General features: G+C 36.9%; 4 protein-coding genes, 1 long non-coding RNA gene and 1 pseudogene across 9 annotated transcripts; 3 read left to right on the top strand and 3 right to left on the bottom strand.

Moving 5' to 3' along the window:
* Positions 1–6,211: 6,211 nt before the first annotated feature.
* Positions 6,212–21,734, bottom strand: LOC105731948 (probable ribosome biogenesis protein RLP24). Its single transcript, XM_064375815.1, has 2 exons — positions 21,592–21,734; positions 6,212–6,794 (listed from the first exon to the last, which is right to left on the bottom strand). The coding sequence occupies exons 1-2, from the start codon at positions 21,732–21,734 to the stop codon at positions 6,212–6,214; spliced, it is 726 nt and encodes a 241-aa protein (XP_064231885.1).
* Positions 21,735–41,174: 19,440 nt separating this feature from the next.
* Positions 41,175–59,756, top strand: STARD4 (StAR related lipid transfer domain containing 4). The gene is made up of 6 exons (XM_012473939.3): positions 41,175–41,319; positions 46,122–46,235; positions 47,157–47,206; positions 53,239–53,365; positions 54,207–54,321; positions 55,228–59,756. The coding sequence occupies exons 2-6, from the start codon at positions 46,131–46,133 to the stop codon at positions 55,446–55,448; spliced, it is 618 nt and encodes a 205-aa protein (XP_012329362.1). The 5' UTR covers positions 41,175–41,319; positions 46,122–46,130; the 3' UTR covers positions 55,449–59,756.
* Positions 59,757–68,959: 9,203 nt separating this feature from the next.
* Positions 68,960–322,582, bottom strand: CAMK4 (calcium/calmodulin dependent protein kinase IV). 4 transcript variants are annotated; one of them, XM_012473933.3, is made up of 11 exons: positions 322,392–322,582; positions 210,391–210,469; positions 176,613–176,675; positions 174,603–174,685; positions 157,332–157,404; positions 106,190–106,280; positions 104,081–104,155; positions 81,370–81,445; positions 76,974–77,100; positions 72,613–72,765; positions 68,960–71,254 (listed from the first exon to the last, which is right to left on the bottom strand). In XM_012473933.3, the coding sequence occupies exons 1-11, from the start codon at positions 322,550–322,552 to the stop codon at positions 70,814–70,816; spliced, it is 1,422 nt and encodes a 473-aa protein (XP_012329356.2). In that variant the 5' UTR covers positions 322,553–322,582; the 3' UTR covers positions 68,960–70,813. The 4 variants fall into 4 exon arrangements, with proteins under 4 accessions (XP_012329356.2, XP_064232278.1, XP_012329357.2 ...); XM_064376208.1 differs by lacking the exon at positions 322,392–322,582 and adding an exon at positions 270,382–270,398; XM_012473934.3 differs by lacking the exon at positions 322,392–322,582 and adding an exon at positions 237,641–237,699.
* A 15,227-nt stretch (positions 322,583–337,809) lies between these two features.
* Positions 337,810–338,736, top strand: LOC105731958 (interferon-induced transmembrane protein 3-like; annotated as a pseudogene).
* A 30,484-nt stretch (positions 338,737–369,220) lies between these two features.
* LOC135274818 (uncharacterized) lies at positions 369,221–380,021 on the top strand. Of its 2 annotated transcripts, none has more exons than XR_010342550.1 (3): positions 369,221–369,309; positions 377,448–377,584; positions 379,759–380,021. It is a non-coding gene; the product is annotated as an uncharacterized LOC135274818 (long non-coding RNA). The 2 variants fall into 2 exon arrangements; XR_010342549.1 differs by lacking the exon at positions 379,759–380,021 and adding an exon at positions 378,293–378,366.
* A 33,285-nt stretch (positions 380,022–413,306) lies between these two features.
* Positions 413,307–451,308, bottom strand: WDR36 (WD repeat domain 36). The gene is made up of 23 exons (XM_012473938.3): positions 451,021–451,308; positions 448,377–448,404; positions 445,810–445,910; positions 444,156–444,273; positions 442,480–442,612; positions 440,760–440,814; positions 439,233–439,365; positions 438,797–438,972; positions 438,354–438,474; positions 437,558–437,623; positions 436,798–436,884; positions 435,540–435,685; positions 434,135–434,249; positions 433,485–433,650; positions 433,160–433,268; positions 431,304–431,383; positions 424,967–425,074; positions 423,489–423,586; positions 422,928–423,073; positions 420,119–420,238; positions 419,850–419,931; positions 418,233–418,420; positions 413,307–417,081 (listed from the first exon to the last, which is right to left on the bottom strand). The coding sequence occupies exons 1-23, from the start codon at positions 451,180–451,182 to the stop codon at positions 416,932–416,934; spliced, it is 2,688 nt and encodes an 895-aa protein (XP_012329361.2). The 5' UTR covers positions 451,183–451,308; the 3' UTR covers positions 413,307–416,931.
* Positions 451,309–463,113: the final 11,805 nt, after the last annotated feature.

Raw genomic sequence — 463,113 nt, 5'->3', positions numbered from 1 at the left:
CAAAAATTAACTCAAAGTAGAAAGGTGGTTACCAGAGGCTGAGAGGGAGGGGAGGAAATAGAAAAAGGGGAGATGTTGATCAAAGGGCACAAAGTTTCAGTTAGGCTGGAGGAATAAGTTTTAGTGGTTCATAATTGTACTGCATAATGTTAATGATAATGTGTTATGTATTCCAAAATTGCTAAAAGAACAGAATTTTAATGTCCTCACCACAGTGATAAGTTGGTAAGGTGATAAATATGTCAGTTAGCTCCACTAAATCTTTCTACAATATACACAAGAATCAAAACATCACATTGTACCTGATTAATATATATAATTATTTGTCATTTAAAAATAAATTAATTTTTAAAAGAAAGTTAAAAAGGACCCTCAAAATAGCTCAAAAACCTAAATGTAAGACCTAGGGGGACAATGTCAAGGCATTGGATTTGGCAATGATTTCTTAGATATTTTAGGTTGTTGCAAAAGTAATTGTGATTTTTGCCATTAAAAGTAATAACAAAAACTGCAATTACTTTTGTACCAACCTCATATTACCAGAGGTACAAACACAAAAGAAAAAATAGACTTCATAAATATTATTTTTAAATGTGCATCAGAAGATAACAGTAGAGTAAAAAGGCAACACACAGAATGGAAAAACAAATCTGCAAATCATACATCTGATACAGGATTAACAAATATATTGAGAACTCCTACAGCTCCAACAACAAAAACAACCCCATTTAAAAATGGGCAAAGGACTTGAATAGATATTTTTCCAAAGAAGATATACAAACAACTAATGGGTACGTGAAAAGATGCTCAACATCACTAATCATAAATGCAATTCAAAACTACCACGAGATACCACCACATACCTGAAACAAACAAACAGAAAATACAAACTTCAGAAAATAAGAAATATTACAGCCACTATAGAAAACAGTATAGTGGTTCCTCAAAAATTAAAAATGAAATTACCATCTGACCCAGCAATTCCACTTCTGGGTATATACTCAAAATAATTGAAAGCAGCTGCAGCAATTAAAAAGAATAAGTTCATGTCATTTGCAGGGACATGGATAAAGCTGGAAACCATCATTCTTAGCAAACTACCATAAGTACAGAAAAACCAAACACCACTCACAAGTGGGAGTTGAACAATGAGAACACTATGGACACAGGGAGGGGAACATCACACACCCAGGTCTGTTGGGGAGTGGAGGGCAAGAGAAGGGAGAGCATTAGGACAAATACCTAATGTATGTGGGGCTTACAAACTAGATGATGGGTTGATAGGTCCAGCAAATCACCATGGCACATGTATACCTATGTAACAAACCTGCACATTCTGCACATGTTCTCCACATGTATCCCAGAACTTAAAGTAAAATTTAACAAAAGAAAAGAAAAAACAATGAATTGAAAGCAGCATCTTGAAGAGATTACACCTATGTTTCTAGCAATCTTATTCACAACGGTTAAAATGTAGAAGCAATCCAAGTGTCCATCAATGGGATGAATGGAAAAGCAAATAGTGGTATACACACAAGGAAATATTATTCGGCCTTAAAAAGCAAATAAATTCTGACAAATCCTACAACATAGATGAAACTTGAGGACATTATGCTAAGTGAAACAAGTCAATCACAAAAATACAAATACTGTATGACTCCACTTATATGAGCAACTTAGAAGAGTCAAAATCATAGAGACAAAGTACAATAGTGGTTGCTAGGGAATGGGAGTATTAGTCCATTCTAACATTGCTATAAAGAACTACTTGAGACTGCTTAATTTATTTTTTTATTTTTTATTTTTTTAAAGATAGGATTTCACCATGTTGGTCAGGCTGGTCTTGAACTCCTGACCTCAGGTGATCCACCCACCTTGGCCTCCAAAGTGCTTGGATTACAGGCATGAGCCACTACGTCCAGTCGAGACTGGTTAATTTATAAAGAAAAGAGGTTTAATTGACTCACAGTTCTGCAAGCTGTACAGGACGCATGGCTGGGGAAGCCTGAGGAAATTTACAATCATGGCAGAAGGTGAAGGACAAGCAAGGCATGTCTTCACATGACCAGCAGGAGAGAGAGAGCAAAGGGGGAAGTGCTACACACTTTTAAACAACCAGATCTCTTAAGAACTCAGTCACTATCACAAGAACAGCAAGAGGGAAATCCACCTTCATGATCTGATCACCTCTCACCAGGTCCCTCCCCCAGTACTGGGGATTACAATTCAACATGAGATTTGAGTGGGTACACAGAGCCAAACCATATCGAGGGACAGAAGCATGGAGAGTTACTGCTTAATAAACACAAAGTTTCAGTTTTATATGATCTAAAGACTGATGGAGACAGATGACAGTGATGGTTGCCCAACACAATGAAAACATTGAATACCACTGAACTGTACAGCTAGATTTCAAACTTTTCTTCAGCTATGAGAAGGTCTGGCAGCAATGGGCCCTCCTGATAGCAAAGGAAAGAACACTCCCTTTAGATGGGGTCAGCACTCTCTGGATTGATATAATCCTTATGTCATTTGTTCTTCCATCCTCTTTCATTCAGCTTGCTTCATTTTCCTTTTCTGTCTTATTTCCACAACCACTTAAATTTGCAAGCTTCCTCTGCACTCAATTGTTTTTAACCACTGTTTAATCTTGTTTTGCTTTATTCAAATTTAATAGCATCTTAGAATCTTCCTCTTGTCTTCATTTTATTTATTTTTTATTTTTCTCCGGTCTTCACTTTAGGTGTTGAAATTCACCTACTCAGCTCACTGGTTGCTGAGTGTCTTCAGGACTTCAAACAGCAACTTCATTTCAAAGCTCTTAACTGTTTACATTAAAATAATCTATTATGTTAACACTCAATTATTCAAATACTTCTAATTCACTATTTTCTCTCTAACCTTTTTTTGTAAGAGAATCTGACTTCTGATTAATATTGCCTCTTTCATTCAGTTTTGCTTAAGTTAGAAAAAGCAAGATGGTAACAGCACCCCTGCCCAGGTTCCTAAACATTGGAGAGCTACTGATTTTTCAATTAAGACTAAAAGAAGTCTTCTGCAAGTTTGAGGGTCACATTGGTGTTTCATATTATAGTAAGTCAGCTCTAGGAAGCAAGAACTGATGCCTCCATAGACCAGAAAATTGTCATGAACTTCTCTTTACATGGGACCTAAGGAACTAACCTGGCACTCATGGAAAGCTAAACCTGGGAGACTAACCGTGCAGCTCAGCAAATTCTCTCCTTGATCCACACTGTAAATATGCAATCAAATCTCATGACACTGTAAGCTAATGGAGTTCAGCTACTAGAAGGTCTTTGGAGGGCAATCAGGTGCTATTAAAAATATGCTAATGACAGCTTGTGATCTAGCAGCAGGACCCTAGGATTTGGGGTTGGCATGGCAACTGCCAGCAGATAGTTCACACAGAACAGGAACAACTGAAAGAATTAGAATGAGCTGCTTAAATGCAAGTGTTAATGAAAAATGTGGAGCACAATCAGAAAGAATGTTTGGTGCCCTCAGTGGCAAAAACAAACAAACAAACAAAAACACATACATACAAAACACAAGACCTAAAAGTGAAGTGAATGCTTTCCACTCTGCTATGGTAATCAAAGGTCACAGCAGCCAGACATTGGGAAGAATTTAGAATTTAACTTGATGATTTTATAGAGAACCGTGACTTTGTTAAAATATGTGTGTTTCATATGTGAATGACAGAAGTGTCATATGTGTGTCTCCTCACCAAGGCTGAAAGAAAAGTTCTGACAGGGAACAGCTTTTAGCAATCTACTCTATCGAAGGCAGTACAGATGGTTGTTTTTGCTTTTAGCTTAACTGAATGTCAAATGAAAAAAAAAAATGGGCTTCTTCTCATACATATATCCAACACATAGCAAGAGGTTGAATTGGGGTTTGCATCCAAGTGCACATGCGTTACTGGGCAAACACAATGCATGTTTAAGTGTGCATGCCCCCATGTGCATTCCTGTATTTTAGGTGTGCCCTATACTTTTTCCCATCTCTGCCTGATGCTGGAAATTTCATAGCAACTCAGCCCCTGACAATATGGGCTTGAGACCACAAAGAACAAGATTCTTTCCTGTTTTCCCATTGCAAAGCCTAAATGCCATTGTAAATGATTTTTCCTGGTGGGATGTATTAATACAAAAAGACAGGCTAAGTTCACTGTACCCATTAGCCTTGCAAACCCTTGTGGCTGAGGGCAGTGATTCAGAGTAAAATAATGTGGAAGGAGCTGCCGGAAACAGGCAGCGGTGGGATGACTCCAGGAAAACAAAGGTAATATATCTGCATCCAGCACAGAGGCTCTCACATGCCAAAGATGGAAATGAAGCTGTGAAAGCAGAAAGCAGGCATGCACATCTCTGGGGGCTAAGGAAAAAACAAGACAGAGAGGCAGACAGACCATGAATTAAATGAGGTTGGGAATGCAGAGAAGACAATGGGAAAACTCACGAAAGCTCAAAGAACAATTTGTATGCAGAGGAGTAGGAGCAGAGCAAAGAAGAAATTCAACTCCTTAAGGATATGTGTTTTAATCCACACTGTCCTTAGCCTAGCCTGAAACCCCTGCTTGGGAAAAATTTTGTCGTTTGAAAAATAGACTTTTAAAATGATAGGCATAATTTCCTTGTTTTAGTCACTTCCTTCCTTCTCTTTGATACAATAGTCGCTTAAAGAAAAACCAGGGAGAAAAGCTGGTGGAAATGCGTGCAGTTGCAAACAATTGCTATTGTCCTAGACATGTTCAATCTAGCAGAGACTGACTGGTGCTCTGCTGCTGAGAGGATACAGTTAGATATGCTGTCACAGAAATAACACCTGGGAACTAAGGTCTGTGGGAACAGCATGAAACATATAAAGTTTGGGACCCTATTTAAGAAAAACGATACAGAATTACAAAATTGTACGAACACTCTTAGAGAGTTGGAAAGAGCCTGGGAAAGTAAGGGGCCTATCAGTTAATATCCGTTATTTACCACGTGTTACCATGACAACACCTGCAGGGATGGGGGAGCACCTTTCCAATAAGGGGTCTTTAGTCAAAGAAAAACACAGGACCATTTGTTTTTTCAAGACACAGCCTGCACTTAAAACACCCACATTGTTGTCTGCTCATTAGACTAAATTCCGCATCCTGTACTGCTAATAGCACTTCCTGAGGAAATGGGTGGGAATTCCAAGATAGTATCACTAAGAAACGAAGTGACTTTAAGGTACCAAGCATATTTTTAAGGGATGCCTAAATGACTGTAGTATTTCATCTAAAATAATATACAATCTCTTGGTCTTGCAGTAGATCTGATATTGATGTGTATGGTACGAAATGAAAGAAGACAAAAGGTTTACCTTGAATCTTTCTTCTTTTTTTTTTTTTTTTTACTTTTTGAATGGTTTTATTTTATGTGCAAATAATGAACAGATGTTATACCCATTAATTCTACTTTCCAAAAATAGGAGCTTTTTAAAAGAGAACCATGTAACTTTTAAAAGGCATTGGGATTCCTCTGCTTCTAGATCATTGGTAGGCTAGAAAAATAAAGTTTGTTCTACCAGGAATCACAAGTTGGAACTGAGTATTCTCCAAAGTGGAAATTCTAGAGTGTAGTGTCACTCCAGGCAAAGATTATTCAGGTCTCATCCCCAACATCCAAAACTACCTATGAGAAGGGTTAAACCAGGTCAAAACAGTCCAGCACAATTAGGCTTCATCAAACAATATCATTATGCTCTTCTGAGATGCAAATAAACCAAAACAGGAAATACTAAAATCAAAATAGTATTTGACACTGTCATACAAATTGTTATTTCCTTGTCATATCCCCTCTTCTATAACATTAATAAAGGGATATTTTACTGCAAATAATATTTTATTTTATTCATCACTAACCATGAATTTTTGCCATTACTTATTATACAAAGGCTGCCCTGTGCCATTATCCAAATGGAATAAGCATTTTACATCCACAATTCACTTCTATAGTTATAAGCAGAATTTTCATGATTTACATAAGTACATCTGTCAGTGAAGATTTAACACTGAGATGCAGTGTAACATCAGTAATATCTGATGTTTTATAGATGGCAATGTAGAAAAGATATATTTTAATCATTTTTCATTTAAGTGACCTTATGTAAAAAATAAACTAATAATTTAGCAGTTCCAAGTGTCCAAAGGGCATTTTCAAATGCACATATCCACATCCTCTTGCAACTGCTGTACCATTTTCTCTTCCAAATGCTTTCCTTTGCCTGCAAGAGGGGCTCGGATAAGATGGATGTTTTGCTTGACTTCTTTGATATCCTGAACTTTCTGTAGCTCTTTATTTTTCTTCAGTCTGTTCATTATAAATTTAGCTTGGCGTTTCTGTTTGATCTCTTCAACTCTCTTCATTGCATCAATAGTTTTATTCCATAGCTCTCGCTGGTATTTGATAGGTTCATTTCTATGCTTTTCAAATCCAAATGAATTATCCACGGTAAGCTCTTTACCAGCTGCTTTCCGGAATGCTTTGGTCCACCTAACTTTGCGAGGATTGCGCTTCTTTTTAAAGTTTTTATGACATTTAGATTTACAAAATCTGAACACCTTGCAATCGTTACGTACAAACATCATCCCATGGCCAGGACAGATGGGCCCGGAACAGAAATAACACTTCTGGATACCATGTTGAACCCGCGTGGGTCCCCACTGACCAAACGCCAAGCTTCGGAGGAAGTGACGTGGCCCTGTCACCGGAAGTGACCTTCTTCTACCTTGAATCTTTCTAGAGGCCAAAGATAGCAGCTCATCGCTTACTTGTTAAGTACAAAGTTAATGAGAACTATTACAAATGGTGGGAGGCTCCCACAGAGTATGACTTAGGAGAAAACAGAGCACGGCTGTTACAAAAGGAGTCTTTTGTTTGTGAAATCAAAAGAACACCTGTGATTCAGCTCCCCAGGAACTTCAGTGGCCAGTGTCCATTACTTTCATCATCAGGGATGTTTTAGTGTTGGGGCCTCTCTCTGAGGGCCCGGGTTTACTGCAGGGAGCTGGTGAGCCAGGCACACAGGATGTGAACGGATGAGCCAGGACTTTCTTCTACCAGGGCGCCCTCTTGTGGGGATCTTATTAATTATCTTGCAAGGCAAGGGACCATATATAAACCCGGTTGCCTTCACAAGGTACAATTGTGAAGATTCACTTGTCCTATAAAGCCTCAATCCTCAGGCTTCTGACTCTCTCAGTCATCATGTTCTCTCCTCTCTTCTCATTGTGGTTGAACTGGTCTGCTTCTCTGCTTTTTTAGATCATTCTGTAGCCATGTGCTTCTTAAGCACAGGTAAACTGAAGTTCCCTGTCAGGCAAAATGAGTGTCCTGAGCATACACTGCTTGCACCCTACTTGGACCTTCTCCCAAATCTTCCTAAATGTGCAAGACCCAGGTTGCAGTGCAGTAGCAGGGTCATAGCTTACTGCAACCTTGAACTCCTGGGCTCAAGCAGTCATCCTGCCCAGCCTCTTGAGTAGCCAGGACTACAGGCACACACTACCACACCCAGCTAATTTTTTTGTAGAGACAAGGTCTCACTATGTAGCACAAGCTGGTCTCGAACTCCTGGCCTCAAGTGATCCTCCTGCCTCAGCCGCTCAACATGCTGAGATTACAAGTGTGAGCTATGATGCCTGGCTTATTCTTCTTAATTTTCCCCAAATCTTAATCACCCTTTGTCTCAGCCTGAAAGTCTGGGTAGGGTTGCTCTCATCCTCCAAGCAGGAAGCTGATAGATCTCTTTGATGTTTTCTCAATCTTCTTTTTACTTATCAAAATCTCACAACAGACCAGGCTTACCAAGGAGAGAAATTGTGTCTATTTCTAACTATGTTGCTCCTGGTTATGACCCCAGTGCCTGGCCTGTTATCTGTCACATAACAGGTGCTAAATAGGTATCGGATGATAAACGACCAGACTCCATTTGCTCACATTGCACAGGCTCTTCTTAACCACTAATGCATATGCGTTTAGTGCAATACCTTGGCAGTGCTGCACTGCTAACAACTTATTTACAGAGCAAACAACTACCCGCACCTCCTGTGTGTCAAACACAGAACTGGTGCAGTGGAAAAGGAAGTGACAAAGAAGATAAAGAGAAGTAGGGTCATAACCAGGAAAGAATGGTGTCTACAATGCAAAGGAGGAGAGGCATGATCAGGTAAAGCTTCACCTGCTGAGAGGGCAAAATTCTTAAGGGATTTTCCACTTAGGTGGCCACTGTTAGAAACACTATCATGAGCAATTTCAGTTAAGTGCTGAAAATGACTGGCTCTGTGGTCAGAGACTTCAACAGTACTATTTTTAATCACTCTTCAAGGTTTCCATGAAGAGTAAGGAAGCAATATTAGAGGCTGGTACTTTGTGTCCACTACAAGAAAGGTCTCTAAGCAGGTGTTAGATTTTATTAAATTGCAGTCTTCATGTGGCCCCAGTGACAGGCTCTGATTTGGATAGCTTTCCAGTTGGGACCGCAACGGAGCTTCACATCCCCCCAAATCACTAGCCCTCCTTTGAACACATCTCATTTAGCCTCTTTGGCTTCTCATCAGGCTGAAAAAACAATCTAAGATTGCAAGAGAGTGCACTCTGGAGAAGGATAATTACTGTGAATGACTAAAGAAGGCCTCTGAGTACTAGTGTTATCATGAGCTCTAAAACCTGCAAATCATATGATAATTATTCCTGAAGTTCCTTGGCAGCCCTTAAGTATAATTATCATGTAATCTGCAAGGCACAGAATGTTTTCAAAACAAGCATGATGGAAAAGAAAGCCAATGAGCTCCTCCTTTTTTATTAGCATAGCCCTGCTTCCAGGTGAAAGGTGACCAAGGTACAGGCAGCCACAGGTCACCTGCAGAGTGCCCTCCTTCTGGTAAGAAGGCACATCACCAGTGACTTGCCCTTGTCTTCCGATCATGACAGCCTTGTTTGCCTACTGGCATTGAACAGCGATCTGTCCCACAGTGAGCTGTGCTTGTGTGCTTGGCTTCCTTTTGGACACTGCAGGTGGGGTACTGCATTTCCTGTGTGAGACATTCTAGTGAGTCCTAAGGATTTTAAGATTAACTCAGAGCAAATTAGCTTTGTCAGGCATGAATATGGGAGGCTTTTTGGTTAGCTTAGATTGCCAGGTAGAAAGGAGAAAACTGCATAAATGAGTCCATAAAACCTGTTGGTTCTGCCCGTTATCCAAGATGAGGATGTCACCCATCCTCCTGGAGAACACTGGTGATTACCTACCTCCTCTGGAGCCAGCAATGCACTGGTGTGAAATGCAACTCAATTTAAGAAACAAAGCAGGCCAGGCACAGTGCCTCATGCCTGTAATCCCAGCACTTTGGGAGTCCAAGGTGGGTGGATTACCTGAGGTCAGTAGTTTGAGACCAGCCTGACCAATATGGTGAAACTCTGTCTACTAAAAATACAAAACTTAGCCGAGCATAGTGGCATGCACCTCTAGTCCCAGCTATTCAGGAGGCTGAGAGAGGAGAATCACTTGAACCTGGGAGGCAGAGGTTGCAGTGAGCTGAGATCACGCCACTGCACTCCAGCCTGGTAGACAAAGCGACACTCCATCTCAAAAAAAAAAAAAAAAAGCACAACACAATTTTACAGCTTAGGGTAGAAGACCAAGAAAAGAAAATCATGTAGCTATTTGGGAGATGTCAAGTAAAAGGTGATTTTCAATCCACAGCCCATCTCTAGCAGAGAAGCGCTTATTTAGCTGCGGTAGTGATGAGTGGTTTTTCCCATGTTGGGATGTTGGGTGATGGATGGAATCATTGGATTGTGAAGGCCTACAGGATAGAAGCTGTACATTAGTCCTCTTGGTATCACAGGACACAGGTTCTGACACACAGAGGGCCCTACGCATGACTAAATAAATTGATCACTTCTCCGTACAAAAGTCTAGTGTTTTTTCTAGAATTCCTAGCTTGTTTCAATTTGAGATAGTAGACGAGAGAGTGTCTGTATGGAGACTACAACCACTGTCCCCATGCTTTATCAAATGTGCTCCTGCTCCCACCCTTAACCCTCACTGCCCCCGCAACTCTAGAGCAACTCAACCCCAGTTAAGGCAGGAAGACCTTTTTCTTCAAATATCTATTCCCCTGGCCAATTGGCCAACCTGTCAGGACAGAGCAGGAAGACTCAGCATAAAACAGTGCTTAATCTCACACCAGACAAAATAGCGAGTGAATTTTTAAAAAATAAAATTGTTTTGGTTATTTCATAAATATATTTAAAGAAAATTAAGGAAATATAGAAAAGTAGAAAACATTGAAAAAACTACTCAGCATCATCACTCTAGCCTATCTTTGTTAACATTATTTATCATATTTCCTTTTTATCTCTTTTCTAAGCAGTATTTATTTTTATTTTCCTGTTATTATGACTGCATAGTACATATAATCACATCTTACTTTAACTTCAGTCACGATTGCTTCCCTGTAACATTAATGTACACTCTTAAATATTTTTCATAGCCAAAGGATGATAGAGTCATAATTTATCATTGCTTTGTGGTGGCAACTCAAGATTATTTCAATTTTCACTATTCACTAATAGTGTTACGAGAAATGTCCTTATACATACAGCATTTTCTTTCTTCCAAATTATTTTTTCAGAGAAAAATATCATAACATAGGGTTAGGTGAAGAGTTCTAGGAATGACACCAAGATAAAATCTGTAAAGAAAAAAAATTGACAAACTGGACCTCATTACACTAAAAATCTTTGCTCTGCTTAATATACTGCCAAGAGAATGAAGAAACAAGCTACAGTCTTGAAGAATATATTTGCAAATCATCTATCTGACAAAGGCTATGTGTGCAAAACATGTAAAGAATTATCAAGACTTATTGATAAGAAAACATACAACCCAATTAAAAAAGGAGCAAAGGACTTGAAGAGACACTTTACTGAAGAAGATATAAGGATGACAAATAAATACAAGGAAAGATGCTCATCATCACTGGCCGTTAGATACATTGAAATAAAACCACAATTAAACATTACTACACACCTTTTGAAATGGCTAAAATAAAAAATACTAACAATATCAAATGCTGGTGAGGAATTAGAACTCTCCCACATTGGTGGTAGACAGGAAAACTGGTACAGCCACTCTGGATAACAGTTTCATAGTTTTCTATAAAGTTAAACACACCCTTGCCATCTGACCTAGCAACCCCACTCCTGGTTATTTACCCTACAATGGGGAAAACTAATATTACACACATATGTAAGCCTGTACACATGTGTTCATAGTAGCATTATCTGTGGCCACAAAAAGCCTGAAATTACTCAATGTCCTTCAATGAGCAAATGGATAAACAAACTACAGTTCATTCACACAGTGGAATACTACTAAGCAGTAAAAAGGAGCACACTATACTAAACAACTTAGATAACTTTTAAAAGCATTCTGCAGGGTGAGAAAAGCCAGTCTCAAAGGGTTACATATATTTAATTTATTTGGCATTCTCAAAAGACAAAACTACAACAGAAACCAGAACTGTGGGTGCCAGGGGCTATAGGTAGTGGGTGTTACTATGAAGGGATAGCCTGAGGGAGTTTCTTGGAAGATGGAAAAGTTCCATATCCCAATGGTGGTGACTGTTATGTGAATCTATACATATATTGAATCTCATAGAATTCTACTTCAAAAGAAAAAAAAGTGACTTTACTGTATGATCATTAAAACAAATTAAGTTCAATTTTAAAAATAAAGATTTTTTTAAAGTTGAATAAATGAAGCAAATAGCAGTGACAGGAGGTATTTAGCTCAATCTATATGGAAACCAAGATGTGATAGGAGTTGCCCAAGGTCATGGGCAAACCTGAGTTGAATGAGTAGGAAAAGTTATACCCTCTTGCTTCAGTGTTGTTTCCAGAAAATGCTTGAGTCTCTTCAGCTAAAAGATATGCTGTGGAGAGTTACAGAATTATTTTCTTCTCATGAATCCAGTCTAGAGAGGATATGGTGGGGACAGGGAAGCAGAGAGGAAGTACATCATGGCACTTAGAAAATTAGCCCCATTCTGCAGAAAATCTTGTTTTAATCAGTCTATGACTATATGTTCTCTTGACTACTGAGCAAACACAGTTAAGTCTGCAGGTTTTCTGATCCCAGTGCTGTGTCAAAAGAAAAAGAAGTACAGAAAGCTGCTCCTTAATTGGCTGATGAAAGTTTCCATAGAGAAAAGGCTAGCATTTGTCCATGCCCACAAATACTTAAGCATTTAATTATTAAGTTGATACTTCAGCTCAATATAAAGAATAATTTTCTCCAATTAATTTCATTCAAAACTGGAAGAGAAAAATTATTTTTTAAAGGAATGAATGACCTTGTAGAATATTTACTCTCCAATTCTGTGTGCAAACAGAAGCAGTAAAATTATTGATAAGGAATCTAGTAGAGAGCATGAATATACAACATCTAAAACGACTTACAACTTTATTCAATTTACAGCATAATTCAGTTCTTCTGTGGTAAATATGTTGCTTCATATTAAAGATTGTTCGAAACATTAATCTTTTGTACTTTTTAAAAGAAACTTTTATTTTAGGTTCAGGGATATATGTGCAGGTTTGTTATATAGGTAAACTTGGGTAACAGGGGTTTTTGTACAGATTATTTTATCACCCATACACCAAGCCTGGCACCCAATAGTTATTTTTTCTGCTCTTCTCTCTCCTCCCACCCTACACCCTCAAGTAGGTCCCTGTATCCGCTGTTCTCCTCCTTGTGCCCCTGTGTTCTCATCACTTAACTTCCACTTATAAGTGAAAACATGCAGTATTTGGTTTTCTGTTTCTGTGTTCATCTACCTCTATCCATATCCCTGCAAAGGACGTGATCTGGTTCTTCTAATGGCTGCCATAGTACTCCAAGGTGTATATGTACCACATTTTCTTTATCCAGTCTACCATTGATGGACATCTAGATTGATTCCATGTCTTTGGTGTTGTGAATAGTGCTGCAATGAACATATGTGTGCATGTGTCTTTATGATAGAGTGATTTATATTCTTTTGGACATATACCCAGTAATGGGATTGCTGTATCAAATGGTAGTCCTGTTTTTAGTTCTTTGAGGAATCACCACACTGTTTTCCACAATGGTTGAACTAATTTACATTCCCACCAACAGTGTATAAGCGTTCCTTTTTCTTTACAACCTCACCAGCATCTGTAATTTTTTTGACTGTTTAATGATAGCCATTCTGACTGGTATGAGATGGTATCTCGTTGTGGTTTTGATTTGCATTTTTCTAAGGATCAATGATGTTGAGCTTTTATTCATATGCAAAGCATTAATCTCTTATCCACATTGTTCTTTCTTCAATCAAAAGCATTGATAAAAATATTGGTGACCATTGATATAATTGTGCTATATGAATATATGTTCTATCACTTCAAGCTAGGATATATATTCATATATATACTGCATACATCCACGTATTCCTATATATAAAATCATTTTAAAAGATTCCCAGACCTCAGTTCTAGAAGTGATTTATTCACATATCAATTAATTTCCTTTATTATGAATGTTAAGTGCCAAGCAGTAACATTTGGTCATTAAGATCAGCAAAACACCCTAATTGACTTTTTCTATTCTATTTACTACTGAAATGGATTTGTTATTTGGTGACTCTGTTAACAACTTGGCAAAGGACCTATATGCCATTGAAACTGATGTCAATAAGCTGCTATAACCCTCAAGTAGGAGTTCATATTTGTAATTTTTTTTCACATTAACCTTTCTCTTAATGAAATATTAATAATATAATAAACGTATGTGTACAAATTTATAGTTTGTAAAGCAACTCCATGTACTTATTTGATATAGTGCTTTTCACACCTTTTTATAGCCTCACAACAATCCTGCTATTATTATCATTTTACAGATAAGAATATTTAGGCTCAGAATAGTCAAGTGACTTTTACAAAGTTACCCAAATAGTAGGTGATTGAGACTGGAAATCCAGTTTTCTGATTCTGGATGCTACATTCTTTCCCCACTTTATTAATAATTGATAAATGTTCTTGGTAATCTCATCAAAATGGTAATTGAGTTAATAATGAGATCCTTTAATTGCATTTGCATACTCTTCATTGTAAAATGTACAAATGTGATAAATGTAAATACTATAGAAATAGGCCCTGTAGAAACAGATGGTTGGCTTTAAAGAATTTGCTCAGTCTGTTTAGAAGTTACAATGATGACATATGACTTTTTAATAAACACAATTGGAAAGCATTTACATGCTTACAAGATCTGCTATGAAATTACAAATGAAACTGTGTTATAATCTCACAGAGTAATATATCATGAATGTATCTACATGACTCCAAAACAATTGTTCTGTTTTTAATATTGCTAATTAATTAACCTTTCCTTTGTTTATATTTTTCACATAGCAGAATATCTCTTTTTTCTCATATAAATTCTTTTGCTAATTATCTTTTTAAAAATATCTGACTTCAGGGTCTGCTTTTAGACTGTAAGCTTTCTGAGTACTGAAACTATATCTAGATTATATTTTCTCCTTGTATCTCTAACACAAGTTTAGAAACAGAGGAGTGCTTCAATAAATGTGTATTAAATTGAATTAAATGTTAAAACAGATGATGTGGAAAGTAAAAAAAGTTCCTCTTTAAAGTTTCCTTTCTTGTTAAAGAATAAGTTTGCTAATAACTTTGTTAAGTCCTATCCTATGTTGCTGTTAGACGTGCCATGCTTACAGGCATGTAGTACATTCCATGTCCTTGTACTTCAATCAAGATATCTGTGCTGAACGTGCTCACAGTCATGTCCCACCTCTCCATTGCTTTTAACTGTTTAGAAAAGTTTTAAGTTGTTAGACAATCGGGTTTTAGTTTAGATTGTGAGGTTTGGCTCCAGCCAACGGAGATCAGCAGTAAGGACAACCTCAAACGCATGAGAAATAAATATGTCTGTTTTCTTTTGTTCATTGCACTCTTGTGGCAAAATGGCTAGTGAGAGTACCCTTCCTGCAGTCCAGGAAGAAAACCTGCATTGCAGAAAAATCCTTTGTCTCAGTGCTAATTTTTCTTTGTAGCATCGAACATCTGTTTCCAACAGATGAGTTTCTACAAGATCCCACTCTAATGATCTTTGATAATTTCCATCAGCTATTTAAGTTTCTCAACAAAATAAGAACCGTTACTTTTAACATGAATGACCACCCCTTCTTTCCTGAACCATCTCATCTCTTGCCTGGACAACACTGCTCTCCTGGTTTCCAGCTCTCCCTCTTGACTAGCCCCTGTCTTTCCCCGTGTTGGTGCCTCCTAGTATCCACTTTTCTACCTGTTTCTATTTCCTCCCCAGATTACTCCTGGGTATCTTCATATACTAATAGTTCCCAAACCTCTATCTGTAGTTCACAGAGAGAAATGCAAATTAAAATAACAGTAAAATACCAGAATATATCCATTAAAATGGCTACATTTAGAAAGACTGATACTATCAAGTATTGCCAAGGATGTGAAGCAACTAAAATTCTCATAGGTACTGGTGGTAACTAAAACAGTATAACCACTCTGGAAAATTGTAAGTGAAACATGAGCTTATTTTACATCCCAGCAATTCCACTCTTACATAATGGAAATGAAAATGTATGTCCACACAAAGATTTGTACATAAGAGAACCATAAAACTTTCTTGATCTGATTCTCGTATTTCTCCAGTAGATGATATTTCACCTATTTTCTCTGACTTTTCCTCCCCTGATTTTTCACAAAATGAATAATGGCTAGTATTTACTGAGAATGTAATATGTACCAACCATTTTTCTTAAGTGCTTTATAGAATGTCTTATTTAATTATCACATCAGCCTTACCAGACAGGTAGTTTTATTCCTGTCTTACAGATGAGGACACTGATGAACATGAAGGCCAAATGACCTGAAATAACTTTTCAAGGTAGCACAGCTAGGAAGAGGAGTCATTTGCTCAAGTATCTGTCTAGAATCAGACTTAAAGAAAATTGACATCTCTTAGCCTACCTCTCTGATCTGTGGGTAAGGGCTTTGTTTTCAGGGAAGACTTTCTTTTAAAAAACAGTTCTTTCATGACTGGTACTAAATGTATTAACTTTTGTCTCTTTTATATAATGATTTCCATGTGCATGCATACTGTGAAATTTCTCCTTGAGAAAAACTGGAGCATGATGATTATCTTTGTTAGACTATTCTTCTGTTTTTCCTTTACAGCAGAGACACAGATTGAGAAATGGTTAACTGTAGCAGTTTGAGCTATCTTAACTGAATGTAATTTATTTAAAGCCAATTCAATCATGACTCGATGGCCTTGAAGAGACATGACCTTTCTCTGAGGGAACTAGAGATACAATTTTTTTGTGACATCATTCCAAACCTCTATGGATATAAACAAAAATATTAAACTTAGGGTCGGGCACAGTGGCTCATGTCTGTAATCCCAGCACTTTGGGAGGCCAAGGTGGGTGGATCATGAGGTCAGAAGATCAAGACCATCCTGGCTAACATAGTGAAACCCCGCCTCTACTAAAAATATAAAAAATTACCCGGGCATGGTGGCATACTCCTGTAGTCCCAACTACTTGAGAGGCTGAGGCAGAAGAATCGCTTGAACCCAGTAGGTGGAGATTGCAATGAGCCGAGATCATGCCACGGCACTCCAGCCTGGGCCACAGAGTGAGACTCTGTCTCAAACAAACAAACAAACAAACAAAACTTGAAGGACACTCAAAGATAAAAGCACCATGAAATAGATTTAGTAAAGTATATTAAAGGCAATGTTTCCCCAGCATCAGAGAATCAGAGCCTAATGTCACACCTAATTAATAAGATGTCAGCTAAAAAACAGCAGGCTTTTTTAAAGCACATAAATGTGTACTCTTATCTCCTTTTCTTATACAGATAACAATTAGGAGGAAACATTTTTAAAACTAATATAAATAACAAACCTCTCACAAACAAGACTCCAATCAGAGACTCAGACTTAGAAGTGCTAAAGAAACATCTTACCTATTCTTCCCTTGAGAGTCCATCTTAGGTTATACAACTGATTTTCAACCTGCAGATATGTCAGTCTCCATGTGACTAAGTCAGATAATCATATTAACAATACACTGTAATTGAGAGAAACGAGGCAGTGAAAGGATAAAGGGATGTGGGGAAGAGGTATTTGCAAAACAGTGGTCATAGGAAAAATAGTTTAGTTTGAAAAACTTACCCTCTTTGTACTTAGAAATCATTCTTATGTTCCAGAGAGAACAAAATGAATTTAAATTCATTTCATCATTAGACATGTACATGATACTATTTTCTTGTCATCTGGTGGTCTGGACATAATTGACTTTCTGCAAGTTGGCCAATAAGAGTTTTTGACACATTTTAACTCTTTTATGTAAAGGGATTCATAAAATAAACCATTGGTGCTGTGTACAAAACACTACTCTAGGGACCAACAGGGATAACTGTTGGTCGACAATTGCTAAAATTAATCTCAGGAATAGAATAAAGCACTTGGCAGATATAAAATATCAACTACACTATACTCCACATTTTGTGTGTGTTTGTGAGCCAGCTGAAATTCAAGGTAATAGTTAGGCTGTGTCTAGTCAACAATACAATAGGAAAAGGATGTTGGCATGGTATTTTCCGCCATCTGGATGGCTAAATAAGATTACCGCTACGAGCTAACTGAAATCGTCTGGCAGATGTAATCAAAACAGATACAAATTCAGAATAACTCAGACCAAAAGAATATTTATTCCTGTTAGAGTCATTTTAAGAGGAATTTGAAATCAATGCAAACCATGTCTTCGAGGCTTTCCTTCACCATGTAAAAACAAAGGCTCTGCCTTTATAGAAATAATGATAGAACTATTTAAAGGGCAGGTGGTTTTTCAGCTGATGAGCAATTGGGAGCCATTTTATTACTCAAATTACTTTTCCAGGAGCTACCATCAAAGCACTCCTGAAGGTTCTTCTTTGTTCTTGCCATCCATGAGTATTACTAAAAGAGAAAGTGGAAAACTTACTGTCACAGTGGTGAGAATTTGGCCAAAAATTACCCAGTCTTCAAACTGAGCTTAAAGCAAGTGGTAGTGTATAACATTAGAATTCTGGTCACTTAAATTAAGGACATTTATAAACTATTTAAATTAACAAAAAACAAAACAAACAAACAGGAAAACAAATTATATATGGTAGATGGGTAGGGGAAAAGTAATGCAATTGGCCAGTTTGGTGGAAGGGTCAAATCAGTGAGAATAGTCAAAATAGCCTGCACAAGTTACTAAGATTTAGTTTCGTTTAACAAATATTTATTCTGCATTTTCGACCATGAAATCATCCTTGAACTAAGTGATGAAAAAAGACATTGTCTCTTCCTCAAATGTCTTAAACATATGAATTGATACTTGCAGTTTCATTCCATATATTAGAGTTGAATGTATGAATAAGAATCAGAGTTTCTGTAGATGTTGGAATAAAATATTGGGTATAGGGGAAGGAAAGAGAATCAGAAAGTGTGTCACATTTCCTATGACTAAAGATGGAATTTAAAGCTGAATATTAATCAAGATGGCTTTTAATGTTCCCACAGCTTAACTAAACTTTAGACAGGTTTCATTTTGATTCTAGGCCCTTGACCTCTTCTTCTTAGAACATTTATTTTAGAAAATTAATAAATTATTTATCTACCCCCTTTGAGACATAAATCTTTTAAAAAGCCCCTTGCCAATTGTACAACTCAGAACTGTCTTTCTCAAGGACCTTGGAGCCATTCCACTGAAATGTAATCATCAAGGAAACAGTGCCCTATCTCCCAGTCTCTGTGGGAGAATAAGAGCCTAACCTCTGTGGAGACAATTAGTAAGCTCAGGTGAAGTAATCACCAAGAAAACCATTTGCAAGCTCAAATAATTTGATGTGCTGGACACATCCCGTTGATCAATCTCCTCCTAACATCTTCCAGTATTTTTCTACTCGCTCATCTCAGCTCTTAAAATACCTCCTGAGTTCAGACTTCGTTCTGGTCTCTCTGCCTTTTGCAGTAGCCTTGGAGAAAGTCTTCCTTATTTGTTTCACTTTTTGTGATACAATTTTGCTTTGACAATAGAAAGTCAACAAATAGACAAACAGAGAGGACCTTTCCAAGCAGTAAACATAACATCGGTGAAGACCTGTAAACATCATATTTTACTATGTATTTGTGGAGATCTAGATCTGGACATTATTTGCTCCATCTGTGAGGCTACCATCCTCTCTGCCTACACCAGCCTTGTGTGTATTTGTATCTGAAGATTTTTCACCTCTACCTCATTGGCAGTACCAGCATGCAGATCCTGCTTCTGAGAATCCCATCCATTGTCTTCTATTCTCTTTCCCCTTTTTTCAAGTCTGGAAGAATCTTATTTAAGATCACATCCCCAATCTTGTCGTACTGCATTTCCCTCTGTTTCCTCCATACAATCTATGAGGCAAGTAGCTTTGAATACAAATCACCCTGCTACGGTCCTTCCCTGGGTTTGGAGGTAGAGTTGGCTAGCTATCTTAATAGGGAATAAAAATAATGGAAATTTTAGGCAGAAAACATAAATTTTGTGGGAGATAGTAATTTATCAGACCGAGTCCAGCCTCCTCTCCAAAGCAGTTCTTAATGCCTCAGACTTATTTAGAGGTCTTATCTCCATGATCCCAAGGCCCCACTACACCCAGCATAATGGGATCTCTGTTCTGGGCTACTCCTGACGTTGAGTCTAAAGGTACAGAATTTTCTTCAGTTTGTTTCCTCTTTAGATCCGTGATGAGAACTCTTCAGTGTCCACTCACTCCTTCCCATCTTATTGAAGAAAAGTATCCTAAGGGGTCTTGTACTAGTATAGCTCTGCCAGTCTATAGAAGGAAATTAAGGCCCAAAGAACTGTAGGAAAAAACCTAAATTCACGAAGCTTATTAATTATACAGTCTGGATTAGATCCATAACTGCTTTTTTTTTTTTTTTTTTTTTTTTTTTTTGAGAAAAGATCTTGCTCTGTCACCCAGGCTGGAGTACAGTGGCATGATCATAGCTCACTGCAGCTTCCAAGTCCTGGGCTCAAAAGATCCTACCACCTCAGGCATGTGCCACCACGTCTGGCGAAGAACCCATAACTCCTTATTTGTTTAGCTCTTAACCTCTCTCTCTAAACTACACCCTGAGTATCCATGGGCAACTTCCATGATCGTTCTAGGTTTCAGAATTTTTACCTGTAAAAAGTGATAATGAGACCCACTTCATAGAACTATTGTGAAGAGAAACAAAGTGGGTGTACCTGGTGCAGTCTGATAGTTTGTGTTCTGCAAAAGCTGGATTTCTCATCAGTTTTCTTTTTGCCTTTCTCAATCATAGCATTTATCACACTGCACTGATATCATTTATTTATGTCTCTTTCTCAATTCATTGCAAGCTCCTTTGGGAAAGGAATTGGTATTTATTTGATAATCTATCCCTAATAGTTCATCCAATAGAGTTGCCACTAAATATTCTTTAAATAAATGTAATATTAAGGTGCTTAAAAAGAGATGTGAACATAGCCACTGACTTTGTGGGCACCAAAATTGTTTAAAAATAACCCTACCTCAGGGAAGGAGGAATGGGGAACTATTATTTAATAACTAGCATACAGAGTTTCTATTTGGGATGATAAAAAATAGTTCTGAAAATGGATAGTGGTGATGGTTGCACAACTTTGGACTAAATACTACTAAGTTGTACACTTAAAAATAGTTAAAACGGGGGCCGGGCGCGGTGGCTCACGCCTGTAATCCCAGCACTTTGGGAGGCCGAGGCGGATGGATCATGAGGTCAAGAGATCGAGACCATCCTGATCAACATGGTGAAACCCCGTCTCTACTAAAAGTACAAAAAATTAGCTGGGCATGGTGGCGCGTGCCTGTAATCCCAGCTACTCAGGAGGCTGAGGCAGGAGAATTGCCTGAACCCAGGAGGCGGAGGTTGCGGTGAGCTGAGATTGCGCCATTGCACTCCAGCCTGGGTATCAAGAGCGAAACTCCGTCTCAAAAAAAAAAAAAAGTTAAAACAGCAGATTTTATGTTTTATATATTTTACGTTTTTAAAAAACCTCTGAGAAGTTTCATCCATAGAGAACACTTTGTCGTATTATAGGAAGAAGAATGGAGTTCACGTTTAGACCAGTTGGAGACTTGGTCTCAATCTGGAATTTACTTTCTCTTCTCCCTTCTAACAAAAGGGGGATGGAATGTGATTCTCTTTCCCTCTCTACAGCTGTGCCAAGCAGAGGCAGCAGCAAGAGCTACAGAGACATTCTTCCTGCACATGCAGAGAGCGTTATTCCTGAGCCAGAAATGACTGGTGACAGCCATCTCCGGGAGAATGTATCAAAACACGGTCACCGACTGTGTATTTCAAATCCAAATGTTTAGGACCTGCAGATACAGAGACTAAAAATATTTTGTATTTGTAAATTAGAGCACTGACCCCATAGGTACTTGGGCCTTAACTTGCACAGGCTGCTGGATGAGTCTCCGACAACCTTCCCAGCAACGAGCGTCTCTTCTGCCTTCATCTTCCTGCTTCAGCCTGTGTCCCAATCGCGTTAGTCTGTAGCATTCATTGTCCATCACCAACAGAACAGTTAGCCAGAGGGAGGCTGGAGTTACCTGCTGTTAGGCAGCATTGGGGTGGAAAGACCAATATTCGCCGTATCCAGAGTGCACGTTAGGTAAGCAGTACCTCTTACAGGACATCGCCCTTGCCAGGTTTCTTGTCTGGGTGTGCAGGCAGGCTATGGAGGCCCCCAGAAACACTGTCTACCTCCTTTGACAAGCCCCTTGGGCTCTAAGAGGAAGCGCTGTGACTCCTACTTCCCTTTCTCTCCTGTCTTTCTATTTGCTGAAGGAGAAAATAGGACTTAAGCAAGCAATATTGAACATTTGTTTAAAATACAAAAATTTCTTGGTAATTAAAAAATTATAGCTAGTGTGAGCACAGTGGCTCACACCTGTAATCCCAGCACTTTGGGAGGCCGAAGTGGGTGGATCACCTCAGGTCAGGAGTTTGAGACAAGCCTGGCCAACATGATGAAACCCCGTCTCTACTAAAAATATATAAATTAGCCGGGTGTGGTGGTACGTGCCTGTAATTCCAGCTACTTGGGAGGCTGAAGCAGGAGAATCGCTTTAACCTGAGAGGCGGAGATTGCAGTGAGCCTCACACCATTTCACTCCAACCTGGAACCTGGGCGACAGAGCAAGGCTCCATCTCAAACACAAAACAAAACAAAAAAAAAACACCAAAGCTAGTGTTTTATAGCCACCTAGTGGCCGAAATTGTGCTTTGCAATTGGAAATTCAATTTTCACTCAAAACATTAGCTCTAAATTAATTTTGCTATTTAAACATTTTATTTGCTATCTAAATAGTGCTTTAAGAGAGATAACATATAGAAAGCTTAGATTAACTAAGGAAAAAATACATGAGGAAGCCAAATATGCGGTCATTCTAGAATGCTTCCTAAAGAACCTCTAAACTTCTGGGTTCTCCAAATGTACACATGACTGAGACTTAGTTCTTACGGTATGATGATAATGATAACAATAGGTATATTAATATAGCTAAAATCATTTGAGTGCCTTCTATGTGCCAGGCAATATTCTGAATGCTTTTCAGTAGTATTTATTTAATCTCTGCAACAACTCTATGATGTAAATTCTCTTACACTCAATTCTTAAGAGAGAAATCCGAGCTAGACAGAAGAGAAATACTTTGCCCCAAGACCAACCAGCTATTAAACAGTGAAGTCAAGATTTTTTTTCCCTTTTCTATTAACTTTTATTTTAGGTTCGGGGATACATGTGCAAGTTTGTTGTATAGGTAAACTCAGGTAACAGGGGTTTGTTGTACAGATTATTTCACCAGCCAGGTACTATGCCTAGCACCCAATAGTCATTTTGCTTCTTTCTTCCCAACCTTCACCCTCAAGTAGGCCCCAATGTCTGTTGTTCCCTCCTTTTTGTGTCCATGGGTTTGCATCATTTAGCTTATATTTGAGAATGTATGGTATTTGGTTTTCTGTTCCTGTGTTAGCTTGCTAAGGATAATGGCCTCCAGCTCCATCCATGGTCCTGCAAAAGACCATTTTATTTTATTCTCATTCTTTTCCATAAAACCAAGATTTAAGATCCAACCATCCAGCTTTAGAGCTGTAAGCCTGTTTAGCATACGGTGAATATGTACATCAAGTACACTTAGGGCAGTGAAATCAAAAAGGCTCCTTTGCAATCTCAAATTTGCTTATACCTTAACTCATATATGATTATGTTTCAAACACGTGGGAGAGGCAGAAGAACCCTAAGAATTCAGAGATGGAATTTGATAAAGGCATTTCTTAGAGACATTTCAGACAGCAGGAACTTGTCTTCAAAGGTTGGTGTGACGTGGGCAGGCGCAGAGGGGGAAGCACAGCCCAAGTATGAGCGGACAGCAGGATGGGTGGAGGCAGCGATGCAATGGAGGGAGGAGAGGAAGTGTGGGTGAGTCAGCAGAAGGATGTGATGAGGGGGAAAACAGGGGTACTGTCGGGAGAGAGGAAAGGCAGGAAGGTCGGATTGGGTCATATCGTTCATGTACGATCTTCATGTCGGATTAAGAAGTTATATCTTCAGCTAAATGGTCATATGGAACTATTGAGAGTTTAAAAATGATATTTATTGCCTTTATAACTTTTCAAAACAAGGTGTGCCCCATGTGAAATAGCTGGAAACCAAGCAAGACTATCTGTAACTCACTCTTTGTCAATATTTGAAATATATCTTTCAGCCTTTATACCACACACATACATTTTCCCCGAAAACAATGTTTACTGTATTTTATATAACAATTATGCAGTATTATATTTTGGCTTTGTTTTTTATTACTGCACATGTCTTTTATAAATAAATAACAAAATAGAAGCAAAAACACTAAAAGGAAAACAAATTATAAACAATTCTAGGCTCTTACTATTAATAATTATTTTTATTGTATATGTATATGTGTATATATGTATCCTTTTGAAAAAATATAGATACTATTAAAAAATAAAATAATAATTTACCTACTGTGAAAGACCCTATACATTTCTCTTAACATATCATGAAAATCTTGATATGTTGACGTGCATTTTTATATCGAAATTTAATGACTGGATCCCATACAAAATAATTTATACAATCTCATATTTTAAAATTGCCTTTATATCTTCGTTGCAAATCAGTTAATTATGTAAGTGTACGTCTATTGCTGGGCTCTCTGTTTCATTGATCTATTTGTCTATCTTGACTGAATATCATAATTTTGATCAATGTAACTTTATACCAAGACTTGAAGTCAGGTAGTAAAAGTTAGATAATTGTTCTTCTTTTTAAAAGTTCTTTTGTCTATTCCATGCCCTTTGCATTTCTACAAGAATTTTAGAGTTAGCTGTCAATATCTACAGATGAGCCTGCTGAGATTTTAATTGGTATTTTATTATATCTGTAGATCAAATTGGAGAGAAATGATATTTTAGTCCTGTTTATCCAAACACATGCCATTTATCTCTATTTATTTAGGCCTTAATTTCTCTCATTGTTTGTTAGTTTACAATATACAGGCCATGTTCATTTTTTTCACATTTATCCCTAATATGCATATTTAATGGCGTATTTTTTATGCTATTATAAATTGTATTATGTTAATTTTAATTTCCAGTTATATGTACCTAATATGTAGAAACAAAGTTAATTTTTTATATTGATCTTGTATCTTCCAACTTTGTTAAACTCACTTATTAGATGTAATAAATATTTATAAATTCCATAGGGTTTTCTATGTAGATAATCATTTCATCTGTAAAGAAAATTTAATTTTCTTATGTCCAATCAGGATGTCTCTTATTTCTTGTTTTTGACTGGCTGGACTGGCTAAAGCATCCAGGACAAGGTTGAAAAGAAGGGGTGAGAGCAGACATCCTTGCCTGTTTCCTCATGTTAGGGGAAAACATTTCATCTTTCATCATTGATAAGATGTTAACAGTACAGTCTTTGCAGATGCCCTTCATCAGGTTGGGGATGTTCCTCTTATTACTATTTTGCTGAGTGTTTTTATTGGGATTAGATTTTGGACATTTGTCAAATCCTTTTTCTTCAGCCTATTCAAATGGTCTCTTTCTTTTTTTCCAGTCTGTTAACATAGTGAATTATATTGACTGTTTTTTGAATGTTAAAATGGTCTCTTTCTTTTTTTCCAGTCTGTTAACATAGTGAATTATATTGACTGTTTTTTGAATGTTAAATTAACCTTGCATGCCTGAGATAAACCCAACTTGGTCATGATGTATTATCTTTTTAATAAACTGGTGTATTATTTTATTTGTTATAATTTGGTAAGAATTGTCTCTCTGTTCGTGAGGAATAATGTTCTGCACTTTTCATATAATATCTTTGGCTTTAATATAGTAAAATGCTGGCCTCGTGGAATGAGTTGAGAAGACTTCAATTTTCTGGAAGACTTTGTGTTGAAATGCTACTATTTCTTCCTTAAATGTTTAGAATTCACCAGTAAAGACATCTGAAAATTAAACTTTTGTGGGAAATTTTAAAACTCTAAATTTCATTTCCTTCATTGATATAGTGCTCTTCATGTTATCTATTTCTTCTTGAATTAGCTTAGTAGAATACTCTGTATCTTTTAAGGAATTTGAAATTTTTCTTTTCTCTTAAGGTGGAAGCTGATGTCACTGGCTTGAGACCTTTCTTTTTTTTTTTAATTTAGATAATTAGAGCAAAAATTTCCTTATAATTACTGCCTTAATTGTAGACAATAGATTTTCATATGTTGACTTTATTTTCATTCAGTTTTTAAAAATCTTAATTTTTCTTATATTTCTTTTTGACTCGTATTATTTAGAAGTGTATATAATTTACTTTCTAAATATTTGAGTTTTGTCCAGATTATTTTACTGATTTCTAATTTAATTCTATTGTGGTCAGATAATATACTTTGTATGGCTTTTTCCAGTCTTCTTGATTGGAAACAAATTTAATCACATATTTTTGGACTGCTAGTTTCTAATTTTTATGCTATTATAAACAATTCTTGGAGGAAAATGAACTTGGGCTCTTTTTACCCTTTCTTTATTATTTTCTTAAAGTCTCAGAAACAAATGTTTTGAGTCAAAGAGTACACACTTCCTTTTCTGAAATGTATACATACTGTTACATGCTTTGTTTCATGTTTATATTCAATAATTTGCAAACATTTTCTTCAGATTAATTTTTTTTCTATAACATACTCTTAATGACTGTATAGCATTTTACTTTATTGATATTCAAAATTGTATTAACAGTCCTCTACTGCTGGACATCTACGTGCTTTCTAATTTGAGACACCTTTCTATAATGCTTTTAATAAACTACATTGTAGATCATTTGTCTGTGGGAGAGGATTGGCCTCATGAAAACAATGATTTAGGAAAATTAGTCAGGAACTACTACAGAAGATAGATTTGGGCTGAGAAGGAAGTAGAGAAATCTATTCCATACCATTAGGATTCTAATATAATGCTTAAAAATGAGGCTGTGGTAGCAGCAGATGAATGGAGATGTTAGAATGGATGCAATAAACAGTAAAATGAAAGAATCTATTACACTTAGCCACTCATTTTGGGAGAATTAAAATCAATTTCTATCTTTAAGGAGTAGCATTTCTAGATAAAATTGTATCTTCACATTTATCTTTAAAATACCTATTTTCTCAGCATTTGTGCTTATTTGTCAAGCAGTCATGTTTTCTAATTACTCAAAAGAGGTTTCTTTATAGATGATGAAAGGAAGCCAAGGAAAATGTTTTCTAAAGTAATTATGTAAAAGGAAGAGCAAGATTTATATAATTCACATTACTTTGCAAAGAATTTTCTTAGTCTCAAAATTTATGTCCTTTTGAATTACTAGGTTGGTCCAAACATAATTGTGGTTTTTTTTCATTGTTGGAATTTGCTGTTTGATACTGCAGTGCATTCCTAGATAAATGCGATTATGTTATATGTCATTTTAATGGGCATTTCTCACTTTATGTTTTTTGCTTACGACTTATTACTTGCTGTTTATTTTATGTTTATTTTAGACTATGGAAATGACGTTAGACAAAAAGCAAATTCGAGGAGTTTTCTTATCTGAGTTCAAAATGGGTTATAAAGCAGCGGAGACAACTCACAACGTCAACAACACATTGGTCCAGGAACTGCTATAGAATGTACTGTGAAGTGGTGGTTTAAGAAGTTTTGCACCCCGGCGCCCCCCCGTCCCCGCGAGGGGGCGGGGCGGGGTCCGCCGGCCTTGCTAGTCTCCTCCCATGCCTAAACCAGGAAGAAGTCGAAACCCTGAATAGACCAATAACAAGGTCTGAAGTCGAGGCAGCAATTAAGAGCCTACCACCCAAAAAAAGCCCAGGCCCAGATGGTTTCACAGCCGAATTCTACCAGACATACAAAGAGGAACTGGTACCATTCCTACTGAAACTATTCCAAATAATCCAAAAAGAGGGAATCCTTCCCAAATCATTTTATGAGACCAACATCATCCTAATACCAAAACCCGGCAGAGACTCAACAAGAAAAGAAAACTACAGGCCAATATCCATGATGAACATAGATGCAAAAATCTTCAATAAAACACTGGCAAGCCGATTACAACAGCACATCAAAAAGCTTATCCACCATGATCAAGTAGGATTCATCCCGGGGATGCAAGGCTGGTTCAATATACGCAAGTCTATAAATGTAATTCACCACATAAACAGAACCAAAGACAAAAACCACATGATTATCTCAATTGATGCAGAGAAGGCCTTCGACAAAATTCAACAGCCCTTTATGTTAAAAACCCTCAATAAACTAGGTATCGACGGAACGTATCTCAAAATAATAAAAGCTATTTATGACAAACCGACAGCCAATATCATACTGAATGGGCAAAAACTGGAAGCATTCCCTTTGAAATCTGGCACTAGACAAGGATGCCCTCTCTCACCACTCCTATTCAATATAGTACTGGAAGTTCTAGCCAGAGCAATCAGGCAAGAAAAAGAAATAAAGGGTATTCAATTAGGAAAGGAGGAAGTCAAATTGTCTCTATTTGCAGACGACATGATTGTATATCTAGAAGACCCTATCACCTCAGCCCAAAATCTCCTGAAACTGATAAGGAACTTCAGCAAAGTCTCAGGATACAAAATCAATGTGCAAAAATCACAAGCATTCCTATACACCAATAACAGAATTAAAGAGAGCCAAATCAAGAACGAACTGCCATTCACAATTGCTACAAAGAGAATAAAATACCTAGGAATACAACTAACAAGGAACGTAAAGGACCTCTTCAAGGAGAACTACAAATCACTGCTCAACGAAATAAGAGAGGACACAAACAGATGGAGAAACATTCCATGTTCATGGTTAGGAAGAATTAATATCGTGAAAATGGCCATACTGCCCAAAGTAATTTACAGATTCAACGCTATCCCCATCAATCTACCAATGACCTTCCTCACAGAACTGGAAAAAACCACCTTAAACTTCATATGGAACCAAAAGAGAGCCTGCATAGCCAAGTCAATTCTAAGCAAAAAGAACAAAGTGGGAGGCATCACACTACCGGACATCAAACTCTACTACAAGGCTACAGTAATCAAAACAGCATGGTACTGGTACCAAAACAGAGATATAGACCAATGGAACAGAACAGAGGTGTCGAAGGCGACACAACATATCTACAACCACCTGATCTTTGACAAACCTGAAAAAAACAATCAATGGGGAAAGGATTCCATGTTCAATAAGTGGTGTTGGGAAAACTGGCTAGCCATAAGCAGAAAGCAGAAACTGGACCTCTTCCTGACACCTTACACTAAAATTGATTCCAGATGGATTAAAGACTTAAACATAAGACATAACACCATAAAAACACTAGAAGGAAACCTAGGCAAAACCATTCAGGACATAGGCGTAGGCAAGGACTTCATGACCAAAACACCAAAAGCATTGGCAACAAAAGCCAAAATAGACAAATGGGACCTAATCAAACTCCACAGCTTTTGCATGGCAAAAGAAACAGTCAATAGAGTGAATCGGCAACCAACAGAATGGGAAAAAATTTTTGCAGCCTACCCATCTGACAAAGGGCTGATATCCAGAATTTACAATGAACTAAAACAGATTTACAAGAAAAAAACAAACAAGCCCATTCAAAAATGGGCGAAGGATATGAACAGATACTTTACAAAAGAAGACATACATGAGGCCAACAAACATATGAAAAAATGCTCATCATCACTGGTCATTAGAGAAATGCAAATCAAAACTACATTGAGATACCATCTCACGCCAGTTAGAATGGTGATCATTAAAAAATCTGGATAAAACAGATGCTGGAGAGGATGTGGAGAAATAGGAACACTTTTACACTGTTGGTGGGAGTGTAAATTAGTTCAACCACTGTGGAAACAGTGTGGCGATTCCTCAAGGACCTAGAAATAGAAATTCCATTTGACCCAGCAATCCCATTACTGGGCATATATCCAAAGGATTATAAATCGTTCTACTATAAGGACACATGCACACGAATGTTCATTGCAGCACAGTTTACAATAGCAAACACCTGGAACCAGCCCAAATGCCCATCGATGATAGACTGGACAGGAAAAATGTGGCACATATACACCATGGAATATTATGCAGCCATTAAAAAGGAGGAGTTCACATCCTTCGTAGGGACATGGATGAATCTGGAAAACATCATTCTCAGCAAACTGACACAAGAACACAAAATCAAACACCACATGTTCTCACTCATAGGCGGGTGTTGAACAAGGAGAACACATGGACACAGGGAGGGGAGCACTATACACGGGGGTCTGTTGGGGGGGAGGGGGGATAGTGGGGTGGTGGGGAGTTGGGGAGGGATAGCATGGGGAGAAATGCCGGATATAGGTGAGGGGGAGGGAGGCAGCAAATCATACTGCCACGTGTGCACCTGTGCAACAAGCTTGCATGTTATTCACATGTACCCCAAAACCTAAAATGCAATAAAAAAAAAAAAAAAAAAGAAGAAGTTTTGCAAAGGAGATGAGAGCCTTGAAGATGAGGAGCATAGCGACTGGCCATTGGAAGTTTGACAATGACCAATTGAGAGTAATCATTGAAGCTGATCCTCTTACAAGTACACAAGAAGTTGCCCAATAACTCAATGTCGATCATTCTATGGCATTCAGCCTTTGAAGCAAATTGGAAAGGTGAAAAAGCTCAATAAGTGAGTGCTTCATGAGCTGACTGAAAATTTTTTTTTTAAATCATTTTGAAGTATCATCATCTGTTATTCTACGCAACAATAACAAACCATTTCTCAATCAGATTGTGATTTGCGACAAAAAGCGGATTTTATAACACAACTGGCGACAATCAGTTCAGTGGCTAGACCGAGCAGAAGCTCCAAAGCACTTCCCAAAGCCAGACTTGCACCAAAACAGGTCATGGTCACTGTTTGGTGGTCTGTTGCTAGTCTAATTCCCTACAGCTTTCTGAATATTATTACATTACTGAAACCATTACATCTGAGAAGTATGCTCAGCAAATCAGTGAGATGCACTGAAAACTGCAACACCTGCAGCCAGCATTGGTCAACAGAAAGGGCCTAATTCTCCACAACACCTGATGGCACTTCATGCAACCAATGCATCAAAAGTTAAACAAATTGGGCTATGAAGTTTTGCCTTATCCATCATATTCACCTGACGTCATATTCACTACTACTACTACTTCTTCAAGCATCTCAACAACTTTTTGCAGGGAAAACCCTTACACAACCAGCAGGATGCAGAAAATGCTTTCCAAGAGTTTATTGAATCCTGAAGCATGGATTTTTATGCTACAAGAATAAAAAACTTACTTCTCATTGGCAAAATGTGTTGGTCATAATGCTTCCTATTTTGATTAATAAAGATGTAGTTAAGCCTAGTTATAATGATTTAAAATTCACAGTCCAAAACCTCAATTAGTTTTGCACCGATCTAAGGAACTTTGAGATCTCTAATCTTATTATACTTTTTCTTATCATTATCTTACAATATTTAAAATCAAAACATATTGGGTTACTTGACCTAGAGAAAGAGAATCCATCATGTCTCTGGTCTATAGCTCCCTGAGAGGACACAGCCCATAGCCTGTCTCCTGCAGTGCCTGGAGCACGTTAGAAGCTTGTTGGGTGTGTTCAATGAGTGGAGAAAACCTGTATCTATGCCTTCCAGTCCTATCTTTCATTACCCAGAGTTCTCTTTCTTACCACTCTCACCATACAATTTTCAATGCTAAGACCTATGAAATGTTCATTATTATATGCATTTGCATAATCTATTTCTTATTTTTGCAGCTTATTTAGCTCTTTGTTCATATTTCTAAAAGAAAAATCTGTCATCTCATTTTAAAGTGTCTTCCGAGCACTTCAAGTCTTTGCTTTGCCCAGGTCATCACAGTCACAGCAATAGAAAGAATAGATGCCTGGCTTCATTGTTCTCAGGAGGCTCAATTGAATGGCCATGTTCAACTCACTAGACTTAGCACCAAATTTCCTCACAAACCCAAAGAAAAATAGGAGGCACATTTTCAGTTTCTTGATTGCTCATACAATGTCAAAAAACCAATATTATCATGAATCTAAATAAGAACACTATTTATAAATAAATAAGAAGTTTATTTAGATTAGTGATACTAGGCCCAGTTTCCATTTACCTTGTGGTCTTCAGGATTTTTTCTAGGAGATCAGTTACATAACTACCTCAGTCACAAACTCAGTTCATAGAAACTGTCTGAGAATGCTTGTGCTGCTATAAAAGAATGCCTGAGTCTCAGTAATTTATAAAAAACAGAAATTTATTTTCTCACAGTTCTGGAGGATAGAATGTCCAAGACCAAGGAGCTGCAGGTTCAGCTCTCTGGTAAGAGCTTCTCACTGCTTGCAAGGTGGCATTTCGATGCTGCATCCTCTAGGGAAGTTGAATGCTATGTCCTCACATGGTGGAAGGCACAGAAGATCAAAAAAGGGCAAACTTCTTTTGTCAAACCCTTTTTACATGGGCACCCAATCCCATGAATGAGTGAAGGAGCCCTTATGACCTAATTACATCTCTAAGCCCCCACCCCTAAATACCATCCATTGGTAACACCTGTATTTTGGAAAAACACATTCAAACCACAGCAGAAGTAAAAAAATATTGATTTTAAATTCATTAATTGATGGATTATTTCTCACTCCTTAAGTCCCATCTGCAAATTTTATCATCTTAAATTGTTTAAATCCTTTTTATGCTATGTGCATGTAATAATATTGGCAATGCTAGCCATCCAAATCTACCTAAAGCTTTTAAGATACTAAAAACTTCCCCACCTCTGCCTTTGTACTCATTAGCTAATTCGCTAAAGTGAAGACATTGAAGGCATTTATACTACCTGTTGTGAATTTCTGCTTAGTGTTTTCAGCAAAAAACTCTCTTGATAAAGTATAACTTTTTTCTGACAGAATAAATAGCATTTTATTTTTGATCTTTTTATTAAACATTTACTGGTTTAGTGAGCCTGGGAAAGTTATTTAAACTCTCCATACAGTGGTGCATTGAAGCAGGAGCCAGCTTGTGAGAGCCAGTTGCTAAGTATTCAAGAGACTTGCCTAAAAGTTGTATGACCTTTGAGGGTTTGAAACTAGTGTTGGTGGGAGTATTCACCAGAGTTGGGGGCAAGTGTTATAAAGAAGAGCACTTTTTTCCCCAGAGAGCTGCTTTACCAGCTCACTACCACCCCTAAGCCTTATTCCCTCCTCTCAAAATGAGAATAATAATTTTAAACTGTATTAGATAAATTCCATTGCAGAAAACACAGTCTCTCTACCAGTTTAAGTAGAAAAGTAATTTTCTAGAGGGTCTTAAATGTCTTCTAGAATTGTAGGGAAGACTGATGAAACAGGTTATAGGTACAGCTCTCTAAAATAAATGTGAGAGTCACACCATAAAACTGGGCCACCCTGGGATGTACTGCCTCTTACATGTTCAGGAAGCTGCCTGTCCATTTGGGAAGCTGCTGCTATGGTTGCCAGTTCTGCACCTACTTTGCCTCTACCATAATCAGGAAAGCCTCCCTGATCAAAAAGCCACCACAAAACAGAGATCTCCACACTGCCTCAGTCTATGTCGCACCTTCAGATATTTCAAGAGAGCATCCGATTGGTAGAAACTAAGTCACAACAAGAATTTTAGTTGCATGGGAGGCTCGGAAATATAGCCTTTATTTGGAGTGTTCTTGTGTTCAAATAAAATTCAGGAGTTCTGCGGGTATAGATTAGAAAAGACGGGGAGAACGATTATTAAAGGACATCTAGCAGTCTCTGCCATAGATAGCCCTTTCCCATCCCCATTACCTTTAAGTGCCTTTTTTCCCAAACAGAAAACAATTCATACCCTGTCCAAGAGATATGATCTCTAAGTCGCATTCAGAGATTGAATTCAGCTCAAAAGAAAGAATCTCTGAGTGATAACATGTCCTCACCATGAGGTACAGGCCTCAAGCAATCCTCTCACCGTGGCCTCCCAAAGCACTGGAATTACAGATGAGGGCCACCATGCCTGGCAGAGACAGGGTCTTTATAGAGAAAATCAAGTTCAAATAAGGTCATTTAGGTGAGCCCTAATCCATATGACTGGCAATGTCCTTATTAAAAAAGGGAAACTTGGGGCTCATGCCTGTAATCCCAGCACTTTGGGAGGCCGAGGCAGGTGGATCACAAGGTCAGGAGATGGAGACCAGCCTGGCCAACATGGTGAAACCTCGTCTCTACTAAAAATACAAAAATTAGCCTGGCATGGTAGCAGGTACCTGTAATCCCAGCTACTTGGGAGGCTGAGGCAGGAGAATCGCATGAACCTGAGAGGCAGAGGTTGCAGTGAGCCGAGATCGTGCCACTGCATTACAGCCTGGCGACAGAGCAAGACTCCATCTCAAAATATAAAAAAAAGGGAAACTTGGATACAGGAATGGCACACAGAGGGAGAATGCCATGTGATGATGAAAGCAGAGGTCGGGGTAATGTGACCAACAAGTTAAGGAATGCCAAAGGTTGCCAGCAAACCACCAGCAGTTTGGGAGAGGCATGAAACAGACTCTCTCTCATAGCCATCAGAAGGAGCTGGCCTTGCAGACACATTGATCTTGGACTTCTAACCTCTAGAACTTTGAGATAATAAATTTCTGCTGTTTGAGCCACCTAGTTTTTGGTATTTTGCTATGGTAACCCTAGCAAGCTAATACAAGCTTGCATTCATAATGCCCTAAAATAAGGAACTTGAATAGCAGGATAACATGCTTTATTTGACCTATGTTCATTGTCTACCCAAAATGCTTTGGAGAAGAGTTTGTAAATAGGTGGACTCACAGTACACAGTGCTCCTTCAGAGCACTCTCATCATTGCTTCAGTGAGGAAGTACAGACAATTGACTTTTTCAGCACTGTGAGGCACCACATTACTAAACTCACAAATCTTTTAGATTCTTGACCACAGGTCGAAATTCCCTGCCACATATTTAAATTCTCTGTCCTTTTTTTTTTTTTTTTTTTAAGCAGAGATCTATATTCCCTTTATCCTCCTTGCAGCCTGGCTAGATCTAGATGTAGTTCAACTCTCTCTTGTAAAACTTTGCTGAAAGTAGCAGTAGCAACCAATTGACATCAATTGAATTTTTCCAGTGATCTAGCCTATAGCTACAGACTTGATAAGCATATAGTCTCCTTTCCAAGGTAATTTAAGCAGCAATTTGTTCAATACTTTGCCACTGAATAACCAGGGTCTCCAGTTTTCCAGACTGCTGTGTTTGTTCTCACCATCCACTGCCTGGGCTGCTAAGACAATGAAATGTGCATTAATATCTTGTAGGGCAGTACCCTATTTCTAAATTCTCAGTTTTGTGTTGTTCAGAGTTCATTTGCAGAGAACAGAATTCATTCTAGCTAGTTTAATCAGAAAAGGATTTACTACAGGTTTTGTTATGGCTTAGAGAATCAGCTGGAAGGCTAAAGAAACACTCCAAGAATGCTCTGCGAACAATACAACAGAGTGGGGCCACCAACGCAGGTGTTCCTATAGATACTGGAAAACCGTCATGATCATAACGCAGTTTTGAGCCAGGGCAGGGGATGGGGACAGCGAGACCCAGGGCATAACTCCAGAAGCAATAGAACCACGACTTCTACCTTTCACATCTCTCATGAGTGCATCTGATTAGCAGAATCTAAGTCAATCCAGTGATGTAGCTGTAAGAGTGTCTGAGCAATGTCTGTCATTCTGAATAATGATGTCTAGAATCAAGGGTTCTATTTCTGTGAGAGAAAAGGGAAAGGAGATATTGAAGAACAAGTAGTCAGATTGTGAATGTAAACATTTGAAGATTATTTTGGCACAGAGTGAGCCCTTAACAATTGGCAGACTTATGGAAGTATAATATAAGTGCCCTCCTTAGGAGGAGAAAAAAATCAGAAATATAAGATCAGATATACAAAAGAAAACTATGTCACAATCAGAAATACAAGATCAGATATGTAAAAGAAAACTATGTCACAATCACTTCGAGCTTTTGCTCATTCAGGTGCACTACAGTGTTCTCTGAGCTAGAATATTTGCAAATGTAACTTTATGGTTAACAGAGTTCATTCTCTGGAGCAATTGACTTTTTAAGATAAAAACCCTGGCCCAATTCAATTCTCTTATACCTTATTCTTTCTCGAGTGGTTTCACTATCTCATGCTTTCTAATACCCTTGATCTAAATAGATAAGAGCTCTCAGATGTATATCAAGCCTGGTTTTATCTCTTTAAATTTAAGTCCTAAATGTAGATTTGTAAAATAGAGCAGAGGTAAGCAGCGTTTTTCTAGAAAGGGTCAGGTAGCAATATTTTCAGCTTTGCAGGTCATACAGTGCCTGTGAGCTAGCATGGCCTCTCACACCCAATTGGAAGTTCCAGGTAGCCCCAGTCTAGTTTGTCCTATTGCTGCCCTGCTCTGACAGTCAGATTTTATACTGAGAGGGAGAACAGTACAGTGAATAAGAGGACAGGGATCACGCCTGACCTCTGTCACTCATTAGCTGTATGACCTTACGGTAAGTACTTAAGGTTTCTAAGCTTCAATTTTGTAAGATCCAAGATAAGGATCATGATAATACCTACTTAGTGCCATGGCTGGACTATATATCAAGCATGTGATAGATGTTATCTGTAATGGAGGATTTAGTGTCAGTTGTTTATATAATTTATGAGGATTATAATATTGTTAATTGGCTTTCATTGAAGTACTTTGATATATATGAAAAAGTAAATTTTGAATTTTTGTTTGCTTGTTTTTGTTTCTATTTTAAATATGATCTCATAACATGAATGTTTTCTACATGAGTATAGTGTGTTTTACTATTTAGTCGCCCTAATTTTTCTTAAAAGTATGCTTCTTTTTTTAAACAATTGAGCATATGTGTTTAACAACAGTACAGATAGCAAAAATGTGAGTGAAAACATAAGTTCCATGGATGTTTTAGTATATGATCCACTGATTGTGTTTCCAGTTAAAAATTATCTATTTAGTCCTCAGCCTCTGAGGTCTGGAGACATACTTCCTCTACAGCTGATGCCATTCTCCTTTTTATTAGGGACAGTGACAGACTCATTTTTTTTTTCCTTTTGATCATTTTGCAAAGCTTCAGTGGTTAACACACTTCCAGCCCTTCCTGGTTCAGATATATAGGTGTTCACTTCATTTGTTTCCCTTCTCCAGGGATCAAAACCTTGTGTTGCCAGTTTCTCAATGTGTGAAACCACTTTTTTCATAAGTTTAGTTGAGGAGATAGGAGAACAAGTCTGATACCAGTTACCACTTCATGGCAAAATACATTACTAAGATTTTTAAGTGTCTTATTTGGATATCAGAGTAATGCAAAATACTCAATTTATGAAAAAAAAACAGATTTTTAAAACTTACGGTCTAAAAGCAGTTTTAATAGAAACAGAATGACTAGTTTCTTTGGGAGTTGAAAATTATCATGTAAAATCCTCTGGACCTTTTCTGAGCCATAGTATGTCTTTAATATTCTCATAGTTTTTATTTTTACAAGTGTATTAGACTTCGTAACTCAAAATTCTTCTTGTGTAAATGTTGGTAATTTGTATTTCTTTAGAAGTAGTATCCATTTACGTGGATTTAATTTGTTAGTTCACAAAGACTTACTATTTTAATTTATTCTTTAATTATGTTTCTCCCCCTTTCTTAGTCATAATTACTTGACTTTTTGGTTTTTTCCTTTGCTGTTTCCTCTTCTCTATTAGACTGTTTATTTACCTATTTTCTAATGGTCAAACCAATCCCCACCAAAAATTTTAAAAAAACATGATGCATTTTTTAAAATTTAAAGTTCTGGGATACATGTGCAGGATGTACAGGTTTGTTGCATAAGCAAATATGTGCCATGGTGGTTTGCTGCACCTATCAGCCTACATGTGATGTAATTTTAAAATTAATTCTCCTGTCTTTTGGCTTTCCATTTTTTCACAATTTTTTGTTGGTATATTTGTTAATTCATTCCTTCTGATATCTTTCTTTAACTTTTTGGTCGACTGATTCTTTCTTTTTTTAATTTAGATATGATTTTAATTGAGGTACAATGAAGTGTACATATCTTAAATGTACAGTTCAATGAATTTGTACAGTCTTAGTTTTTGGTGGCTAAATTCTGGCTTCAGTAATTTTGAGGCTTAGCTGTAAGTCAAGCCCTCGTGCTCCATAATAGTGTTTCTCAATTCCCTTTCTTTTTTTTTTTTTTTTTTTGAGACAGGGTCTCTCTCTGTCACCCAGACTGGAGTGCAGCGGCACGCTCTTGACTCAGTGCAGCCTCCGCCTCTCGGGTTTAAACGATTCTCATGCCTCAGCCTCCCGAGTAGCTGGGACTACAGGCATGTACCACCATCCCTGGCTAAGTTTAGTATTTTTATTAGAGAGGGAGTTTCACCATGTTGCCCAGGCTGGTCTTGAACTCCTGACCTCAAGTGATCTGCCCACTTCAGTCTCCCAAAGTGCTGGGATTACAGGCATGAGCCACCACGTCCAGCCTCAAAATTTAATGTATATAAAATCATCCAGGTGTCGTTTAAAAATGTAGATTCTGATTCAGTAGGTCAGGGCCTGAGATTCTGCAATTCTGATAAGCTCCCAGGTAATACCAATGCTGCTGGTCTGTGGCCTCGACTTTGAGTATCAAATTTTTATAAGATATTTCTATATCCTTTTAACACTTTTTTTTTTTTTTTTTTTAGCTTAATCCAGGTTGAGTTTCTTCTAGTTGCAAATAAATAGCTGTCAGTTAAGATACAATATACCCTCAGTCCTTGGTACAGGTAGCAGACCTGTATTTGTTCAATTAAATTTGTTGAATTAAATTAAGGCTTTGATATATAGTGTTTTGATTTTTATTATTGTTATTAATATTAACATTTTAAAATATTTTTGTTAATATTCTTCAGCATGTAGTGTTTGATTTTTCTCTTTAACCAATGTGTTTGGGGACAGATATTTAGAAATTTTCAAGTAATTGGGGATGTTTGTGAATGTGTTGTTTTGTTTACTTCTAGATTTATTGCCCAGGTTAGAAACTGTGGATATATTATTTCTGTGTTTTGGAATTTTTAAATGTTTTTCTTCTTGAAAATTCTTTCTTTAGATGTATTAATATATTCAGTAGATTATAGTCAGGACTTGGCAGGGCAGCTGTTTTGTCTCTTTAGGGTAAGTTTCCATATAGCTGATCAAATTAATTATATGCCTCTTTTATATTTGAATTCTAGAGGGAAATCTTATTTTCCTATTTTCAAACTATTTGTAGGGGAGATCTATCTGCTGCCTTACATACTACAGTTCTTTCATGTGTGTAATGAAAATAGTAATAGGACATGCCTATTATCAGGCATTGCTGTAAAATGTAAAATGCTCAGCACTGTGCTTGGACCATAGTAAACCTTAAAAAATAGCTCCAGATGATATATTAATATATGTATTTCTGAATCTGCAGTTTTGCTGTTAGTAGCATTCTACTTTGATAGAAATAGAGTGGCTTGCAATTACCCAAACTTCATTCTGACCAAGAAAAACAGCAACAGATGAAGAATAAAAATAAAAGAAACAAAAACCTCCCAGAAACTAGATGGAGGACAAGAAATCCCATGGGGGCATACATGTGATGTAATGACTCCGGCCATCCACAAAAAAAGGAAAGCCAAGTTAATTTTGTTTAAAACATATTTTACAGCATCCTCCAAGAGAATATACAGCATCCTCCTGTCGAGCAGTGTATCCAGAACTGAATCCTAATAATGAGAGATACAACTTTTTTACTTTTTTGAAATAGATATGTGGACTTAATCCTCTCCACCATTAAGCTGTGTAAATTCTCATAGTAGGAATTAGGCCTTTCATTTCTGGTCCCCAGTGGTCTTTACAGGTGCCTTGACAAAGAGCTATCAAGCACCATCTGAATTGTATGGGGACTAAGAGCCCCAGTTTCAGGGTCCAGCAGCCCTCAGCCAAATTCCAGTTTCTTCACTCAGTAATTAAGCAACCTGCCTTAAGATTTATGTCTGTGGCTCCTCTCCTGTAAACTCACCTACCTTAGGAGGCTGTTAAGAGGATTCAATGAGATATTAAATATGTACAACTTAATTCCTAGCACTTTCCCTCAACCATTTCAAATTATTTATCTACATATCCATCCATCCATCCAAAGAACCACAATAATTGGCCAATAATAATTCGCAAGTGAAAGGAGCTTTACAACACACGAAGAAATTTTCTGTTACTATGTCACATGAAATAACACAAAATATTTATTTTACATATAGACGATGAAGTAAGGTTTAAAAAAATCGGCCAATAATAACTAGCAAGTAGTATTTGGTAATTCATTTGGTGAGGGCGACTTAAAAATGTATGGAGTATTACTTATTTTCATTGCAAGTCTATCAGAAATGACTAACGGTGTAGCATTGCATTCCTCCCTGCTTTTGGTTCTCAAACTATGCATCTTAGTAAATGGAATTTGCATACAAAGCAAGCCTGGCTAATCAGTGCCTCATAGCTACTTTGGCAAAGGAAGAAATTCACTGTTTGCCAAGCTTTCCATCAGATGGGTGACTTCACAGCAACTGGAAATGTTTCTCATCTTCGAATAGATGGAAACTCCAACACTGTGTAGTTGCTAAATCCACTTGTCACACCCCCTCCTTTTCTCTACTTCTAAGGTTGCCCTCTAAACTCTTTTATCTGAGGGTGGACACACACCACACACACACACACACACACACACACACACACCCCACACACACATACACGTTTGGCTAAAGGTCAATTTGCACAGTGGCAGTGACTTTGATTTTCCTTCCCAGCTTTCTCAGTTCTGAGTCCGGCTAAGCAGGAGGCAGAGAGCTCGTCCTCCTCTGCATGGGCTCTTTTTCTTATTTGAGAAATAAGAAAGGTTAGGGTTAGGGTTAGAGTGGGTCCTGGGAGGAGTAGGGCAGTGCTGAGCTACTAGGATATCCACAAGTGGGCTGAATTTGGACCAGCCTTATCCGTCACTGTGATCCTTCACTTCGCCTTGTTTTTTCTGTCTCCCAGTCGGTTTACTGCCTGGCAAAGTTCTTTCACAATTAAGTGCCTACAGGACAACCCCACCAATCCAAACCTGCAGACAACCCCAGACCTCCGGGGCACCCTGGCGCGGCTCGGGCCGGCCCACACCCACGCGGAATCATTCCATTTATCGGCGACCAATCAGCGCTCCACACGCTCCCGCGCCAGCCCGTACGAGCGAGCGCACGTTTTCCGGCCACCTCCTCCCAGCCCCCGGGAGCGCCCGGGTCCGGGACAGGGGGCGGGACTGGGGGCGCGGCCCGCCTTACCCTGAGGTGCTGGGTGGCTTCCAGTTGGCTGCGACCAGCGGAGACTTGCCTGTTGGCGGCTGTCGCCTGCGCCTCGGCGGGCCGGGAGGCTGATCGGTGCTGCTGAGAGCGGTGTGAGGTGCTGGGTAGCGCGCGGTGGCTGCTTCCACGTCCTTGCTTCACCTCAGGTAGCCGTGGGGAGAGCCACCGAGCCGCGGCGGGAGTGGGGCGGCCCGTGGGGAGGGCGACTGTGGCGCCCGGGGCGCCCTGCCAGGCGCGTCTTCTGGACCTGCTCCAGGCCGTGGGACGAGGAAGTCCGCGGTGGACGTTGGGGATGGCGGGCCCTGGCGTCCGGGTGGGAGTGGACCTCACAGATGAGAAAGAAAACTGAGCTCCACGGAGGGGAGGGGGCGAGCAGGAAGGATCCCCAGGCTTACAACTCGCCCCTGCACGCCGCCCACCTATTTAAGTACTTGGACGCCATTAGGCCTCAGTGTTCTCAGCTGTCAATGGGAGAGGGGCGGTGGTAATCCCGCCTGATTTGGGGCAGTCCTGTTCGCAGGAGCGCACCGCGCTTCCTGGTTCTTAGGTGCACAGGCAGCACAGGGGCAGCCGCGTCCCACCAGGCTTCGCGGAGGTGATGCTAATAACTAGAGACAAAGTTTTCCCGGGGCTTACTGCCTTCCAAGGTCCCTGCTAAATGTATTAACTCATAATTTCTCACCAAATTAGTGTCACTGTTTTCCCTAATTCACACACAGGAAAGATTACCTTAGATTTTTGGGTTCAGCAGCCAGGACAAAATTTGACAAATTCATGGTGGGCCCAGGTTTTTTATGTGAAGTGTCTTCCAGCCTGTGATCAGCTTCCACAGTTTTACAAGACAGCTTTAGGCTCTGAAGTCAGACCCCCTGGATTGGAATTCTGGCTCCATCACTTATGAGCTGTGTGATTTTAGACAAGTGACTCAACCTCTCTGTTGCAATTTTCGCTTTCTGTGAAACAGGGGCAATGATAGATGGACACTGTTGTATTAAATGAAATAATACGATGCAGCCCTTCTGTAAAGCAGCCAGAAGGACTCACCACATAGTAAGTGATCAATAGGTGTTAGCTATTGTTATTTTTTAAAATCAAGTACAGAGCATTAAGGTTTTTTTTAATCAAGTATTAGAGCATTAGGGGTTCGAACAGTAAGTTGGATCATTCATATTGTAGAAATACATTTCTATGTTGCATTTCTTTAAATAGTGAGCGCCTGCCAGAGCCAGTCTGAAAAAATAGAAGCTGCTGTACTTGTCTGAGTTGGAAAACTTTATAATTCAACATTTATTGGAAATCCAGCTTATGCTGAAATTTTTATGTTAGTTAGAAAATATAATTTAATTTACAAAGCTTTGGTTTGCACGACATTGGGGAAAGTCCATGGCATGTTAAACTGAAGCTGTTCATGGAAGTGAAAACCATATTATTAAAGTAATGCAAGGTTCTGATACCTGCACTTCTTTAGTCATACTACAAAAGTACAAACAGATTTTTATGGCATTTATTTTCTATTACAGGTTAAATGTTTTATTATGTTCCATATTTAAAATAGAACCTATGCCGTCTCACTGTGACAGATAGTTGAGAATAAATGGAGTTGGATTGATCAAGACTATGGTGCTGATAGATGGCCTCAAGAAAATTTTTAACTTAAGAAAGCTGCCCTCCCTGTGATGGCAGCCACTATCGCCACTAGTGATCGCTTCAAAAACATGGACATAGAAAATATGAACAAAAAGCTTAGTTTAAGGAAAAAACGTGGAGGTGGACATTACTCAGTATTTGGCCATGGGACTGACAAGAATATCAAATCTTTTATATGAAGCTATAACATTCTGATAAGGTTAAGTGGTGCCTGTTCTCTCTGACATGTAAATGTTAGAGTTGGATAATTTCCTGATATAAGGTGAAGATAAGGGAATAAAAGACTGAATTAGTAAAAGGAAGTTCAGAATGGTATTTAAAACATTTTCCTGACATTCTCCACAGTTGGAGATTGCAGGAGGTCAAATTGCATGTTTTCCTTTCAATTAATGCCAGTACCCTGTTATATAAGGAGAAAGAGCCAAGACCTTGATAACCCAATATTCTCCCCCTAACTTCTTGGTTCTAGAATAGATTCATATTTTGACAGATGTTCAATTATGCCTGTTTACACAGAGGTGGCAGTTTTGATGGCAACCATGATTTCATGATGGACTTAACCTTGATGAAAATAATTCACTCAAGACTTAACTGCCTGGTTAAATATGTTGCTAGACATATTTAATCAGAGAGAGAGCATTCTGATTTTGTACTTATTTCTCTTCCTTTCCTACCTCCCACTGCACCATGCTTAAAAAAACTATTAGTAGAATTTTTTAATATTTTAGTTTTTGTTGTTATTTCTGTGAAAGCTTAAGGGTAGAATAAGTCAACCTTGAGAGTAAAAACTGGATTCCATCTGTTTCTGTAGTTCTAGGACCTGGTATACGATAGATGTTTGATAAATATTTAATAGTAGACCTCCTTGAGAAATTGTGTTTCATTATGGTAATGGAAGTTTTAGTTTTTCAGAAGCTCTAGTGTAAGTCGGCATACTCAGATATCTTGAGGTGTTCCATAAGTGAGAATAGTAGCTTATTGTCTATTCATTTTTCCATTTGTTATTCACTGTTTTCATACTGAATGCTAGACATAAGGAGAATAACATTGAACAAGCCACATTTCCTGCCCCCCAAAGATTTTGCAGTTAAATGGGAGAAGATAGAAAGTCAATAATTACAGTACAGAGTTGCCATCAGAAAATATTGGAGGGGGAACTAACCCAGGTTCAGGGGAGTCCAAGAAAGATAAGTGGAAATTAGGTAATGAAAGTATGCCACATCATAAAGGGGCTTGTAAGCTATAGTAAGGAGCTTGAACTTTATGCTGATCCTTGTGAATGAATGATTACTAAGTACCTTAAAGTTGCAGATTCTCATCTTTTCTAGGTGACTTTCTAGGTAACTTTCTGTGCACTGGATTTGCCCAATAGTAATGTTTGCTTCTGATAATAATAACTTTCCATGTCATCTTTGATTTCTATCAAAAAGTTTTGAATAAGCACTCTTATCTGCCAACCACAATAGGTGACCTTCGGGTTTAAAGAATATGTTTAATCATAGTGATCCCAGTAATAGATAAATTAAATCTCTTTTACAAGCCTTCTGCAGGAACTTGTGCTTGTTTATGGCATACTCTTGAATAAAGTCATTGTACTGGCTATCAAGTTGACAGCCTCTTGAATGAAATTGGGTATATTCTTGACTGAGAGACTTTTTGAATGAGCTCATCAACTTTCCATCCATGGATTGGATCTATACTTATTATATATTTTGCGTCACTTATATAGATCCTAAAAGGTATATTGAATTTTCTATGTATACTTTCCCATGTTTCTACATAATTATAGTATTTATGAATTTTAATGGCTTATATGCTCTAATTAGTGATATTTAAATAATTGGTACAACCTTAATTTATTTCTGTCATTTTAGTTTTTAGATCAGTTATTTCTGAACCCTGGCTAGACAACAGAATAATTAGTGAGACTATTTTAAAGGACCTACATTTCTGAGACCCATTCCAGAACAAAGCCACTGAATCACACTATTTGGCACTGGGCCCCAAAATCTAACATCTAAAAACAGCACCAACTACTACAAAGCATAAAAAGCTGACTCTGATGTGTGCATCTGTAAGGTTGCCGTTGTCAACCTTATTCCCATAGAGGGTGAGGCTTGAGATTTCATTTAAATGTTTTCTTGACCTCCTTTCCAGTGATTTTATGGTTCTATAATGGTCGACTTTACCCCTAAAACTTTTTTTTTCCTTTAGCCTTTACTGAAGAGTAGAAAGAGTAGAGATAGAATAGCAAAAAGTAGGAATTATGTGAAGAAATTGGTGCCCTGGCACCAAAGGAAGACGAAGACTAAGTAATTTTTGTTTTGAAGCAATAATACATCAACAAAATAAGGGCCTACTATGTGCCCGGCAGTGTTCTAGGTGGTGGAGATATAGTGGCGAGTAAGACAAGGACCTCTATGCTATTCGTTAGGAATGAGGTGGTCAAAGAGTAGAATTGAACACCTGTGAATAAACAAGTTATTATATTGTCTGAGAATGATAAACACTGTGAAGAAAAGATGTAACAGTAATTTGCAGAAGGCTTTATGAAGGATAGGATGTTTAAACTGAAATTTACATTAGATTGTTATTAGTGATGCTAAGATTAGGGATCTAGCCGTTTAGGCAGAGACATATCAAGTACAGAGACCCTAAGTCAGTACAGAGACCCTAAGCTAGATCTGCGTGAGGGACAGAAAGAAAATCAGTTGGGATTGGAACACTAGACAATGAAGCATGATGGTGTTAAAAGGAACCTATTCCTGTTAGGGGTAATCCCAAGCTTTTTGACTTGAGAACTTGGACTCGATTGCCATTTTAATAGGAAATTGTTAAAATGAAGAATACTGTGGCAAACTGAGGGAAGCCAGGGGAGTCAAGAGATTCTCTTTAGTCTTGAAGCTTTCAGTAGGCTTCTGGATCTGGGACTTTTGAGCGCATTGGAACAATGGGGACTGGAGGTAAATGTTTGAGAGTTAACAACATGCATACAAGAGAGATGCAATCCCTTCCCCCTCCTCCTGCCTTCCCTTTTACTCTTTTATATGAGTGATTTTAATAACTGTAAAAAAAAGTGTGATTCTCACCTCTGGCTATGGGTCATTCATCTTGGGTGCGATTAGAAAAAAACAATGCCCAGGTCCTGCTCTCAGAAATTGTGATTAGTTGATTTGGGGTGAGGGTAGCTATCTTTTAGAGCTCTGGTAGGTTATTATATTGTGAAGCCAGATTTGAGACCCACTGGTCTGTTGCCTCAAATTGTGATATTTGCTGGTGCTAATCTTGGTCTCCATAACAGAGAGAAGAAATGGAAGGACTGTCTGATGTTGCTTCTCTTGCAACTAAACTTAAAAACACTCTCATCCAGTACCACAGCATTGAAGAAGATAAGTGGCGAGTTGCTAAGAAAACGGTAAATTAGTTCAGTTACTTCTGTTAGGGGTATATCTTCTATCCAGTAAATTAGTTGATGACTTTTAAAATTATATGGAACAATATGGGCAAAGACCATACTTTGGATGGATATACAAGATAAATAATTGAGTTAATAAAGTTGATGGTCTAATGTCACACAGAGGAAGAAATACATCAGTAGTAATCCTATACTGCTTTTGTTAGCTCTTTGGATTTTAGACAAGAGGATAGGCTCGTGAAATCTAGAGCCTAAAGAATGCCTTCTTAAGTCAGCAAATAAAATGTATCATTATCAATTTAAGAAAATGTAGTACTTGATAGTTTAGAATAGTTTCAGATATATCAAAAAGCCTATGAAGGTAGCTAGTCAGTATTCCTTTTTACTGATATGACTTGAGTGTTGCTAGAACCAATTCTAGAACCCACGACACTTCTATTTAAACACTCTAGCTATTCTGATATTCAGAATTACTTGGGAAATGATGAGGAAAAAATGTAGGGACTAATTCACAGTAAAACTATCATAATAAATGTTAATTGTTTTAAAGTTATGAACAATTTCAGAATGAAGTATTTAGTGTTTCTAGTGTCATAGTCTGAATGCACTGGTAATGGTAAATAGATAAGATTGGACTAAGGTATTGCCGTCATTGACTCTTACAGTGTTTGGATCTCATTAAATGCTACTGAAAATATTTTTTGGAGGTCTGTAATTTAATTACAATGTGAAGAACTTTAGGATACAGAAGAAACTCAGATCAAATCCTTTTATGGTATAGATGACTTTTATGTATTCTGAAAATGTACTGAACTTTTATTTTAATGCAAAGACAAATTCTCCAGACTTATAAAATTGTCAGTTTTGTGTCTAGGGTTCCACCTATGTAATTATTACCATATAACATTTTTATTTTTGTAGAAAGATGTAACTGTTTGGAGAAAACCCTCAGAAGAATTTAATGGATATCTGTAAGTACATTTTTATAGATTTACGTAGCTCTTAAGACTTTCCAAAACTTATATGCATGGTCACTAAGTAGTTATTGCTAGTAGGATATAACTTTTTAAGATTTTTTTTAACTTTTTTTTTTCTTTTCGAGACAGAGTCTCACTTTGTCACCAAGGTTTGAAGTGCAGTGGCACCATCTCGGCTCATTGCAACCTCTGCTGCCTGGGTATAAGCAATTCTCCTGCCTCAGCCTCCTGAGTAGCTGGGATTACAGGTGCCTGCTACCACACTGGCTAATTTTTCTGTAGTTTTTAGTAGAGACTGGGTTTCATTATCTTGGCCAGGCTGGTTTTGAACTCCTGACTTAGTGATCAACCTGCCTAGGCTTCTGAAAGTGCTGGGATTACAGGCGTGAGCCACCATGCCTAGCGATTTTTTTTTTAACTTTCTGGAAAGCATATTGGCCTTATGAATTCAGAGTCTTAAAAATGTCCGTGTCCTTTGTGGACTGAGTTGGTGGTGAGGAGGTCATAAATAATGATATAAAATGGCTGATAAAATCTGAATTTCTTAGCATTGTATACATGACTCTTCTAATATTCTACATTTACTCGGTGCTATAGAACATTTTATCCTAGGAACTTATGTTGAAGAATTTATCAGAAAAATAACAGTGATTTAAGTACTTGCTCTTCTATCACAGCATTATTTATAATATTAAAAATTATAAACCCAAATAATCAATAGTAGGCGATGATTCAGTATGAAACATCTGTGATAGAATGTGATATAGCCTTTAAAAAACACATTTTTGAAGATTATTTAATAACATAAGAAAATAATATATTGTTTTTTAAAGCTTGTAGGGACAGCTGCCTTGCATACTTGGAGTAGAATGTTCACATCCTTAACACTCAGCCATTTTAAAAAATAAAACTGCTGGACCCTGTTAGTATACATAGAATCTTCTGAAGTGTAATGCCAAAGATAACATTCCCAGAAAGTTGAATGGTATAATATTTATGATAAGGATGGGGAAATTGGAGGTGGATTAAGCATTGTAAGCAAGTATGGAAGTTAATTCTTTAAATAACTGGGAAGTAATTCCCAGTGAGGGCTGAAAGTGTAAACACTGCCAAGGGAGCTTTATGCTTGGAGAAATGAAAAGACTTCATAGAGAGCTAATATTTGAGCTAAGACTTAAGAATAAGTATTTCTTAAGGAATGAAAGGCTTCATGTCCTAGGCAGAAGGAATTGCATATCTACCACATAAAAGCATAGGAGAAAAACTGGTGGTTTTTTTGTTTTTCAGATTCTTAAAGGGATATGTGATCAAAAGAGTAGGAACTGATGAGTTGGACACAAAGTACTCTAAATGAGGCAGTAGCACGGAAGTCAAAAAGGGCAAATGAATGTGAAAGATTTAATGATAGTGATGGTGGTGGTAATGATAACCAACATTAATGGGAGCCAAATATTGTTCTAATAACTTTATATTTAGGAAATACTCCTGATAAAAAATGTGGTGACTGATTAGTTCTGACTATGGAAATGGGGTTAAGAGAAAAGGAAGAGTCATAGTTGAATCTAAGGAATTCTAATTTGACTAGATTTATTTGTATTACTTCCGCCTACCTCCTACCCCAAGTTAAAGAATACAGGATGGGAGAGCAGATTTACGATGGGGGAGATAATATAAGTTTGGCTTGAGATATTGTAAAATGATTAAATAGCTTCAGATGCTTTTTTAAATAAAAAGGTACTGGTAGAGCTGAAGCTAATTTCTTATTTCGTCTCCTTTCTTTCATCCCTAGAGGTAACTGCTGTCCTGAAGTTATGTGTATTGTTCCTTTGTCATACTTTGGCCACATCATTATATATCCATAAACAATAAAAAGTATTATTTGGTGTGCTTTTTATGTCCATGTGTATGTGTTTGTATGTGTATATTTTGATTAGTAATTTGCCTTTATTTTTTATTAACTATTATGTTCTTAGGATTTAGCCATGTTGTTATATGTAAATCCATTATTTTCCCTTTGTTAATATACCACAGTGTGTTTATCTTTGTTTGTAGATTCTCCTATTGATAGGTTTTTAGGCTGTTGTCAGTTGTTTTCTATAAAGTACAATGCTATAGTAAACCTTTTGGGATGTACCTCTTTGTGCACACATGTGTAATTTTCTCTGGGTCGTAGGGATGTATATCTTCCATTCCTAAGACATTACCAACTTGCTGTCTAAAGTAGCAGTTTAAGTTTACTATTTACTACTTACAAGTTTTTAATCTCTGTCAGTCTGAAGGGTATTAAAGAGATTGTTCTTGTTAGTATCTACTTGATTACTAGTGAAGTTGAACATCTTTTATATATTTATTGATATCTCAGGTCAATCTTACTATGTCCTTTGCCCGTTTTCTATGGATTTTCTTTTTCTGATTGGTTTATAGAACCAATGTATCCTCTATAATAATTATTTGTTTATATGTGTAGCACTACCTTCTCCCAATCTGTGGCTAGTTTTAAAAAATGACTTCTTTTTTCTTATGTGGTATGCATGTTAATTTTAATTGATCTTTTGTATTATTTGTGTTTTTCTGTGTTTTACATATTCAAGAAATCCCTGTGTAGTCTGAGGTCACAAAAATGGTATCTTGTATATTTTTCTCAAAATTTTAAAGTTTTACATTTTACATGTTTTACATAGATATTTAATTTATCTGGAATTAATTACTATGAGTGGTAGAAATAGGAACTTAAGTTTTATTTTCTCCATAAGGATAACTATTGAATCTAGGCACACCATTTATGGAATTATACATTTTTTCCCACTGATAAGTAATGCTGCCTTTGAAATATGTCAAGTGCTGACATATTTATGAGTCAGTTCCTTGGTGTTCTGTTCTATTGCCCTATTTCTCTGTTCCTAATAAAAAGTTTTTAAAAGTCGAGGTAAAAATATTCATGTGCTAATATGTCAGAGGATAACTGAGAAAAGAATATAAATAAATGGAAACCTTATGGCATTCTATAGACTGTTTTTGGCTATTCTATAACATAAAGGGACTTAATGTTCATTGTGACACATAGTATAGCCTCAGTTCTCTTATTAGATTTGAGGCTAAAGGGTACATGCTGATAAAATAATTGGTGGAACATAATTTATCAGAAAAGTTACTGGAATTTATTCCCTTTAGAAAAAAAACCCTTCATTAATTTTAATTTTTATTTATTTATTTATTTATTTATTTGAGACGGGATCTCACTCTGTCGCCTAGTGGCATGATCTTGGCTCACTGCACCCTCCACCTCTGGGGTTCAAGCGATTCTCCTGCCTCAGCCTCCCAAGTAGCTGGGACTACAGATGCATGCCACTGTGCCTGGCTAACTTTTATAATTTTACTAGAGGTAGTGTTTCACCATGTTGGCCAGCCTGGTCTCAAACTCCTGATCGAAGCAGGTTTCGATCACTAGCAGCTCGGGCACGTAGCTCCCAGTGAAAGCGCAGAGAACGAGAGGACGCCACACTTTCAGACGAATATTTGTAGCTCATGGACCAGGAGATTCCCAGCAGAGGAGCTCCACGGGTCGCCAGAGCGACTCTTGTGGCCGGCGCGGCGGTTTTGCTGGCGCCTTAAAGCGGCAGTTCTTGGTGCAGAGTCCAGAGATTCCTGGGCAGAAAGGCACCATCAACCTTAACACCGCTGTCTTGGCCGGCGCAGTGGATTGCTCAGATTTCGGTGCTGGGAATCAAAAAGTTGGACATCCGCTCAGAGACCTAGTTAGAAAGTCGGTAATTACAAAGACGACAGATGGATAAATATATAATCAAGGGAAGAAAGCAGCCTAAAAAGGCAGAGAATACTCAAAATCAGAATGCCTCTCCCTCTACAGGGGATCGCAATTCCTCATTAGTAACGGAACAAGGCTTAATGGAGAACGAGTGTGTTCCAATAACAGAAGCAGGTTTCAAGATTTGGGTGATGAGAAACTTCTGTGAATTAGAAGAACTTGTTCTAACCCAATGCAAAGAGACTAAGAACCTTAAAAAAAGGTTTGACGAAATGCTAACGAGAATGGACAATTTAGAGAGGAATATAAGTGAATTGATGGAGCTGAAAAGTACAACACGAGAACTTCGCGAAGCATGCACAAGCTTAAACAGTTGAATTGATCAAGCAGAAGAAAGGATATCAGAAGTCGAGGACCAGCTCAGTGAAATGAAACGAGAAGACAAGATTGGAGAAAAAAGGATAAAAAGGAATGAGCAAAGTCTCCAGGAAATATGGGACTATGTGAAAAGACCTAATCTACATTTGATAGGTGTACCTGAATGTGATGAAGAGAATGAATCCAAGTTGGAAAATACTCTTCAGGATATCATTCAGGAAAACTTTCCCAACCTAGCAAGGCAAGGTAATATTCAACTCCAGGTAATACAGAGAACACCACAAAGATATTCTTCAAGAAGACCAACCCCAAGGCACATAATTGCCAGATTTATTAGGGTTGAAATGAAGGAGAAAATACTAAGGGCAGCCAGAGAGAAAGGTCAGGTTACTCACAAAGGGAAATCTATCAGACTCACAGCAGATCTCTCAGCAGAAACCCTACAAGCCAGAAAAGAGTGGGGACCAATATTTAACATCCTTAAAGAAAAGAACTTTCAACCCAGAATTTCCTATCCAGCCAAACTAAGCTTTATGAGCGAAGGAAAAATTAAATCTTTTGCGAACAAACAAGTACTTAGAGAGTTCACCACCACCAGGCCTGCTTTACAAGAGCTTCTGAAAGAAGCACTATACATATAAAGGAACAACCAATATCAGCCTTTCCAAAAATATATCAAAAGGCAAAGAACATTAATACAATGAAAAATTTACATCAACTAATGGGCAAAACAGCCAGCTAGCATCAAACGCCAGTATTAAACTTATATATATTTCAATTGGATAAAAAGCCAAAACCCATCGGTATGCTGCATCCAGACCCATCTTACATGCAACAATACACAAAGACTCAAAGAGAAGGAGGAAGATTTACCAACCAGAGAGTAAAAATAAACAAATAAACAAAAAGCAGGAGATGCAATTCTCGCCTCTGATAAAGTAGACTTTAAAGCAACAAAGATCAAAAGAGGCAAAGAAGGACATTACATAATGGTAAAAGGATCAATGCAACAAGAATAGCTAACGATTCTATAGATCAACGAGATAGAAAATTAACAAGGATATTCAGGACTTGAACTCAGACCCGGAACAAGTAAACTTAATAAACATTTATAGAACTCTCCACTTCAAATACACAAAACATACATTACCACCTCACACCTATTCCAAAAGTGACTATATAATTGGAAGTAAATCACTCCTCAGCAATCTCATAGCATTTCATAGGTTTAAATGAAATATTGGTTGGCTGTTTGTTTGTTATCTTCTTCCCTTATTCCTTCCTGACTACATCATTAAGTATAATTATCAGTATACAAGAGGTTTTCAATGCCATTACTAAATTGCATTCTAGCCTGGGCAAGAAAGCAATACTCCCATTCTCTCTCCCTCTTTCTCTTTTCCTCCTCCCCATTCTCTCTCTCTCTTTCTATTCCTTTTTCCTCTTCCCCATTCTCTCTCTCTCTTTCTCTTCCTTTTTCCTCCTCCCCATTCTCTCTCTCTCTTTCTCTTCCTTTTTCCTCCTCCCCATTCTCTCTCTCTCTTTCTCTTCCTTTTTCCTCCTCCCCATTCTCTCTCTCTCTTTCTCTTCCTTTTTCCTCCTCCCCATTCTCTCTCTCTCTTTCTCTTCCTTTTTCCTCCTCCCCATTCTCTCTCTCTCTCTCTCTCTCTCTCTAAAAAAAAAGAAAAAAGAAAAAAAAGAAATCAAACTCCTGACCTCAAGTGATCTACCAGCCTCAGCCTCTCAGAGTGCTGGGAATACAGATGTGAGCCACTGTGCCCGGCCTAAGTTTTATTCTTACTTTCAAGGTTACCTATATACTATAAGAGTATGCTGAAATTTTTTATTGTAACAGCAGTTGACTTTAACTTTTTTCCTTCAGCTACAAAGCCCAAGGTGTTATAGAAGACCTTGTCAATAGTATAATAGACCATATACGCCCAGGGCCTTGTCGTTTGGATTGGGACAGCTTAATGACTTCATTGGATATTTTGGAGAACTTTGAAGAGGTATCTGTTTAGAAACATTGCTGTAGACTGCGTGTATATGCATGAGAGAGTGCATGAGTGAGCCAGAGTATATGAGCTTAAGCATTTGTACATACTTATATTCATTATATTCATTGCTTTGAGTATAGTAGTCATGACAAAGATATCACATGGGAGTCCCATGCTGCCTCTTAAAAAGTTTGCATTTTCTCATACTAATTAATTAGTGTTAGACTGAGTTTGTTTTCCACAGTACCCATATCCTTGCTGCTTAAAAAAAAATTCAGCATCTTTAATTGTAAAACTCTAGTTAAGATTCTGAAATCTAAAATTCTGAAAAGACCACCGTCATATTTAGGTTTCTAGGTGAATGTGTGCGGCTTTTCTGTAATACTAAGCCAACATCAAAGCCCAAAGATAAAAAATGCTATCTTAAATATTCTAAAATTATGTAGCCAAAATAGCAAGCTCTGTTTTTATTAATTCCTTGCTTAATGTTTGATTTTTTTAAATTAAAATGTTTGATGTTGTAATCAAAGTATTTGTGGATTTGATCTTGAACGCTAAAGCAGTCTACATCCCCTAATTCCCTGTGGGTTGTTATATAGAATAAAAGGTGACTGTATTTAATTAGAAATTTGAATACTGGATAACTTGCACCTCTGTATTTTGATTATTTATCTTCTTCATGGCCATCCAATATCAGTGAGATTTAGCATAGAGATCTAGACCTGTCAGAATCAGTGTAAGAATTATTATAATTATGAAACATTGTAGATAAATGTTAGTTTCTTTCCAGAGATATATGAAGGTATGTGTGTTTCCTATAGTAGTAACACTTATCTTACCTCTTGTTTTTCAGAATTGCTGTGTGATGCGTTACACTACTGCTGGTCAGCTTTGGAATATAATTTCCCCAAGAGAATTTGTTGATTTCTCCTACACTGTGGGCTATAAAGAAGGGCTTTTATCTTGTGGTAATAATCTCAAAACGTTAAGCTTTTTTTTCAGTATGATTTAAATATTTGTGTTTTCTAGGCTGGATGTTTCTTTCTTTGTGAAATATATTTTCAACTCTGACTCTGTAATCACTAAAATTTTTTTGCAAATGCTAAACTCTAGGGAGTAAAATAACAATATCAGAAGAGTTTTGAAACCTTTCTGATAAGTTTTTGTTCCCAGTTACATAGTATCCTATAGGTCAGAGGTGGCAAATGTGGATCACATGACTGCCTCTAAGAAAGAGTTCTTGTAAATAGATTTTCTTCTAAGCCACTCTTAGAAAACAATTTCTGGTCATATACACAGAAAAACTAGATTTGGTATGTGTTAGAATATTCCTCCTTCCTTGAGCTTTGCTGTATTTTTCTTTTCAAGATTAAAAATACTACCATTGGAAGCCTCTTGTTTTCTAAAAATGTACCTATTGGTAAATTAATATTATTTCGTATATAATATATACATGAGTTAGCAGTTGTAAGTAAACATCTACTTGATTATTCTTAACTAGCAAGTACCAAAGTATAATATGGTAGTCACTGTGGGGAATAGTTAGGAGGTACCATGGATTTGATTATTGGCACCTCGAGGCCTAGGTGCTACAAACAAGATTTGTAGCTTCCAAGGAGTTACTAAGATGACATGATGTCATGTATTCCGAAGGGATTAAAGTTTCCCCATTACCTGTCCTCCAACCTCTTGTCAGAATCCTCCTTGGTAAGTCTCTTTTTCATTCTGCCATGGTCACTCTTGGGGTTTAATTTTCATCTATATGGATAAGAATAAATATTTAAAAAAGAATTCTGGTAATGTTTTTAAATGAGAGTTTTATATAAATGTCAGTTGTTGCTATTAATCGTGTTATTGTTAAAATTGCCTTGTAGGAGTAAGTCTTGACTGGGATGAAAAGAGACCAGAATTTGTTCGAGGATATAACCATCCCTGTGGTTGGTTTTGTGTTCCACTTAAGGACAACCCAAACCAGAGTCTTTTGACAGGATATATTCAGACAGATCTGCGTGGGATGATTCCTCAGTCTGCAGTAGATACAGCCATGGCAAGCACTTTAACCAACTTCTATGGTGATTTACGAAAAGCTTTATGATAGGCAAAATGCGTTCAAACTTGTAGGACTATGGATCAACTCTCTCTCTCAGCCACATGGCCTGTAAAAATCATTGATTCCACTCTTCTGCATAGCCTGTAGAAAAATTTGAAGTAATTTTGGTTTAGTAGTACATTTGGTTTTATTCCTAAAGTTAATAGCTATCTAAGAGAGGGCAATTTCATTTTCTTTCTTTTTTTTCTTTAATTTTGAGACAGAATCTCACCCTGTTGCCCATGCTGGAGGGCAGTGGTGTGATCACAGCTCACTGCAGCTTTGATCTGACCATTCAAGGGGTTATTCTACCTCACCCTTCTGAATAGCTTGGACTACAGGTACACACCACCATGCATGGCTATTCCTTTTTTTTATTTTTTGTAGAGATGTGGTCTCACTATGTTACCCAGGCTGGTCTTGAACTCCTAACCTCAAGTGATTCCCCACCTCAGCCCCCCAAAGTGTTGGGATTATAGGCATGAGCCCCCATTCCTGGCCCCAATTTAAAATGTGGAATTCAGTTGCTGTCCAAATTTTGAGTCTCTTCAAAGTGTCAGTCTGTAACTGGAACAAATACATTCTTAGATTTATCCAGTGCCTAGATATCATTTTATAGTAATTAGAATGGAGTATTGTGGGTCCCCTAATTAATTTTGTGGCTGCCTTAAATGAGATTTTCTAAATGATTTTCACATTCTAAATGACTTTGGGTTTTGAACTATCCATCTAGTTTACTTCTAAAATGAGAACTTGAGGCATTTCCGTGTGTGCAGGCAAATCTTTGTATATATTTGTCTGTTTGTGTATGTGCACACATCTTGAAATCCATTTCAATGTTTAATGTTAGTTGTTTATGTGTTAGCATTTCTGTGTCTACTGTTTTGTTGTTGCTAATATGGGTAAAATGAGCCCTGAAATACATGCTAAACAGGCCACAAAATGCACAAAAGTATATAGTGTTTCAAGTGCATGATAGTTTGATCTGTGTTTTACTTTATTGAATTTTCCTGGTGTAAAGAAAGAATAAATCATAGTTCTTCATACCCATTTTGTCAAAATGGAACAATGAAGCTGTTTTTCACTTTTGTTTTTATTTATTTTTTGCTACTGGAGATGATAGATTTCAAAAAACAAAAGGTGGCAGCACCACAATGTTCATGGTGAATAATCTCATAGTATTGACATTGATCAAGCTCTGATAGAAGGGATGCACAAAGGATTCTGTATTCTTAATGGCTTATTAATTACCAGTATCCTTTTCCAAATTGAATGTACTTTTGAATTACTAGATTTCTGTTCCTTTTATTCATTCTGCAATAGTGAAAGAAAACTCAGTAGTTTAGTTTCAGTTTCCCATGGTAATGGGTAAATGTTAGTTTTGACTTCTATTTTGTTCACTTATTTATATTAGTATAGAGTAGGCAGTCTCATATTCTACTATTCTATCTAGGATGGTGAAATTCCAAAGGTGCCTAACTTGGGTAAGGGATTTGTGACAAGATAGTATACATTACTATAAGGGCTATTATTTCCTGAGCTGGAGATCCCTAAAAGCAAATAAACTGCCCACTATCTCTACTCTAGTGCTCTGTTTGTCCTTATCAACATATACTTCCAATGAGTAATTACATAATTTACTATTAAACATGGATCCACTCTAGGTAAAATTAACCTTATGAAAAAATTTTCCTTGTGAAGATGATGAATTTAAAAATTATGTTTGAATCACCTAAAAAATATGTGCAGCTTCTAGATGGGCTCTTAAATCTGCTGGGCTCTAGCTGTGTGCTTTAGAAAAATAAAAACAGCTTTATTGATATATAATTTACATATTATATAATTTACCCATTTTTAAGTGTCTAATTCAGTGAGTTTTTAAATACATATGTAGAATTGTGCAGCCATCAACACAATCTGGATGTAGAACATTTCCATCATTCCAAAAGATTCCTTTTGTCTTTTTTGCAGACTCATATCTAACACAAATCTAAAGTTTATCACTGTTGCCAGGATAATTACAACAGATTTTGTTTGGTTTTGTTTTGAAGAGTGGAGGTGTTCATGATTCTAAGCTCAGGAATCTTGTGATCATGTATTAAATATGTTATCTTATACCATAATGATATAAAAGCTTAATGATGTGGGTTGGGATGGATATTAACATAAATTATTGAGTCTGCTGCTTCTATAGCAATGCTGTAGGGTAGAAAAATAATGTAAGTGATATATGTAATTTAAAAAACTCTAGAAGAAACAGCTGAAGTTAATTTTAATATTTTATTTAACTTAATACATTCAAAATGTTATAATTTTAACATGTAATTGATATAAAGATTTATTTTGATAGTTTGTATTCTTTCTTGTACTGATTCTCTGAAATCTGGTATGCATTTTGCTAATTTGGGCAAGCCACATTTTAAGTGCTCATTAACCACATGAGGCCAGTGGATACTGTATTGAATAGCACAGTCCTATAGTATATTTATTAATTTGTCTTGTCGTAAGATGAAATAGAGAATATGAAATAATATCTTAAATAGGAATCTTTTCTAGTCTCTAGATTCTTTGCTTGCTAAATAGGACATCTAAACTTTAGATATAAATCAGTTAGTAGTTGCCAATGAAATAAAATTATTGCCAAAAAATATTTTCCTTCAAAGATAAGTAACTTTTGATATGGCCAGTTGATGAAATGAAAGAATATAATCTGCCTTGTTGTTAGGTGGTATTTTCTGTAGCTTATAGGTAGTATATATTAGAAACTTGTGTATGTAGGAAATATTTGGCATAATACTGTTTTCAGTACATAGTAGCTATTTTTTAAGGAAATTAATTCCATACAAGAAAAAACATAATAAAAGTGATACTTTTGCATGAAATATTAGTTTTTGTTAATAACTCTTAGTTAACCCTTAAAGTTTAAAACAATATTCAGAAAAAATGAGAATCTAGCATTCTGTAGTTAACTAATCTATAATATAAATTGCTTAAGTACTAGTGGACTTGTAAATGTTAAAATTCTCTTCATTTCAGTGTTTCTTGAGGTTGGATATATTTGAAATTGTAGATTTCTATGTGCAAAATATCTCCTAGTTAATAGAATTTTTTTATTCCCTTCCCTTCAGCCTCTTCCTTTTCTAACTAAAGGGCATTTTATCAACAGTAGTGTTGAATTCAATTAATATCTCAAGCTAAACAACAATGTAATTGAGGTTGTATCTGGAGAAGATAGGAAAACATTGCACAATTTAAGCCTCTAATTGTCTATTGAGCTTTTATGTCTGAGTAATTGCCTGTAATACAGATAAAAGCTTTACCTCTTTACTCAAGAGTGTACTACCATCTTTCAAATCAGGTGTTTAAATCTAGTTTCTTTTAAGTAAATGGGACTGTAGTGATCCCTACCTTACAGAGAAATCAACAGAACCAGAGAAGCTAAGGGACTTGATCAGGTTTCCCTTAGAACCTGTGTTGTATAATTACCTGCCTGGTGTGTCTTCCATGTCTTTCTTATTCAACTTCTAGAAGTAGAGAAGGTTGGGACTTCAGTGTTGAAGAAACGTCAGAATAATTTCAAAAGCAGGAAGTTGGAATTATAATTTTTAAATTATTGTATTGTTTTTACAGATTTTACATATATAAATATTAAAATTTATCTCTTGCAGTTCAATAAAAGCTATAATATAGATTTTATTTTTAAGAAGTTTATATAATTATTTTATGAACCAATATGTAAAACTAGAATATTTATTAAACTAATAAAGAATATGTATTAGTATCAAAATATGTATTTATTTTTAAATTGCTGTGAAATAAAATAAAAATTTCTAGACACTCTTAAAATTGGTCATTGATATTATCTTTGTAATTTAACATTAAGTACTGTTTAGTTTCATATGCCTGAACTTAAAGTATGTAATTTAACTTTCTGAATTCTTAACAAAAGAAAAATATAAACCTGGAAAATAAAGTTAAAACACACATGATGATCTCTCCTGCAGTGTCTCATATAATAGCTATTATACAATACTGCTGAATCTTTATTTGCTATTATATATTCAGAAAAAATGATGACTATATTCTACCTTTGTAAATTATGGACAGGATTTATTGTACACATGTTCAAATTATTGTGTTACTTTGATTAGGAATTACAATATTTTGTTTGGAATCGAAAAAAGTAAAAGTAATTAGAAGGACACTGTGATCTATGTTATCAGAAAGCAGTTAGGGATGCTGTGGGAAATATAGAAAATATGACTATGGAGCAGGAAGTTATTTTTCTCATTTAATAAAACATCTGGTACTATGGTTTGAATGTTTGAGTTCCTCTAAAATTCATACGTTGAAATCCTAACCTCTAAGATAATGGATTTAAAGCTTTGAGAGTTGATTAGGTAACCCTAATCGATGTGACTAGTACCTTTATAAAAGAGGCCCAAGTGAGATGCCTCGCTCCTTCTGCCATGTGAGGACACAGCAAGAAGGCACCCTCTGTGAGGAAGCAGGCCCTCATAGACACCAAGTCTGCAGGACTGTTCTTGGACTTCTGCCAGAAATGTCAGAAATAAATTGTGATAAGCCACCTAGTTTATGGTATTTTATTACAGCAGCCTGAATGGTAATGAAAGCACTGGACTAGGAGCTGGGCAACCCTGGTCTATTCCTTCCTGCTGCTGTGACCTTAGGTAAGTCATTACCTCTCCTGGGCGTGATAGCTCTCTTTAATAAAGTGAGCTTATTGGATTAAGTGATTACTAATATCCTCTTTTAACTCTAGTGATTTTACAATTTTACTCAACAGAAAATAAATATGTGAGCACTCTGTTAAAAAACATGCTATGAAACTCAAAGTATAATTTTATCTGAGAGAATGGGAAAACATTCAGGGATGATTCAACTACATATTTCAGGTGTAAGAAAAATGTCCTTGGTGTCTCACTTGAATTGTAACATTTGAAATCACAGAATGCGAAGTTTTAGTGGGTTCTTAAATGATTTATTATCATATTCTACATGCAAACTGCTTTACATTTCCCAGCAGCAAGATATAGGCTTCTTTGGGCATGTTCTGACATGTCTGAGTGAACTTTCACAAAGTAACATTGACCCTCAGTTCAAATTTCTACAATTAGTCTTCCAACACCCATTTTTTATAGTGTCACATATTCTTCAAGTTCCTGGAAAACATCCCCAACCCCCACCCCCCCCAAATGTACATGTTTAATCCTTGAATTGGGTTATCCAATCTGAATCCAAGAAGTCACAGTGAGTTCTCATGTGGTCTGCCTCAGGCTCTAGGCAGCTGAGACAGCCCATGACTGTTGTGTCCCATCTGTAGGCAGTAGAAACTCACTGGTCAGTTACCACCATGGAAGAATACTGTAGCTCTACAACAGCAAATGGGCATGATTTTGATGAATTCTCTACAAACATTTTCTGTATGTACATTTATGGCCAGGCTAGACTTAATATATTTACCTAAATATATTGTAATATATCTTTGTATTAAGAAGTCAATAGCACCATTTTGACAGGTTTTAAAAATGAAGTATTCACAGCTCTGTTTTCAGTGCTCTTCAATTAGAAGTTGGGAAGGTAGCCTATAATCTTGGTTGTGTAAACTGAAAGTATTTATACTTTGTCCTCCAAATCCTACATGCTCTTGCGTTGGGCTAATGACTTGCAGCCCAAACTGTTAGATTTAGGGTTCCTGTATGCAGTGCTGTTCCACAAATCTAATCCTCTATGCTGCTATTGAGCTGCTTATATCCCTTTAGTCCTTTGCTTTCAGCAACCCAAGAATAAAAATTTCTCCTTTAGAAAAGACTAGAAAACACATCCAGATAATGTCAGATAAGCCTGAAAAGCCCTATTAGGAAATAGGAAGTTTTCCTTTTTCAGTATCTACTAACTTGTGATTTCTGTACCCTCACAGTATCTCTACTTCTTAGCTTCTCTTCCGTCACTCAAATGACAGTCAATCTTTGTCCCCATCTTCCTTCATTTTATTTGTCCTCAGGAATAATGCAGCCATTGACTAATCACAGACATCTGAAATAAAGAGTCAAGACAACTAAAAGTACACATACTTTTAGTTGATTCGAAATGTCTCCCAAAAAATATTTTCTGACGATGGATGTAAAAATACTGCCTGCAATAATTGATATCAAAGGAATTTACAAAAGAGTATGTAAAGGGACAAAAGGGAGAGATGAAAAAGGACTTGACAGGAGCAGCTGGGTCTTTAGAGAAATAAGTTCTGATGGTTTTAAATTTTGTTGTGTGACACTTAGCTTCCTGCAGGTTGTCTTTTGAAATCTTAAGCTTTCAGGTAGCATTCTATCAGAAATCCTGTGGGGATCACCTTTTCAGGTCAAATAACTTAAAAGATAGAAATAACGATGACAGCAGTAACCTTGATTTGGTCCTCCACTGGCAACACTTTAGGAAGTACATGATTTTTTGGAGTCAGAAGTTTTTCAGAAATTGCAGTCTTACAAAACTTGAAATTATCTATCACACTATCGTTTGCTCTGTTTTGTCAGTGGAGACCTGGCCAATGCAGTTTTTTGCCTTCAGTGACTGAGGCTTTGCTTTAACTTGGTGACTCCCAAAAATATCTTCGATGTGTTTGATTATTTTTATTTGGCTTAGAAGCACAGCAGATGAGCCAATTATGTCAGGTTAGATGCTCTGAGGAAAGGCTGCCAATGTAGCTACCCAGAATAAGAAAGGAGCAAGGAAGTCTGTCTAATTCAATTTTGCACAAGATGAGATTCTGCTGCACACTGGCAACACTTCCCTGTGTATTTCAGCCTTTCACATCTATTATTATTGCTTCACCTCTGCCTTGCATTTTTCCAGTCTATGATCAAGCCAGTTCTCAGCCAGACATGCCCCCTACTTCTTTCCTACCTGCAAAGATTCACCCATCTTTCACATACAGCCTGTGTTTCCATAAAGCTTTGCACGATCATTACTGGCAAAAGGGAGCTTCTCCCTCTTCATTCCTAGCATTTATCAACTGCCTAAATTTAGCATAGGTTGTATGTATACAGGCTTTATCTGTAAGGTTGGCTTTTCTCTTCAACTACAAAGCTCATTCCTGCATAGCATTGGATTTAATTCATCTTTGACTCCTCCATGGTGTATAATAGTTTCTCAGTGAAACTTTACTGGGAAAATGGTTCCTGGAGTGGGCTGCTCCTGGGAAGCTTCAAAATTAGCAAATCACTTCCTTAAAGTGTGGTTAGGATGTAGGCCTGATATCCCCCAAACTATGTTGTTTAGTTTCTGGGAGAAACATTAGCTATTGACTTTACTCATTTCTAAAGTATTTGTCCATCAATGATTGTTTTCAAACTGAGCAATCAAAAAGATGGGCAGGGGGGAATGTGGAATCTTAATCTGCATTTTGTTATCTTTCCCCTCTCTCATTCCAGTAAAGTCTCTCTGCTACACACAACCATGAGGACTGGCAGATGATTCACATCTTTTGTTCCGAGTTCTACAGCGAGCGTATCCTAGTGGCTTTATTATATTATTGATTGCTGCAATAGTTTAAAGAAAACATTATTTAGAGTTATAATTTTAGTTACTCCTAATAAGTTGATGTTGAGTTTTCTACTCAATATTTCATTTGTGACCTTTTGGTTACAGATGTTGAAAGTCAAACAGAAACAGAAAGGTCATGAATGCCTATGTTTTTCTCAATATCTGGGTCACCAGCTTCCCTTAAGGCAGGTATTTTGGAATGAACAATTTCTCTGTGACAGAAATAGACTAAGACAAGGGCCCTTCTTGGATTTCTAAATATGTAAGAAAAGCAAAGGAAAGCATTTACTCAGGGCCCTATCTTTTCAAAAAAATGAAATATGTAACACTTAGGAAAGTGTGGGGATTAGAAAGTGGCTTTCTTACATAAAAGAGCTGCCTGTTTGCCTATTCCCTGAGCTACTGATAAGAAAGTCATTGTCATATAATGCCACAAAATAAAGCGTATTATTTCCTAAAATAATTAATGAAAATCCAATTGATATAAATTACTCCAGAATATTATGAGAGATTCAGAACCAAAGGGATCTTCTCATTTCTTAGCTTAGTAACAGCTGCAGATTGACTTAAATGTGAGCAAATGCCAGTGAAAGATGTCATTTACATAATTTTAAATGTAAGGATCAAATTTCTAAAACATGCTCAAAGTGCTAGAAATTTTTTTAATTCCACTCTCAACCAATTCAATTCATACCCTAAATTTCTTTTTTTCAGGAATGATGCAATTTTGAGTTTTTAGTTCTGTAGGAAAATTTCACTAAGTTGTATCTCCAGCACAATTATTGCTGTGAGAACATCTGCAATATAAAACAAAATTTTCCTAACTTCCTAATGGGAATAAGAACCTTAAGCTAAGGAGAAAAAAAACCTGGAATATCGGAATCTGTATTCCTGCAGGTTGCCAAAAAGGCACTGGGGTGCCATGAAAACCCAAGGTCATTGTTTTACTGTAAGGGGCCAGATAAACATTTTAGGCTTTGCAGTCCACATGGGCTCTGTTGAAAGTACTCAACTCTGCCTTGGCAGCATAAAAGCAGTCAAAACAATATGTACATAAATAAGCATGTCTGTGTTAGAACAAAAATGGGGCTTTGGTAGATTTGCTCTGTGAAGCATAGGTTGCTTGAGTTCTGAAAACTGTTTGTTGGAGATTCGAGTTCAGTTCTTGGGGAATTATATGGAAATTATTCTTTAAAAAAATATGCACATAAATTTTATGTGGGTATCTCAAAGACCAGAGATAAAAAGAATGACTGTCATTCAAACAAGAGCATAAATAACTAATTTTGTTTACTATTAACCTCTTTTACTGATACCTTTTGTTCATTGGGCATCAGAACTTAAACCCTAACTCAGCTGTACCCACTTGCTAAACTCACAAGACATTTAAACATTTTGAAGGAAAACAACAATATCTGTTGGGCATGGAATGACATACTCTTACAATGTTTAGGCCTAACTACTTAACAAATGAACATGTTACAATATTCTTTTGGCCTATGGGGGACTTTTAAAAATATTTCTGAGACTTAAGGGTGCCATAAACAAAATCCCAAATTATGAATAGCTATTTGTTTTCTATTATGCTGCCTATTAACTGTATTGTAGGCATATGAAATAGATCAGGTTAAAAGGATGCAGTATGAGATGACAGTTTTCAGTTTATAGTCATACTGTTTTTTTTTGAGACGGAGTTTCACTCTTGCTGCCCAGGCTGGAGTGTAGTGGTGTGATCTTGGCTCACTGCGACCTCCGCCTCGTGGGTTCAAGCAATTCTGCCTCAGCCTCCTGAGTAGCTAAGACTGCAGGTGTGTACCATCACATCCAGCTAATTTTTGTATCTTTAGTAGAGATGGAGTTTCACCACATTGGCCAGGCTGGTCTTGAACTCCTGACCTCAGGTGATCTGTCCACCTCGGTCTCCCAAAGTGCTGGGATTTCAGGCATGAGCCACCACGTCCGGCCTAGAGTGATACTTAATTGTACATTTACTAAACAGATGAACTGCTCTATATCTATCAAGGAAAGGCCAAACCTAGTACATTTTTATCATTCGCAAACTGCGAGTGGGGAGAGAGCTTAGGGAAAACAACTTTCAAAAACTGGAATGTAAAGTCTATTGTATTTAAGTAGCCTGAAATAATCTTTTAAATGAAAAATAATAAAGATTTATCAGAGTGAAAATTAAATGTCATTTTGACACAATGAATCACAAACAAATATTAAATACATACATTCTATATCTATGCATTTTCCAGATCAATGTTCAAGATGAGCTGAAAACAGCTGTTTAGAATAGTGTGATTTTGCAGTCTTAGCGTTTTTGTTTAGAGTTTCAAACTGAATTCTGGGCCACAAATACCCTACATTTCTCCCTTCTGGGATGCTCCCGTCAGGGCTTTAGAGGACAAGCCTGATGGCCATAGGGATGTCCCACTGATTTGGGACATGGGGTAGCAAACCAAGACAGGAAAAGAGCAAGCAATTGGTGGAATCTCATCTTTCCATTATTGATCAATGACAATAAACCAATATTCAAATTGTATCACTTTCGATCAGAGGCTGAGAAGAAGTTTTCTCCCACTTGGCTCATTTGAGCTCAACCAGGTTGGATGCCTGGAGTCTTCTCTAGAACAGTATCTGATTACTTGGCAAGGCTTCCTTTTGCCCTGGTGGACCTCTGATTCAGACGATAGGGAACAGGCTGAGTTCTTGAAGAAAGTTAATATCACACAATCCAATCGTCTTGAATACATCATAGAGCATTTATGAAAGTTGGAATTTTAAATAACCAAACATAAATTAACCAAGTTTGTTATTGCTCTCCAAGAAAAGTATAGACATGGCTAAGCTTTATGAGCTGAGATTATATTATCTGATCCACAAGTAGTAATAATGACAAAAATTTGCTCTTAATATATTGATCAAAATATAGAAAGAGGAAATGCTGAACTTGATTACTGTAAGTGGCTGGCTGATGTCTCTCCAGTGATCTCTCTCCTTTTTTTCTTATTTGCCAAGGAGCCAAAAATTCACCCTGAGTGTGTCAGGGGAATAAAGGGACTTTGAAAAATTTTACAGGAAATTATTAGGTACATTTCTGCTTATCACATGGTTATGAATATATATGTAATGCCAATAGTGAAATAACATATACATTTTTTTTAATACAGACACACATAACATCTAACAATTAAGCAGTGTTCAACCAGTAAATGCTCAACTACTAGCAATGACCCTGATCAGGAACATATGAATGGTGAACATAAGGAAGTCAGAATATGGACTAACAGGCAGTAATTACAAGGAAATTGCAAATCCTTTTACATAGGTTAATGTCTGGAAATTTTGCACCATCTAAAGTAAATCCAGACAACTAGACTGAATACTTTGCAATGACAAATAAGTGACATAATGGTATTATGATTGATTCTTCTATGTATATCTGTTCATTACATATTGAGTCAACCTTCATCAAGAAAATGCTAGTACTGATTCACTTTTTTGACCTTTTTTTAAAAAAAGAAAAAAAGATTTGCTTTGCAAGAATAATTCTAAAACAAAATAAATGGCTTACTAACTTTACCCTTTGCCTTTTCTGGTATTTTCTTTTTCCAACTTGAAATATAACCAGCTGCTTCTTGTGCAATAAAAACTGATTTATGAAACAAAATGGCTCTCTCCAAATCTTCAGCCTGTAGGCAACCCACCATCAGTTAGCATACATGTGAAATAGGACATAGGGATTGCTAAACATTCTGAATTACAAAGTATGTTTAAAATACTATGAAATTGAGGTCACAGTAAAAATTGTTCCTTTCTTTTTAAGTCTTCCACTAAAAATGACTATAGAATCTTGAAGATTATTCTAAAATCAGTATGTAAAAAATTTTCAAAAGTTTTTTGTTAAATCCATGTGTAATGGCAGTGTTGATCAAACTCTTCTAAGGAAATCTAAAAAATGCCAGCTAATGGTCATATTCCCATTTTGAAGATAACTGGCATGATATCCATCATTATACAATCTTCATCAGGCATATTTGGTATGGTTCGGATTTCCAGAAAGACATATTGCCGGTGATACAAGGATGACATGCAGCATCCAGGCCTCAAAAATCAGATTCTATGTGCAGTCCTTCCTGAATGAAGACACATGGTTTGCTGACAGTAGATTTTGGGAACCAAGAATTCTACTGGCATCATGGCAGTACTCAGGAGACTCTAGGCTGTAGTCAAGACTCCAGGACCCATCAGGAATCAGAGGGACTAGTCAGTAAATAATTTAGTAATGCCCAGGAAAGTGTTGTTCTTTGAAGTTATGTTAGGAAACACTTCTCCTCTGAAGCACATGAATGGGCAGGAGTGGTCAATAAGCTTTTACTCAGTGTGTACATTTCTGAAACACTTTTTGGCCTTCCACAGCTCTTCAATGTGAAAACTGAGGCCACTTAAATCTAAGCATAGAACTTCAAGTGCCACTTCGCTTAAAATAAAAAGTACTCTAGACCAGTGCTGTCTAATATGGTAGCCACTAGCTACATGTGTCTATAGAGCACTTGATGTACCAAAGGTATAACATACACTCCTGATTTTGAAAACAGTATAAAAATAAAGAATTCAAAATATCTCATTAAATTTTAATATTAACTATATATTGATAGAATAATTTGGATGAATTGGATTAAAAATGCTACAGTTTCATCTATTTTTCTTAAAATGTGACTAATAGAAAATTTTAAATGACATATGTGCTTGCATTATATTTATGTTATATTTATATAATGCACTTGTTCTGGACAATAACTTCTACAACCATATTATTCTAATTTTACCTTATTTATGTGTCCTGGGAAAAGTGAAATTACAGTTTAAGAAAAAATACTAGATTCCAATTAGACATTGTTAATGGGGGAAATAATTCAAGACTGTCCTTCACTGTTAAACAGACACACACACACACACAAACCCTAGTTTTGCTATGTAGCTGAACTTATCTCAAAATAAAAACCAATGATAATTGTTAGGTCTAAAATGCAAAATGTAATTTATTGCTTGTTGAAATTTAATTATTTTGCTTTGTGACTATATTGCCAATTAGGAGTGATGTTATGAAGTATTTGTTAAATTAAATCTCTATTTGTCTATTATTATTTAGCAAAGTAATCTTTGAGATAGACAATACATTCCATTTTAACAAGAAATATAAACATTGGCTGTGCTTTCAAAAATGTTAACATAATTATCCTAACTTAGGATGTATACATATGAAATCTCTGAATAATCTGACTGAAATGACCAACATTTTTTAAAGTTTGACTTTTTTCCTACTAAAACGATGAAATTGGTCACTATATAGTCATTGTCAGAATCTAATCTTTAACATATGAGTGAAAATTTAAAACTCACATTGATTTTTAGAAAATGTAGTTTATAGGTTAAAAAAGATAGAGGGAATTATTTTCATCTCTTGAATACTCACATCAAGGAATGGTCATATGCACTCATTTAAATGAGTAAATTCTAAAATACACATTGGCCCTGGTATTTGAAACGTTGCTTCTATAGTCCATGGGGCCAACCAATGCCGTCAGCGCTACCCTAGTGTTGGAATAACGTAACAACTGCCCTTGGAACAATATGGCGGCCAGGGGCAGGGAGGAGTATGTTCTGATCTTTCAGCTAATTGCCACTTTCTAACAAGACCCCCTTCCCTCTCTTTGCTCTTCCAATACATACATACGTGTGTTTGCGTGCATGTGTATGTGCGTGGGTGCCTGTGTGTATCTGTTGAGTCTCATGGTAAAAAGTACAACAGGAAGCTGATCCTCTTAAATGGAAATCTTAATGCTTAATAAAAAAAGGCATTTTTAAAGGTTAAAAGCAGTGAGCCCCTAATAATGGACAACATAAGAATTCTGAGAGGGAATAATTAAAGGCAGAAGGAAGAAAAGAGGGAAGAAGAAAAGTGCTCTTTACTAGATAGTACATATAAAACAAAACAAAACAAAATCTTCTGAGCTCAGATGATGTGCCTCTTCAGGGGCTCCATATCAGTGACCTGTCAGATTCTTAAACTATGAAAGATAGGAAGTCCTATCTTGTCTTCTTCCCATGATAATAGTAGTAAAGGGAGATTTGTGATTGGAAAGAAGAATGTCTACTGAGGTCCAACAAGCTCTAGAAACTAGAGCTTTAATTTCATTTTCTAATTTAATAGTTTTGAGGGATGACCAACATAATTTCCCTTTTTTTAAATTAGGATTTTTATGTGATAGTCATTTTTATTGTCTTTAACTTGGTCTCTAAAAATAATTGTTTTTTAAAATGAATTTTTTTAAAATTAAGAAAACTCAACAATGTGATACATAATCTGATAAATATTCATTTCAACTCAAACTAGAAATAAATTGAAGATACTTAGTGCAATATCTATAAGGGGAAAGTGTTCCTATGAAAGTCAAAGAGAAATTATATTTATTCCAGGGAAAATCATAACAAAATATTAGTTCTAATGTTTCAGCCTTTTAAGAGTCTGATTTGAAATCAGTGTTTTTATTTTTGTTTTTGTTTTTTAAGGTAAATAAATGGCATTGTGCTAGATTTCTTGACAGGCACTATCTCAACACTACATCGTAAAATGTGGATACTTTCATTCTAAGTATGAGAAAAAGACATACTAGCTTTCCATAAATAACTAGTTTATAAGTGATATATGTAGATAACCATCAATTGGATAAAAAAAGAGCTTTGGTAAAGAATAATGTTTTCTTACACTATTAAAGTCAATAATGAATGATCTTATAATGGAATATTATTCCTACTCCATTCAGACATTTTGGCACTAACCTGTGGAATACATTTTTCTAAATATTTGAAATTTGATAATTACAGAGTTTATCCATTAAAATGTTCCTTTCTGTAAAGTTGTATAAATTCATGAGTAAATATAATTTTATCTGGAAAATGAAAAGGAATCAATCTTATCTTCAGTCTAAGTAGTCTTACCTTCTTTCCTTCCCTGTTTCTTTATTACACCCTAAGCTTCGTCTATCAGAAAGTCATCTCATTGGAGAGCAGGTGAAGGAAAGAATGAAACTCAGCATGAATTTGTAAAATACTTCCTTCAGGGTTGTAAAATGGCAGAGTCTTAGAAGATTTTGGTTATTATTAATATAGCATATATAAATAAGAATAAAATAAAGCATTCTCTACATAAGCTTTAGGGACATATGGTTTCATGGCCTTTAAAGGATGCCTCAATTTCTTACTATTGCAAGTGGAATTTTTTTTTTTTGCATGTATGTACAACTATCATCTACAAGCATCTCCTTGTAAACAGTTTGAACACATCAATGATGAAAAAGTAAAATGTTGTGAAAGTCATGGGAACATGTCTTATAGCACTACCTAGTATTAGCTAAGCAGTAGTTCAAAGGAATTACTACCTTGTGAAGAAATCCAAAGGATGTAGGATGGCTAGGTTTTCAAAGCAAAAACAGTTTGCTACTATTCACTTCAAATATGTGCCACTGGTTGCTGAAAATGTATGTTTTTAAGTGTCATGTTGTGTTTACTTGCAAAATTTAACTCATCGGTATTAGGTATCTATTACATGCCATAGAAGACACTATTATTTTCATAAAGCAGTCACATGCATTGAAGTTAGAATTACCAACTGGTATATATGTATTTGTTTTGCACCTCAAAAACAGAATCACTATAGTACATATCATGCTTCCACACCCTCCTTGCTGAAGGACAAAGTACATTAAAATGCCAGTGTTTGGCTTCCAGATCTGAAGGAAGCCGGTTTAGTACTCTGGCAGGATCACATCTTGCTGTGGAACTTCAAATCCCACAGCAGAGCTTCCTTGCCCTTCTCTGGGGGCTGCTGCTTCCTCCACAGTCTTCAGCTTCTCCTCTGCCAGGCCCTCCTCCATTTCAGGGTCAGCCACCTTTAACCCAACCTTCACTGCCTTGGGCACCATCCTGGGGACCTCTTCAGCATTTATATCTGCATCTTTAACTTTCTCTAAAGCCTGCAACTTCATCAGCTCAGCCTGTGCCTCCTTAACTGGGGCTCGAGCCCCATCTCCTTGAATTTTTTCTCCTTCTGGAATAGCTTTGATGTCCTCGTTGCTGTCTTGAATTGGAGAAGGGTCTCGGCTAGCCTTGTGGCTCTCCTGGATGCTGCCATGGCTGCTGCTGGCACTTCCCAGCCGGGAAGAGGCCACCACAGCCTTCACCGCTGCCTGATTGGAAACAGAAGAGTATCAAGTGTTACCTCTGCTTTAACACACCACATCAGAGCTCAACCCCAACTGTGCTTTTAGAGATTCTGTTTCATAGGTTAGTGGTAAAGCTTTCAAAGTACCTTATTCCTAGATTGTTTGCCAAAAGAAAATTTGGAAAACGAACAGTACAACCTCTTTAATCGCAAATTAAATACGAATTAGTGTATTTAATCATCTAGACAACTGAAAGCCTGAGTAAATGTGTTTACCCATGACTAAACAATTTTTGAAAATTTTAAACTGTTTCCCAATGTATTTGTTTTATGGAACACTAGTTCCGTGGATATTACTGGTTTTTACCATATGGATGTCATCATGGGGATACAAGAGTTCCATGGTCAAGCTAGCTTGAGAAATCCTAGGTTAAGGCAATATTATATAATTCGGGGTATTTATCATTAATTTGACCATGGAACCTTTCATATTTATTTAGTCTGTATCAACCTGTGAGCAATGGCTGCATAGGACCCTAATTCTGACAGCCAACTGTTCTCTGAGATCCTCTACTTACAGAGCTAGTCCTAAACACAGTTATGAAATAGAAAAGTTTCTAATCTCTATTCCATAGGTACTGTATAAAATGACATATTTTATTAATTTACTATAGCACTTAAATTTTTAAATTTTTGTCAAGTAACCATTTATCTGTGTTAGTAAATATAGTTTCAAAAATCGTCTCCCAAGTTTTTCATATTCCAGAAGAAAACAACTTTCTAAATAAATATCAGTTTTTCCTGAACAATGCTGTTTAAGCAGTACACTGTAGTTAGATGGGAAGCAGCAATAATATATTTGGTATGTAAGTATCAACTTATAACAAATTTCCCTTTATTAATAATGAATTCCTTATGAGAGGATAAGAAAACTGTAAGTAGCTTGGTGTCAGCATTATTGGAATTTCAAAGCAGGATTTTCCCTGGTGCCTTAAAAAATAAGTAACAGCTGTAATCCCAGCACTTTGGGAGGCCGAGGCGGGTGGATCACGAGGTCAAGAGATCGAGACCATCCTGGTCAACATGGTGAAACCCTGTCTCTACTGAAAATACAAAAAATTAGCTGGGCATGGTGGCACGTGCCTGTAATCCCAGCTACTCAGGAGGCTGAGGCAGGAGAATTGCCTGAACCCAGGAGGCGGAGGTTGCAGTGAGCCGAGATGGCGCCATTGCACTCCAGCCTGGGTAAAAAGAGCGTGACTCTGTCTCAAAAAAAAAAAAAAAAGTAACAGTATTAGATGAAGAACGGTAGAACAATTATTGATAGATTAAGATAAGAGATACTTTTTTAAAAAAACCAAAACAAAACATATGCCATCTTACCTTAAGCTTACGCCGAGCATTGAATTCTTGGAGCTTCTTTTGAGCAGTATCCATGTGTACAAAATTGGCTGCTTTACCTGTGACCCATGGATGCTGGAGAGCTTGAAAGGTAGTCAGCCGTTTCTTTGGATCCAAAACAATTAATTTTCTGACCTGAAATAATAAAGAACCATAAACTTAAGGGAGGCTTTTATGGTGACCTGGGCTTGCCCTCAGCTTACAAACTTCCCAGTCTTACTCTATTTCCCAGCAGTACCACTAAATATATGTTGGAAAAAATTATTTAAGTCCTCAGGGGTCACTGTGGATAGGAATGGCTTCAGGTAGCAGTAGCTGAGGAAGTGTGAAAAGACGGGGGCATGTACCACCTGAGACCCCCAAATTGGCAGGTGGCTGTCCAACAGAAGTCAAGAAACAGCTCCTCACTTGCCTGTGGACTGGAAGTTCTTTGAAGTCAGAACCAGCAAAATAATTCTGGGCTGCAATTCACAACCACCTAGAATTCAGAACTTAAAATACATTTCTATGGTAACAGAATGAAATCATTCAAGCATCATCATTCTTTCTGTGGCAATTCAATGACAAACAAAAGGGAGAGTATCCCAGCACTTATGGAATACTACCTTATGTTTCTATCTTGGGGTTCATAGTTCTTTCTAACCCCTTGAGGGTACATGCAGGACTAAGCCCAGAGTTTAAAAATCATTTTATAATCAAAGAAGTCAGTGGTTTGAGGGCATGATTTGCATAAAGAATGGAATCCAATCATTGGCAGCCCATTCTTGGAGGATTACTGCTGCTTGTGAGGATGGGCAGTCAATAAATTCCCAGGAAGGTCAACAAATAAAATAATCCACAGTTCTGGGCTTGGTAGGGGTGACCTGATATGAGGTAGAGAACTACTGGGATTCAGGAAGTGTGTTCAAGCCCTGGTTTATGCTGCTCACTACTTTTGTGACCCTAGACATAGATATAATACATGAATTGCCTATGGATACCCTCTCAGGCCTCAGGTCTTATTTCCACTTTAATTCCTTTGTAAATGCTTCTTAGATGAATATAAAACTTTTAAAAAACTAATGTAATCCTTTTAGTAGCCTTATCATTTGGAACTAATAGTGCCAGTTCATAAATGTGGGAAGCAGGGAAGCTCATTTAGTGACTTGCCTAAGGTCAAACAACTTGGAATTGACGGAGCCTGTATTTAAACTCAGGTCTGTGTATGTCAGAGCGCATCTTGTGACTCAACCTCTCTGTACTTTGGCCTGCTCATGTGTAAAATAAGAAGCTTTGAATGATTGTAGGTCTCAGGTCTTTTCTAACTCTAATTACCTGAGGAGATGTGAACACAGGCGAAGGAAATTAGGTAGCAAATCAAATGAGGAATAAATACTATCTGGTTCTCTCGACACTTCCTTTCTGCAAAAGAATTTGTGTTTTGGCTAGATTTGCAGAAGGTAGAGACATGAGGCTATTTAGGCTTAAAATCGGAGAGGACAAGGAGGAAGGCAGGATGGTTAAGAGAAAGAAAGCATGGTGGTAAATAAAAATCTGATAGTACTCAGAGCTATCATCCCTTGAACATGTCTACCAATAATTTTATGTAAATGAGATCTAATCCTTACAACATTTTTGACAATTAGGTATTTTCCTCTTATTTTTCAAACATATTTCTCCTCTCCCTCATCATTACGATCTTCCTCATGAAAATGCAAAGAATTTATTGAAAGTCAATGTACACCAAAAATTTATATATACCATTGTTAATGTTTACATTTGAAGATACTGGTAACAATCCTAACTGAAACGTTAGGAAACTTTCTGAAGGTTAGAATCACACTCAAAGCCTCACCATTACCCTGCAGTACCTCTTACATCCAATTCCCCAACTCCTCAGCGTTTAGTCTCTGTCAATGACACAACAGATGTGGGTTTTGCTAGTAAGGATGCATTTATGGAGCTCAAGGGTTCTTCCAGTTCTGAAGTTTTAAGCAGTGATAAACTAAAATAGGATCTAGCTGAATGAAGGAATATCAAAGCTAGCCCTCTTAGTCACTTAATGTTTATTAATGGTGAAAATAAATAGAAGGAGGCTAAATAAGAGAACTATTTTAATTTAGTTGATACTAGTTACTTAACAACATATATTATGTTCCTTAATTCTCACAACAACCTAGAGATAGGTACAATTATCATCCTAGATGAGAAAACTAAAGCATGGCGGGGGGCGGTTAGATCATAAGCCCAAGGTTACACTTCCAGGACATGACAAAGGGGGCATTCAAATCCAGGTGTGTCAGACTCTAAAACTTCATGGTGTATTTCTGGATCCATTGTTTCATCCAATAAACATTTATTGAGCCTGTACTGTATGCCCATGTGGTTCTAAGGTCTGCGTATACATGCTGTGTTCTGCCACAGAGCTCAAAATCTAATTAGGGAGGACCATTAAACATATACATGATGACTATTATGAACTGGGGGGTGCAGGAGGTAAAGGAAGATTTTGGCAGAAGGAACCAACTGTAGGAGAGAGGGACTGAAGGAGAAGGCAGACCAAGCTTCCCAAGGGATGTGTAGTGGCAGCTGGAGCTTGAGAATAAGAGTTACCCAGGGGTGTGTGTGTGTTTGTGCTTGTGTGTAATGGAGGAAAAGGTGGGGAGGAAGAAAGAGAGAACATTACAGAGCAGAAGAGTCATGGCAACATTCTGAGCTATGCTAATGAGAAAGTGCAAGTGTGCTATACTAGAGTGAAGAGTGATCAAAGGAGAGAGATGCGAAGTGAGTGATGGCACAGGAGAGAGTGGCAGGCCCCAGACCAGGCAGCGTCATGTAGATCTTGTTATGTGTTTTGGATTTTATCCTAAGATTCTTAAAGCAGGAGAAGGACATGATGTAATTTATTTATAAGACCATCCCTCTGGATCCTGTGCAGACTGTATTTGAGGAAGGCATGAGAAGAGGAAAGGAGTCCACATAGGAGGTTGGAGCAGTGGTCCAGGGGGAGGGAACTGGATGGATTCAAAGGATGTTTGGGAGCATGGGGTATGACTTGAGGAAGGAGTTCCAATGACATATCTATATATCACCCACCACACACACTGACCTTCTCTTACCAGTCATATTGGAAAAGTCATGAGCCTTATCTGTTCCATGAAGGAACACAGAGGATAAGGAAGAAATGCTTGAAGAAAAAAGAGCACTGGAAAGGGAGTCTGGACAACTGGATCAGCTCTAATAATGTCTTTCTGCTGGGAAGCTATGTGACCTTGGCAGTCATTTCACTCTCTGGCCTTTAGCATTCTCATCTTTAAAATGAGAGGAGGACTAGATGCCTCCTAAGGCCTTGTGGACATCTAACCTTCTATGATTCAAAAGTCAGCTTTTGATTATGTCTGTGTGATTTTTCTCTAGTGGATCGATGATAAATGTTTCAATCTCATGCTAGCATCCTCTTGATTTTATAAGAGGTGAATGACCTCCCCAGAAGGTATGCATTTCCTAAATGCAAACAAGTATCAATATTAACTTAAGTGAGAAGCAATATAAAAACAAACAAAATGAACTATTAACACAGTGGAACATTTTTATAATGCCAATAATACATAATGGGACTTCTGTTACTACCAGGATATTTTAGTAAGTTTGAATGAAATTTCAGGAAGCAATATTGTTTTAGTTGAAGTATAGCTAGGCTGGATGCAGTGGCTCACAAGTGTACTCCCAGCTCTTTGGGAGGCCAAAGTGGGAGGACTGTCTGAGGAGTTTGAGACCAGCCTGGGCAACATATCAATACCCCATATTTACAAAAAAAAATTTTAATTAGCTGGGTATGGTAGCATGCACCTGTGTCCCAGCTACTCAGGAGGTTAAGGTTGGAGGATTGCTTAAGCCCAGGAGTTGGAAGCTACAGTGAGCCATGATCATGCTACTGCACTCCAGCCTGGGTGACAAAGTGAGATCCTGTCTCAAAAAATAAAAAAAAAGAAATGAAGTATATCTAAATTCTAGGCACTTGCAAGCCATGTTAAAACAGAATTCTTCTGTGTAAATTGTGTTAGAATTCACCCAGCACAGCTTTCTTCATAAGCAAGGTTTTTTATACTGATTAGGTAGTAAAAGCTCATTAATCCTGTAGTGATTGTAGTTTATGATAATTCAGCTAGTGATGAGCCAAAAACATGTCTAGTTTTTATTCCCTAAGGAAAATATATTAATGCACTCATTTTATTAAAAATACTTTAAAATCGAAAGGACATATGATATTAACAAGAGCAAAATTTAAAAAAATTGTACTGCCCATTGATTAGTTAAAAATCAATTTATTTTATTTTGTTTCATTTTGGTTTGGTTACACTTACCAAGTCCTTGGCATTTAGAGATACTTCATCCCACCAGGGGGAGATAAAGTAATATTCACAATTCAGAATTCTCCTGAACATGAACTGATCGCCTCGTTCATCATAGAATGGTTCAAATCCACAAAGTCTAGAGGAACAAAATACAGAGAATAAAATGTCTTTAAAAGCTCAAGTATATTTCATCAAATTTTTGTGGGAATTCAAGATTGTTCTTTTCCACAGCTTCCAGCTATGAAAGTACATCTACTCAGAACAAGTATGTAACTGCCTTATTACAATTCACTATTGACAGTGTAAACACAAAATCAAGGCCTCAGGAAGTAGGAATTAATATAATACCAACTTAGGATTTCTACAAAAAGCTATAATAATAATTATTACACAGAAGAACAAGAATAATTATAGCTAACATTGTAGACATTATGCTAAAGCCTTTCCATGGATCTTTTGACAGGTATTGAGAAGCAGACAGACAGGCAGACAGAGATTGATTAGACTTCCAATTTAGTACAAAAGGGAAGAGCTGGGATTTTTGAGAGTAAAGAAATTAAAAAATGGAAAGAAGAAATTTTTCACTTATTTTTATTCTGCCCTATTCTATGAAATCTTCCATAGAAATGAATAAAGCTTTATGATATTTCCATTCCATTCCAGTTTGGATTTCAGAAAGAACAAAGACAGGAGCTGAAACTATTGTCAGGGAATGGCCTTATCAGATGTATAATATTAATATAGTCATCAGATGCAGTCAAAGAAATGAGCAGTCTCAATTTACCTCGTTCTTTGTATCATTTTCTTCTACTGAGTCAGCTTAAAAATGAATGGGAAACGTGGGATAAAAGGGACAGAGAACTATCTTGGGCATCTTAACAAGAGAGAAAGGAAAAGCAAGCCTCCACTGTTTATAGATGGGTGGAAGTTCTAAAATTGGTAGGGACTGAGAAAGAGGGAACTGCTTAAAAAATCCCATGCCAGGGCATGTGTTGCTTGTGTTCCATTTGAAAAAAAATGAGTGTGGGAGGGAGGATGAATAAAAGACATTTTCCTAAAGGCTTCCCTCAAGCTGGCCAGGTTGGTACATAGCATGAAAAATTAAAGTGCATCCTAATATGATGAGTTTTTAGAAAGAAGCAGTTTCTTATGTGCTTTTGTTCATAGAATGTCCCACTGGGAAAATCTTTTGTCTCTTCCAGATACTCTGTAGCCAGCAAGAAAAATGTAAGGCTTGACAGTGCTGAGGCCTGAGCCAATGCATTCTCCCTTTCCCTACTGAGCAGTCTGCACAGAGAATCCCACTCCCGACTGGCCTGTGGAAGAGCAGCCTAAGGTGAGACGGGGCACATGTACTCACCTTGACAAGGAGAGAGTCTGGCCTTGCCTGCCTTGCCTGCCCTGCCCTGCTCTCCACAACGCTAGAAACCTATGGCCTGTTGCAGTTAGTCAAGGAGAAATGAGCCAGCTTTCTAGACTTAGTTTAGGAGGTCCCTTATATTTCCCTTTCTGAAAATGTAGAGACAAAAATGACCACTTGAGAGTTATAGTGCTCAAATGCCTTTTCTTTCATTTCAATATGATTAGTGACTTTGTGCTTGGGTGACAGAGGTAAAAGGCATCAATTTAAAGCCTTAGGGCAGAACTGTAGTGTTGAAAGCTGAAGGAGAGAGTTTGAATCTCTGATGCTATCTGATTTCTGATGAGATCATAAGGCCCAGTCCTGCAGCTTTTGTCTGTAGGGGCAGAGGGTTTAGGTATAAAAGTAAAGATACGAGAATTCCTGGGAGAAAAATTAGAATGGCCTTCATTTTCAGCCTAATGTCATTCTTAGAAATAGCAAGGCCATACCAACAGCCTGGTGGTGACAAGCTAGAACTCTTAAGAAGGAAAGAGTGAAGTTAAAATGCAACAGTAGCCACAAGAAGAGGGGCAAGAGTGAACAGAGTTCTTTATATGGATAGGAAGAATCAAATGTCTATTCATGGCTTTATGGAAAAATGAGCCCCAGAGTTTATGTACATACAGACAAGTATCGGTAAAACAAATGCCTCAACATTTGGAAGACAGGAGAAAGCATCTGACTGAAGCTTATAATGTAGCTTCATTGTAAGATTTACTTTCCCAGGACGCATTAACAAAATGTATCCTTAGTTCTAATTCTTCATTTGGTTACTTCTGTACTCTGCTCTGTTTGTCTCCAAGCCCCTCTGGTAATATGAGTGAGATGTTAGAGGTCATCGTCTCAGGTGCCCAGCAGGCCACTGAGTGTACATTAAACCAATCTAATAAAGGAGATCCAGGGATCCAGTGACACAACCCACTAGAGAAAATGTGCCAGTCGACCTTGCCAGTGGACTTCACCAATTATTAATGAACTACAGAGTAAATAAAACATCCTCAGGCTTAGGGGCTGACAGAAGTTAGTTGAGAACTAAAGAATATTAGTTGTGAGCAGCACCGTTATTTTCACTTTGGAGGCTGCCACTCTTACTTTCAACTAAACCTACTAGTTAATTACCTTAAGTGTATAAAGATAAAAGAAATATATAAAATAGTTTGTATAATTTGGTAATGAACTAGGGGATAGTACAGATTTTTAGAACTATCTTCAGGGTTACACTAACGTATTTCTCAAATAATTATATTTTTCCCTTCATTTTTCCCATGTCAGTGATACCATGAAGTTTTATGCATTTCATATATTCCAATTTTTCTGGGTAAATGTAACTTAATTTCCTACTTCCATCTCTCCAAGTTTGTTTATATCATTAATATTTCATGCTTCCCAGTACATTTCAACAATGTACAATTGTCAGTATATAGGTACATAAATTGGGTATATTTATAGTTTAAGAGCAAACCTAAATTTTGGGGACAACTACAGGATTCTCTACCTCTCCAAAGTTCTCTCAAGCTTTTCTAAAGACACAAGGAATTGAACACTGAAAATATCTTTTTGTATTACATATTAGTAAGTGGCTATTTTATCAGGTACTTGTTTAACCTTTTTGTCTTGGCTGTCAGCCAATGTGTATCAGGTGAACTTAGAGTTTGCTAACGTGCTTGTGGGCAGGCTCTCCCACAGTTAGCCTATTCCTAGTCCATGTCACCTGGACACTGAATTTTTTAAGGTAACTATTATGTTAAAAACAAATTTAATAAAAAGCTTTCTGCTATGGACTGAATTGTATTCCCCCTCCCACCCCCAAATCCATATGTTGAAGCCCCAGCTCCCAATGTGATAGTATCGGGAGATGAAGCCCTTGGGAGGCAATCAGGTTTAGAGGAGGTCATGAGAGTGGGGCCTTCCTCATGGGATTAGTCCCCTCATAAGAAGAGACTCCACAGAGCTTGCTCTCTCTTTCTCCCCACCATGTGAGGGCACCGTGAAAGGGTGGCCATCTGCAAGTCAGGAGAGGGCCCTCAGCAGAAGCTGACTGTGCTAAAACTCTGATCCTGGACTTCCAGCCCTCAAAACTGTGAGAAAATAATTTTCTGTTATTTAAGCCACTCAGTCTATATATTTTGTTATGTCAGCCCAGGTAGACTAATATACGTACTTTCAAATCCTTTGAAATTTCTCTATAAATTTGAATATTATGCATTCCAACAACTAACTTTGTAGCACTCTAAATGGCAACAACATCTCCTTGTTTTGAATTAAACTCTTGAACACATCAATATCTTATTTTTTGGTTGCTCTACAGTAATCTTCCTTCTCATATGCTCTTCTAATTGGTTGATTTTCTTCATCGCCACTTGCAGTTTCACCATTTCTTTGGCAAATTCCCTGAAACTCCTTATTTCTTATTAGACAGGAGCTCAGGAATGGAATTAGGGATACCAGAGATTGAAATATTTTGCTCATTTTTTTTCCCAGAGAAATTTGTGTAGGGTGTTAAACTTAAGACCCTCGAAAACCTAACAGAAATAGGAAACAAAATTGATAACTAAAATGCATTTAAAATATTCCTGATAAGAAATACACCAGTTTGGAATTGCTTAAGAAATTAAATAGCCAGTTGCCCTTTTAAAAGGACTAAGTCTAATTATTTTAGACGAGATGCAAATAAGTAAAATAAGAGCAAGTTTACACAGGTGATTTTGGGCTCATATTCATTACTATTGTCGAGTAATGAATTGTTCCCTAAATCTGCTGTACACTGCATAGCAGATAAACACATGGAAAAACCCTGGACAAGAATTCTGGTCTCAAGAAAATTACAAAATAAAAAGCAATGTTCATTTTCAGGAAATTCTATCACTAAATGCATTTTATATGTAATAGAAAATCACAAAAAGGCAAAAAGTAATCTTTACGGTTTTTATGAGAATTAGAGACACCTAGAAAATGTCATAGAAAGGTAAATAGTTTACATAAAAATTGCTTTTCTTCACTTACAAGATGTAGGTGATTATTCCTACAGACCACATGTCCACCTCAGGTCCGTACGCACAACCTCTAAGAATTTCAGGTGCTGCAGAAAAAGTGAAAATTATGTTAAGTTGGAGCTTACAGTCAACGTTTGTATTTTAATATCAAGCAATGGGGAAGAAATGAATTCATCAAAAAAAGTTTCTGAACAGTTTTACAACCAATCTTTTCTCCTCAAACTACAGTATGAAGCTATAAATACTTATGTCTAGTTTAGTGAGAGAAATGACAGTCTATCTGTGTTTGAGATGCGTAAAACAACACTATTAACTTTGATATTCCATGTCAGAAGATCATGGTACTGCTCAAATCAAGTAGATAGAGCTATATCTCTGCTACAAAAGACCCAGTACTTCAGAGGGAGCTTTGTACATAGAAATGAAAGTTAAGGGTAACAAGGGAGAAAAAAGTCACGATTATGCTCCTTGAGATCTAGACCTGCTGGGAGCAGGGTGTGTCAGTGAGTGTGTGGGTCTAACAGTGCAGGGTGGGAACCAGGGCAGATAGTGAGGAGGGTTGACAAGTATCTAGTCGGGAAGGTTGCAGCAGGGACTAGGAGGTGCCCTGGCACATGTCCTGGCATTGAGAGATGCATGTAGGTCTCCAGAGAGCAGCTGATCCCAGTCAGCTTGAGGTCATGAACTGAGAAAGGGGAATTTATCTGTGCACAATGATTAGGCTTGTATTAGTTCTGTCCACTGTTGTGAAAAAGAAAGGCTTTCTCAGCCATAACATAGCCCTGAAGTGGAGAATAGCAGTATCTTTTATATTTTTATTACCTTAGATTAGTGAAAATGGGTAATTAATTGGATCCAGGCACTTTTCCTGAGTGCTAAGGGTGTTATTTGTTTGCCCAATTAACAACAGAAGAAAAGGGGAAGTGAGAGCCCTACCATCTATGGAGAAATAGAGCTCAGGCCTACTGTCCAGAGTGGTCTTCCTTGAATTTGAACACAAGTGCTGTAGGTGCTAGCAGTGTTTTCAAAGAAAGAGCTTTTTGATTAATGCTGAAGGCTGCTTGAGGAAGACCTTGGGGATGAGGACACCATACCATTCTCTGGGTGGGAGCTGGAATGCAAGTAAACAGGATTCTCTGTCTATGCAGGCTGCAAATGTCACATTCAGTGTTAATTGTCACAGTGAGCTCTGGGGCCAGGTGTGGTGGCTCACAACTGTAATCCTAGCACTTTGGGAGGCTGAGGCAGGTGGATCACTTGAAGTGGAGAGTTCGAGACCAGCCTGGCCAACATGGTAAAACCCTGTTTCTACTAAAAATACAAAAAAATTAGCTGGACGTGGTGGTGGGTGCCTGCAATCCCAGCTACTCGGGAGGCTGAGGCATGGCTTGAACCTGGGAGAGTGAGACTCCATTTCAAAAAAAAGAAAAGAAAAAAGTGAGCTCTGGAAAGAGGCTATCCTCATGGGACTCTCTGGATTTATCATACAGGAATGAATACTATGGATGTTTCACTGACCTCATCCCATACTAGCCCTTAACTCTCATCATGCTCCAATTATGATTTTCTTTTCCCTGTGGAAACTGTTACATAAAATATGAGGAGTCTTCAAAAAGTTCATGGAAAATGCATATGATAAAAAATTATGCATGAATCTCACAATTTTTTATACCGAAATAAATTTTCACTAACTTGTCATAACATGTCCAAATAGGATCTAGTCTGAGATGCTAAAAAGACTGAGACTTCAGATTGAAAAGAGCTTCTATCTGAGCAACATGAATTCTGCTAAAACTGAAGCAAGAACAAACATCAAATTTGTGGTAAAGCTTGGGTGGAAGAATGGCAAAAACATTGAGCTTTATAAAAGTTTGTGGGGACAATGTTCTAAAGAAATTGACAGAATACCAGTGGATAACTCATTTTAAGAAGGGACAAGACAATGTTGAAGATGAAGCCCACAGTGGCAGACCATCCACATTAATTTTTGAGAAAAAAATTAATCTTGCTCATGGCCTAATTGAAGAGGTCTCGCAACAGCAGAAACAATAGCCAACACCACAGACATCTCAGTGAGTTCAGCCTATGCAATTCTGACTGAAAAAATGAAGTTGAGCAAAGTTTCCACTTGATGGGTGACAACACCCTTGCACCCATATCAGATGCAGACAAAAATACAGCTTTCAATGGAAATTTTAAACAAGTGGGATTGAAATCCTGAACTGATTCTTCAAAGAATTATAAGAGAGATAAAACGTGGCTTTACCAGTACAATTCCAAAGAAAAGGCACAATCAAAGCAATGGCTACCAAGAGGTGAAAATAGTCCAGTCTAAGCAAAAGCAAATTGGTAAAGAGTAAGGGTCATGGCAATGGTTTTTTTTTGAGGCTCAAGGCATTTTGCCTGTTGACTTTCTGGAGAGTCAAAGAAAAATAACATGTATTTAATATGAGATTGTTTTGAGAAAGTTAGCCAAAGCTGTAGCAGAAAAATTCCCAGGAAACCTTCACCAGAGAATCCTTCTCTTCCACAAAAATGCTCATGTTCATTCTTCTTACCAAACAAGGACCATTTTGTGAGACTTTTAATAGAAAATCGTCAGGCATCTACCTTACAGTACTAACTTGGTTCCCTCTGACTTTTTTGTTTCCTTATCTTAAAATCTCTACAAGGAACATTTACTTTTTTTTCAGTTAATAATGTAAAAAAGACTGCACTGACACGGTTAAGTTCCCATGATCCTCAGTTCTCTAGGGATAGACTAACTGGCTGGTGTTATCTTGACCTCGATGCAGCTTATGTTAAGAAATGAAGTTATTATTTTTTCATCACTTTTCACCATTTTCTGACAAACTTTTTGAAGTGACCCCTATATGAGATTGAGCCTGTATGCTGAGATGAGGGTGTGCATTCTAGCACTCTACACAGCAATTCAGCAGGATGCACCCTTTATGGAACTGTATCTGCAGCCAAAAAGTTTTTTTTATCTGCAGGTGAATTAATCCTAGAAAAATTTTCTTTTAAGGTTTAATTAAAAAAATTAAGAAACATGCATGGCTGGTGCCAACTACTATCATTCACTCTGTCAGGTTAGCTTTCATTCTCTGGGGCAATCTGTACCCTACGGAAATTGTCTTTAAGCCCAACAGCCCTGACAGTGAACTTTCACTTGTAAAGGGGAACTCGGATTATGCTGCCATTGCAGGAGGGCTGCTACTGCCTATTTTTGTCTCTGGGAACTATTCCAGCCAAGGAGCTGAATGCACGGATATTGAATATGCATATTCAACATGCATTAGTCCTTCTCCACTCAGGTTTTCATATCAGTGAATCTTATCCAGTCTGAAACGCTATCAAGCCCCACAATGACATTTAAACATAAATACAGAAATGTGTTGGGAGAGTCTTTTACATTTTCTCGATCTTGGTTTTTTACCTCTAAAATGTAAATGAATCACAATAGCTGATTTCCAAGTTAACTTTGAGTTTTAACCTGCCACCCATTATGTTATTAGTAAAGAATGTGTTACTGACCATTCAACAAGAAGAGTGAACAAGAACAACCATTCTAACCTGCAGACCTGTTGCATTTCTCATTTATTCTGCTACAACAGCTACTGTGTATCTGTGGGTACTCATCCTGTTGACTCTAGTGCAATCAACGCTCCCACCCTGTGTAGGCCAGAGACACATACTGGCAAGGGTCAGATGTTTTCTCTAACCATTGTTTATAACTCCTAGCCAAAGAACTCTAAGGAAAATGAATAGTGTGCTAAAAAAAAAATGCTTTTTGGATCTACTTTATAGGGAGTCTGAGTTTCAAACCTAACATGGCAAGTTCTGATCTCCCATCACAGCGTTGGGTGGAACCTTACTCTCCAAAGGCAATTTATTTTTTTGTGAAACATTGTACTGCAATGAGAGTAAACTTGTCATGTAAAAAGCTAAACTTCACAAAGTGAAGAAAACAGACAAGTATAGTAAAAAATGTTTTTGCCCTCCGTAATAAATTTCTCCTAAAAATAATTACCTTTAAAAAAACTTATCTTTAAAATCATAAAAAATTGGGGTGAAACAAAGTCAAAACATCTAGACACAATTATATATCATTTTCAACAACCTTTAAATATATATATATATATATAGAGAGAGAGAGAGACAGAAAGTTTCACTTTTATTGCCCAGACTAGAGTGCAGGTGAATTATTCCTAGAAAAAATTTCTAGGAATTTTTTCCTAGAAAATCTTGGCTCACTGCAACCTCTGCTTCCCAGGTTCAAGTGATTCTTGTGCCTCCACCTCTTGAGTAGCTGGGATTACAGGTGCCCACCACCATGTCCAGCTAATTTTTATATTTTTAGTAGAGATGGGATTTCCATGTTGGCCAGGTTGGTCTCAAACTCCTGACCTCAGGTGATCCACCTGTCTCGACCTCCCAAAGTGCTGAAATTACAGGCATGAGCCACTGTGCCCAGTCCAAATATTTTAAATTACTAGTTAATATAGCATTGATTTTGCTCAGAACCAGCAGACCACACACTAGTAATCTAGTTATGCACTTTCCAAGAGCCAGAAGATTTTTTTTATAAGAAAGTTCAGGCTCTAGAACCCTAGCTTCAAGTCTCTTAAGTATCAACCTAAGTATCAAATGTCCTTGCAGGTAATTCTACTAATTTGTGATCTCCTTAGGGTGAGAAAGTTGGCTACTTTCAATTTAGTTTTTTTAAAAAGACATCAATTAGTATATCTTTTAATGGTATAAGCACTCTGGCTGTCCTTCATATTGTTTCTCACCTCATTATCAAAACAAACAAAACAGAAGAAGAAAATCATTTTAAGATATAAAACGGCTTTCTTAATAGTTTTCTTTTTATTTTTACTTCAGTAGCATTGGGAGAATAGGACGTGTTTGGTCACATGGAAAAGTTCTTTAGTATTTCTGAGATTTTGGTGCACTCATAATCCAAGCATTGTACACTCTACCCAATTATCCCTCACCCCCCTTTTATCCCTCACCCCCCATCCCACTCTTTTCCCTGAATCCCCAAAGTCCACTTGTATCATTCTTATGACTTTGCATCTTCATAGCTTAGCTCCCACTTATGAGGGAGAACATACGATGTTTGTTTTTCCATTCCTGAGTTAATTCACTTTGAATAATGGTCTCCAATTCCATCCAGTTTGTTGCAAATGTCATTATGTCACTCCTTTTTACAGCTGAGTAGTATTCCATTGTGTGTGTGTGTGTGTGTGTATTACATTTTTTCTTTTTACTAACTCATTGATTGATGGGCATTTGGGCAAGTTTCTTTTCATGTAACTTCTTTTCCTCTGAATAGATATCCAGTAGTGGGACTGTTGGATCAAATGGTAGTTCTACTTTTAGTTCTGTAAGGAATCTCCACACTGTTTTCCATAGTGATTGTACTAGTTTACATTCCCACCAACAGTGTAAAAGTGTTTCCTTTTCACAACATCCACACCAACATGTATTTTTTTTTTATTTTTATTTTTTGGAGACTGAGTTTCGTTCTTGTTACCCAGGCTGGAGTGCAATGGCGCAATCTCGGCTCACCGCAACCTTCGCCTCCTGGGTTCAGGCAATTCTCCTGCCTCAGCCTCCTGAGTAGCTGGGATTACAGGCACGCACGCACCACCATGCCCAGCTAATTTTTTGTATTTTTAGTAGAGACGGGGTTTCACCATGTTGACCAGGATGGTCTCCATCTCTTGACCTCGTGATCCACCCGCCTCGGCCTCCAAAAGTGCTGGGATTACAGGCGTGAGCCACTGCACCCAGCCCCTATTTTTTGATTTTTTGATCATGGCCATTCTTGCAGGAGTAAGGTGGTATTGCATTGTGGTTTTGATTTGCAATTCCCAAATCATTAGTGATGTTGGGCTTTTTTTTTTATATTTTCATATGTTGGTTAGCCATTTCTATATCTTCTTTTGAGAATTATCCATTCATGTCCTTAGCCCACTTTTTGATGGGTTTGGTTTTTTTCTTGCTGATTTGTATGAGTTCCTTGTAGATTCTGGGTATTAGTCCTTTGTCAGATGTATAGATTGTGAAGATTTCCTCTCACTCTGTAGGTTATCTGTTTACTCTGCTGATTGTTTCTTTTGCTGTGCAGAAGCATTTTAGTTTGATTAATTCCTATCTATCTTTGTTTTTATTGCCTTTGCTTTTACGTTCTTGGTCATGAAGTCTTTGCCTAAGCCAATTTATGGGAGGGTTTTTCTGACTTATCTCCTAGAATTTTTATGGTTTTAGGTCTTAGCTTTAAGTCCTTGTTCCATCTTGAGTTGATTTTTGTAGAAGGTGAGGAATGAGGATCCAGTTTCATTATTTTACATGTGGCTTGCCAATTAGCCCATCACCATTTGTCAAATAGGGCATCCTTTCCCCACTTCGTTTTTGTCTGCTTTGTTAAAGATCAGTGGGTGTAAGTATTTGGCTTTATTTCTGGGTTCTCTATTCTGTTCCATTGAGCTATGTGCCTATTTTTATACCAGTACCATGTTGTTTTGGTGACTATGGCCTTATAGTATAATTTAAAGTCAGGTAAGGTAATGCCTCCAGATTCGTTCTTTTTGCTTAGTCTTCCTTTGGCTATGTGGGCTCTTTTGTGCTTCCATATGAATTTTAGAAAAGTTTTTTCTAAATCTGTGATGAATGATGGTGGTATTTTGATGGGAATTGCATTGAATTTGTAGACTGTTTCGGCAGTATGGTCATTTTCACAACATTGATGCTATTCATCCATAAGCATGGGACATGTTTCCATTTCTTTGTGTCATCTATGATTTCCTTTGGCAGTGTTTTGTAGTTTTCCTTGTAGAGGTCTTTCACACCCTCGGTAAGGTATGTTCCTGAGTATTTTAATCTTCTGTAGCTATTGTAAAAGGGGTTGAGTTTTTTTTTTTTTTTTTGATTCTCACCTTGGTTGCTGTTGGTGTATAACACAGCTACTAATTTCTGTACATTAATTTTGTATCCTGAAACTTTGATGAATTCATTTTTCAGATCTAGGAGCTTTTGGCAGGAGTCTTTAGGGTTTTGTTGGTATACAATGATATCATCAGCAAACTGACAGTTTGACTTCCTCATTACTGATTTGGATGCCCTTTATTTCTTTCTCTTGTCTGATTGCTCTGGCTAGGACCTTGAGTACTATGTTGAATAAAAGTGATGAGAGTGGACATCCTTGTCTTGCTCCAGTTCTCAGGGGGAATGGTTTCAGCTTTTCCCTATTCAGTATTATGCTGGCTTTGAGTTTGTCGTAAATGGCTTTTATTATATTAAGGTACAATCCTTCTATGCTGATTTTGCTGAGGGTTTTAATCATAAAGGGATGCTGCATTTTGTTAAATGCTTTTTCTTAAGTCTATTGAGATGATCATGTGATTTTTGTTTTTAATTCTGTTAAAAAGACTCCTGTTAATTTTTTGATATTACCCAGTAGATACATAGTGTATGGTATTAAATAATACCACCAGAAAACTGTCTATATAGTCTATATATGTAAACGAAGTTGAGGATTATGGCAAACACTTACTTAAATCAAAGTTAACCAAATATATTTTGGCTTGAGATGGCTGATAAAATAGAAGTCACCAATATCCTCTCCTGACTTCTCATGTTCTTTTTGAGTTTAGAGACAGTCTTTTAATGTAATAGTAATCCTTAACTTCTGGGTCTCCACACCATAAATCACTTTCAGTGTTTTTTACTTATTTCAATGTTTTTTACTCATGCTTCACCTTTCTCTGGTCCCTCCTTGATTAGGTTGACGATCAACCTTCTGATTTTTTTTTCTTCTGGCAATTCAGAGATTTCTTTTGGTTTGGATCCATTGCTGGTGAGCTAATGTTATCTTTTCGGGGTGTGAAAGAATCTTGTTTTGTCATATTACCAGAATTATTTTTCTGGTTCCTTCTCATTTGGGTACGCTATGTCAGAGGGTAGATCTGGGGCTAAAAGGCTGCTGTTCAGATTCTTTCGTCCCACAGGGTATTCCCTCAATGCTGTGCTCTCCTCGTATCTCTAGGGATGTGGCTTCCTGAGAGCCAAACTGCAATGCTTGTTATTTCTCTTCTGGATCTAGCCACTCAGTGGAGCTACTGGGGTCTGGGCTGGTACTTGGGACCTGTGTCTGCACAGAGTCCTGTGATGTAAACTGTCTTCAGATCTCTCAGTCATGTATAGCAGCACCTGCTCCAGTGGAGGTGGCAGGAAAGTGAAATGGACTCTTTGAGGGTCCTTAGTTGTAGATTTGTTTATTGCAGTAGTTTTGTATTGGTTTGCCTCCTTCCAGGAGGTGGCACTTTCAAGAGAGCATCAGCTGTGGTAGTAGGCAGGATCAGGTGATAGGTAGGGCCCTAGAGTCCCAAGAGGTTATATCCTTTGTCTTCAGAGTTTTTTGGCTGTCTCCTGGGGTCTGCAGGAACAATCTGCTTCCTACACAGGGTCTGTGAATTCTCTCCCATTTGTATATCTTCTTTTGACCATTGTTTATTCATGCTCTTCGCCTAGCTTTTTTTTTTCTTGCTGATTTGTAAAACAGTTTTTTAAAACGTATTTTAAAATACTTAGAATCATCATCTTTTCTGAATTAGTAAATAATCATTTATCGATTTTTTCTGGCTGTATTCCAAGTGAATCCAAGCTGTCTGCCACCTCCTAAAATTGTTTTATCAATTCATGTTATTGCTCATAAAACACTAAATGATACAGTGCTCTCATAAAATCTCATATTCCAATCTCCAATGCAGAATAATTTTGGTAAAAGGTCTTAGAATTCCCAAGATGTCAGACTTCTTTTTTTAAAAAAAGCAAATTTAACTAAATATAAAAATTATACAAAAATTCAAACCGTATATATTCATTAACATACCACCTAGGCCAAAGAGTGATTTTTTTTTTAAATAAGGTGATGGCACCATTGAAACATTTAGAGATTGAGTGTTCCTCTAGAGATTGGGATCAGAATTTTACTTTATCAAATGAAATCATTGTAACTAGTTTTGGAAATGATCCTAAAATAGAAAGCATCAGATATGGCCTAGGGCTCACTTATAGGGACCATTGGTGGTAAATTTGCCTTCTTTCCTTAAATCCCCAGGAGAGAAATTAAGGGATGATTTTGGTCATTGACTGTACTTCCATTGTGTCGATGCCCTAGATGAACTTTATGATTCTTTCTTACTTACTGAGTTAAAACTACAGAGTGGCATTCTTCATCAGAAAACCTTTCAAACTATAAGTAACTCTTGGGAAAAGTTTGATAGAGACTAAGCTGAATGAAATCAACAGGTTCATTCATTCACTCATTAAAGAAATCATCGGCCGGGCGCGGTGGCTCAAGCCTGTAATCCCAGCACTTTGGGAGGCCGAGGCGGGTGGATCACGAGGTCAAGAGATCAAGACCATCCTGGTCAACATGGTGAAACCCCGTCTCTACTAATACAAAAAATTAGCTGGGCACGGTGGCGCGTGCCTGTAATCCCAGCTACTCAGGAGGCTGAGGCAAGAGAATTGCCTGAACCCAGGAGGCGGAGGTTGCGGTGAGCCGAGATCGCGCCATTGCACTCCAGCCTGGGTATCAAGAGCGAAACTCCGTCTCAAAAAAAAAAAAAAAAAAAAAAAAAAAAAAAAAAGAAATCATCAAATACTTATTAAGCACCTGCTCTGTGATAGGCCAACTATACTTGGGAGTGCTAGGGGAATAATGGTGGGGTTAAAGAGAACAAGTCCCTGACATCTAGCTTACAGGTGGGTGGGGGATGTAGACGTTAATCAAAAACATCAAAGGAAGAAATGCAAAGTGATAACTGGAAGGGCTTGGTGGGAGAATGTCTTGTCTTTAGTAGGGGGTTGGCCTGGTCACAGAGGTCAAGGAATGTGACTGAAGCAAGCAAAGTTTGAACTGAGATGTGGAGGATCTAGGGAAGTTAATTAGGCAAAGGGGGAAGAGGCTGAGGAAAAAGAGAGAAGAGAGTTGCAAGTAGAAAAAGAAGATATGCAAAGACCTTGTGGCAGGAAGGAGCAAGGGGCACTGGAGGAACTGAAAGAAGCCAGCATGGCTGGAGCACGGCTCAGGTATCCAGCCATGCCTCGTGTGATGAGCAGTGCCTGTGAGGCAGGTAGAGGCCAGACTGCAGATCCAGTAGGTCAGGGGTCTTATTTGTTTCAAAATTCTCTCCACTCTTTCTTTTTTAGCAATTCAAAACATATGGGAAAAAATCTATTTGCATTTGCATCTGAAAGTCTGAATCTGACTTTCCACAATTATTCTACATATTAGAGTTAGAGTTAGGGGAAAACAATGGGATTTTATTTATTTATTTATTTAGTTTTTACTGTAGAGGTTTGTCTTGAATTCAGAGTTTTCTGGGAGCCATAAAAATCCACTGTATTTTGAGCCCAGCATCTACAGTCTCTCTAAACTGTGCCTCTGGAAAGGAGGAGGGAGGAGAGAAAAGGGTGAAGGACACATGGGATTTATCTAGGGAGGTAGAAGAGCAGTGTTAGGAAATTCTCTGCCTCTATCCTTTTCCTAGCTTGGCCTAGGAACCCAGAGGAGAAGAATGCACCTGGGGCAGCTGCCTAAAGGTAGCAGCAGTGCCCACAGTTGTGCAGACTCCCCACTGGGTGCTTTTCTCAGCATCTGTACTTTGTGTGGTCCTTTGTTTAGCTGTCATCTACATTTGCTAAGAAAGGAGCACGACCTGTTTAAAACTTGGTGCAATTTTTGATTTGATAAGAAAGATAATGCCCCAGTTCAGGAGACTAAGTGCAGTGACAAAGGTGCAGATGAGACTGAAACACAACTGAGACTTGCAGAGGGGGTTGCCTCTGGCTAGAAGCAGCCGTGTCAATTTACTACAGTGAGTCTCAGAACATTCTCAGTCCTATGTTTGTCATGCTCTGAAAGGTTGAGAAAGACTGAGAAGGTATTTGAGGCTTTTGTCATTTTAGTTTTCTGTGACTGGAGAGTGGTGTAAGAAAAGATAAAGTTAGGTGTTTTGAAACACAAGTGATGTACTTTATGTTCTAACTCACTCTTTCCTTTCTCCAGGGCTCTTGATTTTTTGCACTGCAATTATCAGTCAATCTCACTCCCACTTCACGTTTTTCATTTAAGCTGTTAAAAAAAAAAAGTCTTCCTTACCACCAGAATTATATGATTTTCTCTTTGTATAAATCTTATAAATGAGTGAAAATAGTCTATTTTCCTCATCTTATTTTTTATTTTTTAAATAATATCTTGAAGAGAAAATCAAATATTTGAGAACACCGAGTACTTTCAAAAAAGGAAAAAAAAATAAAACTTATTTTTATTACCCTGTGAAATCTGCTTTTCTTTGAAATTCCATCAAGCCTTCTTATCTTGAAGTCACTGCCATTCTCTCTAACTCTGAATCAGACCAAGTCTCCCGGTCACTACGGAGTTGTGATGGATGCTGGCAAAGTAGTGCTGAAAAGCTACCTTTCAATTTTTGTGAAATGAAGTAGAATAAAATAAATAAACCTATCTCATCCTAATATTGACATTAAATAAAAATCTCTTCAGTAGATGGAAGTGCAAACATAAAGTAGTGGACGTGGAATTTAAAATGTCTCGTGTTAAGTATGAAAAACATTATGAGGCAGGTGGACTGCCTGAGCTCAGGAGTTTGAGACTAGCCTGGGCAACATGGTGAAACACTGTCTCTAACAAAATACAAAAAATTAGCCAGGTGTGGTGGTGTGCGCCTGTAATCCTAGCTACTCGGGAGGCTGAGACAGGAGAATTGCTTGAACCCAGGAGGCAGAGGTTTCAGTGAGCCAAGATCGTGCCACTGCACTCCAGCACGGGTGACAGAGCAAAACTCTGTCTCGAAGAAAATAAATAAATAAATAAATAAATAAAAACATTATGTTTTTCTCTAAAGGAGATATAAACTTTCTCACTGATGATTATCAATAACAATTCTTGCAAAACTTTTTATTTTTATTTTATGCATATCCTTTCTGTAATAACATTTTAAAGTGGAACATTCTGTAGGTGTTCTGGTCCAAAATAAGACGTTTTAAGCAAGTCTTCTACCCACTTGCCATCAATCACCTCTTCCTTTTGACCTCTTTTCCTTCCATCATCCCACCCTCACATATGTAATAATAGAGTCAAATCCTCACAGAGCTGTGAATTCTCTGGCACAGTTGGTTCCAGTCTCGAAGTAGTGTCTTCTATAGAACTGGGCATCAAAAACGATTTATGGTATGGAGACCCAGGAGTTAAGGGTTACCATTACATTAAAAGACTGTCTCCAAACTCAAAGAGAACATGAGAAGTCAGGAGAGGATATTAGGGACAATCTCTTGAGATTCTATTTTATCAGCCATCTCAAACCAAAATATATTTGGTTAACTTTGAGTTAAGTAAGTGGTTGCCATAATCGTCAACTTAGTTTACAGGTATAGAATATACAGACAGTTTTCCGGTGATATTATTTAATACTACACATTATATAGCTACTGAGTGATATAAAACCATTAACAGGAGTCTTCCGTCTCTTCCCTTGCTGATAGCCTTGGATCCTGAGACATGATTCAATCAGCTTTTGTGAACACTCCCAAACCAAGGAGATCGCCCCTACTGCTGACAGCTTTAGTTTTTTGTGAACACTCCCAAACCAAGGAGATCGCCCCTACAGCTGACAGCTTTAGTTGTTAGAATATTGTTTCGTATATTGAGTCAGAAATCTGCGTCTTGCATCATCCATTCACAATTTCTAATTCTGCCCTCTGGAGCTTCTTCTACTATTTGAAGTTCTGTAAATAGTAAATGTTCCTTTTCTTCTCTCTGGCCTACTAATGGCGATGCTGCTGAAGGATCAGCCTGGGTTGTCTACTTTTCTGTCTTGGGGATGCCTGATAGTCTCATGACTTGAAATACCATCTATATGCTGGTAACATCCACATTTATATCAGTAGCTAAGTTGACATGTGGACATATATTACTTTCTGCCCACATGTCACCTCCACTTGGATATCTAATAGGCATGTAGAAATTAACAAGCCATAAGCCTGCTGTTCCAAATGTCTTCCCATCTCAGTAAATGTTAACTCCATTCCTTCAGATGTTAGTTATCCCCTCTCCTACCTACTATTTTCTTCCCTTGTCACTGCATTCCAATCAACCCACTAACCTTCTTAGTGGACCTTAAAGATACCTGGTGTGTTCTTGCCTCAGGTTGAGTGTGCCCCATCCCCTTCACCTGGAACATTCTTTCCCTAGATATCCACGTGGTTTGCTCTCTCTTTTCTTTCTCTCAAATTTTTGCTTATATATTTCATTCTAACACAAAGCCTTCCTTAATTACCCTGTTTAAATTGTTACTCAGCCTCCTTTTCCAACTTTATATTACTCCATAGAAATGATCACCTCTTTCTGTATAATGTAATATTTATTGTGGCCTTCTCCCACTAAAATGTACTACAATATACTTAAGGAAGAGTTATTTTGGTCTGGTTTTTACTGCTATATCTTTACAACATACGACAGTGTCTAGTGCATAGTAGAAGTGTAACAAATATTTATTAAATGAGAAAAACCCTGACTATTTTACACAACTAAAGTTCCATAGAAACCACTTTGCTCAGGGCAGTACCAAACCAATATATACACCCCAAAGATGCAGTTTTCTTCAGATTTCAAACTTCTAATACAGCTTAAACTAAACTCATGGCCAATCTGGAGAGTCCCTTTCCTCTCTAAATCAAGAACAAAATTAGCTCTTGATGACCTTTCCTCACCATCCTGTATCTGTTCCTACTTTTCCTTTACTTGGCACTACTCAAATGATACGGATGCTGAAAGCATGCCTGTGGCAGTTATATGATGGCTTGGTGACATGATCTCCTCGAGGAGAAAGAAGGGTTTTGGACAGAAGGGGAGATAGATGTGGGGGACCCTTCCCACCTGGTTATCAGTCTCTGCCACACTTCCTCTCCCCTTCCCTAATGGTCTCTTTCCCATTGTCCAAAAGCTACTGAAGAACCCTAGTGTGCAGCATACCAGATGGTTAAGTAGAAAGTTACAGTCGGTGCAATTGGAATTTTACCATGCATTTAATTAACTAGATATTTTAAAAGATCATTGTAAAAATGAATTTACCACTTTGGGTGTCTAATTAATTCTTGGGTGAGATCATCCTTTACTTGATTGGATTCTAGTATAATTTGATACTCTTGTTATTTCACTTAAGCTATTTATTCTTTGGGAAATGAACACAAACACTATGTGTTTCGTGAAACTATTCTAAAAGCTTCTATTTTAGGTTATGAAATGTATTCTTTGGTTTAAATTTTCCTACATTTTTCATATTAGTATACATTCATGTTAGAGAAAATGTTTATTGGTTAACCTAACTTTCTGTTTTGTTGGGAGTTAAGCAGAGATCTCTTTTGTTCAACTGTTAGCTGCTGAAAATTTCTTAAATTTTGGAGAGTGAATCTAATGGGCTATTTCTTTTAAAAGTAGCAATGTGGCAAGTGTGTGGAATCATCCTTGAAATCATGAAAGGGCACTAACGGAAGACAAGACTTGCTTAATTGTGCTGTGTAATCTTAGAAACTGTTCTGTGAATAGCATTTTATGAAATACTTTCAATGGTAATATTCATATGACAAGTTCAAATGTAAGGTCTGCTTGATATGTTTCGATAAGTGCTCTAGAAATTAGTCTTATTTAAAAGCTTTTTAGTTCATGGATTCTTGAAAATGGTTCTGTAAAATGTATGTGTGTGAGGAATAGAAAATTATTCTGTTTACTTTTAATAAGGTACTTTAAAATTTATCCTTTTAATCTATTAAAATACTAAATTAAAATATCCTTTTTTTCTCTGACTGTAAAAATTTCAGAAACTCATGGTCCCACAGCTATCTAGAGAAACTTGAATGCCCCTGATAAAGGTTATCAGAGCACTGGGTCATCTCTCAGGAGCTCACTGACCTCCATAAATAAATACAATGCAGTGAACTCTCAGCACAAAAGTGGCACTGGCAGATCAGATGCTGGGACTGACTCAATGAACTTCAGCACATCTCCTGTTTCATTCAGTGTCTGATTACTGAGGAGACTTTGTCTTCCTGTAGTCATCAAAACTAAGAAACAAATCCCATCTTTTGTCCAATCATTTCCAATTTTGGAATAATAATTTTAAGTAGGTAAATATTAATCTACACAAAAGGATACATTTTTCAGTGTAACTTCATACGTATCCAGTAGGAAGTGCCATATTTACCTAGTAAAAAATACCAAAATTTCTCAAACTATTATTTGGAAAACCAGTAGTCTTAAAAAAGATTGTATTGATTTTCTCTATCTTTTTAAAAATGGATTATCTTTTAAAAACCACTCTGCATTATAAGGAACTGTAACATTCATATTTAGTAAGTTTAAAAATCTAAAAAAAATTTTTTAAATGTCCATAAAACAATAAAGTTCAGAACTGTCAATGTCATTTAAATCTCAAGAGGAATTTTTTTTTAATGAGTCTTTTTATTTCTAAACTAAAGAACCGTGCAACAGATGCAGTAATTTCAAAGACCCTCAAACCAACTCCCCAGATATTAGGACTTACTGTTGTGAGGACAAAATGGAAAAATCACTGCATAATCAAAGGAATTGATACCTTTTCAATAGTAATAAGAAAATGATGAGGATGATGATACTCCTAATTATTGTAATGACTTCAGTAATGCCTAACGTTTATTGCATGCTTTCGGTACCAGGTACTGTGCAAGAACTTCACATACATTATCTTATTTATTCTGTATAGCAGCCCTATGAAATAAGCGTTCTTATTATTCCCATTGTACAGTTGAGGAGACTGAGATTTAGAGGGTTTCACTAACATATTCAAGATGAAGCCTGAAGTAGGAACAGCCATCTGATTTCCAAACCTAGTAAAGCATGAAAACATGAACAACAACAATACCACAAGAGCAACAACAACCAGCAATCTACGCCTGTGAGCAACAGGTAAACAGGGCCAAATATGGCCAGCCCATCCCTGTAGTTACATATATAATCTGCAGAGAAGGCAGATTGTGAAAGACACCTGCCATGCCTTAGGGTTGATGAGCAATATATGTGTGATTTTAATACTGAACATCAGGTTGGTGACACTGGCTTTTTTAGCCCATCACTATTTGCTGATCCTTTAGGAGGCGTCATTCAAGGATAGTTTTAAGGGCTGGAAGGCAAGGGAATCTCTCTTTTACCTGTCATTCCACACTTTCACCATGGCCTTCACATGCCAATAGCTAAAGTGCCACATTTAATTATCTTTTATTATACTACCTCTATTTATAATTACTGAAAATTATGACAGAATTGGTTACCAAGCAGTACAAGCTTTCAAGCCTGAATCAGTTATAGTATATATGAAATATATGTATTCCTTCTATATGGAAACTCAGAATACTCTTATAGAATATTATTATTCTACAATATTATTTGTAGAATTAGGCACCTGCAGACTGTAAGTACAGAGATTTTTGCATGTGATAGGAGCTTATTCTTCAATTGTTAATAATTAGCCTTCATTATGGTTTAAATAGAAGCACAACATATATTTGCCATTACTAAAGCCTGAAAATAGCAAAACACTATGCTTAGAGGCTTAGCACATGGGACATTTTTATGTATTAATACTTCCTCTGAGTTATGCCAGTAGGACTGTCTCAGAAAATAATGAGACCTTGGCAAATGCCAAAAGAAAACAAACTCTTAACAGCTTGTAGACTCTGAAAATAAAATTTGAATAAAGACAAGTACAAATATGAAACATGAACATACATAAGCTTATGAATAAATTAGATAACTGGTATTAGACTTTTTTTTTTTACCTAACCCATTAACATATTGGTTTCTTTTCTACTCTAACAACTTGTCCTTCTTTTCTAGGATTGGCATAGGTGGGTTTGAAACATCTACAGACTTCAAACCTTAAATATCTAGACCAGTTAAAACATTTTGGCAGTTAATATTGTATAGTTGCATTGCAGCACATTTATTAGGAGCTACGGCCTAATCGGTTTTTTTCTTTTTGTGTGTATGTGACCTACTTCTTTTATCAACCACAGGATGTTGAGAATCCCTTCAATGTTGAACTCTTCATGGGTTATTTTAGAATACTAGTCATTGATTTCATTTATCTGGACCACAAATTTTAATTTTCTGGCCTGGAGTTTGGTTTCGGCTGGGCACATTTCCCAGGAAATAATGAGTATTTGCTTAAACATGAAGCATCTGTGATTTTTCTTTTGCGATTCACTTAGAGGAGAACCCTCTGTTACTAATAGCCTGGAGCAAAGGTTCTATGAAAGAGACAGAATGCGTGGCTTTTCCTTTTTTACTTCCTGAGAAATGACAGATGGTATAACATAAACACTGTCTCTTAAAAGATGTAATATGAAAAGGCTTTCATTAAAAGTAAAGAGTAGACACAGTGCACATAAGGATAATCGACTTTGGATATAATCATCCTAACAAGCAATGAAACAAGCTCACACCTCATCTCTGTCAATAATATGGGTGTCAGACACCTTTTCAAGTTAAATGCTGTATTGTAAATATTTTAACAAATATTGTAAATATTTAAAATTTTTCTTTATATATATTATGATGTTTTTGACATCTTAAAAAGCCTTTCTGGCTGCAGAGAACCTGCCTCTCCTGGGGCTTGTTAATTATGAAAGATAACAAAGCGCCCCAGCCTGGGGCATGCCTTTCACATACAGATTAACTAGTCCAGTGCCATTCCCCCTCCATCTGATCTGTATACCCCAGGAGGGGATGTTCCTCTGCCTTAATAATCCCAGGACCAGGAGCCAGGCAACCCACACAAATTATTCAAACTAGCCAATTCTAAACTGTTCACCCGCCTTGACTTGCGTTTCCCAAGAAACTCCCCAAAAAGGCGGTGGCCTAAACCTTCCCTTCCTCCTGTCTTCTGCCACCTGACCACCCTAGTGTCTTTCCTGCATGGCCCTGAGAGGCCTGCTGTGCCTCCTGTCTCTAGGACCTGTGAGTGTAATACACTTTTTTCTTTCTGAGCCTCTCCTCTCTCTCCTCTTGTGACCACATCTGATTGACCATACCAAAAAAGAATACAAAAGAGTCTCTGTGTAAAGTCATGCTTTCTATAGAATCACAATGATTCTCACCAGTCTTGAGCTTGGGTCTCATTTCCAACTCTTTCTATAAATGGACAGTTTCTTCCTCACCAACTTCATCTCAAAAAGATACATGGCAAACTGATGACAGTATGTCTCTGGGGTGAGGGAAGAAAGGGCTAGAACTGATTTTCAAAGGGAATTTTAGCTTTACCCGTCAACAATCGAATTTTAGCATTACTTGTCAACAATCTAATTTTTGTAAGATAGGTGAGACAAATATTCATAACTATATTAAAATTTACATTTAATTCAAAACCCTAGGTATTGCCTCTGCTCTAGGTTATTCATTTCCTGGGCCCTAGTATTACGGTGATTTCTATTTTTCCCAAGTGTTTTCCAATGTTTCCTATGTCACTACATACAAGTGTATCCTTAAAATCCTACCCTCCTCTTCTGCTCCTATTATGAGGTAATATTTTAGTTTATTTCCTTTGGGTCAAGAGTATGTATGAAGACACAAATATTTACTTATATACAATTGGAACCTTGCTCCAGTAAAGAAATATGTTGAACTTACTTGTTTTTAACTTCCAAGACTGTCCCAGCCTATACAATACTAATTCCATTTCTATATTTTGCACTTTAGAGCCAACAAAACACTTTTATTTTCCATCTCAATCCCCAAAATAGTTCACTAAGGTAAGTAGAATCTACCTCCCAACCTCCATGCCAGGCTTCCTTGCTGCTTCCACTTTCTTTTCTTATAATATGGTAAACTACTTTTTCCTGATAAGCTACTACCTATAATAGAATTATCTTGGTCACTTTCAACCTCTTATTTCCCTCTTTCCTCATTATTTACAATCTAGGCTGAAATGGATATTTGCAAGAGAAAATAATAATAGAAAATAAGCCTCCATTATAAGATGGCATTATTTGTATGAAGGGCCTGTTTATTGAAAGGACAATAGATTAAAATAGTATTTTTACAATTTTAAAATATTTTTAAAAAGTAAATATTTGGATTTAGGAATAGATGAAATATGTCATCTGCTGAAAAGCTAAGGAATGACATCAGCATGTGTGTAGATTTCTGACATTACAGCGGTAGAAAAGAGCATTTATAATATCTAATTTGTCTGTTTTCTTTCTATCCCTTTCCCCCTTAAATCCATCTGTCATAATAAGTCATAATGTTATCATCAAGATATTTACAAAATAGATACTTGATTTAAAAATATTGCCTTGATTAAAAACCTTTGTTGGATCACCATTACTTATCAAGTCAAGTCTGAATCCCTTAGCCTGATGGTATAGATTCTTAAAACATATGGTCCATCCGACCTTTCCAAGTCCATTTGTGCTCTCTGTACCAAAAACTCTGTGTTCTAGTCATACAAAGTTGACAAAGTGAAAAATAGCACCTAAACTCATCAGATGCTGCCAATCCTCCATGACTTTGCTCTCCCTGTAACAGCTGACAAAGAATGCCCTGCTGCCACTTCTTTAATTGTTGAACTCTCACTCATCCTTTAGTGTCCAGCTCAAATGCTCCTTCTTTCCAAGACCTCTCCAGCCAAAATTAATGCTAGCTCATTAAAAGCAATATTATAAAATTCTTATATCGACATGAAGACATAGAGAAGGGCACAGAAGAATGTACATGTTAATATTGAGTATAGTTATTTGGAGTTTTATTTCTTCCAATGACCATGTAATAATTTTTCTTTTCCCTGAGACCAGGTTTCCTTTTATTTCCCAGGCTGGAGTGCAGTGGTAAAATCATAGCTCACTGCAGCCTCTAACTCCTGGGCTCAAGCAATCCTCCTGCCTCAGTCTCCTGAGTAACTAGGACAACAGGTACATGCCAACATGCCCAGCTATTTTTTTTTCCACTATGCTGGCCAGGCTGGTCTTGAACTCTGACCCTCAAACAATCCTCTCATTTCAGCCTCCCAAAGTACTAAGATTATAGGCATGAGCCACTGCACTTGGCCAGATAATACTTTTGAATTTTAAAAAATTAAAATGAGCTGAACATGGTGGCTCATTTCTGTAATCCCAGCCTTTTGGGAGGCAGAGGCTGGAGGATCACTTGAGGCCTGGAGTTCAAGACCAGCCTGGCCAACACAGCAAAACTCCATCTCTACTAAGAATACAAAAAAAAAAAAAAAAAGAAAACAAAAGAAAAGAAAGCTGAGTGTGGTGGAATCTCAGCTACTCAGGAGGCTGAGGCATGAGAATCAGTTGAAGCCAGGAGGCGAAGGTTGCAATGAGCCAAGATCTGTCTCAAAAACAAAAAAATTAAAATGAAGATTTAAAAATAAAAGCAATAATGGTTAAATATTTCTATGAATACAACAAAATTGATTCATCTGTATTCATTTTTTACAGGAAAATTCTATGATTTTTAGGCCGTTGGATACCTGGATTCTTATTCTTGAGCCACTAACAACTAGATGTGGAATCTTGGGGAAGTCTAAGTCTCTGAACCTTAGTAAGATGAAAATGTTAATAAATGAACACTAAAATTCTATGGATTTAATCACATATATGCTTCAATGAATATATTACCATACTTTGCCAATCTCATTTTTATGATTTCAAAAGTTGTTAAAAGGAGTTAGTCGTGTAGTACTTCTTCGTCCATTTCTGGGGCAGGGGTGACCTCAAATATAAAGGTCATGGAAAACAAGACAGATAATTCAAAATATCACCCTTTTCCTATGTTTCCATGGTGACTTTCAATACACACAACCACACAACACAATATTTCTTAAGATGCTATAATTTTTTGTTTGTATTTCTGGGTTCCTTCCTTCTTTCCTTCTCCCCTTCCTTTCCCTGCCTCCCTCCTTCCCTTCCTCCCTCTCCCACCCTCTCCCTCTCCCTCTCTCTCTCTCTCTCGCTCTCTCTCTCTCTGTCTCTCTGTCTCTCTCTCTCTCTTTCTGATGGAGTTTTACACCAAGCTGGAGTGTAATGGCGTGATCTTGTTTCGCTGCAACCTCTGCCTCCCGTTCCTGCTCAACCTCTCCCTCTGCAACCACTAGTCTCCCAGGAGACTAGTGCAAGCTAGTCTCCTGCCTCAGCCTCTTGAGTAGCTGAGATTACAGGTTCCTGCCACCTTGCTTGGCTAATTTTTGTATTTTTAGTAGAGACAGGTTTTCACCATGTTGGTCAGGCTGGTCCCAAACTCCTGACCTCAGGTGCTTCACCTGCCTCGGCCTCCCAAAGTGCTGGGATTACAGGCATGAACGAGTGCACCTGGCCACATGTCTGTTTTCCTGTAGTTTGTGAGCTGCTGGGATGGGTATAAGGGCAGGATGCATCTCCCTGGTGCCATGCACTGACTTCACTATATAGTACGTGATTAATCATTCACTGAAGAGATCAACTGAAATAAAGGGCATTTGTGTAAAAATATTCTTTGTTTTTGTTTTTTGAGATGGAGTCTCACTCTGTCACCCAGGCTGGAGTGCAGTGGTGCACTCTTGGCTCACTGCAACCTCTGCCTCCCAGGTTCTAGCGATTCTCCTGCCTCAGCTTCCCAAGGAGCTAGGATTACAGGTGTGTGCCACCACGCCCAGCTAATTTTTGTATTTTTTTTTTAGTAGAGACGGGGTTTCATCATGTTGGCCAGGCTGGTCTTGAACTCCTGACTTCAAGTGATCTACTCACCTCAGCCTCCCAAAGTGCTGGGATTATAGGCATGTGCCACCATGCCTGGCCTGTGTAAAAATATTCTGATCTAAGGATGACTAATCTTGTGATTGATAACTTGAACTCTTGTCTTTTTTCTTTATCATTTAGATTAGAATTTTCATTGATCTGTGACATTCCTTAATCACAACAATTTTAGGAAATCTTGTTAATTTTTATAAACTTTATTGGCTTTCAGGTTGTTGCCAAATTAATTAGACCAACAAGAAAAAAAGAGCAGGTGTTATGGTAGTATGGGTCAAAAGCTTTTGCTCTTTCTGATTGTGATGTCTTCAGCCCATTCTGGGAGATGAGGTGGGAAGATGTGAGGAGCTCAACATAGTCATGGTCCAACTGCGGACTGGAGTACTCTTGTAGAAAAATCTCACCTGAAGTCCTTGTCTTAGTGAGGCTAGGCCAGGCCATGAATGAGAACTAGGGACCACCCCATTCTCACTGTTGTCTTATATGCCCTCTCAATTAAACACACACTCTCCACCCAAGGAAAAGCAAAGGAAAGTGACAAAGGGCTCATGGATTTAATTCCAACTATAAACTACAGTGTTTCCTTGTCCTCTTCCCTCTTGAGTCTTTCTACTGCCCAGTGGGTCTAAGAGTAGCCACTGGCTCAAAGGCATTCTAACAGCAGTGCCCTAAAACCAACCCTTGAACCTCTCATAGAAAACAAGAAGTTATCACAGTGTAATTTATATATGCCTTCTTCATAGAGACTCAAAACACATTTTAAGCATTTATAAATATATTAGGAAATTTTAAAAATGAGATTGCTAAACAAAAATAGATTTCAAATAACAATGAAAGTAGAATATAATTATGAAAGAGCATACCGCAGTACCCTGGGGTTCCACATACTGTCTTCATGAGCACTTGATGTTCCACAATTTTAGAGAGTCCAAAATCAGCTAACAACACAAGAAAAACATTTAATGAAGCACATCTTTTCTCAGTTTATATTAGATGACAGAATATTTCTGTTATTCAAAAACAGAACTAACTTATTTATCTATTTGTTTGCTTTTGTATTTCATGGTGGGGTGAAGGTGGGTGGGAACAAGACACCCAAGAAGTAGCTAAATAAATTAATTCAAGTGTTTCTTTAAATGGGAGAAAAATATGACTTCCAAATACATTTACAAATAAATCTGTATTTAATCTTTGTTCTTCTGTACATTCCCAGGTTTCAGCAAATAAGCTATTTTTTTTCTTAAAGTAATAGTTGTAATAGTAATATTTTGTTTAATGTTATTAATTCTGAAATTTATGTAACAGTAACTCTAAGGGGCAATACAGAATTAGTGATATAATACAGAATCTTTAATTTATCAACAGAGAGGAGAAAAAATAGACTTTCATTAGTGTCACGAGAATTACAGAAATATCAAAAGGTTTATTTGGCTTGAAAATAAATGTCAGTCCCTAATGTATTTCACTCATAAGAATTTACTCTCACATGAAGACTATATGACTTTTTTTGTAAAAATCCTTTTTATTTATTTCTCAGAATATTACCTAGGTAAAATATTATCAAAAGTTGCTACCATTACAATTTGCTGAGCTACATCTCTGGCACTCGGGAAACATCAGGAAACCATTCAAGGCCACTCTTCAAGAGAGGCAGGTGCAGAATGAATTCCATTTTAGACTTCAAAGATAAACCCACATTTCCTGGCAGGTGCCTGATCCTTATCAGTGAAAGCAGCAGGAAGCCCTTCAGAAAGAAAACCTCTCCTGCCTAAATTAGTATCTATCCATCCATTTAAAGAAATTGCTTTAAGGATTAAATCTTTGAAAGCGATGTTAAAGGAAATGGAAACTGCCTGCTGTCCACTGCCTTACAGGAGTGATTATGAGAACAAGCTGGCTGCCCAACAGGACTTTCAGGATTTTTTCCTTAGGTTCTTGCATTCATAAAGCACATTATGTTGTCTGAGCTCTTCCCTGATATGAACAACTTAGTTGTTAAAGGTGTTAACATCTGTAAATGCAGGGAACTTGGCAGATTAGCATGATAAGGACAGCACCAGAAGAGCAATAACCTTCAGAGGATTTCACGCAGATCGCACCAGCGAGAATTCATCGAAAATTAAGTTGAAAATATTTTTTGACATGAAGATTTACTTTGGAAGAGACATGGAAAGTAACAATTATTATTATTATTTTTTTTTTCTAAAGTGCGAAAGGTTTCTTTGGGTAGATCAAAATTTCCCAAAGTTCATCTTTGTAGTTTTTCAAAATGCATATTCGTTTAAAAAAAAAAAAACAAAAAACTTATAGAATATGATATTTCAGTTTACATGTTAACAGTTTTAAGGTTCTGGAAAGTCCTGTAGAAATAAAAATCTTGTTTAACTTTTTAAAAGTTGGCATTTCCTAACTTATTTGCTCAGTCATAGCATTTCTGTGAATTGCTCCCACCCTTATTCATCCTGCTGAGAAACCAGTGTTCTGTGGAGTGCATTTTGGGAAAGGCGGATCTTAATTCATCTTTGTTCATATAAACAAGTGATTCAAAGCCTAGCCTCACTAATATGCACTAAACATTTTACGTCAAAGTTCTTTGTTACCTAAAATTAAGCTCTAAGCAATCTGTGGAATAAAAGTTAAGATCTCCAAAAAAGGTTACGTTTTCTATCATTTTGCTCACTATAAACTTATTTACAAAATGCTAGGTAATCTCCTGAGGTCCTTGTCATTTCTAAGCTGATTTCTTTTTGTGCCCAGCAACAGAACACTAACTTCTAGGTAATAATTTTCAGATAAACATTCTAGGAAAGAGCACAAACTTCCCGAACAACACATTATTCCTTTACAGGTATCAAATATTCAGGAAAACTGAATGGTTGTAAAACTACATGGAGCAATATTTAAAATTCCACACAGTAACATTTTTCTGCTCTGGGAAAGGGGGGTCACAAAACACTAAGAAATGTTCTCACCAATTTTGAGTGGAGCATCTGGGGCTGGAGTTGCATAGAGAAGATTCTCTGGTTTGAGATCACGATGGACAATCCCATTTTCATGTAGATACTAAAGAGGGAAAATAATGAAATAGCATTTGTGTAACTCTATTTATGGTTCGAATGTCTATACTTAATCTTTTAAGAACTGTAAGTTATGTGATTCAAGAACACACATATTATGACTTAAAAATAAATACCATAGCCAGGCATGGTGGCTCACACCTGTAATCTCAGCACTTTGGGAGGCCGAGGCGGGTGGATCATGAGGTCAGGAGTTCGAGACCAGCCTGACCAACATGGTGAAACATTGTCTCTACTAAAAATACAAAAATTAGCTGGGTGTGGTGGCGTGTGCCTGTAATCCGAGTTACTCGGGAGGCTGTGGCAGGAGAATCGCTTGAATCAGGGAGGTGGAGGTTGCAGTAAGCTGAGATTGTACCACTGCAAGACTCCATCTCAAATAAATAAATAAATACCATAAAGGAAAATCTGTTTTAAACTGTATACATTAAATAATACCTTATAAATAGTTACCTAAATGTGATGCAATTTAAATTGTATAGAATCTTTTCCCAGAATGAAATATTTATTCCTCAGCTAATATTAATTACAGTCCTCTTCATGCATATTAGTGTGTCAACTGGAATTGGCTAATTATTGTAACAAAGTCAAGGTGCTGTATATTGAAATTTATCTGGCTTATTACCTGTAACACATAATTGCATGTATGATCTTATAAACTCATATAGCAAAGGTTTCATAATTATTGCCTGAACAGACATTTAGATGTGAGTAGTTCTTATAGAAAACTATCCTTAATAAGACAACTATCCTTAATAAGACAAATACTGTTTGATAATGAAGGATGTACTCATAGGCTCTTCTGAGAATTAGTAAATCTAACTTTCAATACAGATGTTGAAAGTTGTATTTGAGATGAATTTTCAAGATCACATCTAGCAACTTCATTCATTATATTGTATTTTAAATTATTTTGTAAAATTATGTGTAAACAACATATTCTCATTGTAAATGCTGAAGTCCTACCTGACTTCCTTTTCCCCAGTTCCAGTCCCCTCTTCAAAAGTAATCACTCATCAGTTGGAAACGTTTTTTCCCCGAAAGTTTATATGAACATTTTTCTATGCATTTACAAATGAGTATATGTACACTGGGCTAGATTCACTAATGCATAGAAAAAGGATTCTATGCTTTTATTAGTTAATCTAGGCTTGGAGTCACTTATACAAACAGATTTCTTTACAGATGTTAAATACTCAGGACATCTGTATTTGTATTACATTAGTTCATGCCTGTAATACCAGCACTTTGGTAGGCTGAGGTGGAAGAATTATTTGAGTCCAGGAGTTAGAGACCAGTCTGGGTAACATATCAAGAACCCACCTCTATGAAAAATTTTAAAAAGCCAGAGATGTTGCTGCATGCCTTGTAGTTCTAGTTACTCTGGAGGCTGAGGTGGGAGGTAACTTGAGCCCAGGAGGTCAAGGCTTCAGTGAGCCATGATCCTGCAACTGCACCACAGCCTGGGTGCTAGAGCAAGATCTTGTCTCATAGGAAAACAAAAACAAAAACCAAACCAAAACAAAAGAACACACACACACACACACACACACACACACACACACACACACACAAGGTAATATCCCTGGTTTCCTCCATTTTCCTACTTAAATATATTATAATATAATTTTATGTGGCTTTTTTTCTGCTTAACGAAATACCTTTGAAGGCTTACCCTCATATCACTTTAGTGTATTCTATTTAATTCTTGCATCTTGTATCATAATTAATTTACTTATTCATTTTTAATTGACCTTCAAGTTGTTTTCAATTTTTAAGAAGTTACAAGTAATACAATATAAACATTCTGGCACTTGAATATTTGAGTGTTTCTGTCATATTTGAGTATTTTTCTAGGACAGATACCTGGAAGCAGGTCCAGTTGTGAAGTCAAAAGACATACAGCGTTTTTATTTTAATACATATTTCAAAATCACTCTCCCAAAAGCCTCCATCAATTTTCACTCACACAAACAATGTATGCATATATGTTAATATCGTTGCTAAATCTATATTTTTAACTTTTGCTAAGCTGGAGTGCAAAGATTGTATCTTAAGTTTGGTTTAATTTATCTTTCTCTGTTTACTAGTTTAGTTGAGCTTCTCTTCATATGCTTCTTGGTCAATCAGTTTTCCTCTTCCATGAATTTCCTGTTCATAACATTTGCCATGTTTCTGTTGGTTTAAGAGAAAGTTCCCAGTGTGCTGTTCTCTCTCCTTTCCTACCTCATGCCGGAAGGCAAGGAGTCCTTTATAATTAAGCCAAGTAAGGGGGGTTGGGGAGGTACAGCTTCAAGATCACTTAGTGATTTGGGGAAACAGATAACTGGCTCATGCATGAAAATGGAAAGAATAGCGGATAGTTGGAGCAGCTGAATGTGGAGAGGGCCTCAGGGAGATTCAGCTACTCTCTAATAATAGCTGGATGTACATTTCTCATGGGCCCACTGTGGACTCTACAAGAAGGAATTAGACATGAGTCTCCATGAAAAGACTCTTCATTGGGGTGTTTCCAGCCAGGGGATGCCATCTTAGCATCACAAAAAGCAGAGCATGAGGGTAGTGACAGTGGCACCTGAGGCTCTTATGTGTTTTAAACACTTACTATATTCTAAGCTCTATTTTAAATACCTTATACCTGTTGACTCATTTAATCTTCACAACAGCTCTATCCAGTAAGTCATCTAATATTTGTTTCTAAATGAGGAAACTGAGGCAACAAGAGGCTAAGAAATCTGTACAGTATCACAACTAGATACTAGAGTTGGGATTCAGACTCAGATATTTGGCTGTAGACCACATACCCTTGCCTATTACATAATTCCCAAGGAGATGCTCAATGAACATTTGTTACATGACTGATTAGGGGAAGGGGACAAAATAAAAATAACAATGAAGGAAAAGAGGGGAGGATACTGGAAAGGAAAGGTAATGAAAGTACGAAGAGAAACAAGAGAACGATAGAGGACCATGCTCTACCATGAACGATACCTAGGGAAAACATGCGGCATCCCCAAGAAGGAAGAGACTATCCTGATGTAAGCTGAGTTTGAAGGGGGAAATAGATAGAATATCTCATATAGTAGCCTTGGAACATATCTAAGAATTGCATAGTTTGGGAACAATACAACATACTGATTTTTTTTCCCCTAATCTTACCCAATTTAGAAACTTTATTGCTTTGAGAAGAAAAAGACACTAGACATAGGAACACAGTAACAATGACAAATAAAATGATCTGGTAAGTTTTGTTTAGCAAAGAACTAATTACATGAAGATCCTCACTAAATGTTGTTCTGGCTGTCTTGAAAAGAAAAGGTGGTTGTTGTGTTCTAAGTACAAGTTAAACAACAACAACAAAAAACAACAAAAAAGAAAACATCATTTGGCACTCCATAAAGAAGAACTAGACTGGATAAAAGAAGGAAAGTTTGGAGAAAAGTACTAGAACGAGGTGCTATGCACTACCAAAGGAACAAACTTTAAAACAAAACAAAGCAATTAAATGCTAAACATCATGATCTTGGCTTTTACAAAGACATGCAGAGATAATTTGCTATACATACTTGGTATAGAAAGATTATCAAAAGTCATGATACATTCATATATAGAGAGAGAGAGTAGGGGGAGACATTTAAACATATCTGACTGATAAAATGTCAGGAGTCACTATTTAATTTTTGTTTAGATTCCCTGATCAACTTTGACCAATAGAATTTCTAACCTTTACCTCAAGTTAGGAAGATATGAAGAAGGAAAACATGAAGTATGATTTTTCTCACCCCCCCTCCCAAAAAAAGACAAACATTAGAAGATCAACACTCTTTTAGAGTATATGTTCTCAAACTTTTCCGTCTCGGTAATCCTTTACATTAAAAAAATGTTGGGAACCCCAAAGAATTTTTGTTTATGTGAATTATATCAAGCATGATTTACAATAGTAGTTAAAATGAAAATTAATTAAATTAATAAATTAAAATGCCTATTTTTTTTATTTTTTATTTTGAAAGAAAGAAAGAAAAAGAATAAAGAAGAGGAGGAAAAAGGAAGAGAGAGAGAGAGAGAGAGAGAGAATGGGAGTATTGCTTTCTTGCCCAGGCTAGAATGCAATTTAGTAATGGGTATTGAAAACCTCTTTTCCAATAATTATACTTGATGTAAACAGGAAGGAATAAGGGAAGAAAATAACAAACGAGCAGCCAACCAATATTTCATTTAAACCTATGAAATGCTATGCGATTACTGAGGAGTGATTTACTTCCAATTATGTAGTCACTTATGGAATAGGTGTGAGGTGGTAATGTATGTTTTATGTATTTGAAGTGGAGAGTTCTATAAATGTTTATTAAGTTTACTTGTTCCGGGTCTGAGTTCAAATCCTGGATGTCCTTGTTAATTTTCTGTCTCGTTGATCTATAAAATCGTTAGCTCTTCTTGTTACATTGATCCTTTTGCCATTATGTAATGTCCTTCTTTGCCTCTTTTGCTCTTTGTTACTTTAAAGTCTACTTTATCAGAGGCGAGAATTGCATCTCCTGCTTTTTATTTGTTTATTTTTACTCTCTGATTGGTTGATAAATCTTCCTCCTTCTCTTTGTTTTGAGTCTTTGTGTATCGTTGCATGTGAGATGGGTCTGGATGCAGCATAGCAATGGGTTTTGGCTTTTTATCCAATTAGAATATATATAACTTTAATACTAGCATTTGATGCTAGCTGGCTGTTTTGCCCTTTAGTTAGTGTAAATTTTTCGTTGTGTTAATGTTCTTTTCTTTTTGATGTATTTTTGGAAAGGCTGATATTGGTTGTTCCTTTATATGTATAGTGCTTCTTTCAGAAGCTCTTGTAATACATGCATGACATTGCTTATTAAAATATTTAAAATATAGCATTGAAAATATTAAATATATTTAACATTGTAAGATATCTTAAAATGTGCTAAAATATACATAAAATAAAAATATATTTTCTAAAATAAAAAATTAGTGAGTAAAGTGCTTTTCTTTCAGTTTTGCAAATTTCATTAATTTCTGGCTTAACAAAAAACAGCTAGACTTTCACATCTGCTTCTGCATTGTCTAGTATAAAATCACATACCATGTAGCCTCTGAAAAATTCCATTGTCCTCTCATAAGAAGAGATGCCTTCATACACACACACACACACACACACACACACACACACACACACACACACATTTTATTAGATGCAGTCTGTTGCCCAGACTGGAGTGCAGTGCCACGATCTCAGCTTACTGCAATCTCTGCCTCCTGGGTTCAAGTGATCCCTCTGCCTCAGACTCTTGAGTACCTGGGGCTACAGGCTCGTGCCACCACACCCAGCTAATTTTCTATGTATTTTTATTAGAGACAGGGTTTCTCCACATTCGTCAGGTTGGTCTCTTAACTCCTGACCTCAGATGATCCACCTGCCTCGGCCTCCCAAAGTGCTAGGATTATAGGCATGAGCCACGGCGCCTGGCTGAGATGCCTTCAGATTATGATTAAATAATTTTGACATCACAGAACCCCCTAACAGGATATCAGGATCCTCCAGGGATGCCTAGACTAGACTAGACTTTCAAAACTGCTATCTTAGAGCATTTGAAGACACAAAACTGCTATCTTAGAGCATGTAAAGACACAAAAAGATCAGTTTAAAGAGCCAAGTAATAGGCATGCTTCCCTGTACTTTAAAATTGAAGTTTAAATGAAATATATACTTCTAATCTCATCAAGCACTAATCTCATTAATTGAAAAGAGGTTTCAATAATACTAAATAACCAAATTTAGACATGTTTACCTCTCCCTTCATCTATCTGACTTTTGATTCATTTTTCTACTTTAATAGAAATTTTATATGCATTTTTCATTTAATTTGCCACAAATCTTCTACCCAAGATGATGCAATATAACTTATAAATAGAATATGTCATATATGTATTTCTTCACTTATGAAAAGGTCTCAGTGAAATAGGTACTGTATGCATTTATAGTTTACAGTAAGAAAGTTTAGGTGTTACAAAGAAACAGTTTGTGGTGATTAGAATTTGAAACATTCTTACTATAGTTTTGTCAACTGTATAACAAAGAATTTCTAAAATAAATAATATTTGTCATTGATAAACAGTTGCACTTCCAGTCTTGTTATTTTGTTTATGCTCAGTTCTCTGGGGATTTCCTGTAGTTCTTCAGGAGCCACCCCTTAGTGCTGCTTGGACCTCATCCCATGTCCCCCTGACTCCTGAGTCAAGGTCCTGGTCTCCTGCTTTCTCTTTACTTCTTCCTCTCCATTTCTTCTTTCTTCCCTTTCATCATGTCAATATGCTCTAGACTAGGAGCTACAGTCATCAAAAAGAAACAAGAAAAAGAAAGTAACCACTACCTCCATATTCTCTCAAACCCACATATTCCCAGCTTTCTTTGGCTATACTCAATTATTTCCTACTCTAGTCAGCCAATTTCCTGAAAATGTAGTCTTCCCTCATTTTTGTTTCTTCATCACACTATAATCTTATTTTTGTCCAATACCCACCTTCTGACTATTTTTCTCAACCCATTTGACATCTGACCACATTGACTAGTCTCTCCTCCAGACTCTCATAGGCCACTGTTCTTGGCATCAGTGGCCTGGTTTTCCCAACTCCTCTGTTCTCCTTTCAGCCTCCTTCCCAGTCTCCATGTCTTTAACTTGCTTAGGATCGTCTGCTTTTTCTGTATTTCAAACCATATTTTGAGAAACCATCCAAAATGAGCTCATCCAAACCACAAATGAGAAATCCCTTATCCCATTGTGTCCCAAATCTCGACTGCCTGCCTAAACTTCTCTGTAGCTCTGGACTCCACACAACTTTCTACTTTACATTGCATTGGAATGTTTCATTGGTGTTCCAGTCTCAACATTTCTAAAACTGAACTCGTAGTTTACGCTACATCTGCTTCTTCTGTAACTGTATTTCCAGTCCTTACAAATAACACCATCCAATTGACCAAGCCAGAAACCTGGATTCATCCTATTCCTTCATTTCCTTTATTTGACACACCCAATCCATGATGATATATAGGCTCTCCCTCCTTACTGGCTCATGTATCCCCACCTCTTCTTGCTTACTGCCTTTCCTCCAGCCAGGCCACTAGCATGTTTTCCCTCTTAATTACTCTAATAACCAGCTAAGCTGTCAGCTTCCCAATTTCCAGCATTACCCTCCTCCAGTTCCTGCTTCTCACGGCCACAAGAGTAGACAGATCTAGTCATAGCACCCCCTTGCTTAAAACCTTCAGTATCTTTCCACAATTTTCAGCATGCAGGGCAGCAGCAATGTTGTATTTGATTGTGTAGCTCTTGAGCAGGGATCACAAACTCTCAAGGGGCAAGAAAAATACCCTAAAAAACATGAAGGAAGTAGGCATGGAGTAAAATAAAAGGGAAACATTAGAAAGTTGTAGGGACTGTGCCTGCTTGTGGAGACAGCATGACCCTTTAAGAGGCAATGGCTACTCTGGTTCAGCCAACTGTGGTCAGGTGGGGATGCAGACCCCATGTTGTTAGATCTTCTTATTTTTCAAGGTGAGACAGAAATTAAGACTCTTTTGATGTAAAATATTCAAAAATTTAAATGTTGGTGACTAAGTTGAAAAATGTTAAACCCTGAATAGGCCAAACAAAATACTGCAGTCTGTAATTTTGCTTTAAAATTTAAAAGTGACCTGGGCACTCAGTAGATGCCCAATAAACATTTGTTAAATGTATGAATAAATAAATGACTATTTTTTGACTCTATTTCCTAAATTGAAGGTTTATAATTTGTTCTCCAAGTCTTCTCTTTTGCTCTAAACTCTTTGAGCACATTTGTCTACTCTCTTTCCCTCTGCTACTTTTTATAGCATTAAAAAATATACGAATGTAAAAAAAATTGTGATAAAATTATGATTAATTTAAAATTTTTTATATACAATTTAACACTTATGTATTACTTGGATAATTTTTTCGCAATAAATTTTCTTTAACTGGCAGGCATTTCATATATTTGTTTATCCTGAATACCACACATTTGCTACAAATGATGTGATTTGAATATGACAGATACAGGGTACATTTAGCTAGCAACTATGTCTATTCTCATATTAACTAAAAATATTATGTAATTATATTGCTAGCAGGTTAAGATTTAAAGATCATTCCATGATAATATCTTAAAAGGATTTTCAATTCAATGTTGTTTCTTAAGCTCCAGGATATTTATACAACTCATATCCAGTTGGATGTCTCGGAGGCATGTTAACTTCATCATGTCCAAAGCTGCACTCTCAACCTCACTGCCCTCTTCCAGTTTCTTCCACCTGAAAATGTGGTCTCTCCATCCACTTAAGTGTTCAAGTCAGAAATTGACTTCCTTTCCCTCACCATCTACATCCATTTCACAATTAAGTTCTCTCAACTTTAATTCCAAAACGTCTCCAGAGTGGCCCTGCCTCTTTCATGTGAACAGCATTACCTCAGCTGAATGGCCACAGCAGCCCCTTGAATACTTGCTTTGATTTCAGCATGCTGCCTTTCACGCTATTCTCTACTTAAAGCACCAGGAATCAGGCCATTTCTTCTCCTTGTGAAACTCTTCAGTGGTTTCCCACGACTTTATTGTGGCCTTCAAGGTAATCTGGTTCCTGTGTCCCTCTCCAGCCTCCTATTCTGCCACTCTCCCCTCTCTTGTTCTGTTCTCCGATGCAGGCTTTCTCTCAGTTTCTCAAAATCCTTAATCTCTTTCTCATCTCTGGCTATTCTCTGCCTGAGTCCTTTCACCCTTCTTCATCTGGCTCTCCTCATCCGCAGGACTTAGCATAATGTCACTTTCTCAGCTCTTGTATCCATGTGCCTCCTATGTTTCTTTACAGTCTTTACGGCACGTATGTTTCTTTGCAGGCTTTCCATTCAGGCTTTCCATTCCTTCACAGAGCCTGACTCTATGCATTCAGTAAATGCTTTTGAATGATTAATAAATAAGTCAATTTTCCTATAGATGCACATATTGTTCTACTTTTTAAATCACAAACTTACAGTCAAAGGGCAATAGTAATCTGGACCTTTTATTCATTTGTTGTTATTCACTTGTTTTTATTCATGTGTTGTTATTCATCTGGCCAGATCTCTCCATCCTCAGGACTCAGAATAATGTCACTTCCTCAGCTTTTGTATTTTATGTGCCAGCTCTTACACCATCTCATTGATGCCTCCTATGTTTCTTTACAGCATGTATGTCTCTTTGCAGGCTTTCCATTCAGGATGCCTTCTCCACCAGACTGAGAACTCCATAAAGACAAGGAATCCCCAGATTCTACATTTCCTTCACAGAGCCTGACTCAATTATGCATTCAGTAAAGATTTTGAATGATTAACAAATAAGTCATTTTTCCTATAGATGCATATAATGTTCTAATTTTTAAATCACAAACTTATAGTCAAAGGGTGATAATAATCTGAACCTTTTATTCATTTGTTGTTATTCATTTGCGATGGAAATTAAAGTTTTAAAATAGAAAATGTTATTCTTACATCGTGGCAATCTATGTCCACAGCAATGCCACTTCATCATCTTTAGCTGAAGCATGGCTCTTAGTATTGGTGCACTTATTAAAAATAAAGTATTCTTGGTAGATAACAATACTTAGTCACTTCAGAGGTGCTTATTGAGTATTAGCAAGATAAACTAGATTTACCTTGTTACTTTGAGAAAGACCAAAAACCGGTAAGAATATTTTAACTGTGAGATCAGAAGAAAGAGTTTCATCTTCCAAATGACATTTTAAACAATTACTTAATCATTTTTGTTCTGTAGTAGCATTATGTTGATAGTTATAGCTGAATTAATTTTTTCACATGCTTTGAAGTTGATCTGAATATTCAGTACAGCATTGCCTCAGGGGAGTTTGGGAAAAGGCTGTTGACAATTCGTCTGTTAGTTTTCTTTTCAGTACCCTTTGTGTCTGAAACTTTCATAAATTATACTGGTCAGTGTATTAAAGTGAAACTGATGTGTTGACTTAAAAGTCAAGTGGCTAAAGATGCAGTGATGCACCTAGCTATAATAACACACTAGTGAGAAGTGGGTAAGTTCAAAGGCCTCTCTTAATAAATGAAGGCATCCTGTTTGACTCCAGTGGTGGGAATGAAGATGGCCAAGACTGTTGCTGGCCCTGAAGTTGAGGTTTATGTGTGTGCTTTGTTGCTTTAGGATTGGGGTATGGGCCAGAAGTATCAGAATGAAGCAAAGCTTCACTGTAAAACACTTTCTGGGATAGCAATGTCATAGGGGAAAAGAACAGGATGCTGGTAGAGAGGGTAATGATGAAAACCTCTGGGTAAGGAATCCTGTGGTGTCAGATTATAGTAGTAGACAAGAGAAGAGGTCACAAAGAACACACTGACTGTGGCATGAGTCTCCTCAAAATTCTATGTCAGACTGGAGAAACGTGAATACTTTCGTTGGATGAGAAATTTATTTCCTGTCTATTTATATATATGCATGCCATAAAACTATATTAAGTATATATTTCTAAAATGGATGATACAGCGCTGGTGGAAAATGTCATTTTGACTACCTTACTTTTTTAGATTGAATTCAAAACCTAAAATATTTACTCAATTAAGATTTTAATGAAACACTTATCTTTGATTTCAGTAGCAATCCTTACTAGGTGAATGATTATTATTTTAAATTAGACATTATGCAAAAAATTAATAGAAAAAGCTAGGTGTCTGGATTTAAACATACAAATTTCATGCTGACAGGATAAAAGTATATTTAAAAAGAGCAATTTATATTCAATCAACAAATAAATCAGCATATAGAATTTATTTGTATACAAGATTAGAACAAGTATGTGTTGTGAGGCAACTGAGAAGATGTTGAGATTCTTTAAGAGGATAAACATGATTACTTCATTCCCTAATTTCTACTGTATGACCAGGTTTCAAAAAAGGTGAGATTTTAGGAATGGAAGCTATGGGAAGGTTTGGCTAATTACATAAAGGTGGGTATTCAGGAAAAACTTCAAAGCTTGGAAAAAGGTTCAAAAATGATCTATATTTACAGAGAAAGAAGCAACAACCACATTTTTGTAATGGGAAAGAAGAGATTATATCGGAGCACAAAAGTAACAAGGAGAGCTCCCAAGTCTGCACACTCTGGCCAAGAAGAATCTGGGGACCTTGACTTTGGCTGTACAGAGAAGCTGAACTGTTTGCATTGCCCAGAGAAGCTGATTGGGCAGGACTGAGGATGAATGAAGAAATTACTCCATCCTCAGGCAAAGAAGTGAGCTCTTTCACCAGGATGAGAAAGCTGAAAATATCATTATGAAAAATTGCTGTGCTTTAGATGACAGTATACAGTTTATATATTAAAACATAAGAGTAGATATTTGGAATGTACTGAAAAAAGAAAAGAGTTTTGAGATGCAAGTAAAAGGTATGTCAAACATGGCAAAGAGTGAAAATTCATAGTTTTTCCTTAGAAAAATTTACATTCGCAGATGTATAAACGATTCCTAAAGCAAGTATGCAGTAAAGTAGAATGAGGAATTAAAAAAATATAAAAGCTCCAATCTTATCTTACCATTTACTCTTAAAAAAATGCAATAACCAAAATCTCAAACTCCATTTTAAAGAGACAAAGACTGCTGCTCTGAATTCAGGGGGTGTCTAGACATGTAATTAAACTCTCTCCCGGTCCTAACAAAAACTGTTTCATTGTGTAATGAAAGCTACTGAACGGTAATTTAGTTTAATTACAGCTATGCTGTGTTCAATGGGCTGTGCGTGGTTAATTGATAATGTCTCAGGAGTTGGTAGGAGGAAGTTTGAATCTCTTTAAAAATCTAACAGGACAAAGAAGAACCAGTCATTACAGAAAGAAAACAGTATTCTGACTACAGTTTTCTTGATGGGAAGAAAAATTAAACTACATGAATTTGCTCTTTTCCACTCAAAAAAATAAGAATGAATATACATAAATTAAAGTAGGAACTTCAAAGTGAATACTCTATTTGGTGTCATGTCTGCTTTGGAAACCTGCTACTACCATCATCTTTATCGTTGACCTCTACTCGGTGATGCCTTAAGAATCATCAGTAGAACATACTAGAGAAGCAATTACTGTCACCCATCACAGGATCAACAGGCATGGTTAGTGTTATGTGGCTGTGGAATCTGTACTAAGCCATGATCCTTGGAGCATCTCAGGATCAGAAGAATCTATTTCAGGCAAAGTAGCCAAGCTTCAGGGCCTCTGAGGCATTCTTATCTATTTTGGAGTCATCCTTGATGCCTCCTTTTTCCTGACTAGCCTTGGCCAATCAGTCATAATTCTAATTCCAAAATATGTCTCATATCTATTTATTCTTCTCATTTACATTGTAACTACTTAGTAAGGCCCTTCATATTCTTTACTGGCACTATTGTGTCTTTTAATCTTTTAATCATCCCCATATATCCAAATACCAGGTCATCTTTCTAAATCACAAATTAACTCACGTTATGATTTAAAAATAAAACAGACCAGGTATGATGGCTCATGCCTGTAATCCCAGCACTTTGAGAGGCCAAGGTAGGTAGATCACGAGGTCAGGAGTTCGAGACCAGCCTGGCCAGTATGGTGATACCCTGTCTCTACGAAAAACACAAAAATTGTCCAGGTGTGATGACATGCACCTGTAATCCCAGCTACTCAGGAGGCTGAGGCAGGAAAATTGCTTGAACCAGGGAGGCGGAGGTTGCAGTGAGCCAAGATCATGCTACTGCACTCCAGCCCAGGTGACAGAGTGAGACTGAGTCTCAAAAAAAAAAAAAAAAAAAAAGTCACTTAAAGCCACTGGCTATAAACTTAAGACTAATTTCCCCATGATGAGAATTAAACGCCTTTCAAAATTTGTCCCCAGTTTGTGGCTGTGCCCCATCCTGGGACAATTCTTACCAGGCACTAGACACACAACCTTACTTACTATTCCTAAGCCATGCTATACACATTCCTACTTGGTTTCCAGAGGGTAAATCTTTCATGTACTTAATTGAATAATAATCTTTTAAAGTATATTTTATAGAGATTCTTGAAATAGTATTATTCATCTCACATGCTCTTCCAGAATCTTGTCACTTCCTCATCCAGAGATAGAGTCTAGTTTTCCTTCCCTTGGTTCTGGGTAGGATTATAACTTGCCAGTAACCAACAGAATGCAGGAGAAATGATAATCTATGATTTCCAAGGTTAGGTCTTGATAGGAAATGCAGCTTCTATCTTGTTTGCTACATATTCATGTCTGGGTCCTTGAGCTGTCCTGTAAAAGGTGTGACTATCCAAGGCTATCATGCTGTAAGAAAACTGGGCAACATATTACAAGTGTAGTGCTCATAGTACAATCAGCAGTCCCTGCCAAGGTTCCATGTGATAGACATTATCAACTTCCAGACATGTGAGTGAATACAACTCTAGATTATCCTTTCTTCAGTCATTGAGCCCTTTTAAACCTTTGAGTCTTCTTGGCTTAGATTCTAGACATTATGGAAAAGTCCTGACCCAAAGAGTATGCGAATATAAGACAATGGTTGTTTTAATTTGCTAAACAGGATAATTTGTGAACACAGCAACAGTAACTGGAATACTTTATAACCCAGATTAATACCATCTTCTTTGTGAAATCTTCCCCCACTCTCATAAGCAAAATGCATCATTTTCTCTGCCTTCTATGACATTCTTTATATCCATAGTCAAATACTTTAATGCTGTCATCATATTTGTGTGCTTGCCTATCAAAGTAAAAATATATTCCTTGAAAGCAGAATTATTCATCTCTGTACTCTTACAATCTAGGCACAGGATGTGGTTTATAATAGGATTTTGACAAATGTTTATAAAAATAGTATATGAAGGGAATGAATGAATGACTAGAATTATGAGCTAAATGAGCATCTATGGTATATATCAACAATTTCACACAAACTACCAAGGAATGGCTAGAATTCACTCTGAAGTCTAGCACATATTTGTATTTAATAAATGTTTATTAAATACATAAAATGATGGGACTACCTGAGCCAAGACAGCACAGCTCCTAATATATCTGGATAAAAATAGATGTCCTAAGTCTATCCCAGTTCATAACCTTGTGTGGCTCTGTGTTCAAGTTAGCAACCTGAACTAATTCTGCTCTTTGTTTAAGGTACTATCAATGTATATTCTTGGACAGCAGACCAGGAAGTGAAATATAACACAAATTGATCAGTTCCATTTTGTAGTGCATGACTGAATTTGCTTTAGCACTGCAGGTCAGTTAGTGATGAGTTCTACAAGGTTATATATGTCTGATGAAGTCTTCATTTTGGCTCCATTTTTGAAAGCTATTTTCATTGACATTAGAATATCGGGTTCCTGGGCTTTTTTCTTTTAATTTTAAAAAATGTTTTAATTTTTAAAATATTTGTGTATAAACAGGAGATACACACACACACACACACACACACACACAAGGTGTTTTGATACAGACATGCAATGTGAAATAAGTACACCATGGAGAATGGGGGTATCTGTCCCCTCAAGAATTTATCCTTTGAGTTACAAATAACTGAATTGGTTATTTAAAAATATACAATTAAGTCATTATTGACTATAATCACCATAGTGTGCTATCAGACAGTCTTATTCATTCTTTCTAATTTTTCTTGGTACCCATTATCCCCACCTTCCCCACAACCCCTACTACACTTCCCAGCCTCTGGTAACCATCCTCCTACTCTCTATGTCCATGAGTTCAACTGATTTGATTTTTAGATCTTACAAATAAGTGAAAACATGCAACATTTGTTTTTCTATGTCTGGCTTATTTCATTAATATAATAATCTCCAGTTCTATCCATCTTGTTGCAAATGATAGGATCTCTTTCTTTTTATGACTGAATAGTACTCCATTGTATATACGTACCACATTTTCTTTATCTAGTCATCTGTTGGTAGACACTTAGGTTGCTTCCAAATCTCAGATATTGTAAACAGTGCTAAAACAAACATAGGAGTGCAGATACCACTTCAGTTTACTGACTTCCTTTCTTTAGGATATATACTTAACAGTGGGATTACTGGATTGTATGGTAGTTCAATTTTTAGTTTTTTGAGGAACCTCCAAAATGTTCTCTATGGTGATTGTACTAATTTATCTTCTCAACAACATTGTACATAAAGCATTTTAAATGGGTGAGATCATATCTCATTGCAGTTTTGATGTGCATTTCTCTGACGATCAATGATGTTGAGTACTTTTTCATATGCCTGTTTGCCATTTGTATGTCTTCTTTTGAGGAATGTCTATTCAAATCTTTTGCCCATTTTTTGATCAGATTATTATATTTTTTCCTATAGAGTCGAGACCCTTTTATACTCTGGTTATTGATTCTTTGTCACAAGAGTAGTTTGTAAATATTTTCTCCCATTCTGTGGGTTTTTTCTTCATTTTCTTGATTGTATCCTTTTCTGTACAGAAGCTTTTTAACTTGATGTGATCCTATGTGTCTGTGTTTGCTTTGGTTGTCTGTGCTTGTGGGGTACTGCTCAATAAGTCTTTGCCCAGACAAATGTCCTGGAGTTTCCCTGATGTTTTCTTGCAGTAGTTTCACAGTTTGAGGTCATAGGTTTAAGTCTTTAATCCATTTGATTTAATTTTTGTATATGCCAAGACCTAGGGGTCTAGTTTCATTCTTTTGCATATGGATATCCAGCTTTCCCAGGATAATTTGTTGAAGATACTGTCTTTTCTCCAATGTATGTTCTTGGCACCTTTGTCAGAGATGAGTTCACTGTATGTGTATAGATTTGTTTCTGGGTTCTCTGTTCTGTTCCATTGGTCTATGTGCCTGTTTTTATGCCAATATCATGCTGGTTTGGTTACTATAGCTCTGTAGCATAATTTGAAGTCAGCTAATGTGACTCCTCTAGGTTGTTTTTTTTTTTTTGGCTTAGAATAGTGCTTTGGCCACTCTGGGGCTTTTGTGGTTCCATACAAAATTAGAAGTGTTTTTTCTATTTTTGTAAAGAATGTCATTGGTATTTTGATAGTGATTTCACTCAATCTGTAGATTGCCTTGGGCAGTAAGGGTATTCTAACAATACAGATTCTTCCAACCCATGAACTTTAAATATTTTTCCATTTTTTGGTGTCTTGTTCAATTTCCTTAATCAGTATTTTATACTTGTCATTATAGAGATCTTTCACTTCCTTGGTTAAGTTCCCAGCTATGTCATTTTATTTGTGGCTATTTTTAAGTGGGATGAGTTTTTAAATTTCTTTTTGACATTGTTCAATGTCGGCATATAGAAATGCTACTGATTTTTGTATGTTGATTTTGTATCCTGCAACCTTACCAAATTCGTTTATCAATTCTAATACTTTTCTTGTGGAGTTTCAAGGTTTTTTCCAAATATAAGATCATATAATCAGCAAACAAGGGTAACTTAACTTCTTCTCTTATACTCTGGATACACTTTATATCTTTCTCTTGAATAACAGTGGTGACAGTGGGCACCCTTGTTGAGTTACAGATCTTAGAGGAAAGGCTTTCAGGTTTTCCCGATTCAGTATAATACTGGCTGTGGGTCTGTCACATATGGCTTTTATTATGTTGAGGTATGTTCCTTCTATATACAGTTTTCTGAAGTTTTTTTTTTATCATGAAAGGAGGTTGAATTTTATTAAATGCCTTTTCAGCATCAACTGAAATGATCATACTGTTTTTGTCCTTCATTCTCTTGATATGACACGTCACAGTGATTGATTTGCATATGTTGAACCATCCTTGTATCCCAACGATAAATCCCAGTTGGTCATAATGGATGATCTCCTCAGTGTATCATTGAAATTGGCTTGCTAGTATTTTATTAAGGATTTTTGCATCAATGTTCATCATAGATACTGGCCTCTAGTTTTCTTTTTTTGATATATTATTGTCTGGTTTTGGTATCAGGGAAATAATGGCCTCATAGAATGAGTCTGGAAGTATTCCCTCCTCTTCTATTTTTTGGACTAGTTTGAGTAGGACTGATATTAGTTCTTTAAATGTTTGGTAGAATTAGGTGGCGAAGCCATTCGGTCCTGGGCTTTGGGCTTTTCTTTACTAGGAGGCTTTTATTTACTTATATATATATTTTTTGAGATGAGGTTTCAGTCTGTCTACCAACCTGGAATGCAGTGGTGTGATCTTGGCTCACTGCAGCCTCAGCCTCCTGGGTTCAAGCAATCCTCCCACCTCAGCCTCCCGAAAAGCTGGGACTACAAATGCACACCACCCTGCCTGGCTAATTTTTTTGTATTTTTGGTAGAGATGGGGTTTCGCCATGTTGCCCATGCTGATCTCAAACTCCTGAACTCAAGCAATCCACACACCTGGGCCTCAAAAAATACTGGGATTGCAGGTATGAGGCATTGCACCTGGCGATGGCTTCAATTTCATTACTTGTTATTGGTCTGTTCAGGTTTTAGATTTCTCTCTGATTCAATCTTGGTAGTTTGTATCTAGGAATTTGTCCATTTCTTCTAGATTCCAACTTCTTGGCATATAGTTGCTCATAGTAGCCATTAATGATCCTTTAAATTTCTGTAGTATTAGCTGCAATGAATCCTTTTACACCTCTTATTTTATTTATTTAGATCTTCTCTTTTTTTTCTTAGTCTGGGAAAATGTTTGTTAATTTTGTTTAACTTTCCGAAAAACCAACATTTTGTTTCACTAATCTTTTGCATTTTTAAATTTCAATTTCATTTGTTTCTGCTCTGATATTTGTTAATGTTCTTCTACTAATGTTGGTATTGATTTGCTCTTGCTTTTCTAATTCTTTAAGATGCATCATCAAATTACTTATATGAAGTTATTCCTCTTTTCTGATGTAGGCACATAGAGTTATAAACTTCTCTCTCAATACTGTTTTGCTGTACCTCATAGGTTTTGATACATTGTGTTTCCATTATCATTTGTTTCAAGACATTTTTTGACCTTTGGGAGTCTGAATATTAAATGCCTTGAAATAGCCTTCAAGTTAAATTTTCTTAGTGTTCTACTTCTATGCAAATAAACTAGAAAATCTAGAAGAAATGAACAAATTCCTAGACACATACACCCTCCTAAGACTGAACTAGAAAGAAGTTGAATCCCTGAATAGACCAATAACAAGTTCTGAAATTGAGGCAGCAATTAACAGCTTACCAACAAAAAAAGTCCAGGGCCAGACAGATTCACAGTTAACTTCTACCAGAGGTACAAAGAGGAGTTGGTACCATTTCTTCTGAAACTATTTCAAAGAATAGAAAAAGAAGGAATCCTCCCTAATTCATTTTATGAGGCCAGCATCATCCTGATACCAAAACCTGGCAGAGACACAACAAAAAAAGAAAATTTCAGGCCAATATTCCTGATAAACATCGATGTGAAAATCCTCAATAAAATACTGGCAAATCAAATCCAGCAGCATATCAAAAAGCTTATCCACCACGATCAAGTCAGCTTTACCCCTGGGAAGCACAGCTGGTTCAACCTATGGAAATCAATGAACATAATCCATCACATAAACAGAACCAATGACAAACACCACATGATTATCTCAATAGATGCAGAAAAGGCCTTTGACAAAATTCAACAGCCCTTCATGCTAAAAACTCTCAATAAAGTAGGTATTGATGGAATGTATCTCAAAATAATAAAAGCTATTTATGACAAACCCACAGCCAATATCATACTGAATGGGCAAAAATTGGAAGTATTCCCTCTGACAACTGGCGGAAAGCAAGGGTACCCTCTCTCACCACTCCTATTCAACATAGTATTGGAAGTTCTGGCCAGGGTAATCAGGCAAGAGAAAGAAATAAAGTGTATTAAATTAGGAAAAGAGGAAGTCAAATTATCTCTGTTTGCAGATAACATGATTGTATATTTAGAAGATCCCATTGTCTCAGCCCCAAATCTCCTTAAGTTGATAAACAACTTCAGCAAAATCTCAGGATATAAAATCAATGTGCAAAAATTACAAGCATTCCTATATACCAATAACAGACAGAGAGTCAAATCATGAGTGAACTCCCATTCACAACTGTCACAAAAAGAATAAAATACCTAGGAATACAACTAACAAGGGACATGAAGGACCTCTTCAAGGAGAACTACAAACCACTGCTCAGGGAAACATGAGAGGACACAAACAGATGGAAAAACATTCCATGCTCATGGATAGGAAGAATTAATATCATGAAAATGGCCATACTGCCCAAAGTAATTTATAGATTAAATGCTATTCCCATCAAGCTACCACTGACTTTCTTCATCAAATTTGAAAAAACTCCTTTAAATTTCATTTGGAACCAAAAAAGAGCCGCATAGCCAAGACAATCCTAAGCAAAAAGAACAAAGCTGAAAGCATCACGCTACCTGACTTCAAACTATACTACAAGGCTATAGTAACAAAAACAGCATGGTACTGGTACCAAAACAAATATAAAAACCAATGGAACAGAAAATAGCCCTCAGAAATAACATCACACATCTACAACCATCTGATCTTTGACAAACCTGACAAAAACAAGCAACGAGTAAAGAATTCCCTATTCAATAAATGGTGTTGGGGAAATTAGCCACATGCAGAAAGCTGAAACTAGATTCTTTTCTTACATCTTATACAAAAATTAACTCAAGATGGATTAAAGACTTAAATGTAAGACCTAACAAGAAAACCTAGGCAACACTATTCAGGACATGGCATGGGCAAAGACTTCATGACTAAAACACCAAAAGCAATGGCAACAAAAGCCAAAATAGACAAAAGGGATCTAATCAAACTAAAGAGCTCTGCACAGCAAAAGAAACTGTCATCAGAGTGAACAGGCAACCTACAGAATGGGAGAAAATTTTTGCAATCTATCCATCTGACAAAAGATAAAATTCAGAATCTACAAAGAGCTTAAACAAATTTACAAGAAATAAACAACCCCAACAAAAAAGTGGGTGAAGGATATGAACAGACACTTCTCAAAAGAAGACATTTATGCAGTCAACAAATAAAGCTCATCATCACTGGTCATTAGAAAAATGGAAATCAAAACCACATTGAGATACCATCTCATGCCAGTTAGAATGGTGATCACTAAAAAGTCAGGAGACGACAGATGCTGAAGAGGATGTGGAGAAATAGGAATGCTTTTACACTGTTGGTGTGACTGTAGATTAGTTCAACCATTGTGGAAGACAGTGTGGCAATTCCTCAAGGATCTAGAAACAGAAATACCATTTGACCCAGCAATCCCATTACTAGGTGTATACCCAAAGGATTATAGATCATTCTACTATAAAGACATATGCACATGTATGTTTATTACGGCACTGTTCACAATAACAAAGACTTGGAACCAACTTAAATGTCCATCAATGATAGACTGGATAAAGAAAATGTGGCACATATACACACCATGGAATACCATGCAGCCATAAAAAAGGATGAGTTCATGTCCTTTGCAAGGACATGGATAAAGCTGGAAACCATCCTCAGCAAACTAACACAAGAACAGAAAATCAAACACCGTATTTTCTCACTCATTAGTGGGAGTTAAACAATGAGAACACATGGACACAGGGAGGGGAACATCACACACCAGGGCTTGTCAGTGGGTGGGGGTCTGGGGGAGGGATAGCATTAGGAGAAATACCTAATGTAGATGATGGGTTGATGGGTGCCAGAAAACCACCATGGCACATGTATACCTATGTAACAAACCTGTACATTCTGCACATGTATCCCAGAACTTAAAATATATTAAAAAATCTTCTTGGTGTTCTACAATCTCCTTGTACTTGGATATTAATATCTTTCTTCAGGTTTGGGAAATTCTCTGTTATTATCCCTTTGAACAAACTTTCTACACATATCTCTTTCTCTACCTCCTCTTTAGATTTGCCCTTTTAAGGCTATTTTCTAGATCCCATAGGCATGCATCATTGTATTTATTGCCACCTCTGTGTATTTTCAATTAGCTGTCTTCAACGCCACTAATTCTTTCTTCTGTTTGATCCATTCTGCTATTAAAGGATTTTGATGCATTCTTCAACATGCCAATTGCATTTTTCAGCTCCAGAATTTCTGCTTGATTCTATTATTTCAATTTCTTAAATTTATCTGATAGAATTCTGAATTCCTTCTCTGTGTTATCTTGAATTTCTTTGAGTTTCCTCAACACAGCTATTTTGAATTCCCTGTCTGAAAGGTCACATATCTCTGTTTCTCCAAGATTGGTCCCTGGTGCCTTACTTAGTTCATTTGGTAAGGTCATGTTTTCTTGGATAGTGATGATGCTAGCAGATGTTCTTTGGTGTCTGAGCATCGAAGGATTAGGTATTTATTGTAGTTGTCACTGTGTGGGATTATTTGAAGCTGTTCTTCTTGAGGAGGCTTTTCAGACATTTTAAAGGACTTGAGTGTAGTGATCTAAGGGGTATCCACTTTAGGGGGCACCCCAAGCCCAGTAATATTGTGGTTCTTGCAGACTTGTAGAGGTAACTCCTTGATGGTCTTGGATAAGATATGGGAGAATTCTCTGGATTACCAGGCAGAGACTCTTTTTCCCCTCCTTTATTTTCTCCCAGAGTCTGTTTGTTCTGAGCCACCTAAATCAGGGGGTGGAGTGACACAAGCACCCCTGTGGCTACTAGAATTACTGTGCTGGGCCAGACCTGAAGCCCAGCGCTGGGTCTTGCCCAAGCTCTGCTGTAACCACACTCTGGCTACTGCCTATGTTCACTCAAGGCCCTGGGGCTCTACAACCAGCATGTAGCAAAGCCAGCTAGGCCTGTAACCTCCCCTTCAGGGCAGAGAGGTTCCCAGGCCCCAGCTGGGTCCAGACGTGCTGTCCAGGAGTCTGGGACTACAGCCAAAAACCTTAGAAGTCTACCTGGTATTCTTTTGTATTGCAGCTGAGCTGGCACTGAAACCACAAGACATAGTACTCCCCACTCTTCCCTTCCCTTTTCAAAAGCAGAGCAGCCCACAGCTGCTACCACCCCAGGCCACGAGGAGTACTGCCAGACTACTGCCGATGTTCCTGTAAGGCCCAAATTCTCTTAGGTCAGCTTGTTGTGAACGCTACCTGTCCTGGGACTAACTCTTCATGGCAGTGGGTTCCCCTCTGGAGTCAGGGCAGGTCCAAAACTGCCATCCAAGAGTCAAGTTCTGGAATCGGGGTTGCCAAGAACCTGCTTGGTGCTCTACTCACCTGTAGTGGTGGTGGCACCTAACACCAGAAACTTTCATAGGCCAAGGCCCTAGATGTAGTACTTATGTATTGCTGCTGGTTATTTGAAGATCAAGGGCTCTTCAGTTAGCAGGTGATGAATACTGCCAGGACTGGGTCCTTTCTTTCAAGGCGTCAGGTTTCCTTCTGGCCCAGAGTGTACTTAGAAATGCTGTCTGGGAGCTAGAGCCTGGAATGGGGCCCTCACAACTCTAGTGCCCTATCCTTCTGTGGCTGAACTGGTATCCTAGATGCAAGATAAAGTCTTTCCGACTCTTCTCTTTCCTCTCCTCTCCTTAAGCAGAAGGAAGGTATGTCTTTTGGAGCCAAGAGCCTGGATGGACTTAGGGGAGGGGTGATGCATTTGGCTGTCTCAACTGGTCTTTCAGTATGTCCTCTGCCCCCTCAGTCCACTGTCTCTGGGCCTAATTCAGCACTATGACTCTTGTAAGAGTTGCAGTCCTTGCGGCCTAGACTGCCTTGCAAGTTGACTTGGAGACTCAGAGTGCTGTAACCCAGGGTGATGAGGTTTGTGGAAACTCAAGTTCAGACCACTGGGATCTACAATTTCCCTCTGACTAGGACTGGTTTAAATGTTCCCTCCATGGGTGGGCATCAGCTGAATTTGGTTGGGGTTTCCTTTCTGCTTTAACAGGACAGCACTGAATCCAATGCTTCACGATTGCTGTGTTCTCCCTCCTCAGCATCCAGAGATGCTGTCCTTACCATGCTGCTGCCATTGGGGGCAGGGGAGGGGTGGCATCAGTGATTCAGGACTGATTTTTAATCTCTTCAGTGCCTCTTTCAGCAATATAAGGTTAAAACCAGGTACTATGAGTGCTCACCTGATTTTGGGTTCTTAGGAAGGTGTGTTCTTCTGTGTAGATAGCTGTTGACTGGGTGTCTTGGCAGGACAAGGGGAGATGATGATCAGTGCACCATGTTTCTCTGCCCCAAATCTTACATTCTTTACTAAGCAATTTAAAATTATTTTCATAGTGTAATTTTTGGATAATGCATATGTGAAGAATAACTGTATTGTTATCATCCATTTGTGAAGTCTAGTTTCTCTACTTGAGGTATATACAAATTCACTTTAACATAACATCTCTTGCCTTATGAATATTTACACAATATTTAATTTTGCATTTGGCCATAAACATGTTGCAGAATTGTTATTAACATTGCTTATGTGATAACCCAAAGTCAGTCCTTTTCAATACGGCACCATTTGATATGATCAATGATATATAAAACAAGAAAAAAGAGCCTAGTTATATATTTTTTTAAATTGGAGTACTTAAAAATTGTTATGGTTTTTCAAGTACTTCAAACACGAGTATAAGCTATATTAATGGTTTCATGAATTCAAGGATTAAAAACATAAAAATATTCCATCATGAACTTGAACTCCATATAGTATCACATTATTCTTTAAATTGTTTGATACTGCTAATTTAGGTTAAATGACATGGTTTAAATAAAGGTATCTATTCCTTTAGAACATGTGATAAATTTCAAAGCTATTAATAAAATTCCTGAGGTCATACAGTATTAAGGTAGAAATGTAGTACTAAAACCAAATTAAATGCATCTTAATACATTGTTCATGACATGAAAATTTCATGTGAATATACATGTGTTTTCTGGTGTTTATGGGGAATAAAATTTTAATTATATGCAAAGCTAATAAATTACTTAATAAATTATTCAATGCCAAAATGATTATATTTATACAGTATTGGTTATACTTGCCATAAAAACCACACTAATTCCTTTTAGCTTTTCTTTCTCATCATTCCTAGTACTTAAAAAAGTTGGGTAAATGAATGAAAAACATTCTGAATCCTGCCAAACTATGTGCTCTTAGTCTTTCTATTTGTGGCTAGACTTAACTCAAAGGAAAAAGGATCTGTTCTACAAAATCTTGAAGGAGGAGCTGGCAGGTGCTTGCATTTTGAAAGCACAGGAAGCTGCTATGCCTGGAAGTCAGCCTGGTCATTCACAGGCTCTGGTGCCACCTGTGCCAGGTGAGACCAACCTGATTCATCAGCCCACAGGGGCTGCACTGTATTTTATGACCTCACAAAACTGGCATAAATGGGCAACTACTTGTGAAGAAATACAATAATTGAATGAAAGTTGCAGTTGGCTACAAAGAATTAAATATATCTTCTACCCAATCTCTATTGACTCATGTCAGGGATTTTCAACTTTCAAAATTTTTTTAATGCTTTTATTTTTTAGACAGAGTCTTGCTCTATTGCCCGGGCTGGAGTATAGTGGAATAATCTCAACTCACTACAATCTCTGCCTCCTGGATTCAAGCCATCCTCCCGCCTCAGTCTCCCAAGTAGCTGGGTTACAGGTGTGTGGCATCATGCCTGGCTAATTTTTGTGTTTTAAGTAGAGATGGGGTTTCACCATGTTGGCCAGGCTGGTTTTGACTCCTAACCTCAGGTCATCTGCCCACCTCCGCCTACAAAGTGCTGGGATTACAGATGTGAACCACCTCACCCAACCGGGATGTTCAACTTTTGATTCTTTCATCATTCCAGATATTGACCAAGTTACACAGCTAATCACACCTGGAAGAGGTGCCTCTGTGGAACTATTACTATTTCCACCTACTCCTGACCTAAAAAGAAAAGAATATGCATATATTCTTAATTTATTTGAGACACTTAATTTTTCAAATTACAGTATGTAACATGAATCTCTTTCACTATGGCAAATAAGTAGTGTTCAAGAACTGAGTCCAAGAGTAAAACAAAGTGGAGGAAAATGTTAACAGGCACACCTGCTGCAATGCACCTGTGTCTTTTAAAGATATATGACTTTTTTTCTTGCTATGTGACTTTTAAAATGGATGTATCTCACTTGTCTCATTTCAGTCTTACTCTCTGAATTCCTACCATGGTTAGGTCTCTGCCTGCTCATCTGTGTCTCTGTATCTGGATTTGGGTCCAGTATAATCTATAGCAGGGCACAGCAGTGGGTGATAGATGGCAAAAGGATTAAGGATATAAACTGTAAAGTCACTTATTTGCGGTTCTAATCCTGCTTCTTCCAGGAATCATCTGTGTGATCCTGGAAAAGTTACTTAACCTCTCTGAGTCTTGGTCTCCTCAGCTGTAAAATAAATCTGTATAATGAGCCTGATAGCCTTATAGGTGTAATGATTCAGTGAAATGATGTACTTAGTGCTTTCAGCTAAAGCTTGGTACACAGTAGGTGCTAAATAAGTCATAGGAGTGATGTCTGGGACTACTTATTGCTGAGATTGTTATTGTTAAGTCTTGAGTCACATGTGTTCCAATTATATACTCCTCCTAAGAGTCTATCACCTTTTGAAAAAAAAAAAAAGAATAGAGGAAAAGCATTTATCCCCTTTCCTAAATGGCTCATTTTGTATGAAGAACTGAGGTATAATAAATGTTGTGAATCAGTTTGTAACAAGGCTCTCCCTCAGTGATACTCAACTTAAAATAAGATGGTATTTCTGGAAATCTGCAGGATCCAGAGCCATTAAATCTTGAGTGTGGCTAAGTTTCTGCAACAGCAATTTTATAGGTGAGAGGTAGAAAGATGATTTAGAAGTTAGATACTGTGGTTCTGGAATGGTTCCAACATTCAAGGGAACATTTCAAAGGGTAATTTGCACAGATGGTCAGAACCTATAGCACATTCAACATATTATTCATAGAAATGTATGTGTTTCAACATTAAAGTGTGAGAAGTAGAAACCAAGACTGGAATGCAAAGTGTATTTGTGAAAAATTATGTTTTCAACTTAGATTTTCCCCTGTATCTATCATGTCAAGTTCTATAAAATTAGATTTCTTTTTCAAAATATAGTGGAATGTGCCATGTATCTTTATTTAGATTTTAAAAGCCATTATTTTCCATGGAAAGTGCTCTCCTGCAGAGTTAGACTAGTATTATCATTTTTGAAAATAACGTGATTTAACAGTTTCTTGAATAATTAAACATATTTGGAGCCTCATTTTCCTTTAGAAACCATGGATATAAGACCAGTTCTAAAATATTCCCAACACTCAAAATGCTAGGATCCTAAACAAGTTTTTGTAAATAATTAGATTCAAGTCAATGAATATTTATTGTGCCTGTTCTGTGTATATGGGTATATGGGGTGTATAACGGTGGTGGTGGATGGTAGAGGAAAAGAATAACAGATAGAGATGAATAAATCATCATTCCTAGTCTGGAGATGACCCAACCAATCACAGGAGACAGGCCTGTGTGAAATCATAATATAGCATGGTAAGTGCTATACTGAGTGGTACAAAATGCCACATGAGTTCAGGAGAGAATATGAATTTGTTGAAATGATTAATTTATAACTCTTGGGAAGAGCAAAAGATAAAAACAAATACAAATATAGTCATTCAGCTTTAGAATTTATTATAGGTGAAGGAAGGAGAGGGTATGACCTTAGATTAGAGATAGCTGCTTTCAGACATTAAGAAATGGGCCAGGAAGTCATAGAAACAAAAATAGTCCAAATGTTCCATCTGCTCTGATTTAAATGAACAAATGTGGAAAATTATCAGAATTCTGTAAGACTGCATAAATTAATGGATGTTTGTAAAGACTGAGACTTAAAAGGCCCAGAAGTCCAAAGGTTAAGAAGACCTCTACAGATGCTTACCTGTTGTGGTTAAGCTTAAAACGGGAGTTTTAACAACCTGGGGTTTCACTGGTGAGCAACTATGCAAAGGCCCATCTCTGAGCTTCAGTTTGTTTACAATTGTATAAATAATGACATGGGGAAATACTATTACCACTTTCCTCATAAGAAAAAAATCCATGAAAAACTGGCAAGCACTTGCTCGTTACCGAACTTCAAGTATAAAGAAGGCATTCTTAGACCTCTAGGTAGAAGAAAGCAGATCAACTATATGAAGGGAAATAGCAAGTTTGTGTCAGATTTCTGCAAGGCAACTTTCAGTGCAAGAAGAATATAGAGGAATGTGTACAGACTGCTAAGGTTAGAACCAAGTGTTGTATAGATATTTTGAGATGTCTGTATTAGTTTGTTCTCATACTACTAATAAAGACATACCTGAGACTGGGTAATTTATAAGAAAAGGAAGTTTAATGGTCTCACAGTTTCACATGGCTGAGGAGGCCTCACAATCATGGAGGAAGGTGAAGGAAGAGCAAAGGCACATCTTACATAGCAGCAGGCAAGAGAGTGTATGCAAGAGAATTGTCCTTTATAAAACCATCAAATCTCATGAGATTTATTCACTATCATGAGAACAGCACGGGAAAAACTTGATTTTCCCTGAGCATGATTCAATTATTACCTACAGGGTCCCTCCCATGACACCAGGGGATTATGGGAGCTACAATTCAAGATGAGATTTGGACAGGGACACAGTCAAACCACATCAAAGTCTTTCAGCATAATCATTAAAACTCATGAAAGAACTTGGGGAATATAATGCTGATATGTCCTTCTGGAAACAAGCCAGGAAAAAAAAAAAAAGACAAACCTAAGCAAAACAGAAATTACTTGATTAAATCCAGCTGACTAAGAAATGAAGAGAAAAAAGACAGATTATGTTAAGGGGAGATTTCCATTTGGATGCATTTAGAATTGTGTGAAAGTGTTTATCATTTTTGCAGTTACTTTTTGGGCCTCCTACTGGCATTCATTATGTGGGGCCAGGGATGCTACACATCTATAAAGAAATTACTCTGCCCACATGAAACTAGCATTCTTATTGCTCCCTTTGAGAAACTCTGCATCTTAGTCAAAGTGAAAAAACTAAACTTTTGGGAGCATCCCTCATTCAGGAGCTACATAATTGAGATGGAAATGAAGACAATAACTAAAAGCAGAAAATCAAGTTAACCTTCTGTTTCCATGACAGGCCCAGTGTAGATAGGCCATGACCTAGGGTTTGTGCTGAAGAATGCAGATATACTTTTAGCACTTTCCCAAATGAAAATCCCCAGGACTCATATGCTCCTAAAAAAAAATTCCAAAATATCAGTTATAAGATATAAGCATCACACAACTGCATGGATGGAAACATTTAAAAATCACAGTAAAGGCCAGGCACGGTGGCTCACGCCTATAATCCCAGCACTTTGGGAGGCCGAGGCGGTGGATCACGAGGTCAAGAGATCAAGACCACCCTGGTCAACATGGTGAAACCCCGTCTCTACTAAAAATACAAAAAATTAGCTGGGCATGGTGGCGCGTGCCTGTAATCCCAGCTACTCAGGAGGCTGAGGCAGGAGAATTGCCTGAACCCAGGAGGCGAAGGTTGCGGTGAGCCGAGATTGTGCCATTGCACTCCAGCCTGGGTAACAAGAGTGAAACTCCGTCTCAAAAAAAACAAAAAACAAAAAACAAAAAACAAATCACAGTAAAATATTACAATAGTCTCCAATGACAGGTTAAAGTGCAAATACAAAAATATATCACCATGGTAAAAGATATAATGAGAAGTCAGCACATTAAGGTAATATATGGATGTTTTGAATTATTAGATAACACAAGGCTTAGCAAGTATACAACCAAGAATACTTTTAAAAGCATTTGCCATGGAGATCTTATTACAAAGCCAAATTTGAATAAGCATATTAACAATAATTTCAAAGTTGATAAATCCATCAGGCTTGGGGGCTGAATCTGTAATCCCAGTACTTTGGGAAGAAGGCAGGAGGATCACTTGAGCCCAGAAGTTTGAGATCACCCTGGGCAACAGAGAGAGAACCCTTCTTTACATTTTTTTTTAATTAGCTGAGTGTGATAGCACATGCCTGTAGTCTCAACTACTCAGGAGGCAGAAGTGGGAGGACTGCTTGAGCACAGGAGATTGAGGTTGCAGTGAGCTCTGACTGTACCACTTGGTGGTGCAGTCTTGGTGACAGAGCAAGACTGTGTCTCTAAAATAAACAATTATATACAAATAAAAAAAGTTGAAAAATTGAATCCAATATTTATTTACTGAAATAGTTCTAATTACACTTTTTAAAACATCATCATTAGCTTTTTGGAAGACTGGGTAAACCCCTAAGCAGTTGTCCTTACTGTTGACTATGAATGTCCATAACACGTAGAAGATGTCATACATTCCACTCTGAGTATTAATATTAATTTATTAATGATTTATAATACAAATGCATTATAACATTGGTATTATGGTACTAATTTGTTTTTGGTTTTGTTTTTGTTTTGAGACAGAATCTCACGCTGTTGCCAGGTTGGAGTGCAGTGGTGGGATCTCGGCTCAGTGCAACCACTGCCTCCCAGGTTCAAGCGATTCTCCTGCAACAGCCTCCTGAGTGGGACTACAGGCATGTACCACCACACCCAGCTATTTTTGTATTTTCAGTTAGAATCAGGGTTTCACCACATTGGCCAGGATGGTCTTGATCTCTTGACTTCATGATCCACCTGCCTTGGCCTTCCAAAGTGCTGGGATTACAGGCATGAGCCACTGCACCCGGCCTAATTTGTTAATAGTACTGACTTCCTAATTTCTCAGTCCTTCAAATTGTAATGAACTTTTTAGCTAAGTTTCTTGCATATAGCAGTAGTTAATGGTTTTTGTGTTTCTGTGTCTCACATTATTGGAAACAGTTCACAAGCAAACTCGATGACTTTCACATCATCCTTATTATTTCTACTTTATAAATGAGAGGTCCCAATTTTGTTGCTAGAAAATATTTTTACTGTAGATCTTAGCAACCTCAGCACATAATTACTTTCTTTCCTTACTAAGTCAATAACTATCACCTTTTCACTTAAAGGAAACACTTTACAGCTCTCTTTGGCATTCTGAATTGGCAATACCATTACTCTTGTACTTTTTGGCCATTATTAAGTAAAATAAAGGTTCCCTGAGCTAAATCACTGCCATACTGCCACAGTTGATCTGATAATCAAGATGGCTAAGTGATGAAAGGGCATGAGGGTATATAGCTTGGATATGCTGGACAGAGGGAGGAGTCTCGTCCTGGATGGGGCATAGCCAGAGGATGCAAAATTGTATTGGGCTACTCAGGTCAGGACAGATTGCAATTTAAAACTTATGAATCGTTTATTTCCAGAACTTTGTGGCTGACCACAGATAAATGAAATAGTGGAAAGTAAAACCTATGGTTACAGGGGCACTGTACAACACTTTTTTATCTATAGAGGAATGTCCTCTTCCTTATTTACTTATTTATTTTTTTGTCTAAGACTATTCTTCCATATGAATTTTAGAATTACTTTTTTGGATCCCAAAACAAAACCCTTGCTGAAATTCTAACAGCATTAAATTAATTTGGGAAGAAATGATATCTCTAAAATATTTGGACCTTGAGGGTACGGTATGAATGTTTTTCTTTAAATACTGTAATTTTATTTATACAGGTTTCATCCCTTTTCTTGATAATTTATTCTCAGCTCTTAAATATTTAATACTAATATAAATAGGCTTTATATCATATTTATATATTTATATAATTTAATATATTTTATAACTATAATATATCTTTGATTATACTATAATATATATTTATAGTATATTCATAAAATATAATATTTTATATAATGTAAAATATTTTATATAATTTTAATAATATATTACATATTACATATTTATATCATATTACATTTGTATTTATACAGGTCCCATTTTGTTTTTGATAATTTATTCTTAGTTATTAAATAATTTTAGTACTAATATAAATAGCCTTTTTTAAATTCAATTTTCTAATTTATTTTTCCTGTTATATAGGCTCAATATATTTTATTTGACCACAATGCTTTTCATTGGTTCTATGATCCAGTAGATTTTGTTTTTCCAAGAACACTATCATACCATATGCAAATAATTATTATTTCATTTTATCCTTTTCTATTTTATTCTAATTCTATGTCAGGTCTTATTGCTCTGAATCAAGCTAACAGATGATGTTAATTAATAGTGGTAATGGAGGCATTTTTGCCATATCTTTGATATTACTGAAGATGTTGGTATTTGGTGTTGATTTAAATCATTAACCTGGTTATGTATTGTGGGTGGTGTTGCTGCTGCTGCTGCTGAGAGGTGGAGAAGTGGAGAAAGAAGAGGGGGAAGTTGCAGTTTGGTCTAAGTGATAAATTTATAGGTTTAGATATATTTGGTTAAAGCTTTGGCAGCCAGAATCTATTTGTACAAAGAACTAAATTTTTTTCTAAGCAGAGCATCAGGCAATAATCTGGGCTTTGGGAGTAACAAAGGGTTTTGAGGGGAGACAATTTTTTTTTTTTTTTTGAGATGGAGTTTCGCTCTTGTTACCCAGCCTGGAGTGCAATGGTGCAATCTCGGCTCACCACAACCTCCGCCTCCTGGGTTCAGGCAATTCTCCTGCCTCAGCCTCCTGAGTAGCTGGGATTACAGGCACACGCCACCATGCCCAGCTAATTTTTTGTATTTTTAGTAAAGACGGGGTTTCACCATGTTGACCAGGATGGTCTCGATCTCGTGACCTCGTGATCCACCCGCCTCGGCCTCCCAAAGTGCTGGGATTACAGGCGTGAGCCACCGCGCCCGGCCGAGGGGAGACAATTTTGAAGTTAGTACTGTCTCAGTCACTTATTTATCCCTGGACCTGACTACTTAGTCCAAAGCCTGACTCTCAGTAAATGAGGATTGTAAAAATTGGGAGCAGTTTTTATTCAAAGCTACAAATTTGCTTCAGAAACAGAATTCTAAAAGTTTGGATATATAGTGTTCTCACTCTCATAAGTTTTGAAGATAATTTTAGTTGACCATTATAACAGCTATCAAAATATACATGTATATTTAAATTTCTAATTTATTATCATTTTATGACACTTTTGATACTTTTGTGTTTTTATTCACTTAAAAAAGTCACATGAACTTTTTGGGTTATATTTTACCTTTGTTTTCTCTAGTGATTTAGAAAATGTATCTCTAGTTTTTAAGTATATGGGTAGTGATTTTACAAAATACTTCAACCTATATTTTCTGTTTATCCTACACCAAGAATTAAACCAAATCTACTGACTCTTGGCTTTTATTGCAATATTTATTTTAGGCATAAGCATTTCTTTACATTATGTGTTTTCTATTTCAAAATTATTTGACAATTACATTCAGTTTTAAAACAATTTATAGCTTTAGTGCCATAATTTTTTTTTTTTTTTTTTGGTTTGAGATGGAGTCTTGCTCTGTCACCCAGGCTAGAGTGCAGTGGTATGATCTCAGCTCACTGCAACCTCCACCTTCTGGGTTCAAGTGATTCTTCTGCCTCAGTCTCCCAAGTAGGTGGGACTACAGGCGTGTGCTACCATGCCCGGCTAATTTTTGTATTTTTAGTAAAGACAGGGTTTCACCATATTGGCCAGGCTGGTCTTGAACTCCTGACCTCGTGATCTACCTGCCTCGGCCTCCTAAAGTGCTGGGATTACAGGCGTGAGCCACTGCACCCAGTTAGCTCCATAATAATTTTAATAATTGCCTCCAAGCCTTTTATATGACAATTTCCTCATTTAAAATCTTATTTTTATTAGTTGGCTGAAATATCATTAAAATATTTATTTCCCACTAGAAAATTAATGTTAGACAGGTTTTCTGAATACTAATGATGTAGGACAGGTAAGCCCCAAAACTGGGGCTTAGCTTGGGAGGGTTCCTGGCTTCACCCAGGAAAGAATTCAAGGGCGAGCCAATGATGTTAGACTGTAGCTTTTATTGAAGCAGTGTTGTACAGCAGTAGAAGAATTACTGTTTCTTGAAGAGCAGGGCTACCCTACAGTCAATGTGTTCAGAGTAGCAACTTAGAGGCAATTCTGCAGTCATACTTATACCCACTTTTAATTACATATACATTAAGGGTTGGATTATGTAGAAATTTCTAGAAAAAGGGTGGTAACTTCTGGGTCACAGGGTTATTGTAATAGCAAGAGGCAGTAACTTCTGGGTGTAGCCATGGCAGTGATAAACAGATGGCACACTGGTAGCTGTGTCTTTTTTTTTTTTTTTTTTTTTTGAGACGGAGTTTCGCTCGTTACCCAGGCTGGAGTGCAATGGCGCGATCTCGGCTCACCGCAACCTCCGCCTCCTGGGTTCAGGCAATTCTCCTGCCTCAGCCTCCTGAGTAGCTGGGATTACAGGCACGCGCCACCATGCCCAGCTAATTTTTTGTATTAGTAGAGACGGGGTTTCACCATGTTGACCAGGATGGTCTCGATCTCTTGACCTCGTGATCCACCCGCCTCGGCCTCCCAAAGTGCTGGGATTACAGGCTTGAGCCACCGCGCCCGGCCGGTAGCTGTGTCTTATGGAAAGCTAGTTCCAACAAGTCCCTGTTCTAGCTAGTCCTCAATTTGGTCCAGTGTCTAAGCCCTGCCTCCAGAGTTGAGTCTCGCCTCCTACCTTACTTGTATATTACAGATGTTTCAGAATATTTGCAGCCTTTATATATGAATGACTATTTAATGGTTATAGAATTCATAGATTACAATGCATTCTTCCCTATAGACACTTGCTCTATTGTCCTCTAGTGTTAAATACTGGCTTGAGGTCTGAATCTGGTTTGATTTAGTCCTTCCAGTATATGGTTTATCTCCTGGCATTCTGTTTAAAATGTTGGTATTATTTTTGAAATGTTCAAAAACAACAGGGTAAATCTCGATGTTTATCAGTTTACTCAGTTTTGACTAAAATGAGACATGGACTCACTTTTTTTTTGGCATGAAAAAATGGTTTCTTCTTATATCCTTGACTACTGACTCTGTTTTATAGACTGCTCATCTCCCCTTTGGGAAAACTGTTTTTTTAGATTGAATGTCTGTTCTCATATCTACTATCAACTTTCTTATAAGTGACATCTTTTCTCTTTTCTTCCTGCATTTTTGTAAAGCTTATTACATTTTGGGTCTGAATAAATCACTCAATTATCTACAACTTCAATTCTGCGCTTTACTATTTTTAGTTCAGATTTTAATTTTTAAATTTGGTTTATGTAACCTTTATTACGCTTCCTTATCATTTATGCTCCTACCTAAGCAGAGCTTTATTTTTATTTAAAGCTGGTGATTTATTAATAACTTCTTCAACATCAAGTGTGTTTCAATGTCAAAACACATGAATATTTCTGAATAAACAAAGCAGATGCTTTTAAAAGATATCTTTCATGCCTTTTTAATGTGTTTTTTCCAAAAGTATGCTATTACTCTATATCTTGAAGACAAATTTCTTCCTGTTTTTGTATTTTAGGACATTTTTTGACAGTTCACATTTTTTATATTTCTTTACCAAACTTAATTAAAAAGGGATTAATGCAAGTCTAATGTTTGCCAATAGATAAGACAAGTGGATTCTCCTTTGTGATCATCAACATTTACCTTAATTGTAAATCACCATTTACCTTAGTTGTCAATGGTGATGATCACAAAGGAGAATCTACTTGTCTTATTTCTATGCTGAAGTTCCAATGAAGCAGTTCTTGTCATGTTTTCAGCCTCTAGCAATTTCCTATCAGGTTGTGGTTTGGATGCACAGTGGAAGAGTCATCTGTTCCTCCACCTGACTATGTGGAATTTATTTCTGAATAATTTGAAGCAATCTGTTATCTTCTCTTGCATAGAGCATTACATAAGAATCAACAACTCTTAGAATTAATACTTCCATAGATCCTGCTGCCTTCAGCCCAACCTACAACTGCTGTCACACATTCCAGGGACTTTTACTGACTGTTTTGCATTTATGAGACTTAAAGTCCAAGCTTTTCTATGCAGAAAAAAGGATTTGAAACAGACTTGGCTCTCAGAGAAAGCCACTCACATAAAGTAAGATGCTGGATGCTAGCTCTGTCTGTGGCCCACGTCTTGGTAAAGGATCTCACTAGGTGTGAGTGAGAACGCCCAAGTCTATTCCTGCTTGGTTCCTGTCTTGCCTTAGGACCCATCTTCACCTTTTCCAATGATGACTCCTTTTAGAATATGGAAGCTTGTTGACAAATACTTCTTGTTCCTAGGAGCATTAAAACTTTGAAACTTTTGTGTATGTGTGTTTTTACTGAACACAATAAAACAAACCTGAGAAAAGAAAATGAAGCACAAGGAGGTACTTTCTTTCTTAACCTGGAAATGTCAAAACTGCCACTTTACAAGATTCTACTACCACCTAGGAAGCGTGTGGCTATTACTATTTAATAATAATAAAATCAATTTCTATGGTCAAGCAACGAAGTTAACAGAACATTATTATAGCATTGCCTAGAAGTTCTCATTCTGACCCAGAAATAAAATATATTCTACCTGATCATTGCAGAGAACTGTTCATTTTATCAACACCACTCCTGAATTAGCCATTACCAATATAAAAACTTATTTTTTATGGGTCAAAGACATCATAAATTGTAGATTCACATCACACCCATATAATACAAAGTAGAACTTTATTCCCTGAGGAAATACTTCAGCTTTTTGGCAAAAAACTATTATCACAGAGTAAGGAAATAAATTTTATGGTCCCAGCCCATCTTCCAATAAATAATCAATGAAAGAATAACCTAGAAATATAGTAGTGTTAGTCACTCTTTACCATCTGATATGGCTTGGCTGTGTCCTCAATGAAATTTCACCTTAAATTGCAATAATCCCCAAGTGTCAGGGAAGGGACTAGGTGGAAATAATTGAATTTTGGGGGCAGTTCCCCCACACTGTTCTCATGGTAGTGAATAAGTCTCATCAGAACTGATGGATTTATAAACAGGAGCTCCCCTGCACAAGCCCTCTTGCCTGCCACCATGTAAGACGTGTCTTGCTTCCCCTTCACCTTCTGCCATGATTGTGAGGCTTCCCCAACCATGTGGAACTGTGGATCAGTTAAACATTTTTCCTTTATAAATTACCCAGTCTCAGGTGTGTTTTTATCCACAGCAGCAGAACAGACTAATACAGTAATTGGTACCAGGTAGAGACGCACTTCTGTAAAGATACCCAAAAATGTGGAAGTGACTTTGGAACTGGGTAACAGGCAGGCTGAAACAGTTTGGAGGTATCAGAAGAAGACAGTACAATGTGGGAAAGTTTGAAACTTCCTAGAGACTTGGAGGGTTCAGAAGAAGACAGGAAGATGTGGGAAAGTTTGGAGCTTCCTAGAAACTTATTGAATGGCTTTGACTCAAATGCTGATAGTGATATGGACAATAAAGTCCAGGCTGAGGTGGACCCAAGTGGAGATGAGGAACTTCCTGGGAACTCTTGCTGTGCAAACAGACTGGCAGCATTTTGCCCCTGCCCTAGAGATCTGTGGAACCTTGAACTTGAGAGATGATTTAGGGTATCTGGCAGAAGAAATTTCTAAGCAGCAAAGTGTTCAAGAGAAAGCAGAGCATACAATTTTGGAAAATTTGTAGCCTGTCGACATGATAGAAAAGAAAACTCCATTTTCTAGGGAGAAATTCAAGCCTGCTGCATAAATTTGCATAAGTAATGAGGAGCCAAATGTTAATCACCAAGACAATGTGGAAAATGTCTCCAGGGCATGTCAGAGACCTTCACAGCATCCACTCCCACCTAATCACAGGCCTGGAAGCCTTGGAGGGAAAAATGGTTTCATGGGCCTGGCCCAGGGACCCCTGTGGTATTCAGTCTCAGGATATGGTGGCCTGTGTCCCAGCTGCGACAGTTCCAGCCATCGCTAAAATGAGCCAATGCACAACTCAGGCCATTGCTTCAGAAGGGGCAAGACCCAAGAATTGGTGGCTTCCACACAGTGTTGACCCTGCAGGTGCACAGAAGTCAATAACTGAGGTTGGGAGCCTCCACCTAGATTTCAGAGGATGTATGGAAATGCCTGGATGCCCAGGCAGAAGTATGCTGCAGGAAACCTTCTACAGTGCAGAAAGGAAATGTGGAATTGGAGCCCCCACAAAGAGTCCACACTGGGGCACTGCCTAGTAGAGTTGTGAGCAGGGGGCCATCATCCTCCAGACCCCAGAATGGTAGCTACCAACAACTTGCACTGTGCACCTGGAAAAGCTGCAGGCACTCAACACCAGCCCATGAAAGCAACTGGGAGCAGAGCTGTATCCTGAAAAGCCACAGAGGCAGAACTTCCCATGCCCATGGGATCCCACTGCTTGCATCAGAATGATCTGGATATGAGACACGGAGTCAAAGGAGATTATTTAAGAGCTTTAAGATTCTACTGCCCCATTGGATTTCAGACTTGCATGGGGCCTGTAACCCCTATGTTTTGGCCAATGTTTCCCATTTGGAATGGCTGTATTTACCCAATGCCTGTATTCCCACTGTATCTAGGAAGTAACTAACTTACTTTTGATTATAGGCTCATAAGTGAAAGGGACTTGCCTTGTCTCAGATGAGACTTTGGGCTGTGGACTTTTGAGTTAATGCTGAAATAAGACTTTGGGGGATTGTTGGGAAGGCATGATTGGTTTTGAAATGTGAGGATGTGAGATTTGGGAGGGGCCGGGGGCAGAATTATATGGTTAGGCTTTGTGTCCCCACTCAAATCCCACCTTGAATTGAAATAATTCCCATGTGTCAAGGGTGGGGTCAGCTAGAGATAACTGAATTATGGGAAGGGGTTTTCCCATCGTGTTCTCATGGTAGTGAATAAGTCTCAAGAGATCTGATGGTTTTATGAATGGGAGCTCCCCTGCAAAAGCCCTCTTGCCTGCTGCCATGTAAGGCATGTCTTTGCTTCTCCTTTGCCTTCTGCCATGATTGTGAGGCCTCCCCAGCCACTTGGAACTGTGAGTCCATTAAACCTCTTTTCTTTATAAATCACTCACTCTTGGGTAGAGAGAAACACTCCTACAAAGAAAGGATCACTGTTCACCTTGAGACACTGGTGCCATGAGACACTGTTATTTCCCAGAGTCATTCTTTCCTTTTGAGATAGAGTCTCACTTTGTTGCCCAGGCTGGAGTGCAGTGGCACAATCTTGGCTCACTGAAACCTCTGCCTCCCAGGTTCAAGTGATTCTCCTGCCTCAGCCTTCTGAGTAGCTGGGATTACAGGCTCCTGCCACTGCATCCAGCTAAATTTTGTATTTTTAATAGAGACAAGGTTTCACCATTTTGGCTAGGCCGGTCTCAAACTCCTGACCTTGTGATCCACCTGCCTCTGCCTCCCAAAGTGTTGGGATTACAAGAGTGAGCCACCGTGCCCAGCCTTGTGTTTTTCTTTCATGCTGCCACTATAAACTAGACATATTTCCTATCCTGATTTGAGGCTAATTCTCCTACTTCAAAGTCTATGATTCTGTGAATCACATCAACTGAAACCTAACAGAATAGCTATGAATTAACTTCTAAAGATCATAATCCAAGGATATCTAAGAAGAGGCAGGTCATATCTATTAAAAAAACCTCATGTTCATGTTACCTTAATGAGTTTTTATAAAAGTGAAGGCACTCATCTCAATCCTGAGGCATTTCCTTGAGATATTTTTTTGTAAGAAAGATAAATAAGTTAGAGATGTTTTCTTATCCTCTTTTTATTACCAGACCTTTCAGAAAGAAAGTGAGTCTTGTGTTTACTTTCAGTAGCTCTCCTCAGGACATAGAATTCATGTTGTGTGCAAAGTGAACTCAGTTATCTGGTCTAGAAGCTTTAGTGGGTCTTCAAAAATGTTTGTTATTTTTATTGCTCTTTAATTCATCATTAGTTCTCAGATAAAGCAAAGAAAAAGAAGAGCATAAAAAGAAAAAAAATAAGGAGATGGAAGCAAGAGTGGAAGAGAAAGAGGTAATTAGAGGAACTCAGATTGGAAAGAAGAGAATGGGATAAAACCTTAGAGAGGAAGTAGGTAAAGAAGTGAGAAAAAAAGAATGTAATGCTAACTGTTAATAAAGGTGAGAAAGTTTGATGAAAAGTTCTTACTGATCCTCTAAGTGCTGCTCTCTGCAGCTCCCTACTCTAAATTATTTTTCATTATACCCAAGTCTTCATATATGTAACAGTCATAAATCTTCACAGTGAAGATCTAAGGGAAATTATGAGCTTAGTTGGTTATTACAATTCATTCATAGACCCAAAAATTATATCCTTTTTGAGGGGAAGGGAGTGCTTTTTATGCCTTAACTGGACATTTTAATATCCTTTCCACTGCTTTTGGATTTCATGCTGCCATCAGGGTGATGGTCTTGTGGCAAAAGTCCTTCAGGGCCTCTCTGTCTGCAGAATCATGTGAACCATTTTAGTAAGTCACCTGAGCCTCTCCAGGCCAGTCTCCCTGCCTCTCTAAGCCCTGGTTCTCACCATATATACTTAACTTTCAAGAAATAATCAAAGACCAGAGTCAGTGCCTTTGTACCTTTATTACGTTCCCTAAAAATGGAAAAAAATAAGTATTTTGGGAATTCCTTTTCTTTCATACTGGCTGCTAATTAAACAATAAATTTTCTTTTAAATTCCAATTCAGATACAACTTTCTCTGGCAAGATCTTTTTTGACTCGCTTTCTCTCTAGATATATCAAATAACTTATTCCCTCTCTGATGCCTTTGAATCATTAAGTGTACTTTTACAATCTTGTAGCCATGGGTTTACGTGTCTATCCACCCAGTTTATTGGTGAGCTTCTTGATTCTTGATCTCTGTAACTCAAAGTCTAGAACAAAATCTGGAATAAACTAGAGAATCAGTAGTAGTTGAACTGAATTGTTGATCTTATCCAATGTTAATGAAACCCCCAACAACAAAAGTCATCGAGACTGTAATCAACAAAATAATATTTTGTGTTCAGTGTAAACTAAGAAAAATATCCTGAGTCTCCAACCAACTAACCGAACCTCCTTTTGGCCAAGGAGATCCCAGGAAAACCTTAACAACTGAGTTCCTGGTTATGATAGGATGGGAGGTCAAACACGACTCATTATACTTCCTCCCTTCTGCAGTTTAGATATGACGACTGACCAGCATTAATGCTAAAATAGAGATCTTAAGACTGATAAAACAGACTCTTTGTGGCAATGAAATATCAACTCATAAACAGGTCCTAAGGCCATGACAGACAAGAGTTGAGTCACAGACCCCTACACTTAAATAATGAACTGTGCTCTATCTGCCACAAGGTTTTTCTTTTTCTCTAGCAGCGAAACAAGCAATGACCTTGAGATAAGCAATGGTAAACCAACTGCAGCTCCACTAGACACTGATTAACTAACCCTCGGCTCCTGTTCCACCAGCTATAACTACAAGAGGCTGATTTCAGTAACTTTCTCCTAATTAGAACCGAACATGGACTGGTTATAGTCGGTTTACAGAGACTGCACACTCGAGTGTCCTTGTGTCCCATGTGCCTACTGGCATTTAGGGCCCAATTGTAATACATTAAGTTGTTAAATCTCCACCCCAAAGTGAGCATGGGTCACATGTAACATGCATGTTTGTTCGACATGCATACGTTAAGGCTATCTTCATTAATATTCATAACTCCTACTGTACCGTGTTAAATATGTATGTTTAGCCAACCTATTCAACATAAAATTCCTACCTAACCCCTCGTCCTTCAAAATGCCTACTAACAGTCTCTGCCACAGGCTGCACTTCCCAACCTGTCAAATGGTCACCTTACAGCCTGTAACCTGTTATAAGAAATACAGACTCCTTTTCAAATTTATAGATTGAGTTATTTTTAAGTTAACAAAGACAATTGGAAAATTCCTAGACACATGATCCAGAATTTATTGTACCTCACTTGAAAATTAAAAGAGAGAAGTCCATGTAGGCAGACTTTGGTAAAGTTTTGATATCATTATTATCATTAGTGATAATGATGTGCAGAAACATTTAATGAGAAGGAAATCCTTTCCCCTGCCCAGGAATTTTTTTTAGATCCCCTGTGTCCCAATATGGCACTGTAATTTCACAATGTGGATTACTTTTCTGTTCCAAAATTTCTTTCTGATAAAATGTCTATTCTCTGATTGAGCCACTAGTCTACTTTATTCTACGTCTGTAAATCCAAATATTATAACATTGACAGAACAGCTTGTTATTTCCTCTCTGGGAATTGTGATCTCTCAATTCTTATACGAATTAAACTACTTTCAGTTTTTACAGGTAAAATTATTATTTTAGTGTTTCAATTCTTTAAACTTTGTATTAATTAAAATCTCTCCTCCAAAGATCAGTGCTCAAACCTGAGTAGCAAGAGACAAAAGTCTCCCCAGAGAAAGAAATGCAAATATCATAGGAACTGACAGATTTCAAACAAACAACAAAAATACTTGCATTTTCTGTTTTAACCTCTCATTACTTACTTGAACTCTCTGAACCCATTAATTGACAATAAGTGGACTCAAGCAGGAATGACATTCACAGAAACAAAGAACAAGTGTCAAAAGCAATTTTATTTTTAAACCCTTAAACTTCATTGTCCCTTCAAATCATACTTAATCCTGATTTAGCAGTATGTGGGTGTATGTTTGATATTCAGTGAAAATCAGTTTTTAGAAATTTGTGGGATCAGAATATTTTATTCAGAAGTATGCTTTTTGTGTTATGTTTAAATGGATGGAAAATTATACAGCTTGCTTTGACCACAGAAAAATTGTTAGCATATACTCAAAAGTTTATTCAAAAAACAGTTAAGTATCTTATTGCTTCAAGTAACAGGGCATATAATTCAAAACAGAAATATTGAGAAACCATTTTTATCCTCCCTGAGATATCAAGCTGTTGGAGAATTCCAATGCTGTCATATTTCTTCTCTTCCTTCCTCAGGATGACTTATGTTTCTCTTCATAATTACAGGATAGCAAAAGCAGTTCCCAGCATCATATGCAGACCAACTAGGCAAGTGAAAAGGAGGAATGGCTTTTCTTCCCTTGAGTCTTCTTTACTAAGGGAAGATTTTTCCCAAAACTCATGAGCAAACTTTCCCAAGGAACTCACTGAGTAGAGTCAGGTAATATGACCTTGCCCTAGCTGCAAGGGAGGCTGGGAGAATAAGTTTTGGTATGTTCCATCTTCCTATAAGGGAGATTGGCTTTCTGCCAACAAGGAATAAGAGTTCAAAGTGTAAGATGGCTTTAATGTGTCAGATAATCTAAGGCTGAATAATCTAATGCCTGTTAAATGGATAAACATCATTAAGCATAGTATTCAGTACTAAATACAGATAGTAATTTATTTTAGTGCTACTTCTCTTGTTTTGATTTCATTGAACTCTAGGACAATTTCATGTACTTTAGTAGATTATGAACATTTTAGAAGACCCTGAATAAAAACAGAAATTGAGAATTTATTTTTGTTTTTGAATGACATCCTGTATGATTTATTAAGCTATTTTCTCCAAACCTTAAACCCATTTTTTTGTAGTCCACTTTATGATGCTGATATTGAAATTTCAAGCCACATTTTTCCTTCTCCAGTTGGCTCCGTATTTGGCTCTGCCATGAGAGGGCATGAGGGAGAGAGTGGCAGGCTAGAAGAGGAAGAAGGGATTGCTCCTTTCTGTTTGCTTTCTGAATCTGTTTTTCTGCTTGTTATTCCTGTGTCTCTCTGGAGGCACTCTTTCACCCTGCAGTGGCAGGTGGTTCCAGGAGTAGCAGTTGATTCCCATTTGCAGCTTTCATAACTCTCACATTACCAGTATCAGAGCTTCTCATCAGCAAGACCAGCATTGGCTGCCTGGAGCATCATCCTCAGAGACCTGAGGTCCAGCTTCATGGAAAATTCCTTTGAGGTCCGAAGCACCTACACCAGCCAAACAGTGAGCCCTCTTCACAAGTCCGTAGAGAATCTCCTTCAATCCTCTAAGTTTTAATAATTTTAACCTCTTCATTTTGTTCCCCCAGTCCCAGGGATAGCTGTTTCTTGAAGTTGTCACCTCCACACATAATACCTTAGTTTAGTGTTCCTCATTTGTCTTTTCAGTTTTTCAGTGTCTAGTCATCAATTCATTATCAATTGATTTTCTCTATAAAAAGCTGACTCTTGCTTTTTTAGACAGTGAGTTTACAGGTTAAATTTTTTTTAATCAAAAGGAGCTTTTACAATTTGATCTTTTCTTGCCTCCCTATAATCATATCAATTATATATATACATATATTTCTTTGATGCTCAGATACCATATTGACATTTAAAGGGTTACATGCAACTCTTCACCACCATCATCACAGTCTTTAACTCAATCCTATCTAAAAAGCTATGTTATACAACAGCAAATAGATTTAATAGTTACTCAACCATTTCCTTGTAGTTTTAAAGAAATGCAGTACTGATCAGCCTGGCCTACATAGTGAAATCCCGTCTCTACTAAAATACTAAAATTAGCCAGGCATGGTGTTGTATGACTGTAATCCCAGCTACTCGGGCGGCTGAGGCAGGAGAAATGCTTGAATCCAGGAGCTGGAGGCTGCAGTAAGCCAAGATCACACCAATGCACTCCAGCCTGGGTAACAGAGCAAGACCCTGTCTCAAAACAAAGCAAAGAAAAGAGAAAAGAAAAGCAGTACTATGCTCCATATGTACAAATTTCTCCAAGCTCCAACGTCACACTTTAAAATTAAGACATACAAGAGAGAACTGTGGCTAGAAAAAGAGAAGAAAGGCTGCATCAGTGATGGGTAATGTGGCGGATGATGATGTTTTGGAAAGAGAGAAACCGTCAGGTGTCTGTGGTGACAAAAAAAGAACTGAAGATGGGAGCTGCAGTATTAGATATCAGAGGAGAGGGAATATTCCCTAATTATTCCTACAAGTCCATGGAAAAGGGATTTGACATTGTGCTTCTACAAGACGACCCTTCCAGAATGTCCAGACTGACCTAAACCATTTAACTTGGGACCATTGGAGTTCATTTCAGAAAGAGAAAATACTCAAGAGGACTTAAGGGTCTGCTATCCAGGACTGACTGAATGAATTCCAATCCAAAGAGAAAAACCTCTTTCAAACACACTTTAAAAGTTTAAAAGCTATTTAAAGCCAGAAAAGCAGAAGGAACAAGGTTAAAGTCAGAGAAATACTGTAAAATATGTGGGGCAACAATTAGGATAGAATACTGCGATATGTTACGTAAGGAGTATAATTATACCTGCAACATATTTCCCAAGAACTTTTCAATCTTTAAGGTTTCTGCTTCTGTGCTTTCAACAACCAGCCTAGACATAAGTTATCTAGAGGAAATGTGAGATGTACCACTGATTACTCTGAGTTCCCAGCTGTCCCAATTTTTATAGCTATGTATAGCTATGTAATTGACAATAAACTATTTCATAAATGCCAGCCATTTCTCACAAGTTTTAAATTGCTTTGCTTTATACCTGTGGAACTCTTAGGGAAATTACTTTTTTTATTTAAGTTAACCCTTAATTGCAGTAATCAGAGAAAATCTGATTTTTACAAAGTTTCTTTCAAGGAGCATTTGACTTGAATGTGTTAGCTTAGCTCCTAAACTGGAACTTAGTGACAAAACCCCCAACAATTTCTTTTTAAATGTAGGATTAGCTATAAAATAATTAATTTATCTTTGCAGATCTGAGTCAGAGTTCTAGGAACTCTTATCCTTCTGTTTTATGTGGGGCACCCTATTTGGAATATCCCTGCTTGAACTCTTTTATTTGTTAGTGGGTATAACTCTAAGAGGTGGAAAATTCTGATGCTGAGAACATCTATTTTTTACTAATTGAATAAGCGAGTTTCCCAGTCAGCTACATAAGGTATTACTAAATTGTAGCATTCCCACTGTGATAAGCCTTAAGAATGAAGAGCTGATCTGAATGAATGAAGTCAAAGAAAGAACCTACCGAAGAAGGTGAGTTTTGAATGACAGGAAAGAATGAAATGGTAGTAAGGAAACAGATAAAGAATCTCACTCATAGAAATAAGTTATAAAACTTTATCTCCTATGAAATGAGTAGAAAAATTATAGTAAAGATGTTTAGTACATGTCTCATCATCCAGAAAGACGAAATATAGAATGATGGCTCTTTCTTCATGTTTTCATCAATTTTCATTCACTTATTCAGTGTTTACTGAGCTCCTACTTTATCATGTACTATTTGGACTCTGGGAATATGAAAGCCAAGAGCACAAAGTTCCTACTTTTATGGAGAGATAATAAACATGAAACAGACAAAATACTGTTCAATTTTAAATAATTGTAAGTGCAAAAAGAAAACCCCACATGGTGATAGAAATGAAGACGACTTGGAGAGGTATTGGTGGTTATTATTTTAGGTACAGTGGTCAGGGAAGGTCTCCCTGGAGAAGTGGCACTTCGGCGGAGACCTGAAAGAAGTAGAGGAGTGAGCTATAGAAATATGTAAAGAAAGAGGGCTCCAGGCAGGGGAATGACAACTACTCTGCGATGGGAATTAACAGACCTTTCTGAGGGTCGGAAAACAAGGCTAGTGTAGCTCATAGTGTAGGTAGTGATGTTGGAACGTTGAGAAGGAACCTGAATATACAGGACATCCTAGGATATGTTAAGGCCTTTTGATTTTACTTTAGATGGGATGCCATTGCTGGTGTAAGCACAGAAAATACATAATTGATTTATGATTTAAATAGTAACTGGCTGAGGTGAGAGGAATGGACTGGAAGTAGGTTTTGTAAGCAGTCTGAGTGAGAGATTATGCAGACTGAAACTAGGGCTATGGCTTAGTGAAGATGAAGAAAAATTGCCAAATTTGGGTTATAATTTGGAGATATACTGACTGGAGCTGTTGATTATTTGGGATTATTTGGATGTAAGGTGAATTCTAGGTTTCAGCAAGCAATAGTTGAATGGTAGTGCCATTTATCAAGATCAAGAAGATGGAGGGAGCCTTATAAAAGTTTTTTTTGCTGTTACCAGTGAGTAAGAGAATCAGGAATATACACCTACTGAAAACAGACAGCTTGAATTACAAAGACGGAAATGTGGGAATGTGAGGAGTGACTAAATTTGGTCATAGAAAAGTTAATTCCTACATGATAAACAAGTAGGGCTTCCGCCAAAATGAAATCACATTCCAAGTGAAATTATGGTTTTGTGACAAACAACAGACTGTCATTCAAAATTGCATCTAGGATGCAATGAAAATTCAGGAATGAAGAGACACATGAAGAAATAGTAAAAGCAAAAAAAAAAAAAAAGCACAAGAATAGATAGTAGAAAAAGGTATGCATTTTGGTGTGGCAGCCTCGTTTAAAGGAAACAATTGCCTTTCCCTTAGAACAACCTCCCTTATCCCCAGTCCTGCCCAGCCACATTTATACTGCACAATTCACACCCCATCCACAGCTGACTGGACTAGGGAAGGAAGCCTGACTCAAGTTGAGCCACGTGTAGCTTCTGTTCTAAAATTCTGAATTAAGATGAAGTGATATTTGTGTTCATTTTGAGTCAGATTTGAGTTTTTACTTTAATATGCTAATAAAGGATGGTTAGGTTGACCATATGTCATTTTGTGAATCTAAGCAGTAGAGAATATTGGTTGGAAGGGAACAGAGGGAAGCAGGTGATGAGAAAAAAGCAGCAGTGGGGAAGGAAAGAGTTCTGACCACTGTCCAGGGTGCTGTCTGGCTTCACATACCTCTGCAGCCTTACAGTACACCCTTCCTGATTGCATGCATTCTGTCACTTGCATATAGAGAAGCAAACGAAGATCACTCAGAAGAATTATTTTGAAGATTACTTCATTTTCAAATGTTTTGCCAGTAGAATAGCATAAAAAGAGGAGAGTGGTAGACTGAGGGGCACATATCCCTCTCCCTCATTGTCACCTTCTCTACCCATTGTCTCATGTGACATCAGAGAATAACGTGCTACTGTCCCAGAAAGGAAAAAAGAAATCTGTTAGACAAAAGTATGTGATAGAACTAGAAACATGAAAAAGTACATGAATCTGGTTGGGTAAATTGCACACACACACATATCACGCTAACTTGAGGATTTATTACCTGTTGTAACTATATACACATACTAAAATTTCAGCACAATTCCTTTTCAAACTTTCTATTGGTATAACATACGAATAGAAAAGTACATGTAAGTGTATTGAACTTTTCTGTGCAATCAGCATGTAGGTCAATGAGTATATTACACAATTTTTTTTTAGTACTTAGCTGGGGTGCAGGTATATCTGCATACATCTACAACATCTAATAATCTAATAAATCTTTAAACGAATGAACTGAGTATGAAGTGGCTTATCCTCTTTTAGCTCTTTCATGAACATTGCTATGATTTCCATAAGTTAACTCATTTACTCTTTTCCACAGTCCCATCAGGTTAATTGCTATGCCTATTTTACAAGAGAAAACTGAGGCTCAAAGATATTTAGTGACATGTCCAAGTTCACACAGCTAAAAACCGAACCTAGCTCTGTCTCATTGCCAAAGTATTCTTAACTGCTATACCAGCTGCCTGACTGATTCAGGTAAAGTGACAGTGGGCTATGGCCAGCAAGTTGACTTGAATAATTTATTATGTATAATAACAAGAAATGAGGTTTTAAAATAGATATTTAAGAAAAGTATAAACCTGCCACTATTATTATTATTAATTTATTTATGATACTTTAAGTTCTGGGATACACATGCAGAACGCACAGGTTTGTTACATAAGTATACATGTGCCATGGTGGTTTGCTGCACCCATCAACCTGTCATCTACATTAGGTATTTCTCCTAATGCTATCCCTCCCCTATCCTCCCACACCCTGACAGGCCCCCGAGTGTGATGTTCCCCTCCCTGTGACCATGTGTTCTCATTGTTCACCTCTCACTTATGAGTGAGAACATGTGGTGGTTGGTTTTCTGTTCCTGTGTTAGTTTGCTGAGAATGATGGTTTCTAGCTTCATCCATGTCCCTGAAAAGGACATGAACTCATCATTTTTCATAGCTGCATCCCATGGTATATATGTGTCACATTTTCTTTATCCAGTCTATCGCTGATGGCATTTAGGTTGGCCCCAAGTCTGCTATTGTTAACAGTGCTGCAATAAAGATACATGTGCATGTGTCTTTATAGTACAAAATAGGAGAAAAATTTTTACAATCTATCCATCTGAAAAAGGGCTAATATCCAGAATCTACAAAGAACTTAAACAAATTTACAAGAAAAAAAAACATCAAAAAGTGGGTGAAGGATATGAACAGACACTTCTCGAAAGAAAACATTTATATGGCCAACAAACATATGAAAAAAAGCTTATCATCACTGGTCATTAGAGAAATGCAAATCAAAACCACAGTGAGATATCATCTCATGCCAGTTAGAATGGCAATCATTAAAAAGTCAGGAAACAACAGATGCTGGAGAGGATGTGGAGAAATAGAAATGCTTTTACACTGTTGGTGGGAGTGTCAATTGGTTCAACAATTGTGGAAGACAGTGTGGCAATTTCCCAAGGATCTAGAACCAGAAATACCATTTGACCCAGTAATTCCATTACTGTGTATATACCCAAAGGATTATAAGTCATTCTACTATAAAACCTGCCATTATAAAATGGAGAAGTAACAAAATAAAAACAGTGATTACAAGAGATGATTCTAGACTTATATATTTAAGAATAGGAATTGCGACTGGGTGCGATGGCTCACACCTGTTATCCCAACACCTTGGGATCTTGAGGTGGGCAGATTTCCAGAGGTCTGGAGTTTGAAACCCACCTGGCTGACATGGTGAAACCCCATCTCTACTTTATACAAAAATTAGCTGGGCATGGTAGTGCACGCCTGTAGTCCCAGCTACTTGGGAGGCTGAGGCAAGGAGAATTGCTTCAACCCGGTAGGTGGAAGTTGCAGTGAGCTGAGATCAAGCCACTGTACTCCAGCCTGGGTGACAGAGCAAGACTCCATTTAAAAAAAAAAAAAAAAAAAAAGAATAGGAATTATAAGCAATTTTAAGTTTATTTTAATTTTAAGGAATTATAAGCAATTTTAAATTATAAACAATTATAAGCTATTTTTTTAAAGCATGCCAGAAATATTCATAGAATGATGGAGAATAGGATTAAGTTTATGCACATTTGAAGAAAGCTTCAACTGAAGTTGGAAAGGTCTATGTAAGAGAAGGAAATGGAAGAGCTGAAACCCATTCCCTAGTGTGCAAACCTAGGCAACCAGAATTGGTAAATGTGTTGTGTGTGATAAAAATCTGAAATGGGGTGGCTATTTGGGTACAGTGAGAAGATGAATTTGATATTCAATATTTATATAATCAGGAGCTGTTTTGGCATCTTCTCCAGGTTTTATTCACTCCCATTTCAAACTTTTCATCCCTCACTGTAGCAAAAAGATCAAAACTTTTTATGGGAAGAAATAATTTGGAAGGACTGGGTTATAAAGCCAATTAAAGTGGGTGTTGATAGGTTAATAACAGATTTGGTTTGATTGGCTATTTCTAGAAGCCTTATGCAAAGGTTTTCAATGATGAAAAGGAAAACTTTTTCATCACTGGTACGTAAGCTAGTTAGATATCAGAGTCATCCCTCCCTCCCTCCTTTCTTTCCTCCTCTCTTTTGTCCTCTCTCCCTCCTTTCCTCTTTCCTTCCCTGCTTCCTGCTTTTGCTGTGGGTAAAACTCATAGGACCTGTGCTTCTGTCACTGTGGCTGATTTCTCAGGGTATTAAATAATGATTTTAGTTAAATAACTAACTCCAAATAATGGAATATACCTCAATTCTAGATAAATTTCATAGATTTGTCTCTTTAACGGATCCTGATAAATATCACCCCTCCTTGGGCCCTGTCTTGATTGTTCAAAGAATAATTTGTTCTGGTTTTATATTCAATAATTGAATCACCAAAGTGTTCCAGCACATATAAGACACCATTAAATATATGGGAAGCTTATAGTCAATTGAGTCTGTTTTATACAAGCAAATATTACCTGCTTAGTACAATCCAAAAGAGCTTCTCAACAGTATATATTTTTGTAAACGTGTATGCATTTAATTCCACCATTAACTTACAAAACTTGTATTCCAATTTAAAATATTAACATATTTATTTCTTGAAAAAAGCTGCTACATTTTTTCTTTCTAATTCACTCATTTCTTGTCTTGAAAGAAAAGTCAATCATCTCTATGCTCCAAGGTCTGTATCACATTCAACCTTCCTCCACATCTCTACCAAATTAAAACACAACAAAAGCAATGAAGAAACAAACTCAAGAATTGAGAAAGAAAGAGTTAAAGAACAACTAAAGGCACCAAAATCTCATTTTGTCTCATAATAATAGAATGGAAATTAATTTAACACACTTGTGGCATTATATAGAGGACTGCATCTTTCAGACTTTGAGTAATCAATAGAAAATATCAGTTTATTCCATACATTTTTTTTTTTTTTGAGAGGGAGTCTCTCTCTGTTGCCAAGGCTGGAGTGCAGTGGCATGATCTTAGCTCACTGCAACCTCCACCTCCTAAGTTCAAGCAATTCTTGTGCATCAGCCTCCAAAGTAGTTGGAATTACAGGTGTGTGCTACCACGTCCAGCTAATTTTTAAATTTTCATTAGAGATGGCATTTCACCACATTGGCAAGGCTGGTCTTGAACTCCTGACTTCAAGTAATCTGCCTGCCTTAGCCTCCCAAAGTGCTGAGATTACAGGGTTGAGCCACCATGCACAGCTTGCTCCACATATTTTCTAATAAATATTTCACACCTTTGTGCTGTAAAATGTACGGTTTATCACAGATACGCATTTCTGAAATAATGACTCTGTAAAAGGAAAAAATGACTAAGAGTTACACCATTGCTGTTACTTCATACTTACAGCGACTGCCTCCAGGATTTGTTTAACAGCATCTGCAGCATCTCGCTCACTGTAATATCCCTTTTCCACAATCCTGGAAAAAAAAGAAAGGAAATGCTTCTCAAGCACATTCATTCAGAAGAGTGGATATTAAAAGAAGTAAATTAATGTTAAAGATGGTCCATGTAAACAATTGAAACAAGCTACCCTACTACCATGGGAAAGATTTCTACAACCTGACACTCTAAAAATCTTTTGAGTTTACCTCGGAAAATGAAATGATTTTATTTTTCCTTGGCTTGAACTATCCATCACATTTGAAATAAAACACTTTGTCTGCTTTAAACTTTGTATTGCAAATCATTCTAAACATACGCCAGTAAATATTATACAATGAAACAACTCCATGTGATTGTCAGGTAGCTTTAACTAAAAATTGATGAACAGTTTTATCTGCTTAATTACTTCTTCTCCTTCTTCATTATGTGAAAGCAAGCATCAGACTTTATATAATTTCATTTCTAAATATTTAAGGAGGTATCTCTAAAAGATAAGGGACCTTCTAAAAATCATAATCATAATACCAATATCATATCTATAATAATTCCTTAATATTATCAAATACGCAGTGTTTCAAATTTCCAATTGAGACATGTTAAATTTTGTTTGTTTGAATCAGTATCCGAATAAGGTACATGAAACTTGACTGGTTGGGATATCTCTTATTCTTTTTTAACCTGTAGTTTTTTTTTCTCTCTCTCTTCTCCCTCAACCCTCTTTCTCTTCCTTCATCTTTTCCTTCTCCATTGCTGTTTCATTTTTGCAATGTTTCTTTTCTGAAAGCTGGTCACTTGTTCTTGAGTTTCCCTGTTTGACAATGTGATTCTTTTTTTGTAAAACCTTTTAAGTTTGGGGGTACATGAGCAAGTTTGTTACATACATAAACTTGTGTCATGGGGATTTGTTGTACAGATTATTTCATCACTCAGGTATTAAGCCTAGTACCAGTAAGTTATTTTTCCTGATCTTCTCTCTCCTTCCTCCCACTCTCCACCCTCCTATTGGCTTCAGTGTGTGTTGTTCCTCTCTATATATCCATGTATGCTCATCATTTAGCTCCCACTTATAAGTGAGAACGTGCGGTATTTGGTTTTCTGTTCCTGCATTAGTTTGGTAAGAAAAATGGCCTCCAGTTCCATCCATGTCCTGTAAAGGACATGATCTCATTCCTTTTATATAGCTGGATAGTATTCCATGGTGTAAATGTACATTTTCTTTATTCAATCTGAATCTAATCAAGACCCTAGCACTATCTATTAATTAAAAAAAAAAATAGGGCAGAGAATTAGCTCCAAAGACATCAAGGGGATAGAATCAGGATTACATTTCATTCTATAACCTTGATGTCTTTGGAGCTATTTCTCTGCCCTCTCTATTTTTTATTAATGGATAGTGTTACGATCTTGATTAGATGAAGGTTGAATTTTTAGCAAATACACTTTATAGGTAATATTGTGTATTTTCACAGAAGACACATGTTCAATTATGCTCCATTTCGTGTTGTTAATGGTAATTATCAATGCCTAGATCCATCAAGTCATATTAGCAGTTTCAAGTTGGTAAAATCTCTCATTGCTTCTTCTCTGTTAGCTAAAAATTTTCTAATAATACAATTCTTTTAGGAAAGAAGGGATATATTATTTTTATAACTTACCACTTTTCAAAATAATGAGTTTATTCACCAACATTTTCAATGACCAATTAGTGTTTCTGTTCATTTTTTGGTATCATTTTGAAAGTATGAATTTAACCATATTTGATATGTTTCAATCTGCTCTAGCCATTCCTGGGTCAGTAGTAGTCTATGCAAGTTGGCTTTTGAAGTCTTTGGTGGTTCTTTTTCTAACCAGTATAATAACATACTTTAGGCTTATTTTGAAATTTGTTGCCTTAGACCTGGAATAAGTCATTGTCTCCTAGAAGTACAATTTCTTCTTAGTGGCAGATAGTAGTATTTTTCTAATTTTACATTTTATCCTTCAATTAAAAAATAAAAAGATATATATATGTACATATGTTCATATTCCCCCATTTCTTAGACAAACAATAACATCATATTAATATGTATAAAATGTTTTATATATTTTTTACTATGTAGTCCATTTTATTTTCCTCTTTAATTTTAATTTTCTTTTGCATTTAGGAGTGTTTATATTTTTGTTCTAATATCTTGCACATTAGTTTCTTCTTTTTTGGTTTGTTCTGTACTCTTAGCAATATTGACATTAACTAGCAGATATGATCTGGGTTTTTTGGATTTGTGTCCCCACCCAAATCTCATGTCAAATTGGAGGAGGGGCCTGGTGGGAAGTGATTGGATCATGGGGATGAATTTCTCCCTTGCCATTTTCATGCCTGAGTGAGTCCTCATGAGATCTCATGGTTTAAAAGTGTGTGGAACTTCCCTTTTTGTGCTCTGTCTTGCTCTGCCATGGGAAGATGTGGCTTGCTTCCCTTTCACCTTCTGCCATGATGGTAAGTTTTCTGAGATCTTTCCAGCCATGCAGAACTGAGAGTCAATTAAACATCTTTTCTTTATAAATCATCCAGTCTCAGGTAGTTCTTTACAGCGTGTGAGAATGAACTAATATACTATCAATCCAACCAGTATGAACTTACAATACAGATATAATATACAGCCATCAAAAATTGAGAAGAAATAAGAACAGCTTGAAAAAAGATAAACTTCTTGATTGCTGTATAATTAGCAACAAGTAAAAGAATATGATTTCAAAGTAATAGGAGTGAGGAAAGGGAGCCTCATTATCTTAAGTAGGTGACAATTTTCTTATGATACAAGATGTGATTTTCAGAAAATCTGACAGCAGTCTGATTTTCTCTAAATAATTGACTTGCTCTTTTTGCATGAATGTGGGCAAAGAATTTTTATTTTAATTTAAAGACTTTTAAGACATGTTTTACGAGAAACGTGGTTATTCTAGGTTGAGTTATTCAGATTTGCGGCATAATCTTTCAATTTAGAGTGTTTTTATCATTCTTTTTAAATTTCAGGAATATTTTCTTGAAGTAGAATGTTCTCTATTCGTTTTCTTCCATGGTTTTCTTATTTGGGGTGTGCAATTATACATATGTAAGGATTTTTCTACCTTTGATTTATATTGTTGCTCTACAGTTTTCTTATTTTTAGCTTATTTTGTAACATTGTCTTATTTATATGTTTTTTGTGGGTGTTTCTTCCTGACATGCTTTAACCGCCTAAAGGAACTTTATTCTGCTCCTTATTCTCTCTCCTTTATTGACCTCCAGCTCCATCCATGTCCCATAATCATTCTCTATTGGAACTAACTGACATACTTTTCTGTTGCTGTCCATTTTTAAGCCAAATGGGTTTACTTAACCTTTTGACAGAGTAATAGGTCAGGATATCTTTTCCAGTTTCATGGCTCTTAACTTTCTGGTTACGTTCATGAAGCATTCAAAAATATGCCCTCACACTTTCTGAGATCTCTTCCCCTCCCCTGGAACTTCATTCACTTACCTTTACCATCTCTACACTGATCAATTTGGATTCTCTTCCCAGCAGTTTCACCTATGTGTAGAACTTTTTTCCCCAAGGGGCTTTAGATTTTCATTTCCAGAGTTCACAAGGCCTTGACAATGCATTCACTTTTCAGACCTTACTGCAGGTGCACCCCTTATACTTTTCAGAAATTTGGGTGGCAAAAATCTCTCCCAATTTCAGCTTCTCTTTTTGTATTGACCTATGCTTCTTTTAAATAACTTGAAAATTTGGGAGACTTGAGTGTTTGCGTACTCGGGGTCTCTCATTTGTCTTCTTGCTTCCCTTGCTTCCTTGTGTAGAGGCAAAAATTCCACATGGCTCTTCCTGCTGTCATTAGTTGGTCCTCACTAACTCGTATGTTAGGCTTCATGGGGATACCCTGTCACCTGGTTTTGCTGTAGATATTGTCAGTTGAGTTTTTGATTTTTCAAAACAAGTTGCTTTATTGTCTTATGAAGAGTTTTTGGAAGACTGAAAAACAACTTTGTTGCTATGTCTAACGTTCCAGAATTTCAGGAGAAAACACATTTCTAATATCACTGTAGATCAACAACTTGCATAAGATGACTTCAGCTGGCACAAAGTTTGAAAATGGTCAATTCAAAACATAAAAGAGACAGGTTCGACGATGTTTGCAATTTTAAACAGAAATTTTTCTTGGAGTGTACCTCAAATAGCATATTTTTCAGAAAGTACTTTTCTTTGATTTCTATTTTATTTAAATGTTGTGACAAGAAGTTTTAAGTTCTCAAAGTAGCTGGTATTAAAAGTTGAATTTAAAATCTATAAAATGTTTCTAAAATTGGGGATGGGGTGAGAAAAAAGCAGAACAAAACAGATATGTCAAAAATAAAAAAGTATTAGAAAAAAGACCTCAATGATTTTAGTTATTAAAATTCAGAAAAAAATACTGATGCAAAAATTTCAATTATCTTATTTTCCTTATTTCATTATTTAGAACATTGGCAAGAAACACAAATTCATCATCTTTTTATTTTTTGGATACTTTACCAGCACTAGGGTCAAACAAAAGGAGAAAACAGATTACAGTATTTAGGAAATGATTATTCATTTGTTCTTGAAAATAATTTTCTTATATTTACTTACAAAACTATAAAATTTTCCAATTCATGATTAGGTTAAATGGTCTACTTATAAAAATGTAATTGAAATGCTTCCTGGGGATATACTTTCTGAACATTTTAAAATTAAGTATGAGGGAAGGAGAAAAGAAGTACTATTGTGACAGAATAAGTGTCTCGACTCTGTGGCCTGTACCTAGAGCCTCAGGAACTTGGCTTTCTCCAGTCTTGTTAAAAGACTTGTTAACAGTCTTGTTAAAAGAGGGGAGTTGTTAACAGTCTTGTTAAAAGAGAGGAGTTGTTACAAAGATGATGGAACAGAGAGCTGTTAAATTTCCTTGCAACCGTGTATTATCTCCAGAAGAGAATAAAATCAATTACCTCCTTGCCTGCAAAAAACAGTGTGGATTTTCCCCGTAGTCACTCACCCAGACTAGAGCATTACCACAGCTGCTTTTGCAGTAGTTTTCCAGGGGGCACTACTCATTCAAATGGCACTCCTTGTGGTTGAACAGAGCCAATTTCCACAAGCATGAGCTGTCTCCCCTAGGTGTCTTTAGACACAGTTCTTAGAGGCATCATCGCTCTTCAGAAAGGCAGTACTTCACCCACTAGAATCTCCTCTCTATATTTTGGTTTATTATGTAGTCTCAGGCTTCAGCCTAAATATCTTCTATATTTTCATTTGGGTATAACTTAGGGTTAAGTGCCTACTGTGAGCTAAATGTTTATGTCTCCCCCAAATTCATATGTTGAAACCTAATCACCAATGTGGATGGTATTAGAAGGTGGGGCCTTTGGGAGGTGATTCTATCATGAAGGATGAACTCTCATGAATGGGATTAATGCCTTTGTGAAAGAGACCCTAGAGAGCTTCTTTACCCCTTTCACCATGTGGGGATACAGCTAGAAAGTGCCATCCATGAATCAGAAAGCAGCCCCTCACCAGACATCGAATCTGCTGATGTATTTATCTTGGACTTTCCAGCCTCCAGAACTGTGATAAATAAATTTCATTGTTTATAAGTCAGTGAGTAAATTTTGTTATATCAGCCTGAATGGACTAAGATAGTGCCTGTGTTTCAGAATATGTTCTTGTATGAATGTCTAAGGCCTGGCTTGATGGAAGAGTGAATTTTCTTGAGAGCTGTGTTCAGATAGGAGGGAGAGAGGAGTAGTAGGTGTATGAAGAACAGTTAATAGAAACTTTACTAATTTTTCCCACTATGTGTTAAGTCAGTGAAATCATTTAATTAATCAGAGGATGCAGTCCAACAGATATATCTGTTCATTTATTTATTCAATAAATATTATGGAGTGACTGGTATGTGCTGGCCACTTCGTAGTGAACTGGACGTGGCCTCTGCACTCATGGGGTTTCTCTTCGTATAAGTAGACAGACAACATTCAACACAGCATGGTAGACGATATGATAGAGGTATTCAAGAATGGACTAAGAGCTCTGAGAAAATGCAGGTAATCTATTCTGGAGGACACGTAAGGTGAGGAAAGGATTCCAGAAATAGCTATATCTCAGCTCACACCTGAAAGGTGTATAGAAAGTTTCCAGATGCAGGGATGGTGGGAGTTGGGGGTAGGGATAGGCATGGAAGAAGAAGGTGGTGATATTAATTTACATTCCTAACTTCTAATGTGAGCCACGTACTCACTCGATATAAACAGAATTAGATTTGGGCTCTGCCCCAGGTGAGACCACAGATGGTGGAGTAAAGAAAGTTACAAACAAAAAAACATTATCATAGATGTAATGTATATTATGTAGGGTTTGAACAATCCAGGGATTTATTAATTCTGTAGTGAGAAACAGCGCCTATAGAGTAGATGTGTGGGGCAAGGGCACGAAACACAAGTGCCTCCCCACCTCATCTCAGTGTGAACTCCACACACCGTATCTTGGCCACCCATCATCCTTCAATTGCTTCTCTTCCAGGCAGCTGCTGCTAAAAGGAGTTTTGTTCCCAGATGATTCTTTAACCAGACTGTCACAGGGTTAGGTTTCTGGAACTCAGACATCCTATTTTAAATATTTTATAAGTTGAGCTGCTACCCAGGCTATCCATGGCTGACTAAAAAGTTCAACAGCAGTGAATTTCTCAAGTCGTAAATGGAGATTTACAACTTAGAACTGTGATTACAGGTGAAGATGTTACTGACCAGGCAAAGGAAAATAAAAGCTTGCAATTTATTTCTCTCAATTTCAGTGTATGACATCAGTAGACATGTTTGTCCGAAGCCTTCTGCCACGCACTGTGATAAAATTATTAGCCTTCTCGCTAGACTGTTGCTTGGGTCACTCACAGAGCCTGGCTGCAAGAACTGCCCACAGTCAGTAAATATTTATGGACTAAATACCAATTGCCAAGTGAATGGATGTCAGAAAAATTTCAGATCGTGGATATTTGGACAATACTTTTGCCTATGTTCATTATTGTGGGGAACAAAAGCACTGGATTCAGAAGTGATTCCCATCACAAGTATATTGGCCATGACTCCAGGGGAAGAACAGCTGTGTGGATGCTTCCCAGAGGACAATGCAATAAGTGAAAAGATTATTGCTAGCTTTAGGAAGAAACTCAGAGTTACACAGTTTTAGATATTGTTGGAATAGCATAAATCTTTACAAAACTTATTTTAAACAAAATCAAAGTAATTTAAGTTCCGTAAAACTGAGTATTTGCTTCATGAAGTGACAGATAATAATTCCTTTGTACAATTTAGCTGGCGTCTCAAAAAACTTGCCAATGAAATTGAACTGTGGATAGACAGTCAAGGTTTTATAGCTTTATATGAAATATACTCATGACTAGTTTTAGAAGCAATGAAATATTTAATCATTGTAGGGGTTTTAAAGCTATAAAAATGGATAATTTTGGCTGGTATTTTTGTTTTTTCATATATAAACATAGTTATTGCTGTATTTCTCTTCAGATTTAGTAAACTAATTTCTGTTTCGTGCTTTGAAAAATAATAAGGAAGCAGTTCAGATGCTACCAGCATTTTAAGATAATTGTCACAGGCCCAGGGCCATGTGGTTTGCCTCTCTGTGCCATGTAATTTCCCAGTCATCCATTGTGGGCTAGGCCAGAGGGCTCAGAGCTCAAAACAAAATGTCTTCTCGATTTTAATCACAACACTGATCCAAAAGGCTGCCCTAAGACTCCAGTTCCTACAGGCCCTCAGCCGCCAGGGGGCCTAGCAGACATCTCGAGATCTGGGAAGGAAGCACGAAGGTGGTGGTGCATTTCCTCAAGCTCCTCCACTGAAACCCTCTGGCTTCAACAGGCCCTCTTACTCCATGACTCTGCCTTTTACTTCCACTGCTCGCTGTGCTGGTGCCCGCGCTTTTCTCCCCAGTTGGTGTGTTTTTCCTCCCATCATTTAAAAATTATAGGATGAAAAACTACAGGCAATGCCTATTTCTCTCTATGGAGCTGCTGTAATAGATGACTCTTGTGCATTTGCTTCTGTCACACTAATTGCCACAAATTGAATTGAGCGCATCTCCATCCAGGCAGTTAACACGCGCACAGCAGCTGAAGAGCTCTAATCTGATCATATCCTGAGGCCCCAGACTTCCTGGCACATAGATTAGGAGCCCTACTGCTCTGCCCACCACTTGCAGCTTTTTCTCAAATGGCTGCGTAATAACTGTAGATGACTAGGTTTATGTGGGAAAGATATTGGTCTGAGGAGAATGTGCACTGAAGGATCAACTGACAGAGAGTAAAAGCCCCAAATAATATAAAGTTTTAGGAACCATGTCTTAAGGGATTCCCAGTACACCATTATGCTGTTACATACAAAATTATATTAAAATGAAATCTGCTGTACTCTGTGTAAATCTATCACTTCCTTATAAGTTGCAATCACAGCTTCTCATTTTATTGATGTCATCGTTGTCTGTTTTGGTGCTTTCTGTAAGAACTTTCCTTCCAAAGAATATTAAGTTCATATACTTTTCAAAAAAGTACTAGCACCCGTTACATTTAAATACTAAGAAGAAAGTCAGGGAACTGTGGATCAATGTGGGTGCTGGCCAGGGAGCTGACAAAAGAAAGAGGAGGTCAAATCAAATTGCAAATCTGGGAATGGGCCTAAGAGAATCCCAGTCTACTTTCCTCATCCTATAGATAAAAGGCCTGACTCAAAGATACATATATTGCTCAGGAGCACACTGTTTATTTAATCATTTGCTTGACAAATATCTAGCCCCAGCTTGCTTTCTGCCTAGCCCAGCTTTTAAAATCGAGACTAAGATGCTCATATTTTGTCCAACAGTGCATGGTCTTACTTTTGAATGTCATTTTGCCACAAGAGGCCCTTCCTTCTGGCCTCCACCTGCTAATTTCTGATTTCTCACATAAAAGTCAGCTCAAAAGATTTTACCCCTTCCTGAAGCTGTTTCAGACTTACAAGACCCCCTTGTTTTGTACTCTACACACTGTTTTGTACTCTACACACTCTATACCCTAATTACAGCACTTATCATCCCCACATGAATACTTAGAGCTGAATATGGAGCCAGTCTCTAACAAACACAAAACATCTGATGATCTCTCTTTTATGTCTCGATCCTTATTTTTATTTCTATTTCCTAGCCCTCATTTAAAAAAAATTGTGATATTGTGGTCATTATTATAATCCCTAATATGCTTTTCTTGGAAGGTTATGGTACTATAATAAATATTAGAGTCCTTTTCACATTTTTACTTTCCCTCTTTAGACTATGAGCTCCTTGAGAGTGGATACAATATACAGTGGTTAACACATTGGTGGGAAGAGAACAAAGTAGGTGGCAAAGCCAGCATGGCAATGTGAGACCAGACTGTAAGTGGGCTTTTTTGTCATGTTTAAAAGCATTGACTTTAAGTGAAAGTAGTGAGTAGCTTTCTGGGCTAACCTGATCAAATCTATGCTTTAAACACAGATAGATGAAAAGGAATAAAACTAATACTTTCTAGGAGTCTACTGCAATGGGAAAGAATGCAAAGGCACAACAGGGCAGAAGCACTGGGAAAGGGAAAGGGAACAGGTTTTTAAAGCTGCTCAGAGGAATAATTATGGGGAAGAGAGAAAGAAAATCGAAAGGAAAAGGGAAGAATTAATGTTGATTAGTTTAGTTGGTGATTCAGTTCACAGGAAAGGGGAGTGAAATTGAGAGAGGGATGCTGAGTTCATTTGATTTAGAGGTGCTAACAGGACTTGGTGAGAAGCCTAGTAGACTGCTGAAAATACAGTTTTCATCTCTGCTGAGACTGTAGCCAGTAGTGTGGCTCAAACTACAGGCGAGTGTCAAATTTATCTACCAAGAATACAGGAAGAAGTTTAAGGGAAACTTAAGAGATAGAGAGGGGAAGAGAAACTCAGGAAAGAGATCAAGAGAGAGAAAGCTGAAAAGTTGGATGAAAGTCAAGAGAAAACGAGATGCTGTCCAAAGCTCCATGAATGATATGGAGGGGTAAACCAGTACTATATAATGCTACAGATCAGTCTCCACATATGTATAGCCTTCAGCATTAGCAGACCTTTAGTGCTCCTCAAAAACCCTTATTCTTGCCATTGTCTGTTCTCACAATCACCCTTAAAATCGTCACCACTTCCTTCTTCAAGTGCCCTATTCCATTCTTTTCCAGTTAGTATTAGATCAATTTCCCTTCTTTAACAATACTGGAAAAGTAAAGACTATCAAGAATGAACTACCCAAACCTCTCATACCCCACCACACTTCTATTTCCAGCCCTAGGAAATCACTGCTTTGCTTCTATCTATAAATGTTTCCCCTTCTTGAAATTCCTTATAAAATCATAGAGTCATAGAATATATAGTCTTCTGTGTCTGGCTTTTTTCCCCGGCATAAACTTTTTAAAGTTCATCCATGTTGTAGTGTCTATCAAAGAAACATTCCTTTTCATTGCTGAATCGTATTTCATTGTACATGTTGTTCATTCCCCACTTGACGACATTTAAATTATCTCCCCTTTTGTAACACATCTAATTCCAGGTGTAGGCATCCATCTGGCCCCGCTGTACTGCCTCCATGGAACTCAAAGGGCAAGGGGAACCGACAGACTTGCTAATGCCCATAACGTTTGCTGTGCCAAAAATAACAAAGTCCTTTGTCTCTGATCCAGGAATCATGTGGATCAGAGCATGATTCCATAAAGAATAATAGGCATCCATAAAGAATAATAGACTAATTTATTAGTTTATAAGTAAGGTACAATTACATCTCGGTCCCAACAATGTCTTCTAACTTATTCCAAAAATCTTTTCAAAATTGCTTTGATTAATCTAGCTCCTTTGACCCTTTGTCTCTTTAGAGGCTTTTTTTCTACCTTAAACAAATCCTTTTATCTGACTCTAGATCTCATTCCCTCCGTGCCTTTTCTAGAATGTTGTTCCAAATTTAAGTCCCTCTCATACAAATCTCTCCTGCTTCTCTTTCTTATGAGCTCCTTCCCATCTGCAAATCAATATATTCCCAGACCTACAGCTTAAAATAATAAATAAACTTCTATTTATCTTGTGTGTTCTACTACCTTGCCTCTATTTTTCATTTCATGGACAAGCTTCTAGAAAAAGTAGACTGTAAGTCTAGTCCAAATCAAAGTATATGTTTTCTTTACATATAGCCAGATAAAGCCACATAAAGAGATGTATTTAAAATATCCAGGGTTGAAAAACAAGTATATACATAGTAAAGTTCAAGTTAAGCCAACACTCGAGTAGGACAAACGTGAGATTACTAATCTGAAGTTTTATTTTTAAGCTTAAGACTACTGGCATTTGCAGCAGCATGACATGGTAGAAAAATGATATACTTTGGAATATGACATAGTTGAGTCCAATCTTATTTAATTATTGTTATTAGATCATATATAAGCTGAATAACCTAACAGAAGTTAACAGACTTCTCTGATCCTCAGTTATCATTGTCTGTAAAATGTATACATCAAAGCCTACTTTATATATGTGTTGCTATGATGATTAAATAGTATCATGTTAGTAAATTACCCTGCACACTCTGCCAGCAACCCAAAAAGATCTCAAAAATGTCCCTCATTATATTGACTAATTATCCTTTTTGAACGATCATATTTTATAGAATTAACCATTAGAAAATTACATTGATGACTAATTTCTGGCACAGTGGTCTTCACGAATTCAGACTTTTCCTGGGTTTGGTTAACCTTAATACTGACCAAGATACAACCCTAGACAGACTGGGACAAGAAACAGCCTCAGTTCTATTTCTCAAACCTTTATCTGATAGCAATCCCCTGAAAATTCCATTTGTTCCCACCAGGAATAAGAAGTCCAGAAATGCTGAAGTACAGATTACTATTAGGACTCAGACAGTAGGACTGGAGGTTAGGTCTGACTTTATGACTTATTAATATCTTTTTTAGTTTATGCTGTGGAAAAATATGGATAATAATACCTCAAAAAAGGTGAAAGGTTATTGAGTGGGCTAAATAGATACATAGCTTTGCATAGGACCAATCAACATATTATGGATTTTCCATGTATAAATATTTATTTTCTTGGAAATGATGTGAAAGAGACAAACTGGACTTAATAAGAAAGAAGATGAGGCCATACAAGTAGGAAAGGGTTGGATCAGAAGACAGTCTTGTTGCCTGTACAGGGAAGATCATTAACCTTTACTAATTCTGTTTTCACATCTGCATAGTGAGGATACTGGTTTTCATCCTGCTTGCTCAAATAGGTTGACTTTTTAAATGAGGAAAACATATTAGTGTCTGTGAAAAAAATGTAAATCCATATGTGAATTTTTGCTCTCAGCACTGGTGGGTCAGACAAGCCTCCAGGCAAGAAAAATAAAAACAAACTAAATAAAATATTTTTTAAAAATCTATTTGAACAGATCAGAGTTATTAAGTATGATGGTTAATATTGAGTGTCAACTTGATTGGAATGAAGGATACAAAGTATTGTTCCTGGGTGTGTCTGTGAGGGTGTTGCCAAAGGAGATTAACAATGGAGTCAGTGAACTGGGAGATGCAGACCCACCCTCAGTTTGGGTGGGCACTGTCTAATCAGCTGACAGCAAGGCTGTAATTAAAGCAGGCAGAAGAGCGTGGAAAGACTAGACTGGCTAAGTCTTCTGGCCTCCATCTTTCTCCTGTGCTGGATGCTTCCTGCCCTCAAACATTAGACTCCAAGTTCTTCAGCTTTCAGACTCTTGAACTTTTACCAGTGATTTGCCAGGGGCTCTTGAGCCTTTGGCCACAGACTGAAGGCTGCACTATTGGCTTCCCTACTTGTGAGGTTTGAGGACTCAAACTGGCCTATTGTGGAATTTCACCTTGTGACTGTGTGAGTCAATTCTCCTAATAAACTCCCCTTCATATATACATCTATACTATTAGTTCTGTCCCTCTACAGTAAGGAAGAGAAGGATTTAGGAATTAAAACCCAGAAGAGAAGAAAAACCCAGCAAAGCAAACCTGCCATTTGATGCTTCTGCTTTCCTTCTGAAGGCATTTACTGATTCCAATACAGCAGCTGACAGGCTGAGAAAAAAGCTGAATCAAGTTTCTGGCCATTACACTGAGCTAAGGGGACAGAAGTTGGCATTCAGGGTCTGCCAAGTAAGAGGAGCCCTGGTAAAGTGCCTTGGCTTAAAGTTAAAAACTTCAAAGAGCAAAGCCCTCTGAATAAGACTTGACAAGGAATACATCAGCCATTAGGAAGCCTAGCTTTGAATTAGCCCAAAATCCAATTGCATTAAAATAATCTGTTTCTTAACCTTAAATCCTGCTACAACAAAAGAAAATCTGCTTTTTTGGAAGGTAACAGCATTCCAAGTCTCAAATTCTAAAACTTTTTGTACATACATTTGGTATTGGAACAAACCTAAGCAGGCAAGCAAAAACACAAAAAGAAATGGATCATGTCCTTTGCAGGGACATGGAAGGAGCTGAAAGCCATTATCCTTAGCAAACCAACACAAGAACAGAAAACCCAATATTTCATGTTCTCACATTTAAGTGGGCGCTAAATGATGAGAACACACGAACACATAGAGGGAACAACACACACTGGGGCCTTTTGAAGGGTGGAAATTGGGAGGATGGAGGGGATCAGGAAAAATAACTAATGGATTAGTGGATATTAGGTTTAGTACTTGGGTGATGAAATAATCTGTACAATAAATCCCTGTGATACACATTTATGTGTGTGACAAACCTGCAAATGTACCTCTGAACTAAAAAGTTAAAAAAAAATTCTTTAGGAAAAATTGATGAAACAAACAAATGAAAAAAAGAAAACAGAAAAAAAAATCCATGATGATTTTAAAAAATGCAAAACTATACTTAAATACTACAGTTATCTGACAAAAATCAGGGAAAAAAAACACTTCTGATTTAATTAGAAGACTGTAAAGATATTGCTAAATTTGCTGCCTTATAATACAATCATTTTCAAGGAAAAAAAGTTGGAAATTTGTTCTTAAAGCAAAACTCACACCTTGTCCACCTCAACAATTCAATGAAAATGATGTTGAGGTTTTAAGAGTTGAGAACAAACCAAGAATGATTAAATAGAAACTTCATGGGAGCTTTCTTCTTTTCATGATGTCCTAACTCTGCAAACTTATTTATGTTTTAGATTTTTCTTGGGCACAACAAATTATTGATTTTATTCCAAAATTTCTAATAAACTGTCCTATGTAATTTACTATTTAAATTCTATGTAAAACAGCAGATTCTACTTGAATTCTATGTTTAATTTTTATAAGCATTATAGAATAGATTTTTTGCTAATAAAATACAAACTTTTTGACTATAATTGACTCATATGATTACCTCTTCAGCAATTACTCCCTAGTTCATTCATTAGGTACCATTAGAGTCAACATTAGACCAGGAATGAATTCTTATCATCACAATTAAATAAATTGGTTTTGACCTAAGTACAAAAAAAAGAGACCATATTACTTTTTAACTCTCAAGAAAAAAAATCAATATATTGGATAATAATGCAAAATTTATTTTCAGCTTGATAAAATTTAAAGATAACTGCAGAATTAAGTAACTTAATGGAGAGACCAAGTTCTTATCAGCTAGGGCAGTGTTGCAGACAACAACACGCAAAGGAAAAGAGTCTATCTTTTAAAACCACTACGAGTTGAGTGCTTTACTGGCTGTCTGCCATTCTTTAAATGTTTTCTGCTAAATATGAATATTTCATCCATTTATCTCTGCAAATGAAATTTATCAATAGCATTTAGTTGTTTCATTTTTAGCTATAGCTAAATTAAATTTCATCCCAAATTCTTTCATGGAAGAAAGGTTGGGAAGAAGAGAAGTAGATACCCTTGATTCCCAATTAACTCAAACTAATAGAGGGAGGTAAGTAAATAGCAAATACTATTAGTAGATGATTGCTTGGGTGTGGCATTCTTGTCCTGCAATTATTTATAATTTAAAAACATGAGATTTCTCTCTGATAGACCATAATTAGCCAAGAAATATGCAAGGTCTCCTTAGAGAAAGCTCATAACTCCAAAGCCAGCAGGATCTGACTATAAACTGACTCTATTAATGTGCCTAAAGAAGGAATACATCCATGAAAAAGAGTCAGATAAAGAGGTGTTAAAAAAGAAGCCATCATAGGCATATTGTGGCAATACCCAAATTAGCCAGTTCAGGAGAGTCTTGCTTGTGGATGTCTGAACATGTGAACAAGACTATCCTCATAGTGGATCAGAATTATCTAAGCTTTATTAGCAGCATAAAGCCTCTTCACATTTGCTCTGAGATTCAGAGAAGTGAAGTAAATTATTCTAGGTTAGTTATTTATCTTTCAGTTGTAGAGTCAAGTTTCACAACTATGAGTCTTTCAAAAAAATTAACTGCAGCCAGAGCTATATGTCTTTAGGCTACTGATACTCACTTCCTTCAGCTGACTTATCATTCTTATAATGTGAAAATAATCAAAATGTTATAATATTTAAAGTCTAATAATCTGTTGAACCTTCTCTAAGGAAGTTTCAACATATATATGAACAAAATTCAGATGTATACCTGTTACACATACATATGTAGTTGCGATGAAGCTAGGCCTTTTGCTCCTTCTCACCTAAAGATCAAAATTTTCACTGGGCAATGTTAAAAAGAGACAGAACCTTTCAAAAACAATATGAATACTTTTGAAAGCTCTTGAAGAGGCAGCAGATTTAACTGGGTTGAGTGGGGGTGGGAAGAAACGTACCTTAGTCTATTTGAGCTGCTATTAAAAAACACCATAACCTGTGTGTCTTATATATATCTAACATTTATTTCTCACAGTTATGGAGGCTGAAAAGTCCTAGTACAAGACACCAGCAGATTTTGTGTCTGGTGAGGGCCTGCTTCCTCATAGAGGGCACCTTCTTGCTGTGTCCTTGCATGGTGAAAGGGGAAAGGCAGCTCTCTAGGGCCTCTTTTATAAGGGCACTAATCTCATTCTGGAGGGCTCCACACTGATGACCTAATTACCTCCCAAAGATCCCATCTCCTAATACCATCACCTTAGGGATCAGAATTTCTGCATACAAATTTTGAGGGCACACAAACCTTCAGACACTGGCAAAAGCAAAGGAGTGCTCCTCTCCCAACATATTCAAAACTAATCCCCTTAGGATATCTTTCTCCTCAGAATCCCTTCATTGTAGCAATTGTTCATTCATTCATTCAGCAAATATTTATGGAACATTCGCTGTGATCCAGGCTATATTAATGATTCCCTCAGTCTCTTCTGTCTTCACCCTAAGCTGCAGTCCACCTGTCTCACCCTATTTTTAACCAAAACTTTTCCATTCATGCATGACTTCTTACCATTTCTAACATAGCCTACTTTGTCTTCTGTCAATTCCATTCTTTTTTGATTATCTGATGAACACAGCAAAAGGCTCTCAAGAGCCCATCAGGGCAAATACAGAATTCTCATAAGAGGGCAGGGAAGATGGAAAAACTATGGAAACATAAAGTTTGTGTGTCTTGTACAAATAGTTTGCCTATATTACGCTTTGCCAGATTTCCAGGCATACTCCCCACCCCCAGTCTCTTCTCTGTTCTCACTCCTCTGCTTTGAAAGATGAACATACGAACAGGAAATCAAAGTTAGCGATAATGGGCTATAACAGAACATGTTTACTTTGCAACATGGAACTCTTTATATGGACTTCTAAAGAAAGTAAGATTTAAAATAATCATTTAAAGATTATTGATTTTTATGAACTTTTGGATCATAACAGAGAACACTTAGAGTACATGTCTAATTTTCTAAAATTTTCATCAAATATTTTCTTAAGATATTTTTATAAATCTAACTATTTAGTTTAAATGTAATTTGATTTTAGAAATTCTATTTTTTTTTTATTGAGGAGATAAATGTTTGCAAAGGTAAATAGATACTATAGTGTTTCTCTTTTTACTCACTAAACATCTCAAGTTTTCATGTAACTACATCTTACCACTACCCTATCAACAAGTATGATCTGCCATTATAAAAAGTTTCAGGAGAAATGTCCTTTAGATTATATTTGGGTGGCCAAAAGCAAATCTTTCTGTGGTTATATTTCCAGAATCAACTCACCTATCAAACAGTTCTCCTCCTGTGACGAGTTCTAGGACCAGACTGATTTCTGTAGGGGTTTCAAATATCTCTTTAAGTTTTATCTAGGGAAAGATATAAAAAAAAAGAGTATCACAAATTTCTTATTCCATCTTTCTTAGAAATAGCTAACACTATGGCTAAAACAACACTCCGCAACAGTAATATGTTGGATCACTGTTAATACAGTTTTCTCATTCTTGTATCAGCTAGCTATTTCTCGCTCTCCTTCTGGGTTGTTGATTTTATCAGTTACATCATTTTCTTTTCAAAGTTCCTGTAAAATGTGTTTACATTTTTCCTTTTGACAGTTGAAAAATATCTGCCTTAGAAACACTTTCCAACTTTTCTAAAATGTCCCAACTTCTGAATAGTTCAAAAATCAAAAACAACAACAATACAACTTCCTAAACCATTTTGGCCATCATGGTTGCTAGAGGTACAAAATGACTATTTCTTCTGGGAATTAGGACTTGAAATAAGGGGTTTGAGGCAGCTTAAAATCTGCCTATATGTAAAAGATAGCAATCAATAGCTAAAAAAATTGTCAGTGGGTAAAGGAATCCTCAGAAAAGTAGTGGTGACAGTGACTTGATTGAGCATACCACAGTCTTCATCACATTCAGATAATCCAAGCAGTTTTAGATATTTTTCTCCATATATATGAGAATCTAGTAGCCAGGACTAGTCTACACTTGAAGAAAATTCTACATTGACTTATCTTTGGAAAGAAGAGATGGATAATATAAAAGTGGTGATTGAGTGTGGGAGATTTTATTAACTGCTTACCCAAAGCCCTTTTCTCCCTACTTTATTATAAACAGAACTCCAATTTGTTCAGAGAAGCAAGGTGTCTAGTCCCAGATTGTGGATCATGAATGGTCTCAGCCACTAATTTCACAGCCTCCGTACAGTTAAGGGTAATCTTGTGATCAGCTCCAGCCAACAAAATTTGAAGAGACTCCTGCTGCCACAGTTTCTGAGAAAGCTTTTCCTCTTCTAATGAGAATCTGTAGCTGAGATCCTACCCTCTTCTTCCCATTTTGAATATAGACGTGATGACTTGAAAAAACTGTGGAGCAGCCATATTAGGCTCAGGAGGGAAAAGGGTGAGGATGAAAGTCAACTGGCAGAACCATGGATGGTATCTGGGTTCTGGATGGCAGCGCTGAGGAGCTTAGCCAGAGCTAAAAACTGCCTGATTTCTGTTGCTTGCAACATAAGAAAAATATTTGTTTAAATCACCCTATTCAAGTTTTCTGCTATTTATAGCTGAATGCTCCCCTAACTTATATGTTAAGTTTTGAGCACTTTGCCTTGAGCCTAAGCAGGACATCACAGCTTCCTCAGAAAAATGGGCAAAAATGCTTTCTTGAAGTAGATGGCTTAATTCATAAAAGCAACTTACGACCTAGAAAATGATTTTGTTCTTTTTCACTTCATCAGTTCAAGAAAGCTTTTTACTAAATCTTACCATCAGAGGCTTTGTCTTGTCTAGACAAAGCCTGAAGCAGAGCTTCTGAGGACATTTTATTTTCTGCATTCAAGTACATCATTTATTTGCATCTTCACATTGTTCTTAAAGCAGATCCTCTCTCAAAGCAGACTGAAATGACTTTGGAAAGCAATGTATTTTCTTCACAGGCTTTTTCAGTAATGGAAAATTAATAAGATAGGCACAAAAAAAGAAGGAAAAAGCCAGTGTTTTATTAGACCAAAACAAAACGCTTTGATTTTTATCCTTTTATACATGAAAATAAAGATGGTGTATATTGCTAATCTGTCTATTTTGGAACTTTTCTAGAAGTATTACTTGTAAGACTTATTCAGCCAAAGATTGAAAATGTGATGAGATGAAGACAAGAGCTAGGCCATGGTAGCTACCAGTGGTGGGAGAATCCCCTTCTCATTATCAGCATGGACAGTGAAGGACAAAGATCCCTTTCTCTAGCTCTGGAAATCATTTGAAATAGTAGGTTAAAAACCACTTACAATGTTTGGATGTGAGAGACGAAGAAGAACTCCTATCTCAGTTCTTACGATTTTTTTGTCCACCTAAAAGGCAAAATAAAAGAGATAAACTGAAAGAAACTCCCCGCTTCATTGCAGCAGAGAAACAGAAACAGCAGTAACTACCTGGGTGAGCCAGGCAATTGGCAGAACCTAATTCCTTAGCTTTTGTGTATATGTGTCTCCTTCCTCTCTTTCTGTTTCAGCTACACGTCCTTTAGCTCTGCTTCCGACATAAGAGAGAGCCAGGAACTAGTACGAATCACAGCTTGTCAGGCTCCTCACACTGCATCTTCCCCACTTTCCTATCAAAAGTTATCACTATCATGACTAATGCCCAAGTACATCTCAACCTATCCTTCTTCCTTGTCTTCCTTTCTTATATGGAATTCTCTGTCTAAACCCCAATGGAGCAGTCAATCACTTCACTTGTCCTTCTCATACAGATGTAGCACACAACCCGACCTACCCAACCCGAATATCCTGTTCCCTGACCATTGTGATAGGGTCAGGAATATTCACCAGACCAAGTTATCCCAGTCAGGAGCCTCTCCAGAAATGCTGCTCAAATAATCAAGAAAGAGTTATTCCATCTTTCTCTGAAATCATGAGAGCAAAAGAGTATAGAGTCTGCTGCTAATAGTGAACAGTTTTGATACCATATGGGAACACTTTATTAAAATAGGCCAATACAGGAAAAAACATGGCTGAGTTACAAAGAACGAGGACTGTTAATATAATTTCATCCCCTGGCTTCAGTTATGCTAGTTTGCCCTTTGAATTTCTAATTGTATGAGCCACTACATCTCTTTTTTCTGCTTAAGTTATTCAGAGTTAGTTTCTGTTACTTGCTATGAAAGAATCCTAGTTAGTTCACCACTTGGTCTCTATGTTTGAGACAATGGCAGTTTAGTTCAGGATATTCCAAAATTAGGGATAGTCTCTCTAGCCCAATGATTGACTCCTTTAATCACAATAAGCTGGCATTTCAGAGCTCTAAAAGTTATACAGTAAACATAAAGGTTTTAGTGTCTTCCTCTCCAACAAAATTTATCAAAACAATTAATAGATATAATACCTAGACTCCTATTATGGTTTTTACCATTTGAGCTGTCCTGAACCCTGGAACTAGCAAGTTTACATGGTTTTGGAAATGAAGAAGTTTATATGCAATTCACAGTCAAACTCTGTGGGCATATCCGAGAGACTGCTTCAAATGGGAAATGGGTTCTTCCCTTTTAGTTACTTCTCCTGAGAAAGAAAGCACTGGTCTCAGGAGAAATCCAATCGCATGTCAATGGTGACAACCAATCACAACTTTCAAGATGATAAAGAACAACACTCAGTCATTTAATTTTCATTCTCTAATGAAAACATTAATCAACGAGGATGCAATATTTAAAAATAAAAAACGAATGAATACTCAAAGGACTTTTTCAAACTTTATATGTTCTTTTCCTTGGTTGCAAGGTATAAATATATTTTACAATTATTTTATCTGGAAAATATAATTTTTCCAGACCCTAAAGTACCTCACTTAAAGAAAACAGTCACCATTTCTAAATGTTTTCAGTTTTTATGAGATGGAAAAATGTTTACAAGGAGATCTTAAGGGGTTCCCAACTCAATTAGAGATTTCTCAAGAATTTATTTCACCAGTATACACAATAAAACATTAAATAGCCATATAGTCATGGTAAGGCCTCTTAAGCTACAGTAAAAGTTTTGGTCATTCATGCAGGCAATCAAGAGGCTTGAGATGTTTTAATACATTCTTGCTAAAGAAAGTCAAGCTATTAAAATCAATTTGCAATACTACAAAACAAAAATATGTTTTACTTCTGTCATTTGGATAAAGTCTGTGCAACCCAGCATACTTCTTAAAATATTTATAAACATCCCACATAAAATGCAACATCAGCTATAAATTCTTAGAGGAGAGAATGAATATATGATCTATGCATTTTAATACCTGACAGTTAATACGCTGTTACATAAGAGGGAAGACTCGCTTTCAGCAGATAAAAGCAAGTTGCTAAGAACCTAACAAGTGACTATACATCAAAGTGATAGGCTCTGGAGCTTTTGCAGCAAAGGAGTAAAGAAAGACACACATACTGATACATCCGGTGCTCTCTGACCCAAGAACTTTGGAGGCTGTTTCAGCAGTCTTCCCTGGACAATAAACCATAGCTACTCTGCATGATTCAGACTATCTATTGACCAAAACTCTTTCAGTTGCAAGTAACAAACATTCAGCTCAAACTCACATAAGTCCCAAATGGTAATTTATTGGCACATGTAACTGGGAAGTCAGAGTAGATCTATCTGCAGACATAACAAAATCTAGAGGTTCAGACTCAAATAATCTCTCTCTCTCTCTCTTCCCCTGTGCATGTTTGTGTCTCTGTTTCTCTGTCTCTCCTTTTCAAATGGCATGAAACACAGCCACAGAAGCACCAAGCCTGTATTTCTCAGGCTCATATTTCTAAGATGAGAGAGATGCTCTTTTTCAACATCTATCTAATCTTAAATAGTATTCTCATTAGCCTTGCTTGATTTATGTACCTACTCCTGGATGTAGGAGACATATAGTCATGATAAGGCCAAGAATGAGTATAAGCGCTCTCCTTTGACCATGGTTGGGAGATGGCAGGCTTGGTTCCCTCAAAGAATGAATGTTATCAGACACTGAGGACTCCCTTATTGTTTGCTTTTAGTATTTGTTTCTTTCCTTTTACATTTGCATAAGATCCTGATCTACTACTCTCAGTTTCTTCCATGTCCCAGACTAATCAGTCAATAATAATTATTCATTCATAACAACTCTTGTCATCAGTTGATTTAATATTCAAAGTTTTGACCACTTACCAGTAACCCAAGTGGGTCCTACCAAACAACAATTTAGAATTTTGCCTAGAAACTCTTTTGAATCCATACTGGAAAGCTGATGTAGGTGCAATCACTTAGCTGGTGAACAAACCTAGCAGGGTACCTACTTTTGTACTTCAATTCTGCTGTTTTTCCCACTTCTGGGCAGCAACCTTGTCAATTGTTTTGATGTCACTAGTGATATAATTTGAAGGAATATAAAGAAGTTTAAGAAAATGATGGCTCTAGCCAGTATGAATGGTTGGAGTAGAAACTGGGATAAATAATTTACTGAAATCTTTGTGCTTTATGAGATAGAAGAGAATTATAACCTCCATCATATTGTCAAAACTTGTAAGTCAGAGAATCTTAAAAATATAAAATTTAAAAACCAAAAAAATATGTTTTATTGAACTAAAAATTTTAGGATGACTGAGCAAATTCTTTATTTTCTATGTAATGAATGTACAGTACACAGTAACGGTAGGCTAAAATAGGTTTTATGTGCTCAGGCCCATGTTAAATAATTGGGTCACAGGAAAAAAACAAACAAAATATGGTCCTTCCTACAATCTAATTTGGGAGATGCAACTCATCTACATAATGTTATTAGAAGACAGTGAAAGACAGTAGAGGAAGAATGCAAATTACAAACGAATTTTGTTTTAAAAGTTCCATTGTTCAGTGGAAGATCGCTTTTCTGAGTCAACTTCTGCTAACATTCAAATAGTGGGCTTATTCTAAAAGACTTTTGAGATTACCAGTCATTTAAAAAATCACACTGTTGCTAATACAAAATGAAGAATGTTTTGCTACAGTGTGCACTGGGTACATGGAAGTAGTGTAAGATGTGGGTTGCTGGTGGCTAATCAGTGGTGTCAGGCAGTTCAATCATGGAGTATAGATAGCATGGTCCAGGAGGTAGTAGAGTGGCAGCCCAAGACTCTAAAAGTTATTCAATTTAGTGAAAAAATATACATTTCCTAAAAATTATCGAGCAAGACACAAACACTTATACCAAATGACAAATGAGAGATCTTTGAAAAAGAGAGGCATTACTAGAACAGTCAGATGGTATTGTCAGAGCTCTTGCCTCACCTTCTATTTCAGTTTCTGCAGAAGCTATTAAAAAATTCAGATACAGATGTTTTTATCACCACCTTCTCCTCAGGTCAACAAGGACTTCCTTGCTAATACCAAATAAATGTATTTGTCACTATTGCATAATGCTTTAAAGAAAATTTTAAGGACATTTAAAAAAATCTTAATTTGTTCCTAAATTAAGATTGTTGTATTAGAATTTCTTTTTCTCACTGCGTTTCTAGGGTTTTTGTAATATAGGCTTCTCCCACTCCCATCCCCCACACCCCACTATTTTTCAGATATTTCTGATCAATGTACAATGAGATAGTAGAATCCTTTAATTTTTTTCAGATTATATATTCATATTAAACAAATATTTTCTAATACAAATATGCATTGTGAGCAATTTATCTTTTACCATGTTGTGTAGGGCATATTACATATTGAAATGCCATTTCTTTTTAGTTCTTTGAGAGTTGTTTAAACTCCTAAAACTGTCAGAACAGGCCAGATTGCAAAAAGTCTGGGCTAGCAAATTTCTAGTAAAATCATTTGCTTTGTATTCAGAATTAATTTTTCTATAAAAACAATTTTTAAAAATGTAATTTTTTTTTCACTATATACCATCATTTCTCCATTTAAAATATGGTCTCAGGGCGATTTCAGGTCCTTAGGACCCTTTCAGGGTATACGTAGGATTCGCCATTTTCCAATTGCATATCTGAGTGAGGCCAGATTTTTTCCATATAAAGTCGGCCCTCCATATCTGTGAGTTTGGCATCTTCAATTCAACTAACCATGGATGGAAAATATTTGGGAAATAAATCCCAACAACAATAAAAAATAGCATGCCGGGCAAGGTAGTTCATGCCTGTAATCTCAGTACTTTGGTAGGCTGAGGAAGGGTGAATCACGAGGTCAGGAGATCAAGACCACCCTGGCTAACATGGTGAAACCCCGTTTCTACTAAAAATAGAAAAAACTAGCTGGGCATGGTGGCAAGCACCTGTAGTCCCAGCTACTCTGGAGGCTGAGGCAGGAGAACTGCTTGAACCCAGGAGGCGGAGGTTGCAGTGAGCTGATATTGCGCCACTGCACTCCAGCCTGAGGGAAGGAGAGAGACTCTGTCTCAAAAAAACAAAACAAAACAAAACAAAACACGACAATTAAAATCGCAAATAAAAATATGGTATAATAACTATTTACATAGCATTTACATTATATTACATATTAGAAATAATCTAGAGATTATTTAAAGAATATTAGTGCACATTCATAAACGATATGCAAATACTATGGCATTTTATAGTATAAGGGACTTAAGCAGCTGTGAATTTTGGTATCTGCAGGGGTCCTGCAACCAATCTCCCATGGATGCTGAGGGATGACTGTACTTCAAACAAAACAACAAATGGCAATAATTGAATGTGAAACTATGTAAGAATCATGCTGTGTTCAGTTAGGTCAGACAGTAAAGAGATTTGCAAAACAATGACACTCTTCTCACTAAATATTTTATATTTTGAAAAGTATAGATATTTTCATTTAATTGTTATTTATGTAAAAATATAATGGGTTTATAGTAATTCAAAATTTAATTAGTAAATTTTAAAAAATTATCATTTTTAATCTCTCATACAGAAAATATGCATAGCTATTTTTAATTCTCAATAATTTTGTATCAGTTGGGCATGGTGGCTCACATCTGTAATCCCAGTACTTTGGGAGGCCAAGGTGGGTGGATCACTTGGAGCCAGGAGTTTGAGACCAGCCTGGCCAACATGGTGAAATCCTGTCTCTATTAAAAATATAAAATTAGCAGGGCATGGCAGGACATGCCTGTAATCCTAGCTACTCAGGAGGCTGAGGCAGAAGAATCACTTGAACCTGGGAGGTGGAGGTTGCAGTGAGCTGAGACTGTGCCACTGCACTCCAGTCTGAGTAAAAGAATAAGAACCTGTCTCAATAATAATAATAATTTTGTTAGTAGAAAAGGCTCCTAAAGCCAAAAACTTTGAGAGCAACTACTCCAAAAAATTTAACATTATACATTTGAAAATAGAATAAAAAGGAGGAAAAAAATTCCAGTAAAAATAATTTAAATGAAAAAAATGTCAATTCAGTCACATTTTTGCTCCTCTGAATGCTGGGGCCCAGGGTGAAAAATGTGCAGGGAATAGTTTGGTGGAGGCTGGGAAGGGCGAAGCAAATAAGAATCTCCAAAGAAGGAACCTGGAGAAAAGTATGGCTAAATACCATCAATCCAAAGAAAGTACACTAAACAACAAAACCTGAATTACAAGTCAAAGTAATGATGACCAAGGAAACCAGCAGAGGGTAAAAGTCAACAAAATTTAAATGGACAGCTATATGGCAAAGAAGCCAAGCATAACAATATTGAAGCCAGGAAATCATTCCAAGAAAGGTTAAGCTGAGAGTCATCTGTTTGTTGCTTTTTGGAAAAATGTTGGAGAGTTTCTTAAATAGCTATACTCTCAGGAAGAGCTCTCTTTACAAGTATGTCTTGGAGGTAACACAAATGTGGGTCTTGATAGCCATCTCCTCTCAACCTTTCCAATATTATTCTCATTCCAGAAGTTAGTGTTTTCCTTGCACTTCTAAATTCCCTTTCCAAATTCCTGGGGAGCTCTCACATTACTACTCAGAATAAATAACATTTTCCTAGAAAATAACTGTCAAGCAAACCACAAAATTCAATGGGCAGCTATCTGAACAGTCATTATTGCCACTTGAAATTAGCTTCCAAGTGTGACCATAATTAGCATCTTGAGAAGCATCAACAGATGGCTTTGAGAAACCAACATGACAACAACACTGAAACCGATAAGACATACCTTTAGTGTCTATAAAATACCTTGAAGCATAGTTTTTCCTTACTAACAATTTATGATTATAAAAATGTATTTTACTAAAATATTAACTTAGGACATGTATTTTAGCCCAAGTTCCCTAGAAAAAACACATGAGGCATGGATCAACACTCTGGTGCTTTATTTGGCAAACCCAGCACAATGAGAGTGAGGAAAAAGGGAAATGCAGAAAGGTGGGGGACACAGTGCAGTCAGCACCAAACATCCTAATGAACTATAAAGACATACAGCAGGTCATATGGGCAGCTGCATCCAATAGGCACATAGTACTTTTCCAGAGATGTTGTACCAGGCTACTATGCCTTGAAGAAGTCCATGGGAAGGAGGAAGAAGCGGGATTTTACCTACCCAGGACCTTCCTTTGTTTCCCATTGCTAAAATGTGGCCCATGGGTTAACTTTTCCATATTTCTGGGAGGTAAATGGCGTCTCATTGGTAGTCACTTGTGATGGTATATTCCTCCACAAGGGATGTTATATCTCATTCAAACCCAAAGTAGCTATAAGAGCCAGAAATTTCAGGCATGTGCTTGGTTGGCTTACCTGCATGAAATGGCTAAAGGGCATTCATTTCCCCTGGCTTAGGTACCAAGTAGGTGGAAAAAATATGAGGTGGCCCATCACAGTTTAGTCCAATCACAGTGTATGCTAGAGTTTTTCATGTTACTAGGTGTTATGATTTGACTGCATCCTCCAAAAGTTCATGTGTTGGAAACTTAATTGACATTGTATTAGTATTAAGAGGTAGAGAGCCTTTAGAAGATTATTAAGTCATGAGGTATTTGCCCTCATGAGTGATTTGATGCCATTATCCTAGGGGTGAGCTACTTATGATGGGAATGGGCTCCTAATGAAAGGATACATTCAGTTTTGTTTCTCTCTGTGACACGCACTTGCTTCAGTATCCTGCCCATCTGCCATGGGATGACCCACCTTCCAGAACTATGAGTCAAATACATTTCTGTTTATTATCTAGGCTATGGTATTCTGTTTTTAGCAATAGAAAATGGACTAAGACACCAGATAAACTAAATTGACAGCAGTGGACTCATAGTCTTGCTTCTCTAATTTATGGTATGTTATTGCTCATCAGAAAGAACCTTGTCCCCACTTAAACTATTTGTCATTGCTCTTGTTATTAATATGAAGTGAACAGTCATCAAATGGCTTGGCCACATGGGGTTTTTCTGTAATGCCTTGTCCTAGCTCCTCTACTTAAACTGCCTTAAGAATTCTAATGGCTTCTGATATACTTTTTGAAGATTACACACAGAAAAAAATTAAAATTTAAAAACTTATTCAGATTTTTATAGTTTCAAGACTCCATGACACTCAAGATTTCTTAAAACTGAAAGAAATCCCAATTTTCCTGTCTGTCCTCATGCCAAGAGAAAAATAAGCAGAAAAGAGGTATAATTCTAGAGTAACACCAGAGAAAAAGTCTCCACCACTGGAATGAGATTGACCAAATATAGATCCTTCATTAAGATATGCAGCAAATACACTCTTGTGCTGGGACTAAGATGGTTGATAAGGAAAAGAGAAACAATTAAAAATATTGTGAAGAAGAAAGCAATGATACTTTAAACAAAAACAAAGGAAAATCAGTTTCTGCTTTGTGGAAATTATGAATGGAGTGAGGGGTGAATAAACTGGAGAACAGAAGAGACAATAATACCAGATTTCTGTTAGATTTGAACCACTTAGCTATCTTAGATGTGGCCCATATCCAGACTCTGGAAGTTCAAACACTCTTGGAAAACTGGGGTGACCTGTGCAACTAGAGGCTGCTGCTCTTTTTGTTCTAATCATTCAGGCAAGTAAAGCAGCATTTCCACATAAAACGCTCAGTCTTATCTTATTTTCCTTGTAGAGATTAAGACTGTAAATCTTGTTATGTCTCTGTATTCTGTCTTTGGCTTCTTTGGCTTATTTTTGGTATGAACGATGTCCAGACATATGATGTAAAGTATACAATTGTGCTCATCAAATCCTTTATGGAAACAATATAAATCATTAATGGATAAATAAATAAGCAACCAAATGGCTTTATGCTTTCCCAATGATTCCCTATGCATAACTTCTGCTTAATTTAGCATCCTATTTTCTGACATTCAACAAGTACACGTTGGCACTAACATGCTTGGTGAAAAATCTTGACAACTGGAGTTTTGTCAAATTCAAGAATGACAATTTTAGACTACAAGAATTTGAAAGCTAAGAACTTCTGTTTGAACACCCAAAAATCAAATGTGGGACACAAATATCGAGGTTTTCCTACATGAGGCTGTTACCTCCAATAAATACAGAATTTTAATCAACTCTCATTGTTTATCATTATCCTCTTGTTCTACAAGAAACCTGGCATCTTATGACTGTCTCACACTTTTCAGTGTTCTCAAGGAGTGACTTGTTTTTGGTCCAGTGGGGAATGTACCCCAGGGCCTGGAGGTTGGATAGATATCCTTCTTTCTCATTGCTATGCCCAAATCATTTCTCCTCCCTTCTTCCTTGAAAATCTCAGCTCCATTGAAATGTCTTCCAACAGTAAATACATCCTGCAACTCCTCCTCACTGTAGTCATCTTCCCAGCTCCCTTTCACCAACACACTCCTATACTGAACATTTTAGCATGTATGTCTCTGTTTCAACCATTATTCCCATAATCATTCTTAATAACTTCAACTTTCACGTGGATGGTTTATTCAACATTCTTGTCTCTCAGGTCTTTTACCACTGCCTCAATTCTTCCTTAGCCGCTTATTTCCAAGATAACATCTCAGGCCATATGGTTAGTTACCATCAGTTGAACCACATCACAAATCTTGATTTCAAACATTACACTCTCTGATCTCTACTATCTATCTTTACAGCTCCTTGGCTTAGATTCTATGGTCCTTTAGTGTAGGCCCTGTTCTGCTTATATATGTCTCCAACTTCTTTTCTCTTCTCTCCCTCGGTTGCACTTGCCAGGAAAACTTTTAATTGGTTTAAATGCTACTCTTCCCTTATTTAGTCCATGTCTATGCCTGAACTGAAGTGAATGAAAGAAAACACACAGCTATGGTGGCTGGTCTTATTTTTAATTTGCGACCCCAACTCTTAAAGTGTCCTCAGCTTTCTCACTCTGAAATAGAACATGTTACACCTTCCCTCCTCCAACTTCTAATAGTCCTTCTTCCCTTTATTCTCATGACTTTGCTTTTAATTCACTGAGAAGTTATTTAAAAATCCAAAGAATATCTTCTCATCAACCAATCTATTGATTTGTATGCATCTGTATTCAATTAATTTTATCCATTTATTTCACAAATAGTTTTGGGCACCCACTATGTAGAGATGCTATTCTGGACATGATAATACAACAGTAAACAAAATAGATACACTTCCTGCCCTCAGAAGTTTACGTTTTAACAAAGACAGAAAATGAATAAGTAAATATACAAAAAGCCCATAGCTGGTAAGCACAATGTGGTAAAACAAAAGAAAACAAATGGAGGAAAGGAAGGTGGAGTGATGAAGGGTGCTATCTGAGATGGACGGTTAGAGAAGGTCTTTCTGATAGAATAACATAGGAAACGTCCATTTGGATCTGTGGGAGGAAGGTTTCAGACAGAAAAATAGCAAATGCAGAGGCCCTCAGCTATGAGTGGGGCTTGGAGCAACTGAGAGTGAGGAGGCCAGTTTAGCCAGAGCAAAGTGGCAGAGAAAGAAAGCAGTAGATGATGACAGAGGTTCTTCACAATCAGAAGCTGGGTCATAAAAAGCCATGTTGCCCATGGTAAGAACTTTACAGTTTAGTATAAAAGAGGTTAGATACAATTACAGGATTCTGAGAGAGGCAAGATATGATCTTAGTTAAATTTTAAAAGGATTCTCTGACTCTTATAGGGGTAAGAATAATGAGACTCATTATTAGTAAAAGCAGGGACATCTAAGAAGTGGCTATGGCAGTTATCCAGGTGAGAGATGATGGTTTGGGCCCAGGTGGTAGTAGTGTTCAAGGGAGTGAGACATGGACAGACATTTTTAAAAGAAGAGTCATTAGTATTTGAAGGTGGACTGGCTATAGGATATAAGGGAAAGAGAAGTATAAAGGATGACTGCAAGTTTTTTGATCTGAGAAACAGGAAGACTAAAATTGCCACTTGCTGAGATGGGGAGATAGGAGAGAAGTAGCTTCAGAAAAATGCCCATAATTCCTTGGCCCTGTCCATTGTGCTGAACTCCCCTACCATTCTTCCCCTTCTTTCACACTGGCTCACTGATCATCTTTGAAGAAGCCAGGATAGTCTCCACCACTTTGGGGTTCTTTCACTTTGCACTTGATAGTACTCTGTCTCAAATGCTCTTTTCCCAGATTTTTCAGTTTGAGTTTGGGATCAATGAAGAAGAGAATGAAAGGGACCACTGCATAGAGCAGGTGGCGGTTTAGAGGTGTGGGGAGCAACAAGCATTGGACGTAGTGGGATGGAACGAGAAGGAGACTGATATTGCAAGGAAAGCCAATACTCTGTATTACATTTAACACTGACTAGCATGAGGCCAACCTTGTTCTGATCAGTATGGGAAGACAGACTGTGATCAGATAAGCTTGTCTTTGAACACTGTAAAACCCAATATGTTTTATAGCTCTGTTACTAGCCTCCTCCTGCAGACGCCGACGTCGGGAGGAACAAAAGGAGAAAAGAAGGGCTTTCCAATAGAGGAGGAAACCCAGGATTTAAATAGAGTTTAGGCAAAACAAGAGTGCCTCTGAGAAGCTTAACCTAGGAAGACACTTCTATTTTAGACCTTGAAGCCTTTGCAAGACAGGTAGATTTAGAACAGAGCAGTATCTCCAAAGGGAGTTACCTCTGCTCCTTCATTCGTAGATTCTAAATACAAACCTATGTGCTTGCAGAAACCAGAAATTCCTTTCACAGGAAACAGTCTTTTATTTTGCAATGAATGAAATTGGCTCAAAATATTCCTGGGAGATGTAACAAGCTGAACAAAGTTAATACAAAAAATCTGGCTGATGCTGGACTCTCACCAGAAAGAGGTTGGTCTTAGCAGAAGCAGGGAGAAGAGGGAAGGAACCTGATAGATAAAGCAGAAGAAGGATCTTCATGTCTTTACCCAACACTTTTTTCTCTTGCTTCTTTTGTCTGTATCTCCCTGGGATCTAGAACACAGGAGCATGACCCTGATTTAATACCTCTCATCTTTTAAAAGGTCTTTCTGTCCCTTAACACCCCCTCCTGCTTCCAAAGCATATCTCTGCTTCCCTTCACAGAAAACCTCTCTAGTGATGCCTCTGTACTCTTTCTTCAGTTCACCTGGGAGTAGAGGAAATAAAATTGATTTTTTCATGTCACCATTCTGGTCTGACTTCTCTCCTATGTTAAAGGCAACAGTAATATTATATAATTGCCTAACTTGTCTCACTGCTTTGATCCTTATTCTTTATATTCATTCCCTCTGCACACAACATCCAGAATGATGTCTTTAAAATGTAAATCAGATCATGTCACTCTCAGTTAAATGCCTTTGTTGGAGTCCCATTGGGCTTACAAAAGTATAAACTCTTTGCCATAGACCTTAAAACTCAGGATGGCTTGGCCTCACCCTTTTGGTCTGATGTCACTGTCCTTTGTATGCAGGCCATTCAACTTCTAGACCAAGCTTCAAGGCGTCTGCACTTGCTACTCCCTCTTTCACCAGGACTTTTGCACTCAGTTCACTGAGAGTCACTGAGAGGCCTTTCCTGGCCACTCCATCAAAAGTAGTTACAGACCCACACACATACAACATACACACACACACCACAAGTCATACTGTTCAAACTGTATAACAGTTACAAAAAGCTAGGTTATCATTTAATTACTAATTCATTGTTTGTTTCTTCCATCAGAGCATGAGTTTTGTGACAGAAAGGATCTTCTCTGTTTTCTGCATATGCTATCTTTGGCATTATTTACCAATATCTGGCATTTAATAATTTTTTAAGTGAATGAATGAGGTATGGAGGCTGGTGATTGAATACAGAAGGCTGGCAGCTCAAAGAAAAAAAAAATCTGGTTTAACATTAAGCTTTGGTTAGATGAGATTAGAATTGATTAGTCAGTTCTCATCCTGCCACATAAGTCTACATAATATTTTTTCATGTTATTGACACTAATGGAGTGGAGAATGTCTGTTTCATAGCCAGAGCTAAGTATCCAGATCCTCTAGAGCCTCTAGATTATCTCCCAAGGTAAATGAAGAACACTTGGAAGAATATAAATTATTAAAGCCAGGTGAAGTTGCTGACCTTCTAAATCCACTGCAGCAGGTACTGATACTCCTGTTGGCTCCTCTCCCCCATCATAGGGTATAAAGGCTTTTATAACTTCCAGAGAGAAGTCCTGTACTTTTCCTTCCAACAGCACACCTTAGCTTTAATTTGAGTGATCCATCATTTATATCAGACACAACCACAGAGTGATTAAAAGAGAAGGAAATGAGAGATTAGAAATGATAATGGTGAGAACTGGAAATATACTATCCATTACCAAAGAAGCAACTATGATATCCTTGGTAAGCAGAAAAGAATTCTACGGATGCAGCTGTGGATTTTTTCATTTGCCTCTGTGCCCTCCATGGGTACAGAGCCTGGCTGGGTCTTTACTCATCATATTTCCCAAGAAGGAGCCAGCATCAGCATGGTCTTCTTACAAAAAAGAAACTGATATAACAAAGAGATAATTGATGTTAAGCCTTCCAAATTCTCTTTCAAGATTCATGTTTTCGGCCAGGTGCAGTGGCTCATGTCTATAATTCTAGCACTTAGGAGGCCAAGGCAGGCAGATTACTTGAGGTCAGGAGTTTGAGACCAGCCCGGCCAACATGGTAAAACCCTGCCTCTACTAAAAATACAAAAATCAGCGGGGTGGGGTGGCATGTGCCTGTAATCTCAGCTACTGGGGAGGCTGAGGCAGGAGAATCACTTGAACCTGGGAGGTGGAGGTTGCAGTGAGCTAAGATCATGAGATCACACCATTGCACTCCAGCTTGGGCAACAGAGAAAGACTCCATCTCAAAAAAAAAAAAAAAAAAAATCATGTTGTCAGAGCTAGAAAGAAATCAACATATATTAAATACTTTTATAAAAGTATCATAGTCATATTTAAAAATATAAAAAATACAAAAGAGTGAAGAATATATCCATCATTATAACACAACTAATAAAATATATGTATAATATACATATAAAATATATGTATAAATGTATAAAAGAAATATAGATAAATATCTGAAAAAATAAACAAAAATGCTCATATATACATATCTGAAAAAATTATTTTTTTAAAAAATGATTTTTTTCAGATATGTATGTATATTTCTTTTTACATTTTCAAATATAAAAATATTTGAAAGTTTGTTACCTTTTTCACTAAAAATATCATTAACATTTTATGAATATCTATTATCCATAAACAGAATGTAAAACACCTTCCTAAAGGCCCAATGTCATCAGTGCCTAGCCATAAAATTAGACATGAATGATTTCTTAAAACTTATCACTAATATATTCCATAATCAGCATCCTTGTCAGTACATTTTTTAAAGAATTCAGTTTGAATCCTAGCTTGACCATTTAGAATCCTTTAACAAGTCCCTTAATCTGTATAAGGATTGTTTCAATTTCATCATGTGTAAAATGGGGATAATAATTGTTATTCTGGAATATTATTGCTTTAAAGATTGAATAAGAATATGTGTGAAATTTCCTAGTCCCTGTGAAATGTTCATTAAATGTCAGTGCCTTCCCTAGAATGACTTTTAAAATCAAAGTGATCATTTCTAGTCTTCTGTTTCCAATTTTCTAATTCTTGACAAAGAAGGTACCACAATTGCAGTATACTAAGTTCAGAAATACAGGGATTTATGAAAGTGTTCCACCCTTACTAAAAGAAAGTGTCTACTAAACATGAAACACAATTTTATTTTTATTGTTATTTTAAAAAAATTTCTGAAAGTGGATGACAACTTCATCAGAATCCTAAACTATATCCTACTGTAATCTTCTTGCCTGATGTGAAACAAAAAGACAACTAATACCTATTTGCATTTAAATAAATACCTTCCCTCACCTTTTCTGAAGACTAAGCTAAGAGCTGCACTGTCCTGTTTAAATTTAGGGAGGTTTTAAGACCATTTCATATGTTTACTAATTACTGTTGACCACCAGGGTCACATCTAAGTTGACTATAAACTTAGATATCAGCCGTGTCCTGTATATATTCAAGTCTAACAAAGGTGTAATAATATACTCTATCCTTTCTTCTTAGTGCCTTTTAGTAATTTTTATATGGTCAAGACAGCAATTTTAGTAATTTTTATGACCATTTTATATAACCAAGATTTTTAAATTATCAAGAAGGCATGAAAATAGTGAAATTTAGGTTTTCATTTTATATTATTTCAGTCAAACAACAATGATTTATGTGCACAATTCCCAAACCATCTGAAGTAAGAGGCATAGTATTGTATACACTCGGAGGCCTGAGATATTCCTATGGTCTTTTTCTTGATCCTTAAAACAAAGTGATTTTTTTTTTTGAGACGGAGTTTTGCTCTTGTTACCCAGGCTGGAGTGCAATGGCGCGATCTCGGCTCACCGCAACCTCCGCCTCCCGGGTTCAGGCAATTCTCCTGCCTCAGCCTCCTGAGTAGCTGGGATCACAGGCACGCGCCACCATGCCCAGCTAATTTTTTGTATTTTTAGTAGAGAAGGGGTTTCACCATGTTGAGCAGGATGGTCTCGATCTCTTGACCTCATGATCTGCCCGCCTCGGCCTCCCAAAGTGCTGGGATTACAGGCGTGAGCCACCGCGCCCGGCCACAAAGTGATTTTCTATTAGTTATAAAGCCAAGTAATTAATTATATTCAAAAAGCTTATGACTTTGTAAACTGTTAAATAGTAAAAATAAAAATTAATACTCCTGGAAGTATTAACATTTTAAGCTTCATCAATTACATCTTAGGGTTTGATGAAAAAAAAAACAAAAACCCGGATGCTCTTAGAAGAAAGCTTAGCTCACTGCCTGTTCTTTCAAGGACAATTCAGACCTTTTTCAAAGACCCTGGCTAATACTGTTCATGAATGCTGAAACTTGGTAGGAAAAAAAAAAAAAATGGGCTATATAAAGAGGGGCTTTTATGTGATTCTTTTAGAGTTATGATCAGAAAAGTAGAGAAGAAATTAATGTTGAACCAAAAAATAATATAATCACACTCTGTCCCTGGAATGGGAAAGACAGAGATTCTAGAGATCTTAACGATTTGAGGTTTGAGAAAAAAAATTTCCATTGTCAGTAATGCCCAATAGCAATATATTCTTTCTAGATGTAGAAGTCTGAATTTTCTGAGGTAGCATTTTAACATGAATGGAACCCAGAGCCTCACTTGTCTCTGAAAGACCAGATACACAAGTGTGTCAGCTCATCCTTCCCAGCATCTTTCTCCATCCAATGATGTGCACATCCTCAAAGCACTCCCATCAGCATGTCTGTAAGTCTCTTCTGAGTAACACCACTCACAGGTTAAAAGCTTCATGTAAGAGTTAACTGGGTACTATGCACACATTCCATGTTTATACCCTATTATTTCTCCATCTCTGATATTTTCCAAGATTGTCGGACTTCAAAGTTATGGTGGCCAAGGGACCTGTGATCCCTGGACTGGATTGGTCTCTGAATGTCTGTTCAGTATTTATTGGCCTCTCCTGTAGAGCCAGTGAGCACATGACCTGTCCCTAGTCATCTGAAGCTGTAAGTTCCCTCACCTAGTCAAGTCTCTACTGCAGACAGCATCTGGCAGTGGCCCTGGTACATGGCCTGGTTCATGCTCACCACACTCCCCCAGATTATATAAGCCAGAAACCAAGGGGAAAGAACAGGGTAAGGGAAACATTGCTCTGAGAGAGTGCTAAATTCAATCTTCACCCTAAAGAAATACTTTTAAACTAAAACAGACTCTTAATCTGGAAGAAACTAAGATATCTTTGACTGGAAATTTTTAGTATGTTTTTCTTCCAGGTATCCAGTGATAGCAAGAGGAATTCAGGTGCAGAAAAAATACTGATGTTGAAAATAGAGGATACTTACACATTTTTTCTGAGGATATAAGTATGGTGGGTAAATTTTGATTTGACACTCACCCACATTCCCCTTCATAAAAATACATCAAAATTTAAAAGATGAGAATGATAATCTTGGATCTGCTTTATCAACAAAAGGTATTATATACAGTTGATAGTACTTTATTATGTATGTCACTCCTTGAAACTGATCAGGATATTCAGTATGTCCTGGTGTCATGATGGTAAAAACAGTTCTAGATTGTTCTGATCCTAAAATCTCAAAGAAAAATGCTGGCAGTGAAGACTGAAATTGGACTCCTTCCTTACACCATATACAAAAATAAACTCAAAATGGATTAAAGTCTTAAATGTAAAACCCAAAACTATAAAAACTCTGGAAGGCAACCTAGGCAATACCATTCTGGACATAGGAACTGGCAAGGATTTCATGATGAAGATGCCAAAAGCAACTGCAATGAAGCAAAAAATTGACAAATGGATCTAATTAAACTAAAGAGCAGAAGCTCTTTGCTGTGCAGAAGCACAGCAAAAGAAACTCTCAAGAGAGTAAAGAGACAACCTACAGAATTTATTTACAAAGTATGCATCTGACAAAGGTCTAATATCTAGAACTTACAAGAAACTTCATCAAATTTATAAGAAAATAACCACCCCATTAAAAAGTGGGCAAAGGACATGAACAGACACTTTTCAAAAGAAGACATACATGTGCTCAAAAAGCATATGAATAAAAGTTTAACATCACTGATCATCAGAGAAATGCAAATCAAACCACAATCAAATACTATCTCACACCAGTCATGATGGCTGTTATTAAAGAGTCAAAAAGTCACAGATGCTGGTGAGGTTGTGGAGAAAAGGGAACACTCAGACATTGTTGGTGGGAGTGTACATTGGTTTAATCATTATAGAAAGCAATTCTTCAAAAAGCTGAAAACGGAACTACCTTTCGACCCAGCAATGCCATTACTAGGTATATGTCCAAAGGAATTTAAATCGTTCTTTCATAAAGACACATGTACATATATGTTCACTGCAGCACTGTTCACACTAGCCAAGACACAGAATCAACCTAAATGCCCATCAGTGGTAAACTGGATAAAGAAAATCTGGTACATATACACACAGAATACTATGTAGCCATAAAAAAGAATGAGATCATGTGCTTTGCAGGAACATGAATGGAGCTGGAGGCCATGATCCTTAGGCCATTATCCAAACTAAATCAGGAACAGAAAACCAAAAATACTGCATGTTCTCACTTAAAAGTGGGAGCTAAATGATGAGAACATATTGACACAAAGAGGAGAACAACAGACACTGGGGCCTACCTGAGGGTGAAGAGTGGTGAGGAGGGAGAGGAGCAGAAAAAATAACTACTAGGTACTAGGCTTAGTACCTGGGTGATGAAATAATCTGTACAAAAAAAAAGAACTGATGACATGAGTTGACCTACATAACAAACCTGCGTATGTATCCCATGAACCCAAAATAAAAGTTAAAAAAATCAAAGAAAAATCCTGCTAGTGACAGATTGGTAGGTTGTGTGGGGGAAAACCATCCATCTGATATGTTCTTTTAGATATAACTATCCATCTGATGTTCTTCAGCTTTGAGGTAGAGATAAGTATAGGTAACTTTAACTGAATTTATCCGGTGACAGATTCTTGCAGTAGCAAGGAAATTGGAATCTGGCATATATAGCCATACCTGTGCACACACTGCATCCCATCTACCACTAAAACAAAGAGTTAAGAGTCACATCAAGCCATGGGGGTAGTCTGTATATCTCACAGTTCCCAGTTGTTTTTCTTTCATTTGGTGTGTGAGACTCATTAAACTCATGTTTTAACAGAATTTGGCAAAAATAACATGTTGCTTGCATTCTCTGCACACGGGAAATATTATCTGTCCATGCTTCACAGTGTAACTTAGAAGCTGTTCTCAGCTTCTCTGTGACTCTGTCAATAAAGGCTTAATCATCCTTTATCGGGTAAGTAAAGAGAAACTTTTAGTTTTAGTCCCAAATCTGGACCAAAATCATTCCTGAATTATTTTTTTTTCCTTTGTCTCTATCAGGGCCTCATGGCATATATAAAAAATGCCCAGATTTGGAATTCAAAAGCCCTGAGTTTTAGAATACATTCTATTGTATATTTTGGACATGCCACTTCTCTCAAACTCCCATAAGAAAAACATATCCCTGGGGAGCTTTGTGTTAACATGTGAAAGTGGGTACTGCATTACATAGTGTTTAATAATTAAATGTGGGTTCCATTCTTATTAGCATTATGTTGCTTTACTGTTAAAAACTATTGATGTGACATATGGTGATTTGTAAGCGCTTAATTTTTAAAAAGGTTGAAAACGAATTCAGTACTGAAAACTATATGGATCTCTTTTAATTAGCATCCTCTGTACATAGTCATTTCCCCTCTTCTGGAAAATTAATGGTTTTGAAGTTCCATGACTTGATATTTTTTTAGCCTTCTTTTTCTCCTCTCCTTACATTGACTGGATGGATGCAACTCTGGCCACCATTCAACTTTTTATACCATAAAAAAATACAAACTAAAATTTATTAACATATTTTCCCTGTTAACACTAAGATCATAGCTTTCCATTTCTCTGTCTCTCATCAGCTTGCTTCTGAATTGTGGTGCTTATTTCTAAAAGGTAGCAAAATACCTATACAAGATTGATATAATGAAAAGATGAAGAATAATGCAGAATTGTAATAATTTCAGCAATGTTTATATCAATAAAGAAAATGCACCAAATCATAGCAATGAACACTCTGGAAGAATATGCTGACTTTCAAGTGTATTCCTGAATGGTAAAGAATACAAAGCAGGCCAAGATTTTAACATTCCAACTGCCACCTTTGCTCTCTTATAGATATATTCTCATCACAAACTGAATAGAAATATCCCTGTTCCTATTCCAGGAGACCTGATTTGATAGTCCCTATGAAAATCAATAGGTTCCAACTGACAGAATGCTTGAAGAAGTTTCACTTCACTTGACACGGCTTGTTATCTGGAAGCTACTTTCCTTAATGTGTTCTGAGATCTCAATTGGGCCAAAATGTCTATTTGAGCTGGTGATTTATTATTCTCTTCTCCATCACTGACCAAGGTGACCTTCCCTGTAATTCCACAGCACATCAGCAAGAGGTTAAAAGTGGCCAATAGCAGAGTATAATAGATGCATATCTTTAACCCAGACTGAACTATCCATCCCTCTTATGTACATCATAGCAATTAGAAAATGCATGGCTCGTGGTCAGTTTTCCATATTCCCAAAGGATAGTGAAAAAAGAGAGAGCAGGGAATCTCCATTGTGCATCCTGAGTCTGCCTGGTTGACTGCACAGTGGCAAAGTGTAGAGATCTCCCTAGAGAGGTTGGTGGTTCCTACTCACTAAGGTACGAGAGGCTAGTTAAGCTTCCTCCTCTTGGCCCAAAGAAGTCTCAGTTATTTTGCAATTTTTTTTTTGAGATGGAGTCTTGCTCTGTTGCCCAGGCTGGAGTTCTCAGCTCCCTGCAACTTCTGTCTCCCAGATTCAAATGATTCTCCTGTCTCAGCCTCCCAAGTACTTGTGTATTTTTCAGCTTTATTGTGGTGTAACTGAAAAATAAAAATTACACATATTTAAAGTGTACAATGTGATGTTCTGATGTACACATTATAAAATGATGGCCACAATCAAGCTAATTAACAAATCCATCACTTCACATAGTTATCTTTTTTGTGGTGGAAATATTTAACATTTACTCCTAGAAAATTTCAAGTATATGACACAGTGTTATTAACTATACTTCCCATGCTGTATGTTTGATTTGTAGAAATTATTCATTTTACATAAGTTTGTACCCTTTAACCTACATATGTTCATTTTTTCCCACACTCAACCCCTGATAATCATCCTTCTACTCTTTCTGAGTTCAACTTTTGAAATTACACATATAAGTGAGATCATGCAATATTTGACTTTGCGTCTGGCATATTTCACTTAGCATAGTGTCCTCCAAGATCATTCATGTTGCTGCAATTGGCAGGATTATTTTCTTAAATGAGATGGTTTTCTTAATTTCTTTTTCGGATAGTTTGTTGCTAATGTATAGAAAAACAACTTATTTTTTGTACTTCATTTATATATTCTGAGACTTTACTAAAATAATTTATCAGTTCTTACATAGTTTTTTGTGGAGTCTTTAGGGTTTTCTATAGATAAGATCATATAATCTACAGAGACAATTTTCCTTCTCCCAAGAAGTCTCATTTAAATGCTGCTCAAAATATTTACAGGTATTTTTTTCCTAAGGTTATTTTTCCTCCTTTATTCTTTGACATATTTAGCTATTTTCCTTGGAGGATGATAATAATATCCATATAGTAAGGACCTCAAGCAGTCACACATTAATTTATGTACTTTTCACTTAGTGAGACAGAAAAAAATGTGAAATCAGACAAATCCATTTCCAAAATCTTGCTCTGTATTTACTATGTCAGTGGTTGTGGGCAGTTAGCCTCTTTGAGCTCAGAAACCAAGACTGACCTTACAAAGACTATGTGAGGAAAGATAAGATTATTTATTTTTGCATACAACACATTTTTGTTGCAATAATGTATGCAAAGTTCCTGGCACACAGTAATTGCTCAATATATTATAGTTATTACCATTTCAGATTCTCTATTTAGGTACCTAGCTTTCTATAAACCATATACTCTGAGCATCACCTCCAACCACACCTACCCTTATCACTGAGAAACTGTTTCCTATCGCAGGTGATGCAAAATGAGGAATGGGGAACAATTTCAGAAAGTCTACATCAATGTTGCACTTCTATCCACAGAAGGTGAGGGAATCCTTTTCCCAAATCCTGGGCAAAGCTGGATATTAACGTTTATTCTTTGTTTAGTTAACAGTGATATGTTTTGACCGTGTTCCCCAAAGTTCACGTGTTAGAAACTTGATCCTCAATGCTGTGATGTTGAAAGGTGGGGCCTGAAGAGAGTGATGGGACACCATTCCCCTGAATGGATTAATGTTCTTATTGCAACAGTAGTTCCCTTATGAAAGCATGAGTTTGGTACCCTCTTTCTCTCTCTCTTCCCCTCTCTTTGCTCTTCTGCCATTAGATGACACAGGAAGAAGGCCATGCTGGCCCCACAATTTTAAACTTCTCAGCCTCCTCCAGAACTGAGCCAGTAAATTTGTGTTCATTACAAATTATCCAGTCTGTGATGTTATGTTAGAGCAGCACAAACAAACTAAGATAGGAGTAAAAAGTATTGTCTTATTAATTTAAGGTTATTTTTATTGTTAATGGCTATAAAATATTATCATTTTTATTTTTTCCAAATAGTATCTTTCCAAATATTTTGCCATTTGTGAACAGCACGAGTTTGAACAAGATACTGACCCTTAGTTTTCTCACGTGGACTCACTGAGAGTCCACAAGTCTCTGGCACACTATACACATCCAATAAATAACAGCTACTTTAATTTTTTATTAGGGCTTTGGGGATTTTCTTCATTAATTTCTAAATACTTTTATATTATTAAGGCTATCGGTGCTTGGCAAGTTGGTGATTGCTGTGGACTAAGTATTTGTGTACCCCCAAAATTCATGTTGAAGCCTAAATCCCCAGTGTATTAGCATTTGGAGATGGGCCTCGGGGAGGTAATTAGATGATGAGGGTGGAGCCCTCATGATAGGATTAGCACCCTTATATGAGACAAAAGAGAGTTTGCTTACTCTCTGCTCTTTTGAATTTGAACTCATGGTGAGAAGATTCTCTTCTGCAAACCAAGAAGAATACCCTCACCACACACCAAATCTGCTGCCACCTTGACCTTGGACTTCTCAGCCTCCAGAACTGTGAAAAATAAATTTCTATTGTATAAGCCACCAAGTCTATGCTATTTAATCTCTTGGAGATGCATCCATAATATAGTAATAGCACCTACCTCACAAAGTATGACATATTATTTGTATGAGTACCATTTAAAAATCATAAAGTAATTTCAATTCTAAGTTGTGGCCAGTGCAGTGGCTCACGCCTGTAATCCCAGCACTTTGGGAGGCTGGGGCAGGCAGATCACTTGAAGTCAGGAGTTTGAGACTAGCCTGGCCATTATGGTGAAACCCTATCTCTACTAAAAAACAAATACAAAGATTAGCCGGGCGTGGTGGTATGTACCTTTAATCCCAGCTACTCTGGAGGCTGAGGCAGAAAAATTGCTTGAGCCCAGGAGGCGGAGGTTGCAGTGAGTCAAAATAGTGCGATTTTACTCCAGCCTGGACAACAAGAGTGAGAATCCATCCCCCCCAAAAAAAATCCAAGTTGCTAGTTTCCTTATAAAGAGATATGCACACATGTGTACCTGTGTATAAAAAGATGGGTGGATGTGGGAGCTAATGTCTGTCAACTGGTCAATTCTCATCACTTGGCCAATTAATATAGTACATCTCTATAAACATGTAGTATATTCTTCCTAAAGAAATCTGGGGAAGTTGACATGACATATAAAAGTTACAAAGAAAAAGAAGGCTAGAACAGGGAACAGAGCCCACCTTTGATGAATGTCTAATATATGCCAGGCAATACAAATGCATATGTGTGTCTGCGTGTGTCTGTCTGTGTGTGTGTGTGTGTGTGTGTGTGTGTGTGTATCTCACTTCAGGTAATTCCCAGTTTACCCAGCGGTATAAATTATGTTATCCCTATAAATTGTATTATCCGTGTGTGTGTGTGTGTGTGTGTGTGTGTGTGTGTGTGTATTTCACTTCAGGTAATACCCAGTTTACCCAGTGGTATAAATTGTGTTATTCCTATCTTAAAACTGAGAAATCTGAAAATCTCTAATGGAGACATGCTGGAGATTCATCCACCAAGAAATTGGAATAAAGCCTATGCAGTCTGTAACTTAATCTTCAGATTCCCCTTTAACATCATAGTTATATATTCAAATGCTAACTCATAAGAATGTAAGGAAAAATAAATGGAACTTAAAAACCAACTCATAGAATGATTAACAAATCACAATGCATGGTTCTTCAATTAACTGGGAAGAGAATAAAAAATCAAACTAGCATTTATGGAAAATTTTGTAAAATTTTGAGACATTTACTAGGTGAATCTTCATCACATTACTTAAGCAAAACCTTTCCAGAACTTTATCGGTATTAAAATAACTAAAATATACAAAATTAAACCTGGAACTGCTTTTCTATTGTGGACCTAGGTACAGTGCTCCAAGGTAAGAATCACACAGAAAAGAGCTTAGGGTTGAAAGTGTTTTAAATCTAGGTATTATAGGCATCCGAAATTTACCTAAGTAGAAGGTCATAGGATCGGAAATTCTTATTGTGTGCCACATTACATTTTATTGATAGCAATGATAGAATACGAACCCACTTTAGCAGTAATTTCAAAAGTACTCCAAAAACAATGTAATTAATTTTGTTTACACAGCAGTGCATAAGAATCCTCTGTGCTACAAACTGTTTGACTTTAAGTCAAGCTAATGAGAACATTAAAATTAAGTAGAATGAATTGGTACTCTTATGAAATATCTCTGTGAACTCATTCCAATTAATAACAATAATGTTCATCATGTATTACATGCTTCCTATGTGCTGGGAAATATTTATTGTAACCTTCAGTAGAACACTCTAACCTAGCTCTTGAACCCATTTTAAAGATGAAGAAACAGATTGAGAGATGTCTATAACTTGCAAAGTCATAGAATTAGTACGTGGTAAAAGTGATCCTAAATTCAATTTGTCTGGTAGCACACCCCATAACATCATCCCACTACTACATAACCATTTTTTTTTTTTTGAGATGGAGCCTTGTTCTCTTGCCCAGACTAGAATGCAGTGGTGAGATCTTGGCTTATTGCAACCTCTGCCTCCCTGGTTCAAGCAATTCTCCTGCCACAGCCTCCCAAGCAGCTGCGATTACAGGTGCCTGCCACCATGCCCAGCTAATTTATTAAAAGTTATTTTTAGTAGAGACAGGGATTCACCATGTTGGCCAGGCAGGTCTCAAACTCCTGACCTCAAGGGATCCGCCCACTTTGGCCTCCCAAAGTGCTGGGATTACAGGTGTGAGCCACTGCGCCTGGCCACCATAGCCATTTTTAAGGAGAGTCAGAATACCTAGAAACTCTGATTTTACACACTGAGATTAGATCTCAGACTCAATAATAGGTCTTTCATGAGAGGTATACATTTTACAGTTAAATTAATGCAAGCTTTTCCAAGAGTTGAGTTACACAGCTACAAATTTCACCTGAATTCTGAAGTTCAAATATCTGTTTCAAAATTCTGGAGATACTATAAATTATTGGTGAAGTATAATTTTCTTAAATCTCAATTCATCTCCTTGAAAATAAGTCACATTTATAGCCTGATGTGTGGTCATTTAGATACACTCTGAGCTATGTACCCCTAAGGAAGAAAGGTAAACTATAATTCATATGAATTACTCCTAGAATAGAGAGTCCATCATCATCACATCATTCTTCAAAAGCTGAGATTCCATTTAACTCAGCAAAATTCAGTCCAGGTTGAAGTTTCCATCTGCTTAATTTGTTCTAATTTTGACACTTTCTTGAATTTATATTTTTCCTTTCATACAGTTTTAAGTTCATCATTTAACATCAATAAAGAGGTTACATCTTGTAAAACACTGGCTGTCCCCACTAGCCATATCTGTCAAAATCCTTTAATGACCCAAAATAGCTTAATAAAATCTTTCTACTCTACTTCAAATATCATATACAGTAGAAAAACTAAAGGGCTTGTTTCCTTCACCCTTGATTCATGATTTACAAAGTTCAAAGTTAAATTTCCACTGATAATTTCAAGAAAATTAGACAATACATACAAGATAATGCAATATTTATGGGCAACAAAAATTGCACTTAAGCCATCCCTACTCAAGAGGAGAGGATGAATGTCATACCTAGGGATTTGATGACTTTTTCAGTACAAGAATCACTAATACTAAGTGGGGAAAAAAAAATCAAACAAATAAACAACCAAAAAGGCACTTCAATCCATTTTCCTCTCTTGTTTACTCTTAATATCGTCAAAGCTTTATCCCCACTAATGACACAATGAGACAAATGGATATTGTTACAGGAAATATACAGGTGTTTTTCAACACAATAAAAAGTCGGTTCAATTATCATTTTCTATTTTCTGGCACTGCAATATATTTATAACAGTGAGTCACTGATGTTTGTCATAACATTTAGAGAGTGCAAGATCTTGAAATGCTTTCTGAATAGCCAGAAGAAATGTTCAATTATGGAACAGGATCTCAATGCTGAATTATGTTTTTCCCCAGACTTCTCATTATGAGAATGCTCATGTATCCGAAATGTTGAAATAGCAGAATGAACGCTAATATACTACAATAATTGTTTATTTTTGCCATATTTGGTTTTCCTCTCTCCCTACACCTGTGCATACACATAAAATTTTTTGTTGTTGTTTAACCATTGAAAGTAAATTGAAGACTTTATGATGCTGGCTGATACGTAATTTAACATATTCCAATTCTTTGAAATGTAACTATATATTAAATATATAATGTTATACCCATTTATAAAATATATATTAACTTAAAGTATGTTTCATATTATAATTACCTGTTAATTTCTCACAAGGATATTTTACTATCCATAATATCCAGTTGTCTAAACATGACAATTTACTTTATGTTAATTATCAGAGTTGACTCAGTCCTGCACGTGACCACCATAAGATTTCTCCACAAGAGCTGGTGCTTTAGTCTGTTTTCCCATGGCTAAGTCAGAGCATTCACCTATTAAAACCCAGACATTTGAGTACTTAATAAAATCTCAATGATGCTCAGGGTTTTTTTATGGAAAAATAGTCTCTTATTGCTAGTGTAAACCACATTCTTCCTAATTATTTTATTAAGCTGTGAGAGAAGACCTTCATATTGCCACAAAATTGAATTGTGTAAACTCCTATGGAAATGTATTTAAACAGATCCTAAGAAAGAGGATTCATATTAGGAGAAAGTCTGAGGAAGTCTTTCTCAGACTTAAAAATATTTACACATTAAATTATTTATAAGTTAGATGGATTTCCTTATGTTTATTAACTTTCTTAAATATGCTATGTTTTACTCATCTTCAGATAAAATATTGAATGGAGTATTTTGAAATTCATCTTGAAAGCCCTCCCTTATAGATATGGTAGAATTAAATCTCCCTCAAAAGGGGCATTATCATAATTCTCAGTACTTCAGAATGTGACCTTATTTGGAAATTGTGTTGTTGCAGATACAATTAGTTTAGTTAAGATTGGGTCATACAGGAGTAGGGTGGGTCCCTACTCTAAGAGGGCTGGTATTTATTTTCTTAAGAAGAGAGAAATCTGTACAGGGCCCCGCACAGAGGTAGGATGATGTAAAGACACACAGGGAGAAGACTGCCATATGACCTTGTAAGAGGGAGCAAGAACCCCTCTTAGGGGACCACCAGTCTCCCCTGGCCTCCCAGCAAGGAGATAAAATAAAAATATTGAGTTCCTTCTAGGGAGATTCCAGGCATCTAGCTAGCCCTGCAACCAGAAATTTGAATAGTAAATATAAGTAATCCACTGAGCAAAAAGGTAATAATAGCTTAAACAATTGTTATCCAAGTAAGTTAGCGTTATGAGATGTTTGGTTCCTTATAGAAACTAAAGATAGCATCTCATATCCTTGAGTTGTTCTTCAGAAACCTTGACCCTCACCAGATGAAAAATGCCAACCACTGTCATGTAGACCTCAGATAAGGAGGAACTAAGAAGTGAACACTGACTACCATCCTTATTGTAAATTTCTTCCCTGAAAGCCTGTAGAGTCATGCCCAAAGCCCAGATCTTAACATTCCATTCTTCTGACCACAGGTATTTAGACAAAATGTTGCTTCCCTAACCAACTGTAAATCAAAGAATCTCAGAATCCACCTATTTGTAAGCCTCTACTTTAAGATATTCCCATCTTTTTGGGCCAAAGCAATGTATAACTTTCATATATTGATGATTTTGCCTGTTACTTCTGCTTTCCTGATATGTAACCCTGCCTTTTACAATGTACCCTTGCTCATAAGCCATCGAGGAGTTTGGATCTTAAGTGTGAGTTGCCTGATTCTCCTTGCTTGTCACCCTGCAATAAAAGCCTCACTTTCTCTCACTACAAGTCCTGGTGTTAAGTGTTTTTCTTTTTTTTTCTGCACACTGGGTGAGCTGGCTCAAGTTTGGTTTAGTAAAAACTGGAGACAGATATTAGAATGATGATCTACAAGTCAAGGAATGCCATGGATTTCTGGCTGTCACCAGAAGCCAGGAAAGAGGCATGAAACAGATCTTCCTCCGAGCCCTAAGAAGGAACCAACCTTGCCAGCTCTTTGATTTTGGACTTCTAGCCTCCACAACTGTAAGAGAATAAATTTATGTTCTTTTAAGCCATCTAGTTTGTAGTAGTTTGTTGGGCCAGCCCTAGGAAACTAAGATGGATGGAAACAGACAGACAGACAGACAGACAGACAGACAGACAGACAGATAGATGGCTCTTGGGCTTAGTATAGTCGTAAAATGAGGACAGGAACCATCCATTGAAGTAATACAGTAATCTTAAAGTTGTTAGTTGGACCACATAAAATTGCCATTTTTGAAGGCCAAGAAGTAAGTAAAAAATTGCATTAATAAAGGCAATTTTGTGTTGTTGAGCCTAATAGATTACATACATAATTCAAGCTTTCTGAACCCTTTTTTTCCCCTTCAGGAGCAGACCCCTTGGTTGAATTCTCTAAGAAAATATTTTCCCCACATCACTTTTCCTCTATAAATAGATTCTTAGGCTTCATTCATTTCCTTTAGATAAGGAAATTTCCATCTCCATGACTGATAAGGAATGAAATGCTAGAGGCAACTGCTTTTTGAGGTTTTGCCTGCTATTTCTCTCATTTACACATCTCTGTGCATGGTTTATCCTAGGAGACAATACTGGGGATTCTATCTAATTCACATTCAAAGCTGAGGTTTCTCCAGGGCATTTTCTCTCATTCCATTTGGCACAGCAGTAACTGTGTTTGACAACATCTGCCTTACAGCACCACTCTGCAGCTCCATCTGACACTTTGTTCCCGTTCACAGGCTCTTCCTGCCTGTCTTCTGAGGGAGATGTTTTCACAACAGCGAGAAGACAGTGAGGACAAACCAGAGCTGTGCTTGCCCAACGAATATACATCATGAACCCACCAAATGGCTCCACTGACCTCTTATTCCAATTTATCAAAAACTTTTGACATAAGCCAATGATTTTTAAACCAGCCTGTTGTCCTGGGAAATTCTTGAGCATCACATGTGATTTCTAGTGTTTATTTCCTAGAGTTTCATATGTCTCTTCCATCTCAAAGTTTCCTCAACTATGAAAAACAAATAGCCCTTCACCCATTTTACCGACAATTTTTTTTTATTATACTTTAAGTTCTGGGGTACATGTGCAGATCTTGCAGGATTGTTACATAGGTATACACATGCCATGGTAGTTTGCTTCCTCCATCCCCTTTTACCTACATTAGGTACCTCTCCTAATGTTATCCCTCCCCAACCTCCCCACCCCCTGTTATGGTTCCCCTAGCCCCTCAGCCCTCAACAGACCCCAGTGTGTGATGTTTCCCTTCCTGTGTCCATGTGTTCTCATTGTTTAATGCTCACTTATGAGTGAGAACATGCAGTGTTTGGTTTCCCGTTCTTGTGTCAGTTTGCTGATGATGGTTTCCAGATTCATCCATGTCCATGCAAAGGACATGAACTCATCCTTTTTTATGGCTATGTAGTATTCCATGGTGTATATGTGCCACATTTTCTTTATCAAGTCTATCATTGATGGGCATTTGGGTTGGTTCCAAGTCTTTGCTATTGTAAACAGTGCCACAATGAATATATGCATGCATGTGTCTTTATAATAGAATGATTTATAATCCTTTGATATATAACCAGTAATGGGATTGCTGGGTCAAATGGTATTCCTATTTCTAGATCCTTGAGGAGTCACCACACTGTCTTACACAATGGTTGCACTAATTTACACTCCCACCAACAGTGTAAAAGCATTCCTATTTCTCCACATCCTATCCAGAATCTGTTGTCTCCAGATTTTTTAATGATTGCCATTCTAACTGGTGTGAGATGGTATCCCAATGTGGTTTTGAATTGCATTTCTCTAATGACCAGTGATGAGGAGCTTTTTTTCATGTTTGTTGGCCAAAAACAGCACATAAATGTCTTATTTTGAAAAGTGCCTGTTCATATCCTTTGCCCAGTTTTTGATGGGGTTGTTTTTCTCTTGTAAATTTGTTTTAGTTCTTTGTAGATTCTGGATATTAGCCCTTTGTCAGATGGGTAGTTTGCAAAAACTTTTTCCCATTCTGTTGCTTCACTCTAAGCACATAAACCAGTAAATCTAGGAGAAATGGATAAATTCCTGGACACTTACACTCTCCCAAGACTAAACCAGGAAGAAGTTGAATCCTTGAATAGACTAATAACAGGGTCTGAAGTTGAGGCAGCAGTAATAGCCTACCAACCAAAAAAGGCCAGGTCCAGATGGGTTCACAGCTGAATTCTACCAGATGTATAAAGAGGAGCTGGTACCATTCCTTCTGAAACTATTCCAAACAACACAAAAAGAGGGAATACTCCCTAACTCATTTTATGAGACCAACATCATCCTGATACCAAAACCTGGCAGAGACACAACTAAAAGAGAAAATTTCAGGCCAATATCCATGATGAACATCAATGCAAAAATCTTCAGTATAATACTGGCAAATAAACTGCAACAGCACATCAAAAAGATGTCCATCACGATCAAGTGGGCCTTATCCCAGGGATGCAAGGTGGGTTTGACATATGCAAATCTATAAATGTAATCCATCACATAAACAGAACCAAAGATAAAAACCACATGATTATCTCAATAGATGCAGAGAAAGCCTTTGACAAAATTCAACAGCCCTTTATGCTAAAAACTCTCAATAAACTAGGTATCAATGGAACATATCTCAAAATAATAAAAGCTATCTATGACAAACCCACAGCCAATATCATACTGAATGAGCAAAAACTGGGAGCATTCCTTTTGAAAACCGGCACTAGGCAAGGGTGCCCTCTCTCACCATTCTTATTTAACATAGTATTGGAAGTTCCAGCCAGAGCAATCAGGCAAGAAAATAAGGAGTACTCAACTAGGAAAAGAGGAACTGAAATTGTCTCTATTTGCAGATGACATGATTGCATATTTAGAAGACCCCATCGTCTCAGCCCAAAATCTCCTTAAGATGATAAGCAACTTCAACAAAGTCTCAGGATACAAAATCAATGTGCGAAAATCACAAGCAACCCTATACATCAATAATAGACAAACAGAGAGCCAAATCATGAATGAACTCCCAATCGCAACTGCTACAAAGAGAATAAAATACCTAGAAATACAACTAACAAAGGACATGAAGGACCTTTTCAAGGAGAACTACAAACCACTGCTCAAGGAAATCAGAGAGGACACAAACAGATAGAGAGAAAAACATTCCATGCTCATGGTTAGGAAGAATCAATATCATGAAAATGGCCATTCTGCTCAAAGTCATTTATAGATTCAGTGCTATCCACATCAAGCTACCATTGTCCTTCTTCACAGAACTGGAAAAAAACCACCTTAAACTTCATATAGAACCAAAAAAGAGCCTGCATAGCCAAGGCAATCCTAAGCAAAAAGAACAAAGCTGGAGGCATCACGCTACCTGATTTCAAACTACACTACAAGCCTACAGTAATCAAAACAGCATGGTACTGGTACCAAAACAGAGATATAGACCAGTGGAACAGAACAGAGGCCTCAGAAGTAATGCTACACACCTATAATCATCTGATCTTTGACAAACCTGACAAAATCAAGCAATGGGGAAAGTATTCCCTGTTTAATAAATGGTGTTTGGAGAAACTAGCTAACAAATGCAGAAAGCTGAAACTGGACCCATTCCTTACACCTTATATAAAAATTAACTCCAGATGGATTAAAGATTTAAACATAAGACCTAACATCATAAAAACCCTGGAAGAAAACATAGGCAATACCATTCAGGACATAGGCATAGGCAAGGACTTTATGACTAAAACACCAAAAGCAATGGCAACAAAAGCCAAAATAGAAAAATGGGATCTAATTAAACTTAAGAGCTTCCACTGACAACGTTTCAACCAACAAGAAATGGTAAAACCAAGTCCTAAAACATCTTGTGTGTGACTGCTGATAAAACATGTCATTTTATTTTCATAAAAAATAGATATTTAACACGAAATTCTATTTCATCAAAGTTTTAATAATCCTTAGCGCAGATAAATTTTATGACTATAAGAAATTAAATTAAGGGAAAATTCAAAATCTTATCAATCAAAAGATTCCTCTACATTGTGGAATAACTTAAATCATTGCCTACACCAAACAGAAAATTCAGAATATAGAAATCATTAGTAGCAATTGCCATTTAAATTATTACCAACTTTCATTAAACTGTCTTTGTTATTTTGCTATGACTTTAAACAATCTAACAGATTGTTTAAAATGCCATTCTATTTCTATTTGGCTGAAAACCTTGTACCATTATGCTCTTCATTACAAGAGATTCTAAAATTTTCCTATGCCAGACAATACATAAACAGCTGTTAATTTTAAGCTGCCTTTAGGGAAAAAAAATTCCTTGGCCTAAAAAATGTATTTGACTTCAAAATTTATGATACTTCTCAACATACTTTACAACTGGGTTTTCAGATATAGACATATATATATATATATTTCACATATTTGTTCACATGAAATTTGAAAAGGAATGTGCTAGAAAACAGTATCTTGTCTTTTTGTGGTTTTATGAGTAGAGACTGTCTAAGAACACAAAATTCAAGTAGGGCATTAAAATGGAAAAATACTCTCTGGGGTATAGATAGTATTACACTATCTATATATAAATGCTGGCATTTATATTTTGAACTCCCATCTGCTGTGTTTCTTACTCATTAGAGATGAGCCTAAGTCACTTTTGCCTCCTCAGCTTACCTATAAGTGTAGGGCAAAAGAAACAACCCCCAAACAAAAACCTTTCTGTTTTTCCCAGTACAAACTTCTAGATGAGCAGGTTCAGTCCCAGAAACATTAGCATTTGTTCAATTATACTCTACTGAAGCAAGTGTAACATTTGAAAATCAAGGCAAATTAGAATCTGATGACTCCTTTAACAAATACATTTGTGTTTTATTTAAAATTCTTTTCAATAGCAAGTTTTTCTAACATATTAAAATGTGGTTTAAATATTTAAATATTGAAATTATTTTACATGTGTATGTGTGTGTGTATATATGTACACATATACACATACACACACACATATATTTATGTATCTCCAAGAGCATGGCTGATATACAAAATAAGGTCTACCTGCCAATTCTAAATGTTTTTCTTGCCAAACTTCTCTCCACAACCACATCCAATCAGAGATCCAGTTGCTTTCAAAGTCTCATGCAATTTCCACCAGGCAACAACCTATTTGGGCTGCAACTCCCATAATCAAGAGTCAAACAAGTCACTTGCACATAGAAGCTCTCTGGCCCCTTTGTTCTTCAAGTCAGGTTCCTGCCTTCTCCAGGTCACAGGCTCCTTAGAAATGCCATTATATAATGAAATAAACTTACTGTTTTTTTTAACACTTTGAGAGCATAAGGCTTTTGGGTCCCCTTCTGTTTGCATCTGTACACAATGGATGTAGCACCCCTGGGGGAAAAAAGACAAAAAGAAAATGTTATACTTTGGACATGAATTAAAGGGGAAAGCTTGAAAATAAGGTTTCTCTTGCAATAACCCGAGTTAACTGACAAGTGCTTATAAGTTCTACTATAGAACCAGCCCTGGCTGTCAAGAGTACTTCTTTTTAAATCACAACTGAATATAGTTTGCTCAGAAAAGTCTAGGTTTTCTAGCTTGCTCTTTTCTTTCTGCCTTATCCCTATACAAATAACATACCTAGGGCTACTGCACTGAGAAGGCTCTGGAATAAATCACATCCTCAGGTGAACGTTGTTTTTGAAGGAAACCCACCCAATTTCAGAATCCCAGAGCTCTCCTAAAGGTACATGCCTGGAATAAAACAAACCATATGACTTTAGGGAGAGGGTTTAAGTTCAGCACTCTATATAGTTTGCACTTCCACAATTTGGTAAGGGAGCTGGGACACCGCCTCCTGCTTTTTAATGTATAGAAGAGATGGTAATCTGTAAAGAAGACAGTAAGAAGACACTCCATAACTGTCTTTATATATGTGCAGGATTATTGATAAGAAAGCATTAAAAAGCAGGACAACATGGTCCAAATGCTCCAAACACCACGACAAGTAAAGGAATAAAAGAAAGAGAGATAAAAGAGAAGAATAGACCAAATAGGCTTGTGTTTCAACTTCAGAAAGAGAGCTTCTAGAAACATCTTAAGAACAGTAAACTTGTTAGACTGAAGAATAGGCCAAAGGACCTCTTATAACATTCTCAGTCCTATGGTCCTGAAATTCCAAGTGAGCACAAAGAAGTATAAAAATAAAACACATTCCCAGCTATCTAAAGACAACAAATTTTTAACAAAGCCAAGAGAAGTCAAAGACTGGTGTGTTTTAAATGCAAATAGTTAAAAATATTAACATTTATTTTTAACACCTTGGTAAGGTATGACATATACATAAAGTAATAAAGAGTTCTAGAAATAGAATAAATGAAGGTAATATAAAATTCATTTCCTTATTTTAAATTGCTTTAAAAGATAACTAAGGCAAAAACATTAAAAATGCATTGTGTTTATAGCATGTGTAAAAATAAAATGTATGTAAGACAACAACAGCACAAATGATGGAAGGAAGAAATTGGGAAACACTGTTGTTAAATCCTTAAACTACATGTCTGGTAGTCTAACATTATTTAAACATAGATTCTGATTAAAGATGCATATTATGTAACCTAGGGCAATGACTAAAATAATTATTTAACAGAAAAATCAACAACAATTCATAATGGAGCTAAAATGAAATACTCAAGACAGAATGCAAAGGAGCAAAAACAAAATAATAGATTTAAAAAATAAAACAGCTATAACAACGTGATGGTTTTTAATCTAATCATATAGTTACATTAAATGTAAACCTTGTAAACCATGAATTAAAAGTTAAGAGCACATTGGATAAAAAAAATCAAGACCAAACTATATGCTGTGTATAAGAAACTCATTTTAAATATATAAGAATAAATAGGTTAAAAAATAAAAGATATATTAGGTTGGTGCAAACCTGGTAAAAGGATACGACACGAACCCTAACCATACAAAAGCAGAAACAGCTTGTTAATATGAGACTAAGTAAATTTTAGCAAAAGGATAAAGTGGGACGTTAATTATGAAGTGGTCAACTATTAAAAATAACATAATAAATATAAATATGTATGCACCTAACAACAGGGTTTCAAAATACATTAAACAAAATCTTATAGAACTAAAAGGAGAAATTTTAAAATCCACAAATAAACTTGGAAACTTCAATACATTGTCTCAGCAGTCGATAGGAAAACTAGATGAACTCTCATCAAGAATTATAGAATAATAGACTAGCCCTACCAATTAAATTATACTAAGTGACATTTAGTAAAAACTCTACACCAAAACTTCAGATTACATAGTCGCTTCAAAGTTATAAAAGAATAGACATGAATACAAACAAAATGTTTTTTACCTGTGTTTTATGTAGGTAAATTAAGTTGCAAATGAAATAAAGAACAGTTGTCATATTTGAGGTAAGGCATTGGATTGGGGTAGAGGTGAAGGAAAATGATGAGGTGATTAAAAACACAGCTCCAACAATTACTAGCTATATGATCACATGCAAGTTACATGCCCTCTTTCTGCCTTCAGTGTTTCCATCTATAACATGGAAAAAATAACAGTACATAGCTCATGAATTGTTGTAAAGAGTAAATGTGCTAATCTATTTAAAGCATTTAGAATGATGCTCGGCACAGTAAGGCCTATATAAGCATTTACTCTCATTGTCACATATTTCTATATTTTTACAATTTTTACAAGGAAATATTCATATGTTCTTCATGTAATTCTTTGTGTATTCCCAGTGTAATTTTAATTTTTACTATTTTTTTTAAAGAAAAGGATCCAAAAATAGTCCTACACATATACTATGGATTCTTTTCTGATAAAGGTAAAAAGGCAATTTTTTGACAAAAAAATATACAGTTTTTCTAAAAACTAGTACTTGAATGACTGGACAGATATAGGCAAATAGATAAAAACAAAATTTATCCATACCTTAAAACTTATATTAAAAAGTCCTCAAAATGGATCACAGATAGAAATGCAAAACAGAAACTATAAAATTTCTTTCAAAAACATAGAAAAAAAGTATTGTGATCTTTAGTTAGGCAATGATTTCTTAGATACAAAACAAAAAATATAATAAATGAAAGAATAAGTAAATAAATTAAACTTCACTTAAGAGTGTCTGCTCTTTGAAAGTATAGGAGAAAATATTTATAAATCAGATATCTTAAAAGGATTTGTATCTAGAATATATGAAGAACTCTCAAAACTCAGTAAGAAAAACACATTAAAATGAGCAAAATATCTGATCATATACAACTGATAGTACAGAAATGTAAAGGATCTTAAGAGACTAGAATGTACAAATATACATCAACAAATTGGATGACCTAGAAGAAATTAATAAATTCATAGATACATACAACCTACCAAGACTGAATCATGAAGAAAGAGAAAATCTGAACAATAAGAATAAAAAGATAAAAAATCTAATAGTTTACCATCAAAAAAAGAAAGGAGAAGGAAAAAAAGAAGCCTGAACTTAAAGGCTTTACTGCTGAATTTTACCAAACATTTAAAAAACTAATATCAATCCTTCTTAAACTCTTTCAAAAACTGAAGAGGAGGGAATACTTTCAAACTAATTTTATGAGGCCACCATTACCCTGATATCAAAGCCAGACAAGACCACTACAAGAAAAGAAAATATCCTCAATGAACATAGATACGAAAATCTTCAACAAAATACTAGCAAACTGAATTCAACAGCACATTGAAAGGCTCATTCACCATGATCAAGTGATATTTATCCCGGGGATGAAAAAGTAAACATATTCAAATCAGTAACTGTGATACACCACATTAACAAAATGAAAGACAAATCATATGATCATCTCAATAGATGCAGAAAAAGCATCTGACAAAATTTAACATCATTCATGATAAAACCTCTCAACAAATTACATATAGAAAGAACATGCCTCAACACAATAAAGGCCACATATGACAAGCGCACAGTTAATATACTCAATGGTAAAAAGTTGAAAGCTGTTCCTTTAAAATCAGGAAAAAGATGTGGATTTTCACTCTTACCACTTCTATTCAATACAGTAATAGAAACCCTAGCCAGAGCAACTAGGCAAGACAAAGGAATAAAAGAAACCTGAATAAAAAAAGAATAAGTTAAATTGTCTGTATTTTCAGGTGATATGATTTTATACACAAAAACCCTTAAAGACTTTACCAAAATACAGTTAGAAATAATAAATGAATTCAATAAAGTTGCAGGATATAACACCAACATTAAAAAATCAGTTGGGTTTCTATATACTGATAAAAAGCCATCCAAAATAGATATCAAGAAAATAATTCCATTTACAATAAATAAAATACTTAGAAATAAATTTAAACAAAGAAGTGAAAGATCTGTATACTGAAAACTATACACAGTCATACAAGAAATTGAAGAAGACACAAATAAATGAAAAGATATCCTGTGTTCAAGGACTGAAAGAATTAATATTGTTAAAATGTCCATACTACCCAAAGCAATCTACAGATTCAATGTAATCCCTATCAAAATTCCAATAACATTCTTCACACAAATCAAAATTCCAAAATTCCTGTGGAATCACAAAAGACCCCAAATAGTCAAAGTAATCTTGAGCAAAAAAAACAAAGCTAGAAATGCCACACTACCTGATTTCAAAATTTACTACAAAGCTATAGTAATCAAACAGCATGGTACTGGCATAAAAATAAACACATCGAGCAATGGAACAAATAAAGATCCCTGAAATAAATCCACATATTTATGGCCAATTGGTTTTTGACAAAGATGCCAAGAACACATAATTGGGAAGGAATATTTTCATCAATAAATGGTACTGGGAAAATGAGCTATCCATATGCAAAAGAATGAAATAAGACCCTTAACTCACACCATTTACAAAGATCAACTCAAAATGAATTAGATACAAATGTAATACCTGACACTGTAAAACTACTAAATGAAAAAATAGAAGGAAAGCTCCATAACTCTGGTCCTGGAAATAATTTTTGGATATGACCTCAAAAACACAGGTAACAAAAGCAAAAATAGGTAACTGGAATTACATCAAACTAAAAAGATTGTGCACAGCCAAGGAGGCAACAGAGTATAGAGACAACCAACAGAATGGGAGAAAATATGTTTAAACCATACATCTGATAAGGGGTTAATATCCAAAATACACAAGGAACTCAAACACCTCAACAGCAAGAAAATAAATAACCTGATTAAAACATGGGCAAAGCTTATGGCTCAAAGCAATCTATAGAGTCAACACTATTCCTATCTAACTACTAACATCATTTTTCGCAGAATTACAAAAAAACTCTTCTAAAATTCATATGCATTCAAAAAAGAGCCTGAATAGCCAAAGCAAAAAGAAAAAAGCTGGAAGCATCACATTATCGAACTCCAAAATACACTATAAGGATACAGTAGCCAAAACAGCATAGTACTCAAATAAAAAGAGACACGGTATACCAATGGAACAGAATATAGAAGCCAGAAATGAAGCCACACACCTATAGCCATCAGATCTTCAACAAATTCGACAAAAACAAGCAATGGGAAAAGTTCTCCCCACTCAATAAATCGTGCTAGGATAGATGGCTAGCTATATGAAGAAGAATGAAACTGGATCCTCCCTTTCACCATGCACAAAAGTTAACTCAAGATGGATTAAAGATTGAGATGTAAGACATCAAACTATAAGAATCTTAGAAGAAAATCAAGGAACCACCTTTCCGGACATTGGTCTTGGGAAAGAATTTTTGCCTATGTCCTCAAAAAAAGTTGCAACAAAACCAAAACCTGACAAATTGGACCTAATTAAAGAGTTTCTGCACAGCAAAATAAATTATCAACAGGGTAAACCGACAACCTACAAACACCAGAGGCTTGGAGTGGAGAGACTGGAGAGATATGATGTTGGTTAAAGGACACAAATGTTTCATTAGCAAGGAGGAACAAATTCAAGTGCTCTTAATAATATAGTTAATAATAATGTATTATATACTTGAAAGTTACTGAGTAGTTCTTAAATATTTATACCATTAAAAAATGAGGTAATTCATGTTAATTAGCGTGTTTTTGTTATTTCACAATGTATACATATTTTAGAATATCATATAGTACACTACATAATATATAGTTATTTCCAATGAAAAAGGATTTAAACATATACTTTACCAAAGAAAATATAAGGATGGCAAATAAGAACACAGAAAGATCCTCAGCATCATTCGTCATTAGGGAAATGCAAATTAAAATCACATGAAGATGGAACTACACACTGTGAACGCTGATTACACAAATTGGATTATCCTTTTCATATCCGACTAAAACAGAGTCCAGAGTGAGAAAGGCAAGGTATTCGGGACACATAACATTGCTTCAAAAATGTATTTCTTGACAAGTCTGGCTGCTGAAACTGCCTGTTCTAACTAGAGACCAGTTTTCTTTGTAACTGCTTCAACTTTAGGACTAATTTGGTTCACCACTATCACTCACTGATCAGGGCTTACCGGTTCCCCAGAACCTTACCAGTGCCAATGACCTTTCTCAAAAACCAATAAATAACATTTCTCCTTTTTATACAACCTCCAGCCTCCTTTGTTCTTTTGCCATACTGAAGACCACCTAGTCTGTATGTGTGCCCAAACTGCAATTCTTTCTTCTCAAATAAAACATTAAATTTAGAGATTTGTCTCTATATTTTTATTCTGCCTTTAACAACACTTATTTGAAAGCGCGCACACACACACACACACACACACACACAGAGGCTGGCAAGGATGCAGAGCAACTGAAACTCTCTCACACATCACTGGGAAGAATATAAAATAATACAGCCACTTTTGAAAACAGGTTGACAGTGTTTTATAAAATTAAGCACATCATATGACCTATGTATGTCTCTTCTAGGTATATATTCAAATGAGATCAGAACAATGTTCAGTCACAAACTTGAGCACAAATTTTCACAGTAGTTTTACTGGTAATCATCAAAAGCTAGAAACGGTTTCAATATCCCTCAACTGTGAAGTGGATTAATAATTTGTGATACATCCATATGGTGAAATTCTACCTAGAAATGAAAAGGGAATTAATGAGGGTACACAAGACAACTTGGATGAATCTCTATCACAATATCCAAAGTAAAAGAAGCCAGGTTCAAAAGTCTATATGGTATATGACTTCATTTATAATATTCTCACAGGTTGGAGAGGGATTGACTACAAAGGAGTATGGGGGAATTTTTTTCACATGATGGAACTGTTTTTTATCTTGATTGTTATGGTGTTTACACAACTATATACATTTGTAAAAACAGGTAAAACTGCAATAAAATAGGTAAAATTTACTGTATAGAAATTATACTTTAATAAATATATAGTAAGAAAAGCCTTTCTAGGACAACTACATTGTTTAAAGATAATAGTAGCTTATAGCATTCAATCCATTCTATTTTCATTTAATAGTAATAAGTGAATTTTTTAAAAAAAGAAATACATGAGAAAGATTTTCAAACAGAAAAAACTAAAACTCTAATTTTAATTTTTATGAAAAATAAAATTGAAAAATTAATATTACTCAAAAAGTCATGTAAAATATTAAATGGCATCTATTTGTTAATTTCCTCATCACATTAAATTAAACTATCAATAATTTCCATATATAAATCATTATCTTAGCAAAGCATTTTAAGAAACAATTAACAAATACATTTTTGACTGATCAACTTCAGGACAAAAGTATACTAGAAATAACTTTTTAAAGATAAGAAAGAGTAAGCTAAAAGAAGAAAACAGCCTAAACTTATATGGAAATAACAATTCAATAATTCCTCAAAAGCATAAACTATATTATTCACTGAAATTAAATAGTTGACTTAAGTGTATAAATGTAATTTTAGAAAGCAATTACATTTTTGGTATGTTCATATGAAAATAAGAACTATTTTGACATAATGTACATTAACAGTTAATTTTTAATACAGAAAGAACATTTTTGTAGAGTGTTGCATCATCGTTTCAAAATGGCATAGAGAAAACCACCACAAAATTGCTTGAGATTCAAAAGAAGCAAGGAGATTACAGATTAGAGGATATTTATGGAGTCATTCAACTGAAAAAAAAAAGCTTTACTGCTCATATCTATCCATTTATAACACATTCTTTGGCAAAAAGACCAAGAAATTATAGAAATTATTTCAGTTATAATTTTTTCTGCCATGATTTTGATGAGAAAAAAACTAATACTCTTTTCGAATCTGAGCCTGCTTTCTACTACTTTCTTTTACATTAGTATTCTTTAATAGGAATTCTTAAAAAATTATTTATTTTTGAGCTCTAGTTTTGTCAAATATGGTTAGTTGGCTATTTAAAGTTTTAAAGACAAAAACGTTAAAAACATATGCCATCATATTTTTTATTACACAAAAATGGAGAGTTGTTAAACCTGTAATGTGTCTGTAAAATTGTGTGCAGTATTTGTACATGATAACTGCAATATTATGTATAAACTATAACGTGTAAATATATATATATAGTATATATTATACCCCCACACATTGTTCTGGAAAGCTGTTAAGAACCTGATGTTGGTACCTGACACTGTGTGCCCAACTTATGGATGTGGGAGAAAATCTCCAGAGATAATATTTATTTGCCTGAAAATGTTTCAAGTATAAAGTCCATTGCTACCACATTTAGGACTACATAGTATAGAAAGGGGCGCTTCATCTTTCAGTTGGCCCTAACATGCTCCTCATGCCTAATTCATGTGGAATAACTATTTCTTTTCTTTTTTTCCAATAATCTCACCCTTTTTTCTTCCTCTCTTCTTTCTTGCTTTAAAAAAAGATAAATTGGTTTATTTTTTTCTCCAAAAAACAATGCAGGAGTGTTGACATAACTGTTCATCCACTAGATGAGAAAGAGATACGCAAATGCATTCAAGGGGTCAAGTACAGATGAAATGTGATTCAAAATGGAATTAGGAAGTCTGGGTTCATACGAATATTTTAGGGAATTAAGATGAGATTGCACAATGTTCAGACAATTTAGCATCAAGGGCATTCTCCTATTAAGGGAGGTTATAAATCAGAAATTATTTCTTCTAGGAGAGGAATAGTGGGATGTTTGTGATGATTTGAGGGAAAGCATTCAAGTTTGACTTCCCTTGCCACCAAGTCTACAATGTACTCTTTGCAAATGCAAGGGACTTCAGATATGGAATTTCTTAACACATAGAAGTCTGGAAGTACTGTTGACCACTCTGTTTTTCGGCTCCAGCTGGGTCTCTGCAATTATATGTCTCATGGCTATGTAAAAGTGTCTTTGCTAAGTTTATCAGGTCACGTAAGCTATTAGAGTCTCAGTTATTTGTTTTTTAATGAGAGGTGTCTTAAAATGAAACAAAGAATCTTTTATCTTTTTCTAATGTTGAAGAAGCTTGGTTAAAAATATAGTTATGTCAAAATATTAATTATTTTTAAACATTTCAATAGATTTAATTTTCTTCTTTTGTTTTGCATTTGATTTTTAAAGTTTTTGTTTTCAATGTATGTGCTTACTGGAAAGATTCTCTTAATATTCATTAGGAAAAGGTTTAAAAGCAAGCGGTGATTTAAAAGAAGTGTCAAACATCGGTTGAAAATATAATGTGTGCAACTCTACATATCATCACATTTCTCCTACATGACTGACTTGCTATTCTTTTATAAGCTATTCTTTTACTGATTTTTAGGTTATATGAATTACTAAAGAAGACCAGTTATAACCTCAAAATTGATTCTTCTTAGAAGGGAAAGTGTGTCATTAAAGAACAGGAACCTGAAAAAAGTCAAAATCTGTAAGCATTTAATGTCTGCAAACATCCTGGCCCATTCTTGTTTTCACTGTTTCCGTCTCTATCTCTGTCAGCCTGCAACTCATCAGTGCTCTTCAACCCTAGAACGCTTCAAGACATTGTCTGGTCACCAAGAGGGAAAAAAATCTGAACCTTAAAATCAACAAAGAACAGGAGGAAAGCTACTTAAATGATTTAATTAGTGATTTGACATTTCCAGTCTACAATGTGAAGAATGGCTAAACTTTAGAAGTTGCTATTAGATCTGGAGGTTTCCCAAGTCAGTTAAATGTTACACTCCTAAAATAAATCTCAAATATATCATGTCAAGGAATGATACTAAACCCCAGATGTTAAGAAAAGTTCAAGCCTAAAGTTTTGATAAGGTTGGCATCAGTCTGTCCATTGTCCACAACTGTACTCTCTTCTCAGGTTCATTCACTTGCTGAATCCTGCAGAAAGCAGGGGTAAGCACCTCACTTCAGTCTTCCCATGTCCTCCTATTGGTGCCTTATATCAACTCTTCTGGCTGTCTCCCAGATAGAATCCTCATTTGTTGTTTCAGCCTCCTATCAGCTTACTCTATAGCCACTGTCTTACAAGTATCATTCCTGACCTATATGCCCTTCTTCAAGACCTTACATTGGCAACTGTTAACTCTTCAACTATGATCAACTCAAATTATGAATTATATTCTCTACTTTGTGGCTTCAGCTTCTCAAAACGCTGCTTGCCTGCTAAACAATTTTTTTAAGTTGTTGCCTGACAGCACCCATGTTGTGACTTTGGCCCTAGTGTTTGGATCTCCATAAGCATTGGCTTAAATATGGCTCCTCTTATTTCAGAAATTTAATAAAACTCCTGCCCTAAGATAAAGTAAAAGCTTAAGAAGCTCTGGAATCCAAATGCTGAATTTTAGCTACAACAAGGTAAAGCAAAAACAGCCTCAAATTATCAGGTAGCTTAATTACTGGTTTTCAGTCACAAAGTGATACCTTAATAACAATAAAACTATGGAATAAAGGGTCTTAGTAACTCTTATCAGTCCTCTTTGTTTACTTCAAAATATTTTATGCCTCATATTGTTAGCTATTAGTATCAATTAATCAAACATCTTGTGAAAAGTTTATTTTCCTTTTTTTTCTGTGAGTGGGTGTGTACCCATACATGCAGCACACAGAACTGAATTTTTGATCAACCATTTAATGTTATAATATGTGAAATAAGACAGCTATTGTTCATTTTTTTAACTTTTATCTTCCATTCGAAGTCCTGTTTGGTTCTATTTCATACCATCTACTATAATATATTTAATGTGTATCTACACAATTCCATTTCCATACCTTCACTTATGTTTATGAATATTAATAACCAATATATACCATTGTTTTTATATACTATTTAGATTATATATGTGTTACTACACCATATATCTCCGTCCCCAATTTGCATTTTTTTACTGAACATGATATTCTTGATTAGCGTAGTTCTAATGTTCACTGAACATGATATTCAATTATTATTGATTAGCATAGTTCTTAATAAGTCTTAATTGCTGCACTCAATGGATATACCACACTTTATTTGTTCAGTAGGACTTGGATGGACATTTAGGTTTTTAACTACTTTAAACCAAAATTTAATGGATATTCTTTCTTCTGAGTTTTTCCACAACTTAGTTATAACTTTCTAATGGGCCTGCAATTTTTCCTGCTGTCTATGAGAAATCTTTTTAATTAGGAAGTAAAAGCACCAATGTTGTAATCCCTGAAGTCAGGCATACCACCCAAATGCACTAGACCAGCAGCTCACAGAAATCTCACCCTACATCTTTATGCTTGCATTCCCAAATAGAACCAAGGATAAAATTTAATTAGTTTTGAAGTACTAGAATAGTTATTTCATTATAGTGAGCACTGTTGTTAAGGCTGAGGTTGTTAAGAACTGTAAGAAGAGGATGCTTAAGTTGTGTGGGTGTGAGTAATGTTTAGTCATATCTTTAAAAGCAGCAGAAATCACTGTTCATTTTTAAAGTGGAGTTAGATTTCATCAAGTGAAAATTTATTGGGTACTGTGCTAGGCACTTTATGGGATTATAAGGATGGCCCTGGCCCCTAATGGACTTAAAACAACATGAAAATAAGAAAAAATCATATAAATAAATATATAATTTAAAAAATTTTTCATCATACTTTAAATTCTGGGGTACATGTGCAGAACATGCAGGTTTGTTACACAGGTATACACATGCCATGGTTGTTTGTGCATCCATCACCCTATCATCTACATTAGATATTTCTCCTAAAGCTAACCCTCCCTATCCCCCCACCCCCTGCTATCCTCCCCAGACCCCCACCCACTGACAGGCCCTGGTGTGTGATGTCTCCCTTGCTGGTGAGGAGCTGCGATCCCTTGGAGGAAAAGAGACATTCTGGATTTTGGAATTTTCAGCCTTCTTGCACTGGTTTCTTCCCATCTTCGTCGATTTATCTACTTTTGGTCTTTGGAGTTGGTGAGCTTTGGATGGGGTCTCTGAGTGGACATCCTTTCTGTTGACATTGAAACTATTTCTTTCTGTTTGTTAGTTTTCCTTATAAGAGTTAGGACCCTCTGCTGCAGGTCTGCTGGAATTTGCTGGAGGTCCACTCCAGACCCTGCTTTCTAGGGAATCACCAGCAGGGGCTGCAGAACAGCAAAGATTGCTGCTGTTCCTTCCTCTCGTAGCTTCGTCCCAGAAGGGTACTTGCCAGATGCCAGCCAGAGCTCTCCTGTATGAGGTGTCCATCAACCCCTGCTGGGAGGTATCTCCCAGTCAGGATACATGGGGATCAGGGAGCCACTTGAGGAGGCAGTCTGTCCCTTATCAGAGCTTGAACACTGTGCTGGGATATCCACTGCTCCCTCCAGAGCTGCCAGGCAGGGACTTAGTCTGCTGAAGCTGTGTGCATAACTACCCCATTTCCCAGGTGCTCTGTCCCAGGAAGGTGGGGGCTTTATTTATAAGTCCCTGACAGGCTGCTGCCTTTTTTCAGAGATGCCCTCTCCAGTGAAGAGGGAGTATAGTGACACAGTCTTCTTGCAGAGGCCTTGACGAGCTGCCTTCGGCCCAGTCACTGTGGAAACGTCCCGTGACTTTGTTTACACAGGCAGTGTTAAAACCGCCCACCCAAGCCTCAGCAATGGCTGATGCCCCTCCTCCCACCAAGCTCCAACATCCCAAGTCAAGCTTAGGCTGCTGTGCTGGCTGTGAGAATTTTAAGCCAGTGGATCTTAGCTTGCTGATCTTCATGGCAGTGGGACCTGCTGAGCCAGATCACTGGCTCCCTGGCTTCAGCCCCCTTTTTCAGGGGAGTGAGCAATTCTGTCTCGCTGGTGTTCCAGGCACCATTGGGGTATGAAAAAAAAAAAAAAACTGCTGTGGCTAGCTTGGTGCCTTCCCAAATGGTCACCCAGTTTTGTGCTGGAAAGCTGGGGTGCTGGTATTGTAGGCACCAGAGGGAATCTCCTGGTCTGTGGGTTGTGAAGACCATGGGAAAAGTGCAGAATCTGAGCCAGAGTGCCAGGGAAAGTCCCTAATGGCTTTCCTTGGCTAGGAGAGGGTGTTCCCTGGCCCCTTGCACTTCCTGGGTGAAGTAACACCCCACCCTGCTTTGGCTCACCATCCTTGGGCTGCACCCACTCTCTAACCAGTCCCAATGAGATGAACCAGGTATCTCAATTGGATATTCAAAGATCACCCGCCTTCTGTGTCGCTCCTACTGGGAGCTGCACGCCAGGGCTGTTCCTATTCAGCCATCTTGCCAGCCCTTCATATGATTTTCAAAGTAGGCTAAATACTAAAAACAAAACTATGGAGCTGTGGGTAGCATATATTTATAATTTATTGTTAAGCCTGAATGTTTTTGAGAGTAGGATTAATTAATTACACCAAAGTCATATACAAAAATCAGGACTATGCTTGGCAAACAGAGATCTGTAGTTCCCCTACTGTTGGGAACTAACATACAGGGAGAAAACTGGTAAGCCCTTTTGTAGTAGGGCAAATTTAAGCTGGTATTGAAGGTGGATATGGACTAACAAAGGCAAAAGAACAGACTGGCAGGTATTTTATACAAATGATCTTACTCGAGCCTCGATGTTTAACTTCTGGAAAAACTGCCAAATTGTTTTTCAATGTGGTTACCATTTTCATTCCCACAAGTACAGTGTGAGAGTTCCAGCTGTTCTACATCTTCATCATTTGGAGATGTCAATTATTTTAATTTTTGCTATTTTAGTGGGTATGAGGTGGTGTTACATTGTGGTTTTAATTGACATTTCCATAAATAATGATGTTAACTACTTTTTCAGGGACCTATATGTAATTCATTTATTTTCTTATGTGAAGCATTTCAGTCTTTTGCCCATTTTAAAAGTATGAGTTTTTTATTATTTTTATGAGTTTTTTTTAAAAATTCCAGAGAAGATTATTTGTTATATATGTATATTGTAAAATTTCTCCCAGTCAACAGTTTGCTTTGTTATTGTTCTTATTGGTATCTTTTGATAATTATAATCTTTTAGTTTTGAAAACCAATTTATCAGTTTTTCTTTTATAGTGAGTACTGTTTGTGTCCTACGAAATCATTGCTCATCCTCAAGTAATAAAGACATTTGCCTAGTTTTCTTCTAATAGTTTTCTAGTTTTAACTTTTATGTTTATGTATATGACATATCTTATTTTTTGTTTGTGGTATAGGGCATGTATCAAGGAATATTTTTTCCATGTATTTATCTAGTTGTCCCAGCATGTTTAATTGAAAAGATTTTCTTTCCTCATTGTACTGCCTCAGTATTTTTGCCAAAAATCAACTGACTATTGATATATGGATCTGTGTCTGGACTCTATTATTCTCTCTATTATTATACCAATGCCTCACTACTCTAATATCTGTAGTTTTACATTACAGTTATCCATGGGGTATTGGCGTTCCCAGATCCACCACAGACACCAAACTCCATGGATGCTCAAGTCCCTTATATAAAATGGTATAGTATTTGCATATAATCTATGGACATTCCCCTTATACTTTAGATCATCTCTAAATTACTTACAATTAATTACAATATGGGTTATTTGGGTTATTTTACTTTTCCTTATAAAATTTAGAATCAATTTATTGATATTTACCAAAAACGAAAACAAAGATCCTGCCAGGATTTTAATTAGGATTGTATTGAATCTATAGATCAGTTTGGAGAGAACTGACATCTTAATATTTAGTCCTTGCAATCCATTTACAGTATATATCACTCCATTTAGGTTTCCTTTGATTTCTCAGCAATATCTTGAAGTTTTTCTAGTAAAAGTCTTTTATGACTTTTGTTAAAGTTACTGTTCATTGTTTTTTATTTCTTGATGTAATCATAATGATATTTTAGAATTTTCTTTTATGGCTGTTTGCTTCTAATATATATAAATACAATTTATTTTTGTATGGTAAATTTATCCTACAACCTTGCCAAATTAACCTATTAGTTTACTGGAGTTTTTTGTTTGTTTGTTTGTTTGTGGGGTGAGGGTGTAGAGATTTCTACCAAAAAATACATTTTATCTGAAGAAATAGTTTTACTTCATACTTTACAATTCCCTTTTTCTTGTCCAATCGCGCTAGCTTGGACCTCAAATATAATATTCTATTGAAGTAGTGGGAGCAGACATCATTGCCTTCTTCCTGGTCTTAAGTATTCGGTTTTTCATCACTAAAAATGACATTAGCTGTAGTTTTTCATAGATGTGGTTTGACAAACTAAGAAAGTTCTTTTTCTTTCTTACTTTGCTGAGAGGTTTATTTTTCTTTTTAAATTATGAATGGACAGTGAATATTGTCAAATACTTAATCTACCTTTATTGAGATGACTGTATGATTTTTTTCTCATTAATATTCAAATGTGGCTACTTCCACTAATCAAGTAGTTAATGTAAAGCTCACCTTGCATTCTTGGAATAATCTCCACTTGCTGATAATGTATTATTCCTTTTATATATTTCTGGGTTCTATTTGCTAATAATTATAAAAGGACTTTTAGACCTATGAAAAATAAAACTATGAGGAACAAATATATAATTTTATTTCCTCTTAAATGTGTCTGAAATAATGCATTAGTGTTATGCTGCCCTCATAAAAAAGGAAGAATTTTTTTAATTTTTCTGCAAAATTTTGTGTAATGTAGGCATTATTTACTTCTTAGGGCTTTTGTAGAACTCACCCGTGAAAATATCTGGGCGGTGGAGTCTTATTTTGAGGAAGACTTTTAATAGAAAATGTATTTACTTAATACATATAAGGTTATTTATATTTTTATATCTTATGTCGCTTTTGGAAAGTTGTATTATTTTGGAAATTTTTCCATTTGATTTAATTTGTTGAATGTATTAGCCCAAAATTGTTATTTGTTCATAATATCTTTTCAATATCTACATGGTTTCTGGTAATTCCCTTTTATTCCTAATATTGTACTTTGTTTTTTTGCTTTTTTGTTTTCTTCATCAGTCTTGCTAGGGGTTTGTAAATTTCATCAATCATGTCAAAGGGATAACCTTTAGCATTTTAAATTTTCCCCGCCATTTGCTTTCAATTTTATTGACTGCTATGTTATCTTTTTCCCTCCTTTCTACTTCCTTTGAAATTGAACTGCATCTGTCTTCTTTAATATTGATTTACCTTCTTAAGGTAGAAATGAAGGTCATTAATTGTAAACCTTTTTAAAAAATACTCAATGCTAAAATTTTTCTTTAAACACTACTTTAGCTTATCCCACAACTTTCAATATGTTGTATTTGCATTACCATTTAGTTGAAAATATTTAACAGAGCTCCCTCAATTATTTTCTTTATCCTATGGCTTACTTAAAAGTGTACTGCTTAATTTTCAAATACTTGGGGGATTTTTTGGATATTTTATTCTTAACTTAATTATACTATGGTAAAGAGCTTCTGCAGAGCAAAAGACACTATCATCAGAGTGAACAGGCAACCTACAGAATGAGAGAAAAATTTTGTAAACTTTGTTTCTGACAAAGATCTAATATCCAGAATCTATAAGGAACTTAAACAAATTTACAAGAAAAAAACAATCCCATCAAAAAGTGGGTGAAGGATATGAACAGCCACTTCTCAAAAGAAGACAGACATTTATGTGGCCAACAAACATATGAAAAAAAACCTCATCATCACTGGTCATTAGAGAAATGCAAATCAAAACCACAATGAGATACCATCTCATGCCATTTAGAATGACGATTATTAAACAGTCAGGAAAATGGCAATTATATAAAAGACAGATGCTGGTGAAGCTGTGGAGAAATAGAAATGCTTTTATACTGTTGGTGAAAATGTAAATTACTGTGAAAGACAGTGTGGCAATTCCTCAAGGATCTAGAACCAGAAATACCACTTGAACCAGCAATCCCATTACTGGGTATATACTCAAAGAATTATAAATCATTATACTATAAAGACACATGCACATGTATGTTTACTGTAGCACTATTCACAATAGCAAAGACTTGGAACCGACTCAAATGTCCATCAATGATAGACTGGATAAAGAAAATGTGGCACATACACATTATAGAATACTATGCAGGCATATAAAAGAATAGTTCGTGTCCTTTACAGAGACATGGATGAAGCTGGAAGCCATCATTCTCAGCAAACTAACACAGGAACAGAAAATCAAACACCACATATTCTCACTCATAAGTGGGAGTTGAAAAATGAGAACACGTTGACACAGGGAGGGGAATATCAGACATTGGGGCCTGCTGTGGGACTAGGAGGAAGGGGAGGAAGAGCATTAAAAAAATACCTAATGCATGTGGGGCTTAAAACCTAGATGGCAGGTTGCTAGCTACAGCAAACCACCATGGCACATGTATACCTATGTGACAAACCTGCCTGTTCTACACATGCATCCTAGAACTAAAGTAAAATAAAAAATAAAAAATATACATAAAGTTGGAAATTTTTAGAGATGTATTTTATGTTTCAATATATGATCTATTTTGAAGAACTGCTTATGTGTTCTCAAAAAGGATTATTTAATCTGTTATCTAATCTGATGTTCTATGTCAATTAAATCAAGGTGATTGGTAATATTCAAATCATATATATTATTTATTTTTTGTCCACTTGTTCTAACAATTACTGAGAGAGGGGTGTTAAAATCTCTAGCTTTGTGAATCCATTTCTCTCTTCTTCAGTTTTTGCCTTATCTGTTACTAGTTGCACATACATTTAGAATTATGACTTTCTGATGTTTTAAATCCTTATGAACTGCCCCTTGATTTCTGGCAATGCTTTCTTAATTGAAGTTTGTTTTACATCATACAAAAAATTGTATGAACTATCGTATCATCAGCGAAATATAAAAAACAACTTTCTTACAGAAAACCAAATATGTTCTCACTCATAAGTGGGTGTTGAACAATGAGAACACACGAATACAGGCAGGGGAACATCACACACCAGTGCCTGAGGGTGGTGGGATAGGGGAGGAATAGCAGAGGGTGGGAGGATTAGGGAGGGATAGCATTAGAAGAAATACCTAATGTAGATGACAGGGTGATGGATGCAGCAAACCAACACCATGGCATGTGTATACCTATTTAACAAATCTGCACAATCTGCACATGTACCCCAGAACTTAAAGTATAATAAATACATCTATTTTAAAAAAACTTTCTCATACTTAGAATTTGAATATTTCTTTTTATATCCTTTTATTTTCAATCTATTTGTCTTTATATTTAAAGTGCATCTTCTAGAGATAATCTTGAAACTTTTTTCAGCATATCAATCTCTGCCTTTGGAGTATTTAGTTTATATTTAATATTATTTGTGATATAATTAGGTTTATGCCATCCATAACACTTCAAGAAATTGTTTCATTTGTTCTACTTTCATGCTATCATTTGGATTATTTTATTATTTTTAATCTATTTTATCAATTATCTTGGTCTTTAAGGCATATATTATTGTTTTGTTAGTGATTGTCCTCAAGATTATAGTATATAGCTTATTATACCCTACTCAGTTTATACTGTAAAATATAAACATCTCAAAACTGTAACTCCATTTACCATCTCCTCTTCCTTTCCTATCTTTCGGACGATTTTTATCTTGTATTTTACTTCAATGACTTGATTTTGCTTTAAGTGATCAATTGTCTTAAAAGATAGTAAGGGCAGAATAAAAATGTGTCTCTCATATTATCTATATTCTACTTCCCATGCTCTGCATTTGTTTCTATTAATCTGAACTTCTATTTAGTGTTATTTTTCTTCAAATTAAAAAAAAAAGTTTGTTTAGCATTACTTGTGGTGTATGTGTGCCGACAATAGATTCTCTCAGTTTTCATTTATTTTAAAATGTATATCTTATTCTCATTTTTTGAGACATATTTCAATTCTGGGAAGATAGGTTATTATTTTATTTTTTTTCCTTGGAACTTTGAAGGTGTTGTTCCATTGTCTTCTGGTCTCTATTTTGTTTCTTTGAATGGGACATTAGCCATCATTCATATTCACTGTCCTCCCACGTGCAGATGCTCCTTGACTTATAATAGGGTCCCAATAAGCCCACTGTAAATCAAAAATATCATAAGTGGGGCCGGGCGCGGTGGCTCACGCCTGTAATCCCAGCACTTTGGGAGGCCGAGGCGGGTGAATCACAAGGTCAAGAGATCGAGACCATCCTGGTCAAAATGGTGAAACCCTGTCTCTACTAAAAATACAAAAAATTAGCTGGGCATGGTGGCGCGTGCCTGTAGTCCCAGCTACTCAGGAGGTTGAGGCAGGAGAATTGCCTGAACTGAGGAGTCGGAGGTTGCAGTGAGCCGAGATCGCGCCATTGCACTCCAGTCTGGGTACCAAGAGTGAAACTCTGCCTCAAAAAAAAATATATATATATATCGTAAGTGGAAAATTGATTTAGTGCTGGCAACACAGCCAAGGGTCCTGAATTTATAAGTGATTTGACTTGTGATTTTTTGATTTTATAATAGTACAAACATGATAAACATTTAGTAGAAATCATCAATTTGCTATGGGATTTTGCCCTGATAAACCCATCATAAAGTAAAAAGAAAAATCGTAAGTATAGGACTGCCCGTGTATCATATCTTTGTTTCATGGTTCCTTTTAAGATTTTCTCTTTATCTTTAGTTTCTGGCTTTTGAGGATATACCTACCTTTGGTTTTCTTTACATTTATCATGTTTGCTGTTCAATGAGCTTCTTGAATCTGTACTGTTCTTTACCTATTATAAACGTTTTCCTATTATAACTGTAAACATTTTTTTCTGCCCATTTATCTCTCTTTACTCTCCCTGAGATGTGCATTCCATTTATGATAGCCTTCTTGATATTTTCTCACAAATTGTTCAGACTGCTCCTTTTTACCAATTGCTCTTCTTTCTATTCTTCAGATTGGATAATTTCTTTTGATTTGTCTTCAAGTTCACTGACAATTTCTTCTGCAGCCTTCAATCCATTCTTAAGCCTATGCATTTTTAATTTCATATAATGTACTTCTCAATTCTAAAATTCCCATTAGGCTCTTTTCCATAGTTTCCATTTCTGTGCTGAAATATTCTCTGTTTAATTATTATCTCCATGTTTTGCTTTACATTCTTGAATGTATTAATAATTACAATAGTTGTTTTACAGTCTTTATCTGCTAATTCCAACATCTGAATTACCTCTAAGTCTATTTTATTGACTCGCCCCACCCCCACCCTGATTCTAAGTCACAATTCCTTGCTCCTTTGAGTATCTAGTAATTTCTTAAATTGTGTGATAGACATTTTTAAATGACACACACTAGGGAGTCTGTATTGTGTTATCTACTTTTAAACATAGTTGACCTTTTTTAGTAGCAGGCAGTTACATTGCTGATAAATTCTATTGATCCTATCAAGTTTGGTTTTATTTGTTATTAGGAAAAATCCATTTGGATTTTGATCCTGATTCTGTGTTATGGTCCTTGCTCTAGGATATGATCCTTCTTATCTAAGTGTGATCTTTTTGAGGTCTCAAACAAATATCTGAGGTGCTCAGCAATGTCTCTCCACCCTGGCCTGGCCACAGCTCTAATGTCTTCCAGTTGTACATGCCTACCTGTCCTCAGAGATTTCTGTTACCTCTCAGTGTCTCCACAGTTGCTTCTGCTTAGCCACATGAAATCTCATCATTCCTTGTCCCCAGTTAGAGAATTCAGGTGAATATGGTACTCAGCTGTGTTTCTCTTCTCTCAAAGATCACAGACCTTTATTGCCCATTGCTCAATGCCTGAAAACAACTGTCTTACCACTATAGTCTAGGTTGTTTATTGAAGAAGGGCAAGTGTAGTACCTTTGATTATATCATTGCCCACAGCAGAAGTCTTCCCTTATAGTCTTACTTTGTATCACCTTATTGAATTTTATTCAGACATGATTGTTACAAAAGGGAAACTAATATGTTTATTCTTTATGCATTTATTAAGAGTAAATTACAAATGTTGACAAAACTTGAGATTGGAGGAGATTAACAAATGATAAATCTATTTAAAGGCAGAATTAAGAAATTTCCCTTTGGTGCTCCAGGCTGCTTTTTAAACATCAACAGCATCTGTTATTGTTTCTGGAGAAGAAAAGGATTTTGAGGCATGAGTATAATTATATTATGTCAAAACACTGCACTCAAGAATTTTTCCTGTTGAATAGATGATCAAACAGACGTATTTTAGGACAAAATAACTACCCATTTTAGATCACAGGCCTTGAGACTACACCCACTGCTGTTTCTAAAGGATTCATGTGGCTGAGAGCTATACCAGATGGCTGATACAGACATGGAAGAGATTTTATATCTCCCAGCTGTGACTTAGGCTTGTCAGTGACATTCAGTAACATCTAGCATTTAATATTAAGAGACTGCATGAAATACAGCAGACCAAGGAGCTGGATCTCCTGCTATCCTTACATGTCTTGTATCTATCAACTAAAGCTGTCATTAATGACTTAGGCAAAATGGCAAAAGGTATAATAAAATCTTCCTGTGAATTATCCAGGAGGGTCTGATGCAACTAGTCAACTAACAGGGTTCCTAACTAGTACCTCACTATTTCAGCACCTTAAGCACTGATAAATTTCTATCAGTCAACAATAAAGTGAGTGTTCCAACTAAAAAAAAAAAAGAGAGAGAGAGACTGTATGAATTAAAAGTCAGTAAGATTACTCCTTCAACAAGAGGCTTAGCAGAGGCAAGGTTGGTGGTTTATTTAGCACACAGATGTGTTTTGTTTGGCCTGAACAGGGTTTTTTAAAAATGTTGAATGTTTTGCCAACATTTAAAAATTGGGAGACTTCACCAAAATTCAGATTTCCAGCTTCTCTTGAATACAGCAACACTAACTCCTTTTTGTGTCCAGCAGCATTGGTGAGACCTGAGTAGCAACTGTCTGATTTTGAGAGGGTCTATGGTCCTTCCGGCAGCTTCACTGATTTACACCACCTCCCAGCTCCTTCTGACATACACATTTGCCTCCTCTAATCTTATGAACACCCAGGAAGTGGGAATAGCTGGTAAACCAAAGCAGAGAAATGCTGAAAGGCTCACTTCCAGAGGTGTAGGTAGGATTATCAATTATTAGAGCTTATTTCATGTCTCCTCTTTACAATTCAGCCTAGTGGTTAGTGTTGCTGGGTTTTAGGGTGCAGGGGAGCATTTAGCTCCCCTGAGAGGATGTTTTTCCAGGCTCTTGGTCTCTCACTCACCCAAGAATGGGAGAGGGGACCATGGTGGGTATGCTCGTAAGAAAATATTGAACCCCAAAGAGTTTTTTGCAGAAAATTGATTTATTTAGGTAGAGAGAAAGAGAGAGAGAAAGAGCTAGCTCTCACACTGAGAAGGAAAAGCTGCTCTCACACTGAGTGAGAAGGGTTCCCAGAGGGGGAAAACCAAGAAGGAAAGCCCCTCTCACACTAAGTGAGAAAATTCAGAAAGGCAGAATCAGGAGAGGAAAAAGCAGCTTCCATGAGAGTGGAAGGGGTTCCCAGAGGGGGAAATCTACCCAGATAAGAGAGACAGGGACTTTTAACCTGGCAAGAGTTCCCACCTTCTCTAAGCCCCCGACCAATGAAAAGTGTTCCTTTAAACTTCCGCTGGAGTGACTGATTTTTGCTCCTTTCCCATGCTTGTGAAAATTAAAACAAAGACGTTAAGTCTCCCAGATGGAGAGAGGGGAGGGGGACACTGGGAAGTTCTTGCCCTTGAAACTACGCCCCCTCGTGGAGCGGGGAAGAGAATACATTTCTTCAGTTAGGAGTCCATAATTATTATTCCATTTCACAAATCAGACAGTGTTGATATTGGATGTCACTATGCTATGACTGCTATAAAAGAAAAAGCTAAAACTAATTTAACTATGACGGCCCATAGTTATGGCTGCAAGATGCATCTTGATTGCACAGATGTTAAGATGTGAAAGACCATGCACTTTAACAGCAATTAAAAACAGCAACATTAACTGGGCACAGTGGGTCACGTCTGCAATGCAGCACTTTGGGAGGCTGAGGCAGGTAGATCATCTGAGATCAGGAGGTCGAGACCAGCCTGACCAATATGGTGAAACCCCATCTCTACTAAAAATATATAATTAGCCAGGCATGGTGGCACATGCCTGTAATCCCAGCTACTTGAGAGGCTGAGGCAGGAGAATCACTTGAACCAGCGAGGCAGAGGTTGTGTTGAGCCAAGATCATGCCATGGCACTCCAGCCTGGGCAATGAGCAAAACTCCATCTCAAACAACAACAACAACAACAAAAATGGCAATATTATATATGACTAGTACTACACATTAACACTAAGTTACAAATTAATTTCAGTTTCTATCATTTTTGTTTCTACTCGATAGCCTCTTAAATAGGCCCCAGGCCTCTAGCCTTATTCCTCTTCAGTCCTCCTCCATTCTACTACTGGAACAATCTTTCCAGAATGGAAATCTGACCATGACCCTCCCCTATGCTCTCTATCCCCATGATGGTGAGAAGAATCCAGTTTCCTTGGCATGTCAAGTGAGACCATGTGCCATCTTGCTCTTCTTCTTCCTGTCTTATATCCTTTTGTCTTCCCTTTTATACCTAGAAGTACCAGATTCACTGAGTTGAGCATGCTTCTCTTTTTGTTTACAGCACCTCCTCCAGTTTTCTGAGGAACAAGGTTTTAGTCATTAAGGAATTCAATATAATCACCATCTCTTATGGCATACATATCACATTCCTTTTTATTCCATCCTGGACTCATTGGAAGCTAGCTTTTTCTACTCCTATACCTAATATGTGCTTTGTGGTTTATTCACACACATGCCTATCTAGACCAGAGTTTGCAAGCAGCCATCTCATACATTGATTCCACCTTACAGTTATATCTTGCATACAAAATGTTTAGACAGTTTTTTTTAATTGGATGTCAACATTAACAACAGGCACATTTTACATTTTAAGCAAACTAAGCCTAGAAATGTAGAACTAGCATTCCTGGATAACCACAATCAGCTCAAGGTTTCAGTAGCTGTCTCATCAAAACTGGACATGATTTCTACAGTGTGTCAGGGATCCCAACAGTCCCCATGATTTTGAATATATCTTCTCACTCATCTCTATAAGCATCAGAATTAGCAATTTTCTTTATACACTGGGAACTCATCACATTCACAGAGTATCCTACTAATCTATGTACCTGGTGCCTAGCACACAGCCCGGAATATATAACTAAAGCTCGAGAAATGTTTTATGAATTGAATGGAGAAATCCGATATAGTAATCACAACAACCCAGCAAAAAGGCAAGGAACATTATGATACACAGCTGATAAAGAAACCACAGTTTGGGCAGTTAATGTCTTATTCAAAAAGACATAGTTAATGAGGGGAAGAGCTGATACCGAATCCAAGGCTCTGCTCTGTCTCAGGCCTTCTCACTAACACATACTGTCTCTTGTGGAAGTCTATCCAGAGAGGTCATGAAAACGTAATACTTTTTTCAATTGATAAATTAATCACTACTACTACTGGAACAATCTTTCTAGAATAGAAATCTGACTCCACCATTACAGAGCATATTGTACATTGCCTTGTATTATAGTTAATTGTGTGCATGTGTCTCTCCAGTGTGACTTGAGGGTGAAGGCCTGTGACAAGCTAGTGCCTTTCATATAGTAGACCTGGAATACTGGCTTGTAGAATTAAAATAAATTGAATGAATAACTCTCTGCTCCTTACCACTTCTATCATAACAATGCCTTAAATCCTTTAAGAAAGGAAGAAAAGGGAGGAAGGGAGGAGAGAAGAATATTATAAAAGAAAAATAAAAATACAATGAAGAGTCCACTTATACCTACTTACTCTTTTCCATCTTTGTCAACAGTATTTGCCATCACAACACTGATAAAATTTTTACTGTTTCTAATCTATTTAGATTTTAAGGTGTTACCTTCATTATCCTCATACTCAATCTGTCAGCTCTGTCAGATGTTTGTATTTGCTTCCAGGAGGTCATAGCCAGCTCCCTCTGTATTAATGCAATTATCTGATTCTTTTATTAAGGCACAAAGTGACATTAGTGACATTTCATTACAATTTAAGAGGGACTCTTAGAATTACAAGTGGCACTGCTTTCTTGGACAGTGTTGTCTAAGTTGAATTGCCTTGGACTGATATCAGAGCTTGGTATTTCCAGTTTGCTAGTTCCTCCACCTCCAACCCCACCTTCTACCCCAAAATAATATCTCCTTTCTCTCTCTTCTTAGATAATAAAGTCGTTAGGGAATAAAACAATTGTTTTGCATGGCTATGTTATAGCAATCAGTCTTAAGAGAGTCTTATAAACAGTATTGAATGAGCCTCACTTTACTCATCTCAGAAAAAAGAAACCAGATCTGGGATATTATTACCTGACAAGTTCTGGGACAGGCCCAGGAGGACTACATAGCCACATGGATCATAAAGAACTGTGATTCAGCTAGCCAACTTTAAATTCAAATATGGAAAGTTTGAGCACCTTTTTCGGACTATTACTTAGTAAGCCATTTTGTGTCATAGATAGATAACACACTTCCTCCTAATGCATTTACTAAATCATGCAATATACTTCCACAAAGCAACCACTATTATTTATAACTACCTTCTTGCCATAAATGAAAAGCTAAGATATAAAGGGATTAAGCAACTTGTGTAAATTAAATCAAGTGTTTCCATTTTCCTTGCGTTGTAGTACAAATCTGCTTTTCTTTTTTAGCAACCTAACTTTATACATTCTACTAAAAAATAGCCTTTTAATACTTTTTCTTTTACTTATTTTTTTTTTACACATATTACTCCACCAGCTTTAGGATTCTGAATTAATTTGAAAACAAGAAGTAAAATTTGCATTTAGACAATACAGGGCCCGTTGTTCAAAAATTATTAAAATTTCAACATGGCCATGGCAGAGCATTAAACCAAGTGCAGAGCCCTTTTGAGCATAGGAATCTGTGGGGCTATACAGGACACATGCCCAGGAAGCTTGTCCTGACCACAGGCAAATCATTTGGCCTACTTGACCATTAGCTTGCTCATCTACAAATGAGGAGCATAATCACATATGCCGTCATTATAAGGATCACGTAAGTTCAAACTCTTTGTAGTGTCTGAAACATGTTAAAAATATAACTTTGTGTTACAATTATTGGCTGAGGCACATTTATTTATTTATTTATTTAACAACTGCTGTATTATAAAACACTTTCTAAAGGCCAAGCCTGAATGAATGAGTATTGCTTATTTCCCTAGGAAAACTCAAATTCTTTCTTAAAACAACAGGCTTTACCATGATTTTACATCAATTGTGTACTTAGGGTAGCTAACAATAACATTCTCCTTGAGATAAAAGTTAGCTATATAGATCTAACTAGGCACAAATGGTGCCTTAAACTAACCTAAGCTGCTTTAAATCACTATGTAATGTAACTCTGAAATTTGACATTCATTTTTTTAGCAGATTCCAGTCCTTGCATTGGCCAGACCTCTAGATTCTGGGAAGAAATTCTCCTAGCACTTGTTTCTTATCAGATGCATTAATATTTAATCCCTCTTACAGATATCAGAAGCCTAAGGTCTCTTCAGTTCTAAGCTCATGTCCTTTATATATTTCTTTAATGCCTTTTCAGTAGTTTCCCTGCATTTTGTTTTTGGGTCAAAAACAAAGGAGAGAAACTTGAACCAGCTAGAAATTTTAAGATAAATTCCTATGTGCTCTTGATCCTCAAAACATATTAGGATACAACTACAAAACCAACTCAGTTTTTAGTGTAGAGGTCAAATGTCTTCACTCCTTGTTCTGGTTTTGTTCTCAACCAGTCTTTCAGAGAACATTTAAATAGCTATGAAACAGGTTAGAATATTGCTATTCCTATTCTTGAAAATGCAATATTAATTGAAATTATAGATTGCTTGCTCCTGGTGATTTATCAATGCCAGGAAAACATTGAGACGCTATGGCCTCCTATCCCTTTTTTCTTGTAGTATAACCACAATGTCGCCTAAGAAAACTCTTTTTTTAAAACAAGTGATTTAAAAAAATAATGGAGTTGCAGGTCAAACATGACACTATCTCTGCACCTGTAGAGGAGCCTTCTCTGTGCATCTTCATGTTCTTCAAACATCCATTTAAAGCTAAGGGTCCAGTCCTCAGAGCTGCAGGAAGATCAATCACTCAACATCTATCAAAAGCTCAGAGTTAAAAGAAGTAGTCACCTCAGGTGTTCTTATCTTCAAAGAGAAAAAGAAGGAAAAGGAGGTTACAACTCAAAGCATGTTTGCAAATGTCAGTTTGAGCGTCCTGGGCAAATGTCTGTAGAGTGAGACTAAATGGTTGAGAACAGTTAAGTGGGACAGTGGCGATCACAAAGTACCTCAAACTGAAACAGCAAAGGCTGGTCATAGAAAAAGAACTGAGCTGATCCTTTATCTTCCCTAGGGGACTGGCGACATTTCCCCTGTTACTGTGGAGTGAGAATGGCCAAGGGAGGCTGGAGAAAAAGGATTAAAGTATTAGGCCACATGTCAGGGCTTTGATGTGATTAGAAATTTTTGGAAAGCCCTTGAGAGAATGTCAATTTCCTCTTTATTATTGGTAATGTTTGCTTGGGTCATGAAATAATTTGAGTTCTCCAAAAATGCAGTCTTGAATGAATAAAATGTCATGGTCTGTTTTGCTTCCTGCATTAATTAAAAATAGCATCAAATTATTACCTAGAGAACCAAACAAAATAATAAACTCTTCTGTGCCCTGTTTAACTTCAATCCTAGATTTCCTACCTGCCTCTGAAGAAAACAGAGGATTGTGGCTGTGGTATTGCAGCCCTTTACAATATCTCAGGTGACAATTATCTAGCAGAAGAAGCTGCCACTGGCTGCAGCCTGGGGAAAACTGAAAATGAGCCTTTTCAGCAAAATGTGGCAGAATTTGTCTAAATATTGCCAAACAGAAAATCACTTTTTCCAAGCTAATACTTATTTAGCTCCTCCTACACACATTGGGAAAAAAGAATTAGAAAGTTTAAGTCTCAGAGGAAAAGAGATTAAGAATGAGGTTTAGAGTTTCTTTATATGCAAAAAAAATGAAGATCATAATCTTCAACAACTAAGATAGTTATGATGATTAAATTAGATATTTTATGTGAAAGGTCCTACCCCAGTGCCAGACACATAAATGAAACTAAATGAATTTTAATTTTCTTCTTTCTTCTTTATCTGATTTCAGAATTCCAGGTGAAAACTAATCTAATCAGAGAGACAAGAAATCACTAAAAAATGAGCTTGTCTGTGTTCCGTTCCCCACCTACAATATTAATATTTCAAATTAATCTGTATGAATCAATACTCATTAAACTGCACCAGGCAAATGGTACAGAAAATTAAAATAGCTCACTATTCTCTACCTTATCAATTGAAAAGCTAATGCTACCAAAAGTTTCTAATTATCTGTGCAGGCAATGATTTTTCCCACTGATAAATTTTGAGGAGAAAATAAAATCTTTTAATTAACAGTTTTCTTCTTAAAGAACTCTGCCAAAAGCACACCCAATTGCACATACAGTTCAAATAAAGTATGGAAAACTTTTCCAGCTAATTCAGCAATAAACAAGGTAACAGTATGTTTATCAGGAAACCAAGTGTCTTCAACAAAAATAGTCATGTAGAACCATAGTATGGTAACCATTTGATCATGCCATTTTGCTATTACAATATCTTATCTTTAATAAGATACTTTTTTTATATCAAATCCATCTATCTCAGAAAGTACATTTCATCATCTAAATTGATATGATCTACTCTTCAAAATGTCAACATTAAGAAAGCCTTTGTAGTTGTTTCTGGGGTATTTTAAACAACAATAAAAACTCCCATATTGGTAAATGTCAGCTTCCTTCATTTTAATTGTCATTATAAAGACACAAATGGTATTTTCAGCATATTAACAAGACATTTATTTGATGGTCTTAATGGCTTCCAATCATATTCAAGATGAGAAATGAAATAAAATATTACATCAGGGTATATCATTATATTGATGGGAATTAATTAAATGGTTCATTAGCATCTGCAGATTTTTAACTATCAGCTTCTTAAAGTTCTAAAAATACTAGAAAAATATTCTGAAAAGATTATGAAGTATTTTTGTTCATTTTCTGAATTAAAGGCACTGTTAAACTTATCAGTTAATTATAAAGCAAACTTTTGAAATGTAAAATGTGGGTTATGGGGCAAAGAAAGAACAATATATGCACTGTTATAAAACTCGGTTGTAATATGTGCTTTATTAATAAACAGATTTGCAGATCCATAATTACAAAAATGTTGGAAATGTATTAAAACATGACTTTCCATTATACGAATAGGCTGTTGGTCAAGTCTTGCCTGCATTTAAACAATGATGAAGAAAGTGAGTCTTCAAAAGTAGTTCCAAGAGCATAGAAAAGTATCACTAACTCTTCATCAAAGTTACACAGCCTAAGACTAACAAAATCCTATACTTAAACTCAACTCTAGGTACCGACCATATCTTTTATATTAAATAAATGCATTCCCCAAAATGTCACAGCTTTTAATAATGTATTACTTTTTCAATTACTTTCTATTAAACTTTTGGGGAGCAGCTTCTACAGAAAAAAAAAAATTGTCCTAACAGAGAAAAAGACACACATTTAAGAATACTAATATTCACTACAAAGAAGATTCTACTTCTATAATTTGATATATCCATACAAATTATTGCCAACAAAATTACTGAAAAGGACAATCAATTCACCTATCACACATCACTTAAAAGAGCATATATTAAAGTTAAGTCCAATTTCATTGGCTTCCTTTCTGAGTCTACAACAGCAAAATATATAAGCACCAAGTAGCTATGTCTGTATTCTGGGTATTCTCTGGAAATCCTTACAAATGAAATTCACTTAAAGAAAGTTTTTTTTTTTTAATAATTCAAATGAAAAAATACAAATAGCCAATTTATAGTGCGTTCTACACTCTAGGCACTATATTGATCACTCTGCACACATTATTTTGTAACAGTAATCTATCATAACAGAAGATAAGAAGATTGGGGTTAGGAGACCTGAAGGAACATGACCAAGGTCACAAAGCTGACATGCAGCGGAGGGAAGACTGAATTCAGATCCGGTCTGACTTCATCACTTATGTTCTTAGTCACCCTGCTTTACTCATTGCCACCTTAGACCCTGATTTTCACTGTTGATGTTTTTGAGAAAAGTTATGTGGATATTCATATTTCTTAAGTATAATGACGTATTAGTTGATTACAAGGGGTTTCTAACAGACCTTTCAATAGAGGGAAAAAAAAAACTCAAGTTTTAAATCTGTTAGTGAAGAGACTCCCACACAAAGAACACTGAGAATATTCAGCTTGGCTGCTCCGTGGGGTAGAAGTATTTTTGTTATCATAACTGGGGGTGAGACAGAGCTGCTACTAACATCTCTTAGGCAGAGGTCAGGGATATTTCGAAATATCCTGCCATGTACAGGATGACCCCTTATTCCACACAGCAAAGAATTATTGCTCCAAAATGCCAGTAGTGCTGAGTTTGAGAAACCCTGGCTTAAGTGGAGACCTACTCAATTTAAAAATCACAAACTATTGAGGAACACAGGGTACCCAGAATAGACGGGGCATCTTTTTGGTGTGGTGAAAGGTCTCAAATCCTTCACACTTAGCTTAAGTTAAAGTTGCTTTGAATTAAAAAGTTTTAACTCTGCAAGGAAGTTAGTTTTAATCATATTTACCCGAAGACAAAAAAAGAGGGTCCCATTAAAAAGTGAAGCCTGCAAAATGTACACTGTAGCCAGTGCTCCAAAGATTATCCCAGAGAAGACAGCAGATGAGCACAGGGGCTCTTCACTAACAAATCACATTAATCAGTGGGGTGTTGGCCCCCAGCTCATTCCTACTGTTTCAAACTCAGAGACATTTCTGAGTTTCCTGGATTGTTCCAGAAGACTTAGAAGGCACACCCTAAAGAATCCTATTTAATTTGTGGATGAAGTATCATTCATTTGTATCTTGAAATTTCTGGCTGCTGCTAGAAACTTCAGAATATTCAGAAAGAAGTCAAGGAAGCCGCTGGATATACTGACTGAGTCTCCTGGAATCCTAAAAAACATGCAAATTCAGGTTTCTTGGAACACAATAATAACTGACACCTAGCCCGCAGTTATTCACAACCAGGCTTTGTGCTATGCTCCTCACAGGCAGCTCCTCAGAGGCATTATCTCATTTCACTCTGAGAACAACATTATAAGCTAGCTATTTAATGCTGATTTTACAGATGAAAAGAGTGAAGCACAGTGAGGTTACTGACTTGCTCAAGGTTGTACAACTAGTAAGAGGTAAATGTGGAACTTGAAGCCAGTTCTCTCTAGTATTAAAGTCTAAGCCTATAACCACCACGTTATCTGGCTTGTTTGGTGATCCCTCAAACCCATATTCTCTGGGTACCTATTATGAATCCACTACTTTGGTCTTAAGGTCCTAGCACTCAGCTGCACAAGAAGTATTTGAGCCAGGTTGCAGGGTGCATCACCTCACAATGAAATAGAGGTATTTCTTTGAATGAATAAGTTCCTTGTATGAAAACTCCTAACTAGAAAATCAAGAATTTGCTTTCCTTCAAAGAAAAAGGACTAACATTTCCAGAATGGAACTCTCTCTCATATTTTTAGTTCTTCAACTTTTCTAAAAAATGATGTAACTGTTTTTCTACACATACCAGGAGATCTGACAGCTAAAAAATACCAAAGAAATAAAAACAAAAGCCAAATAGCAACAACACATCACCTCACTGCTACTGAAGATTGGGAAGACTGACAAATTACCCGTATTGATTCTCTCCTGGAATGAGACCAAATATGACAGCAAACACAGCTGGTTTTATATAATATTTATGATTGTCTTGAGAAACAAGAAATTTGAGAACAATTTGATCTGTGAGGAAAAAATGTCTTTTAGAAATTTATGAAGGCTTGAGAAAATTCCCAAGAAAAATAAAGAATCCTTCAACTTTCCTTGGATGACAGCTCTGCCAAATGAACAGAGGGTGTGAGGTCAGCTCTGGACAGCCTAGATGGTCCCCTACATGCCTGTGGAGGTCACAAACTGTCCAGAACAACCTGGCCTCAATCCATTACTTAGGCTTTGTACCCTCTTCTGCACCCACCTTCCTTCTAAAGAAAGAATGGCCCATCAACAGATCATCTATTTAGAGTTTTTCATACAAAGATCAATTATTCTTCAAATAGAAATCCCAGAGGTACAAGGCACACAGTAGTGAGCTAATACAAGCACTCTCTCTCAGCAAGTCTTCTCTAAGGACAGCCACAGTGCAGGCGATGACTGCCACATGGCAGCAGGCAGCCCCTCCATCTGCCGATTTTAGAAAATCTAAGGAAGAGAAACTAGAACGTTTTTTTCTTTTTGTTTTGGACCTAATTACAACCTTATGCCAGATAAACTGATGCCACATTCCCTTGCAATAAAACAGCGGGGGTGGGAGGAGGCTTTGGTTTTAAGTTTTTACCTTCTCCCAGGTAATGCTCTCACTATAAAAAGATTAATGATAGCCAGACTCTGAAAATAAGCTCCACTAGTTAAGGAGCTTATTTTTATTTGGAATTTTTATCTAAATTCAAATATATCATACCGGTGTTGAACGGATATGTGTGAGATCTGTTACGTGTCTGTGGAAATGATCCTCACCACTGCCGTCAGATGAACACAGCTAAGGCGACTCATCATCCTCACAGCCCAGAAAACTAGAGAAAGCATCTCAAATGAACATAAATATATGTTTCATGTACTCAAAAAGAAACATATTCACAATTCTTATTATAGTTCTACTACTATTTTAAAAAGCCAATACACTTTTTATAATTCAGTAGAATTTTCCTTAAGGGAATAGCTCAGAACATATCCTTAATCTTAAAGCTGTACTGTGTTCACTAGGACAGGGATTACCAAAGGATGAAAAGTAGTACTAGCTGTCATTTTTTGTTGAGGAGTTCCTATGCACTAAATGCCAAGCTTAGCATCTACCTATATACCCCTCTGAGCCATCTTCCACTCTGCTGTCAAAATATGCTTAAATCTTAAAGCGCATTTTGTCATCTTCTTTTTAAAACCTTTCAATAACCCCCAATTGCCAATGGATACAATTCAGATTTCTTAGCATGACTTACAAGGCCATCTATCAACTAGCTCATGCCTTCTTTGCCATTCGTGCCTGTAACAACTTCAAGCTTTACTGAACTTCTGTCAACCAACTACCTGGCATCTTACGATGCAGCACAATATCATTTATCTTTATTAAAGTATATGTACACAGATGACACTTTATTTTAGAAGGATACATTTATTTCCAAAGAAGCTACTAAACACATTAGAATGAATGTTTACTGGGGACTGAAGGTGAGGAGGCAGAAAGAGTGATAAAGAGATAACAAAGCAATAAACGAGAGAAACCTTGCACAGGTGGGGATACAGGTGGCCATGACGAAGGAGCACCATTAACTCAACTCTGCTCCCAAAACAACAAGACTGAATATGCCTTGTTAGCCTAGGTAAATATGTGTACCAGGTTAATGTATGCACTCATGAAACGGTGTCAGTAAACAATCCTCAGGTTAAGAACAGGACACAGAAGACTGAACCCTGCCATCTACTCATTTCCTTAATCTAACAGACTATTTATCTATCTATTCCAAAGCATGTGTGAGATCGCACATTTATCTTCCTGCAAGTTAAGGTAACAGCCTAGCCTTTGTCCCTTATCAATGTCTGTCCCCACCTCCACATGATACTGAGACCACCAGTGGTCCTAGAGATGGAATAAATTCCAAGTCTCAAGTCCCATACCCAACTCACATTTATTTCAACTCACCTTTAAAAAATGAGCAAAGTTTTAGAGAACAGATATTTTAGTGAGATGACCAGAGTTAAAGGGTGGTCATGGAGGGACACTTCACCATGATCTGGACCTGGAAAACTCAATGCCAGGTGAACAAGTTGAAAAAGAAGAAATAACCTGTGCCACAGCTCACCCAGAGAAAGAGCCAGGAGGATGACTAAGCTGGCAGTAAAATGGCTTGTTAATGGCTCAGAACCTGAGTCAAATCTCACTCCTGGATTTGACTTTAGCTTAAGAAGCTTCAGCTTCTATGAGACATTATGGGGATGGTTAAATGCAGCAACAAAAAATGGGCACACATTTTGCCCAAGAGTGGCCAGGGCTCGTGGAGAGGGAGTGAGATGTTGATCCCAGACACCTGGAAGATTCCCACCACAAATACACATCTTTGATCATGCTGCCTTCTCTGCTATTCACCCTGCCCTGACCACCTAAGACCCAGGTCAAAGGCTTTCCTCTCCTACAACTTTCAGTCCAGGCAGAATTGGTAAGTTCCTTCAGGAGGCATTTGGTTTGGTGTGGATGCTTACTAACAACAGAATAGTCTGAAGTTGCAAAACACAGCATTGTTAAGCGATGTGCCCTCTGGATGCCCTAAACCAACAGTTAGCAGAGCATTGTGACACTGCATTGCTCTTTTGTCTGTGCTTTGTCTGAACTCACAAGACTCTAAGATACTCAGGTCCAAGAACCATGTCTTATTAATTCACATCTCTACCATGGATCATAGTTCCTGGCAACTAGAAAGAACTTACTACATCTCTATAGTACAAAGGAAACATCAGTCAATGAAGTTTAACAAATATAACCACAACATAGGTAATCCCGATGTGACAAATAGAAGGTTAATTATATCTCAATTATTTTTCATCTATAATTAAATGTAATTTTAAGATTACCGAATATTTAACTTTCCTTTTACTTCAAATAAATAATGGGATTTCATTTGAAGACTGTAGAAGGTACGTTTAATGAATTCAATATTTAGGGCTAAAGCTCAGGTAATAAGCTATTGTTTTCCATAACACACATGATTCTAGAAGAATTTTACGTGACTGACTTTTCCTAAAATCTGAGTCAAACAACTGAACATCTCTAAATAACATTCTGATTCCCACTGGACTAAATTTCAATTCCAGAGATGCTTAGCTGTCATTTTGAATTGATCTCCAAAGAGTATTGCTCCTAAAATTAATTTTTAAATTTCATCTGCAAGTTTTCTAGCTTGTAGATAAATATCTTTAAATAAAGAATAATAACTACAGTAAAGGGTATTAGTGTTTTTTAAAGGGAACACTGATCAATTCTTTCATAAAACAAAAATATTCTTTAGTAATCCTTATTATTGCCCTCTATTTTATATGTTTTATGTATTTGGATTTCTAAGCCCCAGGCTTTTCAAAAGTAAAGCTCAACCATACTTTATAAGTAAATAAGGTGCATTTTAAAATAAGAACTAGTTTTGATACATATGTAAGGTAACTGGGACCCCGAGAATTTTAGGCAGTTTCCAAAAATGTTTAATTTACAGCTAAGTAGTAGCTGCACACTGAGAGAATATGACCTATAAATATAAAATGTTTTAAGATTTCTTTTCAGTCCAAAGCCAATGGTAGTTAAAAAGCTTAAAGAATCCAGGGATTTATAATTTAAGACTATTTACCCTTCAGCAAGCATCCTCAGCTAATTCAAATGCCAGTTAAATCACTACATCAAAACCTCTTCAGAATAAATACTCCTTAACTGAACAGAGATGTCTCTGTTTCTCATATGAAAACCAACTACATTTAATCATTTTGCAAGTGAATAATAGAGAAAATAAATGACTGAAGAATGAGTATGCAAAAAACTACAATGGCTTATACTTTAGTCCAATCTTAAAAAAAAATCTTAATCTATAAATAGAACCAAGTTTATGTATAGGAAAGCTGTGGAGTCCAGTTAAAAAACAGGATTCCCAAAATGGTAGTGGGGGAGGGTATAAGAAAGTTATATGGCTAGAATGGAAGAATTGTCTCTGAATTGGGAAAATCCAATTCGTTTGATTATTTTATGCTATCCAGATGTAGGTAACCCTATGAGAGTTATGTTTATTAAGAAAATTCATCTTTCTATCTCTATTTTCTCCCATTCCGCCTTCAAAGGAAAATAATGACTTTTAATGTGATGAAGGATTCACTAGAGACATTCTAATCCTAGACATAGTTTCAAAGAAGATCAGGACTTAGTTTCTTTAGTTCCTTAGTTCCATAGTTCCTTAGTTCCATTAGTTCCTTAGTTCCATTCTAAGGAACTAAGTTCCTTAGTTCCATTCTAAGTGTTTCATCATTATCCATGTGGGAGCAAGTCAGCAGTTATCACCAAAGCTATCCTTTATTTGTCAATACCTATCATTTCAAGTTAATTAAATGTACATCTATATTCATTTTAATTGTTCAGTTTGCTGTATATAAATCATTCTATAAGATATGTTAAGTCTTTTTCGAAAAAGCCATTTGTTGCCATTCTCCAGTAAATAATCTTTCCAATTATGGCTAAGAAGAGATGTTGCCTGAAATACATAGAAGCAAACCATATTTATAGTGAAGATGCCCAGACTTAGCAGGTTAAGGAAGCGAGTCATATGTCTTACAAATGGCAACTGAACAGGGCTGATGAAAAAAAAAAAATAGTAAGCCACGAAGCTATTAAATCCTTTTCCAGCATGTGGACTTCAATTATGGGTCAGTTCAAATTGCAAATTTGTAAACTGCAAATTTTTCTAATGGTAAATAAAATCCCATATGTAAAATAATGGTCCCTGAGTTTATAAACACAACATAGAGCGGTAGGCAATCAATTTTGTTTTTCAAGATCTTTTCCTTCCTCAAAATTAATTTTTATGCATATGCATTTGACTAAATCTAATTTAAATATGCAGTTCAAATTCTTATTCTTAGGAGAATTCTTAAGGCATGCTTAAAAATGGTGTTAAAATAACTTCATTTGCTTTTAATTCCAACATTTACAATTCCATATTTTTTATAACATCTTTCTCCAGCCAATTTAAAATAGGCTGCAAAAGTTTAAATGGGTCAATTCCTTAAAGTGATGTGCTGAAATTTGGCAGTTTCAATGAAGGAAAAAATTAATTTATTCATTTTAAAAGTCAATTATATTATTTTCTTCAGCTACTTATCCATGATATCTATCACTGTAAGGTCTATGGCCAAGTAAGCAGAAACTGAATTAAACATTTTAACAAAAAAAGGAGAAAATAAGGCATTTATTTAAATTTTTTTTCTTTGAGAAGAAAGCTTGGACCAAAAAAAACGATTAATGCAAAGATTATCTATATTTTTCATCAGTGACTTCATTTTTACTACAACTACATACTTTCTCTAAAAAGATGATTCCAGAACTTTAAAATAACTTGAACAGCTAGAGGCAGAGGCCAGTCCTACTCCCAGACAAGTCAAAGTTTCAGATTACAGAAAAGGAAAAATGTACACACAGCAATTCCAAATATGCTCTTTCTCTCTTGTATTTTTCAGTTTTGTTAATGATAGTAATTCTATCTTGTTTCATAGATCTTATGAGCAAAGAAGCCACACGATCCAGACATTAATATACAAATGGTTTATCATTTCTGTGATTTCAATTAGCTTCATCACTCCATGCTTTATTTCATTTCCCATTCTCTTGTCATTTTCTCTAGCCTCAACATGAAATAATGGATGAAAGTGACAAAGAAGGCAAAGAGTGCAAAGAGAAAGAGACTGAGGTAGAGCCCAGCTACAGCTGACTCTTGGTGAACAGAAGGGGCTGCTTGCTGGCTTGCTCAGGGAGGGGGCCCCATGAGAAGCTCACCATAGGTGACATTTCTGTTTGTTTGTTTTTTTTAATTTGTTTTTATTGCATTTTAGGCTTTGGGGTACATGTGAAGAACATGCAAGATTGTTGCATAGGTGCATACGTGGCAGTGTGATTTGCTGCCTTCCTCCCCTTCACCTATATCTGGCGTTTCTCCCCATGCAATCTCTCCCCAACTCCCCACCCACCACTGTCCCTCCCCTATTTCCCCCCAACAGACCCCAATGTGTGATGCTCCCCTCCCTGTGTCCATGTGTTCTCATTGTTCAACACCCGCCTATGAGTGAGAACATGCGGTGTTTGATTTTGTGTTCTTGTGTCAGTTTGCTGAGAATGATGGTTTCCAGGTTCATCCATGTCCCTACAGAGGACGCAAACTCATCGTTTTTGATGGCTGCATAATATTCCATGGTGTATATGTGCCACATTTTCCCCATCCAGTCTATCATCGATGGGCATTTGGGTTGGTTCCAAGTCTTTGCTATTGTAAACTGTGCTGCAATGAACATTCGTGTGCATGTGTCCTTATAGTAGAACGATTTATAATCCTTTGGATATATGCCCAGTAATGGGATTGCTGGGTCAAATGGAATTTCTATTTCTAGGTCTTTGAGGAATCGCCACACTGTCTTCCACAATGGTTGAACTAATTTACTGTAGGTGACATTTCAAAATATTGTGCAACAAGTCAATTTGGCAACCACAAAGAAACACCAATATAATGTCAAATATGAGACATGTGATTAGCAGTTGTAGCAAGCTTTTTTAAAAAAACACAGAAATGGGAGGAAACCAACTTGCAGATGCCATTTGTCTCCAGATGTTCCTGTTTTATCAAATACATAACAACACTTTTCAATAGAAGCAAAGCACTAGCTACAAATGCTGGCCACATAGGGAATTACAAATTCCTAGCAGCCACAGTTTAGAAAGTAAAAAGGAACAGGTTTAAATTAATTTCTAAAACATACTTAATATAATCAGTACATTCAAACTATATCCAATATAAGTTGAAGACATCCAAAATATTGTCATTTAAAATTTAATCAATATAAATTAATGAGATGCTTTGCATTCTTTTTTGTCTTTGTACTTTAGATCTTGTCTTCAAGACCTAAAATGTGTGATTGCCAGGTTCCAGCCCAAGCTGAGGTCCGAAGGGAGTGGGCGGGTGAGTGGTGGGTAGCTGGAAAAATACTTGAGGAATCAAAGGCAGTTTAGACATGCCTTTAATCTCTCTCTGGCTCCAAGCCATTATGTACAGCATTAGCAGGGTAATTATACCTTTCACAGATAATAGTGGCTTCCAAGCCAAGCACAAGCTCAACGTGAGTGGTTACCTAATGCACTTCACGGGGCATGGTTACATAATGTGTGGCGTTGTGAGCCCGCACTCCAAATCTGCAGAGTCAAGCTGGGCTGGAAGGCTGCGTCAGCCTATTCCTGACTAAAGCGCAGCCATTTCCCTTACACTCCATCTCCTAGGCTGAAGGCATCTTCTGGGTAGGGACCATAGGGCAGAGCCCTAAATCTATAACCCACAACAAAAAATACAAAGAGCAACATCTCACTGCTAGTAACCCAGCTATGCTACTTATGACTGTTTGGGCCCGGCATAAGTCAGAACCTGGAGATGCCCACCATCTCTACAGGTGGTCATCAGTAAGGCTCTCAATGGCCTTAATCTCCCAGAGACCCCTTGCAGGGCTGTTATGCTCTGCCAGTTGTCAGGGATAAAGGTACAACATTTGTTCATAAAAGGGCATAGGTGCCTCCTTGGGCAGTAGTTACTATGTCTAAGGCCATTCAGTTTCGTATCACCACCTTTCTTATCTGATCAACCTCATCTGTTAACAGAAGGAGGGCCATGCAGGTGTAATTCAGAGCCCAAGCAGTGTGCTCTACAAGCAGTAACTTGTGCTTCTACACTTATGACACCCACTCCAGGGATAGTCACTGCCAAGTGGTAGAACCACCAGGGGACTAGTCACACTTGCACAAACCGAGAGCTTAGCACCTCCCAGTTATGCGGGTATCTGGGCAACGTATGGAGAACAGTGGCCTCAAAACTCCTACCTCCACTCTACTTCCATGAACAATGCTCTGCCTTCTCAATCAAAACCTTTGAGTGAGAACAAGACAGAATGGAAGAAGAAAGATGAGTTGAATTCTCTCATGGGGTAGACTGTGATCATAGCTGAGTTTTCTAGCTATTCTTAGAACTCTGCAAAAGAGAGTATTCAAAATAATCTAAATTAAGTTTATTGTCCATTAATTATATTTCAATGAAAAGGATATTGTTTTTATTGCAAACTATTACTCTTTGCTATTCTTGGTTTTATATGGGCTCAAATTTTATAATGCATGTTTATAATTCATATTATTTAGAACTCATATACATAATTTTTAAGTGACCAATAAGGAATTTTAAAAATAAAAGGCTACTGAAATAAATACCATTGCTCAATCATAAAATGTTCTCAGTGTACAGATGCTTAGAAGAAAACTTATCAACATTCCTACACTAGGTGCTATGGTGAGGACAGCACTTCATCAACTTAGAGATACCACCAACTGTAAAACATACCAAAAAGAAAAAATAGCTGCCAATTATCTGATGCCATTTACAGCAAAACATGTCCCAATTTCAGAGAAATGTTAAAATACACAAATCCTGTGTGTCTAATTATTGATGAAATACAGTATTTTTTAAATAATCTAACACAACTACAGGTAAAAGGTGCCAGATTCATGAAATTAACAGTGTATTCATGGCATTGAGACCACAAAGTTAGAGGAATAAGTACCAGTAGGATGATGTGTAACAACTGCAGCATTTAGAAATTTGTATTGGTACAAGGGGAAAATGAAATAAATCTCTTAGATCTCTTTATCAGAACCACCATAGACAAGACCCAGGCAATGAGAGACATTAGCATCCAGTGGAAAATTTAAAGGGGCAACAAAATACTTCATAATCAAGAATTGTAATATTTCGATGAACTATTTAAACAAATTACAGTCAATGCAAAAAATCCAGAATATCAGAATTTTAAATAAAAACAGAACCAGTATAGTTGAATTTCTCTTTTGCCTCAAGCTCTAATATGACTCAGCAGGGCACTGAGAGCCACTCATGTCAACCGGAGTGAATTAAAATCTCTCTTAAATAGGTTTGATGAAGTGCATTGAGCTAATTTTCCACATCCCAGCCTAACCTTGAAATACCACATTACCCCAGGAAAAATTTTAGATCTTATGAATGAGTTATTAAGTCGTACTAAAAATCAATTGCACTGTGCTATTTTTGGAAAAAAAGAAGAGAATGCCTCATTGTTTTCCATTGTATTTAAAAGCATGTTTTGTTAATTTTTAAGTGCTGCTAGAAATAATTCATTTTTTCAATGTGATTCTAACCAAGCAAATTTTCAAAAAATCAGAATTCTAGTTTGCATTTTAGTTTTAAAACGTGTCTGAAGCTTTTGCTCATTAAAGGATCTTAAGAGCAAGTTGGATCCTCCACCATTCAAAGCAACCAAATGTAAGGATTTGGGGCCGATCCTAAATAATTATAAGCAGGAAGGCTCATTAAAGTTTTCACTTTTAAAACCTCATAAAGGTTCTGATCAACATCAATTTCATTGCATAAACCATTTTCTTGATTCATGCCATATTTGTGTCTACAATATAGTAATTTAAAACTGAATGACCCATAATCAATTGGGTATTATGCACAGATCCAGAACTGCTGCTACTCAGGCATCTGGCTCATCACCCAAAAGGATTTCCCAAGAGTTTGTAATAGTATTATCATGAAACCAATAACCTGAGGGCTTTTTTGTTTTTGTTTAAACTCCACTTTCAGTTACTGATACCTTTTCACCTTAAGCCCAATTTCTTTCAACCCATGGGTTGTCTATCTGTACTCATTTATAGAGTTGTCCTATTTATATGAATATTTTGTCAAATTACTTTTGGTAGAACATACTTATTTGATAAAACAATCATAGAATGTAAATGCAAATTTAAATAAATGGAAAAATCAATAGGCAGCAAAGATTAAAGTTTGCTATCTGGCCCTTTTAAAAAGATTGCCAAACCAGGACTTAATTTTTTGTAACCCAGACATTCATCCCCAATGAACCAAGAATTCTTCATTATGACTTCTATAATATAAAGGCCAACCATGAAAACTTTCCTGACTTTTCCTGAGGAATGGAATATAGCGGTGTTATTAATAGACTTGTTTTCTTTAGGCTTAAATATTTCCATATATTTCCTAAAGAAAAGCTTAACTTCTTTTAGAGGAAGCTTATGCTGAGCAACCAGATGCTTCTTTCTCCAACACAGCCAATAAGCATGCACTGATATGTGCCAAACCCACCGGGGTGGAGGTGGGATACTGACAGGGTGATGAAAAAGCTGACAATTTTCTAGAAGAAAGTATGTGGGCTGTTACTTGTTTTTGTTTTTAGCAGGCAAATTTCCTGAAAGAATACATAAGTTATTTCCTTCTAAATGAAAAAGTTATGAGAACATATGGTCATCAATATTACACCACTTTGAAAGAAGTCACTATGTTCAACTGCATAGCAAATGAAGACTGATAACATAATCAAAACTAATTATCTCAAACTCCAGTTTTTGTCATATGCTTCAACTTCACTTTTTGAAACCATATGACCAAAACCAAAAAAAAAAACAAAAACCTATTGGTTCAAGTTGTCCTTGTTTCCCTCTCATTTCCTGCTCTTCTATTCTAACCACTAGACAATAGTGGAGATAAGAAGGAGGAGCCCAGTCTATGAATGTTTTAGAATATTATAGATTCCCTCCAGCAAGTAAATTCCAAAATGTATTTTGGAGTTAAAGAGCAAATAAAGACAGCATCCTTTCTTATGTGTGCCATGAGCCATAATTCTATTCTAACTTTTCCCTAAAACACATTTGTCTGATCAGAGGGAGCTTTTACAGACACAGATCTGGGTTAAGCCCATCTTGCAATTGCTAACTGTGGTCTTCACTGACCCCAAGCTGGAGGCCAAACGATAAAGTGATAATTCTTAGGAGTCATTTTAGGCCTGGAGTTCTTGAACCTAACTTGAACCAAAATTCCCATATGTTTCACTCACTTTTGCAGTAGTAGAATATTGACTATGATTTTTAGATTGAGAAGTGAGCATGATGCTGCATCTAAATGAGAAATTTGTAGAATATGGAGGGACATTGACAATAGTCATGCTTTTAAAGATATTTATTGTTGGACACCCTCCCTATGTAACCATCTCCTTTTTACACTATTTATTCATTTGCAGACATGCTGGTTTCTTTTTCTATTTTAAACTCTTAAATACGAGATATGGGGAAAGCCAATTTAGGAGAATTACCATGAAGAGTTAAATTTGAAGCCAGAACAACTGCAAATAAACTCTTTCAAACCACCGCAGCTGGCAATATGTTTTTAATTTGAAATTTAAATCTGTAAGACTTTTAAAGTCACATATTTCTAAAATAAAATTTGCCTCTTGATGTTTTATGTAAAGAATTACTTCCCTGTATAGATATCAGAGCTTTAAGGCAATCAGCTTTTTATCACTATGGATTAAAACATGGAAAATATAACAGTTTCATGCACTGCACACAGCTTAGTAGCATCTGCAGCAATTTAATAATTACTCATGATAATAGTAGTTTGACTATATAATTTAAGAAAAATGCAACCTGCATTTCAAGAAAGGAGGAAACATTGCCTAATTTGAGGACATGAACTCAAGCACCAAGGGAATCACTCAGATGCATGCTCTTCTAAGTTCCCACTGGATTTTCTCAAAAAAAAAAAAATTAGAAATAAGCAAAATTTGAAACAGAATACAGAACATGTGCATCAGTTGTGTTTTTGTAGCTTAAACACTGCTAGCATTTATAAGATATCACCATCTTGCTTTTGAATTGAATAATATATAACTCAACCATGATTCTGAAAACTCTAGGGTAAAAATTAAAGAGAATATTTGTGGCATCCTCAACCTTTTAAGCTGTTTCTTCTAATTTAATAACTCAAAATAATTTTTAGTTAAAAAAAGCAAATCACAAAAAAATGCACATACCTAATGCAGCTATTTTTAAACTATGCATGTACGTATGTGCAAAGTAATTAGACATTAGACAGTACTACACAAAATGAAATATGATGTAATTAGGAATGATTTTTCCTCAAATTTACCTAAATAGCATTTTTAGCACTGTGAGTATTTGTAGTTTTATAAGCCCATGACTCAATCATCTGTGAAGTTCTTAACTTTCCTATTAATGTATGGGGCTATCATTTTTATTTCATTGATGCCATCAAAACAACTGTGAGCTTTCTATATGTATTCATCTGAATACATTAGCAAATGAATGGGTGGGTGAATAAATGGATAAATACAAACAAATAACAAACTTTCCCAATTTTCATGAAAGCAAGTCATTTTTAAAAAGCAGACCACAGGCCAGGTGCAGTGGTTCACACCTGTAATTCCAGCACTTTGGGAGGCCGAGGTGAGCAGATCACGAGGTCAGGAGTTCGAGACCAGCCTGACCAACATGGTGAAACCCCGTCCCTACTAAAAATGCAAAAATGAGCTGGGCGTGGTGGCAGGTACCTGTAATCCCAGTTACACGGAGGCTGAGGCAGAATAATCGTTTGAACCTCGGCGGTGGAGGTTGCAGTGAGCCGAGATTATGCCATTACATTCCAGCCTGAGACTCTGTCTCAAAAAAAAAAAAAAGGAGACTACCACCACAAGAGCATCGAATATATCTAAGTTTCAATAAGCATAGTGTTTTCCTTCAAAAATTTTTATATAAGCTTAAATTAATAGATCTAAAAATATTGAAACTAATATTTTCCTAGAGAGCCCCATCCAACAATTAACTGAAGGTGTTCTGCCAAATAATAAGGATTGGTTTCTTAGTCCTCTGGGCACCTCAGAATCCAGAACAATGTATGACACATGTCATTTCTCCATACGTGTTTGTGGCAGGAAAGAATAAACGTGGGTGTCAACGATGTCTGTTGTACTTCCTTTAAGAGAAATCACTGGTTCCATTACTCTGAATGCCAATTATATTGACTTTAACAAAAATCAAGCCCTTTCTCTGTCAATGCTTCCTATACAGTATTATTTCAAATACAGGAACCCTGCCCACTTTTAAAGGCAGGTACATTGCTGCATTCAAGCATTAAATTCTGCAAAAATTCATTTTAAAAAGACACTTCAAATATATATATTTGAGACAGTATCTTGCTCTGTCACCCAGGCTGAAGTGCACTGGTATGATCACAGCTCACTGCAGCCTTGACTTCCTGGGCTCAAATGATCCTCCCATCGCAGCCTCCCAAGTAGTTAAGACTATAGGTGTGCACCACCACAACCAGCTAATTTTCTTTTTTGTTATTGTTGTTACAGACATGGTCTAACTATGTTTCCCAGGCTGGTTTCGAACTCCTGGGCTCAAGCGATCCTCCCACCTCAACTTCTCAGAGTATTGGGATTACAGGTGAGAGCCAGCATGCCTGACCCTCAAATATATTTTTAGAATCCAAATTCATGATAACAAAAGACTAATAGAAGACTTAGATTTTCTCACTATGGTATTAAGGAGAGAAAAACATGTCTTTTTCTGAAGTTATAGTCTTGTTTTCACCAATAAAATAAGGTAGGCTTTTACTGTATGTGTCCTCATTTATATACACATTATATATATACACACACACACACACACACACACACACACACACATACATACACACATTTATATATGTACACATGCATTCACACCTTATATAGCATTATTTTACTGAACAATCTGTGGCTAACAAGGAGTTTGAAATATAAGTTTTAAAGGAACTTAGATACATTTAAACATGATAACAATATAGAATGTTGCTGAAAGCCAACCTGTTTCAGATACACTATCACTATCCATGAGGGTGATATCATGGAGCTAATTATGAGGATACGTTGTCCCTGGTGCTATTGTCAGACTAACTGAATATGCCAACCCAGTGTTACCATGACCTAGGTTATGCATTTATGATTTGACAGAAAATTTTCTGCAAATGTGCATGTTTCTTTATTCCTCTGAAGACCCCTGATTTTGGTGCAGGATGTTAGAATATAAATACATACCCATTGTGGCTTTTGTATTTTCATAAGCACCTGCAAATTTTTAAAACATGTTTTGTGTAATGTACACACACTGTCCTTATAAAATACTATGTCGTCAAGAAAAACCTAAGATATCAAACAAGTGAAAAGTATAACATCAAAGGTAGATAAGGAAAAGAAACTAAGAAAGCAAATGCCCTACATACAGGTTTAAAAATACAGGCCGAGTGTTATGGCTCATGCCTCTAGCCCCAGCACTTTAGGAGACCAAGGCAGGAGGATTACTCGAGACCAGGAGTTTGAGACCAGCTGCTCAGTATAGCAAGACCCTGTCTCTCCAAAAACATTAAAAGTTATCTGGGTGTGGTGGCACTTGCCTGTGGTCCTGGAGGCTGAGGCAAGAGGATCACTTTGGCCCAGGAGGTCAAGGCTGCAGTAAGCTCTGATTGTGCTACTACACTCCAGCCTGAGTAACAGAGTAAGACCCTGTCTCTAAAAACATTAAAAATAAAACTACTGATTAATTAGATTCTTAACAGAGACTTCAGATAACATAAGTCACCAAGGAGACAGGTACTGTGAAGACATAAGGATGAGTAAAACTTTCTGCTTGCTTTAAAGAAAAGTAAGAGTGTGTCGATAGATATCAAGAGAGAAACCATGATTACAGGAAAGAAAATCAACAGCTATTTATCATCTTTTTAGTTACTTTTCATTTCTAAAATATTTATTATATTTTTGTCACAAATTTAATACACATTATGTATTGAATATTCAAAAAATACAGGAAATCATAAAAGAGAAAATAATGTCACCACTGGATATGACTAGTGTTAACACTGAGATTTTTCAAACTGTTACTATTTTTCAAATACATAAACATATCTCCTACACTTAATAATTAAATCCAATGCATATTTATATTAGATAACTTGACATAAAAATGAGTGATTCATGAAAAGTTTTGAGCTTATTTCACTTATAATTTTCAATCTTATGTATACACAAACCACAAGAAAATTGATTCTGAGATTCCTGCCTTAGAATTTCCCATGGTAACATAAGGAGCCAGGTGGCATTTTCTTAATTTAAATGGCATTTGGACTATATAAGCCCAAGTTTCTTGATAGAATCCAAATCTGCTTATGTGGTTCCATACGTTTTACATATTGACTTTTACATAAACCTCCAAGAGAAGTGTGATTTTCAACTCTGCAGGTATGAGCAGGGGATCCGTGGCAGCTTACCTTATGCCTGCACTTCTCTCACTTCTCACCATGTAGTCTCCCTGCTGATTCCATCACTGGACCACATGGCATCCACACATGTGCAACTCACAAATGTGGAAAAGCTAATGTCTTTTAGTGCTTGTCTGTGGCCAACTGAAGAGTCACTGGACAAAATGTTCCCCTTGGCTCTGCCCCCCATTCCGGCCGCTGATGGATGGTTCTGAGTAGCAGATTATATGGCTTCTCAGGGGATAGACCCATGGATGTAAGCAGTTACACTTCAGGCTCACACATCTTTATACTGGCTGTCCTTCATTTTCCAGTTTATTTCTCTTATCCCATACTCCTACTGCCTGGAATTTAATTACCTAATTAAGTTATACTTCATAATAATTTTGTCTCAGGCCCTTACTTCTGGCTAGGGATTAATGCATGACAAGAAGATGCAAAAATGTTTGCATAGCCATGGGAATTACTGGCCTTGCTTTTAAGATTAGAAGCAGGTGGCCTAATAGCACAATGAAATGGCCAGTTATAATACCATCTTAGGTTCCAGCTCAAGGAAAATTTTTATGGGTTGAGGAGCAGGCATCTATTCTCCAAAACAGGGTTTATGTGTTGAACTAATGGCATATCTATGATACAGGTCTGGAGTGTACAAGTCTGGAAATCTAGGGACAAAGGTAGGATGGGCTCTTCTCACCAATACTCACAATCATCCACATGTGGAATTAGTATTTCCTGTCCCCACAGCTTTACACCCTGCCATAGAATATTGGGTTCCCAGGGAGATACTGCTTCCACCAGCAGACATAATCAAGTTCCAACTAAATTTTAGATTCTTCATTCTTGTGGACCAATAGGTAAAGAAATGAGTTTCTATATTATGAGGACTAACCAACCCTGAGAGCTAGCATTTCTGCTACACAATGGGGGTGGGGAGGAGTATGAACGTGGGGTGATTCACTGGGCATCTCTTGGTGCACTGTGATAATGGTGAATGAGCAACTGCAGCAGTTACAGGCCAACAAAAGCAAGGCATCTAAAGGTTTAGATCACTTGGGGATAAAGATGTAGAACCACCAAGCAGTCAACTCATAAAGATTGGTGTCCAATTGCTGTCCAAGAGCAAGAAAAATCTCGAATAAATGGTGCAGCAAATTTAGACCGAATATCAACTACAGCCATGAGATTACTTGCAACAATGAGGACTATTAGTTGTTTTACTACCCTTCTTGCCTAAGTCCTTTAGAGATTATGACAGGCCACTATACCAAAGGGGTTACTTTGATAATTAGAAGTGGTGAGGAGGATATCTTGTATTCACAAAAAATAAAGGTCCCTTATGTAAGCTGAATATTTGACTTCATGCCTGTATTTCAACATCTCCTCTCACACCATGAGCTTCCTATTTAGGCTAGACCACCAGATCCTTCTCAGTACCCACACATGTGCAACCCAAAAGTGTAAGGAAATTAGCACTCTGTGCATGGGCCTTTAACCAATAGGAGCTAGGAACTGGCTGATACACAGTTCTCCTTTCTCTCCTACAATGGAAGGTCTTGAGAGGCAGGTTATTGCCCTGTGGAACAATCCTCTGAGATTGAGTAATCCATTCCAACTACTGGTAGCTTGTTCAGTAATGCATCTTTTTATCAGCTTCACCTCCTTTTCTGTTTTATTTCCCTTACTATTCACCCCTGCTCCTTGGGACTTCACTCTCTAATAAAGTAATAGCATATATACTCTCCACCTCATGCTCTGCCATAAGGGGAAAGGAGGCTATGAGAATATAAAAGTATTTTCAAAAACCAACACAGAAAAGATAAACAATATAATAGAAAAATGAGTAAAAGTCTGAATAGGGGCTTCATAAAAGAGGAGATCTAAACAGGCTGTAAACAAAAAACAGTGCTCAACTGTTAGTAATCAGAAAAATAAAACTAAAATTTCAGGCACTGCCTCAAAATAGTGTGATATGGCAAAGATGTGAGGTGACAGAGACTCTCATATACTATTGGTGGGACTGTAAATAGGTATAACTTCTTTGATAAAAATAAACACTTTAATGAAGCAAAACTATGCATCCCTATGAGCACCAACCCCTCTTCTGACCACCTACCCTAGAGAAACTCTTGCACATGTGTGCTACATTACAAAACAAGATGTTTAAAGCATCAATATTTGTAACAGCTAAAATGTGGACACAAGCCAACTGGCCTTGAGCAGAATGGAAAAATAAATTGTAGTAATATTTTTATAATAGAATACCATAAAGCAATGAAACAAAAGAACTAGAACCATGTTCAAAACATGAATAAATCTTAAAAATTTAATTTGACCAAAAGAAACAGATCAAAATATTATACACTGTGTAATTTCATTTATATAAAATTCAAAACGGGTAAAACTAAACTATATTATTTACAACTGCACACCTAGTGATAAAAGTACAAAGCAAAGCAAGGAAGTTGATTACCATAAAAAGGAAAGGGATATGATTAGGAGAAGGCCTGCCAGATGCATCTGGAGTGCTGGCAATTTCCCATTTCTTTTCCTGGGTGGTGGTTTTGCTTAACAATACTTCATTAGGGAGCATATCTATATTTTATACACTTTTCTATAGCTATGGTGGTTTTGCAATAAAAAGGTTAAGACACAATTTTTAGTTTGCTTTTCACGAAAGATAACCACCTTTTAAACGTTACATCATCTCTAAGGGTCATATCAGTAAATGCTACAGAACGGCGATGATTAAAAAATCTGGAGACAACAGATGCTGGAGAGGATGCAGAGAAATAGGAACACTTTTACACTGTTGGTAGGAGTGCAAATTAGCTCAACCATTGTGGAAGACAGTGTGGCGATTCCTCAAGGATCTAGAAATAGAAATACCATTTGACCCAACAATCCCATTATTGGATATATACCCAAAGGATTATAAATCCTGCCTTTGAGAGTTACACCCACATGTTATCATGGACAAACATCTTGAACATTTCAAGCATCATTTGAAAAGGGGCTGCAAAGGACTGTTAAGTGGAATAAAATATGTAAAACCTGTTATATAACTTAACAATCATACCACATCATTGTTCATTATTATGCCAATTTAATTTTATATTAAGTTTTCTAATTATATGAACACATAAGCAAGAATTAGTCAACTATACATTTTCAAGTACAAATAATCTATTTGGTATTGTGAGATCCCAAAAGGCACAGCTATGCAACACTGGAAAAAGGTTTACTCTCTCTGTAGCTCTATTTCTTTATCTTTAAGATGTTAAGAATTACCTCAAAAGGGTGATTATGATGATGAAATGAGATGATATGTGAAGGCTGCTCTGTACAAAACCTAGAAACCTTTAACTCTCAGATGTTGCTCTCATTATTAGAATATGGGTTTCACTGAATTTTATATTCCTCCATTTTTCTCTTACAAAAGTATGTCCCCAGCTCAATGACTTACACTTTGTGTTTTGGTCACATACCAATTCAGCTTCTGATAGTTCTGTTTAATGTCCCATTTATCCTAAACTTGGGTGATGGCAGCATCACAGCAATGCTACTAACGGCAAGTCTATGACTAATGAAGGGTCCTCTTCAACAGACTCTTACTTTATCAGAAAAATGGATGACCACATGTAAATGCCAAAAGCAATTCCCCCAAACACTGCTCTGTCATCACATGGGAAACTACCTAACGATAGAGCAGAGATTCACCTGCTGATAAAAACACTAATATTATCAGTGGACCATAATAGCACTGACAGGGAACACAAGCAGCTCACCATTAAGAGGATGACCATAAAAACAGATAAATATATCACTTTATTCTAACAGCACAGAAAAGTTACAATTGCAGCCATAAACAAAAGAGAAAGGATAGGAAGAATTTTCCACATGAAGAAGAATGGATTTTGAATGAATTAAGAAATGACATCCATTGCAGCTATGCTTACAGCACAGTGGGTGACATCATTAAGTAGAGGAACCTCAATTTTGGCAGGACTTTTAAGTGTGTTTATAGAAAAACTTTCAGAAAAGCTAATAAGTATCATCCTGCTGACATATTGTGTTATTGAACAACTAAGTTAGTAAAGTACCACAGCATTCTGATTTCCATTAAAATCAGATTTCCATTGGCAACCTGTGCTTATATGAATAAGTGCATTGGAGTCTATAAAAATATAAATTTAGTAGAATTCATCATAATGCACAGAGATACATGAATATCTCAGATGCGTGTGCATGTGTACAGCTCATTTCCCAAAACATATATTAGCTGTTCATTAGTATATTTCTTTCTACATATTCTGCAGAGTACTGTTTTCCTTCTAGTGTACCACGATCACTTTAAGACAATTTTCATTTGTTTCAATTCCTTGGAGTAGAGCTTTATTTTTATGTTCCAGCCAAAAGAACAGTATGTGATATAATTCTTATTTTAGTGACAGACATTCCATATGTACCATGCATAAAATGTTAAAAAATTAGAAATCATCCAATATTTCCAGGATGTGTAGCATATGACACAGCAATAGCTTCTACTGATTTACAGTTAGGTTCCATAGGCAATTTTGTGAAAAAGTGAGTGTGTCATAATTTTAGGAGGAGATATCTCTTTTTCATGATTTAGGAAAAGATAAATCAGGAACAAAAAATATGTTAGGTGGGCAACCAAAATCTCACTACACACTTGCTTATTATCCATGGGGATCAGAAATACTGGAGTATGTTTAACTTCCAAATTAGCAAAAATAACATCAGGAAAAAGAAGAAATAATGCCCTCAGATACCTTTCTCTTCCTTTGGACTCTTTTGCCTATTATGAGCCTTTAAAGTTCAACAGTTTTGCCATGCTCCAGGGAAGCTCTTGAAGCTCTAAACTAAGCATCTTCATCAGAGGGAGGTGAGGAGGTAGAGCAAAAGAGACTATCTTAGGTTGGTGCTTCTGTCTGTGCCTGGGACCACGCTTGTACAAGTCAGCCCTCAAAGGTTAGCAGAATCCAAATCTGAAGTGATAAGTGAAAAGTACGAAAAGATTCTGAGGAAAGCCATTATGCAGAGACCAGATAACGTTTTAGTTTCTCACTAGTTCATCTTTATGTTTCTCATATTACCCAATACAGTGCCTTGCAATAGCAGACTACCACTAAAGGTCTTTTGATTGAATATATTAATGTTTATTTAACAAACCCACATGGATACATAACTTTAAAAATGTCAAAGCCAAATATAAAGTGTTTGTTGCCTATGATCACCTTCTAGCAATCTAGATATTGAAAATCTTCTGGCTAATAGAGTTAATTAGGGTTATATAAAGGGTGTCATTTAAATAATTTGTGATAACAAATTTAAAGAAGGGAGACTATAATTTTTGCTTCACAGTTACCTTGTTATTAATTTAGTGATTTGTTTTAATTACATATTAAAGTTTCACCATATTTAAAATGTCAGACCTATTTTACGAAAGTCTCACAAATTATCTATTTTAAAACTTTATGACACTATTCAGATAAAATGATTTTTCAAGTGAAATGGAATAGCAAAGAAAAAGGAAATAACCTAAATGCTCATGAGGATAGAAATAGATCATTAAAATATGCTACATTTTAAACAGAATACTATTAATCAGTTACAATGACTGAACTACTTTAGTTCATCAATTTCAAGATATATTTTAAATTGATAGCATCATAAACTTGCCATCGAATAGACAGTAGGAATGCCTCTGTTGCCACTGATTAAGAATGAAAAAAAAATGTTATTCCTGGAGGCACACTTGGACAACTACAACCCTGTAACATTGCATGCAACAAACCATTTAACAGTTATTTGAAGAATGAATATGAATTCTGATAGCTATTTGAAACCTTCTATTTACACCTTTGGACAGATCAAGAAAGTGTGAGCATCAAGACTGCCACAATGAGTATCAGCAGTTTGGAAGACACTACTGGGGATAACAGTGGAGCATTCTTTAAAGAACTCTTAATTCATCAATACTCTTGATGGCACAGACTATGGTACTGTTTAGAAAAACACACGTATCAGTAACTGAAGCAAGCAGTGATTAAAGAAGAATTTAACTCTGACTGTGAAGAGGTTTTAGAATATCTTAACTAATTTTTCGTATGTTTTCCTTTCTATATGCACAGACTACATTAGTCATAAATAAATTATTTAAAAATCTACATATAAATAAGTCTAAAAGAGCTTTCAATAAGGGTGTCAGTTTAACTAGCAAAGGTTTTGTTTTCTATCTTAGTGACACAAAAATACTGATAAGTCAAATATGATAGATCTTTATGCAAGTCCAAACCATCCCTGGTTTACAATGGCTCCTCAACTTACACAACTTTGGCTTTATGATGTTATGAAAGCAATACACCTGAGGTAGAGACTGTATTTTGAATTTTGAATTTTTGATCTCAATCTTTTCCCAGGCTAGCGACAAGTGGGACAACTTGTGATGCTTGGCAGCAGTGGTGAATGACAGCTCCCAGTCAGGCACATGACCACAAGGATAAACAATTGACACTCTGCAGTGTGATGTGCTGCCAGATAATTTTGCCCAACTGCGGGCTAATGTAAGTGTTGTGAGCACATTTAATGCAGGCTAGGCTTAGCTATGATGTCCCATAACTTAGGCATATTAAATGTGCTTCTGACTTACTGTACTTTCAACTTGTGATAGGTTTATTGAGACATAAGTACGTCCATCATGAGTTGAGGAACACTATACAAGGATAGATCTCACAAGCATATTGTTGGAAAAAAGTAGGTTGCAAAAATATGCATACAGATCTTACTTGTAAAGAAAGAACTCATGTAGAATGTAAACCTGTATTTTTGTGGCTACACACACAAGTCAAAATATAAAAAATAAACTGAAAGAAAACACATAGCTAATTATAGAAACTAATTTGATCCAAGAAAAGGTAAAAGATTTGGAATTAAGGTCATAGAAAAATGTGATTTAACTAATTCACTCATAAAGTTCTACTTTTCAAATGAGAAATATATTCTTACAGTATTGATATTTTTTTCAAGCAATGTATGCCCAGAAAAACTGCCGAAGAGCAAATATATACAAATATCACCCAGTGGTTAATTATGAGTAGTTAATGAGACCGTCAGTCTTTTCTTATCTTCTAGCTGAAACTTTTCAATTTCCACATCAGTTCCCTAATTTAAGAGTAAAATAACACTAGGGAACTGCATATATACTTGTATTTTAAATGTCACTTAAGAGAATCAAGCATTAGCTTGATTATGTATCTATCAGAGTGACCCAGTAGTATTAGCCAAATAGCCCTATATTTGTTTTGTCTTTTGACTTCCTCTTTGAGGAAAAGATGCAATGAAGAAAAAAATACAATAAATTAGGAAGTCATTGCCCTAATTCCAGAAAATTTCTTGTCAATATTAGATAATTTTTCATGAGACACAGCCATTCTTTCATCAACTATCTTGATATATGTAAGTTATAAACATGGCTTTAAATGCTCATGAACTTGACTTCTTAAATCAAAAGTTTATCCTTATATCTCTTGATAATCTTCTCATTACATAACCCAGAGAAACCAAAAAGATCTCTCTGGATTATGTAGTAAAGAGCTTTAACCCCTTTCTCCTGAAAAGCTATTCTCCTCTTCCTTCTAAAGAAAGATGAATGATACATGTGCTTTACAATTCAGCACGGAAACAAGAATCAGGTTTACCATAGATTAAAGGAGAGGGGATGCAGGCAGGAAATAGCTATATTTTATTCTATGTACTGTATCACTTATAGGTGGGTTGCAAGAAAAACATTATTCTAGTTATGCTAAGCTAAAAAGTTAATACAGGAAAGTAGGAGTGCAAAATCATTGTCAGGACTACAGTAGCAGGCTTTAGGATAAGCCCCAGGAGCAGAGCCCAGAACAGCACTGCAGAACTGTCCAGCATGTCACCATCAGAAATTTTTGGATTTCTAGATCCATGAGTCTGGAAGCCACCAACAACTCTGCTTAAATAGTCTCTTGACACCTAACAAACTAGTGCCTTGCCTGTAGAATACTGTTATAGAAAACAAAGAAATCGAACTTCCCACAACTGGATTTGGCAATATCAACACCACAGCAGAAACATTGCCCCAACCTTCCTTTCTCCTCCAGATGTTATTTGAGTGTATAAAACTGGCAGGGCCAAATCACACCCAGGAACTCAGCAAAATCTAAAGAAGATTCCAAAAACTCTCCTGGCCCTTCTCACTGTTGGTATCATAGCAACCATCCAACCAATGCTAATATTCCATTAATATTCTGAAGAAGTATATCCAAGCACTCTGAATTTTGTTCTGCGTTTTAATTAAAATTCTCAGAGGTCCACAGTGAGATTATGTTTCCTCTCTAGCCTACTTCCTTTCTGGTCCTAGTCTCTGCCAATTTGCATGTAGAGCTCACTGTGTCACAGTTACCATCTGTTTAAATAACCCACATCTCAGAGATTTACACGGCTGCACGTGTCTCAGCAAACCTTTCAGTTTGGAGATCTAGGTCAGCTAGCCTAGATTTTTAACAGAACAGTTGGCTTTCCTATAGAAATAACTGTATTTAGAATTTTGGAGTGCTCGTTTTTGTGCCAAGTTCTTGATCATCTTCATATATTTTAATTGAAATAAGGCAGCCTGATAGAGAAGCAGCAGCATAGGTATTAAAGATAAGACCTTTGGTAGGTCACTTAAAACCTGATTAATAACTAGCTTATGTAACTGGCAGACTTACTGTGAGTACCAAAAAATAATGTAAAAGAATTCGAGCCATTGCATTTTTGTCTGCCTTCTACAGTACAATGTTTGTCCAGTGCCTTCAGAATGTTTTTTATATCAAATCTGTAATTCGCTGAAGCTGATTTTTAAAAGTAGGATATCATTATTGCCTGATATTTTTCTAATTAGAAGATTCATTTAAAAGCTTGTTCTGTTTCAAAATAACCCCTATTACTGTGATGCCTGGGGAATATTCTTATTCCATTAGTAAATCGCAATCAGATATATAAAAACACATTTTAGAAGATATTACTGTTCTTTTTATGAAAACTGCCTTCCAGTGTTTTTACTTACAAACTATAATACACATATCAAATTGACAGGTATTTCAGACATCTTCTAACTTCAATACTGCTGTGAATACTGGCTCTATCACACTTCCTTCTTCCGAATGACCATATCCCTCAATTCACCCAATGAAGGCTTGTCAGGAGTGATCTTATCATTCATTAAACTTAGTGTCCTAAGTTTCAACAATGCAAACAGCATTTGTGGATTGCCTAACTAAGCACCAGACCAGAGGTGGGCACAAAGGACACAAGGATAAATATATTCAATTCCTGCCCTTGGAACACTCAAAATCTATGGGTAAATACACACACACATACACACCAGGAACACACATACGTCTGCACACTATGTAGAGCACTGCAAACAAAAACACAACATAATGAGTACCATATTTTTGGCATAAAAAATAAAGTGATTCAAAAGCCTTAAAGATAAGCAATAAATTAGCAGTAGGAGTTAGGAATTGCTGAATTAACTGTACATTGACACAAAGTAGAAGAATTGTGTTCTATCATCAGTAATTCTATCATACGGAGGGAAAAGATGACTCTCTGAGAAAATTTTACTCCCCCCTCCCTCTGGCACATCTGTGCTTGGTTGGTGCAACCTTGAGTATGCAGCATCTGGCTTTCTCATACATGGATTTGATGGCTCGGGGCCAGGCTGATTGGCAGAGACAGCTGAGATCTGCAGAAGGGGTCCCAGTGTTGCTATGATGACATAGCTCATCCTTCCAAGTAGCTCAGTAAGGGTTTTTCAAATTGAACTACAGTCACAGAGCTGGAAACCCAGGTCCCTTTGAACTTTGGCCTGGCCTCACTCCTTTCCTCCAGTAATATCCATCATTCTATCCTGACTTTTCAGGTTAGTATATACAGTAAGTTCAAGACTATGACAAAATTTGCTTCAAATAAAAGAAATAATGGGTCCAAACTAGACTTATTTCAGGTAAATTACACAAGTACTCCTCTCTGAGAAGGCCCTGTGTTGCAAAACTCCAGGGGTCGCACTCATACTAATTTCTCAAAATTTATCATCCATGTGTTAAAATAAAATAGCCCTCATACTCCAGGGGGCGCCATTGAGCCATACACTATTAGAGTTAGGGCTGTCCCCCGAGGTTGCATTGAGGTATCCCACTGCCATAGAGTTAGTGTGAACCAATCTTAAGGCATTTTACAATACTTTCTAGAACTCTCTAGGGTTACTTTTCCTATTAAAAGAGATCCGCTATATACTTATATTTTAAAAGTTCTTGTTATCACTGAACCCGGCCCTTTTTTCTCATTTCTTTGGAAAGGATAGAGTGGTTTCTTCGCAGGAAGCAAAATCCCAGTTTAAGATGCCTTGCTTAGAAAATAAAAAATTGTATCAGATTCTCCGTAACAGACTCAATTGCTAAATAAAAACTACCACATTAGACTGTGAACTTCTTTCTGTCAGGGATTTCTTCTCATCTGGTACTTTTGAACTGCATGTACTACCTTCTGCATTGCATTTACTCCATAAATATTTTTATATTTAGTTATTTTAACTATTAGTTTATTTACATAAACCTAACAGGATCTCTGTTTATAATATAATGCAGTATATATGTTGTATATATATTTCAATGCTACAAAGCACATTTCTTTCATTTTTTTTTCGTTAAGTTAAAGGTTTTTATAACTGTGAGTGACCTTTCCCAAATTATTTTGAACTATTTAAGCTGCACTGTAAAAAAGCAAACAAGCCTGATTCTCCTAATTTCACATTGAAACTATTGCATAAATCTGTGACATGCAACATTTACAGGGATTTGAGACAATGCCCATTTCCAACACAAAGGTAGGCACTCCACGCGTCCAGAGCCATGCAGTGACTCTAAAGCTATCAAGCATTCTCTTCACTGAGCATTGTGCAAAGCACTAGAATTATTCCTGTAGGAAGGCAACAAAAGGAAAACCCTTGCCTTTATAGACATTATAATCTCAGTTAGGAGAACTAATGCATACAGAGAAATGCCCTAAAAACATTATTACAGCCTCTGAAACAGAAAGTAATAGAATACGTTAATTCTTCAAATTCTACAATGGCATACTTTGACCACATATTAACTTTTCTTCTTTCTCCAAGCTACACTGCATCCTAAAATTTTTAAATAATTATTACTCATGTCTGAGAAATGATCAAATATTACTTATGATAGTACTGCATTTAAAATGTTTCGAGGATCACAGTTCTTATATTTAGATACCAGTTAATTCTTATAACACATTCTAAATTCTCACCATTAAGAAGCAGTTTATAAAATCATTTGGTCCCCTAAACATCAATAAAAGCAGTGATATCATAAAACATATGAAATGATACATGCATTGTAGAAGCCATTGAGATATACAAAAAAATTGTATATCATAAACAAAGAAAAAAAACATGACTCAGTTTCATGACCAGCCTTTTAAAATTCATAATTTATTTTTTTAAAATCTTAAAAACTATATTGATTGCAGAGTAACATTGACTATCCACATCCTTTCAGAGCTGCTGGAACTTATGATCTCTTACCAAAACGGAAATAACTGTAACTCTTATTATGGGAAACTTTGAAAAGGAGGTAAAAAGGAAAATAAAAATAAAATACCTTCTAGTCTGTTGAAATTGCAACAAGCAACTGGCCGGATGAAACACTGCTTTTAATCCCAGAAAATCAGTTGCAGGGAGTTTCTATGATGTATTATGCTTCTAATGCTTTTTGACATAACTTGCCCACATGCCTCTGTTTAATTCAATGGATATTTTATAGCCAACTGCTTCAAAATCAAGCCAAAGACTCATTCCAGCTCCTACTAGACTCCAGTGTAAGTGGTTGAAAGCCTGTGGCCTCCAAAACCACAGCTGACATCTCAAGGATTCAAATACCTCCAATATTCATGGAGCTGCATGTGTTTTGTCTGTAAAACCTGGTTTCTCAAAATTTATCATCCATGTTTTAAAATCTTAATGAAAATTATGTAAAAGATAAACTTTTCAATAGTACATTTTGGACCATGTGAACATACCTCCTGAGAAATGGAAATTTGGTCAAGTGGGGAGATTTTCATTTAAAATGCGTAATTTCAGTCTAGAAAGATACTATCTATGGCAAAGGAATAGCAATTTTAAGATCAAATTGCTTATTGCCTTTGAAGGTTACAAGGGGCCAAACTTTTGTGATCAAAAAGGATCACAGCAAATGGTAACAGAAAGATGGTCAAGAATCATACTTTTTAAAAAATTTGGTAAGGATTCTTCAGTCTTAACATATCTAATGTTTAACAATGATTAGGATATATTATTACTATTATCCAACTCATTAAGCAAGAGATGGGATCAAGATGACAGAATAAGAATCCATAGAAGTGCCCCATCCCAACCCAAACCCATACAAATAACAGAAACATGTTTGAAAAATAAAGGAATACACAAGGCTGGTGGAAAACAAGGCATGACCTAAGTAAACAAGAAAGTATAAAATATACAATTTTTTAGATTTTTCTTAATATATACATACATATTTTTACAGATGGGGTTTTGATATGTTGCTCAGGCTGAACTTGAACTCCTGGGTGTGAATGATCTTCCTGGCCTCAGCCCCCCCACTAGCTGGGACCACAGACACATGCCACTATGCCCAGCAAAAAATATTTAAATGACAGAATGCCTAAAGGCCAAAAACAATTTTAAATAAAAAAGGTGGAGAACAGCCCCAAGATAGCTGCAAGCTTTTGGGGAAGTAGGGTACACTGCCAATGAGAGGAACAGAGGTGGCCCACATGCTCAGGTGGCTGAATACCAGTGTGCTTGAAAAAAGGGGAGAAGAGAGAGTTTCAAAGAAAAACAGAAGTAGAGGATGGATATAAATCTTTAAACACTTATGTAATAGTAGTTTGCAAAACAGAGGATACAGCAAACTAGAGGAAATGCTTCAGTAAATTATGAGAGAATATTTCTCAAAGCGAAATAAAAGCATTAGCCTTCACAATCAAAGGAATGAGGGAGTTTAGAGGAGAACAAGCCAAGATCAGTTAATATTAGAATTAAGCTGAATTCTCAGCAATATTTGATATAAGAAGATGGTGGGACTATATCTTTAAAGTCATGAAATATACTACTTTGAACTGAAAATTCTTTTTTTCTTTTATTAAAATTGATATATCATAGTTGTACATATTTTGGGGGTACATGTGGTTTTTAAGATACATGTATATAATGTGTAATGATCAAGTCAAGGTAATTGGGATATCTATCATCTCAAACATTAACCTTTTTTTATGTTGGGAAAATTACAATTCTTCTAATTATTTTGAAATACACAATAAACTATTGTTAACTATAATTTCCCTACTGCACTATCGAATATTAGAACTTTTTCCTTCTATCTAACCATATTTTTGTACCCATTAACCAACTTCTTTTCATCCTCCTAAACCTAAAATGTTCTACTCCCAACTATAATTCATATTCTAAAAGCAAAATAAAGATATTTTCAAGTATGTGAGATTCTATTACTCTCAGACACTCTGAAAGAATCACTACAGGTGGTACTAAAGTATAATGAAAAATGAATAGAAGAGGAAGACCAAACAAAGATGTAATGGTGAGCAAAGAAACAGTAAAATGTATGATAAAGTGCCAATAAGTATGCATTGCGATCTTTTAAATTCCAGTGACAATTTAGAATTTAAATCACAGGTGCTATCAACATGAGAAGTGTTAAAAAAAAAAAAAAGGAAGAACTAAGTAAAGTGTTCTAAGATTCTGGTCTTGTTCTTGGGAATACACAACTCAGCATACTGAGAATACAAATTAAGAAACATTCTTGACTCAATAAATGCAAGCTGCAAGAACCGCACAGCATAGTGACCATAGTTAATAGTGTTGTATTGCATATTTCAAAACTGCTAAGAAGGCAGATTTTAAATGTTCTCACAAGAAAGAACTGACAAGTATGTGAGGTGATGGATATTTTAGTCTGATTTAATCATTCCACAATGTATACATGTATCATAACATTATATTGTGGCCCATAAATATATACAATTACTATTTGTCAAATAAAAAGACAATAATATGAAGAAAAAAATCAAGAGCGACCATCATATTTCCTAGGGAATGTTAAAGTTAGATATAAGAAAAGGATCTCTCCCTCTCTTCTACTGTTCAACAATATACTGGACTTTTTCATTAAGTAGTCTTATACATTTTTTTAAAAAAAAGAGTGGTATAACACTTAAAGGTAAATGGACACATTTTTAGGAAGAAACTAATAGTTGCCTACTCAATAGTACTTTCTCTTTTTCTTTTATAACAAACTTCCGATTTTCCCAACAGATAGACACACATTAAAAAGTTATTTCACATGTAATGTTGGCAAGAATGGAGGGAAACAGATATTTCCTCATTGAAGGAGAGTATTATTGAAGGGGTTATATTGGTATAACCTCTTTGAAGGGCTATTTTTTTCCTATTAAAATTTTAAATGTGCATACACACTGATCCAAAAATTTTTCTTATCCAAATCCACCCTGGATACACACATGTATATATATGTATGTGTGTAGACATATAAGAAGATATTCACTGTGGCATTGTCATAGTGTAACTTGGAAACAAATGTGCATCAGAAAGAAAACTGTTAAACAAACTAAACTTTCATACTAGTCACTCATTCACAAATATTTATTGAACACCAATTATGTGCCATTCACTGTTCTAGGCCTTGGGGATGTATTAGCAAACAAATTCCAAAAATAAACTTTTCATTTTAGAGGAGGAAGACAGACAATGAAGAAATAAATCTATTACATGTCAGGTAGTGATAAATATAAAGAAAAATAAAGCATGTTAAGGGGAGAGAGAGAAAGTGAGTGAGAGAGACTAAATGGGAGGATACAGGAGTTGGACAGGAACATCAAGGAACTTCTGATGAGGCTGTATTTGAGTAGAGATTTGAATGAAGTAAGGACATGAGGCAAGAAAATATTAAAGACTGGAGCTTCTCAGTCAAGGAGACAGGTGGGCCTGTGTTCCATGTGTTCCAGAAACATCAAGACACAGCCAGTGTGAGCAGAAAGGAGTGGGCAAGGAGAAGAATGCAATGAGAGATAAGGTAGCCATACTCCATAGATGCCATCAAGTAAGAATTTTAAATTTTATTCTAAGTCTACTGGATACCATATAGCTATTAAAATTAATAATGTAAGTATATATGCCCTGGTATAAAGAGCCTGCAGGACAGACTAACAAATTTGCAGAATACATACCTGCTAACACCTTTTATATTAAAAAGACACCCACACAAGACAAAGATAAAATGTTCTATGTGTATACATATATATGTGTGTTTACATGTATATATGTGTGTGTGTGTGTGTATATGTGTATATATATACACACACATACATTTTTTAAAGCTGAAAGATAACATTTCAAAGAGGAAACATTAGTTTCTCTGAGAAAAAAACCTGGAACAGAGAAAAATGGTCAAGAGGAATTCTGGTAAATCTACACATTTTTAAATTTCTTTATGAGAATGAATACATGTATTATTAAATTAAAATTAGACTAAAAAATAAAGATCATCTTTAACCATCCAGCAAACATCTGTATACCTAAAAACCAGGTATTGTTACTATACTCTCTTCCAGACGAACACTTTATTTATTTTTTATTTTTTATTGTTTTACTCCCCACCTTGCCACCCAGACACTTTAGAATCTTACAATCTGTATATAAATTGTTCATAAATATGATAATTACTCATAAAAACTATCTTTTTCTAGACAACTGTATCTGCCTCTGTGAATGTGTATGTGCTTATATATATGTATTTATGCATTTATATAAAAAGACATAAGCAAATTAATGTATTTTTCTAAATATATAAATACCGTGTATAAATGTTTGTGGCTGGGCCATTAGCACAAGATGGTCATGAATACAGAAGTAATTAATGAGAAATCATAACTAAAATCATCAGTGACTACTGGTCTAGAGATAAAAGTTGTATAATTTTTGACACGATTATATGTCCAACATGACAACAGTTTCTAGACTTAGAGAAAAGTGAATCAGTGAGGTATCCCTTGCCAACAACTCCTGATTCAGGGAAGCACAGAAATAGATATAGCACTTATGTACCTTCCTGGAAATGCAATTCTTTAGCAGGATGCTGATAATTAAATTGAAAGCATAGTCCCCTACATTATACCTGAGTGTATCAGAGTGGGAAAATAATGTACATAATCTGACAACTGGGTATGGATAGTCCTAGCAAATTAATTTTCTTATTGCTAAGTAGTTCATAAACACCCTGTATAGAGACAAGGATTATACAGAGAAGTGATGTACAAGACTCTGCAGAAATATTGGTGCTCCCTACTTTCTATCAAAGCTTCTATTCTCAGAGTAATTTATTTTATTTCCTCTAAAATGACATTCAGACATTTTGCAACTTTGTTGAAATACTCGAATAATTTTATTTACAACACTTCCAAGTAATTAATTATCTTAATTACAAAAAGTCAAATATGTAACATTACCTAATATCTAATTCACAGATACTGCCATAGTACATGATATGGGTATGTTAAATCCAGGTTAAGTTTTATGTGAATGCACATAAGCTGTAGTTTTTCAAGATTATAGCTCCAAAATATATTGCTCAGCTCTAAGCTCAAATCTAAGTTTCTGCCACTTAATAGTACAATCTCTTTGGGAAATCTGCATTTTATATATATGTATGTTAAATATATATATTAAAAATATGTAATATATATTAAATATATATATATATATAATATATGCTTAACACCATTATTGGCATGTATATGGTGGTTCTTCTTTCTGTAGCACAACACAGATGGTAAAGAGAATGGAAAAAAGAAAGCAACACTCATCCATAAAATACTTGTAAGAGACCCAAAGAAAGATTTGGCTACTGAACTCTTTGGCAGAATTAAACCCGAGAAACTGTAAGTTGGAATGAAAATTTCCATAACACCTCTCTGACCTTCATGGTAAATTACTCATCTTTTAATTGTATTCAATAACCACACACACACACCCCTAGGGTTGTTTGTAGGCCAGACACCATGATTCACATCAGTAACAAAGGAAAAAAAGATATATTTTATGCTCGCTAAAGGTTGGTAGGTTGGGAGATAGGTAATACTTCTCAGAATATTTTAAAAGACTATTCAAGAATTGGGGGAGAGAAATTAAATGAGTTGGAGGCACATCCCAATGACATCTAGATAATAGTGTCCATTTTGTTCTCTATCTTAGCTGAAGCTTTGAGTACAGAATATACATGAACTCTTATGGAACACTTAGAGGACTAGTGTCCTAGAAAAAAAACTTAGGAACTAAACAAGAGCAGGAAGAATGGTGATTAAGAGAAGGTAAAATATCAAGCAAAGACGAAGTACAGGCCCATGTAAAATCAAAGACGTAGTCTTGCCAAATATTAAGGTAATTCTATAATTTCCTACAAATTTGCTTGCATAGTAATAATACTACGATCATTTTATTAACTTCTGAGAGATGCTCCCAGCTACTGCTTGTTGCAATCTCATACCCATCTGACTTGCAGCTCCTTGCTCCCATCTCCTCCCACTAGCCAATCCAATTGCAACTATTTTTGAGTAGTGACACAGTATGATAGGGAAATCATGGTGAAAACATAGGTGTGCATTCCATTTTGCTTCAACAACTACACATTAGCTAACATGCTTTGAAGTGCACCGTGTTCCAATCCTCCATCAAGTGATTTACCGTCACATGCCCTTGAATTCTTACATAAGGTAGAGACTACTGTTATCCTTTATCTCAACATTGAAGAAGCCAGAACCCAGAGAGGTTTCATTAGCATACCCAAGGTCTCACAGTTTAAAATATCATATATATGGCTTATCCAAATTCTATGATCTTAAATATTACCACATACATGTTCCACTGACATACTCATTGATATGACTTGGCTCTGTGTCCCTACCCAAATCTCATCTTGAATTATAATCCCTATTATCCCCAGCTGTCGAGGGAGGGACCTGGTGGGTGGAGACTGGATCATGGGCGTGGTTTCCCCCATGCTGTTTTGTGATAGTGAGTGAGTTCTCACGTGAGCTGATGGTTTTATGAGTGTTTGACAGTTCCTCCTTCATATTCTCTCTCCTGCAGCCTTGAAAAAGGTGCCCGTTTCTCCTTCTGCCATGATTGTAAGTTTCCTGAGACCTTTCCAGCCATGTGAAACTGTGAGTCAATTAAACTTCCTTCCTTTATAAAGTACTCCATCTTGGATATAACTTTATAGCAGTGTAAGAATGACTAATATACTCATTTAGCAAATATTAGGTAATTACTATATGCTAGGCTCTAGTGCCTGCCACTCAGAAATACGGGTTGCAGGGTAAGAAAACTGAACTAGACTGATTCAAGTTGAGGTTTTGTTAGGCTGGAGAAATGAAGAATATGGTGGAATTGGGGATACTTTCAAGGGAGTATGGAAAATGTGGTTCATGGAATTTAAGAGGAGTGAGAAAGGAAGGGTACAGGGTAAGCTGATAGGTAAGAAAAAAATTGAGGAGCCAAAGGCTGAAGAAGAAGCGGTGTTTTGGCAGTACTCATGTCAGAAGGCTGCAAGGAGAGGTTGTGATCCAAAGTTGGAATGTCAGGTGTGGAGCTGTTATGTAGTTTCAGGTGTGGAGCTACTGTGTAGTTAGGTGAAAGTCATTAGGGACAAGGGAGTTGAAGCTTCCAGAGGCCAGGGGCATGGCAGCAACTAGAGAAAGAAAATGTGACCGAGGTGCTTAGTTGTTCAATGTGTGAGAGGGAGTGACGGTGAAGTAAGAAATGGACAGGAAAGAGGAAGAGTAGTAGATGGAATGGTGAAAGCCTTAATAACAAGGGGTTTTACACAACCTTTTAGATAAGAACTTATATTGATGAATTTTAATTTTTGTAAAAGAGTTAACATTTTTAAAATATTGCCTAGATGTGTTTTCACTTCTCCTCCTAGAAAATCATGTTTTCCAGCAGGTATTCTGACAATATAACATTATGGAAGGGAAGAGAGAAAGCTCTTTCAGAGGAAGAAGGACATGACACAGGGAAGCCTTTGTAGAATTGGAGGAGGAAATGAAAGACTGTCATATCTGGTCCTGGTGATTGCAGGAGTAGAGGAGAGACACAGGCAATATCAAGAGGTCAGATGCATAGGTCCCTTACTTCCCTTGGGAGGAGCAGGACATTATGAAAACATCCAACTGGATACGGGGAGCTCTAAAAAACACTGGAGAGTCTGGTTAGTGGCATGCTTCCCTGTATGTTTGCTGAGGAAGTGCTTTGCATGCCCATGGCCAGCTTTGTATGCCATAAAGCAGACCCACAAGTACAGGAAAGTGGCTCAGTGGGTGAGCTGAGTTAGACCTTCTGGCTCCCTAAGCCCCCTTCAGGGAATACAGGGAGTCCATAGGTTTCCATATGTTCCAGGGAGGAGAGGAGGTGCTAACAGGGCTGGATGTAAGATAAAATAAGCCAAATGTGCAGGCAAATTGCTAGGACCAGGGATGTCACATAAGGGCTTGCATGGTACCCAAACTGCATGTCATTGCCTGCAGTTTAAAATCGATCTCAGCAGCCACTATTTCCAAAAGCAAACCAGACCAGTCACTGCACAGCAAGGACCCAGGAAGGTTCAGAGGATGCAGACTGGTTATGTGGCCACTATTTCTCCTGCTAAGAGTTCATGTAGAAAGCCCCTTTCCCCTATATAACCAGGTGTCATTTGAAGAGGAACAGGGGAAAGGGAGAAATATGAAAGACTGAATATTCATTTGGAAAAGACCAAGTTATCTAAAATAGGTTACTCAAGTTAGAAGATAATGTGATACCATAAACTGTCAAGTTTAAAAGGTTTGCCTTCTCAATTCTCTTCAATCAGACCCTTCACAAATCCCACTACTCATTGTAGAAGCTCAGCTCATACACAGAACATCAGGAACTTCCATTTTCTTGTCAAATATGCACGTGATGTGTAAGTTTACAGTTTCCATGCATACAACTATAAAAGCATTTCTTCCAAGTTATCATTATTGGTATTAAAATCCTTTAAAACCAAATTTTCCATGCCTGGATTTCTTTATTGCTTCTATTTATATATCCCTACATCAATAAAAAAAATTCCCTGGTTTCATATTTATTTTTTGCTGATTTTCATTATTTGTAGTCACATCCATTCTTAAATTGATGTAATACAAGTTATATTTAGCATCTATAATCTTTCTTTTTCAATAGATCTTTGTTCCCTTAATCCTTTTCCTACAGTACGTTATCATTTTTAATATTTAATACTTTTCAGGTATAGAAGGAGTAGAAAGGAATACTGAGTTAGTAACATCTCTTTAAAATAGAGTGGAAACAAATTATCTTTGGCATGTCACACACCACGCATCCACCTTCTCAGCTATTATATTACATCATAAATATATGTAATATGATCTCCACTATCATTTCTCTCTCCATCCACCTTCATGTTTCCAGAGTTATCTTTGAGTTTAGCTTCCTCAAAACTTTCTACACAAAAGTTCAAAAGACCTTCCCTTTAATTTTTCCCATTAACTAGCTGCAAATGTTTAGATTTCCTTCTACAAAGTAGCAGTTTACACATATAACTAAGTGGGGATGGATCATTCCTGGGCTGGAAATTCAAGAGGCTTGCCAAAGTAAAAGCTCCAGTGTTTCCATTATGCCCATTAAAATCTGTTTCAGTTTCATTTTTCCTCCAAAGAGATGAACACTTACATGTGATATTCCAAAATGAATCCATTAAACGCCTTTTTCTGTCCCAGTTCTCTCACAAACACACCTCTATTCTTCTTTGAATAATAATTATGATCATCTCAAAGTGGCTTTCAAGGGATTCACCATTAACATATATTTTAGCAAGAAACAGAAAATCAGTACCATATTCACTGGAAATAAACAAAAGCAGAATTGCTCATTCCCAATGGATCTAATGTGTCCATGGATCTAGAAGCTCTTTTTACAACAAGAGTAGTAAAAATAATTAGTAGAGGGCCCAGCTCAAGCTTCCACCAGGCAGCTCCTCACAGTGAATTACGCTGGCCTAATGATGCCAATCTGCCTGTTGAGTGGAACTCCCAACAGGCTTCTCTTGGAAAACACTGACAGCCTCAAGTTTAGTGAAGGGCATAGTGAGAAAAAATCACTTCAACTAATCAGTACTGTTTGTTACCCAGACAAATAAATAATACAGAGGTCTGTGACTTTTCAAGTCAATTAGAATATGCATACTATATGTTCATCAGTATTCTCACTAATATTTACTGAATCAAAAGCAGTGGTGATCATATTAGTGCTATTATTCTGAGCTATTGTGTTTGTAATGTGGGATGTTCTACCATCCCGTGTCCTTCAGAATGAAGATTCTTAATGTAGAAGGAAAACACAGATGTAATACACAAGAGATGAATAAAAACACATAGTTCTGAATTTAAATTACAAGTACTATTGTTTATATATGCATACATAATACGAAAGCCTGGAAACAATGACAAATCCTGTCACAATAAGCACCTCTAGGGCCCAAATTATGGTCTTGAAATACCATTTCCAACTAAAAGAAACAAAGACTTTTTGGAGAAAGGACTATTCTACATTTAAGGCTGAAAACGTACAGATAAGCTCAGAGTATCTTAAACTAGACAATAAGGAAGCCCTCAGAGGCTACCTGAGTCATATTAATAGGATTCAGGAGCCAATCTGACAAGGCTCCTACTGACCAAAGGTGTGGAATGAAAGCAACAGCTGGGAAAGTATGCAGAATCAGAAGAGACGAGGACCCAGACTCTGGAAAATGTCGGTATTTACTGGCCACGTAGAGACTATACCAGTAAAGAAGAAACAGACTGAGAGGCAAGGGAAAAGAAAACAGAGACGCTGTTACAGCACAGAAACCAATGGAGAACAGTATCTCAAGGAAGGTGTGGTCATTAACATAGAATACTACTAAGAATTCAAATAGGGTGGGGACTGAAACACAACCAATAGATTTATCACTCTGGCATCCCTAGCTAGAGCTACGGCATATGGCCAACCAGAATATTTGAATGAAATCTATAAACCAAATGCCATAGGGCTTAGACATTTGGATTTTGAGGCCAAACATCTCTGAAACAAGTATGATTCAATCTGGGGTATGCATATGTATGTATGTGTTGGTGGGAACAGGTAGGAGTGAAAGATCTTACAGAGAAAATTAGGCCAACTATGTCAATCTGTTGAGAAAGCCTAATAAACAGCAAGACGGTAATTCATAAGAATAAAGGGACCATTGGTGTCTAAACTTAAGTCTTGCTATTGTGCCAGAAATGTGGGTATTTTGAGAATTCATAGAGATCTTAAAAATGCTTATAAATACCTGAGAATAGTAAAATACACCAAAAAGAAAAAAAAAATCTATTCACCAAAATGTAGCTTATATAAAGAAAGAATTCATGAATGTGAAGGTGAAAAGGCCTGGGTTGAGGAATGAAGCAATTGCAGTTCAGAATAAACATAATAAGGGAAAAGCTCATTATGAGCAGTTCTCCTCACTAGCTCTCTCTCTCTCTGTCTCTCTCTCTCTCTCTCTCTCTCTTTCTGTGTGTGTGTGTGTGTGTGTGTGTGTATGTGTATTTAGGAAATCTTTTATCTTACTTTTCAAACCCTTATTCTGTCCTATCTAGGCTGTCATCTCTTCTAAGTTTGCTAATTGATTGATCTCCCTGCCTCCAATTTGGCCTTACTCCAATTCATTCTATCAAAGATGTCTAAACTCCTCTATCTAAAGCAATTCTGTGCTAATGTTGGTCCCAACAAAACTCTAATGGCTCCCACCACCTACCAAGGAAATTTCAAAACCCCCCACGACATAGATTCTTTCCAAAACTTTATGCTGATGCTGCAGCTCAACTGGAAAACTCATTTCCTTCCCTTTTCCTTTCTTCTACATCTCCATCTGTCAAGGTCGTGGTGATTATTAAAGCCCAAGAAAAAGTAAATCTCTTAATGAAGGATTTACTATTAATCTCACTTCTGTGAGATAGCTCCCTTCTCTGGATTCCCCTATCACCCATTCCTCCTCCTTTAAAGAATTTTCAAGATACAGCCTTATTTCATGTTTACCAGAATACAGAGCTTATCTCTGTCTACTAAATTTTGCATTCCTTGAAGACAGGGTAAATATCTTACCCTCATGTGTATACCTTATAATAAGCTATAAAAAGCCTTGAATCTGGTACATGCTGGATAAAGCCCTAATAAAGTGAAAAAATTATATATGTAAAATGAGAGAAGCTAAATTTTAGAGGTTCTTAGGGAGTATATGGAGAGTTAGAGAACCAAAGTATCTGACTATCTGTGAATATGTTAAAATATCAACTTATCTTCATACCTCAAACAAAAGTTAAATTTAAATCCTAAAAGATGGTTTAGTAACCAGATGACCAGATACAGATAATGGCCAGCCAGTAAGCCACAGGGGGTATAAAACCACACCACATTTGTCTTGGTTCCCAAGACAATGTTGCATTGCACCTGGCAGATAGTAGGACATCAATAAATAATACTTATTTAGTAAATTAATTAATTATTTCACTGAAATACTTATGAAGCATATCAGTGTTTTGGGGGTGTTTTTGGTGCTTGGGTTAGCAGAATATATAATAAGCAAGATCCTTGCCTTCATGGGGCTTGCATTCTCATGACAATGGGCAAGCAAAGGAATGAACAATATACCTGTAGTTATAATTACCTGAAGTCATTTAAAAAAAAAAACTGGAAGGTGGTGATAGAGGGTGTCTGGAGGAAGGGGACTAATATATATTGAAGAGTCTGGGGATCCTTGCCATCGAAAGGTTAATGGCAAGAAAGCCAGTTATGGAAACTTATGGAGGGATCTGACATCAAGTCAATCAGCGGATTGCTAGTATCAGCATCAAGCAAACATCATCAGACCTTGAGGAAAAGGGGGAATCGCCATGACCAAAGGGACAGGACTACAAATCACCACCTATGTTGCTTGAGTACCTGCCAAAAGAGATCCTGGTTCCATCCTTGTCACTTGCCATGAAAGAAGAGGGCTCAATCTCTGCAGCCATTTCAACAGAGAAAGTGACCCTCAAAGTATCACCAATGCAAAGGAAGAGAGGAGAACAAGCTGAAATGGTTATCAGCAGTGAATTGTCCTAAGTACTGGATCACATTAAAGACCTCAAACACCACATGTACAACAGATTTGATGCAGTGAATAAGACCCTCAAAGGTCTGACAAACAACAATGATAAAAGACTTAGGGTGTCTGATGTGAAATTGGACAAACCAGACCAACATACTCTTCATGCATTCAAGAACCATGCAAGGAGTTCTCTACCTGCTGGAAAGTTTTATGCTCCTCTGCATCGTTGGGAAGCTACTAGGTCCTCCACCAGTTGTTTATACATCTTCCACCCAGGCAGCTGACAACACCATCAGCACATCAAACCCCTGGAGTAACTGGTGACAACTGCACATGGAACAGAGCTACCACTGCACCAAGATAACTGCAAATCACACCAACAAAGCTGACAATCCACAAGGCACCTGTGCAACACCTGCCACCATCTTGCAGCAGGACCACAGACTCCACAACTCCACCCACAACTCCCACCAAACCAAGCCAACATCACACCAAAGTACATTTAAAAAAGAGAGCCAATCATGCAAAAATCGGGTAGCAGAACTGCCCATGGAGAGAGCACAATGAGAGCAAATGGTCTAGGGAAGAAGTAAGCTTGGCAGTTTCAAAAGACAGAAAGGACAATGTGCCTGAGAATTCATAAACCAGAGAAGGAGTCTTGCTCTGTTGCCCAGGCTGGAGTGCAGTGGCATGATCTCAGCTCACTGCAACCTCCGCCTCCGAGGTTCAAGTAATTCTCCGGCCTCAGCCTCCTAAGTAGCTAAGATTACAGGCATGTGTCACCATGCCCAGCTAATTTTTTTGTACTTTTAGTAGAGACGAGGTTTCACCATGTTGGCCAGGCTGGTCTCCAACTCCTGACCTCAAATAATCTGCCCACCTTGGCCTCCCAAAGTTCTGGGATTACAGGCATAAGCCACCATGCCTGGCCTTTTTTTTTTTTCTATGAAAATGCTTCATTAGTCAAAACCACATACTCTGAAAGTGCTTTAAAATGCAACTGGAGGATATGAAGACACAAAGAACACGTGCATAGTGACACATGGCTATCAGAATACACTAAGTAAAGAATCCACACTGCTTCCACCCTTTACAGAGTCTAGAGCCTAATTTTGGGGCTTTGAGAGCCACGGTTAGAATTTATTTTGAGCACAATGGAAATCTATGGGAGGGTTATACAGCTATTAATCAGAACAATTTGGACTGGCTTACATTTTTTAAAGTTTCCTCTCTATAAAAAATTGATTGTAGTAAGATGGCCAATAAAGAGAGTATTTCAATAGGCCATTTGAGATGTAGAGTACTGAACAGGATTCAGGTGGAGAGGAAATGGATATAGCAGTGATGATAGAGTTTGAAGGAAGTAGACTACTGTGTGAGTAATAACAGAAAAGAAATGGAGTTGTGAAGAAATATGGCAATAAAAGTGAAAATAAAAGTAGAAAAGTAAATAACAATATTTCCCAAAGAGCTCAAATTATTTATTGTCCTTTAACATGTTTCACTGGCCACTCAGTCAGAGCCCTGACCAACTCCTATCTTTCCTTCATTTTCCCCATTTCACACAACTTTATCATTCACAATAATTATGACGTATGTAACATAAATGTTTCAGTAGTGCCTGAAGATCACTAGCTATATTTATGAAATCTATTTCACATAATAGGTACGGAAAACTGATAAAACATCTTTTCCACAGAGGGAAAAAAGGAAAATCACCTGACATAGTCAAGATTTATCATTGGAGAGAGAGATCCAAGATGGCTGACCACTAGCATCTTGGGATAGTAGCTCCTAGTGAAAGCGCAGAGAACGAGAGGACGCCACACTTTCAGACGAATTTTTGTTGCTCACGGACCAGGAGATTCCCAGCGGAGGAGCCCCATGGGTCGCTAGCGCGACTCTTGTGGCCGGCGCGGCAGTTTTGCTGGCGCCTCAGTGTGGCAGTTCTTGGTGCAGAGTGAGCGGGACTGGGTCCCCTTTTGGCCGATTCCCGGGCAGAAAAGCACCATCAATCTTAACACCGCTGTTTTGGCCGGCACAGTGGATTGCTCAGATTTCAGCGCTGGGAATCAACAAGTTCGACGTCCACTCAGAGACCTAATTTGAAAGTCATAAATCACAAAGATGACAGATGGATAAATTTACAATGATGGGAAGAAACCAGCATAAAAAGGCTGAGAATACCCAAAATCAGAATGCCTCTCCCTCTACAGGTGATCACAGTTCCTCATCAGCAACGGAACAAGCCCTGATGGAGAACGAGTGCGTTCCATTAACAGAAGTAGACTTCAGAAGGTGGAAGATAAGAAACTTCTGTGAATTAAAGGAACTTGTTCTAACCCAATGCAAAGAAACTAAGAACTTTGAAAAAAGGTTTGACGAAATGCTAACGAGAATAGACAATTTGGAGAGGAATATAGGTGAATTAATGGAGCTGAAAAACACAACACGAGAACTTCGCAAAGAATGCACAAGTTTTAACAGTCGAATTGATCAAGCAGAAAAAAGGATATCAGAGTTCGAAGACCAACTTAACAAAATAAAACGAGAAGTCAAGATTAGAGAAAAAGGGATAAAAAAGAATGAGCAAAGTCTCCAAGAAATACGGGACTATGTCAAAAGACCTAATCTACGTTTGATAGGTGTACCTGAATGTGACGAAGAGAATGAATCCAAGTTGGAAAATACTCTTCAGGAAGTTATTCAGGAAAACTTTCCCAACCTAGTAAGACAGGACAATATTGGACTCCAGGTAATACAGAGAACACTACAAAGATATTCCTCAAGAAGACCAACCCCAAGGCACATAATCGTCAGATTCATTAGGGTTGAAATGAAGGAGAAAATACTAAGAGCAGCCAGAGAGAAAGGTCAGGTTACCCACAAAGGGAAGCCTATCAGACTTAGAGCAGATCTCTCAGCAGAAACCCTACAAGCCAGAAAAGAGTGGGGGCCAATATTCAACATCCTTAAAGAAAAGAACTTTCAACCCAGAATTTCATATCCAGCCAAACTGAGCTTCAAAAGTGAACGAAAAATAAAATCTTTTGCAAAGAAGCAAGTACTTAGAGATTTTACCATCACCAGGCCTGCTTTGCAGAAGGTTCTGAAAGAAGCACTACACATATAAAGGAACAACCAGTATCAGCCTTTCCAAAAATATATCCAGCTAGCATCAAACGGCAGTATTAAACTCATATATATTATTAACTGGATAAAAAGTCAAAACCCATCAGTATGCTGTATCCAGACCCATCTCACATGCAACGATACACAAAGACTCAAAGGGACAGAGGAAGATTTACCAACCAAACAGAGAGCAAACATAAATAAATAAATAAAAAGCAAGAGTTGCAATTCTCACCTCTGGTAAAATAGACCTTAAAGAAACAAAGATCAAAAGAGGCAAAGAAGGACATTACAAAATGGTAAAAGGATCAATGCAACAAGAAGAGCTAACAATCCTATATATACACGCACCCAATACAGGAGCACCCAGATACATAAGACAAGTTCTTAATGACTTATAAAGAGACTTAGCCTCCCACACAATAATAGTGGGAGACTGTGACATTACATTGTCAATATTAGACAGATCAACGAGATAGAAAATTAACAGGACCTAATTTTCTAATTATCCAGGACTTGAACTCAGACCCGGAACAAGTAAACTTAATAAACATTTATAGAACTCTCCACTTCAAATACACAAAACGTACATTCTTATCAGTACCATATCACACCTATTCCAAAAGTGACTACATAATTGGAAGTAAATCACTCCTCAGTAATCGCATAGCATTTCACAGGTTTAAATGAAATATTGGTTGGCTGCTTGTTTGTTATTTTCTTCCCTTATTCCTTCCTGTCTCCATTGTTAAGCACAATTATTGGCATAAAAGAGGTTTTCAATTCTCATTTTTAGACTGCATTCTAGCCTGGGCAATAAAGCAATACTCCCATTCTCTCTCCCTCTTTCTCTTCCTTTTTCTTCCTCTTCTTCATTCTTTTTTTCTTTCTCTCTTTCTTTTTCTTTAAAAAAAAAAAGATCATGTGTTAAAAATTTTATTTTGCTCATAATGAGGGAGGGAGGCAGATGTCATAAAAAAAAAAAAAAAAAGATTTATCATTGAAAGTGTTCCCTTGCCGGGCGTGGTGGCTCACGCCTGTAATCCCAGCACTTTGGGAGGCCAAGGCGGGCGGATCACGAGGTCAAGAGATCGAGACCATCCTGATCAACATGGTGAAACCCCGTCTCTACTAAAAATACAAAAAATTAGCTGGGCATGGTGGCACGTGCCTGTAATCCCAGCTACTCAGGAGGCTGAGGCAGGAGAATTGCCTGAATCCGGGAGGCGGAGGTTGCGGTGAGCCGAGATCGCGCCATTGCACTCCAGCCTGGGTAATAAGAGTGAAACTCTGTCTCCAAAAAAAAAATGAAAGTGTTCCCTTTAGAAAAATAGGGATGTGAACTATGATCTCTTTTGGCTGTGTTCCTTTTTCTTCAGCTATCTGCCCGCTGGCTTATAGGATTCACTTATATTAGAAAGCAGTCAGCTAGAGGGTTAAATTATAGCTTTCTATGTTGCCAAAACATTCACTGTAATGTAATGGATACTTATGACAAAGAGAAAGCAATGATACAAACCAATCAAACCAAAGTATGGGTATGTGTGATAAATACATTCACCTTTAATAAATAGAAGAAAAAAAAAGTAGTAATTGCAAAGCATTTATTCTGAAATGTATCTCCATTTTTCTTCAAAAGGACAGAATCTGGGAAACAAATTGTTCATAATTATAGCATACTATCATAATCTATGTATAAATTTCATTAATAATAGAAACTGCTCTACTGCATGACCCATTTCATTGTTATTGATGGAATATAGAGAGCCACATGAAAGCAAGTAAAGTGGGTCATTATTTACTTTTTAGTTTATACTTATGCATATGTAAAAGATGGCCATAAAATCCCCCTCAGATTGACTAAACTTTCAACAGGCTTCTTCCTAAGGCCTCTGACCTCCTTTTTAAAAAGTGTTTCCTTGAGAAAATTTGCCATTATAAATTCTTGCTCTGCTGCTTTGAGACATAAATCTACAGCCCAGGAATGTCTTTTTCAAGAACCTGGAAGCCATTCCTTTTGACATGTAACCAAGAAAGATAGTGCCCTATCTCTCAGTCTCTGTAGGAGGGTGGGAACCTAACTTCAATAAGCACCAATTAGGAAACACAGATGTCCCGATCAAGTTGATCAACCCACCACTAACATCCTCCTGTACTTTTCCACCAGCTCACCTAGTGCTCAGAAACTCTTCTGCCCTTTGTTTAGTGGGGTTGAGTTCAATCCTTCTCCTATATTACAATTTTCTTGAATGTCTTTTTTTTTTTTTTTTTTTTGCCTGTTTGGCTAGTCTAGTGCAATATTTTTAATACACATCAAGTGACAGAATGAGGACCTTACACTGTGTCTCTACTGCCTGTGAAGGTATGTCAGCAGCGTGAGGGGCTCAGAAACCCATGTAAGATGCTAGTGAATGAACACAAGGATGACTCTGCAGACCTAAGACCTCAAAAGTATTAAACTCTCAAAGATAAGGACTTCTCTTTAATATCCCAGGCTGTATATCCCCAGAGAAAAGAGGAGGCTTGCTGTACAAGTTTTGCCTCTGAACAATGGCTAAGCATGTAAAAAAGAAAAATTACTTTTAAGAAGATCATAGTCCCCAGATTGGCATATATCCCAGCCCCAAAGAGCCTAAACTGGTTCACAAGGGGAGAGGAGCTGTAAGGAACAGTAAGTCACAGGCAGGGCCTCATTCCTGAAGGGGTAAAAGGCAAATTCTGCTTGTAATCAATGCAAAAGTTGTTAGAGAATAAAACAGACGAAGGGATGGGGGAAATTCTCTAACTTTTGCATGATAAATGTGATATTAAAATTTTAAAAAAGATGTCTCTTTTCCAATGTTGGAAGCACAAAAAGTCATTACGGTGACCTGGAAAAAAAACAATTATTAAAGTCAGAGAAGGAAACCATAAGGATATTGAGTTGAGGAAAATGAAGATAATTATTGCTATGGCTGTTTGTGACTACATGAGGCTACCCTTGAAACCTCAAAGATTCAGAAGGGAAATACCTAGAGGAAGGAGAGGAGCCTAGCTGCTACAGAGTGACAGCTACACTCCCAGATTGGTGCAGCTGGGTAATGTGAGCTATGCTTAGCAAACAGTAACTAGTACATATTATGCACCAGACATTCTGCTAAGTGTTAAGAGATACAAAGGTAGAATACAACAAAGGCTCTCAGCATCCTAGTGGGGTCCAATATTGTGGAAATAATGTAATGTTATCAATGGTAATAGGAGTATGGAAAGTACTCTGGAAAAAAGGCAATAACTGGGTTTGGGAATAATCAGGGGAAATTTCAGTATATATGACATCCAAATTGTATCTTTAAGGATGAAGTGGTTCACCAGATGGACAAGATCTGAGGAAGGGCATTCTACGAAGAAAGACAATCCATTTTGGGACGGAGGCCTCCATCAAAAATTAAGGTGACTGTTAGAATGGCAGTCTATTTATATATTCTGAAAGGTAGGGTAAGATTCGATTGTATACTGTGTAAAGAACCATGAGTGAGACAACCAGAATTTAATTATAAAGGTAATTTTGAGGAAAAAAGATAATCAACGAGGAGGAATGTTAAGGGAATGAAATTAGGAAACAGGACACATACTAGGTTATTCCAGAAATAATATAACTGAGAAAGGTTGAGGGTTTCAACAAAGATAGTAGCAGTAGGGATATAGATAAGGTGTAGGATTTGAGAAATATTTATGGTTAGGAAAAAAAGGAGTAAATTGGAAGATAAGGAGTGAACAAAACTAAAGATTGAGACTACCTTCTTGAGAGATTGGTAGTGTAAGAGAAGACAGAAAGAGATGCAGTGTTTCTGGAGGAAGATAAAATATTCAGATTCAAATATCAGGCCTACAGCCCAGAAGAAAGCTAGGGGCTGCAGATACACATTTAAGACAAGAACACTGGGTTATAACTAAAAATACAGGAAGACAAGGGACAAGAGGCTAAAGGTAGAGCCTTGGAAAAAGCCCACACTTAGCCGGTAGGTGAAGAAAGAGAAGCTAGTGAAGAAGGCAGAAGAGGATCAATGAGGTATGCAGGAGATTTTACCAGCAGACACAGTGCAGATGGGGCCAGTGGCATGAATTTCAGAAGGTTTGTATAATGAAGACTATGAAATGCCAGAAAGAAATTGACTAATGTAAGGACTGAAAATGTTTCAGTTGACTTTGACCAATAAAAGGAGATCTTACTATTAGCAGCTTTAGTGACCTGATGAGACAGAATCAAGATTGACCCAGTCAGTGAAGACAATGAGACATCAGGATGGCGGAACACAAGTGAACAGATATGACCTTCAGGAATGTGAGTCATCAAGGGAACAAAAGAGACATTTATTTTGTCTTTCAAAGTTATTTTCGGCTATTATTTATGACATTAAAAGAATTTATAGAATTTACCAAATAATTTATTTTACAAGTGTATTTAATTGATATGTCCTTGACAAATGCTTTTTAAATTATTTTCTGCTTGATTCTTCTAAAGTGTTCAGAAACACTCAATGTCACTTTTGATTGATCTTCAATTGGCATTTTTCATAACACATAGGTTTTATATTTTTCTACTCCCAGAACCTGTCAGGTTGTTAATGATCTTAAAAATCTACTTTCACACCCTACAGGAATTCACTCTTAAATGAGTCACAGGAAATCATTTGTTAATGTGAAGGGTCCTTTTATAATACTTTTAATTAGTTTTATACAGTGGAACTTTTTGTAAGTCACATTTTTTTAATTCAAACCAGAACAAGTAGGAGATAACACATATAAGTTTGGCATTTTTAAAAGGACACCAATGACTTGGAGCAACAAACTGGGGTCACCATTATTGCCTGGAGACGAGAATTCAGGGTGCTGCATGTATACCCACATCCCATCCTCCAAAGACAGCAAATCCCTGATCATTTCCAATGGGCTATTGAAAACTTGCCCAAATCCTTTGCTTTGGTATTTTTTCCATGAATATTATGAATTCAGTGCAAATATCTTTCAAGGAACTTGTGTTAAAATCATTTCTTCTTTCCTATACTTCAAATTAAATTACACTGAGAGAAACTTTTTTTTATCATTGCTACAACTTTTTCCTGACTGCACTCAGTTTTTATTAAAAATTCATTTTTCATTTATTTAGAGACTCTTAAGTTATCAGTAGTTAAATGTTAAATTCTATGTCAAAAGCCAAGGTATGGGAGTGAGAGATAACAGAGATTAACATTAAATGTATTACTCTCCAAGAAGCATTTATTTTGTATGTTTAAGGAGGATAAAGAAAACAAACTCTTTTTGCCTCTTTTTGTGGGTTCTTGCTCTATGACTGTGTGTCCTTTTATTTCTTTGGGAGAAGAGGAAGAGAAGAAGTGGAAAAGGTATAAACAGCATTATCTCAAAATGAGTTATCACTTGACAAATTAGCATGAGCAATAAAATACAATAAATCTTTCTTCCCTGGATTTGGGGCTAACAGCTTTATATAAATTTCATACTGTATGTTGAGATTTACATCCTTAAGGGTATTTCCTAGGTTCTCTTTGACCTACATAGCTTGAGTTGTTTACTTTTCTCAGCTAACTTAGAAGCCTGTATCCTTTCATCCTTTTTGGATTTTTGGTTTGGCTATGTCCCCACCCAAATTTCAACTTGAATTGTATCTCCCAGAATTCTCATGTGTTGTGGGAGGGGCCGGTCTTTCCTGTGCTATTCTCATGATAGTAAATAAGTCTCACGAGATCTGATGGATTTATTGGGGGTTTCCGTTTTTGCTTCTTCCTCCTTTTTTTCTTGCCACTGCCATGTAAGAAGTGCCTTTCACCTCCCACCATGATTCTGAGGCCTCCCCAGCCATATGGAACTGTAAGTCCAATTAAACCTCTTTTTGTTCCCAGTTTGGGGTATGTCTTTATCAGCAGTGTGAAAACGAACTAATACAAATTGATATGTTAATTAGCCTAAATGTGGCGATTATTTTCTAAAGTATACATATATCAAAACATCAAGCTGTACACCTTAAATATATGTAATTTTTATGTCAATGATATTAAATCTGTTTAAAAAAAAAAGACATTCAGACTAGGTACTATTGGAATGTCCAATAAACCCATGTCTATTTTTAAGTTCCAGGATAAATGTGCAGAGTGTGCAGATTTGTTACATAGGTAAACGTGTGCCATGGTGGTTTGCTGCACCTATCAGCTTACCATCTAGGTATTAAGCCCAGCATGCATTAGCTATTTATCCTGATACCCTCCCACACCCTCCACTATTTATTCTGATACTCTCCCTCCTCCCACATCCTCCATCTGCTAGGCCCCAGGGTGTGTTGTTCCCTTGAGATGGTATCTCATTTTCCATGTGTTCTCATTGTTCAGCTCCCACATGAGTGAGAACAAGCGGTGTTTGGTTTTCTATTCCTGTGTTAGTTCGCTGAGGATAATGGCTTCCAGCTCCATCTATGTCCCTGCAAAAGATATGATCTTGTTCCTTTTTATAGCTACACAGTATTCCTTGGTGTATATGTACCACATTTTCTTTATCCAGTCTATCACTGATGGGCATCTGGGTTGATTCCATGTCTTTGCTACTATGAATAGTGCTGCAATGAACATATGTGTGAATGTATATACCTAGTAAAGGGATTGCTGAGTCTAATAGTATTTCTGGTCCTAGGTCTTTGAGGAATGGCCGCACTGTCTTCCACAATGGTTGAACCAATTTATATTCCCAACAACAATGTAAAAGCATTCCTATTTCTCCACAGCCTCACCAGCATCTGCTGTTTCTTGACTTTTTAATAATTGTCATTCTGACTGGTGTGAGATGGTATCTCATTGTGGTCTTGAATTGAATTTCTCCAATGATCAGTGATGTTGAGCTTTTTTTTTATGTTTGTCACCACACAAATGTCTTATTTTGAGAAGTGTCTGTTCATGTCCTTGGCCCACTTTTTAATGGGTTTTTTTCTTGTAAATTTGTTTAAGTTTCTTGTACATTCTGAATATTAGGAATACATTCTGAATATTAGACCTTTGTCAGACGGATGGTAAAAATTTTCTCCCATTCTGTAGGCTGTCTGTTCACTCTGATAATAGTTTCTTTTGTTGTGCAAAAGCTCTTTAGTTTAATTAGATTATTTGTCAATTTTTGTTTTTGTTGCAATTGCTTTTGACATTTTTGTCATGAAATCTTCACCCATGCCTATGTTCTAAATGGTATCGCCTAGATTTTCTTCTAGAGTTTTTATAGTTTGGGGTTTTACATTTAAGTCTTTAATCTATCTTGAGTTAATTTTTGCAATGACATATAAGGAAAGAGTCTAGTTTCAATTTTCTGCCTAAAAGCCATGTTTATTTTTTTTTAACAGATTTGTCTGAAGGACTGCTAGAATGTTACTGGCATGACTCTCACTGTCCACAGTGGTAAACTTTCAAAATACGGAAGATCAAACATACTGCTGTGAGCAATGAATATCACTTTACAAGTGTGCCCATGGTAGTTTACACATTTTCAAAAATAATAAGCTGCTGCCAAGAATAGAAGCTATAAACAGCATTTAAAAAAGGCTTGGGCTGCCACATTATTCTGGCATTTATGTGTGAATATTAAATCCTTTCCAGCCCTGAGAGTCAATTACTCCATTTAAAGCCAACATTTATTGGTAAGAAAAGGCTTATTTTTATTAAGGCTCTCTAAAACTACTGGCTCATTTCAAATAAAATATTTTGAAATAATTCTAGATTCACAGGAAGTTGCAAAACTAGTATAAAGAAGTCCTACATGCCCTTCACCCAGTTCTCCCCAAAGTTTATATTTTGCATAATCATAGTAATATTAAAACCAGGAAACTGACATTCGTACAATGTGTCTGTGTAGCTCTATGCCATTTTCTCACATGTTGACTAATCTGACCACCAACACAACCAAGACACAAAACTATCACATCCCCACAACGGTATCACTCATGTTCCTCTTTGTGGTCTCATCCAATTCCACCCCACCATACTACCACCACACCTAATCCCTTGAAACTACTAATTTGTTCTCTACCTCTATAATTTGGTCATTTTGAGAGTGCTATATAACTGGAATCACACCTTTTGATATTGGCTTTTTTCACTAACATACAGCCCTTGAGTCCATCCTAGTTATTTCATGTATCAATCGTTTTTTGCTTTTTATTGCAGAGTAGTAACCGTGGTATGGATATAAGACAGGATCATTTTTGTGAGATATCCAGTTGGATTCTGTGATCAAAAAGTCAATATCAAAATGTCTACAGCTGTATGTTGTGTGTGTGTGTGTGTGTGTGTGTGTATGCACATGCATGCATTCTAAATACGAGGAAACTGACCCTGGGGAAATGTTTGTAATCTTCATATCATTAGCCTTAAAAACAGTTCATTTCCTACAACACTACTGATTCAAACCATTACCGACATATCCAAAAATACACTAGGAGAAGTTGGCATTTTAAGCATTATAAAACAGTGGTTAAGTAGAAAATGGGCATTTAATTAGAACACTATCCAGAGACTCCAAATAGCCACAAAATGATGATACAATGAATCCATAAACGCAAAGCTTCTGAGACTACAAAGACAAATAATGGAGGCTTTGCAAGAATGGTCTGGGGTTTTGAGTATACAAACACACAATTCAGCTGCTGTTTCCATTCCCAAGACAGGCTCAGCTAAGGTGGTGCCGAAATCATTACTCTAAAAGTCAGCAATAAAGATCTTAAGGACTTTAGAACATGGCTTTTTTAAGGCTCCACTGAATTTACACAAACTCTGACCTAGCTGAAATTGTCAGCAAAGATAAACGGTTTGGTAAACTCTCCAAAGAAATGTACAGAAAATTAGAAAATCAGCCTACTAAACACAAAAATAAACTTGCTGGGCATGAATCCAAGAAAACCCACTCAGATTATAATAAAGATCGCTGAAAACATTTTCTGTTTGTAAGGAGAAATATAATTGCTTGATACTTGGGAAGAGTTTTTCCATTCATAGCTCACCAAAGTGAACAGATCCAATGGAAGTGATGATGGCATAGGATGGGCAGACCAAAGTTATTTATAAGGCTCAGGAACCAGGGCTTCATGGCCATCAACAGTAGCCAGACAACATCCAGCTATGATATTAGACCTTCAAACAATGTCCATCAGAAGCATACTTCAATCAAACCAGGGAATTTTTATACACAGCCCTAGTTTAAGCACCACATAAAACCATTCTATTTTTTGTTAAGTACTAAATAAAAGTTGGACAAAGTTTAGCTTTAGGAGTACTGGGATTTTGTTAGGTTCTCTTTCGTCCATGAGCTCACTGTGATGCTACTGCCATGAGGTGCTTCACATTTCCCCCCAGCATCTGATGTGGGCCTCGTCACAGTATTTGCACAGAGTATGGAAACAACTCCCCAAAATCACAAAAGTCCCCAGCAAAAACACAAGGACCTGACTGCAGTACCCTTTTTACCCAATGATCCACACATATTTGGTTAGTTTCATTTTTATCACCATCACCCACAGAAATGTAGGTGCTTAGTGACGTAGGGCTGTGTGCATGATGCAATGATGGGGGATTAGCAGAAACAACTCCTTGGTCTGGGGTGCTGGCAATCATAGGTGGAAATGTACATTCTCAGGAGTAGACGAGATATGCAGGTAAATGTGAATGCTGAGAAAAACTTACCTCTTGGTTCTATAGTTTTCTCAATATGTGAATTTCTGCACATCCTGCATAAATATCTCTGAAACACTTTAAAACTTGTATTTTGATATTAATGTCAGTTTCTGGTATTACAGCATGAGAAGGCATTAAATAAGGTTAACAGGTCTGTTCCCTGTGTTTTTCAAGGGTGTCAACCCTGTTCATCTCCAGGAAAGGATTCTGTACAGATACCTGGGATCATCTCACAGCACACACTACCATGGCCACGTGGCAGCAATCTCTGCCAGCCTCCCAGAGGGTGTGTTCACAGTGACTTCCCCTTGGGTGTCAGTATCTCTTACCTTAAATTTATTTCCTGTCAGTTTCTGTTTTTGTACCATACTCGTAGACATTAACGAAGCAGCAGCAGAGCTGGTTATACCCTAGGAGGCAGAATAAGGCCCTTGCCCTCAAGTTCCAAAACAGACCTTTTAAGAGCAAAATTTGAGTCACTTCCACATCCATGTGCAGGAATAATCTAGACAAAGAAAATTTATTCTGAGCTTCTACTTTTCATAAACCAGATTTGGTATTCATATCTTAAACTATGGTAGTTTTACCAGAGTTTTATTTCTGCACACAATAAGACTTCTGAAATGCTTTTTCCAGGAGAAAAGAAAATGATTATATATAACAGATAATTTATAATTTAAATAATTAAAATTTATTTGAGAATGATTTAAATAATGAGTTGCCTTGTCATTATGTAACCAAATGGAGCTGATAATGACAAAAGTCTTATCTGAGATGAAGAAATATCCGTTTGCATATATGAATATCAAACTAGAAAATTAAAATGGCAATTTTTGTCTCATTACTGAAAAATGAAAGAAAAGCCTGTATATAATCTGCTCAATAACTTCTCAGTAGCTAATCTTTTCTGTTTTTCACAAAATGGAATGAAGTCAAGGTCATAAAATTGTAGCTAAGTAGTTTAGCAAATGCACCATGTACATTTATTCATTTCTGTTCTTTTTAAAATAATTGTCTTTCATTTTTCTCAACATTGAAGCTGTTGGCTATTTTGATATGGCATGGTGCTCCTCTTTCTGCTTCTTTTTAAATGAAAAGTAAGAAATAAAATATAAAATGGTATTGGAGTTCCCCAGGTGACATGACTGAGAAAACCAAATGCTGACCATCTGTTGCAGCAGAGCAGCCCAACCCTGTCTGGAACTGGATGTGTCTCTCCTTCCAGGCTCCAGGGGCAAGCAGGGCAGCTGGCACCTGCTGCTGGCTTGAGAGGTCTTCCTAGAAAAGCAGAATCAGCACATGGCTCTGAGGTTTCTCCATGGGCAGCTGCCAGAATCTGAAGATCCTTTTAGAGGAAGATGAAAGGCAAAAATGATGGGACAGGAAAGGTGCACTAAATTACCATCCATGCAGAAATTTGTTAAATTAAACCCACTTCCACATCAAAAACTAAGCCACTACCAATGAGAACATAAATGTGTGTATATGCATATGTTTGTGTTGCTCTAGTTATTTAATCAGCAGGAGCCAAGTAACCTACAAGAAACAAGTTATCTGTAGACAAGAAAGCAAGCTTGACAAAAATAAGAAAGCTAAGACAAATGCACATATGACTGACAACCTAAGCCCTCTGTTTCTTTCTGCATTGTCCATGCACAGCTGTTATCAACAGAAGTAGCATCACTTGCTATTGTTAAGTATATGTCAGATTGGTGAAAGTTTGTAGACTACTAGAATTATTTTTCTAGTCCACATGATGCTTCTTTCACCCCTACCAAAAACTATCATTAATTAGAGACACATTCCTTATCTAGCCCTTATTTTGAATATCTGTGAGATCAGAGATAAAATAATTTCTCAAGAAAAATTATGTATTGAGTCACAAATAATATAGTCAAAGTTTTTCTCACAAGTTCTTTTGGTTAACATTATATTACAATTAACTTTTTTTGCAGCATTATTATTACTGTGTTAGTTACCAGCTTACTGGTAAGAATATCACTGTAGAATTCTTAAATTGAGTATTATGTGTAAGTCCTTTTTGGGACCTATAAGACTCCTAGGATATACACTAACTCTACTAGTAACCACAAGTTCCCCAAAAGTATGTTTAAATTTAAGCAGAGAGATCCATAGAAAATATGTAAGAAAATGCTGGTCATATCATAAAAGCCAAAGGAAGGATGCAGTTTTCTTTGTGTTCCTCCACACTTCTCCATACTAAACAAAAATATGTAAGAAGGTATTGGAGTCACCACTTGCAGGGATCTGTCCTGCAAACCTTGACTCAACGACAGATGAGTAAACTCACCCACACATATTGTACAGTGAATGGGCAGGCTGGGGTGTCCGGGCCACTAACAGACACTTGAGGAGGGTGCTGTAAAAAGATAGCAGCTGCCACCCCAACACACTAGCTTCTCTGGCCTTTATTTAGCACACATTAAATGACAAAAGCTTTGAGTCAATACCACTAGTGCTATCCAGAACGATCAAAAGTTAGTTTATAAGACCACATTAGTAAACAAGTTATTCAGATAAACTCCTCCACATTTCCTAGCTGTTTACTTTTCTTACCAACTAAAAGTAAAAAGATAAGGCTGCCTTCAGCTGAAACTTCTACCAAAACGATGCAAACTTCTCAGCCTTCCAAGAAAGTTTGTGACTACATTCTATAACTTTCTCTAATATTTTTCTTTTAATACTTGTACAACCACCCTGACTAAACTTCCATAAGAAGGCATTCACTCCATGGTTATGGTTATGCCGCCCTGTATCTCTAGGCACAGATGATACTAAAGCAGCCAACAATCAGAGTCACCACTTAAGTCAGCTGAAGAAGCCAAGACAAGTGACTCTGACAAGGTTTAAAATAATTCTCCAACTAGAACCATTCTTGGAAAGTGTATGACGGCAGACTTGGGGGGTAATTCCCAGAGTTGCCATATGACAGTATCTTGGCACCCTGTAACTATGACTATGCCTTGGCATCCCATAACTCTGCCCTAGCCCAGATGCTTTCTGTTATGCTAACATGACTCCAGAAGTAACACAAGCATAAAGAAAATGTATAGAGATGCGCAAGTTTGGGCTCATAATTATTTTCTACCTTCTTCCATCAAATCTATCTGAGTTCATTAGTAGCAATGAGATATACACACTGGTTAAACACACACACACACACACACACAAGTAAGTGAACCCCAAACACAATACCACAAAGTCACATGCACATAACATTACATGAGATGGAAAAACATAGGCTTCCTCAATCTACCTTGTGTACTAGGAAACCTTCATTAGTGAATACATATTGAAATTTCCCTTCATCCAAGCTCTGTATCACATTCTTATGTATTTCAATGTAATATTTAGAAGCCTTTAAAGGGAGGGAAAGACTAAGCAGGAAGAAAAAAATAAGAAGCAAAGGAAAAGCATAGACACCAGAAGACTCACAGAAAGAAAGGCCCTATATAGCTGTATTTGTTTTTTATTTGAGAAAGAAATTAAGGAAGATAAGGCTATAATTGGCCCAGATCTGCCTTCCTTCCAGCTTTGTGATGCAGTGAACATGGCAATTACACTGGACATGTCTTGTTAGGAAGTTCTCTTCTCTGATTGTCTTGGCGTATTTTCAGGCTTTGACTACCACTACATTTGTATATTTCTAAGACCAACCTGGACACCCATATAGACAAGGCCTCTGCTAGACTACATGACCCTCGGAGAAAGAATTCAAAAAGAAATCTCTTCCTCTGAAATGAGTGTCTTAGTCAATGAAGAATGAAGCAGATGTCATTCTTTTGGTCAAAAGCCTTGTGTAGAGCACAAAGAATGTGAAAGAGTGAAATGTAATCAGATACTTACAACACAAGAGCCTTTCACTAGTCACAAAACAATCTTCATAAATAGGAGTGGATAACATAAAATTCAGCTACGCAACTGTAACAGATAGCAATATCTCCCACTTTTGAAGCCAAAGTTTTATTTAAGCATAGCAAGCCACAGCAAAGAATGTCCAAGGATTTTACAAAGTCAAGGCAGCTGTTGGGCTGGAAAAAAAAAGTCACATCCATGGAAAGGCTAAGAAGTACTAGATAAAGAATATTTTTAAATATGGCTAAATGCTTGGTTCATCCCTGTAATCCCAATGCTTTCAGAGGCTGAGGTAGGAGGGTCACTTGAGGCCAGGAGTTCAAAACCAGCCTGGCAACACAGGGAGATTCCATCTCTACAAAAACTTTTTTAAAATGTGAGAAAACTTAAGGTAGGGGCTAGAATTGAATGTTGCCTGGCAGGAAACGTAGACGGTAAATAGAAGTCAGGACAGAACATAGTGGTGATGGAGAATGGAAAACTTAGAGAGGAAGAAGAAAGATGGTAAAACAGGATCTAGGCAAGAATATAAAAGACAAAGAATAAAGTATATATGAGAAAGATAAATGGATATTACTGGATAAATCTCAGTAGCAGCTGATATTTAACAGGTGTATACTATAAGCTGGGCATATTCTTTATATACACATATTTTATTGGTTGTTTTTCTCTAGTAGAACTCAAATTGATAAAACATCCCAAGGAACTAATGTTTTACATAACCTTCTTTAGGAAACGCAGTAAATTCCCATCTTCTACAGCAATAAAATCCTATCTTCCACAGCACAGCGTAACTATAATGAGATGCTAGCAGCTGTAGAGTGGAACCCCACTTAATATAAGGAATATAATAAATATTACTGGCTGCTGCTCAGCATGTTTTCTAACAGCATGCACAAATACTCACAAAAGTTGGCATTGCCAGAGTCCTAAAAGTAGACCCTGGCTGACATAAACCAACACTTGTAACCTCATCCCCACTGTCTCTAATTTGTTTGGGTATGGTGGTAATCTGGGCCTCAGTCAGTGCACAGACATCCCCCTGGCCAAGATGGAGGGTTCTGCTTCATTAAACAATAGAAGGAAGTAAAGATCCCTACTGGCCTGGACGATGATGGTTGTTTGTCAGTATGAGGACTAATATGCTGCATTTTGCTACCATGAGGGAAGCTGGTATGAAGACAAAGCCAACACACCTGGGAGGGCAAAGCTAAAATAAATGCAGAGAAATAAATCTGTATTAAGTAGAACTGCATGTAAAAACTGAATAAGCTCTGGACTTTGGTGACTTGAACCAATAAATCTATTCTATTTTTAAGGTGATCTCAGCTAGGTTTCTTTTGGTGCTTCAGTATTTACTCATTAAATTACATTTGTACATAAAAGCATCCTAACTGATAAAAGGGAAAAAAGAAGCAGTAAAAACTGGAAATATAAGAACACAGAATGCCCTTCTTGGGGATAAATGGGCTGGGCAGGGCAGTGGCAAAGGAAAAAGAAGTATGTGAAATAAATAGGTGAACACAAGCCTCGTGCTTTCCAGCTATTCTGAGTATATGTACAAACGCACTTATGTGAACAAACCTCAAACATCGGTGCTCCTTAAACATCTCAAGAATTCAATGAAAGCTATGGTGACTTGCTTCAGAAAAATGCCTCCACACATATAATATAGTTTTCAATTTCAGAACCTTCATATAGTCTCAAAACCTAGGCACAGAAAGGTCTATGGATCAAAGTTAGAAATCCCTGCTCTATATGGTGGCTGGAAGAAAAAAAATTGTTAACATCAATCCCTTTTAAAAATAGACATAGAAGAATAAAAATAGAAACATGCTTTGGCTGAACACAGGTTATACAAACTGCAGTTATTTGTGAGAACCATTTACTCCTGTGGCCGATAATTTTGGTCACAGGATTACAACATACACACCCAACAGTTTTGTGTAACTTTGATTTGCATCAGAAACTTTGACCATGAATGCACAGCATTTCATGGCACACACAGCAGTCATCTCATCACTTTTAAAATGTTAAGGCACTTTGTGTTATCAACAAACTTACAGACAGTTGAGAGGTTTAAAATATTAGATCAGAGAATCAGTTGGGGCAGTCAAACTCATTTGCTGCTACTTAATGGAATTAGGAAAATAAAAAACAAATTGAAGGGGTCAAAGTAGAGTTTAAGAGAAATATGAACGTGGTAGTCAGAACTCATGTCAGAGAAAGTAGACTAAGAAAGGAAGAAAAGATATGGCGGAAACTGTATTAGTATGTACATTCTTCAGTACAAGCTTAGATATAGGCACGTGAATAAAAGAAATATGACACTGTTGTAATTTTCCCTGTTACCAATAGTAAAAATTTCTGCTATTATGAACAATAAATTAAAATAAATTTTTCTTATCAGTTAAAGAAATTTAAAGCTTTACTTGACAGCCTATCACCACAGTCAGTGAAATTACTGACTGGGGTAAAGAAGAAAAGAGAAGAATATGTATTTAATGCAAATTGGGTCCTGGTGGTATTAATTGAAATTAAGAATAAATATCAAAAATATTTCTCTTGTAAATAACTTATGGAATCAAGTGTCCCAGCTGTAAAAAAGTAAAAAGTAAGCTTAGTCCTGTAACCTGTGCAAGCCCCATAAAAGTACTACTTCCATGTGAGTTTTGCTAAATATTCTAGTAATATATTCATCAATCCATCCACTCAGGAATTCACTTTTCCTGGAGTTTGGAAGAACAAACAAAAGAAGATTTATTTATTTAATTTATTATTATTATTTTAAGATGGAGTCTTGCTCTGTTGCCCAGGCTGGAGTGCAGTGTCATGATCTCGGCTCATGGCAGCCTCTGCCTCCTTGGTTCAAGCAATTCTCCTGCTTTCAGCTGAGTAGCTGGGACTACAGGCATGTGCTGCCACATTCAGCTAATTTTTGTATTTTTAATAGAAACAGGGTTTCACTATGTTGACCAGGATGGTCTTGAGGAGACCATGGCAGTCAGGAGACTGCCCTCATGATCCACCCACCTCGGCCTCCCAAAGTGCTGGTATTACAGGCATGAGCCACTGAGCTCCACCTATTTTATGTTATATTTTAATATAGGTCAGCTTTTCAAAGTGGGTGGGACATTAGTGTATTTAACTAGTATCTTCAAAGAGGTATAACAATGAATACCTCAGCCCCAATCACTCATAGACCAGAAGACAATGCAAAACAACATCAAGGCTAGAATTCTTAACTGTGATTCCAATATATTTGAGGACAAAGATTTTTTACAAGGTGAACACTCTCCAAAATGGGAAGGAAGACAAGTATAAAATATTATGCAATGTTTAATAATTTTTGTTGCATTTCAATTTTTAAGACATATCCTCTGCAAAAAAAAAAATAGTAAGCAAAACATACAAGGTAGAAAATAATGCATATTTTAAAATCTAAATCTGTAACAGTTTCTTGGAGATACAAAATTTTATATTCTGAAATAATTCTGGAAAGCTGTAGGAGGAATAGCTAGGAATGGTTTAAGCCCAGCTTTCTGCAAATGGCACTTGTGAAGAAAGGAAGTATGTCAGAGACAAGGTGCAGAAGAACAAGGTTTTGGTTCCATTTCTACTACTAACTGGCTTTGAAGGGCTGGAAAAGACAGGTGACTTTGTGTTTCACTTTCTTTATCTGTATTAAAAAACAAAAACAAAACACTGGACTGGTTGAATTTTAAGGTGCTATCCAGCACTATGTTCCTGAAAAATCTAAATCAGAATCTTAAGAATGGTGAAGATGTATGCATGTTGCATTCATGCAGCTATAGGCTCAAGATACAATCATGATAACATCAGTATTTTTACAGTACGAGGCTTGACACTTCCCAGAAGTGCCCGTTTGTAAACACAGAGAAGAACCACTGGCTAGAAGACTCACAGAGGTATTTGCCTGAATCCTGCCTCATCCTCTCAATAGGCTTCAAAAGGTATAAAAACAAACAGATAAAAAACAAGAAGATATTGGCAGAGAGGGGAATAGGAGCCTTCCCCATCATAGGGCTAGTAAAATTTCCAGTTAGGTTAACCCAGTCATGATAGAACGTATAACTAGAAGGCAGTAAACATTTTTTGTTAATCTACCCTGTGTGACAAAGATTATTTGCTTGACAAAACTCTTCTCAGGCACCTGAGCCACCTTCTAGGTCCATCTGTGTGCTTCCTAGTAAAGTACAGTTTTCGTAAGAACCTTGCTAAGTCAATCTGCCAAGAACCCACCACACTGAATGTCTGATTACACTCAGAGTCTAATCAGGTTCCTCATCCTTCACTATTCCCCAGGTGATGCCTGATAACCCTGGCTACCTTCAGGAAAACCTGTGAGGTTGGTCTAGCCAGGTTCCCCGTATCACCGAGTTTCCTCTCAGTAATTTTCCATCCACTGTCCTTGCCCCTTGGCTACACAACCCCATTTGCCCATGCTGTCTTTGGAGTTCAGCCCAATCTCTCTCTTCCCCACTGCAGGACCCCACTGCAGTGGTCCCTACTCAGGATTGCATGGTCCTAAGTAAAATCTGCCTTACTGTGCTTTACTAACTGTCACTGAATAATTTTTTTTTAACATCTGCCTAGAACTGTGGAGGTACATGGGGACTACTAAATCTTAGAGGAGCTCCCAATCCAGGTGTAGAGGCAGAACTGCCCTCACGGCAGTGCACTAAAATGTAAAGGTAGAGCGTGAAGCTGCCTGCATCTGAGTCAGGCAGGGCTTTCTGAGATGATAATTGCACTATCCTGAAGTCAGAAAAGGTGTTTACAAAATAGGCAATGGGGATGTAGAAAGGGGGTGGGCATGGGGTGAGGGGGTGCAGTTTGGGAAGGGGCTCCATGGAGGTGCTGCATAGAAACATGGGACAGCATGGCACATCCTGAGTGAGGAAAAATAGCTGTAGGGCTGGAGCCCAGGTGAGAACGCAGGCATGGTGGGAATAAGACAGGAGTAAGACGGGTAGCACAAGAGCTGTTCTGAAAGGACCTGCTGTTCATGCAAAGGAGTTTCACATCCTGGATAGGATGGAAGATGTTAAAGGATTTTAGGCAGGGGAGTGACATAATCAAATTTGGCCTTAGAAAGGTCATCTTACAAGCAGATGAAACGTGATAAGATTAGAGACAAGACTTAAAATACCAATGCAATAACCCAGGAAAGAGTTCCAAATGATACAGATGAAAAAGATCAGTGGCCATGCAGAGGAGGGGATGGATTTAAAATAAATTTAAGAGATATAGATCATACCCATTAACCTTTATTGAATGTGTGAAATATACTAGGCACTATGCCAAGAACTTTATAATACACTGTTTCACTGCATCCTTCCAAGGCTCAAAAGGATAAGTGACTTGCCCAGGGTTATACATGTATTAAGCTGGAGAATATGTCTTATTAGGGGGGTGAAGGAGAAATCCAGAATACCTCCAATAAGTCTAGGTAAGGAACAACACAATTGGGGTAACAAGTACTGAGGTGGGCTACACGAGCAGGACAGTAGGTTTTGTTGTGGTTGTTTGGGGGTAAGTGGAAGATGAAGTTAGTTTTGAATAGCCTGAATCAAAGTTGCCTATTTCAGTGGAAAGTTGCAACAGGCCACCTTAAATAAGGGTTGTTCCTGCCATAAATTATTCATCAACAGGACACACACACAGACCAGTTATTGCCTAGAGCTTAATCTCTGCCAAGATAAAACAGACCTAACTTCATGCCCTCCCTAAGCCCTCAGCTCCGGTGTGCTCCATTGTCTAAGAGCAAGATTCCAGAGACAACTTCTCCTATTAGATTTAAAGCTTCTCACTGGTTAGTACATTCCCAGTTGCATGATTTAGTGGCAGTAGTATATTTTCACAAGATTTTTCAAAAATGACTTAAGATATTCAATCATTCTTTTATATATATATAAGAATTTATCAGTTATAAAATAATACCTCAGAAATATTCCTTACAGAACTATAAACAACTTATGTGGATATTCCCCACTCTGGGCAGTGAAGTTTAACCCCCTTTTCCCCAAGGGTGAGCTATACTTTGTCACCAAGTTCCAAAGACTAGATAGAGTAAGAAAAGAGGTAAATAGTAATTGTACAGTGGAGAAACCTGACAAGTGAGAGGTTGACATCCACAGAGATGTCATATGACCTCGTGCAGCATCTGATATGATGTCACAAGCAGGACACTTCATTTTTGTGGTATTCTTTCCCAATTAATCATGAAAAATGACAGACAAATCCAGATTGAGGGCATGGGGTTGGGGGTGGGTATTCCACAGGATACTTGTCCAGTATTCAAGATGTTCAAAGTAACGAAAAACAAGTAAAGACTAAGAAACTGTCACAGAGCAAGAAAAACATGGTAACTACATGCAGTACAGTTGCCTAGACTGGATGCTAGAAGAGAAAGAGGACTTTAGTAGAAAAGCTGGTGAAATACAAATAAAATCTGCAGTTTAGTTAATAGTAAAATTATTTTTCAAATAAAAATATGCGGTGTGTGGATAGCTTTTATACTTAACAACTACAGCCAAATAATTTATCTTTTTTAATCTTTGCAATAATCCTGTGAAAGAAGGCACTAGTATTTTCATTCTACAGAGGAGAAAAATGAGGCTTGTTACAATTTAAAAGATTCATTAACGATAAACAGCTACGAGGTACCAGAGTTAGAATGTATCTTTACACTACCATAGTTGCCACTGGGGGTTCTATTAATATCTACCAAAGTCATAGGGTTATTTTATGTGGGCTGCAGCCCTGCTTTTTACTCTCAACATTGCCCTACAGCCAAAACATTTCCAAAATCTTAGAATCAGAGGACATCCTGAAAGGCTGTGATACGCAATCATCTGTAATTCCACCTCCATTACCAAGAGGCATTCCAGAATGAATAACCTTCACCTAAATGACACTCAAGTAAGGTGTCTCCTAGGTCATCAAATTTCTATCTCCCCACTTTTTTTCCCTTAGTTAGGAGTATATCATTAACAGATGTCTTGAAGGTTATTAATTTGTTTTCTTAAGTACTGCAATGAAGTTCCTTCACCAGAAGAGAGACTAGGACAATTAAAAGCAGCTATTAACGAAAGATGAAACTGGAAAACTAGCAGTAATTTACAACTTAGGTATAGTGTTAGAGAAATACATTTTTTAGGTATGGCTAAAAGTGACACTATTTAAATATAAACCTCTTCCAGGTGATATATTGATTTATCAGAGTACGCAAACTAACAGACTGCTTTAAAATATTCCTTACTACTTAGGCGTTTTTTTTAGATTGTTAAATGATTTCCAGAACTCTATTCTTTATTTCTAAATCACAGGTAAGTTGCAGTCATTCTGGGTTTGGTTATTTAACTTCCCAGTGAAGAAAGCAACATTCAGAATGAAAAAATTAATTAGTCTACAAAGAAGAGTTAAAGTTAGTGTGAATAAGATCTCAAAGCAACAAAAAGATTAATATTTTCTAATTATAACACCCTTTTAGAAGCAAAGAAATCTGTAAAAAATATACAGAAAGAATCACATAAAACAGTTATTTTAAGGCCGGGTGCGGTGGCTCACGCCTATAATCCCAGCACTTTGGGAGGCCGAGGCGGGTGGATCACAAGGTCAAGAGATCTAGACCATCCTGGTCAACATGGTAAAACCTCGTCTCTACTAAAAATACAAAAATTAGCTGGGCATGGTGGCGCGCACCTGTAGTCCCAGCTACTTGGGAGGTTGAGGCAGGAGAATTGCTTGAACCCAGGAGGCGGAGGTTGCAGTGAGCTGAGATCGTGCCATTGCACTCTAGCCTGGGTAACGAGAGCGAAACTCCGTCTCAAAAAAAAAAAAAAAAAAAACAGTTATTTTAAACTACCCCAACTGTCCTTTTGTCTGCAGATGTGGAAAATCTTATGGTTATACTACACCTTCTTTTCAATACATGAAATGCCAAAAAACAGTAGTCAAATATTTACAAATACTGCACAATGTACTACCCCTGGATAAAGGGGAAGCTTAGATGCTCAGAAAGCTTGCTCAGAAGCTGTAAGCAACAGCAAAGAATTACTAAGGCCTACTGCCAACACATTTCCAGAATTTTAGAATCTGATGACATTTCTGAGATAGTGTGCTATCCAATCACCTACAATCCCTCCGCCTTTACAGACAGCCATTCCAGAATTAATATTGATAATATCTAATGTGTACGGAACACTTACTACATATAATGAATGTACTGTCCTTATTTAAACATTATTATCTCTTCTTATGGGTGGAGAAGCTGAGGTTCATTGAAAATTTGTCTAAAATGACACAGTTCATGAGTGGCCAAACTGGGACTCTATTGCCCATCTTTCTAACTCCAAAGCCTGTCCTTTTCATTTATCTTAATATTTAACAATCCCTGCAAATAAAAATCTCCCTTCTTGGATAAACTCATGTTCATGCAAAGTCATGCAGTAAACGTCCCCATTTCAGTGTTGTGTGTTAGCTATTCATTAACCTAAGAAACATGAATCTTACTCTTGGGAATTTATAATGTAAGATAGAAAACTGACAATAACAGTCAGAGAAAGCAACCTAGTGCTAATGAAATGCTGACAAGGTTAAAAAAATCCAAGAAAACCAAGGAAAACAGTCCTCTAATTCATCTTAAAGCATCACAGGTTTTTCAAGGCTTGAGAATGCATTTGGAATAAGGTGAAAATGTGGTCAAAGACCCAGAGGAACACTGGGTTCCTAGTCTTGAGAGAGGTTCCCAAAGTGATCGTGTGAGCTATGCCAGAATGCAGATCCAAGCCCTGATGAAAACATATGATACTCAAGATGGGCCAAGTTTTATTTTTTAATAGCTGAGCTTCTAGTTGGCAACAAAAATCCCGTACCAGCTGCTGAGGAAATAATGTACCAGGAGCTGGCAGGCATTGGCACTTGGGAAGCCAACAGGTACGGATGCACAGTGGGATACCAAGGTGCTAGTGCCTGGAAGGCAAGAGAGGAAGTGGGGATGTAGCCACAGAAGAATTGTCATAGACTAGGGTCTGGCAAGGTAGAGGCAATGCTAGGGAGCCTACCTTATATTTAAAAAAAAAAAAAGAGCAACTCAGAGTCAGCTTCAGCCATCCTAGATAAAGTAAGGGGCTGTAGCTCTTGTGACATGGCGTTCTGGCCTCCCTTCCCCATCATCTGCGAGAAAATGCTGGGCATCTGGGAAAGAAGAGCAGATCACTCCTCAAACTGTGAAGTCAGACAGGTGCCAAATCAGGAAAAAGGGTATGGGGTATCTTTGCTCTGCCCGCTATAACGAAGTACCACAGACTGGGTGGTTTAACTAAAAATATATTTATTTTCACAGTTCTGGGGGCTGGAAATCTGAGAATGGGTGCTAGCATGGTCAGGTTCTGGTGGGAACTCTCTTCCTGGCTTGCAGAGGGCTGCCTTCTTGCTTGTCCTCTGTGGTCAGGGATGAGACAGTGAGAGCACGCAAGCTCTCAAGTCTCTTCTAATAAGAGCACTAATGCCTCATTACCTCACCTAAACTTTAGAGTTTAAGTACTGCTAATTTTCTGCCAAAGGCCCATCTCCAAATCCCATCGTATTGGGAGTTAGGATCTCAATGCATGCCTTTGGGGGAATAAACATTCAGTCCATAAGATGGCGAGATATAAGGGAATGCAAGCTACCTAGGCTCTGGTGAGAGGAAGGAAATGGAGAAATCAGGAGGGGACAGAGAAGTGCTCTGGGTCTAGGGGTAACTGGACTCAGAAAACAAGAAGTAAAGTTGGTGAGGAGTGGCCTCCCTTCTGCCCCTCAGCCCTGTGTCTGCCCCTCTGCTTCCTACCCTCAGTTTCCTTTCACCATGCTCCCCTGGCCTCTGGTTGTCAAAAGAAACACGGGAAGGCACACATGTCTAAAATAATTCCTTTGACAGTGCATAAACATCAGGAATGTAAAGTTAATAACCCTACTTGTAAGTTAAGTCAAGCTGCATTTCTTTTTGATCAAAGATTTAAACATTTCAGTAAATGGCTTTTAAATAATATCCCCAAATAAAGATAGACATGGAACAGACTATTTATGCTCTTATCTCCTTCAAGACCCTCTCCTTAGGTCTTCCTTCCCCTTCTGTGTTCAAGGCAGGGGATACACTACTCAACCATGTGACAGGAGATTGCTAATTGGTTACATAGCCATAAACAGGTTATAAGTCAAGCTTTTAAAAAAGAATGGTTCTTTTCTAAAGGAAAAGCTAGAGGGGTGGAGAAAGCCAGGAAACATAACTTTCTTCTAAATCTTCTCCTAGATATCCAGAACTAGTACTAGCATCTGTATGGTCTACAGAAGGAAGTAAAAATGAGCAAATATAACAATAAGTACATTTTTTAAAGGTGATGCATTTAAAAAGCACAAAATAAGAATAAAATTTATGTGAGGATCCTCCAACACACTTAGAAAACCTTTCAAGCTTAGAGCCCTACTTACTCCAAAAGCTGCTCTGTCTCCTGAACAACATAAATAAGGTGATTGCCCAGAGAATTCAACTGAAAGAAAATGCAGGTGCACACATGCTTGGGACTAGAAGGGATCGTAGAGGTAGATGATCTTCTCACAGAAGATGACAGTATTCCCAATCACTCAGAGATGGGGGCTCTTTAAAACAGAGAAGACTGACAAAAGACCAGAGCTCCTTGGATTAAAAAGGATTTTCAATTGTGAAAACCCCACTGGTGCAACTGATTTATTACTCAGCAAATATTTAATGAGTGTTCACTATACACTAGGCATTGTGCTAAGACTCTGGAGACAGGGCAGTGAACAAAGGGACAGAAACCAGGCCCTCAAGAGCTTACATTCTAATGAGAGGGAGACAGGTATTGCACAAGTAATTTCAGTGTGCTAGTTTACCAGGGGGTTCCTATAGGAAAAACATCCTCAAGAAGGAGAGTTTAAGTACTGTTGATTTTCCTGCAGCTATTCACCTAATTCCTCCGACATTTGTTCATTCACATAATGTTTCACAAACACTTAAGGGGAGGCAGGCATTAGGCTAAGAGATGGGCCAGTAATAGGAATAAAAGAGGGATAAGATATGGGGCTCCTCTGCCCAAGGAGCAGATGTTCTGGTGGTGAAGACCACAGAGCATTCACCTGTAAGGCCATAAACATTAAAGATGGGGAATTATGAAATGATATGAGAGAGGAAAAAGGGCAGAAATTTTCTACCTGGGGTTGGATGACTGTCCTGGAGGGATTCACAGGAAAGGTACATTTCAGGCCAAGAGTTTCATGCATAACACCACAGAGATATGAAGATCACTGAGGGGTTTTGCAGCCAAGGCAGGTAGACTGTAAAGAGCATGGGTGCTGAAGTCTGACAAACCAGGTCTCGAGTCTCAGCTCTGTTCCTCTTCACCTGACTGTGAGCTTGGACAAGGTGTTTCACCATTCTGAGCCTCAGGCTCCACCTTGTGAATTGGTGCTGATGACAAACACCTGGTGGTATTCTTGAACTAATTAGCAGTGTACTTAAAGACAGGAGAATCACACCAAGCTCCTAGTAAACATCCCATGATGGTAATTATGAAGAGAAGTGGTGGGGAAGGGGGCTGACCTGGAAGTTGAGGTCAGATGATTGCTAAGTTGTATAAACTGAACTAAGTAAGGTATTTACCCTGTCAATACCCAATTGGGAGTCATTATCTTCAGCCTCCCACCTTGTGGCCTGTGTGGAAATAATATTAAGTTTATGTGCTGGGTATGGAGCTCAGTGTTTCACATTTGTGATCTCATTTAATTGTCCCCGAAATGATGTGGGGAACACACTACCACAATCTTAACTTTACAAATGAAGCCAAGTGATGTGTGGCTTTATGCCAGAAGAGGCAGTGAAGTAACGGTTGTGTCCTGCCTGTTCCTGTCTTAGCCCCTGCCTTGCTCAGCAGACCATCTGCACCAATCCAGCTGCCCAGAACCGCCTGCTTGGTGCTCCCGCCTCAGAGCCACCCCAAGTAGCTGCCTCGCCCACCTCTCCCCTGAAGGGTGGCTCCCCAAGGATCATCCCCTCCACCATTCAGCTCAGACCCGGACCAGCACTCTGCTGCTCTTGCCTGGTCCAGGCCAGAACCTTAGGCCAACTGCTTCCCCCAATCCCAACAGCCCTTGGCTGAGTCCCAACATTCCATTTTCTCAGTAGGTCAATATTTTAAAGAACTGCACTGGTTTTCTGGAGATCATCCTGAAAATTTCCTCAGGCTCCCACTTCACTGGTGTATCATACATACATATGACAAGCTCTGTTTATTAGGTTCTTAGTTTGCCTCTAGTTACAGGTGGCACTCAGGAGAGCTCACGAGTTTACCTCATTGAACACTGTTATTAGCATACATGTTCACATTGAGAGGAAAAAGAGAGGAAGAGCCCAGGGTCCCTCAGGAGTCACTAAAATGTTTCTACTTACAGAAGAAACCTTTAGAGGCCTATTAGAACTGAACACTATAGGCCAGGCTGATTTATTGATTATGTATTTTGAATTTGGTCACATTTAATAGCATAGTCTTATTTCCTCAGTGGTTGTCCTGACCGAGAGCTTTGAATAAAAAATGACTCACTTGAATGAATAAGTAGCAGATATTAAAATCCAGGTAAAGACTAATCTTAGACCAGTTTTCACAACTAAAGAACAACTTTGTGTGTCTGATAGTCCTAAATGGAAGGTACCTGCTTACTAAGTTAAAGTAGTCATGAATTGTCCCTTCAAAGCAGTACAACAAGTAAGGCAGACCAAGCTAATAGTGCAAGATTCTGAGCAATGAAAGGGAAAATGCTAGTGTAGATCTCTATTAAACAGTCTGTAAAGATCTAAAATAGAGAGAGGTCATTCAAATACTGCATTGTAGGTAACAAGACATGTGTGAGCACAATTAGAGATCTGTCATCTTCTCTACTTCCATGTTCCGGTTTGTAAAATCAATCAAGTGCTGTCTACAGGCATGACATATATCAAAGAAAATGCACTTTTAACAAAGCATGCTACTACAAACTTGTAAAGAAAATAGGTAAGAATGTGTCCTATCCATTATCTTTTTCAGAGACTATTCCAATCAGACAGTGGTCTCAAACTGGCCTTCCCTATTTTTTTTTAAGTAAATTTGTACTTTTGTACAAATTTACTTTTGCACCTGGTGAATTTTTGAGCCATACCACCCTAAAACATGACTTAACAAGTAAGTGGTAATAACATATTTGCTAACAGAGTTAAGCTCAGCATCCTGGCTCTAATACCCACAACTCTTCAAGTACTGCCCACAAAACGCTTTAGGTCAATGCCTTTAGCTGCCCAAGCCAGCAGTTGGCAAAATTTGCCATGAAGTGCATTAGTTGTATTAAAATTCAGGTTCTTGCAAACAAACCCTATTTCTCTACTTTTTCTCCCTCTCAAGGTGCTTGCAAATGAACCCTATTTCTCTACTCTTTCTCCCTCTCAACTCCATGACCATTCAATCTTTGTTGCTGAAGCCAAAGTTAACCTAACCCTCTGCTTGGTGTGCAAGCTGTATTCCTTTACTCCTGTTCTGTTTTCTTCCGTGTGACTGTTTTGGTTACAATGGCAGTAAGTTCTTATCAAAACCGTTCATCAGGTACTCTTGAAATGCATAACAATTGCACATATGTACCCACTTCCCCTTTCTGCACAAAGACACACCTTGCAATATGATTTTTTGTTTGCATTTTGATCTATATATTTGCTTTAAACTCATTTTTCATAAAGTAGAATGTTATTTAAATATAAAGAAGATTATTCAGTATCCACTTATGACTACCATTCTTTGGCCTAATCATCATGCAATAAAATGTTTTTGAGCACACGCTCCCAAACTGTGCATACTTATGTACCTATTAACAGTATATATGTGTTACTCAACCAATATTAATGTGCTTTTTAAAACATCCAAAAAAAATTAAAGACAAAAATTAGAAAAAGAAACCAAAATAGATTCTCCAATACTTTCTTCTAGCACCTCACTTTACTATACCTTCCCTGGCTATGGGTATCCCACTTTACAGACCTCTGCTATAGTCAAAATATGAGTGGATGATTTAACTCTAGTCTATTCAAAATATAAAGAGGAATAATTTTAATTTTTCAAAAGATTGCTTAAACAAGGTCCCCCTTTAAATGACCTTAATTATCCATCTGAGACATATGCATAGCATACAGAAGGATTATTCAACACACAGCTAATATATTAGCAAATGGAAAAATTAACTGAACGTTACTAGAGGTAAATCTTTCATCAGTGACTTATTTAGCATATTATTGTCACTCTAAATATAATAGAAGAATGATTAATTAGAAACATGTTTAATTATTATGTACAAAACAAATTTCCCACCAATAGTCTTTTGAGATGAACACTGTTCATGGTATGGAAATTTAACTTACATGCCCTTCAAATAAAGCCTCTTCATTTTCACAAACATTATGTGAAGTAAACATCAGTCATATAATCAATATCAGACAGAAAGAAACAGGAGGAAGAAAGAGAGAGGAATGGAACTAGCCAACATGTTACATAGGTAAGAACTACAACTGTAACAGTTTCAGTAGATTTTGATAAAAGATGAGTATGCATTTAAAGCTTGTGCCCACATGGAAAACTAATATAAAGTTGACATTTTCAAAGTGAAAGAGAGACTAAAGGTAGTTCCTTGAATAAATGAAGATTTGATATCATTTTAATCTGAAATTCTCACACAACTGAGGAGGAACAGAAGTTTAGCTTGACTCATCTAGGTTAGCAAACCACAGACCAAACCTAGCAGCCATTTGATTTTGTAAGGTCTGCAATCTAAAACAATTTTTGCATTTTTAAAAATCAAAAGAAGAATAATATTTTGTAATGTGAAAATTACATGAAAGTCAAATTTTACTGCCATAAATGGCATTTCACCGGAACACAGTAATGTGCTATTGTCTGTATGTTGTCTGTGCCTGCTTTCTGTCAACCACGGCAGAGAGTAGAGCTGCAACACAGACCAAATGGCCTTCAAGCCTAAAATACTTACTGTTTCTTTTTACTCGCTCTTTACCTGGTCTAGGTAACCGATCTCAGTCCAACATTTCTCCTTTCTTACCTAGCCACATGCTATGGGATGATTTTTTCCTTTTTTTAAAAAAATCAGCCTCATCAGTTTTTTCTTATCCAGCCCCATGTTTGATCTACATTATAGATAGTGGCAAATTCTGAGTCCCACAACCTCGGCCCAAGACCCAGCTGCTTCTATAGCCGCCATTTTTCTCTCACAGTGGTTACTTTATCTACAACTTGGTTTTCAAGTGACACAGACCCACTCTTTTTTTTTTTAACAGGTTGTCTTTGGTCTGCCATCAACTTACCCTACTAACCTTATCTGCCACTGCAATGTTCATGTTTTATAAATACTGCAAAACAAAAATATATATCCTGAATTTTTCTGTCCTTTTTTTTTTTGCCTCTTCTTAGAATGTACCATCTGCCTGATGTGCTGTTTGCCAGTGCTTTACCTATTAAAATCCTGCCAAATTTCAAAGTCATAAAGACACCCAGACCTGTCAGAATTATCACTCTGTCATGAAGACAGATATGGTCCTTAGATCTCTCTCATATCAGTTTTATTCATTTCACTCATTCATTAATTTATCTTGTATTAGGTTTATTGTTGGTGCCCTATTAGTAGTACCCTATGCACTTGGAGGCCAAATATTGTTTTATTTATCATGCTTATTCATACTCTAGCCCCTAAACTCACCCAAGATGCACTGCCAGCATACATGGTCTAGGTCAGAATTACTGAAAAGATTAGACCTATAAACAAGAGGACTTTAGGTAGCACAAAGGCATGGAATTAAATAACAAGGAATCAAAAAAAAAAAAAAAAAGAGAAAATCCTTCGCCTTTCAATTACTTTTCAATCATTCTGATTACATCAAGAAGAAAACCTCAATTTGTGCTACTAATCTTTGATAATCTCTTTTTTAACAAAGAGACCAATTCTCAGGGTTGCAGCCTTCTGCATGTGGACACATATAGCTATAATTTACTAAAAATGCTATGTCTTCATTGCAATTTATTTTTATAATTTGTTTCTATTTATGGCATATACTACGTGCTTTTATTTATGGTTTCCAATTTAGTGAAAATTATATTCTTGGTAAATTAACAAAAATAAGGTAATTTAAACAAAAATATTAAGCAAATTATAGCACAAGTAGAATACACATATAACAGAAATCTTATGGTATTATATAGAAATGGGAGAAACATTTGGTAGTAGCAGATACTCGGTAAAGCCAAATGAACATAATCTATCACCCTCCCTGTTGCTGTTCACTATCTATATAACTGAAAGAAAATGTGTAAAAGACTAGCTTCAAGACATGATTCTCAAGAGGAGAGAGGGGACATATTTGACGTTGTTTAGAGACGGTTTTGGTTGTGACAACTTACAAGGGTGTCACCACTGGCATCTAGTGGGTAGAGGCCAGGGACACTGTTAAACATCCTGCAGTGCACAGGACAGCCCCCACACATTATCTGGGCCAGAATGTCTACAGAGCCTCAGTTGGGAAACCCTAATCTAAGACAGGAAGGTCTACATGCATTGCCCTTTGCCCATCACTATGAATCACTGTCTCTCCAGACACTGTTCTTTTCTTTATTTGATCTTTACCACTGACAAGATAATGACTGAGGAAAATCTCTGACAAACTGTATTGAAGGGTTCACATCTTTATGTACTAATACTGTGCCATCAATGTTTAGATCTAATTAAACCATTGGAATCATGAAATCTTCAGATAATCCTGTACTAAAAATAGATTTAAAAAATAATTAAGGTAAAGATCAACATAATCTGAGTAAAACCTTGACTCTAGCTGCTATCAACTTCATGAAAAGTTGCTCTTTGTCCTGAATTCTATGGTTCTTTGACTCAATTAAACACCATATTTTGCAGTATGAACTTAACCTTGAAATTTTAAAAAAGTCAATGGTCTGTTTATTAGATATGTAGCTTTCCCAAAAGACAGTTAAAAAAAAAACCCTCTACTTAAAAAAAAAAGAGAGAGGAAAAAAATTTAAAAATTATTACCATAAAATAACAACAAGTAGTTGAAACACTTCACTTGGCTAACACTGCTTTGTTCTTAAATGTATTACTGCAAACACATAACCCACACATATATGTCTGAGGGCAAAGTGTTTACAAGGAAGTTCTTTGAAGCTATTTTGTGGTTAGTGTTCTTTCTCTCTCTCTCTCTTTATCAAGTCAAGTTCTCCAGAACAGTTTAGAAGCAGATGGCACCTGTGCCTTTTTTTTTTTTCCAAAATCTGGAGTTATTTTTAACCTTGTAACAGTATTTAAACATGGAAAAGTAGTATGTTCGTAAAGCAATGATGTTATCATAGTCTTCAGTTGACTTTTAAGGCTTTTTACAATGAGTATATTTCCAAATTTAGCATTTACTATGCATTAACTTTAGTGGATGGTATAGTTCAGAGGCATTTCATGCCTTTAAATCCAACTTGATTTAACTCCTAATTCTGATTCACCTGTGGTAAAGTGATAGTGAAGGTGAAACTGAATCCTTTTCATTTCAGAGCCACAAAACACTCTACCAACAGCAAAGTGACATTATTTTTAACAACAGCAAACTACAGAGGTGGCAGTTATCAATATTCACACTGAAGAAAGGAAACCAATGCTGATTGAGATTAGGGTTATTGTCAGGTTAGTTTTAGGGAGAAGAGAAATGGGTTACAGTATTCTCCTTATCCTAGGGTCACTAGAATCAATATCACTACAATATCAAGATCAACATCTCAAAGAACAGGAAGTGGTACACATGCTGCATCTGGCCCACTTCATTATCATTGATTTGCCCTCTTTAAAATCACTTGTTGAGCACCTGTTAAGTACTAAGTGCTGTGTTAGGCAGGAGCACATAACAGTAAACAAGCCAAACCCACAGACTCTGCCTTCCAGAAGCTTACAATCAGTGTTCCTGGGAAGAGCCTATGCAGCCCCAGTTTTTATTCTCCCACTTGCAATCCCACCTTGCTCCTGCATTAACTTCCTGAGAAAAGAATCAGATGCACAGAGAACAAGATAGGGACAGCACAAGTATATTTTTAATTCCTAGTTAGACTTTAAAAAAAAAAACCCACCCCAAGAGCTGAAGTTTCTAAGGGCAGTCTGTGTCACAGGAGATCAGCAGCCAGCAGTATACCTAGCCCATAGGCTGTGAGGCCCTAAAGTACAATGTCAGGGAAAAACCAAGGTGAAGCTCTGGCCAAGAAAATGGTTTAGGAAATGGATTGACCAAAAGAAACGGAGAATCTGTTTCTTCACCAGCCATGCTGTGGACGGAATTGTATCACCTCAAAATTCACATGTTGAAGCCTTATCCCAACCCCAATATGATGGTATTTATAGGTGGGGTTTTTGGGAGGTAATTATGCTTAGGATGAGGTTAGGTGGATGAAGTCTTCATCATGGGATCAGTACTCTTATAAAAAGAGGCACCAGAGAACTTGGTTTCTCTCTCTCTTCCCCTCTCTTTCTCTCTTCCTCTCTGCCTTGTGATGACACAGTGAGAAGGCAGTCATCTGCAAAACACAAAGAGAGCCCTAACTGAGGAAATGCATTGGCTGGGACCTTGATCTTGGAATTCCTAGCCTCCAAAGCTGTGAGAAATGGATGTCTGTTGTTTAAGCCACACAGTCTAAGATATCATGTTACATCAACCAGTCAAGAAGACTAAGACAAGCCAAGGGCATTGGTTGAAACCCTTCTCAGAAAATGCACACTTTTGTGTTTCCTTATAGAAAGCATTTGCTCACCATGACCTGAGACCAGAGTATGCATTACCATGTAGAATATGCCACTTCTCGGCCTCTGAGTTCCTTCTCAACACAGCCCCTGGAACCCTCAGCCAGTTCAGATTACTGTGTGCCCAGTAGACCTTGGGGAGACACCAGAGTTTTTCCAAAATATTTGGAAGGGGAAAATCAATAATGATCTGGAGGCAAAGATAGAAGAATTTTTCTCTAGAGAGCTGTGCCAAAAAGATACCACCCAATGTTGCCAAATGGTCTGCAGGGAATTTCTTTAAAGGACTCTGCCTCATAGCTTAATCTGTCACACACAGATTTATAGCCTAAAACAGCACTTTTCAAACTGAGTCACAGCCCATTAGTGAGATGTGAAATCACATGGGTTCAGCCAATTTTTTTTAATGAAATAGATAAAATCAAACAGCATAGAATAGAACATATTAAAGTGCATTGCTGGTAATAAGAATAAACATTGTTTTATAACATTGTTTCTGTTTCACACACACACATACACACACACACACACACACACACCCCTTACTATTGAAATCGATTTGATTCCTAAGCAATAATACATATAGCAAGAGATCCTATATAATTAGTTTGAGTTGACACACAAATGTATTTAAAAGTATAAATGTATACACATAATTATGTGTATATAAATGTGACACATAAATGTATTATTTAAAATTACATTGTAGTGGGGAGGAGTATGCAAAGTCCCTAGCCTAAAGAAACTACAGGACGGGCGCAGTGGCTCACGCCTGTAATCCCAGCACTTTGGGAGGCCGAGGTGGGTGGATCACGAGGTCAAGAGATCGAGACCATCCTGGTCAACATGGTGAAACCCCGTCTCTACTAAAAATATAAAAAATTAGCTGGGCATGGTGGCGCGTGCCTGTAATCCCAGCTATTCAGGAGGCTGAGGCAGGAGAATTGCCTGAACCCAGGAAGCGGAGGTTGCGGTGAGCCGAGATCGCGCCATTGCACTCCAGCCTGGGTAACAAGAGCAAAACTCTATCTCAAAAAAAAAAAAAAAAAGAAAGAAAAAAAAAATAAACTACAGTAAGTGAAATGGGAACTAAAATAAAATAAAATAAAATAAAGGCTCCAAAATAGTTTACCACATTCTTCTCTTGTCCTAATTATCTTTCATTTGGTTTGGCTTCCTTCAATTTGTATGCCTGGGAATACATCTGGTTTTGTTATCAACTTTATTTCTTTCAACCTGGAACAACAGGGAGAAACTAAAGGTGGGACAACTGAAAACAGACATGGATTTGCATACACAGACCAAATCTGCAACACCAAGTGGGCCAGGCCACTTTCTGTCATTCCATGTGCCAAACCACAGTGCAGGTCTGGACCAGAGGCAGCTCCCTTCTCCCTCAGAAAAGCCTTTCAAATGCCAGTTTCTCAAATCACTGGGCAAAAGACCAACTGCTCTCGAGGATATAGAGCCCTGAATAGGATTATGGCCAATTCATATTTTTAAATAGAATTGAATGTGTGTGTGTATCATCATTTTTGTAAACTTTAGGACCAACTCTATAAACAAAACAGTGTTTTCAAATGTGATTTTAGGAAAATGACTTTGCCTGATACTCTTAAATAACCCCTCTACCCTATGTCCTCCTCATCAAAAGAAAGTAATCACATCTGTCTTGGTCTCAGTGGCTGCATGTGGATCAGTGCTGCCAGGACCTGCCTTCACAAGCACTATCCAGAGCTTCAGGTGGATATAGCCTTGGGAATTTAGCTCCCCTTGAGTTCCCAGACACATCCTCAGGGTGTATCGCCCCAAAGGTCACTGTCCAATCTTCTTGCAATCAGGAGTCATTACTTTACAACAGACAATTGTAATGGAGGAACCTACAAAACACTAATTCTGGTGGAGATCCTCTACTTTCTAGAGCTAACCACAACAGAAACATATAACATCAGAAGCACTGTTCTCTTAGCATATTAATGACAACTGTGTTGCTAATGAATTAGAGTCACACTGGCAGACAGATTTGGCCCAAGGCTGAGAGTAAGGCTTGAAACTAATGACCTGAGTTCAACTTCATCACTAGTGCAGGAAGAAAGACTTTAGTTACTCAGCCAATACCTACAATGATCATTCTGCTGCATTCTCTGGCTCTGTTAATTCTTAATAATTATATCTGGAATAGAAGTTGCTTTATGTTTTAGGTTTATTTACTTAAAAATTTCTGATAATGAAGTGATACTTCTCAAAGTCTCAGCCAAATAGAGTAAGTATGCACCTCACCAATGCTGCCATCTACAGAGAACTTACCTAACAATACACATTACTGCTGATAGAGCCTAATTAAGACATTTTACCTTGTATTGTTCCTCAACATAGTTTAATTCTGTGACCTTTTACAGTAATCAAAAGGCTAAATAATACAGCAAGAATCTTAGTAATGTACAGACAGAGGGTCCCTGACAGGATGGCTTTGACTTGCAATTTTTCAACTTTTATGATGGTGGGAAAGTGATATCATTTAGTAGAAACTGTACTTCAAATTCTGATCTTTTTCTGAGCTAGCAATATGTGGTAGAATACTCTCTCTGATGATGGGCAGCGGCCGTTAGCCACAGCTCCGAGTTAACCACAGGAGGGTAAACAACCAGAACTCTAGAGTGTTCTGTGTTGCCAGTGTTTTTTGAATATTGTGTTTTGTGTTTCATATCTCATCATATCTACAAAATCCCATCTGTACGCAATATTTAGCAAATAAAATAGGCTTTATGCTAGATGATTTTGCCCGAATGTAGGCTAATATTAAGTGTTCTGAGCATGTTTCAGGTAAGCTAGGCTAAGCTATGATGTTTGTTAGCTTAGGTGCAGTAAATGTATTTTCAACTTCTGATATTTTCAACTTATGGTGGGCTTATTGGGACATAACATCATTGTAAGTCAAGAAGCTTCTGTATAACTGATTAATATTTGTCCTCCAAAATTTACTGCAACATGTAATTCTGAACTGAAAAAAAAAAAAAAACTCAAACTTCAAATTTCTTAGTTTTTTCCCATGCAGGCTACCATCCCATAAGTGTGTACAACTGGCCGTTTTTTTCCCATTTCTCAAATTAAAGAGAATTTCTTGAGTCTCATGATGGTGAAGGTTATTCATAAAGCCAATATGTGTGGATAAGTCAGTCTATTTGAGGCATCTAGGGTTAATGTAACTCTAAAAGCAGACAAGCTGCTGGGACAGTCCCTGCAGGAGCATCAGGCACTTCCTCTACTACATGGCAGTTTATAAAACACCAAGTAAACAATTTTAAGTAGATCAACTCTTTACTCAGAGGTTTACATGGCTCCACTGTCACATATCTTAAAATTAATAACAGGCGGGTTTTGGATCTTACAAAAATCGACATCATTACCCTTTCATTTCAACCTACGTACAACAGATCTTCAGATGAATACTGAAAAACTTGATCAGAAATGGATGTTTATGTATATGTTATTCAGTACTTAAATACTTTGAAACCTTTTTAACAGTGACAAATCACTGAATTCTCATTCAGAGGTTTGTCTTTTTTACACATCTTCTATATTCAATAAGCCTCCAATAGTAGTAGCAAATCGCGGGGAGAGTGAGCAGTGATCATTACATCTTCCCACTAAGTACCAACATCCAGAATCCTGCTCTGGATCCTCCAAGGGCTTGAAAAAAATAAAAATGCTGTGAGCAAAACTAGTTCCAGCAAAAAGAGAATGGAAAATGAAATTGCAAAGTAGTAAGTACAGAAACTGTAAGTTGTCAACCGTTGAAATTCCCTACACTAAAGATCCTGGATCTAAAATAAGTGTTGAAAGCAAGTCTCCTTACCTATGGATAGCAGAAAGAAAAAACGAAAAAAAGGAAGGGAAAGAAAAACATAATTTTCAATGGATAAAAATACGAGAACATATAGAATCATTCAGAAGGCCAAACTGCTACCTGTTTGGACATTCAGAGGCGGGGTAAGGGACATATCTGCAATCTTAAGGAGATGGTCTGTTGCATATATAATTTAAATAAATCACTCCAATCCATGAAAGAACAGAAGCAGCAGCATTCTCACTAATTACCACTGCCTGGATCCCAAATGCTGCTTTCTCTTTAAAGTCACAGTAGTTCATTATTCTGCCTTCAACTATCTTAAATGATTCATTTCTCCCTTCACTCCTGAGAAGACTCTGCAGGGAAGATAGTATTTAAGTTTAATTTCTCGTGTCACTTGCTCTGGAGAGCTTGATGAGGGGAAGGAGGAGGAATCAAATTTAATAATTCTGTCTTGATTTGGAGGGGCACCCTCCGGCCCCCACCGCAAAAAATAACTACACAAACAAGACCCTCTGTTAAGCTATAATCGCGAGCAAAGACATCACTTGGAAAGCAGGGCCCACGTGCGGTGGGAGCTGTCACCCAAAGGAAGTGGCAGCCTGCGAGGAAGAGGGCGGATAGGAGGGAGTCGATCCTACAGCTGCACCGGCCTAGGCGCTCGGGTGGGGTGAGGGAGACTGGAGCCGCACCTGAATGAAGGTTAGCTCTCCCCTGGACACTAACTAGGCGGGGAAATATCGAAGGACGGGCAGGCAGGCTCCCGCACCCTCGGAGCCGACGCTGCGAGAGGGACAACCCCCCGTGCACGCCGCGGGCTTCCCCAGCTGGAGCCCGCGCCTTACCGTCCCAGCTCCGACTCCACCTCGAAGAAACCGCTCAGCGCATCCCTGTTGGAGCCGTCGATCCAGTAATCCGGCACGAGGCTCGCGGTCCCAGGGGCCGCACTGGCGGTGACCGAAGAGCAGGACGAGGAGGAACAGGAGGGCACCGTGACTTTGAGCATCTTCGCAGCGGGACTCCGGAAGCCGCCGCCGCCGCCGCTGCCCGAGCGAGAAGCCGGCCGCCCGCCGCCGCCTGCGAACGCAGGAGCGAGAGAGAGGCGGCGTCCTTCACGCGCGCACACGCCCACCGCCGCCGCCCGCGTTCTCAGGGACGGTGGGCGGGGAAGGGGCGAGACGCGGCGAGAGGGCGCGAGGGGGAACCCGGAATCGCCGCCCGCCGGAGGGAGGTGAGCGGCACCGCTGAGGAGAGAGGCTCCCTCCCCCTCACTCTTTCCCTCCTCACCCGCCCTCCTCCCGCGCCGAGCCTTTCCCGCCGCCCTCCCTCTTTCCTTTCTCCCTCCCAGGCTGTGGCTGCCGCGGTGCCGGCTAGGGCGGCTCCGGATGCTGGAGCTTGGGGAAGGCTCAGGGACCAGCGCTGCATCCCACGCGCCCTCCCGCGGGGGCCGGAGCTGTAGGGAGACCGGGCGCAGCGGGACGCTGGCTCCGGGTTGGCGGATGCCAGGCGCACCCCGGGAGCACCTGGGTCCAGGCTACCCCGCCGGATAGCCAGAGAGGGACCTAGGTGGTGGTGGCGCAACTCATCCCTCCCTGAGCGCGTTTCCGTGGCGAGTCCTTCCCTTCTAGCACGGGCTAACCAGCCATCCCTCTGTCAGAGCTTATATTGGTAGCCGGGGAGGGTGTCCTGTGGTCGCCAATCCCTCAGGGCTTCTGTGCCTGGACCCAGTGAGAGCCGGAGGAGAAGGAAGCGCCCAGGTCCACACTGACCCGACTCACCTTTGAGTGAAGTCTTCAGTTGGAAAAGATGCTGTCTGTTGTCGCTGCTGGTGGCACTGCCTCCTCTGGCACTGCTGGAGCTCCTAAAAGAGCAGATACTAGGCTGTGTCGAGTTCAATCTCAGCATCTGAAGGCCAGCAACAGAAGTGGCTCAGAATTACAGTTCTAGAAAGGCCTTTGGAAGCTAGCTAGTAAACCCTCTGCCTTAAGACAGGTCTTGTCCTCCTTCATGACAGAGAGTATTGCTACATTTAAAGCTCTTTTTCTCTTCCCAAGAGATGTCTCCCATCATAAGCATTCTTACGTACTGTCCATCAACTGCCATGGCTTTTCTTCTCAGTATTAAATATACACCACTTATACCACCCTTGAACTTTTTCTTTTCAGATTTCAGCAAAGACAAACAATTAGCCATATTCTGATACATATATATGACAGTTATTATATCACAATTCATTTCTGGCTAAATAGCTCTAGGCCCTTTCATCTTACTTCACAGGTGTTATTTTAGCCTTTTTTGTCCCCCTGACTTTCCTCCAGCATGCACTAAACTATTCCTAGTAAGTCTCCATTCCTGATAGGACAAACCATTAACATGGTCCAATATTTAATCTAATTTATGGATTTATTATTCTTAAAAGCTTGACTGCTATACTGGTGAACAAACAACCAAAAATATCCAATCAAGTAGTCACAGGAACGTGATTCCTAGCTGATTGGAAATGGAAAATAACAGTCATCCATCTCTTAACCACAGTGAGAATTTGAAGAGATGCATTCTTAGGCAATGCAGATGTGAGAACATCATAGAGTGTACTTGTACACACCCAGATAGTATAGCTTACTACACAGCTATGCTAGATGGAATAGTCAATTGTTCCTTGACTGCAAACCTGTACAGCATTTTACTATACTGAATGCTACAGGCCAGCAGTCCCCACTCTTTTTGGCACCAGGGACCAGTTTCTTGGAAGACAATTTTTCCATGGACAGGGGGTAGAGAAGATAGTTTTGGAGTGATTCAAGTATGTTACATTTATTGTGTACTTTATTATTATTGCATTCTAATACATAATAAAATAATTATACAACTCACCATAATGTAAAATCAGTGGAAGTCCTGAGCTTGTTTTCATGCTACTAGATGGTCCCATCTGGGGGTGATGGGAGACAATGGTAGATCATCAGGCATTAGATTATCATAAGGAGTGTGCAACCTAGATCCCTCACATGCACAATTCCCAATAGGGTTCATTCTCCTATGGGAATCTAATGCCGTCACTGATCTGACAGGAGCCAGAGCTCAGGCAATAATGTGGGTGATGGAGAGCCCCTGTAAATACAGATGAAGCTTTCCTTGCTTGCAAAGCCCAGTTCCTAGCAGGTCACAGAGCAGTCTGTGGTGTGGGGGTTAGGAACCCCTGCTGTAGGCAATTTTAATACAACGATAAGTATTTGTGAATTTAAGCATATCTAAACATAGGAAAGGTACAATAAAAATATTGTATAAAAAATAAAAAGTGGTACACCTGTATAGGGCACTTATCATGAATGCAGCTTGCAGGACTGAAAGTTGCTCTGTGTGAGTGAGTGATGAGTGAATATGAAGGCCTCAGACATTACACTACAATAGACTATAAATATGGTATGCTTAGGCTACGCTAAATTTATTTAGAATAGTTTCTCTCTTCAATGATAAATTAACCTCAGTTTGCTGTAATTTTATTTTATAAACTTTTTAATTTTTAAAAACGTTTTGATTCTTTTATAGAAATCCTTGGCTGAAACATAAATACAAGATATTTTATGAAATACATTGTAAAACTGTACAAAAATATTTTCTTTATATCTTTATTCTGTAAGCTTTCTTTTTAAAACAGCTTTTTTTTTAACTTTTTGAACTTTGTTAAAAACTAAGACATACATACACACTAGCCTAGGCCTACACAGAAACAGGGTCATCATATCATGTCTTCCACCTCCGTATCTTGTCCCGCTGGAAGGTCTTCAGGGGCAATGACATGCATGGAGCTGTGTTATCTATGATGATAATGCCTTCTTCTGCAATATTTTGAAGGAGCTGCCTGAGGCTGTTTTACAGTTAACTTTTTTTATAGGTAGAGGAGAAAACTCTAAAATAACAATAAAATGTGTAGTATAGTAAATACTATGCTTGTATTTACTAGTAATATAGTATAAACTAGTAACAGTCATTTATTACCATTACAAAGTGTAATGTGCTGTACATAATTGTATGCACTATACTTTCAAATGATTGGCAGCACAGTAGGTTTGTTTACAGTGGCATCACCATAAACATGAGTAATGTATTATGCTATAAGATTAGGCTATGATGTCACTTGGTGACAGAAATTTTTCAGCTCTATTGGTCTTACGGGACCACCATTATATATGCAGCCCATCACTGACCAAACTGTTGTACAAGATATGACTGTACAAAAACTATTCCTCATGATAATTGTATAATGATGAGCACAAACTCAATGTACAAATACTCTAACAAATAACAAGTACGTGCAAATTCATACAAATTCACTTAAATTTTAGCTCGTTTGGTAAAAGACTGAAAATGTCCACATGATGTTACTTTTCAGTGGATGGATTCACTATCATGTTGAAAAATCAAGTTCACAAGCAAAGCAAGTTAATAAAGTTCTCTAAAGTAAATTCTAGCTTCACTCAGCAAGTTTCCCTTGGCTTGCACTGACCAGTGGAGAGATGGGCATGAAATCATTGCTAGGCCATTTTTATTCTTACCACTTTGAGGCAAGTCCGGCAGGAGCAGCACTGCATGTAAATGCTTGCCTGTTGTTAGCAATTTCTTTACAACATAAACCCAAAGCAAGCATATTACATTAAAGGAGATGGTAAGCCTTTTTCTCTTGCTATTTTAGGTGACAATGGTGTGAGAAAGCCATTTCATGGTACAGAGGTGATTATAGAATTTATATTTATATTCAGCTTAAGTTTAGTTATTTGACATCTATGTTTTCCATAATTGACTTTTGTAAAAATGCTATTAATTGAAGTTTAAAAACAGAATATTTTGTATAATTAATGCAGCTTACTTTTATTGGAGACATAAATAAAAATAAATATTATATTAAAATACGTGGAACAGGAATTAAATATACAAAATGTACCATTACTTCTTATTGAACCTCAACTGAAATGACCAGAAAAGGAACAGGGTTGTTGTCTCACAAAAAGAAAGAGAGAAGTGATGTCAACTGAATCTTGAAAACACAAACAGTAATAGACATAGAGAAGTTAATAAACTTGAAACCTAGATTTGCAATGGGAAAGCCAATAAGAAGAAATTTAATCCCTAGTATAAAATCAAGACATGTTCAGAAGTTAGAGTACTACATAGTTCTCAAGGTGAGGCATAAAACAGAGAACAAAACATTGGTTAAAAATGTTTATAAAAAGTTATTAGGCCCCTTCATCCAAATTGGAAAGGAAATAGTCAAATTGTTTTTGCTTGCAGATGATGTGATTTTACATTTAGAAAACCCTAAAGACTCCACCAAAAAAAAAAAAAAAAAACTATTAGAATTGACCAATCCTGTAAAGTTGCAGGATACGAAAATCAACATATTAAAAAGAGTAGCATTTCTGAAATAGAAAATGAAAAAGTGATCCCATTCATAACAGCTACAAATAAAACAAAATATTTAGGTATAAACTTAACCAAAGAAGTGAAAGATGTCTGTAATGAAAACCATAAAACATTGATGAAAGAAATTGAAGAGGACCCAAATAATGAAAAGATATTTTATATTCATGGATTGGAAGAAACAATATTTTTTAAATGCCCACACTACCCAAAGTAATCTACACATTCAATGCAATGTCTATCAAAATGCCTAATATTGTAACCTAATATATATGTATAATCTATATTAGGTTATATATATAATATATATAATACCTAAGTATAGTAACCAAAAGAGCATGATACTGGCATCAAAACAGATATATAGACCAGTGGGACAGAATAAAGCACCTAGAAATAATGTCATGCACTTACAGTCAAATCATTTTTGAGAAAGGCATCAAGAACATACATTGGGGAAAGGACAGTCTCTTCAATAAATGGTACTTAGAAAACTAGATGTCCATTTGCAGAAGAATTAATCTAGACCCCTATCTCTCACCATATATAAAAATCAAGTCAAAGTGGATTAAATACTTTAATACCTGAAACTATGAAACTACTAGAAGAGAACACTGGAGAAACACTCGAGTTTATTGGTCTGGGAAACATTTCTTGAGTAAGGTCTCAAAAACACAGGCAACCATAGCAAAAATGGACAAATTGAATCACATCAAGCTAAAGTTTCTGCACTGCAAAGAAAACAATAAAAAAAAAGTGAAGAGACCACCACAGAATGGGAGAAAATATCTGCAAACTATCCATCTGACAAGGGTTTAATAACCAGAATATATGAGAAGCTCAAACAACTTTATAGGGAAAAAAAATCTGATTGAAAAATGGTCAAAGATCTTAATACACATTTCTCAAAAGAAGACATATAAATAGCCAACAACAATATAAAAATTACTATTCATCAGAGAAATGCAAATCAAAACAAGGAAATATCTCACCCCTGTCTTTCTGATAAATGGCTTTTATCAGAAAGACAGGCAATAATGAATGTTGGTGAGAATGTGGGGAAAAGGGACCCTCTTACACTGTTGGTGGGAATGTAAAGTAGTACAGCCACTGTGAAGAACAGAACAGAGGTTCCTCAAAAGTAATAAATAAACTAAAAATAGAACTACCATGTGGTCCCACAATCCCACTGCTAGGTATATATCCAAAAGAAAGGAAATCAGTATATCGAAGAGACATCTACACTCTCATGTTTATCCCAGTACTTACTATTCATGTTAGCCACAATATGGAATCAACCTAAGTATCCAGCAGTGGATGAATGGATAAAGAAAACATGGTATGTGTAGAGAAGTAAATATCATTCAGCCATAAAAAGAATTCAGTCTTGTCATTTGCAACAACATGGATGAAACTGGAGGATGTTATATTAAGTGAAATAAGCCAGGCAGAGAAAGTCAATATTGTGTGTTCTCACTTATATGTGGAAGCTAAGAAAAATATTGAACTCTTAGAGAGTAGAATGATGGCTATCAGAGGATGGGAAGGGTAGGAAGAAGGAGAGGATAAAGAGGGGATAAAGGTCAGAAGATACAGCTGAGACCATATTGAAAACAGAGATTAAGTGAAACTCTGCACAATAAGCAGTGAAACCCCTGAGGCCACAGGCTCCCAGAAGGCTGAGAAATTGGTTTATGTCTATTTTACCCCTAGCCATACAGCAATTGGTGGATTCTTCACTGAAGAAAATAAGTAACCTAAGGAGGGGTAAGCCTATGAATACTGACATTGAGATACCCCCAACAAAATATCCTCATTTCTGTAAATCACCTTAGAGTGAAACCTAACCCAAAGTTTCTAATGAGTTACTTAGTGTCTCATTCATATATGAAAGGGCAAGATTCCATTCTGTTAATGGCAGAGAAGCTGGTATTACTAAGCCTCCTGCATATAAAAATTACAATCTCTGGACTAAATATAAACACAGTTACTTAAATATGCAGAATAACAGCCAAAATCAGAAAACTGGAAATGATGTAACCCATGAAAGAAAGAAACTCTTCTGAATGAGATGTACATTTACTTGGCATTTTCTCTGAGGGCACTCTGCAAGCAGCACAGGACAGCTACAACTCAAATAGAAAAATGTTGGTCTTATTAGCTTGAGGTATCAGAAAACAGAATTCAAGACTGGCGGAGAGGTTGGAATTTGAGAAAGAAATTCCAGAAAGAAGGGACCACAGTGAAAGATTTAAAAAAAAAATCTGTATATAAACTGTCATCAAATATTAGGCTAACCACTGAACTAGAAATGTGTAGAGGAGACTCTAAGGAACCCAGCAGAAAGCAATGAGCAATAACTGGAATGTAAAAAGAGCTAAGAAGAAATTTCAGCTGTTGCCCCTCATAACGGGGCAAGGTTTGGAATATAAGTCCCACCAAGATAAATGTGTTTTAGGGGAAATACCCAAAAACAGACAAACCAAAAAAACCTCTTAAAGTAAAAGAAAACAAACTTAGGAATCTCAACAATGAGTCATTGCCAATGTCCAGTATGCAATAAAAAAAATTACTATACCTGTGAAATGACAGGAAAATGAGAACAATGGTCTTTAAAAAATTAATCAAAGGAAACCGACCCCAGAATGATTCATATGTTGATATTCACATGAAAAGGATTTAAAACCACTATTATAAATGTTTAAAGAATTAAAGGAATTATTATCATAATGAAATAGGGGATAAACAAAAAAAGATGATCGTAAACAAATGGTGGATCTTACCAGAGAAATGAAAACTATTAAACTGTTTAAACTATTAAAAAGAAACAATTGAAAACTTGAGAACTGATAAAACAAACAATTTACATTAAAAGGAAAAAACACTGAATAGGTTTAAAGAAAAGTGCAGTTTGCAGAAGAAAGGATAAACTCGAGGATACAAACGGTATCCAACCTCCAGGGTAGCCCCCAGTGATCTTCACCTCCTGGTATTCATGTCTTTCTGAATTCCACTTTTACACTGAATTATTGTTGACCCATGTGACAAATAGAATATGGTAGAAGTGAAGGTATGTGACTTCCAAGGTCATAAAAACACAGCAGATTCTATCTTTATCTCTCAGATTATTCATTGAGGGAAGACAGCTTCCATGACATTAAGGACACTAAGGCAACCCCATGGATGGGCTAATGTGAAGAGGAACCATCCTTCTAGTCATGAGTGAGCCACCATGGAAATAGATTATCCAGCCTCAATCAAACCTTCGGTGACTGTAACCGAGTCATCATCTGACTGCAACCTCATGAGATAGCTAAGCCGAAACTACTCAAGTGAACGATTCAAAATTCCAAATGATTCAGAATTGTGCATTTATAGAAATTATGAAAGATAAATGATTTTTGCTGTCTTAAGTCACTGAGTTTAGCAGTAATTTGTTAATGCAGAAGTAAAGAAGTAATAAAAATACAGCTATAGAAGTTATCCAATCTAGAGAACAAAAACAAAAAAAAAAAATTTAAGTCTCAGTAAATTGTAGGATACTATCAAGATATCTGACATGCAACTGGAGTCCTAGGAAGAAAGGAAAAATAGGACAGAAAATGTGTTTGGAAAAAAAAGGCTAAAATTTTCTCAAATATAAGTAAATAGCTTCAACTTACTGATCCAAGAGTCTCAGCAATCCAGAGTAAATAAATGAAAATAAAACTACACGTAAGTCCATCTAAATCAAATGTTTGAAAACAGAAGATATTTTTTTAAGTTTTGAAAGCATCCTTTTGCACTGAATGAGAGACAGAGAGGAAGAGATTACACATTTCAGGAATGTAATGATACAAACCATAGATGAAATAATGTTTCAAAAATAATGTAGGCCAAAAAATAACAAAATGATATCTGTAAAGTTATTTAACTTTGAAGATATTTAACTTCCAAAAGAAAAAAAACTATAGATACAGTATTCTATAACTAACAAAAATATCTTTCATAAATGAAAGTCAAGTAGAAACAATTTCAGGTAAACTATGAAAGAATTCATAGACAGGAGATCTGCACTGTAAGGCATTCTAAAGGAATTTTTGGGAGGGGGCTGAAAAGAAAGGGCAAATGGAAACTCAGATATATGGAAAAGGATGCAGAGCAGCAGAAGTGGGAAATATATGTAAATATAAAAGAAATATTTCTTAGTCTTTTAAAAATTTATTTAGAAAACAACCTACAATGTGAAACGAAAATTATACATGAAATTTTGTAGTTTAAAAATATATGTAGAAGTATAATATGACACAAGATATTAAAAATAATTTCCTCTATATGATATTCAAGGAAAGGCAAAACTGAAGTGGCAGAATGCAGATCAAAGGAAACTGACCCCAGGATGATTCATATGTTGATATTCACACAAAAAGGGTTTAAAACCGCTATTATAAATGTTTAAATAATTAAAGGAATTATCATAACGAAATGGAGGTTTTGCTCAATGGGGCTAAAGTGGGAGGGAATCAAATGCAAAAGGCTCTAAGGAATTTGGCAAGTGATAGAAGGGTTTTATATCATGATTATGGTGGTGATTACAGGATTTTATTAATTTGCCAAAACTCCTTGTATTATACTTTTTAAATTGATAAATTTTATTGTACATAAGTTACATCTTAATAAAGACAATTAAAATTAAAGGCACAGTCCATGTTCTAACTTAGGTAAAATTAGAAGTCTATTAATATTGGAAAGAAAGAAGTTAAATTGTGGCCATGTACAGATGACTTGGTTGTTTTATAGAAAATTCTAAAAGTTGATTTAGACTACTAAAATTGATCAGTGAATTTGTCAAGGTGACAGTATACAAGATCAATATAAAACAATCAATTTTATTCCCACATACTAATAGGAAATAATAAGAAAATTCAATAAAAACATTTGATTTACAATAAAATAAAAAGCATAAAATACTTAGGAATCAATTCAACAGAAGATGTCCAAATCTTCAACAGTTAAAATTACCAAATATTGCTAAAAGAATTTTTTGCAAATCAAAACTACAGTGAGAAATAATCTTATACCAGTCAGAATGACAATTATTAAAAAGTCAAAAAAAAAAAATAACAGATGATGTTGAAGCCACAGAGAAAAGGGAATGCTTATACACTATTAGTGGAAATGCAAGTTAGTTAGCCAGTATAGAAAGCAGTTTGGAGATTTTTCAAAGAACTTAGAGCTACCATTTGACCCAGCAATCCCTTTTACTGGTATAGACGCAAAGGAAAATAAATCGTTCTGCCAAAAATACACTTGCACTTGTATGTTAATTGCAGCACTATTAATGATAGCAAAGCCAGAATCAACCTAGGTACCCATCAGTGGTGAATTGAATTAAAAAAATGTGGTACATATATACATGGAATACTACAGACCCATAAAAAGTAATAAAATCATGTCCTTTGCAGCAACATGGATGTAGTTGGAGGCCATTATCCTAAGTGAATTAACACAGGAACAGAAAACCAAACATCACATGTTCTCACTTATAAGCGGGAGCTAAACACTGAATAAACATGGACATAAAGGTGGGAACAACAGACACTGAAAACCCCTGGAAGCAGGAGAGAGAAAGAGGTGGATGGGATGAAAAACTACCTATTGGGTACTACACTCACTACCTGCATGATGGTATCATCCATGACTCAAAACCTCAGCATCACGCAGCACTACCCATAAAACAAACCTGCAGGTGTACCTTCGGAGGGCAAAATAAAAGTTGAAAAAGTCTAAGTGGAAAGATATATCATGCTCATTGACTGGAAGACTCAATATTGTTAACATGTCAATTCTCTCCCTAACTGGTATGCAGAGTAAGACTAATCTTTTTTTTTTTCTGTCGCCCAGACTAGAGTGCAGTGGCGTGATCTCGGCTCACTGCAACTCTCTGCCTCCCAGGTTCAAGTGATTCTCCTGCCTCAGCCTCCTGAGAAGCTGGGATTATAGGTGCCCAACACCACGCCCATCTAATTTTTGTATTTTTAGTAGAGATGAGGTTTCACCATTTTGACTGAGCTGGTCTCAAACTCCTGACATCGTGATCTACTTGCCTTGTCCTCCCAAAGTGCTAGGATTACAGGTGTGAGCCACTGTGACCGGCCAGACTAATCTTAATAGGCTCTGTCTGTAGAAAATGAAAAACTTATTCTAACATGTGTAAAGAAATACAAAACATCTGGGATGCCAAAACAATCTTGAGAAGAACAAAGATGGAGAACTCTATCTGATTTTAAAATGTATTATAAAGTGACAGAAATAAAGACATTGTAATATTGGTGTAACAAAAAAGAGAGGTCAATGGTAAAGAATGGAGTACAGAAATAGAATTATATACATGTGGTCAATTTAATTTTGAAAAAGACATCAAAGCAATTAAATAGGCAAAGGAAAGTTTTACAGTAAATGGTACTGAAATAATTAAATAAACACATAGGAAAATATGAACTACAATCTTTTTCTTCCACCACAAAGATAAACTTAATTTAAAATAAACTTTTTATATAGAAGCTAAAACTATCATAGCATTTCTAAAAAAGACAGTAAAAAATATCTCCAGGAACTTACAGTAGATAAAAATATCTTAGACAAGACACAATGAGCTCTAAATATAAAAGAAAAAGATTTTAAAATTGCAATTTGTCAAATTTAGAAACTTTTGTACAGCAAGAGACACAAGAAAGTAAAAACAGAAGCCAGAAGCTGAGAGTAAGTTTCTCAATAAGAATATTTGACAAATAGGCCAGGCGTGGTGGCTCACGCCAATAATCCCAGCACTTTGGGAGGCTGAGGTGAGTGGATCACGAGGTCAAGAGATCGAGACCATACTGGTTGACATGGTGAAACCCCATCTCTACTAAAAATACAAAAAAATTAGCTGGGCGTGGTGGTGCACGCCTGTAGTCCCAGCTACTTGGGAGGCTAAGGCAGGAGGATTGCTTGAACCCAGGAAGCGGAGGTTGCGGTGAGCCGAGATCGCACCATTGCACTCCAGCCTGGGTAACAAGAGCGAAACTCCGTCTCAAAAAAAAAAAAAAAATTGACAAATAATATGCATCCAGAATATACAAACCCTTAGAAATCAATAAGAAGAAAACTAAAAATATGATTAATGGATTTCTAGTGTCTGCTGTGAAGATAGAGAGCGGGAAAGAACAATGTTTTCCACCCTTACAGAAACAACAAAAAATGCAAGGTCAAGATTTTCTTGAAAACTTCAGAAAAGCGAGGTCACAGGAAAACCAGCTAGTCTAAAACCTAAGGAGAAAAAGATGCCTATGAGGAAAGATGGCACTTGCTAACCTGGAACAAACACAGCCAGACATCAGTTAGAATTTGGTTAGAAGAATTAATAAATTGGGGATGTATTAGTTTATTTTCATACTGCTATAAAGAACTGCCTGAGTGAGACTGGGTAATTTATAAAGGAAAGAAGTGTAATTGACTCACAGTTCAGCATGGCTGGGGAGGCCTCAGGAAACTTACAATCATGGTGGAAGGCAAAGGAGAAGCAAGCATTTTCTTCACAAGGCACCAGGAAGGAAAAGTGCTGAGCAAAGGTAGCAGAGCCCCTTTAAAAATCATCAGATCTTATGAGAACTCACTCTCATAAGAACAGCAGGGAGAAACTGCTCCCCATGATTCAATTACCTCCACCTTGTCTCTCCCTTGATGTGAGGACCATAATTTAAGATGAGATTTGGGTGGGGAAACAAAGACTAACCGTATCAGGGAGTGTCAAGTATGGGTTCACAAAGCCCCTGGGAGCCACATACTCCTATGTACAGGGGGAGTTTACATCTTCTTGCAGTCTTTTCTGCATAGACTCTTCTGGGCATACAAAAGAAAAGGAGGCGAGAGTCCTGAGAAAGTATGCCTCATGATGCAGACCTGGAGGATAAGAATGGTAGCTACCATGAAGGGAGTATAAAACCAGCCAAGACCTTCTCCCTTATCTCCCCTAATAAATAGAAGCTTTCATCTACAAGTGGTTTTGGCAAGAAGCATTGTCACCTTTAGGCACTGGGACAAACCCAGTGCAGCTGGAGGAAGGGAACAGGGAAATATCCCCTTTTCCTAGAGGAAGAGGCAGGAATATGTGCTGAACACAGAACTACAGATGGTGAAAAGGCAAGAGTTCTGAGGTCACGTTCCCAAGACCCAAGTATATAGGGCCTCCTAAGACTGAAGTTTAATCAAAACAAGAGATTATCCCCTCTTTTTTCTAGTACCAAGCTGACAAGCATCAAATAACAAGTAATGGTGGGGTGCTGCTAGGGAAGTTGTAAGGGAGACAGACCCTCTCAGCTAATGCAAATGAGAGAACAAAAGCTGAGTGTCCAGCAGATAGAGAAACCTGCTCAGGAAACCAGGCTCCACCCAAAACTAAAGACATTGTTAGAGAAATCCGAAGCATGTGGTACACCGAGGATAAGCATAGCATGAATAAACTGCGAATCCAACCAGCATCCTCAGTAGATTAACCCAAACCTCCACACAATGCCTAACAGAAGGGAAGGCACGCTTCTTTACAGGCATGAAAACTACCTATTTCTACTCTCCAACAACAAGATGCACACATTAAACACAAAACTATGAGCAAACAAAATGGCAAGAAATAAACAACATACTGCTAAGAAACAAAGCTATACACTGAACTGGACTCAGATATGACAGAGATGTTAGAATTATCTGATAGCAATTGAAAAATAACTTTGACTATGATATTAACAACTGTAATGGAAAACATGAAAACACGAGATCAGTGGAAAATGTCAACAAGGAGATGAGAACTAAAAGAATCAGATGAAATTTCAAGGAACAAAAACCCCTATGGTAACATAAATGAAGAGTGCCTTCAACACACTCATCAGCAGACGTGGCACAGCCTATGAAAGATTCAGTGAACTTGAAAGTAGGTCAATTGAAAACACTCAAATTGAAACACAGAGCATCCAAGACCAACGGAACAATCTTAAAAATTCCATGTAGTCTCACATATGCCTACATGGAATGCCAGAAAAAGAACAGGACAGAAATTTTCTCCCATTCTGTAGATTGTCTGTTCATTTTGTTGATAGTTTATTTTGCTGTGCAGGAGCTCTTTAGTTTAATTAGATCCCATTTGTCAATTTTTGCTTTTGTTGCAGTTGTGTTTGGTGTCTTCATCATGAAATCTTTGCACGTGCCTAGGTTGTCTTCCAGGGTTTTTATAGTTTTGAGTTTTACATTTAAGTCTTTAATCCATCTTGAGTTAATTTTTGTATATGATGTAAAGAAGGAACTGGAGGCCATTATTCTTAGCAAACTTACACAGGAACAGAAAACCAAATACCATATATTCTCACTTATAAGTGGGAGCTAAATGATGAGAACTCATGGACACATAGAGGGGATCAACACACACTGGGGCCTACTTGAGGGAGGAGAGAGAGTATCAGGAAAAATAGCTATTGGGTACTAAGCTTAATATCTGGATGATGAAATAATCTATACAACAAACCCCTGTGACTCAAGTATACGTATGTAACAAACTTACAGATGTACCACTGAATTTAAAATTTAAAAAACAAAAAAAGAAAGAATAGGACAAAAAAGTTGAAGAAATAATGGCTATGAATTTTCCAAAATCAGCAACATACACCAAATCACAGTTACAAGAAACTTAGAGAACCACAGGAGGATAAACGTGTGTGTGTGTGTGTGTGTGTGTGTGTGTGTGTATCTGGGCATATAATATTCAATCTCCTGGAATCAAAAGACAAAGAGAAAATTTGAATGTAGTTGGAGAAAAAACATACCATGCACATATAAAAATGATAAATTAAAAAAAAGAAAATATACTCAATAAGGGGAAATAAACTAAAAAGATAAGAAAACAAATTAATGAAATAACAAACAAATATACCATATAAATACTCAGCCCAAAGTTTGTTCCTTAAAAGGACCAATAAATTGATGAACTCCCAAATAGATTAATAGAGAAAGAGATACAAGTAACCATTATCAGGATTAAAGCAGGGGAAATCATAACAAATTTGATAAATTCTAAAAGTAATAAGAGAATATTATAAACTTTTAAATAAAATATTTCTTAGAAAAACACCATTTACTAAAACTGATGCAAAAAAATTAAAAACTACAAACTTTGGATAGCTCTATAAATACTAAAGAAGTTGAATCTTTCATTGAAAACGTACACACACACACACACACACACACACACACACACACACACAGAGAAGCTCCAGACCCAGATGGGTTCACCTGAAAATTCTACATTTTAAGAAAGAACACCAATCTTATACAAACTTCTAGAGAATTTAAAAAAGAGAACAATTCTTAACTTGTTCTTAGAAGCCAGGATAAGCTGGTTTACAATAAGTAGGTTATGGCTGGACACATTGGTTCACGCCTGTAATCCCAACACTTTGGGAGGCCCAGGAAGAGGGATAACCAGAGGTCAGGACTTTGAGACCAGCCTGGCTAACTTGGCAAAACCCTGTCTCTACTAAAAATACAAAAATTAGCTGGGCATGTTGATGTGCACCTGTAATCCCAGCTACTCAGGAGGCTGAGACAGGAGAATCACTTGAACCTCGGAGGCAGAGGTTGCAGTGACCCAAGATCATGCCCTGGGTGACAGAGCAAGACTCCATTGCAAAAAAAAAAAAAAAAAAAAAACCAAGTAGGAAGAAAATTTTCAGGCAAATATTATTTATGAACTAAAATTTTCTTAAGTAAAATATAAAAATTTTACTATGTTATGACTGAACTGTGTTTATCCCAAGAATTCAAGATTAACTTAACATTTCAAAGTCAGTCATATATTTTACCTATATTAGCAAAAAGAGGAAGAAAAAATTATATGATCTTCTTAATAGTGGTAGAAAAGAATGATAAATGTCAAGTCCATTAATGATTGAAAACACTGAAGTACTTTAAAAACCAGAATAGTGTCTGCAACAAAATTCACATTTAATAGATGCTGAAAAACTTCCCTCTGAAATCAGAAATTGTACAGACGTGCTCTCCATCACTACTTTCACTTTTACTCAATATTGTACAGGAAGCCTTATCCAGTGTAATAAGACAACATACAAAACAAAAACAAAAACCTAAAAGGAATAGTATTGAAAAAAAAAATCTGTTACTATCACAGAAAATATGATGACTCGTGTTGAAATCCAAAAAGAATCTAAAATGAATTCCAGGAGAACTATCCCAGCAACCCTACCATGGCTGGTGTTCCCTGGACACCATGAACCACAGTGTCCAAACCTTCTTCACTCCCGCCAACACCGACCGTCCCCCCAACTATGAGATGCTGAAGGAGGAGCATGAGGTGTCTGTTCTGGGGGCACCCCACAACCCTGCTCCCCCGACATCCACCGTGATCCACATTCGCAGCGAGACCTCCATGCCTGACCATGTCGTCTGGTCCCTGTTCAACACCTTCTTCATGAACTCCTGCTGCGTGGGCTTCAGCGTTCGCCTACTCCATGAAGTCTAGGGACACGAAGATGGTTGGTGACCTAACTGGGGCCCAGGTCTATGCCTCCACCACCAAGTGCCTCAACATCTGGGCCCTGATTTTGGGCATCATCATAACCATTCTGCTTATCATCATCCCAGTACTGATCTTGCAAGTCTATCGATAGATCAAGAGGACTCATCCAGGCCAAGGGCTTTGCCCGTGACCTGTTTCCCACATACTTCACTTTCCATTAGTCGCCCTGCCCCTGAGCCACGTCCTGTATCAGCCCTTTATACTCACACACCCTTCTACGATGGCATTCAATAAAGTGCATGTGTTCCTGGAAAAAAATAAAATAAAAAGTAAAATAAAAAAAAAATAAAAGTAAAATAAATTCCAAAAATTAATGAGTTTATAGTTACTAAATGCAAAGTCAATTTGCAACATTCAATATAAAAATTGTATTTCTTTATATTAGTAGTAACTAAACAAGAAAAAATTAAATCTATAGTGTTCAGGAGAAACAAAATTAAACTATTAAAATAGAAAAAATAAAGTTTAAAAATTATTAGCACATAACATAATAAAGCAGATGTATCAGTCTGGAATTGTGAGAGATGGTAGAGAAGAAAAATCAGAAAACAAATAAAAGTAGGCTACAAATCCTGTCCCTTGTAGGTAGAGATATTCTGATTAAACGTGGACATTGACAGAAAATTATATTGTTAAATATACATCTCAAAAAATATAAGAATAAAAATGAGAAGAATAGAAAGTGTATAGCTTTCCAACAACAAGGTGGAGGAAGAGGAAATAGGACAAATAAAGTTTGGTAGACAAAAGGTAGAGAGGTAAAAAAAAACCTCTAAAATCATGAGTATTTAAATGGCAGCATATGGAATACTATGGTGCACTGTCAAGTTTATTTCATTCAAAGGTAGCATCCTTTCTGAGGGGCAGCCTGCATTGAATAACTGATCCCAGACTCCTTCCCTCAATTCAGGGCAACTCCTAGGGTCCTTTTCATCTTGAGCTCTCCCTGAGACTGGCTGAGACCTCTGGTATTGCACTTCAGCCTCTCCTTCTGCCCAGTCTTTCCTGTACTCCCTCACAGGGGTTGTTTCTGATTATTCCTCAAAACCTTTTCAGATGCGTATGCCTGTCTTCTCTATCTTAACAAATGTTTCTCAGGGGAGCTGATTTCAGACAATTGGTGCCAAATGGACCAAGAAAGCGGAACTTTAAGGGTAGAATTTTGGAGCCGATCACCCACCAGGTGGCTAACAATTAAGATCTCATCATCGGTAGCAAATGGAGTGTGGAAGATCCTGGAATACTGTGGCAACGTATTCTGATTACATTTTGTTGCTTAACAAATATATGCAAAGCTGAGTGGCTTAAAATAACTATTTTATTACCTCTCATGATTCTGCGAGTTAATTAGGCTTAGCAGGGCAGTTCTCCAGCTTCAATGATGCTGGATGAGGTTGTAGTCATCTGGAAGCTTAATTGGGCTCATTCACTTGTTTGGAAGCTGAGGCTAGCTGAGGCTTTGAGATCACCTGGAACTGGTGAGCAGCGTGCCTATAAGTGGACTCTTCAAAATATGGCAGCTGGGTTCCAAGAGGAACATACCAAGAACAATGTTTCTGAGAGAGAAGAACTAGAAAAAGCAAGATCATTTAAAGACTAAAGCCAGCATTTTGTATAGTACAACATCACTTACACTGTATTCTATTATCAGTGTAACCACAGCATAAACTAGATTCAAAGAGAAAGGAAGCAGGACATGGAATATGTATATGGAAGGCGGGGTAAAACTGAGCCAACTTAGAAGACTAGCTAATGCACAGTATAATTGTTAAAATTTCACTGGTGGTGAACTCAGAGGGTGTAATAGTGAAGGAAAAGCATTGATGGGTGCCATATCTCAAAAGTTTGAAAAGTTTGGGGAAAGTAATAATTATAGACAATGGAATCAAATGCATTTTGCTGCATGCAACCAAGGCACCAGAGAAAGAAAAGACTGAGGATGATTAATCACGAACTACAGGCAAAGTGAGAAAGCCAATGGGCTTCCTTGGCAGTTTTTGAAGAAACTGTCAACTATTGCGGCGGGACAGCAGAAAGTGGTGGATCAGGTACAGGACTTATTTATAAAGCTGGCCAGCTGCAAAAACACTGAATTTTCAATCTTGGAAGTGCTGTTAAACCCAGGTCAGTTTCTTTTTTGGAAGGAGTCTTGAGATGGAAAGTTCTTGGTTGGCACCCTAAAGAAATTTGAAACCCCGATTTCCTTGAACCATCTGCAGAAGTGGCCCACTCCTCCCTATTAAAGGCTATTGCACCTCCCTTGACTGAAGATGCTACAGAGACCTCTGGCTTATAAGACAGTGTGCATCTTCTTCAGGATCTGTCCCACCAATCAACAATCAAAACTGTTTTTGGAAAATACTGTTAAATTCAACATTTGTCAATTATAATGGAAAAAAACTAGAAAAGACATGTATAAACAACGTTGTACGTGCAAAGGAAATTTAAAATTATATTAGAGCCAGAATCATAGGAAAGTATTTTGATTATCTTTATGCCAGACATTTAGAAAACTAAGTGAAATGTATCACTTCATAGGAACGTATATAATAACTAATTCAAGAAGTCAAAAGTAAAAGTATTATGAATAAAGAAATGAGCAGGCAACTAAAATATACTCTTTAAAAAGACCTTAGGTCCAAGTAATTTCATAGAAGAATTTTATAACACTTCAAGTAGGAGACACTTTTTATATTTTATATCAACAATTCCAGAGCAGAAAAAATTATGAAAAGCTAAGTAAGTCATTCTATGAGTAGCCAAACTCTGCCATCAACAAAGGACAAAATGTGTACAAAAAAGAGAAAGAGAATTAAATTTGTCCTCATATGCATGCATATTTAAATCCTAAAGCAAATATTAACATACCAAACCCAGCAGAAAATTAAAGAATACTGTACTTCATATTCAAGTATAAGTTATTTCTGTCTTAGACATTTGCAAAAATCAGAGAACAATTGCTTCTCTGGACATATATATGATAAAACAAAGAGGCAGAAATTTCAGGATATGAAGAAATTTAGAAAGTAGAGTGTTATTGCATTAACTACTTATTGTATACCCAATACTATATTACACAAAATTCAAAAACTATCACAGTGGTTTTAGCCTTTGCTTATGAAATTTTGTTTCTTTTTCTTTTTTAATGTATCTGAACTAATATGACTCCTTTCCTCCTCTCTTTATGGGAGATAAACTGATCTTTGTTTAACCTCTCCTGGTGCAGCTTTATTGGCAGTGATTCTAACCAGTTGTTGTTCCATTTCCTTATTCACACTGGTTAAATGGCAAAGTTCCTCTCTGTTCTTTGGTAGAAAAAGGGGAGGAAAATTTTGAGATGTATACTTACAAGGGAGAGTCTAACCAAGGGTTTTTCAGAACACCTGGTTAAACATCATTATTAGTGGACTAATGGAGAAAATCCATTAGATTATATTCAGTACCTATTAATGATTCAAAAAATTAGCAAGCAGAGACCAAAGGCATATTTCTAATAAAGGATGCTGACATGAAATCTACAGAAAATACCATAGTTGATGGCAAAAATATGGGAAATATCCTCACTAAATACAAGAACAAGAAGGGGGTACTTGTTGTGTCTATGGCATCCTCAGTGTAATAAAGACATACAAGAAAGAAAAAAGAGGCATTGCTATGGGAAACAAAGAGATAAAGCTAACACTTTTCTTTTTGCAAACAATATCAGTGAGAAAATGGATGTCACTGAAAAATACAAGGAGTTAAAATATAAAATTCAAGGGACTATGTACATATATATATCTATCTAATTATATATTTGTCTAGCTATATAATCTCCTCTTTCATAAGAAAGAGAAGATATCATAAAATAGCCAAAAAATCTGAAAAAGACTATCAATGAGAGATGACTTCAATTTACATATAATTACATGTTATTAGACCTATACTAATTAAACTTTAAGAGTTTAGAAATTGGAAAATGAGTCAATAAAATTGAATAAATCATATAAGCAGATTCATGTATATGTAAGACTTTATGATTAATTTGGTTTTTTAGATAGTGGGAAAAAATTGTGTCATTAAATTGTAGGCATAGTAGCTATCAATATGAAAAAATAAAGTAATATAATGTTTATGCCTCACATCATTTGCTAAATTTCAGATACTTTAAAACGCAAAATATTAAGCAACAATATAAATGTGTTAGAGAAAAAAATACAGAATACTTTTTAAAGCTATGGGGTAGCAAATGTCGTAAGTGAAACCTCGACCCAGAAACCTAAAGTATAAATGACAAGTTTCACCTAAGAAGCTTAAAAACTTCTGTATAATGGGGAGGGGGAAACATAGTAAAGATAACATTCAAGGGGCAGAGATGAATTACTGCAACACATTTAGTAGACAAGTTATTAATAACCAGAATGTGTAAAGACTATAAATAATTTAGGAAAAGGCAAACAACTCAACGCTAAAATGAGTAAAGGATGCCAGATGGTAGTTCTCAAAAAGAGAAACAAAAGGGCCAATAAACATGTAAAAGATATTCACAGGCAATCGTGTGTGTGTGTGTGTGTGTGCGCGCGCGCGCATGCGTGTGTGTGTGTGTGTGTGCGTGTGTTTGGTTTTTCACCTATCAGATGGCATACATTGTCAAATCTGGGACAGATACAGGGAAACCAGCACATCCATATACAGCAGATTAGAGTCTTTTTTTGTAATATATTTTGGGAAGGAAATTAGGAAGAACGTATTCTAAATCTTAAATATCCTTCACCCAACAATTCTGGCTCTAGCAATATATTTTCAAGAAACACATTCATGAGTGCCCAGTGATGTCCATTCGAGGCCATTCTTGACTTCATTGTGTTAATACCAAACTAGAAACACTAAAATTTCCATCAATAGGGAAAAGTTGTGAAAACAATATGATATATGACACATATAACCAACCTATATTACATGAAAAATTTTCCAATTATATTTTTGTAAGTTCAAATAGTAGAATATGATCCCCTTTGTGTTAAAATGTCAGTAAAGGTATATGTAAATACATGTAATTGCATAGGAAGGGACAGAAGTATGCACACCAGATGCTTGACAGTGGCACCATCTGGGAGAGGAAAGCAGGAAAGGCATACTGCAGGGGTCATTTCAGGGTTTGCTCTCAATATTTTTGCATTTTAAAAATCTTTTACCAAGAGAATATGTTCATGCATTAGTAAGGTAAATCAAAAGATAAAACAATTATAGCAGTGAGGTAGCAAAGAATTTTCCTTTTTGGTCTCTAGCAATATCTGTCTATGATGGACAAACTGGCCTCCAGTTCGGCTATTCCATTGATTTTGGCCATGCTTTGAGATACAGCCAAATTTTTAACAGACGCAGAGGAAAAGCAGCAGCATATTTCTCGAAGCAAATTATTCATCACAACAATCTTGTCAAACGCCTTTTCTTTTGCTACATATTTACCTACCCTCCATACTTTTCCCCAACTGGAATTGAGAATTTTCCTTCCTGAAACCTTTAGTTGCTAAGCAACATTTTCTTCTTCTCTACGGAGCATGGTTGCTGTACTATACCAGCTTTTCCTCAACTTCATCTTTCTCTTCCTTTTCTCCTAATCATCTCTCACACACACACATATATACACACACAGAATTTCCTACAGCTTGTCTATGTACATCACATTTATTCATTTTTTTTCTGTAAGAAAGTGTCTTGTCTTTTTTATTGTTGTAAACTCATAACCAAAAGAACAAAGAGAGGCTTCCCTTTTCCAAATCTAAGAGGATAGCAACCACACAGATGGCTTTCCAAAAACTCAGAAGAGGATTGGTCTGGAGGTTAAAGTTTGGGGATAAAGTCCTAGGTCTTACACATTGCTGTAGGATGATGACTCTCAGATGGCAAAGACCTATTATGATTCATTCAGTACACAGTTATTGAACTACTACTGTTATAATATTCTGGATTTTGAGAATGCAACAGTTGATGAAAACAGTTGCCACCCTCAAGAAGATTACATTTAAAGCTTTGTATAATATGAAGGCCTATTTCTGCTTCCAGCTTATTCAAACTCTGCCCTAGCTCCCAACTACATTTTGCCCTAGACAATGGCTGGACAAAGAGGCAGGGTATGTAGTGGGTGTTTACAAAGCCTCTGCCCTACCTGGGTGCTAAAGGAGTGAAGGGGTGCAGAATGTTTTCCTTCTCTGGCCAACAAAGCTTGGAGACTGGCAGTGGACAGGCCTCGGGCTAGGAGCTGAGCTTTGAGATTTTGACCCCTGGAGAGCTTTAGTTCCTCTGGAGGAGCTGCTGGTCTCCTTGGCCCTGAAATGCCTATTGGGCATTCATGCATGTGAAATGCTCACATATTGTTCGAGAACCATTGCTATACACAAAGCCTGCTCTGCTGGGATTTAAGTTCTGTCTCCATTACTTTGTAGCAGTGGAAGCTTGGGTAAGTTTCTTAATGACTCTTTTGTAAAATGAAGATAGTAGTATCTATATCAAAGGGTTATTATAATTAAAAGTTTTGATTTTTGTAAATTGCTTAGAATGGGACCTGGAACATAATATGCCAAAGAAAAAGATTCACTTCCTATTCCATCAGCCAGACTCTACCAATTGAGACTAGGAAGGAGACAGCCTTCCCTAGAAAAAAGCCATGCTTATCTATCACTGACCTGCAAGAGCACATCATACCAGGTGGCCACCATTTTTTGATTATGTTCATAACACCCACGTAGGTCAACTTGAGTGCTAAAGGTAGTAAAAGCCAGTTCCCTAAGGACCAACCACTAAGGTCCCAGAACCAGCAGAGCTTGTAGCTTCTAGTAAAAAGGTAGCTCCTAGTAACAGAGAACTGTTGATAGAGAGAGGCCGCACATTTAACATCATCAACAACAACAAAATAATAAAAGCACTTAAGGGCATTTAGTCACTACACTAAAATATACTTCCTAGAAATAAAAAGACTGCTTTTTAATTTTTTTCAAATGAATTTGATAGATGAAATGAAGAATAGAATGAGCACTGTGGAGAACTAAACTATTGTTGTGGAAAATCTAACTGTAGAAATGTTTCAAAATATGGAGCAAAAAAAAAAAAGCGATAGAAATCCTGAGGGAGGAGAAAAGTGATTTGGAAAAAGTATCTAGGAATCAAAATATCTAAATTATACTAGATCCATTGGAAAGATAGAAACAAGAGAAAGAAGGCAATAATTAAATTCTAGAGAGAAATCTCTAGCTGCAAGAAGGATTTGATTCTGCAAATTAAAGTTCTCACTCACTCTGAGCAGGAGTGACTGGTAAAACATGTCCAAGATAAAGAAAAAAAATAACAACACAAATTTAAAAACAGAAAGAATTAGTTACAAAAGAAAAATGAAACAGACTGACATTCGATTTTTTATCTGTGATCCTGAAAGCTGGATGACATTTAAATATCACCCACAGGCTAGTGAGAGAAAAGCACTGCGACCCAATAAGCAAGAAATCACAGATGGTAACAACACACATCTCTTCCAAGGGGAATACTTAAAAACAAACAAACAAACAAAATTAGCCAAAGAAACAAATCAGAACAGAAGTCATAAAGTAAGGAAAAGTGAAGAAGAAAGATTTTGGTGGTAAGAAATGAACTTTGCAATATATATCTCTATATGTAATGAGAGAAAGACTTGAAATAAAAAAGGACTTAGAAATAAAATGGAACTCTAAAATAATACAAATTAATAGTTTAGAATTAAAGCACAAAATATTTCCCTGTAACTTTTGTGTTGAGAATATGGAGAAAGGAGAGGTAAAGGAATTCTAATCATAGTTTGAAAAGAGTAGGGAATTTGGGCATTCATCTCATTCATCTTTTGGGATGCAGCCAGGGATTAGAGGTTGCTTTGGTCAGCAGGGAGTGTTTCCATTAGGATTGTGTTCAGCTACACAAAACAAGAAATCTGACTAAAAGGGGGCTTGTGTTTCTCACATAACAGGAATCTGGAAGCAGGCTGTCCACTGCCGTTCCATGGTGCTAACAGGGACCTAATCTCCTACATCCCACTCAGTCCTCTTTCTGGTGGCTTTTGTCATCCTCACCTGGCTACTCTACCTTTACACATGTGGAAGAGCAAAAGGCAAATACATTTCCAGCTGAGTCTAAAATTGTTTTCCCTAGAGCCCTACCAAATAAATTTCTGTTTCCATATCATTAGCCAGAGAGTGGTCCATTGGCCACTTCAAATCAAAAGAAAGCAAGGGCAATCAAGTTTGCAACACTTCCTGCCTCTGGAAATACGTGCATTTTGATTAATAGAGAAAAAAAGGAGACTCAGTTAGGTAACTAGCAATGTCCACAATTGGAACAGTTAATAAGTTGCTTTTATATCATGTGAGAATTTATACTTGAAACAAGACGGTAACCCCAGTGTAATGGGTAAAATTCAATAAAGCTAAAATTTCAAATTAGCAAGTGTAAATAAGAGAACAAAGAGTGATTTAATCATACCAAGAGAAACAAGTAAAAGAAGGAAACAATATAATAAAATAAATAGTAAACTTTAGTAATATGGCAGAAAATGTGTAACTTCTTACTTTAAATATGAATGAACCAAATTACTCAATTTTAAGAAACAAAACCCAACTATAAGTTATTTGTAAGAAATATCGCTAAAGTGATAAACTAAAACAGACATTAAAAGGCAGAGACACAGGCGGAGGAACAAAAGGCAGAGACAGAAAATAAGAAAGAATCAGAGGGAAATAGATGCATTAAACAAGATAAAATTATAAAATGCAATCACTACTCAGACAAAAAAGCCATTGTATAAAAAGAAAAGACATAATTATTGAAAAAGATATAATAAGCAAAGATATGTATGCATCAGGTAACACGGTGACTAAAAACACTATGTGATAACTGTTATAACTATAAAAACAAAAAAAAATTAGAGGGAAATTTTAATATGCCACTTTAATAAATTAATTCATTCTAATAGAAAAGAAGCTTATCTTCTAATAGAGTTGTTGGGAATGAGGGAATGAACAGGCAATTATAATACCGGAAATAATTGCTATGATAGAAATGAACACAGACTGTCCTGAACCCAGTTTCTGTTCTAGTAGATGGCACAGTCACAAAGTAGGTTAGACAACAATGGTTTCTGCCTTGTAGGAGTTCATGATTATGGCAGATAGTTCCATTCTGGGAAACACTTTAAGGTCAAGTTTTCTGTTTATAAAGTTTTTCCTCATTTAAGGAAATACCTTCACCAATACCAAGTACCAAAGTAATCTGCAATAACACGTATGACTTTGCTAAATATTTTGAAAACATTTTGAAAAAGATAGTATACTTTCTTTTTTAGATTATTGATATCGTTCATTAAATATTTTTAATGAAATGTAATGAAGTAAATGTCTGGGGAAAACACTCAGCTAATTAGTCATTTTTTCTCATTATATGAGTGCATAAAACAGGTGTTCACAGGTCCTTTAAAACAACCACTGTTCCAAGATGTGCTGATGAAAGTTACCTTTGCTGCTCTAATGATCTGCTTGCCTGACAGGTTCCTAGGGGCTCCCAGGACCGACTTCATTACTTGAGTTACTGATTGCTCCCTTAATTTCTCAAGATTTGACAACTTCCCTAGCATGCTCCCTTCCTCCCCCAAATTTGTTCACTTTAAGGTTTTATTTCCTGATCTTATTCTGATTTAGTTATTGTTGTAGTTCTCAATTGTGATTCAAATATGTGATAGTTACTAGAGCAGTTGTTCATATTAAGACCTTTAATTTTACAGAAAACAGAACTGAGAATTACGTAAATCCAGTGTTTTGTGAAAGATTGACTTTATAAAATGCCAACATGGAATGATGCTTATGAAATAAATACACAAAATTAATTTAAAAACCTGTGAATACAGCAATTAGTTCCAAACTCTTTAAAATATGTGTTCGATTACATGAGACTATAATTGCATCTCTGAATTTCAAATTTTGTGGGGTTTTTTTGCCCCTAATTGCCTCACTTCTAGCAGCTCGGTGAATCCTGAACATTAAAAATCACTTTGCCATTTTTCAGATCATTGCTACAAGTTCTCATTCTTTGAGTCTGACCCTGACAAGCTAATAATTAAGATCAACAGTGATTTTCCATGAAGATTTTACCACATCTTAGAGAAAATTCTGTAGATCTGCAGGGCCATTTTGGATCATCACAGTGATTGAGGACTGCTAATTATACTTTTTTAAAAATTTGTAGCAGCTTTGCTGAGATATAATTAATATACTAAGAACTGCATATGTCTCATGCATACAATTTGATGAATTTGAATATATGCAAACACCCATAATACCGTCAACATGATCAAGGTAGTAGATACATCTAATAGCTCTCAAAAGATTTCCTTGTATTCCTTTGTTTTTATTTTTGGTTTACATTTTGTGGTAAGAACGCTTAACATGAGATCTACCCTCTTAACATGAGATCTAACAACTTTTGAAGTGCACAATAGCACAGTGTGAACTGTCAGCACTATGTTGTACAGCAGATCTCTAGAACTTATACATCTAGTATAACTGAAACTTTTTACCCATTGAACAACTCCCCATTTCCCCTAGCCCCCAGATCTGGCAACCACTGTTGTATTCTCTACTTCTATGAGTTTGAAGATTATGGATACCTCATATAGGTGAATTCATGCAGTATTTGAGATATCCCTAGCTGTGAAACTCATAAAAGCAAAAAAAAAACAATAGTGGTTGCTTCTTTCATTTAGTGGATAGAGTGAGAACTGTTAGAGGGCTTACAATGCAAGGAACAGTTGTGCACATTGAAGAGTTCTCTCACATAAACACAACTTTCCCACACTCTGACAGATGTTTATGCAATTGAAAGAACAGTTCATAATTAGCTGAGCTTAAAACACTTGACATATAAACACACAACATCTTTAAAATATAATCACAAAATATTTCTCATGGTTTGAATACTTTTCAAAAATACAACAGAAATATTGACCATTATGTTAGGAAATCACATTATGGAGAGCAATGCTGCTAGTGGATTTTGACACAATACACTACTATTGGCCTGCCTTCTAAAGCTTAGTTCATGTGCAAATATGTAACAGAAGATATTGAGACTCCTTCTAACAGACTTAGAACAAAATATTTTTAAATTAGCTGGGGCAGATACCATTTAGAAATCTTACTGTATCTATTTAAAAAGTTTTATTTTAATTTTCATATTATTGACCTCCTATGTAATTGTAAATTACAGCACAGGATAAATCTAGGTTAGAAAATGATATCTTAAAATTATTTTTTTTGGAGTTACCTGTTACTATTTTCCTGTGCCCAGAATCAACCACACAACCTCTCTGTAGCACCTGATGTTTCTGTTTGTTTCAGCCTATTCTCTATCCCCTGCTTCCCAGTGTCAGAGACAGAGGTAATTATAATTATCTGTTGCTATCTTTGTATCATTTGAGGTTAGCTCACTTTTAGTGTATACAAATAATTCCTCTTATTATATGTCCCAATGCTGGGTTTTATTTTTATGTCTTCTGTGTCTCTGCTCTATGATTCTTCTGTGTTCTTGTACTGAAAGTGTCAGATTAATTTCTCTTAATCCAAGTTTATTCATTCTGAAAAAGTGCATATATCTAGCTTCCTTAGTATGTTTTCTGTTGTAATCTTATTTAATATTTACATATCAAAATATACTTACAATATTAAGAAGTATTTTCCATTTTGATTAAACTTAGGGCATTATATTGATTTTAAAGGTATGTAGTTCTCAGGTTTTTTGGTTTTTTTTTTTTTTTTGAGACGGAGTTTCGCTCTTGTTACCCAGGCTGGAGTGCAATGGCGCGATCTCGGCTCACCGCAACCTCCGCCTCCTGGGTTCAGGCAATTCTCCTGCCTCAGCCTCCTGAGTAGCTGGGATTACAGGCACGCGCCACCATGCCCAGCTAATTTTTTGTATTAGTAGAGACGGGGTTTCACCATGTTGACCAGGATGGTCTCGATCTCTTGACCTCGTGATCCACCCGCCTCGGCCTCCCAAAGTGCTGGGATTACAGGCTTGAGCCACCGTGCCCGGCCAGTTCTCAGGTTTTAATATCCCTAAATTTAATCAAAGAACAGTGAATGGAGCATCTAGTTTGATAGAGTTAAGAGCCACAGATCTATGTTATTTCCCAAAGATTTAGTGAATATGGTATGAGTATGATTGTGATTGTGACTGTGGTTGTAGCAACTAACTATGGCACTGGTTATGATTACCGTAGGGTTGTATACCAAAGTTAAACAAGAATGTCAGCTAAGTACTAACGCACAACCCTTGGCAAAAAAAAAAAAAAAAAAAAAAAAAAAGAAGAAGAAAATGAATTTACTTTTCGTTTCTCCCTTTTCTATTCTCATTTTTCAATCCCTGCCAATATATTTCCTCCCTTTTTCCTTCTAAAACATTCACACTTTCCAGTTTCATCTCATGCGTTTACTCAAGGGTTCACCCTTCCTGGAATGCCCTTCCCCCATAGTCTGTGTTTAAGGGTCAAGTCAAACACTGTAACAGTGAACATTCCCTCATTGTCTTTATTAAAGGTAATTTTTTAAGACAGAATTTCCTTAGTACTATTTTAAATCAAATATATTTCTCTTCATCTAACTTTCTTCTTTACATTATTTCTATTTATACACAGGACTTACTATGTCATAGGAATTCATAAGCTCCTTGAAGCCAGAATGTTTGGTTTTACCATCCCCCTACTATGTGCTTTGCCTGACCAAATGAATGGATAACCTTAATCCATCAGAAGCCTTTATTCCTGGAAATTTTGAACAGTAAATAATTATTATTTTCAATATGGCTATTTCACTATTTTTCATAACTACTGTTATTTTCAATAAGATTGCTACCAGCTGGGAGCAGTGGCTCGAGCCTGTAATCCCAGCACTTTGGGAGGCTGAGGCGGGTGGATCATGAGGTTAAGAGATCAAGACCATCCTGGCCAACATGGTGAAACCCCGTCTCTTACTAAAAATACAAAAATAAGCTGGGCATGGTGGCATGTGCCTGTAGTCCCAGCTACTACTCGGGAGGCTGAGGCAGGAGAATTGCTTGAAACCGGGAGGCGGAGGTTGCAGTGAGCCGAGATTGTGCCACTGCACTACAGCCTGGCACCTGGCAAAAGAGTGGGACTCTGTCTCAAAAAAGAAAAAAAAGAAAAAGAAAAAGAAAAAGAAAAAAAGATTGCTACCTACTCTTAAAAGCAATTGGGGTTATACAAAATCTGCACTCTCTAAGAATTCAGCAAAATTGCAAAGAAAAAATATTAGTGTTTCACATACAAACGTTTAGGTCTCCTGATAACATTTCTACTGAAACTTAACTATGGTTCAAATTTCTGAAGTCTGTTTCCAGTGACAAAAGAGGAATGGCCCTATTAATATCACTGTGGAAAGATCACATGGTCTAACAGAGAGAATGGATATTTCACAAAGGAAGATGTTATTTGGATTAATGGGTAGGTGGGAACATTTAGTCTAGTTCTTTCTTTAGTGGTATGCTGTAACAAATTGTACTTGAATGCAGAGGCATATATTAGAGGAAATTCTCTTTGCAGAATGTCAATGATTTTGTGTACTTCTAATTCTTGTCTGTCTTAAACTTCTGAGCCTCATAAAATAAAAATTACTTATTAGAAATAAGCAATTGAAACCAGACCCTGAGGTGGTACTTTGTAAGTTTATAGCAGACTAGCTTTGGGAAAGTATAACCAGAGACACAGCACATGGGGGGCTTCCAGGGGCAGCCGGTCAGACAGTCAGGGGTCTTGCAAAACCTACTCTGAAGAACAGAAACAGATTTTGTAAGGTGAAGCATAATCAGTGGTACAATCAAGAGGATTTTCCAAAAATTTTGATGGAGAAAATGTATAGCTTGCCAAAAAGGATAAAAAGCAAGCAGTGACATTCAGTAATTAGGCTTTTATGCCTTAGTAGATAGTCACACTTAAAAAAAAAAAGTTTTAGTCATTTCATGTTTTCACCTTTTACTTACATCTATATTATTTCAAACATAAATTTATCTCTCAATTCCCAACAATTAGGATGCAATTCAATTTTTTTTTTCTATTTTGGATTGGTTACTACTATCATTATGAATAAGCTTATAAAATGTGCACAACTTTTGCCTTATAAAAATAATTAATCTTTTGGTTAGGGTCCAGCCATCAAAACAGAAACTATAGTTATTTTAACAGAGTAAATTTAATTTAAGGAATTGGTTAAGGAATTATTGGAGAATGCCAAGGGAAACACTGAAGTAACAGATAAAGAAATTATAAGAGGCAGCTGCTATGTTGAGGACTGGAAGAACGAAAAGAAAGCTTCAGGTTATTTAAACTGACTAGCTGGTACTGGTATCCCAGGAGCATGGAAGAGGGACCCTGCATATCTGAGACTCAGAAGTCTCAGGAAGGCACCTGAAGGGGCACCTACAAGCTGGTGCTGTTATCTCTAAGGAGGCAAATGAGGCTGGCTCTGGGAGTATAAGAAATAAACTGCCGCTGCCAATGTGAAGGATTGCTGTGGTGACACTGCAGGAGCAGGAAACAAAACTGGAAGGAGCAGATCTTTTCTGCCTCTGGTTTTGCATTCTTCCTCAGCCCCAGTTTGGCAGGAAGCCAGGTGGTGAAGAAACAGAGTCCAAAGTTCCAATTCCAGTATCACAGAGAAGAGTAGAGAGGAATGGGTTTGAAGCAAAGAGATAAAAACTAATAAATAGAAAGTATCAGGAACTACTCTTTTTTTTTTCGTTATTTTAAAAGACGGGGTTTCACCATGTTGGTCAGGCTGGTCTTGAACTCCCAACCTCAGGTGATCCACCCACCTTGGCCTCCAAAGTGCTTGGATTACAGGTGTAAGCCACTATGCCCGGCCCAGAAACTACTCTTTTATATCTTCATGGATATGTGTACTATAAAATTTTAACTAATATTTTAAATCTTCATTATTTCTATATTATACCAAATGCATTTCCTTCAAAAGTGAAATAATTGTTGTAATAACAATTGTAAAATTATTAAAATAATTATAAAAATTATTATATAAGTACATATAATCTAATTATTAGAATTGCAGGTGAACTTTTTTGTCAATATGACATTAATCAATTTCTAAAAAGTGATTTTTTCCTTGCCTTATAGCAAATAATGGATTACTTATGTCATAATTTTATTCAAGTTGTTAATGATACACTAAACTAGTACCTTTGGTTATGATACTGTGTAACAATTCATTGATTAAATTACAGCCTTATAATCAGTCTTTGCTTATCAATTAATCTCCAAGGTTTTCTCCAAATGCATTATTTTCAAATATTAGTACTAGTTATTAAAAGAATATTACAAAATTATAGCATGAAATAACATAATTTTGAACTAATTAGGAAACAGTCTTTATAAATGGAAATATAGAATTGTTTTGTTTCCAACTTTGGCTCTAAAATATATACATATGTGTTTTTCTGTCAAGCTACATACTTTGGAATAAATAATGTCAGTATTTTTTTAATATCTACTTTGTGCCAGATACTATCATGCTCATTACAGAGAAGATTCTCATTACAAATGTTTGAGTGAAGTATTATTATAATGAATGGAACTGAGGATCTAAAAGCATGAGTAATTTCCACTAAAATTACATGGCTAGTTAATTGGCTACCAATAATTCAGCTTTGTTATGGCGCCATAACATCAATTACATTGTCATTGATATCAGTTGCCTTATCTTACCATTGGTAAGATTCAAACTTTATTTCTTTCTCTAAAATATAGTTTTTTGAGAAATAATGTATCCTACAATTTTCACAATTCTCTCTTCACACAGAATTACGTCCTTAGCAGTGGTTTATGATGCATACTGCTAAGAGAGTATAAATTATGATCAAAGTCTAATCTAATGATAAAATAATAAAGTCTCAGAGTTGGAAAGGACCCCAGTCACCAACACTCAATCTATAACAAATCTCTTCTTATAATACAGGGAAAATTTATTTATTGAAAATTTATTGAGCCCTTGCTCTTCCTAGGCACAATGCTATGTGGTTTACAGGCACCATCTCATTTAATTCTCATCACAAGAGAACCAATAAATCAGTACAGGAAGGTTGACAAATACACCAGTGCACACATTTAATTATATTTCTAAATATCAGCAACAAAAATGAAAAACAAAATAGCACCATTTACAATATTATAAAAATTCACTAAACGTCTAGGAATACATTTATTAGATAGTAGGAAGGATTTCTATGCTCAGAACTACAAAACTTAATCCCAGCACTTTGGGAGGCTTAGGGAGGAGGATCACTTGAGTTCAGGAGTTCAAGGCCAGCCTGAACAACATGGCAAGGCCTCATCTCTACAAAAATAAAAAATAAAAAAATAGCTGAGCATGGTAATATGCACCTGTGGTCCCAGCTACTTGGGAACCCAAGGTGGGAGGATTGCTTGAACCTAGGAGGTCAAGGCTGCAGTCAGCCATATTCACAGCTTGGGCAACAGAGCAAGACCCTTTCTCAAAAAGAAAAAAGAAATACATGACAATAGTAATAAACCATGCATATGAACTGGAAAACTTCATGGTGAAAAGATGTTGATGTCAATTCTTCTTAAATTGGGATATACATTTAGTTCAGTCCCAGTCAAAATATTAGGAAGCATTTTTTTAATTTTTTGTTTTTGTTTTTTGCAAAGAAAACCTGACAAGCTGGTTTCATAGTCTATATAGAGGTACAAAGAGTTAAATACAGTCAGAGCAATTATAAAGAAGAATGAAACTAGAGAAATTACAAAAACAGATATTAATATCTATTAAAAGGTATATTACTTTAGATAAAGGTAGTATTGGCACACAAATTAGCAAATTGACCAGTGGAATATAATAGACATTGCAATAAATAATACTTTCTGGCAAAGATGACACTGAGGTGTTTTCAATAAAAATACTTTAGTCAATTGGATATTCTTATTAAAAGTGATATATCTTGACCTGTACCTCACACCATACACAGAAATCACTTTCAGATGAACTGCAAATTTAAAAGTAAAAGGTAACAAAACAAAGTCTTTAGACAAAAAATATGGAAGAATATCTTTGGATCTGTGAAATAAGCAAATATTTGTTAAACTGGGACAAAAAGCCAAAGGAAGAAATAGATGCATTGGATCATATTGAAAATATTTGACTTTTGTGCATACTACTAAAAAAGCAGGTCTTAGATTGGGGATAACTCATATCTAGTAATATAAACAACTTCTACAAACCAGTACTTAAAATTTAGCCAACCAAAGAGAAATATAGATAAAAGACAAACAAATACTTTCTGAAAGACGATATTCAATAATCAATAAACATATAAAATGGGCTCCATTTCAGTAACAATCAGGGCAATGCAAATTTAAATTTAAACCATAATGCAGCACTACTATACATCCACCAAATTGGCTAACATGAAAAAGAGAGAAAATAGCAAATGTCAATGAGGATGTGAGAACACATAAGCACAGAATATTGTAAAGAAATGATTAGACTTAAAGTTTTCTGTTTTGTATTGATAGGAGATAGGTAGAATTATTAATTAATTTTAAACTTAAAAAAACAAATGTATTACAAATGTGTATCTGAAATATTAAAATATTAAAAGAATAAAAATGGAATATACAACATTCAAACATCTAGAGGGGGAAAAAGTAAAATAATGAAAACTGAATCATGCTAATATAAGGCAATTAATCAAAAAAGCATGGTAAAAAGAAACAAAGCTAAAAGATGTAAATATTAATAAATCTGAATTTCCAATACAATTGCATAAGATAGTCTTTTTTCTTTTTCCCAAAAAAAAAAATTAGGTAATATTTGGCATCTGCCTTTCAAAAATAGGAAATGATGTTAGGAAACTAATCTTGTAAGCCAGGCTGCTGCCTTAAACAAGAATCGTCTTACTCCTTTCTCCTTTAGTATCATCAATGGACGAGACACAAGTTTCAAAAATCCCATGCCTTTTTACTTCTTGAGGAGAGAAAAAGAAGGAAAAGATAAAGGAAGGAAAGAGAGTGGTTTTAGCAGGTCTCTGTTCTATCTAGTATTGGCTCTGGCAGGGGGAAAGAGCATGAATGAAGTCGGGGCAGAGGAATGATCTAGTCTCCACCTACTTGGTGGATTGATGGCTTCAGCAAAAAGCCAACTGGCAGGCTATGGTTACATTGCCTTGGAGGTGGCGGAGGAAGGCAAGAGTAGCTCTATACAAACTAAAGATATCACATGTTTTCTACACAGCCACTTCAGAGTATAAGTTGAATTTTATAATCCTGTTTCATGATTCTTTAAGTAAAAGCTTAAAGTGAGATTTAAAGTATCTATTTTCAAGATATCTGTTTTAACATTTAAATTATTGCTTATAGTCTTAAATAATGATATTAATTTTACTTTTTTCTTTTACATCCAGATTCATTTGCTCAGCTCTATAGAAATATAGAAGTAAAATTTTAAGTTACTTATTTTAAAATACCTGTTCCCCAGTATTTAAAATGTTTTAAAATTTGCTTTTGAGTAAATTCAACAAAAATCTTTTCATAGAAGATTGCTACAATGGTCTATATTCTAGCTTGCCCTCTTCTACATACCCTGCTCCAGATCATAGTATAAATAAAGGTTCATGCAATGAAATTAAATTCCAAGAAAAAAAACAGTAAAGAGATGCTGTCAAACATTTTAGTTATGGCCTTTAATTCTGGTACGTTTTGTATTGGTAAGAGGTAGGTCGAATTATTGGAATGATAATTGACACCACCCTATAAGAACTCTGACATCATTCTCATGATTTATAGAAGTCAAATATATCAAAAGCCTATTCGAATGAACAAAAATGATAAAATATATGAGAAAAACACTTTAGAATGCTCTTCATCTCTGTCAAATGAAAGAATAAATACTGTGTTTAGCTCTAATGAATTTATAGTTCAACATAATTCATTTTCATTAATACCTATTATTTATTATTAGGAAGGCTAAATTTTCATATAATTAATATATGACAGTTTTATTTCATATGAATTTTATCTCTTCAATAAGGAGGCCATTTTGTTTTGGTTTGACAAATATATGTCTTTTTTTTTCTTTTCTTTTTCTTTCTTTTTTTTTAATTGCGTTTTAGGTTTTGGGGTACATGTGAAAAACATGCAAAGTTGTTGCATAGGTGCATTCATGGCAGTGTGATTTGCTGCCTCCCTCCCCCTCACCCACATCTGGCATTTCTCCCCATGCTATCCCTCCCCAACTCCCCCCCCCGCTGTCCCCCCCCACTCCCCCGCAACAGACCCCCGTGTATAGTGCTCCCCTCCCTGTGTCCATGTGTTCTCCTTGTTCAACACCCTCCTATGAGTGAGAACATGTGGTGTTTGGTTTTGTGTTCTTGTGTCAGTTTGCTGAGAATGATGGTTTCCAGGTTCATCCATGTCCCTACAAAGGACGCTAACTCATCGTTTTTGATGGCTGCATAATATTCCATGGTGTATATGTGCCACATTTTCCCTATCCAGTCTATCATCGATGGGCATTTGGGTTGGTTCCAGGTCTTTGCTATTGTAAACTGTGCTGCAATGAACATTCGTGTGCATGTGTCCTTATAGTAGAACGATTTATAATCCTTTGGATATATGCCCAGTAATGGGATTACTGGGTCAAATGGAATTTCTATTTCTAGGTCCTTGAGGAATTGCCACACTGTTTTCCACAGTGGTTGAACTAATTTACACTCCCACCAACAGTGTAAAAGTGTTCCTGTTTCTCCACATCCTCTCCAGCATCTATTTTCTCCAGATTTTTTAATGATTGCCATTCTAACTGGCGTGAGATGGTATCTCAATGTAGTTTTGATTTGCATTTCTCTAATGACCAGTGATGATGAGCATTTTTTCATATGTTTGTTGGCCTCTTGTATGTCTTCTTTTGTAAAAGTATCTGTTCATATCCTTCGCCCATTTTTGAATGGGCTTGTTTGTTTTTTTCTTGTAAATCTTTTTTAGCTCGTTGTAAATTCTGGATATCAGCCCTTTGTCAGATGGGTAGGCTGCAAAAATTTTTTCCCATTCTGTTGGTTGCCGATTCACTCTATTGACTGTTTCTTTTGCCGTGCAGAAGCTGTGGAGTTTGGTTAGGTCCCATTTGTCTATTTTGGCTTTTGTTGCCAATGCTTTTGGTGTTTTGGTCATAAAGTCCTTGCCTACGCCTATGTCCTGAATGGTTTTGCCTAGGTTTCCTTCTAGTGTTTTTATGGTGTTAGGCCTTATGTTTAAGTCTTTAATCCATCTGGAGTCAATTTTAGTGTAAGGTGTCAGGAAGGGGTCGAGTTTCTGCTTTCTGCATATGGCTAGCCAGTTTTCCCAACACCACTTATTGAACAGGGAATCCTTTCCCCATTGCTTGTTTTTATCAGGTTTGTCAAAGATCGGGTGGTTGTAGATATGTTGTGTCGCCTCCGACACCTCTGCTCTGTTCCATTGGTCTATATCTCTGTTTTGGTACCAGTACCATGCTGTTTTGATTACCGTAGCCTTGTAGTAGAGTTTGAAGTCCGGTAGTGTGATGCCTCCTGCTTTGTTCTTTTTGCTTAGAATTGACTTGGCTATGCGGGCTCTCTTTTGGTTCCATATGAAGTTTAAGGTGGTTTTTTCCAGTTCTGTGAAGAAGGTCATTGGTAGCTTGATGGGGATAGCATTGAATCTGTAAATTACTTTGGGCAGTATGGCCATTTTCACGATATTAATTCTTCCTAACCATGAACATGGAATGTTTCTCCATCTGTTTGTGTCCTCTCTTATTTCGTTGAGCAGTGGTTTGTAGTTCTCCTTGAAGAGGTCCTTTACGTTCCTTGTTAGTTGTATTCCTAGGTATTTTATTCTCTTTGTAGCAATTGTGAATGGCAGTTCGTTCTTGATTTGGCTCTCTTTAAGTCTATTATTGGTGTATAGGAATGCTTGTGATTTTTGCACATTGATTTTGTATCCTGAGACTTTGCTGAAGTTGCTTATCAGTTTCAGGAGCTTTTGGGCTGAGATGAGGGGGTCTTCTAGATATACAATCATGTCGTCTGCAAATAGAGACAATTTGACTTCCTCCTTTCCTAACTGAATACCCTTTATTTCTTTTTCTTGTCTGATTGCTCTGGCTAGAACTTCCAGTACTATATTAAACAGGAGTGGTGAGAGAGGGCATCCTTGTCTAGTGCCCGATTTCAAAGGGAATGCTTCCAGTTTTTGCCCATTCAGTATGATATTGGCTGTTGGTTTGTCATAAATAGCTTTTATTATTTTGAGGTACGTTCCGTCGATACCTAGTTTATTAAGAGTTTTTAGCATAAAGGACTGTTGAATTTTGTCGAAGGCCTTCTCTGCATCAATTGAGATAATCATGTGGTTTTTGTCTTTGGTTCTGTTTATGTGGTGAATTACATTTATAGACTTGCGTATATTGAACCAGCCTTGCATCCCCAGGATGAATCCTACTTGATCATGGTGGATAAGCTTTTTGATGTGCTGTTGCAATCGGCTTGCCAGTATTTTATTGAAGATTTTTGCATCTATGTTCATCATGGATATTGGCCTGTAATTTTCTTTTCTTGTTGAGTCTCTGCCGGGTTTTGGTATTAGGATGATGTTGGTCTCATAAAATGATTTGGGAGGGATTCCTTCTTTTTGGATTATTTGAAATAGTTTCAGTAGGAATGGTACCAGTTCCTCTTTGTATGTCTGGTAGAATTCGGCTGTGAACCCATCTGGACCTGGGCTTTTTTTGGGTGGTAGGCTCTTAATTGCTGCCTCGACTTCAGACCTTGTTATTGGTCTATTCAGGGTTTCGACTTCTTCCTGGTTTAGGCTTGGGAGGAGGCAACTGTCCAGGAATTTATCCATTTCTTCCAGGTTTTCTAGTTTATGTGCATAGAGTTGTTTGTAATAATCTCTGATGATGGTTTGAATTTCTCTGGTATCTGTGATGATATCCCCTTTATCATTTTTTACTGCATCTATTTGGTTATTCTCTCTTTTCTTTTTTATTAGTCTGGCTAGTGGTCTGTCTATTTTGTTGATCTTTTCAAAAAACCAGCTCCTGGATTTATTGATTTTTTGTAGGGTTTTTCGTGTCTCTATCTCCTTCAATTCTGCTTTGATCTTAGTTATTTCTTGTCTTCTGCTAGGTTTTGAGTTTTTTTGATCTTGCTCCTCTAGCTCTTTCAATTTTGACGATAGGGTGTCAATTTTAGTTCTCTCCTTTCTTCTCATGTGGGCACTTATTGCTATATATTTTCCTCTAGAGACTGCTTTAAATGTGTCCCAGAGATTCTGGTATGTGGTGTCTTCATTCTTGGTGGTTTCGAAGAACATCTTTATTTATGCCTTCATTTCAGTGTTTATCCAGTCAACATTCAGGAGAAAGTTGTTCAATTTCCATGAGGCTGTGCGGTTCTGGGTTGGCTTCTGAATTCTGAGTTCTAACTTGATTGCACTGTGGTCTGAGAGACTGTTTGTTATGGTTTCCGTTCTTTTGCATTTGCTGAGGAGTGATTTACTTCCAATTATGTGGTCAATTTTAGAGTAGATGTGATGTGGTGCTGAGAAGAATGTATATTCTGTGGATTTGGGGTGGAGAGTTCTGCAAATGTCTATTAGGTTTGCTTGGTCCAGGTCTGAGTTCAAGTCCTGGATATCCTTGTTAATTTTCTGTCTCGTTGATCTGTCTAATATTGACAATGGTGTGTTGAAGTCTCCCACTATTATTGTGTGGGAGTCTAGGTCTCTTTGTAAGTCTTTAAGAACTTGCCTTATGTATCTAGGTGCTCCTGTATTAGGTGCATATATATTTAGGATCGTTAGCTCTTCTTGTTGCATTGATCCTTTTACCATTATGTAATGTCCTTCTTTGTCTCTTTTGATCTTTTTTGCTTTAAAGTCCATTTTATCAGAGATGAGAATTGCAACTCCTGCTTTTTTTTGTTCTCCATTTGCTTGGTAAATCTTCCTCCATCCCTTTATTTTGAGCCTTTGTGTATCCTTGCTTGTGAGGTGGGTTTCCTGGATACAGCACACTGATGGGTTTTGGCTTTTTATCCAATTTGCCAATCTGTGTCTTTTGATTGGGGCATTTAGTCCGTTTACATTTAGGGTTAATATTGTTATGTGTGAGTTTGGTCCTGTCATTTTGATGCTAGCTGGCTGTTTTTCCCATTGGTTGATGCAGATTCTTCATTGTGTTGATGCTCTTTACCATTTCGTGCATTTTTGGAGTGGCTGGTACTGGTTGTTTTTTTCTATGTGTAGTGCCTCCTTCAGGAGCTCTTGTAAAGCTGGTCTGGTGGTGATGAAATCTCTGAGTGCTTGCTTGTTCTCAAAGGATTTTATTTTTCCTTCACTTATGAAGCTTAGTTTGGCTGGATATGAAATTCTGGGTTGAAAGTTCTTTTCTTTAAGGATGTTGAATATCGGCCCCCACTCCCTTCTGGCCTGTAGGGTTTCTGCTGAGAGATCTGCTGTAAGTCTGATGGGCTTCCCTTTGTGGGTAACCCGACCTTTCTCTCTGGCTGCCCTTAGTATTTTCTCCTTCATTTCAACCCTGGCGAATCTGACGATTATGTGCCTTGGGGTTGCTCTTCTAGAGGAATATCTTTGTGGTGTTCTCTGTATTTCCTGGACTTGAATATTGACCTGCCTTGCTAGGTTGGGGAAGTTTTCCTGGATAATATCCTGAAGAGTATTTTCCAGCTTGGATGCATTCTCTTCGTCACATTCAGGTACACCTATCAAACGTAGATTAGGTCTTTTCACATAGTCCCATATTTCTTGTTGACTCTGTTCATTCCTTTTTACCCTGTTTTCTCTAATCTTGCCTTCTCGTTTTATTTCATTGAGTTGATCTTCGACCTCTGATATCCTTTCTTCTGCTTGGTCAATTCGGCTGTTGAAACTTGTGCATGCTTTGCGAAGTTCTTGTGTTGTGTTTTTCAGCTCCATCAATTCGCTCATATTCCTCTCTAAGTTGTCCATTCTCGTTAACATTTCGTCAAGTCTTTTTTCAAGGTTCTTAGTTTCTTTGCATTGGGTTAGAACATGTTCTTTTAGCTCACGGAAGTTTCTTATTATCCACTTTCTGAAAGCTGATTCTGTCATTTCATCACGCTCATTCTCATCCAGTCTTGTTCCCTTGCTGGTGAGGAGTTGTGCTCCCTTGTAGGAGGAGAGGTGTTCTGGTTTTGGGTGTTTTCATCCTTTTTGCGCTGGTTTCTTCCCATCTTTGTGGATTTATCCACCTATCGACTTTGTAGTTGCTGTCTTTCTGATTTTGGTAATTTTAAGTCTATAGTAGCTGAACTCATAAACCCCCTTTTCTTCCCCCTAGGTGGTCTGTCCCAGGGAATTAGGGCGTTATGATTTTCCACTGTTGCAATGGTTTTCCCTGCCCACAAGGTGGCAGCCTAGTCACACTCAGCCTGCAGAGGCTTCGTTGAGCTGCTGTGGGCAAATTGTCCTGGGAACTGCAGGGTGTTTCCCGGTGGGTGACGCCCCTCCTCCACAGAGCTGGACCGTCCCGTGTTCAGCCGTGTTTCCGGAGGCGTCCTCTTTGCCCAGGAAACTCTTGGGTTGAGTCCCTGCCTCAGCTCCCCTTGCTGGCCCAGAGGGGATCTGGTCTCGCTCACTCTGCACAAGGGGCTGCTGCTCCCTGCCTTGGGTGCAGGCAGAGCAGCCGCGCCAGTCCAACCAGCGGCACTGGCAACCCGTGGAGCTTCTCCACCTGTGAATCTCCTGGTCTGTGGGCAGTAAAAATCCGCTGCCCTGTGAGCCGCTGCATCAGCCAAAGCAGCGGCTCTGAGATTTGTGGCGCGCCCTTGCCCGGGAGTGTCCTGGCTTGAATCCCTGCTTCAGCTCCCCTTGCTGGCTCAGAGGTGATTCAGTCTCTCTCGCTCTGTACGTGGATCCGCCGCCCCCCACCTCAGGGCGTAGGCCGAGCGGCGCGCCGCTCCGCTCAAACCAGCGGCGCTGGTGACCCGTGCGGCTCCTCCTCCTGTTAATCCCCCGGTCTGTGGTCAGTAAAAATCTGTCTGGAAATGCGGCGTCCACTCACCCTCTGCGCCTTCTTTCGGAGCTGCGATCCTGACTTCCTCCTAATCGGCCATCTTGAAAACCTCCCCAAATATATGTCTTTTTACCGGTAACATCCTTCTCATGAAGCAGATTTGACAAATGTTTCTTTGTGTCATTATATTTTATTTATGATAAAATAGCATTTCATAAAATATAGAAAAAATATAATCACCTATAAATCAACTATCTAAATATAATTATCCTTATTTATTTAATAGTCTTTTACATATTTTTACATGTACATAAAATTTTTTAATGAAAGTAGGTTATTTTTCCCATTTGAAAGCTCACTTTTTTAACCACATACCTTTTTAATATCTTTATCTCCTCATCAATAAATAAAAATATATCTACAATTAAATATTCCATAATTTTTCTCTTATGATAAATTGTTAACACTGTATACTCAGCTAGGTGTTATTTTGGTATATTTTGATTTTCATATATTTTATAGTTTTTGTTTATTTGAATAGCATTTGATATATTTGACTTAGGTAAATTATGAGAATGATATAACAGGTTCTTATGAGATGGTCTGAATTATTCCAAAAATTCAGAGGTAAGGAAAGCCATATTTCAGTGTTCATTCTTAAACAGGTTCTCTGAATGTATCAATTAATCAACACATTTTCATTTTTTCCCTTGTCTATACAGATAACTAGGCAAATTCTAATGATCCTGCAGATATTAAACTTAATCCTGTGTGTTTTTTTTCTGGTTTTTACTCTTTAAAAAGTTATGTGTGGCTGACACTGCTGTTGCTTGCCCAATATCTTTTTTGTCTTTTTTAAATAAAGATTTCCATCTTTCTTCAAAGTATCAGTGTGTTCCATAAAAATTATGCAATCTCCCAGCCTCCGTTGCAGCTAAGATGTTAATCCTAAGCTTTTTTGTACTGATATTTAAGCAGCAGAGCCAGAGCACCCTCATCTCCCAACCTCATTTCTTAATTGGAGACAGTAATCAGCTGTGGTTTATGCTTATCTAACTAACAGTGTATCTTACCTCTTGTGGAGGAATCTTTCAGCCAATCCATACTGAAACCCTGTAGTATCACAAACAAACTTGTCTACAAGGCCATGCAGGTAACATAAATGTATAAATGAAGTGTAAATCAGATAGAGATAGAGAAGCTGTGATTAAGAGAAGAAAACAAGTACAGCCTAAGGCATTCATGTTCAATTTTTCAAGAGACATTTTTGGTCAAGAAAATCAAGGTTATGGGTTTTATTTATTTATAGGCGCTAATTTGCAGCCTCCACTCTCCTCCATGCTAAGCATTGTGCAAGACGCTGGGGGGAATACTGGACAGCCTAAGACCACTGTCCTCAAGAATTTACTTTAGGTAGTAAGATGAACAGTCATGAATCACTGACAGCAATACAAAACAGTTCATAATTACCTACTAGGGTATCCAGTATTGACCACAAATGTTGTAGGTGTTTTGAAAAAGGCATGAGAATAAATGCTAGGAAAATTGAGAATGCTTATGAGAGAGATGGCCTTTGATCTTAAAGTATGAAGAATGGGTAGAATTTGGCTATTCATAGTGATGTGGAGAATAATGGGAAGCCAAAAAGGGAACCCAGAATGAAGACATTAAAATGGGAATGAGTCTAGTGTGTTTTTGTATGGGACAGTAGAGACCAGCCTCACAGAGAACAGACACATTTGTGCCATTTGGGGGAATGGTACAAATTAGGTTTGGATAGGTAGAACAAAATCAGGTTGGTGAGGTCTTTAGAAAATCAACAACTAGATTCCAGACAGTGGGAAAAACATAAAAACTGTAAAAACAAAAGAACATTGAGGGCAAAAATCTGACACAAAAGAAAGAAGTTTAATAAGAAAAGTACTCAGGAGATTAATGAAAAAAATGACAGCATATACTTTCCTTAGATAACTATGCCATTTGTTAATCCATTCACTGACTTCTGCATTCAGTAAGCGTTTGATCAGCATGTATGTATGTCCCGAAGGCTAAACTAGGTTCTGGAGTTACAATCCTAAAACAAGCAAACAAACAAACAAAGCATAAATACCATGCAATTGGGTTATTCAGAATGTAGTGAGAAGACCTACAAATATCTAAGAGTATTCTTCTTAAAGTGCTCTCAAAATAAGCTAAAATCATGCAATGAGATTTTCCACTCAAAGAACATTTAATATAGTTTTGGGTGTGCTAGCTGACTTAATTAGGTACCAGAAAGACAAGACAATGGAAAGAAGAAAGCAAATATATTATTTGTAGATAATAACATTGTAAGAAACCATAGTAAGAGAGTCTTATCCTCTAAGTGGATACGAAACTAACATTGAAAAATCAGTAGCCTTTTGGTTTTGGGTTTATATATGTAAGCAACAGTCCATTATAGAATATAATAGATGAAAAAAATTGCAGTTACAACTAAAGAATGAACTTTAGACGTGTATATAATCTATAGGAAGAAAACTATAAAGCCTACAGAAAAATTAAGAGAAAACTTTTGTAAGTGGAAATACCTACTTGTTTTTGGTTAAGAAGACTAAAAGGTATATAAAGATTTCTATATTAGCTTGTAATTTTAGCATGTTCACAACTAAATTACTTCACTTATCTGTGACTCACCTATAACACAAGAGTAATAATAAAACCTACCTATGGAGTTGTTATGAAAATGAGTTAAGAATGTGCAGTAAGCACTATGTAAGTGATGATAGATATAGATAGATAGATAGATGATAGATAGATAGATAGATAGATAGATAGATAGATAGATAGATAGGTAGATGATAGATAGAATACCAATGGATATCTTTATGGTAGAGGTTGGGGGAGACAATATTCTTTGTTTACATGAAAAAATAAACATACTAAATAACTCAGAAAATTCTTAAAAATAAGCCAAAATATAAATTAAAAATTTGATATTAGCATAGATTGAGTAAACAGGTGAACAATCCAGAAACAGATTCAAATGTCTATGGGAATTTAGTATATGATAAATATAGCTTTTCAAATCAGCAGAGAAATATGAATTACTCAGCCTGACCAACATGGAGAAACCCCATCTCTACTAAAAATACAAAAAATTAGCTGGACATGGCAGCACATGCCTATAATCCCAGCTACTCAGGAGGCTGAGGCAGGAGAATCACTTGAACCTGGGAGGCAGAGGTTGCAGTGAGCCAAGACTGCACCATTGCACTCCAGCCTGGGCTACAAGAGCAAAGACCCCATCTCAAAATAAAATAAAGTAAAATAAAATAAATATGAATTACTTAGCAGATGAGATTATAGCAAGAAAATGACTATCAGTAATGAATTAAATTGTTACCAGCTGACTTAAGTTTATTGAATATGTACAGTTCAGTTTGTGTATATAACAGTAGCCACCGAAAACCCTTGAGGAGATGGACAAAGTCAGGTATTCCTTTGGTTAGAAAGCAAGTTTCCAAACAAATGCATATACAAACACTGATTGAACCATCAACAGCAAACAGCACAAAACAATCCACGACCTGCTCTGTAAACTTGATGAAGTCCAGTTGACTAAAGTTTGAGGTGCTCTAACCACAAACTTACTTAAAAGATGTACATGCGGTATACCTGACAACGTTCATGAGAAAAGATTCTGTCACCCATATAATCAGCAGCATCATGTAATCAACATCAACCAGTCTTTTAAATCAATGGCTGGAGCCAGAACTGTTTTAAATTCAAGGCTCTAGCTCCATCCCTAAAGGTGTGAAATATGGCCTCAATGGATTCTTAAGTCCTGTTCATGCATGAGTAGAGAGTAACTCCAAATTTTTTCGACCTATCCATACATCTTAAAGACCTTTAATTTCATCAGTAAGATTGAATTTCTAGTTTTCATCAAGCTAGTGAGCAGGTAACAATTTTAAACAGAATTCTTAAAAATAAAAAACAATTTCTGATATCCAATATACTAATAAGAAAAGCAAAGCTTGATGGAGATTGGGATAACAAAAGCCTGTGGTTACTCCTCAGGAGTTCTGGTTTCTGATGTAACAGTAGCTTGTCTGCAAGATAGCATAAGCTAAGTAACACACATGGTATCATACTATACGTGCAAAAAAAAAAACCTTCAAAGTAAATTATAGACATAGTGACAGTTTAACTCATACATCACTTTTTGGAGACAAATACATCCAGGTAAGGCATTTTTTATGTAACGTCGATTTTAAAAGGTAGATGAGGTTACTAAGGTTGCTAAAAGAAAATATGAGAAACATTTTGAACTCTCTTATTCTCTATCTTAGCAATCAAACAAAAACCAGATGCAACTGAAATAAGATATATTTGACTTCCTAAAAATAAAAATTTTAACATAAATTAGTTCAAATGATAAATAAAAATTTGGAAAAAATGTTTGCAACACAAAAGATGATAAGAACTAATTTCATTAATATAATAAGCTTGTACAAATCAACCATCCAATAGAGAAATAGGTAAAGAAAATAAAAAGTCAAATCTAAATGGTACTTATACAAAAGGATGCTGGACTCTATTTATAATAGAGAAATGCAAAATAAAACTAAATAAGTCCAGACTTTTCAATCAGGACAGAAAAAGTAAAAATTTGATAACATATGTGACATGGAGAAGCCATGACCATCCATACATTAAGTGAGATTATAAACTTGAAAATTAGAAATGTCTCTCAAAATAGTAAGTATACATACTTTATTCCCCAGCAATTACACATTTGGGAATTTATTCTACAGATATTTATCCCCTATGTACGAAGAATATATACTTGAATATACATTACCACATTGTTTGTAGTAACATAAAAGCAAAAACCACCTAAATTTTCACCAGTAGGATATATGTTCCGTGCTGCCACATCTACACAATGGCAGTCACAGCTGTTAAACATAAATATTCCTAAACAGGAAATCTCCTATATGTATCATTAAGTGAAAATGAAGGTCCAAAAAGTATTTGTGATATGCAAACCTTTGAGAAAAATTAAAAATTTAACATCTGTGTATATACACATGTATGGCATAGACTATATCTAGAATGATTCGCATTAAATTGGCTGCTCCCCAGCAGATGTGTATGCGGAGACAGACAAGAGGCTGGCGATGAGCCATCAACCTGTTTTTACTGTATACCTTTGTGCTTTAATTTTTTTACTATCTGTTAAGTATTACTCCTTCAAGGGAATGTGTGAGAGGGAGAAGGAAGGAAGGAAAGACAGAGGGATGGAAGGAATGTTAATTTTAGAGTTTTATTGGCAGTCAGTATTAAGATTTTTATCTTTATGACAGCTAGAATATTCACTTGCCTAGCATTGCTAACTATTGTTTTTGGATTGAGCATTAAAATGAAAATATGGTCAGTTATTTTATTCTTTACTTCAAATGGATTCTCTTCTCTGAGTCAATAAATGTCAGTATGAATGTACATAAGAATGCCCCATTTATGATCAATTTGTTTCTCTCATTTTCTATAGTGAATGAAGACCAACACAAAGAATATTGCAACGAAGGGATGTAAGACTTCTGTATGGAAACTGTATCAATCCATTGATTTTGAGGAAAGGAAGCGGTAATTACTTCATGAACAACTATTTGTGGGTAGAAAGCAATTCTTGGAATGGAATGTTTATGTTTTTCCTGGGAAAGCAGGCAATAATAGTGCTGAGAATGTATTATAGCGTATCACATATCATCATGAAATGAAATTTATTTTACTTGACATAAAATGATAGCAATTTGCTCTGCTGCCATGTTCTGTTTTCTTCTGGGTAAGATTTAATCTTATTTCAAATCTAAGCAAGTTGCTTATATTGAGAATAAATGGATTAAAATGGATAATGAGAACTGAACAGAAAAACTTTCACCCCCTGTCAGATCCAAACAATTTAATTATAGTGCAACACACTCTGTTGGAAGACTTCCTATCAATGAAGCCTTTAAAAAGTTCCTTCTCTCAGTTGTGCCTGTATTTTGCAGTATACAAGTTAATTAAAATAATGATAATGTAGTGAGAACCTATGGTGATTTACCTTGGGCTAAATTTTATTACTATTTCATTGCTTAAATTTTGTTGTTATTTTATTCTTCATATTTTATTATTGTTTTAATTATACAAAAATAAATAAGTCTAGGTATTCTCTCAGAGGATATTTAAATTAGTCAGAGACAGATAAATAAAGTAATAATTACAGTACTATGGGAAGATTTCTACTGAAAAAAATATGTAAACACATGCATTTATCATTGCTGTCATATAAAACTCCATAAAATGACAGTAACACATAAAGTTAAATAATTGTAAACATATTAACCTACCTAAAAATATAACAGAAGTAAACATACAGATAAAATTTATAAAGCTGAAACCCAGATGAATGAGTAGTAAACAACAGCAAACCTGAAATATCATAAACTTAAGATCACTCCGAAGATTCCCATGTTGCTCAATTCTTCTTGAACAGAGCTCCCTGCTGAATCGTCAAGACTACAGAGTAAGAAAAGCTGGAGAAGACACATGATAACATTCTCTCTATTAGGGACATATATATTTAGCTTGATTTTTTTTTTTTTTTTTTCTGGTGGAAAGAACTGATTCTGCTGGGCACAGTGGCTCATGCCTGTAACCCCAGCACTTTGGGAGGCTGAGGTGAGTGGACCACCTGAGGTCAGGAGTTCAAGACCAGCCTGGGCAACATAATGAAACTCCATCTCTACTAAAAATACAAAAAATTAGTGAGGCATGGTGGCGCGAGCCTGTAATCCCAGCTACTCAGGAGGCTGAGGCAGGAGAATCACTTGACCCCAGGAGGCAAAGGTTGTAGTGAGCCGAGATCGTGCCATTGCACTCCAGCCTGGGCAACAAGAGAGAAACACCATCTCAATAATAATAATAATAATAATAAAAGTATTGATTTCATGAAAATATTTTAATAATTGTATAAGGTACCTTCTCAGAATTGATAGGTGCATATTTACATGCAAAAACTGGCAAAATAATTGGCAGCAAGACACATTTACATGACTTCATTTCTAGGTTTGTAATATTCTCTCCAGTGAACAGAATCAAGGGGCATATTTTATAAAATATATTTTAAGTGAATCTGTAAAGCCCTAAAGATTCGGCAATGTCTAATTCTGCCCATAGCACCCAGAATCAATGGGGAAAATAGAATTGTTAAATATAAATTCACCAAAGTTTTTAAGAAACCAGACATACTGCCCATGACTCTTGTGATTATGAAAATGTATCACTCATGAAATTTTCATGAATAGACCCATGAGACCTATAGTTGTATAAAATGACAAGCTTGCTTGGAATGAGGACATAACATGAACAGATGAACAGAAAATGTAACAGAGGAGGCAAATTTCCTACATTCCAAATTTGACTGTTCCTAGTCTAAAGCTGTAAATAAATGCCCACAGCACTGATTTAAACTCTCTCTATCTCTTTGGGAGAAATGAGAGAACAGATAACCAGTTTTGGTAAAGACATAGATAGCATCACTTCACTTTCTACAAAAAATAAATGTATAATAAGAAAATAAACACTTTTGTTTTGGTAAATTCAACAACTTAGATGAAATAAATAAATTCCCTGAAAGGCAGAGACTGCCAGTGTTTGCTAAAGAGACAATAGCATGAATAGTCATATGGATATTAAATAAGTTGAGATTATAGTTAAAAACTTTTGCCTAAAAAAACATAATTAGGTTTGTCAGGCACAGTGGCTGATGCCTGTAATGTCAACACTTTGAGAGGCTGAGATGGGAGCATTGCTTGAGTCTAGGTGTTTGAGACTAACCTGGGCAACATAGTGAGACTTTGACTGTACAAAAATATGCACAAAATTAGCCAGGAGTGTTGGACCATGCCTGTAGTCTTGGTTATTTGGGAGGCTGAGGTGTGAAGACTGCTTGAGTCCAGAAGGTTGAGGCTGCAGTGAGTTGAGATCACACTATTGCACTCCAGCCTGGGTGAGACCCTGTCTCAAGTAAGGATATAAATAAAATTAAATATTAAAAATAAAATATTTGGATCTGGGATTTTGTTTGACCCTAATTTTACAAACTACTAAGTCAACTGATTACTGGTTTCATCGATGCTTTATAGAAAACACAAGGTTTGTATGTCAGAAAGGACTTTATCACTCATACCACAAGAAGCGTGAGCATTAGCATAATTGCTTCAATTTCTCTTGCTGTACATGACAGAGTTGCACCTCAGAGGGATCCAGATGGAGTCTATATGCATAGTGAGATTCGATTTCACCTGAGGAAGACTAAATGTAGGGATTCCACTACTTTTCTAGTGAGTAGTATCATGGCCTTCTCTCTGCCTCTGAGAGAAAATTTTAAATTAGTAAATAAATATACAGTTTGTGAGAAGTTCTGTGAAAAAAGATAAACAGTAATACAGTAGCTCAGCAGAGAGTTGGGGTACAGTCTTCTCAGAGCAAATTATTATTTAACTCATCAAAAGATAAATTGGACTTATTCACAAGATTGAGGACAAAGGTGCTAAGCGGCATTCAGCTAAGTGACATTCAAGAATATGCTTTATTGGCAAGGACTCCAAGTAGTTCAGTGGAGTGAGAATGGGGAATGTAGGAGAGGAGGCAACTGTTGAGGGAGGAGTTGGCTGAGTCAGTGTTCAAGTCATGAAGGAGGATCTTCTATCCTCAAAAGGGGATTGACAGAACAGATTTGTCTGAGGCAAGAGTGTTCTTTCAAATGAGAGATGTATTGGAAAATGAGGAAACAAAAAGGTCACTTAGGTGGCTGGTGAAGTAATCTTTAAAAAAATGATAGCAGTGGAGATGGAGAGTAAACACAACCTATCTATTCTAAAGAGATGGAATATATAGGTCCTGGGATAGGTAGGCAAGGTGAAGTCACAGCTGAATTTCAGGTTTCTGTTTGGGCTTCTGGGAGAATGTACTGGGAAAAGAATTTAAAAGAGGAGCACGTTTTTATAGGAAATGATGAGTACCGTTTCACATTTGTGTTTGTAAGATGTGAGGTGTCTAGGTTCAGCTGCCCAATAGACAAAAGACTCAGGAAAAAGTGTGGACTGGAGACAGTTACTGGAGCCCTGAGCCCAAGTTAAATCTTATGAGAGTACATGAAGTGATAAGAGTACCTTGGAAGGAACTCTAATGCATGCCAACATTTAGGGAGAACATTTATAGAGGACAGACTAAAACTAAGAGACAAGGAATGATCAGAGGAAAACTTGACAAGAACAGTGTTTCAGAAATTAGGAGAATATTTTCAAAAAAGAAGAAGACTGGCAAATGCTACAAAATATAACACAAAGACAAAAAAAGTGTGTCTCAAATTTCACAATAATAAAAGATGATGTAGTGAGAGCAGCAGTTACCTTAGCTACCATGAGGCAGTGGGGTGGAAGCTCCATGTTACAGTGAATTGGAAGGAGAAAGTAGAGAGAGCAAGGGTGACCGTTTTTAAATTTTTATTTTATTTTAAGTTTTGGGATGCATGTGCAGGATGTGCAGGTTTGTTACGTAGGTAAACATCTGCCATGGTGGTTTACTGCATCTATCAACCCATCACCTAGGTATTTAGTCCCACATGCATTAGCTATCTATTCTGATGCTCTCCCTCCCACCCCTCTACTCCTGACAAACTCCAATGTGTGTTGTCCTCCCCCCTGTGTCCATGTGTTCTCATTGTTCAGCTCCCACTTATAAATGAGAATATGCTGTGTTTGGTTTTCTGTTCCTGTGTTAGTTTGCTGAGGATAATGTCTTCCACTCCATTCATGTCCCTGAAAAAGACATCATCTCTTTCTTTTTTATGGCTGCATAGTATTCCATGGTGTATATGTACCACATTTTCTTTATCCGGTCTGTCACTGATAGATATTTGGGTTGACTCAATGTCTTTGCTGTTTCACAATATGAACAGTGCTGCAGTGAACATACATGTGTATGCATCTTTATAAAGGAATGATTTATATTCCTTTGGGTATTTACCCAGTAATGGGATGAGCAAGAATAATCTTTTAAGTATGCAGGTCAGAGGAAAGTCAGACTATTTGCATTCTTTAGACAATTGATTTTGAACTAGGATTAGCTATAATCATTTAAAAATCTTAATTCCCAAGGACAAAGGTGACATAGGATAAATAATTTGTCTATGTGGCAATGTTGAGATTTAAGTCAGGCCTTCTGTAACCTGTGCTCTTAACCCCAATATTTTCTAGGACACTGTATAATTACTGTGTTCATCTCCATATGGCCTGTGTCTTCACAAATCAGATATGTAAGGAGTCTCAAGAAAGGTCTTAAATCATTCAATTGTATAATGCCCAAGCAGAAGAGAATGGATTCAACTTGATCATATTATGAATGTTTAGTTGACCCAGGGGTGCTAGGTAAATTTCCCTAACCTACATAGCTACTAAGCCTGAGGCTGAAAGTGGAAGCGTTATCACCTGCCTCCTCATCAGTTCAACATGTTAAAAAAAAAAAACCTGCACTCAAAACAGTCTAATGTGTAGGAGATACAAGCTTTTCTTGTCTGAATGAGCCAGATCACTCCAATTAATCAGACCTAACCCTGCTTTGGTACAACCTACATCCAAAAGTTCAGAAATAAAATTGCTTCCATTGGAAATAAGTGTTTTTGATCCTACATGTCTTTAAACCAGACTTTCCTATGAGTAATAACAAAGACCCAAACATATTGACACAGACAATAAATATCAATTCAGTGCCCTGGGGCATAAGCCCAGTTCCACTCTTAAGTATTGTAGCTGAAAAATAACATTCTTATTTCCATATAAGAGAAGTAGGGGTTGGCAAAATTCCAGTCCTGAAATTCACAGACACAGGGTAGCACTAGCTAAAATTAAAGTTGTTTTTTTTTTTTTAATTTTAGGGTTTTTTTGTTTAATGAGTACATTTCTTCCTAGTTGTATCTCATCTTTTTGCTCAAAAACAAAGCTTATTAAAGATCCCCTGACCTCAAAGCTAAGACTGCCTTGATAAGTAAATTAACATACACACAAACCCCCAAAATGATTTTCTTTCTTTCTTTTTTTTTTTTTTCTGAGATGGAGTTTCGCTCTTGTTACCCAGGCTGGAGTGCAATGCTGCGATCTCGGCTCACCGCAACCTTCGCCTCCTGGGTTCGAGCAATTCTCCCTCCTCAGCCTCCTGAGTAGCTGGGATTACAGGCATGTGCCACCATGCCCAGCTAATTTTTGTATTTTTAGTAGAGACGAGGTTTCACCATGTTGACCAGGATGGTCTTGATTTCTTGACCTCGTGATCTACCTGCCTCGGCCTCCCAAAGTTCTGGGATTATAGGCGTGAGCCACCTCTCCCGGCTGATTTTATTTCTTTAATTAAAAAATGAAAAGGAGGTTGGGCATGGTGGCTCACACCTGTAATCCCAGCACTTTGGGAGGCCGAGGCTGATGGATCACCTGAGGTCAGCAGTTCGAGACCAGCCTGGGCAACATGGTGAAACTCCGTTTCTAAAAAAAAGAAAATTTTTAATTTTTTTAAAAATGAAAAGATAGTTGGATAACTTAGGACCAGTGATGGGTATGTGGAATAGAGAAGTCAATGTTCACTTAGGAAGGTCTTGGTAAAAAGAGGCAGAAAATAGTGTTACGAGAAGGTAAGGAGTAGGGGCCATAAAGAATAAATCAATCATTTAAAATAACTCTAATGCAAAATAGTGCTGTCAGATTTCTAGTTTTTATAAAATTATCAGCTGTCTTCTATCTCTATTTAAATCTGTGTCCTTTTAATTAGAGAGTTTATCTCAACAGCTAAGCCAGAGATGGACAGATTTAGAAATCCTAAATCTAAAATGATAACACATTTAACTTATTCCCATGAGAATAGGTTAATTTATGAAATAGTCACCTGACCTGGGAAATAAATTTAAAATCGTGTTTGAAATTTGCATTATTAAGGAAGAACTGATAGCTTAACATTTCTTCTGCACTTCCCATTACTTAATCACTGCTAAAAGCACACGTACAGTTTCTCTTAAGATCTAAACCAATATTTGTGCGATTTAAGAAAACCACTAGGCTTGTATTTCAGAAAACAAAACCTAGAACATTTTCTAAATCATAATGATTTCTAGGTTTGCCTTCCTGAATATGGTAGGGTTTTTTTCAACCAACCATAGATTATTACCACAACCTATGTTCCAGAACCTACATTATGCACATGCATATTTTTCTCAAGAAATTTAGATCTCCTACATTTTCTCAAAAACAGATGCTTTCCTTCTTAGATAATATTTTGAAACATACTCACAAGACCTTTAAAATAGAAAGGAAAAACCAAAAGTGTGCATTTTAAGAGATGTATTGAGAGATGTATTGCAATAGCTCTTAATTGTGGGTGAAAGAGATTCTGGTCTTTTAAGAAAAAAAAATTTATTGTAATGATCTTGCATTGATCTAAGAATCTCAGAGGAAGATAGTGAAGGTGCTCACAAGCTCTGCAGGCAGAAACAATGCTTAAAATAATCCAGCAGAAATGGACTACTTGGAACACCAATATCATCATTACTGACATATGCACTAAGTACTTCAGTTTGTACTGCCAATATCACCAGTACTGGATTCTGGACACAGCCGTAGCACCACTCTCATGGCTGTCCTGAAAACTTTATCTCACTGCAACCACCACTGCTGCCAGAGGGTTCTCCAGTTTTCCATGCTCTATGTTACTAGCTTGCAACTTACAGATGCATTTGATTAGCAGAACTAGGTCACATGCTCATACTCTCAATACAAGGAAGTCTGGGAAAGAAATATGTAGCATTTTCAGCCTCTCTTCCATTCCTTAAAGCCTTGTCATTATCTGCATTGAGGCTAAGTTTCATGGATTCCAGACGTTGCAAAGGAGAAAGAAAATGAAACATAGAGGAAACAGGTCTGGAGATCTTAAGTCGCAGGGCTGGGAGTGGCACACATGACATTTGTTCACATTCCTTTGAGGAGAAATTAACGTGGTCACAACTAACATCAAAAAAGACCGGGAAATTGTGTATGTCTGGGAACCTCTATGTCAACTTGCAATTCTATTTCTATGAAGGAAGAAGTTAATGGATTTTGGTGGACAGTGAGCAGTCTGCTACAGTTAAGTATGTGAAGGTGGCTAACGAGATATATTTAAGAGCCATTGAACATCAAAACTTATGAGATTAGGAATTCTTCAAACTGAGGAAGAAGGTTTAGATGCCGGGCAGGCAAAAACAATCATAAATATCTAAGCAAAGAGAAGGATGTACTACCATATCTGTGTACAGTCCTGCATGATCACCTTCATGAGCTCCTCTTCTGCATGTTGCTGCCACCTCCTCTGCTCTCTTTTCTGATCTGCACACACACTATTGTGATCTCATCTACTCTCATAGTTCAATGGCTCTTAAATATACCTTATTAGCCACCTTCACATACTTAATTGTAGCAAAGAATGCTCACTGTCCACCAAAATCCATTATCTTCTTCCTTCATAGAAATAGAATTGCAAGTTTACATAGAGGTTCCCAGACATACACAATTTCCCGGTCTTTTTTGACGTTAGTTGTGACCACGTTAATTTCTCCTCAAAGGAATGTGAACAAATGTCATGTGTGCCACTTCCAGCTCTGCGACTCAAGATGTCCAAACCTGTTTCTTCTATATTTCATTTTCCTTTCCTCTTTGCAGCCTCTGGAATCTATGGAACTTAGCCTCAATGCAGATGATGACGAGGCTTTAAGGAATGGAAGAGCAACCTAGGAACCTGGGTTACTGAATAAGAAGCAGAGCTACCCACCAACCTGGAATGCTGACCTTGAACTAAGGTATGAGCGGCTGTATTTAAAGGCCTATCTCAGGAAAGCTACTGGATTATTGTTAGTTATCTTTATCTTTTTTTTTTTTTTTTTGAGATGGAGTTTCGCTCTTGTTACCCAGGCTGGAGTGCAATGGGGCGATCTCGGCTCACCGCAACTCCGCCTCCTGGGTTCAAGCAATTCTCCCTCCTCAGCCTCCTGAGTAGCTGGGACTATAGGCACGCGTCACCATGCCCAGCTAATTTTTGTATTTTTAGTAGAGACGGGGTTTCACCATGTTGACCAGGATGGTCTCGATCTCTTGACCTCGTGATCCACCCGCCTAGGCCTCCCAAAGTTCTGGGATTATAGGCGTGAGCCACCGCGCCCAGCCGTTATCTTTATCTTTTTAAAGCTGTTTAGTCTTATCCTAACACACACACACACACACATGCACACACACACTAACAAATTTACCGTCTCTCAATAAAATAAGTATATACCCAACTGGGTACGTACTGGGTACAAACCTTGGATTGGCCTAGACTACTCCTTCTCTCTTGCTCTCCAAATTCAACAGAACACTAAATTATGTTATTTATACTGCATTGAATTATTTCTTTCTTTAAATCTAAAGCTACCACTTCGGTTTGGACTCTTAGTTTATTGTTCCCAGTGTGCCTTTGTTTAGTTGCCCTCTCTGCATCGAATGTCTTCTCTCTCTCTTTCTGTTTATAGAGATTGAATCTCACTGTGTTATCCAGGCTGGACTTGAACTCTTGGGCTCAACCAATCCTCCCACCATGGCCTCCCAAAGTGCTGGGATTACAGGCATGAACCACTGCTCCTGATTTGCTCTCTTTTTCTCTAGCTTTTAAAAAAATGTTAATTTAATTTTAAGTCCTGGGATACATGTGCAGGATGTGCAGGTTTGATACATACATAAATGTGTGCCATGGTGGTTTGCTGCACCTACCAACCCATCTCTAGGTATTTTTACTCATCTTTCAGGACTCAACTTAGTTACTATCTTCAAGAAGGGTCCCCAATGATACACAAATATTCTTCCTCTATGATCCACTAGCACACAGTGGCTATCACTAACTTAGCAGTTGCCCTAAAACATTGAAATTAACTATAAATATGAATAAGTAGACTGTAAAAACCTTGAGGCAGAGATTGCATCTGTTGATAGAATGACTATACTCCACTGTTCAGATGTATAAAGAAATGATTACAACTTTACTCCCTTGCAATATCAGCCTTGCTGCTTTCCTGACACTGAGCTCCCTACAGGAGATTGCAGGAAATGCAGATACCTTTTATTGTGCATGAGGGCAAAGACAGACTCAGAGAGCAGTACTTTTGCCTGTTCTTTACCTAGATCTCTCCCTTAGCCGCTACTAATTAATTATCTACAAAACAGTTTGAAATCTTTCCAATCTTCCAAAAAAGCAAGGAGTAAGCCACTTCTCTCTGGGACTGTCCCATTTTTTTTTTCTGGGGATTCTAACCGTATTTCCAGGGTTTTGGTACAGGAAAGAGTTACACTCTTTCCAGGCTTTCTTTTCTGTGTGGATGGAACCCTCCTTGCATTCTCTCTACATTATAGCTTTAAATTAATTCTAAGATCCGGAATCACACCCAGCAAGTTTCTTCATATATAAAAATAAAATGTGCAAAGAAAATTTGAAATTTACAATTCTTCTTCTCACACAACAAATACTGGATTTCAATATTATTATCCTGATATGAATTCAAAAACTCTAATCTGGATGTTCAAAGATGACTCCTTTGCATATCTACCCTACTGCTGATCTTCCTAGAGAAAAAGATATCTCTGACAGAAGAGCAGTTCTCTCATTAGAGGAAAGTACACAAAAACATTTTTCTTAGGTTAATTCCCAAGAGACAGAATCTGAGGTGGAGAATTGTGTGCAGGAAGTTTACTAGGGACTGGTCTCAACCACAATCTCATAGAGGAAATTGGGGAAGCAGAGGGAGAAGTAGAATTGCTGTGCAGTTGCAATTAAGCCTTTAATTGCACCATGGGTGCTCTGGAGCAAGGATTCAGAGAAATGATGAGAATGACTTTAAGTTTTCATAAGCCAAGTGTGGTAGATTATCTTTTCCAAGATTGCCCTAACAATATTTCCCATTCTACATGCTCTTTTGCAATGTTACCTCTCTCACTCTGCCATCAGGAGATGAGATCTGTTTCCCATACCCTTGAATCTGGCTGGATGACCTGAAGCAGAAGTGATGCAGTATAATATCTAAGCCTGGGCCTGAAGAGATCCCTGCCTTCTGACTTCAATATTGAGACAGTCCTTAGAAGCCAGCTACCATGCAAGAAATCATGCTACCATGAGACCACCGTTTTGTAAGGAAGCCCAAGCTACACATACGAAGAGAAACAGGATACAAGAGAAGCACAAAAATACAACATATAAATATGCAAGTAAAGCCTTCTCGGACCTCTAAGAAACTAACTTAGTTCAGTTGACTGAGTGACCTGGCCAATTTCATCACTAACGCCTGCTTGAATTCTTGACCCATAGAATCATGAGTACATAAAATGGTGGTTGTTTTAAGTCACTGCATTTTGATATAGTTTGTTACTCCACAATAGAAATGGATGAAGAACTCAGCATCATAATTTTTTCAGATCTTTAAAGCATGTCCCAGCTGACATCTAGATTGCATTGTCTTAAACAGCCATCCATGCTGAAGAGTTTGCAATAATTCCAACTTTCTACACATAGGAAACAGTCAAGTTGGACTCCCTTTGTAACAGTTAAAAGATGGTAATCTCCCACTTCATTCACCCTCAGTCTTACTTGATTCTGCCTATCACTTCCTTTCCTAAACTTCTGAAGCTAAAGACCACTCAAGTTTCAGTAGAAACCATGACTTTTAAATCAGAACAATTTCATTTCCTTGAGAAGAATTTTCTGAGTTCTAAAGTCAGTCCCCTGAGAAAACACTGATGGAAAACATAATTACAGCATCCTAAAGCATTAGGCTTCCTGTCCTGATTACAACAAAAGACTCATGGGATTTCCATGAGACAGCCACTCCTGGAAACGGTTCTATAATTGGGATAAAAGGCAAAAGGAAATTGAAATGCAGATCAATTCCTTGGGTTCTTCCTGTTTATCCTTATTCTAAATTTTCACATAACAAGATGAAGTAAGATTTCAGTGTGCTATTCTAGCATTCACTGTTTCCTTGCCTTTGGTATCCAAGTTTTAAAACCCTGATGTAGTGCATAGAAATAATAGAAAATTCTCATACTGTGCTTCTGGTTGGGTGGAATCATCCTATGTCAATACTAAGTAATGCAGCTTCCAGGGAGTCAATTGACTTGTCTGACCTTGCAAAGTCATCACCATTGATTATGGCAGAATTTTTTTATAGAGACCTTGGTGGCTATCAAATTGTCTTATTCTGTTTCTGCTGCTATTATAAAATATATGAGACCAGATAATATGTTATAACAACTTATTTCTTACAGTTCTGGACATAGGAAGTCCAAGATCAAGGTCCCTGCAGATTCAAGATATGGTGAGGTAAGGCATTCATGTTGCATCTTCACATGGCAGAAGGGGCAAACGGACCGAAGAGATGAATGTAGTGTCTTCATATTTTGGAAGGGAGAAGGGCAATAAAGGGCCTGGTTAGTTCCCTTCAGCTTTTTATAAGGTCACTAATTCCATTTACAATCATAACTTAATCTCCTCCTAAAGGCTCTATCTCTTTATATTATAATTCATATCATCACATTGGCAATTACGTTGCAACATATGAATTTTGAAGGACACATTTAGATCATAGCACAAATTGTAATTATGGAAAATAATAGACAACAACAAATTATGTTGTCATACTCCTCCTACAGCCTCATTTCATTAAATTGTTGAACTCTGACTTTGTAACCTACTAAAACAGCATCTCCATAGGCTTCGACCTAATACAAATAATAAAACTAAAGCCTATAACAAATTGAGTGACTGCCCGAAGGTGACCCAACTAGCTGGACAGTGGCAGGGCTGCTATTAGAATCCAGTTTTCACTTGACATTCCCTATGATGATTCCTTTTACCCTCTGCTACCTCTTATCATCAACATTTTAATGATGTTAGGTGGAAAAAGCTCAGGATTTGGAGACCTTGATAAATTCAGAATACAGTGTTCCAAGTCATTGAAGTTCCATGAGCCATTTATTCTTTACCTGTAGAATGGAGATAGTAAATTCAAAATCAAGGAGGCTGCATATAAAGCATCTATTATTCATGCAGAGCCTTTGTGTAGGTAGGTTGGACTGCCACATATGTAGAGAGTTCTTTGACCTCCCAGAGGAAGTCCCTGAAAGACTCCATTAAGCACCCTTCAATCTGACATCCTCATCTCCCTTGTTTGGTTACTTTTGGGAATGTAAAGTGTTGTATATCGACAAGACTTCTTACTTGTTTAAATATCTTTACCTGGTAGGGGGTTTGCATCTGTCCTTTTGGTGAGTTTAGTTAATGAAACTAGTTAGATCAACCAGCTATCATTCTACTCAGAAAGTTGGTTCGATTTTATTGAAGTCTTGAAGGAAAAATGAGAGATCTTTATTCAAATAATGACTCCTGGTTATTAATGCCATCAGTCAGAGTTTGAATAATAGAAAAATTAACAAGTAGACATATTAAGAAAGGTCTCATGGAAGAAAAAATATGTGAACAAAGTTTTAAAAGTTAGCATCTGACCTTGCAAATATACAAATGACAACAAAACAAGGTAAAACGTAATGAGACTTTGAGGATTCATAGGGAAATACTTCTCAGATAAGATTCTTCATTTGCAAGTAAGAGGAAACAACTCTGGTTACTTAAGCAATAAAGGGGATGTGTTAAGGGGATAACAAGCAGCTCATGGAATGGACAAGAGGCTGGAAACCCAAGTTTGGATGCCAAGGAGGAATCAGGACCAGAGGCAAGAGCAACTCTCGCTATAGAGACAGCATTGTTTTTTTCTATTCATGCGTCTTTTTGTAGGTCTAATGGTAAAGGAATTAATAGGACAAGTTTAGATCAAGTCCACAGAGAATAAGGCTACCAATTTACAGCCACACCAGAACTGTACAGGATAGATAATTCTACCAAAAGAAAATCAGGTTGTTTTCAGGAAGAAGAATACATGTTGAACAGACATATGAACCAATAAGTGTCCACCCTAGAGTAGAACACAAGACTAGGTGGTTTGAGTAGGAAGGAAAAGAAATTCATTGAAGACTTTCTTTCTGCTAGGTACTGTGGTATTTCATACTTTCTATCATTTAATTTTCAAAACAACCCTGAAAATCAATTATTTTCTCCTTTTCCAAATGAGAAGACCGAAGCCAGGTTAAGGAAATTGCTTAGGTTTATATGGCCAATAAGCATTTGGGCTGGCATTTGCATTTCTGTCTGCAGCTCTGCATTTGTGCTCTTTTAAAATGAGAGACAAGGCAAAGTCAGTAGTGCTGCTAGCCTTTAGGAGGAGCAGCCTAGCTTAGATGTCATAGCAGGAAGACTGGCAGAGTTATGGGTCCTGCAAAAGGAGAATAAAAGAGAGAGAGCAGTGAAAAGATCAGCAAACAGGTATCAAGACAGAACTGGAGAATAACAGAGGAAGGATGAAAGCTATAAAAATCTCCCCACAGGCTAGTGATTAGTCTTATTTTACTTTTTAAAAATAAATAAATAATAAAAACAAACACAAGTACACTGACCTCCAGGTTGGCAGGACAGGAGATGGGGCAGAGGGACAGAAATAAAGGATGAAAGGGGGTATGAAGCAGGAAGGAAGCTGAGTGTTTGAGTTGGTCCAGTGTCTGAATGTCTGTAATTTTTATAAATGGACAGATGCTTATTTTTCCAATAATTTAGCACTAAAAATGTTTATTGAACACTTGCTATAGAGACTACAGTGACAAAGAAAGAGACTAGTGTAAACTAAGATTTGTGAAACAGGCAGGGAAACAAGTAGTCTTGGTAGGCCACGGGAAGGATACCTGCTGTCATTAACTTTAAGAACAACTTGGAGCTATTGGAAGATTTCAAAGAGGGGAGTGACATAATCTCATTTATACTTCATCAGAATTACTCTGGCTATGCGGTAGCAAATAGACTGAATGGAAAAGAATGGCAGCAAGATATCCACTTATTTCTATGGAGTCACTTCCTGAGTGAAAGAGAAAGCCTTCCTTAATTGAATTTAGTCCCTATGACTTTAGCCTTTGCAAGTGTTCAGGGGAGAATTGTGCAATGAGCTTTCCGGACCTAGTGCCTGCTGCGGTTTGGATGTCTGTCCCTTCTAAACCTTAAGTTGAAATTTGATATTCAAGGTTGGGTCTCCCGGGAGGCATTTGGGCCATGGGGGCAGATCCTTCATGAATGGATTAATGCCTTTTCTTAGGGCTCATTTTGTCAGTTCTTTGTTTGTTTTGAGACAGGGTCTCACTTCTTACCCAGGCTGGAGTGCAGTGGTGTGATCCCGGCTCACTGTAACCTCTGCTTCCCAGGTTCAAGCAATTGTCATGCCTCAGACTCTCAAGGAGCTGAGATTATAGGCAGACATCACCATGCCCAGCTAATTTTTGTGGTTTTAGTAGAGACAGAGTTTCATCATGTTGGTTAGGGTGGTCTTGAACTCCTGACCTCAAGTAATCTGCCTACTTCAGTTTCCCAAAGTGCTGGGACTATAGGTGTGAGCCACTGTGCCTGGCCTCATTCTGTTTGTTTCCACAAGAGCTGGTCGTTAAAAATAGTTTGGTACCTCCCACCCCCTCACTTGCTTCCTGTCTTGCCATGTAATCTCTGCACACACTGATCCCTTTCACCTTCCACCATAAGCGGAAGCAGTTTGAGGCCCTCACTAGGTGCTGAATCTTGAACTTTCCAGGCATCAGAATTGTGAGTGAAATAATTACTCAGCCGCAGGCATTTCTTTTTAGCAACACAAAATAGACTAAGATAAATCTCTTCCCTCCCTGTGTTAATACTCTTCTTAATTCCTCATTTCCCATTTACATCGGTGAATAAAGAGCCTCCACTTTCTTTTTTTCTCTTTTGTGGGGCAGCATTCAGTCACCTGACTAGGAAGAGACTTAAACAAATTCGGTAACTGACAACATTCTAAAAAGTGATCTTTCCCCTCTAGGAGAGATGTTCACATTTTAAAAGGTGCAATCCATTGAAAAAACAAGAGCATTAATGGTAAATTTTCGGTCTTGAGTACTGAGAGGGGGCTATCAAGGTGTTTGAGGTTGGTGAATTTGAATACTACTCAAATCCATCACCAAGTATGAAATATGTAGGCCTACATTTGGACTCCAGTGAAAGGTTATTTTTGATGTCAAAAAGCATGTCTTTGTATAATTGACAACCAAAGATCTTAAAGTTTAGCACATGGACCAGTCCCTTAGGCACAGACTGCACAACAGACACAGAGAATCACCCATCCCACCATCCCCCTACCACTTTGTTGGAGCTCATATCAGGGCCTGAAACTAAATTTGGCATCAATTTTGAACTCTTCATTGAGGCACCTAACATCTATTTTAGTCATAAACATCCCATTTATGACCTTGACCTTTATGATTCAGGGTATACCTGAGTGTTGTGAATGTTTTTCAGACTTTTTGCTCATCCTTTTTTTTCTGTGTAAAGAATCATATTATTTAAGTGGTTTGAAATTTTTGGAGGTTTTCCGAGTGTCTTAGTCTGTGTAGACTGCCATAACAAAATAAACCGAGTGGCTTATAAACAATGGAAATTAATTTCTTCTGGTTTTAGAGGCTGGGAAGTCTAAGATGAAGGTGCCTACAGGTTCAGTGTCTGGTGAGGGCTTTCTGACTCATAGAACCTTCTAGCTATGTCCTAAAATGGTGAAAGGGGCAAAGCAGCTCTCTAAGGCCTTTTATATTTTTTAATGTAAATTTTTTTTTAATGGAACTATTTCTTTTTTAAAAAATTAATTTTATTATGTACGTTTAAGTCATACAACATGATGTTGTAGGATACATATATAGTAAGATGGTTGCTACAGGGAACAGATGAACATATCCATCATCTCAGTTACCCATTTTGCTTTTCTGGGGTCTCTCTTATAAGGACACTAATTCCATTGATGAGGGTGCTCTTCACTAAAAACCTAATCACCTCCCAAAGGCTCCAGATTCTAATACCATCACTTTGGGGATTAAGATTTCAACATGTGTATTCTAAGTGAGTAACTGAGGAATGGAAAACTAAACATCATATGTTCTCGCTAATATGTGGGAGCCGAACTATGATGATGCAAAGGCATAAGACTGATACAGTGGACACTGGGGACTTGGGAGGAAGAGTGGGAGGGGGCAAGGGATAAAAGACTACAAATTTGGTGCAGTGTATACTGCTGGGTAAGAGATGCACCAAAATCTCACAAATCACCACTAAAGAACTTGCTTCTGTAACCAAATACCACCTGTACCCTGATGTCCTATGGAAAAATTTAAAAAATAAGCATTGACACATAGAAAAGGTTAAGAACATAGCAAAATAAAAAAGATTTCAATGTACGTATTTTGGGAAAACAAAACATTCAGATCATAGCAATGAGTCTAGAGAGGCAATAATGTCTAAGTGTCGGAAAGATAATAACAGGATGCACAGCACTGGGATCTAAACAGTGTGAGCCTTCATGCTGTGCTCTGAGCACTTTTAAATATGTTGTACCTTGTATTTCTCAGTACAGCTCTAAGAGACAGGGGCATTAACATTTCCAAATAATAAATAAGGAAATATAGCTAACTGACTTGAAGGCATTCAGCTAATAAGAGCAGCACACATGAAAGGTAAAGTGCATTAGTTGGAACCTCAAATGGTGGATCTCTGCTGCTTACCAGTTAAGTGACCGATATGGTTTGTCTGTGTCCCCATCCAAATCTCATCTTATAGTTCCTGTAATCCCCATGTGTGGTGGGAGGAACCCAGTGGGAGGTAATTGAATCATGGAGTCTGTTTTCCCCATGCCATTCTCGTGATAGTGAGTAAATTATTCTAAGAGCTGATGGATTTATAAGGGGCTTCCCCCCTCACTCAGTTCTCATTCTTCTCCTTATTGCCACCACATGAAGAAGGACGTGTTTGCTTCTCCTTCTGCCATGATCGTAAATTTCCTGAGGCCTCTACAGCTCTGCAGAATTGTGAGTCTATTAAACCTCTTTATAATTTATCCAGTCTCAGGCAGTTCTTTATAGCAGCATCAGAATGGACTAATACAGTTTCCTTGGCCAAGTTATTGAAACACGGTCTTGTTTTTTTGGTTGCCTTATATGTGATATAGAAATAATGCCAGTATTTCACATATACACCATAGAATACTATGAAGCCATAAAAAGGATGAATTCATGTCCTTTGCAGGGACATGGAAGAACTGGAAGCCATCATTCTCAGCAAACTAACACAGGAACAGAAATCCAAACACCACATATACCCATTCATAAGTGGGAGTTGAACAATGAGAACACATGGACACAGGGAGGGGAACATCACACACTGGGACCTGTCGGGGAGTGGGAGGCAAGGGGAGAGCGTTAGGACAAACACCTAATGCAAGCGGGGCTTAAAACCTAAATGACAGATTAATAGGTGCAGCAAACCACCATGGTATATGTATACCTATATAACAAACCTGCATTTTCTGCACATGTATCCCAGAACTTAAAGTAAAATTAAATAAAAGCAAGAAAGCAAGAGGAAGAAAAAAAAGAAAGAATACCAGTATTCTCTTGTAGGGTTGTTTTGAGGATTAACTAAAGAAGTGATTGTATTGTCTCCCTGTCTTCTGTAATCTGTTCTTCTACTGTCTACTGAGCTCCCCAGTGACCCCACAACTAGAACTTTGGTCCCCACTGAGCCTATCCTCTTTGAGTCATTCCCAAATCTTTAGCATTGCTCACTTCTTCCTTGACATGGTCAAACTCCAAAGCTCTCTTCCCTTGTGTCCCTTTCACACAAAGAACATCCATTGAAAAACAATTAAAACAAATTAATAGCAATGTTGAGTAAAGCCCAGAGTCTGTCTCTCTTCTGTTAGTTTATGACTGGTTTGTTTGTTTTACCATCTCTCTCTGCAACAAGGAAATGCATACATGATGGTAGATGTGCAGACGCCATGACTTTTTTCCTAAGGAAGAGTAGGAGCCTTCCTAGTTTCACAGATTACACACAGTAGGTAATCACCAACTCTGTATTTGATGGGAGCCCTAAGCCAAGGGCAGGTGTTCACAGTACTGGCTGCAAAATAGAATCACCTGGAAAGCTTTTAAAAGGCTTGACTCTCAGGCCATACCGTAGACAAACTAAATGAGCATTTTTTGAGCTAAGAACCAGACAGGTATTTTTTTTTAAACTCCGTACATTATTTCAGTTTAATCTGGGCAGTTAACAAAAATAAATTTCAATATTCAGCCAAGATTGAAAACTGCTGCCTGCTGCCTGACTTTGTGGCCACAGTAGTTAAACTCATCTAATCAGTTTTCCTCTGGCTCCTTCACAAAACAGTTTGTTCACCTGGAAACTTATGCTCACCTATAATAAGTCATTTGCATTGCCTTGAAGATGAGTTTCATTTTGCAAAAATTACCACTAATTAAAAGACAAATATACAACCAAATTCTGATATTTAATGTTACTATTTGAACATGTGTTTCTCATTTCTAAAATCAACTGGTAGGAAGTCAAACTAACATACTCGATAACAGAAAATAATAATCTCTTATTCGATACCTGAAATTTAAGGGATTTCTGGTGAGGAGTCTTCACATGTTGCATGGTGTCGTCATCTACTGGCACAATATGGTATTGCAGTTCACTATTAGACCCTGAGGACTCCGAGAGTAAAAATGCCTCTGCCCAGAGGGGGTTATTTATCACTCACTCCAGCGAGGCATAATTTTTCTGGGTCCAATACGTGGCTTCCGCATCCTCCAAGGAGTCTTGGTTCTTACCAAAAGACTAGTACTAGTGACCAAAATCTGATACTGTCTCTGAATATGAGAGTTAGTGTTTGATTAAATTGTGTTTTGATGCAGAAAAAAAATATTTGTGGAGTATAGAAATACAGAAAAAAAAAATTATTTGAGGAAACTTTAAAAGGATTCTGTGGATTAAACTAAAATTTCAAAGAGTTATAAATCCAGAATATTAGGAGACTTTCCCTCTCCTGATTTATTTTAATGGTACTGAATAATGCTTGTGAGTGTTATAATCAGCCTATATGGAGAGATCCTATAACAAGCACTGAGATTTATCTTCCCAATATCCATTAGCCCCTTCCCCTTTACTAACACTATCCAAATTTTGTTCCAAGAAAAAGTATCCTAAGCTACAAAACTCAATGTCTAGCACACCATTGCCTTCAGTTAGGGACCTCTACATGAAACCGTTCTCATCGATGGAATGTCGGTAACAACAGTCTGCTGGAAATTTCTGGGGAAAAATTTTGCTTCCTGATAAGCATGCAATCCTTCTTCATCCTTTCTGCCAGTAAGGTGGGCAAAGGCAAAATAGGCATCATGTGGCCATCAAAATAGAAGCCACACGCTAAAGACAGCAAGGTAGGCAGGCAGATGGAGCCTGGAACAGCAGTAACTTCATTGGCTTAATACAGTAGCTCTGGACTCCCTGTCTCCCTAAAGAAAGTCATTATAGACTGAATTTTGTCCCCACAAAATTTATGTGTTTAAGTCTTAACTCCTCATGTGACTGTATTTGGAGATAGGACCTTTTGGAAGTAATTAAGGTTAAAAGGGGTCATGGGGTGAAGCCCTAATCTGATCTGACTGGTGGTTTTAGAAGAAGAAAAAGAGATTGGAGGAACTGAAATGAGCAGCACCTTAATCTTAGACTCCCTAGCCTCCAGAACTGTGAGAAATACATTTCCGTTGTGTAAGTCATCGGTCTAGAGTATTAGTGACAGCATCCTACACAGACTAAAAAAAAAAAACCTCATGTGGTTAAGCCACTGTAATGGGTTTTCTATTGCTTGCCTGTGCACTCTCCTCTGATGCAACATGGGGTACCTGAAAATGTTGCAAGTAGAAGAGACAAAAACAAAATTTCCAGGAATACAAAGTAGAGAAGTAGACAATTAGGCCTCACCCGCTGCAAGCTGCAAAGTTGATGACTTTTTTAATGTGGAATTTTTTGTGCTTACTGTAACCACAGCATCAAGGAAAGTAATGGAAAAATTGAAAATGTGTGTGCTTTTTAATTGCCCCCCTTGAGAGAAATGAATTCATACTAAAGCTAGTGATTCTGACAGCTAAGACAGCAGGTGTGGGCCTGTGGCCTGCAATCTAAGACATCTAACAAGCCTATATGATAAGAGTCTACCAGCTTTGGAAAGAAAACACATTGCTTTCCTACCTCAAACTGAAGCCTTTCATGTCAGAGCTGAAGCAGCAGCCCTAGCAGGGGCTGGTATTGGGTTCCCAGCTCTCTCTTCCAGGTCTCTGCTGGACAAAGGAGGCATACCTGCTGGTAAATACAGATTAAAGGGTGTTGCTTTTCCTCCAAATGTACGATTTCACATTGCTGACGACAGAAGTTAAAGGGAAACACTATGTGTGAAAAATGAAGACCTGTGACCAGGAAACAATATTTCTCAGACCTTAATACTATGACTCCATACAATCTTTGGCTGTGGTTGCTCACAGGTGGCATTGAATAGCCTGAAAGCCTATGATATTTTAGAAGGAACTGTATTTCTTTAGAAATCCATTTCTAAATACATTTAGAAATGACAGTATTTCTAAAGAAATGCCAGGTCAGTAGAGGAAGGAGGCTGTTGGGTTGCAGACACCAGTGTGGGCAGCAGTGCCAATGGGCTTTGGTCCATAACTCTCCCTGGAAAGGCAGGAAGGCTTTGACGTGGAGAGGGAGCGGCTGCTGCCATAGTTTCAAGCTTGAGGGTGCTAGGACTTATCTCAAACTTGTGTGCTGAGGAGACTCAGATGTTGGCCTCGGCTCCTAGGCTGATCTCAGCAGATCAACCCATGAGAACTTCTATATTGAGACAAAGAAAAGGATCCATCAGAAAGCAACATCTGTTATCTTGAGCATGGCAGCGAGGAAGCAGACAGGTATTGGAAAACCTGCTCTCTGAAAAGCAGACTGAAAGGTGACAAAGAAGCTCAAGACAGATGGTGGAGAGAGGTATAACATTCTAGCACCTCAATCTAGAAATTTTAGTAAGAAACAACAACAGCTTAATAGAAGACCAAGGATCAGAATTCCCAGAAGATGGTTCATAAGAAAAAAGAAAGAGGACATGATTGGAACTCCTCAGCAGCTGCATAGCAGGTTATGCAAAATTGTATGGAGGGGGGAGAATAAAAATTTCCCAGATAATCAAAATTGGAACTCTAGCTTATCAGTTCCCAGATTACTTTTTTTTTTCCTTTTTGAGACAGGGTCTGGTTCTGTCACCCACGCTGGAGTGCACTGGGCCATCTTGGCTCACTTCAGCCTCCACCTCCCAGGTTCAAGAGGTTCTCCTGCCTCAGCCTCCTGAGTGTTGGTGAGCGTCCCTTCGTGGTTGCCAGATGTTGGGGTCTGTGAGAACGGCATGTCTGTCGGGGTCTCTTGACCTGCAAGAGGGTCCCAATACCTGGAAGAGAGAGTGCGCGGAAGAAAAGAATGACAGAAAGATGGGGTCTGGAGGACTGACGAGGCAATGCCCCAGTCAGCAGTTTATTTCGTGCACAGGATCTCATCATATACTTGTCAGCCCACAATGGCTGATGTCAAATCATTACAACAAAGGGGAACAGAACATTGCAAGCCTGGGGATCAAGATAAAACTAGTACATAGAGATTGATCCAAAAAATCATAAAACAAACAGATGACCTTTTCTACTTACAGGAATAAGATAACATTTTACAACTGTCAAAGTAAGCAATAAATCTTGAGGACAACAATTTCAAATGGCATGCGAATAGTCACAAGCTTTTGGTAAACAAAGTGATACAATGTCTAGTAAAACCACACAGCCTTCACCCAGCCATAGTGTTAGGTCAGTGAACCAGAAATAGACTTTTGCAATATCGAACTCCTTTCAGTTCCTTCTTTCCCTTAGCTCGACTGCTTCCAGCGGGGAGAAACGTGTCTGGGCTCAAACTCCATTATGACGGAGACACTTAGGGGTCTCAACACTGGAGTGATCCCCACACCTGAGTAGCTGGGACTACAGGTGCCTGCCACCATGCCCAGATTCTTTTGGTATTTTTAATAGAGACATAATTTCACCATGTTGGCCAGGCTGATTTTGAACTCCTGATCTCAAGTGATCCTTTCACCTTAGCTTCCCAAAATGCTGGGATTATAGGCGTGAGCCACTGTGCCCAGCCCCAGCTTACTTATTAAATCTCAAGCTAATCAGAACTGTGATGGAGCCAAATTTATTGATCTGCCATCACCAAGAGTGTTTCCTAAACCACCATACCACTGGTTCCTGTTTCCTTTATTCCTTCAGATAAGGAAATAATGATATTTCAAATTAAAACCTTACTGAAAGTATAGGTATAAAATAAGATAAAATACTGATTTTTAAATTTAGTTGTGTTTACAGATAGTTGTCAGTTGGTCTGAAATAAATTCACCAGGGAATAAATCTATTAATGTAGAATTGCTAATTAATGTAAAATATATAATTAGACTTCACCTCATTTGTTGTATGTGCACTGTGATGTAATAGTAGCTTCAGTGAAACCTGAAGTAACTAAATTAATAATTGTACTTGATATTAAGTGTTCTCAATTGAGTAACTTTTAAGTGAAACTGTTCAAGTTTAGATTTGGGGAGCAGTAAAGGAATCAACTTTTTCTATTGCTTATTTGGGGAATATAGTGATTTAAGATTATCATTCACGGATCAGTAGATTGTTGAAAGTTAGTCAATCAGATTATAAACATTTAGCTAAGATATACAAGGATTGAGAACTAGGTAAACATCTGAAAGTTTAGTATCTAGAAACACCCTAACTAGTAATATGCCAGCAACTGGGTGCACTACTAAAAGAAAATGTGAATATTTTTAATAGTTGGATTTTAGTAAATGGTACAGTGGTGAAGGTGGAAGGGCACTTGGGACTCATTAGAATGAGGCATACTATACTCCAGTGGCCCTGTGTACTGGATAATTGGATAGTCTGCCAACAAATATAACAAAACCGTTTTTTTTAGAAACAATATGTAATGGTTGCTCAATAGCTTTCAAAATACATGTTTGCATTATAGCACTGCACAACCTATTCTGAAAATGATCTGGCGTCATCATTCCTGCAAAACTTGCTTTGGAGAGAGGAAGCTTGCTTGGGGTAGTTGTATAATGTGGAAGTTTTAAGTACCTAGGGAAGAAAGAGCCATGTAAATATATGTAATGAACTGATGCATATGTAAAATTTTCTTGGCCTTTATCCCACACAAAATGAAATACTTTAATATGAATTTTCTGAATGTAAAATTATGGACTGTTTTTTATACTATGGCCTAATTTTAAAGGCCCAAAATAATATTTTTTAAGTTTGCCCTTATGCTGAAGTGCCAGTGTATGTATGTTAGACTTGATTTGGTTGTAAACGATATTTCAAAGTAAATCCTAGTGTAATAAGTTTTATAACCTAAAAGATCTAGGCTGCTGAAACATTATTTTTAAGAGATATAAAGTGAAGTGGAGGACTATGTTTTTTCCTTCTCTAAGCCCAGGGAAGAACTACTAAGGGGTCCCTCCAACCCTGAAGATTTGTTTTGGCTTTTACCAAGACTTGTAACCTATGATATAAAGATAGTTTAGTGTGCAGTGCCAGTGGTGTTTGTTTTTTGTTTGGTCAAGAGTAAATTCAACCCAGGGGACCACTTATGCAAAAGATGTAAAGTCTTGCATAATACATTGATAACATGTTTTACCAACCTCAAGGGTAAATGCTAAATATAAGTTAACCAAATAGCAAGTTTAAAGTAAAAAAGTATGAGGGTCAATTTAAAATTTCTAATTGTTAATGCCCTGTTTTCCAATTTGTCATCTTTTGTGATGTTTATAAGCAGACAGCTAAGTTGTATTTATCCAAATAAATTCAGATGAAATAATATTGCCTAAGTTAAATATTAATATTCTAAAGACAAATTTATATAGTGCTTAATTTATATAACATGAATTTAAAGCATAAAATTAAAAAAATAAAATTGTTTCACCCCCTCAAAGAAAAGAAATATCAAACATCATGTGCTCAATCAATAAAGAAATAACAGAACCCACATTTCACCCACAGAAATGAGTTGTGGGAGCTGTGCAGTCCTAAAAGGTTGTCCTCTCCACATCTTTTGGTGTGGCCATAGAGAATAATAAACAACAGGACCCTAGCAAATTTGGCTAGCCAAGAAATTCATTTCACTGCTAGAGTAGGGAGTCCTTATTGTTCTTGCCTAGTAGTAGGTGATTGATATGTGTTATGTGGGCCAGTGACTGCTGTGTTTCTAGTTCTTCCTGTTTCCAAACAAAAACTTGTAACTTCTGTTTAACCTTATTGCTCACCAGACAATGAGGAGCCATTTTGAAACCTGATGAAAAGCAGAACACACATTACACAAAGATCGTATTTTCAAAGTGAATGAAATAACTGCATGAGACAATGGTGTGGTATTTCTCAGGGAGAAGCTGGAGAAGGTATTCTATTTATGAGAGGAAGAGTGTATATGAATATTACAAAGCCAAAGGGGTAGAATGTGGTAGAAGCCACTAGTTTTCCACCCAATAAACTTTCTCCTTTCATTTCTTACTAACAGAATCCCAATTTTGTTCAAATCAGCGATGTGCTCAAGAGCTGGGGATATGGTGACTGATCAGTTTTCCCTTTTTATGTTAACTGCAGGAAGGCTTAGAACTAAGTTTGCAGCTCGTCCTTAACAAGGAAGTCTCTGTGATGTGCAGTATTGTGACAGCCTCATCCCTAGTTATAGCTTATATTTCAACGCATGATTTCCATTTCTCTTTTTCACCTATTTTCATAAATACTATTTTGCTATACTTACTTATTCCATCAAACCACCTTAAAACATTTAAAAATAAACCATGTAGAAAATGCAGCAAGGAGGGCCAACAGAAAGAAAGAGAAGGAGGAGAGAAGAAAGAAAGAAGGAAAGAAGAAAAGATGGAAAAAAGAAAGAGAAAAGAGAGAAAAAGAGAAAGGAAGGAAGGAAAAAAGGGAAGGAGAGAAGACAGAAGGAAGGAAGGAAGGGAAAAGAAAGAAAATGAAGGAAAGGAAGAGGAAGGAAGGAAGGAAGAAAGGAAGAAGAGAAAGAAAAAGGGAGACTTAAAAAGGGAAGAAGGAAACAAGGGAAAAAGGAAAGGAACAAAAAGCAAAGGACATAAAGCACACACTGAACCTTGCAGGTCTAAATCTATGAAAGGAAGATAAATGTCATTCCCACTGATGATTTAAGAATTAAACAATGTGATTTGTGGAGAAAGGCTAATAAAAGATGGAATACACTACAAAGGAATACAAAGATGAAATTAATTGGCTGAAGTATATGCTTATAGTTTCAAGCTTTTGAAATATTCTTTCTGGTGGCACATGGGAAATACCTTGTTGCATGATAGCCTGTAAGTACCCCATCAGGCAAGCCATTCCAGGGACAACTCCCCCCAACTACAGTGTCACTCGCCAGGTAGCCTGAGGAACAGTTGTGGCTTTTAATTTGTCAGAGAAAAACGGGGGCCAGAATGGGAGTCAAAATGGGTGACTGAGTTCAGATCTCACAGATATGAGTGCCTCATGTGTATTTTGTGGATTATAAATATTTACTGTCACTTGGTCCTTCTATCACTTTCTGTGTTCATGTACATGTTCTCTACTTCTTTTCTCTAACACATCTCGTGGGTTGCCAACTTATCTCTGCTTAACAAAGATAAGCTTTGTTCATCCATTTGTTTTAGAATGTCCTCAAATAAAGAGGACATTCAATATTCAATATCCTCAGTGACACCTGACATGTTTATTATTTTATATTTTATATTTATTTATTTATTTTTTGAGATGGAATCTTATTCTGTCACCCAGGCTAGAGTGCAGTGGGGTAATCTCGGGTCACCATAACCTCTGCCTACCAGGTTCAAGCGATTCTCCCACCTCAGCCTCTCCAGTAGCTGGGATTACAGCGCACACCACCACACCAGGCTAATTTTTTGTGTTTTGGTAGAGATGGGCTTTTACCATGTTGCCCAGGCTGATCTCAAACTCCTGAGCTCAGGCAATCTGCCCACCTCCGTCTCCCAAAGTGCTAGGATTACAGGTGTGAGCCACTGTGCCTGGCCGACCTGTCATCTTTTGCTTTAACAATGCTCCTTTCTACATCCATTATAAGAAGGGAAAATGTTTAATTTTGAATTTGGCTTAATGCAGCTCACTAAAATAAGTATATGTAAACATTTAAATGCCTATCATATTTATGTGTATATTCATATCTTAATTGGGTGTTTCAGGCATATTTCAATATGGTGTAATAAAAGTGGAGACTAATACCTACCTAAATATGAGCTATGATCCAGGCAGCAAATAACTTCATTAAATAAGTCAAATAACTTAATTATCTGAAGGTGCGTTTTGCAAGTTATTCATCTGAAAGGTAAAGATTTCTGCTCAAGGCCAGGTGTAGTGGCTCATGCCCGTAATCCCAGCACTTTGGGAGGCCGAGGTGTGCAGATCACCAGAGGTCAGGAGTTGGAGCCTGGTGAAACCCCATCTCTACTAAAAATATGGAAATTAGCCCAGTGTGGTGGTGCATGCCTGTAATCCCAACTATTTGGGAGGATGAGGCAGGAGAATGGCTTGAACCCAGGATGTTGAGGTTGCCCTGAGCCAAGATCACACCACTGCATTCCAGCCTGGACAACAGAGCAAGACTCCATCTCAAAAAAAAAAAAAAAATTCTGCTCAAAGGCAATCACATAAATGTACTGTAGAGTATGGATTAGTTGTAGGAACATAGTTTGTGATGATTAAGGTGTCCAGTTAGTGACAACTAACTTTAATTGGCCATATTCTGGGCCAGTGTTATTTTTCTATGCTTGAGGGAATGAGTGCTTGCCATTTAGGACTTTTGGTGCCCTGATAAAGAATATTTGTTAAGAAAAATTATCCAAGTTTGGAAATAAGGAAAAAATACTACTGCATGTCCTTCAAAAGTTACGCTAGAACATTAGCTAAGAAGCCACACTGTCTGACAAGAGTCATCTGATAAGAGAAAGCTACTTTGAATGATTATTTACATTTGACTAAGGCCCTGATTCTGTAAAGTTATTTGTTAGCATGTAGAAGATTGAAAACTTGTTAAAAACTGTATGCCAGTAGAGATACGAGTTTCTTTTCAGAAAACATATCTCAAATTTTGATATTTATTGCTCTGTAGAACATTAGCTAATTTTTATGTTTTAAAATAACCTATTTATTAACAATGCAAACTTTTTGGTTTTATCCAAATATAAATTATGATATTCTTAGTTATTGGCAAAGCATCAAAGGTTTTATACCTAACTGAGCAATTGATTTGAGCAGTCTTTCTTTCAGTCTCTTGTATCCTCTTAGAACCAGCTTCCCTTTCCTAATATTCCTAATAGTTCCATCATTGAGTTAAATATATTTTTAGTTTCCTTAAAATTGTATTTTGTCATACTTTCCTACCCTCATTTAAATTAAATTAGGAAATAGACAAAAGTTTAATAAAGGTGATATACTTAAAGATGACAAACTCAAAATATAGTCATGTGTTGTTTATTGACAGGGATATATTCTAAGAAATGCATTCTTAGGCAATTTTGTCATTGCATGAACATCATAGAGTGTACTTACACAAACCTAGATGCTATAGCCTACTATAATAAGACTTGAAATATTTGTGGAAAAATATAATTAAAAGACAAAAATAAATAATATAAACTTTATTTCTCAACATAAGCTCCATAAACTTAAAGATATTTTTGTAAACGATGACACTAGCCATTTAGTCTATTCCTACAGAACTGAGCGTCCTGAGAATTTAACCATGTGAACACAACCCTTTCTACAGTATTAACTAAAGAAAAATGAGTGCCATTTAAAGATGTTTAAAATTAGGAAATAAAAAGTCAGAAGGAGCTACATCAAGGTTATAAGGTAGATGTCTAATGGTTTCCCATGGAAACTCTTGAAAACTTTCCCTTGTTTGATAAGAAAAATGAACAGGGGCATTGTCATCGTTGGAGAAAGACTCTCTGGGGAAGCTTTCCTGTGTGTTTTTGTCTGATAGTTTTGGCTAATTTTCTCAAAACGCTCTCATAATAACTGTCATCATTCTTTGGCCCTTCAGAAAGTCAACAAACAAAATGCCTTCAGTATTTCAAAAAACTGTTTTCAAGACCTTTGCTCTTGACTGGTCTGCTTTTGTTTTGACCAGACCATTTTTCACCTCTTGGTAGCCATTGCTTTGATTGTTCTTTATCTTCAAGATCATACTGGTAAAGCCGTGTCTCATTTACTGTTACAATTCTTCAAAGAAATGCTTTTATGAAGCATCTTCAAAGTGGGATTATTCCACTTATTTAAATTTTCATTGAAAGCTCTGCTCTTGTCTGCAGCTGATATGGACTTATTGATTTTGGTACCCATCAAGTGGAAAGTTTGCTCAACTTTAATTTTTCAGTCAGAATTGTGTCACCTAAACCAATTGAGATGTCTATGGTATTGGCTATTGTTTCTGCTGTTGTCAGTCCTCTTCAATTAGAGAAATAACAAGATTAATTTTTTCCTTAAAAATCCAAGTAGCAGGTCTAGGCTATGCACTTCAACTTCAACATCATTGATGCTTAATGAGAAGTTTATGGATACAATGCCCCCAAAACATCAGCAGTTTACAAATGAATAAACCTTTTTAAAAAGGGAAGAGATGATGTTTCTACTACAAACAGAAACCCAGGAATTGACTTTAATAACCAATTCTCAACTATCACCATCTATTTCTACCTCCTAAGTATCTTGTATCTTGCATTTGGATATATATCCAGTAGTGGGACTGCTGGATATGGTACTTCTATTTTTAATTTTTTGAGCAATCTTTATACTGAGAAATCTTTATACTTAAATGAATGTTTTATTTAATTTTTAAATTTATAATTGACACATAATAATTATACATTTATGTAGTACAACCTGATATTTCAATGCACATATGCGTAGTATAAAGATCAAATTGGGGCAATTATCATATTCACCACTTCAAATATTTATCATTTCTTTGTGGTAGCAGCATTCAAAAATCTTCTAGCTATCCTGTAATATTCACTATATTGTTATTTGCTATAGACACTAATGCTGGTGAAAATGCAAAGAGAAGGGAATTTTTATACACTGCTTGTGAGAAGATAAGTTGGTATAGTTATTACGGAAAACAGTGTAAAGATTTCTCAAAAAATTAAAAATACAAGTACCATATCCAGCAATCCCATTACTGGATACACATCCAAAGAAAATGAAGTCAGTATGTTGAAAAAACATTTGCGCCCCCTGTTTATTGCAGCAGTATTCACAATAGCCAAGATAAAAAAATCAACTTAAATGCTCATCTGCAGTTAATGGATAAAGAAAATGTGGCATATATATAAACAATGGAATACTATTCAGTCATAAAACAGAATGAAATCCTGTCATTTGTAGCAACATAGACAAACCAAGAGGACATAAATTTGAAAATAAGCCAAGTACAGAAAGAGAAACCGCATGAATTCACTCATGTGTGGAATCTAAAGTTGATACCACAGAAGTAGAAAGTAGAATCGTGGCCACCAGAGGCTGGGAGGAGAGAGGAAAGGGAGGACTGGAAGAGGTTGGTCAGTGAATATACTAACTTTAGATATTTTATTTTTCAGTTCTAGAATATTATTTTAGTCATTGTCAGGAAATTATAATTGTTCTGTTAAAATTCTCCATCTTTTCATCCAGTTTGTTCATATTTTCTTCAACTTCCTCCTAATAGTTTCAATTTATCTCTGGTTTCAAATGTCTTCAGGGCAAGATCAGTCCTGTGTGTATTACAGGTCCCTCCCTTTGGCAAGCCTTTGGGATCTCAGCACAATGAGTTGTCAAGAACTCCCTCTCTGACTTGCTACCCAGCCTTCAGATTCCTGGGCTGCCATGCGCTCTCACCATAAGTCTCCTGAGGGAGAATCGGTGGGCAGAACTTGGCCTTGAAACTCCTCCAGATTCCAGCTGGTCTCACTAACCCACATACAGACATTTAAAACTCCACTGACTGCACCTTACCCGGGAAGAGTCTCCCTGCTTGAATCAGGCCCAATCCTCACCATCCCACGCCTGACTCAGCAGTTGCCCCTGGGGAAGATAATGACTACTGATTTTCATTCTCTAGGAAGCTTTTTGGAATAGAGTTCCTTTAGACTTTTTCCTATCCACAACACTTAGATGGCTTAAAAAACATGTTATTATATTATACTTTTTTTTTAGTTGTTTACAACTAAACTGTAAGCCTCTTGTTATATTATCAATAGTATGTTGTGAAATGCTATAGTCAAATTCATAAATAGCCCCTGAATGCATCCAGTTTTCTCTGCTTCTATTCTACCACCTGATCCAAGCCACCGACATCTTCCCCAAATTCCTCATTGATCTCCCTGCTTTTATTCTCATTTCACTAGTCTTGAATCTGTTCTGCATTCTGCAGTCATTGAACTCTTTAAAATGCATACCTAATGATAGCACCCTCTTGATGAACGCTCTTCGGTATCTTATGGATTTTGATAAAGATAAAGATCAAAATCCTTAATGTGTGGTTTTTGGGTGATAATGCTGTGTCAAAGTAGGTTCATCAACTGTAACAAATGTGCCACCCTGCTACATGGGGGAGATTGTGCCTGTTTGAGGGGAGGTTTTGTTTCTCATATATACAAATGGGAAATCTCTGTACCTTCTTCTCAATTTTGCTGTGAATCTAAAACTGCTCTAAAAATAAAATCCATTAAAAATGTGTAACTACATACAATCTGTCCACAAATAATCATTTTTACAGGCTATTTATCTTGACAGATGAGGTGATGAAAAGACTGACTCATCAGTACTTTGCTCAGGCATTCTAGACTAGGCCTGAGATTGACCTTAATTCTTCTTGCTGAATGAGTGTGAGGTCAATAGAGGGCACTCCAACCCCAACCCAACTTATTTTTACATTGTTTTGACAATTATTTTTTTTGCTGGGTGTGATGGCTCATGCCTGTAATCCTAGCACTTTGGGAGGCCGAAGTGGGCAGTTCACGAGGTTGGGAGTTCAAGACCAGCCTGACCAACGTGGTGCAACCCTGTCTCTACTAAAAATGCAAAAAAAAAAAAAAAAAAAAAAAGAAAAGAAAAAAAATGGCCAGGCATAGTGGCACGTGCCTGTAATCCCAGCTAAAATAAATAAATAAAATAAAACAATTATTTTATTAGCAACTTTGCTCATAAGTGACTTAATCAGTAGAGTTGGGACTGGGGTTGAGAGCAGTGAGACCACCTGGTGCCAGCCTTAAGTGGGAAGAGGCCAGAATTTGGGATGCTGTTTAGCAAGCTTATAGAAAAGAGTAGGGTCACTGTCACAACTGTCACCTTCTTTTCTTTTCTGAGACGGAGTCTTGCTCTGTCACCAGACTAGAGGGCAGTGATGTGATCTCTGCTCACTACAACATCCACCTCCTGGGTTCAAGCAATTCTTGTGCCTCAGCCTCCCAAGTAATTGGGATTACAGGCATGCGCCACCACACCCAGCTAATTTTTGTATTTTTAGTAGAGACGGGGTTTCACCATGTTGGCCAGGATGGTCTCGATCTCCTGACCTCATGATCCACCAGTCTCAGCCTCCCAAAGTGCTGGGATTACAGGCATAAACCACTGTGCCTGGCCTCTTTTCTGTCTTTTACTTTCATATTTAAAATTTCAATTGGTATTTGAGTACAGGTCATTTTTGGTTATATGGATAAGTTCTTTAGTGGCGATTTAGTGTACCTTTAGTGAGATTTTAGTGCACTTGTCCCCTGAGCTGTGTACACTGTATCTGAAATGTGGTCTTTTATCCCTCTCTCCTTTCCCAACCTTCTCTAAGTCCTCAAAGTTTATTGTATCATTCTTATGTCTTTTCATCCTCATAGCTTAGCTCTCACTTACAAGTGAGAAGATACAATATTTAATTTTGCATTCCTGAGTTACTACTTCACTTAGAATAATTGCCTCCAGTTCTATTCAAGTTGCTGCAAAAGACATTTTTTTTATGGCTGAGTAGTATTTCATAATATATATTTTGCCCATTTTCTTTACCTACCTGTTAGTCGATAGACACTTAGGTTGGTTCCATATCTTTGCTATTGTGAATTGTGCTGCTATTAACATGTGGGTGCATGTGTCTTTTTCACATAACGACTTCTTTTCCTTTGGGTAGATACCCAGCAGTGGGATTGCTGGATCAAATGGTAGTTCTACTTTTAATTCTTTAAGGAATCTCTATACTGTTTTCCATAGTGGTTTGTGGTTGGACTAATTTACATTCCCACCAGCAGTGTAAACTTGTTCCCTTTTCACAACATCCACACCAACATCTATTGTTTTTTATATTTTAACTATAGCCATGCTTGCAGGAGTAATGTAGTAGGTATTTCATTGTGGTTTTGATTTGCATTTCCCTGATGATAACGATATTGAGCATTTTTTCATATGTTTGTTGGTTGCTTGTATATCTTATTTTGAGAAATGTCTTTTCATATCCTTTGCCCACTTTTTGATGGGGTTGTTTCTTGTCGATTTGTTTGAAATTTTTGTAGATTCTGCCTACTAGTCCTTTGTTGGATACATAGTTTGCAAATATTTTCTCCTACTCTGTGGATTGTCTGTTTACTCTGCTGATTATTTCTTCTGCTATGCAGAAGCTTTTTGTTTAATTAGGTTTATTTATTCTTATTTTTGTTGCATTTGCTTTTGGGGTCTTAGTCATGCCTAAGCCAATGTCCAGAAGAGATTTACTGATGCTACCTTCTAGAATTTTTATGGCTTCAGATCTTAGATTTAAGTCTTTCATCCATTTTGAGTTGATTTTTTGTATAAGGTGAGAGATGGGTATCCAGTTTTATTCTTCTACATGTGGCTTGCCAGTTTCTTCATCATTCTTTATTGAATAGGGTGTCCTTTCCCCAATTTATGATTTGGTATGTTATGTTGAGGATCAGTTGGCTGTAAGTATTTCGCTTTATTTCTGAGTTCTCTCTTCTGTTCCATTGGTCTACATGCCTATTTTTATACCATGCTGTTTTAGTAACTAAAACCTTGTAGTATAATTTGAAGTCAGGTAATGTGATGCCTCCAGATTTGTTCTTTTTGCTTAGTATTGCTTTGGCTATGTGGACTCCTTTTTGGTTCCATATGAATTTTAGGATTTTTTTTTCTAGTTTCGTGAAGATTTATGATGGTATTTTGATGAGAATTGCATTGAATCTATATATTGCTTTTGGCAATATGATCATTTTCACAATATTGATTATTCCCATCCATGAGCATTGGATGTGTTTCCATTTGTTTGTCATCTGTAATTTCTTTCAGCAGTGTTTTGTAGTTTTCCTTGTAGAAATCTTTCATCTCCATGGTTAAGTATATTTCTAAGGTTTTGTTTTGTTGTTTTGTTTTTTGTTTTTTTCTGTTGTAAAAGGGATTGAGTTCTTTATTTGATTCTCTGCTTGTTTGTTGTTGGTGTATAGCAGTGATGCTAATTTGTGTACATTGAATTTTTATCCTGAGACTTTACTAAATTCATTTATCAGATCTAGCAGCTTTCTGGATGATTCTTTATAGTTTCCTAGGTATGCAATCACATCAGCAGCAAACAGTGACAGTTTGACTTCCTCTTTTCTAATTTGAATGTACTTTCTCTCCTTCTCTTGCCTGATTGCTCTGGCTAGGACTTCCAGTACTATGTTGAAAAGAAGTGGTGAAAGTGGGTATCCTTGTCTTGTTCCAGTTCTTAAGGGAATGCTTTCAACTTTTCTCCATTCAGTATGATGTTGGCTGTGGGTTTGTCATATATGGCTGTTGTTACTTTGAGGTAAGTCCCTTCTATGCCTATTTTGTTGAGGGCTTTTATTGTAAAGGATGCTAGATTTCATCAAATGCTTTTTCTCCAGTTATTGAGATGATCATATGAGTTTTGTTTTTAATGCTGCTTATGTGATGTATCACATTTATTGACTTGTATAGGTTAAATTATCCCTGCATCCCTGGGATGAAACCCACTTGGTCATGACGCATTATCTTTTTAGCATGCTGTTGGATGGAGTTAGCTAGTATTTTGTTGAGGATTTTTGCCTCTGTGCTCACCAAGGATATCAGTCTGTAGTTTTCTTTTTTGTTACAGCCTTTGCTGGCTTTGGTATTAGGGTGATACTGGCTTCATAGCACAATTTAGGGACGATTCTCTGTTTCCATCTTTTGGAATAGTTTCAGTAAATAGGTACCAATTCTTCTTTAAATGTCTGGTAGAATTCAGCTGTAAATCCATCTGGTCCTGGGCTTTTTATTTTTTCCCAGCAATTTATAAATTACTGATTCAGTTTTGCTGCTTGTTATTGGTCTGTTCATGGTTTCTATTTCTTCCTGATTTAATCTAGAAGGGTTGCTTATTACCAGAAATTTATCTATTTCCTCAATGTTCCAGTTTGTGCACATAAAGGTGTTCATAGTAGATCTGAATGATCGTTTATATTTCTGTGGTATTGGTTTTAATATATCACCTTTTTTCTATGAGCCATGGTACTGCCAATTCTAGAAGCGTTGTTCAACACTCACAGCTACTTAGAGATGCTGAACCAGGTTCCTAAGCCAGAAAAGCGGGAGCATTTGTATCAGCTGTTTTATTTCACACTAAAATGTTTCACCACTGATAAGGTATACATGAAAATTTATTTAGTTTAAAGTATCCCATCTATAATGTGCATGAAAACTATCTCTATAGATAGTGAATGGTGTAGGAGGAGTATTGGGCCTTATGAAATAGAAGACAGGGTCTCTTGCCAGCGTAACAGCAAGCTCTGCTTTCCCTTTCTTTCTAACAGTGTCTTAATTTTGTGTTTAAATAGTGGCCAGAGGTATCTTTCCTATGCCTCTTTGACTTCCTGCTTGAGAAGGTTCTCTGAGGTCTGATCTCTATAGCTGTGGCAGTCAGCTTGAGCCTGCAAAATGACAAACATAAGGAACAAAAAGCCTTGTTGTAAAAATGAAGCAGAGGAAGTGGGGGAAAAGGCCTATGTCTTTCTCAGGACCATTGAATAATGTTACCATTGTGAAAAACTCTACCAGACTTCTTTATGTGTGAGAAAAATTAATTTTTACTTGTGAAAATCAAGGTTAGTTGTTAGTTAGTCTTGAATTTTTTTTTTTTTTTTTGAGATGGAGTCTCACTCTGTCCCCCATGCTGGAGTGCAGTGGCTGGATCGCGGTTCACTGCAACCTCCACCTCCCAGGTTCAAGTGATTCTCTTGCCTCAGCCTCCCTAGTAGCTGGGACTACAGGTGCACACTACCACGCCCAGCTAATTTTTTGTATTTTTAGTAGAGATGGGATTTTACCATGTTAGCCAAGCTGGGAAAATATTCTTAGCTAATAGAGAATTGTCTCTTATTTTAGGAAAACACATAGCAAGATGTTTTTCCTTCTGCGAAGAATAGTATTTTATTATAGTTGCTGCTGTTATTGCTACTAGGAAGTTTAAGTGTGAAAATTTCCCAGTGTGTTGCAAAGTTAGGCAGCCAAGGGGAAGATTGTCCTACTTTTGACTCCCAATACCTTGTGAACACCCTTCTTTGCGTGGGGAATTCCCCACTTAGAGTCTCTGCTTCCTGAACATAGAACCTTCATCTCTCAGCACTGGGTATAAGCCTGAGCCCTAGACTGTTCCAACTAAATGCACTAACATTACAATATGAGTTGTAAGTGCCGTGGAGAAGCAGATGCTGTGAGTGAGGCATTGGAGACAGAGGTTCCAGTATCTATGGCCAGTATCAGCCATGTGTACCGTGGGATGGCCTAGACGTGGTTCTCAGCCACTAAGTCTTCAAGGGACTTGGAAAAAGCCTTAATGTACTTAAATACTATTTTCTGCTAAAAATAGCTGAAACTGATTCTAAACATGCAGAGTGATACATTTCATTATGTTAATTAAAACATTTTTTATTTATGACTTAATTGTTTTCCATCTAGTCCTAATTGAACTCAATAGGTGGCTGATCCAACTACATGAGGTTGAATGGAGTTTTAAAACCTGAGACCAGCTCTGATCCCACTGGCTCTCTCAGAGGCTCAAGAGCAGTTCTGATTCCTATTGCATACCTTGGAACATTAGATGTAAGGCATTTTCAGAGATATGCATTGGGTGTTAGTATATGCTAGCACCTCTTGGTAAGGCTATATATTTCTCTAACCAATCAATTAGTGCAATGATTCTCAACATTTTTGGTCTCAGGAGCCCTTCACATTCTAAAAAATTATTGAGGATCTCAGTGTTACATGAATTATATCTATTGATATTTCCTGTACTTGAAATACTGTAAGTAAACAGTTTTATGAAAATAGATTTTCATTATATTTTGCTGACCATCTGAAAATATTTGAAAACCCCCCATGGAGCACTGGACAGACAACTCTTAGAAAACCACTAAATTAGGTATTTATGGAACACTTGTGTGCATAACATTTAAATGGGCTCTATAGCAAATTTGGAAGGTTAGCTGATGGCAGACTAAGGAATGATACTTCCACACTGGCACAAGAGGAGGAAACCAACCATCAAGGGCATTGGAGATGCAGGCAAACAGTGACAGACACGGTCCTGCATGATCTAAATTTACCCTAAGTGCCTCTGGGCAGTGCTATTTATTCAGGAGGTTTGCTACAACCAAGGCTATGAGAAAAAAAAAAAGGCCTTATGTTTCATAAAAGAATAATATTTTTAAGGATTAGTATTTTGTTTATAGATAAAACTTTTTTCAAATGACACAAGGTATGGTATATTTGCTGCTTGATTGTCATTTATCAGCAGGAAGAGAATGGTAATTTCCATCTTTGAGCTCTGGTAAAGGGTAAGGAGATAAGCTAATGTAAGATTATGCTTTTCTTCAACATTTAGTTCGTGTGGAATCAAGTGGATTATTTCTATTTGTTGTTGAAAGAGTGAAACTCTGCCCTGATATTCTTCATGCTTTCTGGGAAATCTCAGGCAGGTACCATATCATTGAAATGAGGATGTCTTCTGCCAAGAGCCACCCTTCCCACCACTTCCTGGAGAAGTTTCTGGCTCAGCCAAGCTACGTGACTCATGGCAACTCCCTCGGGTCTTCTGCCTCCCAATTCATGCCAGCTGAGCACAGAGAGAAAGAGACAGGGCGCAGTGCTGACCTAGAGACCATTCACGCCTCATAAAGACCCAATGTCAGGGACTTGTGTACAAAAGAGTGTGGTTAGGTCAAGTGGTGGCCTGGAGTTTTGGGAAAGGTCCGGTGACTTGGGTGACAAACATAATTGTGACTTCCAAAGGCCACCTTCCAGAGGAAATAAGATCTGGCCAGCCACACAAGATGTATCTACGAAGTAGCATGGATGGATGGATGGATGGATAGATGGATGGATAGATGGTTAGAGATGTATACATACCTTTTATTTGAAAAGCTAAACAAAAAAAGTAAAAAGTATAATACAGTAAAAAAAAAAACTAAATTAAATATGAAGTGCATAAAAATATATAGGCAGTAACACCCAGAATCAATATTTGTTGATATTTTATCTTAATTTAAAAATACACAAAACATTGCAGAAAAAAGTCTCCTTTGTACCCAGTTCCAGGACCATTGACCCCCACATATTCCCAGAGGTAGCAGCGGACATGATTTTGGACACCCCCGACTTTCTATTGCCTTTCTCATGGCCCCCATCTCTGAATGCTTCCTGTCTCTCTCTGCAGTACCATGCCCCTCCCACTCCCTTTGTTCAAGATCGATGGCAGCTGTCCTCTTTGTGTGGCCTCCCCTGGCTCCAAGAAGGCGGATGTGTGCTGCCTCTCTCCTGCAACACTCATCTCCTGTACTTGGGGGTCAGGGACCTTGTCTTATATGCGTTGGGATCTCCGTCCTGCCATACCCCATACAGGATTATTGAATGAACCACTGAGAAAAGGGAATGGAATGGGTTGAGAGAAGCACACAGTTCCACATACACCTTTTTCCTTACCTGTTGTATCCCACATTTTTGAAGTACCTTCACTTCACCTCCTTGTCACCACAGCAACAGAGATGAACAACTCATCTCTGCCCACTGCCTCCACCTTTCCACACAGTGTGCCAAGAGCTAAAACTGCACCCAGGCCCCTGGAGGATGGCCCTCAGCTCCAGGAACCACGTCTGACAAACTGCAAGGCTGATTCCTAGTCTCTGCTTCCCCAAGCCTGGCCATCAATTATCAGCCAGAGAATGGAGACATGGTGTCTTCCAAGGAAAAAAAGAGCTTTTTTTTCCTCCTTAATTGTTTTATCTCTTCACATGCACAGCTTTTCTAAGTTACCAAACCCTTTGTTAAAATGAGAATGGTAGTGAAGCAGCATGCAGGCATTTCTTCATATTGTACTTTCTTCCCTTCAGGTATCTATGTGTATTTTGAGGCTACTCGGGAATTCCTGTACATGCACACAAACACACACACACACACATCCGTGTGTGCCAGACTTTGAAACAAAGGGAGAAACTCGGCCAGGCGTGGTGGCACATGCCTGTAATCCCAGCACTTTGGGAGGCCGAGGCGGGCGGATCACGAGGTCAAGAGATTGAGACCATCCTGGCCAACATGGTGAAGCTCCGTCTCTACTAAAAATACAAAAATTAGCTGGGCATGGTGGTGCAGGCCTGTAGTCCCAGCTACTCGGGAGGCTGAGGCAGGAGAATTGCTTGAACCTGGGAGGCAGAGGTTGCAGTGAGCCGAGATCGCGCCACTGCACTCCAGTCTGGTGCCTGGTGACGGACTGAGACTCTGTCTCAAAAGAAAAAAAAAAAAGGGAGAAACTCTTAGCAGTCACTCTTTGCAGAGTGTGAAGGCTTAGAAACATCTCCTTTATCTTGGTTCTAAAAGAGAGCAAGGCAAAAGGCTAAGCAAAATAATATAAAAGAATAATGAGGCCGGGGGCGGTGGCTCACGCCTGTAATCCCAGCACTTTGGGAGGCCGAGGCGGGTGGATCACGAGATCAAGAGATCGAGACCATCCTGGTCAACATGGTGAAACCCCGTCTCTACTAAAAATACAAAAAATTAGCTGGGCACGGTGGCGCATGCCTGTAATCCCAGCTACTCGGGAGGCTGAGGCAGGAGAATTGCCTGAACCCAGGAGGCGGAGGTTGCGGTGAGCCGAGATCGCGCCATTGCACTCCAGCCTGGGTAACAAGAGCGAAACTCCGTCTCAAAAAAAAAAAAAAAAAAAAAAAAAAAAAGAATAATGAGCCAAAATACAAGCTTCATAAGGACAGGGATTTTTCATATGCTTTGTTTTCTAACCTAGCTCAAGACAATAGAACAGCATCTTAGACAGGGCTAAGTATTTGTTGAAGATAGAATGAATACATTAATGATTGAAGGAAGGAAAGATGAATGATCACAGCACTGTGAGCTGGATGGGGAAGCTGCCAGGTATGTGACTTCTTTTTGGTATATGATGCTTCATGGAAATTAAATCCACATGGTAGCGTGAGTCCAGGCTTCGATAACTCACTCACTCACCATTCCGTCACCCACTGGGCTTGCATCATATTTTAGCATGAGTCCAGGCTTCGATAACTCACTCACTCACCATTCCATCACCCACTGAGCTTGCATCATATTTTAGCACGAGTCCAGGCTTCAATAACTCACTCACTCACCATTCCATCACCCACTGGGCTTGCATCATATTTTACTCTAGAGAATAGGGTGTGGCCAGGAGTGAGGAAACAGGGCCAGAGTTCTGAGGCAGACATCATTCTGCAAAAGTTCAAATGAGAAAAAATAAATTAATAGTAAAGACTGGAATTGAGCTAGAGATAGTGGAGAAAAAAAAGGGTAGCCAAACAAAACAAAACAAAACAAAACAAAAACCCTGGCTTTGAAATATTCATTCTTGGCTGTGGTAGCAATAAACAATATTGTTAAATTTTCAAAAATTGGTTGTAAGGCTTTATGGAATTTTTTTTATTTTCAGAGAACAGTAAACTATTGTTATCTACATGTCTGCGGTGTCAATAAATCATCTTAACAAAATAGAGATAAAACTAAGTTTTGAATATTTTATGACGTACCTTTTCAGAGACATTCAGTAGACTCAGCTGGAATTGGAAATTAGCATAATTGGAATTGGAAAATTCAGCATATTGTACACAGAAACTGGAAAAAAGATCCCTACAGAATTCTTTATTTTATATATCCAACTGATTAAATTTCACCACGAGCCCTCATATTACTAGATTTAGGATGGGGAACAAAATTACCAATTAAAAAGTATCTTAGTCTCTTTCACATTAACTTAGGCTCTTTTGGATAATACTTTGTGAGATTTTATGTTCAAATTCCCTACCATGTCTGTTTCTTTCCTCACAAAGTAAGGTTCATGATGTGCGAGTGCCTTCTGAGTTGCCAGACTCTCTTCTCATCTCCCTTCACCAGGGCCATGGTCCCACCTAGCCTGTGCCCTGAGCCACACAGTGGAGCAGCCACACTCTGCCACTGGGGCTCTACAGCAGGCCTCTTGGCATTCTACTCCCAGCTGCCTCACTCATTCCCCTCAGGGAGCAGGTGGAAACCTCCAGAGCCCTCCCAGTGTCACCCACAGTCATGGAAACTGTGTGAGCTGTCACTGTCATTTCTTTCTGCCTAAGTCACACCCCTTGACTATGGCTACCATACGTCAGGACAGAGGCCCTGTGAGTCAATCTCCTCCAGGGGAGTCAGGACTTAGCCCCACAACTCTGGAGTTCTACTTAATGTACCCAGTGATTTCTCCAACGAATCCTCCATTCCCTTTTCCCCTTTTACTTCTAGATCTGGGGCCGGGGTCTACAAATCCTATCTTGAACCCTTTTCCTCACTTTCCCTCCTTGAGGTTTCTTCCTAGAATGAAGAGGGATCACAGGTGAGAATCTTATGCCTCATAGCCTTCTTTTTTCCCTTCTCCAGTTCTAAGTTCAGTTATATTAAGTCCCCAGCAAGGTTTGTTAAAACACATATTGCTAGCCCCTACCCACAGAGTTTTTATTTCAGTAGTTCTGTAGTGGGGCCTGCATTTCTAAGTTCCCAGGTGATGTTGATATTGCTAACTGGGGAACCACACTTTGAGAACCACTGACCTATACTGTTTGTTACCTTCTCTAATATCACTGCTCCCTTTCCCTTGCAGTAAGTCCATGGCTTAGCCTTAATGGGGGAAGGACTGCAAAGTATATGCCTTATATTGTATTAAATTTATATCTCAATCAGTCAGTGAGATTACTCTTGGAAACAATTTTGGCTTGAGAGTTTCAGGATCTCAAACTATTAACAACAGAAAACAAGAGTCTGCAGAGCACAAATAAGACTAATAATGACCAAAAATGTATAAGAATAATTCTTTAAAGACTGATGTGGTCTTGCTCCTTTGCCTTTCCAAACATATCACCTTTTCTGAGATTGAGGCAACTTTCTCATTGGAAGGAGACTACTTTTTTTTGCAGGGCTGTAAGGTGAAATACTATGCAAATACACATAATATATCATTCAAAAACAGGATTTTTCAGTGACATGATAGCTTTCCATCCTCTAAAAATGTAATCTTCACTTTAGCATAACAGAGTTATGAGAGAGATGAAGACAGGAAGGTGGGGGTGTGTGTGGGTGGGCGAAGTTTTGTCCCTGGAGGATGGTGAAAAGCTTATAAAAAGAAAACAAAGGGATTCCTCTTTCTCCAGATGAAGAAAGGGAAGTGCGATAAATGAGGGGAAGACTTAGGACCCATATGGGAGGGTTTTTAGTCACCAGTGCGCAATCTCAAACTCTAGGAAGAGGCTGCACATCAAGTGGATTGTTGACTGCCTTTGGCACGTACTGGTTGCAGAGGAAAAACACAATCAAAAGAATGAAGCACTCTGCAAAGAAAAGCAGAATTCAAAGAGTACTTCTTGCATTTCTGTGTCACAGGTTACAAAAAACTCCTGAAAACAAAATGACCTAACCCTTATTAGATAATCCAGTATTCCTGAATTCTTAAATTTCCCTTCCTGTTTAAAGATAATAATTTGCAGTCATGAGTCCTAAATAACACGATAGAAAATATAATTAAAAAAATATTAACATCAGCCTTGCAGGCAAACACATTAGTAAAATCTTCTCAATGACCTGGCTCTCCCTGGGCACTTTGACTATTTAATGCTCATTTAGCTTGTCAGAAAACAAAATTACAACAGTTATAAATTTAATTGGCTTTTATTCACCATTCATCAGGGAAGCCCTTCATTCTATAAAGTAGAATGAGAACTCCCACTGGGCAATAGCAGAACAGGGAGTTTTATAAGGTGAGAACAAGGAAATGGAACACTAGAGAAAAAAGGTTAACATCAGGCTACTTTTTTGTAAGGGTTAAAGTAGAAGAGACTACCTTATTGTGCTGACTCAGGTAGACTGAAATCTCCTGTTTTCAAAGGTAACAATGGTCGTTTTGGTATCTACCTGCTTCACTGAAGTTTCAGTTTGATTATATGGCATTTAGCATGAGTGACTTCATTATAGTTTGGTCTGGTCTGCTGGGACCCAGTGCAGAAAGCTCAGTGCAAAACCATGGCCTTCCCAAATTTTTTGACAAGCTGTTTATGTCAACCTAAAATAAACAAAAGGGTATGAATCTAATTTAAAGAGAGTTTATAAATGTGCAAAGTTTAAGGATAGCCCACCCAGAAACACCAACTCCAAAGAGTCAGTATTCTAAAGTAGAGAAGTTAAGGTTTCATTTATGTAGGCAGAGACAGAGGAGTTTCTTTTAGCAGGATTATAACATTATTCATACAAGGTTGGGAAATAGTTATAGGAATTTGGTTATAGGTTTTTTTTTTGGGAAGGGTACATGTAGCATTTTTTATAGAGGGTGAAATACTTGTAGGTTTTCTGACATCTGGTCTAAGCAAAGCAGGATAATAAAGGGGAAATTGATCTATAACAAGGTCATTAAAAAGGCAAGAGTTTTTTTGTTCTTGACATCATTTAATTATCTCTAGTCATTGCACAGAAGCAGCAAAATAAGAAAGTGGGTTGATCTATAATCTAAGAAAAAGAAGTAGCCATATGTGACTGAGATCAAAGTCACACCTCTCTCAAGGCTTAAAATGTTTTGGGGATTATAACAGCTTTTAAATTATATTTATTTTCATACAATACAAAATGTATTTCAATCAGTCTACATATTTTCTATCCTCAGTGCTTTTACCTTTAAAAAGGGCATATATTAAGTATAAAACTTTCTAATGCACAAAAATTGCAAGTACACAAATATTGGCTAGGAAATAAAGTCTCATCAATGGCAGAAGATAAAATTCTTTTGGATTTTCTAGTGAGACTGTATTGACAAAGTGTTCGGCAGTTGAGATTGGAATATAAAAATCATTTTACCACAAAGAGCAACAACCAATTATAATATGTATTAGAAAATGAAATTTCCTCATAGTAACAAAATTCCCAGAATGCCAAAAAGTGTTTATTTTATATATTTATTATATATATATGAAAATCCATGAAACCAAAAGCTCTCCCACAAAAGATGATTTAATGAAGACATTCATTGTTCTTGAAGGGAAATACAGGTGGTCCTGAACGACACAGGTTTGAAATGCAAAGGTTCACTTATATGCAAATTTTTCTTCAACCAAACACAAATAAAACATATGGTATTTGAGGGATGAAAAACCCTCAAATACAAGGGCTGACTTTTCATATGCATACCTGGGACCTGCTCGGATTTTGGTATCCACAGGAGTCCTGGAACTGGATACCAAGGGAGGACTGTACTCAGTATTATAGGTCTCTCCAAATCAGTCCTGTAAATGTGGTGCAACCCGTATCAAAACTTCAAGAGATATGGTAACCAGCAGTCAACAGATTTTTATAAAACTTTAGGAAGGCTTTGCCCCAAATCTGAAAACATACCAAACTATAATCAAAGTAATGCATTATTAGGAATATCAAATAGCTCAATGAAAGAATTTAACACATAATGAAGTAGCATTTCAAATCAGACATTAAGAGTGGACTTTTCAATAAATGAGTTTTGAACAGACATTGGAGGCAGTGCTCTATGTTACACTCTTCACAAAAATCAATTCTAGATAAAGATCTACACATTAACTACTCACACAGAATCATGTCATAGAGGAAAACATGATAAATGTGAAATGTGAAATCAACACATGTAAACATAGGAAGATATATATTGTAAATGTCTTAGAAAATGATTTGCTTTGGCCAGGCGTGATGGCTCACACCTGTAATCCCAGCACTTTGGGAGGCTGAGGCGGGTGGATCACGAGGTCAGGAATTTCAGAACAGCCTGACAAACAAGGTGAAACCCTGTCTGTACTAAAAATACAAAAATTAGCCAGGCATGGTGGTGCGTGCCTGTAATCCCAGCTACTCGGGAGGCTGAGGCAGAATTGCTTGAACCCAGGAGGCAGAGGTTGCAGTGAGCCAAGGCCACAGAACTCCAGCCTGGGTGACAGTGCAAGACTCTGTCTCAAAAAATAATAATAATAATTTGCTTTATATCTTGAAGTAAAAGTCATGAAATTAATCAATTTGATTGTACACAAATATAAAACATTTATTTAAAAAGACACCATGTAAAATTAAAGCCAAATGGCTAAGTAGGAGAAAACACTGGCAACAGGCATAAAAGATTAACATAGAAAATACACGAGAACTCCTAACAAATCTGTGAGATAAAAGGACAAATCATTCAATAGAAAAATGAGCAGTAGAGGAAAAAGACAATTCACAAATATGTTTATATGTTCTAAAATAAACATACAAAAACATGTCCATCCTCACTAGGGAGAAATTTGATTTAAAACAAAAATAATTTTTAATTAGATTAATAAACATTACAAAAACTTAATAGCAAGTTTTGTTAATTATGTGGGGAAGCAGATTCTCATTTGTTGCTGAGGGGAACTATAACTTGATCCAGCCATTCTGGAAGCCAAATGGAAGTATCTCTTCAAATTAAAAATGCTTATACTCTGGCCTGAAATTGAAATCCTAAGCATATACTACAGAGAAATCCGTATATGTACAAAAAGGGCTCATGTAGAATGATGTTCCTTCCAGCACTGTTTGTAATTATAAAGGAAAAAAAAGGAAGGAAAACTTCCTTAAGTGTCTATCATAGGCAAAATAGACTGTTGGACACTGCAAAAGAGATTAGGTAAATGTGAATGTACAAAAATAAAAAACTCCCGAGTAGAAACAGCAAGCTGTAGAATCATATACCTATATGTTCGTAAAAATTACAACTATACATTTCCTGCGGCTGCAGATAATATATACATATTCTTAAACACTCATAAAAACAGTCTAAAACAAGATCTAGGAGAGTTAATAACTTACTTCTACAGAGGGTATTGGGACTGAAGATGGTTTTCAAAAAAGTACACAACCAAAATGTAGTCATATATTATATGTGTAATTTAAAAATTTAAAGATAAACCAGTATGCACAGATTGATATATTTTTAAGGAAAATACAGACAAATAAAATTATATTTTGTATTTCTTTCCTGCCCTTGATGGAAACAGTACATGAAAAGTCTAGAAGATTACCTGCCAAAATGATGATGTAATACTACTAAATATATCTCCGAGAGCAATACACTAAAGTCTATATGCTCACTTTAAAAAGAGGAGAAAATTTGGTTCATGATTTGTATAAGCAATTTTATCATTTTGTTTTAGTGATTTACAATCTTTACTAGGTACAGAATTATATATTGGAATTTTGCCATATTCCAATTTAGAATATAGTATTTAGGAAAGAGGAAAATAAATTTTTTAAGTTAGAACTTAAGTCATTATTAACATTTCCATCAGTGGCTTTAATAAGTCAATACACATTTCTAAAAAAACCCTGAAATTCAGTACAATAACCAGATCGGTTTATTTCCTTAGTAGTTTACTAATTTTTACCTTATATCATTAAATAAAAACATGAACATTAAAGGTATCATCGGTAAATGCCTTTTGCTTCTTCTGGAGATTATTCCCTAAAACTCTTATCTGAACAAGATGCTACTGGTGTTTGTATTCAACCCACTGCATTTCATGAAAGACCCAACTTTTGAGTGTATAAACTAAGAATAGTTTTTAGATCACTGTGTTTGAAAGAACTGCTTATTTTTAATTCATGTATTGCAAAAGTCTTGAGCCATAAAAAAAACCAAAATGATGATGAGGAAAAAAAGAAAACTCCAGGGCTACCTGGTTTCCGAACGGCTGTGAAAGAAAACTGTATTCAGCAGTATCCTCCCAAATAAAAAGGTCATCAGTGAGGAAGGAAAACATTTGAAGGCCAACTTCCGATGGAATTTGGAATTTCCCTTACCTATCCTTGTTATCAGTTTAAATGTCTATAGCAATTTGCCTTGGGCAAGGAAGGGCCTCCCACATTTCTGATCCATGAACAACTTCTTTTCAGTATGTTACGATGGAGAAAAGCACTAGGCCACTCTTATATCTGACATTTTCAATTTAATTCAGCAATACTTCACAGTGAACATGCAGCATCTCTTGTATGAGATAGATACTCAAAAAACATAAGCAGGTCATATATTTTTTTTAAATCATATAAAAGTTAATGTGAAGAGACTCAGAAAATAAATAATTTGAGCAGATTCTTTAAGTCTTCAAAACAAAAGGTAGGTATAATTTATTTTTTTAAACTTTTTGGAGAGATGGGATCTTGCTTGCTATGTTGCCCAGGCTGGTCTCAAGCAATCCTCCCGCTTTGGCCTCCCAAAGTGCTGGAATTACAGGCATTATCCATAATGCCTAGACGGCATGTGTGATTTTACTTCAAGAAAGTATTTAGCATTTAAAGTGGAGATTTACTGACCAGTCAGGAGTGCTAGCCCTTATTTTCTTTTCACATTGACACTGGGAAAATAAGAAATGAGTTCAATTGAACCTATTTAATATGTAAGTCTTTGATTTGTTTAGTCACAAATTTATTTTCATAACAAAGCACTTTTGAGATAATTTAAAATACACATGCTTTGATTGAAGAGTGATTGCAAATGGATCCAGTTTTCTTCCACCTGGGATGACAAATTTGTTATTTCTTCTAGGAGTATTGGCTCTGAAGGAAGCATTTTAAGGTGTAACTGCAATGAAAAAAAAATGACTGTTTAACATTTAAGACAATTAAAATTTTAACTAATCTGGATTCAATTTTTCTACCAAAGGAACCATAAGACATTTCTTAAGTGTTGGTTTATTCCTATCTCCCATTTTCCCTTCCTCTATCAAACTTTTTTTTATTATAAGCTCCTTTATGGTACTATCGCTTCTCTGGTAGAATTAAAGTGGTCATCACTCTTCTCCACCTAAAGACAGTCCTGATACAGATCCAGAAACAAGGTCCTGGTTCTAACACTAAATTCACATTTCCACATTGCTGTATGGTTTTCCTCTCAATATACCCCACTGGTAATAAATGGCACACAGAGTCCTGTATTTCTAAAATTTCGGTAAATTCATATTTGGGAACTAACACTTAGCAACTTTGGAAAAAGATTTAGAGACAATTTGTGGCATTTCTGTATTTTAATCCTACATGTCACTTCCTAAATATCTAACTTTTAAATAATTAGGTAAACTGAACTCATTTTAGGTATGAATGGGATAAAAATCAAATCTATTATCACCGTAAATTGGCATCATCTACCTCCTTCAACACATTGTACCACTAAAGCAGACTCTCAAAACATGAGTTCTCCACTATACTAATCTTAAAATAACTCTCTTATTGTCAAATGATCAAAACTCCTTTACCAAGGATAGAAGTAAATATTTTGATTTCAGTAGTAAAACAAACAAACAAAACCCGATTTTCTATTTACAATCACAAAAAACTTCCAAAATGTAACTAACCACTGAAAAAAGAAAAGTTAATAGTTCAGCACATTGGTTCAAGCAGACAGCATCAAGTCAGGGGGTAAAGTCAAAATTGTTGTGCAGTTGAGTAAAAAAGGAAAACAAGACTACCAAGCTGTACTGTCCAGCTGTCCAATGTGGTAGTCAATAGCCACATGTGGGCATTTAAATTTAAATAAATTAAAACTGTATAAAATTAAAAATTCAGTTTCTTGATCACATTGTCTACATTTCAAGTATTCAGTAGCTACATGTGGCAAGTGGCTACAATATTGGAAAGGGTGGATATAGAACATACCCGTCTTTGCAGAAAGTTCTATTAGATAGCACTGCCACAGAGGAAGACAAGCTGGGCAGTACCATCTGACATTAGACTTACCTTTAGAAACAATGCAAGGTATGCCTGGGCTAACTCGAAATCACGCTTTCTGTCCAGCATCATCCCAATCATTTTCAAAAAGCTCTGCATGACTTCTATAGACCCACCACAATCAGGAGACAAGCTTCGCAGCTCTGTTTCAATTCCTGATGGGCCTAATTCTTTCAGAAGGTTGAGAGCCATGTCATCTGCATTAAATTTTAAAAAGAGTCCAGTTATGATTTGATTATACTCATTTAACACAGAAAACCACAGTTTTCCTTCCATACCCCAAACAGGATATATTTAAATGGCATGGGAAATTCTTCCTGTCAATTAATTTTTTTCATATTATATAGAATGAAATTCAAAATAATTGAAAATCAGTACAAATGATGACAGCAATAAAAAAGAAAGTACTTAAAACACTTTTTTTCTGTAATTTAACATTTTTTCCTGTTAAAGAGAATCTAATGCCTCACAACAGACACTTTAAAATTTAAAAATGCTCATATCTCTCTCAGAGTAAATCCTAATATAAGAAGGCTATAAAGATACAAGCAAAAGTATTAATAGTGGTTAGCAGTGGGAATCTGATGAGGTATAATAATTTATTTTTCTTTTTTATTGTTATAAAGTTATAAAAGTATATAATCATTAGGAAATTTAATACTAACAATACAGAAATATATAAAATCAGAGGGGAAAGACCCCACCCCTTATTCTTACCCAGCCCAAACCTACTTCTTCTCCCTAGAAGTGTTGTTTCATATGCACCCTAAGAAAACATACTTAATACACTTACAGCTGTTTTTATGAGTCACTTAATATGAGAATTGCAGTGACTATGCTTTAGCTTTCTGAAAAAGAACATCACCAATGACAAAAGTCTAATCAATTTTAGATCCTTCAGTATATATTAAACAACAGTGTTTTTCTTTGTCTCCCCATAAACATTAAGAAGTCATTTACAAAGCCTCGTTAGTATCATTCTTTGACTTTTGCTAATGTGGACTCAAGTGATCTTGGTATGAAAACAAAAGCAATTGAATCAAAACAAGAGGATAAGTTAAAATTATCAGGAGAGTGACCATGATTTTTTAAGTGATTACAGCTCTTATGGCTAATCACTCTATTAGCTACAGATTGTAGACTTCAAAATTTAAATATATTAACAAAAGAGGTAGATTAAAACATTTCCCTTTTAATAGAATAATTTGCGAATATATGAACTCATCTAAGCAGTCTGCTGTATTACAAATTATAAATAAAAACAAAAGGCTTGCAAATTTTCTGATACAAAAATGACATACCAAACTTTTACACTTAATTCACATCAAGAAGGTTCTCCTTATTATAAATGTGGTCAATAAATGTGTCCATCTCCAAATAGCAAAAAATAAATTAGATATATGAAAAATCTTCAACAGATTTTTATAATATCAATACCATTTGAGAGTTTAGTGAACTTATTTAATATAAAAGCTAAAATCATTTGAAATTAAAATCAAAATTTAAATCATTTTAATTTTCACTTTCTTTTCTTTACTGAGAACTCTGATAATACTTCTTTCAACTTCTCATATAAAGTAAAATAAGCTGAAGATATTTGTTAAAATATTTTATAATTCAACTTACATTTATTATTTACCAGTCCTTCTTCAAGTTTCAAGCAGAAATCTGATTTTTGAGCCAAAACTCCAAGATTTACCACTTTAGACTTAAACAAAAACAAATACACATTATTCAAGTAATACAAGTAACAGTCGAAAATGTACAGTTTGTAATTAAAAGCTATCATTAATTTACCCTGTATCTGTAAAACTAGGTCTTGGTAAAGAAGTGCACAAAACACATACAAACAAACATACACTCATATACTTAGAATGTTCTAATTTGTTTTTTACCTGCTGAGGATCATTATTTTGTTCAGGTGCAGCATATCTGGGTACAAGGCCAGGAATTGTTGGAATGAAAAATGGTGCTGATTTGGGTACTTTGGGTGGTTCCCTTGGTTTATTCTTTTTCTGATTAAGAGAAAATGAGAAAGAAAAATAGCAATTATCCTGCCAACGATTTCTAGTATTTAATTTTAAATCAATTTTAAAACAAATACCAAAAAGTAAAAGAGGAATGAAACTCTTAGAAAGTTAAAATACAATCTCTTCTGACCAATACCCAGAGCTAACCTTAACCTGGAATTTCCAATGCAGATCTCTTGCACCCTTGCTGACAGGCTGAAAAAAAGTGACAGGAGAAATTCTACCAAGGGCACAGGAGAAATTCTAAGATGAACAAAGCTAATCTTCCTAAAATATGAATATTTACTTGAATATTTAAATAAACTTCTTTTGTGTATTGAGTACAAACTCTTTCATAAAACAGGATGGAAAGCAAAATTTACATAAATTCTTAATAGAAAAGAGTTTCTCAAATTACTTTTCTCCAAAAGAACTTTGGAGCCATAAGCAGACTGACATTATAAATAATTTGATAATCTTCTTGCAAAGTACAGCTCTAATTCTTCTATTTCATTGGAATTTTAATTTTTCCTTAGTACTCTGTGCTTTTAAAATGCAATAAAATATGATTGCTGGTTTGTAAATATTTCAAATGCTAGTAAAATTATATAAGGAAAAACTCCATTGCAATTTCCACTGAAAGAATTTTGTTTTAGTGAGTACACTGCTACATATCAGTATCTCAGGAACATTTTCCTTTAGAGGTGGAGTTCCACTCCATTGCCCAGGCTGGAGTGCAGTGAGCTCACTGCAAACTCCGCCTCCAGCGTTCAAGCAATTCTCCTGCCTCAGCCTCCTGAGCAGCTGGGATTACAAGCATGTACCAACATGCCTAGCAAATTTTTGTATTTTTAGTAGAGACAAGATTTCACCATGTTGGCCAGGCTGGTCTCAAACTCCTGACCTCAAATGATCCACCTGCTTCGGCCTCCCAAAGTGGTGGGATTACAGGCATGTACCACTGCACCCTGCCTCTCAGGAATATCTGATGAAAGAGCCCTTCTACGGTAAAGTGCCTGATAAAGAAGTCTCACAATTCCACCTCACATTATTCTTCTATTCTTTAGGAGCTCTGCAACCTTAGGCAGACTTTCTATTCCAAAGTGGAGCCATAGGCATAAAAGAAAATGATTACGTGAACACAGGACAAAGCACTGCCAACTGTAGTGTAGAGCCCTTTAGGATGATGGAGACTGTAAGGAGTCACAGTTACCATTCTAACGCACCATTCTTGAGTTAGAAAGGGGACAGTCACTGATGTGTTAAAACCATAAGGCTTTGAAGGAACTCCATAGTGCCCTGAAAATTATCTAATCTCACAAAGAAAAGCAAAAATAGAAGTTATCCACAGGACAAATATAAACCATTATCTTGGTACACTCTTATTTAATAGAAAATAAAAATATTAGAGGTTTTAGCATATTCCTCTCATAAAGATAATCCACTAATCTTTGATACAAGATTTTATGTAGTACGAACTGCATCTTAGTGAGGACCACAGCAGCCCAAAAACTCAGCTCAATTAATTGAGCATTATTCTGACTGCTCCCCTCACAGTAATCTACTTGCACAGTTTAATGCCTTGCATTTGAACTATTTCATAAAGTACTCCCTTCAAAGCTGACAGTGTGGACACCATGATGAAGAGATTTGACACCATGCTTCTAGACAGCCCACCTTTATATGGATGACTAATCTCTCAAAAAGTCAGCAAGTAAAAAGAAGCAATTTTAACTTCTGTGAGGAAACGTTATGTGAAAACTTCTCTTTCCTTATCCAAGACACGCATTTCTTTTCTTGTGTTATTAGTTACAAGGATAGTTACATCTTGTTAGTTACTTATGTCAGTGTTCTTTAAACTTTTTACCAGAGCCCATACTGTGACCTAAGTCACCTAGCGGATCTAGTTTATGTGTATGTCTAACCAACTCAAGTTTCACCAAACAATACTTGCATTCATGATCAAAAGGTAACCTGAAATTTTTCACTCTATTGTATTCCTTTTGGTAGTTTTTGTTACTCACTAGTGGGGGTCATAAAACATACTCTAAAAAAATACTAATCTATACCATAGTTGTCCATTTTTCATGCATAATGATAAATTCCTCAAGGACACGGGCTACGATTTTTCTTCACCACCATACTCTCCAGGTACATTATTTAGTAGCTAGTTCATGTTAACTTACATATCTGGCCCTGATACAGCAAGTTCTAAAAATCTTTCAGTAGATGACAGAGTATGGTGTAAGACAGGGCATGGTGTGAGATAAAGGGTTAACTTAATAAAATGAAAACCTAGTGAAATTTCTCTGGTCCTCAAATGCCTACCAGTAGAAATACATTATAATAGCTATTTTTTTGTTCCCACTTGTGTTAGAAACTTATATAAAAGTGATTTATTAAGCTGGATTTTAAAGGATTAGTTTCCAATAGCTCTGTACAGGCTGATGTTTTGCCACATCCAAATGTCTGCTGAGTTTCTCAAAGTTGACATAAATATGAATATCTTGTGATAATCACACCATACTAAGTAATACTTGATTAAATGGAATTGTCACTGTTATCTTATACATTAACTGCTCCTCCTAATGACCTCAAAGTAGGGGAAGTTCTCTCTGCTTAAAAACATAAAAATGCTTCTGGATGCGTGCTTAGGGTCTATTAAGTACATTAATTAAGTGTATTATAGTATTACCTTAATAACATCAAGATTAAGAAGGTTTTTCCATCGTGATTCAGGAAGAAGTGAAAGAGTCACCAATTGCTCATCCAACTGTTCTGGTGAATCATATTCTATCATTTCATCACTTGGTTCTACTGTTTCTTCTGATACTTCTACATCTTTAAAAAATGTTCAGGTAAAACAAATTAACCCAAAATGAGATTTTTACCATATAAAAGCAACTTAATTAATTTCAAATTCATCTGTGTTTCATAACATGTTCACTCAATGCAGCCTTGTAAACTGTTCATTTATTTCATTTCCTTATCCCTGTCTTTTCCTTATTTTCTCATATTAACTACAACTCCTATCACTAGCCCCAAAACACCTTCTTCACTGGTAAACTATTTGATATATTATCAATGCCACATCAATTATATTTCTGCATAAATTCACAAAGTCATTCAAAGTCTTTTTTATATCAGTTAAAAACACTTTGGTTGAATGCACTAAACTTTGCCTTTGGTAGCAGTATCTCCTATATTAGGTTTATAATATTACACCTCAAAAATTACTTTGCAATTTTGTGATTACCTTGGGTTTGGCAAGTACCAGGAAGCATTACTACTGAAGGGACATAATCTGTAGGAAGTGGCCGTAATGAAACAACTGAATACAGAGAGATATTGGACCTGAGAAAACAAAACATAAGCAATATTTTAAAATTATAAAAAGTTTATTCAGGGAAACACTCTACAATCTTGAATTTGACTACAGACTTCTATTAGTTAAAAAAAGACCTCAAAGATAGACTGTATCAATTTAAAAATGCCTTGATTTATGTCATAGATGCCATTATAAATAATAAAGCCATGTAAATTATTGAGTCTCTTTCCTGACATAGTATTAAAGACAGACCAGTAGCAGCTAATACTTTTATAAGGCAAAATAACTTTCATGTATTGTTTTGACATATATCAACCTTTATTTAAGGATACTGTAACAGAAGGAAAAATGAACTCAGAGAGTAAGTCAGAGTGTGACTGTGCTGAGCATATTCTTGCAGTTGCTGAAAGATCATAGATTCCCCTTCTCTAGAATATCCCTCTAAGTAGCCATATTTCTGCTACTCAGTCTGCACCCTGGCCATGGATGACTAATGAAGATGTAGATACCTGTCCCAAAGTAGGGGATAGGTTTTTTTTCCCCACACTTTATGAAGCTGGAATAGAAAATAAAAATTGAGAATCTCAGGTTTTGAGTTATTAATAGCAGTACTTTATAGAGAAAGGCCATACTCTTGCTGTGAGGTCTCATAGCTACTATTCTTTTCTAAATTGTTGTAGGCTTATGGATTCTAGGAGATACTCCATTTTACAAATTAAGGTGAATAGGGTCTATTTCTATTATATATTAAAATTGCTTTGTATCTTCAAATATAATTATAGCATTTTATAATTAAATGTTTTTTTACAATTCTTTTACCCAATAATAATAGTTAAAAGAATTAGATGTATAAAGTTAGGAAAGAGAAAAAATTTTTTCTAAACACAGGTGATGTTCTATTTATTACGTGCAATCATAATCCCTTAGAAGTTCATCATAAGAGAATTTGAAGATCATATAAGGATCTTTACATGGTTATGAAAAGTCATGCAACTAGAATAAATCTCAGAAAGTATTCTGCTTATATTTGTGCCTTTTTTTATAGACAAAGTAGGCTGAAGTTCAGAAGCGACTGGTCAAGGTCATAAAGTAGTAGTGGGACACTGGCAGGAAAACCATGGCCTGGCTGAGGACTCCTTTTTGCTAAACTTTTAAAACTTACTATTCTTTCTGCAAATAAAAGCCAAATACGTTAACAGATAAAAATCAATTATTTGGTTTAGAATATATACTTAAGCAAACCGGTCTACATGATCAAGCAGATGTTGAATCAATCACAGACTTATAGTGAATTAAGTATGTATGTTAACTTGTGACATTTCCATTTAATGCCCACTTTAGCAACTATAACTCTCTGACAATACAATCTTCGTTATCCCAAAACAACACTGTATGAAAGAACTTACCACAGATAAATTCCAAGGTGGTCCACATGGGAAGTTGCCAGAAAGTCTCCAGTAGGAGACATAGAAACATTCAGAGGAGCCGAGTCCAACAAAAAGCAGTCTATCAGGCTACAGAAATAATTAACACATTAAAATTATTTGAACTCTACCAAAAAAGGATATAATTCACAAAAATATTTTTGCTAAAAGGACAAGGGATAAGAGATGCAGAAAATGTGTGTTGGTGTTTTTTTAATTACCAGTATCAATCAGAAAGTCTCCACTAATAAACAGCTTTCTTAACTAAGTTACTATGTGAAAATAATCTCACTTAATGAGAAAGACACAACATTAACTAGACCAAGTAACTGGAGAAGCAGTTTCAACAAAAGGGAGAAAAGAGGAGGAAATCTGTTTTTCTGGAATACTAAATTTTGGTAGATTGACTTGGGGACAATTCTAAAGACATAAGATTTAAAATAAATCTAATTATTAGTATTCTGTATTTTTTGTTACTTCAGTGAAACTAATGGAAAGCTTAGGCAAAAGGAGAAAGTAATATAACAAAATGGATGTAAATAAGAATGGTAATTTTAAAAAACACCTTTTGAGCAACTGCACCTGTTTTTCAAATAAGTAGTCATGCTATACATGAAACACATGAAAATTCAGTCTCTAGAGTCATAAACCAATTTATGGAAACTAGTCCCATAGCTTTAAAATCCTGAAGGGGTTTACAAGTTGGGGTGAAAGGGAGAGTAACCACAATCAGGTAGAGGACTCAGAATGGGCTTCACAGAGAAGAACATTTGTGTTTGAGGGGAGCTTTACAAATGGACAGGATTTCAATGGATATTGATATCTAGTAGAGAAAGCATTTCCTGGCTAAGAGAAATCTGGCGGATAAGGCAAGAGAAAGTACAATTGTGTATAGTGAGGAGTGCAGTTTTGTAGGACCATTAAGCATAAGCATAAGCATAAGGCTGCATACAATGTTTTATATACCAAACACCTGAGTTTATTTTAATCTTATAATTGATGGAAAGTCATTAACTACTTAAGAGGCGACAGTGGCATAATCTTCACTTTCATAGAAAATTTGCCATCAGAATGCAGAATATATCAGAACAGAGAGAATGGTGAGAATATGTAGTAATCATCTAACAAGCAACAAAGATAACTAGGATGGTGAGAGCAAAAAGTGCAAAGAGGTATATTTAAGAGAAAAAGAGAAAGGCCTATAGTCATCTGAATCCTGCTGGAAAGACTCCTTAGGCTGCCTAAAAGTGAAAGTAGCTTTAAGCAGAGTATACTGGTTTTTAATGACAGCTATTTTTTTTTTTTGAGACAGAGTTTCGCTCTTGTTACCCAGGCTGGAGTGCAATGGCGCGATCTTGTCTCACTGCAACTTCTGCCTCCTGGGTTCAAGCAGTTCTCCTGCCTCAGCCTCCCGAGTAGCTGGGACTGCAGGCGTGCGCCACCACGCCCAGCTAATTTTTGTATTTTTAGTAGAGACGGGGTTTCACCACGTTGACCAGGATGGTCTCAATCTCTTGACCTCGTGATCCACCTGCTTTGGCCTCCCAACGTGCTGGGATTATAGGCGTGAGCCACCGTGCTCAGCCCAATGACAGCTATTCTGAAGTCAATATATTATCCATAGGAAGGTACACACAAATGACTCAAGTTCAGGATGTACATTAATAACACAAATTAATTCAAGAGTAACACTTTTTTTAGTGCTCTGTGTGAGGAAGTATCCTCAGCACTTGAGTGTGCTAACTAATCTAATCTTCACAAACTCTACAAGGCAGATCGTCCTTACCATACAGTCCAGAAAACTGAGGTCCAGTAAGATTTTAAATTCACTCAAGGCAGAAAGCAATTGGGTCAGTATTTTCACCCAAGCAGTTCTACCTGATTCATATTGTTAGCTAATATACATTCTAGTAAAGCCACTACTGAAACTGAAGCACAAAATAGGGCAACAGCTTACACACACCCAGGGTATGCCTACATCTGTGATTCATAGGACACACCGTGAGCAGCTCAAATGTAAATGAAGACTGTCCAGTGGGAGGCATTAAGTTGCTTACCCATGGTAAAATACCTCTCTCAATTTGCTGAAAGAGCCAATAAAAATGTAAACCTTAAACAATGCAAGAAAAGACAACAATTAAAAGCACTGGAAACAAACACACACCAATCAAACTGTGTTTAGGAAAATGACTGCTGTTTAATTGTCCTTTATGGGAAGGGGAGCAATAACCTGTCTGATTTCTGTTCAAGTCTGCTTTGAAAGCACACAAGAATGGCTTTTGTTGGGAATCAAAGGAATTGGGGAAAGCACTTCCTAAACTAACTTATTCTATGCCATAGACTGTTAAGTTATTTACATTAAGCCATTTAATCCAAACAATCCAGAGATGAAGATATTATCCTAACACATACAGATGAAGATTAAACCTACAACACAGCAATTTCAAATCTTAAGGTATCTCCTTTGTCTAAATATTACTCATCAAAAGTTTACGTATGTGAAGGGTAAAACTTCCTAACATGTTTAGGGACTATCTGTTAAGAAGAAAACTTACTGCTTGAGCAAACTTATTTTACTTAAACTATAATTATCTTGTCAACTTCATTGTGTAACTTCATTTCCACAGCTGTGGTGTGTGGGTAGATGGGACTTCCATTATATAAAACTGCCAAATTGAGGAAGGTGGTTTCCACATACACAGCATATTCTACACTGTCACATTAGTTCATAAAACATAAATGCACAGGCTCATCCCAGACCTAAAACTACCATACAGTTTCATGCTAATCTTAAAAAAATAAGTTCAGTCCCAGGTACCTTATAATTTCTTCTGAAAGAATGTGAATACAATTCCTATTCTAAGGGATCAGATTTACAAGATCAGAGCCCTGCATATACATTCAGTAGGTTGTTTCTGATGATTATTCTGACCAAATGGAGACAGTTTCCATATGTACTATTTTCAAAGTACTAAAATCATCTTCCACAGAAATCTTTAAGGAGTAGCACAAAGGGATGTTTTTGCCTCAGTGAGAAATTCAAAACAATGTTCTATTCTAATTCTTCTCATGTAATGCTTCTCAGGAAGTAGCAGTGGGGTAAGAGAACAAATGAAGAATTCTATGAAGACTATTTAATTTTATATATTTCTCACCCCTCAAAGAACTCAATCTGGACTGGGAGTGGTGGCTGATGCCTGTAATCCCAGCACTTTGGGAGAATGAGGTGGGCAGATCATTTGAGGTCAGGAGTTCGAGACCAGCTTGGCCAACATGGTGAAACCCCATCTCTATTAAACATACAAAAAAAATTAGCTGGGTATGGTGGCGTGCACCTGTGGTCCCAGCTGCTCAGGAGCCTGAGGCAGGAGAATCCCTTGAACCCGGGAGACGGAGGTTGCAGTGAGCCGAGATCGCAACATTGCACTCCAGCCTGGGCAACAGAACAAGATCTGAACTTCTGTTAGATCAAAAACAACCAGACATAAAAGGTGGTGGTAGTGGTAGAGGAACGATAATTTCAGAGATAAAAAATTTCAACTCTTGTTTCTCTGAGAATTTTACAAACATAAAAAATGTTTCAGCACTTAAAAAAAACTTCATGGGAAAGTTTAATACCTATGCAATTTGTTTAAAATAGGCACAATTCCAGATGGATATCCCTGTATGTTAATACACTCAAGGGTTCACTTATAGATAGCTTCACTTTCCAGGCTATGTAACATGTTTTCATTATTCAAATTATTTAACTGAAAGAAAAACTAGGAATCTCCATAGGTTGAATTATGTTTTTTAAAAAAGAGGGAAATTTAAAAAAACCCATTACCCATGGTTGTATAATAAAACACTAACCTTAACTTTATTATCCTCTACATCAAGAAAATCAGATCGTTCTTAAGACACAGTCTTAGCAAAGGTGATAACATAACAACAGTTCTTTCTCCTGTGCTTATTTTGTGCTCTGCCATTTATAAACTAAGTTGCCTTGGGCAAATCACTTAATTTTTCTAAAAACCTCCACTTCATCATTTTTGAAATGGGACTAATAACAGCAATAGTACCTACAACCTCTTAGGATATGAAAAATAAAAGCATTCACAGTGCCTAGCAGCACGTCGTAAATGTTAGCTTAGTTGCAATTAAGCAGCAGCAGTTGTTTGATAGTTATTCAAGCTCTCTCATTCGGTCCACTTCAAATTTTAACCAAAAACTATTTTTTAAATAAAAATATGCTTTTTCCAATCAATGTCCATTTTATTACGTTTTCTTTTAACAATTCGATGTGGTCACTTCTGCTCTTGTGCTACACCCAGCTTCATGACTCTCTATTCACTTAAAATTGCCTATGCTCACCTAAAAATAAGATACTGGAGTTGAAAATTGATCAGATTTTGATCTTTTCAACTTTTTACTGATATAAGAAATTCAGCAAAAGGCTAATGCTGAGTCAAAGGTTAGTGGCTTTGAATGCTACTTTCAGATCCTAATTTTTCCATTCCAAAGATGAATTAACCACTTAAAAAAAACTGCCAATTTATTACTACTGAATAATCTATCTCTCTTAACTAAAACTATTAAAAAGGAAAATGAAAAAGGCACTATGCCAACTCTACTATTTATATAACTTTCTTACTTTAAAGCAACTCAAATTAGATAACATTAACTTTTAGAAAATAGCAAAAGCCCAAGAAGTGTCAGACCACTAATATTTCTAATAGTGTCTTTAACAAAATGTTTAATTAAAGAAATACCAACTTTAGGTGAACCTTCTAAAACCAAAGGAGGATACAGTTAATAAATTATATTTTGCTTTACTCTATTTTAAGTGAAAGAGACACACCTGTGGACAAAGATCCCTAGTTATTAGAGCTGGACCCACTAGCAACAATCCTTAGCTTTGCTTACTACAAATCCATTGTATACTCAAGATAGGCAGGTGTGCCTCAGGCTTGTTTCAAACTTGAAGGGAAGTGAAGACATCAGGGTTTTTCCTTCCTAAAGGTCAAACTGTTTTCATGTATGAGCTTATCCAATTCCTGAGTAGGAAGAGGAAGTGAACAGAGCTTAATTTAGGAAGATTTTAGATTAAAAAGTACCACCTTCCTTCTCATTTTTCTCATCTATCTTTTTTTAATGGTATGGTACTGTTAAATTAGATGTTTTGCTATTCCCATAATTCTTCCTTTCTTCATACTCATCTAAGCAATCCTATGTTAAATGATATGATTTTAAATGGTATCTACACCTACATAATTTTTAACAACAAACGCCACACATATTCTGTATGTCTCCTGTTTATACCATTTACAGATTTGGTTGTTTTCTCTTTAAAGTGCTGGATTAGGCGCAAATTTCAACCCATGAAATAGATTTCCGAGCATCTGTTAGGTTTTACCCAAATCTAAAGACACACATTTTTATTACTTTTAAGATATAATCTGAATGTCCCCTCTAAAACTCATGTTTAAACTTAATCCACAATGTGACAGTATTGAGGGGGAGGGCCTTTAAGAGGTGACTGGATCATGAGGACTCTGTCCTCATTAATGGATTAACCCATTCATAGATTAATGGATTATCATGAAAGGGAAACCAGTGGTTTTATAAGAAAAGGAAGACAGACTTGAGCCATTACATTATCACGCTGAGTGATATTCCCAAGGTGGTATGGGGTATCACCCTTACTAATGTGATACCCCATACCACCTTGGGACTATTCAGAGTCTCCACCAGCAAGAAGGCTCTCACCAGCTATGGCCTCTTAACCTGGGGCTTTTCAATCTCCCAAACTGTAAGAAATAAACTCCTTTTCTTTAGAAATAACAGAGTTTCAATATTCCAAGCAACAGAAAATGCACTAAAACTATCTAAAATGCCTTCTTTTAAGAATTATGTCAGAGTATCACAAGAGATATAATACACAAAAAGGAAAAGTTAGCGGTTTTTACTTTCTAACTAAATTCAGCATGAACTAAAAAAACTCAAAATAAAATTTGTCATCCTTAAGTCTGAGCTTTATCAAAAAGGCCAAATGAGCTTTCCTAAGGTTTAGGCAACTTGCTTCTGTATCTCAATTTTGCAGGATTAGAAAACCTAAGAGAGATTTCACTTCTCTAGTATCTTTCATGACACTACTACCTGCTGTTTAGTTATCATTAAAAACACTCCAAGGACACAATATAGTCATGTCAGAAAAATCTCCAAATGTAGTCACATTGGAAAAGCATATAATCCATTAACTACTGGTAAAAGTCACTTGTGAAGAAAATAACTTAGAAATCTTCTTATAGAGGTTAGGGATTTAGAAATATAAACTTACCACCCAGAAGGAAGGTCCCAAGTCCTAACAGAGCAATCCATTGCAGCACTTATTAACCAACGACCATCAGGACTAAAAGCCTTTAAATTAAAAAAATATAATATGCATATATATATATAAAATATATATGGATATATTTATATGTATGCATGCATGTATATAAAGTTAACACCTTAAAGAATGCAATAAATGAAAAGATAATGCAGGCTTCATAAAAAAATTAATTTGACTGAGTAACATTCAGGCTGTCTTATTTCATATAAAAGAAAATACCACTTCCCGAATACCACGGATAAGGAATTGGATAAAGATTAGGCTTTTAAATGAATTACTAAAAGTTAAAAAAATAAAGTGTATTGCATTAATTTTCAAACTATAATTTTCCATTTACTTACAGACAATATGTTTATGTGTGTGATTAAGAGCCTATTTTTCTTGAAGCTTATGTTAAACATCTTCTTTTCTTTTAATAATGTTTTATTTCTAAACATAAGCCATCATAATCAGATTTTTTCAAAACAAATTTAAATAAACTATGCCACCCATTATCTTTTCTAGCTATAAAAATGGATAAATAATAGATCTCTTTGCCTGTAGTACCTAAGGGTCATCAGGCACAAATTAGATCACATGTGAAAAATGACCCAAAAAGAAAAACTTTAAGGTTTGTAGTTGTAGTATATTGTTCATCCAGCAGTTTAAATTAGTGGGTGATACTGGAATATGTAAATGTTAATTTGTTCATCAGGCTGCAGTAATATAATGGGAACTCAAATCTCAAGTTACAAATAGATCAACTTACAGAAGGGTGGTACAGATAGCAAAGTATGGGAAAGAATGACTCTGAGAGGTAAAGTCATGTTATAAATACTCACAGATTTAACTAAAAGGAGTAACTTATTACTGAATAGGGAAACTCTAGATATACAAGTTGAAAGTAAGGTTTGAAAAAGGAAGAGCAAGTTAACACTTAACAGATGTTTTCAAAATTGCCATTTCAGCACAACCCACTCCCACCCTCATTTCTACAGATGCTGTCAAAACAAATTCTGTTGATGTGTAATTCTGCCAGCCTCTGATCTGCAGAACACAATGTCCTGACCGGATTTTTTTTCCTTCAATTTTTAAGGAAAGGAGTAAATTCTGATTTTTGGTGTGAAAACTAGTAAATGTAGCTGTTGGGTTTGTCACTAAGTATTAGGGTTTTATTTTTATTTTACTTTTTCTATTTTCAAGCAAATCAAGGTATCTGCAATTGGTGAAAAATAATAACAGACTTAATATGGTCCTCAAATGACAAATTTATTTTAAAAGTTCTTTTGAATAAAATATGCTTTTTAAACTACTTTACTTCTTATCATATCATATATCCCACTATAGGAACATAATAGTAAACTTAAACACATTTTTATTAATTAAACCCTTTCAGAATTAACATACATAAACCCCAGAAATAGCACTAAACTAAAATAAACCGATACCAAATATTCCAAGCAAATGGTCTTTTACTATTAATTCATTCCATACATAGTTTTACAGAAATAAGTTCTCCCAGCTTATTTTAATATTAAGTTAAAAATGACATAAACCAATGGATCATTCATATCTATAGTATACTCTGGCTTTGTTTAATGAAAAAAAGATGAGCTCTAAAACTTACACTTCAATTTGATGGCATCAACTCCCTGAAAAGTATTAAACTTTTAATTTAAAATTTTCTTTAAAAATCTTTGAAAAATGTCCTGCAAATTAAAATTGATAACCACCTCATATAATGATTTTAAGGCTATTAAAGGATAACACACCCAAACAGAAGTAGAAATAAGTCAAGTTTTATCAGCTAGAGTTTGTTTTACCATGTCATTTATTTGGCCTTGGTGTCCAGAAAACTCTCTGACAATCTTCCTAGTTTCTATGTCCAGAACACTAATGGAGAAGTCATCCAAGGCGAGTCCCAGAATGCCACTAGCAAGATAAATGCACCAGTTTTAGTAAATAAAAAATCCTTGAACTAAAGTCCTATATCCACTTGAATTTTGTTAAATCAAATACACTTAGGTGGAAATTAAGCCAAATGCTGTTCTTTATTAAACACTCTGATTTTTCTCACTTGGTAAATTGTGACTTTAAAACTTTTACCAAAAGAATCAAAGAGAAAATCCATTATCATTAAAAGTTTACCTGTCCCTATGTAGCAACATGATATTTGGAGATGAGCTGAGGCCCACAGAATGGATTAAACTTTTGCTTTTAAAGTTCCAGAATTTGAGTAATCCTTCACTACCAGTTGTAACTGTCAACTGGTTTAATCCATCCACTGAAACACCTCTAATAGATCCCTTGTGAGCTGTAAGGTACATGGCAAAAGAAAAAAGAAATCAGAATTGGCAGTGTCTCTTTGAACAAAACACATAGTGATTCCTTCATTCAAATACATAAGCTGCCACTTAAATATCCTTGAAAAATTTTGAAATTAATCTGAATTTTAGGGGGGTAAGGAGAAGAATCTTAATTATTAACACTGTTTGAGTAAAAGAACAGAAATCAGGTTGATACCACATAGGTTTGAAAATTTTGTTAAAATTTTCTGCTTAAAGCAGAGGAGAAAAAAATTTTAATCTGCATAATAGCCACGTAACTCTTAGGTACCATGACTTTTCTCTTTCAACACGGTCCTTATGATACAACTGCAGTATCTGCCATATAGGGTTGATAATAACCCATCTTAAACTTAAGCAAAATGCCCAGCACTTAAAGATTACAAATGCAATCTATCATTACTAGTCTTGTATTTATCTATATTAATTTAAAAAAAGGAAAAAATTCTATACCTTGATCCTTGCCGAAACTTCCTCGATGTATACCAGACTGCATGTTATATACATCTACAGTTCCTGATGAGAGGCCAATTACAGCAAAGTTTCCACAAGAAGTTATATCCACTGCCTTTAAGAAAAAAAAAAAAAAAAACCCACAAATGACAAAGAAAATAACATTGTATTGCACTTTATGCTTGCCAGAGTTTCTTTTTAATCTACTACTTGTTCCTTTTTATTTAAAAAAAGCACGATAAATAAATTGCTTCATTAGTTTTTTTAAACATAAAGTAATTATATTTGGGTGTATAAGAATATATGTTAGATTCTATCTCTATTCTTTTAAAAGTATCAAGAATTATTATCTAAGAAAAAAAACATAACTAAGGTTAACTCAATTTAAACGTACAAAGTCAGGAGAACTACATACGGGACTAGCCTTCAATTCTTATTTTATTAACAAGGCTAAAGTCAAAACATTCCATTGCCTAATTTCTTTTTGTCTTGCCTTTTTTATCTGCTTCCACAGCTGTCATCAAACCATAAACATACCATTAGTTAGAATGCCCAAGCAAAAGCCCAAAATATTTTAATTATGACATTTTAGGAAGGGAATATATAAGACACTACAGGGAGAACATTTGGTTTATAAGCAAGTTCTATTATAGACCCATTTCACTACTTAAAATATCAATAGTGTATCAATATATTTTTTTCTATATTTCAGCAGAGGTAACAAGATCATTCAATGGAGAAAGAACGGTCTTGTGAACAAATGGTGCTGAGACAACTGGATATCCACATGCAAAAAAATGAATTTGGATCCCTATATCATACCATATACAAAAATCAATTCAGAGAGAATAAACCCAAATGTAAGAGCTAAAACTAGGAAGCTCTTATCAGTCACAGGAGCAAATCTTCGTGTCCTTCAGCTACACAATGCTTTTTCAAAAAGCATAAGCAATATAAGAATAAACTGAACTTCATCAAAATTCAAAACTTTTAGTTAAAAATGATACCAAAAAGAAAATGAAATGATAGCCTACAGAATGGAAGAAAACATTTGTAATTCAAATATCTGATAAGGGACTTGTATTGAGAATATATAAAGAGATGTTACAAGTTAATTATTTTTAAATATTTTTCAAAAAAGACATACAAATGGTCTATAACCACATGAAAACATGTTCATTCTTCATGTCAGTGGAGAAATAGAAATCAGAACCACAATGAGATAATACCTCATACCCAATTTCAAATAAATGTCTGTAACTTGGAAAGCTTAAAACTATTAAGGAATAACTTCAAAATGTTAAACTATGTTTTTTCAACCAATATTATGAGGAGAAACCTTGAATACAAGATTTCCATAGGAAAGTTTTAAAGTGAAAATATCCTTATAAACAAGCTCACTTACTGTTGCAGTTATGTCATCTTTCTTCAATTCTTTTGGCTTGAGAAAGTAAGCACCTATTGTAGATTTTTGATAATTCCAGGTTGAGCAAGATAGCTTACCTTGATGGCAAGCAATGATACCATCCCAGTCACTCTCACGAGCTTCCTCTAAAACGTAATAAAAATCATAAATCAAATTACTTCACATTCTGTTACTCATCTATTACTTACTAAGCATTTAATATTTCAGGTTCTCATCAGACACTAGCGATACAATGGTAACCCAAACAGGTAATACCTGATACTAATGTTTCCAATCTAACAAAAGGTTATTATATTTTAATTGACAAATTAAAAATGTGTGTGTTTATGTGTTTTTAGTATACAACAAACTAACAAGAGATTTGAATTAGAAGAAATCACAGTAAAATATGATAGTGTCTTATAAAACCACTCAGGAGATTTGGGGAAAATAAATGTCTCTCTGGATGGAGTGGTAGAACAAGTAGAAATTACCTGGAGTCGGGGGATAACATGCACAAGAAAAAAAAATGAACAAAACTGAGGACAGCAAGTAAGTGTAGTATCTTTTGGGAGGAATGGGAGTCGGGGAAGGCAATCAGGACCACACTACCAAAATCTTGAAAGTCATGTTAAGAAGATGAGATTCCACTCTAAAGGTGTAAGAGCCACTAAAAAATTTTAAGCAGGTGAGTAATGTGATTTAGATGCGTTTTTAGAAACATCCCTCAAGCTCTAAGAAAAGTCAGAAAGGTGATCTTAATAATAGCCTTCAAATAGAAATAGTGCCTACACAGTAATTTCCCATGATAGATTTCAGGCAATAAACCCATTATCTACATTTTTCTTAAAATCACTGAAAGAAGCACTGGTCAAATGACATAGCATACTAAATCCTCAGTATTCTTAGAGCTTAATTAGTCAGAGCTCTATGTTCTCATACTTTGCTATTCCAGTTCTTTTTACATTAGTGACTTTCATTATACTAGGCATATGACAGAATAAAAAGAAAGGCTATTAAATCAAATATTAGTAATAGCTATTATGAAGAGCAAAGCCTGAGATTAATAGACAGTAAGTTCACATTTAAAAGAACTCATTTTAGTCTTCACACAAGATCAGCATGTACCTGGAGTTACTTTCTGAATGCTTATTAATATCTGTAAAAGCATTTATTAAAACAAGAGAAAATAAAATAGCACACAGTAGGAAACAATGACAAAGGAGAATGTCTTGAAACACAGTATGAAGTTACTTACCTGCTGCAAACTTTGTGATGGGTGGAAGTCTCACTGACATGGTATTCTGAAGTCCTTTACGTTTGACTCTCTTTTTATTTATTAATCCTGGGGTTGGAGGCAAGGGGGACATAGAAAGCTATGAATCCTTCTTAATAAAAAAAAAATGTATGTAAAAGAAAAGCTACCATTGTCATATAACTATAAAGTTCAAGATATTCCCATTTAAGTCAGAAACAAAACAAAGATGTTATTACCACTGTTATTTTTTAATTCTAAGAGAAATTACTTTAGATATTAATTAAAAAATAATCTTAAATTTCATCTTAAAGTATATACATACATGAATAGTAGTCACTTAAAAATTAGTAATAAAACTGAAAAAGATTTTCTTGTTTAATAAACAAAATCTTTCAAAGACTGGAAACCATGGAAAGGGAAGGAGAATAAAATGATTGCCTTAAAGCAAAAAAACTGGACACTGCTTACTTTGATGCTTTCTCTAAGCTACCTTCCATTTTAAAAACTGTGCACTCTACAGATAGCTCAAGAGAGGCCATCAACATCTTTCGGGTGGCAGCGGTATGTTTTTACCACCCAAGATGTCTAACTTTTTCCAATAACCTCATAGCGGAACCTCAACCACTTCTTATGGTTTACGTTTATCTATTTCATCCAAGAAAAGAGAAAACGTATTGATGAAACTTTCTCTAGTTGTCTCATAGAATGTTGAAATGTTTCTTTTGTGACCAGCTTATTTTCTGTCTTGCAAAGGACCTACCATGTCCCAAACTCTTATTGAATTTTTCATGTACCGTGGAAAATGACTGAAGAGTTCCATCTTGACCTGTTGACATACACAGAAAATCTCTAATCAAGTTTCATCAAAACAATGGACTATGTGAATCACAAATTTTATAAAATTCAATTTGAAAAACTTGAAGTTACAGTTTGGGACACTTTAAAGGGAAAGCCAGATTGCAACTACATTAAAACACTCAACTTTTTTTTTTCCTTGAGATGGAGTTTTGCTCATCGCCAGGCTGGAGTGTAATGGCGCAATGTCGGCTTACAGCAACCTCTGCCTCCTAGGTTTAGGCAATTCTCCTGCCTCAGCCTCCCTGGTATCTGGGATTACAGGCATATGCCACCACGCCTGGCTAATATTTTGTATTTTTAGTAGAGACAGGGTTTCTCAATGTTTGTCAGGCTGGTCTTGAACTCCCGACCTCAGGTGATCCGCCTGCCTCGGCCTCCCAAAGTGCTGAGATTACAGGTGTGAGCCACCATGCCTGGTCTAAAATACTCAACTTTTTATAGAATGGCATTTAGTCAGAATAAAGGATAAAATGAAAAAGAGATACTAATAATTTTCAGCAGACGAACAGAATTTTTAGAATCTGACCATTCTGTCTCTGAGGATTAGTAAACAGAAGGACACATTAAGTATAGATAATAACTTTAAGTCACTCAAAGAGATATGCAAATCTAAATATGTGTAAATATCAAACCTAATACTGGGCACCCACATCTCAACACTTGCTGAAATAAACTAATAGTATGAAGCAGAAGCTCACTTGCGCTTAGAATCTGTTGTCCATTCTGTCCATAGTATCTGATACTGGTAAGAGGAGCACTATGACCCATTCTGAATCTCAAAAGTCGGCCTTCACCTGTAGGACCATCAAATATCCATATCTGCCAAGAAATAAAAATGTAAAGTTCTTATCTGCAAGCGGTCAAATCACCCCCTACATACATCAACTGGCATTGAGTAGTGCTTGCTAAGCCACTAACCCTGGAATTACAAGGGGGAGGGTGGGTCTTGTGGGAGAAATAAACTAAGTCTTTCCTGCTTCACTGCAATCATGTCACCACTGTGCTTTTTCTTTCATCTATACCAATACCTCCTTCCATATTCCTTTCATCTTCTAGGTTGAAAGCTGATACATTAAAGCAAGCTTGTAATAACCCAAAGGGTAAGTTAGATGAGCCAGGAAGATGATAATCATCATAATACCCTGAGAGCATTGTCACCGCCATTTGTGACAAGAAGTGGCTCTCTATGGAGAAATGTCAGTCCGGCAATTGCTGTAGAGTGTGCATTTCTCATTTGATTGATTAATTTTTTGTCCTCTAGATCCCAGAGTCCAATATGGCCACATGGGCTTCCAGCTGCCATTACAGGATGACCATCTGTTATTAAAATAAAACACATTAAGAAAAATACTTATAGATCCTCCCAAAATAAACAAGAATTCTTTTCTCTTTTATTCCATAAAGTTAGAAAAAAACTATATACCAATTATTTATTCAAATTTCTTTGCCTCTTTTTACTCCGGTATTCATTCACTTCTATTAGATTAAGCTACCAGACGACAAAAAAAATTTCTGAATTTTAAGGTATTGAATTTTAAGTTTCCTTAACTCTTATCAATAAGTACGTTAAAAGTTACCTGTGCGAAATGAAATTGAAGTAATGGGTCCCCAGTCTTGACGAAACTTCATTAATGTTTCATTAAATTTAATGTTGTGAATGATAACTTGACCTGACATAAGACCAACAGCAACAACATCGACAGCTGGTGCCTAAAAATTAAATTATTCAAACTTTTATTTTGTTTTCTTAAACAAAATAGCTTTAATAATCCTTACGATATGCATCATTTCTTAGGTGTTATCAAAAGAAATAATGAAGTATCTTCCTAAAGGTGCCAGAAAAACTCAATAAGTGTTACTATTCTGGCATACTTTTTTATTCAGCATAGAAGTATTCGGAAATGATTTTTCCAAATTACTTCCCAGCTTCAATTCTGCCAGTCAACATCCCATCCCCACCCCCAAAATCTAGCTGGTAAGATTTTGATAAGAAAACAGCCACAACAGAAAAGAAAGCTATGTATAAAATCATTACAGATCACTAGATTGGATGGAAACAGAAAAAGGAGACAACTCCTAGAAAACATACAAGGCCTGCGACATGCATGGCAATGTGTAACCAATTACAGAGGAAGTGAAAAATTGTTTACCCAAAAATGTAGAAAAACTTACAAAACATGGGAAAAGGCAAAAAAATGTATTACAATGAGCCTGTTCCAGTTCTAATATTCTATGGTTATAATGGTCTATAATACAATAGTCTTACATACAGGCTCTATTATGAATTTCTTTACTTTAGCAAAGATCAATGTCCAATATCATTATAGAATGGAATCAGGCTACATGTTTTATTAATTTGTCATCAAGTGTCTACTATGCATCAGACCCTGTGTAGGAACTGGAGATACTGAAACAAATAATCCCTTGCCCTCAAAGGCCCTAATCCTCTGATATTTATGTAGTCTTCTGGATAGGCAAAAGTGGAGCTAGATTGATGGCAGTAAGAGAAGATAAGGAATACATATAAATTGGGCAAGCATAGACAGTGGATGCTGAGAAAAGTAAGTGTATACTGGCTACATATGTGGCCAATAGAAACACAAGATTCAATGCAGGTATGCATTCATTTATTTATACATATTTTGCAGAGTCATTAAAAAAGGCAGTTATTTCTTAAATAGTTCATCATCGAATCAAACATTAGGATTTTGGCTCCAATTATTTCAGACCATAAATCTCAACATCTTGACAAATTTATCTGCATGACTTACAATACCCCTTGCATTGCTGAACACTCATTTCCAGTCTACACAAGACACTGGATTACATCTCTGCAAAATGATTAGTAAAGAAGGATCCATAGCAACCATGGGTTTAAAGTCAAACTATAAGCACAAAGGATTCCAAAACTGTTATTGGCAAAGGCATTATTACTTGTTTTAAACTACATTTCCAAAACACTATTTCTTCAGGGTAACAATTTTAAAGGTAAACTAAGCTATATATTGTTTTGTCTTTATGTCTAAAATTATGATTGATTCCTGAAACTAAAAGATTTTCCTATTAACTTTGCTTCCTCTTTGATTTAACAGAAAAATACTAACCTGCTGAAGAGCTGTCACTCCAACTTTCCATCCTGGAAATGTATACAGAAGTTTACTACAAGAAGAAAAATAATTGAAAGCTTTTTTATGGGAGGAAAACAAAATCAGCTACACATTTAAAAAATGAAATAATAATAGGTGATATTTATTACTTTCTTATTCTCCCACACAGTATTCTGATAATTAAGCTAACGTCACAAGGTTAGTAATATTATCCAGACAAATTCTAGATCTCAAACTAATATCCTACTAGTAATATTAGTAGGGTAATATTAAATGTCCAAAGTGGAAAAAAAAATTTATGAGTGATAAACCATTTCATATTACAGACAACAATAAAAAAAATTTAGGACTGCAAAAAAATCGTCATGAAAGGGACTAACTTATATTTTAACAACAATATTATCTGCATGTTATATGACTGTTATATGACAATAGTAATGCTGCTGTCAATTTCAGAAGCAAGCCATGAATGATATATAACACATCCATGGAACAAACAGAAGTATCTGAAATAATAATAATCATTAAAGTATTAAACCACATATTAAATTGTGTAAATGGGCACAGATTAGTTCACTGAATACGATGGCTATTTAAAGTACAGTAAAGAATGTACACAACAAATAAAGAACTAAAGAAAATAACCGAAAGGGCAAAGACAGTATTTCAGTCACCATCCCTGAACCTAGCACAAAGCAGGCAGTCAATGGTATTTGTTAAATTGAAATGAAGCACTGATTTAAAACATTATACCTTTAATAATCTTATTTTCCCTTCTGAATTTATAAAGACTTTGGAAAAAACAATTTGGATGGTCAAATATTTTTATTTGCTTTTTAAAATGATAAACAAAGAAGTCTGAGCTGCCACCTTTTTTTACTGATAAATGTTTAATGGGTAGAAGTATTCAAAATCATGTATCCAGCCCTCCAGCTATATCAATATTATAGTAGACATTCAATGTATATATGGGAAACGAAAATACTTTTAACCCTGAAAATCATTTCTAAATGCTAGCACTAAATTATCATTGATTTACTTTTCCATCTTTTACCTTCTTCATATATACAAAATTTTCATGTATGGAAAACTAGAAGCTCCCCAAGAATAATTGCATAATTATTATTTTCTGACAGATCTCATATTACTTTATTAGAGCCTTCTGTATAGCAATTCTTTACAGTTATTAGGCCATCAGTACATACTTTTCAATGAGCATTTATGAAGCTGTCTAACATCTGTCAGGATCACATGCCAGCTTTCATATATGTGATGCCACCAGCAACAACTCCAAAAGCAAGCATATAGTTGTATAGCTCAGCATCCCTGGGGGATTGGTTTCAGGTCTTCCCAACCTCTCTGCTGATACCAAAGTTAAGAGATGCTCAAGTCCCTTACATAAAATGCATATAACCATCACACATTTATGCATATACTTTAATCTCTAGCTTACTCAAAAAACCTAATACTATGTAAATAGCTGTTATTCTGTACTATTTTAAAATGTGATTTTTATTGTTGTATTATTATTCATTTTTTCTTGAATATTTTTGATCTGAAGTTGGTTGACTCCTCTGATACAGAGGACCAACTGTAATTATAGACAACCCTCCAAATAAATATACAACAGCAGGAGAAATGAGACTTAAGTATGCATTAGGAAATAATAGATGAGGATAAGGTGACAACTATATTATTTTCTAACTAAAATACTTACTTGGATTTTACATTCCACAATTGCAGGCTTCCTTGTTCACTGCCCAGAAGTATTTTATTCAAGTAGGTACTTGGATGCAAAATTGCAGAAATTTTAAATACTGTTTTATCAAAAGTCAATTGCAGGTATTCTTCTACAAAAGTGAAAGTTATAATTATTTTTTATAAAATAGTTTAAAATGTTTTATATAACCATATATTTATTGCTTAAAGTCTATCATATCAAAGATTTATATGCTAAAATAAACCACAGAATTAGATACTAATCTATAAACATTCCTCAAGAAAATAAATGAACGGCAACTTGTAAATGTAATTTAGACAGTGAAAAATTTTCTACAACTTCTAATAAAAATACTATTGAAAGTTTCATTCACTTTTGAATTACTTTACAGAAAAGGATAATAAAGTTTAAAAAAAGATCAGCATTAATGTTTCTGTAATTTGATCCACAAGCAGGAGTGAATATTCCAAGTGAAGTGCTTATACTTAGCTTTTCCAGGGATGAAGACCCAACTATATGGAAAGTTTGATGGGCCACTCAAAAAATGCCAAAAATAAAAGGCACATCTCAGTGAAACCATAAGAGTACTTGTCACACATTTCCACAAAATAACCTCTAATAAAGGAAAAGAAAAAAAACTTAGAACCCTGTGGAGTGCGGGGTGGCATAGCCAGTGGTCACTTGTTTCAAGATCAAAAAATTCTCCGAAATCTTTGGTTATATTCAAAATTTCTATGTTTGAATTCTGCTTTTTACTTTACAGTTCCTCCACAATTAAAACAATGTTTCACTAAATTTTTCAATAAATTTGTGTATCAAAGAAGGTATTTTATTGAGGAAAGGTGTAGATATTCTAGGAATAAATTCTTCATGTTTAAAGATACGTAATCCCAGGGCCGGACGTGGTGGCTCACACCTGTAATCCCAGCACTTTGGGAGGCCGAGGCGGGTGGATCACGAGGTCAAGAGATCGAGACCATCCTGGTCAACATGGTGAAACCCTGTCTCTACTAAAAATACAAAAAATTAGCTGGGCATGGTGGCATGTGCCTGTAATCCCAGCTACTCAGGAGAATTGCCTGAACCCGGGAGGCGGAGGTTGCGGTGAGCCGAGATCGCGCCATTGCACTCCAGCCTCGGTATCAAGAGCAAAACTCTGTCTCAAAAAAATAAAAATAAATAAAAGATACATAATCCCATAAACATAGCCACTGTCTAAGACTATCACAGTTGAAAGAAACTGATTCATATCCCTAGGAAAAGGATGTATATTTTCCTTCTGATTATAAGATCAAGTTTACTATTAAAGTCTCCTTTACTGAAAGTTGAAATACAAACCAAGAATTATTCAGGTACGAAAATACATCAATATTCACTCCATAGGGAAAACAATATAACAAATCATTTTGTAATAATGTATTATAACAAAATAGCAATGGAAAATATATTAGTTGAGGTAAGCACATCCAACAATTTATAAGTAGTTAACTTGCTAAAGTTGTTTATCCCTTTCTTAGAACTTTTTTTCTTATACATGTTCAAGATTTTTAATTTTTTTTTTTTTTTTTTACTATTTACAGGCAAAACCTCTGGCATAGATATTGACACAGATTTTAAATTTTAACTAAACACATACTACCCTAAGATAAAGCAAATAAATTGTTAACTCTTACCTTCTGAATATATGTGCCAAATAATAAGAATGCTGTCAGTATCAACAGAGATAATGTGGTCTCCAAAGGGTTGCAAGAGATGGATTTCTGCCTTATGACCCTTAAAGGTATGTACTATCTACAACATCAAAGTTTAAAAGAATTTCATATTACTCAGTCATCATGTCATATTGTTCATATTATCCCAAAAACATGCTAATCCTGAGATGCTTCTGTTAAGAAATGTAGCCCAACTCTTGATTATTCAAGGTTAGGATGAACGCATAAATATCAAGGAACCAGGCGTGTTCATCTGCTCCCTCAGCCAGTTCAACAATAAGAAGGTAAACTGTTCATTAAGAACAAAGAAATGAGACCTCTGAGGCTCAGCCTTCCAACTTAGGTTAGAGAAGAAGCATGCACACAGACCTAGGTCCCTCACCCAATTCAATCAGTGCAACTACATATATCCTAGCGAGATGGTATGTTCCAGAAGGCTGATCTCTATATACTCCATAATCAACTGGCCATCAGATGAGTTAGGAAAGGGGGATTCGGGGTCTTCTTCCCCATATCTCTCTGCTTTAACAGAGACCCTTACGGTAGCTGATCCTTCCAAAAGTATAGCCCTTTCTCCATGGTTTCAGTCCTCGCGAGATTCCAATAACAGTTCCTTCTTGGCCCTTTGGCATTAGGGATGGTAACAACTTCCTACAGTTGATAGTGTCTGATGCCTCCCCACCCCTACTTTGTTCCACTAACCCTGACCATACCTGTGCATATAGGTCCTTTATTAAAGTCTCTGCGTCTGAACCACATATAGGATATACATATAGGATAAAGTCTCCTCATGTGAATCACATATATCTCCCCGAGAAAACTATAAACAATACAAAAATGAACATTTTTCCTAATTCTAAAAATCTGAATACCTTCTATTAAAGAACTCCACAGGTAAGTTACCTTCCTCTGCCACAGGTAGCGATGATAAAAGACTGTGAGAACCACCTCACTCCAAGTCCCTGACAAGTACAGTGATATTATCATTTGGCTATCTTTGTATCCCCATTCCTACTTTTCCTTTCATTCTAGACCACTAAAGCCAGGTCATCTCTCAAGCTAGTTGTTCCAGGACAAATTCAGAAAACTGGTAGATTTAGACTCAAAAAGCTCTTTTCTTAGCAGTGGAGAAAACATAGAATCTAGCATTCTCTAAATGGGAAACAAGCATCTGGTTTTTAGAAAAAGAGTTATGAGCTAAGTTATGATTAGTGAATAACCAATCAACATAAAGTGGTAGTAAAATATTCCCAGGAAAGCATTAAAAAAAAAAAAACACTTAATAATACACATTACATCCTATCTCAACAAATACACAGAACAAAAAACTGAGATGGGAACTGACTGGGCATAAAAAATTGTAAAGAAGGTGTCCAAGTAATTCTGATACTCATCTCTGACAAAGAAACTGAGTAAAGCACCAGCTTTAAGTAAGCCTTTTCTGAAAATTTATCTTCCTCCAGAAAACTGAATATACATTAGAAATAAAATAATACTGTATATTTCCAGAGTGTGCCAGGTAAAGAATGACAAAATTAAAGTTCCCTCCACTATTATGACAAATAACTGCTGACTGCAAAAGACAAACAAGTTAAAATAGTTTAGTGATACAAACCTCTTTATTACGGGCAAATGCAGAGAAAACATTTCCATATGCAGCAAAGACTAATCTGCCATCGGCTGCCATACAGCAGATATCCTGTGGAACAGAATTACCTAGGAGAAAATACAAAATGAAGGAAACAAGAATTTTTAAGATGTTAAAGAGAAACCTCAAGTATACATACATGTAATATTTTTTCATGGCTATAATTTAAAAATATTTATAAAGATCAAAGTTGAGAATCAGAGTATAAAATTTTGACTAAAATATTTTAGATATCTAGAAGTAACTATGAAACTAAGGATAGGAAATCACCTTGTCCTTCCCTAAGAGAACAAATGTCTAGGATTTGCAGAAATAAAAACATAATCCTAGAGAAATGAAAAGAAGCTTTTTGAGGTTATTTGGAAAAAAACTGTCATTTGATACACAAAGCTCTGACAGTCATCCAGTCTTCATGTGAACACCTTTTTTTTTTTTCTTTTTTTTGAGAGATGTAGTCTCGTTGTGCCACCCAGGCTGGAGGGCAGTCATGCAACCTCGGCGCGCTCCAACATCCGCCTCCTGAGTTCAAGTGATTCTCCTGCCTCAGCCTCCCAAGTAGTTAGGCTTACCAGTGTGTACTACCATGACCGGCTAATTTTTGCATTTTTAGTAGAGGCAGAGTTTTGCCATGTTAGACAGGCTGGTCTTGAACTCCCAACCTCAGGTGATCTGCCCGCCTCAGCCTTCCAAAGTGCTGGGATTACAGGCATGAGCCACCATGCTTGGTCCATGTGAACATGTGAATATCTTCTGGAACATCAAGTTCACTAATAACTCCAGAAAAATTTTAAAAGTAACTCAAAACCTAGATCTCTAACTCTACCCTTTGGACCAAACCAAAAATATTCCATATGGTAGTCTATATGTCCACTCCTAAAACATTTAAAGACAGTATTGTTTCTACAGTCTTCTCCAGGTAAATATGCCTATCAATCTAGCATTTCTCACGTGACATGTGATTCTTCTCTCATTATCCTGGTCATACTGACCTTTTCATTTCCTCTTTTGGGGCATAAGGGTTAGAAGACAGAGGATTGTTGTATTTTTCATGCTGCAAATTCCGTATTAGGATTTGTTTGCATAATCCTGTTTCTATAGATTTATCATTCACTTTTGTATTCAACTTAAGTTCCAATGCTCTTCTTCTGCCTTCTAATCTATTATTAAAATATAAGTTTAATAGACATACACATTACAGTCCTTGTAGGTCTTTTCTGTTTCTCTCACAAGGACCATATTTGATGGTAAAATTAGTATCTCTCAGCCCTGAGAAATGCTTTATCCTATTAGATAGTTAAAAAAAAAAAAAAAAAAAAAAAAAACAAGGTCGGTGCGATGGCTCAAGCCTGTAATCCCAGTACTTTGGGAGGTTGAGATGGGCAGATCACCTGAGGTCAGGATTTTGAGACCAGCCTGACCAGCATGGAGAATCTCCATCTCTACTAAAAATACAAAATTAGCTGGGCATAGATGTGCATGCCTGTACTCCCAGCTACTCAGGAGGCCGAGGCAGGAGAATCGCTTGAACTCGGGAGGTGGAGGTCGCAGTGAGCCAAGATCGCGCCACTGCACTCCAGCCCAGGCAAGAAGAGCTAAACTCCATCTCAAAAACAAAACAAAACAAAACTCTTCCACTGAAAAAACATACCAAAATGTGAGAAAAGGGTAAACTTTTCCTTACAGTAGAAGGAATAATGGCAAAAGAAAATAACTTCAGGCTGACAATGCTTTATCTGAAATGCTTGAGACCAGAAGGGTTTCAGATTTCAGAGTGTTTTGGATTTTGGACTATTTGCATAACCAGGTGAACATTACTAATCTGAAAATCTGAAATCAGAAATGTTCCAATGAACATTTCCCTTTGAACATCATGTCAGTTCTCAAAAAGTTTCAGACTTTGGAGCATTTTGGGTTTCAAATTTTTAGATTAAGGATAATCAACATGTATTTGGCAACCATCATACTAATAACTGATTCAGGCAAGTATCATCATAAAATGCTAAAAGCAGAGGTGATAACTTTGAAGAGTACTAGGATATTTACACAGTCCCAGTGCATACTACCAAAGGATACTTATTGATAACCAAGGCCAAAACACTAACTTTAAAATGGAGCCTCCTAACCAATGACTGCCAGGAATAGAACTAACCAACAGCATGTGCCTTCCGATACAATTCACTGTGATTCCTGCCAAAGGGTACAACCTGAATCTAATCCTGAAGAAATGTCAAAAAAAACTCAAACTGAAGGACATTCTAAATGAACCTGTACTCTTCAAAAATGTCAATGTGTCAATATCATGAAGCACAAAGAAAGTCTAAAGAACAGTTTCAGATTAAAAAAGATAAAAGATATGTAACAACTGAAAGCAAAACATGATTCTATCCTGGTATCCTTTTTTGTTTCTGATATTTAAGTTTATCAGACATACATGTTACCCTGGCTTCCTTATATGTTCTGTAAATCTCAAATTTATGTCAAAATAAAAAAAAATTTTTAGATATGCATAAATTCAGAATAAAGTCTATACTTACTTACTGCAACCAGACTCAGTTTCTGAACCTGTTTAAAAAAAGAAAAAAGGTTAAATTTTCATTAACAAACACAATCATAATAATCTAACACCTGAAGATAAAGATACAACCTCATACGTATATTTGCTATGCTGTCCTTCATAAGAAAGACACTTACTGACCCTAATTTTTATTATTAGGAAAGTTTGTATTTTCAACTATATTTCACCAGGAGTGGTGATGGAAAGGGTAGGCAAAAGTTTTTTATAATGAGCCAAAATATTAAATATTTTAGGCTTTGCAGGCCATGCATGTGGTCTCTGTGGCAACTACTCACTTCTGCCACTGTAGCACGAAAACAGCCATACACAATACATAAATAATGTGCATGAGTGTATTAAACGTTTATCCATAGATACTGACATTTGATTTTCACAAAGTTTGCATGTCATGAAATATCCTTCTCCCCACCCCCAGCCTGACCCTGCAAACATTTAAACATGTCGAAATCTTTCAGAACTCCTAGGTTATACAAAAACAAGCAGTGGGCTAGACTGGCTTGCAGACTCTAATTTGCTGACTCAATCATGGCTACTGATCCAACTGTATGACCCTAGAAAAATAAGCTCCATGTGCCTCAAATTCTTCATCTGTAAAACAGGAATTTACTTACTTTATGGGACTGTTAAAAGGATTCAATGAGTAAATTTGTGTAAAACAGAATGGGCCAGTCATATAGTAATTGCTCAATACATCATAGCCGCTACCATCACTACCACCACCTATTCACAACTTGTCTAGTTTCCCCTGTACAAGCAGCTACTCTGTAGGACTGTAGAAAGTCTGACTGGGGACAGCATATATAGTCATAGTCATGGGACAGAGCACTTGTAGACCCAATTAGTGACTTAGGTTCATTAGCACTATTTTTTTGTTTTTTTCACTCCCAAGTATTTTCAGTTTCTGAGGTCATAGCCCAATGCATTGGCTAGTCTGAGCAGTGTACAGTCTGGGTAAAGAGCATTTACATGCCATGATGTTACGAATGTAACATCAGTGTTAGAACTAGAGGAGACCTTAAAAGCCATCTTTATTGTGACTAAATGTCAATGCACTCTAAGTAAATTGTTAACTTTATAAAATGTGCAAATAGGTAACCCTCCTAACCAAAGGGGTTTCTTTGGAAGTAGAATAAAGGGAAAAACACATGTGTTTGTGAGTAACACAGTGTCAGGAAAGATACTGTACCAAAGACAAGATTTCAAAAGCTCTTTAAGAGAGAAACTTAGAAAAATTACATTTCCAAGAAGAAAACATAATCAGCAAAAGTTAGCAAGCAAGGACCAAGTGCAGAGAATGATAATAATACTCTCACAGGATTAATGGTATGGTTCTAACACACCCTGTCTCCATTACCAACCCAGACTGAGAAACCCAACTGCTCTTGACCTCAACTCAGCCCTCACTTTCCTCTTCCACTAACTTAACTGGTTCCCAACTCCCAGCTTTTCTTGCTAATAATCCATTTGATATTCACAATCCTCCAAGAGAGACAACTCTACAACAACATGTTTTCCAGAAAAGAAAGTACTTAACACTATTACCATTCTCATCATCAAGGTTCCTGCTCTCACAGACCTTACATTCTTTTGGAGAAGACAAAAGAAATTAGTAAACAAGAGACACTATTACAATGATTGATGAGCTCTTAAAGGAAAAAAAAATCAACACTGACAAGTAACAATTTTTCTGAAATTTACTTCTGTGTTCTTTTTTTTTTTTTTTTTTTTTTTTTTTGAAACGAGTCTTGCTCTGTTGCCAGGCTGGAGTGCAGTGGCCCGATCTCGGCTCACTGCAACCCCCACCTCACGGGTTCAAGCAATTCTCCCACCTCAGCCTCCCAAGTAGCTGGGACTACTGGCACGCGCCACCATGACCAGCTAATTTTTGTACTTTTAGTAGAGACGGTGTTTCACCCTGTTGGCCAGGATGGTCTCGATATCCTGACCTCGTGATCGGCCTGCCTTGGCCTCCCAAAGTGCTGGGATTACAGGCTGAGCCACCGCGCCCGGCCGAAATTTACCTTTATAGTTCATATGAAGGTGCTACGGTATAATGATCTCTACCTTGCCAAGAAGCGGCTGCAAGGCTTAGAGTAACAGTGCCAGACACTTAGAGTTAGTTGAAAATAACTAATTGGTATCAGATATTTTCCTTAACTGTAATTAATCTCGCCCTCTCTGATCTTCCTAATGTAGTCTACCTAGTGTGAATTTCTAACCCAGATCGTGTCACCAATAACGTAATAGCGTGAGTGTTTTTCTCTCTCATTAAGAATGCAAGAGGTAGAGATTTGTCTTAATTGTGTTTCCACCTTCAAGGGACGATCAGTAAGTATTCACTGGACAAAAATTATTGCCATAGAACTGAGATGTTGTCTAGCAGTTTCCCCTTGGCCAGCCTGCCTCTGAAACTCGCCCTAGGAAGACTGCAAATGCTAAATCAGCACGTGTTATGTGTCCGGATGGTGAAACATTAGTAGGACAGAGAAGGGTTAAAGAAGGGAAGCCCGTGGTAGATGGGAAAAGAGAACCGGATCGCTCCAGGACAGAGTTAGGGGTCGGGGAGGATGATTCCTGGGAAGCCGACCAAAGAAGTCACTCACGTCATAGGTGTGGAAACTCTTGCCTACGCAGGTTGTTACATAGAACCGGCGCTTGAGCGCGCTGAACCGCACCACGTGTGGAATGTCGTTGCTGAAAAGCCCCAAGGCCCGGAACCCCGCAAACAGCGCGCTGGCCGTGCGCCTTTCCGAGGCCTGTTCCATTGCCGCCGCGATCCCGGCTCCTCTCCGCTCCGGTCCTGAAGGAAAACACGTACCCAGCCCCTTCAGTACGTGTAGTGTAACAGTCCACGGCCACAGCTGGAGACACAAGACAGCTTCCGGCGCCCGCTGCGAATCGCGTTTCCGGAGACTACCCTCAGTGCAACACATAAAGTGCTCCCTCCAGAGCTCGCATGGGAGGCGTGACTTCAGTTCTGTAGGCTACGGTTTCCAGCACGTTGCCTCGCGTTCTTGAAAAGTGGCATCTCAGCTACAATTGCCAAGGCAATGATCTATTGACATGAGAGTTGTTTATAGAAAGTTTCTTAGCCCATTTGTGCTGCTATAACAAAATACCTGAGACTAGGGAATTTGTAAACAACAAAAATTATTTCTCACAGTTCTGGGGCTGGGCAGTCCAAGATTTAGCTGCTAGTAGGTTTGGTGTGTGGTGAAGGCTTGCTCCTCATATATAGCACTGGCTAGGTGTCAGCACATAGCAGAAATGACAGAAAAGGCAAAGGACGATGAACACTGTGTCCTCACATGGTAGAAGGTGGGAAGAACAGAAGAAACTAGGCTAGTTTCCTCCAGCCTTTTTATAAGTAACTAATCCATTCATGAGGGTGGAGCCCTCCGGATGTAATCACTTCCCCAAATACAGTGGGGATTTAAGCTTCAACATGAAGTTTGGGTAGGACACATGTTCAAGCCACAGAAGGAAGCAGTGTGAAATATGCCAAATAATGGCATCCTCTTTACATATTTACTTTTCCTGTATCTCTACCATCCCAGGTCACAATTTTAGGCTTGTCCCTAAGATATTGGGGCTTACCATCATCTTGCTCATCCCTTATTCCTACTTCAAATTAAATCAAGATTAATTTTGTCTTGGCATTCAGGTAAATTGTAGCATTAAACAGTAAGAAACAATAACCACCATTACAGAAAAACAGAAACAAAAATTTTATTTAACTAGCTCATGGAATGGGAAATCAAAAGAAGGGTGAGGTCAAGATGGATTAATCTACTTGTATAATTATATATTTACAACGTCAGGCTATTTCCATCTTTCTCTGCCATCCATGGCTTCATCTCAATGTTGGTTTTAGGATAATTGCTAATTGTAATTGCCACTGCATGTTTCTTTGTTTGTATCTCATGAGAGGGGAAGACCATCACTCTATTGCCTTTTTTTAAAGTGAGGAAACTTTTTTTAGAGTTTGCCCCAAAAAACTTTATGCTTATTGTTCATCACAAAAGGTGGCTATATATTTATCCTGAACAAGATCCAAGTCAAGGTACTAGCTTATGAGTGTTAGCCTGGTTATCTCTACTCTAAGCAAGAATATTGGGACACCCAGACTAGCTTGGACTAATCAAAATCCACCTCAGGAGCTGGGATCAATCCCTAATGCCCTATGGTGGATGGGGAAATAGATGCAAAATTAAGAAGTTACAGAATCCTTGTTGAGAAGACAACTATAACATCTACTAGTTAGGTAATGGGGATAATTTCCACTTAGTCAAGGCATTTTTTAATTTTAAAATCTAAAACTTTAACCTCAAGTAATAGAAAGTGTATACTTTGGAATCAGCTAGATATTACACATTCTGGTTGTGCTACACTGGATATTTTGCTGATTGAGGCTTTTCTTGCATCTATAAAATTGGGATAACACAGGATCGTTGCAAAGATTTTATAAGGTACTATAAGAAAAATAACTGATGAAACTACTCAGTAAGTGTTGCTTTCATTTATGACAATCCTTGTCTTTTTTTTTTTTTTTTTTTTTTTTTTTTTTATTTTATTTTTTTTTTTTTTTTATTGCATTTTAGGTTTTGGGGTACATGTGAAAAACATGCAAGGTTGTTGCTTAGGTGCATACGTGGCAGTGTGATTTGCTGCCTTCCTCCCCTTCACCCATATCTGGCATTTCTCCCCATGCTATCCCTCCCCAATTCCCCACCCCCCCGCTGTCCCCCCCACTCCCCCACAACAGACCCCCATGTATAGTGCTCCCCTCCCTGTGTCCATGTGTTCTCCTTGTTCAACACCCGCCTATGAGTGAGAACATGTGGTGTTTGATTTTGTGTTCTTGTGTCAGTTTGCTGAGAATGATGGTTTCCAGGTTCATCCATGTCCCTACAAAGGACGCGAACTCTTCATTTTTAATGGCTGCATAATATTCCATGGTGTATATGTGCCACATTTTTCCTGTCCAGTCTATCATCGATGGGCATTTGGGTTGGTTCCAGGTCTTTGCTATTGTAAACTGTGCTGCAATGAACATTCGTGTGCATGTGTCCTTATAGTAGAACGATTTATAATCCTTTGGATATATGCCCAGTAATGGGATTGCTGGGTCAAATGGAATTTCTATTTCTAGGTCCTTGAGGAATCGCCACACTGTTTTCCACAATGGTTGAACTAATTTACACTCCCACCAACAGTGTAAAAGTGTTCCTATTTCTCCACATCCTCTCCAGCATCTGTTGTCTCCAGATTTTTTAATGATTGCCATTCTAACTGGTGTGAGATGGTATCTCAATGTAGTTTTGATTTGCATTTCTCTAATGGCCAGTGATGATGAGCATTTTTTCATATGCTTGTTGGCCTCATGTATGTCTTCTTTTGTAAAGTATCTGTTCATGTCCTTCGCCCACTTTTGAATGGGCTTGTTTGTTTTTTTCTTGTAAATCTTTTTTAGCTCGTTGTAAATTCTGGATATCAGCCCTTTGTCAGATGGGTAGGCTGCAAAAATTTTTTCCCATTCTGTTGGTTGCCGATTCACTCTATTGACTGTTTCTTTTGCTGTGCAGAAGCTGTGGAGTTTGATTAGGTCCCATTTGTCTATTTTGGCTTTTGTTGCCAATGCTTTTGGTGTTTTGGTCATGAAGTCCTTGCCTACTCCTATGTCCTGAATGGTTTTGCCTAGGTTTCCTTCTAGTGTTTTTATGGTGTTAGGTCTTATGTTTAAGTCTTTAATCCATCTGGAGTCAATTTTAGTGTAAGGTGTCAGGAAGGGGTCCAGTTTCTGCTTTCTGCATATGGCTAGCCAGTTTTCCCAACACCACTTATTGAACAGGGAATCCTTTCCCCATTGCTTGTTTTTATCAGGTTTGTCAAAGATCGGGTGGTTGTAGATATGTTGTGTTGCCTCCGACGCCTCTGTTCTGTTCCATTGGTCTATATCTCTGTTTTGGTACCAGTACCATGCTGTTTTGATTACTGTAGCCTTGTAGTAGAGTTTGATGTCTGGTAGTGTGATGCCTCCTGCTTTGTTCTTTTTGCTTAGAATTGACTTGGCTATGCGGGCTCTCTTTTGGTTCCATATGAAGTTTAAGGTGGTTTTTTCCAGTTCTGTGAAGAAGGTCATTGGTAGCTTGATGGGGATAGCATTGAATCTGTATATTACTTTGGGCAGTATGGCCATTTTCACGATATTAATTCTTCCTAACCATGAACATGGAATGTTTCTCCATCTGTTTGTGTCCTCTCTTATTTCGTTGAGCAGTGATTTGTAGTTCTCCTTGAAGAGGTCCTTTACATTCCTTGTTAGTTGTATTCCTAGGTATTTTATTCTCTTTGTAGCGATTGTGAATGGCAGTTCGTTCTTGATTTGGCTCTCTTTAAGTCTGTTATTGGTGTATAGGAACGCTTGTGATTTTTGCACATTGATTTTGTATCCTGAGACTTTGCTGAAGTTGCTTATCAGTTTCAGGAGCTTTTGGGCTGAGATGAGGGGGTCTTCTAGATATACAATCATGTCGTCTGCAAATAGAGACAATTTGACTTCCTCCTTTCCTAATTGAATACCCTTTATTTCTTTTTCTTGCCTGATTGCTCTGGCTAGAACTTCCAGTACTATATTGAATAGGAGTGGTGAGAGAGGGCATCCTTGTCTAGTGCCAGATTTCAAAGGGAATGCTTCCAGTTTTTGCCCGTTCAGTATGATATTGGCTGTCGGTTTGTCGTAAATAGCTTTTATTATTTTGAGATACGTTCCATCGATACCTAGTTTATTGAGGGTTTTTAGCATAAAGGGCTGTTGAATTTTGTCGAAGGCCTTCTCTGCATCAATTGAGATAATCATGTGGTTTTTGTCTTTGGTTCTGTTTATGTGGTGAATTACATTTATAGACTTGCGTATATTGAACCAGCCTTGCATCCCCGGGATGAATCCTACTTGATCATGGTGGATAAGCTTTTTGATGTGTTGTTGTAATCGGCTTGCCATTATTTTATTGAAGATTTTTGCATCTATGTTCATCATGGATATTGGCCTGTAGTTTTCTTTTCTTGTTGAGTCTCTGCCAGGTTTTGGTATTAGGATGATGTTGGTCTCATAAAATGATTTGGGAAGGATTCCCTCTTTTTGGATTATTTGGAATAGTTTCAGTAGGAATGGTATCAGTTCCTCTTTGTATGTCTGGTAGAATTCGGCTGTGAACCCATCTGGGCCTGGGCTTTTTTTGGGTGGTAGGCTCTTAATTGCTGCCTCGACTTCAGACCTTGTTATTGGTCTATTCAGGGTTTCGACTTCTTCCTGGTTTAGGCTTGGCAGGAGGCAGCTGTCCAGGAATTTATCCATTTCCTCCAGGTTTTCTAATTTATGTGCATAGAGTTGTTTGTAATAATCTCTGATGATGGTTTGAATTTCTGTGGAATCTGTGGTGATATCCCCTTTGTCATTTTTTATTGCATCTATTTGGTTATTCTCTCTTTTCTTTTTTATTAGTCTGGCTAGTGGTCTGTCTATTTTGTTGATCTTTTCAAAAAACCAGCTCCTGGATTTATTGATTTTTTGAAGGGTTTTTCGTGTCTCTATCTCCTTCAATTCTGCTTTGATCTTAGTTATTTCTTGTCTTCTGCTAGGTTTTGAGTTTTTTTGATCTTGCTCCTCTAGCTCTTTCAATTTTGACGATAGGGTGTCAATTTTAGATCTCTCCTTTCTTCTCATGTGGGCACTTATTGCTATATATTTTCCTCTAGAGACTGCTTTAAATGTGTCCCAGAGATTCTGGTATGTGGTGTCTTCATTCTCGTTGGTTTCGAAGAACGTCTTTATTTCTGCCTTCATTTCACTGTTTATCCAGTCAACATTCAGGAGAAAGTTGTTCATTTTCCATGAAGCTGTGCGGTTCTGGGTTGGTTTCTGAATTCTGAGTTCTAACTTGATTGCACTGTGGTCTGAGAGACTGTTTGTTATGGTTTCCGTTCTTTTGCATTTGCTGAGGAGTGATTTACTTCCAATTATGTGGTCAATTTTAGAGTAGGTGTGATGTGGTGCTGAGAAGAATGTATATTCTGTGGATTTGGGGTGGAGAGTTCTGTAAATGTCTATTAGGTTTGCTTGTTCCAGGTCTGAGTTCAAGTCCTGGATATCCTTGTTAATTTTCTGTCTCGTTGATCTGTCTAATATTGACAGTGGTGTGTTGAAGTCTCCCACTATTATTGTGTGGGAGTCTAAGTCTCTTTGTAAGTCTTTAAGAACTTGCCTTATGTATCTGGGTGCTCCTGTATTAGGTGCATATATATTTAGGATCGTTAGCTCTTCTTGCTGCATTGATCCTTTTACCATTATGTAATGTCCTTCTTTGTCTCTTTTGATCTTTGTTGCTTTAAAGTCTATTTTATCAGAGATGAGAATTGCAACTCCTGCTTTTTTTTGCTCTCCATTTGCTTGGTAAATCTTCCTCCATCCCTTTATTTTGAGCCTTTGTGTATCCTTGCATGCGAGATGGGTTTCCTGGATACAGCACACTGATGGGTTTTGGCTTTTTATCCAATTTGCCAGTCTGTGTCTTTTGATTGGGGCATTTAGTCCGTTTACATTTAGGGTTAATATTGTTATGTGTGAATTCAGTCCTGTCATTTTGGTGCTAGGTGGCTGTTTTGCCCTTTGGTTGATGCAGATTCTTCATTGTGTTGCTGCTCTTTACCTTTTCATGTGTTTTTGGAGTGGCTGGTACTGGTTGTTCTTTTCTATGTGTAGTGCCTCCTTCAGGAGCTCTTGTAGAGCTGGTCTGGTGGTGATGAACTCTCTGAGTTCTTGCTTGTTCACAAAGGATTTTATTTTTCCTTCACTTATGAAGCTTAGTTTGGCTGGATACGAAATTCTGGGTTGAAAGTTCTTTTCCTTAAGGATGTTGAATATCGGCCCCCACTCTCTTCTGGCTTGTAGGGTTTCTGCTGAGAGATCTGCAGTGAGTCTGATGGGCTTCCCTTTGTGGGTAACCCGACCTTTCTCTCTGGCTGCCCTTAGTATTTTCTCCTTCATTTCAACCCTGGTGAATCTGATGATTATGTGTCTTGGGGTTGCTCTTCTAGAGGAGTATCTTTGTGGTGTTCTCTGTATTTCCTGGACTTGAATCTCGGCCTGCCTTGTTAGGTTGGGGAAGTTTTCCTGGATAATATCCTGAAGAGTATTTTCCAGCTTGGATGCATTCTCTTCGTCACATTCAGGTACACCTATCAAACGTAGATTAGGTCTTTTCACATAGTCCCATATTTCTTGTTGACTTTGTTCATTCCTTTTTACCCTGTTTTCTCTAATCTTGCCTTCTCGTTTTATTTCATTGAGTTGATCTTCGACCTCTGATATCCTTTCTTCTGCTTGGTCAATTCGGCTGTTGAAACTTGTGCATGCTTCACGAAGTTCTCGTGTTGTGTTTTTCAGCTCCATCAATTCGCTCATGTTCCTCTCTAAGTTGTCCATTCTTGTTAGCATTTCGTCAAGTCTTTTTTCAAGGTTCTTAGTTTCTTTGCATTGGGTTAGAACATGTTCTTTTAGCTCACGGAAGTTTCTTATTATCCACTTTCTGAAAGCTGATTCTGTCATTTCATCACACTCATTCTCCGTCCAGTCTTGTTCCCTTGCTGGTGGGGAGTTGTGATCCCTTGTATGAGGAGAAGTGTTCTGGTTTTGGGTGTTTTCATCCTTTTTGCGCTGGTTTCTTCCCATCTTTGTGGATTTTTCCACCTGCTGACTTTGTAGTTGTTGTCTTTCTGATTTTGGTAATTTTAAGTCTGCTGTGGCAGAACTCATAAACCCCCTGCTCTTCCCCCGAGGTGTTCTGTCCCAGGGAGTTACTGTTTTATGATGTTCCCCTGTGCGGTTGCTGTTTTCCCTGCCCACAAGGTGGCAGCCTAGTCACACTCAGGTTGCAGAGGCTTCGCTAAGCTGCTGTGGGCTCCACCCAGCTTCCGTGTGAACTTCTGGGTGTAGTTAGAACTGCTTCCGCTATGTTGGCCCGCCCCTGTAGTGACGGAGTCTCTGTAGTGGCGGATTGCCTTGGTACAGAACAGCAGGGTGCCTATGGAGAACGCCCCTCCTCCACAGAGCTGGACCGTCCCGGTTTCAGTTGTGTTTCAGGTCTTCTTGCTGGGTAAGAGGGGACACCGTCTCATCTGATCTGCCTCCGGAGCCGCTGCGTTGGCTAAAGCCGTGGCTCTGAGATTCGTGGCGCTGGCCTGGCTCCCCGTTTCAGCTCCCCTTGCTGGCTTATAGGGGACTCAGACTCTCTCACTTTATACAGTGCGCCGTTGCCTCAGGGTGCCGGCCCAGCGGCTGCGCCGTTCAAGCCAGCGGCGCCAGCGGCTCCAGCGGCGCTGGCGACCCGTGTGGCTTCTCTGCGTGTGAATCTCCTGGTCTGTGGGCAGTAAAAATCAGTCTGGAAATACGGCGTCCACTCACCCTCTGTGCTTTCTCTCGGAGCTGCATTCCCGAGTTCCTCCTAAGCGGCCATCTTGGATCTCCTCTCAAATCCTTGTCTTTACTTCAACAATAGCAGAGAATGGAAAAGAATCTTCCCACCCTCCTACTTAAACAGAAGGTAGAACTCAATAATTAAGACTAACCAATGTAAAATTGGTTTCTACTTATATTATGATATTGTTCATGAAATTCTATATATGATATACAGGAGAAAGGGTCAAAGCGATCTGGAGAGGAAATCCTAAGAAGAATGTGCTGAAGGTCTTTACAATGTCAGTGGCTGCTTTTAAGATTTTCTGGTTTGAGCAACTTGATTATGATGATCATTAGTGTAGTTTTATTTGTTTCTTGTGCTTCATTGAGCTTCTTGGAACTGTGGGTTTAGAGTTTTTATAAAGTTTGGAAATTTACCGTTGTTTCTTTCTGTATTTTTTTCTGTACCTCTTTACTTCATTCCTTGCGATATTCATTATATGTATATTAGGCACTTGCAGTTGTTTCACAGCTCACTGATGATCTTTTCATTTTTAAGTTATTGTTTTCCTTCTGCGTTTTATTTTGGATAGTTTCCCTTGGTATGTCTTCAGGTTTACCAATCTTATTTTTTTTGCAACGTCTAATCTCTCATCATTACTATTCACTGTGGATTTCACTTCACACATTACAGATTTCATATCTAAAAGCTGGATTGGGATTTTCTTTATGTATTCTGTGTCTATATTTAACTTTTTGAACATATTGAATATAGTTACAGTAACCATTTTAATGTCCTTGTCTGCTAATTCTAACTTCACTATTAGCTCTGAATCAGTTTCACTTTTTCCCTCAATATGGGTTGTATTTTCTCTCTTTTTTTATTTCTGATAATCTTTAATTATATAACCAATACTGTGAGTTTTTTCTTTTTGGGTTCTAGGTAGTTTTTTAATTTCGACAGATATTCTTGAAGTTTATTGTAGGATGTAGCTAAGTTACTTGGAAACAGTTTGATTCTTTCAAGGGCTAATTATTCTTTATTTTTAAAATAAGACTCTCCTGAGTGCCCTACCCAATGCCTAATGAGTTATGAGATATTCCAGTCTAGTTGGTGAAAATAGGTAATGTTTCTGGCTTTGAGTAGGTAATGGGCACTATTCCCTCTAATCTTTCAAATGACTCTTTCCCCAGTTTTTTTTCTCACAGCCATATGCTGAAAAGTACTCAGCTAAATATTCAAGAGATATGCCTACAGGTCTCTGAGCTTCTTTCTCTGTGCACCTCTCACCTGAGGTACTCTGTCCTATGAACTCCACTATCTTGGCAGAGTTCAAAATTGACAGTCTGTGAATAACTGTGTGCCTAAACTTTTCAACCTTCTTTCTATTGTCACAAAGCAGTCCTAGTCAGAAAACTAAAAATGAAGGTATTTGACAGGCTCTATAACAGTCTTTATTCCTAATCTTTATAATGGTTACAAACAGGCATTCAAATAACTACATTTAAAGACTTTTCCTTACCATTTGCCAAGGACTTTATATTTATTATGTACTTTAATTCTAATAATAACACAATAATGTAGGAAGCATCATCCTCATTTTAGAAATGTAGAACCTGAGACTCAAAGAATTCAATTTGCAATTAACCTTGTGTATAAGCTATTATCCTTTGTGTTTAGACATAAATAACTTTTGCATGATAATCATCAGTGAAACTATATTATTTGGTAATCTGTAAATACTGGGTATCAAAAAATATAGATGTATTTATAAAGTGCAATACCAGACGAAAGCCAACAGATATTCTCAAAGCTACAGCTAAAACAAAAGCATTTGAGAAAACTTAGTACTTTTGAATAATAAAAAGGAGGGAATAGTAAAAAAATCTCAGATCAGTTTAGTGTTATTGTTTGGTATAATTTTCAGAAAGTTGGCTTGTAAGATTTAAAAAGGAATATAATTGAAATATTTTAAAAGTCCCATTTTTGGAGAAATTTATTTGATCTGTGGGTTTGATATGGGCTTAGTATGTTTTGACTTCAGAAAAGCATTTGATAAATTTCCCCTCACTTTTTGATATGGATAGAATGAAAAAATGGATATTTGATTCTTAAGGGAACTTTAAAAAAAAAAAAAAAAAGAACATGGACAAATAAATTTACCAGCCTATAGAGCTGCCTCCTTTGAAGGTAAGGACAGCTTAGTACTGTCTTGGTCAACACTTTTTCAAAAACTGAATTAAGCAATAAAAAGCCTCTGAGGGAGAGTTATGTAATAATAGAACCAAGATTCAAATTCTCAAGATATCAATATGCTGAAGGGATAGGACAAAAATAAATGGTTAAAAGGAATAAATATAAAGGCCTATTTTTAAGTTAAATTATACAAATAGTGTAGAATTATGAAAACGGAAAATAGAAAAAACTGCAGCAACAGCAGTAAAAGTAAACATGCCTCAGTTTGGAATTCACCCACCCCCTCTCCTACAAACCTCTTGCTCCCCACCTCCACACACTAAAATGACACTCTATGTATAAGAAATATCAAAAATAAAGAGACCTAGAAAGAGTGTAACAGAGGGCACAAATTACTTGGCAAATAAAATGTGGAAATGTAATGGTAAGGGTACAATTATCAATAAATGACTTCAGTGATTTTTTAGGCATTGGATAAAAATAGTAGCAAGAAGAAAGCAAAACTTTACGGATACAAAGAAGTAAAGAATTATAACAGCAGTAGACTTTCATACAGCTTTCTTAGCCTCTGAATGAAGGAGACAAAAGTGAGAATATAGATAATATAAATAGCATAACTAACAATGTAGTCTGAATAGATATATATCCAACTTTATATGCTTAAATCACAATTTGCAACTTTTTTTTTTGACCATGAAACATTGACATAACTGGCCATATGCTAGTCCACCAAGAAAGCCTCAATACATTTGAAAAACCAGAGATGTATGATCCACATTGTTGCAACATTCGGAAAGTTCTTACTAAATTAATATGATGCATCCTTTTATGCATTACATTTGACAGTGTAATTTAAATGATTAATTTTATATTAGGACAACTATGGAATACATAGAAAAATAAAATATATAAATTACACAACATTTTTAAGATAAAGCAGAAGATTCAAAGAAACTGCACTTAATGGGATGACTTTGTGCTATCATCTCCTTTCTCCCTAATCCTCAATTCTTTTAGGGGAATTGGGCCCAAAACTTTGGGAAAATTGTGAGTGTCTTTCTTTTCACAGTTCAGTAAAATCTAGTCACTGAATCCTTACTAAAATGGAGTTAATAGACTTAAAGGAATTTTGCTTATAATGGCATTTAAGGCCTTGGATCAGGTCTTCAGAGGAAGAATTTTGGAAAGCAGGCATGTCCCAATTTTCCTCAGGACAAAAGAAACTGCCTATTCAGCCACACCCTGAGCTTCTCTGGACAACGGCTGAGTCTTACTTACTTTTCTATCCCCAGTGCTTGGCTGAAGTCTTGTTCCACATCCATTACTGACACATTGCCACAGGGGGCTCCTCTTTTGTGAATTCTCAGGAACCCAACACTGGGGCTACTGTGAACATCACTATGAACCAAGGAGTGGCTAGTGCTGCATGGATGTGCAATGATGAGGCAGACTCGACTCCTGCCTGGCTCTGAAAAGTCAGGCTGTGGACCATTTAAGAAATGGCTGAGGCTGAGGTGGCATCAAAGAAAGAAGCAGCAAAAATTGTGGATTTGGAGAGGCCTGGGAATGGGGCTTGTGCAACACCAAACCAGGGTCAAATCCATAGGATCCCTGTCCTCAGTGCATCCACGAGGGAGACGTCTTCTGCTCTGGTTCCTGGCAGATGAGGAGATTCAGGGCACCAGATGGGCTCTCCTGACTCCTCCTCAGATCCTGTTTAGATCCCACCTGGGTAAGGGGGAATTGGATTACAATGGAGAGAGGTGGGAAGGATCTTGCTGGGGCTAAGAAAGAACCAATGGGCCCCAGGTATGTTGTCCCCACCATGCTACCTGGCAGGTAGCCCTGAGTCAACCTCCCCTGCTCCCAACAAAACCCAATCCTTTTGGCTCTCTCCGAAGCATCCCTGGTAGCCAAAATATTTAATGCTTGAAGGCACTTTTTCCAGGAGCAGAGAAGCCAGATCACCTTCAATAATGAGAGAGGAAGGGCAGGTGAATTATACCACCTTGTGGAGAGGGCAAGGGACACCCAGGCAGCCAT

The sequence above is a fragment of the Aotus nancymaae genome, unplaced genomic scaffold (genome assembly GCF_030222135.1).
Source record: "Aotus nancymaae isolate 86718 unplaced genomic scaffold, 86718_ANA_hifiasm-v0.15.2.pri h1tg000014l, whole genome shotgun sequence".
NCBI lineage: Eukaryota > Metazoa > Chordata > Mammalia > Primates > Aotidae > Aotus > Aotus nancymaae.
Note: the sequence above shows the minus strand (reverse complement) of the source record. Positions and strands in the feature narration are given on the sequence as shown.

What these genes read in the sequence shown, in the direction of transcription:
- LOC105731948 (XM_064375815.1), bottom strand. Translation starts at nt 21,734, where the DNA reads ATGGACAATGAATGCTACAGACTAACGCGATTGGGACACAGGCTGAAG. An exon ending in AAGGCCCAAGTACCTATGGG is followed by an intron (nt 6,795 to 21,591) that starts GTCAGTGCTCTA and finishes TTTGGCCTCTAG; the next exon opens with AAAGATTCAAGGTAGAAGAA.
- STARD4 (XM_012473939.3), top strand. Translation starts at nt 46,131, where the DNA reads ATGGAAGGACTGTCTGATGTTGCTTCTCTTGCAACTAAACTTAAAAAC. An exon ending in TTTTGGAGAACTTTGAAGAG is followed by an intron (nt 53,366 to 54,206) that starts GTATCTGTTTAG and finishes CTTGTTTTTCAG; the next exon opens with AATTGCTGTGTGATGCGTTA. An exon ending in AGAAGGGCTTTTATCTTGTG is followed by an intron (nt 54,322 to 55,227) that starts GTAATAATCTCA and finishes ATTGCCTTGTAG; the next exon opens with GAGTAAGTCTTGACTGGGAT.
- CAMK4 (XM_012473933.3), bottom strand. Translation starts at nt 322,552, where the DNA reads ATGCTCAAAGTCACGGTGCCCTCCTGTTCCTCCTCGTCCTGCTCTTCG. An exon ending in TCAAAGTGTTAAAAAAAACA is followed by an intron (nt 176,676 to 210,390) that starts GTAAGTTTATTT and finishes TTTGCCTTTTAG; the next exon opens with GTGGACAAAAAAATCGTAAG. An exon ending in GGAATAATCACCTACATCTT is followed by an intron (nt 77,101 to 81,369) that starts GTAAGTGAAGAA and finishes TTGTTCCTCTAG; the next exon opens with ACTTTGTGGATTTGAACCAT.
- WDR36 (XM_012473938.3), bottom strand. Translation starts at nt 451,182, where the DNA reads ATGGAACAGGCCTCGGAAAGGCGCACGGCCAGCGCGCTGTTTGCGGGG. An exon ending in TTGGCACATATATTCAGAAG is followed by an intron (nt 442,613 to 444,155) that starts GTAAGAGTTAAC and finishes TCACTTTTGTAG; the next exon opens with AAGAATACCTGCAATTGACT. An exon ending in AAAATAATGATCCTCAGCAG is followed by an intron (nt 419,932 to 420,118) that starts GTAAAAAACAAA and finishes TTTTTGTTTAAG; the next exon opens with TCTAAAGTGGTAAATCTTGG.